The 464,145-nt window shown below is 40.0% G+C and overlaps 5 protein-coding genes across 31 annotated transcripts; 2 read left to right on the top strand and 3 right to left on the bottom strand.

The window, feature by feature from the left end:
- The first annotated feature begins 98,608 nt into the window (after positions 1-98,608).
- On the top strand, positions 98,609-142,659 carry DMTF1 (cyclin D binding myb like transcription factor 1). Of its 4 annotated transcripts, XM_019928967.2 has the most exons (20): positions 98,636-98,746; positions 100,566-100,705; positions 108,538-108,660; positions 108,997-109,065; positions 110,049-110,165; positions 111,096-111,218; positions 116,246-116,340; positions 120,042-120,156; positions 121,045-121,121; positions 126,110-126,267; positions 127,418-127,450; positions 128,345-128,454; positions 130,531-130,759; positions 131,982-132,133; positions 133,664-133,873; positions 136,634-136,719; positions 139,414-139,569; positions 140,116-140,493; positions 141,071-141,218; positions 141,371-142,659. In XM_019928967.2, the coding sequence occupies exons 5-20, from the start codon at positions 110,057-110,059 to the stop codon at positions 141,478-141,480; spliced, it is 2,289 nt and encodes a 762-aa protein (XP_019784526.1). In that variant the 5' UTR covers positions 98,636-98,746; positions 100,566-100,705; positions 108,538-108,660; positions 108,997-109,065; positions 110,049-110,056; the 3' UTR covers positions 141,481-142,659. The 4 variants fall into 4 exon arrangements, with proteins under 4 accessions (XP_019784536.1, XP_019784556.1, XP_019784526.1 ...); XM_019928977.3 differs by lacking the exon at positions 100,566-100,705 and having other exon boundaries at positions 98,609-98,746; XM_019928986.3 differs by lacking the exon at positions 108,997-109,065.
- On the bottom strand, positions 142,485-163,939 carry TMEM243 (transmembrane protein 243). Of its 4 annotated transcripts, none has more exons than XM_033862950.2 (6): positions 163,701-163,939; positions 162,868-163,153; positions 148,854-148,925; positions 145,516-145,566; positions 144,364-144,468; positions 142,485-142,600 (listed from the first exon to the last, which is right to left on the bottom strand). In XM_033862950.2, exons 2-6 carry the CDS (start codon positions 162,943-162,945, stop codon positions 142,580-142,582), a joined length of 327 nt encoding a protein of 108 aa, XP_033718841.1. In that variant the 5' UTR covers positions 162,946-163,153; positions 163,701-163,939; the 3' UTR covers positions 142,485-142,579. The 4 variants fall into 4 exon arrangements, with proteins under 4 accessions (XP_033718841.1, XP_073665711.1, XP_073665712.1 ...); XM_073809610.1 differs by having other exon boundaries at positions 142,485-143,093; XM_073809611.1 differs by lacking the exon at positions 148,854-148,925 and adding an exon at positions 160,367-160,490 and having other exon boundaries at positions 142,485-143,093.
- Positions 163,940-193,170: 29,231 nt separating this feature from the next.
- On the top strand, positions 193,171-286,744 carry CROT (carnitine O-octanoyltransferase). Of its 11 annotated transcripts, none has more exons than XM_033862957.2 (18): positions 193,173-193,604; positions 193,856-193,952; positions 196,499-196,634; positions 198,107-198,231; positions 199,676-199,857; positions 200,029-200,153; positions 207,767-207,875; positions 222,565-222,658; positions 223,522-223,647; positions 225,270-225,371; positions 231,082-231,165; positions 231,575-231,682; positions 231,909-232,039; positions 239,543-239,666; positions 241,167-241,245; positions 241,335-241,428; positions 241,551-241,670; positions 286,386-286,744. In XM_033862957.2, the coding sequence occupies exons 3-18, from the start codon at positions 196,520-196,522 to the stop codon at positions 286,423-286,425; spliced, it is 1,758 nt and encodes a 585-aa protein (XP_033718848.1). In that variant the 5' UTR covers positions 193,173-193,604; positions 193,856-193,952; positions 196,499-196,519; the 3' UTR covers positions 286,426-286,744. The 11 variants fall into 11 exon arrangements, 8 of the variants coding, with proteins under 8 accessions (XP_033718848.1, XP_033718847.1, XP_033718849.1 ...); XM_033862956.2 differs by lacking the exon at positions 286,386-286,744 and adding an exon at positions 242,479-243,783; XM_033862954.2 differs by lacking the exon at positions 286,386-286,744 and adding an exon at positions 254,561-255,533 and having other exon boundaries at positions 193,174-193,604.
- ABCB4 (ATP binding cassette subfamily B member 4) lies at positions 259,654-334,814 on the bottom strand. Of its 7 annotated transcripts, none has more exons than XM_073809612.1 (28): positions 334,664-334,810; positions 333,305-333,393; positions 329,266-329,320; positions 325,344-325,494; positions 319,598-319,655; positions 317,775-317,966; positions 316,069-316,240; positions 314,325-314,449; positions 311,032-311,203; positions 308,822-308,935; positions 307,666-307,776; positions 307,318-307,443; positions 304,676-304,879; positions 304,157-304,327; positions 295,138-295,299; positions 292,197-292,358; positions 289,669-289,815; positions 287,196-287,300; positions 284,900-284,977; positions 283,488-283,571; positions 282,233-282,436; positions 279,041-279,141; positions 277,189-277,329; positions 274,438-274,594; positions 272,469-272,666; positions 270,792-270,998; positions 267,848-267,994; positions 259,654-259,907 (listed from the first exon to the last, which is right to left on the bottom strand). In XM_073809612.1, the coding sequence occupies exons 1-28, from the start codon at positions 334,706-334,708 to the stop codon at positions 259,704-259,706; spliced, it is 3,882 nt and encodes a 1,293-aa protein (XP_073665713.1). In that variant the 5' UTR covers positions 334,709-334,810; the 3' UTR covers positions 259,654-259,703. The 7 variants fall into 7 exon arrangements, with proteins under 7 accessions (XP_073665713.1, XP_073665714.1, XP_019784460.2 ...); XM_073809613.1 differs by lacking the exon at positions 334,664-334,810 and adding an exon at positions 334,310-334,327; XM_019928901.3 differs by lacking the exon at positions 334,664-334,810 and adding an exon at positions 333,603-333,982.
- Positions 334,815-356,113: 21,299 nt separating this feature from the next.
- On the bottom strand, positions 356,114-458,144 carry ABCB1 (ATP binding cassette subfamily B member 1). Of its 5 annotated transcripts, XM_073809618.1 has the most exons (28): positions 457,775-458,128; positions 457,548-457,621; positions 452,167-452,227; positions 442,934-443,105; positions 429,268-429,319; positions 426,220-426,411; positions 425,628-425,799; positions 415,019-415,143; positions 400,639-400,810; positions 399,245-399,358; positions 399,004-399,114; positions 398,470-398,595; positions 398,162-398,365; positions 397,300-397,470; positions 394,625-394,786; positions 393,407-393,583; positions 392,746-392,892; positions 390,130-390,237; positions 386,416-386,493; positions 382,781-382,864; positions 379,806-380,009; positions 373,842-373,942; positions 372,442-372,582; positions 369,634-369,790; positions 368,945-369,142; positions 361,093-361,299; positions 357,521-357,667; positions 356,114-356,728 (listed from the first exon to the last, which is right to left on the bottom strand). In XM_073809618.1, exons 1-28 carry the CDS (start codon positions 457,787-457,789, stop codon positions 356,525-356,527), a joined length of 3,876 nt encoding a protein of 1,291 aa, XP_073665719.1. In that variant the 5' UTR covers positions 457,790-458,128; the 3' UTR covers positions 356,114-356,524. The 5 variants fall into 5 exon arrangements, with proteins under 5 accessions (XP_073665719.1, XP_073665720.1, XP_073665721.1 ...); XM_073809619.1 differs by lacking the exon at positions 357,521-357,667 and having other exon boundaries at positions 457,775-458,131; XM_073809620.1 differs by lacking the exon at positions 426,220-426,411 and having other exon boundaries at positions 457,775-458,127.
- Between the last annotated feature and the right edge of the window lie 6,001 nt (positions 458,145-464,145).

Consider the following 464,145-nt stretch of genomic DNA (forward strand, 5'->3'; position numbering starts at 1 on the left):
CAATCTTTTTTTATTGATTTGTAAGCAATCTTTGTAAGTTTTATATATTACACCTTTGCTTACCATATATGTCACAAATACTCTTCTCAGTTTGTAGTCTTCCTTTTAATTTTGTTTCTGGTGACCTTTTCTGCAGAAGATTGTCATTTTTATGTACTCAACTATTTCCTTTTGTGATTTCTTCATTTTATGCTTAGAGGTACAGTACTTCTGCAAGATCAAATAGATGCCTGTATTTTCTTATTTTGTTATTACTTTATATGTTTTTATTATTTAATCCATCCAGAATTTGAGTCAAATTACATTATTATTTTTGTCATCTAAGTGAGACCTAACAACATGGCTAATGGATTGAAAACAATTTCTTTGCTTGTAAAAACAAAGGTCATTCCAGTCAACCTAGGTCAAATGACAATTACAGATTTTCCTAAATGGGACAACTTGCCACTGTCAATAAATGATTTTCTCACAGGATTCTCATCTAGAGAAAACATGTTGACCTTAAGTAATTAAAACCAGCATACAGACTGATAGAGAAAGGAAAATTCCAAGAAAATTTTGTGGTTCCTTTGTAGCTGTTTATTTTAGAATTTAACAGCAGATTATTCAAATGGTTTCTGATTATCTGACCAATAGCTTTATTCTTAAAAGTCTAATTTTATTAAGTACTTTAATAGAAAATTCCCAATGGAATATTTTGGGGAGAGGTTCAACTATGAAGGTTTAAAAAGTTAAAAGTCACTAGATGGTCATCAGTTTTCCACTTTATTTTGTGCCATGTGTACCTGAAAATTGAACCAAACGTTGTTAACAATCGACAAAAGCCATAGCTATAGCCCAGTGATGCTAAACACAGATTTATTTTCTTTTTTTAACTTTAAGCAGATTTTGGTCAAAATAACCCCAACTTTTTTTTTTTTTTTTAGGAAACTGCTTTTTTAAAATTTATTTTTGTTGTGTTGGGTCTTCGTTTCTGTGCGAGGGCTTTCTCTAGTTGCGGCGAGCGGGGGCCACTCTTCATCTCGATGCGTGAGCCTTTCACTGTCGCAGCCTCTCCCGTTGCGGAGCACAGGCTCCGGACGCACAAGCTCAGTAGTTGTGGCTCACGGGCCTAGTTGCTCCGCGGCATGTGGGATCTTCCCAGACCAGGGCTCGAACCCGTGTCCCCTGCATTGGCAGGCATATTCTCAACCACTGCGCCACCAGGGAAGCCCCAACCCCAACTTTTTAAAGATTGCCTAAGCACACAAAAGTTATAAAAAATAAAATCTGAATGAATCTAAGTAGCAATTTTTTAAAAGTCAATTTTAATCAGTCAAAATGAAAAAAAAATAATGGAAAGTGTTTTCTGTATCTAATTAGCAGAAGATAATTTCAGCAAATGTATTTTGTGGGTTATACACTCAAGAGAACAGGTATTTCTGGAGAGCAATGACAATATGTATTAAGTGTCTTTAATATAGTTATTCTTAATTTAGTAATTTTTATTTCCAGGACTCTCATTTAAGAAACCGATTAAGTAAGGAGCACAAAGTTTCTCTATAAGAATACTCACTGCTGTCTAATACAGTTCAAAATGAAGTAATTTAAGTGCCCCAAAATAGGAGAATGGCTAAATGAATTATGCTACTTCACATGGTAGGATTATACAGACATTGAAAATCATGTTTCCCAGAGAATATGAAATGAATTGAGGAAATGGGATCATTTAATGTTAATGTAAATCTTAATAAACAGTATATTGCCAAGTACAGTGTGTGTCAGGGGAAAGGAGGGGATTGAAGTATGCTTTATGGAAGGAATATGTCTAGAAGAAGATAAACCAGTTAGCAGTGATAATCTTTTAATGGTGGCATACAGACATTTTTTTCTTTCATTTTTACAGATGTCAATTATTATTTTTATAATAATTATGAATTACTTTAAAAGTTTCTATCCTTTAATGCCAATCAATCCTGCCTGAAAAAAATCATCAAAGATGTATACCAGAATGTAAGAACAAAAAGTTTCACCAGTGTTATTGGTAAAAGAAAATAAATGAAACCTAAATATCTAATACTAGGGAAACTTTAAGTAAATACTGATATTTAATGGTATATTATCGCAACACAAAGAATTTTTAAGCAAAGTGTCTGACAGAGGGATAAGCTTTTATGAAAATGCTTTCAATTAAATGGGAAAAATCATGACATAAAATTTATATAGATACATTCAATATAGTAAAGGTATAAGACATGGACAGAAGAAAATGAACCAATTTCAGGACAGTGATTGCCTAGTGGAAAAGACAGGAAAGTGGGATTGGGGAGGAGTATAAAAGGGACTTCACTTTCACCTCTAATATTTATTTCTGAAAAGAAAGAAGGGTGAAACGGAGGTACTCTTATTATCCCCATTTTACAGATGAGAAAATAAAGGCACAAGTTGCTCAGCAAGATACTGTGTGAGGTTTCAGACGCAGGCAGTCTGATTCTAGGACTCACCCATTTAGGAGGTTGTTTTTTCACGCTCTGTATTTTTCTATATTTTTGAAATATTTAAAAATTTAAATTATTATATAGAATAGGAGCTTAACTAGGTTTTAAAATCCATATTAACAAGACAAAAAACAAACCAACTGAGGGACTTCCCTGGTGACACAGTGGTTAAGAATCCGCCTGCCAACGCAGGGGACACGGGTTTGATCCCTGGTCCAGGAAGATCCCACGTGCCGCGGAGCAACTAAGCCTGTGGGCCAGTGCTCCTCAACAAGAGAAGAAGCCACTGCAATGAGAAGCCTGCGCACCGCAATGAAGAGTAACCCCCGCTCTCCACACCTAGAGAAAGCCCACGTGCAGCACCGAAGACCCAACACAGCCAAAAATTAATTAATTAATTAATTTAGAAAAAATAAACCAAATGATTAATAATGGGTGTTTTCTGGGTAAGATGAATATGGGTGGTTTTTTTTCTATTTCTTTTTACTTTTCCATATTTCCAAGTGTTTTACAGAAAATACATATTAGTTCAATTTTTTAAACAAGAAAGCTGGGGTATATTAAAAAAGTATGATACTTAAGCTATTCTATCATATACTGTATATTACACATCAATTTTTTCATATTTTAAATAACTGTGGGAGAAGAAGAATGAGGAATTAGTGAGGATAAATGGAGAGGATTCTAAAAGCAACAAAAAAGATGAGTCAAAAAATGGAAAATAGGTCATATGTGGAAAGGTTAGGGTAACTTGATTTACTGTCTCTAAGTCCATGAGAGCCCTTCACCAGTGAGAAATCTCCTTTGCTCTTCATGTCCTTCAGGGATCAAGTAATAGTGTGGAGTCAGACAAACTTGCTTTTGAAATTGAAACTCCACTACTTACTGGCTGTATGATTTGGGGAACAATGCCTAATCTTCCTTGGCTTCAGTTTCCTCATCTGTAAATTAGAGTTAAAAATGCCTGACACTGTAGGCTTGGTGTGTAATGAGTTAATGTACCCAAAGCATCACCATGCTTATTGGTATATTTGTAGCTCTTTATAAATGTTCCTTTCTTAAACTATTTACACAGCATTTCTCCACTGGAGTCCAAAATCCACCAGGAAGAGGAGAGAGAGGGGTGCCTCCAATGTCTTCTCAGGAGATTAGAAGTTTTCTCTGAAAGTTTTTGTATTTGCACTTTGTTGATAATAAGGAAAAAAATTATATATATATATTCACATATACAGTTTGATTACTTGTATGTAATCTTCAGCATGAAATATTAGTACCTTTGTTTGCAATTGACTTTATGATCCTAAAGGCACCTGACTCCCTGCAAGCCAGCCACACTGGCCTCCTTGCTGTTCCTTCAACCTACCAGACATGCTTCTACCTCAAAACCTTTATGTTTGTTTGTTCCCTCTGCCCAGAATGCTCCTCCTTCTTTGGGTCTTCACTCAAATGTCATTTTACCAGTAAGCACTAGCCACCTTTTCTAAAATCCCTGTCATTCCCTATCTCCCTTCCTTGCTTCACTTTTCTCCCTAGCGCTATCATCATGCTGCCCATTTTACTTGTCTGTCTCTCCTTACTAAAATGGAAACTCCATGAAAACAGCATTTGTGTTTGCTTTTAATGGCTATATTTTCAGATCTAGTACATAGACACTAAATATGTGTTGCGTGCACTGATGTGTTATGTAATCACCATAAATGAGAGCAATTAATTTTTTATCATTAATATGAAATATTTCAGACACACAGCAATTAATTTAATAAGTTCTAAAAATTATCCAAAGATCAATTTGGGGGGAATCCCCAAATTCTCAATTTCAGAAACAAAGGATCAGTTGCAGATAACAGAATCCAGTTTATTCAGTATAAGGAGAAAGGAATTTATTACGCAGTATTGGGTACCTTGCAGATCTTCTTGGAGGGCCAGTAAACAAAGCTTGGATCTATGCAGCCAGGTAAAACACAGCTTGGAGTGATACCCTACCACTCACAAAACTACTGTAGTGGAAATTCCACGGCAGCCTTCACTTACCCCTCAGTGCCTGTGACGCCAAGGACTAAACATACAAACCTCTATGCCTACTAGAGCAGAAGAGCCAAATACTCCTGATGCTGTGTCAGCCAGAAAAATAAATCTTCGCTCAGGCAGCTGCCGTCTCATGTTTCTCAATTACTCCTTCTGAGTCTTGTGTGGGTACATTTCCTCGGCAAATCTAGTTTTAATGTAAAATCTAGCTATAAGGAAATCTTGAAAATGTTTTAGCTGTCTCACCTCTTTGGTTCAGAAAGGCACACTAAAAGTGGGACAGTTTGCAGAGAAGTGAGTCAAACTACAATTCTGCAGCTGTCCACCCTCTTGCTACTCAACATGCCTGAACACACTTATTCCTGCATTGAAGCATCCATCTCTGGGTGATATTCATTTCTCTTCTATGTCAAAGACAAGCCCATTGTGATATCCCAAAATCTATCAGATAAATTATAAAATTATCACCAACCCACCATATATTAAAAACTAGGGGATTACTCTTCAGCAATAAAAAGGAATGAACTATTGACACACCTTATAACTTGGATGAATATCATAGGCATTAGGCTAAGGGAAAGAAGCCAATCCCAAAAGCATACATACTGTATGATTCCACTTATATGACATTGTCAAAAAGACTAAACTATCATGACAGAAATCAAATCAGTGTTTGTTGGGGGTTAGGGGTGGTGGTAGGGAAGTGTGACTATGAAAGGATAACACAAGGGAAATTTTGGCAGGGGTGATGAAATTGTTTTGTATCTTGATTGTGATGGTGGTCACACAAACCAACATATGTATTAAAAGTCATAGAACTGTGCACCAAAAAAGTCAATTTTCCTGTATGCTAATTTAAAAATTAATTATTTTTAAAACAGTACAATTCAGAGAATACTAAAGTTATCAGCCACTAAAGCTGACATTAAGTTTTATAGACATTAAATATTTATTAATTTTGAAAAAATAGGGAAACAAATGAGGAAAAGATTAATATGTTAGAACAAGGAAGAAAATATGAGGAGGGACAATCACTTTCATTTCTGCAAATGCTTCTGAGATTATCTTTGGTTATTGACAACTTTCTTCCTCCAAGTTCCTTTTGTGCTCAGACAGCACCTCAGCTGGTCATGGTTCTTTGGCTGGTGAGCGAATCCGAAGCTTAATTCCTGAGTGGTCTGAACCTTGGTGATACCAGCTGTATGGGGTTGCTGTGGTCTGCCATTAACTTTTGGCACTGGATATTACAATACTAGGAGGCACTCCGGAGGAATCCCTGAGCTCCATTTTAGAAAATTACAGTAACCCACTACAGTAAACTTTTTTTCCTTCCTGGTCCCTTGGCAAGAGGAGCCCAAAAAAGCCAAATGGCAGTCTCAAATCCCAACTTTCAGTTCAATTTTCTCCCCTGGTGGAATATTTATCCACTGAATACTAAGACCTTCAAACTAGCAGGACTTGAACTTGAGAAGGAAAATTTTGTGCTTTGGTCATTCAGTGTAATCATGAGATACCACCCACACTTCACTCCTCAATTTCTGGACCAATGTGTCCTGCTTTGGGGAGAAACAGCGTCATACGTTAGTCACTAGTTCAGAGAATGTATTTTATCCTGAAGGATACCACCCTAATGTCAAAAGGTGTTATTTCCCAGCTGACACAGTAAATCAGTTCCTTGGACCATTCTGCTATGCCATAAGTCAGGTGTTTTTGGGTGAAGGTTTTATGGAAATACCAGTGAACCCCAAGAGCAGCGACCTTAATTATTTTGCTGTGAAATGAGTCTCTTGATTAAAAACAATATTCTGTGAGAAAACATGATGTAATAAGGCATGATGTAAGTAAGGCAGTAAGTCAACAGAATCAGCATAACGGCCCAGGAAAACAAACCATAACCAGATTGTGTTTATTCCAGTGAGGACAAAGCACCGTTCACTCCATAATGGAGGGGACCCAGTATAATGAACCAGCAGGTAGGCTGGCCCCCTCATTATGTTATGCAGTATCAAGAGCTCCCTATTGGTCTCCAAGGCTGGCTGATTGGCATTTAGCCATAGTGGGAGAGCCAGGTCAGCCTCAGAGAGAGGCAATCGGGTTTTTTATTGATGCATATGCAGTCAGCATCGCTGCTATGATGGACCATTGTTCATGGGCTCACTGACACAGTAAAGTCACTAGGGAAAGAAGGTGACTGACATCAACAGTGAGTCATCTAGTTTACCTGGTTATTGAACACGTGGTGAAAATTCACATGGGACATTAATATTCCCTCATGCTAGGCCCATTTCAAGAGACTCATTCCCATACTTCTTCCCCAATCTTCCTCATCAGCGAGCCTCAAATCCTGTTCTTTCCAGCTCCTTCACCATATGGCCAAACCTTTAGCTATCACCCGTGAGTTGGTGTAGAACTGGCATCATGTCATCTCCCTGGTTAAGTTCACCATAAGGTTTTGGAGGTAAAGGAAGAGGAGTTCCCTTTATTGTCCTTCAGAGCCACTCATGAGTTATTTGTTAATCAATATAAAAGCAGAGGACCAATCCTTGAGTTTTTCAACACATAATTCTAAGGCCAGGAAGCATAAACTAAAAATCAAAGAAAAACTAGAGCTTCCCTGGTGGCGCAGTGGTTGAGAGTCCACCTGTCGATGCAGGGGACACGGGTTCGTGCCCCAGTCTGGGAAGATCCCACATGCCGCGGAGCGGCTGGGCCCGTCAGCCATGGCCGCTGAGCCCGCGCGTCCGGCGCCTGTGCTCCGCAACGGGAGAGGCCACAACAGTGAGAGGCCCGCGTACCGCAAAAAAAAAAAACCAAAGGAAAATTAAACCACTTGGAAGCAGACTATTACGCTGAGTGAGATACTAAATGTCGATACAATTTTTTCCTGTGACATACATTGCTCCAAGAATCCTCTGCAATAACAAGCTTGCCTGTGAACCATATACTCAATATTTGCATGCCTATTAGCTAATACTGATATTAGTTGGGACAGGAGCATTGCTAGCAACTAACTAAAGCTGAGCCATCCGAAATCCTGTGACCTGACAGTTCTTTAATCATTTTATCCACTTCCCTACTTTAAAAGAAATGCAAGTATGATTGGCATGCACAGATTCTGCAAATCCATTTACCCGGATACCTCAGATAAGAGCAGGGAAGGAAATACATTTTAGCTCTTAAAGGTCAGGGATATGCAATTCTTATTTCATGTGAGAGGCTTCAGTCAAATAATTTGGGAGAAAAGACTAGGTGACTGGATGCAGATTTTTTTTTTAAGGTTTTAAATGTTAAGCACTGTAAAGAAGTCCACAGCTGAACCTCAGGAAAGGACTGGCCTTTAAAGATCACTGAGCCAAATCCCATCTCAAATCCCTGAATCCTCTCGGCAATTCTCCCTCAAATGACTTTTCAGACTTAAAAAAAAACTTCAGTAACTGAGAAATCACTACCTTCGCAGGCAGCCATGTAAGGAAGTCCTTCTTCAGGGGAACAAAATATCTGTCTCATTGTCACAGTTCTAACTCTGGGGCCCAAACAGAGCCAGCCCCATTCCTCTTTCAATGACAACCCTTCCGATAGCTTCTTCTATCATAATCTTCTCCTCTCCAGAATAAATGTCACCAGGTTCTTCCATCATTTTTCACGTTTTGACTTTACGTTCACCTTAATTTTCCAATATTCCTCTTGAAAATATACATTTAAACTGAAGTAGTAGCATAGATTTAGTCTATAAGAGAGAAGTATAATTTACCATATTCTAGAGAGGCTTTAGTTGGTTTTTTTTTGCAGTTTCATGTCCAGGGAGATTTTCTGAAAGTTGCACTAATGTTCACTGTAATTGCTAACATTCATTAGGAGCTCAGGATATGCCAAGCACCTTGAAGAGGGCCTCACATGCATCATCTTGTTTAATTCTCCTGACGTCCACCTGTGAGGTAGATACTATTTTATCCCTATTTTCAAATTAGGAAAATAAGGCTTAGAAAGAATAAGTACCCTACCCAGGGTCAAATACCCCATAAGTGGAAGAAGTTGGATTCTATCCCAGGATTTCTGGAAAAGTAGTAGCACCTATTGAACACTTAGTATGTGCCAGCACTGTGCTGAGCTCTCACCTCAAACTAAGTAGCTAGTATTATTATTCCCATTTTACACACAGGGAAACTGAGGCTTAGAGGGGTATAACAAAATGGTTAGAAATGATGAAATAGGTTATCTGAACAAGTTCACTTTATATACCCAGATTCAGGATTTTTATTTACCCCTTATAACATTAATCTTACTAGATTCAGTCTATTACTCTGTCAAAATTTTTTAGAGATACTGACTTGATCCGAAGTATTTTTATCCCTGCTCCATTTTTACAACTGCAAGTCTTATAGGAAAGTTTTCCATGTGTTCAAATTACCAACAAATTACACTGCATGGAAGGAGAACTAGGAAAGAGCCATGCACAAGCCACTGGAAACCTCTCTCCAGATGCCATCAACACACTCACCAGACCGTATCAGCCAGTCATTCAACCTTTAATACACTATTTATTTATTTATTTTAAAATTTTAATTTTCTTTATTTTTGGCTGCATTGGGTCTTCGTTGCTACGCGCGGGCTTTCTCTCGTTGTGGCGAGTGGGGGCTACTCTTCGTTGTGGTGCGCATGCTTCTCACTGCGGTGGTTTGTTGCAGAGCATGGGCTCTAGGCACATGGGCTTCAGTAGTTAGCATGCGGGCTCAGTAGTTGTGGTGCATGGGCTTAGTTGCTCCGTGGCATGTGGGATCTTCCCGGACCAGGAATCAAAGCCGTGTCCCCTGCATTGGCAGGCGGATTCTTAACCACTGCGCCATCAGGGAAGCCCCTAATACACTATTTAATCTAGGCCATATTTCTCCATTTTGTCCACAAGAACACAATTTGTTAAGTGTCCTACTGAGATACAGATTTGTCATCCCAGCTCAAACTTAACAACACTACCAAGAGAATATCATATTAATGTGAAGTAATTTAGAGATAGTAAATCTATCTTGGATCTTAGTGATCACCATTTGTTTCTAAGTATTTGTTATGTTTTCAGAAATGAAACACTAAATTAAATATATTTGAAGTTGCTTTCATGCTCATGATACTATATTTTTATTCGTGTAATTAGAGATAGCATTTTCTCCATGATCAAAATGATGTGTGACTTCCAGTGTCTCCCCACTCAGTCTTCTGAGTTGATTTTTGACTTGAGTTGATTTTTATAATCCATGCTTGTGATCTTGACCCCTTGGGCATCTTTAAGATTGGCAGTATAATTTTAGGGTTTTGTTTGCATTTTGGATTTCGTTAAGCTGACAGTTCTACTTTTTCCTTAATTGAATTACCCATTAACTGTAAGTAAATTACCTTGTCCTGCAAGTCATCCAGAAGTTTTTCATAAATAGATGCTTGGCACCTGAGTAATAATCCTTTAAGACTATGAATCTGTCATACAATCTTTCCGGGCTTTGAAATGCCATAATATATTCAGTAGATATGGCAGTTTTCTGCTACCTCTGATTTCATTGCTTGGCATTTAATAGTCCTTCTTTGTATAAAATCATGTTTCCTTTCAGTTCTGTACTACAATGTTACCTCTTTTTAAAACATTTAAAGCAACATTACAGATTCAAACTTAAGTTAATTTAGGCATCCGAATGCTACCACATATGACTGTAATGTTATTCACAAAGATAATGACCACTAAGAAGCATAGGAATTGGGGCATATTGCTTTTGACACTGTTTTTAGGAAACACCCAGATTCCAAGTATGTCAAAATGTGAAAAATATGTAACTCTGATAATTGAAGAAAAACAATAGTTATGCTGATTATTGAGTTTATGTGACAAACTGTGCCCATATTTCAAAGTAGTACAAAACTGAGAATTTTCAACAGTATTTTCCTGCCCTCCAGTCCCCATCTACAACCTATAACAGAAGGTAAAGACGTTTGATTAGGAAATAATAAACGTCAGACATCTAACATTATAAAATGCTTTGTTCAAGATACTTTGTATTTTTCAACTGATTACCAAATTTCCTCACATGCTTTTGTAAATCTGGTGTCCTGTCCCAATTAGTTTTATTTTAAATGTATCTGTAGAGCTATTACCCCTTTGAGAGATACAAAAGGTCACTTTCCTTTTCTAAAACACAGAATTATTCAACAGAGCTTAATAACTGCAAGCTAATGAAATTCTTACTATACCTCTGAGAGAAAATGCTCCTTCAGATAGATTCGGACCAAGTTTCATTTGTAATGTTAATGTATTTTGCCTGAGAAAGCCTCAGCTGTGTCACTTCCCCACATGCTGGCCAGACCCTAACGAGGTTTTGGTACTACACTGAAGAAAGACACACATTCTCATTTTTCATCTCAATTCAGAAATAAAAAGTACATTAGCCATTTGTAGTATGCCTATTAGTGTTCCTTCGATAATTTTCTGATCCTTAGCATTTATAAAGTAGACCTTGAGTTTTGATACTACAAATCCTGATTGACATTTAATGATTCTTTTTCTTATTAATAAAATGGGGTGGCCTAAGAAATTTATGGAGATGCTCTGTTAAACTAATATCATAACCTAAAAAATAAGATAAAGTAGCCAAAACTATCTGAGCAGGAACCAGCCCAGTTCTTCCTCTTTAAAATGAGGGGGGAAATTTGTTTCTAAATATTGTGTCCTCAGGGTTAGGACTCAGGCTTGAATCTTACTCATGGAAGGAAAAACCAAGATGTGGTTTCAAACCTATTCAGAACATAAAATTTTTTATAAGCAATGGAAGAAAGTAATTATGTAAACCACATCAAGCCATCGTCAGAAATGGAGATTATTCATATCAGACCCTGAATGAAACACCAACAGGTTTCACACTCCCATACTTCATCCCATTCTCATTTACCCCTGTTTATATAATTGCTAGAGTTTAGCTAGGTCTTGATTCTACTATTAGCCTCCCATAAAGGACACATTTTAAACTGCATAAAATTGAGAGGTTTATGCATCTATTAATAACTCTCAATCCCGCTACTAATTTAAGCTCAAATTACATGGCTTAGAATTCACAGCCCTTCTTGCTCTGCCCTCAGCCCAACTTTCCATTCTTGTCATTAACCATTTCCTTAAAACTGCTTATGATCCAGTCAAACATAGTTATCTTGAGCCATTCCATGATTTTTTATCTCTACACCTTTGTCCATGCTCTTTGGTCATTTACCGGAATGAACTTCCACGCATCTCCCTCTGTCTATCCTATAAATTAAGCTAAAATAACACTTTTTAAATAATTATTTGTTTTAGTTCCCCATTGGGTATGAGCATTTAGTTTATACTATCTTTATTGAATTTATTATTCATACCTATAAATGATATAAATGATCTTTGATATCCAGGGACCTTTCAATATACTTACTGGCATCTTCTGCAGTGTAACAGCACCTCATATTACACAGTGCCAGTTAACATGTATAAGAGAGTGAATAAATGAATAAATGTCTAGTCTATGATCTTACCTTTATGTTATCTGTTATTCAGAGAATCCCCTGCATTCTTTTCATGCCAATCTAAATTTATTATAGGAATATATTATTTTCAAAGGCTAAAAAAATCCATTTTCAGTAATATGACACACAACACCATGACCAACCCTTCCACTGAAAATAATTAAAATAATAAAAAAATATTTTAAAATACACCTTGTATTAGCAACAAAGTAAGGACCCTCAGAAACCAAAAACTAAGTAAATGTAGGAATCCAGAGAGGTAAGCTGAGCTCTGAGTCTGGCTTTCACTTTGAGGACATTTGCCCATGAAGGTGAACTTCAGTTTCTGTATTCACAGGTAACAATTCTGGGAGCTACCTGACCAAGATGAGGAGTCTGATAGGCGATGCCCTCATAAATCAGATACCCCAGAGGCCTAAACCCTCAAGGTATATGTGAACTAGAAATAAATCTAAAGGACAACAAGGAAAATGGCCTATTATAAAATGTGTCAGGGCTTCCCTGGTGGTGCAGTGGTTGAGAGTCCGCCTGCCGATGCAGGGGACACGGGTTCGTGCCCCGGTCTGGGAAGATCCCACATGCCGCGGAGTGGCTGGGCCCGTGAGCCACGGCCGCTGAGCCTGCGCGTCCAGAGCCTGTGCTCCGCAGCGGGAGAGGCCACAACAGTGAGAGGCCCATGTACCGCAAAAAAAATAAATAAAAAAAAATAAATAAAATGTGTCATTGGGTAGGAGGAAACACTAAATCGTCCCTTGGAATTCCTACCCACAAGCTGGCCCTCACTTGAGCTTGTAGCCCAGTCTCATACTAGCCCAATCTCATATTTTCTGGATATACTCATACATCCAGAAAAATCCTCCAACAAGAAAATTTACTTTAAACTGTTTCTATTTTGGTAGAGTTCCCCAATATTCGGCAGGAGCAAAGGCAAATAGTGGAGCTATAAATTACAAACACAGGGCTTAAAAAATTCGAACAGATAAAATTCCCAAACATATGAACTTATAGTTTAAAAGCTCACAAAATGCACCAGGAAACAAGCCACCTAGAGTCAGAAGTAATAGAAACAACAGACAGCAAAGTTAGATATGTAAAGATTCCAGATATTGGAATTAGAAGACAAAATATAAATATTAAACTTACCTATTTTAAAAATTAAGAGGACTCTGAAAATATAAGGGAAAATAAGAGAATATCTTTTAAAAAGACAAACCTGGTTTTAGAGAGAGAGAATGAAGGAAGGAGGAAGGAAGAGAAGGAGAGAGGAAGGGAAAGAGGAAGAAAGAAAGGAAAGAAGGAAAGGACAGAAGGAAAGAAAGAAGAGGGTGGGAACTACATAGAACACTTAGAAATTAAAACTATTAAAATTGGAATAAAAATTTCAATGGACTCTCCTTTCCCATTCTATTTCCCTTTCTCTTGGTCCAGCTCAATAATTCAACCTTGATTTTTTTTCAATTAGCAAACTCTCCTTATCTAATAAAGAGTATCTACAAAAACAACTATCACTAAATATCATACTTAATGATAAAAACATTCCTTCTGCAATCAGGACAATGACTAGAATGCCCAATTTTTCTCAACTTTGTACTGGAGTTTCAAGCCAATACCAAAAGGGAATAAAAGGAAATAAACAATAGAAAGAACGGAAGGGAAGAAATTAAAATATCATTACTTTCAAGAGATATGAGTGTCATGAAAATCCAACAGTACCATAGATAATTTCTAGAATAAAAAGGCTTTCATAAATTTGCAGGGTAAAAATCTGTTACATTTTATACACCAATAATACAGAGTTGAAAAATATTTTTTAAACTAAAATAAAAATTTATAGAATACTCAGAAATAGACTTAATAAAAATATGCAAAATCATTATGGACAAAAATAAAGCTGTACTGAAAAACATTAAAGAAGACCTAAATAAATCAAGAGGTACACCATGCTCATGAACTCAAAGACTAATATCATATAGATGACAGCTCTGTAATTGTTACGTAAATTCAGTACAGTGCCAATAAAAATCCCATCACGTGTGTGTGTGTACAAATTAACATGTTGAGTCTAAAATTTGTAGTGAGTTTCAAGGATCAAAAAATTGTCAAGACACTATTCAACTGAGGAAGAAAAAAAGTTTGGAGAAGCTGCCTTACTAGATATCAAGATTTTTAATAAAGTTATAGAAATTTAAATCAGGTGGTGTTTACACAGATTGACAATTAGAGAAATGAAACAGAATGAAATGCTGAGAAATAGACTCACCCATTTATCAGTTGATATATGACCAAGGTAGTTTTAAAAATTCATGGGAGACGAATGGAATTTTCAACACGGTACTGGGATAACTGAGTATCCATAAGGGGAAAAAAATGATAATGTATCCTTACCTGATACCATAAACACTCAATTTCATTTGGATTAAATATCTATGTAACTGTTAAAAATATAATTAAAACACAATGTAGGAAAATATTTTCATGACCCCACAGCACAGAAAACTTTCTTAAATAAAATGTGCAACATGAAGGAAATGATTGATGGAATTGACTACCTAGAAATTAAGAACTTCTGTTTCTCAAAAGATACCATAAAAAGATTAAAAACAAACAAAAAGACACAAACAGAAGAAGATATTCCTGGAAGGATTTGTAGCTAGAATATATAAAGAATTCCTATGAAACAATAAGAATGCATAATCCAACAAAGTTTATTAAAAGTATCCCTCCAACAGATTTAACCTAACTATATACAAAAACTTCCTAAATCGCTACCTCAGTGAGCTCTAGCCATATCAATTTTAGTAAATTTGACATTGAAATAATCTTGTTTTTCCTAAAACCTGAATCATCCAATCTCAAAACTTGTAGTCACACTTAACATTTACCTTACTTTACTTTCCATATTCAATTATTTACCAAATACAGTCAGTTCTTTTTCTGCAAGTTTTCTCACATTTTTGTCCTTTCCACTGTCATATCACCGTCATGATTCAGAACCTCATTTTCTTGAACTTGTGGTAAACTCCTAACTGGTCTCCCTGCCTCAGTGTTCTCTTTTACACCTTTCCTGCTTGCTGCTCAGCAGATCTAGATTAACCCACCTAAGCCACACTTTATTTTTCAATGAAAACACATTTAATCATAACCATATAATAAAATGTTGTTGAATCTAATCTAAGAAAAGGGCTTTTTGATTATACAAGTCATGAAACCTGATATATGACAGTGTTAGCACCCCAATTTGGTGGAGAATGTAGGGATTCTAATTGGTTAACCGTATAGAAAAGAATAAATTATATTCCTAAGGCACACCATATACATTAAGAAAATCGTGTATTGAAAACTAAAACATTTTTTATATAAACAGCTCATGCAGCTCAATATTAAAAAAAACAAACAACCCAATCCAAAAATGGGCAGAAGACCTAAATAGACATTTCTCCAAAGAAGACATACAGGTGACCAAGAAGCACATGAAAAGCTGCTCAACATCACTAATTATTAGAGAAATGCAAATCAAAACTACAATGAGGTATCACCTCACACCAGTCAGAATGGGCATCATCAGAAAATCTACAAACAACAAATGCTAGAGAGGGTGTGGACCAAAGGGAACCCTCTTGCACTGTTGGTGGGAATGTAAATTGATATAGCCACTATGGAGAACACTATGGAGGTTCCTTAAAAAACTAAAAATAGAAATACCATATGATCCAGCAATCCCACTACTGGGCATATACCCAGAGAAAACCATAATTCAAAAAGACACTTTCACCTCAAATGTTCATTGCAGCACTATTTACAATAGTCACGTCATGGAAGCAACCTAAATGCCCATCAACAGACGAATGGATAAAGAAGATGTGGTACATATATACAATGGAATATTACTCGGCCATAAAAAGGAATGAAACTGGGTCATTTGTTGAGACGTGGATGGATCTAGAGACTGTCATACAGAGTGAAGTCAGTCAGAAAGAGAAAAACAAATATCGTGTATTAATGCATGTATGTGAAACCTAGAAAAATGGTACAGATGAACCAGTTTGCAGGGCAGAAGTTGAGACACAGATGTAAAGAACAAACGTATGGACACCAAGGCGGGGAAGCCAGGGGGGTGGGGGTGGGGGTGGGACGAATTGGGAGATTGGGATTGACATGTATACACTGATGTGTATAAAACTGATGACTAATAACGACCTGCTGTATAAAAAAAATAAATAAAATAAAATTCAGGAGTTCCCTGGTGGCTCAGTGGTTAAGAATCCGCCTGCCAATGCAGGGCACACGGGGTTGAGCCCTGATCCGGGAAGATCCCACATGCTGCGGAGCAACTAAGCCTATGCGCCACAGCTACGGAGCCTGTGCTCTAGAGCCCACGAGCCACAACTGCTGAGCCCGCATGCCACAACTACTGAAGCTCGCACACCTTAGAGCCCGTGCTCTGCAACAAGAAAAGCCACCACAATGAGAAACCCGCACACCACAAGGAAGAATAGCTCCTACTCGCCACAACTAGAGAAAGCCCGTGTGCAGCAATGAAGACCCAACGCAGCCAAAAATAAATATAAATTTATTTAGCCAAAAATAAATAAAAAATAAATTAAAAAATTAAATTAAAGTAAAAAAAAATTTTAATGGTTAAAATGCTAAAATGAGGGCTTCCCTGGTGGCGCAGTGGTTGAGAGTCCGCCTGCCGACGCAGGGGACACGGGCTCGTGCCCCGGTCCGGGAAGATCTCACATGCCGCGGAGCGGCTAGGGCCGTGAGCCATGGTCGCTGAGCCTGCGCGTCCGGAGCCTGTGCTCCGCAACGGGAGAGGCCACAGCAGTGAGAGGCCCGCGTACCGCAAAAAAAAAAAAAAAAAAAAAAAAAAAGCTAAAATGAAAAATAAAACAGTTTTGAAGAAGATATGAGATTATCTCTACAACCTTAGGATAGAAAAGGTTTCTTAGGGGCTTCCCTGGTGGCGCAGTGGTTGAGAGTCCGCCTGCCGATGAAGGGGACACGGGTTCGTGCCCCGGTCCGGGAAGATTCCACATGCCGTGGAGTGGCTGGGCCCGTGAGCCATGGCCGTTGAGCCTGCGCGTCTGGAGCCTGTGCTCCGCAACGGGAGAGGCCACAGCAGTGAGAGGCCCGCGTACCGCAAAACAAAACAAAACAAAACAGGGGTAATCATGCCTGCCTCAGAGCATCCTCGTGAGAATTAAAACAGTAAACTTATCTAAAAAAAAAAAAGCACCTTACGGTTTTCAACATATAATAGTCATTCAAGAAATATCCGCTCCCTGCTACCATCACTGTGCTATCTAAACATCTGAATCATTTATAAATACAAATGGGGACGGTGAGGGGTGAGCAACATTGGACCTCAGAAGGCATGCAGGTGCTTAATTTGCTTTCATTCCATAATTACAAGGTCACCAGGTCGTTTGAAAATATATTTGTTGCCACAAAATGGAGGTCACGGTAATTCTAACTTATGTTTTCTTTGTCTATTAACGTCACTACATAATAATTATGCTAGTTCCTTTCCCCTCTTATTTTATATAGCAGCACTTGCCAATTGGATGATAATCACCGTGTCCTGTCATTTGTTTCCTGTTCTTTTATATAGTTTTCTCAGGACCCAAATCCCAAGTTCCAACTCCATCCTCCTTTGAGATGTCACTGACTGCTTCACATGCAGTATCATTTTTATGCTTATGAAAAAAAATCAACCTGTTATACACAAGTTCTTATGACTGGTTAGCTTTGCCCTCTTCAGCCACTGAACATGGAAGGCAGTCTGCAATCCCTACCAGTGATCTGGGCATCTGAAATTTGAACCTGGAATACATGTTATCTAATACATGCACCATAATTTATACACTATTTCTGGGAGTTAAACGTGCCCCTATTTCTAAACAACTAACTCACAATGGAGCTTTGGATTCACCCTACTACTAAATCATTTATTTAACAGAATGAGTCAAAAAGACTTCTTGCCTTAATCCATTTTTTATATCCATGCATAGCAAATTTTGACTCTCTTTTTACTTTCATAGTACCTAATACAATGATATGCACCAAGCTGATCATCAATAAATAATGTTGACTGATAGATTCTTATTAAAGGACATGACAGAGACAATATGAAGGTCACATTTCCCTACTCTTTGCATCTAGGTCAGGCCATGTAACTACTTTTGGCCAGTGAAATGTGGGTGGCCATATACCTCACTTTCTGGCCTGACCCCTATAATATCCCACCTGGTCTTCAACCCTCTTTGCTAGTTAGCTGGCCAAATGGAGGGCACTGAAGGACTCTGGAGGCCCTACTGGAAAGTAGAACCACCAGATGAAACAGGCCTGGATCCCTGACTCAACATTGTAGGAGAGAACCCCTGGGAGAGCCATCTGACCTGCTTTGGTCTGTGACATGAGTAAGAAACAAAACTTTTTGTATTATGTCACTGAAACTTGGGAGTTGTTTGTTAGCAACTAATGTTAATTACCCTAACAGCATGAACCACCTTACTCCCTGACAGTGTACATGTCAAACTAAAACACCAAACAGAGCTGTAAAATATTCCTAAAAGAAATTCTGAGAATTCAGGTAAATACAGTCTTTAGATTGCGATTGTCCTAGTCAAGACCGTATCTGTGTGCTACAAGCACCATGTAGTTGCGGTCTTCCTAAATTTTAAATAGGAAAGATATACAAATGTAAAGTCAATAGATAATTTGGGAAATATTTGGCAGATATCAAACCAAACTATTTTATTCATAATAATCCCTAGTTTCTGGTAGTGCCAAAGCTCTTATAACTTTAGTCAAGCCTTTAAGACTCTGAGCATAGTTTCTTCCATAATGTAGAATGAATACCCCTTCTACCTTTAAGGCTGAGCTGGGAAATTTAATTGTTATGGTTAAGGATGCGTGCGTTGGGAGACAATTCCCCGTTTATTTTTGTGTTTCTTCACATTATGTAAACAGAGGCTATCTTTTCTGGGATGCTTGTGTAGAGAGCAGTCTTGAAAGATAGAGATAGTATGTCCTTCTGGAGCCCAAGGTAGGTTTGTTTCGTGTCCAGATACCATTTTGGAAAGGTATAGAAGGAGGGGAAATAAGTTTTAAATCTAAGAATCTGAGTCAATCAGAAGAAAATATTTAAACCAGAAGATATTGTAAACTGGCAAATTTAAGGTTTATATCTCACCGCATTCTCCCCCACTTCTTCTATCAGAAGACATAGGAAACTTCAAGCCTTCGTTTTATTGGCACACTGTACAGCTGGCCCTTGAACACACAGGTCTGAGAGGCACAGGTCCACTTATACGTGGATTTTTTTCAACAGTGAATACTATAGTACTACATGATCCAAGGTTGGTTGAGTCTGCACATGCAGAACTCGTGGATATGGAAGGCAGACTGTAAGCAGATTTTTGAGCGGGTGAAGAGTCAGTGTCCCAACCCCTGTGCTGTTCAAGGGTCAACTGTATTAGTAAATTTGCAACCATTGGTAAAAATAGGTCTACAGCAATTCCATTTTTAAAAAATCCTAGTTTTCAAATACTAATGTTTGTCAAGGATAACATAGCTACAAAGGACTAGAACCTACATGGGTGGTTTGAAAGTCCTCTGATGCAAGAATATGAATTTTAAATTGACCAGACTATCAACTCCTTGAGAATGGCAACTGAGCTTTACTTATCTCTGAACCCTCGCAGTGACAGGCAAAGCACATAATGAACAAACATTTGAATATAACTTACTATCAGCCTATTACGGATCATTTTGCAACCTATAGCTCCACTCTGTGTCTTTAAGTCTTTGGATTTTCAAAACCTTTTTATAATGTGAAAATATCCTCAGGAGGGTCATTTCTTTAGCTCCTATTACAAAATATTTTATCAGGATTAACCTAAGATTGAGAGTAAGAGAAGAGAGCAGAGTTCTGGGAAAGGATAAATAAAACTGGAAGGAAAAAATTTGACAGGTCAGACAAATTACATCACCATTTTGCCTTGGGCCAGCCCTGAAAAAGGGCTTGCAAGAATAATAATTTGGGCTTCCCTGGTGGCGCAGTGGTTGAGAGTCCGCCTGCTGATGCAGGGGACAGGGGCTTGTGCCCCAGTCGGGGAAGATCCCACATGCCGCGGAGCGGCTGGGCCCGTGAGCCATGGCTGCTGAGCCTGCGCGTCCAGAGCCTGTGCTCCGCAACAGGAGAGGCCACAACAGTGAGAGGCCCGCGTACCGCAAAAAAAAAATAATAATAATAATTTTACTCCTGAAAGGTATTTCACACTACAACAGCGGAAGTAGTAGTAAACTAGTATGACTGAGAAATAGCAAAAGGAAAACAGTATCTCCCCAATGATTCTGTCCCATTTCAGACATTATCCACTCTTTTGAGTTAAAGTATTTGTGGTTGGTAGAATGATGTACCCACTGGAAAGATGTCCATGTCCTTATCCCTAGAACCTGTGAACATGTTCCCTTAGATGCCAAAAAAGACTTTGTGGCTGTGATTAGGTTAAGGATCTTGACCTGGGAGATTATCCTGGATTATCCAGGGTGGGCCCAATGTAATCATGAGGGACCTTAAATGTGGGAGACACAGGAGTGTCAGCATCAGAGTGATGCACTATGAGAAAGACCGGACAGGCCATTGCTGGCTTTGAAGATGGAAGGGGATGTAGGAGACGCCTAGACACTAGAAAATGCAAGACATCAGATGCTCCCCTAGGGCCTCTGGAAAAGAACACAGTCCTGTCAACACCTGGATTTTAGTCTAGTGAGAACTATTTCAGACTCCTGACCTCCAGAACTGTAAGATAATAGATTTGTGTCATTTTAAGCCACTAAATTTGAGGTAATTTGTTTCAGCAGCTATACTAGGAGACCAATCTAGTGTTCACTGAAGATTTTTTCTTTTTTAATAAACTTAGGTATTTATTTATTTATTTATGGCTGTGTTGGGTCTTTGTTGCTGTGCGTGGGCTTTCTCTAGTTGCGGCGAGCAGGGGCTACTCTTGGTTGCAGTGCGCGGTCTTCTTACTGCGGTGGCTTCTCTTGTTGTGGAGCACAGGCTCTAGGCGTGCGGGCTTCAGTAGTTGTGGCACACAGGCTTCAGTAGTTGTAGCACGCAGGCTCAGTAGCTGTGGCTCACGGGCTCTAGAGCACAGTCTCAGTAGTTGTGGCACACGGGCTTAGTTGCTCCGCGGTATCTTCCCGGGCCAAGGATCGAACCGGTGTCCCCTGCACTGGCAGGCAGATTCTTAACCACTGTGCCACCAGGGAAGCTCCTGAAGATTTCTTGTAAAATGTTAAGGTAGGGGCTTCCCTGGTGGCGCAGTGGTTGAGAGTCCGCCTGCCGATGCAGGGCACGCGGGCTCGTGCCCCGGTCCAGGAGCATCCCGCATGCCGCGGAGCGGCTGGGCCCGTGAGCCATGGCCGCTGAGCCTGCGCGTCCGGAGCCTGTGCTCCGCAGCGGGAGAGGCCACAACAGAGGTCCGCGTACTGAAAAAAAAAAAAAAAAAAATGTTAAGGTAATCCTGGGGAAGAAAAGCAAGGCTGACATAAGAATCAAACTATGACTCAGCCAGTATATCCGTTTAATCCCTTGAGAAGAGGTGTGTGAAACAGGTCTTCAGACAGGCATTATCAGGAAGCACTCCATCATGGCATCTCTCCAGAAGACACATCTGACTAAGCAGCCACAGTGCATTTTCCCATGGGAGACAAGAGGCTAGACAAGGGCACCTCGTGACAGAGGCACTGAAATGGAGAAGGATCCTAGGGGCTTTTTATGTTCCCCTTTTCCTGAGATTTTTTAAGTGTGAATGGTGAAAAAGGATCACAGCAGTAAATATTCAGGCTGGTGCGATAATGAAAAAAATCAGTCATCTCAAAACAACTTTATCTCCAGGGTGACTTCAGTAATTTAGGAAATAATGGCCTGTCTAGATATGAATATGTTTTTCTTGACTTTTGGAAAATACATGCAAACTTACATTTCACAAGGTAAAAAGAGGTAGGTGACAGCTAATTATTTATTGACTAAATATTCTATAAATACTATATTTGAAGCTAAGCTACAAACAGCCAGAAAATAATGAAGCATCAATTTTTCTATTCATTGAGCATTTTTCAATTAAAATTAATGCTAAGAAAGAAACCAAATTAACAATGGTTGTCTTTAGGTGGTTGGTCTAGAGAGTTATATGTTTTTTCTTTCTACTTTTTTATATTTTTCCAATTTTACATAATGAATATGTATTAAATCTGACAAATTATCAGGCCTTAAAAAATTAGTGAGGAAAGGTTTGTTTGTTTTTTAATGTAGTGAATGTCAGTAGTTGAAAAAATAAAGTCACCTCTTAATCATCAGGAGGCAACTGTGCATCAGTGAGCTGTAAAAGTTCCCTGTAGTAATTATAATCCTTAAAATATGCTGTGAAAAGGGAGACCAAGTAGCCTACCTTTCTTTAGGAGACAGTCATTCTGCTCTGTCTTCTGAGAACTTTGCCCCATCTTTCCTAATGACAGAGAAATCATAGATTATTTAAATCTACAAGTAATCTACCAACATGAAAACATAATATTATTGAATTTAGATTGACAAAAAGAAGGGTGATCATGAAGAACTTAAGCTTTATCTGCAATGTTTTCATTTTTGGAGCAGGGGTGGGCAAACTTTTTCCATAAAGGGCCAGAGAGTAAACATTTTAGGCTTTGCAGGTCATAAGGTTTCTGTTGCAACTGCTCAACTCTGCCTTTGGAGTTTGAAAGCAGCATAAACGTGCATGCAGCAGAGTTACTGTAATGGACTGCAATTTTTGTGTTTGCATGTTATGGGATTGTCTCTTGATTTTCTACCCATGGGTCAAATGTGAGAGAGAAAACAAGTATGCATGGATATAAATGTGTAAAATCAAAGTGGTCTTGTGCCTTGAAGTACACACCAAAACCATGCGATGAATTTTGGCCTAAATGAAGTTTAATAAAGAAGTCTCAGACCGGAAATCAATATACACGGGCTCTTGTTCTACATCTACTCCCAACAAACTTAAATTTGGGGGGGCCCTGAGTGTTTTCCTGTGTAAAGTGTGTCAAAGCATTCTGAATCCCTCATCCCTAGCCTCCAGAGAACAGCCATCACAGTCACACAGCTATTTTTATAGATGTTGGAGCTTCTCTCACTAATATATTTCTTAATGCCTTAGTGAAGGGAGTAATCGCTGGGCTTTCTCTAACATTACAGTGGAGGAAGCAGGGCAGTATAAGACTGCATATGATTAATCCACTCCAAAGTTCCCACCTCCCTAAAACTTTGAATTTCTTCCTTAACATTAGACTTGGAAATTCTGGCATCTCAACCTCAACGAATGTAGACAACCACTGAGTCCAAGTTTCATTCAATCAACCAAGCAAACTGTTACAGCCACTTCCAGTTGCTTGAACCAATGCATTAAATCCAGACTCCCTGTGAATTCATATCAATAAACTTAGCCTATCCCTGACTTCAGACTATACTACAAAGCTACAGTAATCAAGACAGTATGGTACTGGCACAAAAACAGAAAGATAGATCAATGGAACAGGATAGAAAGCCCAGAGATAAACCCACGCACATATGGTCACCTTATCTTTGATAAAGGAGGCAGGAATGTACAGTGGAGAAAGAACAGCCTCTTCAATAAGTGGTGCTGGGAAAACTGGACAGGTACATGTAAAAGTATGAAATTAGAACACTCCCTAACACCATACACAAAAAAAAACTCAAAATGGATTAGAGAGCTAAATGTAAGGCCAGAAACTATCAAACTCTTAGAGGAAAACATAGGCAGAACATTCTATGACATAAATCACAGCAAGATCCTTTTTGACCCACCTCCTAGAGAAATGGAAATAAAAACAAAAATAAACAAATGGGACCTAATGAAACTTCAAAGCTTTTGCACAGCAAAGGAAACCATAAACAAGACAAAAAGACAACCCTCAGAATGGGAGAAAATACTTGCAAATGAAGCAACTGACAAAGGATTAATCTCCAAAATTTATAAGCAGCTCATGCAGCTCAATAACAAAAAAACAAACAACCTAATCCAAAAATGGGCAGAAGACCTAAATAGACATTTCTCCAAAGAAGATATACAGATTGCCAACAAACACATGAAAGAATGCTCAACATCACTAATCATTAGAGAAATGCAAAGCAAAACTACAATGAGATATCATCTCACACCAGTCAGAATGGCCATCATCAAAAAATCTAGAAACAATAAATGCTGGAGAGGGTGGGGAGAAAAGGGAACACTCTTGCACTGCTCGTGGGAATGTAAATTGATACAGCCACTGTGGAGAACAGTACGGAGGTTCCTTAAAAAACTACAAATAGAACTACCATATGACCCAGCAATCCCACTACTGGGCATATACCCTGAGAAAACCATAATTCAAAAAGAGTCATGTACCAAAATGTTCATTGCACCTCTATTTACAATAGCCCGGAGATGGAAACAACCTAAGTGTCCATCGTCGGATGAATGGATAAAGAAGATGTGGCACATATATACAATGGAATATTACTCAGCCATAAAAGAAAACGAAATTGAGCTATTTGTAATGAGGTGGATAGACCTAGAGTTTGTCATGCAGAGTGCAGTAAGTCAGAAAGAGAAAGACAAATACCATATGCTAACACATATATATATGGAATTTAAGAAAAAAAATGTCATGAAGAACCTAGGGGTAAGACAGGAATAAAGACATAGACCTACTAGAGAATGGACGTGAGGATATGGGGAGCGGGAAGGGTAAGCTGTGACAAAGCGAGAGAGAGAGGCATGGACATATATACACTACCAAACGTAAGGTAGATAGCTAGTGGGCAGCAGCCGCATAGCACAGGGAGATCAGCTCGGTGCTTTGTGACCGCCTGGAGGGGTGGGATAGAGGGGGTGGGAGGGAGGGAGATGCAAGAGGGAAGAGATATGCGAACATATGTATAACTGATTCACTTTGTTACAAAGCAGAAACTAACACACCATTGTAAAGCAATTATACTCCAATAAAGATGTAAAAAAAAAAAAACCTACTTAAAGATAAAAAATAAAATAAAAAATAAATATACTTAGCCTAATCCAATGTTATAGTCCATCTATCTCAATCTAACAACCAGAAAATCCATTCCCACATAAATTCACCAAGTTTCTGCCAGTATATAATAGCAAATTTTGCAATTATTTTGAGCATAGCTATGTAAGCAGCTTTTGGCAGGAAAGTGCCCTTTACAGGAAAGAGCTCTCTGCAGGAGGCCCCTTGGTCTTGTCACTAACCTTAAACCAGGCGCCCCCATGCTCTACTCACCTCCGGCCCTAGCACACCTTTCAAATCTTTTTTTTTTTTTGTGGTACGCGGGCCTCTCACTGTTGTGGCCTCTCCCGTTGCGGAGCACAGGCTCCGGACGCGCAGGCTCAGCGGCCATGGCTCACGGGCCCAGCCGCTCTGCGGCACGTGGGATCTTCCCAGACCCGGGCACGAACCCGCGTCCCCTGCATCGGCAGATGGACTCTCAACCGCTGCGCCACCAGGGAAGCCCCCTTTCAAACCTTTTGATCACACAATACTTTGCCTAACTTGTTGGTCTTTCCATAGATCAAAGAAGTAGAAATGAAGAATAAGTAATTAACAGATGACCAGGTCTCTTCCCTAGCTTCCCCTTCGGTAATCTCGTGAATGAACTGTGTGAACAAGATAGCATCTAAAGATCACAAGTAGTCGGCAAGCCTGCACGCAAGCCTGCACGCGGTGGGAGATGGTGATGACTCTGACCCCCTACCTCAATGATTAACTGAGGTTACTTCCCTCTTTCTCTTTAATAGCTTTCATGGCTGAACAGAATCTTCGGAGATGGCTTTTGGGGGACACTGAGTCCACCATCTCCTCGGATTGTCAGCATTCTGATTAAAAGCAACTTTCCTTTCTACCAACATTTGCCTCTCTCTTGGGTATTGATTTTCAAGCAGCAAGCAGCCAGACCTGAGTTCAGTAACAGCTACACTCTCCTTGTACTCATACCCTGTACTTGTTCTGACTTGAGGTCATCAGAGATGGTGCTGGTGGGTCTTGACAAGGCTAGGCCTCCTTTGTTACTGCAACCAACTTAGGTGAGGTTATTACAGGACCTTGGAATAAGGGAAAGCCAGTTTCCTCAGTTACAGCAGGAGGCAAGGGAGGCTCAGAAAAACTCAGGGGTTCCAGACTCTCTGCTCCATCTGAATTCATACAGGTACCCCACTCCAGGTCCCACTCCTTCCCAATCAATGTCTTAGCTTTCAAGTAACAGATTGGCACTTTATAAATCCAGCTTTTATTGTAATTCTGCAACCAATTAAATTATGGTCTGATCGTCAGCAAAGTCAGCTTCGTGGCTACAGAAAGTAAAAGGCTCTTCTAGGGTGGCTATAGAAACTCTCTGAATCTCCCAGCAGTGTCTAGTTGAGAGTTAAAAGGTCTGAATTTATCATTTTCTCTCAGTAAGCTCATCAGTTCAATCAAGGAGTTACCCTACCTTCTAGATTTCATAGTTTTCACTACAGCCAAAAAGATATGTATGACAGCCACTTGGTATCCAAGATGTTTGCTTCAGCAAACACTTCTTCATAGTCAACCACAAGAGATCATTTAATTAATCATGATACTAGTGCATGTCATGGACTATTAACAACTCATTTTCTATTGCCAAGGCATTAAGAAGTAATTCAAGGCCAAGAACATAATTGAACCAGCTCCAGAATTCCACCTTTTAGGATATGTTTCCTGGGACCATTTCTATTACTACATGTTGGGATCTAGTTAGGAAAACAGACACCAAAGTAAAATTTCAAGAGGGAATTCAATATTATATAAGGAATTGGTTACACAGGTGTTGGTGGGCTGAAAGGGCAAAAACACTGAAACACTGAGGTAACCCAGAGATAATAAGTATAGCTACCACCCCTTAGGCTAGGGAAATACAAAGGAGAGTTTAGATTATCAGAGCCTAGAATCTCAGAGGAGGGAGACCTGGCTGCTCCAGGTATCTCTAAGCAGACAAAGGAGCAAAATACCCAAAGAAGCTGGAGCCTGGAATGAAATGCCCATGTAGGTGCCTTGTTAACGGGAATAGCAAGCCCACAGGATGATAATCCCTTCTCTCCTCCTCCTAACTTCCAATTTCTTTGAAAGGCCTGCTACTCAAGGAAGCTGGCAGGCAAAGGATTCTGGGAAATGTAGTTTGCAAAGCCCCAGCTACATCATCACAGGGCAGACTAGAAATAGGTTAAATGTGGAGTGAAATGACAATAGCTAAGTAACTGGTATACTGCCATCTCCCAAGGGTAGACTCATATTAATGAATTCAAAAGACTGAAGCATTAAAAACCAAATGCCCACTTAGTTATACAGTTTTTTAAATTGCCATATAACTAGAAATGCATGATGCCAATAGGATCAGCACATTCTCTCTCTTTAGAGGCAGACTTCCATGAGGGTAAACAAAAGAAGTTTTGACCCTCAGTTCCAATTCAACCTTTACATTCAGAGTTTTAGATATGTGTAAATACTAATACCCTCCATGAATGACTCTGCTGTCAAAATCCTGATTCATCTTCTCATTTTTAATTAGTCCATCCAGAATACCGCCTGAGCCTTTGCCCGTTAAAATCAGGGAAGTGAAATCCACTACTTCTTCAGTTCCTTAGGTTCCTTGTATTTAGCAGAAAAAAAAAATTAATTTCTCAAATTCTGTGGCATGACCAATCAGGATTCTTTGTGGCTAGATATGACAGAAACCTAACTCAAACTGGCTTACGCAAAAAGTAGAATTCATTAGTTCATGCAAATCTGTCTACATGTGTCTATCAGGTACACCGGTATTCAGTTATCCAGGTGAAGAATATAAAATGAAAAGCTCTTCCTCATTGTTCTGGCCTGTTGTTGACTTTAGGTGCCTGCTCTTGATGCTTGATAGTCTGCCAGTGACCATATAGAAAGGACCTACCACCTCCCATGCTCCAGTTACCTCCTCTTCCGCCTGTGCTCAAGCAAAATATAGTTGTCCCTTGAACAACACAGGGTTGAGGGGCACTGCATTATCAAAGTATGACTTATGTAACTCCATTATCCACAGTGCCTACATATCCCCAGTTCCACATCCGAGGATTCAACCAACCTCAGAAGGAATAGTACTGTAGCATTTACTATTGAAAAAAAATCCACCTATAAGAGGACCTGCAAAGTTCAAACCCATATTGTTCAAGGGTCAACTGCATACAACCACTAGACCCTAAGGATAGTTTCAGCAGTTCTTTATTCAATGGTTCAAGTGAAAAGTGCCAATTGTAGAGGACAAGGGAGTGAAGGATACGGGATTGCTCACTGAGCCTCCAATGCAACTACCTCATTCCTTTGCACTACAGTCAGACCTCCATATCTGAGGGTTCCACATGCACAGATTCAACCAGCCATGGATAGAAAATATTTGGGAAAACACATTCCAGAAAGTTCGAAAAAGCAAAACTTGAATTTGCTGCATACCAGAAACTTCTTGTATAGCATTTACATTGTATTAGATATTGTAAGTGACCTAGAGATTATTTAAATTACATAGGAGGTTATGCATAGGTTACATGCAAATACAATGCCATTTTATATAAGGGACTTGAGCATCAGTGGATTTTTGGCATCCGTAGGGGTCCTGGAACCAATCCCCAGGGGGTACCAAGGGATGGCTGTACTTAGAGGGGGTAGGCCTCTTTGCTAGCTGGGGCATCTGGAGAAAGGAGGCCAAGCACAGGGCTCTGACATTCCGTGCTCTCTCCCTTCTCTCCAACAATACCTACAGTCCTCTTTTCACCCTACTGGTGTCACAAATTCTCTCCATATTCTGAAAAGCTGCTTCTCCTGTCTTCTTACTTCCTACAAATCATGTTGAATACAGAAGTTTTCTCCACCAGTCTCTTGGCTCTGCTAGAGAAGGAGTGAACACAGGTCTCAGGTCTTTTGGCAGAAGGGGTAGAAAGAGGTGAAAACTCTAGCTCTGTCAGTAGAAGAGAAAGAACTGGGAGAGGATCTTCTAAAATCTAAAATCAAGGAATCGTAACAATAATTGCTAACATTTATATAATATTTACTATGGGCCAGGCACAGTTGGCTCACAGATACAAATATCAATTCATTTAATCCCCACAAAAATCTCATCGGAAATCCTGGGTCCTCTACTTATTAACCATGGGATAGGCAGGACACCCCTTACCTCACTGAACCTCTGCTGAAAATGTGGATAATAGAAGTAGCTACCCCATGGCTCATGGGGTACATAAAACTGTTGGCTGGCCCCTACCTAGAACAGAACATAAAACTGTTGGCTGGCCCCTACCTAGAACAGAGTAAGCACGGAACAAATCATTAACATAGTTAAAAAAAAAAACTTATGAAACACATCTTACATGTGTAAGATGTAAGGCTAATTAATTTCCTTTATAAATTCCCACCTACCTGGCATGAATGAATCTTATAACTCCCCACAGATTCCCCACATTTCTCTTGGAGTTCTGCTTCTCCCAACCAGGGGGTGGGGGGAGGGTAGGAGGGAGAAGGGTTCTTCTTAGGGACACTGATTTTCTTTGCAATCCAGTCCAATGGTATCATGACTTCTCTCCAATCTTTACATTTTTTCCTAAGTTCTTCCCTTTTCCCCCAAAGACCTAAACTTTTGAAACTCAGAACTCAGGAAAAGATTCCTTTGTCTCTGCTATACACTGTTTCCCTCTGAAGGCAGGAAATAGTGCCCCTGAGTCCTCAAAGTATGGTCCTCAGACCAGCAGCACTGGCATCTCCTGGGAGCTTGGTAGACACATCCAGATCTAAAAAAAAAAAAGAAACCAATCTATGAAATAAAGCAATATGCATTTGGGACTCTGAAAAAAAAATCTAACTATAGTCAAATCTAACTGTAACCAATTAAACTTAAATATTGAGATGAGGAGAGGTTGTTCTGCATTAATATCTGTGATGGTTAATTTTATGTATCACCTTGAAGAGTATTTTTGAATGTGATTCATATTTAAATTGGTGAACTTTGAGTAAAGCAGATTGTCCTCCATAATGTGGACAGGCCTTATCCAATCAGTTGAAGACGTGAACAGAACAAAAACACTCGCCTCCCAAGGAAAAGGGAATCCTCCAGCAGACTGAGTTTGGACTTCATCTGCATCATTGGCTCTCCTGGGTCTTGGGTGCACCAGCCTACACTGCAGATTTTTGAACTTGCCAGCCTCCATAACCGCGTGAGCCAAATTCTTTGCGCCTTTTTTTTTTTTTTTTTTTTTTTTTTTTTGCGGTACGCAGGCCTCTCCCTGTTGTGGCCTCCCGCTATTGTGGCCTCTCGCGTTGCGGAGCACAGGCTCCGGACGCGCAGGCTCAGCGGCCATGGCCCACGGGCCCACGGGCCCAGCCGCTCCGCGGCATGTGGGATCTTCCCAGACCGGGGCACGAACCCGTGTCCCCTGCATCGGCAGGGGGACTCTCAATCACTGCGCCACCAGGGAAGCCCCGAGCCAAATTCTTATAATAAATCTCTGTACACACATAATCAGAATATATATGCATCCTGTTGGTTCTGTTTCACTGGAGAACCCTGATTAATACAATGTCTAAGTTAGGAAATAGATTCCTCCTGGTAAAAACCACTCAGTAAAGACCACCATCTTAATGCCACTCCAATGTCTCCTCTTAAATGGCTGAGAGCACCCCAGTCTGCACTAAATGTCTACACAGATCTCATTTCTTCAGAGACTTTCTACTTTGAAAGCAAAGAGAACTGGAGACTGATTGGTTAATTGATTGATGCTTGCTGATTCTTACAGTTTAATTCTGTTTATATGTGTAAACTCCTGCCATTCTACCTTGTTTAATGTTGATTAAACATTAGACTTACAATGTCGGTTATTCAAAGTCAAAATATTCTTCAGATTCCTTCATTGTGATTCTCACTGCAACTTAGATTTTTCCAGCTGTGCTCTAACCCGTTTCTCAATTGTTACAGAATATGTTATAATGCTTTGCACATAATAGGCAAAAAACATTTACTGGTTCACTTACTTCAATCCCATATAAGAAAAGCTCTCCATCTGTCTTCAGTCATTTGATATGAATACATTTCTGGTATAAAAATCCTGAGATGACAAAAAACAAAACAAACTGATTCTTATTCTCCTTCAGTGACTTTCAAATTAGATTATTTTAAGTTTTAAGGTCCAAAGGCACTCTTTGTTGGAGGAAAATTGACTTTAGGAAATATACTAATACCTCTAGAGTTAACACATAGAAAAGTCTGTCTCATTCATTCATTCACCGAATATGTGTTAAACTCACAGGTTTGGGCAGCACACCAGGCTAAATGGTAAAAAGATACCACCAAAGACTGACCCACAATCCTTTATCTACAATTTGGAAGTTCTCAAAACTGCAATTTTCTTCTGAAATTTTGTGCCAAAATTCATTTGGCTGCAAAACTAGATCTCAGCTAACACAAGGCTATTTATGGCCTTTACAGTTTCCACTCAACTTGAATGTTTAGGTATGTCATTGTCAAAATATTTATGTATTTGACTGCAAGGGAAAGATCCAGACCCACAAAGCCTATTTCATATTAATGATTTATGCACCATTTTACCTTTTCAAAAGGTGGGGGTGGGGGAATCTGGTTCTGAAACATTTCTGTCTCCAGGCATGTCAAATAGAGATGGCAAATCTGTTCTCAAGGAATTTATAGACCTGTGCACATTAGAATCACCCGACCAGCTGTTAAAGCGTGTCAGTGCTCAGTTGTCACTCAAGATCTTTTAAAACAGAAGCGCTGGGGAGGCATCAGTATTTTTTTAAACTCTCCAGGTGATTCTAATATGTATCCAGGTTCGAGAGCTACTGTAATTGATATATAGAATGATAGGATGCTGACTGGGTGACTTTGGGGGTGCCTGCCAGAGTTCAGAATCCCATCCTTTAAGGGGTATGCAGAAAAACTGCAGTATGTTGAGAAGAGAGTGACCAGGAGAGTGGGGAGGGTGGACATTATGACCTAAGAAATCATGATATCAGAAAATAACTCAAGTACTTGGAAACATTAGATGGAGAAGAAAAGACTTACATAAAGTATATATAACATCAGCCTATAGGATCTGATTTTGTCTGCAGGGCTCTGGAAGATAAATCAAATTCTAATTCAATAAATATTTATCAAACACTCAGTGCTAAGATCTATGCCAGAGACTTTCATATATGTCCTCATTTAATTACTTTAATTCTCAGTTAATGCTATTCTTACCACAATATGAAGTAGGTATCAGCCGTCTTTTACAAGTGAGGAAACTGAAGCCCAACAGAAGTAGAGCATTCTGCCCAAGATCACAAAACAATTAGCGAGTGGAGTCAAAATTCAAAACTAGTTTTTCCAGACCCTACATTTACTGTTCTTTCCATAACTCCCTCCAAGAGCAAAAGACACAAGAAGGCAGATTTGAGGGCTTTTAATAAGAAAAGATTTTCCTAATCATTAAGATGTAACTGGGAATGGCATGCTCAGTCATGTGATATAGTGAGTTCCCCATTATTGGAGGTAATCAAATAGAAATTTATTGACTATTTAGCAAGAATATTGTAGAAGGGTTTTGATGTCAGATAACACATTGGATGACAGATTTTGAGACTCTCCCAACTCTGAAACCCTTAAATCTATGACTTTAAAACACACAAGTAAAATGTTAAATAACAAAGCAAGCCAGCATACAACTAGGACCCAAACATATAAGCGATATAGGAGTTTCACAAACAGGCAAGGGGTTCTGTGAACAGTGTGCCCAGAAACAACTTCCTAGAGGTGCCTTAAAGAACGGTTTGGGGGACTTCCCTGGTGGTGCAGTGGTTAAGAATCCGCCTTCCAATGCAGGGGATGTGGGTTCGATCCCTGGTTGGGGAACTAAGAGTTCGCATGCCACAGCTAAGGAGCCCGAGAGCCGCAACTAAGGAGCCAGCCTTCCGCAACTAAGACCCTGCACAACCAAAAATAAAAAAATAAAAATTCACTTATTAAAAAAAAAAGAATGGTTTGGGTGTGGGCAGGGCGTTTCATGAGGAGAGAACTGCATACAAGGCAAGGAGATGTATTTGGGAGACAAGGATTATTTCAGCCCATCTTGAGTAGAAAGCTCATGTAGAGAGGTAAGATTGAGTACCAAGATTAGAAAAATAGAATTGGCTGGAGGGCGCTGAGGGGTTGTTTTTTTTTTTTCTCCTAACAATGGACAGTCTCTGGAATGTTTTTTTCCAAAGGATCATAAGAATAATACATATTTTTTAAAAAGACAAGAAATAGGAGATGGCTACAATCATACAGGGCCCAAAAGAGGTCAGTAGCAGGAAGATTAGAAAGAAAGTGACGGGAAGAATCATCAGAACCTTTACATGGATTTTAAATGTATTAAAAATGTACTTGTAAAAATGAAACTATGTACTAAAAGAAAATTTAGGTAAACTCTTTTATAGTCCTGAGGTGGAGAAGGATTTTCTGAGTATGATTCCAAAGTAAGAAATAAAGGAAAATATTGACATTTTTGATTACATAAAACAACATTTCTGGTTGGGTAAAACACAGCATAAGTTAAAAGACAACTGGTGAACTTGGAAAAATATTAGCAATATGTATATAACATTACTAGGACTTAATATCCACACAATATCCTTAATAAAAGTGTTTAAAAAACCACTCTGAAAGAGATGAACAACCCAAAAGAGAGAATATATAAAGTACATGAATAGGAAATTCATAAAATAAGTGAAATATTCAAAACATCAAATGAGACCTAGGAGAAAGAGGCACTTCAATAAGCCAATGGTAAAAGCAAAATTTTGTTAATTTAGCAATAGGAATAAAATAATAAAATCTGTAAATTTTTGGCCCAATAACTTTACTTCTAATAACTTAGCCTAAAGAAATCATCAGTTAAGAGTACATGTATAGAGATATTCATCATGGTGTTGTATATAGTAATAAAAAGTAGATATAAGCTAATGTTCTATAACAGGATATTGGTTAAATACATGAAGGTACATCCACTTATTTGGATGCCATGAAACCATTAAAAATTATTTTCTACACATGGATTTATGAACCTGAAAAGACGTACACAATTCATAAGGCAATTCACAAGTTAAGAAGACTACCAAAAAACATATATAGTATAATCCCATTTTTGAAAACATATTTGCAAGCACAAATGTATAGTGTCTGGAAGAATGTACATTACAATATTGAGAAAAGGTATCTCTGGATGGTGAAATTACTGATAATCTTTTACTCTCTTCTCTATACCCATTAAAATATATGAAATCTTATATCTCAATGAATTCTTTAATATTTATTTTGCAAAAGCACAATAAGGCCCTTTTTACTTAGGAGATAGGGAAAGAATTAGCCTGACTTAACAACTGGATATGGGTGACAAGAAAGACAGCAGAATTAATAATGGTACTGAAGTTCTGCCCACAATTAATGTGAGAATAAAGTGGAACTGAAGAAAGGGTGACAGCAAGGGAATCACTCTGGAGTTGAGAAATTGAATTTCATGTTAATCTTTGTGTTCGAGATGACATGAAAGACAGGCGGAACTATCTGGCAAGCACTCTTCGTTTCTCTGGCCAAAAACAAAATGATGAATGTGGGAATCACACAGGTTTCAGCCTACTCTGTGTTGCAAGTACAGTCCTATCCTCAGTGGATGGTTTTGAGGCAGGGCAAGGACTAGGGTGAGGCAAGTGAGATGTAAAATTTAAGGGGTGCCAAAAACCTAAGAGATCAAGATACATAATATTTTATGCAATATTTCAGAACATCAAAAGTATCCAAAAAATCCACGATGAACAAAATATCGAAAGTTTAAATAAAGATATGATCTTATTATTAATTTTTCATTCCTTTTGCCCCAGGCTCTGATATGCTCAAGACGAAGCTACCACTGTTCCCCGTCCTTATTTAAAGTTTTGATGTTCTGTTTGGCATTGATTTTTTGCATTAAAGATGTTATGAAGATGTTATGCATATTCATTATTGAAGGGTATTTTTAGTGCCCCTTAAATGTGCCTGAGGCAGGTGCTTCATTTGCTTCACCCTAGTCCCAGCCCTGTTTCAGAGAAATGGAAATAATTTTACCTGTGTGTATTATTTTACTAGTGCTGTCAAAACAAAGTACCACAAACTGGCTGGCTGAAATGAAATTTATTGTATCACAGTTCTGGAGGCTGTAAGTCCAAGATCAAGGTGTGGGCAGGCTTGGTTCCTTCTGAGGGCTGTACTACTGACTCTGTTCCATGTCTCTCTCCTAGCTTCCTGTGGTTTGCTGGAATCTCTGGTGCTCTTTGGTTTATAGCTGCATGACCCCAATACCTGCTTTCAGGACTTCATGGTGTTCTCCCTGTGCCCATGTCTGCCTCCACATTTTCCTTTTTTTTTTTTTTTTTTTTTTTTTTTTTTTGCGGTATGCGGGCCTCTTACTGCTGTGGCCTCTCCCGTTGTGGAGCACAGGCTCCAGACGCGCAGGCTCAGCGGCCATGGCTCACGGGCCCAGCCGCTCCGCGGCACATGGGATCTTCCCGGACCGGGGCACGAACCCGTGTCCCCTGCATCGGCAGGTGGATTCTCAATCACTGCGCCACCAGGGAAGCCCCACATTTTCCCTTTTTTTAAGGACACTGGCCATATAGGATTAGGGGCCCACCCTACTTCAATATGACCTCATCTTATTTTAATCAGTTACATCTGCAATCACCCTATTTCCAAATAAAGTCACATTCTGAGGTACTGGGATTTAGGACTTCAACATATGAATCTGGGGGCGGGGGGACACAATCCAACCTATAACACCATGTTTACTAAATTGTCTATCTGCTTTAGTCTGGTATCCTTTAGAAGCCTCAACACAGTTAACCCCAGAATCTCTGCTCTGCACTCAGCAATGAGCAGGATCGATTTACAGCCTCTGGCTTCCTTTTGACTACAAAATGCTATGACTATTTGGACTATGAAATCTATGTCTGTTGAGAAGCAAATGTCTCGTAGGCTGGAGGATTTGTACGTGCCTCTGTATTGCCTACTCACCAGTCCATTATTCCTGACTCTTACAACTCAGGCTCTGGAACAGAAGGAAGCAAAGAAGAGTTGAAAAGCCAGTGAGCAGCATGAACCCCGGGAGCTATGGGAAATCCTAGGGGTACCCCAATGCTATCTCCAGTCACACACTCATCCTCCACTCCCTATAGCTCATATCCAGTCTTTAAGAAAAAATGGAAGCATCGTGATTTGCATTTTTACTTTTGCCTTACGTCACTAAAGTAACAGTGACCAGCCTTAATTGAGTGCTTTTACAGACATGATGTAATCCTTACGAAAAGTCTAAAAAGTAATACAAATATGGAAACTGACGCCTAGAGTTCACACCGCTAGTAAGCAGCGGACCCAGGATTTATATCCAGATCTCTCTGACATCAGAGCCCTGAAACAAGAAACTCTACTGCATGATGGATATAGATTTCCAACCCAATTCTAGAGCTCTATCAAAAGAGAGTTAAAAAAAAAAAAAAAAAAAGAGAGAGTAAAGCCAGTCCGACCAGGGTCAGACACAGAAGATAACCCTCCAAACAAACCTCACTTCCACCCTTTTCTGCCGCTCACAGAGACTGACCACGCGCTGACCGCCCAATTACACAGAGTATAAATTTGGAGCCCTTTTGTAGAGGCACTCCTGCTGAGTCAGTAACTTTCTAACAGATGCTTAACAAACACGATCTTAATAGGAAACTAGTATATGTTCCCTGGCCAGTGTGATCATAGTTTCCATGAAGGTCAAGGCAGTGAAGCTCTGGCCATAATCTCACTCAAACTCCATTTGAGTACCAAGGGGTTCACTCTGAGCCAACAATGGTGGAGTTGATCAACTGTGTTTCTACAAAATCTATAATCTATAAGACTTTCTCCTCTTCCCTCATCAAGATCTTTGCACAAATGGTTTTTCATAAAGAGAGTTAGCAAGGATGGTAGATAAATGAGCAGAACGGACAAATGTTTTTCACCTAATATAATTTAACATTTTGTTTGTTTTTAATTTATTTATCTTATTTATTTTTGGCTGCGTTGGGTCTTTGTTGCTGCACGCGGCCTGTCTCTAGTTGTGCCGATGGGCTTCTCATTGAGGTGGCTTCGCACCGCGGAGCACGGGCTGTAGGCGCGCAGGCTTCAGTAGCTGTGGTGCTGGGCTCAGTAGCTGTGGCTCACAGGCTCTAGAGCACAGGCTCAGTAGTTGTGGCGCATGGGCTTAGTTGCTCTGCAGCATGTGGGATCTTCCTGGAACAGGGCTCGAACCTGTGTTCCGTGCATTGGCAGGCGGATTCTTAACCACTGTGCCACCAGGGAAGCCCTAACTTAACGTTTCAATGAAGCCACTTAATGATATGCAACAGATAGGACAACTTGGTCTCTGTAACCCATGATAATTAACTCAAGGGGTAAACAACTAGAATATTAAATAATGTTGGCCCAAGAGAAAAAGAGGAATGAGAGAAAGAAATGCAAAGCTTGAGACATCTCAAGCCATGCTGTGGTATCATTCACTTTTTTAGGGGATTTGCAGGAAGGAACAGCAACAAAATTAAGAAAGAATAGTAAATGGGCCTATCTCCTTGTTATTTGTTTTTTTATTGTCATCCTTTCATGACAACATAAAATTAGACATGGTAACCCTCATGGAATTTTGTTTTGTGTATTAAAGGATATTCCATATTTACTCAACTACCTTTACCATGCTGATTTGTATTAAGCTTTGTCACCATTGACACCTTAATGTTATCATTCTTCATAAATTGTTTGCAAATTCTCTAGAAAGCATTATTCTGGAATGTTCAGGTTAGGAGAATGAAATATCCCCTCTTAAAGTAACCTTCCATCCCATTATCGATGCCTCCTTGACGAGTTTTACAATACCTGCTCTCCCCTCCCATTATGCCACCATCTCTCAATCTAGTTTTAGTCAAAGCATAAGAACGCTGTGATGTAGATCTGAAATTATTTTACCACTGTCTGCAGTGATTTCCCAGGGCCTGGCGTACTCTTTGACTCTAACCTTCAAGAGATGCACGATTTGTCTTTTAAATCTTTTAGTCAAAAATAATTTTAAAGTCATTTCAGAGCTTTGAAATAGAGCATAGAACCAAAAATTAAGCACGAAAATATGTCTTTGATGTAAAATTTTATTCCTGTAGAGAAGATATATATTCACTATGTACTGTGCTCATGTATGCTCATGACATTATTTCTGATGGGATATCTGAAACCAGACTCAAGAAATAGCCTCTTTCGTGGAAGAGTAGCTCCATCCTTGTACTATATGCTCTAGGTTCTCCTTGTTACAAGGAGGGTCATAAAACTCAATCTACTCTTGTTTCCTGTAATTTTCACCTCTTTACTCCCTTCCTTCTAGGATAAAAGAGCTGTGACTATCCCTTTCTAAGGTGAAATATACTCAATAATAGAGTAAAAATGTACCTAGCTTTAAAAAAAAAAACTTGATAAAATAAAATGGAAACACGCAAAATAGAATAATTCATCAGAGCCCTAATTATGATTCAACTACCTATAAAATTACATTTACAAACTTATAAAATTATGTTTATAGACAATTTTTCCGTTATTATTGGAAGGAATATATCTATAATTATGGGGGTAAAGTTTTGGACTTTCAGACCTCACCACTGCCCCATCAGCGGTAAGCAAAGTAATAAGCGACCTATAAATCATTAACATTAATAATGGGTTCTTTAGAAAAAATTATATTCAGTCTTCCCATTTTGAAGGGAAAACACTACATTATCATTTAATGAGTAAGTAGCTTTTTTTATTACAACATCTTGGTGAAATAATGGCAATTTTCCCAAACAGAAAATGAACAAATGCCTCTAGTCTCCACTAACTGAACCAGCCCTTTCTTCCTAAGTATCAGGTCCTTTCAGAGTCTTCTGAATACACTATGAAAATAGACAAGAGTCTGGCAGACAGAATCTTTGGAACTATTATGCAGTTCAGTCAACTGGCATCATGGGAATAAATAATGAGATGCTCAAGCCTGGCTCAAAGGCAAACATTCCTGCAAAGGTTCATACATAGGTTAAAAACCTGTCCACATTTCATTATATCCTCAAAGTTCAATACTACACTAATTACCATTAAAACCTCCCATAGTAAACACCATGATATAAGAAAATGGGTGAGAAAAAATCTTACACTGTGATTTTCATCTACAATTCTGAAATATTGGCCTGGGTGGGGAGCAAGGGAGTCTCAGCCAGTGACTTCATCTTCTTTCAGAGGTGTTCTGGCAGTTCATGGAACCTTAGCCATTAGCACTGGAAAAAGGCCCAAGATAGATCAGAATACTCCTGACATCATATAACCAAGCATGTTATATACTTAGATCTATATGTGGACTTCTCAAGATCTACTTAAAGAAAAAGAAAGAAAAAGGTATATATGAATATTAGATACATATGTATTTAATGTAATATATATACATTATATATGTGTTATATATATATATATATATTACATTAAAGCAATTCAGAAAGACAAAAGGGTGAGGTACACAGATTAAGGTGGGTTCAAAATATTCCCTATCTTCAAACTTCTGTTCCTTAAATGAGTTCTAGCATTTCCACTTGGAAAAAAAATCTCTTTTTAAACTTAATCCAGATATAGAAGAGGAGATATATCTGCCACTCCAACCACCTTATGCCAACCCCTATCTTCTCCCCAAGGAAGGAGGAATTGCTAAACCAGATTGGTAAGGCTCAAAGTACTCATTTGGCCACCCTTAAAAGTATAAGCATTCGTCAAGCATTTAAAAGCATAAGGCACACACTGATGCTCTTTGGCCTTCTTTCTTCTTGGGGTTGGGTGTGTAAATAAACCTGGAATTGCCAACAAGGAAAGGCAGGTCCTTCCAGGTCTTAGAGAACTGGTTATTGCTTCTCGCTACGGTAACTTGTGGCTTCCCAGAGGGTAGCGACATGTCAAGATATAGTTTGGGGTTGGGAACAACAGGTGGGAGGCCCTGCTTAGGCTTCCATGAATGCTTTTAAAATAAAGACTGATAAATTAGAATGTGTCCAGAGGTCCAAAGAGGTACAAACATAACCCTCTGGGAAACACCGATCTAGGCTATCGTGGATCAGATAAATGCCCGTGGGCCAGCTGTCCTCCACCTTGTCATCTCCTCTTGTGAAAGATGAATTGTAATTCAAGGAAGCATCCATGGGATGAGGCAGGAGTTGGTTCTGCGGGCTAACCGGACCCGAGTCTCACATACACTCGATCTACAGAAGCGCAGTGTTCCTTGTGACCTGATATCACTAGATTAACAAGACTGGTGGAGCAGAGAAGGAGACACACAGCATGATCCACCTAGGCCCTGAACCCTTCACCCCACCCCAAGGACTGCCCACTTTCTAGAACTAATAGAAAAAGTACAATCAATAATGCATTAGCCAGCCTTTTCAAATTCCTCATGGGTCAGCAAGCATGGGCACTGCTGAATTTTACACTTGAGAAATTAACCAATTCTTGATTTTATTTCAAAAGTCAGAGCAATAAGGAAAATATTTTTTTCTTTTCCAGGAAATTCATTTAAAAATTGGCATCTCACATATAATAATAACACAGTAAATCTGGAGCTAAAATAAATAAGAAGTTTTCTCCCTAATTATCCTATCAATCTTTGAAAATCCTTAGATATTAATTTTAATTAGTAATATCTCCCTCCCACCAGCAATAACAGTCACATAATATGGTGATTCTGATAAAATATTGCTTATGTATGCAACTGAAATATTAAAATTTTTAAATTGAGAGATAAAAGTACTCCAAGACACTAGTGTGATTATATTCATTTCTGTATTTCTGAAACGGCAAACTCCTGGAATCAACCTAAATATCCATCAATGGGGGTCTAAATAAACGAATCACAGTACATCCACAAAATAGTATTACATTATGCCCTTTGCTTTTTTATTTTTAACTAAATTTTATATCCTGGAGATCTTTAAACCGTAAAAAAAGAACTAGGTAGATCTGTGTGTGTTTTTCTGGGAAAATCTCCAAGACACAGAATTAATTTTTTTAATGATAACATGATCCCATTGTTGTAAATTTCTTAGAGAGAGAGTGTGTGTGTGTGTGTGTGTGTGTGTGTGTCTGTTCCTCTGTATGAAAGGCATATTCTTTCATTCAACAAATATGTATTATGCCCTGTTATATGCCAGGCACTGTTTTTTTTTTTTTTTCAAGATATTGTGGAAACATTGAGGAACAAGACAAAGTCCTTATTCTTATACAGCTTATTTGTGAATGGAGGAGAAAGACAGTAAGCAAGTACATAAATAAGATACTTTCAGATAGTGATCAACACTTATAAGAAAATAAAACAGACTAACGGACGAACTGCGTAGGATCATCTAAGGTAACACCTGAATGCCAGACAAGATCGGGGGAGAGTCTTTCAGGCAGAAGAGCCATCTGATGCAAGACCCTCAGACAGCACAAAGCCAGTGAGGTGAAATACGGTTAAAGGAAATGGCAGAAATAGTGGAAGAAGCAGGCAGCGCCAGATCAAGAAGAGTGTTTTAGCTCATGTAAAGGAGCTTACATTTTATTCTATATGCAGTGGAAAACTAATAAAACTGGGATTGGGTGATGAGGGAAATGACCCAAAATGACATACATTATAAAATGTAAGTCTTAAAAAGTGCATAAACACTCCCCATGCCAGTCCTTAGGATGCATTAGAAACATCTAATATTGAGGGAGAAACTTTTCTCCATTGTTTTAACTATGCGCAAATAATACTTGAAATGCTTAATGAAAAAAATGGGTTAATAATGTAAGGTGGCAAACAGATGCTGAGAATGTTTTCTTGTTTCTTTTGTTAATGTGCAATACTTTTTTCTAAGCATACCTGTCTATAATGTCATCAATCTTCTTCAGACTGTGAGCAAGAGTAATGCCATATTAATATCAACTAAGATCTTCAAGCTTCTAAACTCCCCACCAATTCAGGCAAAACTTACCTTTTAAGTTCTCCCTCTCTTCCAGCCAACTCAAACCAATTACTTAACTTCTCTGAATCCTAGCTTGGGTTTCTGTAAAGAGAGAAATGATAGCAACCTTAGATATAATGAGTTAATGCAGGAAGAATTCAAAGTTAGGTACATACTGGACCAACCCAGAAAGTTAGTACAAGATACAGAGGCTCACTGAAATAGGATAAGACCTGAACATCTGCATTTTATTGAAAGTTTCCAGGTGATTCTGATACATACCCAAGCTTGAGAACCAGCAAGTTAACATATCTGCCTCAACTAGTGCAATTCCAGGCATAGCAAGCTCTAATAAAGAAGTGTTGGGCTTCCCTGGTGGCGCAGTGGTTGAGAGCCTGCCTACCGGTGCAGGGAACACGGGTTCGTGCCCTGGTCCGGGAAGATCCCACATGCCGTGGAGCGGCTGGGCCCGTGAGCCATGGCCGCTGAGCCTGCGCGTCCGGAGCCTGTGCTCCGCAACGTGAGAGGCCACAACAGTGATAAGCCTGCGTAACACAAAAACAAACAAACAAACAAACAAACAAACAAAAAACAACTAGGTAGTTGACCTCACTCCTTCTCATGAAATATGATGGACAAGGAGGATCCCTTACTCCCATCTCAGGGAGAAACAGAGGCATGAATGGAAGGACAGAGGGATTTCCCAGAAAACAGAAACAAGGTCTGCTAGACTGGCAGCAACTTCCTTGACACCACAGAGCCCTTGCCACTCCTGCCCATCAGGGTTTGAATGTTTGCTGTGGACCAGTGACAGGTGGATGTTTTTACTCTGTCCCTTTTCAAATGGAAGCTTATTTTGCAATTTTTCCTAATGTTTAATTACTGCATATGTCTGTGTTGAAATTAATAAATTACAACATACATACAACTTAAATTGTATTTAAGTTTTTACATCATTTGACACTGGGGAAACACGAGGAGACCACATGGAAAGGAATGAACATCACCCAGAGACCTTGGACTTTAAAGAGAGTGAGAGGGTTATTTAAATGGGAAGAAAAATGTGACATTGGGGTACCAAAGAGGTGGACTATAAAAATTCACTTCTACTAGCGTGATGAGTGTACCCTTGGTTTTTTATCTCTGCTTGCAATAGCTGTTATCCCTGTTTAGATTTTTTTTTTTTTTTTAGTACTTGCTAGTCTGGGAGATGTAAGGCAATGTATCAATGTTAGTTTGCATTTTTATCACTGCTAGCACATTAGAGCATCTTCTAATATATTTATTGGCTGTTTGGATTTGCTCTTGTGAATTGCATATTCATATCCCTTGTTTATTTTTCTGTTTGTCTTCTTTGTCAAATTTTAAGACCTCTCTGTATGTTATAGTTATTAACCCTTGCTAAATCCATCATCTGTTTTGCAAATATTTGTTCCAAATTGCCTGCAGGCATTGCTTATAGTTAATTTTGCATTAAAAAAATTTAGTACTTATATGCTCAGATATATCAATTTTTAAAATAGAAGCTAGAAAAAATTTTTATTGTAAATTTTAAAAAAATAGATGCTAGGCTTATTTAGTAGTAGTAGCAGCAGCAGTAGTAGTAGTAGTAGTAGTAGTAGTAGTAGTAATAGTAGTAATAGTAGTAGTAGTAGGGTCTTTCTCTCCCCATAGCCTGTAAATGTTGTCTCTTAGATTTTTTTCTAAAGTTCTTAACAATTTAATTTTTATAGTTAAGTCTTTTAACTGGAATTTACTTTTGTATATGTGAAACATAGGAATCCAATTTCATTTCTTATAGATGGATGACCAGTTGTGCCAGCACCAATTATTAAATAAATCTTTTCTCCCTGAATTAAAATACTCCTGTCATATGCTAAATTTTAATGTTTCCTGCTCTATGTCTGAATGAACAATTTGTCTACTATGCCGGCTTCATATTACTTGGGTTGTAATGGCTTTATACTATGTTCTGATATCTGCAGTCTCCCTCACTATTCTTTTAGATACATTTCTCGACATTTTTAAGATTTTTTTTCTTCCAAATGAACTTCCCAGTTGCTGTGTCCAGTTCCACAAAACAAATCCAAGTTGGTATTCTAATTGGAATTGTATGAAATGTATAAATTGATTTGAGAATAGTTTTTTATAATTAAATCTTCTCATCCAAGAACATGCTATGCCTCTCAATTTGTTCAGACCTTGATTTTATATTGAAAATTTGTAATTTTCTTCATGTAGAGCCTTCATTTGTTTTGTTAATTTTGGGGGTAAATTGATTGCTTTAATGGCATCACAGAGACCGACTACCTTTCCCCACCCCATGTAACTTGCTTTGGCCAACAAAGGGGGCAGAAGTGATAGGATGCTAGTTCTAAGCCTAGGTCTCTGTATGCCTTGCATACTTCTGCTTGCTTTCTTTTTTTTTTTTAATAAGTGGTTTCTTTTTTATTATTTATTTATGTATTTGGCTGTGCCAGGTCTTAGTTGTGGCGTGCGGGATCTTCGTTGCCATGTGTGGGATCTTTAGTTGTGGCATGCAGGATGTTTTCAGTTGTGGCATGCAGGCTCTTAGTTGCGGCAGGCAGCATCTACTTCCCTGACTAGGGATTGAATACGGGCCCCCTGCGTTGGGAGCACAGTGTCTTAACCACTGGACCACCAGGGAAGTCCCTCTGCTTCTTCTCTTGTACCTTTCCCATAGCCATGAAAAGAGCTTCCTCTGTAGCCACTGCCCCTTCAACCTAGAGACAGACCTTACAGCAAAGCCACTCAGCCAAGCCCAGCCAAGAATTACAAGTGAAAATACCTGTCAAGATGGTCCATGCCAAGATCCTATTTGCCATTCCCATTGTGCTCTTGGGAGGAATGCAATTCCCTTGCTATCTCTGCTGTGACTTATACTGTGTACATCAAACACAACCAACCCTGCCATTTTGACCACAGCAGATTGGACCAGATATTCCTGTCTATGCTAAAAGCAGACATGGTAAGCTGAACATTAGAAAGAGCTAATCCTTTGAGAAACTTAGAATAAAACTCTGCCCAATAGGGAGTCCCTGTATCAAATGGGAACGTATCAACACACTTCGTTCCTCTTGTTAAGGATGAAGTAATATGTACCCAGAAGTGGGTCACTATAGCCATTGTAAGGTAAATGATTGCTCTACTAATCCATGTAGCTTGCTTACAGGCCAGTTTGGGGTATGTAAAACTGGCATGTAAGAAAGTTTACATTCTCTTGGGTTTGACCTATGCATGTCAACAAATCTCTATTTTCTAACCTTTTATTTTCCACAACAAAAATAATAGCTGGTATATTTTAGTTTTTACCATAAGCAACAAAAATAATACCAAAGATATCCAGTATTTAGTAACACATATGTCATTTTGTTAAATCCTAATAAATTAATCTTCCAGGTAGTTGTTAATATTGTTCTCTTTTTACAGGTGAGGGAACTGAGCTTTAGAGAGGAAAAATAACTAGTTCACTGTCATATAGCTTGGAAGTAGAGGAACTGGGATACAAATCCAGATCTGTCTGGCTCCCAGGATGGTCTTCTATGCTTCTATAGCAGTCGTTTTCAAAGTGTGGTCCCCAGATCAGCACATCAGGATCACCTGGGAACTTCTTAGAAATTCAAATTCCTGGGTCCTACCCAGACCTACAGAATCAGAAACTCTGAGGAACCGACAAAAGAAATCCAAGTTTTAACAAGCCCTCCTCACCAGGATTCTGATGCCTGCTTAAGTTCCAGAACCACTGCTCTATACCATACTACCTCCACAAAATGATTTTAAAGGCGGGAATGAATTCTGTGAGCAGAAATGATCTGAAAGTCTTCCTGAAGACTGTAAGCTGAGCTTTAGAGGATGAGGAGAATAAAGTGGGTATAAAAAGGAGATGAGGGGAAAAGGTCTGGAGCTGCCGAAGAGGTAAGAGACTTTTTCTTCCCTCTTTGTTTCCTGGTGCGCGAGGAGAGGGGATTAAGAGCGCTGCTTAAAGGAGCTCCAGAGACGGGCGCGAGCCGCGGCTAAAAGCACGGGCCCCAGAGACGGGCAGGAGACGCTAAGGCTGCTGCTGCCACCACCAAGGGGCCTGAGTGCGAGCACAGGTCACTATCCACACCCCTCTTCCGGGGAGCCTGTGCAGCCCGCCACTGCCAGGTTCCCGGGATCCAGGGACAGCTTCCCCGGGAGAACGCACGGCGCGCCTCAGGCTTGTGCAACGTCACGCCGGCCTCTGCCGCCGTAGGATCACCCCGCACTCCGCGCCCCTCCCTCCCCCTGGCCTGAGTGAGCCAGAGCCTCCAAATTAGCGGCTCCTTTAACCCCGTCCTCTCTGAGCAAAAAACAGACGCCCTCCAGCGACCTACACGCAGAGGCGGGGCCAAATCCAAAGCTGAGCCCCTGGGAGATGTGAGAACAAAGAAGAGAAAGGGGAATCTCTCCCAGCAGCCTCAGAAGCAGCGGATTAAAGCTCCACAATTAACTTGAGGTACCCTGCAGCTGTGGAATACATGAATAGACAACGAATCATCCCAAATTGAGGAGGTGGACTTTGAGAGCAAGATTTATGATTTTTTTCCCCTTTTCCTCTTTTTGTGAGTGTGTATGTATATGCTTCTGTGTGAGATTTTGTCTTTATAGCTTTGCTTCCACCATTTGTCCTAGTGTTCTATCCGTCCGTTTATTTAAAAATTTTTTTCTTAATAATTAATTTTAATAACTTTATTATACTTTACCTTCTTTCTTTCTTTTCCTTCTTCCTTCCTTCCTTCCTCTCTCTCTCTCTGTCTCTCTCTTTCTTTCCTTCCTTCCTTCCTTCCTTCCCGCCTTTAGACAACGAATCATCCCAAATTGAGGCGGTGGACTTTGAGAGCAAGATTTATGATTTTTTCCCTTTTACCTCGTTTTGTGAGGGTGTATGTGTATGCTTCTGTGTAAGATTTTGTCTGTATAGCTTTGCTTCCACCATTTGTCCTAAGGTTCTATCCGTCCCTTTTTTTCTCTAAATAATTATTTTTTAATTTAATAACTTTATTATACCTTATTTTATTTTACTGTATCTTCTTTCTTTCTTTTTTCCTTCCTTCCCTCCTTCCTTCCTTCCTCCCTCCCTCCTTTCTTTTCTCTCTTTCTTTCTTTCTTTCTTTCGTTCTTCCTACTTCTACTAATTCTTTCTCTCTACTTTTTCTCCCTTTTATTCTGAGCCATGTAGATAAAAGGCTGTTGGTGCTGGCAGCCAGCAGTCAGTGCTGTGCCTCTGAGGTGGGAGAGCCAACTTCAGGACACTGGTCCACAAGAGACCTCCCAGCTCCACATAATATCAAACGACGAAAATCTCCCAGAGATCTCCATCTCAACACCAGCACCCAGCTTCACTCAACGACCAGCAAGCTACAGTGCTGGACACCCTATGCCAAACAACTAGCAAGACAGGAACACAACCCCACCCATTAGCACACAGGCTGCCTAAAATCATAATAAGTCCACAGACACCCCAAAACACACCACCAGACGTGGACCTGCCCACTAGAGAGACAAGATCCAGCCTCACCCACCAGAACACAGGCACTAGTTCCCTCCACCAGGAAGCCTACACAACCCACTGGACAAACCTTAGCAACTGGGGACAGACATCAAAAACAACGGGAACCACGAACCTGCAGCCTGCAAAAAGGACACCCCAAACACAGTAAGATAAGCAAAATGAGAAGACAGAAAAGCACACAGCAGATGAAAGAGTAAGATAAAACCCACCAGACCTAACAAATGAAGAGGAAATAGGCAGTCTACCTGAAAAAGAATTCAGAATAATGATAGTAAATATGATCCAAAATCTTGGAAATAGAATGGACAAAATGCAAGAAACATTTCACGAAGACCTAGAAGAACTAAAGATGAAACAAACAATGATGAACAATACAATAAATGAAATGAAAAATACTCTAGATGGGATCAATAGCAGAATAACTGAGGCAGAAGAACGGATAAGTGACCTGGAAGATAAAATAGTGGAAATAACTACTGCAGAGCAGAATAAAGAAAAAAGAATGAAAAGAACTGAGGACAGTCTCAGAGACCTCTGGGACAACATTAAATGCACCAACATTCGAATTATAGGGGTTCCAGAAGAAGAAGAGAAAAAGAAAGGGACTTAGAAAATATTTGAAGAGATTATAGTTGAAAACTTCCCTAATATGGGAAAGGAAATAGTTAATCAAGTCCAGGAAGCACAGAGAGTCCCATACAGGATAAATCCAAGGAGAAATACGCCAAGACACATATTAATCAAACTGTCAAAAATTAAATACAAAGAAAACATATTAAAATCAGCAAGGGAAAAACAACAAATAACACACAAGGGAATCCCCATAAGGGTAACAGCTGATCTTTCAGCAGAAACTCTGCAAGCCAGAAGGCAGTGGCAGGACATACTGAAAGTGTTGAAGGAGAAAAACCTGCAACCAAGATTACTCTACCCAGCAAGGATCTCATTCAGATTTGATGGAGAAATTAAAACCTTTACAGACAAGCAAAAGCTGAGAGAGTTCAGCACCACCAAACCAGCTCTACAACAACTGCTAAAGGAACTTCTCTAGGCAAGAAACACAAAAGAAGGAAAAGACCTACAATAACGAACCCAAAACAATTAAGAAAATGGGAATGGGAACACACATATCGATAATTACCTTAAATGTAAATGGACTAAATGCTCCCACCAAAAGACACAGATTGGCTGAATGGATACAAAAACAAGACGCATATATTTGCTGTCTACAAGAGACCCACTTCAGACCTAGAGACACATACAGACTGAAAGTAAGGGGATGGAAAAAGGTATTTCATGCAAATGGAAACCAAAAGAAAGCTGGAGTAGCAATTCTCATATCAGACAAAATAGACTTTAAAACAAAGACTATTAGAAGAGACAAAGAAGGACACTATATAATGATCAAGGGATCGATCCAAGAAGATATAACAATTGTAAATATTTATGCACCCAACATAGGAGCACCTCAATACATAAGGCAAATCCTGACAGCCATAAAAGGGGAAATCGACAGTAACACATTCATAGTAGGGGACTTTAACACCCCACTTTCACCAATGGACAGATCATCCAAAATGAAAATAAATAAGGAAACACAAGCTTTAAATGATACATTAAACGAGATGGACTTAATTGATATTTATAGGACATTCCATCTTAAAACAACAGAATACACATTTTTCTCAAGTGCTCATGGAACATTCTCCAGGATAGATCATATCTTGGGTCACAAATCAAGCCGTGGTAAATTTAAGAAAATTGAAATTGTATCAAGTATCTTTTCCGAGCACAATGCTATGAGACTAGATATCAATTAGAGGAAAAGATCTGTGAAAAATACAAACACATGGAGGCTAAACAATACACTACTTAATAACGAAGTGATCACTGAAGAAATCAAAGAGGAAATCAAAAAATACCTAGAAACAAATGACAATGGAGACACGACGACTCAAAATCTATGGGATGCAGCAAAAGCAGTTCTAAGAGGGAAGTTTATAGCAATACAATCCTACCTTAAGAAACAGGAAACATCTCGAATAAACAACCTAACCTTGCACCTAAAGCAATTAGAGAAAGAAGAACAAAAAAACCCCAAAGTTAGCAGAAGGAAAGAAATCATAAAAATCAGATCAGAAATAAATGAAAAAGAAATGAAGGAAATGATAGCAAAGATCAATAAAACTAAAAGCTGGTTCTTTGAAAGGATAAACAAAATTGATAAACCATTAGCCAGACTCATCAAGAAAAAAAGGGAGAAGACTCAAATCAATAGAATTAGAAATGAAAAAGGAGAAGTAACAACTGACACTGCAGAAATACAAAAGATCATGAGAGATTACTACAAGCAACTCTATGCCAATAAAATGGACAACCTGGAAGAAATGGACAAATTCTTAGAAAGACACAACCTGCCAAGACTGAATCAGGAAGAAATAGAAAATATGAACAGACCAATCACAAGCACTGAAATTGAAACTGTGATTAAAAATCTTCCAACAAGCAAAAGCCCAGGACCAGATGGCTTCACAGGCGAATTCTACCAAACATTTAGAGAAGAGCTATCACCTATCCTTCTCAAACTCTTCCAAAATATAGCAGAGGGAGGAACACTCCCCAACTCATTCTACGAGGCCACCATCATCACCCTGATACCAAAACTAGACAAGGATGTCACAAAGAAAGAAAACTACAGGCCAATATCACTGATGAACATAGATGCAAAAATCCCCAACAAAATACTAGCAAACAGAATCCAACAGCACATTAAACGGATCATACACCATGATCAAGTGGGGTTTATTCCAGGAATGCAAGGATTCTTCAATACCACTGCAACAAAAAGAATAAAATATCTAGGAATAAACCTACCTAAGGAGCCAAAAGACCTGTATGCAGAAAATTATAAGACACTGATGAAAGAAATTAAACATGATACAAATAGATGGAGAGATATACCATGTTCTTGGATTGGAAGAATCAACATTGTGAAAATGACTCTACTACCCAAAGCAATCTACAGATTCAATGCAATCCCTATCAAACTACCACTGGCATTTTTCACAGAACTAGAACAAAAAATTTAACAATTTGTATGGAAACACAAAAGACCCCGAATAGCCAAAGCAATCTTGAGAACGAAAAACAGAGCTGGAGGAATCAGGCTTCCTGACTTCAGACTATACTACAAAGCTACAGTAATCAAGACAGTATGGTCCTGGCACAAAAACAGAAATACAGATCAATGGAACAGGATAGAAAGCCCAGAGATAAACCCACGCACATATGGTCACCTTATCTTTGACAAAGGAGGCAGGAATGTACAGTGGAGAAAGGACAGCCTATTTAATAAGTGGTGCTGGGAAAGCTGGACAGCTACATGTAAAAGTATGAGATTAGATCACTCCCTGACACCATACACAAAAATAAGCTCAAAATGGATTAAAGACCTAAAGGTAAGGCCAGAAACTATCAAACTCTTAGAGGAAAACGTAGGCAGGATACTCTATGACATAAATCACAGCAAGGTCCTTTTTGACCCACCTCCTAGAGAAATGGAAATAAAAACAAAAGTAAACAAATGGGACCTAATGAAACTTAAAAGCTTTTGCGCAGCAAAGGAAACCATAAAGAAGACCGAAAGACAACCCTCAGAATGGGAGAAAATATTTGCAAATGAAGCAACTGACGAAGGATTAATCTCCAAAATTTATAAGCAGCTCATGCAGCTTAATAACAAAAAAACAAACAACCCAATCCAAAAATGGGCAGAAGACCTAAATAGACATTTCTCCAAAGAAGATATAGAGTGCCAACAAACACATGAAAGAATGCTCAACATCACTAATCATTAGAGAAATGCAAATCAAAACTACAATGAGATATCATCTCACACCAGTCAGAATGGCCATCATCAAAAAGTCTAGCAACAATAAATGCTGGAGAGGGTGTGGAGAAAACGGAAACCTCTTGCACTGTTGGTGGGAATGTAAATTGATACAGCCACTATGGAGAACACTATGGAGGTTCCTTAAAAAACTAAAAGTAGAACTACCATACGACCCAGCAATCCCACTACTGGGTATATACCCTGAGAAAACCATAAGTCAAAAAGAGTCATGTACCAAAATGTTCATTGCAGCTCTATTTACAATAGCCAGGACATGGAAGCAACCTAAGTGTCCATCAACAGATGAATGGATAAAGAAGATGTGGCACATATATACAATGGAATATTACTCAGCCATAAAAATGAATGAAACTGAGTTATTTGTAGTGAGGTGGATGGACCTAGAGACTGTCATACAGAGTGAAGTAAGTCAGAAAAAGAAAAACAAATACTGTATGCTAACACATATATATGGAATCTAAAAAAAAGGAAAAAAATGGTCAGAAGAACCTAGGGGCAAGACAGGAATAAAGATGCAGACCTACTAGAGAATGGACTTGAGGATACGGAGAGAGGGAAGGGTAACCTGCGACAAAGTGAGAGAGTGGCATGGACACATATACACTACCAAACGTAAAACAGATAGCTAATGGGAAGCAGCCGCATACCACAGGGAGATCAGCTCGGTGCTTTGTGACCACCTAGAGGGGTGTGATAGGGAGGGTAGGAGGGAGGGAGATGCAAGAGGGAAGACATATGGGGACATATGTATAACTGATTCACTTTGTTATAAAGCAGAAACTGACACACCATTTTAAAGCAATTATACTCTAATAAAGATGTTAAAAAAAAATGCCTGTAACTTCAAGGATGACATTAATCAACATGTTAAAGAACTTACACTATGTTAATATTAAACACATACTACGCTAATATTTAAAAATTTATACTAATCAACATATAAAATAACTTGTAGACTTGGTTTGGATGCCATACTGAACATTTCCTCTTTCTTCCTCCTCTTAGAGTATCACAATTTTCATTCCAATATCCTCCCTCGCCCATTCATTCCATGTGTTTCATGGATATATACTGGTGCATTTAAGTTTGTTTTTTTCTTTTTTTCACCTTGATCTAGGATTTCTTTCTTTTTTTTTAAATTTTATTTAATTTTTTTTTTAAACAGCAGGTTCTTATTACTTATCCATTTTATACATATTACTGTATATATGTCAATCCCAGTCTCCCAATTCATCCCACCACGACCACCCACTTCCCCACCACTTTCCCCTCTTGGTGTCCATATGTTGGTTCTGTACATCTGTGTCTCAATTTCTGCCCTGCAAACCGGTTCATCCGTACCATTTTTCTAGATTCCACATATATGCGTTAATATATGATATTTGTTTTTCTCTTTTTGACTTCCTTCACTCCGTATGACAGTCTCTAGATCCATCCATGTCTCTACAAATGACTCAATTCTGTTCCTTTTCGTGGCTGAGTAATACTCCATTGTCTATATGTACCACATCTTCTTTATCCATTCATCTGTCAATGGGCATTTAGGTTGCTTCCATGTCCTGGGTATTGTAAAATAGTGCTGCAATGAACACCGGGGTGTATGTGTCTTTTTGAATCATGGTTTTCTCAGGGTATATGCCCAGTAGTGGGATTTCTAGATCATATGGTAGTTCTATTTTTAGTTTTTTAAGGAACCTCCATACTATTCTCCATAGTGGCTGTATCAATTTACATTCCCACCAACAGTGCAAGATGATTCCCTTTTCTCCTCACCCTCCCTAGCATTTGTTGTTTGTAGATTTTCTGATGATGCCCATTCTAACTGGTGTGAGGTGCTACCTCATTGTAGTTTTGATTTGCATTTCTCTAATAATTAGTGACATTGAGCAGTTTTCCACGTGCTTCTTGGTCATCTGTATGACTTCTTTGGAGAAATGTCTATTTAGGTCTTCTGCCCATTTTTGGATTGGGTTGTTTGTTTTTTGAATATTGAGCTATATGAGCTGTTTATATATTTTGGAGATTAATCCTTTGTCTGTTGATTTGTTTGCAAATATTTTCTCCCTTCTGAGGGTTGTGTTTTCGACTTCTTTCTAGTTTCCTTTGCTTTGCAAAAGTTTTAAGTTTCATTAGGTCCCATTTGTTTATTTTTGTTTGTACTTCCATTACTCTAGGAGGTGGATCAAAAAATATCTTGCTGTGATTTATGTCAAACAGTGTTCTTCTTATGTTTTCCTCTAAGAGTTTTATAGTGCCCGGTCTTACATTCAGGGCTTTAATCCATTTTGAGTTTATTTTTGTGTATGGTGTTAGGGAGTGTTCTAATTTCATTCTTTTACATGTAGCTGTACAGTTTTCCCAGCATCACTTATTGAAGAGACTGTCTTTTCTCCATTGTATATCCTTGCCTCCTTTGTCATAGATTAGTTGACCATAGATGCATGGGTTTATCTCTAGGCTTTCTATCCAGTTCCATTGACCTATATTTCTGTTTTTGTGCCAGTACCATATTGTCTTGATTACTGTAACTTTGTAGTCTAGTCTGAAGTGTGGGAGCCTGATTCCTCCAGCTCCGTTTTTCTTTCTAAAGATTGCTTTGGCTATTCGGGGTCTTTTGTGTTTCCATACAAGTTGTGAAATTTTTTGTCCTAGTTCTGTGAAAAATGCCATTGGTAGCTTCATAGGGATTGCATTGAATCTGTAGATTGTTTTGGGTAGTATAGTCATTTTCAAAATGTTGATTCTTCCAATCCAAGAACATGGTATGTCTATCTGTTGGTATCATCTTCAATTTCTTTCAGCAGTGTCTTATAGTTTTCTGCATACAGGTCTTTTGTCTCCCCAGGTAGGTTTATTCCTAGGTATTTTATTCTTTTTGTTGCAATGGTAAATGGGAGTGTTTCCTTAATTTCTCTTTTAAGATTTTTCAGCATTAGTGTATAGGAATGCAAGAGATTTCTGTGCATTAATTTTGTATCCTGCAAGTTTACCAAATTCATTGATTAGCTCTAGTAGTTTTCTGGTGACATCTTTAAAATTCTCTATGTATAGTATCATGTCATCTGCAAACAGTGACAGTTTTACTTCTTCTTTTCCAATTTCTAATCCTTTTATTTCTTTTTCTTCTCTGATTTCCGTGGTTAGAACTTCCAAAACTATGTTGAGTAATAGTGGTGAGAGTGGACATCCTTGTCTTGTTCCTGATCTTAGAGGAAATGCTTTCAGTTTTTCACCATTGAGAATGATGTTTGCTGTGGGTTTGTCGTATATGGCCTTTATTATGTTGAGATAGGTTTCCTCTATGCCCACTCTCTGGAGAATTTTTATTATAAATGGGTGTTGAATTTTGTTCAAAAGCTTTTTCTGCATCTATTGAGATGATCATATGTTTTTTTCCTTCAATTTGTTAATATGGTGTATCACATTGATTGCTTTGCGTATACTGAAGAATCCTTGCATCCCTGGGATAAATCCCACTTGATCATAGTGTATGATCCTTTTAATGTGTTGTTGGATTATGTTTGCTACTATTGTGTTGAGGATTTTTGCATCTATAGTCATTAGTGATATTGGTCTGTAATTCTCTTATTTTGTAGTATCTTTGTCTGGTTTTGGTATCAGGGTGATGGTGGCCTCATGAGTTTGGGAGTGTTCCTTCCTGTGCAATTTTTTGGAAGAGTTTGAGAAGGATGGGTGTTAGCTCTTCTCTAAATGTTTGATAGAATTCACCTGTGAAGCCACCTGGTCCTGGACTTTTGTTCGTTGGAAGATTTTTAATCACAGTTTCAACTTCATTACTTTTGATAGGTTTCTTTATATTTTCTATTTCTTCCCGATTCAGTCTTGGAAGGTTATACCTTTCTAAGAATCTGTCCATTTCTTCCAGGTTGCCCATTTTATTGGCACAGAGTTGCTTGTAGTAGTCTCTTAGGATGCTTTGTGTTTCTGCGGTGTCCATTGTAACTTCTCCTTTTTCGTTTCTAATTTTATTGATTTGAGTCCTCTCCCTCTTTTTCTTGATGAGTCTGGCTAATGGTTTATCAATTTTGTTTATCTTCTCAAAGAACCAGCTTTTTGTTTGATTGATTTTTGCTATTGTCTTCTTTGTTTCTATTCCATTTATTTCTGCTCTGATCTTTATGATTTCTTTCCTTCTGCTAACTTGGGGTTTTCTTTGTTCTTCTTTCTCTAGTTCCTTTGGGGGTAAGGTTAGATTGTTTATTTGAGATTTTTCTTGTTTCCTGAGGTAGGCTTGTATAGCTATAGACTTCCCTTAGAACTGCTTTTGCTGCATCCCATAGGCTTTGGATCATCGTGTTTTCACTGTCATTTGTCTCTAGGTATTTTTTGATTTCCTCTTTGATTTCTTCAGTGATCTCTTAGTTATTTAATAACGTATTGTTTAGCCTCCATGTGTTTGTTGTTTTTTATGTTCTTTTTCCCTGTAATTCATTACTAATTTCATGGTGTTGTGGCCAGAAAAGATGCTTGATATGATTTCATTTTCTTAAATTTACCAAGGCTTGATTTGTGACCCAAGATGTGATCTATCCTGGAGAATGTTCCGTGTGCACTTGAGAAGAAAGTGTAACCTGCTGTTTTTGGATGGAATGTCCTATAAATATCAATTAAATCTATCTGGTTTATTGTGTCATTTAAAGCTTGTGTTTCCTTATTAATTTTTTGTTTGGATGATCTGTCCATTGGTGTAAGTGAGGTGTTAAAGTCCCCCACTGTTATTGTGTTACTGTCAATTTCCTCTTGTATAGCTGTTAGCAGTTGCCTTATGTATTGAGGTGCTCCTATGTTGGGTGCATATATAATTGTTATATCTTCTTCTTGGATTGATCCCTTGATCATTATGTAGTATCCTTGTCTCTTGTAACATTCTTTATTTTAAAGTCTATTTTATCTGATATGAGTATTGCTACTCCAGCTTTCTTTTCATTTCCATTTGCATGGAATATCTTTTTCCATCCCCTCACTTTCAGTCTGTATGTGTCCCTAGGTCTGAAGTCGGTGTCTTGTAGACAGCATATAGATGGGTCTTGTTTTTGCATCCAATCAGCAAGCCTGTGTCTTTTGGTTGGAGCATTTAATCTATTCACGTTTAAGGTAATTATCGATAATGTATGTTCCTATGACCATTTTCTTAATTGTTTTGCGTTTGTTTTCGTAGGTCCTTTTCTTCTCTTGTGATTCCCACTTCGATAAGTTCCTTTAGCATTTGTTGTAGAGCTGGTTTGGTGGTGCTGAATTCTCTTAGCTTTTGCTTGTCTGTAAAGCTTTTAATTTCTCCATCGAATCTGAAAGAGATCCTTGCCAGGTAGAGTAATCTTGGTTGTACGTTCTTCCCTTTCATCACTTTAAATATATGGTGCCACTCCCTTCTGGCTTGTCGAGCTTCTGCTGAGAAATCAGCTGTTAACCTTATGGGAGTTCCCTTGTATGTTATTTGTCATTTTTCCCTTGCTGCTTTCAATAATTCTTCTTTGTCTTTAATTTTTGCCACTTGGTCATTTGTCTTACCCAGATAGAATCCTTCTAAAATACTAATTGTTCTAACATATTAAATGCCCTTACTTCAATGTAATTGTCTCAGTGTAACTGACCTATTAAATAGCTACAAATAAGTTTGTCTGTAGTTCCGGAAAGGTCCCATTTAATTTTTATTTTACTCTGAAAGGTAAGGCTACATACAGATAATGCTAAATTTACTGCTATGTGAAAAAATGCTGAAACAATGCTTTCTTTATTGTTTTTATTATCTATGTTATATACTTATTTTTCCAACTACTTTTTACATCTATTAGTTAAATACTTGAGTTAAAATTTAAAGTTCTGGAATAGACAGTTTTCAAAGTAACTAAGATAATACAGAATAGAATTTGAAAGAGATGCAATTCCCTTAAGAGTAATAATATAATTGCTATTCCTGTTCACATTTTTGGCTGGTCACCTAGAGCTACATATATATTTGGACTTTCAAAAAGTACATCATAAAAGAGTGGACATATGGGGCTTCCCTGGTGGCACAGTGGTTAAGAATCCACCTGCCAATGCAGGGGCCACAGGTTCGAGCCCTGGTCCAGGAAGATCCCACATGCTGCGGAGCAACTAAGCCCGCGTGCCGCAACTACTGAGCCTGTCTGCCTAGAGCCCGTGCTCTGCAACAAGAGAAGCCACCGCGATGAGAAGCCCGTGCGCCACAACTAGAAAAAGCCCACGTGCAGCAATGAAGACCCAACACAGCCAAAACAAAAACAAAAACAAAAAAAGAGTGGATATATGTATAACTGATTCACTGTGCAGTGCACCTGAAACTAACACACATTGTAAATCAACTATACTCCAATAAATTTTTTAAATACATCATTAAAATCAATCTTTAAAGCCTATATTTTTCCAAAGATTTATCTATGCTCCTTATCTCCACCTTCTCACCTCCCCCACACATCTCTCAATCTCCTGGAATTTGGCTTCTGCCCCATCATTATCATCACCAATAAGCTCCATGTCACTAATTTCAACTGATGTTTTTCAATCCTTGGATTACATTACTTGATCTCTCACAGCCTTCAACAGTTGGGCCAATTACACTCTCTTTTCTTGGATTTTTTGAGTCTGCCCTCTCCTGTGAGCCTCCTACCTTTCTAATCACCCCAACTTATGTCTTAATTGCAGGCTTATTCTCTTCTACTTGGCCATTAAATGTTGGCGTCCCCTCAATATTGGTCTCAGATGCTGTCTTCATCTCACTCCTCACTTTTTTTTCCTAGGAAATTTCTCATATACACAGTGGTTTGATGACACTCTATTGCACTAGCCCTTGCAATGCAGACCACAAAGTTGTATCCTTGTCCCAGACAAGTCATCTGAGCCCCAGACCCAGTGTTACAACTGCCTCATTGTGGCAGACACTGAAAACACTGCTCAGACACCACTTGCTTCAAAAAATCATTCGCCATGCAACTGTAAAGAATGGCAAGCTGACGGTCTTTGGCTGTTGGCTCCATCAGCATCCATCTCACGTTTCAAGATAAAGGCATACTCTTCTTGGGCTGGTCCCAAGGCAATGATGATGGAGAAAGGCAGTAGTACAAGAGCTTAACCATGTCTACAAAATGCATGACTCCTCTAACTGCTAATCTTTGTACCATAACAACCCATTGGGCTGGCAGAAACTTTGTCAACTCTGCTTCATGATTTGATGGCTCTCCCTGTGCAATCTTGCCTTTTTCCACTTTTCTTTCATAGATGTAACTCCTCAATAAACCCTTTTAAACTCCTAACTCCATCTCAGCATCTGCTTCCTGGAGAACCCAATATTTTGTACCCTGAGTCGTGCAAGAAAGCATATATGGATAGATAAACAAAAGTGAACACGAAGAGTGAAGATCTTTATAGTACATATTAACACCCACCACAAAGTATCCACTATAAAAGAGACACTAAACATTTTAGACAAAATGAACTGACTGGTTGATGTTGGCCAGGCTTGTTCAGCAGCCACCCCAGGGTTAGCCAAGACGTTTAACAATGAAGCAGTCAAGGCAGTAGAGATGAAGGTTACGCATGGGTATCTACAGCCTAGACTCCCACTGCTGCCTCTGAATGTCTTACCTGCCACAGACAGAGACCAAAGCTGTGCCCTTAGTATAGCACTAGTCTTTAAGGAGACCAACTGGTCACTTGGTAGCAAGTTGACTTTATTGGACTTCTTCCACGCTGGAAGGGCCAGCGATTCTTTCACATAGAAATAGACCCCTATTATCAGTATGTATTTTCTTTTTCTGCCCTCAAGAATTCAGCTAGCACCACTATGCCTGATCCATAGGCATGGAATCTTACACAACATAGCATCTGACCAGGGAACACACTTTACAGCAAAGGAAGCATGGGAGTCAGTCCACGAGCACTGGATACACTGGTCACATCACACACTTCACCACCTGGAGGTTGTTAGCCTGAATGAGGAATGGAATGGTCTTGTAAAGACACAGCTGAGGCTTAGAGGTAATATGCTCTGAGGCACTATTTTTCTAGGACACAATATATGTTTTGAATCAGAGCACTTTACATGGTTCTGTGTTCTCAATAAGAATACATGGGCTCAGGAACCAAGTGTGGAGGCAGGAATGGCCTCACTTTCCATCATCACTCCCAAAAATTTGGGAGGACTTAGAAGCATTTCATCTTCTCAACTCTGTGCTCTGCAGGGAGCACACTTACCAGGCAACACAGCAAGAATCCTATTGAACTAAAAGCCACAGATGTCACCTGAGCTCTTGGGGCTCCTTCTGTCTACAGACATGGAGAGGAGTCATCATCTCATCACAGGTAAAAGACCATGATAAGCAGGAGATATAGGGTACTATGACACAATCACAGCAAGGCGGAATAAGTGTGAAATTTAGGGGATCCACTTGGGTAACTCTTGGTTTCTCTCTTTCCCAGTTGTGACTATGATTGGAGAAGTGTAGCAACCCTAGCCTGAGGAGGGTATGATTATCGGGAACTCTGACTCTTTGGGAAAGAGGGTGGGGTGTCACACCACCAGGGAGCTCCCTAAGACCAGCAGCGATTATATCTGAGGTTGCAAAATGACTGCAATAGAGAAATGTAGCAGAAGAATTGAGTGATCAAATGATAGGCGTACTAAATTCAAAAGAACGTGTATTATATGGTTCAATACCATATTTATGTTGCAAATAACAATGTGCTTCTAGGAAAGGAATAGCATCTTTCTCATTAAGTCTTGTTAATTTGAAGTGAATTGGTTTTCATTACTTTTTGTATTTAATTTGTGAATTTACTTTGAAATTATGAATGTGCAAGATCTATACACATAAAGAGCTTAAATCTAGTTTTATGGTTGTATTTATATAATAATATTTGTCATCACTGAGGGTCCATGGAAGCTGGTTTCTCTGAAAGAGATTTTTACATTCCCGGGGTTTGAGAAACACTTTACACAGCATTAGTACCTGAGTGATGATCTGGTCTCCCTGAGTTTTCTCTAAATCAGAATACAGACAACTTGGAGTCTGAGTTAACACAGCTTTCCAGAGGAAATTACATGACTCTGGGGGGAGGCCAAAAAGGCTCAGCAAGCAGGCCCTGGTCCAGTTGCTGCCATAATGAGCTTTCTTGATCCTAGTATAACAAAAGTGATCTGTGACAATTTGGTACCACTAAATGATTGCTACTCTACGTGCAAAGTTGAACATTCTCAACGTTAACAAAATCAGAAGTAGATCTATTCTTGTAGCCATTCCACATGGACTTCTTTCTCTCACGTTAAAGTTTAAAAGTTTCATTTAACTCATTTCTGGCAGTAAACCCACGAGTATTCTCCCATATGAGATGGAATGTGATCCTTTCAAAAATCCAAATGATACTATAATCATCAATGAGTTAATCCATCAAATACTCTGTTTTTCACTTAGATTATGGGCAATTGAAATCTAAACAATTTAATTATGGTCATAAAATATCACTGAATAACACAGTAACACAGCCAAGATAATTATTTTGGCAATCTAAAAATAGGACAGATTATGATGCTGAAGAGACTGGGTGGTTATCTACATCACAGTAACTAAAACAGTTGTACATTGATTCAGACGTCTCCACAGAGAAAGGCTGGAATAAAAGGAAATTACCTAGGTGTCTCTTATCAACGTGGAATCAGGAATTTAGCAAAACTCAGAGGAAGTTGTGTAAATTAAATAAATAAACATCAATTTCCTATTTTCACACCTAATTTTGTGAGAGAAAACCCACCCCCAAACCTAAACAGCAACTGGCAGAGATCCTTGCTCAGAATCATACATATAATATCAATGGGAACAATAAACTTGAGGATCTGTGGACTAGACAAAGAGCTATTTCATGCAAACTGGTACCTAAACTCTTTTCCTAAAATAAATAAATAAAATTACATTGAAATAAAAATAAAGCAACAAAACTTTTCAAAGTACACGTTAGGAAATCCTTTCTTTTATCTAAATTTCCCACGTGTGATTGTAATATCCCTCTGTTTCCTGTTGATATGTTCACCCCAAAATGGAAAAAAGCCAGAGGTGGTGAAAGTACATGCGTACTGGTATGGCATTAATACTTACACACTTGAGTAATCAGAGTTACATAGACAAGAAATCTGAAGAAAATGTGCCCACAAGCATGGCAGCAGTTGGAGAAAAGATGACTAGGGTAGAGCAGCTAGCTACTCCTTCAGCTCCCCACAAGGTGGCGTTACCTTGGTAAATGCCTCACAAGGCTTAGCTGTCAGTCTTGAAAGCTCAAAACCCTCATTTGTCTCAAAACTACAATGATGCACCACTTCACACTGGTCAGAATGGCCATCATTAAAAAGTCTACAAATAATAAATACTGGAGAGGGTGTGGAGAAAAGGGAACCCTCCTTCACTGTTGGTTGGAATGTAAGTTGGTGCAGCCACTATGGAAAACAGTACGGAGATTCCTCAAAAAACTAAAAATAGAACTACCATATAAGCCAGCAATCCCACTCCTACGAATATATCCAGATAAAACTATAACTCAAAAAGATACATGCACCCCTATGTTCATAGCAGAACTAGTCACAATAGCCAACACATGGAAACAACCTAAATGTCCATTGACAGATGAATGGATAAAGAAGACATGGTAGGGACTTCCCTGGTGACACAGTGGTTAAGAATCCGCCTACCAATGCAGGGCACACAGTTCGATCCCTGGTCCGGGAAGATGCCACATGCCACGAAGCAACTAAGCCCACACGCCACACTACTGAGCCTGCGCTCTAGAGCCCGTGAGCCACAACTACTGAGCCAGCGTGCCACAACTATTGAAGCCCGCACACCTAGAGCCCATGCTCTGCAACAAGAGAAGCCACCGCAATGAGAAGCCCACGCACCGCAAGGAAGAGTAGCCCCCGCTCGCCGCAACTAGAGAAAGCCTGCATGCAGCAACAAAGACCCAACGCAGCCAATAAATAAATAAATTAATTAATTAATTAAAAAAAGAAGACGTGGTACGTATATACAATGGAATAACACTCATCCATAAAAAAGAATGAAATAATGCTATTTGCAGCAACATGGATGGACCTAGAGCTTATCATACGAAGTCAGAAAGAGAAAGACAAGTACCATATCACTTTTATGTGGGATCTAAAATACGACACAAATGAACCTATCTGTGAAACAGAAACAGACTCACAGACATAGAGAACAGACTTGTGGTTGCCAAGGGGGAGGGAGATTGGGGAGGGATGGAGTGGGAGGTTGGGGTTAGCAAATGCAGTAACTTCAAACTATTATATACAGAATGGATAAACAACAAGGTCCTACTAACACAGGGAACTATATTCAATATCCTGAGATAAACCATAATGGAAAAGAATATAAAAAAGAATGTATATATATGTATAACTGAATCACTTTGCTATACAGCAGAAATTAACAGAACATTGTATATCAACTATACTTCAATTAAAAAAAAAACCTTATTTGTCAGTACACCATGCAGCATCTCATTAATCCAGCTCGTAAAGACTGACACATAAACTCAATTTCAAGTATATTAATTTGCAAAGGAAAGGTTTACTGCTCCTGGGTGCTATGGCCTACACATACTTTACCTATAGGAACAATACATGGGAAGCTAAATTATAATCAAAACATTTCTTGGTGACCATAACCTTGGAATGAGTGGTGTCAGTTCCATGCTGTCTCTGGGCCAAAGCGTCCTGTCCCTACGCACAGTCAATCTTTGATTCTTTTCTGAAATTTCAGGGTTGGCCAAGCCCCCACACCATCTGACTGTCATGTTCTTTCTTTAGCTACTAAATATAGTCAATCAAGTTACAGTTCAATGTTACCTGCTGGGCAACCATTCTTCCTTTTTAGAGAAGATTTTTCTATTCTGTCCTATGATCTTTTTAAAATTTTAATTCTCAACAAACAATCTAAAGTCTTACTGAGAAGGAAAGGAGCTCACCTTCCCTGCTAAGTATTCACAACACATAGAAACAGTGAGTTTCAAAAATTCCTCCTTTAGCCTTCCCTCAGATGTCTCTGAACTGTCATCTGGGCAAAAGACTATTTTAAGCAGAAGAGAATTTGTGAGAAAAAGGGGGATGATCGAGAAGGGTTAGTACCTGGATATGGAATAAACATTAGCCATAGTTTGTTCCCAGATGAACATATCAGAAGCTCAAAAACATATACAAGATGAAAGTAAGGATAAGAAAACTAAAAAGAGTGAGAAACTAGAAAAGCGAACAGAAGTCACAATTCATGCATAGTGAAACCTAGAACATGGAGTCGGTGAGAAAACAGTGCAGGCAGGAACCAAGAGTCAGAGTAGGACTAGGGCTGCCCCACTATACATTCCAGGGGGTGCTTTCACATCACCAACTACGTGAATGGTACCTGCTACAGTTTTGCTGTGTGCATGCTCAATATTTACAGAAGCCCTGGACATCAGATCAGAAGCCCAGATCAGCAGGAATTAAGGAACTGAAAGGGAAGGGCAAAACAGGCAGGACAGATGTGAGGCCACTGCACTGAGAGGATTTAAAATTCTTCTCTGTCTTAATTAGGGAGCTTTTCTATAGTTCTGCCAAGGTAAGAAACATATTCTTTAAGTAAGATTGGTCTATGACAGCAAATTGAAGCCAGCTACATAACCTACTGAAGTGAGGAGGGGTAGGTGGGGAAGATGGCCAATCCCAAGAAATGCTGTTTACAGCTAGCATTTTATTCCACGTCTCACACTGGACGATGTTTCCAAACATATATTCTGATCCAGCCCAATGCACCATTGAAAAAATGCTTCAGTGACTAAGAAATACATCAGAAATGAGTAGAATGTACTCCCCTGGTGGGAATTTACAATTCTCAATAATTTATAATGACTCATACATAAAAGCCTAATATAGTTTATCTGGATATGAAATATCTTTCTTTTGTAACACTGACATTCTGTGGATCATGCTTTAGGGACAGGCAATTACTGTCATGTGTGAAAACTGCTTAATTCTCCCTCGGGACTTATAGTACATTTAGGTTTAGAAATACTGTACTCGTGACCAAACAAGATAAGAGAAAAAGAGATCAGGGGAAGTGTATCCATTGGGAAATGGTTTGGGCTGCTAGAACTGAGGCTCAATTATAATAGCTAAAACCCATCAGGATCTCAATCTCTTTCTCTCTCTTCTTTCTCTGTCTCTGTGTTTCACTGTCTCTGTCTCTCTCTCTCACACATACACACACACACACACAAATTCTGGAGGTACACAGTTGGGGAATGCTATGTGGTCCTACAAAGTTATAAGGAACTTACATTCCATCTTTTAATTCTGCCCTCCTTATGTCATGGCTTCCACACTCAAAGTTACATAATTGTTCCTAGGAAGAAAGAGCAAGACAAGGCATAAAAGGCTCTCTGCTGAGCTGAGTCAGCCCACCACTTATGTTTTGTTTTTTTTTTTTTTAGTTGGGTTAAATTTTACATACAGTGAAATATACAAATCTTACATGCACAATTCAATGGATGTACCATATAACCAACTTCCCATTAAGAGAAAGTATTTTCATAATGGTAGCAAATTACTTTGTGTATCTTCCACTCAACTCCAGTCCTCACAGGGAGCCACTATTCTGGTCTACTTTACCATAGTTTAGTTTTGTCTGCTCTTGAACTTCATATAAATGGATTCATCCAGGGTGTTCTTGTCTGTATCTGGATTCTTTCACTCAACAAAATGATTTTGAGATTTATCCATGTGATAGAATTTATCATTTGTTCATTTATTTTTTGAATTTTTGCTAAGCAATATTCCATTGTATGAATATACCACAATTTTCATGCACTCTCCTGCTGGTAGACATCTGTGCTGTTTCCAGCTTTGAGCTTTTAAGAGTAAAGCTCCGTAACTACTCTTACACAAGTCTCTTTGTGCTGACATTATAAATTTCTGTCCACTGAGAGGTCTGGGAACAGCAATGTTCCAAGAGTAATGACCACACTTGGTGCCCAGTTCTAGACTTCTAAATACTGCCCTCCACTAAACGAGAACCAGAGCTTTTTGGAGAAATGGCTAATTCATAAAGTGGGGCAAGGGAAGTACAAAATGAGCCTGGAAAAGAGGTTTGTTTGTTTGCTTGCTTACTAACTTTATAATTTTTATAAATAACAATTTAAAATTTATTTTATAATCCATAAAAACCCATGAGTCAAAGAAATAAAGGAAGAGAAGGAAGGGAGGGAGGAAGGAAGAAAGAAGAAAACGGAGAGAGAAAGAAAGAGGGAGGGAGGGCCTTCCCTGGTGGTCCAGTGGGTAAGACTCTGCACTCCCACTGCAGGGGGCCCAGTTTCAATCCCTGGTCAGGGAACTAGATCCCGCATTATGCCACAACTAAGAGTTCGCATACCGCAACTAAGAAGTCCGAATGCCGCAACAAATACCCCGCGTGCCTGCAACTAAGACCAGGAACAGCCTAAATAAATAAATGAATAGTTAAAAAATAGAAAGAAACAGGGAGGGAGGAAGAATGAAAGAAACAGTGGAGAAAACTGGCAGGCACCACCTTCATCAAGTGATAAAAGTGAACATTATCAAAAATAAGCGTGGTAGGTAGAATAATGTACCCCTACATAAAACTCCACATCCTAACTCCCAGACCTGTGAATATGTTACCTTAAATAGAAAACAGAACTTTGCAGATGTGGTTAAGGTTAAGGACCTTGAGGTGGGAAGAGTATGCTGGATTATCCAGGTGAATCCAATGTAATCAAAGGATCCTTAAAAGTGGAAAAGGGGGTCAGGAGAAGGAGTCAGAGAAGAAGATATGATGAAAGCAGAATTCAGCGATGTGATTATTGTTTTTAAAGATGAAAGAGAGGGACTTCTCTGGTGGCGCAGTGGTTAAGAATCCGCCTGCCAATACAGGAGACATGGGTTCGAGCCCTGGTCCAGGAAGATCCCACATGCCGTGGGGCAACTAAGTCCGTGCACCACAACTACTGAGCCTGCGCTCTAGAGCCCCTGAGTCACAACTACTGAGCCCGCGTGACACAACTACTGAAGCCCGCATGCCTAGAGCTGGTGCTCCACAACAAGAGAAGCCACGCAATGAAAAGCCCGCGCACCGCAACGAACAGTAACCCCTGCTCACCGCAACTAGAGAAAGCCTACACATAGCAACGAAGACCCAATGCAGCCAAAAATAAATAAATATTTTTTTAAAAGATGGAAAGAAGCCACTAGCTGAGGAATACAGGCAGCCTCTAGAAGCTAAAAAAGGAAGCAAACAGATTTTCCCCAAAGTCTCCGGAAGGAATTCAGCCATGCTGATACCTCCATTTTAGCCCAGTGAACCCATTTCAGCCTTCTGATCTCCGAAAATGTAAAATAAATTGTGGTTTTAACTCACTAAATTTGTGCTAATTTGTTACAGCAGGAATGAATACAATGAGATAAATCAAAGTTTTGTGCCACCTGATAGGATTCAATGACAGGAACCTGGCATTATTTCTGTGATATTTCTGAGAAAGGCACAGAACATAAATTTAGTGGTGAGGACATATTAGACAAACACAAATGGCGGGACATTTTATAAAACTGGTCTGTCTGATTGCTGTGACTAGGACTTCCAATACTATGTTGAATAAAGTGGTGAGAGTGGGCATCCTCGCCCTGGTCCAGATTTTAGCACGGAGGCTTTCAGCTTTTCACTGTTGAGTATCACGTTAGCTGTGGGCTTGTCATAGATAGCTTTTATTATGTTGAGATATGTTCCCTCTATACCAACTTTTGTAAGGGTTTTTATCATGAATGAATGTTGAATTTTATCAAATGCTTTTTCTGCATCTATTGAGACGATCATGCGGTTTTTGTCCTTTCTTTTGTTGATGTGGTGTATCACATTGATTGATTTGCATATGTTGAACCACCCCGTGACCCTGGAATGAATCCAACTTGGTTGTAGTGTATGACCTTTTTTATGTGTTGTTGAATTCAGTTTGCTAATATTTTGTTGAGAATTTGTACATCTATGTTCACCAAAGATACTGACCTGTAATTTTCTTTTTTGGTAGTGTCTTTGTCTGGTTTTGGTATCAGGGTGATGGTGGCTTCACAGAATGTCTTTGGAAGTGTTCCTTCCTCTTCAATCTTCTGGAAGAGTTTTAGAAGGATCAGTGCAAGTTCTTCTTTGTGTGTTTGGTAGAATTCCCCAGTGAAGCCATCTGGTCCTGAACTTTTGTTTGTAGGGAGTTTTATTTATTTATTTATTTTAGATGTTGGGGGTAAGAGTTTATTAATTAATTAATTTATTTTTGGCTGTGTTGGGTCTTCGTTTCTGTGCGAGGGCTTTCTCTAGTTGTGGCAAGCAGGGGCCACTCTTCATCGCGGCGCGCGGGCCTCTCACTATGGTGGCCTCTCTTGTTGCGGAGCACAGGCTCCAGACGCGCAGGCTCAGTAGTTGTGGCTCACGGACCTAGTTGTTCCGCGGCATGTGGGATCCTCCCAGACCAGGGCTCGAACCCGTGTCCCCTGCATTAGCAGGCAGATTCTCAACCACTGCGCCACCAGGGAAGCCCTATTTATTTATTTATTTTTTTACAGATTCTACTTCATTTCCAGTGATTGGTATGTTCAAGTTATGTATTTCTTCTTGATTCAGTTTTGTTGGGATGTATGTTTCTAGAAAGTTGTCCATTTCCTTTACTTGTCAAATTTGTTGGCATATAATTGTTCACAGTATTCTCTTATGGTTTTTTGTACTTCTGTGGTATCTGTTGTGGTTTCTCCTCTTTCATTTCTTATTTTGTTTACTTGGGTCTTCTGTCTTTTCTTCTTGGTGAGCCTGGTCAGAGGTTTGTCAATTTTGTTATACCAAGAGCTGATTCTTTGAACTAGAATTTGATTTATCTTCTGGAACCCTGCAGACAAAATCAATCCTATAGGCTGATATTATATACACTTTGCTTAAGTCTTTTCTGCTCCATCTAATATTTCCAATTACTTGAGTTATTTTCTGATATCATGATTTCTTAGGTCATAATGTCCACCCCCTACTCTCCTGGTCACTCTCTTCTCAACATATTGCACTTTTTCAGCATACCCCTTAAAGGATGGGATTCTGAACTCTGGCAGGCACTCCCAAAGTCACTCAATCAGTATTCCATCATTTATATGTCAATTACAGTAGCTCTCGAACCTGGATACATATTAGAATCACCTGGGGAGTTTAAAAAACATACTAATGCCACCCCAGCACTTCCGTTTTAAAAGATCTTAAGTGACAATTGAGTACTGACATGCTTTAACAGCTGGTCAGGTGATTCAAATGTGCACAGGTCTATAAATTCCTTGGGAACAGATTTGCAATCCCTATTTGACATGCTTGGAGTCAGAAATGTTTCAGAATCAGATTTTCCCCCCAACCTTTTGAAAAGGTAAAATGATGCATAAATCATTAAGATGAAATACCCTTAGTGGGTCCGGATCTTTACCTTTCAGTCAAATACATAAATATTTTGGCAATGACATACATAAACATTCAAGTTGAGTGGAAACAAAAAGACCATAAAAAGCCTCATGTTAGCTGAGACCCAGTTTTGCAACCAAATGAATTTTGGCACAAAATTTCAGAAGAAAACTGCAGTTTTGAAAACTTCCAAATTGTAGATAAGGGATTGTGAACCAGCCTTTAGTAGTATCTTTTCAGCATTTAGCCTGGTGAACTGCCCAAACCTGTGAGCTTAACACATATTTGGTGAATGAATGAGACAAATTTTCTATGTGTTAACCTTTAACTTTAGAGGTATTAGTATATTTCCTAAAGTCAATTCTCCTCCAACTAATAGTACCTTTGGACCTTAAAACTTGAAATAAGCTAATCTGAAAGTCGTTGAAGAAGACTAAGAATCAGTTTGTTCTGCAAGGCCGGAGGCATAACCCTCCCAAACTTCAGACAATATTACAAAGCTACAGTAATCAAAAGAGTGTGGTACTGGCACAAAAACAGACATATGGATCAATGGAGCAGAACAGAGAGCCCAGAAATAGACTCACACCTATAGTTTATTTTAATCTTTGACAAAGGAGGCAAGAACATACAATGGAGAAAAGACAGTCTCTTCAGTGAGTGGTGTTGGGAAAGTTGGACAGCTGCATGTAAATCAATGAAGTTACAACACTCCCTCACACTATACACACAAAAAAACCCTCAAAATGACATAAAGACTTCAATATAAGATATAACACTATAAAACTCCTAGAAAAGAACATAGGCAAAACATTCTCTGACATAAATTGTACCAATGTTTTCTTTGATCAGTCTCCCAAGGCAATAGAAATAAAAGGAAAAATAAACAAATGGGACATAATCAAATTTATAAGATTTTTCACAGCAAAGAAAACCACAAACAAAATGAAAGACAACCTATAGACTGGGAAAAAATATTTGCAAATGATGCAACTGACAAGGGCTTAATTTCCAAAATATACAATCAGCTCATACAACTCAACAACAAAAAAACCCAAACAACCCAATTGAAACATGGGCAGAAGACCCAAATAGACCTTTCTCCAAAGAAGAGACACAAATGGCCAACAGGCACATGAAAAGATGCTCAACTACAATAAGGTATATACCACCTCACACTGGTCAGATGGCCATCACTAAGATCTCCACAAATAAATGCTGGAGAGGGTGTAGAGAAAAGGGACTTACACTGTTGGTGGGAATGTAAAGTGGTACAGCCACTATGGAAAACAGTATGGAGCTTCCTCAAAAAACTAAAAATAGAGTTGCCATATGATCCAGAAATCCCACTCTGGGGCATATACCCAGACAAAACTATAATTCGAAAGGATACATGCACGCTTATGTTCATAGCAGCACTATTTACAATAGCCAAGACATGGAAACAACATAAATGTCCATCGACAGATGAATGGAGAAAGATGGGATATACATATACAAGGAAATATTACTCAGCCATTAAAAAAAGAACAAAATAATGCCATTTGCAGCAATATGGTGGACCTAGAGATTGTCATACTAAGTGAAGTAAGTCAGACAAATATCATATGATATCACATGTGGAATATAAAAAAAAGGGTACAAATGAACTTATCTACAAAACAGAAATAGAGTTACAGATGTAGAAAATAAATTTATGGTTACCAGGGGATAAAGGGGGGTAGGGACAAATTGGAAGCTTGGGATTGACATATACACACTACTATATGTATAATAGATAACTAATAAGGACCTACTGTATAGCACAGGGAACTCTACTCAATACTCTGTAATAACCTATCTGGGAAAACAATCTAAAAAAGAGTGGGTATATGTATACATATAGATTCACTTTGCTGTACACCTGAAACTAACACAACATTGTAAATCAACTATACTCCAATAAAATTTTTTTAAAATTAGAAAAAAACACTGGTCTGTAATCTTCATAAATATCAAGGTCTAAAAAGTGAAGGAAAAGACCAAAGAACTCTTCCATACTGATGAAGAGTAAAGAACAATGACAACTAAATGCAACACATGGTTTGGACTGGATTCTTTTTCTGTAAAGGACATATTAGGACAGTAGGTGAAGTGTGAGGATTAGATAGTAATATATTTATTATGATTATGTAGGAAAATGTCACTATAGGAAATACACACAGAAGTATTCATGGGTGATGGTGCATCATGTCAGCAACAAACTCTCAAATGGCTTAGGAAAAAAAAGTTAATTATACTGTACATGCAACTTTCCTGTTAGTTTGAGATTAGTTCTATTTCAAATAAAAACTAAAACAAAACTACGGAGAAAAACATTTATCCATAGATTAAGTCTTCAGAAGCCTATGAATAAAGAAACTTCCTAGTATGAATTAACTTGCCCAAGAACAGGTAACTAGTCAATGACAGAAGATAACATGAAATGATAGATACAAGCTTCTGGCCTAGATTTATAAAGATTTTTCCCTGCTGGAGACAATTCTGTTTTGTTATTTTGGGTCATTTTAAATTGTCCAGTTCTTCATCTCAAAAATTTCAGATATTTCTGCCTTCAAAGTTGAGTTTAAATCCAGTTTCTGATTCTGTTCTCATTGTGTTGCTCAAAGCAGGCACATGGAGATCATTGATCTCTTTGGGTTAAGGTTGCCCTAAGCCAGTTCTCCAGTGGTGGCAAGGCTGGGGGTGGGGTGGGGGAGGTAAGAGATAAGAAAGGGAGGGTATGCTTCTTCTTCAATTTAATTCTGTCTCTTCTTCTCAGAGCATTCTTCCCACCTCCCATCTCTCCCCAAATGAAAACCCCAAATGAGAGATATGTACCAAAATGTTTTGAGAATGTAGAGTATTGTGGGAGAAAAAGAGAACCATTATCTTTCCTTCTCACCAACCTAAGAAAGTATAATGACATAGTCCATATACCATTCTATAATTTTTTCACATATTATAAAAAGTCATTTGCATTATGACTTTTTCATGTGAATATTTAAAGCACCAGTGTTTCCAGTATTCTCTGAATACAGTCCATGAGATAGCGGGTCTAATTTAATTCCTTCCATTTTTGTCAACAGCTCAGCTAAATACTGACAACTCCAATAAGCAGCATATGCTCTTCATTCATCTTATCCCAAATAATTGTTTGAGCAAACAATTATTAGTCACTAATTTGCCATTTGTCAGAGATTTTTTTTTTTGTCAGAGATATTTTTATTCATGTATTTAACTACCAAATCCCTAGTCTGGGGCTCATACTGATATATTGTAACACCTTATCTTTTAAGTACCCTTTTGATTCATGATCCTAAATCTCCATCTTTTCCCCTCCCTCTTCCACAGTCTCTCACCTCTGCCGAGCACTTTACTAGCCCCTTCCACTGCATTCTATGGCATCTCTGGTTCAACTGTAAAAGCTCTCTGCGCCCTCAAACTCTTCCAGAAGTATTTTTCAGCTATAACACAGTCAACACCTGGCTTTTCCCTAATGATATCTTTAACCTTAAAATCTGTCATAGTGGGATAATTCTTATTTTGTCCAATTTATATGAAAAAAGAGTTAAGCATTTCCTTGGGCTTCCCTGGTGGCGCAGTGGTTAAGAATCCGCCTGCCAATGCAGGGGACACGGGTTCAATCCCTGGTCTGGGAAGGTCCCACATGCCGCTGAGCAACTGAGCCTGTGCGCCACAACTACTGAGCCTGCGCTCTAGAGCCCATGCTCCACAACAAGCGAAGCCACCACAATGAGAAGCCTGCACACCGCATCAAAGAGTAGCCCCCACTCTCTACAACTAGAGAAAGCCCACACACAGCAACGAAGACCCAACACAGCCAATAAGTAAATAAATTAAAATTTTAAAATAAAAAAAATTTTTTTAAAGAAGTTGAAAATAAAAAAGAGTTAAGCATTTCCTTAACTCCCTCCACCCTTTAGCTGTCCTCATGCAACTTCCATTTTTTGCCTTCCATACCTTATGCAACCTGCTCCCATACTGGTGCAGCCTGGCTTTCTAGGCTACACTGGCCTATGATTGATGAGGGTATGTCAAAGGGGCACAGAAGCCAATTCAAATCTGGAACAATTTGAGCAAATAAATAAAAATTAGTATCAGGTTATAACCCAAAGTATATAAGTGCCCATGAGTTCATACTGATATAAAGACATCACTGAGTAAATTAATAAATGGAAAAGAAGAAATAAATCTCCCATGCAGAGCAATTCCAAATAATTGATGTAGATATTCCATTCTCAAGAACAGGGAGAATAACATCCCACTACTTAAGTGTGGGCTGAGAATAGTGACTTCCTTCCAAAGGGTACACGGATGGGGGCAGGGGGTGTTGGCAGGAGGGTGACTTTACAGTGGAGGAACCTGACAAAAACTACCTCAGGCAGGTGATCAAGATTCACATTAACAGCGGGAAGTCATGAGGATAGTATGTACCTTTGATATGTTGAAACTGGCACTTTAACTCTGTGGTCTTCCTTCCAAAAACTCATAAGCCAAATCTAACTATGAGAAAAACATCAGACAAATTCCAATAGAGGTACATCCTACAGAATATCTGACCTGTACTCCTCAAAATTGTCAAGGTCATCAAAAACATGGAAAGTCTAGAAGCTTTCACAACCAAGAGGAGACATTACAACTAAATGTAATATGGTATCCTGGGATCCTGGAACAGAAAAAGGATATTAGTAAATGCTAAAGAAATCTAAATAAAACATGGATTTTAATTAATAATACTATATCAGTATTGGTTCATTACTTGTAACAAATATACCATATTAATGTAAGACCTTAATAACAAGGGATACTAAATGTATGGTATACGGGGATTCTGTACCATCTTCTCCATTTTTCTATAAATCTAAAACTCTTCTAAAAAGAGAGTTTTTTGGCTACATCTAAGGTTGGTCTCTAAATCTGTGCCCTTCCTTTCTCACTGTCTACCAATTAAAATTCCAAATTTCTTAGTTTAGTATTCAAGGATCTATCAGATTATAAAATACTGTCCTCTGATCATTTGCAATTCTTCCTACCAAGAGGTGAAGTATTATCTATACATGTGGGCTTGGCCACTGACTTGCTAATATGAAACAACTAGAGGCTTAGAAAGTGAGCATTGAGGCTTGTCTTCTTTGCTGCTTTTGGAACATGGCTGCCATTTGGACAATCTGAAGCCAGACGCCTGAAGTGACAACATGGAGGAGAACTAAGCCACACCAGCCATCAACCTATCAACTAGACATGTGAATGAAGCCACCCAACCCCAGTTAATCCTCTAACTGACTTCAGCTGCAGGAGTAAGCCCAGGCGAAACTGACCAACTGCTGCCAGCCCCAACTGCCAACCCATTAACAGTGAACTAGTAACAGTTTTTGTAAGACACTGAAGTTGGTGTTCTGTTACACAACAAATTAGCCAAGGCTCACCAATATATTCCTCCATTACCTTACCTCACTGAAGTCACATTTCCAACCTTGTTTTCCAGAATTCCCCTATGCTCCACTCAAATTGCGAGTTCTTATTCTCTAGAAATGCTTTACACTTTTCTGAATATTACCTCATGAAATATTACCTCCCTCCACCTAAAGTACCTTTACTCTCACATCTCTACTTAAGGAAATGTCACTCATCTTCCCTTTCTACACGAAGTTTAATATACAAATATTAAGAGGGGAGGAAATTTGGTTCATCAGAGTTCTTCTTAGAAACTGTCTAAGAAATGCCTTGGTGTGAAGGGTAAGAGCTTGAAGGCATTGTATGGAGTAGCATATAGACTCAGCTGCAGAAACAGAAATCAAAAATACAAATAGATTAAGAAGAAGATAGAAGTTTACCTCTCTCTCATGTAACAGGGCATAATCAGTAAAGGACGGGCATGGGAAGTCAGGTGTGCGGAACTCCATGATGTCAATCCATCTTGTCACTCCACTATTCCTATAGCCTTTATCTGTGTAGTTAAAAATGACTCATTACCACCTCACCCACATTCCAGCCAGAAGGAAGAGGTGAAAGCAAAAAGGAGGGCAGGCTCATTCCTTTAGGGAAAATACCCTGATGTTGTAAACTTCAGTGCTGCATACAACACTTTGACCAGAATGACAGTCATACAATTAAACCTGATTGCACAGGAGGCTAGGAAATTATTACCAGGAATTATTATCTCGGCACACAAATATTCTACTATTACTACTGAACAAGGGAAGAATAAACATGGGGATCAGTAGGAGACTTCACCACAAGTAAGATCAAGAATATTAGCCTGCTAAAACGCTATGTCTGAGGCAAGAAGAGGAACTGGCTTTTTCTGAGAAGTAAGACAGAGAGTAGGAGAAGAGAAAAAGAAGCCAGGCAAATGTTGGAAGGGTATGACTCCTCTCTTAACGCCGCTAAAATCTTGGAATGAGAAGCTCTGTGATAACTGGTGAAGAGACTCAATTCTTTAAGGTAAAATAGATGCAAGGATTAGAGGAAGAGAGAACCATGATAGCATAAAACTCTGAGAACCTGCAGAAGACTATGGAAAGCTTTCAATGTAACTAGACTTTGGAACTGGGCATTTGAGACAATCTTATACTGACTTCATGAGATAGGAGACAAGAAACCCTAGCTGACATGTGAGTACTGCCACAGCTCCTTTTATTTTGTTATTTATTTTTGAAATATAGAAACATTATTTATTTGGAGATTTGCCATGCATGTTAAAATGCACGTTAGCATTTTTTTCTTTTTCTCACTAAAGTATAATTGACTTACAGTATTTATTAGTTGCAGGTTATAACAGTGATTCAATATTTTTATACCTTATGAAATGCTCACCACTATATGTCTAGTTACCATCTGCCACCATGCAAAGTTATTACAATATCACTGACCACATTTCCTGTTACATTACGTCCCCATGACTTATTTATAACTGGAATTTTGTACCTCTTAATCCCCTTTACCTATGTCACCCATCCTCCCAGCCCCCCACACAACCACTAGTTTATTCTTTGTATCGATGAGTCTCTTTCTATCTTGTTATGCTTTTTTAGATTCCAAATATAAGAAAGGTCATAAGGTATTTGTCTTTGTCTGACTTATTTCATTTAGCATTAATACCATCTAGGTCCATTCATGTTGTCACAAACGTCAAGATTTCATTCTCTTTTATGGTTGAGTAATATTTTATATATATATATATATATATATATATAAAATATATAATATACAATATACATACATCTTCTTTATCCATTCATCCACCAGTGGACACTTAGGTTGCTTCCATATCTTGGCTATTGTAAATAATGCTGCAGTGAACACTGAGTGCATACATCTTTTCAAATTAGTGTTTTCATTTTCATGGATAAATACCCAGAAATGGAATTACTAGATCATACGGTAGTTCTATTTTTAATTTTTTGAGAAACCTCCATACTGTTTTTCCGTAGTAGCTGTATCAATTTACATTCACACCAACAGGGCACAAGGCTTCCCTTTTCTCCACATTCTCACCAACACTTGTTTTTTCTTGTCTTTTTGATAATAGCCATTCTGATAGGTGTGAGGTGATATCTAATTGTGGTTTTGATTTGCATTTCCCTGATGATTAGTGATGTTGAGCATCTTTTCACATGCCTGTTGGCCATCTGTATGTCTTCTTTGGAAAAGTGTCTATTCAGGTCCTCTGTTCATTTTTAAAACAGATTGATTGCTTTTTTGCTTATATTGAGCTGTATGCATTCTTTAAATATTTTGGATATTGACCCCTTATCAGACAGATCATTTGCAAATATCTTCTTCCATCTGGTAGGCTGCCATTTCATTTTGTTAGTGGTTACCTTCACTGTGCAAAAGTTTTGTAGTTTGACATAGTCCCATTTGTTTATTTTTGCTTTTGTTGCCCTTGCCTGAGGGGACAGATCCAAAAAAATATTGCTAAGACCAATGTCAAAGAGCAATCTGCCTATGTTTTCTTCTAGGAGTTTTATGGTTTCAGGTCTTACATCTAAGTCTTTAATCAATTTTGAGTTTATTTTTGTATATGGTGTAAGAAAATGGTCTAGTTTCATTCTTTTGCATGTAGCTATCAAGCTTTTCCAACACCAGTATTAAAGACACTCTTTCCCCCATTGTATATTCTTGCCTCCTTTGTCATAGATTAGTTGACCATGTAAGCATGGGTTTATTTCTAGGCTCTCTATTCTGTCATTGACCTATGTGTCTGTTTTTCTGCCAGTACCATACTGTTTTGATTATTATAGCTTTGCAGTATAGTTTGAAATCAGGGAAGAAGTAAAACTGTCACTATTTGCAGATTACATGATACTATATATAGAAAACCCTAAAGGCTCCACCAAAAAACTATTAGAACTAATAAATGAATTCAGTAAAGTTGCAGGATACAAAATACACAGAAATTGGTTGCATTTCTCTACACTAACAACAAACTATCACATATATACACTACTACATATAAATAGATAATCAGGGACTTCCCTGGTAGTCCAGTGGTAAAGAATCCACCTTACAATGCAGGGGACGCGGGTTTGATTCCTGGTGAGGGAACTAAGATCCCACATGCCACAGGGCAACTAAGCCCACGTGCCACAGCTACAGAGCCCACGTGCCCTGGAGCCTGCATGCCACAACTAGAGAAGAGAAAACCCGCATGCCACAACTAGAGAAGAGAAAAACCCGCACGCCACAACTAGAGAGAAGCCCACGCACCACAACGAAGAGCCTGCGCTCCACAATGAAAGATCTCATGTGCCGCAGCTAAGACCTGATGCAGCCAAAAATAAATAAATAATAAATAAATCTTTAAAAAATAAAATAAAACAAAATAGGTAACCACCAAGGACCTATTGTACAGCACAGGGAACTCTACTCAATATTCTGTAATAACCTATATGGGAAAAGAATCTGAAAAAGGATACATATATGTATAACTGAATCACTTTGCTGTACACCTGAAACTAATACAACATTGTAAATCAACTATACTCCAATATAAAATAACAATTACATTAAAAAAAAAACCGACCAAGCCTGGCCAGATTAACCCTAAACCCTACAGTAAAATCTATCAGTCAATAATCTCTCCCTCTGCTTCCTCCCCATAGCTTCTAAACATAGGTTTTCATTGTCTTGCTCTCATGAGACTGAGAGCCAAAGAAGGCCAGGTATTTTAAGAACACCTCCAGTACGAAAGAGAAAAAAGAAACAAGAAGAAAGAAGGAACTTAAAAAAAAAAAAAAAGACCTACCAAAAAGAGAAATTAAGAAAATCCATTTACAACTGCATCAAAAAGAATAAAATATCTAGGAATAAATTTATACTGTGAAAACTATAAGGCAACTGACAAAATTAAAGATGACACAAATACAGTATGTCCCTTACATATGAACGAGTTCTGTTCCAAGAGTGCATTTGTTCATAAGTCCAACAAAGTTAGCCTAATAATACAACCGACTATACAGTACTGTACTGTAATAGGTTTATAATACTTTTCACACAAATAATACATAAAAAACAAACACAAAAAATAAAACATTTTTAATCTTATAGTACAGTACCTTGAAAAGTACGGTAGTACAGTACAACAGCTGGTATACAGGGGCTGGCATCGAGTGAACAGGCAAGAAGAGTTACTGACTGGAGGAGGAAGAGGAGGTGGGAGATGGTAGAGCTGAAGGATTATCATTAATAGGAGATGGAAGGAAAGCTGCAACTTCATTCACACCTGACGTTGATGGCACAGGTTCCGGTTCCTTGCTGGAGTCAATTCTATCTACCCTCTTGAAAAAACAATCCAGTGATGTCTGGTAGTAGCTCTTTTTTCTCATCGTAGATGACACAGTAGCATTGGATTGCATTCTGAACGGCTGCTGCAACCTTTATGTACTATTCTATGTTCGAGTCCTGTGCCTCAAAAATTAACAATGCCTCCTCAAATAGAACTAACTTACAAGATTGGACACGCGAACGCATGTTCGAATCTTTGAAACTTCGCATCTTGAAGGCTTGTATATAAGGGGACTTATTGTAAATGGGGAAATATACTGTGCTCATGGATATGAACAATTAATATCGTTAAAACTTCCATACTATGAAAATCAATCTACAGATTTAATGCAATCCCTATCAAAATACTCATAGCATGTTTCACAGAATTAGGACAAATAATCCTAAAATTTGTATGGAACCACAAAAGACCCTGAATAGCCAATGCAATCTTGAGAAAGAAGAACAAAGCTGCAGGTACCACAGCTCCTTTTAAAGTCCACAACTTTTAAACAAACAAGGGTTCTAGGGGCAGGATTAAGCATGGTTGAAAAAACATGGTTTCTTTAAAAAAATCAGTGTAGATTTCCTAATTATGCTACTTACAGCAACTCTGAAGTTAGCAATTTGAGAGAGCTTTTAATTAGGCTTAACATAGTGTTAGTTTTGGCTACTGGAAATAGACATGAAGTATGAATCACTTTCTTAACAGAAATGTAGGCTAAATGTAACCATCACAGATTTTAAGACCTTCACCTAAATTTCTTCTCAGCCACATTTTCTGTACTGACACCGAGACATCAGTAAAGGAAACAGGATGAACTAGCCAATTTCTTTCTTTCCAAAACAGCCCAAATAGACTATAGTTTATAATGTCAGTGGAAATGACACAGCAGATGGACAACTGCACTTCTGACAGACTGCAACATGCCTGATTACAAAATAATTTGTTGCTGAATAGGCCTCATCACCAGTAGAAGCTCTCATGGAGAAAGTTTCTTTAGAATCAAATAAACATAAAGCAAGAGTCATCAGGAAGCCCTATGTGAGCCTCCATGTGTCATTTTTCCAGATGTTAACCAGGTACAAGAAGGTCCTCTTAGAAGAAATTCCTTGTGGAACAAGTTACATCTGCCCTTCTGATGTAAGCTGTGGAAGAAGAGACGTTAAAAATGTCTGGTCAACGAGGAAATGCAGAACATGACTCTGCCTCTTTGAGCTACTGGCGGAACTTCCATTTCCTGCCCAGATATTCAGGTAACCTCTATGTTACTAATTACTGACATGTAGAATTCAGGTAATTTCTATGACTATTTCGTATTATTAGTAATGTAATAAATATGGGAATATCTATTGCATCAACATTTCTTTTCTGCACCACCATGGCTTACAAGTGCTTGCATCAGTTATATTTTAAAATATGTTGAAAGTAATATGTAATAAGAATTTTCAGCTTCTAACCTATAAGATTTTCAAAATCCTAATCTTTTTAATCCTTCATCTCCTGTGAGAGGGCTCAACACCTCTGAACTGTGCCCTATTACCACTTCTGTGCCCTCTTGCCACTGTCTTATCTCTCCATCATTGGAAAGAACTCAGGTGGACACTCCACTTCCAGCCTTTTGAAACCCAGAAGCATCTCTGTAGTCTTTGGAATGCACTCTGCTGAGTTGCTTGTCTACTAAAAATACTGGTAATTTCCAGGTACATGTTTCCTTCAGTCTCCATTTCCTATGGTACAATTTTGTAAATTGGAATTCCAGTTCTGGGTATACATTCCATACCTCCCCAATTCCAAAATCTGTCACAAATAAATAAATAGATAAAAAGATAATGAACTATGACATGTACACATACTTTGTGCAAACTTTTATTATGTAAAATCAAATACCACTTAATATAAATGCTATATGTTAACTATTCCTTTAGTATAATCATATCTTTGAGCTATTAATGAGTTTCTGTTCCTTCCTGCACTTTCTTATACCTGTTATCCTTCCCCCACCATAAACGCAGCTTTGATAGTTTTCCATGCTCTGATTCAGAGGAAGAACATACATACAGGCTAGAACTAAGAAGTCAATTAAATTTCTGAATGGATTTTTATAAATTTATGTGAGACCATATTGAAATCCAGAACTTTTCATCTTTAAGAGCCAGGAACTATAAAGGAAAAAAAAGGATTTTTGAGGATTCTAAAACCTTTCATTTAAAAAGTAAGAGAAGGGTCTAGACCACCTAGATCAGAGTTTATGTCATGAACCAGAGCATGGGGAAAATGTTAATGATATAAGAGCAGTTTTTCCAACCAAAAGGAAATTAAAACATTTATAAGCTAACAAGTGCTAATAGGTACCTGAGAAGGACCCCCCCATATGCTACTTCCTTCTTGGAGTCAAAATCCTAGATTAGAGGAGGAAAAAGAAATAGAAACCCCAGATAAGTCTGTGGGGATGCCAAAGAAGGAGGGAATACTTTCTGGCTTTTCAAGGTTTAATCCAAAAGACTCCATGTTCTGGTTAGCTAATGCTGAAAAAAAATTACTTTAAAACATAGTGGCTTCAAACAACAGTAATCATTTTATTATTACTCATAGTTTCTATGGATCAGAATTTTAGGAAAGGCTGGGATAGGCAGTTCCACCTTGCAGGTGTCTCATGCCTTTGCAGTCAGATAATGGTGGGCACTGTAACAATGGATGGAGGGTGCCAACAAATTCCTTCAAAAGGTGGACCCCAATTCCTATCCCCTTGCGTGTGGGTTTACCATAGTGACTTACTTCTAATAAATGGATTAAAATGTAAGTGACAATGTGTAACCTCTGAAACTAGGCCATTAAAGGCACTGCAGCATCCTTACTCTTGGATCACTTGCTCTTGGGGAAGCCAGTTGCCCTGTGCTTGAGGACACTCAAGCAGCTCTATGGAAAGGCCCACATAGTGGGAACTGAAGCCCCCAGCCAACAGCCAAGGATGAAGCCTCTTGCCAACAGCCATATGAGTAAGCCATCTGGGAACTAGATCTTTTAGACTCAGTCAAGCCTTCAGATGACTGAAGCTCCAGCTGACATCTTGATAGCAAGTTCATGAGAGTCCCTAAGAAAATCACCTAGCTAAGCCCTCTTGAATTCCTGACCCACAGAAACTGTGAGATAATAAATGCTTACTGTTTTAAGGCACTACATTTTGGGGTAATTTGTTAGGCAGCAACAGATAACTAATCTGGAGGGGAGGCTGGAGCAGCTAGGGGATCTCCAATCATCCTTCTTTTTTATGTTCTTAGTGCCTCTCCACGTGGTTTTTCTGAATGGGCTAGTTTGGGCTTCCTCACAGTATGGCAGGTGGACTGCTTATATAATGGCTGCTTACTTGTTGGCTGCCAGGTCTTTTATAATCTATCTTCAGAAATCATATAGCACCACTTCCTACATACTTTATTGGTTAAAAATGGCCACAAAACCTGTCCAGTTTAAATGGGAGAAGTCATACACCTCCACCTCTTGATGGGAGGAGTATCAAATTGTTTTATACGAAGAGCACATTGGATGGGAAATACTGTTGCAGCCATGTTTAGAAAATGCAGTTTTCCACATTGTAAGCCTTCCACATTTAAGCCAAGTACCACATCCAACAAGGCATTTGGATAACAGATTAACAGAGTTATAAATTTAGGAGTCATCAGTGTATAGAGAGCAACTGTAGCCACTGGAGTGGATGACATCACTTAGAAAGAGGATAGTGTGAGGAAGAGATGTAGGCCTAGGAGGTCACCATGAAGAACTCTGAAATTTAAAAGCCAGGCCAGCTAAGAAGCATTTGGAGAGGTAGAAGGAATGCCAGAGTATTGTATCTCAAAGCCAAGAAAAAAAGAGTATTCAAAGAAGAATGACATAGTCATTTAAGGAGCAAATGCTGCTGAAAATTAAGGTAAATGATAATAGAATATTTTCATGGATTTAACAATGTGGAAGTCATTAATGATCTTCAGAGGCATCTTGGAGGCAGAAACCAGGCTATAATGGTTGAAAACACAGAAGAAGGAATGAGCATAGTCCTGCGAGGGAGATGAGATCAAAAAACACAAAAGAAGGGATTAACGAAAAGAGTCCTTCCCAGAACTTCTGCTGCCAGTGTCCTTGTCCTCACGGTGAGACACAGCCACCCTCCACCTCCGCAGGAGACCCTCCAACACTAGCAGTTATAAGGTGCTTTCCTGAGAGCAGATTTTGAAAACTGAATGGCATTAGAGATCCAAAGAAGAAGATGCAGTGTGGAGAAGAGAGCTACTAGAGGAGAAGAGAGCTACTAGAGGAGAAGAGAGCTACTAGAGGAGAAGAGAGCTACTAGAGGAGAAGAAAGCTACTAGAAGAAAAGATAAACTGAAGGCCCTTCAAGTCACCATATACTTGCTAATAGTTCTCCTCCATCATGTGTTGCAAAATACATCTACACGTGGAACAACTCCTACAGAACACCTACTGAACGCTGGCAGAAGACCTCAGACCTCCCAAAAGGCAAGAAACTCCCCACGTACCTGGGTAGGGCAAAAGAAAAAAGAATAAACAGAGACAAAAGAATACGGACGGGACCTGCACCAGTGGGAGGGAGCTGTGAAGGAGGAAAGGTTTCCACACACTAGGAAGCCCCTTCGTGGGCAGAGACTGCGGATGGTGGAGGGGGAAGCTTCAGAGCCGCAGAGGAGAGTGCAGCAACAGGGGTGCGGAGGGCAAAGCGGAGAGATTCCCGCACAGAGGACCGGTGCCGACCGGCACTCACCAGCCCGAGGCTAGTCTGCTCACCCGCCGGGGCGAGCAGGGCTAGGAGCTGAGGCTCGGGCTTCAGTCGGAGCACAGGGAGAGGACTGGGGTTGGCAGCGTGAACACAACCTGAAGGGGTTAGTGTGCCACGGCTAGCCGGGAGGGAGTCCGGGAAAAGTCTGGACCTGTTGAAGAGGCAAGAGACTCTTTCTTCCCTCTTTGTTTCCTGGTGCACAAGGAGAGGGGATTAAGAGCGCTGCTTAAAGGAGCTCCAGAGATGGGCGCGAGCCGCGGCTAAAACCGCGGACCCCAGAGACGGGCATGAGACGCTAAGGCTGCTGCTGCCGCCACCAAGAAGCCTGTGTGCGAGCACAGGTCACTACCCACACCCCTCTTCCAGGGAGCCTGTGCAGCCCGCCACTGCCAGGGTCCCGGGATCCAGGGACAACTTTCCCGGAGATAACACATGGCGCGCCTCAGGCTGGTGCAACGTTATACCAGCCTCTGCCGCCGCAGGCTCGCCCCACATCCGTACTGCTCCCTCCCCACGGCCTGAGTGAGCCAGAGTCCCCGAATCAGTGTCTCCTTTAACCCCGTCCTGTCTGAACGAAGAACAGATGCCCTCCGGCAACCTACACGCAGAGGTGGGGCCAAATCCAAAACTGAACCCCAGGAGCTGTGCAAACAAAGAAGAAAAAGGGAAATCTCTCCCAGCAGCCTCAGGAGCAGCGGATTAAATCTCCACAATCAACTTGATGTACCCTACATCTGTGGAATACCTGAATAGACAACAAATCATCCTAAATTGAGGAGGTGGACTTTGAGAGCAAGATTTATTATTTTTTCCCCTATTCCTCTTTTTGTGAGTGTGTATGTGTATGCTTCTGTGTGAGATTTTGTCTGTATAGCTTTGCTATCACCATTTGTCCCAGGGTTCTATCCATCCGTTTTTTATTTATTATATTTTCACTTAAAAAAATTTTTTTTTCTTAATTATTTTTTTATTTTAATTATTTTATTTTATTTTATTTTATCCTCTTTCTTTCTTTCTATTTTTTCTCCCTTTTATTCTGAGCCGTGTGGATGAAAGGCTCTTGGTGCTGCAGCCAGGAGTCAGTGCTGTGCCTCTGAGGTGGGAGAGCCAACTTCAGGACACTAGTCCACAAGACACCTCTCAGCTCCATGTAATATCAAACGGTGAAAATCTCCGAGAGATTGCCATCTCAATACCAAGACTCAGCTCCACTCCACGACCAGCAAGCTACAGTGCAGGACACCCTATGCCAAACAACCAGCAAGACAGGAACACAACCCCACCCATTAGCACACAGGCTGCTTAAAATCACAATAAGTCCACAGACACCCCAAAACACACCAAAACGTCCACCAGACGTGGACCTGCCCACCAGAAAGACAAGATCCAGCCTCATCCACCAGAACACAGGCACTAGTCCCCTCCACCAGGAAGCCTACACAACCCGCTGAACCAACTTTAGCCACTGGGGACAGACACCAAAAACAACGGGAACCACGAACCTGCAGCCTAAAAAAGGAGACCCCAAACACAGTAAGATAAGCAAAATGAGAAGACAGAAAAACACACAGCAGATGAAGGAGCAACATAAAAACCCACCAGACCTAACAAATGAAGAGGAAATAGGCAGTCTACCTGAAAAAGAATTCAGAATAATGATAGTAAAGATGATCCAAAATCTTGGAAATAGAATAGACAAAATGCAAGAAACACTTAACAGGACCTAGAAGAACTAAAGATGAAACAAGCAACGATGAACAACACAATAAATGAAACTAAAAATACTCTAGAAGGGATCAATAGCAGAATAACTGAGGCAGAAGAACGGATAAGTGACCTGGAAAATAAAATAGTGGAAATAACTACTGCAGGGCAGAATAAAGAAAACAGAATGAAAAGAACTGAGGACAGCCTCAGAGACCTCTGGGACAACATTAAATGCACCAACATTCGAATTATAGGGGTTCCAGAAGAAGAAGAGAAAAAGAAAGGGACTGAGAAAATATTTGAAGAGATTATAGTTGAAAATTTCCCTAATATGGGAAAGGAAATAGTTAATCAAGTCCAGGAAGCACAGAGAGTCCCATACAGGATAAATCCAAGGAGAAACACGCCAAGACACATATTAATCAAACTGTAAAAAATTAATTACAAAGAAAACATATTAAAATCAGCAAGGGAAAAATAACACACAAGGGAATCCCCATAAGGTTAACAGCTGATCTTTCAGCAGAAACTCTGCAAGCCAGAAGGGACTGGCAGGACATGTTTAAAGTGATGAAGGAGAAAAACCTACAAACAAGATTACTCTACCCAGCAAGGAACTCATTCAGATTTAATGGAGAAATTAAAACCTTTACAGACAAGCAAAAGCTGAGAGAGTTCAGCACCACCAAACCAGCTCTACAACAAATGCTAAACGATCTTCCCTAGGCAAGAAACACAAGAGAAGGAAAAGACCTATAAAAACAAACCCAAAACAATTAAGAGAACATACATATTGATAATTACCTTAAATGTAAATGGATTAAATGCTCCCACCAAAAGACACAGACTGGCTGAATGGATACAAAAACAAGACCCATTTTTTGCTGTCTACAAGAGACCCACTTCAGACCTAGAGACACATACAGACTGAAAGTAAGGGGATGGAAAAAGATATTCCATGCAAATGGAAACCAAAAGAAAGCTGGAGTAGCAATTCTCATATCAGACAAAAGAGACTTTAAAATAAAGACTATTAAAAGAGACAAAGAAGGACACTACATAATGATCAAGGGATTGACCCAAGAAGAAGATATAACAACTATATATGCACCAACATAGGAGCACCTCAATACATAAGGCAAATACTAACAGCCATAAAAGGAGAAATCGACAGTAACACAATCATAGTAGGGGAATTTAACATCCCACTTTCACCAATGGACATATCATCCAAAATTAAAATAAATAAGGAAACACACGCTTTAAATGATACATTAAACAAGATGGACTTAATTGATATTTATAGGACATTCCATCCAAAAACAACAGAATACACATTTTTCTCAAGTGCTCATGGAACATTCTCCAGGATAGATCATACCTTGGGTCACAAATCAAGCCTCGGTAAATTTAAGAAAATTGAAATTGTATCAAGTATCTTTTCCAACCACAATTCTATGAGACTAGATATCAATTACAGGAAAAGAACTGTAAAAAATACAAACACATGGAGGCTAAACAATACACTACTTAATAACGAAGTGATCACTGAAGAAATCAAAGAGGAAATCAAAAAATACCTAGAAACAAATGACAATGGAGACACGACAACCCAAAACCTATGGGATGCAGCAAATGCAGTTCTAAGGGGGAAGTTTATAGCAATACAATCCTACCTTAAGAAACAGGAAACATCTTGAATAAACAACCTAACCTTGCACTTAAAGCAATTAGAGAAAGAAGAACAAAAAAACCCAAAGTTAGCAGAAGGAAAGAAATCATAAAGATCAGATCAGAAATAAATGAAAAAGAAATGAAGGAAATGATAGCAAAGATCAACAAAACTAAAAGCTGGTTCGTTGAGAAGATAAACAAAATTGATAAACCATTAGCCAGACTCATCAAGAAAAAAAGGGAGAAGACTTAAATCAATAGAATTAGAAATGAAAAAGGAGGAGTAACAACTAACACTGCAGAAATACAAAAAAACATGAGAGATTACTACAAGCAACTCTATGCCAATAAAATGGACAACCTGGAAGAAATGGACAAATTCTTAGAAAGGCACAACCTGCCAAGACTGAATCAGGAAGAAACAGAAAATATAAACAGACCAATCACAAGCACTGAAATTGAAACTGTGATTAAAAACCTTCCAACAAACAAAAGCCCAGGACCAGATGGCTTCACAGGCGAATTCTATCAAACATTTAGAGAAGAGCTAACACCTATCCTTCTCAAACTCTTCCAAAATATAGCAGAGGGAGGAACACTCCCAAACTCATTCTACGAGGCCACCATCACCCTGATGTCAAAACCAGACAAAGACGTCACAAAGAAAGAAAACTACAGGGCAATATCACTGATGAACATAGATGCAAAAATCCCCAACAAAATACTAGCAAACAGAATCCAACAGCACATTAAACGGATCATACACCATGATCAAGTGGGGTTTATTCCAGGAATGCAAGGATTCTTCAATATACGCAAATCAATCAACGTGATACACCATATTAACAAACTGAAGGAGAAAAACCATATGGTCATCTCAATAGATGCAGAGAAAGCTTTCAACAAAATTCAACACCCATTTATGATAAAAACCCTGCAGGAAGTAGGTAGAGAGGGAAATTTCCTCAACATAATAAAGGCCATATACGACAAACCCACAGCCAACATCGTCCTCAATGGTGAAAATCTGAAACCATTTCCACTAAGATCAGGAACAAGACAAGGTTGCCCACACTCACCACTCTTATTCAACATAGTTTTGGAAGATTTAGCCACAGCAATCAGAGAAGAAAAGGAAATAAAAGGAATCCAAATCGGAAAAGAAGAGGTAAAGCTGTCACTGTTTGCAGATGACATGATACTATACATAGAGAATCCTAAAGATGCTACCAGAAAAGTACTAGAGCTAATCAATGAATTTGGTAAAGTAGCAGGATACAAAATTAAAGCACAGAAATCTCTTGCATTCCTATACACTAATGATGAAAAATCCGAAAGTGAAATCAAGAAAACACTCCCATTTACCATTGCAACAAAAAGAATATCTAGGAATAAACCTACCTAAGGAGACAAAAGACCTGTATGCAGAAAATTATAAGACACTGATGAAAGAAATTAAAGATGATACAAATAGATGGAGAGATATACCATGTTCTTGGATTGGAAGAATCAACATTGTGAAAATGACTCTACTACCCAAAGCAATATACAGATTCAATGCAATCCCTATCAAACTACCACTGGCATTTTTCACAGAACTAGAACAAAAAATTAACAATTTGTATGGAAACACAAAAGACCCCGAATAGCCAAAGCAATCTTGAGAACATAAAACGGAGCTGGAGGAATCAGGATCCCACACTTCAGACTATACTACAAAGCTACAGTAATCAAGACAGTATGGTACTCGCACAAAAACAGAAAAATAGCTCAATGGAACGGGATAGAGAGCCCAGAGATAAACCCACGCACATATGGTCACCTTATCTTTGATAAAGGAGGCAGGAATGTACAGTGGAGAAAGGACAACCTCTTCAATAAGTGGTGCTGGGAAAACTGGACAGGTACATATAAAAGTATGAGATTAGATCACTCCCTAACACCATACACAAAAATAAGCTCAAAATGGATTAAAGACCTAAATGTAAGGCCAGAAACTATCAAACTCTTAGAGGAAAACATAGGAGAACACTCTATGACATAAATCACAGCAAGATCCTTTTTCACCCACCTCCTAGAGAAATGGAAATAAAAACAAAAATAAACAAATGCGACCTAATGAAACTGCAAAGCTTTTGCACAGCAAAGGACACCATAAACAAGACCAAAAGACAACCCTCAGAATGGGAGAAAATATTTGCAAATGAAGCAACTGACAAAGGATTAATCTCCAAAATTTACAAGCAGCTCATGCAGCTCAATAACAAAAAAAAACAAACAACCCAATCCAAAAATGGGCAGAAGACCTAAATAGACATTTCTCCAAAGAAGATATACAGAGTGCCAACAAACACATGAAAGAATCCTCAACATCATTAATCATTAGAGAAATGCAAATCAAAACTACAATGAGATATCATCTCACACCAGTCAGAATGGCCATCATCAAAAAGTCTAGAAACAGTAAATGCTGGAGAGGGGGGGAGAAAAGGGAACACTCTTGCACTGCTGGTGGGAATGTGAATTGGTACAGCCACTATAGAGAACAGTATGGAGGTTCCTTAAAAAACTACAAATAGAACTACCATATGACCCAGCAATCCCACTACTGGGCATATACCCTGAGAAAACCGTAATTCAAAAAGACTCATGTACCAAAATGTTCATTGCAACTCTATTTACCATAGCCAGGAGATGGAAACAACCTAAGTGTCCATCATCGGATGAATGGATAAAGAAGATGTGGCACATATATACAATGGAATATTACTCAGCCATAAAAAGAAACGAAATTGAGCTATTTGTAATGAGGTGGATGGACCTAGAGTCTGTCATACAGAGTGAAGTAAGTCAGAAAGAGAAAGACAAATACCGTATGCTAACACATATATATGGAATTTAAGAAAAAAAAATGTCATGAAGAACCTAGGAGTAAGATAGGAATAAAGACACAGACCTATTAGAGAATGGACTTGAGGATATGGGGACAGGGAAGGGTAAACTGTGACAAAGTGAGAGAGTGGCATGGACATATATACACTACCAAACGTAAAATAGATAGGGGGAAGCAGCCGCATAGAACAGGGAGATCAGCTAGGTGCTTTGTGACCACCTAGAGGGGTGGGATAGGGAGGTTGGGAGGGATGGAGACGCAAAAGGGAAGAGATATGGGAACATATGTATACGTACAACTGATTCACTTTGTTATAAAGCAGAAACTAACACACCATTGTAAAGCAATTATACTCCAATAAAGATGTAAAAAAAAAAAAAGAAGTGATTAGCTTTGAATAAGAGAAGGAACATCTCTAGGATTGTAGGAAAGGAGTTTAGGATGAGCTCAGATGAGCACATAAGCAGGGGCGGGGGCGGGGGGCAGCAGGCTGCTGAGGAAGTTAATGCTTAAAAGTCTCTGTAAAGGTAATTTGTTGACAAAGTAGAAGGAATAGCTATTAAGAGTCTGAGGAGGTCCCTGAAGGCATGTTGCTTAGGAAATGACAGACTCATTCATTGCAAACCTATAGTGTATAATCTATGACTTTCAAAAAAGTTACTTGGGGTTGAATTTCACCTTTTGTTTGCTTAAGCAACAATAAAAAGAAGTGAATTCAACCATTTTGATTCCTATTTTAAATTTAATAAAAATAAAATATCTGATAATATCAGATTTTCCTACCAAATGAATACGGAAAGGGTAGGAGAACACTGGTCACATTGCATCCTACCATTAGGTATAAGCCACCTATCCTAGGACTATCTAATTTCTAAATCCTTCCCTCAATTTATTACTTTATAAAAGTGTAGTTGTGATGACGAGAGAGGTAGGAAAGCCCTAAAAGCAGAGGGTTTCAGGTTTATTTTCATTTTTACCCATTGCAAGAGACAGACTGCTTATACTATACCTACTAGGACCTTTTCAAATAACACAGTTATTTATAACATTATATATGAGGCACTGTTGTATCACATATTTCCCTGCAATTGGTCTACAATGGTAAAGCAGCATGGGTTCTTCTGAGACTCTTGTGAAAATTTATTACAGGCTCAAGATCAAGAGTGTGCTCAACAGAGAATGATTCCACAGCAGATGGCTCTTTGGAAAAGGAAAAGAGAGAAAAGACTGCAGTATCATGTGAAAATGGGCTCTTGTTCAACAAAAATGAGCTTATCCAATTATAATGGAAATAGAGAAAGGAGTAACAAAGGCTGTAATAGCCTTATGTCTTGCTACACCAGGTTGAACCATCACAGACTAAAATTCAGCATAAATGTAACCTGGTAAGAAACATAAAAGACACAGGAAGAAAACATTAGTGATACTCTCACTGCTGAAGTTACATATCTTTTTTTACCCTAGGTTTGCTAATATAATACTGCTGCAGTGGCTACAATTATTTGATTATATATAATAATAATATTCACAAGTCTGAAAGATGGCCCATAGAAACTCCACTTTCCTAATCCTGTTATTCCCAATTTCATTCAATTAACAATTATATGTTACATGTCTTCACCAGGTCTGTCCACTTAAGGTGCAGTTGTTATAACAAAGGTATTATGCTCTGGAATTTAATTTACTATGGTTATATTTAATATAAGATAGATATTCTTTATGAAACAGAAACAGACTCACAGACATAAGAGAACAGACTAGTGGTTGCCAAGTGGGGGTGAGGGTGGGGAAGGGAAGGATTGGGAGTTTGGGGTTAGCAGATGCAAACTATTATATATAGGAGGGATAAACAACAACGTCCTCCTGTATAGCACAGGGAACTATATTCAATACCCTGTGATAAACCATAACGGAAAAGGATATGAAAAAGAATGTATATATATGTATAACAATCACTTTGCTGTAGAGCAGAAATTAATACAACATTGTAAATCAACTATACTTCAATTAAATAAATTTTTTTAATATATATATATAAATATATATATAATGTAGATATTCTTAAATTAGGTAGGTATTATAAGACTAGGTTGATATATTTCAGGTAATTTTGGGGGAGGAATAGCTTGCTTGAAAAACAGTGTTTCCTACTGAGTTTAGATTTTACCTCCAACAATTTCAGGTCAAGAAAAACCTTTACCTTGCATGTGTCTGTATGTATCAGTTGCGTGTATATTAAGGCTAACCAATGCATCCTTAAGTAAGAGGCCATATCACTTTCTCTAGTGCTTAAAACACTTTTGCCCAGAAACATGAAAACAGGCCAATTTCCAAGAAACAGTTTCAGAGAAACAAAAAATGTAAAACAATGGAACTTATGATATCCCTTTCCATACCTTTCAGCAATAGACTGCCACTATGAAACACAATTTAAAATAAGTTTAAAAGATATCTAGAAAGACTACTTGCTAGCTATTATGATTTCAATATAAATCTTAATATATTAAAGAATTTTTTATATCCCAATCCTCTTCACTGAAATAAAATTGTTGCCCTAAGAAATCCTACTCAACAAATAAGGCAACAATTCTCTTTTCCTGCTTTTTATTATTTCTTGTTACGATGGATAAAGACAAATAATAATATCTGACATTTTTGAGCACCTACTATTTGCCAGATATGTTTCAAAATGCTTTGACTAAGCAAGACCGAGAAATTGGTCCATCTTTCCTAATATTTGCAGTTTAGATCAATCTGATGATACTAAGTGATTTGATTCATATTTTGTCTTAATGCCTCATTGATTTGTGAATTATGAGCAAGTTTCATGGGCAGTTGCAATAATTTAGTAAATTGCAAGAGTTAACTAAGAGTTTTATACAAAGACACGTTAGAAAAAAACTACTATAATGTAAGCTCCTCCATCCCTTGTCTCTCTTGACCACTACCATATTCCCTATGCCTAGGACAGTGCTCAATACAAAGGACATGCTCACGAAGGTCTGCTGAACGAAAGGAAGGAATGGATGTATCACAAATGTGCAAACTCCTGCAAGCTATAAAGGTTATGCAGGTTCCTTGTTTCTTTCTCTGTCACTGCATATTCTGGGCAAGGGAATTAGATATACATCAAATAAAAGAGAAGGGAATTAATCAATGACAAGTCATTAAATGTGAGAGGGCCTTTCACATTTGAATTTCAAAGCATAATCCCTTTGGTTTTACTATTGTTGAGGCTTGTCATTTGTCTACCACAGCTTATCACTAACAAATTAAAGGCACAGAATTCCCATCTACTGTTGTAGATACTGGTCTGGGAAAAAAAAAAAAATCTTGCTGAACAATAAGGACATCTGCTGGTTAAAATGCAACACTTCTATCCTTAAAATACTGCATCTAGATGGACAAGATTTGGGTAATAAAGTTTAGAATAAGTCCAAACTTGTGCCATCTTGTTAAAATAACCTCTTTCTACTAAAGTAATAATAAAGGTAACATTTGTTTGTTTCATTCCAGAGTTGCCCGAGTAGTGACACTATCTGAAAAAAGACTGAGCTCTCCTGCCAAAAAATAAAAATGGCTAGGTTTCTGATCTCCTGGCTTAAGACACAATTATCTTTGAACTCAACAAACATCTAAGTGTCTGCTAAGTTAAGGTAGCGTACCAGATGCTGGCAAACTGAAGCTATAAGACACGGCAGAGGCAGCAGATGGTCCAGCCTTAGGGGAATGGGGTTAAACTCAGTTAACATCAGCAAGAGACTGAGCCTAATACTTACCAGCACTGTGCTCTCACCATTTTATAAACATTATAGACCAGTTGCTTTCTACAAACACACTCTTTCCCACACTACCTGAACAAATGCCTTCCTACCTCCCGCCCCCTACTCTGGTAATTTGTCACCTTTCCAGTCCCTGCTCAAGTGTCTTCTCAGAAAACCCAGCTCTGAACTCCCTACACAAAGTTCACCTTCAGAGTTCAGAACTTACCACACTGGCAAATTACCGGTTGATTTACCAATATATGGTCCCTCTCCCTTCTAGGCCAGACTATAAAGGAAGAGATATTTGAATCTGGGTTCAAACATTCTCCCAATTTTAGTAAAGTAACTTAACTGTTTCTGTTTCATTTTGCCCACAAAATTTTCAAGGACAGAATGAAAACTTCCATCCTCACTTGCTGGGAAGATCTGAAGTCTTAGTTCTCCATTCTCCTAACTGGAAGAAGAACCAATTTTTGCTAATGTTCCATGAATAGGCCTCAGTAAAGCTCTACTGCAAAAGAAAATTAAGTGAAGAGGTAACCAGGCTGAAAGATTAAAAGAGGTGTAGGGATGAGACACTGACATGAAATGGAGAGCAGGAAAGGGGTTACGAGATGGAGTGCCGTAAGTCCCAGACAAAAGCCTGGAGGAGGAATCTCAGACAGAAGAGGACTTGGAAGAGCCTGATGTGTTGGCCTAACTAGGGACAGTTTGCTCATTCCTCTATTAGCACAGGAATCCCCATCAGCTTGCCGGAAATTCTGGCAGGGCTTCCAGTGCATACACATCAGTTGTATTAATAGGACTCAAAGACTGTGTAGAAAGAAAATGGGCTACTCAATAATTATATTTTTCATTTACTTTGAACAGAAGTCCTTGGAAACATCTCTTTATTCTGAATCATGACATCCAGGACATGAGACAATCATTAAACAATAAAACCAGCCTCTCAGTATTTGAAACACTTTTATATTAACATATCAACCTTTCAAAAAAGGAAGGTCATTTCATCAATATTCTATTGCTGATGAGGTTCATGAAAGTGTTATAAAAAATCTGGAGTCCAACAGAGCTAATCATAACCAGCAAATGCAGTAAATACCATAACTGTGCTATACTTTTATAATACCTTCTATTTATGAAAGAACTATTTTTCACTTTTTTCTACAAAATAATTACTAATTAGGTAAATCCTAGGATAATATTAAAAATCTCATGCATTCCCTAGGTACATACTAAGTAGTGAGGTAGGAAACACCGAGAATTATAATTGCAGAAAGTTGCTCTAGGTTTAAACTTTGGATAGTCTTACATTGATAATACATGTTAAAGATATAGAGGTGTTACTATTATAGGTTTACTTTTAAAATTATGTATTAAAACTAATACTAAAATATACTTGTTTTCCCCAAGTAAACACCAATTGACCTTGGGAAAAGGTAATTATGAAAGAAACTCACCCAGAAAGGAAGAATTAATTATGAGGATGCACTTGACTTTTTTTAGGGAATTAACAGCAAAGTGCAGACTAACCTAAGATTTTTCAGAAGAGAATGGGTAGCAACTGTAATTTAGATACCACTCTCTTATGCCTCAGTGAAAAAGAATCCTACAGGGTAATGCTTTGTGGAAAATGTAGCTAATTAAGAACCAATTCCTCATAAATGGTAATGTTAACAACTTTACCTATGTAACTATTATATCATTAGAACTCCACTTTGAGTAATTTAATTGCTTTTCTGGTTCACGGGTTTATTAGTTTCCGTATTTAAGTGCTTACTACATATGACAGGCTCTGTGCAAAGCATGTTGCCTACATTATTCTGGGAGATAGATTTTAGCATCCCCACTTTTCAAAAGCAAACGAAGCTTAAAGATGCGAAGTACCATACCCACCGCTAAGCAATAAAGTCAAGATTCACACTCGGGTCTGAGTTCAACATCTATACCACAACACTCTCCTGCCTCGTGGTGTTGGTTACCTATTATTTATATACTCATTTAAAAACTGAACGATATATGCCATAACCACAGTGGGATGCAGCGATTACCACAAACTGGTAATAAAGTTAGATGCAATAAAATGCTGCTCTTGACAGTTATTTTTGAAAATTGGTCAAATGTGTCCTTCTTCCAGTTCAGTAAAGACTCTGGAAACTGGTTGTAATAATTTTTCATTATAAAAAGACTGTTGCCGAAGTGTACTTTTTGAGCTGCAGAAGGGTAGTTCAGAGCATAGGCTCTGGAGCTGAGGCTTTCATTCTGACTCTACCATTTATTTGCTGTTTCCTTGGACACATTCCTTCATTTTTTTGGTTCTTGTCTAAAATGGGAATCATTTGTAATAACTATACTGAAGCTTTGGCACTTGTGAACATTAAATGTGTTTAATATACGTAAAGCATTTAAATGACACATAAGCACTCAAAAAATGTTAGCTAACCTTGTCCAAATCCAGGCCCTTTTATATTTTCTTCTTTTTAAATAGACCTTATTTGGGGGGACAGTTTAAGATTCACAGCAAAATTGAGGGGAAGACACAGAGACTTCCCACATCGTCGCTGCCCTACACATGAACATTATCAACATACCCCACCGCAGTGGTACATTTATTTGCAAATGATGAACCAACACTGATATATCATTAACAACCAAAGTCCGTGGGTTACATTAGGGTTCACTATCTGTGTTGTACATTGTATGGGTTTTGATAAATGTATAATGCCATGTATCTACCATTACAGCATTATACAAAATCATTTCGCTGCCTTAAAAAATCCTCTGTGCTCCACCTATTTCTCTTCCTCTGGCCTCAAACCCTGGCAACTACTGGTCTTTTTACTATCTCCATAGTTTTGCCCTTTCCATAAAGTCAGATAGTTGGAATCATTCAGTAGTTAGCCTTTTCAGATAGACTTCTTTCACTTAGTGGCGTGCATTTAAGATTCCTCCACATCTTTTCACGGCTCGACAGCTCAATTCTTTTTAGCACTGAATACTCGATTGCATGGATGTACCACAGTTTATCCATTTACCTATTGAAGCACATCTTGGTTGCTTCTAAGTTTTGGCAATTACAATGAAGTTGGTATAAATATCTCTGTGCAGCTTTTTATGTGGAGGTAAGGTTTCAACTATTTGGGGTAAATATCAAGGAGCAATTAATGGATCACATGGTAAGAATATGCTTAGCTCTGTAAGAAACCACCAAACTGTCTTCCAAAGTGGTTGTACCATTCTGCATTCCCTCTATCAATGAATGAGAGTTCCTATTGCTCCAAAGCGTCATCGGCCCTTGGTGTTGTCAGCGTTTGGGATTTTAGCACTTCTAATTGGTGTGTGATGGTATTTCGTTTTACACTCTCTTTTATGAAATGCAACATTTATGAGTGAGACAGTTACCCCAAAGAATAGATAATGTGGACTACTGGTGAAAACTGTGTACATTTGGCTTAAAATCGAAACAAATATTTATCTAACTAAACCCATTTCAGTGTGTACTTTTTCCCCTTTCTTCAATGAATTAGTGTCACTTCCACGAAGTCTTCCAACAACATTTTGTATTCAAAAGAAACCGGGGTTGCAAAAAACATTTTTTTTAAAGCCAAAAGAGAGGAAAAGAAATCACTAAGCATTATCAACTTCATTAGTTAAGATCAATTCAAGACGTAGTATACACACTCTTGACGGTCTTCATTTGACCTTTACAACCGATGCTCACTACACTCCCATTGTGACAATGTAGTGTTAAGTCTACCCATAGTTGCTGGATGCAAGAACATTTGTCTAATCTAATTTCTAAACTCCTCTCATCCCACTAGCAAAAGAAAAGCAGCGTACAATAAATCAATTTTATAAACAAGTGAAATGAATCCTAAGAAGAGTTGTAACAGGGTTCTGACCACTAAAATCTTCGGAACTCTTTGGGAGATTGGGATTGACATATACACACTACTTTAAATAAAAGAGCTACGTAACGAGAACCTACTGTATAGCTCAGGGAACTCTATTCCCAACTCTGTAATGACCTATATGGGAACAGACTCTAAAAAAGAGTGGATACATGTACATGTATAACTGACTCGCTGTACAGCAGAAACTAACACAACATTGTAAATCAACTATACTCCAGTAAAAAAAATTAATTAAAAAAATTTTCAGGACTCTTTCAAAACAAAAATCTCTGCAGGAGTCTCTGGAAGCTTAAAGACTCTCTGGGGGCGGGGCCGAGTATTGGTCTTCCCTGAAAGCTCCCCAGCCTAGCTGAAGAGCATCCACTTTAGAAAAGCCGTGTTTTATAAGGCGTACTGTGCACTACAGAACAGCATATTCACACAGGATACATTTCACCAAGAATTGCATCATACGCCCAACGGGTAACACCTCTACGCGCCTACGGCAAGGCAGACCAAGTCAGAAGAGCCAGACATACAATTCCCGGTTATCGTCTGCACCCAGACCCCGCTTTCTAACAGTTCCACACGCGAGGCTCCCTCCGCTCCGAGGCCCAGAATAATTACGAAAGTCGGCTGGCGAGGCCCAACTGTCGCCGAGCCAGGAAAACCACAGTTGCGCCAAAGAAAGAAGGTCCTCCTTCATGGCAGCAGTCAGTACCTATTTCCTTGTAGGAGGAGGAGAAAAGAGCAGACAACGAACAACTCCCACTCAGACGGGTCTCGAAGCTCAAATAACCAAGGACCTTTTTTCGCGCTCCGACTTGGCCGGAAGTGACGCCACGGCCAGCGCGCAGGGCCGCCCCCAGGGAGAGGAGGCCGGGCGGGGGAGCGCGCGGGGGCTGGGGGCGGGGCGCGGCCGTAGCTCCGTTTCCGGTGGCTTGTCGCGCTCGCTCACTCCAGCTGCAGCCACTCTTGCCCGTGGCTGCTTCCTCCATCCTGGTATTTTTTGGAGCCTCCATCCTGGTTCTTCCAAAGTGCCCGGACCCAAAACAGGAAGTAAGTGCGATGGAAGCTTCAGGTCCCAGGCGCCGCTAGGGCCGCTCCGCCCAGTGGAGCCTGTCCGGCCCCCTTGCTGCCCGCCTGCTCTCGCCGGCCGGCGCTAGCTGCCGGCGCTCGGGCACCGCGGGCGGGGTGGGAGTTGGGCCTTCGTGACGCTGAAGCTGCAGTCCCCGCACGCTCACGCCAGGGCCTCCCTCTCGGGGCCGGGCCTGTGGCGGTGGCGTGGGCTGCAGAGCAGGGTAGCGAGCAGCCGCCGAGGCACAGCTAGCGATCCGGCGGGGGCGGAAAATGGCGGCGGCTTCGTAGGAGCTAAATGGCGCCGGGACCCCTGGGGGTGGGGTGGGGTGGGCCGGGAGATTGGCGAGAGAATCGGGCCCGGGAACCCCGAGAGTAAGGAAGCCTTCCTTGCTTTTTCGTAGGGTTTCTTTTTTACGTTTTTGTTACCTTTTCGTTTTTATTTGGTACAGTGAAGGAGAGGTGAGCTTGGATGGGATCGAGAGAGTTGGGGCTTGTCTCGCGCCACCCCACCGCACCCCCTATTTTTTCCTCTTACCTTTTCGCCTCTTCGACTCTTCTCCCACCTTTTGGGGTTCACTCTCGCTCAGCTGTTCATGGCCTAAGCGGAAGGGATCGGGGTTGCTGACCGAACCATCACTGTCAGCCTGAGTCTCTTTTAAAAGGGAAACATAGGAGCTGAAGTGCGGGGAGACAGCCCTAACCCGGCAGAGAACAGGAAAATGAGCCTGCAACATAGGGATTGTCGTGTTTTGACGAGTTCCGAGGAAGTTTTAAAATTTTTTAATTTTCTTCGTCCTTTAAAACAGACTTTGAGAATCTTTAGGGAATCTGCGGCATAGGTTTGAGGATAGAAGTGGCCAATTCTATGCAGTTGAATGGTACAGCATGTGTTTTTAGAATAAAAATTCGGTGTAGATAAGGAGAGGTGATTAATCTGTGAAATGTAAAAGTCAGGGCTCCCTTTCCCTGATTGAATTTGGAAATTCACATTCAATGGTTATTTTCTCGTAACTTGATTGATCGTTGTGCACCTTCTTTCTGACCGTAGGTGAGGCTGCTTGTTGGGACATTTGACAAAAAGCGTATTCTGTAGGATTACTTCCTAATGTTCAGTATTTTAAACTTAGAGTAATACCGTTTGGAAGTATTTTATCTTTTATCGATTTTACCTTTATTTTGATTTCCCGAAGACAACCATTTATAGCTTTTAAGCTCCAGTTCAAGTAAGACATTCTTGCATTGTGTTGAAAGTTTTACAGAGAGAAAAACTATTTTTCAGGGAAGGATTTTCATATTTTTCCATTACTTCAGATTTTTTTTCTTTGAGCTGCTCTTAAACTTGTGTTTCAAATAACTTTGTGTGTCACTGCATTTTTTTCTATTTATTTATTTAGTAATTTGAATAATTTACCAGCATTTAAACGTTTAAAGGCCGTGCTGATAATACACCAAAAACTTACCTTTTTACTGTTATGCTGTAGTGGTGGTAAGATACATTTATTAGGTTAAGATTTAGAGACTTAGTTAAGGTTCAGGGAGAAATTAAGTGTATGTTCCTTACCGTTACAAAAATTGTCAATCTGACTAAAATTTGGTGTGAGAATAAAGTTTTTTTCCCTTCATTCACAAGGGACAAAAACTAGCCTGATCATTTCTGGGGAAAAAATTACGTGTTAGTTATGAAGAAAAAATATTTCATGTTTTATGATAATCTTATTTTAACTCCCATATACTAAATAAGTACTTTATGTGCCACCAAAAAAGCTAATTTTTTTTTTTTTTTTTTTTACTATTTTAGTTGATAGGCTCACCCCAAAATATGCTTTTTGGGACTGATCTAGAACCTGCATATTCTCCGTGAATCTCTTTAATTGATTGCAGTTGAGCTAGATGGTGGAGCCAAAATGCTATTGCCCTGTCTTCATCAACAGTTAATCAGTAAGTACTGGGCATTGCATACTTACATAGAACTTTAAGTCCACACTTTGAGCAGTTCCATGAATAAATATATGCTATATAAACATTTTTCTCTGGGTGTTCAGGTTTTAGAAGTATTTTGAGGGGAAGCAGTCACGGGAAATGGTTATTGGTAGAGAATTATACCCCGAAAGAAGGTAGTTGTCTTCTTTAGTTGTTTTTTTTCTTTCTTTTTCCCAAGTTCTCTTCTTTTTACAGGCTTTTTTTAAGATGTAGAAAAGTTACCTCATTTCACCCCAAGGCAGCGGGAGAGATAAGTGTATTTGTAAGGTTAGCTAGATGTTACTAGTTAATATTGAAATAAAAACAAAACTAGTCCTTACTTTTCCCACATAATATTTATCTTTCTGCTCACTTATTTATCTCTCCAACAACTACAGATCCTAATTTTTATTAATGTTGTAATAAGCTTGTATGTCCTGAAAATAACATCTCATTATTTTAAACAGTTGTTGTTTTCATGCTCCATTGAGAACACTGACTTAGGTTAACACTTGTGAGGATGAGTAAGATAATGTGAAACAAGTGTCCCTAGGAATATACAGCCTGGCACATAGCTGTTAAAATATTGAGGGGGGGTGGGAACTGTGTTTTGTTGTAAAGACATCAAAACTTTGAAAAGATTAGGAAGAGTTCCAGTTTTTTAATATCATATATAGAGGCTGTCTATATAACACTATTTAACCTGCCTCGTCAAAATGGAGTTTTCTTTTTTAATCGTTTTCTCTTACCACCATCATTTTTAGCACCTTTTTTTTTCCCCTCATATAAGAAGATTCCTTAGGAATTGGTATGCTTCTAAATGCTTTGCAAATTCAGCTCCAAAGCCTTTTCTGTCCTTAAATGCTACGCAGTGACCTGAGAAAGTGATAAACCTATTGCCAAGGGCATTAAATATAAAATACAGAGTTATCAAATGTATGTGGTATTTTCTTTCATATTATTTCTCCCCTTCACTTTTTTTCCTTTTGTGAAGAGGATGCTTGTAATAGAAATCACAAGTAGGCTTTGTTTTTGTTTTGATTCCGTAAAGGTAAATGATAAACTTAAATAAAAGAAGAAACCTATCATGTCTCCTTTTTCACGTTTATAGAAAGATCCCATTCCACCAATGAATACCAGAAAGAAGTTGTCATGAAAAAGCACACTGGAGAGCTCTTTATGAACAATTTAATTGTCTTTTTGTTTGGCGGGGGGGGGGGGGGGGGGGGGTGTGTGTGTGTGTGTGTGTGTGTGTGTGTGTGTGTGTGTGTTAACCTTATGCCATTTTTTTAGCTGTCATTTTAGTTGTGTGCACTGTGTTGTCAAGCCCTTCTTCCAAGTAACCGGTTGTCAAAACTAATCTTTTTGACCATCAGGTGTTAGGCAGCAAAAAAATGCTCTTTAGGTTTATTTACTGTCTATGTGTATTTTAGTATCTGTTGCAGAAGTGTGGTTTAAAAATTGGCTTCAGTGTATATCAGAACTATAGTGATAATGTATTACCTTTAAAGAGCTTCTGATGATGCCTTGCTTAAAGGGCTCAGTTTTCAATGGCTGAAATCTTAAAATGTAGCCAAATACACATTGTATAGCTCTTAAATCATGCACCGGGTAAAAGACAACATTTTTGTTTTTTAATAAGCAATATGGTTGTATTGCCAAACCAGGTATGAAATGCTGTACCTTGAAATGAATCATACTACCAAGTAATTTTTTTTACTCTAATAGTGTCATTGTTTTCAGTAGTTGGTAATTGAAATCAACATCTTAAAACAATTAAAGCTTATTATAATAAACCCTGTTAATATCTTTATTGACGTTTTATGGTATATAGTCATATTATCTTAAAACCAAGCCATAATGAACGTTAAGTACCTTAATTCAGTATGCTTGTATGTTCATTTATAGTTCTCTTTCTCAAACTTTTCCACAAAGTATACAGAAGAACAAATCCCCTGGGACCATAATCTAAAGCATTCAACCTCAACTGTGAAGTGACCTCATTCCTATATTTAATAAAATCAATATTTAAGCTGTCTGTGGCTTTGTCTGTTTCCTGATATCCCTCTATGTCCCCATGTTCAGGATATAGGAATTTTTTTTTCTTTTTATTAAGTTATTTTTACTTTAAAAAAATATACTTATTTATTTTTGGCTGTGTTGGGTCTTCGTTGCTGCACGCGGGCTTTCTCTAGTTGTGGCAAGCGCGGGCTTCTCACTGCGGTAGCTTCTGTTGTTGCAGAGCACGGGCTCTAGGCACGTGGGCTTAGTTGCTCCATGGCATGTGGGATCTTCCCAGACCAGGAATTGAACCCGTGTCCCCTACATTGGCAGGCGATTCTCAACCACTGCACCACCAGGGAAGTCCAGGAATTTGTTACCTATTCTCTTCTTAGTGAAAGTCTTCACTAAGACTTTCAATTTAGCAGAGTTTTCATTCTTTCAAAAAAAAATATTTCAAAACATATCTTTCAGATTTTTTATTGTATGTTACTAAGCAAATCCCCTTACAAGCATTTCCTAAGGCGTTAGTTATGTACCACCTAAGGTATGGTCGTGGCCAATATGGAGTCTATAATAGCAAGACCTTGAAAACAAAAATGTTCAGTAATAGGTTAATGGTTAGATAAGTTTAGGTACCATGTACCCATTTAAAGTGCTATGGAAGAATAACTACTAATATCGGAAAATGCTCCCCATAAAGTTAAGTGCAAAAAAAAAAGTTATAAAAGATGTGACAGTATGATCACAGTATCGTAAAAACAATTAAAAATAGGTATGTTAATATATGGCTGAATGATTTGGAAGATTATCACCAAAAAAAAAAGGAAAATGAGTAATTTTCTTATTATATTGGGGCAGGAAAAAAGACATCTGAAAACTAAATGTGTCCTTACTGCCTTATTAGTTGAATTATGCCAAAAACTTTGCATCAGCTAGTGTTTCTCAGTCTTTGCCTCATCCAATAAAATTCTGGTACTTTACGTTCTGTAGCTTGCTTGATTTCCCCTTATAAAACTATTTTATAGTACTGAATGTTTTTCACACCATGTAGTCTCATCCCATCTTGCAATGAAGAATCACATCTTCAAGCATCAAGGGTCAGCAAGTGTTAGCTCTGTGCTTCTCATGATCTCTAATAATAGAATCTACCCTTCCCCATTTGTACTAGTCCTGTGTTTGGGAACCAGTAAACATTTATCTACAGAAACTAGTCCCAAAACCAGGAAGAAATGCCACTTTTCTTGGTTTGATCTAGTTTTTAGAAGATTATGACACTTAGTTGCCTGATAAACCAGGACAATTATGTAGACTCAATTGATGGAAATACCAGTTTAAGATAATCTAATGAATAAAAACTTTACATCAATACTGGAATGGAGTAGATCATGTCTTTAAAGTCTATGTTAACTAACAGATCCAAGAGTAGTAGGTTTTTTGGTTCTACATTGAGTAGAGTCATCTTGTTCATTGAGAGCTATAAATGTAAACAAATACATTTCTCATTTAAATGTGAGTATAATACCTGTTCTGTACCACATTTCAGGTATTCTTGTCTTGATTTTACTAAGGCATTAATATATCCACCAAATGATGGAAACGTGCCAGAATGCCATTTCACCAATTAAAATGGCTGTTAAAATTTTTTCCTTTCATGTTCTCACTTCTGGTTGGTTAAAAAAAAGTAGTGCATATGGTATAACCCATTTGAGAGAAAGAAAGGAAGATCTAAATAGGCTGATGGTGGACTTGGCTGATGGACTTCCGTCGTGGTCCACCAGGGAAGTCGTTAGATTCTGCGCTTGCAGTGCAGGAGCCGCAGGTTGATCCCTGGTAGGGATCATGCCTCGAGGTGTGGCCTAAATAAATAAATATGTAGATTGTCTTTTAAAGAAAAGTTTATAAAAAAAATAGGCTGATGATGTGTATTTATTTGCCCCAAAGGGAACCAAAATTTTGATGTTAGAATTGGAGATCTTCCTGATATATTTCCCTATTAAACCAAATGGGGAACGGGTTTTGAAGTTAAGCATAGTTTCACGTATAATGAGTTACAGTACAAGGCCCTAAATTACTCAACTTTGTACCTTACTATCGTAAGTTGATTTATTTACCAACATTTTTCAGTTACTCTAATAGTCATATTAAAATACAGATGTACTCTTCCTATAAATAACAGCTGTCTTGACTCTACCGTAGATCTTCTCACTCTGCTTTCTTTGAGAGCTAAACCTTGTACAAGACCTGTTTTGTATTACCTTCCGTACTTCCAATTCTCTGTATTCCAGTAGGTCAGCAGTGTTCTACTTATTGCCAAATCAAGTAGTCACTTCTCCATCTTATCCTCTCGGCAGTATTTAACAGTCAACTACTTAATGCTCCTTGAAAAACACTCTCAAGCCTTTTAAGTAACATCTCTTAGTTTTCCTCCTGTATCCCTGGCTGGTCCTTCTCAGTCTCCTTTCCTTGTTTGTGCATTGCTTGACTTCTGCTTCAGAACTCTAGGCTGTCTTCTCTAACTTCTCTAGGTGATCTTATCTTTAAAAACAATTTGCATGCCACTAACTCAAATTTACAGGTCTAATCCCTGCCTGTTGAATTCCAGCTTCCAACTGGCAACTTGACATCTTCATTTGGGTGCCGTATATCTTAACTTGTTAATATTAACAGTAATAAAAATATTTAATAAATATCTTCTAGTGCCCCCAAACTCAATTATTCAAGCCAAAAGTGTAGGGAATCATCTTGAAATAGCTCCTCATCTCTTAATCTACTTTCAGCAAATCCTGTCAACACTACCTCCAAAATAAATCCTCTGTCCAGGCTCCTTTCTTTGATTTCCGCCACCTATTCCAAATGACTATCATCTCTTGGACAGCTGCTTGTTTCGTGACTTACTCCCTTATCCATTCTCCATATTGCAGTCTGAATGATCTTTTCAAAATGTAAATTATATTTCCCAATTTAAAACAGTCCAAGGATTTATAAGCCCTTGTGAGATGTGCCCCTGTCTTTTTCTCCAGCCTTAAATTCAGCTACTCTCCTTGCTCGGAAGCCTCTGCCATAGTGGCTTTCTTTTTTAATCCCCTCCTGCCAGGCCAAATCAGGTCCCACCTTGGGGACTTTGCTGTTAATCTGTTGGCTGGCTTACAGTACTTGCTGATGAAGAAATATAAAGTAGCCATTAGGGTAAGCTTCCCTATTTGTAGTATGATGCTATTTCTATAAAAAGTGTATGTAGCAGGGAGGAATATATTGACATATATGAGTAAAATAACTGGAAGGAGGCATGAGAAGCTGACAGCATTGTTTACCTCCAGGCAGGGGGTCTGGGGAACTAGAGTGGAAAGTAGACTTCACCTTTACCTTTTGAATTTTGAACCATGTAAATGTGTTACCTTAAAAAGTAAATTAAAAATAAAATTAGGTGAGTTTCTTAAATATTACTAAATCCAGACTGTGTAGCTGTAAGTACAAGAGGGGAAAAACCCCGGGAAGGTAAGTCAAGAGCTTATCTTTGGGGGTTAAAAAAAAGTAGCCACTATATCCCAGTGCCTAGAGAGTCCCTGGCACATTGCACATGTGATATATATTTGTTGATTGAACAGATAATGCTAGTTAATTTGCAAAGCAGTGTAGAAGCATTTACTCATCTCTAACATGAATTATCAGACTTTTTAAAATGAACCTAGATTCCTGATTTAAAGCTAGTACACTGCATGGGATCGACCTCTAACCCCAGTACAGGTTATCAAGAATGAAATACTCTCATCTAGCTATTTCAGACTCCTTTTTCCTTGTACTTACCTTGTATCTTACCTTAAGATACCTTTCCTTGTATCTTACCATATCTTCTCAAATCCACCTTTATTTTCTCTTTTTCCCGAAGTTTTAGATTAATTTGGGTCCTAAGATGACAGTCATTAAATTGCTAAACCAGTAACCATTTTGTACCTATCACATGAGGAGTTGTGCTGGGTTTGTTATTTTTTTGCTTTGTTGTTTCTTTTTAAATAAAAATACTAGTGGCAAGGTATTTTTATTTACTACTAGGAGTAGAGTTTACACCTCAGTGGTTGGAATATAAATTTGTACATCCTTTCTGGAAAATAGACTGCAGCATGATTTAAAAGTTTATTTTGTTGTATTCTTTGATCTAATAATTTTCAGTAATTAATATTGTTTAAAGAAATAGTGTATGAATGTTTCAGTGTTTTACGGAAATGAAAAATTGGGAAGAATGTAAATGTCCAGTTATAGGCTATTTGTTGGATAACGTCATGTTTTTTATGCAGTGGAAGTTTTAAACGATACAGAAAACTTCAGTTAAATACCTAGCTTGGTTTCCTTCACATTTTTCAATGTGAATGAACTCTAAAATGCAGTATATAAAATTGCTTCTACAGTATAGCCTCATACACAAACACACACACATCAACAAGAGTGAAGTATGATTTTGGCAAGTTTATGGGTGGTTTTAACTTCTTTTTTCTTTTTTTACCATTTAATTTCTCCATCTTCTACAGTAAGTATTACTTTACAACCCAGCTTTTAAACATTTTAATGGATTCTGAAGTGAGAACAACATGAAATCTGTTAACTGACTGGATGTTTCTCTAGCAGGATCTGTACCTTTTGCACTACAGACTTATTTATATATAGCAGTTCTCAAAGATACCCATCCTAGAGAGGAGTTCTAATTAGAATACTGCAAAAATGAGAATTTTAATCATTGGTTTTTGCTGAAACATCCCCTTGAACCTTAAATCTTGCTGTGCTTTTTAATTTTCGGTTGATCCTTTGGGATGAAGATGAGAAGTTTATTGAAAGAAACCTTTAAAAATCAAATCATGGGGACTTCCCTGGTGGCACAGTGGTTAAGAATCCACTTGCCAATGCAGGGGACACGGGTTCGAGCCCTGGTCCGGGAAGATCCCACATGCCGCGGAGCAACTAAGCCCGTGTGCCGCAACTGCTGAGCCTGTGCTCTAGAGCCCGTGAGCCACAACTACTGAACCTGAGTGCCACAACTACTGAAGCCCATGTGCCTAGAGCCTGTGCTCTGCAACAAGAGAAGCCACCACGATAAGAAGCCTGTGCACCGCAACCAAGAGTAGCCCCCGCTTGCCACAACTAGAGAAAGCCCAAGCACAGCAAAGAAGACCCAATGCAGCCAAAAATAAATAAATAAAATAAATAAATTTAAAAAAAAATCAAATCATTTCAGATTTTGTAAGTTTCACAATACATTCAAAAGCTTTCTTGTAATTTATGTTTTCTGGCCTGATTGTTTAGGATTCCTTTTTTCCCACAGATCCCTGGGCAGAGCTGTTAACAGATATTATGTAGTTTCTAATGCTTTAAGATGAAATATGGTACTACATTTAAAGAGAGATGTTAATTATTATAAAGAAAAATATAGTTACTGGTAATATTTGTGGTATTGTTGGTTGGTATACACCCTAGGTCATGTTACATGTACCCAGATCTACAGTTCATAGAACCACTGGTGTAATTCAACCTATTTTTTCCGAGAAAGTTTGACTGCTTGATGAGGGGCAACTTGGGCTAAGAAACTGCCTATAAACTGACTTAGTAGGCATAGGATCCCGTCATTTCTGCCCTTCATTGGAGAATTCTTTCAGAGGCTGATTTCCAAAAGGTCTACTTACGGAAGAATTCTGGTTTTGTCCTTCCTCTTCTAGTTGAGACATCACAGAGGCTTGAGGCTAGATTGTCATCAGCATACTGCTAGCACACAGTTGTTTGTTCTCAGTAAGCCTGATTGTATAATGCTGTTACTTTTTCAGAGTGTTGCAGAGGTAGGAACATGGAGGAGAAACAATCTGGATAACATGAAAGTGATGCTGGTGGCAAAGGGAAGGCAACTCGATTCTGTGGGAAGGGCTATAGCTGATCCATCTGTTTGCTAGGTAAGCATTCCTTTGTTCCAGGGACCTTACCTCATGATTTGCAAATTTTAGTCATAACTAAATCATGACCTCTACTTATCTTTAATTGGGGAATGGCATCTTTACCATTGTAAAATGAATGATGTCCTTTTAAAACAGTAATTTGTACAGTAGAACTTGAGTGAATCAGTAGATCTTCACCATGTAAATGTTAATAGTTCTTAAGTTTTTCTGCTAAGGGAAAATGCATTTGTGTAAATGGCAAATATATGTACAGACTAATATCTTGTATATAGCAACCAAATAAATATTGAATGATTAATACACATCAAGGCTTATGTCCTCTGTATTATTTAGTTGGTAAAAAAGTATGTGGACAAGACCAAAATTGAGTATTGAGGCAAGAACTTCATTGAACATTACAAGGTAAGCCCAAAGACTTCAATCAGGCCATTGATTACAATTCAGGGCATTTCCCCCTGTCAGCCATGAGATACTGTATTCAAAGTGCTACTTATTCTGTCTGTCTGAACAAAAGAGAAATAATATATGTGTAAAATAACAGGTAAAGGCACTTTAAGCAAAATCCAGTTCTCTATTTCAAAATAAGACCTAGATCCATATCTGTTAGGAAAACAGTTTGGTCAGTGACAGATATATGTACTTGTTCAATATGAAAAAAACAGCAGGAAGAATTATTTAGTGTTCCTGTTTTTCAGATAATAATAGAGCTTAAATACTTGCAAATAGTGTTTTAGAGAAGTAATTCTTAGATTAAGAGAAAAGTTGTGATGGGTCTTCTGGTAAAGAATCAGAAGTTAAACACCTATTTGAATATATCACAAAGCTGCCAATAAAAAATAACTAAAAAGTGGTGTGAGTTTTTGCTGATATGACAGACAACTTGGAACAGGTTGTCTTTCATTGGATGTGATAAAAACAACTCTTAAAAAAGTAAATGCTGTAGGTTTTTAATTAATCATCGCATTTAGATTCTTGCAGATTATTACAGCTAATTCTAAATAATTGGTATAAACTTTTTTTTTTTTTGCGGTACGTGGGCCTCTCACTGTTGTGGCCTCTCCTGTTGCGGAGCACAGGCTCCGGATGCGCAGGCTCAGCGGCCGTGGCTCCTGGGCCCAGCTGCTCCGTGGCATGCGGGATCTTCCCGGACCGGGGCACGAACCCGTGTCCCCTGCATAGGCAGGTGGACTCTCAACCACTGCGCCACCAGGGAAGCCCCTATACTTTTGAAAAAACATTTTGAAACCTGAAGCATCATTGCAATTTCACATAAAGAATACTACAGGCAGATACAAATTGGGGGGGGGCAGGGTTCTGTGGGCTACTTCATGTTCATACTTGGAAATAATTTTTTAAACCCTAATCTGAAACCTGTTCTTATACAGATTTGAGTATGAGCACAGTTGAAGAGGATTCTGACACAGTAACAGTAGAAACTGTGAACTCTGTGACTTTGACTCGGGACGCAGACGGGAACCTCATTCTTCACTGCCCTCAGAATGGTAGGAGAACCTGCTGACATAATTGTATTGGGTTGGCCAAAAAGTTCAAGTTTTTCTGTAAGATGTTATGGAAAAACCCAAATGAACAAACTTTTTGGAAGTTTTTTTTAATTCACTCACAGTATAGGAAGTTTTTTGGTTTTTTTTTTTAATAAGCTTCCCATGGTTTTTAAGAATATAGTTCAGGTTCTTTAACTTGGCACATAGGCCTTCCATCATCTCAGCTTTCCTTGCAGCCACATTTCCTGCCACATTTCATGTAGCGGTATTCCAGCAGTTCACAGCTATTTTTATATTCCTAACATACTTTAAGCTTCTCGGACCTCGGTATGACTGCATGTATTACTCCTACTGCCAGTTAATAATCATTTCCCCCGGCTTCTGTTTCTTTTTGAAGTTTAAGACACCTTTTCTAGAAACCTCCCTTCACCTCCAGTCTAAATTAAATGCCTGTGTGCTCATATAACAGCCTCTTCATTCCACCTTCATAGTTCTTATTACACCATTTTGAAATTGTTAGTTTAGTCATCTCCTACACTGTACTATGAGCTCCTTGACAGTCAGGGTATCTCTTATTGTTCTGTATCTCAAACTTAGGTAATGGTAGGCATTCAGTGAATGTTGTGAGTGAATTAAATAACCGACACTTGTCTTTACATGTGAAATATTTGGAAAGCTAGGTAGTCAACAGCACAAAAGTGTGATGTTTTAAAAAGTGACCCCTTTGTTCATAGTTCCTTGTCATAAGAATAAGAGCTGAGGTGCTGCAGTAGGCGTAGAGAGGACAGTGAGTCTCACTTGCACGACTGGCTTTAGTTGACATAGCAAATCAGTAAGAAGATTATTTTACAGTCATTGTTTGTTGAAGATTTTGTTTTCTCCTGTTGGTTTGAAGATTTTGAGATTTTTGGTTTTGTTTTGTTTCATTAGAAGCTGATGAAATAGACTCAGAAGATAGTATTGAACCTCCACATAAAAGGCTTTGTCTGTCTTCTGAGGATGATCAAAGTATTGATGATTCCACTCCTTGCATATCAGTTGTTGCACTTCCACGTAAGTCACTGAGTATTAACATAGTTTCCTTCTGAATCAAAATTTACATTCCAAGAGGTTAAATTGGCATTTCAAGGTAGACTTGGACCCATTATTTTTCTCCTCTTAGTGCAAAAAACCTCCTTTTAACCAGCAGTTAATGAGTGCTTATTTATGTGCCAGGCATGGCTCTGAATACTTTTACATATATTGCCTAGTTTAATCTCTCAGCCTTTTTTTTAATTGCCCCCCACTCCTGAGAGCATTTTTAGACATTTTTTTCATCATCATACTCTCCCCCATGAAATTGTAATACCACAAATATACTGTTGTTGTTTTTAATGTACTATATATATATATATATATATATATATATGTCCTTGCTTTCTTAATAAAGAGAATAAGATCTTTTCACCTTCTCCCAAGAAGCATATTCACCCTCATTGAGAAAGCACACTCTAGAGAGTGTTCCCTATGTTACAAATGACAAAACTAAGGTATAGAGAGGTGTAATAACTTGTCTAAGGTCATACCCAGGCATTCCGGTTCTTGTAGTTTATGTTCTTTTCATGTGGTATATGGCTAAATGGAAGTTAGACCGAAGCCGAATAAGTTTATTCTCATTAAGAAAGTTCTTAAGGGACTTCCCTGGCGACCCCGCTGTTAAGACTGTGTTTCCACTGCAGGGGGCACGGGTTCGATCCCTGGTCGGGGAAACTAAGATACCGCATGCCGCACAGTGCGGCCAGGAAAAAAAATGCAAAACAAAGAAAGTTCTTAAAATGTTTATTTATATTCCAAGATCATTTAGAGTAGACTGGATTTTAAGAAGATGTAGTATTTTGGGTGGGATACTGTTGGTGAAATACTACAACCCACCAACTGTAATGTTAAATTATATTTCTGGTTTGTTTAGCAAAGAATATGGAATCTTGTTGAACTGTGGTGGCCCTCCAAAGCTGGAGTAGATATCTTAGTCCTTGGCGATGGGGTTGGGGCACAGGGCTGTTGGGGGCACTCTCTGCACAAAGGAGGGTCTTGGTATATCCACGAACTTTTATTTTGCAGTCAGCATCAAGCAAGATCACATCGTCATCTAGTGAAAGAAAACTAAGACTAGGATTTCATTGTGGAAAATCATGTCTTCATAAGCAAATATGTACTCTGTATTTGGAGTTAATTGCTTATTGAATTGAGCAGAAAATAAACCATATTATATAAGTTTACTATGAGACTTTGTTGAGAAATGGTGTTAATGTTAATATTGCTAATATTGCTTCCACTTGTGGAATATACAAGCATAATGTATTTCTAATTAAATGATCTCTCCTTCTAATGATAATTCATATGATTTTTAAAACTCTCTCCTAATTTGACTATTATTATGTTATGACTCAATTTTAGAACATGATTAGCCTATCTGTACAAATACAATCCTATATAGACATTTTCTAAGCTAGAATTTTTTTTAATTCAGATATAACTGACATTATATTAGTTTCAAGTGTACATAATGATTGGTATATGTATACCAAATATTATGTATATGTATATATTGCAAAATGTTCAGCACAATAAGTCTAGTAACATCCTTCACCACACAGTTGTCAATACAGTTTTTTTTCCTGTGATAAGAACTTTTAAGATCTACTGTTGTAACAACTTTCAAATATACAGTACAGTATTATTAACTGTAGTCACCATGCTGAACAGTACATCCACAGGTTATAAAATAAAATAAAAATATTTAATTAAGCCAGAATTTTTGAGTGATTATTTTGATGTAAATTTTGACTGGTTAATTGATTTGGTTAGAGTGCCTTGAACATTATTGTAGGTTTGAACTACACGATATTTTGTTCTATTTTATGGTGTGTTGACATTAAAGCCCATGAGCTATTTGATGTTGGGTCATAGCATCACCAAAGAGGACATTCTGGAGCCTAATTTACAATAAGACTGAATTTATGAAGAGTGGCTTGAAGTTCCCTGGATTTGTAAAAAGTATGTTGATAAAATCAACTTAGGAAAGTTTCTACATTTTAAAAAAGTCACACAGGGCTTTCCTGATGGCGCAGTGGTTGAGAGTCCGCCTGCCGATGCAGGGGACGCGGGTTCGTGCCCCGGTCCGGGAAGATCCCACATGCCGCAGAGCGGCTGGCCCGTGAGCCATGGCCGCTGAGCCTGCGTGTCCAGAGCCTGTGCTCTGTAACGGGAGAGGCCACAGCAGTGAGAGGCCCGCGTACCGCCAAAAAAAAAAAAGTCACACTAAAGCATGAAGTCCTATATCCATCACCATCATCTGGGACTGATTAAATGCACGAGTAATTTATGCTGGACTTCATGGAGATGAATATTAGTTTTAATGATTTAACTTTAATATTCAGGTTTTCTTTACATGCTTTATAAAACTGATAAAAAGTTATCTGAGCCTTAAAAGTTCTCTTAACCCTCATGTTAATCAGTGTAGATAACTTACCACTTCTTTTTGCAATCATCTACACACATTTATTCCATTACCTATTCATTGTTAAAACTCTTAGTGATTATTCGTAGAGGATTGTTGGAGTTACTAAGCCTCTGATTCCTTTTGTTCTTCACAAGGCCTCATTTGTCATTCCCATACCACTTTTGCTATTGCATATTAACTGGAGTCTATTTGTAATTACTTCAGATTTTGTTTTCCTACCACTAATTCCTATCTTCCAGATTACTTCCTCTCATACTTTTGCGATCCTTTGCCCCACTGGGACCCATTGACCTTACCACTTTTAAATTATTCCTTCACTTGTATCCTTGTTTCCTCCTTACCTAGTTTTTCATGGTTAATCATTATAATCATTGTCTTGCATTTACCCTCAGATCCTTTTTTCCTCCCCTCACTTCATCATTCTTTGATGAAACCACAACCCTGGTTCAATTTGTCTGCCTATTTATGTCTATACTGGTACAGCTAACTGAAAGAGATTGGAGAAAAACAGCACAAATAAGCTGACCAGTCTCACTTTAAATTTATGATCATTAATTTGAAATGGGCTCTTAATGTTGCCTGCTAGTCATACCATACTTATCTAGTGTTCTTTCTCCCACTCTAAGATGACTGTTTAATACATTCTGAAATCTCCAGTACTACTTCTACCTTTTTCACTCTCAACTGATAGCCTTGCTTCCTACCTAGAAAATTTAAGTGGCCAGAAAATAATTTCTGTAAGTTTCCACTACCATAGATACACACTGACTTGTATCTATGTCCATATATTCTGTCTTTTCCCCCAGCTAAGGCCAACCCTTCAGTGTACTAGATCCCACCCCTTTTGTCTACTCAAGGACATAGTTGTAGCAATTCTTTCCTTTCTCCTCTGAATCATCAATTTTTCATTCTCTATTGGATTATTCCCATCAACATTTACAAACATACTATAATTTCTTCTTCAAAACGTCCTGTTAGCCCACTTTGGGCTCCCATCCAATTTCTCTGCTTCCCTTTAGATCAGAGTTCCTTGGAAGAATTGCCTCCGTTTCTTCTTCCCTTGTTCCGTAAGCCCACTCCAGTCAGTCTTTCACCTCTATCACTACACCAGAACTGTTCTCCCCATGTCTCCAGACACTTTCTTTTTCTTCTTTTCTTTTTAGTTTTTTCCAGAGACTTTCTTGTTGCTAAATCCAATGGTGATTTTTTTAGTCTTTGTCTTACTTGATCTGCCGACAGTTTTCAACAATTTTATCACTCCCTTCTCCCTGAAACATTTTATCACTTGGCTTCCAGGGAAGACATTTCTCTCTGTCCATTCCTTCTTAGTCTCTTACGCTGACTTGTCCACGTCTCCGCAACCTCTAAATGTGGAGTGCCCCAGGACTCAGTTCTTAGATTGCTTCTGTTTTCCATTTTTACTCACTCCCTAGAATTCATGGTTTTAAGTCCTGTCTCTGGTAATGACTCCCAGATTTATTCCAGTCCAGACTTCTCTTGACTCTAGAGGTTTAGTGGCTATCTCAAACGAATATGTTTAAATCTGAGCTCCTGAAACGTCCTACATTTTTAAACTTGCTTCTTCTGCAGTCTTCCCCATCTCATCAATGGCAGGTACATTCTTCCAGTAGCTCAGATAAAAAACTTTAGTTCCATCGTTGACTTTTCACTTTCATATTTGGTTTATCCGCACATCCTATTGGCTCTACCATCAACATGTATGCACAATTTGAACTACTTCTTATCACCCTCACTTGCCTTCACTCTAGTCCAAGCCACTGACCTCTCTTACCTAGATTATTGAATTAGCTTCTTCACTGATTTCCCTCCAGCCTGTGCTGCCCTTCAGGCTATTTTCCCCTTAGCAGCCAGAGTGATCCTATTAAAATAAAACTCAGTTTATACCACTCCTCTACTCTAAATCTTCCAATGGTCAACCCATTGGAAAAGAGTTAAAGCCAAAGTCTTTACAGTGGTCTGTGAGTCCCCACACAGTATCTTGATTGGTCTGCTCTGGCCAGCTACACTGTCCTCCTTGCTGTTCCTATGAACCATCTAGGCAGGCCCTCACCTCAGAGCCTTTTTGCACTTGGCTTTCCATCTGCCTGAAGTGTTTTTCCTCAATATACCTGCATGATATATAATATATGGACTTTATGGATAAAGTCCAAGTGTTGGTGACTTTTCCTGGCCTCCTATCTAAAATTCAAACACTCTACCCCACTCCCAACACATTTCCTTTCATGCTTTATTTTTTCTCCTTAATACTTCTCCAGCATAATATCGTGTTCATTTTGTATCTTTCCCCCTAGGCTATAAGTGCCGTGAAGGCAGAATTTTTGGTTTTTTGTTTGTTGTTGCCGAGAACAATGCCTAGCATGTATTAGGTGCACATCAGATATTTGTTAAGCAAATATGTGTATATGAATGTATACATACACACATATATATGTGTAGATATATTGGCAAGGAATATGTTAAGAAATTAGATGATCACATACTTGTTCCTTGGGTATATTTTTTAATAATTAGAAGCTGCCATTATTATTCTGGAGTTGAACTGTTCTTTTTCTTGAAGTTTCAGAAAATGATCAGAGCTTTGAGGTGACCATGACTGCAACCACAGAGGTGGCAGATGATGAGATTACTGAGGGAACTGTGACACAGATCCAGGTATAGTAAGTCTTTTTACTGGATACAAGAAGATTATCCTTTACACATACCTTAGGTGATAAAATGATGAGAATATATTCTGTCTGACAAAGGAGCAACCACAGAACAGAGGTTGAACTTATTCATTCAGATTTCCAGTCCCCACATATGTGAGTCTCAGAATTGTAAGCAACGATACAATTTATAACATTTGTAGTTAAGGTAGTTTCTTTTGGTGCCTGTAGGACTAGATACATTTTACCGCATGTTAAGAGGTTAAATAATAATTAGCCCTTTTTCCTACATGAACTTCTGTATTTGTCTCATAAAAAAAAAAGTAATCAGAATTCCTTGCTGTCTTCAGTAACCAACAGCTTAAATATATTTTACTTGTAAGTGTATTTCTGGCTGATTGTTCTTTCTTTTTACTAGCTTGTCCTTTTGCTTCATCTCTTCATTTAATAAAATACTTTTAAGTAGACAGTAGACACTGTACCATTATTTTTCATATGTGAAGCATCCCAATGACCCTTCAGTTAAGAAGTAAAGTAGTTACAAGTTGATATGTAACATCAGGGACTAAAGACATCTCAGGTCGGTGTACTGTGAATGGTTTGCAGTGGGGAGCTTCACAGTGGTTCCAGAATGACAGGATTTCCAGAGAAGCAAGTCTCCAGAATGCTTCAAACAGCTTTGAGCCAGGCTGGAGATCTCATAATCTACTCTTGGGTTTCAGTGGGAATTTGGACAGAATTTTTTTTCTAAACCCTCAGAAATAATAGGGCACATTCTTTCTTCAAAATGGGTCTTGTCAAATTTATTTCAGATTCATAGACTATGTAGTCTCACTTCCATTCCATTTTTAGCTCATTGAAAATAACTATATACATATGTGTGATTTGGTTTACAACCTAGTTATAAGATTGAGCAGTAGCAGTGCTAGTTAGACAAGTTATACGGTTTTGTTTGGATTATTTCCGAAGACTTAATGAATTACAATTTAATATTAACCTCTTGGTTTGTTATTACCATTTTAATAAACGAAATAATAATTTCTAAATTTTTTTAATAAGATTAATATTCGGTTGGGAGTGAAAGTCAACACAGTTAGAAGTTCAGAAATAGTGTGCTTTTTGCTGTGCCCTTTTGTGTGAATCTAGATGTAGTTATTTCACGTAGTTTAGTAGCTAATGCCCCTTCCCTCATTCCACTGGTGGGACGAGCTTGAAAAACAATTAGAAAGTTTAAAAATTCCCAATGTATGTAGTACTTTGTGGTTGCAAGAGGTGCTTAGTGAATGAAATACTTATTTTTAGATTTCTAAGCCTGTATATGTTACAGATAGGAAACCCTACAACCAACTCAAAAAGGCTTCATTTAGAAAGCAACAGCATTCTAATAAAGCCTGAGTAACTTTAAAAGATTTATGTATAAAATAGCGAAAAATGGGGGTAAAATACTATAAAACTTATTACTATTTACTATACTAAAATCCTTATTACTAAACTTATTACTAAGTATAGATAGATAGCCTTTCAGGTACCTAAGTCTCCTTCTATACTCACTTTTATTGACAGTGCTGAATATTACTACTAAAAGTTAATAATTATTTACTTCATTTCACGGCTTTTCCTGTTTAACATTATATGGTTTAAGTAATAATTGTAAGTCTTCTTCAGAAAAATTTGAGCCATAAGGCATTAAGTGTTTGCCCAAAGACAGCGATTAATGGGCATGACAGGTTTATTTGTGAGATTCATAGAGTGGGCTTTGCTGTATATTTAGACTCACTTTGGAAAATGGTGATTTTATTCTTTTAATGAACTAATTAATATAAGAGATCATCTCAGGATATTTTCTACATTACATTTCTTAAAAGTAGGTATTATATGTATCATGGTCTTTTGATAGGTCTCTGTATTGCCCTTGATGAATAACTCCTGTGTCAAATCTTACAGAACTGTGACCTTCATAATATAAGAGGCCTTGGATATCATCTGTCTAGTCTGTCTCAATTCTCAGCTTTATAAAGTCCTCTTAATCTTTAAAAGAAAAAGATCTAAAATGTATGATGCATAAATACAGGGTTATAAAGCTTTTCATGTTTGTTCCAGTGATTTCTAGCTTTTGCCTATGGTTTTAAAAAACAACATTTTTATAAATACAAAATATTCATTACCACCAAATATAAAAATAAAGTAGGTGACAGCATTGTGCTTTGATTGTTCATGGACAGTTTCTCTGTTTTCGAAGTGAGATGGGTTTCATATCTTCTTGGAAGTAGAGATCCAGTTTCTGCCTACTCAAAAAACAGTTCAAACTTTGTTAGGACTTACCTCTGGAAAGTGACATAGGTTAGTAGTTGATCCAATCCAGAGACAAAACTGGGTTGAGTGGTCACTAGGCATGTGACTCTCCCCTTATCCTGGTCTGCCTATAATAGGTTCATACCTGGTATGGTATCACTTTTGCTAAATTTTCTTCACTTACCCTATAGCTCTCTTTAGCTCAAGGCCAAGTCTCTTAAAAACAGCTTTGTTCCTGCAGAATTTGCTGGATTAGGTATGTCCTTAATTGAAAATGTACCTGGTGAGCTTCCCTGGTGGCGCAGTGGTTGAGAATCCACCTGCCAATGCAGGGGACAGGGGTTCGACCCCTGGTCCGGGAAGATCCCACATGCCGCGGAGCAACTAAGCCCGTGAGCCACAACTACTGAGCCTGGGCTCTAGAGCCCACGAGCCACAACTACTGAGCCTGCCTGCCACAACTACTGAAGCCTGTGCGCCTAGAGCCCGTGCTTTGCAGCAAGAGAAGCCACCGCAATGAGAAGTTCATGCACCACAACGAAGAGTAGCCCCCGCTTGCCACAACTAAAAAAAGCCCGTGCACAGCAACGAAGACCCAGCGCAGTGAAAAATAAATAAATAAAATACATAAATTAAAAAAAAACAACAAAAGAAAATGTACCTGGTGATAGCTTCATAAATATACTGAAAGCCACTGAATTGTATACTTTAAAGGGTGAATTTTATGATGTGTGAATTGTATCTCAATAAAGCTTATTTTTTAACTACACATTTCTCATACAGACTGTTTTACTGCAATAATAATAGAAAGTAATACCATATAGTTCTTTGAAAGAAGGTACATTAAGGAGGGTAGGAATCAGCTCTAGAGGTTGGCTAAAACAAAGTTGTCAGTAAACAATAAGCAGATCATGATTTTGCAGTAGCATCTTTTGAGTTAGCCTGTTAATCCTTTAGATTTAGCAACAGATTACATTACAGATGACTATATATTTAGGTAGCAAACTACCTGTGAGGACATGAATAATCATGACATCAACCCCAGCATTTCCATTTTATTTTATATGAGTTTGTTTTACATATATAAATATACAAATGGCTTTGAGTATCGTGTATTAATTTAAATGCTTAATGGAATCTTAGCCAATATTCTCTAAAATTCAAGCTGCTAGTACTGACTGACTTGTTTAAATGAAGGTCATATTTTGTTAATGCAGATAATTTTGTTTTCATACTGTCTTATTAAAAGAACAAGAAAATATTTGTCTTTATAAATTGAATATAATTTTATTATATCTAAAACAAATGGATTTCACATTATTAGAGTTTTATAGTGCTTCGCATTACAAACAAAGATGAATCAGGTTGGGTATTAAATCAGGCTGCTACTTTTTTTTTCTCTTTTACCTTTTCAAGATTCTACAGAATGAGCAACTAGATGACATATCTCCCTTGGGTAATGAGGAGGTTTCAGCGGTTAGCCAAGCATGGTTTACAACTAAAGAAGATAAGGATTCTCTAACTAACAAAGGTAAGAGATACTGTGAATTTTAGTGTCCAGTGGAAAAAATGGACATAAGGAAGAGCTTGTAGTCATAAGGATTCTGAGTTGGGCCTTCATAATTATGGTTGAGTAGTTACAGTAATTGAGCCTTTCTAATTGAATTAAATTTGGCTCTGAATGGGATCATGAAACCAATATTCATTTTTCAATCATTGATCATTAGTTCTGTGATATGAAGTAGGTTATAAACAGATGCACAGTGGTGTCATTTAAAAGACAATTCAGTTATTGCTTATGGGAGTAGGAAGTCAAGCCTTTTTTCAAAGTTCTGCTACTAACTTTGGTCTGATAAGTGGCTTAGAGGTTTAAAGTAACGGTGTTCATAGTGCTGCTGTGCTCATAGGATTGCTAGGAAGTTACTACAACAAAGTGGAGGTTGTGTATATGCCACTCTGAAGTAAGGAAAGGAAACAAAAAGTAAGTAGATTGATTGTTTTCAACCGCTGTACAGTAAGTACTCATTAAGAATAAATTATTCACTTGGTATCCAATATATTATGTTTACCTTGTCCTAGAATCTTTTATACATGTTTTTTTGCCCATAAAATTTATTTTTGACTGGAGAAATTTTTCAGAAAGTTTTGAGGGTGATTTGGCTTTTGTACTTATAAGTCCTATACTGCTGAAACGATAAGAGATGTAACTAAGAGGAAGTACTATTTTTAATGAATCTTTTACTTATCATTATCTCTGTTTAGTAGGGTCAAATGTATTCTTTCTTAAAAACCAGAGGTCACAAAAGCAACTTTACCTGGGGATTTTTCAGATTTCAGATGAGTGAGACATTAAATTAGCTACATTTTATTCCTCTCAAGGAATAATATTTTCTATAGCATTACTTGTTTTCTTTTAAAGGACATAAATGGAAGCAGGGGATGTGGTCCAAGGAAGAAATTGATATTTTGATGAACAATATTGAACGCTATTTGAAGGTATCTTATGGCATATTTTTTTGTTTCACTAATTTTTTCATCGCCAATTGCAAAAAATATCAAAGCAGCATTTTGTATATAGTACTTAGGAGCTTTTCAGTAATTATGTAATGGATGACTGGCTAATATGTTGTAGATTAATCATTCTCAGTTGTATGATTATACTTTTAAGCACATTTTGAAATTCTCAGTTTAAAATTGCTTTAGTTAATACCCTGAAGTTTAGGCAGAATTTTAATAGCCTCTCAGAATCTTAAAGCCCCATCTTTTCAAGCAGCCTATAAATTAAGGTTTAAATTTATGTTGTGTAAAGTCTAAGATATACATCTTCTTTGAATGAGTTTATGACATCATTCCCCTTTAAAAAAAAAATTTAGTTCATTTTCATATTCAGGCTTATATCCTGTTACCTTAGTCATCCTCTTCATTAAATGTCTGATGAAAACAGAATTTTTGAAGCACTAGAAATGTGAATTGCTTTAACAAATAGTGTTGGCTTTCAAATGCCTTCCAACAGTCCATGTGGAAATTCTGAAAACAGGTGAAGAATGATATAAGGCTCTGTGCCCTGTGAGTGATAACATGTTGTTAATTCTGCATGAGAACAAAGAAGGAAGAGTTTATTCTCAGGGTTAGGACAGTTATGAAAAATATTTGGAAGAGCAGGATTTGAGCTGAGTTTTAAAGAAGGGGGTGGGAGTTAGGGGTAGAGTAGGGCTGGAGGCAACAGCATAAGTAAATGATGAGCGTCGAGGATTCAGAGTTCAAACCCAGAGTATGTTAAATTAACCCCTTTAACCCAAACCAAGATAATTAGCTTCTAGAACTTGGGCTTTGAAGTCCAGACCGAAGAATTAGAATTCTATCCTATAAGAAATGAGAAGAACTGGTAACTCAGTTTAGGGAGAGTTTGGTCGGGTAGATCTGTGCCCTTCTCAAAGAAATCTTTCCAGAGACTTGCTGACCATCCCAGTAATGGAGTTGTGTTCAAATAGTGCATGTTTGAAATGGAGACCATTACCACTGTTTGGGAATGGGAAGTGTACAGAGTTTATTTAACTATTCTCCTATTGTTTGATACTTAGTTTATGTACAATTTTTTACTATTTTAAATACACTGCTGCCTAGAATGTCCATGTTCTTAAGCTTAATTTTAAGCTGCACTCCTCCCAAACTACCCTTTATAAATTATAAAGAGTAAAAAACTTTTAATTCTTTATTAGTGAAGAAAGATCCTTCCCACCAAGCTAATTGTTTTAAGAGAAACAGAAATATAGTGACCATTGAAATGTATCTAGAAGTGTATTAAAAGTTGTCCACTGATCACAGACACTTAAGTTAAAATTGGAAAAATGCTACAGGTTTAGATAAGGCAGCGACGAATTGGTAAAAACACTGAATTTGGGGAATTAAGAAGCTGGTTTCTTGTGTAGGAGATTGGAGTAGATGATTTCCAAGGACTCTTTCAGCTTTATGATTAAGACTTTTAGATACCCATTTCAGGTGACCAGGTGAGAGTAGTAAGGACTTTACAGTAATTGAAATAGAATTGGTAGGGAAAGGCAGATAAGCAAGTAGTCTCTAAGGAAGCCTGGTGACTGAATATTGGTGAAGAAGGAAAATGAGGAGTGGGAATAATTAAGGGTTTTTTAAAAATTGAGGATGTTTGGGAGAATGATGATAGAATTGTCAGAAATAGGAAATGTCCAAAAAGATGTACTGATCTTGGGAAAAGCTAATTTGTTTGATTTTGATTTTTGACTGTGATTTTCATTATGTGGTGCTTACAGGAACATTGTGGAGCTATTTTTAAACCAATTAATTAGGTGTCATATATTCCATATTTTGGGTAAAAGGATAAGGTATTGTCACAAGCAACAACAAAAAAAAGGGCAGAAAAATCTTTTCATCTCACTATAATATCATCCCACAACACAGTGCCTTGCATGTAGGTACTGGTAAATGTTTAGGTTTAATTGTTTGCAGAATTGAAACTGCGTAAAACAATTTTAGAAAAGATTCTGAAATTTTAACGTTTTTACTGTGAAGTTTAATACATTCAGAAGAGTGTTTAAAATGCATATCAGTGTAATTTTACCTGTTTTGAAATTTACGTAAGTTGATTCATTCTCTGGGTATTCTGTAACTGGCTTCTTTTGTTCAATATTGTGATTTTGAGACCCATCCCCTGTTGATTTTTTTTTTTTTTAGCTTTCATCATGCAAATATATATACCATAAGTTACACGTTCCACAGTTAATGGTCATTTGGGTTCTTTTTAGTTTTTTGCTATTAATTTGTACAGATCTTTTGGGTGTAAATAGTATTTTATTATGGATTTAATTTTTATTTCTCTGATTACATATTTTTATATGCTTGTTGGCCATTTGTGTTTCCTCTTTGAAATTCCTGTTTGTGTCTTTTATCAGTTTTTTTCTGTGGGGTGGTTTATCCTTTTATTTTTTGTGACGTTCTTAATGTATGCTCGATACTAATGGTTTTTTGGTTGTGTTACAGATATCTTGTCCCAATTTAGTGGCCTGTCTTTTCCTTCTCTCTAGGTATCATTTGATGAAAGAAGATTCTTAATTCCAATTTCAAAATTATCATCTTTTTACTTCTGTGTTTTTCCAAGCTTGTTTAAGAAATCTTCCCCTGCCTCAAGGGCATAAAGATATTCTCACATATATAGTTTTGCCTTTCACACTGATTTTTTTCCTGTGGGTATGAGTTAGGGTTTCAGTGTTATTGGGTTGTGGTTGTTTTTGTTTTGTTTTGTTTTATATGGATGATAATTGTCCCAGCATCATTAGGGAATGTCAGTCTTTTCCCAGTCTACAATATCCATTCTGTCCTACTCAAACTTCCACAGATATGTTTCTAGGTTCTCTAATTTGTTCTTAGGTTCAGTTTCATACCTGCACCAGTACAGCTCTGTCTTCAGAAGTCCCAATATCTGATGGGGCAGGTCTCTTCATGAGTGTCTTGGCTGTTCTTGGCCCTTTGCTCTTCCATTATAAATTTAGAATCAACCTGCAAAGAATGAAAAACTGTTGGAATTTTTATTGGGACTACATTGAATCTGAATCAATTTGAAGGGAATTAACATCTTTGTAATATTCTGACTTCCTCTTGAACATTTTATAGCTTTCCGTTTTAATTAGTTCCCCTTCAATGTCAGTTGATAGTTTTATGTTTGCTCCATAAAGGAATTGCATAACTTGCCTAAGATTTAGTCTTAATGCTTTTTTAATTTTGATGCTATTATTAGTGGGAATTTTTAAAGATTTTTTATGAGCTTTGTCTAGAAATACAAATGACTTCATTGATTTTGTAACCAGCATTCTTGCTAAGTACTCTTAAATAATTTTTGATTATAGATGTTTGCGTTTCTACATATATAACATCTGTAAATGATTCTTTTCTAATCTTTATGCTTTTTTAAAATTGGGGTATAGTTGATATACAATATTATATAAGTTTCAGGTGTACATAGTGATTTACAATATTTAAAGGTTATACTCTGTTTATAATTATTACAATCTTTATGCTTTTTGAATGTTGGATTTTATGATTGCTCTTTCCATACCTATTAAGATTTTACTTTTTTTCCCATAAATCTTATGTGATTAATTGCTAATTTTTCTGAAATTAATACAAACTCATATTCCTGGAGTAAGCTTACTTTTTGCATTGATTATTAACCTTTTTATACATTACTGAGTTCAGTGTGCTAAAATATTTTGAGGATTTGGGGGATCTATTTTAATGAATGAGCTTGGCCCAGAAGATCTTTTCTGAAACTCCCCTTGTCTGGTTTTGCTATTGAGATTATGCTAGCCTAACCAAATGAGTGGGGAATTGTCCCCGATTTTTATCCTTTTTTTAAAAAATAAATTTATTTATCTATTTTTATTTTTGGCTGCGTTAGTTCTTTGTTGCTGTGCGTGGGCTTTATCTAGTTGCGGCAAGTGGGGGCTACTCTTCGTTGCGGTGCTCAGGCTTCTCATTGCGGTGGCTTCTCTTGTTGCGGAGCACGGGCTCTAGGTGCGCAGGCTTCAGTAGTTGTGGCACGCGGGCTCAGTAGTTGTGGCTCACGGGCTCTAGAACGCAGGCTCAGTAGTTGTGGCACACAGGCTTAGTTGCTCTGCGGCATGTGAGATCTTCCCAGACCAGGGCTCAAACCCATGTCCTTGCTTTGGCAGATGGACTTCCAACCACTGTGTCACCAGGGAAATCCCACCCCCTTTTTATCTTTAGGATAGTTTAAAATCAGAATTATGTTTCTCTTAATTGTTTGGTAGGATTTACCTGTAAAGTCATCTTGGCCTGGTGTTTTCATTGTGGGAAAATTATTAATAACTGATTAAATTTTCTTCATGGTCTGTGTTTATTAGATTTTCTTTCTCTTCCTGAGTCAGTTGGTAAGTTGACTTTTTCTAGGAAATCATACACTTATATAAGTTTTCAAATTTATTGCCATAAAATTTTCATAATGTTCAACTAATCTCTGTAGCATCTCTCCTTAGGTGCCATTTTTCATCTCTAGTATTGTTTTGTCCTTTTTTTTTTTTTTTTAAGTTTTGCCATAAGTTTATCTTTTTGTTTTTATTTAGTCTCATGGATCTTTTCAAAGAACCAGTTTTTAGCATTGCTTATCCTTTCTACTCTTGATTTGATTATATTAATTTTGTTCTTATGATTTCTTCCTTTTCTACTTTCTTTAGATTTAATTTTTTGTAATTTTAAAAAGGGGTTGGCAGGACTTTATTGAATTATATACAACTTTTTTTTGGAATACTTAAGTATCATTGTATTATCTCTTGCAGTATTTTAAACTTTATATTTGACTTATTAATGAATTATCAATATGTTATTTTTCTAAATGCCATTGATGATTTTAACATAAAAATAACTTTTAAAAAGCATAGTATATCCATATGCATTTTATCAGAAATCCCTAAATCAAAGAAATGTAACCCATTTAGGCACGCGGAATAAAAGATGCTACAGAAATCATCTTTGAGATGTCAAAAGACGAAAGAAAAGATTTCTACAGGACTATAGCATGGGGTCTGAACCGGCCTTTGTTTGCAGTTTATAGAAGAGTGCTTCGCATGTATGATGACAGAAACCATGTGGGAAAGTATGAAAACTTGTAATGCTGCGTGTTTTCATGTAATTTAGGGGAAATATTTAAGGAACTTTCTTTAATAAAATTATGATCAAAGCCTTAATTGGAGATAGTTATGAATTACTGTTGAGTGATGTTCATATTTTTATTCTCCAGGTCCATTTTGTAAATACGGTGAAACCTCATTACAATACGGCCTCTTTTAGAAATTAGAATCTAAATTACTTTATATAGGTTTAAGACTTAGCTGACTTAATACATCAAAGTCTGCTTTGTAGTAAAGTAACATTATAAAAAGTATAGTAGTGGTTAAAGATTTAGGAAGTGTAAAAAGAACTCTAAATTCATTGGTAACATTTTTCCTATTCATTTCTATAGTATAACATTTCCTAGGTCAGTGACTTCTTTTGTTTTTTTTTTAAATAAAACCAGAGTAGAAAATAAATTTCTGGATATAATAAATTTCTGGATATATAAATTTCTGGATATAATTACCCATATTATATATCGGTAATATCTGTGGGAAGCCATCATATCTTCAATGAAATGATAATATGGTGGTGTTGACATATTTTAAATTTCTCTCTGGGAGTTTTAGGTAGTAATAGTGTGGCTTTCTAGATACTGCTTTTAAAAAGAACATTGCATTGGCTATATTCAGTACTTACCCACTAAAAAAAAAGCCTTTACATGGAGCAAGAATATGTCAGTTGTCCGTGCATGGGTAGAGAAAATAAAGAGAACTTAAAACTCCTCAGTGACTTGTGAGAATTGACCATAGATTTTCTTTTTAGCTCCAGTTTACCATGTCATCCATAAGTCTTTCAGAATAGCTATGATATTAGAGTACCTGAACCTAACTTGAAATAGCGCAAGAGTTAGGCAGCATAGGGGAAAATATGTTTTAAATGCTGAATTTTCCTAGAGAAAATTGTTACAGTGCTCACTTTTATTATAGCTTAAAGTATTTGTTGGGGGTTTTTTTAAATAGAGGCATTAATTTTGATTTTTATTAATCTACTTTGAAATTGATTACTTTAAAAATGTTATCAATATGCTAAGTGACTTAACATTTGGCTCCCTAAGTGAAATTCTGATTTTTATTAAGTTTTTTAGCATTCTTTGTTTAATTGATCTTTTAAAAATTTCTTTAAATTTCTAGATACACACCTGAAGAAATTGAAAAGCTCAAGGAGTAAGTTTAACTTTCTTTTTTTCATTAATTCTGATAGTTGTGTTTTAATTTTTTTTAATATTTTGTGTTTTCTAAAGTTTTACTTTGAAAATGTCAAGACATTTTTGGTAGACTAGTATAATTTAATCCTGCTGTTAAGCATAGTTGACCATGTAAAGAACTTATCAAATCTATATCTGCACAGAGTAGCCATGTCCATGAGTTGTCTTCTCTTGTTGTTAGTAACTAAATGTAATGCGTCCTTAGACCACTAATAGGGGTTACAAAAGAGATTAGATCGCCATTCTTGGTGACCTGAGGACTAAGTCTGGGGAACTTACACACCAGGATCAAAACCAGGGTTGTGCTAATGGCTTACTTTAGAATGGCGAGTTGGCAAATGCTTCACTGACTATCTGGGCTGACTCTACCTTATACAGTCTTATTTTGCAGGAAACGTAATTTTGGGACCATAAAGTATGGGTTAATGGATTATATGGATCATGAAAAAAAAACCCGAAGGCTGATCCTGTTTGTGATAATAAGGACTTGTGAAACTGTTTCAGGTGTCTGAGAAGAGCTTGTTAGGAGTGCTCAAAAGGGAAAATTCTGGGGATTGCCTGGGAAATTGTGTCAATAACCTGAGGGGAAATTTGGTCTTTTTTGAACACATATCCAAGTTACTTATTTCTTCTCTGACCCAGGAAAAAGGCAATTGCTGCCTGTTTTTTTTTCACCCACAGACAACTGTGGACCCCAAAAAAAGGCCACACTTTCAAACTTTGGCTCTCAAAGTATTGCTGCCCACAACTTCCAAACCAGTCAAATGGGAAGAAGAAGAATGAAGAATAAATGATGAAATTAGAAGGGAGAAAACAGTTGAACCAAATGCTGATTGGCAGACTCTTGTTTTAGGCTCCGGATAAAGCATGGCAATGACTGGGCAACAATAGGGGCGGCGCTAGGAAGGAGTGCCTCTTCTGTCAAAGATCGGTGCCGACTGATGAAGGACACTTGCAACACAGGTACTGTGAGTGCCACTGGTGTTTTTTGTCACCATTTGAGCTTCCTGCCCCTTCAGATACTGCTTTCTCTTCTGTTCTGAAAAGAGATTTGCCATTCATTGTAGTTGAGGTTTTATTTTCTAGTGTCCTTTTTCTTCAGATAGACCCAACTAATCCTTTATTTTTGTGCTCTGTGTAGTAAGGTGATATTTTTCACAGGAACACATCTCCTCAGTTTCAAAGGTTTTATTTAGGTCTAGCATGTTTCCATTTTGTAGCAATTCAGAACTGCTCCAGTTGGGGAAGTAACTATTTTTAAGTCTAATATGTACTTTTAAGGCATATATGTAGGAAGTAATTTTAATTTAAGCCCATCTAACTATTGATCTTATGTTGGTAACAGCTTATCAACTCATATTTAATGAAAAACTTTAGTTCTAGGCAGGTCCCAACTTAGGAAGAAGCTGTGTTCCAGAGGTTTGTATGTATTTTGCTTATTTCAAATTCAAAGTACATTTTTCCATAGAAAAAACTCGTGATTGGTGTTTCAGTCCCCAGGCCAGACCACAGATGCCCAGTCAATTCGTAATGTATACAGATGTACTAACTGATGATAGATACTGTTAAACCTAACCTTTATGACCAACAAGAGTATTTAGGCTCCGCCACCAACTCTCACTTACCTTTCTGAGCCTCAGTTTCCTCTATAAAATGAAGAAGTTAGAATAGATGATTTCACAGTTCCCTTTTCAGCTCTAATTTTTTCTGAAGGATCCATAATCTATGCTCAGTCTTTTAATTAGAAAAATAGTTCTCAAGCTAGGCTTGAGCTTCCAGGGAATATAATTTTCATCCTCACCCACTACCCTGCTGAAGTGGAGTCAGGAATGTTTCCTCCTTAACCACTCCGCCAGCACTATTACCTATAAGGCACTGAAAACATAAATTCCACCAACTCTAATTCTGTAGTGAATGACAGCTTAATGAATGAAGCAGGAATGGGAGCTTTAGACCTACGATGGGACCCCAGAAGTTCATGTAAGACACCGAGGATAGAACCCCTTTTGTGAGCATAATGGAAAAACACTGTGCCATTCCCTGATTGCCAGCCTGAGGGAATGCTCTGCCTGTTAACTGCCTTGTTGCTATGTATCGTTTTGGATCAGGAGTTTTCTCTTTGGACCACGCCATGAGATGGCAGTCTGAGTTTCCCCTTCCTTTTTTGCCATGCTAAAATAGGAGAGCAGGACTTTGTCTTGAATCCATGATACCCAGAACTGTGCCTAGCACATAGATATTCAGTATATATTTGTTGAATGAATGCCTGAAAGGCAAGCACATAGCCTTTTTGAAATTTTCCAGAAGTTTTCAGCTACTAGTAACAAAATGGAAACAGAGTGGAAGACATTTTTAAGAGGTTTTCTTTTTTTTTCCTGCTTTTCTGCTTAAGCTTTTCTAAGAAAAAGACTAATAGGAACATGTGATATTATTAGTGGGTTCATGGGTTCAAAAAAACTGAAATAGAAATATATGTGATTACCAGTCTCAGACTTATATTTTATCACAGTAGCTTGGAGTTGGGAAAGGAGATGGTATAAACCTAGTTTTTATTTTTACCGAAATGGGTGGGAAGCCATAGGTGTTACTCTACTTGTCCCTCCTCTTTCATTCCTGTAAATAATGGTCTCTATTGAGCTTATTACTTCACTTCTGCGGAGCAAGGAATCTTAGGTGGGACTAAGAAAAAAGTATGAATGTTTGTGTCCATCAAGCCATCAATGGAACACTTCCCAGTTAGGACTTAATATAACTTGAGAAAATATAATTTTTTCTAGCTATGTTTTGAGTAGTTTTTCTTTCCTTAAAGAGTCAGTCCGTGCTTTCTGTTAGGATTCTATATTTTCTTTTGTAGTACTAAGAACTTTACTGGGTTAGTAACTGTCTTAGCAGATATATGCAGGATTTCCATGTTTCATTCAGAAGTAATTCTAATACTACTGCATACTTCCCATCAGTCTCTTGAAATACAGGGCTGAATCTGATTTGCAAAATAAGGAGAAGGTAGCAGTGGTAGTCTGGATGATTTCCTTCTTTCAGGGAAGTGGACAGAAGAAGAAGAAAAGAGACTTGCAGAGGTGGTTCATGAATTGACGAGCACTGAGCCAGGTGACATAGTCACACAGGGTGTGTCTTGGGCAGCTGTGGCAGAGCGGGTGGGTACTCGCTCAGAAAAGCAGTGTCGTTCTAAATGGCTCAACTACCTGAACTGGAAACAGAGTGGAGGTACTGAGTGGACCAAGGAAGATGAAATCAATCTCATCCTCAGGTTTGTGTCCTAAATCTTTTAATAACAAAAGCTGCTTAATTGCTGTGGCTATCTAGATTGGCTTTCCTCTTTTGGTTTCCATAGATGCCTAATGTCTGAAAAGCATCCTTTCCATAGAGAGCCACTGTTTAAAATCCTAAATATTTCATATTGAGCTCTTTTTTGTTTTGTTTTGTGTTTGTTCCTTTTTTAGTGGATTTAGTGCTCGTGTAAAGTACCAGATTGAAGGCGTGGAGACTGAAGTCCTCTCTATATCCACAGAACAGGTATGGCACAGGCAGCGGCAGTGCAGCTTTTCCGCTGTCCCACCAATGTGCCTCAGTCCTAGCCAAGAGGGACCATGTTGAGGGTAAGAGGGCTATCAGTCTCCATGCCCTTCAATCTTTGGCTACTATGCTAAGATTGCCCAGTCTACAGTTACCCCACACCTTCAAACTGGACCAAATTAGACACTTCCATTTCATACATATCCCAAAATAGCTTTAAGATAATCCCAAGTTTATTTTTTACATTAGTTGGTTTAACCATTAAGACTCAGAAACTCAAATGAGCAAAAATACCAGCAAAAAAATAGCTGAGACACTTAAGTAGTAGAAGTTGCTTTTGTGGCTACACCCTACTGAAAATCAAGATCGTGACAGTTAAAAGTAGAAAACAAATAGACATTAAAACCCCAAATTTAGTTGTACTATTTTGTATTGATTGTGGTTTTTTGGGTTGCTGCCTGAGTATTGTTTTTATCTTTTTATCACTTTGTTTTGAGTTTTGTTTTTAATATAGTTTTTTCTAGCTAGTCATCTTTATAAATAGTTCCTTTCTAAGTAATTTTGTTTATTTTACAAATGGAAAAGCTCAGATCTAGGAAATAACATTATAACACACTATAAAACATTGTAGAACACTATACAACTAAACCTGTCCTTATCTTATTCTAACCTTTAGCTATGCCCTTTCCTTCATGGTGCTTCATCTGGTTCTGACCATTTATGGTATGGCCCATTGGTGGTACCATTAACAAGGCTGCTACTGTGATGTTTCATAGCTCTTAGCTGTGGAAGCAGGTCTGCACTCCTGCAGTCCATCCTTTCCTATGTACCTAAACAGTAGCATCTCAGTGACACAACCTGCCATTCCCTTTATTGCCAGTGCCATCATCTGTAGTTAGAGGAGGGTTCTTATGGAGAAACAAACATCTAACAGACGCTTATTTTGTAACTTGCAGGATAGCAGAGCTTGATGTAGCTGATGAAAATGACATAAACTGGGATCTGTTAGCAGAGGGATGGAGCAGTGTCCGTTCACCACAATGGCTTCGAAGTAAATGGTGGACCATCAAAAGGCAAATTGCAAACCATAAGGATGTTTCATTCCCTGGTAATGTATTATTTGCTTCTTAAGTCCTTCCTTTGTCTTACCGTATTTAGTCCTCAAGGAATTAGAGGTTAGAAGTTCTTTGCCTCAGCTGAAGAGATATGAATCATAGTAGGCTTTTACTTCAACCTCTGCCCTATTTCTTTGGGTAACTGTCTTCCCCTGAGAAGAGTTGATATGATTTTTAATTCTCAAAGCACCAAAGATAAACTATACACATCGGGCTTCCCTGGTGGCGCAGTGGTTGAGAGTCCGCCTGCCGATGCAGGGGACGCAGGTTTGTGCCCCGGTCTGGGAAGATCCCACATGCCGCGGAGCGGCTGGGCCCGTGAGCCATGGCCGCTGAGCCTGAGCGTCTGGAGCCCGTGCTCCGCAACGGGAGAGACCACAACAGTGAGAGGCCCGCGTACCGCAAAAAAAAAAAAACTATACACATCTACACACATTCTTATCCTTTCACATAAACTATGAAGAGGAAGTAAATTTTAAATGTGTATTTTCACTGTATACAAAGATGTAAGAACTTACATTTAAATCAACTTTTACAAATTGAATAATTTCAAATAACTGGGTTAGAGAAATTCTGTGGTGATTTATTTTGTAGAACAAAAGCTTGCAGATTTCTAATTTCATTTGTTATGTAAATCTAGAGATCTTAGGTTTGCTTAAGTGAGATATAGCATACTTTCCACTTCACTGTCTGCTTTGTTCTTAGACACGGAACTAAATTGTAGTCTGTATGATTTAGGTAATCAGATTCCCTCCCATTGGTCTAGTGCTCCAACTTTCATTTTTGCAAAGGAAAATTAAATGCTGAGGAATTTGGCTTGATGAAAATGTGATTTTTTTCTTTAAATACCCAGTTATAAATTTATTTTACACTTTAAAAATTATAAATTCTGGTATAACCAGGAGAGTGAATGAATACTAATGTAACATGAACCCAGCCAGATTGCAGCATTACCTGAGAGGATTGATGTAGTTTATCATGATTAGTAGAGGAGTTGGCTTTCCTGTACAAGAACTCAAGGCGGTTGCATACTGTTTGGAAAAGCTCAGCTGCTACTCTGGAGTTGTAAGTTAGACTCACAGCCAACTGATTATGTTCTTGCAGTGGCTAAAAAGTGCCCAGGGTTGGGGGAGGGAGAGTAGTAGACTATTCATTGCTGAATGAAAATAAGTTAATTAGCATTACCAATATTCTCCCTAAATAATAAGAATTTTATCAAGAAGTCCTAGGACATAGAAAATGTCTTATTTCCATGTTCCTTACAATGGCTTTTAATTCATCTTTGATGGCAAAAACAGTATCACGTTATGAATTTTTTAAATCTCTTTTGACGGATGTTTCCAAAAATTTCCAGACAGGTTGTAGTTTTAAAATATTTTTATTGTTATTTTGGTAAGATCACATATCCAGTATACAATTATTTATTCCAAATACTTTCCCTCCTTACCCCCCACCTCCCTTGCTGCTTAGATGGTGGTCTGTCGGAGAATCAATGTTCTTTTTGTCTACCCATCTCCCTTCAGTCTTGATAAAAGGTCTTAAACAGTTACATGAGAATCAAAAAAACAACCCAACGCTTTTGGAGAATAAATCAGGATCTGGAGTTCCAAACAGTAATTCCAGTTCCAGCGTACAGCATGTTCAGATCAGAGTTGCCCGCTTGGAAGACAATACAGCCATCTCTCCAAGCCCTATGACAGCCCTGCAGATTCCAGTCCAGATCACCCATGTCTGTAAGTAACCTCCAGACTCCATGCTATTTGAACTATATGATTTCGTTAATGGCTCTGACACCTTTCAGTCTTCTAGAATGTTGACAGAAATTTATCCAAGTTGAGAAATTAAAGGAGATCTAAGGCATTTTTTGTTTATTAGCTTGATTAATATTTGCACAAAGGATGAATGTGTGACAGGAAAGAATGATAACCCACTGCCCAGCCATTATAAACCATTTTAAATCATCTTACTTTCTAGGTGTTATAAAGAATTAATGGTTAATAGAAAACTACCTAAAATACAGTCAACTAAGCAAAGAAAGAGAGTCCCTAGGATGGCACATCATTTGTAGTAATTCACCAGAAGACACACAAATGAAGAATGGATTTGAAGTCAAATGTAGAAGACATGGGTTTTGGTGAGGTTGAAAAACATTTTCTTCAGAGAGTAAAGAACCAGTGTCCTACGGGAACTGTTTTGTTTACCCCTCTCTTTTCCTTAGCCTGTGACATTTTTTTTGTGCTTAATGAGATGAGAACCCAGTGATTGTTATAGGGAGAGGAAATTTATTTCCTAAGATCTAAGCCAAGTTGATCTTTCTACCTTTCCATTAGAGAGGGACAGAAAAGGAATGAGGATAAAATTCTCAGAACCATATTATTTTTCACTTTTACCTCACTTTTTTTCCCCTACATAATGTTATTTGCCTATGGAAAGGCCATTGCCAAGAGTTTATCAATCACTTGGTGTTATTCTCAATCAGGGGATTATTGGCATTTTAAGTGGGACAGTTCTTTCTTGGCAGGGATGTCCTCCTGCACACTGCGGGATGTTTAGGGTCCCCTGACCTCACCCACAAAATGCCAACCGTGCTTTCCAGTCAGTATGACAAATAAAAACACCCTACAGATTTTCATATATACTCTATGATCCCATTTGAGAATCACTGGGCCACTTATTGGCATTATTAACACTGTATTTCTGGGAATTCCATGGTGGTCCAGTGGTGAGGACTCCTTGCTCTCACTGCCCAGGGTGTGGGTTCAATCCCTGGTCAGGGAACTAAAATCCCACAAACTGCACCGCACAGCAAAAAACAAACAAACGGACCAAAAAAAACAAACAAAACCTATATTCTGATGTTTAAATTAATTATGCTTGTCTTATTCTTAAAGTTCTAATTTAAATTTGGTTATTTGCTTTAGCTTTCTACCAGTGCAGTAAAGCATGAAGAATTTATTTTCTTTAGCCCTGCTTGTTTTGTTTTGTAGTCTTGAGGATTGCAAAGCAACTGAAATTACTAGTCCACCATAAATGTGAGAGCTACTGTTGGCTAAAAATTTTTTGTGCATGGAGAATGTTACAGTTTTCCTTGGCTATTGGGTTGACAATACTTATTGGGAAAATAGCAAACGTTTTATAAATGGTACCTTAATATCGTTCACAGCATGGCTTTTTTTTTTTTTTTTAAGTACTAGAATAATTTTATTTCTTCCAGCAAGAAATGTGAGTATAGTAAGAGTTTTACAACACACCCATTATTCTTGTCATTTGGGCTAAAGTCTCACGATTGTTTCTTCCTTTAGGTTAGAGGTCAGGGATTTGCAAACTTTAGGGCCAGAACAGTAAATATGAATATATTAGGCTTTGCAGGCCACATAGATCTCTATGGAATTTTCTATTTTGTTTTTAAACAATCCTTTAAAAATGTAAAAAAAACATTCTTAGCCTTGAGCCACATTTGTCTCCAGCCATAATTTGCTTACCTTTCATTTAGGTTATTTATCTGAAATCACTTCAAATTATTCTAGGTATGATCTTAAGAATACATCACATAGTAAGAGAACTAACATGAATTCAGTGCATTTCTTTTAAACTGAGAAGCATTATAGTCAGAATATAATAAACTAACATTATACATTAAAAGTCAATTTCAAATCATTTTTCACATAGATTTACCTACAGGTGGGACTGAAAGCACCAAACGAGATTACATTTCTTCTCATTAGCCCTAGTTCTGTATAACCTTGAGCAGACAATGATCAAGTCTGAGCCTCACTGACATATCTGTAAAGAGATTATACTGTCTGATCTCTGAAGTGCTATTTAGTCTCCCTAGTACAGTCATCTGAAACTATATATATTTCATGTTTCTGATCCTCACAACAACTATATGAGGTAGACAGGGCAGATAAAGTCTCTGAACATTAGTTTGGGTTAAAGTAAGTTATTTGCCCGGGTTTACATTGCCAGAAGTGATGTCACTACAACTAAAGCCTAGTGTTACAGGACACCTGTATATTCCAGACATCTATACTTCTTACCAGAAGGTCCAGGAAAACTTATTTTATCAAGTTCCTGTCTCTTTGCAGGTTAGCCTTAGTGTATTCCTCTTACTTCCTAACATTAGAAATATTTTATTATCTATAGCAGAGGTTAGCAGATATTGTCTCTGTCACAGCTACTCAACTGCCCTTGTAATGGAAAAGCAACTGCAGAAAATACATTAACGAACAGGAATGAGTGTGTTCCTATAACACTTGATTTATAAACACTGATAGTGGGCTGGATTTGGCTGTGGGTCATGGCTGGCTGACGCGTATATCTGTGCCATCCCAGACAAGTCCATTAGATTTCTTATCTCTTATAAGAAATTTAAATGACTTTGGGTTTCCAGGCAAATTATTCAATATGAGATTGCCCTCATAATTAATTGAGTACACTAAGAAAATTTAAATTTACGAAGTGTTTGTTTATTGTCCTTGTTCTTACCACAGCTTCAGCAGACTCCCCGGCTGCTACTGTTGACTCGGAAACAATAACACTAAACAGTGGAACACTACAGACCTTTGAGATTCTTCCAGTGAGTAACTACTTTAAAAAGCAGATATTGGCCATTTTATGCATAAGAAAGATCAGTTGGTATCAGTTTTAGAAATGTTATATAAGCAAAAGAAATGTAGAAATTAACCTGATTGTCATTAAGTGTAACTATATCCATGGCTTTGAAAGCCAAGATGGTTAGAAAACAACATAAATCAGACTTCCACTTTTATAATTCGTCTTTTTTTATCTATATATAAACCAATAATATGTTCTTTTTATAGATGAAAATGACAGTGCTAACAAGTAGGGTACATGCTATGTATTTTTATTGAGTCATAAACAAATATATACTCAAAAAGTTCATATTGGTTATTTGAGAAAAAGTTTATGGAATGAATTATTTAACAACAGTCAGTAAACACTACTAGCCCATTGGGGGATACAGGATTTAAAAGTCCTAGTCATAAATGATATAGCCACTTAGGCAAAGAATCTTGCAATCCCTAAAAAGGTTAAACATATAGTAATCATATGACCTACCAATTCTAATCTCAGGTATACCTAAGAGAAGTGAAAATATATGTCCACATAAAAACTTGTACATGAATGTTCATAATAACTAAAAGCAGAAACAACTCATATGTCCATCCGCTGATAAATGGGTAAATAAAATGTGCTGCAGCCATACAAATGATTATTTGGCAGTAAAAAAATATGCTACCACGAGGATGAACCTTGAAAACGTTATGCTAAGTGAAAGAAATTAGACACAAAATATATAGTGTACGACTCCCATTTATCTGAAACGTCAAAAATAGACAAATCTGTAGACAGAAAACAGATTAGGGGTTAACTATGCTAAGAGGTTTTGGGGAGAGATGGGGCATGACTGCTACTTTAAATGTAATTCCTTGGAGGGGTGGTGATGAAAATTGAAAAGAAAAATGCCCCAGTTCTTTCCCTTCTTTCTAAAATAGGTAAACCCAGAATTATTAGCTCATTTTTCATGAAGAATATATAAAGTATATTTTATTTAAATTATGTCAAGATTTATTTGCTGTGAAGAACATAAGGGGTATTAGTGCAACAGTTTATTTATCCTATCCACAGCCAAATCTCATAGGAATGGCCCACCTAGCAAAAGGTTCTTTTGTTGTTGTTGTTGTACACGGGCCTCTCACTGTTGTGGCCTCTCCCGTTGCGGAGCACAGGCTCCAGACGCGCAGGCTCAGCGGCCATGGCTCACGGGCCCAGCCACTCCGCGGCACACGGGATCCTCCTGGACCGGGGCACAAACCCGTGTCCCCTGCATTGGCAGGCGGACTCGCAACCACTGCGCCACCAGGGAAGCCCCAAAAGGTTCTCTTTTGGATCTCCTACTAGGCCACTTGCTTAACTTAAGCCTCGGTTTCCTAATCCATTGGTCTCCAAAATAGGGATGTGTAAGAAGACCATTTGCCATAGGTAGAAAACAACTTCGTTTTTCTGCCACCTCACCCTCCCTTTCCCCCTGGCCTAATAAACAATATATACACATATATTTAGGGTATGTGTTCAGGTTTTAACTTACAGGGTCACAATCAAATATTTAGAGACTCTTATTTATAAATAAAACATGATAATAGTGCCTCAGCTTCAAAAAATTATGAGCATTAAATGTATTTAAGCATATTAAATAAAACACATGTATATGATATACATGTACATGTAAAGTATTTATTATACTGCCTGATCATATGTGATTAATAAATACAACCTTTAGGAAAACAGCTAGCTTTCACTTTTATAGAGAGGGAGGGGACAAAGTGAGTTGAGTCCCCATTGTGTGCCAGGCACCATCACAATCATTTCTAATCCTCAACAAACCTTTCTATGAGAAGTAGTTACTGTATCTGCTTTAGCATTACAGAAACCTAGATTCAGTGAGTCAGTAGCCAAGAGAGCTGCTGTGGCCTAAGTCCACAAGACCACATCAGACTAAAGAACCCAGGCTATACGACTTTAACTTCCAGCTCTATTCTAAGTGCAAAAACTTTTCCTTCAGAGTGTTAGGATAAACCAAACTCAGATTATCACGTAGAAGCTTATGGTTGTGAAACGTGTGTTGTTGTTCAATAGTTTTGTTACACTTTCATAAAAGATCTCAAAAGATAAGCGTACTGTCAGTGAAACAGCTTTTCAATTAGAAGTTTTTTCTTTCAATGAACACTAATTGCTATTTCTATACATTTTCTCTGAACATAAAAAAATTTCCTAAAATTATACTATGAAAAAAATCTATTCAAGTAAGTAAACACTGCCATAGTGCCTTTTGGAAAATGTGAAGCTTTTTTAACTGGGAGACTGCTAGTTTTTATGTGCTACAGAGAAGGGATAAAGAGGGGAGACGAGGCATGCTGGATTACTGTGCTAGAAACAGTGGCTTATGAGACCATGTCTTGGACTGAAACAGATAGCTGAGACCAGACCATAGACATACAGGGAGTGAAGAGTAGGATCAGGCCTTTCCTCTGTTAAAGCTGCAGGCCGAGAAATGACTTACAACAGATAAATGGTCCAGGATGTTATACCCTTCATTTTATTATTTGCCCCTTCCTGATTGGTAAGTACATTTGTGGCTAGTAAATTAAAGTCCCCGTTTTGGATGTAAAGCTAGACTTAATGGGTACTAAGTGTACTTACTCAGTGGTTTGATGCACCTGTGTTGATCTTATTTTTCTTCTTCCTTCAGTCTTTCCATTTACAGCCCACTGGCACTCCAGGCACCTACCTACTTCAAACAAGCTCAAGCCAAGGTCTTCCGCTAACTCTTACTGCTAGTCCCACAGTAACCCTGGCGGCTGCCGCTCCCGCTTCTCCTGAACAGATCATCGTCCATGCTTTATCTGTATGTCACCTTACATAAATTCCTTGATTTTTCTAGTTTCTGTAGAAAAGACTCGCTAACTGATAAGTACCACCAGAGATGGACTCATGTGCCTTCAATTACAATATCTTGGGGGAGGGGGAAATAAATTTTGAGCTCCTTTCAAACACTTTAGTATCGATACCTGTTAGGGACCAGGATTAGTTGATACAAAATATAAGAGCCAATACTAATGTAGTCCATTTATTTAAACAATTCTTCCTACCACTGTTGTCCCAGGAGCAATGTTTTACACCTTCACTGGGGTACATCCCTTGTTCCCTGGGTCTCCTTACATGACATGGACTTCCGTTAGGGGAAAAGGGATATTACGAGAGCAGAGGCCCCACTGTGTAAAGAATAGGGTTCTAGAAAAACAGTGATAAGAACACTGAAGTTCCAGAGGTGAGAGAGAGGCAGGAAGGGGACAATAGGGTACCACTTATAAATATCATTTGTTGTCTATAACTTTAGTCTGGTGGGTACTTTTTCATTTTGCCACTGATTGTTTTCTTTAACATTTTATAGCCAGAACATTTGTTGAACACAAGTGACAATGTCACAGTGCAGTGTCACACACCAAGAGTCATCATTCAGACAGTTGCCACAGAAGACATCACCTCTTCCATATCGCAAGCAGAACTGACAGTGGATAGTGATATTCACTCATCTGATTTTCCTGAGCCTCCAGATGCCCTAGAAGCAGACACTTTCCCAGATGAAATTCATCAGCCTAAGATTACTGTAGAGCCATCATTTAATGATGCTCATATATCCAGATTCAGTGACCAAAATAGCACAGAACTGATGAACAGTGTTATGGTCAGAACAGAAGAAGAAATCTCTGGCACCCACCTTAAACAAGAGGACGCACCCTCCCCTTTAACCCGGGCTTATGTTACTGAGGTAAGTTGCACTTAAGGAAATAGCCTTAAGCCTCAAACCTGCAGTTTGGGAAAAGCCTAGAAATCATTTATGGAAAGATGTCCTCAGTACCTCCTATTTTCTTTAGACACACAAAATAAAGCACAAACCCCTACCTGACCTGAAGTATCATTCAACCAGCAGTGTTGCTCTTACCACAGTTCCTCACTAAAACCTTTCCTTCTCCACCCCCTATAGACTGAGAAATGTTTGTTGGAACCCATGGAAGCATTTTCCTGAGGATGGTTTGTAACAGGTCTTTGTGGTTCAGTTTAGGAACCTCATCCCACAGTGTTACAGCTTTGTTTCTTCTATATTCAGGGTCTATAGCTGAATTGGTTCTTTAAAATTATTTTTTGCTAGTATGTAATACATTGGGGTATGAGGTTATTACTTTTGTCCATTTTAAGACCTTAACTTTGATTTCTTTTAATTTTAACTTTAAAGTGGGATAATATTTGAAAGTTAAGTCCCTTCAAGCCTAAATATGTTTGGAGAATTAAGGAAAACTAATAAGGAATATGAGACAGAATCTCATTTTTTAATTATTATTACTTAGGATTTAGGGTCTCCTACCATAGAAGAACAAGTTGATCAAACAACAATTGATGATGAAACGATACTTATCGTTCCTTCACCACATGGCTTTATCCAGACATCTGATGTTATAGATACTGAATCTGTCTTGCCTTTGACAACACTAACAGGTACTGTAACTCCTTCGAGTGCCTGATAAATCTTAAGGTGGAAATCTGCTTGTTAAATTTTCACTTTGGTAGAAGAACACTTACTCTAAATTCTTGACATGGATTAGAGGATGTATATATTTAAGATTAACTTGAAACTTATCTCATTACAGATCCCATATTCCAACATCATCGAGAAGAATCAAACATCATTGGATCATCTCTGGGCAGTCCTGTTTCAGAAGACTCAAAAGATGTTGAGGATTTGGTAAACTGTCATTAGGTAATTCTTAGAAACAGGTAGTTCAGGCAAAGAAGCCACACTGTTAATTACAACATCTCCAAAGAAATAGGAGCAACCCCCAAGAGGCTTAATTTACCATTCCTCTGGCTTTTAAATAGCTACAGTGCTCAAGCCACATACAGTGTTGCTGCTATGACTTTTTACCTCCTTTAAATATATCATCTGAGGTCTAGTCTTATGACAGTGTAGCTGAGTGGAGCACTGGGGTCTCTCTTAACTGTAGAGATCCTAGTGATCAGTGTTACTTGTCAGCGGGGAATTTCATTCACTTTAGCTGAGAGAAGTTTAAAATCACCAAAGCTTAACTACTGTTTTAAAAGCAGTAATATTCATCTCTAAAGATCAGACATGGCACTCTATCCAGTCTCAAATAGGCCTGTTTATATTTCAGAGAAGCTACATCACCATGGTCTAGAGCTTACCAGTGACCTTCTCCACAAAGCTTATCTTCTAAGTAGTTTGAGACTTGGGGTGTGATGGTTACTTTTGGTTTACCCATTGCTGGCAGTGGGAGCTGATTTAGGCTGGGCGAAGAGGAAAGCATTAAGAGATTAAGAAAATTCACTACAGGCTTCTTTGTTTTAATATGGATGAGAATAGGAAGACAAAATTCATGAGAAGCTGGTTTTCACCCCCTCAGAACCCACTGTCATCAGTTTACAGAGTTAGCACTTTGAAGTAAAACTAAATGGGAAAGGAAGTAAAGTTGCCTATCCTATGCCATGACCTTTTATTACATGTCTTGCTATGTAAGTTACCCAGGAAATAGTTGAGGAGAGGATCAGAGTTTGCCGTTCACTTAGTGCATTAACTGATGGGGGTTTGATATAACTTCTCCCTCTCAGGCAATTTAAAAAAACAAAATTTGCTTCTGTAATGAAAGGAAACAAATCAAGAGTCATTCCTATACCAGAGAGGGTTAAGCCAAAATTAGCCTCTAGGGCTTTAATGAATATGACCCCTATAGAAAAGTCAAAAAAAACTTGTATAAATTATTTTATTTATTATTGTAATTAGATTTACACAATCAAAGTTGTCTTTTCACCGTCTTGTGTTTTTTGTTAACGTGAAATTGTAGTTATAAGCAAAAGTTGGTTGCCTAGGGAACAATAATTGTATATTCAGTTTAACAGAAATAAAAGAGTATTTGTCTTAAAATGCAAGATTGTTTGTTGCATAGCCTTTCACCATGCAATTACATTATAAAAATTTTTAATTTCAAAAGTGAAAATGACTTGTGCTGTTTGAGCTTTAAGGGGGAATGTTTAAGTGCAACATCAGCTCCTTAAAGAAAAAGCAAAGGATCTAGGATATGTCTCCCCTGCAAGAGGGAATTTAGATTTACAATTAACATGAAAATCATGTATCAGACTTATGCAGGAGATTGTTCAGCATACCTTATCCAGTTCTTATTCAAGTCCAAATATATAGCTTTGAAGAGACCTGGTAAGTATTTCTCCTTGGCAGACTCACTTTCCCACATCATGGAAGTACAAATTCGCACATATACATAACATGATGATAGAAAATAAGATATAGTAAATTAGGTTTCTAAATTTCGGTTCTAAGTCTCCTTGTCGATACCAGTAGATCTAAAAGAAGAAGAATTAAATAAAAGTTTAAGTAATAGCACTGGGCTGAATATTAAAAATTTAAAATACAACTAATTCTTTTCCACTGTGACCAATTTTATCCATATATACTTTTTCCCCCTGAATTTTGAGACTAATGCAGCCAGAATTTTATTCTTATTCTTTATAATTCAAGTGGTACCAACTGAGTTTCCATATCCAAGACCATACTTTATTCTTGCATTCTCAGTTAACCTTGTTCAATGTTTAAACCAAGAGTCCACAGTCATTTGGCAGGTCATCCAAGAACAGATATTTTAAATATATTTGAGTAAAACGTACAGCTCTTTTAGGTACTGGAAGGGAGGACAACTTTTTAACTTATTCAAACTGCCAACAAAACTAGGGCTTTACACGTGCATATATTTGGTTTCAACTAGATCAATGTCAGTCACTTCTGGCTTTCGGCTGGGAGTGAGAGGAGAGCATTTTCCCAAGGCTCTCAAAGTGGGATGGGCCAATTCTTTCCTCAGGAATATAGCAGAATCAGTGAGTTTGAATCTGGGAAATGTCCTCTGGTTTAACTTTAACTCAGATAAGCCCATTATTATGATTTAAACCTTATGTGAGTCAGAACAATTATCTTTAAGAGTTTACTGCTTTAATTCTGCCTCTCCTCAAGGGAAATGAAAACAACAGCCAGCTAATGAAATGACCGAACACTTGGCAAATACCCAACTGGGAGTCCACCACCATCTTTATTTCTTTACCTAAAAGAACGGCTTCTTTGTAGTAAAATTGAACATTCTTGTGACAAAGGTACAACTGTAGCCTTAGGTTTCCAGAGATTTTGGTGTTAATTACTTTCATTTGGGGAGATAAAGCTCAAAGATTAAAACAAACTAGTTTTGTAATTATTAGAAACAGAGGAGTAATGGCATTTCCCAAAGCCTGTTGGGCTTTGTATGTAGTTCTTGAAGGAAGATGAATTAAATACATCACATCAAATCTTTGGCGACCTAAGTCTTTTTTTTGTTTGTTTGCTATCAAGGGAGCGGAGTTTCCTTTTAGGGTTACAAGGTTACAACTCTGGGATTTAGGAGATAAATAAACTCAGATTCAAAAAAAACCCTGCAATTTAACATTGAGAATTGTGACATGCTTTGGGGGAGAGGGGTGGCATATAATTAGAGACACCCTTTTGTACAGATTGTCTACCAGAGCTGGGAGTTCTGCCCTAGGCACCTTCAGCCCTCAAGGATACTGAATTTAAATTCTAAATAGTACTCACAAGTATGCAGGCAGTAATACTACTCAAAGAGATGCAGACAGCAAAAAATATATTCAGCGGTTTTGGAGGTAGTTGAGGGAAAACAAAAGCACTGATCAGCGTTACCTGTATGAAGAGAAATTATGTCAGGCCTCAGGAGTAATTCCCAGACTTGGTTAGACTGGCATTTAGGCAATGTAATAGTATAAAATGCTTCACATTGTAAAATGATATCTACCACCACGTTTGCCTTCTGGAATGTTAATATTTAATAAAATATTAAAATACCTTCAATTGTGTTATTTCTTTTAGTACTTCTACTTAACCTTCCTAACCTTTTCCTCCTTTATGAGAGGAGACAAACCACCACAGAACAGTAAAACTAGCCAACCTCAAAATAACCTCTTTATCAGAGATTAGATAGCATTTAAACCTCATCCCCAGGATTAACGACTATACTGAAAAGTTCTAAACTTTTTGTTATTTTGAATACTCCAGCAAAAAAATATAACCAAAACTGTTTTTGCTTAACATGAAGAATTCTAAAAAATAGGTCTCTAATATCCTATAGTTCTGTTTCTACCTTAGATATAACATTTTACCCATTCTTTTTATTAAGAAGTCATGGAGACAAACTTCACTAAAACTTATATTTAATGAAAATGTGCCAAAGAAATGTCATTCTCAGACCGGGAAATGTAGCTTTGTTTTATTTTATTGTGATAGCACCAAGCTGTAGTACACAGGATGAAAAATTAAAATCTTTTGAAACCAAAGGATAATGAGCATGCTTCAAGAACCAAATAAAAGTAAAGGCCTGAGCAGAAATGGGGAAGTTGGGTTATGTACAGAAGAGAGTTACTGGCAGCCACTGACATAGTACAGATTTACTAGGCAAACCCAGAAAACCAAGTTATTTGATTTGTGCTATTTCACCTTCAACCAGGGGGTGAGAGTGGAAATCAATTAGCTACTCCACTTACCAAGTGCAGTTTTGTTTAAGTGTCAACAAAATTGAAAGCATTACTTTAACTATGATTGGAATATTCCACTTGCTCATGTACTGGCCCCTTCTAATTTTTTTTTTTTTTTTTTTGGAGAGTTGATTGCACCACAATATTAAGGTTTTCAAAACTTTGGCTAAGAGCCTGGGTGAGACACAAAGATACTTACTAGAATCAACAAGGATGTTAAGCTGCCAACAACTAAATTGATGATTCGATCCTGAAAGAGAAAAGAGTTTTTGAGCCATATGATAAACCCATGGCACTTTAGAAAGATACAGTGCAAGGCATTATGGTGTTTTAGAATGGAGGAACCAGGATCCTGCCCCTCTGAGCTTCACACAAACAACGGCCAGAAGGGCAGAGTGTACTGAGCCACCGGAGTAGAGAACGTATTTGGGGAAGATGGACAACTAACTGGAGAAGTCTGGTTTTTATTTGGCTGCACCAGGTCTCTTAGTTGTGGCATACATGATCTTCGTTGCGGCACGTGGGCTCTCTTTGTTGCAGCATGTGGGACTAGTTCCCTGACCGGAGATCGAACCTGGGGCTCCCTACACTGGGAGCGCGGAGTCTTAACCATGGACCACTAGGGAAGTCCCTGGAGAAGGTTTCTTGAAAGGACAGGACATTTTTACATTAGGGCCTTTTGAAGACTGGGAAGGCCTGGATGGGGAAGGGAGGCTTACAGATAATCCACAAGCTGCTGGAACAGTACTAGCAGAAGCAAAGGGACAGGAGCACGGGATGGCCAGCCGAGAGCCTTGGTGAAAACAGTAAGAAACCAGGCTTAGATGACGTCAAGTGCCATCGTGAGCTTGGACCTATTTGTGATACAGCTTAAGTGTCCTTGCTTAATGTAATCTAAAAGTAAACGCAACGTAGAATCATCTGAATGAGGAGCCTGGGGTTCTACCCTTCGAGATTTCTTGTTACTCCCATCCCTACCCCAACCAACTCCAAAGAATGGTTTGAAAAACTGATCTGATCCAATCCTGATTTTACAGGTTAAGGTAAATTTAGGTCCAGTGAGTGTTGTTAAATTATTTGCCTAAAATCATACAGCAAGTTAGAAGCAACTCTGAAATAGGATATCTAAATCAGGGTCACTGGCTAGATGGTTTCAGTTACAGGAACTGAAAAGTTAAAGTATTAGTAATATAAAAATAGTAGTAGTATATACTAATAATGTATAATGTGTATTAGGTTGATAGAACTTATTTACAGAGCTTACAGAATAAGGTGGTAAGGGTTTAACACCTGATGAGGAAACACTACCTTATGGCCAATGAAAATATCAGGTAATCTTAGTTCTGAAAAGTCAAAGCTGAAGTCTTTCAAGAATCAGTCTTAAAGACTGTTTTGGCAACGTCTGAGCAAAGAACAGCAGGATACAGAATATGAGCAGCCAGAAAACAAAAGCTCAGAGACGGGAAGGGCACAGGAACCTGCATTCCCAAGTTCTCTGCTTCTAAAGGTAAAAATCCAAAGAAGAGCCAGGCAGGCAAAGCTGGGAGGGAAGAGTGAAGCAAAGCCACGTGTATCTGGTGTCCCTGACCTCACCAGGGATAAACCACACTCCAGACCAAGGCCACTGCAATTCAAATGTTACACAGCACAAAGGAAGCTGAACTACTCCAGCCACACCCTTACTAAACTTGAGGTCTTATCACCACGTCAGCTAGATAAGACAACACAGCAGACACAAGAGTCTGAAACTAGGACCATGTGTTAGGCAAGAGACCCAGGGACAAATCACTGATCACTGTTAACTTATTCCCACACAAGACATGTGTATTTAACATAAAATGTGTTAACGGACAACCCATTTATGAGAAACCCATTGTTTCTGCCTTGTGAAAAAGTTTCAACTCAACTCTTCTGGTCTATTCTAAGAAGTCAAGAGTATTTGCTCCCATCTCCTTATGAGCTCCAGGTATTGGCAACAGTCTGTAAAGGTGTGCGCATACCTCACAAGAGCTCTTACCAATAGAAAGAGGCCAGTGAAGAGGTTCAGGTGAGAGGGAGCCAACATGAATCACTATTCTCCAAATGGTACAGCAAGTTTGCCAACCAGGATCGAAATGGGGAGGGGAGAGGGGTATAATGGTGAACAGATGGTGCCTACGCCAAAAGCTTTTGTATACCTTCTAAAAAATCCTGGGGTGAAATGATACTATGACTATTTTACAGGTGGCCACACAGGCTCCAGGAAATAGCTTGCCCCAAATCTCAGTACCAATAAGTAATGGAAACAGGATTCAATGCAACAGCAGATTCCATGTATACTTCTCAGGGAAACAGCAGCCTAGCATGCTAACTGCTGGTCTAGACAAAGAGATCACGTTGCAAAGAGCACCCCATTAGCAAAGTACTACAGTAAAGTGTTTATCTTTCAGGAATGAAGACTTCCTCGTAAGTGGTTGTTTTAGACTGTTGAACTTATCCATGGAAGGCTAACTGGTTTCAATCATTTATGAAAATACATCTAATCTTTAATGAATACTTTGCTGCTTGCCTTCTAGACAGTCCACTGTCTAGAATCCCAAATCATCTTCATGAATATCAGGTATTCTACTGTTAAGATACAGTCTCTCTGGGACTCCCAAGATGGGACAAACTATTTAGAAGACGGCAGAACTGTTTCTCACAGGGTCTCCTTTCTCCAAGCCAAGGCCTTGGCTTTAGGCCTCCTGCTGTTGAAGTAACCAGGAATCCAGACCAAAGAAATAGCAGAGTTAACTCTGGAAGGCCTCCTACTTCCTTCTAAACGCTTGCTACGCAGAGTGGTCTGTGGCCCAGCAGCACCGGCACCACATGAGAGCCTGTAAAAAATGCAGAACCTTGGGCCTTGCCCCAGATCTACTGAATCAGAATCTACATTTTAACAAGAGCCTCACATGATCTGTGTGCACATTTAAATTTGTGAAGCACTGCTCTAAAGTGTAGAGTCGAAGCTAAACCATTTTGAATACTGCTAAGTTCAAATCACAAAGTGGAGACCCCTCTCCAGGCCCAGAGCTGTTTCTTCAGGGCTTTAGCAGCTCCCCCTGCTTCCAGTCTCCAAAGGTAGAATAATAGAGAATAATTAAATCGCCCGTTGATTAGCATTTCAAAGGGCAGTGTTAGAGCTAATATGCTCCAAGTCAGAATCAGAGTTATCTCCATATCAGAAGCTAGTTTCTATTAACTCAGTTACTCTATGTCTCACAAAAACTAGCTGTCTCCTCCCGTTTTATTATTGCCCTATTTCCATCTAACAAAACCATTCTCCCTACCAGAGCTTTACACTTTGTACTGCTTATTCTCACTCCCTAAGGAAGTCCAGCAGGACCAGAATCAGCCTTAATGTTTTTTTGTTTTTTGTTTTTGCGGTACGCGGGCCTCTCACTGTTGTGGCCTCTCCCGTTGCGGAGCACAGGCTCCGGACGTGCAGGCTCAGCGGCCATGGCTCACGGGCCCAGCCGCTCCGCAGCATGTGGGATCTTCCCGGACTGGGGCACGAACCTGTGTCCCCCGCGTCGGCAGGCGGACTCTCAACCACTGCGCCACCAAGGAAGCCCCAGCCTTAATCTTCATCTGCAGAGATGACAGGACAGGGAATTCGCTGTCTTCCCACAGACATCGACTCAGCAACAGGCTGAGAAACAGTCTTACCTCACATACATGGATTTATGTATGTGAGCACTTGAACATACATACACAAACATATATAGCTTCGAGAGAGACTCAGCATACATTACCTCTTAAGGCATTTATTTATTCAGTTAAACATTATCTCAATTATCTCAGTAAAGCTGAAAAAAAATTATCTACTATATCCCAGATGCAAATACAACAGCAAATAAAACCATCTCTACCCTCCAGAAGTTCACACAACACAGAGCGAAAGCGGGCACGAAGGATGTTACAAAAAAAGAAGCTGCGAGGGAAAGGGCTGGGATGCGATGCACAGGTGGAGAGAGCAGCCTGAGCCCAAGAGGCGCGTCTTTGTCTTCCTTTGAAATGGGGAAGGAGAAAACGATGGTTGTGCCTACAATGTGTCGTCTGTACCTGGGATGAGAGAAGGTTAACTCTGTGAAGCAGTAAGGAATACGTTATCTCCATTTACCAATGAGTAACTGGGTTCAGTCAGACCAATTTGCCCAAGGTCATACAGCCAGATAATGGCTAAAGTCTCCTATTCAATGCTCTTTGCAAAAGTGAGCAGTTCAAAAGGTCTAAGAATCCTTAGACTAATACATATGGGCCCGGAAATGAGAGTTAGGAGACCAAGGTTCTCATCTCACTGACTAGCTAGGTGACTTCAAAAGGATCCCTGAACCCATCTGGATCTATCACATGAGAGGACTGGGCTGATATCTGGTCCTGTCCAGTTTTAACAATTTATGGCTCTGGATCATCAGCTTCAGGCGGCACCTGGGCCAGAGCAGACCTATTCCCCAGCAATCAAAAGGCACAGGAGCCCCCCGAGATTGCTTGGTCAGCCATTAACCAGCACCCTGATACAAAACAAATCTCCAAATTCATTTCAAATGCTCCGGTGGTTAATGGTGGTTCTGGGAACATCCCAAATACCCCAAAGCTGGCATCTGTCCTCAGCAACCAGGAAAAACCCCGGCTCTGGACAGCCTGGAACACTAACAGGTAAAAGCACGCTTCCATTTCCACAGTCATTTGTTTCGCCTGCTTCCAAAACGGACCTAAAGCTTGGGCTATCACAGCAAAACCCTAACCCACTCAAGCAACAGTAAAAAGAGCATGGCAGGGCTTCCCTGGTGGCGCAGTGGTTGACAGTCCGCCTGCCGATGCAGGGGACGTGGGTTCGTGCCCCGGTCCGGGAAGATCCCACATGCCGTGGAGCGGCTGGGCCCATGAGCCATGGCCGCTGAGCCTGCGCGTCCGGAGCCTGTGCTCCACAACGGGAGAGGCCACAACAGTGAGAGAGGCTCTCGTACCGCAAAAAAAAAAAAAAAAAAAAAAAAAAAAAAAAAGAGCATGGCAAAATTCCTAAAGGGATCTGGGGACTAGAAAGAAGGAGTAAAAGGATTTACAAGGAAAAGTCTGAGTAAAGAAAACTTTTCTAAGTTCAAATGTTAGTACTAAGATTCCTGGCAGCCAAGAAGGAAGTACAATGGGTTTCAAAGCTCTCACTAATGACAGTAAGCGCACTGCATCATTAGAACAGGCAAACTTCTCCTGGATCTAAGAAGAGTTTGTTGCACGGGTCTAGGCAAATTCTGGGAGGCAGACAGTGCAGCTACTTCATACATAATTGCTTCTTATATTGACACGTAAAAATAGCTGAAGGCATAATGTCCCCAAAAGAGTGAGACGCGGGCTGAGAAGTGGGATGGCTGAAATGCCACACACCCAATTTAACTGCTCATCCTTCAGAGCACAGCCCAGACATCGCCTCCACTGTAAACCCTTTCTGGACAGCTTCCTTGGGCACTCCTCAGGACGGGAGATGCCCCTGCCTCAGGGCTCCCGGGTCACGTGGCCCAGACTTTACACTTACGGAGTCACTGGCTGTCTCCTCCATTAGGACTGGAAGTTAATTAACCGTGGGGGAAGGCAGCCGGGAGGCTGGCACGCTGCCGGCCGGTGCTCTGAGAATGATGCTTAAGTAACAGAACCATAAATGGAAGTGACCGACGGCATTTTCCTTAGAGCGCCTCTTACCAGGATAGGCTACTCACCACTCATCCGGGGCCTGACTTGTCAGAAATCTCAGCTTCTGGTCAGAAGACAGCTTGGCCTCACTGGTCCAGGACAGACACGCAACACCACCGCAGAAGCCACAGCCTGGCCCTGCAGCCCAAGAGGCCGAGCCCTCACGGTGCTTCCCGGGCCAATGGCCCCATGGTAATACCAGGAGTAAACCATGGGCACCTCCAGGTCGGGGTTTCCCGAACCTGAGGACAGAAGCCCAGCCACTCATTGCCACAGCAGCAAGCACTAGTTTCAGAGGCACGACAGCAACTGCCGCCCAGGAGCCGGTCCTTCCGCAGGGCTGCTCAGCACTCCCAGGGAGAAGCCATGCAAAACAGAAAGCTCCTTGCGGGAAAGGAAAACCCTGCATGGACAACACCACAAGAAAATTCCCTTACACGCCCTGGAGGGAGGAGGGGGGGTGGGGGAAGACTGAGAATTCCGGTTTTGTGTTACTTCCACCTTCCTCTGCGACTCCATCAAAGTCCTCAGACAACATCACAGGCAGCCCTACAGACCCCATCCCTCCCCAAGTGCACTCCGGGTCAATCTTCACCCTCCGCACCTTCGAGTTCTCCGTCAGCCACCCCACCACCCCCTGAAACCCGTTCCATCTGAGCAAAGTACTTCCTGGTCCACACACAAGAGTTCTCCCGTGCCCTGGACTTCCCCTGCTGCCTCTGCCTCTCAACTTTCTCCCCAACAGAGCCTGTGCCACCCACATACTCATCCCAGGGTCACTGGGCCAGGAAGGAGTCGGGGTGGGGGGGGGGGTGGGCAAGGCATTTCCTGCTCCCCAGGCCAGAATGAGATGGCAGTTTCAATAATATCCTCTGCTATGGTCTGAAAGTTTGTATCCCTCCAAAACTGCTAGTTGAAATCCTAATGGCTAATGTTGACAACAGTAGGAGGTGGGGCCTTTGGGAGGTATGTAGGTCATGAGGGTGGAGCCCTCACAAGTGGGATTAGTGCCCTTATAAAAGAGGATCCAGAGAGCTCCCTACCCCTTCCACCAGGTAAGGACACAAACAGAAGTCTACAACCCAGAAGAAGGCCCTCATCCAACCATGCTGGCATTCTGACTTGGGACTTCTAGAAGTGAAAGAAAGAAATGTTTGTTGTTTGTAAGTCACTCAGTCTGTGTGGTATTCTGTTACAGCAGTCCAGACAGACAAAAACATCCTCTATTTTTAAGATGTATGTCCCTGGCAGTCTCATACCAACTTCTTCCCTTCCTCTTCTCAGCAAGCTCAATTATTTCAGCACCCGTTTGGCCAAATCCCTCTCCTCCAACCGTCTCCTCCACTGCCCCTGAGCCTGGTCTTCCTCGGCATCCACTGACTACATCATTCCCAATCTGTCACACCAAAGACCTAACCTGACCATGGAGTCGGCAGTTTCAGCAACGCCCAGAGCCTCTCTCGTGGATGTGTTCATCTGCTCTTGATGCTTTGAAAACCCAGTCCTGAGTCACTCCCAAACCCTCAGCCACTTCCAGGCTCTGGTGCTAAGTCTTGCTGTGAAGCCTTTCAACTATCCTACCTGTTAACTGCCAGTTTACTTGTCTGTCTCCTCCTCCACACTGTAAGGCCTGGGAGGCTGAGGGCCATGTCCTCCTTGTTCACTGCTGGGTTCTGGGCCACTGCCCATGACTGCAACCCAGCCCAATGCTGCACTCTCCAAGCTGTGTACCCCACAAGGCCTGCGCCCACCCAGAGGCAGGAGCACCTCTGTCTCACTCAGACAAAGCCAAGCCATGTGGCTGTGGGAGCTGCCACTACCCAGAGTGGAGAGACTTCTGAATCTACAAAGGTGCCACTGTACCAGTGGGTGGGGAGACACCAGACATTTCCTTCTGCCAACCCTCTAGATATTCCCAGCATATATAAGATATTCAAATATTAGCTGAAAAAACAAACTAACTGTGTTACTACAAATTCATGTATTCAGCTGGGCTTTCACTGTATTTTCATGGCCTTTTATTTTGAGTTGACTTTCGCAGTTGCTCTCCAGGAAGTGGTTTGAAGCTCCACCTCCACTCAGGTTCCCAGTCTCACTCTTGAAGCCTGTCCGTCAGCAGACATCTTTACAAAAAAAAAAAAAAAAAAAAAAAAAAGATGCTGAGAAAAAGAAGAACTCCCCCCGCCCCCCATTTCCACTCCTTCCAGCCTGAAGAGGACCGGAGGGCAGCCTGTTCCTCTGCCAATCCTGCACCCATTCCCTGGCCTTATTAGTTATCTCTGTCCTCATATCTATGCTGAATCTCTCCATCATGGAGTCCATCTCTGGCCCCCAAATCTCAACCCCTCCAACATCAGAACAGCCTTCCCTCCATCCTGCTTCCCACCTTGATGTTTGGCATCTATTCTCCACCCTTTTTACATGCTTAGTGTAAGGAAGTTAGGAACGAAATAAAACAGGGTAAATGAAGAGTGACCAGAGTGGAGCTGGGGGCTATTTTTAAAAAGAAGGTCAAGGAATCCTCCTGTTTGAGCGGGGACCTTTTAAAGAAAAAGGAACGAGACATGCAAGGATCTAGGAGAAGTGTACTGCAAACAAGGCAGTGCAGCAAGTGCAAAGGCCCTGAGGCAGGAGTGAGCTCGGAAACTGGAAGACAAAGTAGGCTAGGATGACTGAAGCTAGTAAGGAAAAGAAAGGGAAGAGCAAGGATTTGTGTAGTGCCTTTCTATCCTCCTTGTAGTACATATATGCTCCATGAGAAAAGATGCCCTCTCCAGCATACGGCACATGTCCCAGGATGCAGTACACACACAATTAAGCATTGAATCAAAGCACACATACATGCACACTCAACAACCGACAGCCTCCAGAAGACAACTATACTTAGCACAGCACTCAAGGCTCCTCCCCCGGCCCAGGCTTTCCTCTGACCATCCCTCCCAAGTTCTAGAGTCTGCTTGCAATGGAACACTCACAGTTCCCTCCCCCTTCCCGGCACTTTCCTGCTCCCACCTCTTCAACACAGTTGGACCTCCTGCTTGGGATTCCCAGTCACCTCCTCCTGTCAAATCTTACTCCTGATTCTGGGTCTAAAAATCAAAAGCAGTCTGATCTGATGTCCCCAGTAGAATTATCCCCTTCCTCCACGCTCCCTGGCACTTTGCTCCTCCTTTCATTAAAGGGCTCGACCCCATGTTCATCTTCCTTGTGCACAAGATCTTCAGGTCCCTGAAGACAGTGATTATCTTCTCTTGTGAGGGAAAGAGAAGAAAGGCAATCCAATCAGCATGTAGTAAACATACAAGGAGGGGACTTCCCTGGTGGCGCAATGGTTAAGTATCCACCTGCCAATGCAGGGGACACGGGTTCGAGCCCTGCTCCGGGAAGATCCCACATGCCGCGAAGCAACTAGGCCCGTGAGCCACAACTACTGAGCCCGCAAGCCACAACTACTGAGCCCACAGGCCACAACTACTGAAGCCCGCGCGCCTAGAGCCCGTGCTCCGCAACAAGAGAAGCCACCACAGTGAGAAGCCCATGCACCGCAATGAAGAGTAGCCCCCGCCTGCTGCAACTAGAGAAAGCCCGCGCGCAGCAACGGAGACCCAATGCAGCCGAAAGAGAAAGAAATTTATTAAAAAAAAAAAAAAAAAAAAAGTGATTTTCCTTTTCTTCTTCCAAGTCCCAGGGGAAAACGTCTTGTCAGGAAAGCTCTGGAAATGGCCCAGTCAGCAGCCTAAGGGACAGCTGTCTTGGGACGGACACAGTGAGAGGACGTGACACATGGGAGGAGGTTTGGGCCCCTCGGAAGCAAGAAACCTCAGGCCTTGCCAGGGGGTCTCCTCAGTTCCCCCAGAGCTGCGTGGCCCTCAACAGGCAGGAGCTTCTCCCCAACACCGTGGCCGGAGGCAGCCCTGGAGACAGTGTCCCCAGGGTGAAGCAAGGAGACAGCTGACTCTGCGAATGGCGAGCCCGGGTCACGGGGCTGCTGTCCTGAGGCTTCGCAGAGAACCCTGGGAGTAGCGGCACATGAGAAAAGCTTATGAGACTCACACACACCCATACTCGCCCACTCTCATGCTCTGAGCTCTCAAATGCACCAGGGCCTCCACGGCTGCCTGTAGCTCTGAACACCGACCTCTCCCTCGGGTCCCTCCAGAGAAGGTACATGTATGGACACTTTGAAACATTCCCCTTATTTCACAGATTCACGTTCTGAAAAATCTTGCAGTTGTGAATATTTCTGTCCTACCCATCCTCCCAGATTCTCCTCCCCACAGGAGGAGAACACTTGAAATATATTATTCACAGTTAGGCATACTTGAAATAGATTATTTTCATTGAAGCATCACTTAGGGAAATGAGATCACAGTAAAAATACAAAATAAACCTACTCCACATGTTTAAGGACCAAAATGATCCGTAGAGTCGGTAGCACAGGAAGTGCCGGATCTTTATGTGCTCCGACCTTCAGAACTGGGAGGCCCAGAGCAAGGGCTAGGACGTCAGGAGCCTGGCAGACCTGATTTACATCTATTCTCCCACCACATGCCTGCTTGTGGCCTTGGGGAAGTCACTTAACTCTGAAGCCGAAGTTTCCATATTTGTACAAATAAATCCATATTTGTACAACGGTCGAACACGCAGGGTTGCTGTTAGGAATCGGAGATAATACACGTAAAGCCCTAGAACAGAGTGCCATTTAGCGGAGTCAGTAAACGGCTGCTCACGTTAGTATTATTTCTACCTCATCTATTGGGGCATCTTACCAACAAGATTAGGTCCTCAGAGATGAGTGGGACCCAGACCCTCTCCCAGACCCTGGCCCCCATTTCTAGGGGCCACATTCCATCATCCCCATAGGGACACTCAAGTTTGTCAACCCACGTTGTCCTTATGGCAGTGCAGAAAATATGGTCATTATACCTACACATGAACTATGGACTGACCCCAAGAAAAAGAAATGGCTCAATTTAGTAGACCCAGTCTATTACCACAGAGCTGCAGAAACCTTGTCTACGGAGGGAAAAACTCAGCAGACCACCAGCTTCTGCGAGGCCAGGGCTCAGTTTAAGTTTTTTATACAGTACTGTGTTATGTTTATGGCCTCTTTGCTGAAGCTCAGCCAGGAGAGGAGAGAGTGACGCCCTTAACTGCACGAGAGCGTGAAGCACCCCTTCCTGTTTTGGTACCCAGCGCTCCAGGTTTTTGAACACGAGCCCCTGCCTTCTACTGATGGTTTAGAATGTCCCAAAAAAGCAGGTTACTTTTTAGTGATGCTAGATGCTCACTTCACTTAAAATTTAATATAACTAAGAATATAACAAAAAAGAAGCAGACTCACAGAGAACAAACTAGTGGTTACCAGTGGGGAGAGGGAAGCGGGGAGGGGCAAGATAAGGGCAGGGGATGAAGAGGCACAAACTTTTAGGTATAAAATAAGCTACAAAGATATATTGTACAACATGCGGAATATAGCAAATATTTTGTAATAACTATAAATGGACTGTAACCTTTAAAAATTGTAAATCTCTTTACTGTACACCTGTAACCTACAAAATATTGCACATCAAGTATACTTCAATTTAAAAAAAACCTTAATATATATAAAATCCAGAACTAGGTAAGGCACTATGCCGAGTGCTAGAAACGCTGGAGAAATAAGGCAACTGGCTCCTACCCTCAAGGAGCTTAGACTCTGGCCGGGGAGGCAAGACCTATACAAATCCCTCACAGCACAAGGAGTAAATACCAGGAGACGTCTCTGACCACCAGGGTCGTAGGAGGGAAGCACGGATGCAGACTGGATCGTGAGGGAGGTTCGAAGGTGGGAAATTAGACTGGGCAGGATTCCGATATGTGGGGAAGAGAGGGTGCTACGGCAAGAAGAAGAGCATTTGCCAAGAGCAGGGAGGCAGCTCAAGGCAAGGGATCCATGGAGAGGTGCCAGTCTGGACTGGGCATCCACAGAGCAACGGTGAAGACCAGGGATGTCAGCCTCCCTAATTCGCCAGCATCCTCTGAAGAGCCTTCTCAAAATACGAACGCCTGAGTGCAACCCCCTGAGATCCCCAGTCCTCTGGTCTAGGGGTGGGGGAGGAAAAGACTTATTAGAGCAGGAAAGAAGAAAGTCCTGGCGTCTATCAGCCTGCACCGTTTCTCCAGCACGAGAAATGGCAACTAAAAGTGGTTTGGCCACCTGGATGAGAGGCAAGGGGACAACAGATCCGATCCCCTGGGCGACTAGCTCTGCTCTGAGGGAGACAGGTGTTGTGCTCAGAGAATCACCCAGAAGCTGTGTCAAGAGGCTGGAAGCCCGCACCCCTCGGAGGACAGCCTTTGGGGCCCTGGGCAGGCGGAGGGGCGGCAGGCAGACACAACAATCCTAACCACAGCTTTGTTCTTAATGAAGCAACAACCCTCCCCTCCAAACGGAAAAAGGCAAGAAGTAGCATTCTCATCTTACACTACTACTTGCAGAAGCCAAATGCTCCAATTCTGAATGGTCTGAATTCGACTACACGTCATCAAAAGACCTTGATTTTCACTGTTTTTGTTTATTTGCTTTTTTTTTGCAGGGAGAGGAGGAAAGGATCAGGAAAGTGCTTTAGAACATGGAACTTTCGCCTTTGGAACCAAACATCTGAGCCTCGGGACCCACTAACTTGCTCCCTACACGGAAGGTCCCCCTCTGTTATCTGACTCCAGTGTATGCGCCTTCCTCCAATGTCACTCACTTTTCTTACATCACATCCAAGTAGAAATAAAGGGGCAAGAACGGTCACCACCCTTCTCAGAGGATGAATCACTTATTATTAGTGAAAATCAATAGAAGAGGCTGGTCCAGGAACCGGCTTACACTACATTCCAAGGAATGAAGTACTCCCTCCTCGCCCATTCGCAGTAGCTGTTAGATACCAGTTTGCCCTCTTCCCCACAGAGAACCATCCTGCCTCTCCCCGCTAGGTTCACCAATCCACTGGCTGAAACTGATTTCGGATGATTCCGCAGCCAGCCAGCGAATCAAGAAATCAAGATCGACTCACAAGCCCTGAGGACAACTTAAAGCCTTTCCATTACCCAGACAGAAAGATGGCCCAAAGGAAATTTTAAAGGCAGGCTGGACAAGAGAGGGGGTAATACCTCCAGGTTAGAGTTCATACTAGGAAGGGAGGAGCAGGGGATAGGTTCCTAGAGTGACATTTCCCGAAGCGGGTTCTGTGGACACTCAGCTCAGGCCTGCTGAGGCTGAGGGGGGGGTGCAAGGTAAGAACGGAGTAAGGCACTGACTGTGCCAGTGACAAAAGGCCAGCCACCGAAACAGCACAGGAAGTGCTACTCGCCCTCCCTCTCCAGCCACGGTCTCAGTGAACATGAGCACATTTTAAAGGTTCTGAGAAGTCCCGCAACAAAGAAAAATGTTTCACGATCGTGACTATACAACCACCGTGACTGATAATTCACTCGCTTTAGAACTGCACTACCCAACACGGGAGTACCAGCTGTATGTGGTCACTGAGCACCTGAAGTAGCTAGTCCAAACTGAGATGGGCTGTAAGTGAAAATACACGCTGCATTTCAAAGGCTTAGTGCGAAAAAAAGGATGGAAAATTATCTCCACTTTTCATATTGAGTACATATTGAAATGATAGTATTTTAGAATGTATGGAATTAAGCATATTATTAAAATTAACTGCATCTCTTTATACTTTGTAAATATATGGCTACTAGGACATTGAAAATCACATACATGGCTCATCTTATATTTCTACTGGGTCGCGCTCCTTCAGAAAGTGCTAAGCAACAGCACATGCTCAGAAACCTCAGATACACTGTATTATCGTGGCATTTGTGCCACATTTGTTTTCCCCCTGAAAGAGATGTGTTACATCCCAGAACTGGGGATGGAATAAAAACAGACGAAGAAAGCATCTGGACATTCTGACCAGGCTTGATGTGACAGCCCACCTAGCAATATGTGATTCCAAAGGTATCAAGGAACGACTATCCTTCCTCTCCTGGTCTATTATCCCTTAGATGTTTACGTAACAACAGAAAACTGTTTTGCTTTACCTTTCGCTCCAAGGCTGTATCTGTAAAGTTATTCCTAAACATCACGCTAAAGACTGAATAAATCTGGAGTTTGGTATCCTTCAGGGACTGCCCACTAGGGTGCTGCTCCAGGCCCACTGGGTTGTGTATCTCTATAGCAGATGCTAGTATCGTTCACTCACTCCATGACTTTGGGCAAACCACTTCACCTCCTTCCTGTGGAAGGGCCAAGTATGTGAACGTCCACAGGGCCTTCTGGACAGTGTGACCCAGACAGTGTAAGTCACCTCACCATTTACTATCCTAGTCAACTCGTGAAACATCACCAGAGGAGAACCAGTTGTGTGACTCAACACGTAGCCTGCTTTGTAGTGCAGCTCCCCTGCTTGTGAAACAGCAGTAACAACACCCACCTCACAGAAGAACTGGGTGATCAAACAAGGGAACGCTGAATGCAGAGCACGCTGCCCGGCACTGAGGAAACACAACTTCCCTCCAGACTCTGCTCCGTGCACTTCAGTCATCTTGGCCATAGAGGGAGAGGCTGGCCCTAAACCTCTCGTCCTTTCTAGGCTTAAAATTAACAGGCTATCTCTGGTCAGTTGCTAAAAGGCAAATAAGATTACTAAAAGCTCAGAAGACCTGTCAGAATAGGACAGGAAGTGGGCTTTCCCTTTCTGGATTCTCTTCCTCAGAGGCGAAAGCACGTTGGGAGCACACACATGCAGGGGCCAGTGAAGGGTTTCCCAGGGTCCCGGGAAAGCCTCCCTGCTCTGGCAGTGACTGCCCTCCAGTGGAATGGCTCCACTGTAACGTGTCCTATCCTTTCACTATTGAGGTCCCATCCCTGTGCGCTGCCCACTCAGGTCCTCAAAATCATTTGCTGTCATTGAAGACAGATGCCTCGGGCTTCCCTGGTGGCACAGTGGTTAAGAATCCGCCTGGCAATGCAGGGGACACGGGTTCAAGCCCTGGTCCGGGAAGACACCACATGCCGTGGAGCAACTAAGCCCGTGCGCCACAACTACTGAGCCTGCGCTCTAGAGCCCATGAGCCACAACTACTGAAGCCCGCGTGCCTAGAGCCCGTGATCCCCAACAAGAGTAGCCACCGCAGTGAGAAGCCCGCGCACCGCAACAAAGAGTAGCCCCACTCGCCGCAACTAGAGAATGCCCGTGCACAACAATGAAGACCCAACACGGCCAAAAATAAATAAATTAAAATAAATTAAAACAAAAAATAAAGACAGACGCCTCTCCTTCCTCGGATACAGCATCTCAATTTATACAAACCATGATGCTTCTTCCTATCCTCAGACCAGAAGTCTCTCTGCTTTCTCCATTCTGTACAATTTCTGTATGTCCAATCATTCTGTCAGCCCCACAGAGGAAACTCAAGGAAGCAATTCTGAGAGATCTGGAAATATATATTATTCTTATTTTTTTTCCCTCTGAGTAGCTGATTCTACTGTTATGACGCCTAAAATTGCCTAAGTAATGCTAGAGGTGTATGCTCTTGGATTAAATAAATCTGCAATAAACAGAGATACATTTGGAATAGTCAATTTCTTGGATGGGTTTCAAATAGATCATAGGCAACAGGGAAACTTACAGTCATTGACTATTTAGGCCCAAGTGAGTCAGAAACATCAATATTTCTAAGTGTCTCTATAAATCAACAAGTCCCTTATGGAGTCATCTACCTCAGTATTCAGGGATCAAAGGAGGTCAGAGGCCTGCATCACCCAGAACCCCAACCTGTGCACCAAGGTATGTAGAGGAGACACTGAACTTCTTGGCTCTCAGGACAGTTGGGCAGCCAGATGCCCTGGGTCCGACCCCTTCAAGCAGCTAGCTGCCTCCATTCTCCAGGCCCCAAATCCTCTCCTAATCAAACCCCAATTTAGGGGCATCCATATCTGAAAGCCGAAGGCTACCAGACACTCTGAATGTAGAATCCATCCTCTAAGATCTTCCCCAAGCTTCCCAAAGTGACCACTTTCTCCCTGGTACCCCAACATGCCCCCTCTACCCCCTCTCATAGCACAGATCCAACTGCATCACGTTTGTTCACATATTTCCCCCATCTACCTGGGTTCCTCAGACGCCCCAGGGCCTATCACATAATGCTCAATAATGTTAGCTGATGGGAACTCCCTGGAGGTCCAGTGGTTAGGACTTGGCACTTTCACTGCTGAGGGACCGGGTTCAATCCCTGGTGGGGAACTAAGATCCCACAAGCCGTGCGGCCAAAAAAACTTAAATTAAATTTTTAAAAAATAATAAAATGTCAGGGACTTCTCTGGTGCTGCAGTGGTTAAGAATCTGCCTGCCAATGCAGGGGACATGGGTTCGATCCCTGGTCCAGGAAGATCCCACATGTCGCGGAGCAACGGAGCCCGTGAGCCACAACTACTGAGCCTGCACTCTAGAGCCCGCGAGCCACAACCACTGAGCCCGTGTGCTGCAACTACTGAAGTCTGCGTGCCTAGAGCCCAAGCTCTGCAACAAGAGAAGCCACCGCAAGGAGAAGCCCGGGCACCACAATGAAGCCCGGGCACCACAATGCCCCCGCTCGTCGCAACTAGAGAAAGCCCACGCGCAGCAACGAAGACCCAGCGCAGCCAAAAATAAATAAAATAAAATAAATTCTAAAAAGTAAGTAAATAAAAAATGTTAGCAGAAACAGGAATATCTACTGGACCAGAGCCGTGCTTCTCAAAAGCAGGTGTCTGTGGGCTGGGAATATGCAAAGTCACAGGATAAACAAGGAGCAACTTCTTAGACATAAAGCTTAAAACATTTTCTTATAAAGTCCCTTTGAGAAGAGAAAGCAAAATCCACATGGAGTTAAAAAAAAGAAATAAAGTAGTATTCTCCTGGCAGGCTGGCAGCTTCCAAATTCAGGGTCATGCCCCAGGCTGTCGGGTGTACAAGTTCCCTGTCCTTTCTGCTAAAGAGGTCCCTGACTAAGCTGAGAAACCCAAGAAGCTCTGGACTCCATATGTGCCCTACTTTCTGAAAGGCTGAAAGTACTTTGTCAGGGGTCAAAGATCACCAATGCCACTTTCTAGGTAAAAAAAAACCAAACAAAACAGGCTAATCTTGCCCAAACGACTCAGAAAGTTAATGCTGGGGACAGGAAAAGAGCTCTCTTCAATTACTGGCCCAGGACATCACATGAATAAGCTTGTAAGAAGACATTATACTTTTTAAAAGCCTAAAATAATGTACAACTAGCTTGTTTGGGCCTGAGACACTTTGATCACTTCCTGGAATGGAGTCCCATCAAAGAAACCCTCATTTCACGCCTCTCCTCTTTTTCTCTGCTCGGCTGCCTCAGCAGTAAACTCTCAAGGGCTCTAGATAAACACGAAACAGAAGCACCTCTCTTGGGCTCTTACGGAAGCCTCAGGTGCACACCTGAAGCCTCTTGAAGGTCAGCACTCCAGCTGGACCAGCGGATGTGCAAACACCATGACCACCTGGCCTTGGGGAAGAGGGCTTCCGCACTCCCGTTTCGGACCCCCCGCAGCCCAGAACTTTCTGAACTTTTCTCCACTACCAGCCTTCAAGGCTCTTGGCCAGCCCTGTCCCAAAGAGGAAGCCGAGGGGCAGCGCAAGTACCTTGAGAGGAATGAAGCGGGGTTGAAGGCACTTTCTTGCTACAAGGGCCTTCAGGGGCCGCAGAAGGACCCAGCAGGGCTCCGGGTCGGGAGGGAGCGGGGAAGGGGAGGGTGCGGACAGACACACAAACACAAACACCCAGGCCCCGAGTCCCGGGCCGCACTCACCTTGGCCGACGTCTCTCCGAACAGAGGTCTGTTGTCGAGCCCACTGGTGCCGTAGGTCCTGGTGGAAAAGTCCTCCATTTTAGGGTTTCTTCACTGTCCCGAAGCCACTCAAAGCCGAGCCAGCATTGCCTCCCGAAGTCCCGGGTCTACGACTCGCGGCGCCGCCGGTCACCGAGCGCTCATAGCCGAAGCCCAAGGGGGCCGGAGTCCCGGCGGCGGGGGTGGACGCTCAGACCCACGGGACGAGGCCGCTCCGCCCGAGCCCCGCTCCCCTCATCTTGAACAGCTGCCGCAGGAAGTGAATAGAATCAAACACAGCGTGGCCGCCCCGCCCGGCGGCTCCCGCTTCCCCAAATCTCAGCGCCCGGGTCGCAGGGCTCGCGCTGCAGCTCACGGAGCAAATCGGCTTCCCCGGAGCTCCCCGCTTCCCCGCCCTCGCCACTCCTCTCTGTGACACGGTCATTTCTCGTGCTTTCTAAATGTTCTGGTGATCCCTTCACTATCGGGGCGGGGGCGGGGGGCGAAGTTTTCCTGGAAGAAGGCAGTACCAGCCCTCTGCACCGCTCCACCCCTCTCGCCCCAGTGGCCAGCGGCAAGAAGTGAAGCCGCCGGAGCGGAGCCGAGCGCTCCGCGCGCCCCTCCCACAGCGCTCTGGGATCAGGTCGCGGCGGCGCCGAGCGACTCGGATCCCCGCTCAGGTGTTGCCTGTACGCGAGGGCCGGCGCGCCTCCCGCAACTCCCCTGGAGCTGTCGGGGCAGTAGGAGGGGATCCCGCCTCGGCCCGGCACGGGCCGACCACCCTCCCGGAAGCGCCCCGCGCCCGCAGGCCAAACCTCGGCGTCCCCAGCCGCCCGCTCGCTGGGGAGTCCTGGTCGCACTAGGGAGCACGGGTCCCGGTCCACGCCGACGCCCGGAGGCGGAGCAGAGACTCCGGGGGCGTCGCGGAGCGAAAGACTTTCCGGGCTGGCAGAGAGCGGGCGCGCCGGCCGGGCAGTGCGCGCCGGGTCCCCGGGCCGCTCCCCGGTCCGCTCCCCGGTCGGGACCCGCTGCCACCGTCGCAAACCGACTCGGCCCGCCCAGGCCACGTCACGGCCGAGGCCGCCAATCCCGCGTGCCGAGGCGCCGCATTGGCTGCGGGGCTTTATTCCTAGAGGTGCCAGTTTATTCCCCGCTGGGCGGCCGATCTTCTGCGCTCCTTGTTTCTCTGCCTCTTAGTAATTAGCGCCTGCGCGACCCACGTGGGCTGAGCACATTTCGGAAGATAGCCTTGCAGTGGGCTGAAACTTATTAAAAACAACCAACCTGCTTTAACCACCCCAGTCTTTGCACCACTAGCACGGAAAGGGGGTCGTTGATAAATATGGTTTAGGGTTGTTTGTATGTTTGTCCTGTGTTAGGGAACCTATGTCCTGGACAGTGACGGTCGGGAGGTAATACGTGCTTAGGTATGTCTTGGACTTGTCCGCTCATCCTGCTGCTGCTGCTGCTGATTAAGCATATATATGCAGCCACAGAGAACCAACCCGTCGTTATGTCAGCCTCTTCGGGTTTGAGAACGTGGAGAACCGGAGGTGGACAGGCCCCCTAGGCAACATAGCGTCACTCTACATTTGGGATCATTTATAAGTATTAGGAAACGAATGCAACCACGCTAGGTACTCTGGACACTACGGCTCCTACACTGAAGAAAGCTGTGACTACATTTGTTTGCAAGGAGAGCCCGTGTTGCAACATTGTAGCCCTGTGACACTTAGAATCCAAGCAAAGATTCCACGTGGTCCCTCTAGAGTTTGGGACAAAGGATTAGGACAAGGGACAGACTAAGAGCCACAGAGCTATAGATGTGAAATTTGCAACACTGAGTAGAACTGGGCATGGTGCCTATCTGATCTACCAGTATTTTATAAATCATCTTCTCTTTGTTCAGGACTTTTTGTTCTAAGAGGAATGCTACACAATCTTGCACCCAGTTCTATTAGAAGTTAGACCCAATAAAGAATTTTAAGTCACTCACATGCTACCACATTCATTCAACAAATACTTCTGAGAACCTGCTCTGTACCAGGCAACCACCAGACAGGGTAACATAGTAATCAAGAGACAGTCAAGATCATATTGTTGAGGCTGGAGTGCAGATAGAGACACGTGATTACAGTGTAGAGAAAGGAGGAGGTACAGTGGAGTGACTAATAGCACAAGCTTTGAGGTTGATCATATCTGCCCTCAAACCCTGATGCCACCATCTACAAGCAATGTGATCTTGGGAAAGTTACCTAACATCTAAACTCTCTTGAGCTCATTCCTATGTAAAAAGTGAAGATAATAAAAAATGGAACTAGAATATCTAACTTCAACCGTTTGTTTTTTTTTAATAATCTAATAGAGAATATTTCAGACACCTGGCAAGTAAGTATCCAAATGGTAGTTGTCATCAATGGTGACGAGTGCTGTGATCTGGACACTAGGGGTGCTATGGAGATATATGGGAGGGCACCCACCAAATTCAGGTGGCAGGGAAAGCTTCCTGGAGGAGCCTTCTAAATCAAGACCCCCAAAGAAAAGCATTTGTTAGCCAAGGTGAGGAGGAGAGTCGAGAAGACCGTCCAGAGAGGCTAGATATTCATGTAGGGTGTATTTGAGAAGGAAGGTTGAGTCAGGAATAGTGACCGTCTCGCTCAAGAGCTGCTTATTCTCTTGTCTCATTAATTTCCTGTGCCTCTGTTCCATTGCTTTTCCTAAAAACCAGTTTCCTTATGACTACTACTCACCCCACACTATAACATACCAGTGGCTTTAGTTTGTTTTTGGTGCTAAACTCGGGGAAAATGGACCTTATCACTCCAGTGCCCACCAGTGCTTAGTGGGCGTAGTCTCTATCTTTGAGTTCAGATTCTCACGAGAAATTTCAATTGACTGAGTCCAGATGATGGACTGATTTCAAGTTGCATGAGGTCTTCCACCCCGAACAGCCAACAGGTGGGACCAAGTAGAACATATTTTCTAGGGACCACCCCCTTGAGGAGGGTAGGATAGAAGATGGTTTAAATAAAGAGAGTATGTATGTATCAAGTCAATGATAGGATTATCCAGTGTCTTGCTGCTCATGGTATGGTTCCTGGACCACAAGCATGGCATCACCTGGTAACTTCTTAGAAATGCAGAGCCACCCCAGATCTACTAAATCACAATCTGCATTTTAATAAGATCTCCAGGGGATTCGTACACACATTGAAACGTGAAAAGTGCTGCTTTCATATGCCTCTATGTTTACAAACTGGGCCACAGGCCACATAGGTGACCCTCCCAATAACTATCCCTTCTTATTTCTTGATCTGCATTGTGCTTCAGCCACTCATTCCAATGCAAATTCTGGACTTCGGCAACACCCATGTTTGAAATAAGCCCAGATACACCATTTAGTGAGCCTTCTCCTCCAATCCTTTGAAATCTTTCACTCCTGGTCAATATACCAGTCCTTTGGTCACTTTAGTGTGTCTGATCCTTTGGTCTCTTGACTTTTTCTCAGTGGATCTAGTCTCCCACTTTCACTTTCTTCCAGCTTAGATTGCGTGTTCTATCGCTGCAATTGATCTTTTGATATCTTCAGTTCCCTTGTCCCATTTATTTTACCACACCTGGGCAGAAAGTCCCCTGAGATATTAATCCTTCTGCTTTCTGAACACCTATGGCCAGGTGTCTAGCACGGCTGCAGGGGAAAAAAATCATAAATGCCCCCTAATTAGAGTAATTTTAGATTTAAGGCAGTCAACCTCAACTGTGCCCTTAGAACCATCTAGAAATCCTGTGTTGCCTGGACAACTCTCTTTTGTGTTGTCTACTCTCCCTGACCCTCAGCAGATGACTAAGCTGCCTACTTCACAGGGAAGAAACCAAAGCCATCCCACGAGAATTTCCTCAACTTCCCAGCAAACCTACACGTTCACCTCTGTCTACCCTCTTCTACTCCTCCTTCTGTCCAATGAGAATGGAAGAGATGCCTGTCTTTCTCTCGTGTTTTACATCCCATTCCATTCCACAGTCACAGGGGTCTCACTGTTATGATTATATTTTTTCTGTGAAAAGCATTTAAACATGCTCAGTTTCAATCGTGTTAAAACAAACAAGCAAAAACCTTGCATGAAATCTGTGTCTCCCTCTGGCTACCACACTCCTTCTCCACACCCTCCTGGAATTCTTGGTTGCCTTGGTAGCCGTCTTACCCCTCCCCCTCTCACTTGACAGCAAAGCCTACCTCTCATTGTAAAGGGAAAGTACGCCAAATGTTCACTTGTAGCGGGGGAGGGGAATGTGAGTTTTAGGGCCAGTGAGTCATTAGAGCAAATCTGCTGGGGGCTTTTAGGAAGGTTTCCTCCCTGATAAAAGGAGAGAGGCACGTGAAGAGAGCTATCCCACTAGACAGTGTCATGTGATGATGTATTTAGAGTTGCTTCTACTGTGTTATGACCATGAAGGGCAGCCAAGAGTATCCCAGAGAAACCAACTAGAATCTTAACTGTGAACCGCCCACCTCTGGGCTTCTTATACGTGGGATGTGTGTGTGTGTGTGTGTGTGTGTGTGTGTGTGTGTGTGTGTTGAATGGGAGTGTCTCTATTGTCTAAGTCATTTTTGTTTGGGTATTCCCATGCTCACAGCTGAAAGCATACTGACACATTTTTAAAGCCAAACTTTCTGTGAAAAGGTCCATCGAGATTGTATCCACTTCCTTCCCTCCTGCCTTTGCCTCAATCACTGAAATCTGGTGTAGCAGCACTGCTTCCCCGGTGTTCTTTCATGAAGGTTCCCATGGGGACTTCATTGCTGAATCCACTGGACCCTTTTCAGGCCTCCTCCTATCTGGCCTCTCGGCAGCACTTTGCATTTTAAAATTCTGGAAATAGCCTTTACTATAGCTCTTCTGCTCTTCCTCTGCATGTCTCTTAAATATTATCTCCCAGGGCTCTGTCCTTCGCCTTTTTCTCTTCTTACTACGTGTTTCGCAAGGGCCAGTTCACATACATCCATGGCTTCAATTTATATCTCTATGCTAATGACACACAAGCCTATATGAATGGACTTTGGCAATTTGTCAGGAAATAGATAATTTATGAAGAAAGCCACTTTTGAAGTTAAATAACTCCTTCATTTCAGGTATGATTTAACCATGTTTCTCCTCTTTCATTGTCTCTACAGTAAAGCTCTCCTAAAGAAGAGTGCCTCTCAATTCCGGCTGGACCTTAAAATACTTAGGATTTTCAAATACCCTGATGCTTGGGGCCACACCCCCAGGCCAATTATATCAGAATCTCTGGAGATGAGACTCAGCACCAGTATTTTTAAAGCTCTCCAGATGATTCTGGTGTGCAGCTAAGTAGAGAATCACGGTTTAAGAACAGAGTATTGGGCTCAGAATCTGGGCCTGGGTTTCACTGTGGACCCTTATTATATTATCTGACAAGTCAATAGTATAGCCTGTAGAGTTGACAGACCTTGGTTTGAATCCTGGCATGATTTTTTTTTTTAATTATTAACCAATTCTATTTTTATTTCCTGGGAATTGTTAATAGACTTTGCCAGTGACATTTACGTAATTGGTGAATGGGTTTGAGATGGCGCTTCACTTGAGGGGTCATTGGCAGTCATAACATCAGGTCCAATGATTCTGAGTAAATAGAATAGATGCATGATTTTGAGCCAAGTTACTTAACCCCTCTGGGCCTCAGTTTGGACTTTTGTGAAATCAACAAAACAATACTTGCCCTGTAGGGTTCTGTGAGAATTAAATAAAATATTTTAAACACCTGACACATAGTTAGAGCTCTGTAAATTACGCATATTACACATTTACTACAATGAACATAATGGAGACTGTAGCAAAATGGAAAAAATGAATATGACAATGTTAAAGGGAAAAACTAAACATAAAATACAATCTTTATAGTATACAGTTGACCCTTGAACAACTGCACCGGTCAACTTATTTGTGCATATTTTTCAAGAAACACATATTATACGATCTGTGGTTGGTTGAATCCTCAGATGTGGAACCAGGGATGCAGAGGGAAGGCCAACTGTAAATGTATACGCAGATTTTCCACTGCACAGAGGCGTGGCACCCCCTAACCCTTGAATGGTTCAAGGGTCAACTCTAATTGTGTAAAATATCTTTGCATGTGAACCAAGACTGGCAAGGAACATGGAAAACATAAAAACAGTTTTTTAAAATTCAGCTTTCTCCGGTTTCCTGAATGGTCGTGAAGTTCCAGGCTTTTGGAGAAGGTAGGAACACTGGAAGTAATGCATTTGTGCTTCTTTCTTGTTTCCCTTTTTCCTTTCTTCCCTTAATATATGCTCAGTAGAAACAGGGGCATCATATGCTCCTTCGTAGCCAAGGGCAACGGTTTTCAGAAACTGAAACTAGATAGAGGTCAGGAAAGGATGAGGCAAGAAGCAACGTCCAAAGTCAGTCCAGGAAGTGAGAAGTAGGAAAAACTCAGAATCCAGTACCTGTCAGCAAGGTGGGTTACAGCAGGAATGAAGTAATTACCCCCAGGCCATCTTTATGGTATATAGAATGATTTCGAGAGCCGGACGGAGGAAGGGTCGCCCAGCAGCATTTTGAAGAGATGTGTTTCTCCCTGTTCCCAGGGCTCAGGGACCAGAGGAGGGCGAGGCAGGGAATCTGTGCCTGACTCTGGTGGGACTGGATGTCCCTTTAAGGGCAGGGCATGGGAGAAGCACACATCTTGGAAACTCTGCTCTGAGTATGACCGTCACGGCCTCATTCAGCCGACTCCAGAAAAAAGATAAGGGAAGGGGGTAAAACAAATCAAGATGGAATAAAGGCTGCAGTAGCAAAGAAGAGCAAAAAAAGAACAACAAGGAGGGAGAAGGTGTCTTCCTACAACAAGGCAGACCAGACGGAAATAACTTCTGGGGGCCTTTTCAGGTTAAACAGGAGACAACAGGCCCCTAGTGGAGTCACCTGTACTAAACTCCACGTAACAAACCAAGACTTGATACCTAACCTAATTGCAGTTTTGACCCCCAGGAGCGTAGCCTTTAGCAAGTCCACCTGGAATGCCCTGGTAAGCACTGGTGAGGTAATCCCCCCAGAGGCCCTTGGCTTCCCCTTAGGAAGACGACCTTGCCTGAAACAACACATTCCTTGCTAATAATTTCCTTTTTCCTCCACCTTGAAAAACCTTTCCTCTTCTACAACTTGGTGGTATTCCTTTCTGTTGCTACCTGGGAGGATGCCCGATTCATGAATCACTGAATAAAGCCAATTTGAGCCTTAAATTTACTCGGCTGGATTTTAACAAGGCACACATAGTTTGAACAGTCATGTGATAGGAAAATGGATTCACAAATATAACGAATTTAGGCATTGCAGCAGATTGCAGCTTTCAGTCTGAATGTGCTCCCAGGAGTGGATAGAATCTGTGGGTTTATTGCTAACATTTTTTTGAATAGAAGAATGAGATTTCCACACACCCCCTGCAAATCAGGCAGGTGTCATGAAAGAGCCAGCTCAGTGATCGGGAGTCACTTGCCTGGTCTGAGCTTAAAAAAGTCCCCTTGGGCCCTAGATTCCTGAACTGTAAAAGGAAAGATTATATACTAACAAACTGTGAGAATAACTGGAGGATCTATTTTGAAAATATTTTTCTATTTTGAAATGCTTATAGATTTACAGAAAACTTCTAGGGGTAGCACAGAGAGTTCTAGTACATACCATTCCCCCCAGCTTTCCCCAATGTTATCATCTTTCACAACTACAGCACATTTATCAAACCTGAGAAATTAACGTTTCTATAATACTCTTAACTAAATCACACACTTTACTTGGAGTTTCCTATTTTTAAATAAGACTGCTGTGTAGTACAGAACTGTGGCTTTGTCAGAGGCTCAGTTTTATATCCAATAAAAACCAAGGAAGGGACTTCCCCCGTGGTGCAGTGGTTAGAAATCCGCCTGCTATTGCAGAGGACACGGGTTCAAGCCCTGGTCCGGGAAGATCCCACATGCCGCGGAGCAACTAAGCCCGTGCGCCACAACTACTGAGCCTGCGCTCTAGAACCCGCGAGCCACAACTCCTGAAGCCTGAGCGCCTAGAGCCGGTGCTGCACAACAAGAGAAGCCACCGCAATGAGAAGCCTGTGCACCGCATCGAAGAATAGCCCCGCTGTCCGCAACTAGAGAAAGCCCGCGCACAGCAACAAAGACCCAATGCGGGCAACAATAAATAAATAAATTAATTAATTAAAAACAAAAAAAACTAAGGAAAATAAATTTCCCCAGAAGATGTGAAAATTAAATGAGATATGGTAGGTGAAATTGATTTTTATACTCTGAAGTGCTATTCACGGGAGTGAGTCACACATGATAAAAAGACATTTTTAGGTGTTTTAATAATTGATTTAGCACTGCTCCTGAAGTGGATAAAATCTGAAACAGGGTCTATTGCCCACAGCTGAAACACCGTTCTCAATATGAAAGCGCAAAATTTGCACAGAGAAATTAGAACAAAGAAACAAATATACTAATTTAAGCCAGTAGAATAGGAGCAAATAGATTTTTTAGCCGATAAACAGTTTACTGAAGTTCCTATAATATTGTAACTTCTGAGTTTTAAATTGTGTGTGTGTATTGTTTTTAACTAATCAATTTCATGATTTAGAAATTTGAAAGCACAGTTTCATGGACAAGGTAAAAATTTTTTTAGGTTTTGAACTAAAATACATTTCTTAAGAAAGCTCAGGAAAAAATGATGGGAATGACATTAGGCAGTTATTTTTTGTTACCATTTCATTCAAGATTTAGAATATTCCTGATAATGATTTTGAGTAAATTATTTAAAATTCAGGCATTTAGCTTGAGGAGAAGTGTGTACTATGCCCTGGCTTTGTCACTAATTGTGTCACGTTCAGTTATTTATTTAACCTGACAGGTGTCATTTCCTCATTATAAAGGAGCACGATGGGACAGATCGCTTTTTAAAGATCTGTGGCACTAACGTCGTGTGACTCTTTGACCATAAGAGAGAAAGGCCTGAAGTTAAAGAGGAGAAAGAAAGAAAAATATAAATGTAGTTCACAGATGCAGTGTAGTTGTATTAGCTTTTTATATAGTGATGTTGGATATTTTTGGTCTTTTGGGGGCGTCAGGGTTAAGATCCTTTTTCACAAAGGTATTTTCTCTGTGACAATTAGATATTTTTAGGGCTGTAAGCACAGCGTTGCACACGCTCAAGCCCTAACCTGCTAGCCTTTTTGAGGGTGCCCTTCCCATGTGGCTTAAACTGTTCTCTAAATAGACCTAACAACGGGGTAATCACACTTCTTTTCTTAGAATAATGTCATTTTAATTTTTTTAAGAGAGACTAGACAGGAATCCAGCTATCTCATTGCTTAGCTATCCAGGTTCATAGTGAAAAACATCTGAAGAAGTAAATAGTATCGCTTAAAAGAATATCTATGATGTCTCCTGTTAATAATGGGAAATTTAGGGCTTCCCTGGTGGCGCAGTGGTTGAGAGTCCGCCTGCCGATGCAGGGGACATGGGTTCATGCCCCGGTCCGGGAGGATCCCACGTGCCACGGAGCGGCTGGGTCCGTGGGCCATGGCCGCTGGGCCTGTGCGTCCGGAGCCTGCGCTCCGCGAGGGGAGAGGCTGCAGTAGTGAGAGGCCCGCGTACCGCAGAAAGAAAAAAATAATAGTAATGGGAAATTTATCAAATTAACTTTAATTGCATAAATACAGAAAAGTTTAAAAAAATGAAAAACTTAACCTTTTGTCTACTTCTGACTTGTTAAATAAAATAAATAGAACATTACAGAACAGGTTTATTTTACAGGGAAGAACTTTGGGGAAATTTTTTGTTTTGTTTTGTTTTTTTAAAGAAACACATTAAGATCCAAAAGAAAAAATTAAATAAATAACAACCAAGGTAAAGAAATTCTCATACAACATGTCCATCCAACAGCACACCCATTTTTCCTTCTTGGAGAGTCATTTATATTCTCCCCCGTGAAAATATTAGCACCACTTCCCCTTGGCTGGATTCCTTGACACTCCCTACAGTGAGAGCAGACATCTGTTACTGAGCCTCTATTTAGGGAAAAGGTATTAACACTCAGAATACACAAAGGAAGAAATCTCATCTATAACACCCAGAATGGTATTTTTCAACCCATCCCCTAAAAGAGCGATCTGAGCAGAACCTCTGAATATCTGATATAATTAGCTTCTCTTGTCAACAGTGTCTTCTGTTCCCTCCTGTAGTGGGTTGCATTGTGGATTCCCAAAAGATATGTTTACCAAACACCTGTGACGGTGACCTTATTTGGAAACAGGATCTTTGCAGGTAAAATCAAGCTAAGAATCTTGAGATGAGATTATCCTGGATTAACATGGCCCTACATCCGATGACAAGAGCCCTTGTAAGAGATGAAGGCTATGTGAAGAAAGCCCAAGGTTGGAGTGATGCCATTGGATGCCAAGGGATGTTGGCAGCTACCATCAGCTAGGAGAGAGGCATGGAACAGATTCTCCCTCAGAGCCTCCAGAAGGAAACAACCCTGCTGACACCCTGATTTTGGACTTCTCGACTCCAGAGCTGGGAGAGAATAAATGTGTGTTGTTGTCAGCCATCCAGTTTGTGGTTACTTGTTACAGCAGTCCTACGAAACTAATACTGGGCATTTCTACTGGGAACTGCTTCCTCTTTCACTAGAAATGTTGCAAGAATTTAATAAGGTTGGCAAAGCTTTCCCCTGTAGTAAGTCCCCTAGAAGGACCACTTGTTCCAAAGTGAAGAGGGTCATAGGAAAACCATTAAGTAGGAGTACAGAGAAGGAAACCTATTGCCTGTAGAGAATGACACTTTCCTATAAAATAAGGACACTGAATTTTTAATAGACACAGAGAACTTTAGTGTCTTCCTACAATGCTATCCTTACACGCTCCACCTAATTCAAGTTGCTACCTTCACTCACACTTTTGAAAGTCTTCTTTTGCAATTGACTTTAGAACCTGTTGGGAAGTTTAGTGTTCTCTAGAGAAACAGAACCAGTAATTTTTATATATATATATATATATATATAGGGGATCGGGGGGAGAGAGAGAGAGAGAGAGAGAGAGAGGGAGACATTGATTTATTATAAAGAATGGGCTCATGCAATTTTGGAGGTTGAGAAATCCCACAATCTGCCGTCTGCAAGCTGGTCGTGTGGTTAGGTCTGGTCTAAAGATCTGACAACGAGGAGAGCTGATGATGTAGATTCCAGTCCAGATCTGAAGGCTTGAGCACCAGGCATGCTGAAGGGAGACGAAGGTGGACGTCCCAGCTCAAGTAATCAGCAGGAAGGGCCGAGTTCTTCCTTCCCCCACCTTTTTGTTCTATTTGGACCCTCGACAGGTTGGATGATACCCACCCACACTGGAGAGGGCGATCTTCTTTACTGACTCCACTGATTCAAATACTAATTTCATCTGGAAGTACCCTCACAGACACACCCAGAAATAATGTTTAGCCAAATATCTGGGCACCCCACGACCCAGTCAGGTTGACAGTTAAAATTAAGCATCATACAGGTTATGCAAGCAAAACAATATCATTCATTTATAGTCACAATTCCAATGTTATTATCAAATCTTTCTTCTTAAGCAATTTAAATTACAATTAAAGTGACAAATACTGAACTTGAATCCACATGACTTCTAACTTAAAAAATTAGATAGATAGATGGATCCTCAAAAGATGAAGAAATTTCACTATTTGTAATTTTATACCAACCAGACTGGCAAAAATTAAAAGTGTGACAGTACCTTTTTTTTTTTGGCTGTGCCACACAGCATGCAGGATCTTAAGTTCCCCAACCAGGGGTCGAACCTGCACCCCCTGCAGTGGAAGCGTGGAACCTTAACCACTGGACCGCCGCGGAAGTCCGACAATATCATTTTTAAGCAAAGATATAAAACTTTAGGACATCTACATCTCTGCTGCTGGTACTTCTACCGGAAGAGCTGCTATACTTATTAGGTCATAAAGATGCAGGTGCCAATACTTCTCACCCCAATAATTCTAACCCTAGGTGTGTAGAAGTAGCTCTTACACAAATGCAGCAAGAGACTTGCAAGTTTCAAGGTAACATTATTTATGATAACAAAAGAGTGGAAACAGCCCAAATGTCCATTAACAAAAGAATGGATAAGTCAGCGGACCAGACCTATACAATGGAATATAGCACTCAAAGTGAGTGAACCGCAGTTATATACATGTATCAACATGCCAATATGGATGAAGCTCACGACCATAATGGTGAACAGTAACCAAAAAAAGTATGTTGCAGAATGCTCATGAGTATGTAACACACTGGAAGCGCCCTGCTCATAAACCCTTAGGCCTTATCATTTCAGCACAGGCCAGTCCAACCCCTAACTGTCAGTAATTTCAACCCTTTGCCAGAGGGGTTCCTTTGTTTGCAAAGCCCACTCTGCCTGCACACGAGGCAGGCCAGAAGTGCCAGGGAATTAACACCCTCCAGCAGCCAGCCCTCAACCAATGGTCCACAGGACCTGTGTATAAATACTTGGGAGGATTAATTCCAAAGTGTATACTCTACTCCGTCTCCTCAGTGTGATTAAGATATATTTTACTTTATGATTTAGAAATAGATACATGTTTTAATTTTGATTAGTTAGGAAAGGAATCATAACAGCTGAATGTGAGTTCTTTTCTGTTGGATAAAAACAAAAACTTCGGTAGCTAAGTTCTTAAAACCAAGAATATTCTGAGATTGTTACCAAACATTTCCAAATTACAGGGGAAATTCTGATTTTTAGGTCTCATTTTCTTGCAAAGTAAACAACTTCTTACACAGTTTTTTTTTTAAGCTGCTACTTGTATTATGAAAATAGGTTGTTTTGCTTGAAATGTAGGAGGAAAGAAATCAGTCTTTTGTAAACTTGAGAAATGAATTAAAAGTTTTTCTAGAATAAAATTCCTTCATGTCATGATGGAATTAATCGGTTATTTATTTATTTTATTTATTAAAAAAAAAAGAACAGGTGCAGCAAGTAGTTAAGGGTACAGAAACTAGAGCGGACTGCCTGGGTTTGAAACCAGAGTCTGCCACTTACTAGCTGTGTGACTTTGAGCAAGTCTCTTAACCTCTTTGTGCCTCAGTTTCCCCATCTGCTGAATGGGGATGAAACAATATTTACCTTTTATGGTTGTTGTGAGGACTAGAGTTAAAATATGTAACAAATTAAGAATAGTGTCTTACAAAGACCAAGGTCCCAAAGACTGTTAGCTCTTCCTATTGCATTCGCAATAAAACCGTAAGGGAAATTTTAAACACAATATTCAGAACAGTGGTTATCTTTGGAAGGGAGAGATGGGTATATGGGGGTCTCAAAGGTATTAGTTATGTTCTATTATTTTTAAGTTGGGTAATGGATATATTTTTGTTGTTTTATTATTATGCTTTATAACTTACATATAAATTACATCTTTTAAAATATCTATCAAATAGTGCATAATTTTTAAAAGTTGAAAAAATAAAATAATCTCCACCAAATGTATTCAAATTTATATGTCTTTTATGATTTCAGGGTACTCTTTGCTTCAGCTAAGGCCAGTCCTTCCCCCCCTCACCCGGGTGGCAGAGCTCGGAATCTTCCTCTTCCTCCATCACCACCTAGAGGAGGAGATCTAATGGCCTATGACAGAAGCGGGAGACCTGGAGACCGTTATGATGGCATGGTTGGTTTCAGTGTTGATGAAACCTGGGACTCTGCAGTAGATACATGGAGCCCATCAGAGTGGCAGATGGCTTATCAACCACAGGGTGGCTCTAGATATCATTATTCCTATGCTGGGGGTCATGGCTCATATGGTGATCTTGGTGGACCTATTATTACTACACAAGTAACTATTCCCAAAGATTTAGCTGGATCTATTGTTGGCAAAGGTGGTCAGTGGATTAAACAAATCCGTCATGAGTCAGGAGCTTCGATCAAAACTGATGAGCCTTTAGAAGGGTCCAAAGATCGGATCATTACGATTACAGGAACACAGGACCAGATACAGAATGCATAGTATTTGCTGCAGAACAGTGTGAAGGAGTATGCAGATGTTGAAGGATTCTAATGCAAGATACTTTTTTCTTTTTTATAGTGTGAAGCAGTATTCTGGAAAGTTTTTCTAAGACTAGTGAAGAACTGAAGGATTCCTGCATCACTTTTTTTTTAATCTGCTTCTGTTTAAAAAGGCAACATTCCTCTGCTTCACAGGTGTTCTTCATTTGAGGTGTAGTGAAATCTCTGCTGTTCACCACATGTAATGTTTCAGTTCCTTACAAACAGGGTTGGGGGGTGAGGGGGGTGTGCAAAAACTAACTTTGAAATTTTGAAACAGCAGCAGAGTGAGTGACTTTTCATTTTTGTTCACTGTTGGTGGTTTAAAAAAAAATCCCCCCATGTAATTATTGTGAAGTCTTTGCTTTGTGGTCACTGTAACATTTGGGGTGGGGGGGGGAGACAGGGAGGAAAAGTAACAATAGTCCATATGTCCCTGGCATCTATTCAGAGCAGTGTGCACAATGTAACGCTCTTTTGTAAGAAATGTTTTAGATTTTTAAAATAAATTTAGTGAATCTATTTTTGGTGGTCATTTGTTTTTTAAGACAGTCATTTTTCAAATGGCTGAATTCCCCTCAACCTGTCCCCACACTAAACACTAAGTTTAATTTTCAGTCCTCTGTTGGATATAAATAAATGCATCTCTTCTTGGACTTAAGCAAAATATCTCGACACATTCAGTTCTCGTGATATCTTAAGTGATTTCAAAGTCCATTGCTTGGGAGGAAATTCCACCACACATTCATGCTTATAATAATCTGGGGATTTTTGTTTGTTTTTGCAGATGCTTGCCCCTACCTTGCAACAATTTTCTGTTTGTAATTGTGAAGAACCAAGGTGGGGAGCAATACAACAGATGGAGTAGTTGTTATAAGTATATACCAGAAGCCTAATTAATAGCGGCAAGTTTTATTAATCAGAATAATACTTGGTTATGGAAGTGACTGATGTTAAATAAATTCTGATTATTTTTTATTAGATAATTTTTCTCCTATAGACTTAAACCGTCAGCTTGGTAGTGTTCATTAGTTAAACTTTGTAAAAAATATATATATATATATATTCTTGTTTTTCCATTGTATGCAAATTAAAAGAAAAAGATGTACCACTTCCCTGTTGTATGTTGGATCGTGTAGGAAATGTTTGTCAACAATTCAAAAAAAGATGAAAAAAGTTCCTGTGGATTTTTGTATAGCATCTTGGCATTTGTATTGATAGTTAAAAGTTCACTTCTAAATAAAACTCTCATAATTCTAGATTTGATGTGGGTTTGAACAAGGGTTGATTGACACCTGTAAAATTTGTTAAAACATTCCTCTTATAAGGAAATAAAATAATCCTAAATTATAAAAAAATTCTTTCCTTTTGAATGAGCATTGCACTTAAAACATTTAACAATTAGTATATGCTTATTTTAGAAAAAAAGCTTGTGCAATAAAAAGAAAAAAGTATGCTCACTATATCATCTATATTCATCTATAACCACTGCTAATATCTTGATGTCTATCCTTCTGGACTTTATATTCTATTATAGATTTTAAAACAAAATTACATTATAAAGAAGTGCTACTAAATGATATCCTTTTAAAACTTAATATACTGGGAACATTTTTCTTTTTTGTTATTTTTTTTAAATTAGATTCCTTTGCAGGAATAAACAGAAGAGATTCAACAGCTGCTAGATCAGCAGAAGGAAGAAGAGTTTACTGTAAGTATGCCTGGCTCTAAGGGATACAGGATCCATGAGACCCTAGAAGGGACACTTGGCAGCAGAAGCTTGAGAAGCTCCCTCTAGGGTTCCACCGCTAAAGTGACTACACATCAATGTGTATCGGGGCGGCGCTCTCTTCTTTATATTGACAGGCTTCCCTGCCATACGTATTTTTTTTTTGCGGTACGCGGGGCTCTCACTGTTGTGGCCTCTCCCGTTGCGGAGCACAGGCTCCGGACGCGCAGGCTCAGCGGCCATGGCTCACGGGCCCAGCCGCTCCGCAGCACGTGGGATCCTCCCGGACCAGTGCACGAACCCGTGTCTCCTGCATCGGCAGGCGGACTCCCAACCACTGCTCTACCAGGGAAGCCCCATACGTATCTTTTTCAGGTCCTTATAGCTTCTGCTTTTTCAGTTTCTTCTTTCCCGTGACTTCAACCTATCAAAACCTTTGGCTTTTTCGTGACCCACTATTACCCTTCTAGCCTCTCCTTATCTGGTGGAGTTTCACCTTTAGCCTCACTCTGTCAACCACTCAAATCTCTCTGCAGTTTCCATTTCAGGTTCACAAGACTGAGGTTCCGATAGATCCTGATAGACTCCTTAGGGGTGGGAATCTTGTGTCAGGACTTCAGATACGTTAATGGTCAAGAGACTGGCTGTCCTCGGGCCAGATGCCTGCCCACTCCAGGTCTGTTTGGTTGTGTCCTGCCCCTGCCCCACAGCCCGCGCTTTATCCTTTCCTATAAAATGTCTCTGGTTAGAGTTGTGGTGCCCTGTTGTGGAAACTTCAGGTATTACAGTCACCATAATTTTTCTTCTAGAATTGTTTTCAAATTACGGGTGCATTACTTTAGGATGATAAAATCAACTAGAGGCTGACAACCAGAATTTTAAGAATGGAATAGAGTGGAATGGAATGGAACAGAACAGAATGGAACTGAACAGAAAGGAACAAAACAGAATAGTACAGCATAGAATAGAACAGAATATATGAGTTCATAGCACTTCTTATAATTGAGTTTTGTTTCATGAAACTTATTTCAGATGTGTGTGTGTATAAAACAACGTATATGATATTCAAAAAAATTTACAAACTGGCGTGACACAGGAATAGACACCCACGGTAAATAACTAGTACAATTGAACTGGTGGGAGACAGCTGACCCTCAACCTGTTATGGACGGGCATGGTTGTGATAAACGTGTTTATTTCTTAATATCAGTCATGTCAAAAGAATTTGAAAGACACTGTTCTAGAACTCAATAAAGTTATACATCAAAATTTTAATGAGTGCGTCCTATTTGTACAAATGTGCTATAATTCATGCGACCTACTGGTCCTGCCTCTTTTTTATTTTTCCCTTCTCTTTACTCACAAGGAATATGAAACAGTCCCACCACTATGAGAGGCCCTAAGTGATTGGGATACACTCTTAAGACACAGCTCTCTTGCATGTGACACACACATTCATTCTCTCCAACCCTCCTTCCTTCCATGCTTCTCCTCCTCCTCCTTCATCCCCCCGCCCCCCCATCTCTCACACACACACACACACACACACACACACACACACACATTGAGCATTACTGTTTTTAACCATTTTCCTATTACTGTCTATTTAGATTGGCTCTTCCATTTACTGGGTGTGTGACCAGGTGACTTAACCTCTCTGTGTCTCAGTCCTTCATCTGTAAAATGGGCATGATAATAATAATAGTACCTTCTCCTCAGAGTTGTCTGGGAGGGCTGAATGAATCAACCTATGTAAAGTGCTCAGACGAGTGTCTACGACATAGTAAATACTCAATTCAATGTTAGCGCTTATCATTATTTAGATTGTGTCCAGTTTTTCACAATTACAAGTAAAAATATTGATTCAATGAATACTTCTGTAGCGAAATCTTTGGAAACAGACTTTATTAAGTCTACTTAGGGAAATAGCATTGCTAGGTGAAATATGTACATTTTTAAGGTTTTTTTAAGAATTTTGCTATATTATCTACCTGACAGGATCTTCTACCACCAATGTTTGAGAGCCCATTTCCCAGAAACTCTAGTCAACACTAGGTGTTATGATTTAAAACAAAAAGCCTTGGCAATTTGATTGGGAAATAACGATATCCATTATTGTATAAATTTGCTTCTCTTTGATCACAAGTGACATAGAATAAATTTTCAAGTGCTTATTCATCATTTATATTGACTCTCCAGCAGAGCACGTTGAGAGTGTGTCTTGATGTCGAGCTACTTTTACATGTGACTATGTCCCCATTAATCTGTGAAAGTCTCACTTTTGAATCTTCCACTGTAGCTGAGCACATGTCCTGCACACAACTGGTCCCAATACATCTTAGTTGAATAAAGTATCACAGTCACCACATCTGATTTCTGCAATGGATTTTTGAGCAGAATTCTCTAGCAGTCAGAAAAGGGAAAACATCAGATTGATCTACTCCGAACTATCTTAACATGGCCTTGGGCAAAGGGAGGCGGTGTCCTTCCTTTGTGCGTCTGAGAATTGGATGATTACATAAGAGCATTTAAATACATTTCTTTTTTTTTCTTTTTGATATACTATATAATGTTTATTTAATGCAAAAGAAGGCAGAGCAAGAATATATAATAAAATAAATACAAAACAGCTAGCAATTTAGTAAAGTTTTTATCCAACGACATCCATAATCACGTTACTTATGAATGGCTTAAATATAACTTTCTTAAGAATGCAATTGTCAGATTGAATCAGACAGCAAGATCCAATTCTACTGTGTCTATTAGAAATGCAGTTAATATATACTGATAAAGATAAGTTAAAAAGTAAAAAGTAAAAGTAAAAAGATGGAGAAAGATATGCCATGAAAATAGCCCCCAAAACCTTGAATAGCTATGTTAATATCAGAAAAAGCCAGCTTCGGAACAAGGAATACTATCCAGAATAAAATGGGACAGTATATCATCATTAAGGGTCAATTCTCCAATAAAAAAAAAAAATACATTTCTTTTTTATTACTGCTTCTCTCTGGGGGTTATTTGTCCAAATGTTCCCCTTCTCAAAGAAAAGAGAATTGTTTTCATCTGTGAGACTATACAAAGACTATAGTTCCAAATGGGATGGCCTTTTCATCATCGAAAAATGTGTATAAAGCAACTACTGTGTGCTAGGCATGGAAAAGGTGTGTGTGAGCATGCGTGTGTGTGTGTGTGTGTGTGTGTGTGTGTGTGTGTGTGTGAGCGAGGGCAGGAATGGGTATGTGTACAACGTACAAAAAACATGCTCTTCCTGCAGGAAATTAGCCTTTAGTTGGTGAAGGAAGTAACATAGCGTAGAGAGAATGACGCTGAAGGGCATCCAGAAATTGACATTCAATACACGGCTTTGTCATTTCTGCTATGAGTCCTGGGTTGACTTGAAGGTTTTTGAACAGAGTCAATGCAGAGCAGTGTTTTAGGGCAACTAACCTGGGGGAATTACAGAGTAGGCTGGAGAAATAAGAGATTGGAGGAGGTAAGTCAGTTAGGAGGCTATTATAGTATGCAAGGCCTCATGCCTAACTTTGGGTCCTGGCAGTGAACACGAAGAAGTTATGGCTACCAGAGCTGGTTGTGAGGAATGGCTGATAGAAAATTTCCCACAGGAAGCTGGTGACACAGACCCTGAAGGTGGAGGAGGTGAGGAAAGTGTCCAGTGAAGGGCAGAGAGTGGAATCACAAAACAGGGGAGGAGAAAGGAGGAGAAACACTTCCTCCTCTGAACTGAGGAAGATTTCCAAAAGGAGGAGAAGGTGGTCACGCCTTTGTCTTTTTCTTTCTTTTCAGGAAAGTCTGGTGCAGTGGGAGGTGATCTCCAGTAGTGGTTCAGGCAGGAGTTTTGCAGTCAGACAGACGTAGACTGCTTTTTAGTCACAGATTTTTAGTTAGTGGCTCCACCACTGACGGAAGGGATGATGATCACCAAGTTACTTTGAATCTAGTTATGCTTCTGTTTCCTCATCTGTAAATGCAGATGTTAATGAAAACTTCTGACTAGGTCCCTGGTGAGAATATTCACCCAGAGCAAAGATAATAAATAATAGCTATTGGTAAAACTATAATTATTATTTTCATGTATTTCTATTTTTATATGTACCGAGAGTGTAACCACAGAACTAGCCCAAACTAGCCCTATTCTGAGTTGTTCTTTAGAGACAACAGAACAAAACTGTAAGTCATGCAGCCAAAGTATACATAGAGGAGACAATTTTGACCTCAAACAAGACCTGGAACCAAAGTTTCTCCCCTCACGGAACCAAAGGACCAGACATGACCTGAACCTGAGCACTGGAACCCTTTCAGAAACGAACGGTCCGCTGTCCAGGAAGATCCGGTGCTGAAGCCCAGTTCCCGCACCTGACCATAAATGGCCTGCCATTCCAAAGCCTGCCAATCAAAACCTGCCCGCCAGCACTTCCTCATACCAACCCCCTCGCCTAACTCTGTAATGGGTGAGGGAATCCCAGATGGGGAGATATATCTGAGGTTTGCCTCCTGTCTGCTGACTCGGCCGCCCTGCAATAAAGCCTCTTCTCCCTGCAAAGAGCGTTCCCTTGGCATTGGTATCTGGGCATGAAGCCCACTCGCTCCTGTACAAGGATTGAAGGGGTTCAACGTTGTGGCTGGAGGCTAAAAAGTGGTGAGGATTAGATAACCGTGAGGGAAAAGGAAAAGGGAGGGAGACATTTTGTGATCAAACATCTGATTTCTCCTTTTTTCTCTATGTCTCATTAAAAATTTTTTATTAAAGAAATTTTCAAATACAAATGAATCTGTATACAAAACAGAAACAGACTCACAGACATAGAAAACAGACTTGTAGTTACCAAGGGGGAGAGGGAGGAGAGGGATAATTTTAGGAGTGTGGGATTAACAGATACAAACTGCTATACATAAAACGGAGAAGCAACAAGGATCTACTGTATAGCACAGAGAACTGTACCCAATATCTTGTAATGACCTATAATGGAACTTAACCTGCAACAAACAAACAAACCACAAATCACTATGCTCTATACCTGAAACTTAACACAATGTTTTAAGTCAACTATACTTCAAAAAAAACTAAGAAAAAAAGGTAAAGAAAATTTCAAACACAAAAGTAGAAAGAGTAGTATAATGAACCCCTTTGTACTGAACACCCAGTTTCAACATTTTGCCAACCTTGTATTATTATTTTTGGATGAAATTATTTTAAAACAAATCTCAGATATGATTTCTTGTAATCTTTTTAAAAGAACATGAAAATCAATTCCCAGCAGTATTATGGATGAGCTATCTTTTATATTCTTTTATTTTTCCAATAATTTATTTATTTTATTTTTGGCTGCGTTGTGTCTTTGTTGCTGCGCGCGGGCTTTCTCTAGTTGCGACGAGCGGGGGCTACTCTTTGTTGCGGTGCACAGGCTCCTCATTGCGGTGGCTTCTCTTGTTGCAGAGCTCGGGCTCTAGGCGCGTGGGCTTCGGTAGTTGTGGCACTTGGGCTCAGCAGTTGTGCCTCACGGGCTCCAGAGCACAGGCTCAGTAGTTGTGGCTCATGGGGCTTAGTTGCTCCGCAGCATGTGGGATCTCCCTGGACCAGGGCTCAAACCCGTGTCCCCTGCATTGGCAGGCGGATTCTTAACAACTGAGCCACCAGGGAAGTCCCAAGCTATCTTTAAGGAACACTCCACTAGATTTTTTTTTAATGCTGAATTAAATAAGGGAAAAAACTTAAAATGCATTGAAGAGTTAGCAAGCAAGAAAGGACTTCTCAGAGTCAAAAAGCTAAGTAAAACTAAAAATAAGAGAAGTATGCAAAGAACTAAAACTGGTTTTCACCTTGAGGATTTTAACTTAACCCAGCTGGGCATGAGTTTCCATTCTTAGTGGTTTCTAACGATTCAGGGGACAGTGCCCCAAGCCCAGGATCCACACAAGGCCGGGAGCATAATAAGAGATTTCTATTTTCCCACATTTATGCTGGGTTTGTTTTTGTAGGTCTTTTTCTTCTCTTGTGTTTCCCACTTAGAGAAGTTCCTTTAGCATCTGTTGTAGAGCTGGTTTGGTGGTGCTGAATTCTCTTAGCTTTTGCTTGTCTGTAAAGCTTTTGATTCCTCTGTCAAATCTGAATGAGATCCTTGCTGGATAGAGTAATCTTGGTTGTAGGTTCTTCCCTTTCATCACTTTAAATATGTCATGCCACTCCCTTCTGGCTTGTAGAGTTTCTGCTGAGAAATCAGGTGTTAACCTTATGGGAGTTCCCTTGTATGTTATTTGTCATTTTTCCCTTGTTGCTTTTAATAATTTTGCTTTGTCTTTAATTTTTCTGTTTGATTGCTATGTGTCTTGGCATGTTTCTCCTTAGATTTATTGTGCCTGGGACTCCCTGTGCTTCCTGGACTTGGGTGGCTATTTCCCTTCCCATGTTGGGGAAGTTTTCGATTATAACCTCTTCAAATATTTTCTCTGGTCCTTTCTCTCTTCTCCTTCTGGGACACCCATAGTGCAAATGTTGGTGCACTTAATGTTGTTGCAGAGGTCTCTTAGGCTGTCTTCATTACTTTTCATTGTTTTTTTAAAATTTTGTTCCAAGGTAGTGAATTCTACCTTCTGTCTTCCAGGTCACTTATCCGTTCTTCTGCCTCAATTATTCTGCTATTGATTCCTTCTAGTGTATTTTTCATTTCAGTCATTGTATTGTTCATCTCTGTTTGTTTGTTCTTTAATTCTTCTATGTGTTTGTTCTTTAATTCTTCTAGGTCTTTGTTAAACATTTGTTGCATCTTCTTGATCTTTGCCTCCATTCTTTTTCCGAGGTCCTGGATCATCTTCACTATTATTTTTCTGAATCCTTTTTCTGGAAGGTTGCCTATCTCGCAGCTTCATTTAGTTGTTTTTCTGGAGGTTTCTCTTGTTCCTTCATCTGGTATATGGTCCCCTGCCTTTTCATTTTATCTATCTTTCGGTGAATGTGGTTTTCGTTCCACAGGCTGCAGGATTGTAGTTCTTGCTTCTGCTGTCTGCCCTCTGGTGGATGAGGTTATCTAAGAGGCTTGTGCAAGCTTCCTGATGGGAGGGACTGGTGGTGGGTAGAGCTGGCTGTTGCTCTGGTGGGCAGAGCTCAGTAAAACTTTGATCCACTTGTCTGCTGATGGCTGGGGCTGAGTTCCCTCCCTGTTGGTTGTTTGCCCTGAGGTGACCCAACACTGGAGCCTACCCGGCTCTTTGGTGGGGTTAATGGTGGACTCCAGGAGGGCTCACGCCAAGGAATACTTCCCAGAACTTCTGCTCCCAGTGTCCTTGTCCCCGTGGTGAACCACAGCCACCCCCTGCCTCTGCAGGAGACCCTCCAACACTAGCAGGTAGGTCTGGTTCAGTCTCCCATGGGGTCACTGCTCCTTCCCCATGGGTCCCAATGCACACACTATTTTGTGTGTGCCCTCCAAGAGTGTATTCTCTGTTTCCCGCAGTCCTGTCTAAGTCCTGCAATCAAATTCTGCTAGCCTTCAAAGTCTGATTCTCTGGGAATTCCTCCTCCTATTGCCAGACCCACAGGTTGGGAAGCCTGATGTGGGGCTCAGAACCTTCACTCCAGTGGGTGGACTTCTGTGGTATAATTGCTCTCCAGTTTGTGAGTCATCCATCCAGTGCTTATGGGATTTGATTTTATTGTGATTGGCCCCTCCTACCGTCTCATTGCGGCTTCTCCTTTGTCTTTGGATGTGGGGTATGTTTTCTGGTTAATTCCAGTGTCTTCCTGTCGATCATTGTTCAGCAGTTTGTTGTGATTCTGGTGCTCTCACAAGAGGGAGTGAGCTCATGTCCTTCTACTTCACCATCTTCTGTTTAGGCTTAATTCTCTGTTTCCATGGAAACAGTATTTCTTTATTCTTTCAGAAGCACCTTTAGAAAAATGACCTGACTGCCTTTATTTTTAAGGTCCTCTCAAAATGAAAATTTGTTCCAACGCGGATCCTGAAAGTTCAGCAAAACTGTTCATGAATGACTGGTTTTATTTCATTTTTTTCCAGCTTTATGGAGGTATAATTGACCAATAAAAAGTGTATATATTTAGAGTATACAACTTGATGATGTAGTATATGTATACATTGGGAATGATTACCACAATCAAGTTAATTAATACATCCATCACCTCACACAGTTACTTTCTTTTCTTTTTGTTTCTTTTTTTTTTGGCAGTGAGAACACTTAAGATCTGCTTTCTTAGCAAATTTCAAGTATACGATACAATATTATTAACTATAGTCACCATGTTGTGAGAGCCCCAGAATAAGTTCATCTTGTAACTGAAAGCTTGACTAGCTTTGGAAACATCCCTTGAAGTTTTAGAAATTCCTATTAATTAAATAGATATCTCTGGTCTCAAGTGTTCCTTTCATATTTAAACTCTGTACAGTTATGTTATTTTTTTTCCTTAAGAGATATAGGCTGCTTCTCTCCTTTATTTGAACCTCCTTTTATTATCCTAAAAATGTTCTCTTCCCTATGAAAGGAATTGCTATCTAAATTATATTCTCCTGTGAATCAGAGTGTTTATAAATGTGAGTCTGATAATTAATCAGTTTAAAATTTCATTCTTTTTATCCTGTATTTCTAACACTCAAAAATAAGAATTTGTGAGGAGAAGAAACAAATTGTGCATATGATTATATTTAATAATCCATTTTTTAAACTTCAAAATATAAGCTATAATTCACATATCATAAAACTTACCCTCTTAGTTATACAATCCAGTGTTTAAAAATATATATTCACAAGGTTATGCAACCGTCATCACTATCTAATTCCAGAACATTTTTATCACTCCAAAAGGACACCCCACACCCACTAGCAGTCTTTCACCTTTCCACTCACCCCCCAGCCCCTGGTAACTACAAATTTACTTTCTGTCCCTATGGATTTGCTTATTCTACGAATGGAATATTTATGGAATCATATAAATGGAATCTCATGTATGTGACTTTTTTGTTTTCCCTCTTTCACTTAATGTAATGTTTTCAAGGTTAATCCATGTTTTATCAGTACTTTGTTCCTTTCTATTGCAATCTCTTTATCCATTTGTTGACAGACTTTTTGACTTGATTCCACCTTTTGGCTACTGTGAATAGTGCTGCAATGAACATTTGTATGTAAGTATTCTTGGAATACCTATTTTCAATTCTTTGGGGTCTGTATTTGGAAGTGAAATTGCTGGGTCATGTAGTAACTCGATGTTTAACATTTTGAGGAATTGCCAAACTGCTTTCCAAAGTAGTTGCACTATACTACTCGGCCATAAAAAAGAAAGAAATAATGCCAGTTGCAGCAACATGGATGCAACTAGAGATTATCATACTAAGTGAAATAAGTCAGAAAGAGGAAGACAAATATTGTATCACTTATATGTGGAATCTAAAATATGACACGATTGAACCTATCTACTAAACAGAAGCAGACTCAAGGACATAGACAACAGACTTGTGGTTGCCACAGGGGAGGGGATTGGGGGAGGGATGGAGTGGGAGATTGAGGTTAGCAGATGTAAGCTATTATATATGAAATGGATAAACAACAAGGTTCTACTGTATAGCACAGAAAACCATATTCAGTATCCTATGATCAACCATAATGGAAAAGAATATATAAAAAAATGAATGTATATATGGGTATAACCAAATCACTTTGCTGTACAGCGGAAATTAACACAACATTGTAAATCAATTATACTTCAATAAAAAAAAAACGTAGCTGCGGGCTTCCCTGGTGGCGCAGTCGTTGGGAGTCCGCCTGCCGATGCAGGGGACACGGGTTCGTGCCCCGGTCCGGGAGGGTCCCGCGTGCCGCGGAGCGGCTGGGCCCGTGAGCTATGGCCGCTGGGCCTGGGCGTCTGGAGCCTGTGCTCCGCGGTGGGAGAGGCTACAGCAGCGAGAGGCCTGCGTACCGCAAAACAAACAAACAAAAAAAAACCCAACAACAAAAAAAACGTAGCTGCACTATTCTATTCCATCTGCAATATGCAAAGATTCTAATTTCTCCACATTTTCCCCAACACTTGTTATTTTGCTTTTTTTTTTTTTAATAGTCATCCTAGTGGGTATAAAGTGGTTCCTCATTGTGGTTTTGGTATGCATTTCCCAAATGATTAATGAGTTGAGTATCCTTTCATGTTCTTTTTGGCCATTTGTATATCTTCTTTGAACAAATGTCTTTGTAAGTCCTCTGCCCATTTAAAAAAAATATATATATATTTATTTATTTGGTTGCACCAGGTCTTAGTTGCAGCAGGCAGGCTCCTTCATTGTGGCAAGTGGGCTCCTTAGTTGCAGCTCTAGGGCTCCTTAGTTGTGGCATGAGAACTCTTAGTTGCGGCATGCATGTGGCATCTAATTCCCTGACCAGGGATCGAATCCAGGCCCCCTAAATTGGGAGCATGAAGTCTTATGCACTGTGCCACCAGGGAAGTCACCCTCTGCCCATTTTTTTAATTGGACAGATTTTTAAAAAATTTTGTCTCACTGTTTTAAGAGTTCTTTATAGGGCTTCCCTGGTGGCGCAATGGTTGAGAGTCCGCCTGCCGATGCAGGGGACACGGGTTCGTGCCCCGGTCCGGGAAGATCCCACATGCCGCGGAGCGGCTGGGCCCGTGAGCCATGGCCGCTGAGCCTGCGCGTCCGGAGCCTGTGCTCCGCAATGGGAGAGGCCACAACAATGAGAGGCCCGCGTACCACCAAAAAAAAAAAAAAAAAAGAGTTCTTTATATATTTTGGATGCTAGACCCTTATCAGATATACAATTTGCAAATATTTTCTAACATTCTGTAGGTTATATTTTCACCCTCTTGATAGTGTCTTTTGATGCAAAAATGTTTTTAATTTTGATGAAATCCAATTTATCTGGTTTTTTCTTTCCTTTGTTGCTTGCGCTTTTGGTGTCATTTCAAAGAATGCTTTGCCAAACTTAAGGTCTTTTAAAAAGAAACCTTAATAGAATTCTTTCTTCTTCCTCACTAGTACAAGCAGTACCCATGTACTAGTCAAGTACTAGCAGTACTTTAGTGGACCTGTGGATCTTTTATTTTCATGTTGTTATGAACCAATTCTATCCCTTAAAATTCATATGTTGAAGCCCTAATCCCCATTACCTCAGAATGTGACTGTAGTTAGGGACAGAACTTTTAAAGAGACAATTAAGTTAATATAAGGCTGTTAGGGTGGGTCCTAATTCAATATGACTAGTGTCCTGGTAAGAAGAAATTAGGGGGCTTCCCTGGTGGCGAAGTGGTTAAGAATCCACCTGACACGGGTTCGAGCCCTGGTCCAGGAAGATCCCACGTGCCATGGAGCAACTAAGCCCATGCACCACAACTGCTGAGCCTGCACTCTAGAGGCCGGGAGCCACAACTACTGAGCCAGCGTGCCACAACTACTGAAGCCCGTGCACCTAGAGCCCGTGCTCTGCAACAAGAGAAGCCACCGCAATGAGAAGCCCGCGCACCACAACAAAGAGTAGCCCCTGCTCGTCACAACTAGAGAAAGCCTGCGAGCAGCAATGAAGACCCAACACAGCCAAAAATAAATAAATAAAATAAATAAATTTATTTAAAAAAATAATTCTAAAAAAAAGTTCTAAAATTACCTTATGGTGATTGCATAACCATGTGAATATGGTAAAATCCAGTGATTTATACACTTTAAACGGGGGAACTTTATGGTATGTAAATTATATCTTGACAAAGCTGTTAATTCATGTTCTGTTTAGTAATACAGATTTTTTCTGAGATATAAAGACATAATAGTTATCTTAACTCTTCCCTAGGATTTCGGTGGTAAATTTTTATATACAGTAAATATCACTAAAGGCAAGTCCAAACCACTGACTAGTACTAAGAAGAGGCCCTTTGTATGCTCATCTGCTGTTGGTGGTGGAGTTCTCGGCATCCAGTATATTTTAATTTGCTGTTAGCTGCTTTGTGAAGTGACTACCTGTCTACTGCCCCCATCCCCTCATTAAAAATAAGAAAATATCACAGAATTATTTCTTCAATATGTTCATTTTATACATTGGGATGAAAGTAGATTAAAGATCTGTCTCATAGATTAGAGCTATTTATACTACAACTCATTACTTCTTAGAGCCACAAGTATTAGCAGTAAACTAGCTATGCAGATCAAAATGTAAATTCCTGGTTTTTTTATACTTTTTATGGTGGAACTTATCCAAACTTGTCTATAAGATTTTGTCTAGGGCTTCCCTGGTGGCGCAGTGGTTGAGAGTCCCCCTGCCGATGCAGGGGACACGGGTTCGTGCCCTGGTCCGGGAAGATCCCACATGCAGCGGAGCAACTGGGCCCGTGAGCCATGGCTGCTGAGCCTGCGCGTCCGGAGCCTGTGCTCCGCAACGGGAGAGGCCACAGCAGTGAGAGGCCCGTGTACTGCAAAAAAAAAAAAAAAAAGATTTTGTCTATAGACTTGTCTACAAAGAGCTTTTTCTATTTGTGGTATACTGAGAAAGAGCTACATAGGATTAAAAATGAAAGATCTCATGGGAGTAAAAATGAAAGATCTTTGATGTCAACTTAAAAACCTTATTATCACCGCTTGTAATACTTACAAGTTTTTCTCTAGAAAAATATTTTGACTCAACAATCAATTTTTAATCTTGGGACAACTTCTTGTTATCAATATATGTGATATGCCTCACTAGCCACTATCACCCACTCCACTCTAAGAGCTGAAAACTAGTTCAAATTTAACCTGAACAGAACATAATTTGGAATCTTCCAATAAAACACATATTATGTATTTTGAAAAAAAACAAATCATTTTAAAATATATGCTTTGGGGGATTATTAGTATATCTGCTTATCAGTTTATTTTTATTATTTTTTACTTTTTAATAAACATTAAGACTAGGAGAGAGGCAGTGAAGTTAAGTGACCCTAAAGCACCCACAGTCATTAAACATGCATAAACTTTAAGCGGTGCCAAAATTCACTAGGAAGGAGAAAAAAATACAGTGAAGGTTTTTTGACTATTTTTAAAATTCTGTTTAAGAATAATATCTTGTAAGCCAATTTGAACATTATCCAGAACACAGAACTTAAATACTATGAGAGAAAAGTTCTTTACCACACCTTCAGAAATTACTACTACAACTTTACAATCCCTTATGTGAAAACTTTTTTGGCCTGATATGTTTCAGAATTCAGAACTTTTATCAGAGAAGTGTGTCTGCCACATATTAAGTAACATCTCCATCAAGTGCGGAAGTTGCACTGTAACCAAACTCATTAATATTTCTGTAGAGAACTTATGAATATTCACACCAAATGAATATTCAGTTATACATAGCCTCAGTTCCCTTCTGGTCAGATTTTACTCTTAAGGGACTTAGGAAAGACAGATAAAGGATCTATAATGGCACGTTAATTTGGAATCCAATTATTTATATTTGATATCCAGTTCAGAGCCACTGTAAACTATTTGTCTTTTCTTCCACAGAATTGAAAGTGTATTTAAAATGAAAAATGAAACAGTATATTTCAGGAGGTAAATGTAAAAATGATTTGCCTGTGAAAGTAAGTTAACTATATTATGATCTTCCTCTAGAACTTGCCTAGTTCCCTCTGGTTAAAAACTTCATGTCTTGGTGCGATAGTGAAAGACATCAGGTCAACCTCAAGCTTGCAGTGTGAGTCCTGGGGGCTTGGAGGACCTTGGGCAGCATGAAGACCTGTGGAAAGGTAGGGAAGCCCCGAAGGAGCAGAGTGCTGCAGTCTCTCTAAGCTGGGCAAATTTCACCCTCAGTGGATGAAGGAAAAGAGAGGTCAAGTAGGGATTTATGTGGTTACTGTTCTCTTCCTAGGACACGGAGTGAAAAATAGGATTCCTTTTTAAGGCGCTGGTATAAATTCTTACTTGGGGGTTACAAAAAGCGTCACACGGGGAACGGGGTAAGAGCGGCTGGTAAGCCATAGGTGGGGCTAGAAGAGGAACAGGTGAAAATGGGCCATCTGTTCCTACATCAGCTCCAGACGGTTAGGTAACTGCGTGAGCGGAGCACGGCCCTTAGAGCCCTCCGTGTCCCTGGCAATGCGCTGAGCTCCACCGGCAGCAAGTAGTTGACTGCTCCCGGGCTGTATTTGGACTGTTTCTCTTGTCCGCCCAGCCGAGCCTTGCCAGCGCCCGCAGCCTAGAACCCTGCCCGCAACAGACGACTAGAGGCGGAGCTAGGTCGCACCAGAGCGCAGGCCCGGCCCGCCCCCCCTCGCCTTCAAGTAGGCGGGGGCTGGGGGGCGGAACCGTCGCGGCTTCCCAGCCAATCCCCGTTACCCGGTGCCCGTGGGCGGGACCCTCGCGGCTCTCCGTCCAATTGCCGCTCCGGGGCGGCCTCAGGGAAGCGGGCCTGCGCAGCTGTGCGCTGCGGCGGAGTTTTTCAGCCGCTGGGGGTTGGGACTAGTCAGCCGGCCGAGTAGCGCTCCGTCCCTCCCTCTCTTTTTCCTACCTCCCTCCCTTCTTCCTCCCTCCTTCCCCCGCTAACCCTTCGCGGGTGGGGAAAAGTTAAGGCGTTAGAACAGCGTTAAATTGTGGAGAGCGTGAGTTGCCAGGACTGGCGGGGGTGGCATAAGGCATCTCGCTTGCCGGGGTCTGCGAGGTATCCTTGAGGCTGGGCCGCTAGGCTGGTCCGTCGTGGTGCTTGGTTGAATTTCTCTCACCTGCTGGCTTCTGAAGTATGCGGAGCTGCGTTTGCGTTGGTGGGAGGAGTCTCCGACGTCTCGTCGCCCTCTACTCCTCTCGTTTCTAGAACCAAGCTTTGAACTTGCAGTCCTGCGACAAAGCGCCGGCACCAGATACCCGGGCACCGGGAGGTACATCGTTTCTGGGGACTGTCTCATGGAAGGGAGTGTAGTTGTCCTAGTAGTTAACCTAGTTAGTAGTGTAGTAATTTTTATCCAGCTTTCTGGCAGCTGGACTGTTTGCGTGTGTTTGCTGTGATTGCCAAAAGTTTGAGGCTTGGGGCCTCCAACCCCTAAGTTGTCCGTCTTCCACCTTCTTTTACTAGTTTCTGTTAATTTTGTACCCCTGCAATTGTTAAACTTGTTTTTCTTCCTGCCCACAGTCACCAGCCCAGTTCAAATCTCTGTGATTCCAAAACAGATTTGTTGCAACGCGCTCTTGGCAGTCCTAAACAATTGATCTTGGTGTACCGGTATGTGGTAAGCTATTTATTTTACTTGTTTCTGTTTCTTGTTTACCTGATTCTGTTTTCTACTTTGAGTTTACATCTTATTGCTCCCAGGAGGCCCACTGTAATTAAATCCAGCGTCATCATTTTCTTAATGCACTTGTAGGTTATTTTAGAATTGTATTATTTAATCCTTGTGATTGAGAGTTCAAAACAATCCTCCATGAAAGAATCTGATAATTCCTATTTTTACTGTGTACCTTTTGGTGAGTTAAGACTGTTGTGAGTATGGTACTGGTAGTCGTGGTCTCAGATTCCTAAAGTCTAGTGAGTGGTAGGGATGTATACAGAGAATAGCTTATTTTTTCTGTATCTGTGTGTTAGTTTCCTATTGCTACCATAACAATTTATCACAAACCTAACAGTTAAAAAAACATAAACTTATTAACTAGCAGCTCTGTAGATGGGAGGTCTCTGTAGGTTTAGCTGGATATGCTGCTTAGGATCTCACAAAGCTGAAATAAAAGTTTGTCGGTCTGGGCTTTCTGAGGGAGAATCCATCTCCAGGCTCATTGAAGTTGTTGGCAGAATTAATTTCCATGCAGTTGTAGGACCGAGGTTCCAGTTTCCTTAATGGCTGTCAGCTGGGGCCTCTCTCAGTTCCACGAGACCACCTGCATTTTCAAAGCCAGATAGCACCTCCAGTCCTTTTCATGTTTTTAATCTCCCTGACTAGTCTTCTGCCACCTCCTGGGGAAAGCTTTCTGGTCCGGAGGGCTCAAGTGATTAGATTAGGCCCACCTGGATAACCTCCCTACTTCAAATAAGGTCAATTGTGCAATAACACCATTACAATCAAGGAAGTGATAATCTCATATTCACAGGTTCTGCGTATTAGAGGGGGCAGAATCATGGGGGCCGCTCATAGACATTCTACCTAGCCTGATATGGTTGTCTCAAAACTAGATTATTTTTACAGTGCAGTTTTGCAGGTATTAAAAAAAAAAAAGAAAACCCTAACAACAACTCTGATTATTTGAGTATCCTCTCTACAGATGAAGAAATTCAGGTAAAGTTATTTGTGCAGGGGCATATGGCTAGAAAATGGCGAGTTGGTATTTGGACCCAGATCTACATTTCTATTAGAACTAAAGGCATGTTTGCGGATGGTCAAAGTGAAGTGCTTCTTCCTATTTAGATAAGAAGAAGCAGAGGAATTGAGATCTTTGTTGTACCTCATTTTGGGGTTATATTAGTGGTGTAGGCTAAGCTCTTCTCCCCTAACAAAGAAAGCCAAACTACAATGGCATAAATAAAAGATCTTTTTTTTTTTTTTTTGATACATCTAGAAGAAGGAGTCCAGGACTAGTAGGAAGATTCTGACAGCCTCAATACCTGGCTCCCATAAATGGGTACAAAGTGCTGTTCCAGTTGGGACTTTCCTGATAGGCAGGGAGGAGGAGAGAAAGCACAGGAGAACACCTGTAATTCCTTACAGGGGAATGATCTGGAGGCAACATATACATCGCAAAGCCATACTGAGCTCCAAGGGAGAGTAGGAAAGATACAGCTATATGGCTGTCTACCCAGCTGAAACTCAGGATTCTGTTAAGAAAGAAGGGGGGAAGTTATATTGGCTGAAAACAGTCTCTGCCACACCATTGTTTTTTATAATGTTTTATTCTATAACTTTCTGAGTGGAATATTTTATTTGGCTTTGCAATTAGTTTTAACAGGTAGTATTTGAAAGGACAGGAAACTCTTATTCAATATTAATGTTTCTTCATTTCTCAACTGCTATTTTAATATATAATTTATAAAGGCTTCTTTGAGGAACCTCTTTTCACATTTTGTATTACTTTGATTTTTCTGAAAATTAATACATCTGTGGAAAAGGTACAAGATTGCTTTGGGATACATGAGATCATTCTGTTTAGGCCTCACACCACTGCAGGATTAGGTTACAGCAGCCTGTCATATGATTTATGTACTCTGTAACATTTTGTAACTCTGTATAGTTGGATGACTTCCACAACTTTTCATATTTTCCTCTTCAAAGTTCTTTCTCTCAGCCCATTATCCTTTTCTGCACATCTGAATTCTACCTACCCATTTAGACCTCACCCACTATCATGTAGCCTTTGTATGGGAGGAAGATTGTGGTTATACAGGTCTGGATTTGAGTTGTTGCTTTGACCTTAGGCAGTTTACTAAATCTCTCTTGAGTTTTGACTTCTTATGTAAAATGGCAGTGAACGACACCTTTCAGAGATAGTATGAATATGAGAGAGAGAACACATTTTCTATAACACTTATTGCAGTACTTGGCAAATAGTAGGTGCTCAATAAATGATAATTATACTGGTCTTACTGATCACTCCTTGACCTCTAGCACTTTTGAGTCTACACTTTTTTTTTTTAATTGGTTTTCTCTCTCTGACAAGTTCATGAATTCCTAAGGACTAGGACCAGGTCCTAGATATACTGTGGTCACTAAAAAGTGATGTAGTGAGTTGGGACTAGCATCTAAAAGAATATTTATGAAATTGAATTGTGAGGGCTTTTTTTTTTCTTTAGTGTTCCTGTTGTGATTGCATCATGGAAAATCAGTTGGCTAAATCAAGTGAAGAAAGAACATTTCAGTACCAGGATTCTCTTCCATCACTGCCTGTTCCTTCACTTGAAGAATCATTAAAGAAATACCTTGAATCAGGTATGTTTGTAGTCTTTTAGCATATATTAATATTGCTAGCAACTTAGAAAACTGCGAAATTGTTAGAAGTTGATGAGGGTCTAATTGCTTTTTCCTCTAGGCTTATGATAATTAAAATTATCCTTAAAATGTCCAAAACATTTCTGTCTTTCTCTCTCATGTTAATTTTTCCATAGTTTAAAAAGCCAGGTAGTACTTTTAGGCTTACAATAAGAAGTAGTAGTCCTCTGCCTCATTTCCCCCACTGCCAATCCCATGCCTTTAGGCAAGCATTTTGAAATATTTTTTCTGCTTCTTGTGTTTACCTCCAGATTTAAGCTAACATTCTTTTTTTATTTTTAATAATTATTTATTTTTCACTGTGTTGGGTCTTCGTTTCTGTGCATGGGCTTTCTCTAGTTGTGGCAAGCGGGGGCAACTCTTCATCGTGGTGCACGGGCCCCTCACTATCGCGGCCTCTGTTGTTGCGGAGCACAGGCTCCAGACGCGCAGGCTCAGTAATTGTGGCTCATGGGCCCAGTTGCTCCGCGGCATGTGGGATCTTCCCAGACCAGGGTTTGAACCCGTGTCCCCTGCATTGGCAGGCAGATTCTCAACCACTACGCCACCAGGGAAGCCCCGAATTTATGCCTTTTTAATTACTCTCATTTTAGTGAGTTTCTAGAAGTGACGATAAATTTATGACCTTAGTTCCCTTTGTTTAATTGGAAGCCCTCTGATTTTTTTTTTTAGTTCTTTTTTCGCATCTACTTTCATCTTGGAATTCTAGTTTCTTTTTGAAAAAATTCACTGATTATTCACTTGTGCTCTCTGAATGCAGCTATTTAAATTAACTTTAAGAGAAGACTTTGAAGTGACAAAAATAAAACAAAAGGAAGATATTAATGCCCCTTGATTTTTAGTTTACTTTCATCTATAGCTTAATTTTCAGAACACTTGGTTTTCATGGACTAGGACCCCTGTATTCTGTGTGTGTGTGTGTGTGTGTGTGTGTGTGTGAAATCGCTATTGGCCAGAAGGGACCCTACAGTGCTCTGGGAAGGCTTTACGCTTAAATTTACATACATATTGCACTTATGTTCATAATGTTTAAGGCTCTGCTTCGACATTAGTGGAAAGAAGCTTTAATTTCTCTCAGTCATGGCTAAACAGGATTTACTTTCTTATTGGACTAGTAGCTAGATGATAGTCCTGTATGTCATTTTAACTATCATCGTCTAGAATGATTTTTAAATAATTTTGGGGCAAGTAGTTATCGACTACGTAGTATCCACCGTTTTATTTTTTCCAGTATTTTGCATTATTGCTTTTCAGCCATTTTCATGTTGTAAACTCTATTATAATTTAGTGGACTGCTCTAATACATAAGTGTTTTATATAACTGAGTCAAGATTTGTGTAAGTAATAATAATTGAGGTGAGTTTGTGGTACTTGATATCTAGGTACTTTAATGCATATTTTTTTCTTTATAGTAAAGCCATTTGCAAATGAAGAAGAATATAAGAAAACTGAAGCAATTGTTCAAAAATTTCAAAATGGTATTGGAGAAAAATTGCAGCAGAAATTACTTGAAAGGGCAAAAGAAAAAAGAAATTGGGTATTTATGTTATTGTACTTAGAATATTGATACTTAATGAAAAATAAAAGTGTATGTGGCTTTCATTTTTAAATTATTACTGTACTGTAAAATCCTTGTAGTTATTGTTGTCTTTATCATCATCCAAAAGAATGAGTGAATTGTTTAACTCTGGGAAGTTTTAAGTAAGTGTTGTGTGTGGGCTCTTCTCCTTTTGGGGAACCTGTTAAAATGCAGAGTTCCTGGGACCAGTGATTCTGATTCAGTATCTCTGGAATTGGGGCCCAGAAATCCTGATTTTCACAACTACTCCATGTGGTTCTGATGCAGGTCATCTGTAGACCATGCTTGAGAAAAACATTTTGCCCAGATAATCAAAGTCCCACAACACTAAAATAAACATCACATTGGTGGCATACAAATATTTAAACAGTACGTAGGAGAAAAGGGCCATTACAAAACTGGAGTGGAGAATGGTTATGAGTATTCTATGTTTTAGTTAGATAGATTGAGGAGACAGTCGTTTCATAATTACTGAGGATTTCGGTAATTTGCCACAAGGAACCTTCTTTGACTTTTTCGTCTTAACTACTCTGCTTCTGTAGTACAAACCAGAGGATGAGCTTCCGTAATTTAAGATATTGCCTTGATCTAGAAATAATGATTGTAACTCTCATTTAGTTTTAGAAATAAAAAGCAAGCTGATCTTCTCATTCTCCTTTGATATCTATGATGGAATAATAAAATTTTATACCTCAAGATGCCTTTTTTCTCAATCTTGAGCCTTGAGTGACTTTAATTAAATTAGGGTAAAGGTAAAGAAGTTGTTGTTCTGCCTGTATCCTTTTCACTTATATCTTTTTCCAAATGACCGATTATAGTTTATAACATCAAATTCTTCAAAAAGAGCTCCAGGTAATTTGGTGACATCCACTTACTTATACATGAAATTCAATTGCACGTCATGAAAGAGGGACGCATAGAAAGTGGTGTCACTGAAAAATCCAAATTAGTTTTAAGCCTACTGAAAAGTTTTCATATTTCTATGAAAAAGGAAATAGGAAAATTATAATGCCTTAATAATTGTTATAATTGAGGATTTGTTGAATATCTATTGTACCCCAGGTACTCTAAGGAAACACACCTAGAGTACTTTGTTGGGTACTCCTGGTACTCTGAGTACTTGGTGATTTCAGCATGATCAGTCTGAAGGTGTTTGTTTCGGTGCTTTCTTGTTTCATGTTTTTGATAATGTAGTTGAACTTAATTCAGATCCCATAATTCTGAAAGAAAGAAATGATCACAGTACCGTTTTTTAATATCTGTGATGATTTAAAACGAAAGATGTTTTTAAGTGTTGAAGACTAATTAAAGAAAAAAGGACAAATAGAGCTTTTTTCCCCCCAGCAGTTACACACTGAAGTATTATCAGTAGCATTAGGCTGATGTTCTCAATTTCTTTTAGCTGGAAGACTGGTGGCTGAATGTTGCCTACCTGGATGTTCGTATACCATCACAACTACATGTCAACTTTGGGGGTCCTGCAAGCCATATTGAACACTATTGGCCTCCAAAGGAAGGCACGCAATTGGAAAGAGGAAGTATAAGTCTTTGGCATATCTTGAACTACTGGCAGCTGTTAAGAAAGTAAGGATAGTTATGTCAATTTGGTTACCTATTTACCCAAGGTCTCAGGTCGCACAATGTTGAGAAGCTTAATGTACTCATTTGGGGATAAATACTATAGGTGTGACTGTTTGGTTTATAAATTTTATAATGATTTCTTGGTCAATATACTTTTTTGGTTTGTTTTGATAGAGAAAAATTGCCTGTTCATAAAGTTGGAAATACTCCTCTAGATATGCATCAATTCCGAATGCTGTTCTCCACCTGCAAGGTTCCAGGAATTACTAGAGATTCAGTTATTAATTATTTTAGGACTGGTAAGTAGAAAACAAACACATGTACTTTTTCTGGTAAAAGCATTGGGATTTGGGTAGTTTTGCTGCAGTTTCTTCTGTGATGCTGTGGAACGTACTTTTTTTTTTTTTGGCTGCTCTGTGTGCCTTGCGAGATATTAGTTCCCTGATCAGGGATAGAACCTGGGCCCACAGCAGTGAAAGTGCCGAGTCCTAAGCACTGGACCACCAGGGAATTCCCATGGCACTGTGGAACATACTTTTTTTTTTTAATTTGGAACATACTGTTTTGAAAAATATTTCTCACTGGATTTTGACTAATCAGAAGCTTTCTATGAACCTTTTCTTTCAGTCATAGTGATTAGCTGGACGTAATTTGTGGGAATGGATTTTTTGCAGCTGTCTTACATGGTTCTGTACAAACCTGTTGCTTACGTTGCATCATTTGAGAGTTTAAATTTTAGTTAAAGAGTAGAATTACGAATCAGTTTTAGGAGATCTGGAGCATACAATCTGGATCCTTCTCTTTCTACCCTCCTTTCTTATGTGAATTCTCTTTTTGAGTGTTTGTATGTGCTCATCATGTCCCATGTGTCTTTGTGAGTATGCTTTCCTCCCCTCAGCCCACCCCTCTTCTTCGTATGAGGTAAGAGCCTGATACCCATCTTCTTGAAGGCACATGAGTTCAGATTGACGCATCAAAGTTCTTGTTTTTACAGTTAGTTTCATGGCACTTTCTGCTTGGTGTCCTAGCATATCTCCAAAGGGAAAATTCTGTAGTAGTAACTGCTGGTTTCCAGTTACTTCAGGAATTTTTCTTATAAATTTAATAACGTAGTTTATATTACTGCAGAATGTCATTATGAATGGGTATTTTTCTTCTATAAAATTTTATTTAAAAGTAAAATTTCATTACCCAATTTTGCTTATAGTGTGAGAAGTATAAGTTTACTTTCATGTAGAACTCAACTTTTTGTAAAACTCTGTAGGAGCTTGAGATACTTAATGTCCTTAAGACCAGACACATTTACCTTGATGTTGCAAGAGAAAGAATTAGGAACCTGGCTGTTTATGGCATAAAGTTGAATGTCCAAATGTGAATTGAAAAGATGAACAGGAGAAAATTGATAGGAGAATAGCAGTAGCAAATAGAAATAATATGCATATTAGTTAAGAACTATTATCAATAGACCTGGTTTTGAATTCAATCTTTTATCGCTTAGTAGGTATGTCTGTAGATAAGGTAAGTTCTTTAAGTAACAGTGCATAAGGTGGGGATTCATTAATTTAATAATGTACTTCTTGATACAGTGGTTTAAGCTGTCATGGTTAGTATGTTCTTGAAGTTACAGTTAGGTGACTAAGTGCAAATAGGGATAAAGCTGAGGGAATCAGTAAACATGGAAAAATATCATAGAGTTTGTGACAAATGCTATATAGAGAACTCAAATCACATGAGTAACTGGGGGGGCTGTTTTAGATTAGGTAGTCAGGGAAGACCTCACTGAGGATCTGAATAATAAGATGATCTGGCACAGTTTTTTTGCTTTTCATTTTTGTTTTTGTTTAGTTCAGTGTGTTGGTAGTGGTGGAGGCAGAGGTGGTGGTGTGTGTGTGTGTGTGTGTGTGTGTGTGTGTGTGTGTGTGTTGAGGGGGAATCTTCTGGGCATGAATAAACTTGGCATGTTCGAAGGGCAATGTGGATGGAGCAGAGTAGGCAAGAAGGAGGGGGCGGATTGTAAAGATGTAAAAGTGTCTGGGTCATATAGGACTTTGTAAGCCAACTAAGGTTTTTTGGCTTTTATTTAAAATGTGATTAGATACTATTAGTGGGTTTTGACCAAGAGAGTGATGTGAACAGTTTATGTTTTAAAAAAGATCATTCTGCCTGCTGTTTGCAGAATAAATTTTTAGGAGAGAGCTATGTAGCAGCAGGGAGATGAATTAGAAGCTTGTTTTAGTAGTCCCAGTGAGCCATAATAATGACTTGTCCTAGGGTGGTAGCATGGAGGTGGTGAATAGTTACTAGATTCTGGAGAGATTTTGGATATGGAGTAAGTAGAATTATTCATAGATTGGTTGTGAGATGTGAGAGAAAAAGAGGAATCAGAGATGCCCTCAAGTTACTGGGCTTGAGAAGCTAACGGGGTAGATAGGTGTGTTGGTTCATGAGGTGGGGAAAACTGGGAGGAAATATATAGGGAAGAGAATAGTTTCCTAGACTGCACTGAATTTAAGATGCCTTTTAGACATCTAAGTGGAAATGTAAATAGGCAGTTGGGTACAGAGTTTGGGGTACTGGGGAGAATTCAGGACTGCAGATAAAGATTTAGGAGTCATCATTAGCAGGCATAGAAATCATTTTCTATGATTTCTATGCCTGCTAATAATAGAATAGGATTCTGTAAGAATCCTATAAGAATAGGATTACTTTTGGAATACATGTAGCTGAAGATGATCAGGGGAACCAGTATTGATCCTGATCACAGTCAAATACAGTATTTGGTGGTCAGAGAAGGAGGAACCAGCAAAAGAGACCAAAGCAGGAAGAAAACAAGAACTGTGGTCTCCCAGGAGCCACGAGAAAGAACTGTTCTACCTAATGCTCCCATGAGGTCAAATGAGGTGGAAATTGGAAGTGACCATTGGATTTGTCAGACTGATGTGGACAGAGGCTGCCCCTGACAAGAGCAGTGTTAGTGGAAGTTGGGGAACGGAGCTCAGCTGGAGGAGATGAAAGCAAACTGAAGAAGTGGTGGCAGCATTTGGAAATAATTCTTGCAGAAAAGGTTTGGATGTGCAGTGGAAGATTTTGTGTGTGTGTGTGTGTGTGTGTGTGTGTGTGTGTGTTATTTATTTTAAAAAAGATGGGTGATACATCATAGGAATGACGTAGGAGAGAAGGAAAAATTATCTTGCAGGGGAAAGGATAAAGAACCAAAGACATTGAAAATATAAGAGCAGAAATGGTGGAAGAACTGGTCTTTGGCAGGAGCAAGGATGAGAGGCAGTGCAGAAAGTGTGCGTCTAGATGCACACAGATGGGCTGATCTTGCTGTAGGAAGAGGAGGCTGTTCCATGTACTGCTTGTGTTTTCCTTGGTGAGATAAGAACTGAGGTGGCGGTGGAATATTTGAGAAAAAAAGGAGATGGTTTGAAATGGTCATTTTGGAAAGTGGGAAAAGCAAACATTCTGTGGAAACATAGGGTAGCTAAACAGTGTTGAGATGTGTTTTTATGAATTTAAAGTTAGACTATATGGTGTGTTGTGTTTTTTCCTTCAGCAACAGGGGCAGGTGCAGGGGAAGAGGGAATGAGGATTTTTGCAAGGGAGAAATTGTAATGTTGGCTATAGAATCTATCCTGGATAAGGAGAAAATTGAAGAAATTATGTGTGCTGAGGGGGACGGCAGCATGCAGGCTGCTGCAGATAAGAGGCTAGTCTCAATAACGAGGCAAGTTAGACCTAGTTTTGTTTTTTGTTGTTTTTTGTTTTTTTTTTTTTTAACCTTACGAGACCATTAAGACTAATTCAGTTTTGCTTTTCATCCTGTGCACCTCGTTTTACCCAAGAAGTTCAGACTTCGAATGTCATCTCTTGTCATCTAGATTCATGGATTTGTGCATAGCCTAATTTGACTCAAGTTCCCCACTTCTGGGACCCACCCTCCACTCCTTCCCAAACCCTTCTGCTGTACTTGTTGGAGCTCATGGTCAGCAGAATCCATTATATTCTCCACCTTTTCTCAGAAAGTTCCCCTTTCCTCCTGAAAGGTGCTGTTCATGAAACTTGGTTATTTTTTACACTGCTTTTCCTGTAACCATCTCAAATGGGGATTTTGTTTTTCTCTTACACTTTGGTACTGGAGGGCAAGTAGGAGATGTTGGTGTCTTCTTTATTTCCTGTTGCCCTTTTCGTGTTTTCTTTTCCCTTGCAATTTGAGCTCTTGAAAAAAAATGCTATCAGGTTATGTCACCCCTGCTTGTCATTGTCATAGTGACTTCCCTTTTGGTCACTTTCCTTCATTCATTGATTGCTTTAGCACCAGTCTCACTGTCTGTCTCTCCGTTACTACCTCAGTCACATTCTTGCTGGCCTCAGCCTCCATTTGTGGATGACCTGTGGCTTCTCCTTCCTTCCTCTCCTTCTCAAGCAGCCACCCACTCCCATGGCCCAGCCATAGACCTTGTTGTAATCGAAAACCCTCTCACCTCCAGCAGTGTGGTTGTAGGCATCTCACTCTGACCTCCACCTTCTTTTCACAACTCACTTCCTTTCGGCCCACCTCAGCCATTTCTTTGACCACATCTTGACTTAAAATTCAGTTACTCTGCAGTTCTTCGCTGTTTCATTTCTCCCTCCCCGTGGCCACATCTTCACATCTCTCTGTGGTTCTTTCCTGTCACCACTCCTTACGTATACATTCAAACCTTTGCTCACCTGCTCCCTCCCTCCCCACTCCACCCCCGCCTCAGCACTTTAAATTTCAGTCTTCTGTCTTTCCTCCACATATTCAAGACACCTACCCTAGCAGTTCACTTGGCCAAAGGAAACCACAAAACATCACTTAACTTTTCTCAGTCAAACCTCAAGTGGACGGAAAGCACTGCCTTGCTGTATTCTTTTGTCAAGCTCTTCTCTCACTTCCAGAGAAGACTGTTTCATGCCTTTCTCCTTCTTTATTCCCAGCCAATGAACTCTTTTATTTCTCAACAAATGTAAAGCAATGTTTCTATCACCAAAATTGCCAGCCTATCTGATAGGCAGAAAAATGACCCCCAAATATGTCCACTTCCTAATCCTTGGAACCGACTGAATGTTACCTTAAATGGTAAAGGAGAATTGGGTTGCAGATGAAATTGAGTTTGCTAATCAATTGACCTTGAGATAGGGAGATTATCCTGGATTATTCAGGTGCGCCCAGAGTAATCATAAGAATTCTTACAAGTGAAGAAAGAGGCAGAGGAGAGAACCAAAGGGATGCAAGCATGAGAAAGTCATGATCCTCTCTTGATAGCTCTGAAGATGAAGGAATGGAGGGAATTCCCTGGCGGTCCAGTGGTTAGGACTCAGCACTTTCACTGCCAGGGTCCAGGTTCAATCACTGATCGGGGAACTAAAACCCTGCAAGCCGTGTGGGGCAGCCAAAAAAAAAGAAAATGGAGGAATGGGGCCCTGAGCCAAGGAATGTGGGCAGCCTCTAGAGGCTGAAAAAGCAAAGGAAGCAGATTCTCCCCTAGAGCCTCCAGAAGGAACACAGACTTGGTGACACCCTCATTTTAGCCCAGTGAGACACATTTCAGACTTCGGTCCCCAGACCTGTAAGACAATAAATTTGTTGCTAGTGGTGATTTACCACTAAGTTAGTGGTAATTTATTACAGCAGTCATAGAAACATTCATTCAAATATTGCCCATTCTGTAACCTCCTTGCAGTACACTACTGCATATTCATATACTTTGTCTTCTCTTTTTAAGAGTGTGGAACTGTTCTGACTCCTAAGGATAACCCTTCTGTAAGGTGCCCTGGGCTCCACCACCTCTTGTTTAATCAAGGACCTTGCTTCTGCATTATCCTTTCTCTCTGTGCTGCATTAACAGTTTTCCCTCTTTAGCGGGTTGTACCAATTTGTAATATCTCCCTTCTTAAAAAGAAAAAATTGACCTCTTGCTTCCTTCAAGTGTCACACCCCAGTCAAAGCCACCATCAGCTCTCACTTAGGTGGTTCTCACCTGGACCACTTCAGTTACCTCCTAACTGATCTTGCTGTATATTTTCTTCCCTCTTAAAATCTGTTCTCCATATGGCAGCTAGAGTGCCCTTTGTAAAGTATTAATTAGGTGACATTATTACTATCCTGCTTAAAACCTTCCATTGGCTTCTTTTCCATCATACTTCAAATTGCAAACCCTTTCTAAGGCCAATATGGTCTAGCCCCAATTTTTTCTACCATTCTACCCATTTCTCTCTGCTGTAGCTGCACTGACCTTGTTTCCCTTTAAGCAGACCAGCTCATTTTTGTCCTAATGCCCTTGTACTTGCTGTTTCCTCTACCTGGAACTCTCTTCCTGCAGGTATTTCTGTATTCGCACCTTTGCTTCATTTCTCTGCTCAGATATCCCCTCTTATGCTCATCCTGTGGCAGCACCCTTCTGTCATCCTCTTCCCAAATATTTATTGATTAACTTGGCATCAGGTTTATTTTATTTTTTCTTTTGCAGCCTGAAATTTTAGGTAATAGAGGACAGCAATAAAAGGTAGTGGTGGTAAATGTGAAAGGGTATGGAGGTTTTTGAAGGGGAAGAAAGAAGAAATGGTTTGGAAATAGCCATGAGGGACAAAGGAAATACATACCTCACCTACAAGGACTTGAGGAAATAGGATATAAGAGAAAAAATAATAGTACTATCAGGAAATGGCTCTTCCTCTTAGCTGATGAATAGATTTCATTAGATAATCTGTGTAAAACATTTAGCACAGTTCCTTGTACGTAATGTCAACCAATAAATTTACTTCCAGTGGCAGTATATGTCTTTCCTAACTTTCTTCCTCCTCTTTCTTTTTTGAGAGGGAAGGAGCAGAGATCTTATAGGAAGACCCTTCTCAAAGGGACTAGTACTTGAAAAATGGGACTAAATCAGGATAGTCTCAAAAAATTTTTCAAAAATAAATAGTTCTTGGGGAATTAAGATGTGCCAAATGAGTCATAGAATCAATTATCAGTGGCTTACCAGGTGTCATCAGAGCCTTAAGTAATGCTACAGATTGGGCAAAATGCTTTCTCCTTGCCACCCAGGCATACAGTGTCCTTATTCTGCTGAAAACTATTTTATTGAGAAATCACAGCTAGATACTATTGCAGTTAAATTATGTGATGATCAATAAACATTAAAATAATCCCCAAGCAGGACAGGAATAAAGACGCAGACGTAGAGAATGGACTTGAGGACACAGGGAGGGGCAAGGGTAAGCTGGGACGAAGTGAGAGAATGGCATGGACTTAACACATACTACCAAATGTAAAATAGATAGCTAGTGGGAAGCAGCCGCATAGCACAGGGAGATCAGCTCAGTGCTTTGTGACCATCTAGAGGGGTGGGATAGGGACGGAGGGTGGGAGGGAGACGCAAGAGGGAGGACATATGGGGATATATGTATATGTATAGCTGATTCACTTTGTTATAAAGCAGAAACTAGCACACCATTTTAAAGCAGATATACTCCAATAAAGATGTTAAAAAAAGAAAAAGAAAAACCCCAAAAGAAACTTAACTCAAATAGCTCTCCTCCAGGATTTCTCTGCGACCCTTTTCTCTTCCCATCCTATCCATAAATAAAACTAGAAAGTCCTGCAACAATACGGAATTTATATGATTCTTAAGGTATACAAATATTTGAAACTTTCGTGGATTTTTAGATGTTTTACATGGACGGGTTTCAGGAACATGTATTTATGACATAATAACTGAAATTTTATCACCTTATTAAAGTATTTTTATTCATGTGACATATTTGATGAATATATGAGAGATAAAATATTGGAGGAATTTTTTTTTCTGTTGGATATAAATATGCAGCTTTACTCTTGCTTAACTTTGAGAGATTTGAGTCTTCTATTTTCTTTTTCTTTTTCCAGAGAGTGAAGGGCATTGCCCAAGTCACATTGCAGTGATGTGTCGAGGCCGAGTTTTTGTGTTCGATGTAATGCATGAAGGATGTTTGATGACCCCACCAGAGATTCTCAGGTTTTCACACTACTTTCTTTTTTTTTAAAATCTCTGTATATTTTAAATTTATTTTATTTATTTATTTTTGGCTGCTTCGGGTCTTAGTTGCGGCAGACGGGATCTTCATTGCAGCATGCAGGATCTTTTGTTGTGGTGTGCGGGCTTCTCTCTAGTTGTGGCACGTGGGCTCCAGAGTACGTGGGCTCAGTAGTTGTGGTGCGCAGGCTTAGTTGCCCCGTGGCATGTGGGATCTTAGTTCTTGGACCAGGGATCGAATCCGCGTCCTCTGCGTTGGAAGAAGGATTCTCAACCACTGGACCACCAGGGCAGTCCCTCATCCCTCAGACTACATTCTTTTTTAATTTTATTTATTTATTTATTTTTAATTTTTGGCTGTGTCTGGTCTTAGTTGCGGCACGTGGGATCTTCGTTGCGGTGCATGAGCTTCTCTCTAGTTGTGGCATAGGGGCTTCTCTCTAGTTGTGGCGCCTGGGCTTCTCTCTAGTTGTGGTGTGTGGGTTTTCTCTCTCTAGTTGTGGCGCCTGGGCTCCAGAGCATGTGGGCTCTGTAGTTTGTGGCATGTGGGCTCTCTAGTTGTAGCGCGCGGGCTCAGTAGTTGCCCCGCGGCATGGGGGATCTTAGTTCCGCCCAGGCATCGAATCTGCCTCCCCTGCATTGGAAGGCGGATTCTTTACCACTGGACCACCAGGGAAGTCCCTCAAACTACTTTCTTGAGTCTCATTAGGTCTTAAGATTTTGCTTAGGTTAAAAAATAGATGTTCAAAATTACCTTTTTAAAAGGTGACGGTAAGGTGAGAAATAAGAATTGTATATATGCTAATTTTAAAAAATCTATTTTTATTTTATTTTTAATTTAAATTAACTTTAAATTTCCTGGATGTATATAAATATATTCTCCTTGGAGAAAAGGTAAACATTACAAATATTACTCATCCCATTCCCTGTCCCCAAATTAATCACTGTTGCTAGCTTGGTATATTCTACCCTTCCAGATCTGTTGCAGTGAATTTGTATGCACATACAGATTTTTAAAAAAGAACATACATGTATTTTTATATGTAGTATATATTACATATATACAAATAGTATGTACATATAATAGTGTATACAGAGAGTATTATTTTGTATGTTTTTTGTTTTTTCTTTAATAAATTTATTTATTTTTGTCTGCATTGGGTCTTCATTGCTGCGAGTGGGCTTTTCTCTAATTGTGGCGAGCGGGGGCTACTCTTGTTGTGGTGCGCGGGCTTTTCATTGCGGTGGCTTCTCTTGTTGCGGAGCACAGGCTCGAGGCGTGTGGGCTTCAGTAGTTGTGGCGCGTGGGCTCGGTAGTTGTGGCTCCCGGGCTCTAGAGTGCAGGCTCAGTAGTCGTGGCGCACGGGCTTAGTTGCTCCATGGCATCTGGGACTTCCCGGACCAGGGCTCGAACCTGTGTCCGCTGCATTGGTAGGCAGATTCTTAACCACTGCACCACCAGGGAGGTCCTGGGTATAGTTGTTTTACAATGTTGTGTTAGTTTCTACTGTACAGCAAAGTGAAGTTCCCTGTGCTATACAGCAGGTTCTCATTAGTTACCTATTTTATACATATTAGTGTATATATGTATATATGTCAATTCCAGTCTCCCAATTCATCCCATCCTCCCCTTCTCCCCTTGGTGTCTATACATTTGTTGTCTACATCTGTGTCTCTATTTCTGCCCTGCAAACCGGTTCATCTGTACCATTTTTCTAGATTCCACATATATGCGTTAATATACGATATTTGTTTTTCTCTTTCTGACTTACTTCACTCTTTATGACACTTTCTAGGTCCACCCACGTCTCTACAAATGACCCGTTTTTGTTCCTTTTTATGGCTGAGTAATAGTCCATTGTATATTTGTACCACATCTTCTTTATCCATTCATCTGCTGATGGACATTTAGGTTGCTTCCATGACCTGGCTATTGTAAATAGTGCTGCATGTGTTTATATTTTTAAAGTTAGTATTATGGAAAATTTCCAGAGGTAGCAGGAATTATATAATGAAGCTCCTCCATGTACTCACACCCAGCTTCAACAGTTATTAACTCCTAACTTCAACAATTATAAATTCATAGCCTCATTTCAACTATACCTGCTGTGCCCCTCCCGTCACTCCCCCATGGATTATGTTAAAGAAAATCTCAGACATAATATCCTTTCACTATAAATAGTATGACTCTCTAAGATATAAGAAGTCTTAAAAACATAAATATGCATTACCATTATCACACCTAATGACTTGCTTATTCTAAAAAGTTAATCAAGGATTCATTAGCATGTTAATATATCAGTACAATCAGTTGTTCAAATTTTCTAGATTGTCTTCTAAATGTTGAATTATATGAAGGTATATATATGTTAAATTATTTTTATTGAGTATTACAGACATGTACACAAGCACATACAGAAGTACATAGCTAATTACTCATGCAGCCACCACGCAGGTCAAGATACAGAACGTTTCCATTAATCCAGAAATCCCCCTTATACCACTTCCCAGTTACTGGGCTTTTGTTCCTTCTCAAGGATAATCACTTAGCTTGCTTGCAGTTTTTATTAGTACAAAAAATGCTGCTGTGAAAATTCCTATACAAGGCTTTGATGTATACATGCATACACTTCTGTCTGATTACACTCAGGAGAGGACTTGGGGAGTCATAGTGTATGTGTATGTTCAGCCTCAGTGGTTGTGCCAGCTTTCCAAAGTAGTTGTGCTAATAAGCGCTTGAACTCGTGTGTTCAACACTAGGCGTGTTGTAGGAGTTCCTTATACATTCTGGATATGAGCTTTTCATGGGTTTCAAAGTATCTTTTTGATCAGCAGAAGCTCTACATTTGAATGTAGTCTAATTTATCAACCTTTTACCATACGGATTGTACTTTTTGTGTACTGTTTAAAATTAATTATTTAATTTTTGGCTGCATTGGGTCTTCGTTGCTGCATGCAGGCTTTCTCTAGTTGCAGCGAGCGGGGGCTCCTCTTCATTGTGGTGCATGGGCTTCTCATTGTGGTAGCTTCTCTTGTTGCAGAGCATAGGCTCTAGGCGTTCAGGCTTCAGTAGTTGTGGTGTGTGGTCTCAGTAGTTGTGGCATGTGGGCTCAGTTGTTGTGGCTCGCAAGCTCAGTAGTTGTGGCGCATGGGCTTATTTGCTCCATGGCATGTGGGATCTTCCTGGACCAGGGATTGAATCTGTGTCTCCTGCATTGGCAGGTAGATTCTTAGCCAGTGTGCCACCAGGGAAGTCCCTTGCCTATTTTTCTTTTTTTTTTTTAAATACAGAAAAAAAGAAATAACACTTTATTTCCAGATAATTAAAGAATCTAAAATGATCTATAGAATTAGAATTAATAAGTGACTTTAGCAAGCTGGGTATGACGTCTTCATATAAAAATTAATATTTGTATATACTAGCAGTTAGTAAAAGAAAATTTAAGAGAGAATTTACGAAACCTCATTTTTTTCACACACGCACACACACACACACACACACTCACACACTGTATTTTATTTTTACAAGAGATAAATAAACTGACATCCAGCATTGTAAATGGATGACGACAACAAAAGCAACAATGATTGCAATTACCAAACACGAAACACACTCATACTACATCATAATATTGACATTCAGTCCAGTAATCCTCCACTGTAACAGCTCCTTTACTTTGCAGTGAAAATTGATTTGTATATTTTTTGCCTCTGAGTCCTTGTGGAATTTTTTTTTAATTCAAACAGAAAGTCACAAAAATTATAATCATCGTCATCAGTTCACTCAGTCCCATGTAATTATTTTTTTTGTCTTGATCTTTTGTTAGCACTTTTATAATTAATCAGTTTTCCATTAGAGTTCTGAAAATGCCTATTGATTCAGTTCAGCAGTGTAGTCAGTAACCAGAAACCTGTACTTGTCAGTCTTTTCCATGAATTCCTTGAAGATGAAACCCTTTTATAGGAACATTTTTGCGAAAGCATCAGAGTACACCCAGAACTGTCTGTAAATGACAAAAGACTTAAAAATGACCACAGTTAAAGATTTGATGAAAGTTCATAATAATGCAGTTGACAAGGAAATTTAGTTATTTCTGAGATATATATTTTCAAGTAATAACTAGAATTATGCCTTAAATATTATACCAGAACATATAAGATTTTTAGAAATTTCATGTAATGTCTGAAACATTTATATTAACATATTTCCATACAAATAACCCAAAGAAAGTTTAGCATTAGTTCTTTTGTTTGTTTGTCTGTTTATACTGCAGGTTCTTATTAGCCATCAGTTTTATACACATCAGTGTATACAAATGTCAATCCCAATTGCCCAATTCATCACACCACCACCACCATCCCCACCCCACCGCGGTTTCCCCCCCTTGGTGTCCATACGTTTGTTCTCTACATCTGTGTCTCAACTTCTGCCCTGCAAACCGGTTCATCTGTACCATTTTTCTAGGTTCCACATACATGTGTTAATATACGATATTTGTTTTTCCCTTTCTGATTTACTTTACTCTCTATGACAGTCTCTAGATCCATCCACATCTCAACAAATGACTCAATTTTGTTCCTTTTTATGGCTGAGTAATATTCCATTGTATAGATGAACCACAACTTCTTTTTCCATTCATCTGTAGATGGGCATTTAGGTTGCTTCCATGACCTGGCTATTGTAAATAGTGCTGCATTGGGGTACATGTGTCTTTTTGAATTATGGTTTTCTCTGGGTATATGCCCAGTAGTGGGATTGCTGGATCATATGGTAATTGTATTTTTAGCTTTTTAAGGAACCTCCATACTGTTCTCCATAGTGGCTATATCAATTTACATTCCCACCAACAGTGCAAGAGGGTTCCCTTTGGTCCACACCCTCTCCAGCATTTGTTGTTTGTAGATTTTCTGATGGTGCCCATTCTAACTGGTGTGAGGTGATACCTCATTGTAGTTTGATTTGCATTTCTCTAATAATTAGTGATGTTGAGCAGCTTTTCATGTGCTTCTTGGCCATCTGTATGTCTTCTTTGGAGAAATGTCTATTTAGGTCTTCTGCCCATTTTTGGATTGGGTTGTTTGTTTCTTTAATATTGAGCTGCATGAGCTGTTTATATATTTTGGAGATTAATCCTTTGTGGATTCGTTTGCAAATATTTTCTCCCATTCTGAGGGTTGTCTTTTTGTCTGTTTTATGGTTTCCTTTGCTGTGCAAAAGCTTTGAAGTTTCATTAGATCCCATTTGTTTATTTTTGTTTTTATTTCCATGACTCCAGGAGGTGGATCAAAAAAGATCTTGCTGTGATTTATATCAAAGAGTGTTTTTCCTATGTTTTCATCTAAGAGTTTTATAGTGTCCGGTCTTACATTTAGGTCTCGAATCCATTTTGAGTTTATTTTTGTGTATGGTGTTAGGGAGTGTTCTAATTTCATTCTTTTACATGTAGCTGTACAGTTTTCCCAGCACCACTTATTGAAGAGACTGTCTTTTCTCCACTGTATATCCTTGCCTCCTTTGTCATAGATTAGTTGACCATAGGTGCGTGGGTTTATCTCTGGGCTTTCTATCTTGTTCCATTGATCTATGTTTCTGTTTTTGTGCCAGTACCATATTGTCTTGATTACTGTAGCTGTGTAGTATAGTCTGAAGTCAGAGAGTCTGATTCCTCCAGCTTCTTTCTTCCCCTCAAGACCGCTTTGGCTATTCGGGGTTTTTCGTGTCTCCATACAAATTTTAAGATTTTTTGTTCTAGTTCTGTAAAATATGCCATTGGTTATTTGATAGGGATTGCATTGAATCTGTAGATTGCTTTCGGTAGTATAGTCATTTTCACAATATTGATTCTTCCAATCCAAGAACGTGGTATATCTCTCCAGCTCTTGGTATCATCTTTAATTTCTTTCATCAGTGTCTTATAGTTTTCTGCATACAGGTCTTTTGTCTCCCTAGGTATTTTATTCAGTTTGTTGTAATGGTAAATGGGAGTTTTTCCATAATTACTCTTTCAGATTTTTCATCATTAGTGTATAGGAATGCAAGAGATTTCTGTGCATTAATTTTGTATCCTGCAATGTTACCAAATTCATTGATTAGCTCTAGTAGTTTTCTGGTGGCAGTTTTAGGATTCTCTATGTATAGTATCATATCTGCAAACAGTGACACTTTTACTTCTTTTCCAATTTGTATTCCTTTTATTTCTTTTTCTTCTCGGATTGCAATGGCTAGGACTTCCAAAACTATGTTGAATAATAGTGGTGAGAGTGGACATCCTTGTCTCGTTCCTGATCTTAGAGGAAATGCTTTCAGTTTTTCACCATTGAGAATGATGTTTGCTGTGGCTTTGTCGTATATGGCCTTTATTATGTTGAGGTAGGTTCCCTCTATGCCCACTTTCTGGAGAGTTTTTATCATAAGTGGGTGTTGAATTTTGTAGAAGCTTTTTCTGCATCTATTGAGATGATCATATGGTTTTTATTGTTCAGTTTGCTAATATGGTGTATCACATTGATTGATTTGTGTATATTGAAGAATCCTTGCATCCCTGGGATAAATCTCACTTGATCATGGTGTATGATCCTTTTAATGTGTTGTTGGATTCTGTTTGCTAGTATTTTGTTGAGGATTTTGACATCTATATTCATCAGTGATATTGGCCTGTAATTTTCTTTTTTTTGTAGTATCTTTGTCTGGTTTTGGTATCAGGGTGATGGTGGCCTCATAGAATGAGTTTGGGAGTGTTCCTTCATCTGCAATTTTTTGGAAGAGTTTGAGAAGGATGGGTTTTAGCTCTTCTCTAAATGTTTGATAGAATTCACTTGTGAAGTCATCTGGTCCTGGAGTTTTGTTTGTTGGAAGTTTTTTTTTCGGTACGCGGGCCTCTCACTGCTGTGGGCTCTCCCGTTGCGGAGCACAGGCTCCAGACGCGCGGGCTCAGCGGCCATGGCTCACGGGCCCAGCCGCTCTGCGGCATGTGGAATCTTCCCGGACCGGGGCACGAACCTGTGTCCCCTGCATCGGCAGGCGGACTGTCAACCTCTGTGCCACCAGGGAAGCCCTGTTGGAAGATTTTTAATCACAGTTTCAATTTCATTACTTGTGATAGGTCTGTTCATATTTTCTGTTTCTTCCTGGTTCAGTCTTGGAAGGTTATACCTTTCTAAGAATTTGTCCATTTCTTCAAGGTTGTCCATTTTATTGGCATAAAGTTGCTTGTAGTAGTCTCTTAGGACGCTTTGTATTTCTTTGGTGTCTGTTGTAACTTCTCCTTTTTCATTTCTAATATTATTGATTTGAGTCCTCTCCCTCTCTTTCTTGATGAGTCTGGCTAAAGGTTTATCAATTTTGTTTATCTTCTGAAATACCAGCTTTTAGTTTTATTGATCTTTGCTATTGTTTTTTTTAATTTCATTTATTTCTGCTCTGATCTTTATGATTTCTTTCCTTCTGCTAACTTTGGGTTTTGTTTGTTCTCCTTTCTTTAGTTCCTTTAGGTGTAAGGTTAGATTGTTTATTTGAGATTTTTCTTGTTTCTTGAGGTAGGCTTGCCTGTTTTTCTATTGGCTATTTTTTTATTCTTATTGATTTGTAGTAATTATATTTCTGGGCACTGATCATTTATCAGTTATACAGATTGCAAACATTTTCTTCCATTTAACAAATTTATTTGGTAATTGAACAGACATTGTTAATTTTGATGTAGGCAGAATTATCCATCTTTTAGGTGTTTTGCTTTTGTGTCTTGGATGATCTTTCTGTGCGGTCCAGCTATATTTTAAAATTTCCAAATTTGACATACAATTAACAAGCCTGATCTAATAATTTTATTACTGAAAGCCACTCTCCCAGAAACATGTGATCCGTGGACTGAATTCAGCCTGTGGCCTGTTTTGCTTGGATAACAGAGAATTTACATTACTATTTTAAAATCAGGAGACTTCACAGAAACATATGGATTTCTGGTTGAATTCACACAAAAATTCGGATTTCTGATTTCTTTTAAAAAAATAAATCAGGGCTTCCCTGGTGGCGCAGTGGTTGAGAGTCCGCCTGCCGATGCAGGGGACGCGGGTTCGTGCCCCGTTCCGGGAAGATCCCACATGCCGCGGAGCGGCTAGGCCCGTGAGCCATGGCCGCTGGGCCTGCGCGTCCGGAGCCTGTGCTCCACAACGGGAGAGGCCACAACAGTGAGAGGCCTGCGTACCGCAAAAAAAAAAAAAAAATGTTGCTCAGATTTTTAACTCTCTGTTGATTCAACTTCTCAGGTGGTTTTCTTGCTTCCCTACATGCTCTACAGTCATCCATCCTGTGACTTTAAAATTCAAGTTTGATTTTATCTCACTTTGGCTTAATTCTTGAATGGTTTCTTTGGGTCTAGAATAGAGTCCCAGTTTTTTAGTGACGGTCTGGATTTGACCTTTGCCTGTCCCTTCAGCCTTGTCCTGCTCTTCCTCCCTGTGCGTCCTACACTCCTACCCCATTTTTGCTTGCAGTTCTAACATGTTATCTGTGATCTTTTCATGTGCTCATGCTTTCTGTTTGGATTGCCTTCTCCTGCCTTGTCCACTTTTAAGTAAGAATTCCTCCTCGTGCTTTGTTTCTGTTCATAGGTCACCACAAGGTCACTACTTCCTATTTTATGTCCTATTTCATGATTTCCCATTCTCTTTCTTCTCTTCATGGCCCAAGGACTTAGACTCCTTTAGACTCTCTGTATGCCTCATATTTATCTTTATTATATTGATTATTAAATTGTATTGAAGTCATTTATTTCTGTGTTTTCACATGCAGATGGAGCTCTAAGAGACTACTTACCAGGTCTATTTTTTTTAATTCCCTCTGCTTAGTACAAAGCAGAAGTGTGTGTGTGTGCATGTGTGAGTGAATTGAGTGATTAGGCCACTCCTATGCATTAGGAAATTTTATTTAGAAACATAAGATACATATTAGAAGTGTAACACAGATTGGTCAGATTCTGAATCTTAGTGAGTTGGAGCCTGAAAAGAGATGTATTAAAATTTGCAGTAATCCAGTAAAGAAGTAAGAGGTTGGGACTTTAAAATATGGGACACTCTACATAAAATAAACAATAAGGTCCTACTGTATAGCACAGGGAACTATATTCAGTATCTTATAGTAAACTCTAATGGAAAAGAATCTGAAAAAGAATATATATATATATATATATATATATATATATATATATATATATGTATAACTGAATCAGTTTGCTGTACATCAGAAAGTAACACAACATTGTAAATCAACTATACTTCAATTAAAAAAAATTTTTTTAAAAGATGGGATAAATGCAGAAAATGTTTTGGAGATAAAATTAATATGAATTGGTAACTGGATTTAGAAAGAAAGGAAGCTGTTAAATGTGACTGAGTAAGCAGATAGTATTGTTAACAGGAGGAGGCAACAGACGAGGAGGTACCTTTTCCATTTTTTTCTTGTTTTTAATAATAGCATTGATTCAATTCACACACCACACAGTCCACCCATTCAAAGTGTACAATTCAGTATTTTTTAGAATATTTAGAATTGTGCTGTCATCTCCGCAATCAATTTTAGAACATTTGTGTCACCCCCAAAAGTAACCCTGAACCCGTAAGCAGTAACTCATTTGCTCCCCAACTCTTACCCCGTCCATTAGCAGACATTTCTCATATTTCCCAAACACTTCCACCCCACCAGCCCTAGGCAACCTTTCTGTCTTTCACTTAATCTATCTCTATGGGTTTGCCTATTCTGGACATTTCATATAAATGGAGTCTTAAAATATATAGCCTTTTGTGTTTGCATTCTTTCATTTAGCATATATGATGTTTTCAACATCCATCCATATTGTAGCATGTATTAGTACTTTCTTCCTTTTTTGGCTGAAAAATATTTCATTCTGAGACTGTACCACATTTTATTTAATCATTCATCAGATGGACATTTGGGTTGTTTCCACTTTTTGGCTGCTGTGAGTAATGTTGTCTTGGACATCTGTGTATAGGTTTTTGTGTGGACATGTGTTTTTATTTCTCTTGGGTATATATACCTAGGAGTGGAATTGCTGCATCATAACTCTATGTTGAACCATTTGAGGAACTGCCAAACTGTTTTCCAATATGACTGTACCTTTTTACATTCACATCAGCAGTATTTGAGGATTCCGATTTATTTTCATTCTCACCAGCGCTTGTTATTGTCTGCCTTTTTGATGGTAGCCATCCTAGAGGGTATGAAGTGGGATGTCATTGTGGTTTACAGCTGCATGTCCATAATGACGATGTTGAACATATTTTCATGTGCCTGTGACCATTTGTATATCTTACTTGGAGAAATGTCTATTCATATCCTTTGCCAATTTTTAATTGGGTTATTTGTCTTTTTTATTATTGGGTTGTAAAACTTCTTTATATATTCTAGATATAAGTCCCTTATCAAATATATAAACTACAAATATTTTCTCTCATTCTAGAGTTGTTTCTTCACTTTCTTCATGGCCTCTTTTGAAGGACAAATATTTTAATTTTGGCCAAGTCTAATTTATCTATTCTTTTGTTACTTGTGCTTTTAGTGTCATATCTTAGAAACCATTGCCTGATCGATCCAAGGTCATGAAGATTTATACCTATGTTTTTCTCTAAGATCAATTTTTTAAAAATTTGTATTAATAAGGAGGGGTCAGGGAGATAATTTTTAAATTCCAAATTTAATTGGGGATGTTGACAGAAATTGAGGTAGATATATCCAATAAGCATTTGGAAATTTGGTACCAGAAATTTAGAGAGAAAATGGGGTTGAAGTTAGAGATTTGGTTGCCTCTTATATAAAGGTGATGGTTGAAGCTATTAAAGTAGTGGATGAAATTACCAAAGGAAAAACCTTGTAGAAGAGGTTGGGGGAGGCCACTGAGAGAAATTTGGTGAAACACACATTTGACAGTGGAACGAGAACAAATGGTTAGTGAAAAAGACCAAGTAGTCAGTGAGTTAGGGAGACCACAGTGGAACAGTGCTACAAAAGCCAAGGCAGAGAGAATTTTAATATTGACTCCTGGGTGTTTAAACACTGCAGTGAGGAAAATAAGACTGAGATAAAGCTGCTGGATTTTATGGGATGCCATTGGTAACATTCAGAAACGTACTTTCAGGATAATCACTGGAGGACAAAACCCGATTATGGTAAATTAAAGAATGAGTGGGAAGTAATGAAGGCAGAAACAAGATTGTGAGGACATATCAAGGGTAGAATATTTTAAAAGTGTGTGATTCTGAAATATAAACATTGTTAATACAAATCTTTTAAATATCAGAAATTGCATGTGTAGCTGAAAACAGGTGCATAGGTAGCCAAATTAAAGGAAAAGAGGGGTTGTTTTAGTTACCAAATCTGTACCTCTTTTTTTATATGAATAGAGAAATTATTTTTAAACCACTTTTGAGGTATGATTGACATACAGAAAGCTGTACATATTTATTGTGTACAACTGGATGAGTTTGGAGATAAGTATACACTGATGAAACTATCACCACAGTCTATATCCTAAACATATTCATTACCTCCAAAGGTGTCCCGCCCTCTTAATTTATTTTTAATAATTAATTTTTTTGTGGTAAGAACACTTACGTTAAGATCTCCCCTTTTAGCAGATTTTTTTTTTTTTTTTGTTTTTGTTTTTGAATGTATTTATTTATTTATGGCTGTGTTGGGTCTTCGTTTCTGTGCATGGGCTTTCTCTAGTTGTAGCAAGCGGGGGCCACTCTTCATCGCGGTGCGCAGGCCTCTCGATATCGCGGCCTCTGTTGCAGAGCACAGGCTTCAGACGCGCAGGCTCAGTAATTGTGGCTCACAGGCCCAGTTGCTCCGTGGCATGTGGGATCTTCCCAGACCAGGGCTCGAACACGTGTCCCCTGCATTGGCAGGCAGATTCTGAACCACTGCGCCACCAGGGAAGCCCCTTAGCAAATTTTTAAGTGTACAGTACAGTATCATTAACTACAGGAACTATGCTGTACAGTAGTTCTCTAGGACTTACTCATCTTGTATAACTGAAACTTTGTATCCTTTGACTAATGCCTCCTCATTTCCTCCTTAGATCAGCCCCTGGCACCCACCATTCTATTCTGCTTCTAAGAGTCTAACTATTTTAGATTCCACGTGTAAGTGATACCATGCAGTATTTGTCCTTCTGTGTTTGGCATATTTCACTTAGGGTAGTGTCCTCCAGGTTCATTCACATTGTTGCAAGTGGTGGGATTTCTTTCTTTTTTAAGGCAGAATAGAATTCCATTTGTATGTATATTATCACATCTCGTTTATCCATTCATCGTTGAATATTTAAGTTGCTTTTGCCTCTTGGCTATTGTGAGTAATGCTGCAAGGAATCTGGGAATGCACATGTCTCTTTAAGATCCTGATTTCAGTTCCTTTGGATATATACACAGAACTGGGATTGCTGGATCATATAGTATTTCTATTTTTAATTTCTTGAGGAACCTCCATAGTTTTTTATAGTGGCTGCACCAATTGAGAGTCCCGCCAACAGTGCAGAAGGGTTCCCTTTTCTCCACATCATCGTCAACACTTGATATCACTTATCTTTTTGTTAATAGCCATTCTGACAGGAATGAGGTAATATCTCATTGTGGTTTTTACTTACATTTCCCTGATGATTAGTGATGTTGAGCACCTTTTCATATACCTGTGGGCCATTTTTATATCTTCTTTGGAGAAAATGTCTGTTCAGTCCCTTTGCCCATTTTTTAACCAGATTTGTTTTTTTGCTATTAAATTGTAGGAGTTCCTTGAATATTAACCTCTTATCAGATGTATGGTTTGCAAGTATTTTCTCATATTCTGTAGGTTGCCTTTTCACTTAGTTGTTAACTGTGCTGAAGCTTTTAGTTTGATGTAATCCTACTTGTCTGTTTTTACTTTTGTTGCCTGTGCTTTTGGTATCATGTCTAAGAAATGCTTGCTGAGGCCAATGTCTAGAAGCATTTTTTCCCATGTTTTCTTCCAGGAGTTTTATTGTTTCAGGTCTTACATTTAAGCCTTTAGTCTGTTTTGAATTGATTTTTCTGTATGGTGTAAGATAGGGGTCCAGTTTCATTCTTTTGTATGTGGTAATTTTCCCAACACTGTTTATTTAAGGGGCTATTCTTTTCCCATTGTGTATTTTTGGCTTCCTTGGCACCTCAGTTGACTGTATGTAAGTGGATTTATTTCTAGGCTTTCTGTTGTGTTCCATTGACCTGTATGTCTGTTATTTGTGCCATACTGTTTTGATTACTGAAGCTCTGTAATATATTTTTGAAACCAGGAAGTGTGATGCCTCCAGCATTGTTCTTCTTGCTTAAAACTGCTTTGTCTATTTGGAGTTTTTTGTGGTACCATATGAATTTTAGGATTCTTTTTCCTGTTTCTGTGAAAAATGCCATCGGATTTTAATAGGGGTTGCCTTGAATCTGTAGATCACTTTAAGTAGGATGGACTTCTTAATGGTGAGGATTTGGCAGTTACTATCTGACCTTTTATTATCAAACTTAAAATGTCATTTCAGGTTTAATACATTTTTCCTGGTGATTTCTCTCTGATAATGACTGTTATTTTATGACGTGGTCCTTTCCCACTGAATATTAAAATGGCTATATCAGGGAGTGGGGAAAAGTTTCATAGTAAAAACTGGTGCTCTCAGGTGGTAAGGAAAGGGCAGCAGCTCATACCATATGGAGAAAAACAGTGAGGTAGATTTTATTCCTTAAGCATTCAGAATTTATCCTAGTTACTATGGCCGCCATATAACCACCAACTCTGTAAGCTTTATTTGTAATTGAAGCAAAATCAGAGTTAGCAAAGACAAGCAGGAAGAGATAAGGCAAGTTGCTTCCACCATAGATGCAGATTGTTTGTTATAGAAGGCTTCATCTACTCCACAGGACACCATTAGTTTCAAATAAAGGCGGAGGAATTTTGCAGCAAGGAATTCATTCCTTGAATGATAAAGTCACAAATAAGGGATGGCTACTAGTGGTGCGTTTTGAGCATTTATTAAGCTACAGTAGCTCACTTTCTGAGAAACCTGTGGAAGCGTTTAAATTGAGGTAATTTAGCATATGTTATGAGGAAGTAGGGATGAAAATAAGCTGTAGATTTTTGATGAAAATTTCTTTGTGGAAGAACCCTGTTATTTACCTGCTATATGTTTAAAGATACGTGAAACTCATCAGACTAGGATTATAGAATGCTATGGGGGGAAATAATTTATCTTTAGCTAATAGTCTTTGTAATGATTTTAAGTAAGAATGGCATATGTGAAAACATTTAAAACTAACTACATGGTGTTTCTATTTTGGGGGTTAAGCCCAAGTATTACTTGGGTACAGAATAAGTCCTCTGTTAATATATACACATAGTTTTTAGTTAGATAAAATGTACATAATATTTGTGAGATTTGTCAAGTATACTTACGGTATTAATAGGCCACATAATCACTTTTTAAAAAAATAAGATGTGCAGGAAATAACTCCATTGCTGTTGAGACCATAATCTCTTTCTTTGGATAATATATCAAAACATTTAAATACTTATAAACTTTATAACCTATTAAAGGCCAAAGTAGCTAGTGATCCTGCCTGTGCTCTTTTTAAATCCTCTTTATTTAATCTTCCAAAGGCAACTGACATACATCCAAAAGAAGTGCCATAGTGAACCTGATGGACCTGGGGTAGCAGCGTTAACTAGTGAGGAGCGAACTCGATGGGCTAAGGTTATAATTTACATTTTTCTTTTCTTTTGAGGTATAATTGACTTACAACATTATATTCAACTATACAACATAAGGATTCAATATTTGTATATATTGAGAAATAATCACCACAGTAAGTCTAGTTAGCGTCCATCACCATACAGAAAACTAAAAAATACTTTTTTTTTTTTTTTTTTTTTTGCGGTACGCGGGCCTCTCACTGTTGTGGCTTCTCCCGTTGCGGAGCACAGGCTCCGGATGCGCAGGCTCAGCGGCCATGGCTCACGGGCCCAGCTGCTCTGCGGCATGTGGGATCTTCCCGGACTGGGGCACGAACCCGTGTCCCCTGCATCGGCAGGCGGACTGTCAACCACTGCGCCACCAGGGAAGCCCTAAAAATTACATTTTTTGTAATGAGAACTTTTAAGATATACTCTCTAGAAGCTTTCAAATATGCAATACAATATTATTAACTCTAATTTACACTTTTGGGGTGAGGGTATGCTATTTTTATTTTATTTACATTTAAATTTCAAACACTGAGCTCAAGTATATGCTGGCCCTTTGTTCAGATTTTTGAAGTAAAGATAAATGGACAGACAGCTTTAAGTTTTAAGCAGCATTAAATACATTGTACAATATTAAACTATTAGAGAAAATCTAGGGGGTGGCATAACTTTATACCTTTATGCATTTAGTAGCACAAGTATAGGGACCAGCCATGCAGTTGGAGGAAAAACCTGTTCAGGAGTCAACAGAGAGGTTCTTGAATTCACACTTTTCTTGATGCACCTTTTTGGTAACTTTTTGAGAACCTATTAAGATTTTTCTGGATATTTTGTATTTAATTTGTAACATTTTATTATTATCTCCTTGCCCTTTAGGCACGAGAATATTTGATTAGTCTTAATCCAGAGAACTTGACTATGTTAGAAAAAATTCAGAGCAGTTTACTGGTATTTTGTTTAGATGACGGCAGTCCACATGTAACACCGGAAGATTATTCTCAGGTATTCAACTATCTTATTTTGTTATTTCTTCCCACAGATTTTTCTGGAGGACTCTTGTGTAAATTGAACATGAGAAGAATTTTGTTACATGCAGGACTTTTTTTTTTTAAACCACTTTATTAAGGTATAATTGACATACAAAAAGCTGTACATATTTAATGTATACAACTTACTGAGTTTGAAATATACACCCATAAAACCACTGTGAAACATAATTGTGAAGACAGTTGTTTCCTGTATCTTGGAAACACCTTTTATCTTAGAATGGGGCAGCTAAGAAAAGAAAGTGCAAATACTAAGTCATAAAATATTTAATGCAGGCTTTTAAAACATTTTCTTTGCTATACACACACACACACACACACACACACACACACACACGTATCAAATGAAGATTATACATAAATAATGCTCTGTAAATTCTTGCCACATTGTTTAGCTCCATTTAGACATCTTATATGTTGTTTAAAGATGTCTATTATTTGCTTATCAGATGTCAGTGGTTCCCAACCTTTTTATTGATCATACATACAGGAAATTTGCATAAGATGCTGGGCTAAATGAGATTTCATACCAAAGGTGACATGAGAACCTACCTATAACCCACACCAGTGGGCCTTGATATCTTAGTTGGTGAGGTCTGTCCTAAGAATTATATCATTCTTGTGATTTATTTTATCATTTGGTTTTATAGAACACACTGACTTTAGTGAATTTAAGGGTAATTGTGGCCTACTTTTTTTTTTCTGGGGTAATATGATTTCCTGGGAAAAAAATAAAAGGTAGTAGTCATATTTGTAGGAATCTCAGAGTCTTTTGAAAACACTGAAGGTACTTCATAATACATTCATCAATATTAGATGTTAGAAATAAAATAATATAGGATTGAAAAACCTTGTAGCTAGAAAACAATTTTTCCTCTTCCTTAGCTGCATTTGTTTTTAAGTAGAATCAACAAGCTTCTTGAGGAAGAATGTGTTTTCATGAAGTGTTGCTCAAACTTTTTTGCTGCAGTCTACAGTTAGGCATATTTAGATTGCAGCCCATTACACACACACGCGCGCACACAAGCGTGTGCACACTTACACATACATACATCATAGAAGTTTCACAAAACGTAATAATTACTTTGACTATCTGTGATGTACTCTGATATTTATGTTCTATTTTATTCTTTCTTGTAAAGAATGTTTACTGTGGTTTCATGACTCACTTATGGCCCAAACTTACCATTTGAGAAACTGGCTTAGTAGGATATGAATTCTTGAAATATTTTTCTTGTAACTAGACTTTAATGACTAAACTTATCAATGCCTCTTATCCTATTCAAGTTGCAAAAGCCTTGTCCTTTCAATTGTATATTCTCTAAACATTCATGAATGTTGTACCATCGTTCTCTTTTCTGGTAGAATTTCTTGGATTTTGAGTACTATTTAAAGTCAAGGCCAGAATTATTATCTCTTGAATATAATATTTTATTAAATTTTATTAAATTTGGTTTACCTGAAGAGGAAAAGTGAGATCATGTGTGTTTGTGTGTGTGTTTGTGTGTATTTAAGATATAAATACTTAAAAGCCAATATTAAAATCCTTTAAATTTGGAAATATTACATTTATTTTAGGTTGCTACAAAGGTTCTTACTGGAGACCCAACAGTACGCTGGGGTGACAAATCTTATAACTTGATTTCCTTTTCTAATGGAGTATTTGGCTGTAATTGTGATGTAAGTAAACTACTGAAATTATTTTTTCCTTTTACTCTTTTAGTTTAATTTAATGGCAGTAATCTACAATACTTATGCTGTCCTGTGGTAGAATAAGTAAACACTTATTTAGCTTTATGGCATTAGAGTAAAAGGTTTAGTTATGAATTCTCAGTGAAAATAGAGTATAGGACAAATTATTTTCATCTGTAGTAAGGATAACAGTGGTGTGTATCTACAAAGTGGAATTTGCATGCATTTTTATGTAGTATAAGCTCTTTTAAAATCCACTGTTACCTCTTGTTGAAAATTTTAAAACCTATTTTAAAAGATATAGCATTAGTATATGTTCTATGCACGGAGAAATGTATGTGGATATATTTCTACATTTACCTAGTAATTTTGTGACCTTGTTAAAAAAAATGACACATGATCTTTGGAACATTATATACTTCTGGATATTAAAATGTCTGGTACTGAATTCCATTTTTTACCTTCTTCATAAAACAAACACATGCACACACACACACAACTTGTTTCTTTTCTGTTCTCCCATTTTTGTCTTTATTAGCTCTACTTTGCTATTTTCTGATGGACATTCAGGAGGTCTATGAACCAAGAAAATTAAAAAATCAACCTAAGTCACAATTGCAATATATACTTATAACCTCATTATAATACTTTTCATAAAGTATATGATTTGGTATAAAGTAGTATGAGGTAGATTTTTTGTTTGTATTTGGGGGCTTTCCTCCGAAGTATTGATATTTAGTGACTGTAAGATACTAAAAAAAATCCTGTTACATTGATCTGGGTTCAATAGTTGTATTAATCAGTATTTATTCAGTTTTAGGTGATCGAAACCTAAGTCAAATTGGCATTAGCTTACGAAGGTATTTATGGCATAGGGGTACAGCTAAATTTGGGTAATGCTGACTTCCAGTGTCCAGATGCTTTCATTAGAAATTTCTCTCTCCATTTTTTGGCATTACTTTCCTATGTTTGGCTTTATTTTTATGTAGACTACACCATGTGATGGTTGTACCTACAGTCTCATGTTTTCACGGCTCTCCTCGTAGATTAGTGTTCTCCGTGGAAATAGCCAGCTTTTTTTTTAACCCGAGTGGTTCCAGCAGAAGACCTGGGAATAATGCTCATGTGTTGTATTGGCCTGTGCGAATCGTGCACATTCCAGGGAGTTAGCTGCTCTGATTCGCCTGGCCTGGGTCACATACCAAACCTTGGGACCTAGCTGGTAGAATCACTCATTCAAACAACCACAGAGATGTGTGCTGATTGCCTAAAGAAAAATAAAGTAGCTGTTATTGCCGAGGAAGGTGGTGTGGTTGATGTGCACGTAATAGAATGTCTTCTACAGTAAATCTTCAGGGTGAAAGGTTGCCATGAGTCATTTTGAAGATTTGCTGTCTGTCCTCTTCCTTACGAGTCCAGTGTTGACAAAAGATTTTGTGTTACTTGCCTCAGCTTTTTTCTCTTCAGCTCCTTGTTTGCTTCTTCTTGACCTCCTCAGTCTGGTTCATAGCCTCACTATTCCTTGGAATCTGTCCTTTGTAAAGTAGCTAACTACCTTCTGGCTTCTTCCCTTCATATCTCGTTGACTTGTCAGCTGCAGTTGATTACCCTCTTCTTCATATGCATCTGACACTGCCTTCAACCTCCTAACAGTCTTTTTGGGTCTCCGGATTCTAAAGCTGAGCTTAATATTATTCATAACCGTTTTCCCCTGTGTCTGCTCTCTTCTCTGGTTCAATAGTTTCATTGACCATTTCTACATAGGTAGCTTGCAGTTATATTTTTCCAGTTTTTACCTATTATTCTCATCTTGAGAGTTTTGTTTCACCATATGTTAAATTGTCCAAACTGGATGTTACATTGTTATGTAAGGGTTAGTTACTCTCATCATCAAGAACTCATCGTCTTGCTTTCCTCCCTCACTCCCAACCTCCTAAAAAAACCACCTTGCACTACTTGTATTTTTACTGATGGCATCAACATCCTGCTGTTTGCTCAAATTCAGGAGAAAATAACTTTAATGATGTTTCTATCTTTGAATAAAGATACTGGTCCCATAATGAGCATATATCTTTGCACAACTGAAATGCTTTCCTGTAGTAAAGTGTATGGACATATTTCATGTGTATGCATTGTCACCCATATACTTATCAAATTGATCTGATGATCTCCACTTGACCGTATGCTTTTATTATTTATTTATTTATTTATTTATTTTTTTGCGGTACGCGGGCCTCTCTCTGTTGTGGCCTCTCCCGTTGTGGAGCGCAGGCTCAGCGGCCATGGCTCACGGGCCCAGCCGCTCCGCAGCACGTGGTGTCTTCCCGGACCGGGGCACGAACCCGTGTCCCCTGCATCGGCAGGCAGACTGTCAACCACTGCGCCACCAGGGAAGCCCGACAGTATGCTTTTAAAATTCCATGTAGGTTCCCCTTGCAACCTACGATGATTACTGAAAATGCTATTTAACCAATATAAAACATTATTAGTAAAGTATATATACTGTAAAGTTAAGTTCTTAATCCAAATTCATATTGCTGCTCTTTTCCATTGGTGCTTGAATATATACTTTTGTGATTATACTACATAATAGCATTTCCCTGTTGGGATTTAAAATCCTGGGGTCAACTATTTTGTCTTCCTTATATAGGCTTTGTTGTAGGCTTTTGTAGAAGTACATAGGAAGCATGTAATGAACATTAGTTGTTAATAACAGTAGTTACTAATTATTGCTGTGGGCCAGGATCTGTAGTAAGTACTTTATAAGCATTATTAAAATCATTTTTCACAGCTGCTGTATGCAACTAGGTATTGTTTTCCCTTCTAACAGATGAGGCAGTCTACTTAAAGAATTAAGTAACTTTCTCAAGTAACTTACTTGAGAAACTTAACTTACTTATGTAGCTAGTAAGTAGTAATGTTTGGACTCAGAACCAAAGTCCACATTATTAAACAGTATATTACACGTATTGCCTCCATATAAATGAAAAAAAAGATAAAACTTATGTGAACAAATAAAGCATCAGGAAAGCGTTTGATTTTTTTCTATTCTATTTTCTATTTCTATTTTTTTTTTCTATTTCCTAACTTTCCCGTTGTGGAGCACAGGCCCCAGACGCGCAGGCTCAACGGCCATGGCTCACGGGCCCAGCCGCTCTGCGGCATGTGGGATCTTCCCGGACCGGGGCATGAACCCGTGTCCCCTGCATCGGCAGGTGGACTGTCAACCACTGCGCCACCAGGGAAGCCCTAACATTTTTTTTTTAAATTGATGATTAACTTTCTGCCAGGAGATGAATGGGTAAAATTATAAGTCAAAGAGATTTATATCTTTCAGTCATGCTCTTTCGTACTGGTTCCAGTATGATACTGTTGTCTTCAATGAAATAATGTATGCAATACCTGTGAAAGTTCTTTGTAAAGCTACAAAGTACTACACATTTGTGAGATGCTGTTAGAAAAGGGTCTTGTCCATGACCTTTGAGTCTTGTTATACGTGCTGTTGCTGGCAGGCGGGATGAACTGCTCTTGCATCTTGTACTGACCTCCCTAGTAAGCCTTTCCTGGTGCTTTGGTGGCTACTTACCTGCTAACGATATACCGTGTTTCTAGGCTCCATGGGGCCGTAATACAGGGCAGCAAAGCTGTGTAATGTTAAGGCGATATTTAAGACACCTAATTACACCCTCTGAAACTGGCCCCAAGCGTGCTGGATTCATATCTTAAACCTCCCTTCTTTCTCTCCAAGGCTAGCAGTGTCACTTTCAGTTCATGAGTGGTAATTGTGTGTAATGTAAACTGGTAGCCTTAACCCAGAGGGGAAAAAACCACATGTGATGTAATTGTCATCAAAGGAACATGGAGAAGATAAGGCAAAAAGTTTATCCTCCAGAATAAATGATGGGAAAATTCACTAGCCACAGTTCCTTTCTCTAAATACAGCTGTCAAAACTATGACACCCCTGTAACTCAGCGCATCTTTCCCACATTCCTTAAACATTGAGAATTATTTCTGCCACATTGAACACTCTTATAGATATATACACAAAATCATTATGCTTTTAAATACTTATCTAGTGGACTGTGTGTTTACCAAAAGAAGTTCATACCCATCCTCCATTTAGCCTTCAGATTTAGTCTGCCACCCCCATCTGCTTTTCCATAGTGCTTTTAAAATTCCAGAACATTTTAGCGTTGTATATGTACATACGTATACGTCCTTTGACTTCCAATACAAATAGCAATTATTTTCTCTAGATTATTCATGTTTACATCCCTTCCCATTACCTCAAGAGCCCTAATTAAGTGCTTCTGACTTTAAATATTTGTTCTTTCTCAGAAAATAAAATACATCAGTTACTTACTATACTGTGGAATATCCATCTCTTTATCATTACAAGGTGAGGCATTTGAGAATTCTGCATTTTATTATGTGTTAAGAGTGGAGAGAAGGTGAAAATAAAATATTGGGTCAAGTTTTGTTTTGTTTTTTTAATTAGTAGACTTTACTTTTTAGAGCAAGTTCCAGATTTACAGGAAAATTAAGCAGAAAGTACAAAGTGCTCACTTGCTCTCTTTCCTGCACCCCGTTTTATATCTTGCATTGGTATATGTTGTTACATTTGATGAACCAATATTGATACATTATTGTTAACTGAATTACATTGTTTCACTATTTATTGTACAACTTTATGGTTTTGCCAAATGCATAATGCCGTTCATTTCCCGTTACACTATCTTTTTAACTCAACACAACCAATCAGAGTGATCCTTTTAAATTGTAAGACAAATCATGTCAGTGCTCTGTTCATAACTCTTCAATGTCTTCCACTTTTATAAAGTAAAAATTGAAAGAGATACTTTATTTTTTTAAAGCATCTAATATTTATTTTTTATTTTCTCTAATTTTTATTTATTTTTCCATTTTTAAAAATTTTTAAACATTTTTATTGGAGTATAATTGCTTTACAATGGTGTGTTAGTTTCTGCTTTATAACAGACTGAATCAGGTATACATAAACATATATCCCCATATCTCCTCCCTCTTGCATCTCCCTCCAACCCTTCCTATCCCACCCCTCTAGGTGGTCACAAAGCACTGAGCTGATCTCCCTGTGCTATGCGGCTGCTTCCCACTAGCTATCTATTTTACATCTGGTAGCGTATATATGTCCATGCCACTCTCTCACTTTGTCCTTCGTCCCAGCTTACCCTTCCCCCTCTCGGTGTCCATTCTCTACATCTGTGTCTTTATTCCTGCCCTGCCCCTAGGTTCTTCAGAACCAATTTTTTTTTTTTTTAGATTCCATATATATGTGTCAGCATATGGTATTTGTTTATCTCTTTCTGACTTACTTCACTCTGTATGACAGACTCTAGGTCCATCCACCTCACTACAAATAACTCAATTTCGTTTCTTTTTATGGCTGAGTAATATTCCATTATATATATGTGCCACATCTTCTTTATCCATTCATCCGATGGTGGACACTTAGGTTGTTTCCATCTCCGGGCTATTGTAAATAGAGCTGCAATGAACACTTTGGTACATGACTCTTTTTGAATTATCGTTTTCTCAGGGTATATGCCCAGTAGTGGGATTTCTGGGTCATATGGTAGTTCTATTTTTAGTGTTTTAAGGATGGGTCAAGTTTTAACTTACAAAACGTATTCACAGTCTTGTGTATTTTCATTTTAGCATGCTCCTTATGATGCAATGGTTATCGTAAGCATCAGCTATTATGTTGATCAGAAAATTTTTGAGAGTGAAGGAAGATGGACGGTATGTTAGAACAAATATTTCATCCATTTCTCCTCATAATTTTTTTTATAAATTTATTTATTTTTGGCTGCGTTGGGTCTTCGTTCCTGTGCACGGGCTTTCTCTAGTTGCGGTGAGTGGGGGGCTACTCTTCGTTGCGGTGCGTGGGCTTCTCATTGCGGTGGCTTGTTGCAGAGCACGGGCTCTAGGCGCACAGGCTTCAGTAGTTGTGGCTCGCAGGTTCTAGAGCACAGGCTGAGTAGTTGTGGCACCTGGGCTTAGTTGCTTCATGGCATGTGGGATCTTCCCAGACCAGGGCTCGAACCCGTGTCCCCTGCATTGGAAGGTGGATTCTTAACCACTGCGCCACCAGGGAAGCCCTCCTCATATTTTTATAGATATAATATTTTTAAGTTTTCACTATTTTCAGGGTTCAGATAAAGTACGGGATATACCACTTCCAGAGGAGCTTGTTTTCACTGTGGATGAAAAAGTATTAAATGACATCAACCAAGCGAAAGCCCAATATTTCAAGCAGGTAGATTTTTCACTTTTCTCTTTGATAGTGATACTTTATCTTATAGCTACTATATATGAATATTTGGCTATCATCCAAGTATGATGGCATAAAACATTTAAAAATTACAACTTTGATACCTTTATGTATGTCTGATGATTATTTTAATGCAAATGATATTTTGGTTATCTTTGGGGTATTCTCTTTAGGTGTTTTTTCACTGTTTGTATTTAATTCTTTTTGTTAGGCATCTGATCTGCAGCTTTTGGTCTATGCCTTTACGTCTTTTGGCAAAAAGCTAACCAAGAAGAAGAAGCTTCACCCTGATACCTTTGTTCAGCTGGCACTTCAGCTGGCCTATTATAGACTTCATGGACGGTGAGGACCATTCATTTTCCACTTTCAGAGTCTTGAAGTCCAAGGCTATCTTTACTATAGCTATTCTGTCATAACTCCCCAGTGTTTTTTTTTTTTTTTTTTTTTTTTTTTTTTTGCTGTACACAGGCCTCTCACTGTTGTGGCCTCTCCCATTGTGGAGCACAGGCTCCGGATGCGCAGGCTCAGCGGCCATGGCTCACGGGCCTAGCTGCTCCGCGGTATGTGGGATCTTCCCAGACTGGGGCACGAACCCATGTCCCCTGCATTGGCAGGCGGACTCTCAACCACTGTGCCACCAGGGAAGCCCCTTCCCAGTGTTTTTTGTTAAGTTTTTCCCAGTTGGCACTGTGCCCTAGTTTGTACTTTCATCAACAGTGTTATTAGAGTTTCCATCTGTGACACTTTAACAGTCTTTCCTTGTTTTTCATTACCTTGATATTTTTGAAGTGCCTGCTCTCTTCTGAGAGAGATTTGTCATTCTTTGGAATTCAGATCGCTTGGTTTTCTTGCAGCCTGTTTTCAAGTGGGTTCATGAAAAAGTATGGTTTTATAGATTAGACAGTCTTTACTCATTTTTAGGATAGAAGAGATGGTATGTTATGACTTTCTACATCCTAAGCAGAAGTGGAAGCTCCTTGATCTTCCTTTTTAAAATTTTACCTGAGAATATGTATCTTTAAATGGGATGTTTAGATCATTTACATTTAATATAATTATCAATAAGGTTGGGTTTAAGTCTACAGTCCTGCTGTTTCTCTTTATCCCATCTGTTTTGTGTTTCTTTTTTTATCTTCTCTTGAATTCCTAGTTTTTTTTATTGTTCCTTTTATCTCCATTATCAGCTACACTGTTTTTTTTTTCTATTGGTAGGGTTTTACAAAATACATCTTTTTTTTGTGGTATGCAGGCCTCTCACTGTTGTGGCCTCTCCTGTTGTGGAGCACAGGCTCCAGACATGCAGGCTCAGTGGCCATGGCTCAGGGGCCCAGCCGCTCCGCGGCACGTGGGATCTTCCCGGACCGGGGCACAAACCCGCGTCCCCTGAATCGGCAGGCGGACTCTCAACCACTGCGCCACCAGGGAAGCCCAAAATACATCTTTAAACTTGCAATCTATCTTCAGATATTTTCCACTTAAAGTATAATGAAAGAACCTGAAAACAATGCTTCTATTATGCTTATCTCATTCTTTGTGCTACTGTTGTCATACATTATACTTGTACATATGTTAACAACCTAATGATGCATTACTATTTTTGCCTTCAACAGTCAGTTATCTTCTTTTATTGTGGTAAAATATAAATAAAATAAAACTTGCCATTTTAACTATTTTTAAGTATATGATCCAGTGGCATTAATTACATCGACTGTGTTATGCAACCATCACCACTATCTATTTCCAAACTTTTTTTTAACCACCCCAAACAGAACCTCTGTACTCATGAAGCAATAATTTCCTATTCTCCTATCCCAACCCCTGGAAGTCTCTAATCCACTTTCTGTCTATATGAATTCGCCTGTTCTGGATATTTCCTCTAAGTGGAATTATACATTATCTGTCCTTTTGTATCTGGCTTATTTCACTTAGGATAGTATTTTCAATGTTGGTTCTTTTATGGCTGAATAATATTCCATTGTATGAATATACCACATTTTGTTTATCCATTCATCTGTTGACAAATGCTTGGGTTGTTTCTGCCTTTTGGCTATTGTGAATAACACTGCTGTGAGCATTCACATACATGTATTGGTTTGAATCCCTGTTTTCAATTCTTTTGAGTCAATAACTAGGAGTGGAAGTGCTGGGCTGTGTGGTAATTCTATGGTTAACTTTTTGTGGAACTGCCCAACTGTTTTCCACAGTGGATACCATTTTTACATTCCCACCAGCAATATACAAAGTAATGTATAATTGTTCTACATCCTTGCCAACACTTACTTTTCTGTTTAAAAAAAAAAAGAAGCCATCCAGAGTACTTGTGAAGTGGTATCTCATTGTGGTTTTTATTTGCATTTCCTTAATGACTAATGAGGTTGAATATCTTCGTGTGTTTATTGGCCATTTGTATATCTTCTTTGGCAAAATGTCTATTTAAATCCTTTGTGCATTTGGTAATTCGGTTGTCATTTTGTTGTTGAATTTTAAGGGTTCTTTATGTATTATAGATATGAAACCCTTATCAGATAGGTGTTTTGCAAATATTTTCTCTCATTCTGCAGGTTGTCTTTTCATTCTCTTGATAGTATGCTTTGATACACAAAGTTTTAAATTTTGAGGTTCAATTTATCTGTTTATTTCATTTGTTGCCTGTGCTTTTGGTGTCATGTCCAAGAAATCATTGCCAAATCAAGTATTACAAAACTTTCCCCATATGTTTTCTTCTAAGAGTTTTATAGTTTTAGCTTTTACTTTAGGTCTTTGATCCATTTTGAGTTAAGTTTTGTGTAGGGGGTATGGTAAGGATCAAAATTCACTCTTTTGCATATGGATATCCAGTTTTCTTAGCATTATTTGTGAAGAGACTGTCCTTTCCCTATTGAGTGGTCTTGACACTCTTGTCCAAAATCAATTGACCATAGATGTGAGGGTTTGTTTCTGGGTCAGTGTGTTGTTCAGTGTGTCTCTTCTTGTGTTCATACGACACTGTTTTGATTATTGTAGCTTTGCAGTAAGTTTTGAAATCTGGAACTAATGAGTACTTCACCTTTGTTCTTTTTTTTTTAAGATTTATTTATTTTATTTATTATTTTTGGCTGTGTCGGATCTTAGTTGCGGCATGCGGGACCTTCGTTGACGCATGCAGGATCTTTGCTTTGAGGTGCGTGGGCTCTTCGTTGTGGCACGTGGGCTTCTCTCTAGTTGTGGCGTGTGGGTTTTCTCTTCTCTAGTTGTGGCGCGCAGGCTCCAGGGTGCTCAGGCTCTGTAGTTTGCAGCATGCAGGCTCTCTAGTTGAGGCGCACGAACTCAGTAGTTGTGGCACACGGGCTTAGTTGCCCCAAAGCATGTGGGATCTTAGTTCCCTGACCAGGGATTGAACCTGTGTCCCATGCATTGGAAGGTGGATTCTCTACCACTGGACCACCAGGGAAGTCCCCTTCACCTTCGTTTTTTGTTGTTGTTGTTGTTTTTGCGGTATGCGGGCCTCTCACTGCTGTGGCCTCTTCCGTTGCGGAGCACAGGCTCTGGACGCACAGGCTCAGCGGCCATGGCTCACGGGCCCAGCCGCTCCGCGGCATGTGGGATCTTCCCGGACCGGGGCACGAACCCGTGTCCTCTGCATGGGCAGGCGGACTCTCAACCACTGCGCCACCAGGGAAGCCCGACCTTTGTTCTTGAAAAGAAGATTGTTCTGGCAACTCTGGGTTCCTTGAAATTCCATATGAATTTTAGGATGGGTTTTCCCATTTTTGTAAAAATGTCGTTGGGATTTTGATAGAGATTGCGTTGCATCTGTAGATCTCTTTTAGTAGTATTGTCATCTTAACAATATTAAGTCTTCTAATCCATGAACATGGGGTCCCTTTGCATTTATTTATGTCTTTTTAAGTTTCTTTCAGTGTTTTGTAGTTTTTGGTGTACAGGTCTTTTTGCCTCCTTGCTTAAGCTTAATCCTAAGTATTTGATTCTTTTTGATGCTGTTGTAAATTGTTTTCTTGATTTTCTTTTCAGATTATTTATTGCTAGTGCATGGAAATGCAACTGATTTTTGCATGTTGACTTTATATCCTGAAACTGCTGAATTCATTTATTAGCTCTAACAGTTTTTTGTGGACTCTAGCGTTTTATGTATAAGTCCACACATCTGTGAATTAGAGATAGGTTGGATTTTGTCAAAGGCTTTTTCTGTATCAATTGCGATGATCATATAGGTCTTTTTCTTCATTCTATTAATGTAGTATATTATGTTGATTTTCATATGTTGAACCATTCTTGCATTCCTGGGATGAATCCCACTTGGTCATGGTGTATCATCCTTTTAATCTGCTGCTGAATTCAGTTTGCTAGTAATTTGTTGAGGATTTTTGCATCTATATTCATAATGGATATTGGTCTATAGTGTCTTTTCTTACCATGTCTTTTCTTGCAGTGTCTTTGCCTGGTTTTGGTATCAGGGTAATGCTGGCCTCATATTATGAGTAAGGAAATGGTCCCTCCTTGCCAGTGTTTTTGGAAGAGTTTGAGAAGGATTGGTGTTAATTCTTTAAGTATTATAATTCATCAGTGAAGCCATCTGGTCCAGGACTTACCTTTGTTGGGGTTTTTGATTGCTCATTCATCTTGTTACTTGTTATACATCTAGTCAGATTTCTATTTTTTCTTGAGTTAGATTTGGTAGTTTGTGTGTTTCTCAGAATATGTCCATTTCATCTAGGCTATCCAGTTTATTGTATACAGTTCATAATATTCTCTTACAATCCTTTTTATTTCTGTAAAGTCAGTAGTAATGCCCTTTTTCTCATAGTTGATTGTAGTAATTGGAGTCTTCTCCCTTTTTTTCCTTAGTGTAGGTAAAAGCTTGTCCATTTTGTTGATCTTTGCAAAGAACCAACTGTTGGTTTAGTTAACTTTATTTTTCATTTCTGTATTTTGTTTATCTCTACTGTAATCTTAATTAATTTCTTTTTTTGCTGGCTTTGGGGCTAGTTTGCTTTTCTTTTTTTTTTAATTCTTTAAAGTGTGCAGTTAGTTTACTGATTTGAGATCTTCTTTAGTGTAAGTATTTAGAGCCATAAATTTGCCTCTGAACAGTGCTTTTGCTTCATTCCATAAATTGTGGTATGTTCTACTTTTCATTCATCACAAGGTGTTTTCTAATTTACCTTCTGATTTCTCCCTGAACAATTGGTTAAGAATTTGTTGTTTTATTTCTACATATTTATGAATTTTTCAGTTTTTCTTTTTATTGCTTTTTAGCTTCATCCCATTGCCATTGAAGAAGATACTTTGTATGATTCCAATCTTTATAAATTTATTGAGACTTATTCTGTGGCCTAATATATGGTCTATCCTGGAGAATGTTCCATGTGCACTTGAGAAGAATTTGTATTCTGCTGTTCCTTAGTGGCATATTCTATATATGTCTTTTAGGTGTAGTTATTTATAGTGTTGTTCAAGTCTTCTCTTTCCTTATTAGATCTTTCTACGTGTTTTATCCATTATTGAAAGTTGGGGATTGAAGTCTCCAACTATTGTTGTAGAGCTGTCTAGTTCTCTCTTCAATTCTGTCAGTGTTTGTTTCATATATCTTATAGCTCTGTTGTTTGGTGCATATATTTTTATAGTTGTTATATATTGATGAATTAAACCTTTTATCAGTAAATAATGTCCTGTTTGTCTCATTCATCCTTTTTACTTAAAATATATTTTGTCTGATATATATATAGCCACTCCTAATGGAAAAAAAAAATGTATAGCCACTCAAACTCTCTTTTGGTTACTATCTTTTTTCATCATTTTACTTTTAACCTCTTACTGTCTTGGTTTCCAAACAGAATCTCTTGTGGACAGTATATAGATGATGTTTTTTGTTCATCTTGCCAGTCTCTGCCTTTGATTGGAGAGTTACTGATAAGGAGGGAGAATTCTGCCATTTAGCTGTGTATTGTTACATGTTTTTGTTCTTCAATTCCTCCATTACTTTCTTTTTTGGTAGTAGTGATTTTGATTTTTTTTTTTTGGAGTGTACCATTTTGATTTCCCTATTCTTTCTTTGTATTTTTTAAGCCATTTTCTTTATGGCTACCTTGGAAATTACATTTAACATCTTAAATTTATAACAACTTAGTTTGAATAATACCAGCTTACTTTTAATAGTATACAAGCACTGTGCTTTTATCCATCTCTGTACTGCCCTCTTTATTTTATCACAGATTACATCTTTTTACATTGTTTGTCCGTTAACATAAATTTATATTACTGTTTTATGTATTTACCCTTTAAGTAAAGAAACTGTTAAACATTGTTGTTCTATCTCCCATGTTTCCAATAAACTGGTAGTTAGATTTGGCAACTTGAGACTAGTAATCGATTATTTTTATTATTTTTTATAACAGTAAGTCAGATAGTATTATTTGTTTCCTATCGCATCCTGTTCAGATGGAGGGTGAGTTCAGTTGTTAGCCAACATCCATTATAAAGTTTCCTCCCTGATTTTTTTACCTAATGGTTTTAGTGGCCATTGATGATCATTACCAAGATCTATTATTTCATTACAGGTTGCAGAGTAGTGATATTTTGTCATTCATTCTTACTGCTTTTATCTTTGTTTTTTAAAGAATGCTATTTTAGTGGTGGTTTAAATTTTTATTTACACTTTCTCCTTCACATTTTGAAAGGATACTATTTCAGCTCAGGGAGACAGTCTTATAGAAACACTGAACAGAGGAGGCTCAATAGCTGCAGGAATTCCCTGGTGGTCCAGTGGTTAAGACACGGTGCTTTCACTGCCGTGGACCCTGGGTTCAATCCCTGGTCAGGGAACTAAGATCCCACAAGCTGCATGTCACGGCCAAAAAAAAAAAAACCAACTGTTTGAGCCCTCTTAATGCCCACGTTCAGACCTTTTACTCTTCCGTTTGATTGCTTTAACTCTAAATTCCTATCACCAGGAAAGTAAGAGAGCTTTGTACCAAAAATTGTTGTATCATTCTCCACCCCAGGGAAACAGTCATCATTCTAGGGAACTTCTTAAATAATGCTTTTACTTAATTCTAGAGTCATTCATGTTCTGTACGAGGAAACTAAAGGCCAAGGACTCTATTACCCCATATCTTAGTAGCTTAGAACAACAAACATTTATCATCTCACATTTTCTGTCTGTCAGGAGTCCAGGCACAGCTTAGCTGGGTGCCTCTGGCTTCAGGTCTCTTGTCAGGTTGTAGTCGGGGTGTCAGCCAGGACCGTGTCTTCATCTGAAGGCACCCCTTAAAGAGGATCTGCGTACAGTCTCACTCACATGGTTATTAGTAAGGTTCATTTCCTCCCAAGCTGTTGTCCAGAGGCCTCTCTGTTTCTTGCCACCTGGGCCTCTCTACAGGGCAACTCCCAGCATGGCAGCAGGCTTTCCTCAGAGTAAGGAGATGAGAGAGCTCTCTTTGTAACCTGATTTCGGAAGTGACATCTCATTACTTTTGTCATATTCCTTTCATTAGAAGGAAGACACTAAATCCATCCCACACGCAGCGTGAGGGGTTACACCAGGGCATCTGCAGGAGGCAGGGATCACTGGGGGCATCTCAGAGGCCACCTGCCACAGATGCCAATGTTCACAACCTGACAGCAGCCAAGCCTTTGAAACATTTCCTGTTATACCAGGCCGCAGTACATTTTGCTCTTTGATGTTGAAAACAGCCTCTTTGTTATTGAAAATCTCAGTCGTAGTCTGTATTGTAGAACTTAGTCTCTGGCCAAAGCCAGCTTTATTAGGTGAACTCTCTTTGTAATATAACATTAGAGCACTTTCTTTCTCATGATACATTCTCTTATTTTCATTTTTTCTTATAGCCCTGGTTGCTGCTATGAAACAGCTATGACAAGATACTTTTATCATGGCCGTACAGAGACTGTGCGATCATGTACAGTGGAAGCAGTCAGATGGTGCCAATCCATGCAGGATCCTTCTACCAGTGTGAGTATTTGAAAAGAAAAAATTAACAGGATTTGTCTGTTCTAAAGGAAACTTGGCTCTTAAATAACTAACTTCTTCAAATCCCTGGATCAGTAAAATATTTTCAGACCTTTTTCTCCGGAAACTTACAAACATTTCTTCATTTGCCAGTGAAGTGTATATACTTGGAAAGAATAAGAAACAGGGAAGACCTGATAAGAAGCCCATTTGTGTCATTTTCTAGGCAAAGTAACTTCAGCACCTTGAGTATTTCACTGCTGTTGATCTGCCTTTGGATAACACCCATAAAATGTAGACTCTCCCAAAATGCCTTTAATAGGAAGCTTTTCTTGATGTGGTTGAACATTTTTGAAATCAGATTTTTTGTGTGTGTATTAGAACCAGTACAGCTTTATATGTTTTGTTTTATACTTGAAGCATTTGCACAAAAGGGTAGTTGCTTCCCACTATTTTGGTATTGCATTTGTTTCTTTAGTTTTGATTGACATAGTTATGTATATGTTAACCTATTTTAATTTCATAGAGCTGCTTCATTATCATTTTTGTACAACTATGCTTTAGTTTTGAAATCGTAATCGCTTCTGTCTTTACACTTGTTGATGTCACTTCTGTGCTGCCCACAAGTTTCTGTTTTCTTGTTCTGGGAAAGAAATAATCAAGTTGCAGGGCATATAGGAAAGAAAAGGCAGAGGAAGGGGGTAAGGGTAGGGGGGACGGATAGATTGGAAGTTTGGGATTGACGTATACACACTGCTATATTTAAAATAGATGACCAACAAGGACCTACTGTATAGCACAGGGAACTCTGCTCAATATTCTATCATAACCTAAATGGGAAAAAAATCTGAAAAAGAATGGATAAATGTATATGTATAACTATATCACTTTGCTGTACACCTGAAACTAACACAACATCTTAATCAACTATACTCCAATATAAAATAAAAATTTAAAAAATAAAGGCAGTGGAAGAAGTGAGCAAAAAGACAGAAAAGTTATACATCTCAAGGTCTTTCTCAGAATCTTTTTTCTCTCCAAAATTACCCAAATTCTAATTACTTTTTAAAAAATTAATGAACGAATGCATTTTTTGGCTGCGTTGGATCTTCGTTGCTGTGTGCGGGCTTTCTCTAGTTGCAGCGAGCGGGGGCTACTCTTTGTTGCGGTGCGTTGGCTTCTCATTGCGGTGGCTTCTCTTGTTGCAGAGCACGGGCTCTAGGCGTGCGGGCTTCAGTAGTTGTGGCATGCAGGCTCAGTAGTTGTGGCTCGCGGGCTCTAGAGCGCAGGCTCAGTAGTTGTGGCGCATGGGCTTAGTTGCTCCACAGCATGTGGGATCTTCCCGGACCAGGTCTTGAACCCGTATCCCCTGCACTGACGGGCGGATTCTTAACCACTGTGCCCCAAGGGAAGTCCTGCCTAATTCTAATTACTTTGAGCTCAGGTTTTTTGTTTGGTTTCTGTACAGTTTGTTATTGAAGTATCTCTTGATTTTTAACACAGCTTTTTGAGCAGCAGCACAGGATGTTAGAAGCTTTTGCAAAACATAATAAAATGATGAAAGATTGTTCAACTGGAAAAGGTGCGTATACTGGTTTTTTTCTGACTTAAAAGAAAATTCTCTTGTGCTGAAGACATTTTTCTAACTTCAGGTTTGGGGTTTTATTGCAGGATTTGACCGTCATCTGTTAGGTCTCTCACTCATAGCAAAAGAGGAATGTCTCCCTGTTCCAGAACTCTTTACAGACCCACTTTTCTCCAGAAGGTAATATAATGTAGTGTTTTGTAGCCTCATCAGTTTCTTTCTTCCTGAATGTTAAAAGCTTTTCAAGAAACAATGTAAGCTTCTGTAAGCCTAGTAAAATATCCTTTCTTTGTGCCATACAGTGGAGGAGGTGGAAACTTTGTTCTCTCAACAAGTCTGATTGGTTATTTAAGAGTCCAGGGAGTGGTGGTTCCCATGGTACACAATGGCTATGGATTTTTCTATCATATCAGAGATGACAGGTGAGGCTGCTTTTTGTATTATTTTTTATTTTAGTATATTTTATTTGCATCTATAAATTTTTTTAGAATAGTATTTTATTTATTTTATTTTTTTTACATCTTTATTATTCTTAACTGTGCTCACTTTTGTTGTTTTTGTCTTTCCTACACTATGATTCTGATGGTGTTGTCATCTGTCATGGGCAATTATTTTTTACGACTTAGGCGTTTAATGCGTATTTGTTTCTCTTTCCTGCTTGAGACATTTGGCAAATTAGTCCTTTAGGTGTTTTATGCAGGGCACTGTTTCAGGTTGACTCAGTGATCACATCATCATCCTCCAAAATCAGTACACATATTACCAAATTTGTTCTACCCAAGGTATTTGATGACAAGTTCAGATAAAATTTGATGGTCTGTAAATATGTGGTGGTTAGTGTGGTCATAGACAATACTAATGAGACCAAGACAAGAGACAAGGTCAATTAATTTGTGTTCAGAAAAGGATGTTTTACCAATTCAGTTGCATTTCATTTTGGTTGTATGGGGTTTGACTTAAATTTGTGGAAAGAATGAGAAAGAAAATACTAAAACCTGGTAGGGTAAAGAGAGGTAGAGAACAAGGTAATAGCGAATTGACAGAAAGGCTTGGAAAGTCCCCTTTCACAGAGTGTGGCCGTCTCTTCACAGGGATCTGTCAGAGCTTGGGAATTTAGATAATGGGGGTACATATAGCACTGTATGAATAAGAAGAGAGCAGGCTTAGAGGCATTTCAGGTGGAATGTGAAAAATGGGAATAATATGTGTGACACCTTATCTTTGATAAAGGAGGCAAGAATATACAACGGAGAAAAGACAGCCTCTTCAATAAGTGGTGCTGGGAAAAACTGGACAGCTACATGTAAAAGAATGAAATTAGAACACTGCCTAACACCATACACAAAAATAAACTCAAAATGGATTAAAGACCTAAATGTAAGGCCAGACATCATCAAACTCTTCGAGGAAAACACAGGCAGAACACTCTATGACATAAATCTCAGCAAGATCCTTTTTGACCCACCTCCTAGAGAAATGGAAATAAAAACAAAAATAAACAAATGCGACCTAATGAAACTTAAAAGCTTTTACACAGCAAAGGAAACGATAAACAAGACGAAAAGACAACCCTCAGAATGGGAGAAAATATTTGCCAATGAAGCAGCTGACAAAGGATTAATCTCCAAAATTTACAAGCAGCTCATGCAGCTCAATATCAAAAAAACAAACAACCCAATCCAAAAATGGGCAGAAGACCTAAATAGACATTTCTCCAAAGAAGATATACAGATTTCCAACAAACACATGAAAGAATGCTCAACATCATTAATCATTAGAGAAATGCAAATCAAAACTACAGTGCGGTATCATCTCACACCGGTCAGAATAGCCATCATCCAAAAATGTAGAAACAGTAAATGCTGGAGAGGGTGTGGAGAAAAGGGAACACTCTTGCACTGCTGGTGGGAATGTGAATTGATACAGCCACTATGGAGAACAGTATGGAGGTTCCTTAAAAAACTAAAAACAGAACTACCATACGACCCAGCAATCCCACTACTGTGCGTATACCCTGAGAAAACCATAATTCAAAAAGAGTCATGTACCAAAGTGTTCATTGCAGCTCTATTTACAATAGTCAGGACATGGAAGCAACCTAAGTGTCCATTGACAGATGAATGGATAAAGAAGATGTGGTACATATATACAATGGAATGTTACTCAGCCATAAAAAAAAAAAACGAAATTGAGTTATTTGTAGTGAGGTGGATGGACCTAGAGTCTGTCATACAGAGGGAAGTAAGTCAGAAAGAGATAAACAAATACCATATGCTAACACATATATATGGAATCAAAAAAAAAATTGTCATGAAGAACCTAGGGGCAAGACGGGAATAAAGACACAGACCTGCTAGAGGATGGACTTGAGGATACAGGGAGGGGGAAGGGTAAGCTGTGACAAAGTGAGAGAGTGGCATGGACATATATATACTACCAAACGTAAAATAGATAGCTAGTGGGAAGCAGCCACATAGCACAGGGAGATCAGCTCAGTGCTTTGTGACCACCTAGAGGGGTGGGATAGGGAGGGTGGGAGGGAGGGAGACGCAAGAGGGAAGAAATACGGGGACATATGTATATGTATAACGGATTCACTTTGTTATAAAGCAGAAACTAACACACCATTGTAAAGCAATTATACTCCAATAAAGATGTTTAAAAAAAAAAAATCGGATGTGGCCAGATGTGGCAGGGCCCCCCACGGTAACCAGAGCTCTCACCCTTGGTCCACTCTGAGGCTGCATTCAGTGTTTAAATGCAATGCTAGGAGACCAGTTCCAGTCTGCTGTACATGATGGAGCGATAAAGTTTTACTGAAGATTTTTTGGAGGAGATGTGGAAGAAGAGTGACATTGCATACCACGTGGCAAACATCACAGCAGTTCCCTTTAAACATCTATGTTCCACCGGAATTTCCTCTCTAAATATCAGCCTTCTGGGACTTCCCTCGTGGTCCAGTGAGCAAGACTCCGTGCTGTGGTGCTCCAAGGACAAGGGTGTTTCAAGGACAAAGGACGACCCTGCCTGAAAACGTTTCAGTGTCACACCCCCTACTGGACTCTTAATCACCCTCCCCACCATGTTGCGATGGTTATGAAATTCCTGAGGCCACCTGGGCGATGGGACCTGTCCCAAATAAGGAAAGGCATCTGCCCTGTCCCACTCCCACTCTATAGAAGGAAGGTATATATGCCTCGACCAATCAGTAAATGAAATTTTCACCTTGGACCATTCCTTTGTTCTCTGGCTGTAAAAACTGACTAATAGCACATGTTCGGAATAGGAAGTCAGCCCACTCTTCTGGCAGCGACCGTTCCCTCTAATAACTTCTGTCTTCTTTAAAAAAAAATGTGTGACATAGTTCAGTTTCTAAGGTACTGTTTTTCTATTTTTCCTTTTTTAAAGAGTTTACATTCAGTGTTATTTTTTCAAAATTTTATCATCTGTCCCCATGTCAAGCGTGATTTGTGCATACCAGGGGTGCTTGTATTTGTTGGCATCCAAGTCTTAGATGATGTATTCCCAGAGTATTCAGTGTCTGTACATTAATCTACAAATTGAAGGTTGAATGATGGATCTTATTAGCCATGTTTATCCTTTACCAGGTCCAAAATCATCATCACATACAGAGAATAACTAAAGGATTCTAACATATTCTCTGACAAGTCGTGGATGTTACATTGCATGCAGTGATAAGAGTTTAAGCCAGATATGCCTCAGCTCTTTGACTTTTTGAAAAATGTATTTTTAATGATCCTGGGACAGTTTCCATTCACTTATTCAGGAAATATTTAATGAGAACTTAAAATGTGCCAAGGATTGTTTTAGGTGCTAAGGACACAAGACAGACAAAACCCCTCTCTTAAAGATAGTATTTTCTACTTGGGAAACAGGAACAAGAGCAAACAAATAAGCAGGATAACTGCAAATAGTGACGACGGTTGTAGAGCAAATAATCAAATTGTTGTGGTAATAGAGACAAACTGGTAGAGTCAGAGCACTGCTTTATATAGTAAGTGGTCAGGGAAGGTGTCTGAGGGAGGGATGATGAAACTGAGATGTTAAGGATGTGAAGGAATCCGTCATATGAATAACCAGGAAAACAGCTCTCCAGAATCTGGTCCCTGCTTGCTCTCTCCAACTCTGCCACCCTGGCTGGGCCACCGTCTTCTCCCACTTAGGTCGCTGCAACAGGTTCTCTGCGGTCTTCTTGCCGCCACCTGTCCTTCCCTACAGACCATTCTCTATACAGCAGCCCTGATGGCCAAATGGAACTCAACTCGTATTGTTCTCCTACTCAGAACCCGCCGAGGGCTTTTTCTTTCACTCACGCAAGATCCAAAGTCCGCCTGAGAGACCCTACATGATCTAGGTCTCATCTACCTCTCTGACCCTGTCTCCTACAAGGCTGCCACTGATTCCCTTGTACCTTGAACATGCCAGGCAAGCGCCCTCCTCAAGGCCTTCACGGTCATGATTTCCTCGGCTTAGTAGTCTCTTCCTTGAAATACGTGCAAGGATGACTCCCTTATTTCAGATAGGTATTTGCTGTCATCTGAGAGGCCTTCCCTGACCGTCTAAAATAGCATTTTTCCCCCTTCCCCACACACACCTGCTGCATTTTAACCACCGTGTGTGTGTGTGTGTGTGTGTGTGTATGTACTTATTTGCATGTTACCTATCTTTCCTTCCTAGAATACAGTCCCACAAACATGGTCTTTGTTTTTGTATCCCCAGCTCTGTAACCATACCTCATAAATATGTTGCACTCAGTAAATGTTTCACAATGACTTTGTTGTTTAACGTAAGCATACAGGTGTGAGGGTAGGGAAGAGCTTGGAATTTTAAGGGACAGAGGCACTATGGCTCTACATTAACAATTGAGTGGGAGGGTGGTAGAAGAAGAGATTGAAGAGCAGTAGACAAGAGCTAAATCTGGTAGGGAGGGCAGTGTTCTCAGCCCTGAGTGCACATGAGAATCACCTGGAGAACTTTAAAAACAGCACTCCTGGAGATACTGATTTGGTTGCGGTGGTCAGTTGATGTAGGGCCTTGTAACATGCTAAGGAGTCTGGATTTTCTCCTAAAAATAATAGAAAGCATTTTACCAATTTTAAGCATGAAAGGTACATTTTATTTACATGTGAAAAGGATCCTTGGCTGTTACGTGCAATATAAATTAGGTGGTCAGTACTATGAGCAAGAATGAGATGAAGGAAAAAAAAATGAGATGAAGGAAATCAGGAAGCATGGATGATACATTGAACGAGGCAGTTGATACTGAGGGTGGAGAGCAGTAGAGGTATTTGAGAGGTATTTTGGAGGTAGAACCAGTAAGATTTACTGATAGATTGCTGATTCCGATGGTGGCATTTACTGGGATGGAAAAAATTAGAGGGGAAATGGCCATGTTAGGGTAGAATCAACAATTTTGTTTTCTACATGGTGACTTCAAGATTTCTGCTAATACAGGAATTTATTATAATTTATATACAAGAGAATATGCCAGTAGGCAGTTGGATATATGTTTGGAGTTCAGAAAATAGGTCAGATCTCGAAGTGTACATTTATGAGTCATTACTATGTATACACCCAAAATAGTTTTTAAATGAAATAACAATACATGGAAATTCTCTGAAAGGAATTTTTTCATTCACTATTAAGCTTGAAAATGTGTGACCTAAAGAATATTGGTTTACTTTTGAAATAGCATTTTATTTTATTTTATTTTTAGAACTACAATGCCATGTTTATTGTGAAGTGAAATTATTTGTTAGAGGAATTAATGAACACCCAGCATGTGGATATTTGGGCAATAATTTTTTTTTGTAATTTTATTTTTTTATACAGTAGGTTTTTATTATTTTATGCATATTAGTGTATATGTGTCAATCCCTATCTCCCAATTCATCCCACCATCCCTCACCCCCCCACTTTCCCCCCTTGGTGTCCATATGTTTGTTCTCTACATCTGTGTGTCTGTTTCGGCCTTGCAAACTGGTTCATCTGTACCATTTTTCTAGATTCCAAATATATGCGTTAATATACGATATTTGTTTTTCCCTTTCTGACTTACTCTGTATGACAGTCTCTAGGTCCATCCACGTCTCAACAAATGATGCAATTTCATTCCTTTCTATGGCTGAGTAATAGTCCATTGTATATATGTACCACATCTTTATCCATTCGTCTGTTGATGGGCATTTAGGTTGCTTCCATGACCTGGCTACTGTAAATAGTGCTGCAGTGAACATTGGGGTGCATGTGTCTTTTCTGAATTACGGTTTTGTTCTGGGTATGTGCCCAGTAGTGGGAATGCTGGATCATATGGTAATTCTATTTTTAGTTTTTTAAGGAACCTCCATACTGTTCTCCATAGTGGCTGCTGTATCAGTTTACATTCCCACCAACAATGCATTTGGTGGGAATGCACTGTTGCATTTTCCACACCCTCGCCACCATTGGTTGTTCGTAGATTTTCTGATGATGCCCATTCTAACCGATGTGAGGTGATACCTCACTGTCGTTTTGATTTGCATTTCTCTGATAATTAGTGATGTTTAGCAGCTTTTCATGTGCCTCTTGCCCATCTGTATGTCTTCTTTGGAGAAATGTCTAGTAAGGTCTTCTGCCCATTTTTGGATTGGGTTTTTTTTTTTTTTTTTATATTGAGCTGCATGAGCTGTTTATATATTTTGGAGAAAATCCTTTATCTGTTGATGCATTTGCAAATATTTTCTCTCATTCTGAGGGTTGTCTTTTCGTCTTGTTTCTAGTTTCCTTTGCTGTGCAAAAGCTTTTAAGTTTCATTAGGTCCCATTTGTTTATTTTTGTTTTTATTTCCATTACCCTGGGAGGTGGGTCAAAAAAGACTCTTTATGTCAAAGAGTATTCTTCCTATGTTTTCCTCTAAGAGTTTTGTAGTATCCAGTCTTACATTTAGGTCTTTAATCCATTTTGAGTTTATTTTTCTGTATGGTGTTAGGTAGTGTTCTAATTTCATCCTTTTACATGAACTGTCCAGTTTTCCCAGCACCACTTATTGAAAAGACTGTCTTTTCTCCATTGTATATCCTTGCCTCCTTTCTCATAGATTAGTTGACCATAGGTGCGTGGGCTTATCTCTGGGCTTTCTATCCTGTTCCATTGATATGTATTTCTGTTTTTGTGCCAGAACCATATTGTCTTGATTACTGTAGCTTTGTAGTATAGTCTTCAGTCAGGAGGTCTGATTCCTCCAGCTCCATTTTCTTTCCCTTAAAATTGCTTTGGCTATTTGAGCTCTTTTGTGTCTTCATACAAATTTTAAGATTTTTTGTTCTAGTTCTGTACAAAATGACATTGATAATTTGATAGGGATTGCATTGAATCTGTAGATTGCTTTGGGTAGTAGAGTCATTTTCACAATATTGATTCTTCCAGTCCAAAAACATGGTATCTGTCTCTCCATCTGTTTGTGTCGTCTTTGACTTCTTTCATCACTGTCTTATAGTTTTCTGCATACAGGTCTTTTACCTCCTTAGGTAGGTTTATTCCTTGGTATTTTATGCTTTTGCTGCAATGGTGAATGGGATTCTTTCCTTAATTTCTCTTTCTGATCTTTCATTGTTAGTGTATAGGAATGCAAGAGATTTCTGTGCATTAATTGTGTATCCTGCAACTTTACCAAATGCATTGATTAGCTCTAGTAGTTTTCTGGTGGCATCTTTAGGATTATCTATGTACAGTATATATCATCTGCAAACAGTGATAGTTTTACTTCTTCTTTTCCAGTTTGGATTCCTTTTATTTCTTTTTCTTCTCTGATTGCCGTGGCTAGGACTTCCAAAACTCTATTGAATAATAGTGGCAAGAGTGGACATCCTTGTCTTGTTCCTGACCTTAGAGGAAATGCTTTCAGTTTTTCACCATTGAGAATGATGTTTGCTGTGGGTTTGTCATACATGGCCTTTATTATTTTTAGGTAGGTTCCCTCTCTGCCCACATTCTAGAGAGTTTTTATCATAAATAGGTGTTGATTTTGTCAAAAGCTTTTTCTGCATCTATTGAGATGATCATATGGGTTTTTTTCTTCAACTTGTTAATATGGCGTATCACATTGATTTGTGTATGTTGAAGAATCCTTGCATCCCTGGGATAAATCCCACTTGTTCATGGTGCATGATCCTTTTAATGTGTTGTTGGAGTGTGTTTGCTAGTATTTTGTTGAGAATTTTTGCTAGTATTTTGTGGAGAATTTTTGCATCTATATTCATCAGTCATATTGGTCAGTAATTTTCTTTTTTTGTAGTATCTTTGTCTAGTTTTGGTATCAGGGTGATGGTGGCCTCGTAGAATGAGTTTGGGAGTGTTCCTTCCTCTGCAGTTTTTTGGAAGAGTTTGAGAAGGATGGGTGTTAGCTCTTCTCTAAATGCTTGGTAGATTTCACATGTAAAGTCATCTGGTCCTGGACTTTTGTTCGTTGGAGGATTCTTAATCACAGTTTCAATTTCATTACTTGTGATAGGTCTGTTCATATTTTCTGTTTCTTCCTGGTCAGTCTTGTAAGGTTATACTTTTCTAAAAATTTGTCCATTTCTTCCAGGTTGTCCATTTTATTGGCATAGAGTTGCTTGTAGTAGTCTCTTAGGATGCTTTGTATTTCTGCGGTGTCCATTGTAACTTCTCCTTTTTTCATTTCTAATATTATTGATTTGAGTCATCTCCCTCTTTTCCTTGATGAGTCTGGCTAAAGGTTTGTCAATTTTGTTTACCTTCTCAAAGAACCAGCTTTTAGTTTTATTGATCTTTGCTATTGTTTTCTTTGTTTCTATTTCATTTATTTCTGCTCTGATCTTTATGATTTCTTTCCTTCTATCAACTTTGGGTTTTGTCTGTTCTTCTGTCTCTAGTTCCTTTAGGAGTAAGGTTAGATTGTTTATTTGAGACCTTTCTTGTTTCTTGAGGTAGGATTGTATTGCTATAAACTTCCCTCTTAGAACTGCTTTTGCTGCATCCCATAGGTTTTGGGACATCGTATTTTCGTTGTCATTTATCTCTAGGTATTATTTGATTTCCTCTTTGATGTCTTCAGTGATCTCTTGGTTATTTAGTAATGTATTGTTTAGCCTCCACGTGTTTGTGTTTTTTACGGTTTTTCCCTGTAATTGATTTCTAATCTCATTGCGTTATGGTCAGAAAAGATGCTTGATATGATTTCAGTTTTCTTAAATTTACCAAGGCTTGATTTGTGACCCAAGATGTGATCTATCCTGGAGAATGTTCTGTGTGCACTCGAGAAGAAAGTGTAATCTGCTGTTTTTGGATGGAATGTCCTATAAATATCAATGAAATCTAACTGGTCTATTGTGTCATTTAAAGCTTGTGTTTCCTTTTTAATTTTCTGTCTGGATGATGTATCCGTTGGTGTTAGTGAGGTGTTGAAGTCCTCCCCTATTGTGTTACTGTCGATTTCCTCTTTTATAGCTGTTAGCATTTGCCTTATATACTGAGGTGCTCCTATGTTAGGTGCATATATATTTATAATTGTTATATTTTCCTCTTGGATTGATCCCTTGATCATTATGTAGTGTCCTTCCTTGTGTCTTGCAGCATTCTTTATTTTAAAGTCTATTTTATCTGATATGAGTATTGCTACTTCAGCTTTCTTTTCATTTCCATTTGCATGGAGTATCTTTATCCATCCCCTCACTTGCAGTCTGTATGTGTCCCTAGGTCTGAAGTGGGTCTCTTGTAGACAGCATGTATATGGGTCTTGTTTTTGCATCCATTCAGTGAGCCTGTGTCTTTTGGTTGGAGCATTTAATCCATCCACATTTAAGATAATTATTGATATGTGCGTTCCTAATACTGTTTTCTTAATTGTTTTTGGTTTGTTTTTGTAGGTTCTTTTCTTCTCTTTTGTTTCCCACTTAGAGAAGTTCCTTTAGCATTTGTTGTAGAGCTGGTTTGGTGGTGCTGAATTCTCTTAGCTTTTGCTTGTCTGTAAAGCTTTTGATTTCTTCATCGATTCTGAATGAGATCCTTGCTGGACAGAGTAATCTTGGTTGTAGGTTCTTCCCTTTCATCACTTTAAATATATGGTGCCACTCCCTTCTGGCTTGTCGAGCTTCTGCTGAGAAATCAACTGTTAACCTTATGGAAGTTCCCTTGTATGTTGTTGTTTTTTCCTTGTTGCTTTTAATAATTTGTCTTTAATTTTTGCCAATTTGATTCCTATGTGTCTTGGCATGTTTCTCCTTGGATTTATCATGCCTGGGACTCTCTGTGTCCTGGACTTGGGTGGCTATTTCCTTTCCCATGTTGGGGAAGTTTTTGATTATAATCTCTTCAGATATTTTCTTGGCTCCTTTCTCTCTCTCTCTTCTCCTTCTGGGACCCCTGTAATGTGAATTGTTGTGTTTAATGTTGTCCCAGAGGTCTCTTAGGCTGTCTTCATTTCTTTTCATTCTTTTTTCTTTATTCTGTTCCGCAGCAGTGAATTCCACCATTCTGTATTCCAGGTCACTTATCCATTCTTCTGCCTCAGTTATTCTGCTGTTGATTCCTTCTAGTGTATTTTTCATTTCAGTTATTGTATTGTTCATCTCTGTTTGTTTGTTCTTTTATTCTTCTAGGTCTTCGTTAAACATTTCTTGCATCTTCTCGATCTTTGCCTCCATTGTTTTTCTGAGGGCCTGGATCAACTTCACTGTCATTATTCTGAATTCTTTTCTGGAAGGTTGCCTATCTCCACTTCATTTAGCTGTTTTTCTGGGGGTTTATCTTATTCCTTCATCTGGTACATAGTCCTCTGCCTTTTCATTTTGTCTGTCTTTCTGTGGATGTGGTTTTTGTTCCACAGGCTGCAGGATTGTAGTTCTTCTTGCTTCTGCTGTCTGCCCTCTGGTGGATGCAGCTATCTAAGAGGCTTGTGCAAGCTTCCTGATGGGAGGGACTGGTGGTGTGTAGAGCTGGGTGTTGCTCTGGTGGGGAGAGGTCAGTAAAACTTTAATCTGCTTGTCTGCTGTTGGGTGGGGCTCGGTTCTCTCCATGTTAGTTGTTTGGCCTGAGGCAACCCAGCCCTAGAGCCTACCCGGCTGTTTGGTGGGGCTAATGGCGGACTCTGGGAGGGCTCACACCAAGGAGTACTTCCCAGAACTTTGAGCCACAGCCACCCCTGCCTCTTCAGGAGACCCTCCAGCACTAGCAGGCAGGTCTGGTTCAGTCTCCTATGGGGTCACTGCTCCTTCCCCTGGGTCCCGACACGCACACTACTTTGTGTGTGCCTTCCAAGAGTGGAGCCTCTGTTTCCCCCAGTCCTGTCGAAGTCCTGCAATCAAATGCCACTAGCCTTTGAGTCTGATTCTCTGGGAATTCCTCCTCCCATTGCCGGACCCCCAGACTGGGAAGCCTGACATGGGACTCAGAACCTTCACTCCAGTGGGTGGACCTCTTTGGTATTATTGTTCTCCAGTTTGTGAGTCACCCACCTAGTGGTTCTGGGATTTGATTTTATTGTGATCGCGCCTCTACTACCTTCTCACTGTGGCTTCTCCTGTGTCTTTGGATGTGGGGTATATTTTTTGGTGAGTTTCAGTGTCTTCCTGTCGACGATTGTTCAGCAGTTAGTTGTGATTCCAGTGCTCTTGCAAGAGGGAGTACAACATTTTATTTTAAATGTACTGCATGCTCAATGTAAAAAAATTTGTAAAATATGGAAAAATATAGGAACAAAGTTAACATTTCCATTATAAGACATAAGACCATTATCTTTCTAATCTATAATATACATAGATTGTGTGTGTGTAATTATTACAAATTTAGATCATATTGTAAATATTTTAGTGTCCTTTTTGTGAATTGCACTCTCACTTAATATTACTTCAAGCATTTCCCAATGCCATTAAATATCCTTTGAGGTATTTTAATGGTTGAGGAATGTCTAGTCTTATGGATTTCATAATTTAACCACTTCCATACTATTTCCAGTTTTTCTCATTACAAATAATGATAGTATTTTATCTTTCCGTATTTCATCACATCATTGCCAGCTTTAGACATTATAAAGCAGTCTGTAGAAATTTTATAGGGAAAAATAACCTAACCTGAATTCTTATGAAGCAAAACATTTTCTCTTTGTTTATTGACATCTGTGTATATTCTTTTGTGAATTGTTCATGTAGGAATGATTGTTCTTTCTATAATTTAAAAATATAACTGAATTTTTAAAAAGTTTAACACATAAATAGAAATCGTTACTCTTTGCAAAGAAATACTTAGATCTTGCTAAATATTTGAGAAGTATATGCACAACATAGCGAGAAAATGCCTACTGATCATGAATCACTATGTGAAAACAAGGCAGGAATTTCTGTAGGTTGCTGTATATCTTTCAGCAAATGTAATCCATTCAAACATTGGTTTCATTATTATATACTGGACCAGAACATGTTTTTATTTTGTTCTGCTTAATCTAAAGTACCTGTCAAAGATACGTACTTTCCAGTCTTAATTTTTAGTGATGTGAAAATTGCATGCCGTCCACAAGCTTTACATTACACAACATTTTGATTTTAACTTGAGCATAATGCATGTTTTGCTGTAGAAAATTTGTGTGTCTGGAAAGGGGAAGGCTAGTTCCAAGAGTGTTAGTAGTGAGGTTTCGGCTCTGAGCCCACCAGAAGCCACGCTTCTTTCCTGTTTGTTTCAGCTTCTTGGGACCACTTTTATCACCTGCCAGATAGGGGATTTCTTCATCAGGAGGATCTAGAAGGATATGGTGGTGGAAGGCATATTTTGGTTTCAGGAGAGTTTCTCTCTGGTTTTTCTAGAAACAGCCTTTCTCTCCTCTTATCCTTCTTTCTCTATTTTATTATTTTTTTACTCTCTTCAAGCACTATATTCTTTTTCTTTAAAAATAGGTCAAGTTTTATTGCAGACAGTGGCATGAATTCATATTCTAACTCATTCCATTTGGGGCATGTTGGTAAGGTCTTTTACGTAAGGTCTTTTATGGGAAGAGGTGAGTTTGTTTAACACAATAAGACCTGACCCCAGAGCACTCTTGAGCTCTGGCTAGTTTTTTGTTTCCTTTTTGTCCTTGGGCTCTAGTCACACAGTAAATTAAGTGTTCCTAGCATTATATATAAATATGGCTATACTTTCTGTTGTGTCAGGTTACATTTACCTAATGTGAGCAATAAATCATATTACATATGTGACCAGCCAGATGGAATAAAGGTAATGGCTCTATTCACCATCTCAATTTGGAGCCTTTTTGTGTAGATTTTTGTGTTCTACTTCATCATTTATTATTTGTGCTTCACAGGTTTATTGTGGCCTGTACAGCCTGGAAATCATGTCCAGAGACTGATGCAGAAAAGCTAGTTCAGCAGACTTTCCGTGCTTTCAGTGATATGATGCAACTGATGGACATTGCTCATCTTTAGAGACTAATCATTTAGTAAGCACTTAACAAAACATATCATAAAACTGGATGCTGGGAGTGGGTTGGTGATGTGAGACAGGAAGAGATGTTGACTGAAGGAAACTTGTTGAATGTAGAAATTAGTAGAATTATGCTCTCTAAATTTATTCTGACATAGAAAGTAGAAATATTTTTAAGCTTCCTCTGATGCAGCAGCAATGCAAATTATGACTATAGAACTATGCAAACTTGAAGGTTAGCCTCAACGATGCAAATCTACAGATTTTCACAATGCAAATCTAACTTTTAAATATCTTTGTTGGTACCTATATAGGTAGTAAATCTTCTCTCTGAACATCCTCATAGACTCTTATCTTTCAAGCACTTTAACATTTTCTAGTTGCCAAAGGATATGAAATATATGATTGGATGCTAATTTCCCTGAAATCAATGATTCCACATTCACCACAGGGATATAAGTCTACTATGTTTGGGAGAGACCACTACAATTTAGTCTAAAAAAAGTTTATGTTGAACAGACAAAAGAATTCAGTTGTAGTAAGGAGGTTTACACCCTCTGACATGCATGAAAAACCCTAAAAAAATTTATTATAGTATATTGTTATAATTAGTTTTGTGAATATGAAATTAAAGCATTTATATTTAAAATCAGTGACTTTAAAAGGATTAAATACTAAATCAGATTGTCAGGATTTATTTTTCCTTTGTTCTGTTTTGTAGTTTCTATTCTCAGAAAATAAAATTCTCAAAATCATGTAGCTTCTTGTTTGGTGTTTTAGTAAGTGCTTCATTCCTGTTTGACCTTGTACTTTCTGATCAGTTATGTATTGTGTAATAAACCATGCAAAACCTACTGTCTTATGATCATTTCTCGTGACTGTGTTAGTTGACTGTGCCCATTTGGATGGCTCTGCTTCTGTCTTGCCTGAGTGAATTACACCGCTGCCATCACCAGGCTGCTGGGTGAGGCTGGGAAGTCTGAGACAACCTCACCACTGCCTGGGGACTTACTGGCTGGACCTCTCTCTGCATGGTCTTTGATCATTCAGGATTCTAGCCTGGACTTCATACTGGGCAGTGAGAATGTTGCAAGAGTGAAAGGTAGAAGTTCTAAGGCCTGTTTGATTGTTTTTAAATAATATCTAAAGAATTGGGTATTTTAGAAACTGATCGCCTCCTGCAGAGAAACCTCTTTTCACTCATGTTTTTAACATGTTCCTCTAACCTGCCTGAAGTTAAGAATCGTCTGGAATGCTTTTTACAAAAAGATTCCTGGGCCTTACCCACACCTACTGAGTCAGAATTTCTAGGAGCAAATGCCCCATGATCCTTATCAGGCAAGTCTGAGAATAATTACATAAGAGTAGGTTGAATTTTCACCTTGAGTCACTGTGGTAACGTACCCTTTGCCCCACTCCTCTCTTGGTTAACTGAAATTCAGTCTACTGCTACACATGGTTACATTTGAAAAATCCCTTGGTATATATGATTTATTACATATAGAAGACCTGATTTGGATAGATTACTGACCTAAACAACCTGTCACAGCAGTGAGAATGGGTATTGCTGCAGTAAATTAAGGAAAAAACATTTCAGAGTGGTTAGCTTCCAAGGGTTGCCTAGAATATTTCTTTTTGGTCTCCATCTAAACGTATTCCTTCTTGTTGAAGTGGATTAGTCTTCTGGGAAAATAAAACTATTTGTAAAAGTAATGCAGTTCTATAGAAACAGCATTTTATTGATGTTTCTTTCAAATGTTTCAAATTGCACTGAGATAATATGTACAGTTTTTATTAATGTGTTTTAAACATTTAAACAATATGCCTCTTTATATGGAACAAATGTGTGCCTACAGTTAGTTTGTCTAAGGACAATTCCATTTTCTCTTGGAATGTGATGATAAATCTGGGAATACATTCCTTTTTTTAAAACCTCAATTCTCTAGTAGAATAACTTGAAAATTTACCAATGAAGAGAGTATGCTATTGAACAATATATTTTAACTTTGTAACAAGGAAAATTGTTCCCAAACTACCCTGTCATCTACCCAATGAATCAGGACCATAAGAATCTTCCCTATGTCTGTGGCTTCTTTGAATTCTACAGTTTTATTTAATTAATTTTTAATTGATGTATGGTTGATTTACAATGTTAATTTCTGCTGTACAGCAAAGTGATTCACTTGTATATATTTTTTCCATTATGGTTTATCACATGACATTGAATATAGTTCTGTGTGCTGTATAGTAGGACCTTGTTTATCCATTGTGTATATAAAAGCTTGCATCTGCTACCCCCAACCTCCCACTCCGTCCCTCCCCCACCCCCCTCCGCCTTGGCAGCCACCAGTCTGTTCTCTATGTGCATGATTATGTTTCTTGTTCATGGATAGGTTCATTTGTGTCGTATTTTAGATTCCACATATAAATAACATAATGGTATTGTCTTTCTGACTTACTTCACTCAGTATGATAATCTAGTTGCATCCATGTTGCTGCAAATGGCATTATTTTGTTCTTTTTTATGGTTGAGTAGTATTCCATTGTATATCTGTTACACATTTTCTTTATCCATTCATTTGTCAATGGACATTTAGGTTGTTTGCATGTCTTGGTTATTGTGAATAGTGCTGCTATGAACATAAGGGTGCATGTATCTCTTTGGATTAGAGTTTTGTCTGGATATATGCCCAGGAGCAGGATTGCTGGATCATATGGGAACTCTATTTTTAGTTTTCTGAGGAACCTCCATACTGTTCTCCATAGTGGCTGTACCAGTTTACATTCTCACCAACAGTGTAAGAGGCTTCCCTTTTCTCCACACCGTCTCCAGCATTTGTTATTTGTGGACTTTTTAATGATGGCCATTCTGACCGGTGTGAGGTGATACCTCATTGTCCTTTTGAATTGCATTTCTCAGATAGTTAGTGAAGTTGAGCATCTTTTCATGTACCTGTTGGCCATCTGTATGTCTTCTTTGAGAAATGTCTGTTTAGGTCTTCTGCCCATTTTTCGATTAGGTTTTTTTGTTAAGTTGTATGAGCTGTTTGTGTATTTTGGAAATCAATCGGTTGTTGGTCACATTGTTTGCAAATATTTTCTCCCATTCTGCAGCTTGTCTTTTCATTTTGTATATAGTTTCCTTTGCTGTGCAAAACCCTGTAAGTTTGAATGGGTCCCATTCATTTATTTTTGTTTTTATTTCTGTTGCCTTGGGAGACTGACCTAAGAAAACATTGGTACAAGTTATGTCAGAGAATGTTTTGCCAGTTATCTCTTCTAGTAGTTTTATAGTGTCATGTCTTACGTTTAAGTCTTTAGGCCATTTTGAGTTTATTTTTGTGTATGGTGTGAAGGTGTGTTCTAGCTTCATTGATTTACATGTGGCTGTTCAGCTTTCCCAGCATCACTTGCTGAAGAGACTGTCTTTTTCCCATTGTATATTCTTGCCTCCTTTGTCAAAGATTAATTGACCATAGGCATGTGGGTTTATTTCTGGGCTCTCTATCCTGTTTCATTTATCCATATGTCTGTTTTTGTGCCAATACCATGCTGTTTTTTTTTAAACCTTTACATTTAAGTACTTCTTTAAAAATTATTTTTATTTTTGGCTGTGTTGGGTCTTCATTGCTGCAGGTGGGCTTTCTCTAGTTGTGGCAGGTGGGGGCTACTCTTAGTTGCGGTGTGTGGGCTTCTCATTGTGGTGGCTTCTCTTGTTGCGGAGTATGGGCTCCAGGCGCACGGGGTCAGTAGCTGTGGCTCGTGGGCTCTATAGCACAGGCTCAGTAGTTGTGGTGCACAGGCTTAGTTGCTCTATGGCATGTGGGATCTTCCTGGACCAGGGCTTGAACCTGTGTCCCCTGCATTGGCAGGTGGATTCTTAACCACTGCCCCACCAGGGAAGTTCCTCCATGCTGTTTTGATTACTGTAGCTTTGTAGTACTGTCTGAAGTCTGAGAGGGTTATGCCTCCTGGGTTCTTTTTTTTTTTTGCGGTACGCGGGCCTCTCACTGTGGCCTCTCCCGTTGTGCAACACAAGCTCTGGACGCGCAGGCCCAGCGGCCATGGCTCACGGGCCCAGCCGCTCCACGGCATGCGGGATCTTCCCGGACCAGGGCACGAACCCGCGTCCCCTGCATCGGCAGGCAGACTCTCAACCACTGTGCCACCAGGTAAGCCCATGGGTTGTTCTTTTTCTTCAGGATTGCTTTGGCAATTGTGTCTTTTATGGTTTCATATGAATTTTAGTTCTGTGAAAAATGTCCTGGGTAACTTGATAGGGATTGCATTGAATCTTCTACAGTTTTATATACCTAAACTCTGCTCTTCACTTTCTCCATATGATTTTTAAATTTTTTTATTCAAGTATGGTTGATTTATAGTGTTTCAGGTGTACAGCGAAGTGATTCCGTTTTATATATATACATATTTTTCCAGGTTCTTTTCCATTATAGGTTATTTAAAGATATTGAATATTGTTCCCTGTGCTATACAGTAGATCCTTGCTGTTTATTTTTATATATAGTAGTGCGTACCTGTTGATCTTAAATTCCAAATTTATCCCTCCCCCCTTTCCCTTTTGCTAACCATAAGTTTGTTTTCTGAGTCTTTTTCTGTTTTGTAAATAAGTTCATTTGTATCATATATTTTTTTTAGATTCCACATATAAGTGATATCATGTGGTATTTTTCTCTGATTTATTTCATTTAGTATGATGATCTGTAGGTCCATCCATGTTGCTGCAAATGGTGTTACTTCATTCTTTTTTATGGTTGAGTGATATTCTCTCCATATGTTTTTGGTAACTCAGAGCTAGGCTGTTTTCATACTTCATCAAGCCAGATGTTACTTTTAACTCCTACATTTCAAATGCTGTAATATCCAACCCCAAATTGGATGTTCTAAATTGATATGGAATAAGATATACCTATATTTTATGATGACTTAGAAAAGAAGTCTCTAAATCAGAAAAAGTTGTAGAATGATTTGAATTTATTTTTAAGATACACTATAACAAGAGTTCATCACTTCTGTGTCCCTGCCTGGACACTGACCATAGAGAAATAGATGCCTCTCTGTGCTAGCAGCTGCTGGTGTGTGCCGTGCTCCTTGACTTTGCCGTTCTCAATCACCACTATCAAGTCTGCATTCTGAATGGTGGACAGGCGGTGAGCGATCACAATGCAGGTGCGGCCTTCTCGGGCTTTGTCCAGAGCTTCTTGGACAATCTATTGATAAATCAGAATAGAAGCCTTATCTTAAAAATTGTAGAAATAAGTTTTAACTGTAAAGGAAATCTAAATATTTTACCATATGTACAAAAGAAAATTACCTTTCTTGTCTCATTTTGAATCTTTAGCTTTATGCATGTTTTTACATAATCCATCTTTTTTTCCCACACACACACACTGTATTTTATTTTTACAAGAGATAAATAGACTGACACCAAGCATTGTAAATGGATGAACACAACAAAAGCAATAATGATTGCAATTACCAAACACGAAACACACTCATACTATGCCATAATATTGACATTCAGTCCAGTAATCCTCCACTGTAACAGCTCCTTTACTTTGCAGTGAAAATTGATTTGTATATTTTCTTGCCTCTGAGTCCTTGTGGGATTTTTTTTTTATTCAAACAGTAAGTCACAAAAATTATAATCATCCTCATCAGTTCACTCAGTCCCATGTAATTAATTTTTTTTATCTTGATCTTTTGTTAACACTTTTATGAGTTCATCAGTTTTCTGAAAATGCTTATTCATTCATGTCAGCAGTATAGTCAGTTACCAGAAACCTGTATTTGTCAGAGTCTTTTCCATGAATTCCTTGAAGATGAAACCCTTTTATAGGAACATTTTTGCAAAAGCATCAGAGTACACCCAGAACTGTCTGTAAATGACAAAAGACTTAAAAATGACCATGGTTAAAGATTTGATGAAAGTTCACAATAATGCAATTGACAAGGAAATTTAGTTATTTCTGAGATATACATTTTCAAGTAATAACTAGAATTATGCCTTATTATACCAGAACATATAAGATTTTTAGAAATTTCATGTAATGTCTGAAACATTTATATTAACATATTTCCATAATAATAACCCAAAGAAAGTTTAGTATTAGTAGTTTGTATACTGCAGGTTCTTATTAGGCATCAGTTTTATACACATCAGTGTATACACGTCAATCCCATTAGCCCTATTCATCACACCTCACCCCAACCCTCCCCCCACGCTGCTTTCCCCCCTTGGTGTCCATACGTTTGTTCTCTACATCTGTGCCTCTACTTCTGCCCTGCAAACTGGCTCATCTGTACCATTAGTCTAGGTTCCACATACATGCGTTAATATACGATATTTGTTTTTCTCTTTCTGACTTACTTCACTCTGTATGACAGTCTCTAGATCCAACCACGTCTCAACAAATGACTCAATTTTGTTCCTTTTTATGGCTGAGTAATATTCCATTGTATAGATGTACCACATCTTCTTTACCCATTCATCTGTCAATGGGCATTTAGGTTGCTTCCATGACCTGGCTATTGTAAACAGTGCTGCAATGAACATTGGGGTGCATGTGTCTTTTTGAATTATGGTTTTCTCTGGGTATATGCCCAGTAGTGGGATTGCTGGATCATATGGTAATTCTATTTTTAGTTTTTTAAGGAACCTCCATACTGTTCTCCATTGTGGCTGTATCAATTTACATTCCCACGAACAGTGCAAGAGGGTTCCCTTTGGTCCACACCCTCTCCAGCATTTGTTGTTTGTAGATTTTCTGATAATGCCCATTCTAACTGGTGTGAGGTGATACCTCATTGTAGTTTTGATTTGCATTTCTCTCATAATTAGTGATGTCGAACAGCTTTTCATGTGCTTCTTGGCCATCTGTATGTCTTCTTTGGAGAAATGTCTATTTAGGTCTCCTGCCCATTTTTGGATTGGGTTGTTTGTTTCTTTAATATTGAGCTGCATGAGCTGTTTATATATTTTGGAGATGAATCCTTTGTCCAAGGATTCGTTTGCAAATATTTTCTCCCATTCTGAGGGTTGTCTTAATGTATATTTATTTTTGGCTGTGTTGGGTCTCCGTTACTGTGCAAGGGCTTTCTCTAGTTGTGGCAAGCAGGGGCCACTCTTCATCGCAGTGTGTGGGCCTCTCACTATTGCGGCCCCTCTTGTTGTGGAGCACAGGCTCCAGACGCGCAGGCTTAGTAGTTGTGGCTCACGGGCCCAGTTGCTCCGCGGCATGTGGGATCTTCCCGGATCAGGGCTCGAACCTGTGTCCCCTGCATTGGCAGGCAGATTCTCAACCACTGCGTTACCAGGGAAGCCCCTGAGGGTTGTCTTTTCGTCTTGTTTATGGTTTACTTTGCTGTGCAAAAGCTGTGAAGTTTCATTAGGTCCCATTTGTTTATGTTTCCATTATTCTAGGAGGTAGATCAAAAAATATCTTGCTGTGATTCAAAGAGTGTTTTTCCTTTGTTTTCCTCTAAGAGTTTTATAGTCTCTGGTCTTACATTTAGGTCTCGAATCCATTTTGAGTTTATTTTTGTGTATGGTGTTAGGGAGTGTTCTAATTTTATTCTTTTACATGTAGCTGTCCAGTTTTACCAGCACCACTTATCGAAGAGACTGTCTTGCTCCATTGTATATCTTTGCCTACTTTGTCATACATTAGTTGACCATAGGTGCGTGGGTTTATCTCTGGGCTTTCTATCTTGTTCCATTGATCTATGTTTCTGTTTTTGTGCCAGTACCATATTGTCTTGATTACTGTAGCTTTGTAGTATAGTCTGAAGTCAGGGAGTCTGATTCCTCCAGCTCCGTTTTTTTCTCTAAAGACTGCTTTGGCTATTCGGGGTCTTTTGTGTCTCCATACAAATTTTACGATGATTTGTTCTAGTTCCGTAAAAAATGCCATTGGTAATTTGATAGGGATTGCATTGAATCTGTAAATTGCTTTGGGTAGTATAGCCATTTTCACAATATTGATTCTTCTAATCCAAGAATTTGGTATATCTCTCCATCTGTTGGTAGCATCTTTAATTTCTTTCATCAGTGTCTTACAGTTTCCTGCATACAGGTCTTTTGTCTCCTTAGGTAGGTTTATTCCTAGGTATTTTATTCTTTTTGTTGCAACGGTAAATGGGAGTGTTTCCTTAATTTCTCTTTCAGATTTTTCATCATTAGTGTATAGGAATGCAAGAGATTTCTGTGCATTAATTTTGTATCCTGCAACTTTACCAAATTCATTGTTTAGCTCTAGTAGTTTTCTGGTGGCATTTTTAGGATTCTCTATGTGTAGTATCATGTCATCTTCAAACAGTGACAGTTTTACTTCTTCTTTTCAAATTTGTATTCCTTTTATTTTTCTTCTCTGATTGCCATGGCTAGGACTTCTAAAGCTATGTTGAATAATAGTGGTGAGAGTGGACATCCTTGTCTTGTTCCTGATCTTAGAGGAAATGCTTTCAGTTTTTCACCATTGAGAATGATGTTTGCTGTGGGTTTGTTGTATATGGCCTTTATTATGTTGAGGTAGGTTCCCTCTATGCCCACTTTCTGGAGAGTTTTTATCATAAATGTGTGTTGAGTTTTGTTCAAAAGCTGTTTCTGCATGTATTGAGATGATCATATGGTTTTTCTCCTTCGTTAATATGGTGTATCACATTGATTGATTTGTGTATATTGAAGAATCCTTGCATACCTGGGATAAATCCCACTTGATCATGGTGGATGGTCCTTTTAATGTGTTGTTGGATTCTGTTTGCTAGTATTTTGTTGAGGATTTTTGCATCTATATTCATCAGTGATATTGGTCTGTAATTTTATTTTTTTGTAGTATCTTTGTCTGGTTTTGGTGTCAGGGTGATGGTGGCCTCATACAATGAGTTTGGGAGTGTTCCTTCCTCTGCAATTTTTTGGAAGAGTTTGAGAAGGATGATTGTTAGCTCTTCACTAAATATTTGATAGAATTCACTTGTGAAGCCATCTGGTCCTGGACTTTTGTTTGTTGGAAGATTCTTAATCACAGTTTCAATTTCATTACTTGTGATTGTTCATATTTTCTGTTTCTTCCTGGTTCAGTCTTGGAAGTTCATACCTTTCTAAGAATTTGTCCATTTCTTCCAGGTTGTCCATTTTATTGGCATAGAGTTGCTTGTAGTAGTCTCTTAGGATGCTTTGTATTTCTGTGGTGTCTATTGTAACTTCTCCTTTTTCATTTCTAACTTTATTGATTTGAGTCCTCTCCCTCTTTTTCTTGGTGAGTCTGGCCAATGGTTTATCAATTTTGTTTATCTTCTCAAACAACCAGCTTTTAGTTTTATTGATCTTTGCTATTGTTTTCTTTGTTTCTATTTCATTTATTTCTGCTTTGATCTTTATGATTTCTTTCCTTCTGCTAACTTTGGGTTGTGTTTGTTCTTCTTTCTCTAGTTCCTTTAGGTGTAAGGTTAGATTGTTTACTTGAGATTTTTCTTGTTTCTTGAGGTAAGCTTGTGTAGCTATAAACTTCCCTCTTAGAACTGCTTGTGCTGCATCCCATAGGTTTTGGATCGTCGTGTTTTCATTGTCATTTGTCTCTAGGTATTTTTTGATTTCCTCTTTGATTTCTTCAGTCTTCGTTATTTAGTAACATATTGTTTAGCCTCCATGTGTTTGTGTTTTTTACGTTTTTTTCCCTGTAATTCAGTTCTAATCTCATAGCATTGTGGTCAGAAAAGATGCTTGATATGATTTCAGTTTTCTTAAATTTACTGAGGTTTGATTTGTGACCCAAGATGTGATCTATCCTGGAGAGTGTTCTGTGCACACTTCAAGAACGTGTAACCTGTTTTTGGATGGAATGTCCTATAAATATCAATTAAATCTGTCTGGTTTATTGTGTCATTTAAAGCTTTTGTTTCCTTATTCTCATTTTGGATGATCTGTCCATTGGGGTAAGTGAGGTGTTAAAGTCCTCTACTATTATTGTGTTACTGTCAATTTCCTCTTTTAAAGCAGTTGCCGTATGTATTGAGGTGCTCCTATGTTGGGTGCATATATAATTGTTATATCTTCTTGGATTGATCCCTTGATTATTATGTAGTGTCCTTCCTTGTCTCTTGTAACATTCTTTACTTTAAAGTCTATTTTATTTGATATGAGTATAGCTACTCCAGCTTTCTTTTCATTTCCATTTGTATGGAATATCTTTTTCCATCCCCTCACTTTCAGTCTGTATATGTCCCTAGGTCTGAAGTGGGTCTCTTGTAGACAGCATATGTATGGGTCTTGTTTTTGTATCCATTCAGCAAGCCTGTGTCTTTTGGTTGGAACATTTAATCCATTCATGTTTAAGGTAATTATCGATATGTATGTTCCTATGACCATTTTCTTAATTGTTCTCGGTTTGTTTTTGTAGGTCCTTTTCTTCTCTAGTGTTTCCCACTTCGAGAAGTCCCTTTAGCATTTGTTGTAGAGCTGGTTTGGTGGTGCTGAATTCTCTTAGCTTTTGCTTGTCTGTAAAGCTTTTGATTTCTCCATCAAATCTGAAAGAGATCCTTGCTGGGTAGAGTAATCTTGGTTGTAGGTTCCTCCCTTTCATCACTTTAAGTACATCATGCCACTCCCTTCTGGCTTGTAGAGTTTCTGCTGAGAAATCAGCTGTTAACCTTATGGGAGTTCCCTTTTAGGTTATTTGATGTTTTTCCCTTGCTGCTTTCAGTAATTTTTCTTTGTCTTTAATTTTTGCCCATTTGATTACTATGTGTCTTGGCATGTTTCTCCTTGGGTTTATCCTGTATGGGACTCTCTGCGCTTCCTGGACTTGGGTGGCTATTTCCATTCCCATGTTAGGGAAGGTTTTGACTATAATGTCTTCAAATATTTTCTCTGGTTCTTTCTCTCTCTTCTCCTTCTGGGACCCTTATAATGTGAATGTTGTTGTGTTTAATGTTGTCCCAGAGGTCTCTTAGGCTGTCTTCATTTCTTTTCATTCTTTTTTCTTTATTCTGTTCCGAAGCAGTGAATTCCACCATTCTGTCTTCCAGATCACTTATCCGTTCTTCTGCCTCAGTTATTCTGCTACTGATTCCTTCTAGTGTAGTTTTCATTTCAGTTATTGTATTGTTCATCTGTGTTTGTTTGTTCTTTAATTCTTCCAGGTCTTTGTTAAACATTTCTTGCACCTTCTCAATCTTTGCCTCCATTCTTTTTCCAAGGTCCTGGATCATCTTTACTGTCATTATTCTGAATTCTTTTTCTGGAAGGTTGCCTCTCTCCACTTCATTTAGTTGTTCTTCTGGGGTTTTATCTTGTTCCTTCATCTGGTATATAGCCCTCTGCCTTTTTATCTTTTCTGTCTTCCTGTGAATGTGGTTTTTGTTCCACAGGCTGCAGAATTATAGTTCTTCTTGCTTCTGCTGTCTGCCCTCTGGTGGATGAGGCTATCTAAGAGGATTGTGCAAATTTCCTGATGGGAGGGACTGGTGGTGGGTAGCTACATAATCCATTTTGCATATAGTTATGTTCTTTATAATAAAAATGGATTCTCACACTAGTCACAAAATGATTTAAACTTAACTACTTCACTTTTGAGTATTTTATTTCCCAGGTTTTCCATTATTAATGCGCTAAAGCCAGTGAAAAGTGCAAAAAATAACATTTTATACAAGTAATACGTGGTCATTTTTGAAAATTTGGAAAATGCTGGAAGGGATTCAATTAAAATATTCTACCTCAAAATAACCGCTATCTACATTTGTTTATTTCTGTGCTTGCCTATTTTTAAAAATTTTATTGAAATAGTGTTGATTTACAATGGTGTGTTAGTTTCAGGGGTACAGCAGAGTAATTCAGTTTTACATACACGGGTATGTATTTTTTCAAATTCTTTTCTCATATAGGTTGTTACAGAATATTGAGTATAGTTCCCTGTGCTATACAGTAGGTCCTTGTTGGTTATCTATTTTATATATAGTAGTATGTACATTTTAAAACCAGACTAATTTATCCCTCCCCTCCTTTCCCCTTTGGCAACCATGTTTGTTTTCTATGTCTGTGAGTCTATTTCTGTTTTATGAATAAGTTCCTTTGTATCAGTTTTAAATTAGATTCCACATTTGAGTGATATCATAATGGTATTTGTCTTTCTCTGACTTACCTCACTTAGTATAATAATCTCTAGGTCCATCCATGTTGCTGCAAATGGCACTATTTTGTTCTTTTTTATGGCTGAGTAGCATTCCATTGTATATATGTACCACATCTTCTTTATCCATTCGTCAATGGACATTTAGGTTGCTTCCATATCCTGGCTATTGTAAACAGTGCTGCAACGAACATTGGGGTGCATATATACTTTCAGACCATGTTTTTCTCCAGATACATGCCCAGGAGTGGGATTGCTGGGTCATATGGTAGTTCTATTTTTAGTTTTTTAAGGAACTTCCATACTGTTCTCCATAATGGTTGTACCAATTTACATTCCCACCAACAGTGTAGGAGAGTTCCCTTTTCTCCACACCCTCTCCAGCATTTGTTATTTGTAGACTTTTTTTTAAATAAATAAAATTTTATTTATTTTATTTATTTATGGATGGATGGATGGCTGTGTTGGGTCTTTGTTGCTGCATGCAGGCTTTCTCTAGTTGCGGCGAGCAGGGGCTACCCTTCCTTTTGGTGCACGGGCTTCTCCTTGTGGCGGCTTCTATTGTTGCGGAGCACGGGCTCTAGGTGCGCAGGCTTCAGTAGTTGTGGCACACGGGCTCAGTTGCTCTGTAGCATGTGGGATCTTTCAGGACTAGGGATCTAACCCATGTCCCCTGAATTGGCAGATGGATTCTTAACCACTGTGCCACCAGGGAAGTCCCTGTTGACTTTCTGATGATGGCCATTCTGACCAGTGTGAGGTGGTACTCACTGTAGTTTTGATTTGCATTTCTCCATTAATTAGTGATGGTGAGCATCTTTTCATGCGCTTGTTGGCCATCTGTATGTCTTCTTTGGAGAAATAACTGTTCAGGTCTTCTGCCCATTTCTTGACTGGGTTTTTTTTTTTCCCCCTGGATATTTAGCTGTATGAGCTGTTTGTGTGTTTATCTATTTTTTCATGGTTGACTGCACAAAGAAGTTCTATTTTATAAATTAAATGGGACATGAGGTAGGAGGCCATACCTTTTCACTTTCAGTATCCAGAGCTGATGTAGCTTCATCCAACAGTAGGATTCGGGGGTGTCGGATGAGGGCTCGGGCAATAGCAATCCTCTGTTTTTGACCTCCCGAAAGCTGGGTCCCCTTATCTCCCACTCTTGTTTCATATTTCTGCAAGTTAGCCATTAGTAAAGTTAATAAAGTTCTAGCTCAGAAAAATTCTAATGACATATTGAATAAACTTTTACTTCTTAACACTTGACAGTTCTAATTATAAGAAAAGATTACTTAGAATCACTAAAAAGTTTCTGTAACAACTACCAAGTTGTCCATTTAATTTTTTTTTAACAGGACATTCATTTTCAAAATCAAACTAGAAAATTAATGACCTTAGTTTTCAATGGTATGCTGCAACAAATTCTCCAGTTCCTACCATTATCAAAATGTCAGTTGATCTGCTATCACTGGAGTCCTAAAATGGTTACATGTTTGTTAGTGTTTAAGGTATAACATTTTTTATTTGAAATATTCACATGACTCACATGGAGCCTATTCTTTTTTAAACTCATTCATTCACTTAAATATTTACCAGCTACCTATTATACCAGAACTGTGGGAAGTATAAAAATGAATTAGTCTGTGTTCTTACCCTTAAGGAATATATAATCAAGAGAAAAAAATATATACACAGCACTCAATATAAGATCAAGTTACTAGTCACTGTGAAAATTGTTTCACTGAACTCTTAGTTTTCAAATATATATTGATTTCACTGCAATTTGGCTATAGTCATAACTGCTAATAATGAGGTGATAAATAGGGAGTGTTGGGGACCGTGGAAATTGGAGAGTACAGTCCTCTCCAAAGAAATGAAACACTAAAGAAAAACAACCTTATACCAAAATTAACTCAAAATGGAGTGTGAAATTAAAAGTAACATGTAAAACCATAAATTCAGAAAATAGTGGAGAAAAATCTTCAGGACCAAGGGCTAGGCAAAGAGTTCTCGGACTTGACATCAAAAGCACAGTCTGTAAAAGGAAAAAATGAATTGGACCTCATCAAAATTAAAAACCGAAGATCTGAAAAAGACCCCGTTAAAAGGATGAAAAAATAAGCTACAAACTGGGAGAAAATATTTGCAAACTACATTTCCAACACAGGACTAGTAACATGAATATATAAAAATCTGTCAAAACTCAACAGTAAAAAATAATCCAATTAGAAAATGGGCAAAAGACATGAAAAGACATTTCACCAAAGAGGAAATATAGACGGCAAATAACTATATAAAAAAATGTTCAACGTCCTCTGCCATTAGGAAATGCAAATTAAAACCACAGTAAGATATCACTGTACACCTATCAGGATGGTAGAAAAAACAGTGGCAACAGCAAATGGTGGCAAAGATTCAGAGCAAGTATCCCTCCCTCATACTTGCTGGTGGGAAAATGAAATGGCAGGGCCACCTTGGAAAACAGTTGAGCAGTTTCTTATAAAGTTAAACAAGCAATTAGCACATGGTTTAGCAATTGTGCTCCTGGGCATTTATCGCAGAGAAATAAAAATTTAGGGTCACACTAAAGCCTGTACACAAGTATTTATAGCAGCTTTACTCTTAATAGCCCAAACGGAAACAACCTAGATGTGCTTCAACAGGTGACTAGTTAAAAAAGCTGAGGACCATATGGTAGCTCTATTTTTACTTTTTGTAAGGAACCTCCATACTGTTCTCCATAGTGGCTGTACCAATCTACATTCCCACGAACAGTGCAAGAGGGTTCCCTTTTCTCTACAAAACAGAAATAAGAGTTACAGATGTAGAAAATAAATTTATGGTTACCAGCGGGTAAGGCGAGGGGGATAAATTGGGAGATTGGGATTGACATATACACACTACTATATATAAAATCGATAACTAATTAGGACCTACTGTATAGCACAGGGAACTCTACTCAGTACTCTGTAATGGCCTATATGGGAAAAGAATCTAAAAGAGTGGATAAGTGTATATGCATAAGTGATTCACTTGGCTGTACACCAGAAACTAACACAGCATTGTAAATCAACTATACCCCAATAAAAAGTTAAAAAGCTGCGGGCCATCCAGACCATGGAGCCATCCGACTCAGCGATAAAAAGGCATGAACTGTTGTGTATACAGGTATACACAACAGCTTCAGGGAACTATGCTGAGGGAAAAAGCTAATCTCACAAGGTTATCTACTGTACATATGTTTACGTAACATTCTTAAAGTATAAGATTACAGAAATGGAGAACAGTTAGTGGTTGCCAGGGGTCGTGGGGAGTAAGGGCAGGGAGGAGGGGTGTGTGGCTATAAAAGGGCAAAATGAGGAATCTGTGGTGATGAAAACGTTCCGTATCTTGACAGGGGTAGTGGATACATGAATCTACACACGCAGTAAAATTGCGTAGAACTACAAACGTATCCAAATGCAGACAAGTATGATAAAACTGGGGAAGCCTGAGCAAGATAAGTGGATTGTATCAAAATTAGTATCGTGGTTGCAATACCCTATTAGTTTTGCAAGATGTCATTGGAGGAAACTGGGTCAAGGGTACACAAGATCTCTGTATTCCTTACAACTGCACATGAATCTATAATTATCTCAAAATAAAATGTTTAAAAAAGAAAGTACCGTAAGGAATAAAGCAAACATGGCTACAGTACGAACGCAGCCCTCAAGCACCTGTTTGAGGTGACTTAACATCACCTCGTTTGCTTCTCACGACATTTGTACAAGGTAGACACCATGCCTAATTTTCCCATTTACCAGTAAGGAAACTTGGTATCATGGACTTCAGTGTCTTGTCCAAGGTCACAGTGCTAGTACAGAGGCAAGTTCTGTTGCAAGACTTTGAAGTATAACTTTGGGAACTTTGGGAGGAGGAAAACAGTTTGCAGTTGATTCTGGTATCAGCCTAGGAAGCTACCAGTTCACTTACTTTGGGTAAGGTCTCGATGAAAGGATGGATGTTGGCTGCTTTGGCGGCACTCACGATTTCAGGCATCTTTACAGACCGGCTGTTGTCTCCATAGGCAATGTTGTCGGCAATGCTGCAGTCAAACAGGACGGGCTCCTGGGACACAATGCCGAGTTGGGCTCTGAGCCACTGGATGTTGAGTTTCTTTGCTTCTTGACCATCTAGGAGCTGAAAACCAAAGTCCACAAACTATAAGAAGGGCTTAAAAAACAAACAACTAAACAGTAAGTTACTAGGAGGACTGTTGCACGTGGGCATCAGCAGTTTGTGAAATACCAACCCTCACAGCCTGTAAGCTCTTACACTGCTGGAGGCCAACACAGCCAACCAAACGATTTCTTGCTGTTGTTAACTAGCCCATCCCTTTCTTGTTCTACCTGGAAAAATGGCGGCACATTTGGCCCCGTCTTTCCACAGTACTTCCTCTGCTTCCTACCTTGCCCTCATCCAGGCAAATGTACCGTCCTCTGCCTTTAAGAAGTATGCAGTTAGGTGTCCTGCTCCTATCTGCTGTCGCCTGAACAACTGCAACCTTTCACCTTGACTGTATCCCCCTCCTCCAGGCACACCAGGACAAAAAGCAGATCAGCATGGCCCCAGATTTTGAAAGTTGGTTATTTCCTTTCCTACCTCTACCTCTCTTTCACTTGAGGACTACCAGCCTTCAACTCCCCCCATTTCTCTTTTTGATGGCACTAAAGGACAAGAGTTGAGTGGAAAGTGGACAAGCTCAAAGGGCAGTATCTTTATCTTTGGAAAACTGGCTTTGTTGATGGTGGTTTTGATGATTTTTTTGTGTGCCGTAAGCAGGAGGCACGATGCTTCTAGAGGAGCCTTGTGATGTGCTAACTGAGAATACAGCTTCCAGCAATGCAAAGGGCACGGTGAAGAAATACACACAAGTCCAACTAGTCTTGCCCTCTAAAGAAATTCCCACTGTGGTATTAGCACAGCACACCTACAGAGTATTGTTGAGCTGGTTTGCCCGTATTCATACCTTCAGAGTAATTGTAATAGTGGAAGCATAAGATTTCCCCCAAAGAAACAACTCAACAAGGTTTAACATTCTGGTGACTGTCTAAATGGGGGTGGGCTTCCTGGGCTAGGTCAGTGGGTACCATCCCAAGGTAATGGGAAGTGCAGGCATTTTCGCTAAGAGCCAAGTCTCCACTCATGGAAGAGGGCCAGGGGCTAGACACCACAACATCAATGCTGAAAGTCAAATATGAGAGGGCTGGAGTACGGGTTAGAGAGAGATGGCAAAGGCAGGAGGAGGGGAGGGAGTCCTGGGCGTCTACTCAGAACTCTGGCAGGACTGTGCGGCTTACCTTTACAACCCAGGAAGCGATTGAGTGTTCACGCAGGAGACTCCAGCTGGCTCAGAAGGCCCAGGGCAGGGCACAGATCAACTTCACACTCAGTACTTTCTGAACTACACTCAATTCCTGATGTTCTACCCTACCGTCCCCATATATCTGTCTGACTGTGGGTGCCACCTTGGGGTTTAGAGAATGGTGGTCCTTGTATCAGTTAGGATTATAGGTCTTGTCCAGTTTTTTCCAATATTATGGGAATATTGGTTTAGCCACTTGAAATACTGCCTTAAATCAAGTTACTAATTTAAGAAAGTGTGCTCACCACTGTGCCAGCCAAGGGGTCATAGAACCGCTCCAGGAGCTGGACCACCGTGCTTTTCCCACAGCCGCTGCTGCCCACCAGGGCCAGCGTCTGGCCCTTCTTCACCTCGAGGCTCAGCCCCTGAAGCACGGGCACGTTTGGCCGCGTGGGATAGTTGAACACGACTTCATTAAGTGTCACGTTTCCTTCAAACTTATCCTAAAAAATAGATATTTTTATGTTGCTATTGTAATTGGTCTGATAATGACTGAAATAAAAAGTATAATTTCAAGGCCTTCCCTGGTGGCGCAGTGCTTAAGAATCCGCCTGCCAATGCAGGGGACACGGGTTCGAGCCCTGGTCCAGGAAGATCCCACATGCCGCGGAGATACTACCGCCGTGCGCCACAACTACTGAGCCCGTGAGCCGCAACTAATGAAGCCCATGCGCCTAGAATCCGTGTTCTGCAACACAAGTAGCCACTGCAATGAGAAGCCTGCACACCGCAACGAAGAGTAGCTCCCGCTCGCCACAACTAGAGAAAGCCCGCGTGCAGCAATGAGGACCCAATGCAGCCAAAAATAAATTTAAAAAAAAAAGTAGAATTCCAAGGAAGCTTTACCAAACACTATAGCAGAGAAACATACAATTCATATTCAGTACAGGTACTGGCACCAGTTAGTACTGGTAGCAAGTTGTTACATAAAATGAAGATAGGAGCCGGGGGTACAGGTTAAACACAGTCATATTACAGAGTTGTTAACTAAACTCAAAATTTCTGGTTCACTGAAGACAAATATTTAGCTTTCCCAACTGATGATTTTGTGGCTGGAGCCAAGTCAATGGCCCAAGGCTCAGAGGCTTAGCGATTTAGAGCAGTTTCTACCTGCCGTCTCAGTGGACAGCCCTTGCCTGCAGCCCTGGTGGCCTCTTTATCTCCCTCACTTGGGCACAGCTATTTTCTCAGAACAGGAAATACCTGGTGAAGTTCCAAAACGGTTGTGCTAAGTCCCCATCGCTTTACCCATGCTGCTTCGCCTGCATTAAAACGTGCAGCGGCTTGTGTTAGGCAAGGAACACAAAGAACACTGAGATCTAAGTTTGGGGACAGTAAAGGATTATTCCTCCTACTCTGAATAAAGTGGCCTTCTCCCCAGTCGTAACGCTGTGATGACGATTATGTGATAAAAGCCAAATTGCTAACGCAGTTACACACGCAGCTACAGGCACATACCTTCCATGCAGAAGTGACTCACAATTTTCATGGAAATTATTCAGTTCTAGTACATCTGGATTTGGGGGTTCTTTACTTTTGATGTGCTCATCCTTGCAACCCCCTGTGAAATTTGAAAATGCCAGGAAAGTTGGCCAAATATTATTAGCCTTGTAACTATCGCAAAGCCAGTGAAGGGAATGTCAGTGTAATCACTACAAATTTATCCTGTGGTTGCAACTGCCAACTAAAAATTGCCACTTGCCATCTGCCTCTACAAGGACAGAGTTACAAACTGCGGCAGCCGCCAGCCTTCAACACCCCCTGAAAGGAGTCCAGGGTGGAGATCAGGAATGAGGCGCTCTGGGAAAAACCGGCAGAACAGGCCTTCAGATAGTTAGGTATTTTCAGGAGAAGATTTTATGGACCCAATTTCTTGCATCTTCTCGTACCTAGAAAAGCACTACAGTCGTTAATGGGGGCATCTGCTCCTTGTGAGCAGCAGCAAGGCTCTGCCAAAATGCGTGCTTCACTGCACGTGCCCCCTTCACTAACATCCTATGGAACTCTGACGTTCCCCCTCCCTCTTAGGAGCAGTTTCTCCGAGCTCTCTGAGATGCTGTCTCCCAGGCTGCAGTCCTCATTCTGCCCCGAATAAAACTTAACTCACAACTCTCACGTTGTGCCTTTTTTTTTCCTTCAGTCGACATGATCTAGCAGACAGCAAACGTTTAGGAAAAAATTAACCGAGTGCTGATCAGACAGCAGAGAACTCACAGGCTTCAGGCCTTCCTCACTGTGGCTGTCAATCAAAGGTTGTCTTTCAAACAGGCTGAATAAGTGCGCTGCAGACAGCTTGGCTTTAGCGTAGTCTGGAGCAAAGGAACTCGCGTGTCCGAGAGCCACGGCGCCCAACACGATCGCTGAAAACACCCTAGATGGGAGCAGAAGAATTTCAAACATTAATTTATATAATTCAGCCCCGAGATGTCTCAAAGCCCAAAGACTTACTGCTGGCCAGTACTGATGTTTTCGCTCCCTTACTAATCCCCCTCCTCCCTCCCCCCGCACATCGCTAGAAAATTCCAGGACCAAAGGAGACCCAGAGGGGAGGCGGCACCCGCTGCCTGAGGGTCTCCTTTTTTTCTACTGCTTTCTGGCTTCCTTTAGGAGCTTCTCATTTCCTAGATTTCATGTAACTTGGTAAAGCTCTCCTCTCTCAGGAAGCGTCTGCTAACAGAATCTTGAGTTGTGATCTCAGGTAATTCTAGTAACAAGACACATACCCCGTTTAGACTTGAGGGAACTGAAGCTCTGGGGGCTGAAGGGACTTGATCAGTACCAGACAAGGAGTGAGGTTTCCTCCTGACTCTACAGCCCTGATCTCCAGGGTGTGGTTTCTTCTGCAGCCCCGCACAAACAATAATCATCGTCACTGTGGTTAAAGAATTCTTACTGGGCAAAATAAGACTTTACTACAAATAGCTTTTCTCTTACAAGTAAAAGAACTATTGCTATGACCCTGAAAAAACAACTAAGCTAACGGTCTATTCTCCAATTAAAAGAATGCATATGGATTATAACTTCTAGGAGGAACTAAAGATTCTGAGATTTGCGCCTCCACAAAGCTATTCACTTTGGGCACCAGAGCTCCCTAGAGAGAGGGGAGGGGAGGAAAATCTCTAATAGAGAACTTAAAAAAACTTCCCCCAAACTTCTAAATCTAAGATTTTGGGGGGAAACTGTATTTTTATTATTATTTTTTGTCTCTTTGAGCTACACTCAAATAAGAGAGACCAAAGTTCCATAAGTTTGAAAAAATTAAATAAATTCCATGCACTGAATATTTTCTGCTTTGCTTCTGTATCCCTGATACACACCAGATAAATAATTCTAGATTGGGTGTGTCAGGGCATTTGGCTCCTTGTTTTGGTTTGTAATTTAATACATTATTTTTTTAATTCTTTTTTTTTAATTGTAGTTGATTTACAATGCTGTATTAATTACTGCTGTGCAGCAAAGTGTAAATCTAAGGTATTAAAATGTATTTTAAGTACATGGGGGGTGGGGGGAATAGTGGGTAGAGTAAGGCTCTCCCTTAAATATTTGATGAGGTTAATTATCAAAAATCAAATTTTAGAAGAGTGATGAACAACTCACATGTAGCTAGGTGCCTAGCTTTCCTGTACAGCCTGTAATGCAGCTTTAGTATGAAAGATTTTAAAAGCTATCTTCCAATTATCCAGAATTTAACATTTTAATGATAAAACAGTTTTTAAAAGCAGGGCCGATTTTTTCATTGGTATTTTTCTAGACAATGAATGTCTCCAAGTGGTAATTCCCAGCTGGCTATTTCCATCTGTCCCTTCAAAACCACTTTCTACTCTCCCATCTCTATCTTATACCATCCCCGATGCCTGACAGGCTGACCTTCAGGGTCTGCATCAAAAGGTTTGCTGGTCCTCTGGCTCCCGATGGGGTTTGGCAAGGAATAGCATAGCAGGAAAGGAGGCTGGAGGAGTGGGACCAGGCCGTTTGTTGTGTTGGTCTCTTTCCCGTTGGAGAGGTGTGGTGTTGGGGTCCTTCCACCAAAGAGCACAGAAGGCCCCTGCGCTGGCTTCTGAAAATCTTTCCCTCCTCTTGCCCTTTAGGCTTAAGTAAGGTCTTAGTGGTGCCTAGCTGGGCACTGCTGACCTCAATACTTCTCACACCTTTATAAACAGACCCTTTAGCAAACTGTCCTCCATTACCCCATCTGCAGGGCCATTTGTTCCCTGCTGGGATCCTGACTGATGCAAAGATATATATTCTTTTTTCATGGTTATTTTAATTTTGGATGAAAACAAAAGTACAGCTTTTAAACACTTTCACTCTGTCCGTCTTGACCCTGGGTTTTGTTTTTTTTTTTAAGTTGTTTGCTACTTTTTAAAAATCATCCCATCAGAGCAGAAATATGCCAAAGTGATCTTAAAAGCATGGCTTCCCTTTGGCAAGACTAGACTGCAATCTAATTGAATGTATTTAGCATATTTTGAAAGACCATTGGTTAGCCTTGGAAACCAAGAAAATAGAGAAGGCTAAGAGGCAAAAGTTGGCAGGGTCATCCCAGGGCTGGTTAGGGAACAGAGTGTTTACCAGACTTCAGTCAAGTGTTCCCATCCCACTGTCAAGGCCATCTTTGGTTGCCCGTAAATAGTAAGCTATTATAACCCGTTTTGGGTCCATGGTCGCCAGCAGTTTTCTAATTATGATTTATCTCTGCACTGAGAACATTTGCTGTCCTCCTGTCCTTCTATGTATTACTGAAATTCTGGTTTATGGTCATTTTCATGAGCTTGGTTGATTTTAGTCCACGCGGATAATGAAACTGTCCTTGGAGTACCGACAACGTTCGATTTCTGGGGTAGATTCAACTCTCTGGATGACTTCATCATAAAACAACTTAGTTTTTCGGTCTATTCCAAACCTTTGCATAGACCTATTGAAACTTTATTATGGAATAATCTCAGTAAATTAAAAGTTACTTACAGAATAACGTCTCTGAAGTGCATATGTCCATTCACAATGAGATAGGCACCAAACCGAAAACAACCGGCATGGGAAAAATACATAAATGCTTGTGAAATACTAAAAGTAATTCCATAGATGTGTGCTTTCCGCACAGAATTCCTGAAAAGCAAATCAGTATATCTGTAACCATTATCTTCAACCTCGCTTAGCACTGGCTTGTACAAAGAGCACAGCTGCTAAGTCTAGTCAACCTGTGTTTAAATTCTGCCCCCAGTTATAATTAATTTAAGTGACTTAACCTCTCTACGCATCAGTTTTCTGACTTGTAAGAGGGGGATAACGAGTATGATACAAAATTGTTTTGAGATCTAAATAGACAGTACAAACGTCTAGCACAGTACCTAGCTCATAGCGGTTGCTCAAATGATAGTTGCTGTTATTATTACACAGGAATATCTGGGAACTCAAACATGATTGTTATCAAAAATAAAGGATTTCACAGTTAGGACTAAAGTTTGAATTGTCTAAATTCAGTTGTCTAATATTATTGTCTTGTCTTCTGTGATGAGTTATAGTCTCTCATATCAAAGTTCACATTTCAGGTTCGGAAAAGTAGGGTCACTGAGGTTTATCTAGACCCACATCAGAAGTTCTTCCTGGAGCTAGATCCCACCATCCCCAACATAATTTGTTTTGAACCATTTCTAATTAGACCTCTTGCCATCCTCTATTAGTTTAGCCACTTTTTTTTTTTTCTTTTTTGCAGTACGCGGGCCTCTCACTGCCGTGGCCTCTCCCGTTGCGGAGCACAGGCTCCGGACGCGCAGGCCCAGCAGCCATGGCTCACGGGCCCAGCCGCTCCGCGGCACGTGGGATCCTCCTGGACCGGGGCACGAACCCGTGTCCCCTGCCTCGGCAGGCGGACTCTCAACCACTGCGCCACCAGGGAAGCCCTAGCTACTTTATTTGACTTTATTATTCTAAATCCTCCAGAAGAACATTAATTTATTTATTTTCAGATTAGAAGGTAGGCACTTGGCAAGAGGAAAAATTTTAAGTATTACTGATCTGGATAGTTTAACTCCTGTGCTGTGAGCATGGTGTTACAATACTTAATGTTACTGAACAATTTACACTGCTACTGACAGATATATGTCAGACATCAAATGACCAGAAAAATGTAATAGCTGCATGAAGTATACATAACTAGGAAGGTGAATACACTGAGAAATTCAGTTATCCCTGTTCAAATATGTAAGTGTTCAAAACCATTGGTCTAGTCTACAAAGTTGTGATTCAAATTGTGTTCAATTTTGTTAGTGTTAAAACATATTCATTTATAAGGACAGGCCCTGGTTGAACACAAGCGGTAAACAGGTGCTGGAGGTTTGTCGAATTGCTCAAGTATAAACCAATGCAATAGGCTCTGTGTCTTTGTTTTCAGATTAGGACAGATCTGGTCCTCACCCAGAGAACAAAGGAAACACTTTCACCCAACAACAAATCTCATCTTTGGTTCAGTCTACACAACGCAAAGAAAATAAAGGTTTGAGCAATTCCCTAGAAGAATGTTCATCCTGAATCACCAGATGGGTTGTTTATGTCGCCTGCAGTGGTGAACAAATACTTGTGCAGCCCTCTGTACCTTTTAGCTCTTAGAGACCCAATCTTACTGTTTTTTATAAGAGATGTAAAAACCCAACCCTGTGGTCCAGTTGCATCAAAAAGTTACTTATTTTCACTGAGATAATTATTGAAAAAAATGTCATCCTTACAATCATATCATTGTTTGCAGCAGGAACAAAAATTGGAATCAATAATTCAGCCTAGGAAAACACTAGGTTCTTAATAACAATCATATGCTCATTACCTGTAAGCTCCATACAATTTTTCAACATACATTGATTCAAATTTTCTTTCCTGGGTCAAGGACACAACTGTCCTAATATTTTCTATTGCCTCTGTTGCAATCTGTAATGTAGAACAGATCATGGTTAGAAGTGGGGCTTTTACTTCTGAGATAATAAAAATATATATATGAGCCTTAGGGTTCTGTCAAAAGAAGCCCGAAGGTTGTGTTGACAGGTTTTCAATTCCTTTAAAATTTGGAAAGCAAAGGCATAATGTGTTCTTCAAGACAAGCTCCATGAAAAAACTGGCAATCTTTTTTTTTTTTTTTTTTTAATTTATGGCTGCGTTCGGTCTTTGTTGCTGCACGCAGGCTTTTCTCTAGTTGCGGCGAGCGGGGGCTACTCTTCGTTGCGGTGCGCGGGCTTTTCATTGCAGTGGCTTCTCTTGTTGCGGAACACGGGCTCTAGGCGCGCGGGCTTCAGTAGTTGTGGCACACGGGCTCAGTAGTTGAGGCTCGCGGGCTCTAGAGCACAGGGTCAGTAGTTGTGGCACACGGGTTTAGTTGCTCTGCGGCATGTGGAATCTTCCTGGACCAGGGCTCGAACCCACGTCCCCTGCATTGGCAGGTGGATTCTTAACCACTGCGCCACCAGGAAAGCCTCCTATCTTTATTATAAAAGAAACATCTAACAGTAATTATAGCCAGACTAGAGAGTACTTATTGGCTTTTACTCTGTGCCAGGTATTACCTCATTTGACAACACTGTGAGGTTCATGTTCTTATTCCTGTTTGCACAGGTGAGGACCCGAGGCACAGAGAAGTGAAGTGACTTGCCTAAGACTCTAGAGTTAATAAGTAGGCAGGATAATAGGATCCCTATAAGGCTATCTATCTGATGCCAAGTCCATGTTCTTAACCCATTATGCTCTTCTGCTTCCCCTGCTTTGTAATTTACACATGGAGAAACTAGTTGTTAGGACTTTACACTCAACTCTTGATTTTTTGATCACGGTTTAAGTGCTTTGAGGGTTAATTCTGGCTCAGCAGGCCCCTAATCTCAGTCATCAGGCAGGACCTGAGTCAAGAGGGTGAATCTGCAGCCTCCCTCCCCTCCTCCCAGCCCAGCAATCACACCCTCATTACTAAGCCTTTTCCGGAAAATGAAAATGGGAAGTTACCCAAATCCCCATGCTCTTGAACCGTGATTAATCTGCACCCAGGTCAATGAGAACTTTTTTTTTTTTTTGAGAAAACAGTGATGTTGTGGGGGAGGGTGGTATCCAAGACCTTTCTAACCCTCATTTTGGGTTAATCAGGAGTTTACTGAGTAAACAAAATTGAACTGTGATTGAATTGCTGATAATTAACATTTAAAATTTCCAATCTCTCATTTAAAAAAACCCAAACCCTTATCAGGTTAAAGTAGTTACTAAAAATATTTCAGACTGATCAGTCTGAGTTATTAATTCTCTGATCCCTGGAACGACAATGTATTAGCTGAAAGGAACCCGGGACATCATCTGGTACAATTTCTCACGTTACAGAAGTGGAAAGTGAAGACCAGAGAAGTGGGGGGTCTTCTCCAGTATGATATACTGAGCGGCCGCAAGGCCAGGATGGAAGGTCTAAGGTGGTGTTTTGTCTGCCAAGCTGCTCCGTTCTAACTGCCCTACTCCTGCCAAAACTCTGGCAACGTTCAGCGTCATTAGCCATTTTTAATAGAAGTAAGATTCTATTATCTTAACTAGACTCAAGATGTTTTCTTTCATGTGACTAGTCTAAGAAAAATTGATCTTCATTCTACCTGCTGACAATCTCCCTTCTGAAATGTGAAAAGCGGTAGGGTTCTGGAGGAGAAAGGAAACGAACACTACAGGGTGTTTTTTCAGTAGTTAGTTGTGACAAGCAGAAATCAAGGAAATGATGCCCTAAAGCAGGGGTCCCCAACCCCCGGGCCGCAGACCAGTACCGCTCCATGGCCTGTTAGGAACCAGGCCGCACAGCAGGAGATGAGTGGAAGGAAAGCGGAGCGAAGCTCCATCTGCCTCTCCCCATCGCTCGCATTACTGCCTGAACTACCCAGCCCCCCAGTCCCTCTCCGTGGAAGAAGTGTCTTCCACGAAACCAGTCCCTGGTGCCAAAAAGGTTGGGGACCACTGCCCTGAAGTACCCACAGCCAGCAGCCAAGAGGATCTTCAGGGACTCTGGGTACCCGAGAGCTTAGGTGTGGGAATCATGCTAACTGCTTTCTAACCCATGAGCGAGACATACTATCTGTCCCACCTTGCGTAACCGTAATTGTATTAAGGCCTATGCAGTATTGTCTGTGAAAGGGCTTTGCAAGTGTTGTGCTATAGAAACTATCACAATTTATATACACCGTCTGCTTCACCTCCTAATGTTTCAATATAGTATAATATTTACATAAATAAGGGTAAAAAAATTCCCGGCTGTTATCTACATTTAAACATTTAAATACATGTACGTGTAAATAAAATGTTTATATGCATATCTAGACACAGTTAAACCCATATGAAGAGGTAATATAGTAAAGAACTTTGAAATTAGACCAGGACTTGAATCCCAGCCATGCCTTTAACTTGTTTCATTCTCAGGTTCCACATTTGTAAAACTGGTGTAACATTAGTATTTGCCTCATAGGATTATTGTGAGGATGAGTTGGTACATATAAATACTTAGAACAATAATTGGCACAACATTAAGTGTGTGCCCAATTGCCATTATAATTAGAACCAGAAATCAGAGCATTACTGTCCTCTGGTGGCTGCCTAGCTTAATTAACTATAGAAATCACAGCCAAGAACAGGACTGTCTTTTAAGTACTGGCAAATGTCCTACTTTGAACAATACACTTATAATTCTCTGCCTTAAGGACTCTTCATCTGTAAAACAGGGGTAACTTTTGTCCTAATAATGGCATCGGTATACAAAGTAAAAGGTAAAATGAACTTTGAAAATTCAGAAATTTTCTGAATATAACACCTTCTATAGGATAAAAGCTTTACATTAATTATCCCATTTTCAAGTTCTAGGCATTGACACAGTAAAATATTTCATACACAGCGTTGACCATGATTAGTTGTAGGAAGCACTAACATCATTAAAACATGCATGTTGTAATAAATCAATCAAATAAAACCCATGTCTAAAAACCATACTTAATACCAACTGAAGCCGTATTTGACCCACCTTTCCAACAGTTTCCAGTTCTTTTTTATCTCTTTTGGCATTTCCAGCCAGCAATTTCATTTCAACAATTCCTGATACAGCAATAATTGGAACAACCGATAACATCAAAAGGGTTAATTGCCAACCGTAGACAAATGCTATGATGATACCAGTTCCAAGGTTAGCTGTGTTCTGTGCAATTAAAGCCAACCTGGTCCCAGTGGCCTGGAAGAGCAAAAGAAGAGAGGCAGCTGTATTTTAAGTGCAAATCCATGAGCTGCAGCCTTCAGCTTCCCGGTCAGAACCACGAGAGAGGGATCTGTGCCTGTTCTAACACGAGAGAGGGATCTGTGCCTGTACTAACATTTGCTCCCTTTTGTTACAATAAACCCAAGACACCTGTGGGTAACCTGGGAGGCTCTGCAGGTTTTTCCTCGTGCTTTTCAGCTCTCCTTCCGCTCCTGCCCATAGGATTCAGCACTGCTGAAGCAAGTCATCAGCTGCTCTGCTCTGGGGAGAGGCTGTGGGGCGCACACTTTGTCATGAAGGCAACATTCAAAGAGGAAACACACCCCGGGCACTCTGGCCATTTTAAAGCCTGTTCGCTTCAAATGTGTAAGAGGGAGATTCACGAGCCCCAAGAGACCATCTGTTACCCAGGGTACAGACCCTAGGAGACCATCCCCCCGTAAAGCATGCATAAAGATGAAGTCCTGTTTGCACCAGTGAGAAAACGAGGGCCCTCACAGGGACACTGCAGGGGACTTGCTGCTCTCCTGCGCTATGGAGAAGCAGTGAGTTCCCAGGTAACAGACCTCAGCTCCAGAGCTGGGGAGGGAAGCCAGGAAGACGGCCGCACTCCCTGGAGCCAGTTATTGGTTAGGGTTGGGCATGTGACCCAAATTAGTCTCAATTAGATGTAAGAGAAGGGTGTTTGGCAGTCGAGGCCTAGGTGTGCGCTCTCTTTCGCTGGATGGGAAACAAGGAAGCTTGTAGCTATGGTTGCTCCTGGCAGCCACCCTGTGGCCACGAGGGAACAAGCCTCAGGGTGAAGCCAACCCTGAGGACTGAAAGCCACTCAGAGCCAACAGACAGAAGGCACCTGAGTCCTTCGGGCCACTTGTGAGCCCTGCAGTCCAACCCTCCTCTTTAATGTTTAGGCCAGTTTGACTTTTCTGTTATTTGCAGCTGAAGGCAGCTTAAAGGTCGCAGCTATGCCATATGTTTATTCCAAACCATGTTAAAGAAAAACAGTAGTAGAGTGCAGTCTACATACCCCTTGGACTTGGGAGGCATCTATCGCAAGTCTCGTAGAAAGTGCACCAGTACTGTTTTTATGATCATCAAACCAGCTCATGTCCTATGGCACAAAATACACCTTTAAATTCATTCCAAATTAAAACAAGCAGAGAAAATCAGATGAAACATCCCAAACATTCAATGCTGAGGAAATATCCACACTTAACTTGGGTGTTGGAGTTGAGGGGAGACCTCCCATGCAGTGGGGAGCTCTAGTCCCTGCCTCGAGCATACACCTCGGAGCCCCACCAGGATGCAATCTCCACCCCCACCTGCATCGGGCTCTGCTGTGCTGGGAAAGCACACTGACCGGGGCGGGGCTTATCCAGATTGCAGCTGTGCTCGCTGCCAGCTTCCCCGGAGCCCGAGCCCGTGGGTGGGTCCATCACCCAGTCCTCACAACTTGTACTACGGATACTTCCGTAGTATCCTGATGGGGTGGTGTCTCTCACAAAGGAGTTGTGCTGGACACGGTGGAGTTGTGCTGGACACGGCTCTTTCTTGCAAATTCTAGGCATGAGATCATCAGCCCTGGTTTCTCACCACGTTTTTGTTTTGTTTTGTTTGAAGCAAGGATTAAAAGAGTCTATCTTAGATATGATTTTAATTATAAGCCACTCATCCACAGCATCTTTAAGCTTCATATAAAGTAATTTTTCCTCCATAGCAACAGTTTAAAAGACACTGAAAGAGGTCTGCAAATTCAGACTTGCACAAAATATGATACCTGCTCTGTGCCCTTTTGTGAACAGGAATGTCATCGATTCCTATCAATTGGTTGGACAATATTCCGGCCCTCTCTTAAGCCTTCTCTATAAAAATAGAGAATTCATGTTTGCACATTTTCCCACATGTCCTACACTGGGCTGTGACCTTCCCAAGAGGGCAGATAAGGCATTTTATAGGCCCAGCTATTAGCACACTGTCTGGTACCTAGTGGGTAATGACTGAGTGAATTAACAAGTGAATTAACGTGAAAGCAGAGCTCTAACAAACTCAATTACCAACATTTGGTAAAACCTATAGTTAGTATGGTCAATCGTGGGACAGGAACACTGCCAACCACCCTCTCCTTTGTGGAAAGGCATCCTGGAGTCTCAAATGACTCACCAGGGCCTGCGTAGAATCCAGAAAACAGATACAGGTCCTTGAAATGATAGTATCCACATGGATAGAGATAGTTGCAAAATTAGCCCCCAAAGTGACCTAAATTCAGCCTACTCCCACGAAAACCCTGAGAGTTCTTTGGATACTGAAGGACCAGGACAATTAGCTGGGCCCTGACCAGTCCTTGCATGAACACCTGGGACACACAACACGCAGGGCAGCATGCCAGCCAGAACAGGAAGAGGCTTGAAAGGAAAGAACGGCTCCCGAGCACACACCTACCTGTCTCAGCATTGCTTTAAAAGCCATGGACCGCAGCCTTGTGGTGAGGATCTCGCCAGCCTTCCCAAATGTGAAGCCCTGGGCGAGAAGAAAGGCTTTTGTCCCTTTTGATGATCACAAGCGTTCTGACACAAATGGGTGTATTCGCATGGATTTCTATAATATTTATTTATGAATCAACTATTCAAATAACAAAGTCTATGACCAGATACTAATTCAAAGTCCTAACTTAAAGTTCATGTACTGCTAGATGTAAGCTATTATATATGGAATGGATAAACAGCAAGGACCTACTGTACAGCACAGAGAACTATATTCAGTATCCTATGATAAACCATAATGGAAAGGAATATTAAAAAAAGAATGTTTATATATGTATAACCAAATCACTTTGCTGTACAGCACAAATTAACACATTGTAAATCAACTATACTTCCATAAAAAAATTTTAATTCATATACTTCTAAATCATTGGTATACAATAGAATCCTAAAACCAAAACCCTTAGAAGTATCTAGTTCTGGCTTCTGAAGCATTCTAAATAGACTTCCTTTTCAAAACTCTCAAGGACAACATCTCAGTGAGAAGAATACTGTACTTAATTACAACGTTCAGTGTGTTCCTAATGCTTTAAGCAAATCACTCTCCAACAGAAGTAACAAAATTCTATGCAGGGATGCGTTTTGGCTCCTGTAGTGTAGCGGAGGGAGGATGTCTGGAGTATCAAGCTCCAGATGAGTTTGCTGCTTCCCCGTCACATCTCCACCTGCTCTCAGATTAGCGAACAATTAGGCTACTCCTCCCCCAGCATCCTTGCCAGACACTTTCCCTCTTTCTAATTATATCCTGTTCAAACTGGAGACCCGACCAGATGTCCAGAGCTGGGTTTGCTCCCCAGGCACTGGCATGGGTGTGAGCCTCCAGCCACGCTGAGTGTTGGGGTGGGCACGTGGGGTGCTCTCTGGGGAGGATGCATCCAAGGTCTTCACTAAACCAAGAGGATCGGTGGTCAGTGCTCAGGGTGAGTCCGCCCCAGGGCTCCAGGCCTAGACTGCCCTGGTCTCCTCCCGCCTTTGCTGGCAGATCGCTCAAGGCCCGTGAGGGCTCCATAGTTCCGTCCATCAGCCCACTGTTGGTGCAGCATATGTAGGCTCTACTCCCTAACACACCAGGGCTTGCGGCTGCATTGGACATGGAGTTGCTACGAGCAAGGCTCTAATTTCTAAATAAAAAGCTAGGTTTACTTTTACCACTGGCTCAACAATAATCAAAGAGAAGCACACTGGGCATGACTAGGAAATATTCTGTGGCCTTAATGGATTGTACTAGAAAGGCCTGTGTGTACTGGAAAGGCACTGAGTTAAAGAGACAAAAGAAATTTGGTAAAAGTCTAGGTAGACAAGCACAACCAGAGGGAAGTATACTAGTTCATTTTGTCCAGGTCTACAATATCTAAATGCAATATAATGTGCATTCTTTCAAACAGTTCATCAAGTAAGGAAGAAAATATCAGAGAAGTTACTTGATATTATATGAAGAGTAACAAAAAGAGAATGCTGGGCTTCCCTGGTGGTGCAGTGGTTAAGAAGCCGCCTGCCAGTGCAGGGGACATGGGTTTGATCCCTGGTCCGGGAAGATCTCACACGCCGCAGAACAGCTAAGCCCATGTGCCACAACTACTGAAGCCCGCGAGCCACAACTACTGAAGCCTGCGTGCCTAGATCCCGTGCTCCACAACAAGAGAAGCCACTGCAATGAGAAGTCCGTGCACCACACGAAGAGTAGCCCCTACTCGCCGCAACTAGAGAAAGCCTGTGTACAGCAACGGAGACCCAACACAGCCAAAAATAAAATAAATAAATTTATAAAAAAAAAAAAGAGAGAGAGAGAATGCTATTGTACTGATTTTTTTCCAGTTTATGACTAGTTGAGTTTAACTGGGACTTATGTTGTCCTGTGAATTCAAGTCTCTTTTGTCTTTGGTAATGAATGTTTGCTGAGGGCCAACCTGTAACATGACGTAATTTAGCACACAGGGAAGTCACAATTCCCCCTGCTTAGGACACTGCCCTCTCAAAGAACCTTGTGCCAACTGTGTCTGCAATTCATTTCAGTCTAAGATTTGGAAGTTCCAAATCAAAGCTAAGGTTCTGATCACCTGTTTCTTTTATTGGATTTTGATTAATCAATTATTTATATTAACAGATAATTAACAAAAATCTAGTTAATAGGTAATTAATCTATATTTTCTAACTGAATATAGACTCTATGAGAATATCAAATCATAGGTACCTACCTGAAGGAAGAAAGTAAAAAAAGAAATAATTCCCAGACCTAAAAAGAGCAATGAGAACATGTTGCATTTCTGCTGCTTCACTTCATCGTCCCCTGGTCCAAAAATCTACAAAAGAACATTTAAAACACCCACTTGGATTACATGATCTTTGTTTATTCCTCCCATCAACAATGGCTTGAGCACCACATTTTAAAAACTAGGTTTTGAATACGTGTTTTTTTTAACTGCGGTAAAATATACGTAACATAAAAATGGCTGAACGGTAGATTTTAAGTATACTAGTCAGTGGCATTAAGTGTACTGACAGTGTTGTGCCACCTTCACTGCCATCCATCTCCAGAATTCTTTCATCATCCACAACTGAAATTCTGTACTCATTAAACAGTAACTCCCATGACCCTCCCCCCAGCCATTTGGGAGCCACCATTCTACTTCCTGTCTCTGTGAATCGGAGGAATACAATACGAGTTCCGTTCTGAGAGTGCGTTTGTAAGTCCAATTTGTTCGTAAGTCCAACAGAGTTAGCCTAGGTACCCCACTAACACAATCGGGTATATATCAATAGTGCTGTACTGTATTAGGTTTATAATACTTTTCACACAAATAATACGTACATAAAAAACAAACACAAAAAATAAAGAAAACAGGTCTTCCCTGGTGGCGCAGTGGTTGAGAGTCCGCCTGCCGATGCAGGGGACACGGGTTCATGCCCCAGTCCGGGAAGATCCCACATGCCGCGGAGCGGCTGGGCCCGTGAGCCACGGCCGCTGAGCCTCTGCATCCGGAGCCTGTGCTCCGCAGCGGGAGAGGCCACAACAGTGAGAGCCCCGCGTACCACAAAAAAAAAAAGAAAAAAAGAAAAAGAAAACAGTACAATCTTACAGTACAGTACCTTGAAAAGTACAGTAGTACGGTACAACAGCTGGCACACGGGCTGGCACGCGCGTTCACAACTGGAAAGTTCGCATGTAGCAGACTTACTGTTTGCGGTTATTAACATGGGCTGAAACACTGCCTACGGACTGTGTGTGGCTGCACATTTTCGTGTTTGTGCCTCTTCCTCTGCATTTGCTGTTCCCTCTGCCTGAACTCCTCCCTGACCCCTACCTGCTCACCACCCTCCACTCCACGGGGCCTCTGCCCCGACAGGCCTCTCCTGACCCGCCCGCATGAAACAGCACCTCCAGCTCCAGCCCCTGTACTGCCAGACCCTGCTTTTAAAATGCTTGCTATGCTGTGACACATTACATATTTGCTTTTTGGTTGTGTTCTGTGTCTGTCCCAATAGAAGGTAAACTGTTTGAGGGCAGAACTTAGTTTATTTTGTTTCCTGCTTGATCTCCAAGACCAGCATTTGACACAAAGGAGATGCCCCCAAATATAAATACAATCCACACAGCTCTTGGATTGCAGGAGAGCCAGGGATTGCCTTATTTTGTAATGTAAGAACAGCTGGAGGGTTCTTCCTAAGCTATTTTTTAGCTTGTGGTCTTAAACCAACGTTCAAAGTCACAAGCATAATAAACTCTTAGCAACTATACTCCAATAAAAATTAATTAAGAAATAAAATAAAACAAAACTTTGAAGGATAATACATTATATGAAGCTCAAAACATAAAGATAGAAAAAAAGCTGAAGAACAGCAGAATAAAGTCGTAATGTGATGGAGAATAATTCATCTTTAGCAAAAAAGTCTCTCCAATAACATTAGAGACTAAGGTTATAAAATATAAATGTTGGACTTTATGGAGCCTTAGATATTTCTGATCCCTTCTGATAAATATCCCCCAATGAATTTAACTACTGGATAGTGTAGGTTTTCCTTCTTAGCCTCCCCAAGCCTTGTAAGAATTGCTAAACAATGATGTAGCCATTGCGAAACAATGCTCAACATTGCTACAATTGCTAAACAGTGATGTAGCAACTTTTTGAATCCTTACTTCGAGGCAGACACTCTTAAATAGTTACCTAAATCATCTCTTAATCCTCAGCCATCCTAGGAGGTAGGTTTATTTTGCAGATGAAGAAACTGAGGTACAGCAAGGGAAAGCATTTGCCCGATTTGCACAGCGATTAAGTGGTGAGGCCAGTCTGCCCCCAGAGCCTAGCCTCTTGAACACTTGAGACACGAACTCTTCCCCTGCCCCACCACCCAGCCATCCAGTGAGACATGCATCTCCTCTCCACAAACGGGATGGGGATCACTGCCTGACACCAGTTCATCCAAATGAAGAGAGTGAATCAGAATGCCTTCTGCAGGGAATTTACAGTTTCTAATTTCATCGATAGCATAACTTGCCTGTTTTTTCTTTTGCCTCACAGCTTTCCTCCAAAGGGAATTAAAACCTCGGGCTTAGTTTAATGTGAGGCTGCTTTACTGCAAAATGGACCAGGTTGGCATGAGAACTGATGTAACGGTGAAGTGATTTCATCACTTCATCCTCAAGCTGTCCCGTGGTGTTTTCAGCCTCACCTCTATAATCTCTGAGAAGATGACCGAGAAAGCCGGCTGAAGCGCCCCGTTGGCAACAGCACACAGAGTTCCCACCACAAAGTAGGGCCATTCTGTTTTATTCAGTTTCAGGATCTTCATAAAAGACACCGGCGGCACAGTTTCATCCTAGAACACATACATGTCAGGACAAAAAGGTGACAACACTACCGTCACTGGAGTTTATGGACATAGAGAAGGCCTGGCATCACCCTCCAGGAGCTTGCAAGCTAGGTGCAGAGAGTGACCAGGCTACAGCGAACTACTAGGGGGTTGGACAGGATGTTATCAAATGTTAACTCTGTCCATTGACTACACAGCATAAGCTGAGTATGAGTCCTTCACCCAAGAAACAATCTTCATGGTGTGACCAGCCCATCTCTATTCCAGCCTCGGCAGAGTGGGCAGAAGCAGGATCTGGGCACAAAATGCCCTAGAATTCAAGTCCAGTTCCACTCCGGCATGATGTTGGGGGTCACATGAGACAAGACCCATGAAGGGATGGGTAAGTGTCCTCACCAACACAAGGCGCCATGATTAACCTGAGGACGTGGGCCTGGTCTCCTCACCCCAGAATCCTGCCCAGCGATGCCTTTTCTGTGACGTGTTCCCAGCTCACAAAACTGAAGTAACTACTCCCCTTTTCTTTCACCACTGTTCCCTCTGCGGACTTCTTCTATTTCATAGCTTAGCTTGTTTTGTGATCCCCCCACCCTGTTTGTTTACATGACTCTGCTTCTTTGTTTGTTTTTAAGGTGAAGACTATGTCTTTATATCCCTAGAAACAGCCCAATGCCTGGCACACATCAGGTTCTCAGCAAATGCTGAACTCAGTGTCTGGTCAAGCATGAAGGATTTAGGTCACATAAAGGAGAGTATTCTGACTACAACTAGATACAAAAGGTGCCTATGGAATCCCATAGCCTTATAGTTGTTTAAATAGGTCATGTTTGTGTCTCTATGAAAAAGAGAACATGGGAGTAGTTTCTATTCAGCCCTCTTCTTTCAAGCCACCCATTTTCTCTGCATTTTAGGGTGTTTTTTTCCTCCCTAGTTAACATCGTGTAGCCCTGGTCTCCAGCCTGTTAAACGAGCTGAGGCTGCTCTTCACACGCCAACAGGTCTTCCAGGCCCTTCTGATCAGACTTAATTTCCCCCGCTCCTTGGGCACATTGTTTATCCCTCTATGATAGCACTTAGGACAGTCTTGTTGGTGTGGCATTTTCTGACTCCCACTCTTCTCTGTGCATTTCTCCAAGAGAAGGGCTCCTCTAAAATACCAGACTCTCAAGATTTAGCAGCATAACTGTCCAGATAAATGAGGAAATGAGAAGTAAATACTTCCATAGCCAAAAAGGGGGAAACTGTTTATCTTATGGATGATAATGCAGCTCCACAATAATTCAATTGTTATTCTCTTTCCATAAATACACCAAGATTGAGACCTCTGAGACAGCCCTCGTAATCTCTGCAGTCAATAACATTGTGGGCAGAGAAAAACAGATGCAGTGAATTCTTGGTAGGATTAGTGTCTTCAGGCCAACACAAAAGTAAAAATAAACTCAGCTTTTATCAGTAAATAACATCAAAAGGTATTCTCAAACCATTTCTTAAAACCATAAAATATCTTTTCTTGGAATGGATTCCCTTTTTATCAATATTATAAAGGCTTCTGTTAACTTGAATTAATAACACCCCAAGTCTTCAGGTGAGAAACGTTAAAGAATGTACACTTTGGCTATTTCTGGTTATTCTCCTTTGTCTTAGTAAGAGAATTCCAATCTTATTCAGAGTAGCAATGCATATAGCAAAAAGATTCAGTTATCTACCCTTCCTTGTAGCTAAGTAGCGCCATGTGATTAAGTTATGGCCAGTGACATATAAATAAAAGTACTGTATTGGACTTATGGAAAATCTTTGCTTCTTCTTGCTCCTTGGAACACAGATGTGATGGCTGGAGCTTCAGGAGCCATTTTCGATCATTGAGAATGGAAGCTACATGCCAGGATAGTGAGGATAAATATGAAAGGAACCTGAATCCATGGTAACCATGGCAGAGTCACCATTCTAGCCCTGGGTTTCTCACCTTTAAGATTTTTTTATGTGAAAGAGAAATAAAACCTCTTATTTTTCTTAAACTGATATTAATCTGAGTTTCCTAGCACAGAAATCAAAAGTAATCCTACCTACTAGAGCATGCAAATATCAGGGCCTCTTACTTTAGACCAGCCTTATTTATCTCTGGACCTCAAAAATAAGTGGAATATCTAGTTTTAATTTTAAGCATCTAAGCACAAAGACTATGTTTTTGGATCTTTTTTCATTGGAAATCCAATTTTAATTGGAATTGATTTCAATTTTTGACAAATACATTTAAAATTTGATATTTCCCTTTTTTAAGAAGAGTATGGCTCATGGCAGGAATCCTCTGTGCCTGCAATATACTTGCAAGACTAAGAATTTCAACAGCAAAACTAAGCAACTAAAGATTTAAGTGAAAAACAACTCACAAGTTCAATGGTTTCCACATCAAAGGCATTCTGATACTTTCGCGAATTCCTCAGGCTTTTATGAAAAGAACTCCTGACTATGGGACGAGCCAAACCCATGGCAGGGTTTTCATCAGTTCGTGCAACTTTAAATTCTTCTGGCTGGATCTGGCTTCCTAATGTCTAAAAGAAGAACAAAACATTGAATTGTGTGTGTGCCTGTGTCCAGACGGATGTAAGTTTAGAACCAAGTTTAGAACCATACAGCCATTTGAATATCACGTGTCAAGACTTTCAGATTCCGTCACAGCTTCTCAAAGTTAGCTGCAAAGTGTCAAGAAGTATATCAACACGTGGAAGTAAAAGAGGTTACAAAGGACAGAAAGGTTAAATTCAATGTGAAACCTGGAATATAAAAATATTCTCTAAAAATTAAAAGGCAAAGTTTTCATTATCCAGCAGGTAACGGGGAATTTCCTCAATACGCCAGGATCCAGAGAACAAGTTAGAGACCACCACAGGGCAGAAGAATAAACAGAAACATTACCCAGGGCTCCTTTTTTTTTTTTTTTTTTTTTTTTTTTGCGGTACGCAGGCCTCTCACTGTTGTGGCCTCTCCCGTTATGGAGCACAGGCTCTGGACGCGCAGGCTCAGCGGCCATGGCTCACGGGCCCAGCCGTTCTGCGGCATGTGGGATCTTCCCGGACCGGGGCACGAACCCGTGTCCCCTGCATCGGCAGGCGGACTCTCAACCACTGCGCCACCAGGGAAGCCCCCAGGGCTCATTTTTATAAACAAGGAAAAGCTGGTCACTGCCCGAGGGAGGCTGTTAATCTGGCTGAGTACCATCATGTTTCTTCCTCAGAGTCCTGCAGAGATGCATCCACACGTCACCCCAGGGGAACAGTCCTGCAGGTTCAGCCTCATTGCCCACTTTGGGATCAACTCTCTCCTTAAAGGGTCAGGGAGCGGGATAATTTAAGGGCCTTTAGCTCAACGCTAGATGAGGGAATATCAACCCAACCTTCCTGGAGTCTAACTTTGTTCTCTGTTTGCTTCCGCCATGTCTGAGTCCACATCTTAATGCTTTGTCCAGGACCTCAGCTCTTGTGCTATTGTCTTTTTCCCTTCAGGTCCTGTCCCCAAACCCAATTATCTGGCTAGTGCCTTACTGTACCCACAGAGGCTGTCTGCCTTGAGCTCTGGATCTAATCTGATCCTACTTTCCAGTTGTGTTTCAGCACCTGACAGATTATTGCCCTTGTGCCTTGAACCCCACTGAAGGTACGCTCTGCTTGGTGGACTTCCTTGTTTCCCACTGGAACGGTTTCATACCATCTCCCAGCAAAAGCCAACCTAGTGGGACTTCCCTGGTGGCGCAGTGGTTAAGAATCCACCTGCCAATGCAGGGGACACGCGTTCGGTCCCTGCTCCGGGAAGATCCCACATGCCGCGGAGTGGCTAAGCCTGTGCGCTACAACTACTGAGACTGCGCTCTAGAGCCTATGACCCACAACTACAGAAGCCCGCGTGCCTAGAGCTCACGCTCTGCAACAAGAGAAGCCACCGCAATGAGAAGCCCGTGCACCGCAACAAAGACCCAACGTAGCCAAAAATAAATAAGTAGATAGATTTATTAAAAAACAAAAAAAACAACCTAGCTTAGAGACTTAGTCTTGTAACTGGTCCCCACATCCTCACTTCCATCCACTACCACACTGCTATCAGAGTCACTTTCCTGAAGGGCAGTCCTGCTCAAATCACACCCCAGCTCAACAATCTTCCACCGTTCCCCACCACATGCTCGAGCCTGGCTCCCCCAAATTCTAGCACATGGCAAGTCAAACTGAACCGCTTCTCATCAATCCTTTTCTTATCTTTTTCTCCTTTTGTCATCTTGTCCATGCTATCTCAACAGACAGTTCTTCCAGTAAGCCCATTCTGATTTTAGACTTCTTCTATGACCAAATGCATAATCCCTCTCTCTATCTCATAATATACTTTTCTGTGCCTCACCTAAAGCCCTCATTTACTGGGAGGTGAGGTCATTGAGCTCCAAAGCCAAGATGGCCACTTTTCACCAGTTGATAAAAAGTATATATGAAACCAATAGCCCTTATTTCCTACGCCTGGATATACTTCAGCTGCCTCAAATATTCAACCATAAAAAATAAAACAATAAATGTTGAAAGGAAATATGGGTGAATATCCTAAGAACAACCCCAAATCCTGAAGACATGGAGAGGAAAAATGATAATCTAATCACATACAATTTTAAAGCTTTTTTTATGGCAGCCAACCAAACAACAAAGTGAAGTTGAGAGAACAAAGCAGGAAAAATACTTCCAATACACGCAAGAGAAATGTGTATTTCCTTTTTATGCAAGGTGTTCTTATAAATGAATAAGAATATCATGAACAACTCAACAGGAAACAGCCTAATACAGGAACAGACGCTTTCACAGAGGAAAATAGACAAACAGCTAAGGAACATGTGAAAAGATGCTGAGGACCCATTAAAATGATAGGATCTGGGTGATGTGCATCTGAAATGTGAAGAAAAAGAACAAAATTATGTACATACTAGTTACAGTTATATCAAAGCAAACGTATATACTTTTACAAATATAAGAATCATGTTTACAGAGTAACACATTTTTAGGTTATTTATTTTGCAAAGTTGCTCAAGAAGTCCATTCCCCAGGCGATTAAGAATCTCTGTCCTAAAGAGTAAGTTGAAAACATTTTGGGCATTTTCCTTTATTTTCCTCCCCCCTCACCTTTCTCTTTAGAGGTTCTTTCAACGACTCTGAATTAAAGCCTCAGATGTATATTTTAGGCATCTTCCTGAAAACTTCTTATTTCCCAACATGGCATTAGCTACGTGATATTTTAATAAACAAAATAAAGAATACTATATTGAGGAGAAGACAGCAGAAAAACTTCCCAGGAAGCAGATACCTGCATGTTAACAAGCCTGAAGTACACTCCTTCCTTCTTCATTAGTTCTTTGTGGCTTCCTTGCTCCACAATGACTCCATCCTCAAACCCAGCAATGACATCTGCATTTCGGATTGTAGACAATCGGTGTGCTATCACTATGGTGGTCCGGCCTTCCCTGGCCTAAAGGGGAGAAGGACAAACATGTAAGGCAGGAGGGTTACGATGTCCCGCACTGTCAATTTACACACAGTTAAGCACTTGGATGGAGGTGTTTGCGGATGATGCAAGAGCAGCTCACCATCCCCGGGTGATTAGGCCACAAAGGCATCACTCACCTGTGAATGGCTAAAAGGAGACTTAAGTTCTGGACCAGACAGGAGGCCAGTCCCTGCAGGATGAGGATGGATAACTCTGGAGGTCTACAGCCCTTCTCAAATGTTTTCATACCTGTGTGAGGAGCCCTCGTTCTGAGTTATAGGATAAGCGAGAGACTTTAGCAGAAGCATGTTCAGAAGCTGTTGCCACATACAGTCTTCTCCAGAGCACTTCTGTAGTGCCTGATTTTGACTGTAATTCTAATGGACCACATGCAGGCAGCTTAGGTGAAAACATACCCTGGGATATGGATGGTTCACATCATGGTTCAAAGACCATCTGAATTCCAAACTCTGGAGTGGGGCCATTAACTATGATTTTTAACAAGTGCTTCAGGTGATTTTTACAGATGCTGAAATCTACAAATCACCCCCCTAAGTAGCTCCCTGAACTCACATGTCATTGGCTTGGTGGGTGTATGAACAAAATGCCCATCAAACTCTTCATGTTATGTCATTAACAATGGCTATTGTTTTTTAATACTCATTAGCCCTATCAAGACTAACCACTTCTTAAGACCACTCCTACTCTGAGGCAATAAAGCCACATCCTTAGGATGGTTACTAGAGTACAGCCAAAGTCACCTAAGTAGTTAAAAAGATAGAAATGAGAGGCTAATCATCAAAAAATCTACGAACAGTAAATGCTGGAGAGGGTGTGGAGAAAAGGGAACCCTCTTGCACTGTTGGTGGAAATATAAATGGATACAGCCACTATGGAGAACAGTATGGAGGTTCCTTAAAAAACTAAAAATAGAGCCACCATAGGATCCAGCAATCCCAATACTGGGCATATACCCTGAGAAAACCATAATTCAAAAAGAGTCATGTACCACAATGTTCACTGCAGCTCTATTTACAATAGCCAGGACATGGAAGCAGCCTAAGTGCCCATCGACAGATGAATGGATAAAGAAGATGTGGCACATATATACAATGGAATACTACTCAGCCATAAAAAGAAACGAGATTGAGTTATCTGTAGTGAGGCGAATGGACCTAGAGTCTGTCATACAGAGTGAAGTAAGTCAGAAAGAGAAAAACAAACACCATATGCTAACACATATATATGGAACCTAAAAAAAGAAAAAAAAGGTTCTGATGAACCTAGGGGCAGGACAGGAATAAAGACACAGACGTAGAGAATGGACTTGAGGCCACGGGGAGGGGGAAGGGTAAGCTGGGATGAAGTAAGAGAGTAGCATTGACATATATACACTGCCAGATGTAAAATAGATAGCTAGTGGGAAGCAGCTGCATGGCACAGGGAGATCAGCTCCGTGCTTTGCGACCACCTAGAGGGATGGGATAGGGAGGGTGGGAGGGAGACGCAAGAGGGAGGGGATATGGGGATATACGTGTGCATATAGCTGATTCACTTTGTCACACAGCAGAAACTAACACAACACTGTAAAGCAATTATACTCTAATAAAGATGTTAAAAAAAAAAGGCTAGATTTATAATAGCCAAAAAGTGAGAACAAATCCAAATGTTCATCAGTTGATCAAAAGCTAAATGCAAGGTGGTATATCCATACAATGGAATAATGGGCCAGAAAAAGGAGTGAGATTCTGATGCGTGTTTCAATATGGATGAACCTTGAAAACATTATGCTAAGTGAAAGAAGCCAGTCACAGGAGACCATGCCTCGTGTGATTCTATTTATATAAAATGTCCAGAATGGGCAAATCCACAGAGAGAGAAAGCAGATTATTGGTTGCCAAGAGCAAGGGTGAGGGTGGAATGGAGAGGGACTGCTAATCGGTACAAAGTTTCCTTTCAGGATGATGAAAATATTCTGCAGTGAGACTGTGCTGATGGTTGCAAAATCTCGTGACTGTACTGAAAAAACCAATGAATTGTGCATTTTAAAAGGGTGAACTTTATGGTATCTGAATTATATCTCAACTTTTTTAAAAAGAGCATCCAAGAAAATTCTGAAAAAGTTAATGAGTATCTGGGTAATAGCTCCACCAGATACTAAAACATAAAAAGCTACAGCGATTAGGGCTTCCCTGGTGGCGCAGTGGTTAAGTATCCGCCTGCCAACGCAGGGCACACGGGTTCGAGCCCTGGTCCGGGAAGATCCCACATGCCGCGGAGCAACTAAGCCCGTGCACCACAACTACTGAGCCCGCGCTCTAGAGTCCATGAGCCATAACTACTCAGCCCGCGCGCCTAGAGCTCGTGCTCCACAACAAGAGAAGCCACCACAATGAGAAGCCCACGCACCGCAATGAAGAGTAGCCCCCCCCGCTCACCACAACTGGAAAAAGCCCGCAGGCAGCAACAAAAACCCAATGCAACCAAAAATAAATAAATTAAATAAATGAATTAAAACAAAAAAAAAGCTACAGCAATTAAAATAGTAAAGTCTGGGGGAAGCTATCACGTGAAAAGACAATTTGATCAACAGAACCATATAGACAGTCTAGAAATAGACATGAAACATTTAAGAATTAGTATGATAGTATGAATAAATATGCTTTGTCTCTCTGTAAACAGAAGGTGGACTATGGAGCCAATTTTGTAGCCACCTGGAAAAAAATAATGTGGTCTTTCTTCTTCACTCCTTACTCTAAAATAACCAGATGAATCAATTGTGTTTAAATAAATATAAAAGAGTTACATCATAAAGAGAGAGAGACTAGAGCATAACTACTGGACAACATTTAAGACGGTTCTTTGATTTTTAGCATATGGGCCCCAAAGAAACATTCATAAATATTTACTGATTTACTGATATGGAAGCTGCATGGCTTTGTCCGTGTATGATAAGGAAGAGAGGAAATACTTTGATCAACCTAATTATATTCATGATACTAACAGTGATGAGTAAACTGCTGACAGTGACTGGGTTATCATTATGATAATAATAGGTTGATGCTATATCAACTTAAAAAAAACAGAGGAATCGGAGTCAGACTTGTGAGTAAATGACTGGTGTGCAGGAGAAACAAAGTGTGCAAAGTTGCTAATTTCAAAATTAGCAACTGTCACCCTTGACCGAGATTCTTTGGCCAGAGTAGAGATCTGACACAAAGGGCTATTTTCAAACACCCCAGTGATGACAAAACATTGGCAAATAAATACCCTAGATTCAAGGACACCAACTATTAAGAAATTTGGAACTTCTACTAATTTTGGGTGTGTAGGAATGAAAGGCAGGCCCAAACAAAGGAAGTACTATTCCATGAGCCTTTCTGGAACTTCTGAAAAAAAAGCATAAAATGAAACTTTTGGCAATCATTTCATTAAATCACTACTCTGGTTCTTTTCTTGCCCCTCCAGTATGGAAACACTATGAGTAGGAGAGTGTGTGTAGGTATAAAACTTTGTGATTATTGACTTTCTTTAAAAAATCAAAATATCAAGTCTGCTTTTCTGTTCTTCTTTAAGACCTTATATTGGAAAAACCTATTATTTATTTTGATGAACAGCTGCTATCTATTGAGTCAAAAGCAGAAATGGTCATTAGTAATTTTTTTAATGTAGACATGTATTATCTCAATGAGCTTGGCCATGGTAATCAATTCAGTAAAAATTTATTTAGGCTTTACTATGGGCAAGGCACTGGAGTAGGTGCTATAGAGACACAAACATGAACCATTTATTAATTCTGCCTTTTGGGGGTCTATTCTTTCTAAGACAGAGGAGGCATATAAATAAGTAGCTAACTACAATAACTTGGTGCCACAAGAGGTATTGATAAATGTATGAAGGATCCACAAAAGGAAAATATTATTCTTCCAGGCTAGGTAATAAGGGAGGAAAAACAATAACTATAATAGTAGTATATCCTTATGCTCCTCGGAGGAAAAATAATTAATTATAAAATTCAACTTTTCATTGTTAAAAGAGAGCTGGTATATAAATAGATGGACCAGCCAACTGACTGACTAGTATCACTGGGGGGAGTACAGTAATGAAGGATTTCCCTTTTAAAGACACAGTTTATAGTCTGCAAAATACATCGGTTTAGTTATCTTGCAATGTATGGAGTCAATTGGGTAGATTATAAACTACCTGCAGCAACTACGGTAGATAAAACATGGTCACTAACGCTTTGCAGCTGCTCCCTTTCAGAGGTGGAGTCTATTCTTCCACCTCATCGAATCTGGGCAGTCCTTGTGACTTGCTTTGACCAAACAATATGAAGGAATTAATGCTTGTGCAATTTCTGAAGCATAGACTTCAAGAGGCCTTACAGCTTGTGTGTTTGCCATCTTTGAAAGCTACCTGGAAAGGAAACTTGTCTGGTCTACTTGAGGATGAGAAGCCTACGTGAGGAGAATAAAGCTGCCTCAGGCAACAGCCATCACCAATTTCTAGGCACATGAAGGAGGCCATCTTGAACATTCCAGCCCAGATGACCCTGAGCTGAGTGTAGCTGCCTGGGGAGACTAGGCAAAACCAATAGAGGAATCACAGCAGCCAACCCACTAAGTGCTGGATTAAAGCAACTGATATGGAAATTGATAGTTAGACTGGGATGCTACTGTAACAAAACCCTAAAACATGTGACATTGGCTTTGGGACTGGGATCTGAGTGGCAGGCAGTGGCTAGAAGGGAGGTGATGATACTGTTAGTGGAGACTGGAAGAAAAGTAAGGAAATTGCTACTGGAGGCTGGAAAGACAGTGACCTGTGTTATGTAACCTTAGAATAACTGGAAAAATTGTTCCCTGTAGTAACTTGGAAGAAAGATATTTTATCTAATGAACTTGTACATCTGGCTGAGGAGATTCCAGAGATCTCTAAACAGAATGTTGAAAGTGCCAGGCTGTATATGATAAGGTATGAGAAGAAAATGATGAGCTAAAGAAGAAGCCATTTGGTTTGCAAGGTGAATTTAGAAGCTACAAAGAAGAGGCAGTACTTGCTGGGTTGGAAAATGAATTGTTAATCATCCAATCAAATGAGACCAAAGATCAAATCAGGGTGTAGGTGTAAGATTTTTTTGTTAAAATCTCTGAAAAATTTATGGCAAATTCTAGTAGACACTCTCTGCTACATAAAAGGGCTTCTAAGGCTCTAAAGGGTTTTCTAATGGCAGCTTCATATACAGCCCAAAGTAGAGAGAGGCTTGACCCCCCAAAAATTAAAGATGTAACTTTTGGGGCTTAAGCAAACTACAGTCAAATTCTAAGCAAACTCACAAAGTCTTTAAGAGAGTCCATCAGCTTGGACTAAAAGAGACTGAGAAAATTAAAAATGTAAAGAGGCCTCTGGGTCTCAAATTTCTATGAGCAGAAAGTATGCTGAGAAAGTTACTCAGCTGCAGACATGGGCCCTTTCTTATGGGAAAAGAAAGAGCTCTCAGAGGGAGAATCTGAGAGCCCAGAGGTTGGAGCCCCAAACCAAGCAGAAAAAGTGCACTAGGGAACCCATTCTACTAAGGGTAGAATTGAGCCTTAATCAAGGAACGTTTCCTTTCCTTGGAGCAGTGGAGTAATTGGCAACATGCATCTGACTGCATTTCAAAATTGCTATGGAGCAGTAACTGCTATGTGCTTCCTGTTTTCCTTTTTGAATAGGAGTGTGTGTTATAATTAGCCTGTCCCTGCCTCACCATTACATGGTGGGTATATGTGTGGAAGATAACGTCTCTTTAGTTCATAGTCCTCTGGATAAGGATGAGCTTAACATGAAGAATCTCATCCATATCTGGACCACATACACATCTTCAGGTACTGACTTTGAGCCTGATCTCATGACTGTATGAAAATTTTGAGGGTCTTGGGAAGAGGTGGATTTATTTTGCACTTGGGAGAAATGTAAATAATTGTGGCAGAGAGTGTGCTGTGGAAGATTAAATACGGTCATAGATCCTTTACAGCTCACCCATCAAGAAACAGAATCTATTTCCTCACTCCTTCAATCTGGGCTAGCCTTGTGACTTTCTGTGACCAATAGAATGTGGTGAAAGTGACATTGTGTGAGTTCTGGAGTCTAAGCCTCTAGACGTCTTATAGCTTCTGCCTCTAGATACACTGGCCTGAGACTTCTGTGTAAAGAAGCTGGGTTAGCCTATTGTATGAGTGAGTACAAGCATGAGTATGAGATGCCCAACCAACAGCCAGCACGTGAGTGAGGCCATCTTGGACCGTTTTAGCTAAGTCAACCCTCCAGGTAAATACAGCCATATATGTGCTCAGGTAAAAATAGCAGAAGATCCACCCAGCCAATCTACAGAAGTATTGCTTTAAGCCTGAATTTGGGTTTGTTATGCAGCAATAGGTAACTGATTCAGCAATCAATAAAAGGAATAATAATCATGGTAATGGTAATGACCATAATAATTGCATTGTTTCTCATGGGCAAGGTATGTGCTGAGAACTTTACATGCAGTATCTCATTTAATCTATTCAATCATCCTATGACATTATTTCTCCCCCTTCCCCCCACCCCAATTACTTCTGCAATATCTCAGGCTTAGAGGACTCCCACCTCAGCCTGCCTGGCACCACAACCGGTGCCCTTAAGCACCACCCCAAGCTGCTAATGGCTTTTCTTGGAGATTTAAAAGAACTGTGAGTGATTTGTCAGCTATTTTTTTTTTTTTTTTTTTTTTTTGCGGTACGCGGGCCTCTCACTGTTGTGGCCTCCCCTGTTGCAGAGCACAGGCTCCGGACGCGCAGGCTCAGCCGGCCATGGCACACGGGCCCAGCCGCTCCGCGGCATGTGGGATCCTCCCGGACCAGGGCACGAACCCGTGTCCCCTGCATCGGCAGGCGGACTCTCAACCACTGCGCCACCAGGGAAGCCCTGTCAGCTATTTTTAAAGTCAATATGTAAAAGGTTATCAACTGAGGAGTGGGCCATAATCCTACAGAACACAAATTGCTAAAACTGAATGAAGTAACCTGTCCAAATATGAATTAAAACTTGCAAGGCTATAATTTTTGCTGACAGAATTCATATCATGAAAAGCAACATCTCCAGTAATTCTGTTCATTTAGCACAGCAAGGGCTAACATATTGAATGTCTGTATCCTACAAAGTATTGGGACATGGGTCCTAGGGCTGAATAGGACTTTTTTTTTCCACATAAATATCTCTCTTATCCCACCTAACTTTATGCTAAAAAGTCTATATTGACACATGAATGACCATTTATGTGTTTTGAGTTAAAATTAATTGTTTAATTTATGCATGTATTTATTTTTATGATTTCTTCATTTAAGTCACTTCTAATTAACTAAGCAAATACAATTCTCCTATGTATTATATTTTGTTTCCTTAATATTGAGACTTAATATACATGAAAGCAATGTAATTGAGATATAAATTTGTGAGGAATAATTATCATAATCTTTCATTAATTATTAAATTACATTATATAAAATAAGCCAAAATATTAACCTGATAAACCAGGAAGCATGAATTAACTACAGTTTACAGCACACAAGGCAACTGTGTTTACTTAGGATTCAGGTATAAATTTTCCTGAGAAAATAAGGTTCATACTGTTCATGTGTAAAATATCAAGACGATAGATACTATGTATAACTGAGTCACTTTGCTGTATACCTGAAACTAACACAACATTGTAAATCAACTATATTTCAATAAAAATCAAAAAGTAAAACAAAATAAAATAGGTCAATTCAAAAAAATAAAATTTCAAGAGGCAGTTTGGATAGACTAAGTAACTTGCACATTTAATTACTAAACTTTCTCAACTCAAATATATTTATGATGTTTATGTGTTTGAAACCCATTTACATGACGTCATCTGACTCTGGTTTTAATACTGTGTTGTTATTACAGATGACTTCAGCACTGACCTTGAAAGTGTCCCAAGATAAGGTTCTTCCTTTGAAGCTTTAGTTTAGTAAAGATAACAGTGAGAAATTTAGAAACTCTGAGCCATGCCCATGAGCTCAGCAGCCTTAAAAAGTGTTGCTTATTGTGGTTGAGAATCTGCCTGCCAGTGCAGGGGACACAGGTTCGAGCCCTGGGCTGGGAAGATTCCCACATGCCGCGGAGCAACTGGGCCCGTGAGCCACAACTACTGAGCCTGCGCATCTGGAGCCTGTGCTCCGCAACAAGAGAGGCCGCGATAGTGAGAGGCCCGCACACCGCGATGAAGAGTGGCCCCCGCTCACCGCAACTAGAGGAAGCCCTTGCACAGACAGGAAGACCCAACACAGCCAAAAATAAGTAAATAAAAAAAAAAAAAGTGTTGCTTATTTATATGCTTAGAAAAACATGCAAGTTGAACTTTATTTCCAGAAAAGCATCCATTCATTTTCATGAATAGATAAAGACGATGTACTGCCTACAAAATAAGGCAAATATTTGAACTGCTTTTCAGCTGGACCACTGCGTAAGTAACCAGATTTTTCTTTGTACATTTTACCACAACTACTTTTGATCAAAGCCCTAGCCTATGTGCAAGAAAAAAAACAAAGCTAAGCGGCTCACTGCACAGGTTTGGATTAGGGCTCACTGCACCTTGGTCAAAGCAAGCCAGTTAATGGGCTGCCCACCTCTCTCTGCAGTGCGCCTTGACAGAAAGGAGAAACCAAGAAAGCCCCACGGGAGAGCTTCATTTGCTCTTATGTTTATGTTTTTCAACCTAGACTCGCAAAGCATTGGCAAGAATTTTCAATAAAGTTTCAACTGGCTGGCCTTCAGGTGTTTAGGGTCCACTGACCTTATCCAAAGCTGCCTGTACCTCAGCTTCGCTCTCAGTGTCCAGCGCTGAGGTGGCCTCATCCAGCAGCAGGATCTTGGGGTTGCGAACCAGAGCCCGAGCGATGGCGATTCTCTGCTTCTGTCCACCACTCAGCTGGGCCCCTCTCTCTCCAACCAGGGTGTCAAATTTCTACAAGAGAAAGCATGGTGGAGCTCTTGAAGTATTTCAACTAGAAAAAGCTATGGAGCCTAGAAATTCATGAAGCCATCAGGGAGCTTCATTTTGACCATCGTAATGAGTCACAAATTATAATAAAATAAATAATATCGAATTCTGACAAACTACTAACATACTCTGTATAAAATTTTGTATGTTTCATGTACCAAGCTATACGCTCCAACTGGATAATTCAAGGGACTTACCTAGCAGAGTTGGACAACCTTGTACCTCAAACATTATTAGCTTAACCTCTGAAGAAAGAACTCACATGAGTTGAAATTCTCATTTCGAGGGCAACTACATTAACAGAGGCTTTACCTGTGGTAGTTTCATGATAAACTCATAGGCATTGGCTTCCTTGACAGCTTTCTTTATTTCATCCATTGTTACATTTCCACGGCCATAACGAATATTTTCAGCAATGGTGGTAGAAAACAGCACCGGCTCCTGACTCACCACTCCAATTATTTCCCTCAGATACCTTACGTTAAACATCCTAATATCCTGCCCATCGATGGTAATCTGAAAAAACAAAATACTTCCATTGAATATTTTAAACCTTCTGATGTATAAAGCATCAAGACTCTAATTTGTTACCCAAAAAGCCTTAGCTAATATTTAACTTATTTCAGTGGTTAGAAATGAGAATTGGAAATAAAGCAATGTGGAAGACTAAAAATAAAAAGTGTATTCTCTCTTTTGATATTTATTATCTTACACATACAGTTTTTTTATGGATGGATTATTCTCCATAAGTGATTATATATTCGGTTATACATTTTTGGCATAACTATTATTTTTGCTTACCATTACTAAATCTGAATAAAAATGTCCCTTTACCTACCTAGTCTACATATCATTTTGATGGCATTATGATGTTTTACTGTAAGTAATATACCATAATTTACTTCAGCATTTCCCACCTGCTGAATATCTGGCTTCCTTCAAGGAACACTGAAGGACAATCATTATAAAAGCACAGAAATACCAGGCCGAAGCATATGATTTATTTTTTCTTCTCCGATAACAATTGCTTAACTTATACAATGACTGGCATATGTTGGGCATTTATTATTTGCTGAATAAAGGTTGAATAAACAACCCTCTAAAAAGATTTTTAATAATTTACAATGTCAGCAGGAATATATAAATATATATCTGCTTCATTGTAATTTATTAGCTTTTATCATTTTAATGTCTTTTCTAATTAATAAGTGTGTGGTGGTAGCTTATATTTATTTTAATTCATATACAATTATAAGTGAGGTTGAACATTTCTTTAAACTTTTTACAAATCTACATTTATTCTCGAAAGATTTGCATGTTCATATCCTATGATAGATTCATATTAATTTCTAAAATAGTGATAATAATTTTCCCACATATATCATAAATTATTTGTTCCAATTTATTGCTTTCTTTTATTATAATTTTACTGATTTTTATGGGGAGAGATTTAAGTAAAAACTGAATCAGTCAACTGTACCACTGGGCATTTTTTCTATTATTTCAGCAGTAATAAAATTGCCAAATCACAATGTGAACAGTGAATATCTCTGAGTTATAGAATTTCTGAAGACTTTTTCCCCTGCTGACGTGTATTTTCTTTAAAAAATGTATTACTCCAATAATAATTTAAAAAATAAGATGTTTTCAAATGCTTATCCTCAATGGTTAGTATTTACTATGTTCTTTTTAAAAAATGAATAAAACTGTTTACACTTGAACCAACCTAGAGTTTGCTTTAGGAAATGAGGATGGACCTATGTTCCTCCTTGGTGTATCAGATTTTTCAAAGAAGGTTTGTTAATTTTATTAAAGTAAATAAATAAATAATTTGTGTATCCTAGAAAACTTTGTATTCATTCCTGCAATCTCTGTTGTATCTCAATGCCTTTTTAGGTTTTTTTTGTTTTTCTTTGTAACTTGTAAACTTCTGTTTTCATTATTGTTGAATTATAATACATTTCATTGTCAGGTAAACTCAACGTCCAAAAGTTGGTGCAGTTGAGGAAATTTGAATATATACTGTGGGCTCGTATTGTATTAACATTAAATTTACTGATTTTTTTTTTTTTTTTTTTTTTTTTTGCGGTATGCGGGCCTCTCACTGTTGTGGCCTTTCCCGTTGTGGAGGACAGGTTCCAGACGCACAGGCTCAGCGGCCATGGCTCACAGGGCTAGCCGCTCCACGGCATGTGGGATCTTCCCAGACCGGGGCACGAACCCACGTTCCCTCGTGTCCCCTGCATCGACAGGCGGACTCTCAACCACTGCGCCACCAGGGAAGCCCAAATTTACTGATTTTGATGATTGTTTTGTGATTATGTAAGAGAATGTCTTCTTCTCAGAAAATATATTCTGCTTTGCAGTACACCTGAAACTAACACAAACTGTAAATCAACTATACTCCAATAAATATAAATAAGTTAGAATTTATAACAAAATTTTTAAAGGCCAAAAAAATATCCCCTAGGCCATTACTGTTCTCCATGTCCCCAGAAGCTTCTTAGAGACTAACCCACTTTCCCCTTCAGATATTCCAACAATTAAGAAAACTCAACCGCCTTTGATGAATTTAATTACTGTCCTAAGATTTCTTGTGATCCTGAACACAAGGTTATTAATAATTGCTATATGGAATATTTTTGACCAAACTCAGTAAGTCCTCCCAGTGGTTTGGATGACTATTTTCCAGTGACCTAGTGGGTTATGAAAAGCTTAGTTGGAACAGAGGAGAGTGTTGTCTAGCTTCTTTGGCTTTTATCATCTTGAATACTTTTGTTAAAACAGCCCAAGGTTTTGAATGCATTATCCAGATGCATTGCAATTCTATAGTCTTTTTACCAAAATTGGATTCACATGCAAATTTGTTAACAACCAAAACAAAACAAAACAATTTCAAAGGCCTAATTGGTATCCAGCTTCCCACTTTGGAGAACATGGCTCTTCCCACTTACCATGCCCTCTGTGGGGTCATAGAGCCTCTGTATCAGCTGGACCACCGTGCTTTTCCCACAGCCGCTGTTCCCAACCAGGGCCACCATCTGACCGCTCTCTACCTTCAAGTTGAGGGCCTTTAAGATCTATGAGGGAAAAGAGAGAAAAAGAACACACTTCACAACAAAAGCCTAAAAGGGGAGTAATCTGATTCAATTTTAAATTTGGAAAAAAAGTACCAAATAAGGGAATATAATCTCAAAAGGAAAAAAGCACATACATATCAAAATAATAGAGACTATGGATTCTTTAAGATGATTAAACAATCAGTCTGAATTAGGAATTCCTATAAATATTACTTACAATACCTTGACATCAGGTCGAGCTGGATAACAGAAATGAACATCTTTGAACTCCAAATTCCCTTTGATGTTATCTGGTTTGTGTCCTCTCTCTGAAAAACTGTCAATTTTAGGATTCTAAATAAAACAAAATTCAATGACTGTTCCATCATAGGACAAACAATTGCATTTTTAAGGAATATGCTTCAGCAAATTCCAAAAATAGGACCCAGAATGGCAACTCAAGTTGAAGACGGTGTGTGTTTAAGGAAATATTCCTTCTCAGAAAATAGGCTTTTCTTGAAAAGTACATAAAGGATATATTCATTTCATTTTATATGATATTTCCCTTTAAGTTTCTGGCATATCCTCATAAATTTTCTAAATGGTCAAACATGCACATTCCTACAGCTGCAATAACAAAAACATACTACCATGGATATATCCAGGTATTTCAGCATTTAGTGACAATTAGCTTATTCCTAAACAACAAATGTAATGGACTGGGTTGAGAAGACTGAACAATTGGTTAGAGCCAAGTTATTTAGGAACGATGTAAATTTTGTATATGTGCAGAAGCTGAACAATTTTCTCATGACTTAGATTAATGAAGTAGGAATTGCTTGGATTAAACAAGCACATTTCAGTTACCTAGTTTGCATTTTCTCTGTGTAAATGCAGTGACGTACTTATGTCAAAATGATCTTCTTTATTTCACTGCAGTCAGTACAACTTATGCAATATAGTTGATTCAAAATTATATCATATGCGCAGTGATCTTTTTTTTTTTTTTTGACAGGGGGCAACCCACAGCAAAGCATACTATCAATTTTGGTCCCACCAGTAACTTTTCCATCCACTCATCCTGTATACAAATCATAATATTCTTAGTCTGGCTACAAAATGAAAAAGAAAAGGAGGAAAACTAGGAAGACAAACATCTTTGCTTTGAACTCTAATAATAACACACTAGTGCAGATGTACTTTCCCAAAATGAGATCAGTGCTATTTGATTATTTAAAGATAAACTTTCAGAAATATTAGTAAGAGGCATTTGATTTCATTCATTACTAAAGAGAGGTTGTTCACTTGGCAAAACTTTCATACGACATTTAACCGAAAGCCAGATTTAATTAGCCAGACCTCAAAGAATTTTTCGGCATTAAAATAATAAATGACTCACATTATCAATAATAGCAAAGATTGCATATGCTGCTCCTCTTGCATTGGCAAAAGCATCAATACAGGGAGCAGCCTGTCCAACGCTGAAGGCTCCGATCATGATTGAGAAAAAGACCTGAGCAAAAAGAACACAAGGAAAAGTTATAAGTCCTATTCTGGAGTCCACCATCATCTCAAATATGAGTTGTTTGGAATATACACTACCCAAAGGATCGCAATTAGGTTTATCCCTTTAAAATTTTTTTGGCAAAAGAGCCAAATTTAGAAGGTTACTATAGCATTTTATTGCATGAACAGGTTTCTTCAATCTCAAAAATATTTTTTTTGAAAAAAATATATATTTTTTGTCTAGCTAGCCAAACTATCTGTTGCTCTTCTCCTGGACTTAGACAAAGTCAGAAAGATTTTTCAAACCTACTTCCTTGATTCTGAAGCTATTGCCACCAGAGGAAAACATTTTCCATCAGTATTATTTTTCAGTCCTATATGATTTTCTCTAACTATTCATGGAATTACACAGAATGTTCAAGATAAAACAGATTTTGGCCGCATGAAATTTTCCTTAAAAAGTACTATGTTATGTATTAATACATATTTTGGTAAGACTTTTAATATAAAAAATAATAGTTCACACATTATAAAACACTAAATCACACCTGTGTGCAATGAGTAATATACAATTATTCTGTACTACAGCACACAAACTTAACACATCTGCCTTTATATTTTTTTCACTAGGAAAACAAATTGATATAGAAGAGTCAACACTATAGCTTCAGGAATCCAGATTATCAACAAACGTTAACTGAAGAAAACATAAATGAAGAGAAATTACTCCTTTATCTCTGGGCATGCTGAAACATCTACTTATAGTTTGTCTTTTCTCAGAAGACGGTAACAGTAACACTTCACATACCCAGAACTCAAATATCTCTCAAATATCTATGGACTACCTGCAATACAGAGAAAGACCAGTAAGAGAGCAAAGCCGTCTCTACCAAAAGCAATGCTATGAAGTCAATGCACTAGAGTTCTCAGTCTTTATGCAGAGGGCATCGCTGGGCTCCCTGCATCACGGGCGTCACTCTGTAGCCCTACTCGGGAGAAGTCACTGTCTACATACTAGAAATGGGGAGACCAGGCCAGAGAGGGCACACTCATCACAAAGGGTGAATGGCAGAGTCAGGATTCAATCTCCTTTCTTCATAAAATTTAGCAAATGAGGAAGTAAAGAGAGGTGGAGAACTTCCGAGCTGACAACCAGAGAGGAGACCAAAAGAAGAAAAATCAGACTCAGCAATGACGGAAGCTCATCTAGCCAATCAGCCCTCAAAACGTCAATGCAGTCTGAAGGTACTACCCTAGAGAACATTTTGAAATGATAAATTTTTATAATGTCCCTAAGCCATCATCAAGGGGTCCTCTGTTTAGAAAGATAGGGAAGTGCAGGTTTTAAAACATGGCTAGTTGAATGGTTACGTGTTGCCCTGACCGTCGCTGACATGGAAAGAAGGTCACAATACGTTGCTAGTTTATAAAACGTTTACAAAAAGGTATGCATAATACAATCCCAGTTTTGAAAGGAAACAAAATCCACATACAGAAAAGAATCCGGAAGATATACACCAAAGATATACACCAAGATATACACCAAGATATACACCATTAAGTATATATGGATTATTAGATCACAAGTAATTCTAAGTAATTTCTAATTTTTCAAATTCTTCTGATTCTTTGTATAACTAGTATATATTTTTATAATCAAAAAACGAAGATATTTTCATTTTGTAAAAGAAAAAGAAACTAAAATAACTTTTCATCTTGTATTTGGATAGCTGATGTTTTATATCACGTAAATTTAACATTCTCTCATAGTATGACCTACGTACAATAATGTTTACTTTCTTATATAATGAAACTCAAAGGCAGAATGAGGGTGGCGCCACTACATATTTGTTCATTCATAAATTCATTCCATTTTTCAAAATTTATATGCTCCATGTGTTTCTCGATTGGTCTATCTACATGTTATGCCCTGTGTATTCTACAAGGTCAGCTCTACCCACAGGACAGAGCACAGGTTTACAGAATGAAAAAAGCCTATAACCATGGCTCATCCTTCAAAAAGGAGGAGAATGAAAGAAAAGAAAAGGTAGGTGGATAAACGACATTTTCAGATTCTTCATAAATATTAGGAAAACAACTTACTGTCATTGCATTTCCAACAGTGTATTCTTTTGCTATAACTAGAGTGGATCCATACCAGAAGGCCAGCGCATATGATGCATATATTAACAGGAAGGCAATGCCCATGGAAATGTTCGCCGAAATAGCTTTTTTAATTCCAATCTTTTTGGCATTTTCTAGATGTTTCTGATACCTACAAGAAAATAAGGGGAAAACATAATAAGAAAACAATCCATAATCTGAGCCATATTCACCTCCTTGATAGTTGGAGGTTTAAGGCACAAAGCCATAAAAGAAAGCCCTGGTGAGACCCAGCTTCCTGGGAACTCAACCAATTCAGGATCGGCCAGGACTAGAACCCATCTGAGCCTTTTCTTTACTGGCCTGGACCCATCTCCCTTGGTCCCTACCAGTCCTACCAGTGTTCCCATAGCTGTTCCAGGATTGAACTCCCATCCCTGGGAGAACATCACCATCCCTTCATGGCCAGCATCACAAGTCAAGGCAAAGGTGGAAGAAGAGAAACCAAGCGAAGCCAACCAGGAATGACGCCAAAATGTAAATACTATTTGGGACTCTTCAAACAGATTCTTAACACAGGCAAATTTGTCTTCTCCAGAGAATAACCTCCTTCCACAGCCCCACTGGGTGAGGGACAGGAATTTTACACGTTTGCGTACTTATACTTGGGCTTTTGCTTTGGTTTGGTTTTTGTTTTGTTTTGGTTTTGATCAGGCTGACCTTCAACTGTCAAGCCTGGGTACAAGGTTATAAACTGGTCACCGCTTATGGGATACAGGCTCCTACTCAACTTTTCTAGATTTTAGTTTCATCACTTGTAAAATAGAGTTACTCTTTTTTTAATAGAAGTATAGTTGATTTACAATGTTGTGTCAGTTTCAGGTGTACAGCAAAGTGATTCAGTTATACATATGTATATATATTCTTTTTCAGATTCTTTACCTTATGGATTATTACAAGATATTGAGTATAGTTCCCTGTGTTATACAGTAGGTCCTTGTTGGTTATCTATTTTATATATAGTAGTATGTATATGTTATTCCTAAACTCCTAATTTATCCCTCCCTTCCCTTTCGCCTTTGTTAACCATAAGCTTGTTTTCTATATCTGTGAGTCTCTTTCTCTTTTGTAAATAAGTTCATGTGTATCATTTTTTTAAAATCCACATATTATCGCTATCATATGATGTTTGTCTTTCACTGTCTGGCTTACTTCACTTAGGATGATAAGCTCTAGGTCGTTCCATGTTGCTGCAAATGGTATTATAAAATGGAGTTACTAATGCCTACCTTGCAAGACAATTATGAGGTTGACAGATAATGATAGAACGTTGTTAGTACAGTGCTGGCGTATAGCTGGAAAAACCTGATAATTCCTATTCCTATTACTATTGTTTTAGAATTTAATGTCTTCCTAAATATCGCTCATTCTATTATTGTCATATTTTTGAATATTAATTAAAATTCATATTACTGCCTTCTAGGATTTGACATAAAGGTATAAATGTCTAGAATGGTTCTGTCAAATAACAATATTTTTTCCATCAATTTCAGTTAAGGCTTCCATGCTAGATGCAAAGAGTCTATACATTTTGATTTTGGCTCCTTAAAATCAGAAAAAAAAAATCCACTGATATACAGTGAGACTTTAGAGAAAATACCACATACATTAGAGCGTTTCTATTTCTAACAAAAGACAAACAACATCATATCTTTTTCAGTTTAACCAAATAAGATGTTGAGAATTTCTTCATTTTTTTAAAATGTACGTTGCCACCAAAAATTATGTCTTTCAATTACTTAAAGCACCCTACTCTGCAGTGCTGTTTCCTCAGTGTTGGATGATGCATACATTTAGCTGAGCTGCGTCCCTGGGGAGACAGCCAGCTCGCCATGCCCAGCACTGTGCTTAGTCCCAGGTGGCCCAGTTGCAAGGTGTGGGCACGTCAGCCCCAACGTGACACGGGCTCCAGGGACAGTGGTGGACATGCTGTAATTACCTTCGCTGAGGCGGCTCGCTTACTGCTGCTAATGGAGAGGCACTGATTACACTCATCCTGAGGTGTGTGGGCTACTGTGTACAGAAAGCAGCAGTGAGAGAGAAAAAGGAAGAGTTAGAGAACCAGGTATAGGCTGGCTTTGAAGAGGGCTTAAGGAACAGAAAAATAGAAAATGAAAAAGAGGGGAGTAGGGAACCTTTGCTTTTAAGGCTGGAGAATTGCCAGAGAATTTCTCTTTCAAAGAGTTGTGGGTGGGGCTTCCCTGGTGGCGCAGTGGTTGACAGTCTGCCTGCCGATGCAGGGGACACGGGTTCGTGCCCCGGTCCGGGACGATCCCACATGCCACGGAGCGGCTGGGCCCGTGAGCCATGGACGCTGAGCCTGCGCGTCCGGAGCCTGTGCTCCGCAACGGGAGAGGCCGCAACAGTGAGAGGCCCGCGTACCGCTAAAAAAAAAAGAGTTGTGGGTATCAGGAGTCCCATAGGATGGCAAAAGAAAATACTTCACATGGAGTCATACTTCAGCGATATTAGGGAATGTTATTATTTAAAGAAAACTGGTTGGGGCATTTAAGTAGAGCTGAGTAGCCTTTATAGGGGGCTTTGTTCTGGCCTATAGGTTTTCGCCTATCAAGTTCCTCTAGAGCAGGGGTACTCCACCTGGAATCCCCGGTTAAGGAACTTGAATGGGAAAAAATTTACATATTTAATTTCACTAACCTATAACCGGAATTTAGCATTTCCTTCAATTCTCAAGGCAGGCAACAAACTGCTGTATGGTTAGCAGTAACTGTGCCTGTGTTGCCAAAAGAAATCCTAGATCATTTTCATACCACTCTTCTAATTATTACAGATATCTTAAAGTATCTTTTACCTGCAACCCGCTTTGAATTACAGTAAATATTTGACCCGTATTTAGTTCTTAGTATTTAATAGGTTAAGAATAGAGATATGTAATTACCACATGACACTTTTAAAATGTTTTGATAACTGTACTTCACTATAATTGGTTTCCTTTGTAATCCTACATATTTTGTGTTATGCATTTAAAATCATTATTTTAAGAAGGGAATCCATAGGTTTCATCAGACTGCCAAAGAAGTCCATGGAACATAAAAAGGTCAGAACCCTGCTGTAAAGTCTGACGTTAAACTCTAGCCATCAGTAAAGGGTGCCTATATTTTGTGGGCGAGGGGTTAATATTAGGTAAAGGAAAGCAGTAGACACATATCACAAAAGAATAAGTGACAAAATGTAAAAGTGGGTTCTTTGAACTAGTGGACAAAAAACCTGACCTTTTCAGCTCTCTGTTCTGGCCCCCAAAAGCTATCACAGTCTTGATGGCCCCTAGAGCCTCTTCTGCCACAGCGCCTGCTTTTGCATATGCAGCTAGTTCTTTGTCACTAAATGCTGAGAGAATCTGGAAAAGAGAGAAACATTCATGCCTTTTGTATGGGGAAAAATGTTAAAAGACAGTCTGATCAACTCTTTCACTTACTTTTTCTTCCCAAACCCTGTCCTTTATCAAACATTGTAGATATGAAGCAAACCACACTCACTGTACCCGATCCAACGGCTGCTTCCACTCCCTACAAGGGGCGGATTTGATCCGCCCTGGTGACATGCTCCCCAAGAGGAGTCCTAAGCAGCTTTCGGCAGGAAAGCGCCCTTTGCAGGAAAGAGCTCTCTGCAGGAGGCCCCTTGGTCTTGTCGCTAACCTTAAACCAGGCGGCCGCGTGCTCTACTCACCTCTGGCCCTAGCACACCTTTCAGATCTTTTGATCACGCAATGCTTTGTGTAACTTGTTGGTTCTTTCCAGAGATCAAAGATGTAGAAATGCAGAATAAGTAATTAACAGATGACCAGATCTTTTCCCTAGCTTCCCCTTCAATAATCTTGTGAACAAAACTGTGTGAACAAGATAGCATCTAAAGAAAGGTCACAAGAGGTCAACAAGCCCGCACACAAGCCTGCACGCAATGGAGGAGGGTGATGATTCTGACCCCCTATCTCAACAATTAACTGAGGTTACTTCCCCTTTTCCATTGAAAAGCTTTCATGACTGAACAGAATCTTCAGAGATGGTTTTTTGGGGACACCAAGTCCACCATCTCCCCAGACTGCCAGCATTCCGATTAAAAGTAACTTTCCTTTCTACCAACTTTTGCAAGTATTGATTGTTTTTAAGCAGCGAGCAGCCGGACTTGATTCGGTAACAGAGTCAGCAAAAGGAAATCCACACATAGTTCTCTAGATAGTGTTTTTTGGGAGTAGTGTGGAGTTCTGTATCTACTACCGTTTGTTCTCTGTTAATTGCAAAATAAACTAAAATAAAACCTTACTACTTGGAAAGGATTCACCATCCTTTTTTTTTTATTGTGTCACGATTTTTAATCACTTTGAAAACCATACTTCCAGGCCTACTCACGGGTATTCTACTGAATAAGATGGCTAAACAAGATGTTGCAGGAGAACAGTAAAGGAAGAATCGAAACAAAAGAGATGCCAGAGTCTACTAAGTAAATCATCAACCCCAGAATGAGCAAAAATTGCCAGTAAAGTTTCTCAACTCTGGAGTGTTGGTTGAAATAGAACAGGTTTTGTGGATTTTACTGCAAGGCAAAATTGTCAGAGTGCCATTTAACTGTCACAGGTAACAATTCAAAGTAAATAGGACAAATCTAAACTTATTTAAATGTTTTATATTCATGCAATAGTTTGAAGGAACGTCATATTTTTAAATTATGTTTCCTGAAATAAGGACATGACCATTTATGTAATTTAAATTAGTACGCCAGAAGATTTACCTAAAGTAGTAACAGTTCCAGAAACAAAATGTAACTGAGGTAATAACTGTGACATTTTGCGTCACATTAAAAACAATCTTCCTTATTAGAGCACCAGATTAACAACGTGGTCCTGGATGTGGTTTCAAATGACATTTAACATGGATCTGCACAAGTACCAGAATCCTGCATATTGAAAATAACTCTGTCTGCGTGGGTTAACACACACGGAAATGCCCACGTTTCACATACCTTTGCCCAAACAGCTGTAGAGAGTCCCAGGATAGGGCTGATGGCCATTATCACAAGAGTGAGCTTCCATCCTCTGAGAAACCCCACTATGAATCCTGCAAAAAACGTGGCTATTGCTTGAAAGAACATTCCAACCTTGTCACCAATTCCTTCACTGATTTTGGAGATGTCACTAAAAAAGATCACACCTAAGTGGTTACAGGCAGGAGGTCTTCAGTCAGAAAGGTGAAGCAGACATCTAACAAACACAGAGACAGGCAACACTGGTTCAGACTCCTGCAAGCCTCTTTCACAGTCTTAGCCTCTTGAATGACATTTTTCCCCACCTAAATACTGTACAAAGGAAGAAATTCAGGATTAGTTCACGCTTCTAAGAAGTTAATAGCATTAAAAGTTGATGCTATTCAATTAGTTAATCCTGTTAGAGAAACATTAGCATTTTGAACCTATGAGTCAATTTGTTTAAAGGCAGGAGCTAGGGGGCTTCCCTGGTGGCGCAGTGGTTGGGGGTCCACCTGCCGATGCGGGGGACGTGGGTTCGTGCCCCGGTCCGGCGGGATCTCGCATGCTGCGGAGCGGTTGGGCCCGTGGGCCATGCCCGCTGGGCCTGCGTGTTCGTAGCCTGTGCTCCGCGGCGGGAGGGGCCACGGCAGTGGGAGACCCGCGTGCCGCAAAAAAAAAAAAAAAAAAGTAAAAGCAGGAGCTAGGAAGGGCACTGCAACAGGAATAGGGAAGGGCTCCTTGCTTCTACCCTTGATGATATTTTCAACGCACTCTATTCTCAATACAGCAGCCAGTGTGATCCTTTGAAAATGGAAATCTGAACATGCTACTCCTCAGATCAAAAATGCCCAGTGGCAAAGCTGAGGCCAGCCAGGCCCTACATGCTCTGATCCTCCCTTCTCTTGGACCTCATATGCTCACTACCCTCTTGCCAGGACCTCCAGTCAGGAAAAGCTTATCATCTATGTCCCCCTGCTGGAAAGTAAGCAACAAGAGGAAGGAGATCTTTGTCTCATTCATTGGTATATCACAAACATCTAGAACACTGTTTGGCACGTAATAGACCCTCAAGAGCTTCCCTGGTGGCGCAGTGGTTGAGAGTCCGCCTGCCGATGCAGGGGACACGGGTTCGTGCCCTGGTCCAGGAAGATCCCACATGCCGCGGAGCGGCTGGGCCCGAGGGCCATGGCCGCTGAGCCTGCGCATCCGGAGCCTGTGCTCCGCAATGGGAGAGGCCACAACAGTAAGAGGCCCGCGTACCGCAAAAAAAAGAAAAAAAAAAAATAGGCCCTCAAATATTTGTTGAATAAGTGAAGAGTCAATAAGTACTAAGATAAGTCTCTTTGTGAATTCATTCAATCATTGATTCACTCATTCATCCATCTTGAGGGTCATCTTAATATCTGTCAGGCCTGTGATAAATATGTTTGTCTCCATGAGAGATAAACAAGTAAAGGATGTAAGCTCATTCCTCAAATACGCCTACTACATAACTAAGGCAAAAAAATCTAACCGATAAGGAAAATACACTGCGGCATAGGCTGTAATTTCTAAAGACGGCTATCAGATGATCTATTCCCAATACACACCAAATGCTTAATCTAGGAAAAAAAATTTTTTCATTTAAAATCTTCCTTGGACATATTTTCACATACTTAGCAGTTAATTTCTTTATGAAAGTGTGGTGTTAACAGTATACTTACTCTGTTAGCCGAGTATTGAGTTCACTGGTGTCATTGATGTCAAACCAGCCTATTTCCTGTCGTAGAATAGCATGAAAAAACTCTTGCCTAATTTTCTTAATCTGTCGGCCAGCTGCCAAAGTCCAAAATGAAACTTGTATATAGGCAGCAACAAGAACTCCAGCACCTAATCCTGAATAATAATATGCATATCTGGAAAATAATTCAAAAGTTTCTTTTAAATATAGTCTTTATCTCTTTGGGGAGAAATATTCAGAAATGGGAATTAGTCAATTTACAGACAGATCACAAAGACCGTGTAGGACATTGTAACAAACACACATTAATTTTTTTCTCTTTTCTTAAATTATAAGAGGATAATGGCAAATCTATCCACTTGCATGATCAGCCAAAGGTAAAATAAAGTTTTGTGGTTAACTGCAAAAATATAATGGTGCTCATGAACCATTTTTAAACTGATATTGACAGTTTGTAAACACAATTTGCCTCTTTCATAATTCATATTCTAGACTTGCATATCTTACTGTACTTAAAAAGTGCACCACATTGCAAATACAGGACTAAACAGACCGAGCATGCAAAATGGTTCTTAGTATAAGTTTTCCCGTATTGTTTACACAAAGAACAAAAAACCCTCTTCCTAATTGGCAGAAGTTGAAAGGTGTTTTAAAAATAGAACGCTAGGGGCTTCCCCGGTGGTGCAGTGGTTGAGAATCTGCCTGCTAATGCAGGGGACACGGGTTCGAGCCCTGGTCTGGGAGGACCCCACATGCCGCGGAGCGACTGGGCCCGTGAGCCACAACTACTGAGCCTGTGCCCCGCAACAAGAGAGGCCGCAATAGTGAGAGGCCCGCGCACCGCGATGAAGAGTGGCCCCCACTTGCCACAACTAGAGAAAGCCCTCGCACAGAAACGAAGACCCAACACAGCCAAAATTAATTAATTAATTAATAAACTCCTACCCCCAACATCTTAAAAAATAAAAAAATAAAATAAAAATAGAACGCTAAAATGTCATGAATTCAAACCAATTCGGAGTGAAGTCTTCACTAAATTAGAGGAAAGTTAGTATCTTTATTTTTTTTTAATTTAATTAATTTATTTTTAGTTTTTTGGGCATGCCCCGCAGCATGTGGCATCTTAGTTCCTCTACCAGGGATGGAAATTGTGCCTCCTGCGTTGGAAGCGTGGAGTCTTAACCACAGGACCATGAGGGAAGTCCCAAAAGTTACTATCTTTAAAAGTAATAAATTCAATTTCAATACTCTCAAATATATTTTCTACATCATTTTACAAACTGTTTCCAGATAGAAGCCTTTCAGGCCTGCTATGGCAAACAGACAGTACTCATTTACGTCAGCAGCATTAGTTGATAAGTAAACATACAAACGATATGTGACAGGCTCTTGGGATTTCTACGAAGAAGGCTGAATGAGCGGAAAAATGCCATAAATGACATTACTGGATCAACGGACAAAACTGGAATACAGATGATAGACTGGATCAAAGCATTGTATCAATATTAAATGTACTGAGGTTGATAGCTGTACTGTGGTTGTAAAGAGAATGTCCTGTTCTTAGGAACCATGCTGAAGAATTTATGAGTAAAGGGTCATACTCTGTGCAGTTTATTTAAATGGCAGGGGAGGGGGAATAAATGAAAACAATAGGTTAAAGTGTCTAACAAAAGGTAAAGCGTATACAGGGACTCTTTGTACATTCTTAAAACTATTCGTAAGTTTGAAATTATTTTCAAATAAAATGTTTTTAAAAGTACACCATAAAGAAGTACATATGTATATATGCATATATTAGCCAATTACCTAGTCATTTCTTCTTCCAGAATTCTGGCTGGATTTAGCATTAACAAGGAAAAATTCACTAAATAAAAACAAAACAAAACAAAAATAAGACATTTTTGAAAGGCACTGCCAGGTTTTAAAAATCTTTTTTCTCTTTCCTTTTCACTCTCAAGTCACTCTTTTCATTTGACTCATGTAAAGGTCCCAAGGGTTTAGGTGCATTTAGGGTCCAGTTGGGGGAAGTTAAGCCCTCCCAGGTTCAGCCCCCTTCCTAGAGGTCTTGGGCCTTGAAGCAAAGCAGCTTCCTAAGGCAGCAGAGAGGAGCTGACGAAGGGCATACAGAAGGCAGGGGGGAAAAAAGAAATGGTCCACATAGAAAACACAAGATTTAAGGCGCACTTTTTTTCTTAGTGGCGCAAAGCACTTTCCACATACTTGCTTCTTTTGATTTTACTTTACTATATGTGTGTGTTTTCCCTTACATGCTTCCTCACGACGTAAATAATAGAAAGGCTGAATTACATGCATTGCAAAGGAAGAAAAGTTAAAGAAAAGAAAAGATAGCTGAGTTGCTCAAAGACAAGTCAGTAGATCACTGGTACTCGGTCACCATCCTGCATTCCCTGTCCTGGTATTTTTAAAGCAGTATTAACTGGAAGGAAATTGTCTTTTAATTTGAACTAATGTGATAAAAATGTCAATGTGCCTTTTCTGGTTTACATGTTTTAGTAATAGCTAGGATTTATTGAGCATTTATTACATGCCAGGCATTGTTCTCAACACTTTACATGCATTACTTCGTTTCAGTTTCACAGCAACTCTATGAGGTAGGACTATTTCATAAATTCCCATTTTACAGATGAAGAAATTGAAGCACAGGGAGATAAAGTAACTTACCCAAAGTCACACAGCTAGCAAGTAGGCTGAGAGTCCTAACACTATACCATACAGCTCCTGACACTATACTACAGTGATTGATTCATGTGGTAATGACTCATTTTCACTTTTTCAAAAACACAAAGTGAAAAAATAAAAAGGAAGCAGCCCATATCTACTGCATTCACATAATCATAGGATAAAATGTCACCACAGCATTGATGAGAAAGCACACCAGGGTAGGCATTTCCCATTTACCATGATGCTAGCAGAGAAACTAGTCTTTGTACTAGCCTCAGATCATGTTTTCTGGGTGCTGTGTTACCATTCTTACCTTCCTCCAAAGGAAAATAAGGTAGAAATTTATTTTAAACTACTGTCAGGATCAATTACCAGGCATGTGGCCCTGATGGTGGCATAATTTTCCCCTTAGGATTGTTCTTTCTACGGATGTTCATAGTGAAGTGTTTCTGCTTCTTAATCTAGCTCTTTATCAGTTACTAGATCCTTGAGGAATCAGACCGTATTTTACTTCTGTTCTTATCTGTTACATTTTGCAAGCTCATTTCCTTCCTGAGTTCATAAATCTGACACCTTTGATATGCTACATTGGAACCGTGTTTCGAATTAGAGGCAGACAAGCTATCCTAAAGCTGTGGTATTTGTAGAAACCATTGTTCAAAACCACAGGCAACCTGCAGATATATGGGTACCTGGCTATTTTTTCCCCCTGAATGTAGAAATCAGGTGAAATCCTAGAATGAGTTTTACTCTCCTCCAACACCAATATTACAACTCAGATCGACCCTCCCTCCTAGGAAATAAGAATCTACAAACAGTCCAAGTTTGACCTGCTCCTTTCTCAGAGTCCCAGGCCAAGAATGGCAATCTAATTCTGGGTTAGTAACCGTAGGAGCCCCAAAGCCCTCAGGAAACCAAGAGTTTCTGCTGCCTGACCACAAAGGTGAGGCAAATGTGTGTTGATGTCTCGTTCCTGGAAGAGCCATGGAACGAAATCTGGAATTCTAGACTTGGAAATCTCATGGAATTAGTTCTGGAAAAGGCCTCGACCTGGTCTTCTCAGATGCTACCTATTAAGCTTCAGTCTCCTAAACAGTCTTTAAGTAGTTCTGTGGTTGAATGCTTCACAACGCTGTCTGCCTGTTAGAATCCCGTGGGGAGCGTGAAAAAATATAGATGCCCAGGCTCCATCCAAGACCAGCTGAATCAGAACCTCTGGCTGAGTCTAGATCATAATTCTAAAAAGTGTCCCCAACTGATTCTAATGTTCCAGGATGGAGAACTCCTACTCTAGTCTGCCTGAATGCCTCCCATAATGAGGAAATGGGGAATTCTAGAAGCCGCCTATTCATTTTAGAGAGCTCCCATATAATTCATCCATTTCATAGATGGGGAAACAGAATCTTAGAGTGGTTGTTTCATATCCAAGTTCTTACAGCTAGTTTCCCCCCAATATTTATGTTCCAGACACTTGACATAAACTGTCTCATTTAATTCTATCAGTAAGTCTACCTTTCAAAGGTGAGAACAGTAGGGATTATAGAGGTTAAGTAATTTGCCCAAAGTCATAAGCTGGTAAGGGCCTAAATAATAAATGTATACCTTAAGGATTACATGGGGAGACATTGCATGAGGTCACTCTGAGTCTCAAAGTAAATCAATGTCTGCCTTACTTGATTCTGCCCGGGACTTCTTTTATTATATAGAAACACTCAGCACAGGACAGAGTTGGTGCATGTCCAGGCAGCTTTGGCAGTGTGGGTAATTAATTAAGGTAACTGGGACTCAAAACTGCCTTTTCCTCTCATCTATGTGGCAATGCAAGGGCACGCAGGGTATATTGATTTCTCCACAGAATCTCCTACATTACTACAGTCACATAGATTTGGCATAAGATATCAGGTTCCTAACATTCTGCAGAAAAACTGTTTCCTATGACTCCATTCTTAGGTTTGGATGAGGAATGTTTTATGCATAGTTTCTGCACAACTGAGTCATTGTGACGGAACAACCTTGTCACAGAGCCTTTATTCTGTTGACAAGGATGGGCTCTGTTCACAGTAAGTCACCATCAGGCCCTCCTGTAATTAAACCTTTTTTTCTTCTAACATTCCCTTCTCATTTGGCTCCCATCTAGTCTAGCTGTCCAAGAATCCAACGATTCTAAAGAATAGACTTTAAATAACATCATCTCTATGAGATGAGCTAGTGAGCTCAGCTAAGTACAGCTGAATACTCTATCTACGCTCAATCCCCAGGGTTTTTGCTAAACTACAAATGTAAACATACCAATGAGCTCTCTGAGTATGAAATATAACAATTTCGTCTTCTCCAAAGAGGCATGGGAGTATTATTTGTACACACTACTGAAGAGCGGACATTGGAATTAATAACATTTGAGGTACTTCCCATTCCAAACCCTCCAAGACAGCTAATATGCCTAATGACAAATGTGGCTGTAGAGGACCAAGTGTCATTTAATTTGGAGGCCACTGAAACTAAGTTGGCAACTCGGGTGAGTTTATCACTCCAGGTATTACAGGTCTGTAAGTGAGCTCATGCCATGTCCCAGAGAGACCTTGAATTTAGCCCTGGCCACAGTACATGGCACCTGTCTGCCATTCCAGCTTCAAAGCGATACGGTTGCATCATGAGAAACACAGAAAAGACAAGCAAACTGCTCCAAATAAGAAAGTTGTGGAATTACTGCGGTGTTAGCAAAAACAAAAATAGGACGGATAAAACCGAACCAAATGCCAACTCCCCTGTGATAAGAGCACTGCATCAGATTTCTCAAAAAATTTAACTGTGATAATATACACAAAACCATCTTAACCATTGTAAGTGTATAGTTAAGCAGTGTTAACTATACTCACGCTGTTGTACAACCAACCTCCAGAACTTTGTCACCTTCCCCCAGCTGAAACTATGCCCATTAAACAACAACTCCCCGTTTTCTCCTCCCCCAAGCCTGCTACCGCTATCTTACTTTCTGTTTCTATGAGTTTGGCTACTATAGACACCTCATCTAAGTGGAATAATACAATAATTGTCTTTTTGTGACAGGCTTTTTTCACTTAGCATAATGTCCTCAAGGGTCAACCATGTTGTAGCAGGTGTCTGAACTTCCTTATTAAAGCTGAATAATATTCCCTTGTATGTATATAACATATTTTGTTTATCCACTCATTCGTTAATCTGATTTTTTTAAATCCTGAGTTGAGACCCATTTTTTATTGATGCGTTTGAATATAGGCATCATCCTACTGTATGTGTGTGTGTGTGTCCTATAGATATAGACCTTATAAGAAGTACAAGGAAAACAAATAGAAAATTCCTCATTTCCTTGAAGGCTTTTTAAACTATCCTATCTTACTCCAATTTTACCTTTATGGTGTTGAAGTTCTGGCCACTGGTCAAGCACAAGTAATCCATTTAAAACTTTGCCAAACACATTTTTTTAAAGGAGAAAGTTATTTACATTGGCAGTATAATGTATATGGTCATGGCTGGGATGGCAGAAAGACCTGGGTTTGAATTCTGCCCTAATACTGTATAACTCTGGACAAGCCTCAGTGTCTTCATGTGTCACAGAAAATAATATTACCTACTGTGTGGGACGGTTCTTGGAGGCTTAAGTGAAATAAGACCTAGCACACGATATACACAATGAAAGGTTACTATTATTGGTGTTATTTTTATTATAAAGAGGTTCTTCTCAGAGACAAGAGTACTGGAGAGTAAATAAACTATTTTTGTAGGAGCTTGATTTAACTTTTGAAGGATGCTTTTAGTAGACTTCTAAAAGGCATTAATATTCATCAATATTTATGTAAAGTACAGCTTTTTTTCCCTGTTGTATAAATTAAGCAATCATATTCTCTTAGGTAATTACAATTAAGCCGTACAATGCTAGGCAAATATGTAGTTCTCAATCAGTGAACGCTGAAAACTCTTACTGAGTGTCATCTAAACTATAGAGTCCACTTTTTCTCAGTTATCTTTACTGTGAAAGCTGCCTTTCCTTTGTCAGTTGTCTTCCTTCTATTCCACCATCTGCGTGCCAGTAAAGCTTCACTCGGGCTTCTCCAGCCTAGTGCTCACAGGTCTCTTGGGAGGAACTGAGCTATCATGCTTCGCAGAAAGCATGAACATCTTCCTTTCTATGTTAAATCTGGCTAATATGAAAATAACTTTGTGCATTGAAACCGCACTTCAGTGCTGCTGACACAGCCTCTCACATAGATGACATTAACTTACAGGACTCCTTTGGCTCTTCAGTAATTACAGTCCTTTGAGTGAGTTTCAAAGCACATCATTTTCACATTGAGTCCATTGACTCTTTAGTATTCTGTCAAGTAAACAAGTCAACCTTGTTGATCCAAAAATTAGAGACAGAAAGTGGGTCTAATTTTAGCAAAAAGGATGGGGGAAGATAAAAAAAGAAAACCAGAAACACCTACAAGCTGAGCATAGCTAAGAAGTACTACCACGCAAACTGATATATTCTGAAGCTCATCAGTAATCACTGATGGGATGGACACTGCACAGACATACTCTGTTATAGTTCCACCATCCTCACGTAGACTGACTTCCTTACTTTATTTAAATGCAAAACTTTCTGGAGATGGGTGTTTCCTTATTCTATATTTAAAGTCAAATAGCATACACCTATTTGTTGAAATTTAAATGAGTATTTGAGGAAGTTTTCTGAGACTGTTATAACCCCTTCTGTGATATCTGGAGTCACCCAGATGTCCGAACCATGAAGCAAGTACAGGATGAATAGAAAAATCAATGTCTAATCTTCCACTCAGTTAAACATATATATAAAATACATATATATATATTTAAATAGAGAAATGCTTACCTGGAAAGGAGAAGTTTCCTCCAATATTAACAAATCTGTCAGTCATTTCTCCAAATACTATCATCATGAGGGGGAGACCTGACCCATGAGCTATGGCCATGATAGTGCCAAAGGACATAAATAATTTATCCTGCCAATCAGAATATCGAAACTAAAAAAAAAAAAAAAGAAAGAAAGAAAAGATAAGAATACTTAGCTTGTGTAACAGGATTTCTCTTTTTTCACAATGATACGTTCTTCGGATTTTTATTTAATGTCAGTACTTTTGTAACAGTTGCAAGTAAAGGTATTAGGGAAGAAAGAATGTCAATCCAATCACTGACAGATTAATTTCATGATTCTGTTTATTTTGTATTCTGTGAGGAAATCAATCTAACTCCATTTAATCACTATCTTATTTGGATAAGTGCAATATAATCAGAAGGGACGAAGGTTTGGTCCCATTAAGAAATATTGTTTGATTTTCTAGAGCTCCTGAGGTAGTGAATTAAGAGCAGCTAGGGGTAGACATCATTTACATACACACACATAGTATGTCCTTTAAAAAGACATTCAGGGCTTCCCCGGTGGCACAGTGGTTAAGAATCCACCTGCCAATGTAGGGGGCACGGGTTCAAGCCCCAGTCTGGGAAGATCCCACATGCCACGGAGCAACTAAGCCCGGGTGCCACAACTACTGAGCCCGCGTGCCACAACTACTGAAGCCCGTGCTCAGCAACAAGGGAAGCCACCGCACTGAGAAGCCTGCGCACAGCAACAAAGAGCAGCCCCCGCTCGCTGCAACTAGAGAAAGCCCACGCGCAGCAACGAAGACCCAACGCAGCCAAAAATAAATAAATAAAATTTAAAAAGAAAGACATTCAGAATAGTTCAAAGGGAGAATTACAAAGGGGTTGGGGGGAACAGCTCCTCTGGGTTTTGAGGATAAGATCCCTTTAAGAGGTTTAAGTTCGCTTTTAGAAGGCAGCTCCACAGTGAAGTGCAACAAACATTAAGGAGTGCCTGAGTGTGTGCTTTAGGGAAGACTTGCTCATGGAGATGACGCTCACTGTAGAATCTTGAAAGGTAAGGGGGAATTAGCTGAAGAAGAAATGGGAAGTGCAGAGGAAGTGGAGGATGTTGAGGCTTAGAACAGCAGGAGGACTAGAAACCACACGAGCGCTCGGGTGACTCCACGCAGTGGAATTCCTGAGTGCACAGTACAAAGCGTGGAAGACGATACTACAGAAAGGTCTAAAAGGCCTGGTGGGCCACACCAACAATCTTGGACTTAGTACCACCTACAGAGGAGAGGGGTGATACCAGTTGTTACAGTGAAGTGCACAACACCTAAAACTAACCAGCCAATCAGCGTCATAATTCTCCAAAACACTCTGTCCCTCGCCATCTTTTTAGTCCTCTCCAAATTCTCACTTTTTCTCACCATTTCTTTTTTTCTTTCTTTTTTTTTTTTTTACATCTCTACCGGAGTACAATTGCCCCACAATGGTTTTCTCACCATTTCTGATTGAGTGAACTATGGCTCTCTCTCTTTGTTCTTCTTTCCTCCTCTGCCTTCCGGACTACATCTTCCGTCTATAAGTTTTCTGTTTCTATACCTTCCTCTCTGTCCCTTGCATCCTTCCTGTCTTTTTAACCTTTCCTTCTGCCCATTTCCCTCACCTCACCCCCTTTGGGGGACAAGGATCGGTGACCCGAAGAATGGATGATGAGTCAGGCTTGGTGGAGTGGGACCCCTGAGGGTGCAGGCTGAGTCAGACGGGCTCCCTATGCAGGGGCACGCTGAGGTCAAAAGCACAAGGCGGGGAGTGAGGGGTGTGTGTGCAAGCTGTTCTCAAAGAGTTCCAGGGGTTCAGTCTGGGAGACCACATTCCATCATCAAGCACGTAGGGCAAGCAAGAGTGCTGAAAGGGACAAGGGGTCAGAAGCCAGGTGGGGCCTGGAATGGAACAAGGGGAGCAGGTAAAGTCAAGGACAAGCGGGGAAGGGCCCCTAAAACTGCTACAAAAGGGACCAGTGTCCCCAAGGTTCGTTTTATGGCTCCTGCGGAAGGGAGATAGAGCCCTCGGGTCTATGGGCCACAGTTCAAGCACAGGAGCAGGTTGTCATATAATGTTCCTTCAGTGAACATTTATGTGAAATGGAGGAATGTTTTAAGTGCTTTTCATGGTACCTCCGAAACTCATATAATGTAATATGTTAACTGTACCTCAATTTTAAAAGTTTTTCTTATTAATTAAATAAAACATTGTCTCCAAGCTTCAATTTAAAACTCCATGAATTTCACAGCAATACCCTAAGTAAACCTAGATCTGTTTTCAGATCAAAAAGAATGCATTCTAACTCCTATTAAAAAACACACTTTTGGGCTTCCCTGGTGGCGCTGTGGTTGAGAGTCTGCCTGCCGATGCAGGGGACACGGGTTCATGCCCTGGTCCGGGAGGATCCCACATGCCGCAGAGCAGCTGGGCCCGTGAGCCATGGCCGTCAAGCCTGTGCTTTCGGAGCCTGTGCTCCGCAACGGGAGAGGCCACAACAGTGAGAGGCCCACATACCGCAAAACAAAACAAAACAAAACAAACCCACAGTTTTGTCCTGAACCTCTAGCAGAACAACGGCAAAAATATCTATTCAGAGGGTGAAAAGATTACACTTACATTTAACAAGGTTAAACTTTTAGATTCAAATGATTGTTTCCACTTTAAAGTTAGTGACATTTTGTTTTCTCTACGAGGCAGATTTAAAACTTGTGCACTGGATTTCCCTGGTGGCGCAGTGGTTACGAATCCACCTGCCAATGCAGGGGACACAGGTTTGATCCCCGGTCTGGGAAGATCCCACATGCCACAGAGCAACTAAGCCTGTGCACCACAACTACTGAGCCTGCGCTCTAGAGCCCGCGAGTCACAAGTATTGAAGCCCGCGCGCCTAGAGCCTGTGCTCCGCAACAAGAGAAACCACCGCAGTGAGAAGCCCAGGCACCGCAACGCAGAGTAGCCCCCGCTCGCCGCAACTAGAGAAAGCCCACGCGCAGCAACGAAGATCCAACGCAGCCAAAAATAAATAAAAATAAATGAATAAATAAAAATAAAACCTATGCATTAAAACCAGATTTAGTTTCACAAACAATTTATTCTCTAAAGTACTAAATTGAAAAAATGTTACCCTTACTGAGACTTTTAAACAAAAACATCACGAGCATAAGGAAGAAGAGAATGAACAGGGGCTTTATGGTGACATGAGACGAATGCAGCAATGCTCCAGAGTGTGGACATTTTGGTGTCCTCTCATCCCTTACTTAATAAGCTGGAGGTTTCAGCTGACATGCCGCCTAATACCAACTTCTCTGCTATCAAAAAATGGCCGTCATAGTTTGAAACACATCATATTCACCAACAGTGGGCAAACACTTTCATGGGTCCCCTCTCTTAAACATATTACAAATGAAAAACAGATTTGCCTTCTTCCAAAAGTATGTTGGCTTGCCTTGGACCAGCAGAAAACCACTGAGAATTGTTGTAAACATATCTGAGTCCATAACAGTAACTCCATATTTAATCAATTTTCCTGGAAGCCAACGTGAACATAATAAATTTCTTAATCATTTACAATTTTCTGTAGTTAACAATCTCTTTATATGCAAGCTTATTTTAAACTAAATTCGGGTTTTTTTGTGAAACAAGTGCTGAGATGCATTTTCCTGAAATTGGTTCATTTGTATGCTGCTACGAACACAAGTCCTATTTTCAATTTCCCAGTACACCAGTTAGCTCTGGTTAGCCAATCCAGGACAGCACAGGTGCATCAGGGAAAACCTATTGCTGCCTGTAGACAGTCTTAAAGTACTGCTATAACTATGGATCCGAGACATCAAATTTAAATGAAGGCAGGAATTATTCATATTTAATATTTCACAGCTTACCAATGTTAATGGTCCAATCAAATTTACTTTCTTCGTTTTCTCCTTATCTTGTTTGCTGTAAAAAAATATAATTGACTGAATTTAAAAACTGTTACAAAATATTTCAATTGAATATAAATTTGAGTAGTTATCATATTCAATATTATATATATATTTAACATCTTTATTGGAGTATAATTGCTTTACAATGTTGTGTTAGTTTCTGCTGTATAACAAAGTGAATCAGCTGTATGTATACATATATCCCCATATCTCCTCCCTCTTGCATCTCCCTCCCACCCTCCCTATCCCACCCCTCTAGGTGGTCACAAGGCACCGAGCTGATCTCCCTGTGCTATGCGGCTGCTTCCCACTAGCTATCTATTTTACATTTTGTAGTGTATATACGTCAGTGCCACTCTCTCACTTTGTCCCAGCCTCCTCTCCCCGCCGCTCCCATGTCTTCAAGTCCATTCTCTACATCTGCGTCTTTATTCCTGTCCTGCCCCTAGGTTCATTAGAACCTTTTTTTTTTTTAGATTCCATATATATGCGTTAGCATATGGTATTTGTTTTTCTCTTTCTGACTTACTTCACTCTATAAGACAGACTCTAGGTCCATCCACCTCACTACAAATAACTCAATTTCGTTTCTTTTTATGGCTGAGTAATATTCCATTGTATATATGCGCCACACCTTCTTTATCCATTCATCTGTCAATGGACACTTAGGTTGCTTCCATGTCCTGGCTATTGTAAATAGTGCGGCAGCGAACATTGTGGTACATGTCTCTTTTTGAATTATGGTTTTCTCAGGGTATCAACATTATACTTTCAAATATAAAATAGTGATGTCCACAAATTGTCAAAATTATCCAGTTTCGACTGCAAGGCAATCACCAAGTGCAAAGGTAACCATCCAAGTTACTATAGGAATCTCTGGATAACCGGGAGACGGTCACCTGTCTTGCAGAGCTCACACACAGAGGGAAGATGACTACGTTAACAGTGTCCTCCAGATCAATTAATCCTTCACTTGCTAAAATCATACATATTGATCTAAAATTAGTAAAGGCTGGGACTTCCCTGGTGGCGCAGTGGTTAAGAATCCGCCTGCCAACGCAGGGGACACGGGTTTGAGCCCTGGTCACGAAAGATCCCACATGACGTGGAGCAACTAAGCCCGTGCACCTAAAGCCCGCGAGCCTCAACTACTGAGCCCGTGTGCCACAACTATTGAAGCCCATGCACCTAGAGTCCGTGCTCCACAACAAGAGAAGCCACCGCGATGAGAAGCCTGCACACTGCAACAAAGAGTAGCCTCCGCTTGCTGCAACTAGAGAAAGCCCGCGTGCAGCAACAAAGACCCAACGCAGCCAAAAATAAATAAAATTAAATTTTAAAATTTATATTAAATAAATAAATAATAAAATAAAATTAGTAAAGGCCACCCTTCTGAATGATTACAGGGAGTGGTGTCAGGAAATCCTGTCAACTCTGCATTCAAAATACATCTAGAATTCAACCACTGCTCACCAATTTTATGGCTATCCCAATAGACAGGAGAACTCCTGTCTTGTTTCTCCACTTCCACTTATGCCCACTTTAGTCTTTCCTCAACACAGTAGTCAGAGTAGTCATTTAAAAACTCAAGTCATGTGGTTGCCAAGGGTTGTGGGGAGAGGGATGGATTGGGAGTTTGCGGTTAGCAGACGCAAACTATTACATATAGGATGGATAAACAACAAGGTCCTACTGTATAGCACAGGGAACTATATTCAATATCCTGTGATAAACCATAATGGAAAAGAATAAAAAAAGAATGCATATATATGCATAACTGAATCACTTTGCTGTACAGCAGAAATTAACACAACATTGTAAATCAACTATACGTCAATAACGCAGATTTTTAAAAAACTCGCAATTCGTATCATGCTACTCCTCTGCTCAAAGACTTACAATGGCTTCCACTTTTCTCAGAGTAAAAGCCAAATCCTTACATTAGCCTCTAGGGCCCCACATGATGTTTCCTTGTCACCTCTCTGACCACAGTGCCCGTTCCCACTGCTGCTTGCTCTGCTCCAGCCACCCTGGTGTCTCTGCTGTCGCTGTTCTGTGAACCTTCCAGACATGCTCCCATCGCAGGGTCTTTACTGCCTGTGCCAGGAATGGTCTCCCTCCGATGCTACACACTTCTCTCATTTCTTTCAAGTTCTTGCTCCGATATTGCCTTCTCAATAAGACCTCCCTTAACCACCCTACTTAAAATTGCAAACGACTTCCTTTTTGCACTCCTGATTTCTTTAGCCTTGATTAATGCTTTTCCGTAGCATTCATTCCCTTCTAACATTTGCTGTAGTTTACATATTCAGCATAGGTATTATTTATATCTATCTTCCATACAATACATGCAAACTCTAGGAGAGCTGACTTTTTTTTTAAACCTAAAAGGAATTTATTTAGCTTAAATGTCCAGGTGGTGACAAAGTTTTACTCATAGGACTCGATCCCAAATTATCTAGAACATTCGCTAAAATCAAAGGACAGACATCTGCAATGAAATACGTTCAAAACAATGTGCCATAGGCAATAACGGCATGATTGCAACAAGCACGTAACTAACTCTCAATGTGCCCTAGATAACTGAAGTGAGCTGAACTTCCTTTAATGTACGAGCTTTAGTCTGCTTTTTATAAAAATTTGTCTCCTTACACTTCATTTCATAATCTTACAGTTTCAACTTATTCTTAGCTTTTTCTATTTCTCTTCTGAACTGTCTTCTTTCCAACACAAGGCTGTGAGCTCCACTTCTGAGGACTTCCTTGGGTTCTGTCACTGCATCTTTTGCAGGAAACCCCCTCTGTACCCTCATCAAATGTTCAGCCAGTGCAATACATAAATAGCCTTCTTCCAGAAAATGCCATCTATTTATAGATTCACAGTCAATCCCAGTCTAAATTGTCAGCTGACGAAACCCACATTTTTGTAGTAGAAAGAATATCAATTATTTTCTAGCAGAAATAATACCCATTTTATGTGGCACCCCAAATTTTCGGTGAATGAATACCATGGTACGTAGAAGGAATAAGGCAAGAGCACTGGATGAAGACGTTAACAGACAAAAATAATGCCTCAGTTGAACCACCAGATAGGCACGTTTTCCGTTGACTAATCAGGTCCCTTGCAGCTTGAGGACACACTACAGAACCTGATAAAATTTGTCCCTCGGGGTGATCACTGGATGACACAGTTCAATTAGTTCTGGGTGGCCTGGCATGAACTCAGAGACCACAGCAGCCTCGTAAACTGAAGCTGAAGGCGGAAGTGATTCACTATTCCCACGGTGAAAGGCGGACAATGACAACATGTCACTGACTGGTTTGCTTCTGCCCCTACTGAGGTCCGTGAAGTGTGGGCAACAAGGGCCTCTGGGAACCCGAGAGCCGTCACAGGAAGGAAGACGTTCAAGAAAGAGGTTTCCCCCTTGCATCTGAACAAAAATTTCTTTGGCAGCACAGGTTAGGATGAATGAGGCTGCTCCAGGTGCGCCTACCCCCTTCACCCCTCACCACCCACAGGGGACAAAGATGGAAGAGCCTGGCGCTGGGAGGAGCGGGGTGGGATGGGTAAAATGAGGAAGAGGAATAACGAGGGGGAGGAAGGAGGTTTCTGCTTCACTACGCTTGTTTAAAAAGCACAACCGTCAATGACACGTCTGATGCTCTGCCAGCATAAAAGATCAGATGATGTTTATGAAAGTTTTTCGGAAAAGTTTTGAGTTACATAACGCAAGGAATGTTATGCCACACATATTCAGCGAATCACCCTGCCCAAAGAGACGCGGGCACTTTTAAACACATCCTCTTCTTCCTGAGCCCGCTGCAAAAGAAGCCTCAGTGACATTCCTTGGGTAAGGTCAGAACCTCAGACAAGACTCTACGGAAGCTCCAAAACAAAGGCCAAAGGCATCATCAGATTTTCTCAGCTTCTTCCCTCAGCCAGATTTGGCCCGGCTGATTCACGTGTCGCGGAAAAGCGGCGGCTGCGGGTCATGTACCTGTTGCTGCTGCCACGTTCAAATTCGTCCTCCGTATTCTTGGGGATCCGGACTGTTGTGAGCCTTCCCGCCTCTAGATCCATCTCAGCCTAGGGAGAAACCACAGTCTCAGGTCCAAGAACACCCACCCACCGCGGGGAGGTCGAGCAGCCTCCTCGCAGACCCTGCTCGAGGGATCGGGACCAGTTGACAGGTCGCGGGGCGCGGGGACGCCGCGTAGAGGTCGCGCTGCCGCCGCCCGGAGCCCACTGTCGCCGGAGTCCCCCGGTCGGAGCTGGCGCGCCCAAGCTCCCCTCACCTGGGACCTCGCGCGTCTCTGGCCGAGCTGCTGGGCGCACCAGGGCTGCGGCCGCGGGGCCTGGACTTTGTTCCCGGCGGCCTCGCCCCCGCCCACCCCGCGCGCTTCGGGGCCAGCGAGGGCCCCCGGGCCACAGGAGCCCCTCCCGCCGCCCGCCCGCCGCCCGCCCGGCTCACACGGCGGGCCAAGCGCGGAGAAGGGCCCGGCACGCCGCCCTCGCCGCCGGAGGTGCCCCTCCGGCCGCCGCCCACCCGGGCGAGCAGCCAGCCCCAGGCCGCTGCACCAGCTGCTGCTGATAAGCCCCGGACCAGCCCGGTGCCGCCGGGTGTTCCGAAAGCCTCGCCCGGCTGGCCACCCGAGCCCTCCAAAGTGACTGTCACACTCCCTCGGCGCTCAGTGTTCTTTTTAAACCCATGCGGGGAACAGTTTCTAGACGCTCACTAATCATGGGACAGTCGAGGACCAAGAAAGACCCCTAGGCTCGCCTCCCGCTTCTGCGTCCCCAGGTCTGGTCCCCGGGGCACCAAACCCAACCATCTCCAGGGAGGACGAGAGCTGGGCAGGGCCACCTGGAATCATCACATTAAGCTTCTCTCTGTCGGTGCCCTCTTAATTCTTAGAGGCACAGAACTTAAGGGCTGGAAGGGACTTCAGAGATCGTCTAATTCAAAACCCGCTTTTTTTTTTTAAAACAATAAGAAACTGACGCCCAGAGAGGTTAAGTCCCGCCTGAGGCTGCATCCTCCAGACGAGGGTCCAGTCTCCAGTGTCTTCCTGTGGCATACTGCTCTGATCTCGGACAGGAAGAATCTAAAACAGGGAGCAATATGTTATCATGGCTTTGAAGCTTCACATCTTATTAGCTATGTGACCTTGGACACTTTCTCACTTGTCTAAACCTCAGTTTCCTCATATGTAACATGAAGATAAAACATCTCCTTTACCAGGTCACTGTGAGGAATAAATGAACTAAGAAGGTACAAGGAGCTAGTACTGAGCCTAAAACAGAACACACTCCATAAATATGGCTTTCCTTCCTCCCAACCAGGTAGCAGGATTACCTGCTGGTCCTTGCTGCTGCTCTGTCTTATTAACACACAAGTCATCGCATGGCTTTCTTGGGTTCCCAGAGAACCTTAAAGCAGAGCATCCTATAAGAGGTGGTGTTGTCGGCAGACCCTGGAATGAATCCCATCTCTACCACTTACTAGCTGTCTGGGCTTCGGCAGTTTATTTAATTCTTGATCCAGTCTCTGAAACCATAAAACAGGGGTGTTGTTAGGATTAGACATGATGTGTGCAAAGTGCCTGGCATATATAGGAGGTACCTTATAAATGATAACTAGCATTAATAGTTAAAAGATCAGAAGAGGCTTATGAGGAGAGACTGGGATAGGAGCCAGCAGCTCTAGCACTCACTCTTAAATATGCCACTCATCTCCATCCTGCTCTGCCTGTTACCTTGAGCTAGGCAGAAGTTGACTTGAAGAGATGCTGGGAGTTGATTAAAACTATGGCATTGGACTTCCCTGGTGGCGCAGTGGTTAAGAATCCGCCTGCCAGTGCAGGGGACACGGGTTCGAGCCCTGGTCTGGGAAGATCCCACATGCTGCGGAGCAACTAAGCCCGTGCGCCACAACTACTGAGCCTATGCTCTAGAGCCCGCGAGACACAACTACTGAGCCTGTGAGCCACAACTACTGAAGCCCGCATGCCTAGAGCCCGTGCTGTGCAACAAGAGAAGCCACCGCGATGAGAAGCCCGCGCACCGCAACGAACAGTAGCCCCCGCTCGCTGCAACTAGAGAAAGCCCGCGCTCAGCAACAAAGACCCAATGCAACCAAAAATAAATAATAAATTAATAAAAAAACAAACAACAAAAAAAGCTATGGCATGCTCTGGAATTATTAGAAATGAATTTATTTACAGATTTTCCTCAAAATATTTTTTCTTCTTATCCTGTCTACCACAATCATGAGGATTCTCTTCTTTGATCAATCAGAATTCCTCTTCCTCACAAGTCTAACAGGTGGTCAGATCACTAGGTTAAAATACTCTGAGATTAAGGCAATTGGAATTGTTTAGCTTGAAAGAAAGCTTGGTGGTGACTGAAGGACATTATAAAACTCCATAGCCTATAAGGAGATGGTAGCCTGTTCAGTTTCTATAAAAGACAACTTGAGAGAAAAGGTGGATACGTGAGAAAGTAGGAAGTTTCTGAACTAAAGACAAAAACAAAAAAACAAACAAAAGGACCCAGGAATAAGATGTGTGTGCCTGTCTGTCTGTCTCTCAGAGTCTATTCACAAAGTTGTCCCTATAAGAAGTGTTCATCATGTGTATTCTGCATCTGAGGCATGTTTGTGGGGAGAGAGGAGCCATGTCCACGTGACTCTGTTTACGTTTTTGCCTGTGTTACAGCCCATTCCAAGGGCCACTTTTATATTTATTTGGTAACAATAAAACAACATTACCCGGTGCATCCATCTGGTTGTTCATTCAAAAACAATATTTAAGCCACTATGATACACTGGAGATTCCTCAGTGATACTCAGGCTGTAAGAAGTCTTAACTTTCTTTTGTTGGTAGGATATTGAGATACTTCTGCTTTGCTCTCGTTGATGTCGGGTTAATGTCCTTCCTCCACTCTGTCTTACTTTTTCTACATGTTCCACTAGTCCTGACTTTTCTAATCTTAATTTTTGCTCTCTCTTGGAGCAATTAAATATTTTTATCCTGTTTCTTTTCTCTTGACTTATTAAGTATATATTCTTCTATTTTTCTATTTAACAGTTAGCTCCTTCCTAGAGATTATGACATATCTTTGACTAATCAGTGGTACTTTTTCCTCTTCCAGGACAATGCAAGAACTTTAGAATTCTCAAACCTCATTTATCAATCTCTGACTTACACACTACTATTGTCATGTACTTTAATTTTTTCTTTTATGACCTTTATGAGCATATTACTTTATAGTCAATATTATTTAGATTTATCTATATATTTATTATCATTTTCTTTCTCTTTATTTCTTCCTACATCTCAGAGCCAGTATCTTGGATCATTTTCCTTTTACCTAAAGAACATTTTTGTGTTTCCTTTAAGTTGGTGATAAATTTTCAGGGAAAAAAAAGCTGAGAAAATGTATCTCACCTTCAATTTGAAAAATTATTTAAAGATTTGCCTTACTGGATATCAAGACTTTTATTATGAAACTATAGTAATTAAGGCAATGTGTTTTAGACAGGGATAAACAAAATTAAAATGAAACAGAATAGAGATTTTATAATTGACAGAGCTAGAATTCTAATCCTGGCACTCTTCTTAGCCACCACATTAAACTAGGGCAGGGAAGTGGGGATAGAGGAGATGGATCAAATGTATCGGATGGTTAAACATCTTCTTCCTCCAATCCATTGATCTTACCACCTTTTAACTCTTCCTCACTCTTTTGGTGTACTGTGTTCCACCAATCTTGCAAACATCTGCCACTCCCTTGCCTTCTCTCTTTACCAGGCTTGCTTGGTAAAACTACAACCCTGCTTATTTAAATTATCTGACTACTATAAGCTTCCACCATGCAACAGAACATGGCTAAAGAAAAACACAAAACCATCTGAATGGTCCCACCACGAAACTAAATGGCCCTTTACTATATACTTAATGTATTTATTATGCATATTATTTATTGTTCACTCTGCGGGATGCAAGATTCCTACGAACAAAGGTTTTTTTTCTGTCTTATACACTAGTATACCCCAACCTTTGCTGCCCAACAGCAAATGCTTCCTTAGTGCATTTACTCTTCCACTTTCCTGGATCATTATTTCATAGTTCCTCTTTCCTCCAACGTCTATCATCCATTCCATATCTTCACCTTCTGCTTCACATTCCATATCGTCACATGCTTCTTATTTCATTGACGGAAATCGCGGTGCTCAGGAGGGAACTGCCATTGTCTCCCGCCAGGACATGTGCCCGCTTACCAGCGGCTGCACCCAACAGTCTGCCTTTCCCCCTGCTTCTCTAAATGAACTATCCATGTGTCTATATGCAGGCAGTCCTTGTGTTTGTACTTTTCAGCGATGGATCTCACCTCCTCAAAAATGACTTCATTAGGAGCCATTACTCCCCGTCTCTCCTGCATCATCAACTTTTCTGTCCCAGCCCTGCTGGTACACATGCTGTTATTTCTTCCACCTTAAAAACAAAAAATCTTCTTGACCTCACTTTTCTTACCAACTACTATCACATTTCCCTCCTTCTCTTTTTAATTTTTTTTTTTTTTTTTTTTTTTTTTTTTTGTGGTACGCGGGCCTCTCACTATTGTGGCCTCTCCCATTGTGGAGCACAGGCTCCGGCCATGCTGGCTCAGTGGTCACGGCTCACGGGCCCAGCCGCTCCGCAGCATGTGGGACCTTCCCGGACCGGGGCACGAACCCGTGTCCGCTGCCATCGGCAGGTGGACTCCCAACCACTGCGCCACCAGGGAAGCCCTACTTGGATGTTTCATGTTCCCAACCTTGACTCCTGACCTTTCCCCCAAGCTGGCCCCTCCAGCAGGTTTTTCTCCTTCTCAGTTGGCACCTCCAGCCGTCCAGTTGATCAGCAAAAATATTAGAGTCATGCTGCATTCTTCTCTTTCGTCTACAGCCCATAACTCTGTCAGGAAATCTTATTGGTTCTACCTTCAAAATAGATCCAGAATCAGGGACTTCCCCAGCGGACCAGTGGTTAGGACTTTGTCTTCCAACGCAGGGGGTGCAGGTTCGATCCCTGGTCGGGGGCACTAAGATCCCACATGCCTTGCGGCCAAAACACCAAAACATAAAACAGAAGCGATATCATGACAAATTCAATAAAGACTTTAAAAAAGATGGTCCACATTAAAAAAAAAGTTAAAAAAAAAAATATATACCCAGAATCTGACCACTTGTTTCTCTCCAGTTCTACCAGCATGGGGCAAGCCGTTCTCATCTCTCACCTGACTACAAGAGCTTTGTAACGGTCTCTCTGCTCCTGTCTTTACCTCCTCTCCTGCCTCTGTCCATTCTCAAAGCAGCAGCCAGAGTGATTCTTTTGAAAAGTGAGTCAGATCACGTGACGCCTCTGCTCAAAATTCCCCAGTGGCCCCCAGTTCATTTGGAGCCATGGCCTGCAGTGGCTCACCCTCTCCGTAACTTCTCTAACCTCGTTTTCTACTTCTCTCTCTGCCTCTCTCCCTGCCAGCCACACTAGTTTCTTGAGGCGGGGTTCCACCTCAGGGTGTTTGTGCTGGTTGTTTCCCAAATTCTCTTCCTCCAAATATTCACACGGCTGAAACCTTCACATCCTACAAGTCTCTTCTTGATTACCATCTTGTCAATGAGACCAATCCTGACCTCTTTAAAAACACTTATCCCCAGGACTCCCAATTCCCCTTACTCTACTCCAATTTTTCTTCCCATACCATTTTACACCTCCTAGTATACTCTACAATTTATGAAATGATCATGCGTGCTGTTTACTGTCACCTCAGTAGTAATGTAAGACCCACAAGAATAAAGATATTTTCCTCTGTTTTGTTCAATGAGATATCCAACATTTGTTGCCCACACTTACCATGTACCAGACCCTGTGCAAGGGTTTGAGGATATAAAGAAAAACGGGGCTTAGCTCCTGCCTCAAAATGAACTGAGAATAAGCCAGTACAAAAATCAGATCTGTATAGTGTTTTATAAAGTTATAGAGCCCATCACACATATATATCACCTCATTCAAATCTCAAAAGAAGAAGTATGTTTAAGGAAAACAAGTGAGGCGGTATCATTCTCGGTTTAAAGGTGTGGAAACTGGAATTCCTAAAAAGTACGTGAATGGAATTAGGACACCCTGGGGAGGACTGCTGCCAGGCTGAGGCCATGCCTATCTCTGGATCTAGTACCCACAGCACTAGAGGCTCATCAAATGTGTATTGAATAGATCAATAGTTTTAAGCTAGAGCATAAAAGATTTATATGTAAAAAAGAGTGTACTGTAAGTAAGGGCCAACTCTACCTACCAAAGTATTTTAAAATATCGAATATTTTCTATAGTGTAATAATATTACAATTGAATATGCTATATTATATATTTTATATTATATTTAAATATAAATTACTTTGCAACAGTTTTCTCTGAAGAGAGAATGATGGACTCAGTTCTCTGTCCAGTTGGTCTTTAGCTTGATGGTAATATGCTCTCTGGTCTTTCTCCCACTATATTTTATTTGTGGCTAACAATTCCCTGACCTTTCATCTCTGAAGAGAGACAGATGCTATCTTTGACTATTACATTTGCATGTTGCCACACTTTACTACATTCTGTTTCCAAATTTTCTGCCACCAATATCTCTGCTTAAATCTTCCATCTTCCTTTCAGAGTTGATAGATCTTGATTTCTCCTGTCTTCACTGCCTTCAAACCATGTTACATCTTGTAATTTTCTCCCCCAATTCTTTTCAAAACCCTCTTAACCTGCGTGAAAAACAAAACAAAAATCCCTCTTCACCTCTGACCTCTTATCTCCTAAAAAATCATTTCCTTTTGGTCTCACTTTTCTTTTCCTCATTATAAAACTCATCTAATTTGGCCCCAGCACATTGGAAGGCATTCATAAGATGTTGAAGATGAGGGTAATGCTGATTTCCAATGAAACTGGTTTTCACTGATAGTTCCAACGAACTTTTCCAACGAACTCTTCCTTATACCCTCTTAAACCAGGATAGGCTTGCAAAGGTACCACGGCAAAATTTAAAGCAGCTGGGAAGAGCTTGTTATCAATCACAGTGTCATATCATTTCTACCAGGATAAAGTAATGGCACATTGAGAGTTCCAAGGTCACATTGCCTAATGGAATTCTTGTGCTCTGTGAAAGTTATGGTAACTGTTGGGTGGACAGGAAGGGCTGCAGGGTGCCAAGGTCAGAGATTAAATGAATGAGCACCAGCTAGGGTCACTGTGCTTTAGGTCATTAATGTTGACTCTTAGGGTTATTCTAAAACCGTACCTTTTCAAACTATTGTACGTACTTTGCTACAGATTAAAATATTTGTTCATATCATACTAAAATATCTACAGATAATATAACAAAAAAGAACAGGAACGTTATGTTGGCATTTGATGTTAGTTCTCAGTTACTCACAGAACTATATCCTAGCCCTAAAACTGTGGCATCTTAAGGGCTCTTCAATCACTTTAAAGAGCGTTGTGAAATGTTCAGAAATCTACTGAAGCAAAATTAACTTGGGTTTGCAATCACCTGTGCATTATTTATGGAACCCTACTAATATTAGGTAGAATCTATAATTCTCTTTATCCTGCTCCCTTGCTGTCTTCTTTTTAATTAAATTTTTAATTTTGAGATGTTTACAGATTCACATACAGTTGTAAGAATAATACAGGGAGATCAGATGTACACTCTTCTTAGTTTCCCCAATGGTAATATATTGTATTTTTGTGTCCGAATTGATAAGGGATATTGGTCTGTTGAGTAATATTACCTTGAAACCTGGACATTTAAGGTATTATGTTGTGAGATTCTAGATCTTAGTTAAACCTTTTATTTTCCTTGATTTGGGAACACTGCTCCACCAGGGAAAGGGGTGTCATTACTGTAAGTGAGGGTAGAAGTCCAGATTCCTCACTTGGTCTCCACTGACCCCTGAGGTGGGAGGGGCTCCCTGATACTGCCGAGCAGAGGTGGGGGTTCTGACTCCCTAATAGACTCCATTGATACCTTCCTAGCTGGGCAGAGTGCGAGTGCTTGTTACAGCTCTCCACATGGTCTCACTGACACCACAGGGGTGCGGAGGTGGCCTTGTTACTGCTGAATAGGGAAAGTCCTGAGCCTCTACTATGCCCCCTCTAATACCATCCCAGAGGAGAGGGGAGGTGGTACCTCATTCCTGTAGTGGGGATGAATAGTCAGCTCCCTGCCTGGCTTTCTCTGACACCACCGTGGTGGGGCTCAGATGGTGAGGTTAGGGTGCCTCGTGACAGCCTCGCAAGGGTAGAAGTCAAGGCCTGCCACTCAGCCTTTTCAGGCGTGGGCCTGGATGGTGCTATAGTTATTTTCCTATGATGTTTGGCTAGAGTAGAGAGGCTAGGAAATGTCTAAACATTTTCTATCTTGCTGGGCTGCTCCTTTCCTGGTCCTTTGGTTAGAGACAGCAGGCTTTTGTTGGGGCTCCTTTTTGTCTGTGCACATTGGCATTTCTGCGTTTTCACCTTCTTCAGCTCCAAGTATGGGATATACAAGGCAAGAATAAAGCAAACCAAGACAAAACATCAGACAAGAAAAAGAAATAAAAGGTATCGAAATTGGAAGGAAGAGGTAAAACTGTCATTATATGCAGATGATACGATACTCTATACAGAAAACCCTAAAGACTCCACACAAAAACTATTTGAACTGATAAATGAACTCAGCAAGGTAGCAGAATACAAGATTAATATATAGAAATCGGTTGCATTTCTTTACACTAATAATGAAATATCAGAAATCAAAAAACAAAAAACAGGGCTTCCCTGGTGGCGCAGTGGTTGAGAGCCCGCCTGCCGATGCAGGGGACATGGGTTCATGCCCCGGTCCAGGAAGATCCCACATGCCACGGAGCTGCTGGGCCCGTGAGCCATGGCCGCTGAGCCTGTGTGTCCGGAGCCTGTGCTCCGCAACAGGAGAGGCCACAACAGTGAGAGGCCCGCGTAACGCAAAAAAAAAATAAAAACAAAAAACAATCCCGTTTAAAAATCACATTAAAAAATACCTAGGAATAAACCTAACCAAAGAGGTGAAAGACTTATACACTGAGAACTACAGAACACTGATAAAGGAAGTTGAGTATGATTCAAGGAAGTGGAAAGATATCCCATGTTCTTGGATTGGAAGAATTAACATAGTTAAAATGGTCATACTACCCAAAGCAGTCTACAGATTTAATGTGATCCCTATCAAATTACCCATAATATTTTTCACAAAACTAGAACAATTTAATAATTCTAAAATTTATATGGAATCACAGAAGACCCAGAATTGCCAAAGCAATCCTGAGGAAAAATAACAAAGCTGGAGGCATAACCCTCCCAGACTTCAGACAACACTACAAAGCTACAGTAATCAAAACAGCATGGTACTGGCACAAAAATAGACACATAGATCAATGGAACAGAATAGAGAGCCCAGAAGTAAACCCACACACCTTCAACAAAGGAGGCAAAAATATACAATGGAGAAAAGACAGTCTCTTCAGCAGGTGGTGATGGGAAAGCTGGACTGCCATAATTAATTCAATGAAGTTAGAACACACCCTCATACCATACACAAAAATAAACTCAAAATAGCTTAAAAACTTTATATTTAAGACATGACACCATAAAACTCCTAGAAGAGAACATAGGCAAAACATTCTCTGACATAAATCGTAGCAATGCTTTCTTAGGTCAGTCTCCCAAGGCAAGAGTAATAAAAGCAAAAATAAACAAATGAGACCTCATCAAGCTTATAAGCTTTTGTACAGCAAAGGAAACCATAAACAAAACAAAAAGACAACCTACAGACTGGGAGAAAATCTTTGCAAACCATGCAACCAACAAGGGCTCAATTTCCAAAACATACAAACAGCTCATACAAATCAATAACAAAAAAACAAACAATCCAATCAGAAAATGGGCAGAAGACCTAAATAGACATTTCTCCAAAGAGGACATACAGATGGCCAATAGGCACTTGAAAAGATGCTCAATATCACTAATTATTAGAGAAATGCAATCAAAACTACAATGAGGTATCACCTCACACTGGTCAGAATGGCCATCATCAAAAAGTCTGCAAATAACACAACACTGTAAATCAACTATACTCCAATAAAAAATTTTTTTAGAAAGTCCACAAACAATAAATGCTGGAGAGCGTAATGAGAAAAGAGAACCCTCCTACACTGTTGGTGGGAATGTAAATGGGTGCAGCCACTATGGAAAACAGTGTGGAGGTTCCTTAATAAAACTAAAAATAGAGTTACCATATGATCCAGAAATCCCACTCTTGGACATATATATGAAAAAAACCATGGTTCAAAAGTATACATGCAGGGACTTCCCCGGTGGCGCAGTGGTTAGGAATCTGCCTGCCAATGCAGGGGACACGGGTTCCAGCCCTGGTCCAGGAAGATCCCACATGCTGCAGAGCAACTAAGCCCGTGCACCACAACTACTGAGCCTGCACTCTAGAGCCCCACGAGCCACAACTACTGAGACTGCATGTCACAACTACTGAAGCCTGTGCGCCTAGAGCCCATGCTCCGCAACAAGAGAAGCCACTGCAACGAGAAGCGGCCCCCGCTTGCCACAGCTGGAGAAAGCCCACGTGCAGCAACGAAGACCCAATGCAGCCAAAAATAAATAAATAAATTAATTAATTAATTTTAAGAAAAGTATACATGCACCCCAATGTTCATTGCAGCACTATTTACAATAGCTAAGACAGGGAAGCAACCCAAATGTTCGCTGACAGATGAATGTATAAAGAATAAGTGGTATACATATACAATGCAATATTACTTAACCATAAAAAAGAAGGAAATAACATCATTTGCAGCAACATGGATGGATCTAGAAATTATCATACTAAGTGAAGTAAGTTAGACAGGGAAAGACAAATACTATATGATATCACTTATAGGTGGAATCTAAAAAACAGTACAAGTCAACTTATTTATAAAACAGAAACCAACTCACAGACATAGAAAACAAACCTATGGTTACCAAAGGGGAAAGGGTAGAGGGATAAATTTGGAATATGGGATTAACAGATGCACACTACTTTATATAAAATAGATAAAAAACAAGGATTCACTGTATAGCACAGGGAACTATACTCAATATCTTGTAATAAGCTATAATAGAAAAAAGAATATAGATATATACATATATATGTATGACCAAATCACTTTGCTACATACATCTGAAACTAACACAATATTATAAATCAACTATACTTCAATTAAAGGAAAAAAAACACAAAAAACCACAGGCCAAAAACAAAAATGAAGAACTCACCACCATGTCATTCTTTGGATTCCAAGGTCCTTAGCTACTTTGTCTTCTCTTCACTTTTCGGAGTACTCTTATGATTGTTTTATAAATAACATTCTGTATTTCTAGTTGTACTTAGCAGGAGGAATAGGGAAAAATATGTCTACTCCATCTTCTTGGAAGTTGCTACCAGATTTTAAAAATCCATTTTCTCTAATAGGGTGCCGAGGCAAAGGAAGAAGATTCTAAAATCAAATTAGCCAATCTTTGTATTTGTTCATCAATAGAAAAAGGGATATGAAGTATTAGATAAAAAGATTTCTCTAACTTATCTACTCATTCCCCTCCTCCACACTCTCTCACAACCTTAGTAACCTCCAGTAGATCATGTCTACTTATAAAAATTTGTGTTGGGCTTCCCTGGTGGCGCAGTGGTTGAGAATCTGTCTGCCAATGCAGGGGACACGGGTTCGAGCCCTGGTCTGGGAAGATCCCACATGCCGCGGAGCAACTAGGCCCGTGAGCCACAACTACTGAGCCTGCGCGTCTGGAGCCTGTGCTCCTCAACAAGAGAGGCCACGATAGTGAGAGGCCCGTGCACCGCGATGAAGAGTGGCCCCCGCTCGCCGCAACTAGAGAAAGCCCGTGTGCAGCAATGAAGACCCAACACAGCCAAAAATAAATAAATTAAATAAATAAAATTTAAAAAGAAAATGTACTTGAAATTTAATTTCATCTATTAATAGCCAATAAAAAATTTAGCTTCTCCAAAAAGTCGCTTTCAGAATTGAAATATATGCAAAAGACTTATTCATGAATGCAAACTTTTATGAAACATCCAGTATTTTGTATTTAGCCTCTGACACTCCTTTAAGTATTTGTTCTCACAGAGGGAATCCATAAAATTGTTTTTTTCACTTTAACCCAACCACTTCCCTTTAGCATATTGCTCTCCAGGTTTTATCTATATGTACATGTTCCAGACCTGGGCTCCCTGATCCCAAAGAATTTTATACCATTTTTTTTTTAGTCTAAGAAGGCAGATTACTATGGCCATAGTGTTTTCCAAATAATTCAGGTAGTCTCAGCCATAGCTTGGCTGGAACTGCCACTTTTCCAAGCAACATAGACAATCCATGGAAAAATGACTCATTGCCTGAGTCGTCTAGTTAAACTCTAAAGAGTGGGAGTAATGGGGTCATTGCCCACACTGACAGACATGTTTTGCATAAGAGGGAGTTGAACAGGGACAATGAACTCTTTGGGAAATGCAAAAACTGTCATACTCAAATTCTGATAGAACAGGAAAGCCTCAAATGCCCACTGCTTAATGACAGAAATAAATATTAGAAGTATGACCTGATAACATCGTTTAGCTTTCTCTATCTCTTCACTAAAAAAACAAAAAAAAAAAACAAAAAAACCCCTCTTTCCCTCACCTTGCCTTTTCCCCTCCTTCCCATAAAGAACAGTGTGATTTCTGGCCTGAGATGCTAGGATGTTGGGGCCCCTGATGCTTGTGGTTGAAATACTCCAATCGCAGAAACTCTCTTGCAGGTTTCCCACATGTGAAAGGGTTACACGGTAGGTTTCTAAAGTGGGTTCTTTTCTTCCTTTACTTAAGGAGTTTGTAAAAGGGTGGTATGTCCATCTGCATAACAGAAATCAAAGAAGTTAAATGTGATTTATTTTATAATATCTTACTGCACAGGTACCTTTGTAGGAACGTGGACACTCAGAAGTAGGGCAGGGCTTCCCTGGTGGCGCAGTGGTTGAGAGTCTGCCTGCCGATGCAGGGCACACGGGTTCGTGCCCCGGTCCGGGAGGATCCCACATGCCGCAGATCGGCTGGGCCCGTGAGCCATGGCCGCTGAGCCTGCGCGTCCGCAGCCTGTGCTCCGCAATGGGAGAGGCCACAACAGTGAGAGGCCCACGTACCGCAAAAAAAAACAACAAAAAAAGTAGGGCATATCTCAACTCTCTCACTATTTCAAATAAACCACAGTAAGAATAAAAATACACTTATTCTGGCACACCAGACCCTTCAGGCTTGGTTCCTACCTGACTTCCCAGACTCATCTCTGTGGTGGGCACCACCCACTCCTCCCAACACGCAACACCTGAAACTGAGCACTGTGAGTCACTTCTGATCCAGCCTTCCAGGCTGTTTACACTGCTCTCCACATGCACAGATTTTCTCTACTGTCCATCTGACAAGTAGATTCTCAGTTCTCTAGGACGTTTTTTTTAAACCCTCAAAGCACTCCCAGGAGAAGTGATGGCTCTCTTCTTAGTTTCCCAAGAAGTCTTGTGTTATGACACCTACACACATTACTAACCTTATTTCCTCTCTCCTTAAACCATGGCTCCTTGTCTTATCAGTGTGCTCCTAATATCTAGCCCATAGGCACTTAATTCTTAGGTGAATAAATATAAAACAGAACTTCCTTTTCATGAGGAACTTCCTTTTCATGAGAATTGGTGGCCTTGAAGAGCAAGAAACACACGGAGTGAAGGCAAATTTTCCTTTTGCTATATTCTATCTGTTGAGTATTGTCCTAAATACTTTATTATAATATTTAGTGCTCAAGTAATCCAATGAGGTAGCTATTGAAATTCCTTAAGTCCCAAAGAGGAAATAAAGGTTTAGAGAAAATAAGTAACTGGCCCAAAGAATCACATGCGTAACAAACAGGCAGCCAGAAGAGAAACCCAGGTTTTCTCGCTGGAGCACCTTGGTGCCTCTCCACATAACAAGCCACAATCAATAAGAAGGGAAAACATTTCAATTTTGCTGCCCAGTGCCGAAAGCAAAAACGTTCAGTTTCCAATTCAAAGGTCACTTTTCCTTATGACCAACACTGGCTCTTTTGAAAGAGTCCTGGTAAAAATATTTCATCATGTATCTTTGCCTCTTGCACGTATCTGTAAGCACTGCTGCTCTTCTCTTTGCTATTCTGATTTCTCCTGACGCCAAGGGCAGAGGTCTTTCATCTTAGTGTTAGAAGTTCCAAGTGGGACAAAGGACTACAGTTACAGACGGTGCTCCAGAAAATCTTCTGTCTAATCTTTTTTTAAGACTGACAAATCTTTTTTCGTTTTCATTTAACAAAGATTTTTATGGAGGACTTTCTACATCGATGGAGGCGTTGGATTACAATGATGAACCAGATGCCCACCAAGATATTACAGCCTACAGCATACTTTTGAGGACCAAGAGAGTTAAGGCAAGCGAAAATCCTTTATAGGCTCTGCAACTAGAAGGGTTATTACTCATTCTAGTTATCAATTGGTTTAAAATAATGTGTTTTTTTTTTTATCTCTTATGGTTCTTCAGATTGACTGGGATCAGCTGGGTGGTTCTCATCTCATGAGCGTACAGTCAGATACTGGCTGGGGCTGCAGTCATCTGAAGGCTTGACTGGGCTGGATGCCTGAGATACCCACTCACGTGCCTGGGACTTGATACTGGCTGTGGGCTGGGGGCTCTGCTGAGTCAGGTCATGTGGCCTTCCCATGTAACTCAGGCTGCTTCTTATGACACAGTGGCTGGGTTCTGAGAGGGAGGAGTAAAACACTCCCAAACTCCACTTTGTCAGGCAGGGCTCCCAGAGGTAGCAGGCCAGTGTCTCACGCCACTCTCCGCCTTGATCAGCCAGCTCCAACCACAACATCCTTCCTTCTGTAGTTCAAATCCTTTGGGAACAGGCTGTTTCCTCCACCTGAAATGCTGTCCCTTCATCCCTATGTCCTGTCTTCCACACTCACACCATTTCCTGGGTAACTCCTTCTCATTTTTCAGATTTTAGTCCGAATTACTATCACTTCAAGAGCAGCAAATTTTTTTTTTTCTTGGCCACGCCATGCGGCTTGCACGATCTTAGTTCCCTGATCAGGGATCGAACCCGTACCCCCTGCAGTGGAAGTGCAGAGTCCTAACCACTGGACTGCCAGATAATTCCAAGAGCAGCAAGTCTCTAAGTAAAGTTTCACCATATGATTCTCCTATTTCTCTTTTAACTTTTTCTTGTTAAATAATCATAGACTCATAGGAAGTTGCAAAAATTGTAGAGTCCTGTGTACCCTTCATCAAGCTTCCCTGAATGACAGCAGGTAGTAACTATAATACAAAATCAAACGCAGGACGTTGGCATTGGTATAATACTGTTATCAGACTACTCTAATTTCTTAAAAACATTTTTTTCTTTTAAAAAATTATGGACACAATTCCCACACAGTTTTTCCTTTTATTTGGTAGAGTAGGTAAAGGTGGGTCACAGGTCTTATGGTAAAGATGAACTCCCCTCCCTATTTTTTATGCAAAACTGTATGGCCTTAGATAAGAATACTGTTAATATATCTTATATTAACAAATGACTTTTCAGATGTTAATTTTTGATAAAGCAAAATTGACCCAGAGGAAAGTACATACTAGATAAAAAAAACAAAATTGGCAAAAGAGCAGACACTGAACCTCGAGTATATACTAAGGATGTTGCCAGACAAAAGAGCAAAGTGATGCAAAGACATAATCCTTTCCTCAAAAGGTTCACAAATTAGAAGCAGGCATCTGCAATGAAGATATGAGTAAGAAAAATGAATCAAAAAGACTTCTTATTATTGAGACCTGGTAACAAGTGGCTGCTTTTTATATCATGAAACAGAAACACACTTCGGCCTGAATTCAGAAGTTCGTTCTGGTGAACAAAATCACCATCATTGTTTAGGGTTGGACAGAGCTGGAGAACCGTAGGATGGAACTAAGAAAATAAAAGTTGAATTCAAGCAAACAGCACACAGGGGACCCATCTGTGTTTAGTTAGTACCCAAGGGCCACACTTCTCAAAATCTTCTACTATGATGTCACCTTCAAGCCATATGAACACATCATCTTCCTCCTAAGAGTTCCTCACCTCCATCAATGTCATAGCATTTTCCTAGCCAATTATTTTCCTCCCTCTACCTTTCACATCTGTGGATATTTCTCACAGCCACCCGTCCTTCTCTCTTTTCGTTAGCCCAACTCACAGCCTCATTAGACTCCTTTTTAAAAAAATAAAATAAAATAATAGCATTATATTTAGCTTCCCTGATTTGAAGCCTGTATCAGTTTCCCAAGGCTACTGTAACCAATTACCACAAATTTGACGGCTTAACATGGAAAACAGTACGGAAGTTACCCAAAAAATTAAAAACAGAACTACCACATGATCCAGCAATTCCACTTCTGGGTATACATCTGAAGGAAATGAAATCAGCACTCCACGCTCATTGCCACATTATTCACAGTAGCCAAAATTTGGAAACAATCTAAGTATCCATCAAAGTATGACTGTATAAAGAAAATGTGGTATATACATACAATAGAATACTGTTCAGCCATAAAAAGAAGGAAATCCTGCAGTTGTGGCAACACGAATGAACCTGGAGGGCATTATGCTACGTGAAATAAGCCAGGCAGAGAAAGACACATTTTTTGGTAGAAACTTTAGGACATTCTGTATGTGTATATGATCTTATCATCTGCAAAGACAATTTTACTTCTTCCTTTCTGATTTGAATGCCATTTTTTTTTTCTTGCCTGATTACTCTGGCTAGAATGCCCAATATTATGTTGACTAGGAGTCAGGAGTGGGGACTCTTATTTCATTCCTGATCTTAGAGGAAAAGCTTTCGACCTTTCACCAATGAGTATGCTGTTAGCTGTAGGCTTACAATATATGGCCTTTGTTGTGTTAAGGTATATTCCCTATATAATCAATTTGTTGAAAGTTTTTATCATGAAAGGATGTTGTATTTTGTCAAATTCTTTTCTGCATCTATTGAGATGATCTCATTTTTATTTTTCATTTTATTAATTTTATTTAATAAAATTAATTTATTAATAAATTATTGATTTGCATATGTTGAACCATCCTTGCATCCCAGGGATAAAGCCCGCTTGCTCATGCTGTATGATCCTTCTAATGTGCAGTTAAATCCAGTTTGCTAGCATTTTATCAAGAATTTTTGCATCAATATTCATCACAGATATTTGTCTGTTATTTCCATGTAATGTTCTTACTTGGCTTTTTAATCAGGACAATGCTGGCCTTGTAAAATGACTTTGGAAGTGGTCCCTCCTATTCAATTGTTTGGAAGAGTTTGAGAAAGATTGGTGTTATTCTTCTTTAAATGTTTGGTAGAATTCACCAGTGAAACCATCTGGCCCTGGGTTTTTCTTTGTTGCGAGGTTTGGTTTACTGACTTAATCTCCTTACTCATTATTGGTCTATTCAGATTTTTGACTTCTTCATGATTCAGTCTTGGTATGGTATATGTTTCTAAGAATTTATCAGTTTGTTTTTATCCAATTTTTTGGTGTATAAGTGTTTATAGTAGTCTCTTATGAACCTTTCTATTTCTGTGCCATCAGTTGTAATTTCTCCTCTTTCATTTCCAATTTTATTTGATTTCTCTGTTTTTCTTTCTAGCTAGTTTTGTCAATATTGCTTATCTTTTCAAAAAAAGTTATTATTTTCATTGTTCTTTTCTTTTGTTTTTCTAGTCTTTATTTACTTCTGTTCTGATCTTATTTCCTTTCTGCTGATAACTTTGGTCTTAGTTTATTTTTCTTTTCCTAGTTTCTTGAAGTGTAAAGGTAGATTTTCTGAGCTCTTTCTCGTTTCTTAATGTAGGCATTTATCTCCATAAACTCCCCTCTTAAAACATCTTTTGCTGCATCTCATAGGTTTTGGTATGTTGTGTTTCCATCTTCATTTGCTTCAAGGTATTTTTTAAAATTTCCCCTTTGTTTTCTTCCTTAACCCATTGGTTGTTCAGGAGTGTTTAATTTCCATATTATTGTTAGTTTTCCAACTTTCCTCCTGTCATTGATTTTAGGTTTCTATCACTGTGGTTGAAAAAGATACTTGGTATCATTTTAATCTTCTTAAATTTACTAACACTTGCTTTGTGACTTATCATATGACCTCTCCTGGAGAATTTTACATGTGTACTTGAGAAGCATGTGTATTCTGCTGCTGTTGGATGGAATGTCCCCTACATGTCTGCTAATCCATTTGGTCTAAAGTGTAGTCCAGATCCAACATTTCTTTGTTGATGATCCCTTTATTGTTGAAAGTAGGATACTGAAGTCCCCTACTATTATAGTATTGTTGTCTACTTCTCACTTCAGATCTCTTAGTATTTGCTGAACATATTTAGGTGCTCCAATGTTGGGCACATATATATTCACAACTGTGATATCTTCTTGATGAATTGACTCCTTTATCATTATATAATGACCTTCTTGGTCTCTTGTTACTGTTTTTGGCTTTAAGTCTATTTTCTCTGATATAAGTAGAGCTAGCTCTGTTCTCTTTTGGTTTCTACTTCCATGGAGTATCTTTTTCATGCCTTCACTTTGAGCCTATGTGTGTCCTTAAAGTCGAAGCAAGTCTCTTGTAGTCAGCATATAATTGGGTCTTATCCAGCCACTCTATGCCTTTTAATTGGAGAATTTAATCAACATACGTTTACAGTAATTATTGATAGGCAATGACTTCTTAGTGCTATCTTGTTAATTGCTTTCTGGCTATTTTGTAGTTCCCTTGTTCCTTTCTTCCTCTCTTGCTGCCTTCCTTTGTGAATTGATGACTTTCCATAGTGGTATGCTCTGATTCTCTTCTCTTTTGTGAATCTGCAACAGGGTTTTGCTTTGTGGTTACCATGAAGCTTACATAAAACATCTTACAGATATAATAGTTTATTTTACACTGCTAACAACTTTGCATACAAAAACTCTAAACTTTTACTCCCCCCTTTTATGTTTTTGATGTCACAATTTACCTCTTTTTTTAAAAAATTATTTTTGGCTGCGTTGGGTCTTTGTTGCTGCACGTGGGCTTTCTCTAGTTGCAGCAAGCGGGGGCTACTCTTCTTTGTGGTGCGCAGGCTTCTCATTGTGGTGTCTTCTCTTGTTGCGGAGCATGGGCTCTAGGCACGCAGGGCTTCAGTAGCTGTGGTACGCAGGCTTCAGTAGTTGTGGTGCACGGGCTCACTAGTTGTGGCACACGAGCTTTGTTGCTCCACAGCATGTGGGATCTTCCCAGACCCGGGCTTGAACCCATGTCCCCTCCATTGGCAGGCAGGCAGATTCTTAACCACTGTGCCACCAGGGAAGTCCACAATTTACCTCTTTATATTGGGTATTTATTAATAAATTGTAGCTATAGCTATTATTAATACCCTTGTCCTTTAACCTTTATACTGTCCTATAACTTTTAATACAGCACCATATGACAGTATCAGAGTATTCTGAAGTTGGCTACATGTTACTAATTAGCATCCTTTCATTACAGCTTGAAGAACTCCAGTCAGCATTTCTTGTAAGGCAGGTCTTGTGGTGGTGAATTCTGTCAGCTTCTGTTTGTCTGAGGAAGTCTCTCTCCTTCGTTTATGAAGGACAACTTTGCTGGACAGAGAATTCTTGACTGGCAGGGCTTTTTTTTTTTTCTTCCTTTCAGCACTTTGAATGTATCATCCCACTCTCTCCTGGCCTGTCAAGTTTCTGCTGAGAAATCCACTGATAGCCTTATGCAGGTTCTTTTGAAAGTTATAAGCTTTTTTCCTCTCTTGATGCTTTTAAGATTCCTTGTTTTAGATTTTTAACAGTTTTATTATAATGTGTATTGGAGAGGATCTCTCTAGGTTGATTTTGTTGGGTGGCCTACCAGCTTCGTGAATTTGGAGATCTAAATCTCTGCCCAGGTCTGGAAAAAATTCTTAGCCACTATTTCTTTAAATAAGCTTTCCGTCCTCTCTTCTCCTTCCAGAACACCAATAATTCACAAATTGGTTCTTTGGATAGTACTGTATATATCATGTAGGCTTTCTCATTCTCTTCCATTCTTTTTTCTTTATTCTCTCCTCTGACTGGGTAACTTCAAAGTTCTTCTCTTCTGTCTTCTGACTGACCTATTCTGCTACTTTTTACATGTGTACTTGAGAAGCACGTGTATTCTGCTGCTGTTGGATGGAGTGTTCCCTACATGTCTGCTAATCCATTTGGTCTAAAGTGTAGTCCAGATCCAACATTTCTTTGTTGATGATCCCTTTATTATTGAAAGTAGGATATTGAAGTCCCCTCCTATTACAGTATTGTTGTCTATTTCTCACTTAAGATCTCTTAGTATTTGCTGAATATATTTAGGTGCTACTGATGCTCTTTATTATATTTTTCATTTCATTCACTGTATTCTTCAGCTTCAGAATTTGTTTGGTTCCTTTTAATATTTTCTATCTCTTTGTCAAATTTCTCATTTTGTTTGTGTACTGTTTTTCTAATTTTGTTGACTTGTCTTTGTGTTTTCTTGGAACTCACAGAGTTTCCTTAGAACAGCATATTTGAATTCACTACGAGAAAAATCACAGATCTCCATGTCTTGGGTTGGTTACTGGAAGATTAGTGTGACCCTTTGGTGGTGTCATGTTTCCTTGATTTTTCATATTCATTGAAGTTCTGCATTGCTGTCTTCCCATTTGAAGTTAAAGTCACCTCCTCCTGTCTTTATTAACTGGCTTTAGGAGGGAAGTATCTTCCATCAGCCCTGCTAGTGATGGAGGCTTTCTCAGGCCTTCTCTGGTTACACCTGATCCACACTTCTTGCTCCCTCTTGTGGCAGAATCCTTAAGCTTATATGCCTCTCCTCGATCTGCAATGCACCACACCATGTATTGGCTGCCTCCCTTTTGTTTGTCAAAGGTGGCCCTAAAGCTCATTTGTGGCTTCTCCCTGGCCTGCAGATTCAAGCGTGCATTCTTTGTGTGCTTGAATATCACTCACCATCTGCCAGACCCTGCTCTCACCACTGCTGCTGGGAGCACACACAGGGAGCCAGCCACAGGGTCAGGGGGTTTGTGTGGGTGAGGCATACTGAGCACTGGGGACACCCGTGCGCCCGTTGGAGGATCTGCAGGTGAGGCATTCCCAGCGGCTCCAGGGCAGGCTTCGTGAATGTGGTGAGCAGGCTCTGTGCCCCTTGAACACCCTCTGAGGGAGCTACGTGCCATTCTCCGTCTCTTCCTGCCTCTCAGTCATGCAGTTCATGTTTCAGTTCTCTGGATGTGGGGAGAGAGAAAGGAGCTCCCTTGGCAGCCTCCCGTGAGCCACGTGTCACTCACAAGCTCTCACTTTCCCTGACAGAAATCACAGGCTGAGATCTCTCTTGGCCCTAAGCTGTGTCCCCTTGGGGGGAGGGATGGTGCAAGTCAGGTCAAGCTGTTCCTCTCATCCTCTCAATGCTTCCAAACTCCGAGTTTTTCTGCTCCAAAGGTGTGCTGGAACTTCTCATCTGGAAACCAGGACTTGTACAAAGGCTCTATGGTCTGTGGGTGATTGTCTTAGACAGTGTCTTCCAGGGGCTCCTGGACCAAGGCCAAGGGGGGCTGGAGCCAGTTCACAGGCTACTGCAGGGTCCACAGCCAGGACCCAGGTCTTTATCCCTATTAGTTGACTCACGGGGAAGCAAGACTCCTCTTAGGTCCCTTGGCATATGATGCTGGATCCCACAACTCCCAAAAAGGTACTTTTGTCTGTGCTTGGATGCCAAATTATGTCCTTGAGGGAGAAACAAAGGATGTCTTATTCCGCCATGGGGCTCATGTTACTCCTCAAGGGTTTGTTGATCTAATCTACATTTCTTTGAGAGTGTGCACTTTCTTTCTCCTCAATTTCTTCTTTGGGATTTACTGGACCATGTCCTCTGCCAATTCTTCCTTGGAGGTGATGGCATTTTCTTCCTTTTAAAATTCTTTAGATAGTAACAATACCAATTATTTAAAATAAATATGGCAAATACTGCTCCCAGCTTGTGACTCTCAATCATGTTTATAGTGCTTTTTGGCTTCTCTTTTTATAGTCAGAGTATCATTTTCTGGTGGTATTTTCCTTTTTCACCATGTTTTCATGATGATGTATTTAAACTTATGGCACATTTTAATCACCTGCCGCCAGAAGGATCAACTTTGGAAGAGACCAATTACTGGGAAAAGTGATGCATTATCAAAACAGAAAAAGAATTGTATTTTTAAAAATGCAGAAGTATTAAAATCCTGTAAGAGCCCTTTATAAGAGCAATGCAAGATATTCAACGTACATCAGAGTATACACTTCACAATTGTCCATCCTCTGCCCCATCTCAGCCCCTAAGATCCTGTATTGATCTATGTGGTTGGTTTGACAGCCAGCATAAAGTGGAAATGCAAGAATCAGCAGGATCAAGTCCAAGAAGAATGAAGCCAGATGGCTTTGTAGAACCCAACGTGAAAAGACACGTACAATAGGAATTATTACACTGTTTAACCATTCTTACAAAAATTAATGAGAGTTTTTAAAGAAGTCCTTTTTTTAAAGTGCAGAAATGATCTTCAGTAGTCCAACTGGGAGACGATAGATTTACAGGCACTTTAGACAAGATGACTCCAGTCATATAAAAGTTTAGTTTTATTATAGGCACTTTACACAAACATTCAGTACTTTTTGCTACTTCTATAATCTTTTAGCAAGGTAGTCAGTTACAGTCTGAATAAGAAAATATAAACAAAAATTGTACACTTTATTAACAAAATCTACTTTGAATGATTCTATAAACTTTATAATGCAATTAAAACCATTACGTTTCTCCAACTGATGCTGTTTCTTTCTGTTCCTTCAATTATAGTCTCTGAAAACTCTGAACTGGGTGGAATGATCTTCCACTGCAGCAGGAAATGTTAAATAAGTAACTCTACATCGTTTTCCCAGGAAATGCTCACTTTTTCAATTTTGATTAAATGCCATATTTTAACACAAATATTAGGCAATATTTAATAGCTCATATGGTCACAGTTCGCTAGCGCTTTGCTCCAGCCTGGACACTGACCATGGAGAAATAGATGCCTTTCTGTGCCAGCAGCTGCTGGTGTGTGCCGTGCTCCTTGACTTTGCCGTTCTGAAACACCACTATCAAGTCTGCATTCTGAATGGTGGACAGGCGGTGAGCGATGACGATGCAGGTGCGCCCTTCCTGGGCTTTGTCCAGGGCTTCTTGGACAACCTGTTCAATAATCACACAAATTAACTCTGATCATAATAATCCACTCCCTTGAATTTCTCCTCCATAACAAGCCTCACAATTAATTTCTCCAACGATACGTGCCTCTTTAACAGTGGTGTCAATGGAATATAACATAGATTTTACAAAGCAAGGGATCTGTCGTATCAGAAGAATACTGAATCCTAATTTGGTTTATCTCAAGAGTTATGACTGTAAATACAGCCTATGCAATCATTTAGAAGCACTTAGTAGTGTGCCCAGCCTTGTGACATCCTTCTGGTCTAGCACTACACTAAATACAGGAAGCCTGAGCACAGGCCAAACACAGCCTCCTTGAATTTTGGTATTTTTAAGATAAAAAAAAAACTCAGAATGAGTTTATCTTTCAGACACCTGAACACTCCACTTCTTCTCAAACTGAAAACAATTACTACTATTTACCTTCAAGTACAGTCAGCTTTTAACATTGTTCTGTGCTTCCACTTTTTTATATAGTTGTTGAGGAGATGCTGCCAGGAGAAATGGGACTATGGCCTGAATGCAGCTTCTTAGATCAATACAAAGTGATCCGGGGCTGACTTTTGGAGCACAAGCATTATAAGACTAATCTGCCTTGTTTCATCTTAGTTCTCTTGAATGACAGCTACCGAAAGTGTTTAGATTCCACTGAAAGTAACAAAACTCAGTATCTGGCTGAATTGTGTTCTCTACTGTAGAAGACAGAAGCATAAACTTAAAACCTTTTAAGGGACAACTGCTTCAAGTGTGAATGAGTCCACATTAAATTCTTACCTTTTCACTTTCTGTATCCAGAGCTGATGTAGCTTCATCCAGAAGCAATATACGAGGCTGTCTAACAAGGGCACGAGCTATCGCAATGCGCTGCTTCTGGCCACCAGAGAGCTGAGTTCCTTTGTCTCCTACTCTGGTGTTATATTTCTGTAAATAGGGTTTTGTTATGATGAAGAGTAGAACTGATAAAGTTCTGAAATAGAGTGTGCTTGCAGAAAATAGGATAACCACTTCCATATACACAAAAAAGTTTAGGTTCAGAAGCTAAGAATGGGTTGCAGGAGAGTTAAACAACAAAAACATAGCTCTGAATGGCAGGATTAACCTCTCTTCTTGAAGACAGACGTTTGGGTCTTAAAAGTTATGCTTTAGTGTAGACAAGTCAACATATTTACGAGGAAGATGACTGTTGCAATGTGAGGCTCTTCCAGCCTTCTGGTTTCATTGCATTTGGGACAAAGATTGGTAGGAGGAAGGAAATTTGATTTTAACAGGCTATGCATAATAAAATAATTGAAACTCATCTTATTTATAACCAGCAGGTGATGCTCTCTGCATTATTTTAAAGTGAGGAAGGACGCAAGAGGGAGGGGATATGGGATGTATGTATATGTATAGCTGATTCACTTTGTTATACAGCAGAAACTAACACACCTTTGTAAAGCAATTATATGCCAATAAAGATGTTAAAAAAATAAAATGTCGATTATGATAATATCCTTTTAAAAAAATAAAGTTAGGAAGGGAAGAAATTCTTGGGATGTTAGCCTTTTGTTGTCTGTTTTTATGAGACTATCTCCAAAGCTTCAACAATTTTAATGGATGCTAAGAAACTCTATTCGATATCTAACTTGAAAAGCTGAAATCTCCTGATTGACTTTTGTTTTCAGAGTTCTCCTGAAAATTTTCACATATTGTTTCCCAGAGCAGATAATGCTCACTAAGTATCCAATGTGACAATAGGACAGGAGTTAATAGGGTATGTAGGGGAGAGCAGAAATGTAATGTGTAACCTAAAAAAACCATATTATCTTTTTATTTTCAGGTCCTTGCCAGGCTGAAATGTTAGTCAAACTGTGGGCTCTGATTCTGACATCCAGAGTTTGACTTTAAAATTCATGTTCCACTTCCTACACTGTTGGTGGGAATGTTAAGCTGGCGCAGCCACTATGCAAAACAGTATGGCGGTTCTTCAGAAAACTAAAAATAGAATTATCGTATGATCCAGCAATCCCACTCCTGGGCATATATCCAGACAAAACTATAACTCAAAAAGATACATGCACCCCTATGTTCACAGCAGCACTATTCACAATAGCAAGACATGGAAGCAACCTAAACGTCCATCAACAGATGAATAGATAAAGAAGATGTGGTACATGTATACAATGGAATATTACTCAGCCATAAAAAAGAACAAAATAATGCCATTTGCAGCAACATGGATGCAACTAGAGATTATCATACTAAGTGAAGTCAGAAAGAGAAAGACAAATACCATTATGATATCACTTATACATTTCTGGAATCTAAAATATGACACAAATGAACCTGTCTACGAAACAGAAACAGATTCATAGACATAGAGAATAGACTTGTGGTTGCCAAGGGGGAAGGGGGGAGGGGAGGGATGGAGTGGGAGGCTGGGGTTAGCAGATGTAAGCTATTATATATGGAATGGATACACAACAAGGTCCTACTGTATGGCACAGAGAACTATATTCAGTATCCTATGATAAAACATAATGAAAAAGAATATTAAAAAAAGAATGTGTGTGTGTGTGTGTATATATATATATATATATATAGCTGAATCACTTTGCTGTACAGCACAAATTAACACAACATTATAAATAAACTATCCTTCAATTTAAAAAAAATTCATTCTATGTAGGGTTGCCCATTTTTACTTGCTATTTCTGGCAGCCTTAGTTCTATGGCACTCAACATAGAGCTCTCCACCTGCAGGTGGAGTAAGCGAGCCCAGGGGAGGTTCCGTCAGATGCTAGCGACTGGCCCAGCCCAGAGCTGCAGCCACCAGGGAGGCCAGAGCACTGGAGCAAGTCCCATGAGGGTGCAGAGGTTGCCAGGCTGCACTGCCACAGTATCGACCCTGTTGAGGCAGATAAAGGCAGGGCTGTACCCCTGAGAGGAGGAAACTAGACCAGCCCCCTGCAGGGTGAGGTAAATCCTACTGCGAACCACTCAGGTGAAGAAGTAGATCCTTGGACAGAAAATAGGACTTAAGTGGTTTTGCCTTCTCTTTCCAGGTCTAGACATTGAGGAAGAGATTTATGATGTCTACAAGTGTGCTCCGTAGACAGAGCCCAGAGCCCAGAAAGGTAGGTCCCGGTGGTAGACAAAAGTGAGAGGGGCAAGGTATATTTCATAAGCTAGATAATAATTACTCTCTGTATTTGCCTTTGTTAACCCCTAGCCCAGTGGTTCTCACACTTTACCTGCATCAGCATCACCTGGGATATTAAAACACAGATTGCTAGACCCTACCTCCAAGTTTCTGATTCAGTAGGTCTGGGGTCAGGCCTCGAAATCTGCATTTCTTACAAGATCCCAGGTGACGCTGATGTTCTGGCCCACGCCCAGACTTTGAGAACACTGACCTCGCCGTGAGTAAAGGGAATTAAAGTTACATGCTTTGAATGTTCTAGCCTTGGGAAGGGCCAATTATCCACAGATGGGCTAGAAGGTTAAAGGAGGGGAGTGGACAACGCCTCTTCCCTGGGGCCTATGATGTGTGGTGACAGCAGTTATCCAAAGAAGAGCTTCCAGAAAAGGAAATCTTAGGAGAGGGTTGGGGCCGTAAGGCATTGCCATCTTTCCCCATGAGGAGAGGACCTTCTCTGCCAGTTTCAGGCTACTGAGCTTTATATTTTAGTTCTTCCTTAAAATAAAGAACATAACTTATGATAATGGGGGCGGGTGGGTTAGAGAAGATAGGTCTAGATTGCAATGCAAAATACAGGAGCTAAGAGGCTTAAGAGAGGGCAAGAGGTTCCATTTACCTAACTTCCTAGGAGGAATTCAGAAGGCATCTGTGGGACAACAGCCCAGGGAAGTTTTCAATAATCAGCCCTACAAGCAGAGGTTGGGGCGCATGGAATGTGCAATGGTGAGAGATGACACTCCAATGGCTCAGCCTTCCTCAGAGCCTTCTTTCTGGCACGGGGCCAGTTCCCTGGCCTGGCCTGACTCCACAGAGGGAGGTTTGAGGCTTGGGGGAGAGCGGCAAGGAGGCGGAAGGAAGGAAGGTTGAGAGAGAAATGGTGGGGGAGGGTCATTCTTGCTTCTGTGGGCCCTACACCCAGACTTGGAGGGAAAGGCCTCCCAGGCATATGTATTTTTCGGTAAGGTTGCTCACAGGGAGTGAGTCGGGTAATCAGGTAAACATCGCATCCACTGGGGATGGGAAGTGCAGGCAGATGCTTGTATACAGGTGGACGTGTGTTTTAGTTGCTCATTTCACCTTTGGGATCCAGCCCTTTTGAAGTCACAAGCATAGGCCACGGGGGCTGCCACAGGCTCCCAGGTACCTTATTTGGAGAGAGACTTACATCAGGCAGCGTCTCGACGAAGGGGTGTATGTTGGCCTCCTTGGCTGCCTGCACGATCTCCTCCTGTGACACGACCCGGCTGTTGTCCCCGTAGGCGATGTTCTCGCCGATGCTGCAGTCAAACAGGACGGGCTCCTGGGACACGATGCCCATGTGTGCTCGGAGCCACTGGACATTCAGGTGCTTTATTTCCTTGCCGTCAATTAGCTGAAAACAAGAGATCACAGATCATCTTCAGAACCAGCACATTTTTTGAATTTAGCAAAATTAATATCGTTATTTCATACACTAAGACTGCCAAGTTATTATGAGACTTTTGTTGTTGTTTTCCGTTTGGATTGTCAAGGTTAACTGAATAAGGTCATAATTGTATGCTTTGAGGAACCATCATATTTCTTCTGTTTCAACCCTATGCATGTGGTAGGCAGAATAATGCACCTCTCCCCCATCCAAGACATCCATGTTCTCGTTCATGAAACCTGCGAATGTTATTCACAAGTGTAGATGGAATTACGATGTAAGGTTGCTCGTCAGCTGATCTCAAAATGTCGAGGTTACCTTAGATTATCCAGGTGGACCCAACATAATCATAAGGGTCCTCAACTGTGCAAGAGGGGGGCAGGAGAGTGTGTATCACAGTGGAGCAATATGAGAAAGACTCAACCGGTCACTGCCGGCTTTGAAGATGCAGGAAGAGGCCACGGGCTAGAAAAGGTAAGAAAGCAGACTCCCCTAGAGCCTTCAGAAGGCACAGAGCCCTGCTGACACCGTGACTTTAGCCCAGTGAGATCCACTTCAGACACATGACCTCCAGAATTTTTAAGATAAATTTGTGTCGTTTCATCCCACTAAATTTGCTGTCATTTGTTATAGCTGCCACAGGAAACTAATAAAATGCATTCTAATTCTGGGATGTATTCTGACATCCTTATTCTTATGCACTGATTTTTCACAGGAAAAGTAGCCACCATTAGATTGGAAATAACTAACTGCTATACCGTAGAATAGGTTTGTAGGTCACGTTTCTGATCTGACCTGTTAGTTAGGATCACGTTTTTGAGGACTTAAATGAAACAGAAGTGAACGTCGGAAGGTCGCTGTTATATCTCTAAATTGTTGTTGATCTTAGGAATGTGAATTAATGTCTCTTAGTTTCTTTGTAAACTGGGAATGATAATTCCTAAAGTCAAAGAATTGAGGATTAAATGAAGTCATGTATGACCCCTACTGAGCACAGTGCTGGGCACAGGGTATGTGAAGGACTGTCTGCGATTTGGATCTGACCCAAAGGAGCTGGAGGGAGAGGCTGCCCTTTCTCTAGTGACCTGTCTCCCCTTGGATTATCCTGCAGAAGCCTGGGGTGTACCCATACAGCCTGGTTGACAATAATCCTTGCTGTCTGATGCAGATGTGTCTGCCCCGAAGACCTACTTTGCAAGAGAACGCTGGCATTCAAGTGAGAGCTGTTCATCCTCCCTGAAGAAGACATCAGTGACTCAGCTTTGAGCGTTTATAATAGTGGTGATGAGTATGTCCTGAGCTATATATACACTTTGAATCCCGTGTACCTGGCTGGGTGCCTCTGGGAGACAGCTGGCCAGGGGTAGGGTACAGTCTTTGCTGCAGGAAGACAGCTTCTGTTTGTGAAGCTGGCAGGTGCAAGGATGGATGGAAAACACACGCATGACCTCATTAGTACCAAGCCCGGTTGCCATGGAGACTATTCCAAGCATCTATGCTCCAGGCTTCCTCACAGTGTTAAGTGAAGGTGGAAAGTAGAGAGTGAAGAGAGGCAGGAAAAACCATACAAGTATGTGGCGAAACAGCAGATCTTGTTAGATGGAACAGTGTGAAAAACGGAAATCTGAGGAAAGAAAGAGTAGTTTTTTTAAAAAACTTTTTTCCCAGGCTTATACCCCTGGAAGAAAAAATAGACACCATCAAACGAATACAGTCAGACAAATATGACTGATCCCAGCAAGTTTTAATGAGCTTCTCCCTCACACTGCATACAAGAAGACGTTTGGGCCTCCTCAGCCCCATGCTACACACAGCAACTACAAACTATTTAAAACCTGTGTTTGCTAGGAATCCTTTCCTTAGGGGAAACACGTTTAGAAGACCAAATATAAAAAGATCAACGCAGAGCTTCTTTGGCTGCGGCAGATGGCCCTCTGAGGGAAGACCAAGGAAGTCCAGGGCGTCAGTGAACACTGCTCAGAAGATACTGGTCCTGGGACTTCCCTGGCGGTCCAGTGGTTAAGACTCTGCACTTCCAATGCAGGGGCTGTAGGTTTGATCCCTGGTTGGGGAACTAAGATCCCACATGCTGTGTGGCATGGCGGGATTAAAAAAAAAAAAAAAAGATACTGGCCTAAATAAAAACTTAAAGTAACACACTGACAATAACACACTGACAATAACAATGGAAGGCCAAAAAACAAATAAATAAACAAAAACAATGAAAGGCTAAATTCAAATGACGAGCTATCTCTATTCCAAACTTAAATCTACTACCTGATTTCAGTAGCACAATCAAATGTGAAATCTGTATTATCCTGCTGTATGTATTGACTCTGAAATGGTAAATCATAGATAAAATATTGAGCATCGACTATATTATAGGTCCTGTTGTAAGCACACCTCATGCCTTCTCTCGTTTAATATTCACGACAACGCTCGCGAGGTAAATGCGAGTTTAATCCCCATTTTACCGATGAGGACATGAGCAGAGCTAAGTCACTTGTGCAAGGTCACACTCTTAGTGACTGAGGGAGCTCGGATCGGACCTACACACTACAGGTTGGATTTTAGCAACACAGTGTCTCAGAATTGAAAAATACTTTCTGTCTTCCCTCAAAAGAGCAATGTCTCCATCTTAGCCCCGGCACCCACTGGGTAATACCCAGACAACAGGCTGCTAACTGTGTCCTAAGGGGGAGAGAGGACTCTGGTGGCAGCGCATAGCATGGGCCGGCAAGGGAAGAAAGGATAGGTCGGGGGAAGACTCAAACCAGAGTGAGTCTCAGTGAAGCTAATGAACTTAAGATTCAAGGACGCCCGTTTGCAGGCAAATGCTGGGAGCTGAACGGTGTTCTGGATGGAAGGGAGCCCAGTTCTTCTGGGTAAGCATTTAGGATAACCTGCCTAAAAAGGAGAGGGACCAGAATCTTTAAGGTTTCAATATTTTGTTGTGAATTTTTCTCATTTGAAGGAAATACTCACTTTCATATCTAATTGTGTGTTCATAACTTCGTATTCTTTCAAGTAGAGTCCCTGAAATTGTATAACTTTCAGGCCCCACCAAACTTGGAAACTCCACTCTCTGAACAATTCCATAGCTTGGTTTTGCAAGACTCGCCACAATTTGATCTAAACCTTTTAAAGTTATCAGTTCAGAGGTTCTCCACCTCTGGTTGGCATCAGAATCACCTGGGAAAAATCATAAAAATGAAAAGGCTAGGTCCTGACCTTCATAAATGAGCCGGGGTGGCTGTGTTCTCTAGTAGCTCTCTAGGCCATTATGATCCACACCAACTTGAGAACCTCTGCTCAGGTCAATGTTTCTCAGAGTGTGATTCGAGGCTCGTTGATGGTCATGAGGATTTCCCGACCTCCTCAGGGTCAAGTCCTTGCTTCAAATGATCATTATGATCAAATGATGCTCAAATGCATAGACTCATTTTTTATGGCAACAAGAACAAATCATAGGACTTCCCTGGCGGTCCAGCAGTTAAGACTCCATGTGCTTTGGGACTTCCCTGGTGGCACGGTGGATAAGACCTCCAAGCTCCCAATGCAGGGGGCCTGGGTTCGATCCCTGGTCAGGGAACTAAATCCCACATGCATGCCACAACTAAGGAGCTGGCCTGCCACAACTCAGGACCCCACATGCCACAACTAAGAAGACTGCATGCTGCAACTAAGGAGCTGGCAAGCTGCAGTTAAGGAGCCCACCTGCCACAACTAAGACCCGGTGCAACCCACCAAATAAATAAATAAATAAATATTTTTAAAAAAAGACTCCAAGCTTCCACTGCAAGGGGTGTGGGTTCAATCCCTGGTGGGAGAACTAAGATCCTGCATGCCACAAGGTGTGGCAAAAAAAAAAAAAAAAAAGAAAAAAGAAAAAAAAAGAAAGAACTAATAACCTATTAACTGAGTTATTCAGGGTCACTAATTGACATTCATAAACAAAACCTGGCACATTTACTAATGTGTATCAAGGGCACTTCCACTAAGAGGTCTGCCTGCTGTGGAGCACTTGGCAGTATTTCGAAGCTCTAGTGTAAATGCACAGGAGCAGATCACCGTACTCCCTGCAATGGAGGAGGACACTTTGTTTTCAGGGCATGATCAGTGTTGTCTTGAGATGGTTACTGTCCTATACACTCAGCACTCATTTCCATATTCTTCTGCGTCTGTCCTTCCACATATCAAGGGAGTGGAGGACTAATAACTGTTTCCCAGGCTCGCTCCTGGTTCTAGAAGTAACTGAGGTTCTACCGGTGAGATGCAGTGTGCAAAATCTGGGAGACAGAGGCCGTGGTAAACTAACACCTGTGTTTTGGCAGACGGGAGTTTTTACAACACCCAGACACTGGTCTTGTGTCTTCAGGTTTGGAGCAGCTGTGACACTGGCATCATTTCCTACAACCTCCTGGCCACAGGACTCCAGCTGAGATGCTGTGATTTGAATGTTGGGAGTGCTGACTTTGACTTTTACTTCCACTCTTCCAGCCCTTCCGGTGATTCTGTAAGCACCGAATGCCCCTTACTGAATATGTATCTGCGTGAAATACCTAGAGCAGCTTCTGTTTCCTACACTGAACCATAACCGATACGGTCCATGTTTTAAATTTCGCTCCCCTTGTGCTTATGAACACGGAGAATAATCATTCATTTCTTGACTTTCTTCTTGTCTAATTACTGCACGTATGTTTACCATTGTTGTTTTCAACTCCAACACTATTAACGCCAAGTGTTTTTTCCCACTACAGTGACTGTGAGTGTAGTAAGGGTGGTGGGGGGGAATTCTTTTGGTCTTTCCTAGGTGGGTTATCATCAAAAAAGTTTGAGAACCATGACTCTAATTAAATCTGCTATTTCAGCCAAACTGGCCTATATGCTGCATTGGGAACAAATCAGTCATCAGCCACAGCTCAGGTCATCTCTTTCATCGAACGATGCCTTGATTGCTCACCCTTACAACTTTAAGCAACCAGCTCTAATTATCCCTTAACAACTAGCTCTAGGCCTATCTTCTTTAATGAACTCATGGAAGGATATGTCCCATCTCTTCAGTTGAAATCTTTGAGGACAGACACCATCCCCTGTAACTCATTAGAGCTCAACATTTAACACACTGCTTAAGAAATGTCTCTTAAGGACCACGATCAGTGTCTGAGAGCTAAAATTTCCTCCTCTGATTGCTTCCTGTGTCAGCAAGGTTTTCATTGAGAGTTCTCTGCCCAAACTTCAACCACGAAATTGAAGTCAGAATTCACAGAAGATATAAAACAAGGTAGTACAAATAAGGAACAAAGCTTGAGGAACAAAGTTTCCACAACTGTCAAAGAATGGACTGAGTAAAGGCATAACTGTCTGTGAATACAATAAGAAATATTTATGATAACTGTGACTACCGTGGGGAAGTGAAAAGGGCCCTGGCCTACAGGATGAAAATTCTCTTTTCACATCAATCATTAACGCAAGTAGGGCCCATATAGAGCTGGCAAGCATCGGTCTGACTATCCAAAGTAGGTGTCCATCCTGGATGGACAGTGCCCAGGCCCATTCCAGTTGTTGAATATTTTGAATATCACCTCTGAGTTTGACCAGTAACTCAGTGCCTACATAATGAAAATGTTTTCCTCTGAATTCCATTCCTACCTAGTTTGATTCTTTTCCTAGTCCCCATTATAGACATTTAAAAATCCACTACTCGGGCTTCCCTGGTGGCGCAGTGGTTGAGAGTCCGCCTGCCGATGCAGGGGACACGGGGTCCTGCCGCGGTCCGGGAAGATCCCACGTGCCGCGGAGCGGCTGGGCCCGTGAGCCATGGCCGCTGAGCCTGCGCGTCCGGAGCCCGTGCTCCGCAAGGGGAGAGGCCGCAACAGTAAGAGGCCCGCGTACCGCAAAAAAAAAAAAAAAAAAAAATCCACTACTCCCAGGAGTTCCCTGGCGGTCCAGTGGTTAGGACTTCGTGCTTTCACTGCCATGGCCCGGGTTCAATCCCTGGTTGGGGAACTAAGATCCCACAAGCTGTGCAGCACGGCCAAAAAATCGTAACAGTAATAAAATGTCACTACTCCCTTCAAGACTCCTATGTCATTCCCAGTACCTAAGACAGTCCCTGACACGAACTTACTGACAGTTTATTGAATGTTGCATGAATAAATCTGACCCTTCACTTACTCTTTTAGTTCAGGAAACAAAGGAGAATCCCTCTATGTTCTTTTTCTGTTTCCCAAATTTGTTGATCTCGCTTTTTTTCTTTTTCCTTAGAAGATGTTTGAATTCCCTCTCTCCATCAATGGTTTTATCTCATCCTCAGCCATAAAAATGTTCAAGATTCCCCATGCTAAACATCTTCCCTGGGCTCTGCCTCTCCACTCTTATTTTCCTTTCCTTCTCCTTTGATCTTCTAGCTAATCTACACTTCGCTCAGTCTCCATTTCCCCTCCTGACCACACCTCAGCCATGCTCAACTGTTTCCTACCACCATCACTTCACTGAGAAGACTGTGAAATGTCAGAGGCAGCCCATTCATTGCCAAATCCTCCCATGTGTTTTCAGTCTCCGTCTTACCCCATCTCTCCACGGCATTTGTCAGTGCCGACTACCTCCTCCTTGTTGAAACCCTTCCCATCCCTGGCTTCCATCTTACTAGTCTCTCTCAGCACCCCTCCTCTGTCTTTCTGGCTTTTTTTCCTGCATCTGCTCATGTAAACTGAGACCTAACCAAGGGAAGGGGGATGGCTGGTAAAAAGGCTGCTTGCAGAGGAAGGTAGAGTAGCAGGGTTGAGGGAAAGGCTGGAGAAGTTGGCTGGGGCAGTGGACACAGCTTGGAGACTATATCTAGGATGTCAGACTTTAAGTGGGACTACTGTTTAAAAGTTTGTAAAGCCACGGCTTATAGTTGAGAATTAAATACATCTAGGCAGGGGTTTCCCTGGCAGTCCAGTGGTTGACATCTTGCCTTCCAGTGCGGGTTCGATCCCTGGTCGGGGAGCTGGGATCCCACATGCCACACCGCCAAAAGGCCAAAGCATGGAACAGAGGTAATATTGCAACAAATTCAATAAAGACTTTGAAAAGAGTCCACATCAAAAAAAAAAAAATCTGAAAAAAAAATACATCTAGGCATTTAGAAGATGAAAAAACTGAAATGAGCTGAATAAGAAAGTGTGCTCAGACCTAGAGATTATGACACTAAGTGAAGTCAGACAGAGAAAGACAAATATCATATAATATCACTTATATGTGCAATCTCAAAAAATAATACAAATGAACTTATTTACAAAACAGAAATAGACTCACAGACATAGAAAGCAAACTTAGGGTTACCAAAGGGGAAACATGGCAGGGAGGAATAAATTATGAGCCCGGGATTAACATACACACACTACTACATATAAAATAGGTAACCAACAAGGACCTACTGTATATGCTCCCTATAGTATAGGGAACTCTACTCAGTATTCTGTAATAACCTATACAGGTAAAGAAAATGAATGAATATATGTGTATATATATAACTCAATCACTTTGCTGAGTGATTTACAATACTGTAAATCAACTCCACTCCAATAAATTTTTTTTAAAAAAGAAGAAAAAAAAGTGTGCTCACCACTGTTCCAGCCAAGGGGTCGTAGAACCGCTCCAGGAGCTGGACCACCGTGCTCTTCCCACAGCCGCTGCTGCCCACCAGGGCCAGCGTCTGGCCCTTCTTCACCTCGAGGCTCAGCCCCTGAAGCACTGGGATGTCTGGTCGAGTGGGATAGTTGAACACGACTTCATTAAATGTCACATTTCCTTCCACTGTATTCTAAAATCAGAACAATAACAGTAAATTTGATTGCTGCAATCCTGAAAATTCACAATAGCCAACCCTCTCTACCGCGAGGTATCAGAAGGTAGTGAACTTGTACTACAGTCAGGCTTCATTTGTAACTGCGAAAATGTAATACATAAGATCTAAAAGGGTCAGTGTTTTCATAGCATGTCTCATTAACACAATACAAATGTGAAAACTCAAATCTGTTCCCCAAGAATAGGGTCACCTACATATAATAAAACCTGATTAGCAGGATTTGTGTATAAAATGGGCAGTATTTCTACATCCGTGTGGCTTTGTTCTACAAAAGTACTAGACGTTAACTTGTATTATCAGCATTTACTAAAAGGAACTAAAAGGACAGAGAAACTTTCATTTTATTACCACCAAATAAAAAAAGCACAGATTTTATTAAACTTCCACTTGGAATACTAAAATTCATCAGTTAGGAGCAGATCACATAATCAAAACATCAAACTGACCGGCTTCAGGCCTTCCGTGCTGTAGCTGTCGATCACAGGGGCTTTTTCAATGATCATGATGACGTGGGCTGCTGACACTTTGGCCTTGGCATAGTCAGGAGCAAATGAACTGACCTGACCCACAGCCATCGCGCCAAAGACAATGGCTGAGAACACTCTGCCAACGACAAAGGCAAAATGTGCAAAGAGTTAGGACTGCAATGCTAGAAAGGTGACGCTCCTACACCCAGAGAGCACTGTCTCAAACAGTCACAACACGTTAGTCAAAAAGTTTCAAAAAAAAAACCAAACACTTTTCCTTATAAGTTCATATCGGTATAACTGACTGATTGTAAATTGACCCCATGTTTCATCTCTCTCTGTGTCCTCACCTTCTTGTAAGTGACTTTGCAGCTCCTCCACTGAAGAAGGAGAATTTGTTTTCCTACCCTTTGAACCTGGGTTGGCCTTGGAATTTGCTTTAGCCAACAGGATGTGGAGGAAGTGACTGTTGCCAGGTCCAAGCCTATGACTCAGGGGGCCGTGCATGTTTCTCTCTCTCCCTGCCACTACCACAAGCCCACCTAGCTGCTGGAGGACAAGGCACAGACAGAAGAGTGCCGTGGGCCCCAGCCAACCAGCCTGTTACCCATTGCACACAAGAGCGAGCCCAGCTGAGATCCACTATGCCCAGATCAGCAGAACTGCCCAGCTAACCCCCAAACTTAAGGGCAAAAATAAATGTTTATTATCGTGTGTCACTGGGGGGTAGTGGGTGGTTGTCATGCAGCGTTATTTGTGGCAATCAATAACGGATATAGGCGTTCTGCTGGATTACATCAGATTCTTAGAAAACCTGTGAACTGTACCGCAGAGAGTTCCTTAAAGAGTCAGCTATCATGCTGCTTGCAAGACGCATCGACATTCTTTTTTTTTGGCCACGCCCCACGCCTTGCAGGTTCTTAGTTTCCCCACCAGGGATCGAACCCAGGCCACCACACTGAAAGCGCCAGCTCCTAACCACTGGGCCGCCAGGGAATTCCCTGCATCGGCGTTCTTAATCTATGACATGGGAGTCATAGCAGCTTAAAGTTGGGAAGGACTTCACAGAATGTCAAGTCCAGCTCTCAATGCTTGTGCCAGGGCACATCCCCTAAGCTAGCTTCCATCCTTGGTTTTAGGACGGAGGAAGTTTGATTGAGGAAGTCTATTGTTAAAAAGTTCCTTTTCAAACCAAGAAAAACGTACATCCTTTTGCATAATACAGCCCTTCAAAGTACTGGAATATTATTTTCAAAACCCTTAGCATCTTCGATAAGTCCCTTCATTTTCAACATTTCAGCCGCCCTTCTCTGGACACGTTTATCAAAATGCCTTTTTAGGGCTTCCCTGGTGGCGCAGTGGATGAGAGTCCGCTTGCCGATGCAGGGGACATGGGTTCGTGCCCTGGTCCGGGAAGATCCCACATGCCGCAGATCGGCTGGGCCCGTGAGCCATGGCCGCTGAGCCTGCGCGTCCGGAGCCTGTGCTCCGCAATGGGAGAGGCCACAGCAGTGAGAGGCCCGCGTACCGCAAAAAAAAAAAAAAAGCCTTTTTAAACAGTGAGTATAATATTAGGAATCTCCCAGAATAATGCCATGAGTCCATCAGGTCCATTCCTTTGGCCTCTATTCCTGAGTTAATGTAGCACACAGCGTTTTTTTCTTTTTAATAGCTCTACATAAATCACACAGATGGTTCATCTTGGTCTTGTTATCATTTAGACCTGTGGAATCTGTTTAAAATGGACTGCTCTTCAGCCAGCTCTCCCCTATTCCTTACTTGGAAGATGGATTTTCCGAATCTGCAAGTCCAAGAGTCAGCAATTTCCATCAATTGAATACCTTAACCTCAGAGTAAAGCGATATATCAGATAATTATCTCATCAAAGCACCGATGCCAATGGTGCCTGGTTTTGATCTTTTGGTTATAGTTATAAATAGCACCTGCATATCAATTCTCAGAAAGATGTTGAGTGGAAATTTTAAATCTTCTGGTGGAGTCATCCTGAGAAAACTGTCATGCACGCACAAGTCAATGTCTAAACAGGATGGAAATATTACACTAACACATATTCCCAGGCTTCGATGATGCCGCTTTAAATGTAAAACTGTATCACCACTAATCACGGTATCAAAGGGCAGCTGAGCCATCACCAAGCCTAGACACTCGGAAAAATGACACGTGTTTTTCACTACCAAACTGCATATTTTAGTATTTTAGAAATATTAGTTAAGTCCAGGTCTCTCTCCTCCTGACTGAGGTACAATTGTCTGCATTCACAGTGATGGGGCAGATACTCCAATCGAGCTTCCTTTGTCATTTCTGCATTTCCCCAGCTCTTACCTTCTAACTGCTTTTCTCTTATGAAAGAAAGCACATTTATCCTGGAATCTTCCGGGGCTCTCAGAACTCAGTGCTCTACACTCATTCTTTGGCCGCCCTGTTTAGAATCCTTTTAAAGGAACCAGGTACTTGGCCCCGGGTTAGGCTTCTTCCCAAAACACCCAGGCCTTCTGGAAACTCCTCATTGAATCACCACCCCAGCTAGCCATGGATTCAAGAAGGTCAAATGTGTGAGTCAGCATCGGGGAGAAGGGCAGACACAGATTCCCCAAATGAAATGAGATGCTTCCAGGATAATACACGGAGATTCAGAGGCAAAATGCCATCTTCTGAATCACCAAAATCTCTTCATGAAGCTTCACAGTAAGCTTTTCTATCCAGGCATGAAATGTGCGCCTTGGTTTGATTCCTAGAGTTAACTATAAAGACGACCCCCATACTTACAAGAGAACATCCTGAAAGTCTATGATGCCATGTGCCACCAGGTAGGCGCCAAAACGGAAACAGCCAGCGTAAGAAAAATACATCATTGCCTGGGTGATGGAAAACGTGATTCCAAAGATGTGTGCTTTCCTCAAAGAGTTTCTGAAAAGAAGACATTCTGAAACTTACTTGACTTTCAATTCTCAGTCCTTACAACGTAACCTTTCATGGGTTAGCAGTGGGGTATGAAGGTGTAGCAGACAAAAATGGGTTTCGTCTCCAAAACACTAAGTTCGGTCCTCACATCACCACTTGTGAGAATTTAGGAAAATACCTTGTCTCTGAACCTCAGTGTCTTCATCTTTAATGGAGAAGTAACCACACCTCAAAGCATTAAGGTCAAGTTAAAATAAGCCAAAGACAACAAGAAGAGTTTGTTAGGGATTAATAAATTCCTTCCCTTTCCCCCACCCATGGACATATAATACGTACGTACTCTACAGTAAACATTCGTTCAACACACGTTGACCCAAAACCACAAGCTCGAGGGACCATGAAGGGCCAACACAAAAGAACCAGGCATGTTCTTGCCCTTGGGGACCCAGGAGTCAAGTTGGATTGTTATTTATGCAATGGAAGTACCTTATGAATCATGTGTTAAAGGAAGAAAGGAGAAGCACTAAGCCTCTAGGGGAGTTAGAGAAGGCTCTGCAAAGGAGTTAACACGTGGATTCTCTGATCCACATGGAACTGGGCGATGTGGAGGCGCGAGAGGCTGGTGAGTGGGTTGCCTACTCCTGCTTTAATCAGATCAACTTCTGCTTTTATCTGTTTCATATATTGGGATTTCAAGTGAATTTTTTTCATAAAAAAAGACTCTACTCTCATTTTGAAAACTTTGAAAACCCACTGATAAAAGAAGAAAGGAGACTCAGAGAGGATGGCTTGCTTATGCTCACATCACTTTTTAGAGCCCTCACTGTGAGTTCATTAAAGGAAGCACAGAAGGTCTGCACGAGAGAAGGGTAAAGAGAAGAAGGAAGGGTGTACCCAGGAAGACCACCCCCTCAGGCTCCACAGATACCTCAAATTTCATGTGCCACAAAAAACTCATTCCCAGTGGGAACATATAATAGCATCGTCATGCAAATGTAGCTAGCATCAGAGTCATTCTCAACATCCTCTCTCCCTCCCCTCCCCTCAGTTATCTGCTCTTACAGGCTCTGCCTCAGAGATGTCCCTGCCTTAGGTCAGGTCTTGTGATTCCTCTCTTGGATTAATTATAATTGCTTCCCAATTGGTTCCCTTCTAGAAGTCTCTCCACTTGTTCCCTACCTTCTGGCCAAAGCAATCTTCCTGAAAACAAATCTGGTGATTGAAAAACTTCCCATACTCCCCTCCCACTCTTCAGTGGTTATTACCTGTATGGTACCTGCAAACTCAGGGCGTACATATATTCAAACTTCTCCTCCCGAGTCAAAGAAACAACAGTTCGGAAGTTTTCTATTGCTTCCGTGGCAATCTGTAACAGAGAATGTCCCGTTACTAAAGGCACCAAGGCCAACAGTGGCAATTAGTTTGAATTCCATATAAGAGATTCATAAAATTAACTTTATTAGTAAGTATTATTTACATATTACATATTAAATAATATTTACTATGACTCCTGAGCGTCTTTGCTATAGAAAAGGATACCAAGTGACTTATCAAATCGAGATTTAGGTCTGGAAGGAAGATGGGCTAATTCAAACTCCCCTCTACAGAAAGAGAAACTGAAGCTTCAACAGATGAAGGCCCTTACCTAAAGCCACATGGCTTTACAGTAGCAAAATTAACCTAAGAACTCCGTATTTTATCTCCATTGCAGTGCCCTTTCTTCTATGATGGTCACATTTTAAGTTTATAATTATTATACATATAAAAGTTATTATAATGTCATTAAATTATAATATTATTAAAATACCTATAAAACATAATGTTTATATCTTTCTCTGTATAATTGTCATTTGAGACAACTAAAGAATATTTGGAAAATATTGAAAAGACAGGGAAGGTAATGAAAAGTTACATACTGGTGTATTTGACATAATAGCTTACATGTTGTTATTTTCTAAACTATACCTGTTTAACAAAATTGGGCTCAAGTTCTATGTTTGGCTCCATAGCCTTCTTTTTTACCTTAACAAATAAAGAGACGTTTCAAAGGTCATTAAACATACATTAACAACGGGATGTTTAAAGGGCCACTTACTATCCCAGCCAGCTAAGCAGTCCTTTACTGCTGAACAGAGCTTTCAATTCTTATGAAAAATAATGCTGTGATAAACATCTTCATACATAAACGTTTGTCCGTATTGAATTCTTTTCTTTTTTTTTTTTTTGAATTTTTTTTTGAATTATTTTCTTAGGAGAAGTTCTTAAAAGTTAAATTACTAGGTCAAAGGGAATAAACTACTTTTTAAGGAACACAGCACATATTATCAATTGGTTTTCCAGAAAGTTTCTACCTATATTTTAATTGAATTTAACTTCCAACAAGGCTATTTGACTAGGACAAATACATCCTTTACCACCTTTTGGAGTCTGGGTAAAAAGAGCTATGGAAAATACAAGAAACATCAGCGTACAAAAGGAGATTTCAGCCTGCATCAGCATGAGACCCTGAAATGCCCTTCTATCTTGTTCTCCTCATCTGTAAAATGAGTAGGATGGACAAGAGGGTCTCCGAAGTCCCTCTTAACTCTAATTCCAAGAGAAATAATTTTTAGAATTATAAGTCTAAATTATAAATCAGTAAGAGAAATTATCCTTATTGTTTAACACGTTCTTCCTTTCTCTGGCCTCTACACTGGTCGGAACTGATTCTAATACAGACACATTCAATTACATGAGAGTGATTTACAGCACACACACAAAAAATCACAAACCCAAAATCTTACTTATTCATTACTGAATCCTACACAAATACCTAACTTTAAAGATAATAGTGGATATTTGATATGACATTGTTGGTTTTAAAGACTAATGCAAAAAATATTAGAAGAAAAAAATTAATACCATAATCTTCAAAACAAAAAGATATTTAAAAAATAAAGTTAAAAATATTATACTCTGACCCAGCAGGCCAAGAAGATTGTACTATGTTTACCATAAGCTACTAACAATACAGGAAAAAGTCCAGATTCAATTTATTATTGAATTTATTCAAAATATTTTATAAAATTCTTTACATATTATAAAAATAGTATATACTCTTTTTAGAAAATGCTAAAAGTATAGAAAGCAAAAAGTTAGAGGAAAAAATTGACCTCCAGTCAAACCCCCAAAGACAATCCTTGTTCAGACCCATGGTAGAAATATTTTCAATTATGAGGCTTCAAACAAAGAGGTTTTTTGCATCAGTAAGAAAATTCAACAAACTATAACAATGTCTGCTGAAAAACAGACTTTACTGTAAATTTCAGTGTAATGATTTTAAGAAATATTTTCTGCGCACATTCTTCTAAGGCAGGTCTGTTTTGTTTGTGATTGGTTTGTAAATGTCATTGCTTTTTAGAGTGAACAGCCCAATAAAAGAGAGTTTATGAGTTACAGACCTTGAAAAGTCAGTAAAACAATATAATCACTAAACAACTGTCTTTATCTTGCCACACGATGAAGCAATTAGGAAAAGGATTAATTAGTACTCTGCATTCTTGCAGCTTCATTTGCTCCAAGACTTTTATTTTTTATTTATTTTTATATATTTTTTTTGGGGGGGTGGCTCCAAGACTTTTAAATAGAGATTCAGTAATCACTATCGAGAGAGAGAACTTGTAATTCAAGAACAGGAAATAGCACTGAGTTTTCCTCAGAAACCATCATGTACTAAACAATTTTTTAAGAAAGGAAAAAATACATATATATTTCTAGAAAAAACTCACACTTCTCTTCCTACCCTCAAATAAACTGATTACAGCTTTTATTTCTAAAAAGAAAAAGCATCTATTCTATAAAAATGTTCATTTGTCAATAATAATGTGACAAATCGATGGAACACAGATCACAGGCAAGGTAGAGGTTATCAGCTGGCTCTGACATCACACAATCCTGCTCTGGAATCCTGGGCCTGCTCTGTCCCTCTAAGGGCAAACCAACAGATAGTATGGTCCTGGTCCCCATTTTAGTAGGGAAGACAGACCATTAATCAATAAAGAAATAGGAAAGAAATAAAGTGCTGAGAAGTATCAGGAATTAATTCAAGTGCCAGGAAAGACATCTCTGAAGAGTAATAATTCTGAGATATGAAGATCAGAGGGAACCAGCTTGGAGTGTTCTAGGAACTGAAAGAAGGCCCATGAGGCCAGAGCTGGGTGGGTGAGGGAAACATTAGTGCAAGACAGGATCAGAGAAGTCATGGGGCTGAGTCATGCAGAGTTTTATAGCCCAGGATTAAAGGGCTGATTTTATTGCAAGTGTGATCAGAAGCCCCTGGAGGATAAAACTGATGACTAATAAGAACCTGCAGTATAAAAAAACAAACAAAACAAAAAAAACAACGCATACTAAACTTTCTTTGGGTTATTTGTGTGGAAATACGTTAATATAAATGTTCCAGACATTACATGAAATTTCTAAAAATCTTATATGTTCTGGTATAATGTTATAAGGCATAATTCTAGTTATTACTTGAAAATGTATATCTCAGAAATAACTAAATTTCCTTGTCAACTGCATTATTATGAACTTACATCAAATCTTTAACCGTGGTCATTTTTAAGTCTTTTGTCATTTACAGACAGTTCTGGGTGTACTCTGATGCTTTCGCAAAAATGTTCCTATAAAAGGGTTTCATCTTCAAGGAATTCAAGGAAAAGACTCTGACAAGTACAGGTTTCTGGTAACTGACTACACTGCTGAACTGAATGAATAAGCATTTTCAGAACTCTACTGGAAAACTGATGAATTCATAAAAGTGCTAACAAAAGATCAACATGAAAAAAATTAATTACACGGGACTGAGTGAACTGATGAGGATGATTATAGTTTTTGTGACTTTCTGTTTGAATAATAATAAAAAAAATCCCACAAGGACTCAGAGGCAAAAAATATACAAATCAATTTTCACTGCAAAGTAAAGGAGCTGTTACAGTGGAGGATTACTGGACTGAATGTCAATATTATGACACAGTATGAGAGTGTTTCGTGTTTGGTAATTGCAATCATTGTTGCTTTTGTTGTGGTCATCCATTTACCATGCTTGGTGTCAGTTTATTTATCTCTTGTAAAAATAAAATACAGTGTGTGTGTGTGAAAAAAAAAAGCCACTGCAGGAGTTAAAGGTTAGCGTGATTTTGTTTGTGTTTGTAAGAGAGGAGTGTGCCTTCTGTAAGAGGAGTATAGAAAGCCGACAGATCAGTTAGGCTGCTGTGTGTGACTTCTCTGAACCTTGGGTTTTATTACCTAACAGGGATAATTCAAAAGGGTTATGGACAGTGTCAAATGAGGTAATGCATGTAGAGCTCTTAGCAGGATGTCTGGTATACAATAAACAGGCAATAAACGGTAACCTGAGAACGGTGATCGGGTGGGAGTTGATTTTTACTATTTCATGGACCGGCTGGTACAGCAGCCACCACGTTCCCTACCTGCAGTTTCCTCTCTCATGAACCACCAATGGAGCAGGACATTCACCTCACCCCCAACCTTTACCCAGAAAACCTGCCATACTCACATGTATCTATTTCCGTCTGCACCCCTTCCCCTGTCCCCTCTGACAGAACTCCCAGATTCTTAAACCTGACGCACCACTTCGAAGGTGCCAACCTGTGGTTTGCAGTGAATTAACTTCCGATCGGTCATCTTCTTCCTACGAACAACCTAAGACCCTTCTGGGACATTCTGAACATCTCAGTAAACAATGACACTATAAAAGAGTAATGCACTTTCTTTATATACACATTTTTTCCATCTTCTCATCAGAGGAAGAGTCAACACCATAGGGGAGAAACCAACAAAGTACAGGATTAAATGAAGTGACTAGTCACAGGATGGACTCCAGACACCTGGGGGCCAGCACCCTCCTGCTGAACCTAAGAACCGGGACTCTGATGGCCTGAAGGGAAACCTCACGTGAGGTCTTTCCCTCACTGGCAATCACTGAGAAGCACTAAAGCTGGTCCAGAGGAGTTTCCTGAAGGAATCCCAAAGACACAGGGTAAAATGTCTGAGGAGATGGCAGGGAGGTGGAGGACAAAGTGTGAGTGGTAATAAAACCTCCAGGACCCCCTCCATCCTCCTATTCGTGAGCTGCCTGGTTCAGAGGCGAAGTACCTCAGACACCTGGGTCACTGGATCTGCCTGGGTCCCTGCCCTGACTCTTGGGAACCTTGAAGGGTCCACTGATAGATGTATCCCTATCCTAGATGGTAGCCCCAGTTTTGGGGGTGCTCTGACCACTCATTTCTACAATGATACAGATCACATGATATCAGATTATGTCCCGCCATCTGCAGACCTCTTCGTTTCTTAACAGAGGCACAACTTGGGAGCACGACTGTCTGGGTTTGAATCCTGGCTCTGAAACTTAAACTCACGAGCTCTAAGGCATTGGTGGCATTACCTGACTGTGACAGCCTCACCTGAAAAAGGAGCTATTATAGAACCTATCTCACAGGGTCACCCTGAGAAGTAAAGCCACTGCCATATAAGCATTTGTTCAAAACAACTCTGCTCAATACTCTGTAATAACCTAAATGGGAAAAGAACCTGAGAAAGAAAAGATACACGTATATGTATAACTGAATCGCTTTGCGGTACACCTGAAACTGACACAACGTTGTTAATCAACGATACGCCACTGTAAAGTAAAAATTCTTTAAAAAATAAAGGGAGATGCAAAATGCAAATCAACAACAACAGACAGACAAGTATACAACACCGCCTCTCAAAAAAAAAGTATTTGGGTAAGGGTAAACAGAAATAACATGAAGGGAGGAGGTGTATGAAAGGGAAAGAATGATAATACTTTAAGCCAGATAGAATAAATACCTTTAAGACTTTCCCATTTTTTTTAATCTCCCCCCCTCATATGTAATTAAATGGGTCTCCTTTCCTCAATAAAGCAATGGATTTCTGCTTGCTCCAGAGAACGAGGGAGGGAGGAGTGTGAAGATAATCGCCTGAAACTAGAAAAGCCTGACAAAATTAGTTGTCAGTCTGTGGGTCTAAGAATTTGTTTTGCTACTTTTCTTCAGTTTTCAACCGCTGAACAAGCGTCAAATAAGACCGCTCTGAGGAATGGTTATAAAAACATTCCTGGAGCTCAGGAAGTACTTGTAACAGAACGACACTGATTAGAATATCTTACTCTACTTAGGTCAGCAATTATACTCCGTCTGACTCACCTTCCCAGCATCTTCTAGTTCTTTCTTATCTTTCAGTGCTTGTCCAGACAGCATTTTCATTTCAATAACTCCTGCTACTGCAATGATGGGTACAATTGCTAACAGTAAAAGTGTTAACTGCCAGCCATAGATTAAGGATATAACAATGCCTGTCCCAAGATTTGCTATATTCTGGGTAATTACAGCAAGCCTGGAACCTATAGCCTGCAAAACAAACAAAAAAAACACTGTCAGAGAGACACTTTCATATTATCTTTAAAATCCATGCTTATATATTTTTTTAAGGATTATGATAATTCCGCTTCGTGAAAATCTCATCTCCTCGGTTATGAAATAAAAAGTAAAGGTTTACCTGTAAGTCTATTTGGTTTCTAAAATGCGGATCTCCACAACTCCAGAATAAATACTAAAAGTAGATCAATCATTCAGAGTTCAATTACATATTTCTCTCTCATCTGATTTTTTAATACCAAGAAAATTTTCATTAAACGATGACACCGTGATCCCTAATGCAAACTCTGCAAATTAGCAGGATAAAACAGTCTGACAGTTATATTCAACTGGGACTGTTGGAAATTTCCAGTGTTAGATAGATACATAACTACCCATAACTTAAGCCTAGTATTTGTCATTGAGGGTATACAAACACTGCGTTGGCTAAAAAGTCCGTTCAGCTTTAAGTAAAAATAAAAAACATTTTTCATTTTCACGAAGAACTTTATTGAACAATGTATTCACTAACTGAATGAACTTTTTGGCCAATCCAACGTCTCTTGGCCTATTTCAGATGCTTATACTGTTTAGAAAAAATACACAGAGCTGGGCTTCCCTGGTGGCGCAGTGGTTGAGAGTCCGCCTGCCCATGCAGGAGACGCGGGTTCGTGCCCCGGTCCAGGAAGATCCCACATGCCGCGGAGCGGCTGGGCCCGTGAGCCACGACCGCTGAGCCTGCGTGTCCGGAGCCTGTGCTCCACAACGGGAGAGGCCACAACGGTGAGAGGCCCGCGTACCGCAAAAAAAAAAAACAAAAAAAAACTTTCAGATCATGTCCCTCCTATATTCAAAAACCCTACAATGGTTTCTCATATAATTTCAGATATGATGCTGATCTCAACTCTTATATGACTTTCCCTTTCACTCATTTTATTCCAGCCACGCTATCCTCCTTGCTGTTTGGGGAACAGTTGTAGAAATAAATGCTCCAACCTCAGGGCCTTTGCACTTGTTGATCTTTCTGTTCAGAATGTGCCACCCTAGACATCTATAGGGCCGGCATCTTTCCCTCCTTAATGCTTCTTGAATATGTTGCCGTATCATCGAGATTGCGGCCCTCCTTCCCTGACAACCAGCAAGCCCCTACAACCATATCCTGCTGCCATTTTCTTCCACAGCTCTTATGACAATCTGACATCCCATAAGGGCTCAGGAAGGCCATGGCTGTTGTCTCTTTTAGGAAGTTCCCAGTTATTTCAGGCAGTGTACGTTCTGTTCTGTTAGATTCTGCACAGCTTGAGCTAAACCTCAATTTCTGTTGATTTGTTTGCTTTAAGTATTAAAGCAACAATGCTCAAGGTTTATATTGAGATTTTATAACTGTATCTGCTTCCACATTCATAACCTAATTTATTTTTACAGAAGCCCCATATATTAGTTATAAGAAATGTAATCATAGTACTCTTACAGAAAGATTAAAAGCTAAAGATTGCTAAGGTTCAAGGGAGGGAAAGACATGGCAGAGATCACATGCTTTTTTCCCCCCAAATTCCACATCATCCTGTAGATTTTTGTCATAAACAGTTGTAGTTAAAGGAGAAGTTGTCACTTTATCCACAAATCAAAATCTGCTGGTTCAATAGTTTCTAGTTATATCCCTTAAAGAGATTCACATAGTAGCAGACTTTAAGTTTTATAGTCTGAGCAAGTTGTTCCTTCTACCCTTGTTTCAATTTTTTCATGCTCTTTGCATTTCTTTCAATCTTTTTTTTTTTCACATCTTTACTGGAGTATAAATGCTTTACAATGTTGTGTTAGTTCCTGCTGTACAACAAAGTGAATCGGCTATACGTATACATATATCCCCATATCCCCTCCCTCTTGCGTCTTCCTCCCACCCTCCCTATCTCACCCCTCTAGGTGGTCACAAAGCACCGAGCTGATCTCCCTGTGCTATGCGGCTGCTTCCCACTAGCTATCTATTTTACATTTGGTAGTGTATATATGTCCATGCCACTCTCTCACTTCGTCCCGGCTTACCGTTCCCCCTCCCCAACCCCCAGGCCCTCAAGTCCGTTCTCTACGTCTGCGTCTTTATGCCTACCCTGCCACTAGGTTCATCAGTACCGCTTTTTAAAATTTCACATATATGCATTAGCATATGGTATTTGATTTTCTCTTTCTGACTTATTTCAAATCTGTATGGCAGACTCTAGGTCCATCCATCTCACTACAAATAACTCAATTTTGTTCCTTTTAATGGCTGAGTAATATTCCATTGTATATATGTGCCACATCTGCTTTATCCATTCATCTGTTCTTTCAGCGTTTTTAAGATTTTCTTTGCTCCCCTCTGAACTTTAGTGCCCCTTAACTTTCTTACAGCAACTACACACATTCTTTTTTTCAGTAGCTATTATAATTTTCTGGGGATTAGCAAAGCATTAACACAGACTGAACCTTCATGATATGATGATAAATACTTCCCTTTCTAAATAATTATCCTTCCACATGTATTTTGTTAATAGCACGAATAAGATGGCAAATAACAAAACAAAGCTTATAAGCTATCTATATACTATATAGTACATGATATTTAAATAGTTAACATTTTTTGCCATAAGGCACTTGATATATTGCATAGGTTAAAGTTTGAACATTTTCTTAATGATGAGAATTAACTGTAGGGAGAAAATTAGTTTCACGCTGAAATTCAAAATGGCCCATTAGGATAATCACAGCAGAAAGGAGGCAGTCAGTACCCCTTGAACTTGAGCAGCATCATTGGCCAGCCTGGTCGTCAAGGCTCCCGTGGTGTTTTTAGGGTCGTCAAACCAGCTCACATCCTGTGATACAGAAAATGATTTCATCATCTTAAAGCCCGATGTTTGAGACCCTCAGCTCAGAAGGCAGTGACAGGGTCAGGTTTATTTATCACTTATCCTCCTACATTAAGCAGTCAGGATTTGATACTGAATAGACAAGAAAGGGACTTAAGAGACAAAGTCATAAATAGACCATTTCATTTGTCAAAGCAACTTTTTGAGTGCCTACTTTGTTCCAAACATAATTTTTAAGTGTTGGATCTATTCAACAGTGAACAAAAAAGACAAAGTCGCTGATTTCATGAAGCCCAGATTCTAGTGATGGAAACCACAGATAAAAATATACCATGCCAGGTGATAATAAATGATAGGAAGAAAAATAGACTGGGGTAGGAAGGAAAAAAAAGTGAGGAAAGGCACTATTTTATAGATTGGGAAGGGGAGAGAGAAGTCCTCTCTCAGGTGACGTTTGAGCAGAGACTTGAATGAAGAGAAGGATGAGAATATCTGAGACAAGGAAGAAAGAGCATGTGCAAAGGCCCCGAGGAAAAGGCATATTTGATCTGTTCACATACAAGCAAGAAAGCTGTAAGGGCTGCCACCAGTCTTTTTTTCTTTTTTTTTTTTTTTGCGGTACGCGGGCCTCTCACTGCTGTGGCCTCTCCCGTTGCGGAGCACAGGCTCCGGATGCGCAGGCTCAGTGGCCATGGCTCACGGGCCCAGCCGCTCCACGGCATGTGGGATCTTCCCGGACCGGGGCACAAACCCATGTCCCCTGCATCGGCAGGCGGACTCTCAACCACTGCGCCACCAGGGAAGCCCTGCCACCAGTCTTAAAAGCACCTCTGTGGGAATGTGTAAAGCCAGCTCTTCCTCTGGACAGACTTCTGTCCTCACTGGGCTCTCCCACTCCTCTCATACCTGCATGCAATGAACCAATGGGTATAGAGTAGACTGTGTATGGGAGAGGGGGTGAAACTACAGGAGATGAGGTCTGAGAGGCAGTGGGGACCACACTGTGTGTGACCTTATAGGTAACTGTAAAGATTCCAGATTTGGGGACTTCCCTAGCAGTCCAGTGGTTAGGACTCCACACTTTCACTGCTAAGGGCCCGGATTCAATCCCTGGTCAGGGAACTAAGATCCCATAAGCTGCACGGCACGGACAGTAAAAAAGAAAATAAAGAGTCCAGGGACTTCCCTGTTGGTCCAGTGGTTAAGCATCGGTCTTGCAATGCAGGGGAGGCCAGTTCGATCCCTGGTCAGGGAACTGAGATCCCACATGCTGCAGGACAACTAAGCCCGTGCCTCAACTAATGGGCCTGGGTACTCTAGAGCCCGTGCACCGCAACTAATACCTGATACAGCAAATAAATAAATAAACATTAAAAAGAAAAAGAGTCCAGATTTTACCCTGACCAATATGGGTAGCTTTCAGCAGGTATGGGGCAGAGGGATGTGATTTGACTTTTTATCTTAGAAGAATGATTCTGGCTCTCGGGCGATGAACCCACTGGATTGGGATAAGGATGGAGGCAGCGGGACCAGTTAGGAGGCTGTTGTAATATTAAACAAACTAGAGTCGAGGATGACTCCAAAGTCATTAGCGTGCACAACGGGTAGAATGGAGGTGCCGTTTACTGATATGCGGGAGGACCAGGAAAGGAGCAAGCCTTGTGGGGAGGGGAGAGTCAGAAGTTCAATTCTGGAAATATTAGGTATGGAATGCTTAATAGACATTCACACAGAGAAGTCGAATCAACAGATAACTGTGGTTCAGGGCAGAATAAACCAATTGGGTTTAAAAAAAAATCGACAAAAGAAATCTAGATTAAAATTTAGCATTCAGGGCTTCCCTGGTGGCGCAGTGGTTGAGAGTCTGCCTGCCGATGCAGGGGACATGGGTTCGTGCCCCGGTCCGGGAAGATCCCACATGCCGTGGAGCGGCTGGGCCTGTGAGCCATGGCCGCTGGGCCTGCGCGTCAGAGCCTGTGCTCCGCACCAGGAGAGGCCACAACAGTGAGAGGCCCACGTACCGCAAAAAATAAATTAATTAATTAATTAATTTAAAAAATTTAGCATTCAACATAAAATAGGATTTTCTTTGGAAAACCACTTACACTTTTCAATACAAAAATACTAGAAAGACTGAGTTTGAAGTACCAGTTTATGTCTGTTACAAGAATAACTATGGTCCTAAGAAGTTACCTCGACGGGTGATTTGCAGTTAAAGCAGTACCTATCATTTTCCCCAAAAATACTGAAGGAAATAACCACGGATATAGTATGTATCCGTTTGCGTTTAAAAATTGTTCAGTGCTTAAGTGCCTCCCCCACTGAAATGTAACTTCCGTGTACTAGGGACCATTCTGATGTGAAGGCCTTACAATACCTAGTATTATGCCTTGTCAGCAGAAGGCCCTTAATGCATGATGGCTGGACTTAATAATGTATGGAGAGGGCATTACACAAATCATCAGCTCAGCTTCCAAAGAATAATGGACCTAGGAGTTGGCCTGGGGGCTGTAGGGGCAATGGGGCATTTAGCCCTGGACCAAAGCCTTGAGTCTAAATCGAGTGTCACTTATACATATGGTTTGACCGAAAATCCTAACACAGGGTCCTCGACCAAACAGTGCTCTTTCACTCACTGGATTCAGTCCTGGCTCTGTCAGTCACAAGCTAGCAATCCCCATAAGTATGTCTTCTTTTTAAGTGGCAGGGGTAGGAGTAGGAAAGGACTGAAGAACGAAAGACAGCTGGGAAAATGTGAATGTCATCTAGAAATCAACACAGCCAAGTGGTGTTCCTCAGCCACGGTTCAAGTACGCCCAGCATATCCGGGGCATCCAGATGGAGCATCATAGTATTAGTGAGTTTAAAATGGAAAGTTACAAAGTCACAGACAAAATCTGCATGATTGTTAAAGAAACTTTCCCCTTTGAACTGGGCTGCTCTGGGTTGCATGTCCAGAATCCCCTTCCCCCTTTCCCCAGAAAAACATTCACATCTGTCTGTCCTTAGGGTTCTGAAGGTGTTAAGTGTGAGAGACATTCCATTAAATCATTATCAGCTAGCAACACTGCAGCTGGAATTAATCTACCAGTCTAGCCCCAGCGAAGAAACTGAGCAGCAGGGAATGGGCCATGGGGATGACTTCTGATCTGTGGAAAGAAAGGGTACAGGAGGCATTTCCTGGTGGGAAGAAACACAAGTATCCTGGGTTTCCCAGGGGAAAGACGGAAACAAAGAGAGGAAAGGGATGAGAAGCATGGAAGATCGCTTCCACCTACTCTGCCTACAGCTGCCGAGACAGAGGCTGGAGGTGAATCTGCCCTGGGGACTCCCATTTGTCTCGCGGGCACCCCCGTCCTTGCGCCCACCCAGAGGAGACCTCCCAGGGCAGGGCTCTGAGCCTGACCCGGTGGGCGGTTCAGCAGCATCTCTGATATGCGATTGAGGGAAGATCAATACAGGAGCTCTGAGTAACCGGACGGCGCCCCACTGCTTCCCCGCAACACGGCACAGCAGGGCGTTTTGCATATCCCAGGCACAGCCCTCAACAGACATACCTGTCTCAGCATGGATCTGAAAACCATGTATCGGAGCCGCCTGGTGAGGATCTCTCCGGCCTTGCCAAACGTGTAGCCCTGTGAAGAGTAACATGCCCCGAGGGAAAAGACTTGTCAGAGACCCAGCCGCTGATGACACAGCAGGAGGGGGACTAGGTGTCACTGCTAAAGCAGGACACCAGACAAAGTCAGAAAGCCTGATTTCAAGGCGTGGCTCTCTTTCGGTGACAGTGTACTACGGCGGGTAGCCGCACTGCTGGCAGAGCCGGGATCGACACTGCCGCTCCCCAGGTGGGCCCGTCGGGGATTTATTAGGACGTGGTTTCTCTGTCCCCCGTTCCCCCTCCCGCTTATTTCTCCCCGTGAAACAGGGTCTGTCACTCAGGAAGCTGGGGAGTTGTTCCCAAGGCAGAAGGCACTCTAAACCGGGGGTTTATATTACGTATCATCCAAACCAGAACATTTTTGAGCGTGAGAAGGGGGGATGTATCATAAGTACACCAGGACCCGAGGTGCAACCTGGGAAAACAAGAATATACAGCCACCCCGGCCATAGAAGATACAGACAACAAAGATATCAAATTCTTAGTTTCCAAGTTAAAAAAAAAAAAGCCAAAGTCTAGCAGCAAAATAGTTGGAAAGACTTACGGAGAGAGAATTTTCTGCACTGCCCTTCCCCTTTCCCCAAGGATATAATCTGTGTCTGAGAGGAAAGAAGAGAGTTTGGGGAAAGAAGAAAGTAAGATGTGATTGTATGGCCATGCTGGGCCCTGTCTGGGGAGGAACGAGGACAGACCCTCATCCCAGTGAGTTTGGCGATACAGGACCAGAAGGAAGCATTGCTCCCCTTTCTACCTGGAGCGCTGGGGAGTGGCAGTTTACCGATGAGGCTTGCCACACAATGGCCTGCAGAAAGCTGAGCGGAAATGGCTGGATGATGTATCAGAAGAGGAGAAGCCCTAATAACAGCCTAGTGTGTTGGACGTTACGGAGAGCAAGGGAAGAAACACGTGCAAAGAACACTCTTCCACGTGCTCCTGACCAAGGAAGACAGGTTGGACCATGTAACGGAGGGCCACCAGCCCCTCGGGTCACCAACGTGAGGCAGGGGGGCAGGGGAGGTGCACAGATCACCACCCTCTGCCCAGTGCTGTAATGCTGCCTAACCCTTCTGCGAAAATAGACACCCATCCAGGGAGAAGGGGGAGAGGGAGAAACCCTGGATTAACTGCGTTGAGGCCTGAAGTTATCAAAATGATTAACTTTACTTGGAAATGACCAGATGAAGGTTTCTGCTATCAGACTGAATGAAATCTGAACTATCTTGCCCACTACAGGAATGTTACTGTTGCTATCTTGTTGAGAACTTTCATTAAGTACTTCACAAACATTGTAAGTCCTCAGGACAAACCTATAACCACCACTTTACAGAAGAAATGGAGGTTTAGAGAGGCTGGTAAATTGCCGGAGGCTACAGTTCTAAGGTGGCAGAGTTGGAATCTGAATCTTCGTCTAAAAGAATCTTAACCAGAATGAGAACCCAGAGCCTGGGATTTAACCCCACAGTCAGCTCCTTCCTTGTATTTCTAAATGAGGAGTTGGCATTCTAACATCACCATTAGGCACTGTGCCACCTCTGCACTTCTGAGGTCCTGGGATTCAGAGCCTTTGTTTTCACCTTGGTTTGCCAAGCAAACCAGGCTCCAGTTTCTCTGAGCATCATTATGTTACAAAGGTACCACTTTAACTGCCTTTGCTTCACCAATTCATATCTCCAGCTCAAAGCCTACCTCCCTCCAAATTTCTTAACCAACTGCACCCTCAGCAATCTCTACCTTCTCCCAACGCCTATGGCATTAATAGTTGGTAAGGCAATCTCACATACAATTAGAGTATCACATTTATTCTAGTATGATCAAATTCCCCAAAGAGACTTCAAGTACTCAGTAACAAGAGTCCAGAGCTTTGGACCTCCTATCATGTCCAGAAAAGTGTTCTGTCTGTTCAAAATATGAATACATGCTTACACCATGTAAAATAAAGAGACCTATTGAGAGTTCTATCTTAAAAAATTACATGTGACTAATCATTCGTTCATTTAATAAGGGATTGTGTTTACAACGGCCTCACACAGACCTAGGAACTTAGTCTTATCATCTCTTTTAATCATCAAGCATCAGCTACCATTATCCCCATTTTACAGATGAGGAAACTGAGGCTTACACATTTTAAGTTACTTCCTTGCCCAAGGACACAAAATTAGCAACTGGAGTAACTCATACTCGACCCTAGCCTAACACCAAAGCCCACACTGTCTTACCATGCTGAGCTTTTTAGAGCACTTAATTCCTTGCAATTTCATCTCAGTCAAATGATTTGCAACTTGTAAAATCTGAGTCTTTACAAATGTTTCCTACAGTTTTTGTTTGAAGACTGACATTTTTCCATCATTAAAAGTGTTCCTTCTCCTTTAGCAAAAGATAAATGATAAACTCTTCAAACATTTTTAAAATCAGTGTAACTGGCTTATGGGGTTCTGGGTTTTGTTGTTGCTTTTAGAACACTGGAAGACATTTCTCTAAGTATTTAAACTGACTGGCAGTACTTATATCCAAACATATGTCCAAGGCTCCCCTAAATCCCATTTTTTAGAGCCTAGTGTCAGCAACAAATTGGTACTTGCCATCTTCCTCTACAAGGATTAAATCATGTGCTGCTGCAGCTGCTGACTTTCAACACCCCCTGAAAGGAGTTCAGGGTGGAGAGCAGAAAGGAGGCACTCTGTGTTCTGGTAAAAACTGGCAGAACAGGTCTTCAGATAGATATTTTCAGGAGCCAATTTTATGAGCCCAATTCCTGTATCTCCTCATATCTAGAAAAGCACTAAAATCCTTCATGGTGACAACTGCTCCTCGTGACTAACAGAAACCTGCAAAAAATATGTGCTTGATTGCAATGTACTCCCCCTTCACCAAAATCATATATATACTGACCTTCCCCTCTCCCTCCTAGGAGCAGTTTCTCCAAGCTATCTGAGATGCTGTCTCCCTGGCTGCAGTCCTCATCTTGCCCCAAATAAAACTTAACACATGGGACTTCCGTGGTGGTGCAGTGGTTAAGAATCTGCCTGCCAATGCAGGGGACACGGGTTCGAGCCCTGGTCCGGGAAGATACCACGGAGCAATTAAGCCTGTGTGCCACAACTACTGAGCCTGCACTCTAGAGCCCGCGAGCCACAACTACTGAAGCCCGCACACCTAGAGCCCGTGCTCCACAACAAGAGAAGCCACCACAATGAGAAGCCCTTGCACCACAACGACGAGTAGCCCCTGCTCGACGCAACTAGAGAAAGCCCGCGCGCAGCAACAATGACCCAACGCAGCCAAAAAAACTTAACTCGCGACTCTCACACTGTGCATTTTTTTAAGTCAACATTAGCTTTCATTTCCAGTCACCAGCTTAGATCAAATACTCTCTGCTCCCTCTGACTTCATTAACATTTCCAGTTGGGGGAGGAGAAGGTGGGAAGGAAGTAAGCAAGGGAGCCAGAGGAAGCAAAACATCTTTGTTTTAAAAATGTCAAAGCAAGTGGCTGCTAACAGCCCAGCAACTAGAGGAGCAATCTGCTAAAAGGCAAGTTATTACACAGATGTTTAATAAATTCCCCCAGTTGAACAATGGTACATTTCTCAAAGTGAAAATGTAGACACTTACCTGAAGGAAAAACGTAATAAAAGAAATAATTCCAAGGATTAGAAACAAGAGTGAAAACAAGTTACTATTCTGTCGTTTGGTTTCAGGATCGTCATCTCTGGTAAAAACCTGTCAAGAAAATATTTAAAGGGTTTTCAGTACCACTGAAGAAATCATTCAAAGTCTGACCCATTTTGCATCTAGCAGAGTATTCGGGGTCAAGGGAGCCTTAGTATGTGGAGGTCAGGCTGGCTTCCCTAAAGGGGGACATATTCTGCCTTCCCTGGGGACCAAGAGTGGGCCTGTCATTCATCAGTCTATCCAGCTCTTTTTCTGCTCATACTACTTCTTGGAGTAAGAGTGCCACAAGGGGGCGCCACACCCACCACAGCAGAATTGGGAACAAATACTCTCTGCTTCCTTTGACGGGAAACTACACTGTGTGTCGATCTATTGTTTTACCAGTTGGACATTTCGAACTGTCCCAAGGTGTCTGGAGACACATCTGCTGATGTGGTTTCGGTGAACCCAGGAAAGGTGCTCATTCATTCAGCCCAGGCCTCTCCAAAGAAAGGCGGTTCCTTGAGCCAGCCTCTGTAGGATGGCCAGTTAGATAGCCAGTGGGCAACTGCAGCCAGCTGACCTAGAACCACATGTGGAGACCTGGGTTAGAAGAGCTTACAGGATGCCCTGGGCTTCAAGTACAGAAAATAACCATGCCACAGGGAAAGAAAATCACCTCCCTTCACAGTGGGCCAAAATCAGTCTTGTGAGAGCCATATTCCTAAGCCAACCCAGACAGCTTTATCCCTTATAAAGGAAAAAAAAAAAAGCTTTTTGGAAGAAGTTAAATTAATTTTTCTTGATTAGTCATTCCAACAAAAATAAAACCTGGGCTCCCCTGGTGGCGCAGTAGTTGAGAGTCCACCTGCCGATGCAGGGGACGCGAGTTCGTGCCCCGGTCCAGGAAGATCCCACAGGCCGCGGAGCAGCTGGGCCCGTGAGCCATGGACGCTGAGCCTGCGCGTCCGGAGCCTGTGCTCCGCAACGGGAGAGGCCACAACAGTGAGAGGCCCGCAGAGCACAAAAAAAAAAAAAAAAAAAAAAAGACCTAACAATCAGTGAGCTCTTACTCTGTGCCAGGCGTTATTCTAAACAAACTCATGTATACTATCCTTTACCCTCACAACCACCTCCTGAGGTTTGTTATCATCACCATTTTACATAGACGGAAACTGAAGCACAGAGAAGTTAATTAACTTGTTCAAGGTAACACAGCCACCAAGTGATGACCCAAGGCTATACCCCCAAGCAATCTAACTCAGAGCCCACAATCCTAAATTCTGTGTTACAAACCTTCAATGAGGCAGAGAGCTTGTTCCCTACCCAATATCTAGGAGTTAATATGTCTGCCTTGGACCACCTGTTTCCAGGTCTGTTGCTACACGAGGAATGAGGAAAACCTAAAATTTGTAAGTTTTTGTTATACACAGCCAAACCTATTCCTAACTAATCCAATTCCTTTTCTTTCCCTGATGATGCCACTGTCTACCTCTGTGCCTGCAAGACAAATGTTAGAACAGGGACTGGCCCCAGCCAATCTATGGTGGCTATGGAACACAACCATGTTTCTTTGCTTCTGAATGGTTACTTGTGCACTACAATGACAAGGTTGAGCATTTGCAACGCAGACCATCTGGCCTGCACAGCCTAAAATATCTACTCTCTTAGCGTTTACAGACAAAGTTTGCTAACCCCTGGCCTAGAACATATGCTCCATGGAATCAGACACTTCCTCCCTTTCCTGGTACTTTTTCAGCACGCAGAACAGTACGTGGCACAAAGCAGACAATGAAGATATTCCTTGAAGGACTACATCAAACATGTGAACGCCAACCGGAAATAAGTTAGCCAGGCATAGGTGGACCGGCATATTTATGTATCTTTTAATATAATCAAAAGTTAGCGTTTGGTCTATATTTTGTGTAGTGATCCATCTCTTTCTCTACAATGTTTCTAGCAGTTATGGCAAAGGTGTCCTCAGCTTGTCTGAACATCTGTCATTAACAGAGGGCACTCCTGCCTGGATTGTAACTTCTTTGTTGAAAATGCCGAGATGAAAAGCAGGTGCAACCGGCATCTGTCAGCCTGCATCTTTTGGAAGCCGTCCCATTTGTTTCCTCTTAACACGTGGCATGGACATCTCACAGAGGCCCAGCGCTCAGCCTGCTTACGTCCTGACAAGCACATGAGTCAGAGAGCAGCTCTGTCTTGAGCCAGTGTGATGAACATACGAGGAAGTCTCTTCGCACCCTGGCGATAGGACAGTTCCATTGGACTCAGAGTCCAATGACGGCAGGTAGGGGACAGTCACCTAGTCAGTTTCGTGGACTATTTTTCAGGGATCTCATTCCCAGGGCCCTAGGATAGAAAGCAAATGCCACGACCAAGGAAGCTTTGAAAAATTAGTTTTCCTATCACAAACAAGACTTCTATTCCTACATCTACAAGCTGGTTAGTGTCATATGAAGGTGAGCTGCATGTTTTTGTGGTTTCTGTATAAAGTTACAAACACAAACAGTTCATTCTTTAGTCAGGACTCACAAGTATATCTCCAAAATGGACATAAACACTTACCCCTATAATCCTTGAAAATATTACTGAAAATGCTGGTTGCAGACCTCCATTTACAATGGCACAAAATATACCAACCACAAAATAAGGCCATTCAGTTATATTCAGCTTCAGAATCCTCCAAAAAGAAACTGGAGGTACATTTTCATCCTGGAGAACACAAAATAATACAACAAACTCGTCAGGAAAAGAACTGATACTTAACTGATTTAATTGATGTACAGTTCTTCTGTATGCAGAAAAATTTTTAAATGAATATATCTTTTTCTTACTTCCTTATCAACTGATGGCTATTTACCTTAAAAAAAAAAGTGCTGACAGATTCTGTTATATCGTTCCTTTATTTCTTAAAAATAAATGATTCCATAAACATTTAAGTCTGACCTGACAGTTGGAACGTGACAAGTATATTTATAAGTAAGGATGAAAGAACAAAAATGTTTGTGTTTGAAGACCCACTGTAATCTATCTCTTTACATTATAAATTCTAATTCTAAAATTCTTGTCCTATAAATTCCAACTTGAGTCTAAAATGTTGAGATTTGGATTTGTGGAACAGGCTAGGGGATAGGACAGGAGGATTCTGGATAACCATTTCTTGTTCCCACTCGTATCCCAGCCTTAGCCCACTGGTGAAGACATAAGTCCACAGCCTCCTCCGTACCGAAGTCTCTTCTGTACTAAGCTTTCTGTTTTGGCTTTGTGGTCCATGGATACTCTTGCGAGTTGATTTTCTTCTTATTAGACTGGATCCTAAATCTTTGGGGGACATGTCCAAGGCATCAATTTCACTTTCGGATCCACCAGCTGCATTTTCTAATTCAATTTCATTTCCTTTTGTCTAAAATAAATAAGAAATATGCATAAGCTGGTTAGGCTCAGTTAACCAACAAAAACTAATCGCTTAACAGCAAATATCAAGGAAATGGCAATTTAAGTCTGTATAGGAAAAGGATAAAATTAAACTGCTATTTTCTGGTGTGATTATATCTGAAAATTAAAACCACTAAATGAGTATTCTCAGAAAATATGCTGAAACAACATGGCATCCGTTCCATGTATCTAGTCATATACTTTTTGTGGGTGTTTTTGGCTCAATCATATTTGCTTTGGACCCGTGTTATCAACAGAAATACGGTGCAAACCATATTGTGAGCCACAATTTTTTTCAGTAGCCATGGTAAAAAATGTAAGAGAGGTAAAATCAATTTTTTTTTTTTTGCAGTACGTGGGCCTCTGACTGCTGTGGCCTCTCCTGTTGCAGAGCATAGGCTCCGGATGCGCAGGCTCAGCAGCCATGGCTCACGGGCCCAGCCGCTCCGCGGCATGTGGGATCTTCCCGGACCGGGGCACGAACCCGTGTCCCCTGCATCGGCAGGCGGACTCTCAACCACTGTGCCACCAGGGAAACCCTAAAATCAATTTTAATTGTATATTTTATCTAACCTAATGTATCCAAGGTATTAGATCAACATGTAATCAGTGTAAAGACTTTTTGAGATATCCTGCTTTTTTTTTGGTAGACTAAGTCTAAGTCTTTGGACTCTGGTATGCATTTTCAGCCTACAAACACTTCAATTCAGATTAACCACCGCTGAAGTGCTCAATAACCACATGTGGCTAGTGGCTACTTGAGTGGATAGCTCACCTTTAAGCCTTTTTTAACTTTACTTTTCTCTAATTATCCTTCTTTATTTTCCCTCCTTTCCAGACAAAGAAAAAACCTCTAAAAAACATTGGTCGGATCCTGAATCCCACCCAAGTATTTTCTCCCTCTTCTCAAGATAATCAACGGTAACATTTATTTATAGCACTGAACACAGCAAAATCAGCTTATGCCTAACATATCGTGCTTTAGGAAAATGCTAGAGTTAGACTATACCTGCATTGTGACAAGTTTGAAGTAAATGCCTTTCTCCTTCATGAGTTCATCATGACTGCCTTTCTCCACAGTGACTCCATCATCAAGACCAGCAATGACATCAGCATTACGAACTGTGGACAAACGATGCGCGATCACAATGGTGGTCCGGCCTTCTCTGGCCTAAAGAGAGAAAAATTTGGTTTTGGAATACATGAACAACTATCTGGAAAAATTCATTAATTCAAGTTATATTTACTGACCGCCAATGCCTTGGATATTGCAAAACTGTGTAAGCTATATAAGATAGTCTCTGCCTTCAGTAAATGTACAGTTAATGGTTTAAAATGATATTCTAAAAAAAATTAAAAAATAATAAAAATAAAATAAAATGATGTTCTATTATAACTATAAACACAAATATGATAGTCTCATATTAATATTATGTAAGCCTCTAAGTATTTTAACTCAACCTCTCGTAGCCTGTTTATAGTAATCATCAGGGGCTTATATAAAGTAAAACACCCTACAGCCCAAGAATTGGTCAATCAGAGCAGGTACAGGCCAGTTGCTATACTGGTGCATACGAGCTAGCATCAGTCCTGGGAATCACCATGTCCTATCTCACAGGACATTTGGATGATCAAGACAAATAATAAATGTGAAGCAACAAAGTACAGACTTCAGCGTTGTACTGATCTGAACTCAAATCTTAGTTCTGCCATTTATGAATTCCAGGAGTTTATACAAATCTTTTAACCTGTGTGAGGCTCAACTTATTCATATATAAAATGGGGATAATAATATAGTGCTAATTTTTAGAGTAGTTGTGATAACTAAATACAACAATGCACAGGAAGCACTGTGATGTATACAGTAAATGCTTAATAAATGATTCTTATTCCTAGGGAGAAGCATTATGGAAAACTGAAGAGCTATGTAAATGTTTAAACGCCCAATCTCATTTTTATTTTCATATGGAACAGAGCCAGAGAACTAGAACTCGCCTGAGATTTCTTTAACCTTTGTAACTCCCAGTGCTTATAACGTTTGTTACTCTATATTTCTCTCCAGGAACTAGCAATAAAATTCTCAAAACAAGCTAACAAAAAAAAAGGTATCAGGATCAGTATGAAAAAGAGAAGTGAAAAACTCTGAGAAGAAAAAAAAAATACATGTCAGAAAAATACTCTCTAGGTGGTAGCAACTAGAAAGTAGAGAAGACGACGGATCAGCTCCACGGATGTTTTCAAAAGTCGGGGATGTGGTATTCCCCCCCAAAATGTGCATGCTAAAGAAAAGGTATTTTTAAATGCAACCTTTCTAAATTCATTTTATTTATAATTTAATACATAGTGCCATGGTAGAATTATAAAATACAGATGTGACATTATAGATAAGCAAAGTGAAGGGGGAAAACGCAGCCACAATCCCATCTCTTTCTATTTTGGTTCACAGAAGTTTTAGTGACCTGCTTTTTCTTCTCTCAACAATCTATTACGCACTCTGACAGGATGTTTAGAGAAACAGCGTTGTTCTGTTATTACACAGAAGAGGAACTGAAGCAAATATGAGTTTATCTTTTATTTTATTTTTTTTTGCGGTACGCGGGCCTCTCACTGCTGTGGCCTCTCCCGTTGCGGAGCGCAGGCTCAGCGGCCATGGCTCACAGGCCCAGCCGCTCCGCGGCATGTGGGATCTTCCCGGACCGGGGCACGAACCTGCGTCCCCTTCATCGGCAGGCGGATTCTCAACCACTGCGCCACCAGGGAAGCCTGTGAGTTCATCTTTGAATTCTACTGGGACACTTCAACTTGGAGCACTTATGGGTTAAAAGGTTTCCCCGTTTCTTGTCCTCACAGAGTTGGCCTGGTTACCATCATACACCAGAGACCAAGCACAGTGCCTGGCACAGCACGAGCACTCAAGTCCAAACTGGTGAATGAGTCACACAGACTCGAGAACTGCTGGAAGGTCAAACTCTGTTGATGGTCAAGGACATTTCATGGCTCAGGTATGTTTCCAACATCGGCAGCTCTCCGGCACTTTCCTGAAGATAAGAGGTTTCTCATTTCCCACAGAGTCTTCAAGAGGCATCTAACATCTCGGAAACTGTAAACCTTCCTCTTGTTGACAACAACGAAAACTCACAAAACCTAAATAACAGGGTCATCGCTAAGGCTAATAAGTTTTCAAGATCACAATAAGAATCCACCTGCCAACACAGGGGACAAGGGTTCGAGCCCTGGTCCGGGAAGATCCCACATGCCGCAGAGTAACTAAGCCTGTGTGCCACAACTACTGAGCCCGCATGCCACAACTACTGAAACCCACGCACCTAGAGCCCGTGCTCTGCATCAGAAGCCACCGCAATGAGAAGCCCACGCACCACAACAAAGAGTAGCCCCCACTCGCTGCGACTAGAGAAAGCCCATGCACAGCAATAAAGACCCAATGTAGCCAAAAATAAAGGAAAAAAAAAATTTGCAAGTATCTTTCAATGAAAGCTTATTCATCGCTACCTAAAAAATACCAGAGAAATAGAGAGAAGTTAAACAAACAGATGCAAAGAGGCTTGATGGTTTTAATAGCTTTAAGAATCACTTTAGAAGAGATTTTTTTTTAAACATTAAGAATTAACAATGGAATGTTCTTGTGCTTATAAATCAGCTAGGTTTGAAATGAGGTTCACCCACCTTATCCAGGGCCACCTGAACCACTGCTTCGCTCTCAGTGTCCAGCGCTGAGGTGGCCTCATCCAGCAGCAGGATCTTGGGGTTGCGAACCAGAGCCCGAGCGATGGCGATTCTCTGCTTCTGTCCACCACTCAGCTGGGCCCCTCTCTCTCCAACCAGGGTGTCAAATTTCTACAACACAGAAACCACAGGAGGATTAAGCAACAGAATAAGCTATCTCAGCTCAGATTATAAGATGGCAAGCAGGGACTTCCCTGATGGCGCAATGGTTAAGAATCCACCTGCCAATGCAGGAGACCCGGGGTCGAGCCCTGGTCCGGGAAGATCCCACATGCCACAGAGCAACTAGCTCTGTGCGCCACAACTACTGAGTCTGCGCTCTAGAGCCCGCAAGCCACAACTACTGAGGCCGCATGCCACAACTACTGCAGCCCACGTGCCAAGAGCCTGTGCTCCACAACAAAGAGAAACCACCATGATAAGAAGCCGCACACTGCAACAAAGAGTAGCCCCGGCTCGCCGCAGCTAGAGAAAGCCCGCGCACAGCAACGAAGACCCAACGCAGCCAAAAAATAAATAAATTTATTAAAAAAAAAAAAAAAAAGATGGCAAGCAATCCCATAAACAACCCAAGCCTCACAGGAAGTATGGTCCAGTTCCTTAAACTTAGTAATAACCAACCCTAATTAAAAAAAATATGTATGTCTACTACTAGTTGATGCTGCTAGAGTTTTAAAATCTGAAGTCATCTTGATTTCCCTTCTTAGGAGGTTCCTCCAGTTTACAGTCATTTCCTAACTTCCTATGCATCAGGCCAGCATTTTATAACCCTCTAGCATGACAAAGATCGAGAAGGACTTACATTAGGCAGTTTCATGATGAAGTCATAGGCGCTGGCTTCCTTCACAGCTTTCTCAATCTCATCCATGGTTACATTTTCACGGCCGTAGCGAATGTTCTCGGCTATGGTGGTAGCAAACAACACAGGTTCCTGACTCACCACACCGATAATTTCCCGCAGATACCTGACATTGATGGTCCTGATGTCCTGTCCATCAATACTGATCTGAAATAAAAAGTAGGTGTGATATTCACACACTGCAGACTTGTGACGTATAATCTGCAAAGGTAACTCAGTGCCGCAGCACCTAGTTCAGCAAGTCATCTCACCACGCCCTCCGTGGGGTCATAGAGCCTCTGTATCAGCTGGACCGTCGTGCTTTTCCCACAGCCGCTGTTTCCAACCAGTGCCACCGTCTGCCCGCTCTCTACCTTCAAGTTGAGGCCCTTCAAGATCTATCATGATGAATAAGAAATAAACTTAAAGGCAAAACACAGATTCTGAGACTATGAACTCAATTCAAAACTAGGTTTAAGGGCTTCCCTGGTGGCGCAGTGGTTGAGAGTCCGCCTGCTGATGCAGGGGACACGGGTTCGTGCCCCGGTCCGGGAAGATCCCACATGCCACGGAGCGGCTAGGCCCATGAGCCACGGCTGCTGGGCCTGCGCGTCTGGAGCCTGTGCTCCGCAACGGGAGAGGCCACAACAGTGAGAGGCCCACGTACCGCAAAAAAAAAAAAAAAAACGAAAAAAAAAAAACTAGGTTTAAACATACATTTTTTTTAAACAATCTCTAAAGGGAAGTATCAGACACGCTTCCTCCAATACATTGTTGAATCACTGATTAATCATTTATCACTGTACCTTAACTTCGCTTCGAGATGGGTAATTGAAGTGAACATTTCTGAATTCCAGATTTCCCTTAATATTATCGGGTTTGCGCCCGTTCTTCGAATAGCTGTCGATGCTTGGTTTCTAAACAGAATAAAATTTCAGAAGATGACTAGGTTACAATAACTACTTTTATTGACATCTGTGGAGAGTTGAATAAAGTGATAAAGAAAATCGACTTTTTTAGACAGATAAAGGGCCAGCCCAGACTTACGTTATCAATGATCTTAAAGATTTCATAAGCTGCTCCTCTTGCATTTGCAAATGCCTCAATGCTTGGAGATGCCTGTCCAACACTAAAAGCCCCAATTAATACGGAAAAGAAGACCTGAGGAATGTGAAGGAAAAACATCAAGTTACTTAGTGTTTAGTACATTTTTTCATACTTCTTCTAACATCGCTAATTAAATTTTTAAATGGCAAAGGCAACATATCAATACTGGCTGTTAAAAATATTTTTAAAGTTGAAGTACTATACAGTTTAGAATGCTGAATTAGTCTTACTGGCTCAGTGAAACAATAAATTCTATATGACTAGAATATTTTTATATGTCTTCAATGGCCAAGAATTTTGGTTCAGGTCATCAGTAGGGTACAGTGGAAACAAACCCTATTATGAGAGTCAGAAGCCCAAAGTCTGAATCCTGGATTGAGCACTGACTGGCTTTATGTCTTCAGGTGATTCTCCTAGATCTCTGGGCTTCAATTTCTTTATTTGCAAAAACAGGCAAGATTCTATCTATTTTCCCTACCGGGCAACCTTAGTGTTCTTGTATCAAGTGAAACGGTACATATGAAAGTATTTTGTGAAGTATAAAGCACACATTCTTTCTCAGATGGAGTCTCTCTGCCCTCCACCAGATTGTATACTCTTTGAGGTCTGATGAACCGTTTATTTTTGTTTGTTTTTCTTCATTTTGCCCAAATCCGTTTCTTATTGGTAGACTTGATACCGTTTTTCTTCAGGGGTTAAAGGGATCTAATGTCACTATTCACTTCTTTCTAAATCACACAGTAGTTATATTACCCAACAACTTACATAGAAGGAATTTTTTTTTTTTTTTTTTTTTTTTTTGCTGTACGCGGGCCTCTCACTGCTGTGGCCTCTCCCGTTGCGGAGCACAGGCTCCGGACGCGCAGGCTCAGTGGCCATGGCTCACGGGCCTAGCCGCTCCGCGGCATGTGGGATCTTCCCGGACCGGGGCACGAACCTGTGTCCCCTGCATCGGCAGGCGGGCTCTCAACCACTGCGCCACCAGGGAAGCCCACATAGAAGGAATTTTGCTACGTGATTCTCTACTCATGTTCTCGGTTAGTCCTTTACAACAACGCTAAAAATTATGGCATCTTATTCCTGCCATTTCCATTTTGCAGAAGAGGTAAGAGAGTCTTGAAAAGTCTAGGTGGCTGAAGCGAATCATACAGCTACTAAGTGGCAGAGCCGGAATTTGAACCAAGACGGCCTGATATCAAATCCCAGTCTCTTGCTCGCTATTCTTTGCATTATTTAATAATTCTTCGAAAATATATGCTCCAACACTCAAACCAACACTACGAAATTTCACTGCATGTTAATAGTGAGTCATCTCTTAATATAACATCACTTACAGTGAGTACTTGTCCAATAGAATAATCTTCTGACAGGACTAAGGAGGTCCCATACCAGAATGCCAGAGCGTATGATGCATAGATCAACAGGAAAGCAGCACCCATAGAAATGTTGGCTGTAATAGCTTTCTTTATTCCAATTCTTTTAGCTTCTTCCAAATTTTTGTTGTACCTGGGAGAAGTAACAAAAATTAGCACACATACCTATCAATCTTATGAAACGGGTCAATACAGCATGATGGTCATTGCGTACACAGGATGTGCCACGGCCTGGGGGAGGTGTTTCACATGTATTTTCTCCTTTTGTCCACACACTGATCCCATGATGCTAGTATTATGTTAATCCCTTCTTGTAGAAGACAAAACTGAGGCCTTATGGAAATTAAGTAATTTGTCGAGGGATGTTCTAAAAAGCACCTTCTCTGACTTCGGCAATAGTGAAATAAATGAAGTAATACTTAGCGAACTTCCAGAACTTGCATCGTTTCATACATAAGACAAAACAGAAGCTATGAAAACACCTGCGTTTTCCCTTGAAAATCCTCATGTGTTTAAAATGTACTAATAAAATGAAGATAAAATGCTAGAAAGTGCTCAATATAGGTGAGTCCTTTAAACCTCTGAATATCAAGTCTGCTCCCCGCCCTGCTTCCCCCTGGGCCTGCTGGAAGAACCAAATGAGAAAATACATGTGTGAGAGCATTTTAAGAGCTCTGAATTGCCATCCAAGACTTTTTACATGTAAATAAACTGTCTAGTTTATCTTACTTCCACAGATGTTTATTTTAAAAATCACTGACCTGAAAAAATTATTTGGCTTAAAGTATATAATAGTCCATCACTATGTATCAGTGTCCCCTTCCTCGGCCTTTCTATACATTGCCTACTACCCATCCCCTCTGTCAATGCCTCCGACGTTGGTCCTGTCATGGCTACTCACTGCTGGAGGAAGGGGCTCTCCCTGGTGGCATGGGCCACCCAAGGCCTTCTGGCTGCCTCAAGGACGGAGCAAATCAAGATCTCAGTACTATAACCCTGTAATCTGTTCACAGCACAAAAATCTGCACTACATTAGCCAAACTTGGAGAACACCTGTTAATAATTCTTACAGCATATACAGGGAAATACACAAAAGAGGGCAAAAGCAAGGAAGCAAACAAAAACCAAAGCAATGTTAGAGTCCACTGACAGATATTTCTCTCTCTTTCTAATCACTTAACACTTACTCCCAAAGGGCAATTCAAGTACTTTTTACACCCTGGGAAACTGGTTAATTTCTGATATTCAAGGTAAGTAAAGGAGATGGCCTCTGTAACTTTACCTTCATTTGAAAGGAACATGGCAGACTGCTTTCCTTAAGAAGAGAGATGTGGAGATAAGCAAATGGGGCCCTAATTTAAAGAAAAAGAAGGATCTTTGCAAATATAGAATCATGGTAAAATTATTAGAGAAATAGGACAGATTATAATTGAGCTTTAAATCTGTCCTTATCCTCTCAATCACAACTCCTTGCAGGAAGAGGAGCTCACAATTGTGACATGGAAGAATTTATTTCCATACAGAGTATATATTTTGAGGTCTTTGATCCATAAACACATGACTATGTAAATATTATGTGGTATTATATTTATTTTTTGGAGCATCTGTCCCATTCGTTAGAATGTAGAAGCAGAGGTCAAGCCTTGCTCAGATATGAGCATGCATTCTTTCTTGCCTTCATGCCTTTTAAAAACTCCTTCACCAATAACCAGTTAACCAAAGGCATGGCCAAATGAAAATTACATGACTACTGCCTAAAGAGCAAATTTAAACAGAACTTCATGGTGATAAAATGGTAATATATTATTAGAGTTTCTCCCTCCAAAAATGTAAATCCCAAACTTGCCAGTTACAATCTTTGACCAACAAATTATTTGTGAGAAATGTATTTCAATGGTTGATATACATCCCTCCCACTTTATGAGGTGATTTGATGTGAAAGTATTACTAGGCATAAATTATACATGATGACATTTAAGTAACTTTAATGCTATGAGTCAAACCCTGTTATTTCCTTTATTTCAGTTCTTGCTTACCAAGACTAATGTAGAAATCATTTCACTGATATGCTGTGTCCCAAGTAGCCAGAGGAAACTTTTGCACAGGCAGAGGAAACAAAGAAGAAAATCATTTAGATGCCAGAAAAGATAAAGGAAGAAAAGAAGAGGATAAGGAAGCAGGAAAAACAAACAATACTACTTTTACATAGGCTTTGATACACATATAACACCAGATATTAAAATCATTAATTCATTATAAGCTTTAGTATGAAAATGATAATGTAGGATTTCCTAAAAGGGGCAAAGTTACATAATAAAACAATGACATTTAGAAAAAAATATTCTTAAATAATATGAAAATATATATCAGTGACACAAATAGCCCCTTACGAGAGCAAGGAACAATTTTTGCTAAGCAAAGAGAAATCAATACTAACAGGTCAACATATGCAAGACACACACGAGAAAAATATAATTAAATGAAGGAGAATAAAACTATTGTATACTACTGAATTAAATTCACTCTAAATTCTGAGAGACTCTGAGAGATCCTACCATACCTGCTAATTTCAAGAGAAAATCAGACTAAAACCTTAATTACTTGTCTATGTGGAAGCAGAGAAGGGAAGAGCAAGAACTAGAAAGAAAACTGAAGAATTATATTTGGTCTAAGGATAATTTTAACAATTCTACTTCCGAATTAAATCCTCAATCTAGGAACTTATCACCCTTCTCCTGGACTACTTCAACAGTCTTCCAAGCAAATCTTTGACAGCTCTCATACATTCACCAGACCAATTACAGGCAGAGAAATGGTTTTAAAAAGTAATGTAGATTGTCACTCCCTTGTTTAAAACCCTCAACCGCTTCCCTGTGCCCTTAGAGTTAGATCCTAACTCCTCACCAGGGTCTGCAAGTCCCCTTGTTCCGGCCCCCACCCACCCTCAACAGCCTTTCTTCATCTCAATCTCCTCTCACTCAACTGAACTCCAGGCACACAAGTCTTAGGATATTTTCTAGAATATACCAAAGTCTTTGCCACCTCAGGAAATCTGGAAGACTCCTCTATCCCTACCCCTACTAGAGCAGGATTTTCCTCATCCCTCAAGTCCCAGCCTCCATGAAACCACCTCAAACATCCATCATACCTTCCTTATCATCGTTCAAGTAAATTTGCCCTCCTTACCCTCATGGGCACACTCTTTGATTGCTTCATAGCACATTTTAAAAATTCATGATTTAATTCATGTCTTTGATGATTTCTTTCTTATCTTCCTTACTACTTTCCTGCCTCCCTTCCTTCTCTTTTCTTCACCTTACTGTTTTGACTGGGGATAACACGAAGGCAAATATCCCCAGAGCCTAGCATAGTGCATGGGGTGTGTTAGATGCTGGATAAATTTGCTGAATGAATTGAACTTTCAAGAAATGGGCAAGATGGAAAGAACCTTAGGCCATCAGGTGGCAGTCCTGAGCCTACTCTTCATCTTCAGGCAAAACTAACTTCCAGGGCTTCCCTGGTGGCGCAGTGGTTGAGAGTCCGCCTGCCGATGCAGGGGACACGGGTTTGTGCCCCGGTCGGGGACGATCCCACATGCCACGGAGCAGCTGGGCCCATAAGCCATGGCTGCTGAGCCTGCACGTCCGGAGCCTGTGCTCCGCAACGGGAGAGGCCACAACAATGAGAGGCCCACGTACGGCAAAAAAAAACCAAAAAAAACTAACTAACTTCCAGTTCTCTAGAGGAGAATGATCTTTCAAAGATACATTCCAGTAACTAATATCTTCTGAAGAAATGATTCTACACCTGAAATGAATCTTTGAATATACCTGTGTAAGCCCATTTGCTTATTCTTATAATAAAAAGTTAATCAAAATCTTCTCTAAAACAACAAAAAAATTTGTACCTAATTTCTTAAAGCACTCCATTTAAAAAAACCTCAATTCTTTTAAAATTTCAGTGAACTAAAATGATCAGATTTATCTAAGTTCTGAATATTGGACTTGACTCCTGTTATGTCCTTTCCCTCCTTACCCAGGTTACATCACATACATCATTATTGTTTTTCATCGCTAATAATAATATCTTCTCAACTTATGTTCTTCAAATTTTGGATGCCATTAATTTAAAAAGTATTATAGGGACTTCCCTGCTGGCACAGTAGTTAAGAATCCACCTGCCAATGCAGGGGACGTGGGTTTGATCCCTGGTCTGGGAAGATCCCATATGCTGTGGAGCAACTAGGCCGAAGAGACACAACTACTGAATCCTGGGAGCCACAAATACTGAAGCCTGCGTGCCCTAGAGCCCATGCTCCCCAATGAGAAGCTATCATAATGAGAAGCCCGCGCACTGCAACAAAGAGTAACCCTCGCTCGCCACAACTAGAGAAAGCCAGTGCAAAGCCATGAAGACCCAATGCAGCCAAAAGAATAAAAATTAAAAAGTATTATAATTTTGTTATTTTATGTAGCATTAAAAAGGAGTATAGGAGGTGGAGTCAAGATAGCATACTAAAAGGACGCAGAATTCGCGTCTCCTCACAAAAAGGGCACCTAACAGGCACCCCTGGGGGACCATGGACACCTAAGGGGATGGGAGGAACCCCCTGCGCCCGGGTAGGATGTGGGGAGTGGGGGGAGGGGGGAGGAGAACTGGAGGCAGGACAGGACCAGCACCACTGAGGGGCAGCTGGGGGAGGGGAACGGATCCAACGCCCGAAGGGGGAAATTGGGGGACCACTGGGAGGGCAGAGGATCAAAAGGGAGCGTGGCCAGGTTTCCCCTGCCACTTGGACCCCCAGGAACCTGCTGAGATCCGAGGCCTGATCCTCTGCCCACCGAGGCCCCCTCCAGCTGCGCAGGTCCTGAGGGAGTGGGAAGAAGGAAAGGAGGAGCAAAAATAAAGGCCAGACCTCTGGGACCAGCACCCCTGAGGGGCGGCTAGGGGAAGGGAGGAATTCCTACACCCAGCAGGACCCACCCACCATTAGGGGTCCAGCAGCAATGGGGGAGATCCGGGGCGAGACAGTGGGGGAGGGCCACGAAGTAACGTAAACGGGGCCAGCTCTTTCCCTGACCACTTAGGAACGGGGAAGCCTGTTGAGCTCCTGGGCCTAATACTCTGCCCTCGGAGCCTCCCTCCTGCCACGCAGAGCCCAAGCCCCGCCCCTACACCGCCACCCAGGGCCCTACCTCTACACTCCGAGACGCCCTCCCACAAGTTCGGCCTAAACCCCACCCACACACCCTCTCCAGGGCCTTACCTCCAAACTCCAGAACGCCACACTCCAGAAGCCCTCCTTGGGCGATGCCTCTCCCATTCCACCAGGTCCTAGGCAGACGCCCCGCCCCAAGCTTAAACACAGCCCCACCTAGGCCCTATCAAATGCGCAAAGGTCATCCCCCAACCCATCTAGGTCCCGCCCCACCCTAAACCCCACCCCTGCCTAAGTTCTACCCCGCCTAAACTCCGCCCCCATAGCCAAGGCTTTTTTTTTTTTTTTTTTTCTTACTGTGCCGTGAGCTTGCAGAATCTTGGTTCTCCGGCAGGAGATCGGGCCCGAGCTCCTGCGATGGGAGCTCCGACTCTAAAGCGCTGGACAACAGGGAACCTCAGAACCCAAGGAATATCAATTAGAGTAAGGCCTCCCAGAGGTCCTCAACTCAGCACCAAGACCCAGCTCTATCCAACTACCTGCAAACTCCAGTGCTGGATGACGCAGGCCAAACACCCAGTAAGACAGAATTACAGCACCACCCATCAAAAAAAAATAATAATAATTAAACGACAAAAAAATGTTACAGACGAAGGAGCAAGGTAAAAACCTACAAGACCAAATAAATGAAGACAAAATAGGCACTCTATCTGAAAAAGAATTCAGAGTTATGATAGTAAAGATGATCCAAACTCTTGAAAACAGAATGGAGAAAATACAAGAAACATTTAACAAGGATCTAGAAGAACTAAAGAGCAAACAAACAGTGATAAACAACACAATTACTGAAATTAAAAATACTCTACAGGTAATCAATAACAGAATAACTGAGGCAGAAGAATATATAAGTGAGCTGGAAGATAAAACGGTGGAAATAACTGGCAGGGAGCAGAATAAAGAAAAAAAGAATTAAAAGATGAGGACAGTCTCAGAGACCTCTGGGACAACATTAAATGTACCAACATTCGAGTTATCAGGGTCCCAGAAAAAGAAGAGAAACAGAAAAGGTCTGAGAAACTATTTGAAGAAATTATAGTCAAAAACTTCCCTAACATGGGAAAGGAAATAGTCAGTCAAGTCCAGGAAGTGCAGGGTCCCATACAGGATAAACCCAAATTGAAACATGCCGAGACCCGTATTAATCAAACTATCAAAAATTAACTACAAAGAAAAAATATTAAAAGCAGCAAGAGAAAAGCAACAAATAACATACAAGGGAATCCCCATAAGGGTAACAGCTGATCTTTCAGCAGAAACTCTGCAAGCCAGAAGGGACTGGCAGGACATATTTAAAGTGATGAAAGGGAAAAACCTACAACGAAGATTACTACACCAGCAAGGATATCATTCAGATTTGACGAAGGAATTAAAACCTTTACAGACAAGCAAAAGCTCAGAGAATTCAGCACCACCAAACCAGCCTTACAGCAAATGCTATAGGAACTTCTCTAGGCAGGAAACACAAGACAAGGAAAAGACCTACAATAACAAACCCAAAACAATTAAGAAAATGGTAATAGAAACATACATATTGACAACTACCTTAAATGTAAATAGATTAATGCTCCAACCAAAAAACACATAGACTGGCTGAATGGATACAAAAACAAGACCCACATATAAGCTGTCTACAAGAGACCCACTTCAAACCTAGGGACACATACAGACTGAATGTGAGGGGATGGAAAAAGATATTCCATGCGAATGGAAATCAAAAGAAAACTGTAGTAGCAATTCTCATATCAGACAAAGTAGACTTTAAAATAAAGACTACCACAAGAGACAAAGAAGGACACTACATAATGATCAAGGGATCAATCCAAGAAGAAGTTATAACAATTGTAAATATTTATACACCCAACATAGGAGCACCTCAATACATAGGCAAATGCTAACAGCCATAAAAGGGGAAATCGACAGTAACACAATCATAGTAGGGGACTTTAACACCCCACTTTCACCAATGGACAGATCAACCAAAATGAAAATATATAAGGAAACACAAACTTTAACTGATACATTAAACAAGATGGACTTAATTGATATTTACAGGACATTCCATCCAAAAACAACAGAATACACTTTCTTTCAGTGCTCATGGAGCATTCTCCAGGATAGACCATATCTTGGATCACAAATCAAGCCTAGGTAAATTAAGAAAATTGAAATCGTATCAAGTATCTTTTCCGACCACAACGCTATGAGACTAGATACCAATTACAGGAAAAAAACTGTAAAACAAAAAAATACAAACACATGAGGCTAAACAATACACCACTAAATAACCAAGAGATCACTGAAGAAATGAAAGAGGAAATTAAAAAATACCTAGAAACAAATGACAATGAAAACACAACGACCCAAAATCTATGAGATGCAGCAAAAGCAGTTATAAGAGGGAAGTTTATAGCAACACAATCCTACCTCAAGGAACAAGAAAAATCTCAAATAAACAACCTAACCTTACACCTAAATCAATTAGAGAAAGAAGAACAAAAAAACCCAAAGTTAGCAGAAGGAAAGAAATCATAAAGATCAGAGCAGAAATAAATGTAATAGAAATGAATGAAACAATAGCAAAGATCAATAAAACTAAAAACTGGTTCTTTGAGAAGATAAACAAAATTGATAAACCATTAGCCAGACTTATCAAGAAAAAAGGAAGAAGACTCAAGTCTATAGAATTAGAAATGAAAAAGGAGAAGTAACAACTGACACTGCAGAAATCAAAGGATCCTGAGAGATTACTACAAGCAATTATATGCCAATAAAATGGGCAACCTGGAAGAAATGGACAAATTCTTAGCAAAGCACAACCTTCCAAGACTGAACCAGGAAGAAATAGAAAATATAAGCAGACCAATCACAAGCACTGAAATTAAAACAGTGATTAAAAATCTTCCAACAAACAAAAGCCCAAGACCAAATGGCTTCACAGGTGAACTCTATCAAACATTTAGAGAAGTGCTAACACCTATCTTTCTCAAACTCTTCCAAAATATAGCAGACGGAGAAACACTCCCAAACTCATTCTACGAGACCACCATCACCCTGATACCAAAACCAGACAAAGATGTCACAAAAAAAGAAAACTACAGGCCAATATCACTGCTGAACACAGATGCAAAAATCCTCAGCAAAATACTAGCAAACAGAATCCAACAGCACACTAAAAGGATCCTACACCATGATCAAGTGGGGTTTATCCCAGGAATGCAAGGATTCTTCAATATATGCAAATCAATCAATGTGATACACCATATTAACAAATTGAAGGATAAAAACCATATGATCATCTCAATAGATGCAGAGAAAGCTTTTGACAAAATTCAACACCCATTTATGATAAAAACCCTCCAGAGAGTAGGCATAGAGGGAACTTACCTCAACATAATAAAGGCCATATATGAAAAATGCACAGCCAACATCATTCTCAATGGTGAAAAACTGAAAGCATTTCCTCTAAGATCAGGAACAAGACAAGGTTGCCCACTCTCACCACTATTACTCAACATTGTTTTGGAAGTCCTAGCCACAGCAATCAGAGAAGAAAAAGAAATAAAAGGAATACAAATTGGAAAAGAAGAAGTAAAACTGTCACTGTTTGCAGAAGACATGATACTATACATAGAGAATCCTAAAGATGTTACCAGAAAACTACTAGAGCTAATCAATGAATTTGGTAAAGTAGCAGGATACAAAATTAATGCACAGAAATGTCTTGCATTCCTATACACTAATGATGAAAAATCTGAAAGAGAAATTAAGGAAACACTCCCATTTGCCATTGCAACAAAAAGAAAAAAATACCTAGGAATAAACCTACCTAAGGAGACAAAAGACCTGTATGCAGAAAACTGTAAGACACTGATGAAAGAAATTAAAGATGATACAGATAGATGGAGAGATATACTATGTTCTTGGATTGGAAGAATCAACATTGTGAAAATGACTATACTACCCAAAGCAATCTACAGATTCAATGCAATCCCTATCAAACTACCAATGGCATTTTTCACAGAACTAGAACAAAAAATTGCACAACGTGTATGGAAACACAAAAGACCAAATAGCCAAAACAATTTGAGAAAGAAAAACAGAGGTGGAGGAATCAGGCTCCCTGATTTCAGACTATACTACAAAGCTACAGTAATCAAGACAGTCTGGTACTGGCACAAAAACAGAAAAATAGCTCAATGGAACAGGATAGAAATCCCAGACATAAACCCATGCACATATGGTCAACTTATCTTTGATAAAGGAGGCAAGAATATAAAATGGAGAAAAGACAGCTTCTTCAATGAGTGGTGCTGGGAAAACTGGACAGCTACATGTAAAAGAATGAAATTAGAACACTCCCTAACACCATACACAAAAATAAACTCAAAATGGATTAAAGACCTAAATGTAAGGCCAGACACTATCAAACTCTTAGAGGAAAACATAGGCAGGACCCTCTATGACATAAATCACAGCAAGATCCTTTTTGACCCACCTCCTAGAGAAATGGAAATAAAAACAAAAATAAACAAATGGGACCTAATGAAACTTCAAAGCTGTTGTACAGCAAAGGAAACTATAAACAAGACGAAAAGACAACCCTCAGAATGGGAAAAAATATTTGCAAACGAAGCAACAGACAAAGGATTAATCTCCAAAATATACAAGCAGCTCATGCAGCTCAATATCAAAAAAACAAACCCAATCCAAAAATGGGCAGAAGAACTAAATAGATATCTCTCCACAGAAGATATACAGATAGCAAACAAACACATGAAAGGATGCTCAACATCATTAATCATTAGAGAAATGCAAATGAAAACTACAATGAGGTATCACCTCACACCGGTCAGAATGGCCATGGTCAAAAAAATCTACAAACAATAAATGCTGGAGAGGGTGTGGAGAAAAGGGAACCCTCTTGCACTGTTGGTGGGCATGTAAATTGATACAGTAACTATGGAGAACAGTATGGAGGTTCCTTAAAAAACTAAAAAGAGAACTACCATAGGACCCAGCAATCCTACTACTGGGCATATACCATGAGAAAACCATAATTCAAAAAGAGTCATGTACCACAATGTTCATTGCAGCACTATTTACAATAGCCAGGACATGGAAGCAACCTAAGTATCCATCAACAGATGAATGGATAAAGAAGATGTGGCATATATATACAATGGAATATTACTCAGCCATAAAAAGAATCGAAATTGAGTCATTTGTAGTGAGGTGGATGGACCTAGAGTGTGTCATACAGAGTGAAGTAAGTCAGAAAGAGAAAAACAAATACTGCAGGCTAACACATATATATGGAATCTAAAGAAAAAAAATTGGTTCTGATGAACCTAGGGGCAGGACCGGAATAAAGACGTAGACATAGAGAATGGACTTGAGGACATGGGGGAGGGGGAAGGGTAAGCTGGGACAACATAAAGAGTAGCACTGACAGATATGCACTACCAAATGTAAAATAGCTAGCTAGTGGGAAGCAGCTACAAAACACAGGGAGATCAGCTCAGTGCTTTGCGATCACCTGGAGGCGTGGGATAAGGAGGGTGGGAGGGAGACGCAAGAGAGAGGTGATACGGAGATATACATATGCATATAGCAGATTCACTTTGTTATACAGCAGAAACTAACACAACATTGTAAAGCAATTATACTCCTATAAAGATGTTTAAAAAGAAAAAAAGAAATCTCACACATTGAGAAGTAAATGAAAAAAAAAAGGAGTTTAATAGGGCACTCCATATACAGCTGGGACCCAAAAGTGGTTTCAGGTTAATAGTGCCCCCAGTGAACGGCAGAAGCAAACACAAATCCTTCCCGCAGAACTTGAGTTCTCAATCCAGTCCCATAGCAACTGTAAGATGGCTCTGACTGTAGGATTTATCTGAATTTCAGAGATGATGAATCGTGAGAGAAAAATGTGCATCTCAGAATTGATGAAATACTACATATTCTCTAATTGTTCACAGGAATGCCATTTTTTTTTCTGAATTGTCATCAGGTACCCGGAGACCTTAACATACACTGTTGGTCTGCAGACCTTACTATATACTGTTACCGGAATTCCTATGTAGACAATCATATCATCTGTACATAATGACAGTTTTGCTTTTTGTTTTCCAGCCCTTAGAGCTTTTCACTTTATTTTTATTTATTATTCTTACTCTTATTTTTTCCTTCATTTTATTATGTAATACCAGTACAACACTGAATAGAAATGATTCTAGCGGACATACTTGTTTCATTCATTATTTTAAAGAAATGCTTTTAACATTTTACCATTTAATACAAAGTTTCCTGTGGGTATCTGGTTTATCAGATTAAGAAAATTTTTGTCAAGAATCATATGCAATTAATGCTTTTTCTTCATCCATCAAAACAAAATGTTTCTTTCAATCTGCTAGTGTGGTTAATTAATAGATTTCCTAAGGTTAAATCATCTTTGCATTTATAGGATCAAGCCACCAGGTTCAGGATTTTTTTTAAATCTGATATTTTTCACATTGATTCATTTAGCTAATAATTTATCTAGATTTTCTGCATCTATGTTTTAGGTGAAACGATATTACAATTTTCCTTTCTCATATACCTGCTGTTTGGTATGGTGTCAAAGTTATACTAGCCTCCTAAAATGAACTAACAACTTTCTATATATATTTTTCATTCTCAGAAGCAATCTGTGTAAGATGGGGTTATCTCTTGCTTGAAGTTTTGTTAAAATCTTGCCTGTAAAATTATCTGGACCTGGTGGTTTCTACTTGGTGTGTACGTATACGTAAAGGCAAGGGATGGAGATTTTAAACTAGATTCAATTCCTTTAATGATTATAGTTCTACTCAAGTTTTCTTCTTAAGAGAATTTTAACCTATATTTTTCTGGGATATTGTCTATTTCATCAGGATTTTACAATTTATTGGTATAAAACTAATTTTTAAAATACATTTTTTAAAATCTGTAGCAATTCTTTCCTTATTCATTTTTACTTTGTTCCTCATTAAACTCGCAAAGGGCTTCCCTGGTGGCACAGTGGTTAAGAATCTGCCTGCCAATGCAGGGGACACGGTTGAAGCCCTGGTCCGGGAAGATCCCACATGCTGCAGAGCAACTAAGCCCGTGTGCCACAACTACTGAGCCTGCATTCTAAAGCCCACGAGCCACAACTGCTGAGCCTGCGTGCCACAACTACTGAAGCCCTTGTGCTTAGAGCCTGTGTTCCACAACAAGAGAAGCCACTGCAATGAGAAGCCCTTGCACCACAATGAAGAAGGGTAGCCTCCACTCACTGCAACTACAGAAAGCCTGCGTGCAGCAATGAAGACCCAACACAGCCAAAAATAAAATTAATTAATTTTTTAAAACTTGCAAAATACTACTTCCATTGTTTAACTGTGTTTTCAAAGAGTTAGTTTATGGATTCTTGTCAACTCTGCTTTTTTATCTTTTTTTCTATTAAATTATTTTTATGCTCTTATCTTTATTATTTCCTTCTTGTACTTCCTTTTCTCTGTTGTTCTTTTTCTAAGTCCTTAATCTGGCTGTTTGGTTCATTAATTTTCAGCAATTTAAAAATTTCTTCTACCAAACACCCTAGTGATAGCACTGGACTTGGATTCATTTTTAACACGAAATCCTCAGTTTTAGGAAGAGATAGCTCCCTAGTCCACAGAGTATTATGAATTCAGACTCCAGCAGCGCCTGAAGGTGAGGCCTGAGACTTTGATTTCTATGGAGAGATGCTTTCCTCCAGCTCAAGAACTAGGCAGAAGCAGATAGGCCTTGTTTGTCTCCCTGTGCTGGTGGATGCATTCTTTTTCTGGTCCACCTTTCCACTAAGGAAAACTGGAAACAAATCCCAAGTTTAAAACCTCATTTTGGGGCTTCCCTGGTGGTGCAGTGGTTAAGAATCCACCTGCAATGCAGGGCACATGGGTTTGAGACCTGGTCCAGGAAGATCCCACATGCCGCGGAACAACTAAGCCCGTGCGACACAACTACTGAGCCTGCGCTCTGGAGCTCGTGAGCCACAACTACTGAAGCCCATGAGCCTACAGCCCATGCTCCACAACAAGAGAAGCCACCGCAGTGAAAAGCCCGCGGACTGCAAGGAAGAGTAGCCCCTGCTCGTTGCAACTAGAGAAAGCCTGTGCGAAGCAACAAACACCCAAAGCAGTCAAAACTAAATAAAAATCAAATAAATAAATTTATTAAAAAAAACTTCATTCCGTGTCTATTCAAACATTAACTATTCAGAAAGGGCTTTGCTGAATAATCTCTCTAAATAGTAAACACCCCCCTATGACTCTCATAGAGTATTTTATTTCCCCAAATAGTTATCTACCCCAACTGGTATGTTCGATATTTTGTTCATTTGTGGTTGTTTGTACCTGTCGCCTCCACCATCAAGAAAAGAGGGGCTTCATTTGATTGGATGTTTGCCAGGTAATTAAGCAAGACTTCACATTTTATTAGTCAGACATATTTTAAGGCAAAAGCAAAAACCTTAGCAAAATTTGAGATAGAGCACAGATATTACTTTCCTTTGAACTATGGTAGGTACATAGCCATCACAAATTATTCTCAGAGGATATCTTTGTGGGTATGAAATATATCATATGAACAAAGTGTACTCCAAACACATATGTACAGTTTAAAGAATATACAGTGAACACCCACGTAAGCACAATTGAGGTCACTGTGCACAACTGAGCAAACCATCAGACCCACAGATGCCCCCGGCCCTGTGTCCCTCTCTTATCACCAACTCATCTCCCCCAGAGGTAACCATTATTCTGACTTAATGACCCCATAGATCTAACACAAAATACTCATTCATTCTTAGAGAATCAAGAACTACTATGTTTCAGCCTTAAGGAATTATTTTATGTCACTGATGACCTAGAAGACTCTAGAAAATGCTTTGAATAAGCAGATATAAGAAGAGTACAATTAGAATTACAATTTTTCCAGAATATTAACTATGCTGTAACATATCCATGAAGCTACTTAAGGAAACATATATATCAGAGAGTAACAGTCATCACCGTCTACCGGAAGGGCATATAAGATGACAGAATTTAACATCTCTACCAACTTAAAAAAAGAGACTCACACCTTTCAAGTTCTTTCTTTTGTCCTCCAAATGCAATCACAGTTCTAATCGCTGCTAACACCTCTTCAGCTACTGCTCCAGCTTTTGCATATGCCAAGAGTTCTTTATCAGTAAATGAAGATAGTATCTGTTTAAAAACACAATTGCAGATAATTTAAAATTTAACAAGTTAATTGTATCTTTCGTAAAGAAAAAATAAATATATACACAAATGTTCCTTGTATGTTACTGTATATAAATCTTTTATTCATCTTTGGTCATCATGTCCTACTTTTTAGTGTACATATTATAAGCCACTTCAAATTCTTTTTGGACTGAGATGGTATAAAACAAATTAAATTAAAATTTTTATTTTCTCACTATACCCCATGGATCCTCATATAAATAAATAAATCTGGGACTTTAAATCTCAGAAGGAGGTGTATACTATTAACATAAACCAATATAGCAAAAGGGGCATTATATCAAGGAAATAGGGTGTGTACTCAACACAGCAATTGCTAATTGTACTCTAGCTCAGAAGTATCAAGGTAGGAGGCCAGAAGAACGCAGGGGACCAAGTACTGAGAAGTGACAGGGCTTTAAGGAGGTTTCACATGCCGGGGAAGCAGAGCTCTCTTTGCTGATGTTTCTGAGCAATACATTAATCCACCAGGGAGGTCTCTGTTTTATGGATGCGCTTCGATCCTTCTGTTTGGTCCCTGAGCATCTGTTCTGTGGAAGGAACAGTACTGGGTCCTTTGTATACACAGGATCTCATTGATTCTTCTCATTTGCACAGTGAAGTAGGTATTATTTTCCCCACTCTATACATGAGGAAATGGAGGGATGAAGAGGTCAAGTAATTTCCTAATATGTGAAATAGCCAGGATTCAAGGCTTCAAAGCATGAATTAACAGCCACTGGAGTGAATCTCTCTAATACCAGCCACTGACATGTGGACCCCTCTGGGATCCCAGAGGGCCCTGTGATAAAAACTGGATCAACTGGCATGGGCAAAGGACTAAGGTTAATATTTTAACCTGGAATACATGACTAGTCAACCACCTAACTAAATATTACACACAAGCAATTCAAATAAAATTCTGAGTAAACAGTATTACACTCTTTCAATTAATAATTTACAGCATTTGTGGACTCGTATGTGTACGTAGTAACAGTCTATTTCTTCATGTCGTAAAAAGCTCAAAATTATTTTGATTTTAATAGTGGCTCTCTTCCTTTGCTGTGTGTGAAAGTAAAAGGAGCTATGATAGATGCAGGAATGGGTGGGTGAAGGCAAATGAACATTTATTAACTAGATTCCATGTGCAGATGTTGTGCTGTATGTACCTTCTTCTTTGGTACCCAAAACAACAACCCACTGATGCACTAGACCTCCCTGACCTCTCAAAGTGACCTGCCTAGGGCTGTCCCAGCACACTTGCCAGAATCACTCACAGCGCTGGGGCTGAGTCAGGGAGGTCATTGTCATTCCTGAACAAACAGGTCTGCATAATGCAAGAGGTGCATACAATATGCTTTGGCTATTTTTCTCTGCTCCTTTTGAAACCTCACCCCACAACTATCAACCACACCAGAAGCGGCTGACAACAGGAACATTACTAGAAATATTTTTGAATTAGGAGCTGCAAAACATGCTATTTTAATTTATTGTTAAAGTATCAAGTACCATTCCAATTGATTCAATATACCTGGCTTCTCTACAACCTTCCATAACTATAAGCATATGATTAGGCAAGACTATGGTAGAATCTTCATTAAGTGTTTTGTTTTGTTCTTTGTTTTTTAAGAGATCATGCCTGCTGAAAGAAAATAACCTCCAAAATATTCTGAGGGATATGGAAAGCCAACTTGCTGTTCCTCTAATATAAAATAATAGAATGGTGATACTTCACAATGACCCACATAAACTATATAAAATATCACTAACTCATCCCTTATTCCAAAGGCTGTTAATTTCTTAACAAGGCCTAATTGTATTAGTGCGAGACACATGAAACTGTTATTCCTGTAAGGTAAAATCTAATATCGGCCACTTTATATTGTTCAAACTAATATAGTCAGAAGCAATAGTTCTGACCACCACAGATGTGTGGACCTTCATCTTTGTCCCTTTTTTCCAATTCTCAGTGTAGGTTTTTGTTTTATTTTGTTTGAGATAATTTATACATGCTTTATTTTTTTTAAACTTGTTATTTTGAGATAATTGTAGACATAAAAGCAGTCATAAGAAACAATACAGTCAGAGCCCATATCCCCTTCATCTAGTGTTCCCGAAATAACACCTTCCAAACTTCAGAACAATATCACAGCCAGAAATTTAACATTTAACATCAATCCATCAACGTTATTCAGATTTACTAGTTTTACATGCACTCGTGTGTGTGTGTGTGTGTGTGTTTAGTTCCAAGCAATGTTATCACCTATGTAGATTCGTATGACTACAGTCATGATACAGAACAATTCCTTCACAAGGATCCCTCAGTGCTACTTTTCGTAGTCACAGCCACTTCCTTCCCTACTCCTCATTTCTCCCCTCCCCACCATCCCTAAGCCCTGAAAACTGCTAATTTGCTCTATCTACAATTTCATCATTTCAAGAATATTATATAAATGGAGTCATAAAGTATTTGACCTTTTGGGATTGGCTTTTTTCACCAAGTACAAATCTCTGGAGACTCATCCAGGTTGGTGTGTGTATATCAATACTTCTTTCCTTTTTATCACTGGACAGTACCCACAGTATGGACGCACCACAGTTGTTTAACCATTAACCTATTGAAGAATATCTGGGGTGGTTTCAGTTTGGGGCTATTACTAATAAAGCTGCTATGAACATTTGACTATAGATTTTTACATGAACATGATTTTCTTTTCTCTTAGATAAATGCCCAGTACAATTTGCTGGATTGTATGGTAATTGCATGTTTAGTTTTATAAGAAACTGCAAACTATTTTTCAGGGTGCTGTACCATTTTTCATTCCCACCAACAATCTATGAGTGATCCTGTTTCGCGGCATCTCAGCAGCATTTGGTGTTTCACTATTTTTTAGTTTAGCCATTTTGGTAGATGTATAATGATATCTCAGTGCAGTTTAGTTTGCTTTTCACTGATGGCTAATGATGCTAAACAATCTTTCATGTGCTTAACTGCCATGTGTATATCCTCTCTGATGAATGTCTGTTCATGTCCTTTGCCCATTCTCTAATTGGTTTATTTGTTTTTTTTTTTAACTATCGAATTTTGAGCATTCTTTATATTTACATTATAGTCGACACTAGTCCTTTGTCAGATATATGATTTTCATATTATTTTTTTTCCCAGTGTGTAGCTTGTCTTTTCATCCCCTTTACATGGCTTTCAGAGAGCAAAAGTTATGAATTTTGACAAAGTCTAATTTATAATTTCTTTTTCTTTTTTTTGGCAGTACGCAGGCCTCTCACTGTTGTGGCCTCTCCCGTTGCGGAGCACAGGCTCCGGATGCGCAGGCTCAGCGGCCATGGCTCACGGGAGCAGCCGCTCCGCGGCACGTGGGATCTTCCCCGACCAGGGCACAAACCCGTGTCCCCTGCATCGGCAGGCAGACTCTCAACCACTGCGCCACCAGGGAAGCCCTATAATTTCTTTTTAAGGATCAAGCTTTTAGTAATCAAATCTAAGAACTCTTTGCCTAGGCCTAGATCCCAAAGATTTTCTCCTATTTTCTTTCTAAAAGTTTTATAGCTTTACATTTTACATATAAATCCACAATCCATTTTTAGTTAATTTTTGTGTAGAGTGTGAAGTTTTGGTCTTTTTTCTTTAACCTCTGGATGTCCAATTGTTCCAGCACTATTTGCTGAAAAGACCATTCTTCTGCCATTGAATTGCTCTCACACCTTCATCAAACATCAGCTGGGCATATTTGTGTGAGTATATTTCTGGGTTCTCTATTGTTTCATTGATCTATGTGTCTATCCCTCCACCAATATACTATAGCTATATAGTAAGTTTTAGTATCAGGTAGACATATTCCTCTCACTTTATTCTTCTTTGTCAAAATTGTTTTAGCTATTCTAGAGCCTGTATCTTTCCATATAAATTTTAAAATAAACTTGCTTACCTATGTCCACAGAAAAACCTTTCTGAAATTTTTTATAGGAAATGCCTTAAACCTACAGATCAGTTTGAAAAAAGAAATCAACATTTTACTGTGTTCAGTCTTCTAATCCATGAACACACTATGTCTCTCCATTTATTTAGCCTTGATTTCTTTCATCACATTTAATGATTTTCAGCATACAGATCCTATATATGTTTTGTGAAATGTACACTTAAGCATTTCATTTTACTTGGAGTGACTAAATGGTATTAATTTTAATTTAACATTTAAATATTGGTTTATGCATGTTCATTGTTAGTATGCAGAAATGCAATTGATCTGGTATCCTTTGACCTTTCCAAACTCAGTTGTTAGTCCTAGGAAATTGTAGATTCCTTGAGATTTTCAACTTAGAAGATTACATTATCTATAGTTTTATTTCTTCCTTTCTCATCTATATGCCTTTTATTTCTTTTTCTTGTCTTGTTCTAGTACTTGTTCTAGTTCTTGTCTTGCTCTAGTACTTTGTTGAAACAGTGGTGAGCATGGTCTTCCTTATCTTCCTTATTTCCAGTCTTAAGGGGAAAACATTCAATCTTTCACCATTAAGCATGATATTAACTGTAGAGTTTTCACAGATGATCTTCATCAAGCTGAGGTAATATCTTTCTTTTCTTCACTTCCTGAGAGGTTTTCTTTTCATCATCAATGTGTGTTAGATACCGTCAAATGTTTTTTCTCTGTCAACTGATATGATCACACAGGTTTTCTTCTTTAGCTTATTGATATAGTAGATAACATGGATTGATTTTCAAATGTTGAAGCAGCCTTGCATAGCTGAAACAAATTCCACCTGCTCATAGTAAATTATTCTTTCTATACATTGCCAAATCTAGTTTGCTAATATGTTATTGAAGAATTTTTATTCTTAGTCCATGAAAGATACTGATCTGCCATTTTCTTTCTTTCTTTTTTTTTTTTTTTTTTTGTATTGACTTTGTCTGGTTTTGGTATCAGCTTAATACTGGTTTCATAAATGAGCTGGGAAGCATTCCTGCTTTGGGGGGAAAGAAGTAAAAGTCTTCTTTCTTCTGGGGGAGACTGTATAAAATTGGTGTTAGTTCTTCTTTAAATGTCTGGTAAATTTTTCCAGTAAAATCATCCGTGCCTGGAGAATTCTTTCTCAGGAGCTCTGAAGTTACAAAATAAATTTCTTTGATGATTACAGGGCTATGAAGATTGTCTATTTCATCTTAGTTGAATTTTGGTAGTTTGCAGTTATCAAGGAGTTGATCTCTAAGTTTTCAAATTTGTGAGGATAAAGTTTTTCGTAATATTTCCTTTATCTTTTTAATGTCTGTGGGATTTGTAGTAATATTCCATATTTCAATCTCGATATTGTGATTTGTGTCTTCTTTTTGTCAGTCTTGCTAATTTTATTGATTTTGTTTTGAAGAACGAACTGTTTCCTTGATTTTCTCTATTACTTTCCTATTTTCAAGTTCACTGATTTCTGCTCTTACCTTTATTGTTTCCTTATTCTGCTTGCTTTGGTTTTATTTTGCTCTTCTTTTTTCTAGTTTCTTGAGGTAGGAACTTACATTATTGATTTTAGATCCTTGCTCATTTCTAATGTAGATATTTAATGCTATAAATTTCTCTCAATACTTCTTTAGCTGCACCCAAATATTTTGGTATTTTATGGCTTCGTTTTCATTCGGTTATATTTTTTTTCTTTGAAACTTCTTTTACAACCCATGGATTATTTTAACATGTATTGTTTAATTACCAAATATTTAGAGACTTTCTCAGTGTTGTTATTTGTTTCTAGTGGGATACCACTGTAGTCATAGAAAACACTTTGATGGTTTCAATTCTTTTAAATTTGTTGAGGTTTGTTTTATGGCCCAGGATATGAACTATATTGGTGAATGTTTAATGTGTATCCTGTTGTCGGGTACAATGTTTTATGAACACCAATTAGATCCTATTGGTTGACTGTGTTGGTCAGATCTTCTACAGTCTGATTTTTTGTCTAGTAATTCTATCAATGCTGAGCAAGGATAATAAAATAATTGTGGTTTTTCTATTTCTCCCTTCAATGTTCTCACTTTTTACTTCATTTAATTTGAGGCTTTGTTATTTGGTGCATACATATTTCGGATCATTATGTCTTCCTGGTGGAATGATCCCTATTATCATTATGTAATGCTCCTCTTTTTTGTAGTAATTTTCTTTGTTCTGAAGTTTATATTATCAGATATTAATATAGCCATTCCCTAAAAAAAGTAATGTTTTCATGTATATCTTTTTCCATCCTGTTACTTCCCTCTACCTATGTAGTTGAATTTGAAGTTTCTTGTAAGCAGCAGATACTCGGTAGGTCATGTTTTTTAAATCAACTCTGCCAATTTCTTTTTTGATATGTATATTTTAACTATTTACAGTTAAGGTAATTAATATGTGAGCAGTTAAGTCTACCATTTTACTACCTGTTTTCTATATATTTCCTCTGTTTCTCATTCCTCTGCTTCTCTTGCCTACCTGAGAGTTACTTGATCAAGTTTTAGGATTCCATCTTGATTTATTTATAGTGGTTTTGAATATATCTTTTTGCTTAGATTTTGTAATAGCTGTTCTGGACGTTATAATGTTCATATGTGACTCATAAAAATCAACATTTTACCACTTATAATTTTTGGTTCAATCATCAAATAAGATTTAGAAATCTCCTGGAGAAAGAAAAGCCCAAATTTCTGCTCTTTCCATTGTTCCTTTTCCCTTCCTGATGCGCCAATATTTCTTATATCACTTCCCTTCTGTTTGAAGAACTTCACTTAGCCAGTCTTTAATAGTAGGTATGCTAATGGAAGGTTCTATATTTCCATGATCTGAGAATGTTTTTATTTCCCCACCATTCCTGAAAAATACTTTTACCAAGTATTCAGTTGACAGTTCTTTTCTTTAAGAACTTGAGAAATATAATGTCATTCAAATTGGTGTTCCCTAGTAGGTAATGTGTTGTTGCTCTTTAGCTGTTTTTAACTTTTTTCTTTGTCTTTAGTTTTCAGTAATTTAATTACAATTTGTTTAATCATGGATTTCTTTGAGTTCATCCTGTTTGAGGTTAGCTTAGCTTCTTGGATCTCAAGGGTTTTTTGGTTTTTTTTTTTTTTTTTTTGGCTGCATTGGGTCTTCATTGCTGCATGCAGGCTTTCTCTAGTTGTGTCGAGCAGGGGCTACTCTTCATTTCGGTGCGCAGGCTACTCATTGCAGTGGCTTCTCTTGCTGTGGAGCACAGGCTCTAGGTGCACGGGCTTCAGTAGTGGTGGCTCGCGGGCTCTAGAGCACAGGCTCAGTAGTTGTGGCACATGAGCTTAGTTGCTTCGCAGCACATGGGATCTTCCCTGACCAGGAATCGAACCCATGTCCCTTGCATTGGCAGGCAGATTCTTAATCACTGCGCTACCAGGGAAGTCCTGGACCTGAAGGTTTGTCTTTCACAAATCTTGGAAATTTTCAGCAATTATTCCTTCCAATACTCCATCAGCCTTACTTTTCTTTCTTTTGGGACTCTGACGGTAACAAATATTCTATCTTTTGTTATTATCCAACAGGTGCCTGAGGCTCTTTTCATTTTCCCTGTTTGGGGGTGGGGGTGTGTGTAAATTCTATTGTTCTACCTCCAGGTATACTGATTCTCTCCTGTCATCTCCACTTAACAAGATTAAGCCCATCCATCATGACTTTTATTTCTGCTGCTGTATCTTTCTGATCTCTAATTTCATTCTGTCCTTTTTTCATAACTTCTTTTTCACTGCTGCTATTTTCTATTTTCTTTTGTTTCAGGAGAATCTGTAATTGATTAGTGAAGCATTTTTATAATGACTGCTCCAAAATCCATGCCAAACAATTCTAACACATGAATTATCTCAAGAGTGGTCAGTCAACTGTTTTTTGCTCATTCAAGCTGTGATTTTCTTTCTTGGTATGACAAAAGTGATTTTTTATTATATCCTGGACATTCTGTCTATTATGTTAGGAGACTCTGAGTCCTATATAAATCTTTTATTTTAGCAAGCAGTTACCCTGTTTGGGTTTAGCATGCAATTCTTGACCTACTTTTGTGAGCTGTGGTTCCAATAGCAGTTTTACATTCAGAGTTTTTCTGGTATTATTTTTTGCCAGCATGGTTTATCTAGAGTTGCTGGGGCCCCTGCTTCTGCTACTTGAGGGAGTGGAAGTGATTTCTTAAGGTCAGACCACCAGGTATCTCTTGTAGGGGCAGGATATGGTAGCTTCCCCTCCCTGTGCCCTCTAGCTGACCCAGTGTCTCTGGGTGGGGTTAGAGAGTTGCATGCAGAGATCAAAAGAGGCTTCCTGGAGTAGGAAGCTTGCTGGGACGAAGTCCCTTCCTGTTCTACATTCTTGCACTGGTGCCTCTGGGTTAGAGAAGAGAGCCTCAGGCTCACAGGAGCTTCCTAAACTGGGCCACATTTCTTTTTTAATATGGTTGACAACCAGATAATTTAAGAAATTTGTTTGAAACCATAGCAAAAGCTTATGGCAGAGTGAACTTAGGTCTCCAGCAATAAGTCTAGGGCTCCATTTATGAAAGAAATAGTATCTGAAGCAATGCACAATTACTTATTAAGAGATTAACTTACTGCTTTCTCCCGTAACTTAACTAGAGCGTGAATATATTTTAAAACAGTTTTTCAACAAATACTGATACGAAGCATCTGCCATCTGACTTGCTTAATATCCTAGTAAACAAGAAAATCAATTAACACAAAAGCTTCTGCCAAATATTTCAACAGATTAATGCAGAGATACAATTTAGCCACCAAGAACACCACTTAAACACTGTGTTAGTCTCAGCAACAAATAACAGAGTTCTCAGAACTTCAATTTCTTCCTCCATAAAATGAGATAATATCTATACTTCAGAAAAATATGTATTTCATGCCTTTGAGGAAGAAGATAATATGATAGAGTGAGGGGAAAAATATTCTGTAATATTCTACAACCTCCTTCTTCATATATAGAAAATATTATAGTTAAATACTGCAAAAGGCATAACATCTGCTAATTCTGGGGGAAATTAAAATATGTTGTTATTTTATTCTCTGAAATTCCCTGGGATTTTTTAACCTAAAAAGTGGGATCTGGGCTTCCCTGGTGGCGCAGTGGTTGAGAGTCCGCCTGCCGATGCAGGGGACACGGGTTCGTGCCCCGGTCCAGGAAGATCCCACATGCTGTGGAGCAGCTGGGCCCGTGAGCCATGGCCGCTGAGCCTGTGTGTCCGGAGCCTGTGCTCCACAACGGGAGAGGCCACAGCAGTGAGAGGCCCGCGTACCGCAAAAAAAAAAAAAAAAGTGGGATCTGGATAACAAGGTCCTATTGTGTGACACAGGAAACTATATTCAATATCCTGTGATAAACCATAATGAAAAATATGAAAAAGAACGTATATAGATGTATAACTGAATCACTTTGCTGTACAGCAGAAATTAACACATTGTAAGTTAACTGTACTTCAATAAAATAAGTTTTTTAAAAAAGAAAAATATGTATTTGCCTGACACAGTAGATACTAAAAACACAGCAGTTATTGTTTACAATAGCAAAACAATATCCACCCTACAGGGTTAAGTTTTTTTAAATTTCTTAATACTTACAGCCTGATTTATTTTGTGTTAGGCTTGGCTGGTTGGGCCTCTGTTATTTTATGACCTTTTGCCACATAAATGTGTAATGCTTTCTCTAATTTTTCTTCTTCTCTAAGAAATTACGTACTGGGCCAATCTCTCCACTGCCACCCACTCTTACATGAAATCAGTTTAAAATGAACACCACACGCAGTCTTGAAAGAGAAAGGCCTGTGTATGGAGGTGGGGAGGGCCGTTTGTACTGCTCTGCCTTTGTGACTGGGAGAAAGAACTGTAGACTTTGGATTGACATGCATATGGGACTAGAAGATACCTCTTTTTAAAAACTTGTTTTCACACCAAGGGATTTAAGTATCTATAAACACAGTCATTTATAACACTGACAAAACTGTTCAATCAATTACCAAATGAAATAAAATCTACAAAAACATTCAAATCAATAATGGTTATTGAATGGGACCTATGTGTTGTTCACTGAACTTGAAGCTCTTCCTGAATCTCTACTTATGAATATGGAACTGCCTACCAGGGAACACAGCTCGCCAAAAGCTGAGCATGCCTTTCACATGAAGGCAGAGGATGAGATGGGACAGCTACTTCTTTCTTTGTCATCCCTTCCCCAAATAACTGCAGGGCAAGGACAGCACAGAGTCCTTGGTAGGTATAAGACTCACTGAGATTGCACCTGCTTATTCCCACTGATCGTGAAGAGAAGGTTCGAAACCAAGTATCAACTATAGAGTCAGGGTCATCAAGTGAGAAAAACAGCCTTCCGAGGCATGGAGTTATGGGGTGTTTCGGGAGTGGAGACAGTTAAGATAAGATAAGATCTGGATTCACAGGATTCACCTACCTTTGCCCAGATAGCAGCTGACAGACCAAGAACAGGACTGACGGCTAAAATCACAAGGGTTAACTTCCAACCTTGTGTAAATCCTACTGTAAAACCGGTGAAGAATGTTGCCATTGACTGAAAGAATATTCCAATTTTGTCACCAATTCCTTCATTAATTTTGGAGACGTCACTAAAAGAAGAGACAGTGTTAGAAATAAACGTCAGAATTGTGAACACAGAACTTTTCTCCTGAATCTAGCTGGCTTTTTTGTTTGTTTCAGTGTGGGGTAAATTAGTTTACATCTAGGATCTTGCACAGTCACGTCCCCAGCAAGCATCATGTTGCTGCTCTAACGCACACTCCCAGAGGATTTTCTCGAGTCTGGCAAGCCCAACACCTCATTCATTGCTACTCATGCAAGTCCCCTCATACCCTGCCAGGGTTCTGGGAAGGAAAAGATGCGTGAGACACGATTGCGGTCAGAAGGAATTTCGTGTCATAATTACTTCTGAGTGATGCACTAATGTCTCCTAACAGATCTGATGACTTCTCTTTCATTTTGTAAGAGTCAGAAGCACATCGGAGTTCGACATAAACCCAGGTACTTACTCTGAGAGCCGGGTGTTAAGCTCCCCAGTGTCATGCACGTCAAACCAGCCTACTTCCTGCCGCATGACAGCATGAAAAAACTGTTTTCTAATTTTGTATACTTGTCTTCCTGCTGCCAGGCACCAGAATGAAACCTGGATGTAAGCGGCGACAAGCACGCCAGCCCCGATTCCACTGTAATAATAGGCGTACCTGGAAAACGACAAGAAAACTGCACATGCTCTGCTTTCTCATCAATGCACCTTCCCACAACAGACCACTCATCCTGCCTTTTCTGGTTGTCTGTCTATCTTGACCTCCTTCACAAGCAGAATTGATGGTCGGCATCCAACTACGGCTGCCCTGTTACAGTGTCATGCTTAAGAGTGTGGTTTCTAGGGCTTCCCTGGTGGGACAGTGGTTGGGAGTCCGCCTGCCGATGCAGGGGACACGGGTTCGTGCCCCGGTCCGGAAGATCCCACATGCCGCGGAGCGGCTGGGCCCATGAGCCATGGCCGCTGAGCCTGCGTGTCCGGAGCCTGTGCTCCGCAACGGGAGAGGCCACAACAGTGAGAGGCCCGCGTACCACAAAAAAAAAAAAAAAGACTGTGGTTTCTGTTTTGGCTCAAAGCACCGCTCTTCACTTAACTGCTGTGTAGCCTTGCTTAACCTTTCTAAGCCTCAGTTTTCTGATTGGTAAAATGGAGAGAAGAACTATAACACAGTGGGACTTCCCTGGAGGTCCAGCAGTTAAGACGCCACGCTTCCACTGCAGGGGGCGCGGGTTCGATCCCTGTCTGGGGAACTAAGATCCCGCATGCCGCGAGGCACGGCCATTAAAAAAAAAAAAACTTTTACACAGTAACGTATGAATACACTTGGGCCCATGCCCAGCACAGAGTTAGCACCCAGAGAATGCCGGTTATTGTGAAAGACTTGTGTGGTGCCTTGAAGCGTCACAGCATCAGGTAATCTACCACTGTCCTCCTGCGTCGTTGGTTTACCTCCGTACCAGCTGATGAGCACTTGGGGTGGTTTCTGCACATTGGAGAGTGGAAACAAGTGACAGAATTTGCCAGAAAGTGGAACCAAGAGATGGAAATGGTCCCCTGATCTTTTGGGTTATTCATCTGGCAGAGCTTAGATGCCACGAGACAATTGAAAATGAAAAGTATTTTTATATCATCTGCCCAACTGGCCATCATAAGTTATCCTGAAATGCTTAATGAATCAAGTAGCAGTCCTTCCAGTTTAAATTCTAAAAATAAAGAACATGAGCATCTTCTAAATCCAGACCCTTGACCATCTAGAAATGCTAAATGTGTGTTTCCTCATCTGAGTCTTCACGCTGAAAAAAGCAAGCAACTCATGTGCTTCACTAAGCACTTACATTTTAGGTAAAGACAAACATGCTAAAATGACATACAGGATTTAAAAGTTTTTAAAAGTTCACTACTTGCCACTCTCAAAGAAAAATGCTTCTATAAACCATGCAGAAGCTATAAGAATGGCATTGTGAAAAAGAAACGAAACTGAGTTATTTGTAGTGAGGTGGATGGACCTAGTCTGTCATACAGAGGGAAGTAAGTCAGAAAGAGAAAAACAGATACCGTATGCTAACACATATATATGGAATCTAAGAAAAAGAAAAAGAAAAAAAGGTCATGAAGAACCTAGGGGCAAGACGGGAATAAAGACACAGACCTACTAGAGAACGGACTTGAGGACATGGGGAAGGGGAAGGGGAAGCTGGGACGAAGTGAGAGAGTGGCATGGGCATATATACACTACCAAACATAAAATAGATAGCTAGAGGGAAGCAGCCGCATAGCACAGGGAGATCGGCTCGTTGCTTTGTGACCACCTAGAGGCGTGGGATAGGAAGGGTGGGAGGGAGGGAGACGCAAGAGGGAAGAGATATGGGAACATATTTATACGTATAACTGATTCACTTTGTTATAAAGGAGAAACTAACACACCACTGTAAAGCAATTATACTCTAATAAAGATGTTAAAAAATAAATTAATAAAATTAAATTTTAAAAAATGGCAGTGTGATAACCATATAGTTGCTGATGTCAATGTTTGCAACCTGGTGTAAACATATCTTCCCCAAGCTATACCTGGTAATTTACAATGTATTTATCAGGGAAGATGTAATTAGAATACTAAATTTTAGTTAATAGATAACAATATTTAATTATTATCCAAGTGTTAATGATATAGCGAGACAGTTAAAAAGAAACCTCATTTAAGAAGTAGAATGCATGCTTTGACAATAAATTAATGTATTGTAGGCCGTCAGTCTATGTTTACTCAAAACACACCTGTGCTTAAGCATTTATAAAATGATTACAAGACATTCTGTTTTTCATCAATATTTTAAAAATGCCTCTCTATAGGAATATTTGGAAGTAATTCTCATCTTTCAAAATATGGTCAAATATCTCCATTTTCCTCAAATCTACAGAACCATTTATAGGATAATGTGGAATCATTATCTTCTGAATCACCAAGTAATACCTTTGGACATGTTTTATAAGCTGTTCTAAGAGCAAACTTCAAGATAAGTAAATCATTAATGAAAGGCTCCCCAAGGTGACTTAAGGTTAAAAGGACTATAGTTATTCTGGGACGCCTTGTTTCATATATTAGAATTAGATGCTGTGTTACAAAAAAAAAATCCTGTTGACTGATCTCATGATATCACGACTAAAAATATCCAGGAATCAAACTAATAATTACAAAGCCATTGCAAATAATGTGATTCCTAATTTAACTGCATTTTAAATAAGGCCACTTTGAACTCCTCTAATTTCCCTGTAGATGATATTCTATATTTACCAATGCATACATCAGTCCAATCCAGGCTTAACCTTAACTTTACACATCTTATGCCGCAAATTATTTTCTTTAAAAAAAATATCCTACATTGTATCCTCCTAGAAACAATGATGTTGCTCTCCTCAAAACTTTGAATCTTTATTATAACAACGCAAAATTTTAAACATTGCTACAACTGGACTGAGACTGAAATGCTTAGCAATAGTAAGGAAAACATCTACTTACATGGTCATTTCCTCCTCCAGCTTTTCGCCGAAATACGTACTGTCCAGAAAACCTAGATCACCACAAAGCATATACCGTTATATCTCTTTGTTTTCCATTAAAAATGAATCAGACTTGTGTCACTTAACAATTTACACAAAAATAGGTCAAACTGATTTAATTTCAATTATGTGTAAGCACCACGGCATCCATTCAAATCTTTTACTACCAGCTGTGTGCAACCACACACACACTAAATTCATTGAAGCTTATTTGCAAGAAGAAAGCCACACTGATTGAGGAGTCTGTCAGCAGAAATACTACTGTCCCTGGATTAAAATATTTTATGCAATAGCACTGCAAGATGACATAGAGAAAAATCTTTTCTAGGTGCCTTGCCCTGATAAATATCAGTGCAGACTTGACACTAAAGCACTTAATATTTCAAATAGAACACTGCATTTCTCCAGTTTTTATTTTTAGTTTAAAAATATAAAATACAGGGACTTCCCTGGTGGTGCAGCGGTTAAGACTCTGAGCTCCCAACGCAGGGGGCCCGGGTTCAATCCCTGGTCAGGGAACTAGATCCCACATGCATGCCACAACTAAGAGTTCACATGCCACAGCTAAGGAGCCTGTGAGCCACAACTAAGAAGTCAGCGAGCCTCAACTAAGGAGCCCACCTGCCGCAACTATGGAGCTTGGTGAGCCACAACTAAGGAGCCCACCTGCTGCAACTAAGGAGCCAGGGAGCCGCAACTAAATAAATAAATATAAATAAAAGAATTGCTAAAATATATATATATATATAGAAAATACAAAGAAAAATGTCATAAATACCAGTCAGCTCATCATGCATTATTAGCAAATGTTAACATTTTGGGACAAGGTACATTAAAACTTTAACACCCCCACCTAAATACACACACACACACACACACACACGCACGCACTAGCCACTGTTCATTATTCTGGGGTGAATTTTTTTCAGATTTTCTTTTCTGTATGCAAGTATACACATACACATATACACATACATGCTTATGTTAAAAGGCAGAATCACAGTCCACACTCTGGCTGATTTTCCATGTCATTATGTGTGTATATATGTATATCTTTATTTTTTCTAAGTTGCATCTATTTCAGTTGCTTCCAATATCTTACTTTTACAAGCAATGCTGCATTAAACCTGTACATATATATTAAATACGGTGAATATTTTTGCAGGGTAAGTTTTCATAATCAAGATGGCTGGATCAATAGGGAGGCACACTATAAATCTTGTAGTTATTTCAAAAGTTACAGTATAACGCGAGACAGCCTGGGTCAGATGAGTGTGATTTTGACAGGTGCGGGAAAGAGGAAGAAAAGTTTTTCTGGCAAAGGGAACAACATAGACAGAAGTTCAGCACATGTTTGAAGAATGAATAAGCCGCTTTGGCAGGGGTGTGGGTGTGTTGTGTGGATGGAAGGAGGTGGATATATGGTTGAAAGATAATCTAGGCCCCACAGGTATGGTGTATAAAAACTAGTAAGCATTCCCTGGTTTTGAGCAGAAAAGGACAAGAGTAGAGGTTTGGTCTAGGATGACTTAGCTACCAGAAATGTGTAAGTTTAACTGGAACGGGGAGACTGACAGATGGAGCTACTGCAATTAAGTAAGGAAAGAGGGTGGAAATGAGAATAGGAAAGAAGGAAAGTACCCATAAGATCTAGAGAGTGAGAAGTTACAGGCTCTAGCAACCGATGGAACAGAAGTAGCAAGAGTAACAATTAAAAAAAAAGACCAAGACCTTGAGTTTAAGCATCGGGACAAGGGTGATGTCGTGGTGGGACATAAGAAGTCAGCAAAAAGATGACATCTGGGCAGATGTGAGCAGATTATTAGTTCAGTTCTGAAGATCTTTATTCTGTGGTACCTGGGACATTCTACTGAAGATGTCCAGTAAGTATTCAAACTGTGGCCCTCCAGTTCTAGACAGAGTTAGGTCTTAAGATGTAGGAGTCTCACATCTTAGAGGTCATAGCTAAATTCAAGAAAGAAAAAAGCCATCTCTTCTCACCTGTGAGGACAGGATGGCAGGTAGGGAGGAAATGACAACCAAGCACAGCACCCCACGGAAGGCTACATTTAGGAGTAAGAGAGAAAGTAGGAAGTCATAGAGAGATGCAGAGATGTAGCAAAACATGCAGCAGAGAAACTCGACAGCTTCCACTTTATGTCAACTGGAATAAGTGTACAGATAAATTTCTAATCAGTTATGATATTGCTTCTGCTCCATATTTTCAAAGATAAAACAGGATATTAAATATTGATAGCTGGGTGAGGATTTTTCTCCACATCAGTCTCAGAAGATCTCTCATTGCAGATGATCTAGGCAGGAAATGTCAATAATGTGTATCACAACCAAATCAAGACAAATTTTCAAGTCTAACTAAATATCTGTTTTCTACTCATTGCTACTACCAGTTTTCTCAATTCTAGAGATAAGGGACCCGGAGAATTTGAACAAACATTCTTTGGCAATGGTGGCTTCTAGGTCTACCATCACATTTATTCAGCTCAGAAAGTAAAAATTATGTTCAAGGTCAAAACTGAGTCCTTTATGTTTATGTGTACAATATTCTCTCTCTCTCTCTCAGTGTGTGTGTGTATATATATATAAATAATTTCAGTCATCAGAAACCAACTCTTGCACCAAGTACCTTTTATTTGTGCTTCGGTGGTGTCAAAGTGCACCAGTAAATTAAAAAATGGAGCATTCAAGTCCTCTGACAGAGATGATCTCTACTCACCAAAGAATGAAATAAAGATATGTTCTTTAAACTCCCTGCAATCAACTTTTCTTTTCCTCCTATCAACTTTTATTAATTAAGAGGTCTCTGGCCCAGAGATTTTTCTTTCCTCTATGAGCTTCTCATAAAATTCTTATCCTGAGGCATTTTTTTCCAGAAAACCAAAACTTTGAGGCTAAAATGACTTTAGAGATCATATAGCCCAATAACTTTTTACCTGTATGGATCTCAAAGGGCTACTGCCCAGATCAACCATTATAAAGAAGAATACTGGAAAAGTATCCAAAGATTATTATTATTTTTCAGTGAGAAAATCCAGAAGCTCTCTGGGCTGTATAACAATATCAGCCAAATGATCAGTAGAGAAAAGCCGAAATTTTTTTATCCTAAAACCAAATCTTTTTTTTTTTAATTAAAGTATAGTTGATTTACAATGTTGTATTAGTTTCAGGTATACAGCACAGTGATTCATATATATATTTTTATATATATATATATATATATATATATGTACTTCTTTTAGATTCTTTTCCCATATAGGTTATTACAGAATATTGAGAAGAGTTCCCTGTGCTATACAGTAGGTCCTTGTTGGTTATCTATTTTACATACAGTAGTGCGTGTATGTTAATCCCAACCTCCTAATTTATCCCCACTCCCCCAACAAGAAAAGGCAAACATTTCAGTGTAGCTTTTATTTTAATAAAATACTTGGTTGGGGCTTCCCTGGTGGCGCAGTGGTTGAGAGTCCGCCTGCTGATGCAGGGGACGTGGGTTCGAGCCCCGGTCCGGGAGGATCCCACATGCCGCAGAGCGGCTGGGCCCGTGAGCCATGGCCGCTGAGACTGCGCGTCCGGAGCCTGTGCTCCGCAACGGGAGAGGCCACAACAGTGAGAGGCCCACATACCAGAACCTCATTCTCCTGGTTCTCCCGCCACTCTGATCCCTCTCTCGGTCTCATTCACCGGTTCCTCATGCTCTCCCTCCTCTCTCCATGCTGGTGTTTCCCAGAATTTTATGCTCACTCCCAGGATGACCTCGACCACTTCTGCAGCTTCAGTGACTCCTGCATCTGTCCTTAAGCCACTAAAATGCTCTGCGTCCTCATGGCTAGTGCTCTGGTTCAGGTCTCCGTCATCTCTTACCTCTGCTCTAACAAAAGCCTCCTAACTGGTCTTTCTACTCCAATCAGATCTTTATATTGCCACCAGATTTTATCTTTGGGAACAAGAATATAATTATGTTGCTTCTGTTAATAACCTTCAATGACAGTCCACTGCACGAAGGATAAAGTCCAGGATCCATCACATGTCCTATTGGTCCCTTTGTAATCTTGCCACAATAAGTCACACAACGACTTTCCAGATGACTTTTAACCCCACACCTTTCACCTCATCCCAGCAGCCAGGGAATTGCACAGTCACCATCTCGGGGTCGGGGTCGGGGGAGCTGCAGCATAAAAGAAAACAGTGCCCAAGTCTCTGCTTGACTGTTGTGTTCCTGAAGCCTTTGCCCTTGGGGACTAGAGAGGAAACTGGACACGACAAAATATTTTGCTTAAATTTCATGAGACTAAGCTCCGCCCTTTTAGACTAAAAACTACTTTTCACATACTAAGACGAGAGGCAGTAGAGAAGTGATGACAGCTTTCCTCCTCCAAGCCTTTATTCGTTCCCCTCTCTCTACCCTTTCACCACGATCTCGCTCCTGGAAAAGACCTCTCCTCCATGAATGAGCTCAATATGACCTCCTTCCAAGTGGCTTACCCCCAAAGAGGGTGACTGACAAGATTCCAGAGTAACTGACACACGAGTCAATTTACTAAATCAACACTAGAATAGACATACCATAGTTTATAGCCATCTCCTCCTTCCACTCCCATTGGTGTGACCTCCTAGAGAACAGGAGGGTACATTTATCTTTGTACTCTCGGTGCAGACCCTGCTCTATCTGCTGTACGCAAGCTTGTCCCAAAGATGTACAAAGGTTTCACAGAGCTACCACACATGCAGACCATTTATGAAAATATTCCAACCAACCATTCTCTTATTTTGTATATGCGTCTCATGTGTTGTAGAATTAAACAGAGATACAACAGACCACTACCCTACTACCTGGGGTAAGGAAAGCCTTTTCTAAAACCAAGTAAGGGACTTCCTTGGTGGCCCAGTGGGTAAGACTCCACGCTCCCAATGCAACGGGCCCAGGTTCGATCCCTGGTAGGGGAACTAGATCCCTCATGCATGCCGCAACTAAGAGTTCACATGCCGCAACTAAGAAGTCTGCATGCTGCAACTAAAAGATCCCGCATGCCGCAAACTTGCTGTTTTACCTGGCAAGCATCCATGACAGATGTAATTTACACCCAGGGACTCCCTGATTAAAGACATTAGTAAACCACTGCTTTCAATGGTCTTCAAGGTCCATTCTAGCTCAAGAATGCTAGGATTCCAGTTTTCCCAGTCTTGTGCAGGAAACTCCATTAAACACAAGCAAGAGGATTAGGACTGACATATATACACTATCATATGTAAAATAGATAGCTAGCAGGAACATGCTATAAAGCACAGGAAACTCAGCTCCGTGCTCTGTGACGACCTAGGTGGGTGGGACGGGAGGGAGATGCAAGAGGGAGGGGCCGTATGTATACATAGAGCTGATTCACGGCACTGTACAGCAGAAACGAACACAACATAGTAAAGCAATTATACCCCAATTAAAAAAAAAAAACACACAAGCAATCGGAATTTGGACCTTCTGCCTAGATCAATCCCTCTGACACTTGCCTGACAGTGTGGTTGAGCTGACTGCACGTGACAGAGGTGACTCTGGGAGCCACAGTCACCTCACGTGTGCTGCTTTCACACTGGCCTGAAGAGCTGTGCCTTGGGGCTGACCTGCCTGATATACCAATACGTAAGTCTACAGGATGGCACCTTAGGCAGAGAAAAGACCAAGTGGAAAGTACTAGCGTTTGCTTCAATTTTAGGCAGAGTTTGAAACCACAAGTAGAGTGGGAAAAATACCAGAATAAAAGGCAGGATTCCTGACCCAGGAACTCAGCTCTGTCCACGAACAAGCAATTCCATTCTGGTCACTTTGTCTCAACTTCCTGAGCATTGGTTTCTACATCTATCAAATTATGGGTTTGGGCCAGATAATTTTCTAGGCTCTTTTTCACCTACAGAATTCTGTGATTCCGTCTTTCATTTATTCATCGCACTTCTTAAGCACCTATAATGGGTCAGGTGTTGTCTATCTTCATTTTTTTTTTTGCTGACTTTTATAATATATTGTAGAGAGTACATCCTAACTAATCTACTTTTTGGCTCGAAGAAACATTTCCCCAATACTAACCAAAAAAAACAAAAAAAATCTGACCATACTACACTACTACTACTATTCCAGAAAAACTAGTCATATTTTAAGTTTTAACTCAGACTTAAAAATAAACTACCACACTGGGACTTCCCTGATGGTTAAGACTCCACACTCCCAATGCAGGGGGCCCAGGGTTCAATCCCTGGCCAGGGAACTAGATTCCACATGCATGCCGCAACTAAGAGCCTGCATGTCACAACTAAAAGATCCTGCACACCACAACTAAAGATCCCACGTGCGGCAACTAAAGATCCCGCACGCAGCAACAAAGATCCCACGTGCCACAACTAAGACCTGGGGCAGCCAAAGAAAGAAATCAATAATTTTAAAAATAATTAAATAAATAAGCTGCCACACAAAACACTATACTTCTAAATATTCTGTCATTATTTGGTACTCAATTTTCCAGAAATTTATCGCTCAGAATTTTTCCCATGAAATGGTTAGCAGCAGAGGAAAGCCTTGAGCAAATGAAAAGAAAACATCCATCACAGAAATTTTTATGAAGTACTTAGAACTGAAGTATTAACTAACATTCTAGTCTGGAGAATACTCATAATGCTAGCCTTGAGGACAGAGACGGCAATGTTTTCTGTTTACAACACCAAAGTCTTGAAACACATATTCAAGATCTGCATATGATTTATATGCTCATAGTTTAAGCAGCAAAATATAGATATTACTTTTTTTATATTTATATTACTTATATAAATATAAGTTATAAATATATTTCCACATTTCCCCTTTTTCTCTGAATTATTAACTTGTACTAGAATTTGAGTATCTCATTTGTTCCATTCCTCAGCCCACAATCTGGTAGGAGGTTAAACAGAACCAACCATGATATAGTTATGGAGAAAGAGAGAAGCCATTCATGTGGATGTACCATCGACTGAACCATTAGAGACAATAAATAATGAAGAGTTTATGTGAAGAGTACTTCTGGGTGTTACCCACAGTGAGACACGGCAGATCTCCCTCACGTACTTTCATTTCTCGATTAACACATAATCCTCACTGTCTTCCTTTCTGGGTGTCCCTCTGTCTTCTTCAGTGCATGGACTTGGGACTGGTCTGCATGCGTTCAAATACTGACTAATTACTAACTCTATGACCTCAGGCAACTTAAATATACTCAACCCTCTGGGCCCTGGTTTCCTCATCTGTAACGTATAGATAATAATAGTATCAACCTCACGTCCATGAAAGAAATAAAGGAGTTAATATATGTAAAGCACTAAGAACAGTGCCCAGCACGTATTAAGTGCTCAATAAAAATTGGCTTTAGTTACTGCTAAAAATTGAGTCTTCCTCAAGGCTTAGAACTCCCCATTCCTTTTACTTTTCCCCATATCCTATCCCAGGAGATTTATCATTCCTTCAACTCAAATGTTGTCAAATCTCTAGTCCAATTCTTTATGCCAAGATTCAGTCTCATTTCTTAAACTGCCTGGATATCATTTACACTTGTACGCAACTTGTCATCTTTAACACAACGTGTCTAAAATCACAAGCACCTTTATCCAGGCTCATGTGCAGGCAGTGAATAGTCTCATGAGGAAGATGAGAATTCACAGAACACTACAGAATTTCAGCAGTGGTTGAGTTCTGTTCACACAGATGACTTCGCAAGGCCCAAGTCATCAGAGATTTTAAGGCAAAGGCAAAACCTAACAAGATAGAGATAAAAGGGAGTAGGATGTCGGGAAATCAGATCCACAACAAAAAGAACAGAATGAAGGCCACTGTCTGATAAACAGAGAAAGGCATTGGGAGAAGAGAAAGCCTTTGAGGGGTCTATTACAGCAGCATAAAAGGATCTGCCTGGGGCTTCCCTGGTGGCGCAGTGGTTGAGAGTCTGCCTGCCGATGCCGGGGACATGGGTTTGTGCCCCGGTCCGGGAAGACCCCACATGCTGCGGAGCGGCTGGGCCCATGAGCCATGGCCGCTGAGCCTGCGCGTCCGGAGCCTGTTGCTCCGCAACGGGAGAGGCCACACAGTGAGAGGCCCGCGTACCGCCAAAAAAAAAAAAAAGGATCTGCTTGCTCAAAAAGTTTTTCAAACTGTCTAGTTAAGCCTATGTTTAGTGTAAAACTCTGAGGCTTTCGAGAGCCTTAGCAAATCTAAGTCTCCTGAAGCAAGGAATACTTCCTGTCCAACAAGGAGGCTCTGGTACCTAGCCTACCCCACAGAGAGGTCATGAGGTTCTACCCAGGGAAGGGCAAGAAGAAAGGTCTGAGAGTGTCTCAGGCCCCAGTAGGCTGGCCCTCCCACCAGAAGCATCAGAGAGCTCATTTGCCCTCGGCTCCAGGACCAGCATCAAAACCTTTGCTATCTACTCCCCTCACCCAGGCAGCTTTCAGGACATTTGGAAGTCTGAATCTACAAACACATTTATGACAAGATACTGAGTGTTCTAGGGTAAAAATTACAACAGAGATAGCATGGAGCCTTGAAAAGACACAGAAGGATATACAGGGGAGTGGCAATCAGGAATGGTGGTGAGAGAAGGGTATTAACTGTATTTTTTAATATTTGTTTTTAAATGGTTTCACTTGTCACATAGAACATGTCTATTTTGTGCATGAGAGAGGTACCATCTGACCAAACTTGGTTATCACCTCCTCTTGGAAGCCTGCCATGATTCCTAGATGGAGCCAGACACCCATCCTCTCCTTCCCAAGTAGTTTGTGTATCTCTGTATCATAGCACTAATCATATCCAACTGCATTTGTTGGCTCCCTTGTCCATTCCGCCCATTATGCTAAATTTCTTGGGGGATGGGAATGAATACTTAGGACACATACCATGGCTGGCTCACAGAATGCTTTAATACATATTCACTGGTGGACTGATCGAAGATAATAACTCCCTACTCAATACCCTGCCTCAGAGATTGGCAACCCTTTCCTGTAAAGGATCAGATGATATTTTAGGCTTTGTGGACCATATGGTCTCTGTCACAACAACTCTACTGCACCACTGTGTTGTGAAAGTAGCCACAGATCATACTCAAATGAATGGGCATGGCTGTGTTCCATTAAAACTTTATGTATAGATACTGAAATTTCAACTTCATATCATTTTTATGTGTCACAAAAATATTCTTCTTTTAATTTTTCCCAGTGATTTAAAAACGTAAAAATCATTCTAAGCTCACAAGTGGCATAAAAAGAGGCAAGAGGCCAGATATTGCCCACGGGCCATAGTTTGAGGACCGTTGCCTTCCGCGATAGGCCTGCCTAGCAGTCCATAGTTCCTAAGGAAATGCTGCTGAAAGGGATAATTCACATCTATAACAGGTACTGAGTGATTTGCAGTATGCCTTTCAACAAATATGAAAACTGAGGTAGTATCACAGAGCTCTATAAAGATGAAATGAGATAAGGAACCATATCATCACTGCAGGTTATGAAGGTTCATTTGTGAGGAACATGGAAGTATGAGTTTCCTGTTGATAATAATAACAATAATTAACATTGAGTACTTTTTTATGACTAAATTCTCTTCCATGAGCCTTCAATGAGGAATCCAGTGAATTTTCACAGCCATTCTATGAAGGAGGTTCTATTGTTATCCAACCTTTTTTTGAAGATGAGAAATTAAAGTATGAAAAAATTCCCCAAACCTAACTAAAAAGTGGGGCAAAGGTGGGGTTTCAGTCGCAGGCAGTCCAACTCCAGAGCCTGCACTTTAACCACTGAATACAGTGCCTCTCAAGAAGGTGACACAGACAGAGACAAAACTTCCAAATACTTCTCTAAATTTTCCCAAGATTGGAAGAGGGAGCTGAATGGGAAGGATTGGCAAGGAATGCAACGTCAACTACTCCCCCCGTTGGAAACCCTATGATCTGGACATCTATGAAGATGCAGTCCAAACCACCAGCTTACGAGCTAATGCAGAGGCCTAGGAGGAGCTAGTCTCCACAGCTGGACCGTTCTGAGAACTGACGTATGCTGTTGGGTAACTAAGACAGGTTACTGCCCATCTCACATGTCTAAAGGTGGACCAGGTAACAAACACCAAGACATAGTAATTGTCAGTACTTCTACTTAAAGAGATCAATTATTTTCTTATGAGAGTAAAGGCCAATTAACATCTGGGTGATGGAGATATAATGTATGTATATGTTAACACACTTGGTTTTTTTTTAAAAAAAAAAGACTAGTCAGACATGCACCCCAATGTTCACAGCAGCATTATTTGCAACTGCCAAGATATGGAAGCAACCTAAGTGCCCACTGACAGATAAATAAAGAAGATGTGGTACATATATACAATAGAATACTACTCAGCTACAGAAAAGAACAAACTTTTGGCACTGGCAGCAACATGCATGGACTTGGAGGGCATTACGATAAGTGAAATCTCAGACAAAGAAAGACAAATATTGTATGATATTATCACTTATATGTGGAACCTAAAAAACACAACAGGGCTTTCCTTGGTGGCGCAGTGGTTAAGAATCCGCCTGCCGATGCAGGAGACACGGGTTCGAGCCCTAGTCTGGGAAGATCCCACGTGCCACAGAGCGACTAAGCCTGTGCGCCATGACTACTGAGCCCGTGCTCTAGAGCCCGCGAGCCGCAACTACTGAGCCCGCATGCTGCAACTAGTGAAGCCCGAGCACCTAGAGCCCGTGCTCCACAACAAGAGAAGCCACCACAACGAGAAGCCCGCGCACTGCAATGAAGAGTAGCCCCCCCGCTAGCCACAACTAGAGAAAGCCCGCGCACAGCAACGAAGACCCAACACAGTCAAAAATAAATTAAATAAATAAATAAATAAAACCACAACAAACTAGTAAATATAATAAAAGAGAAGCAGACTCACAGATACAGAGAACTAACTAGTGGTTACCAGTGTGTGTGGGAGCAATATAGGGGTGGAGGAGTGGGAGATACAAACTACTGGGTGTAAGACAGGGTCAGGAATGTATTGTACAACACGGGGAATATAGCCAGTATTTTGTAATAACTGGAAATAGAAAGTAATCATGAAACACTGTATAAAAAAAATTTTAGGGGCTTCCCTGGTGGCGCAGTGGTTGAGAGTCCGCCTGCCAATGCAGGGGACACGGGTTCGTGCCCCGGTCCGGGAAGATCCCACATGCCGCGGTGCGGCTGGGCCCATGAGCCATGGCCGCTGAGCCTGTGCGTCCAGAGCCTGTGCTCCACAACAGGAGAGGCCACAACAGTGAGAGGCCCGCGTACCGCAAAAAAAAAAAAAAAAATTTAAATTAAAAAATAGAAAATAAATTTTGAAGAAGACCAATCCACACAGCACAAGTGAGTCTACTCTGGCCCATCCAAGTTCAGCTCTGCTAGCTTCAGGCAGCCATGTAATTGTCTACTCTTCCCAGACTGGGCCAATTTTCAACAGCTGTGTTAATAGCCCAATATTTCCTGATAAACACAGCTGAGTTCAGCAGCTGGCCCTCCATGGAATGCATGCAGGTGCACAGCATAATAAGTAGAACACCTCCCACAGTTAGATCAATGTGTGTGTCTGGATTTCATAAAAAGTGGGTAGGATAAGAATGGGCACAGATGTACATATAAAGTCAGCTGAGCTGCCACAGAGCCCTGAAAAGTAGTGAGAGAACCAACTCCAAAGAGTATTGCTAAATTATAGCATGCCTGGGAACCAATGAACTCAGAGAGCACCAAGTGCTTCCTTTTGGTGAACGGTATGAAAGAAAGGTGCCAGTCCAAACGTAGAACAACATCTTTTGCCAGATCCCTTTGAATGCCATGAAGGGGCATGATAAATGCGTAAGAATTTTACAGAGCTCAAACATACTATAAAATTTTCTGGCCCAATTCATTACCTGTCTTCACAGAACTGAAGCAGTCCCGCCTCAGGGTAAACAATGTGCTCTTCAGAATCACAAAAAAGAGCTCCCCGGATCCACAGACAGGTATCAGAAGATCCATAAACACCCCCAGTTGGCATGCCTATTAACTGGCATGCATATATTCTGGGGGAAAGGATTCAGAGTGTTCATCAGAGACTTATGCAAAAGCTACATCACTGTATTCTCCCGTGTGTTCTCAAACAGGCCTTATCAAGGTTTCTACCCTCGACTGCACAACAGGCTGTAAGTCTTCGGGTATGCTTGACCAAAGGTGACTTGGGAGCTCACAGCTATCAACCAGTCCCTCCTCAATCAAGTTCGAGAGTGTGAAAGTGTGTGTGCGGGACACCCTAGTCCATTCACTTTCTCACCCTCCTAAGAAACTTGTTTTAATTTTTTCTTTTGGCCATGCCACAAGGCTTATGGAATTTTAGTTCCCCAGCCAGGAATCAAACCCAGGCCCTCAGCAGTGAGAGCGCAGAGTCCTAACCACTGGACTGCCAGGGAATCCCCATAAACTTGTTTTCCATCTCCTTTCTTTTTCAGCCAAATGTCTTACTTTTTATTTGACTGAAAAAACTGAAGTTATCGGAAGAAAAGTTCCACAAATTCTCATGTCCTCGTCTACCCACCTTTGGGCATTGACACTCAAATACTCTCTCTTCCCACCCGTTATTGTGGGTGAACTATTTGTGCTCCTACCTCAAGCAAGTATTCCATCTTGAGCATAAGATTCCATCCTTTCTCAAGGATATCACTCAAATTTCTTTCCTTTCTCACAGAGCATCACTTTCTCCTCTCTTTTGGATCATTTCCATTAGCATACAAACAAGCTGTTATTTCTCTCATCCTAAAACACACACACACACACACACACACACACACACCCCTTCTCTTGTCCCCATTTCTCCATTTTCATGTTTCCAAGGAGTCTAACCTGGGACTTCCCCAGTGGCGCAGTGGGTAAGACTCCAAGCTCCCAAGGCAGGGGGCCTGGGTTCGATCCCTGGTCAGGGAACTAGATCCCACATGCATGCCACAACTAAGAGTTCACATGCCACAACTAAGGAGCTTGTAAGCCACAACTAAGGAGTCCACAAGCTACAACTAAGACCTGGTGCAACCAAATAAATAAATAAATGGCTTTTAAAAAAACAAAGAGCCTAACCTGTGGCAATGTCCAAAATTAAATTTCTGGTGTTTACTGCCAAAATACTCTCCCCTCCATCTTCCTCATTTCAACTGATGATAGCTGCATCCAGTTTATCCAGCTAAAAACTATTGAATCATCTTAAACTCCTGTCTCTTATACCCACGTCTAATATGTCAGAGAATCTCGCAACTGATTCCTAGTTATCATTCAAAGTCCAGATTAGGCTCCTATACCTCTTCCTGAAACTACCTGGGATATTTCTGACTTCACAGAGCTCTCTCTTTTTCTACATATCTCTACCAGCACTTCCACTGTATACTCTAATGCTTGTGAATATTATCTTCTGGGATTCATTACAAATATGAACTATAGCTCAGACCCCTCCACAGCACTGAACACACTAGTGCATATTTAGTAAGGGCTCCACAAACTTCATTCTGAGCGAATGATATTTCTGCAAAGATTCCAACAAAATCAGTACAGCAAACAATACTTACTTCCATTAGTTAGTTGTGAAATAGTCAGGTTTCCTAAATTTCCTGCATTTGCAAAGCTATCCGTCATGTCTCCAAAAACCAGCATCGTGAGGGGGAGTCCGGCTCCGTGGATGATGGCGGCCACAGTCCCCAACACCATATACAACTTATCAAGCCAATTCGAATAGCGAAACTAAAAAATGAGAAAACACAGAGAAGAGGAACAATTAGCACAATTTCATGGATGATTAGCTCTACTTTCCAAATATATCTGAAATCTAAACAGTTCTCAGACTACTACTGCGACCACGTTGGTCTGATAACCTAATTAGAAATAGGCATTTGGGACTTCCCTGGTGGCACAGTGGTTAAGAATCCGCCTGCCAATGCAGGGGACACGGGTTCAAGCCCTGGTCCGGGAAGATCCCACATGCCACGGAGCGACTAAGCCTGTGCGCCACAACTACTGAGCCTGCGTGCCACAACTACTGAAGCCCACACGCCTAGAGCCCATGCTCTGCAACAAGAGAAGCCACTGCAATGAGAAGCCTATGCACTGCAACAAAGAGTAGCCCCCGCTCGCCGCAACTAGAGAAAAGCCCACGCACAGCAATGAAGACCCAATGCAGCCAAAAATAAATAAATAAATAGATAAATAAATAAAAATAAATGTATTGAGGTAATTTAAAAAAAGAAAAGAAAAGAAATAGGCATTTGTTTCTTTTTTTGAGTTCTGACCTTCTTCTTTATATTGGACTCAGTCTGTCTTCTTTTTTAAATTGAAGTTTAGTTGATTTATAATATATTAGTTTCAGGTGTGCAACAGTGCTTCAACAATTTTATGGATTATACTCTATTTAAACTTATTATAAAATATTGGCTATATTCCCTGTGTTTGTACAATACATCCTTGTAGCTTACTTATTTTATACACAGTAGTTTGTACCTCTTTAATCCCCTACCCCTATCTCGTCCCTCCTACCTTCCCTCTCCCCACTGATAACACCAGTTTGATTTCTGTATCTGTGAGTCGGTTTTTGGTTTGGTATATTTATTTGTTGTATATTTTAGAGTCCACATGTAAGTGATAACATCCAGTATCTGTCTTTCTCAGGTCTGACTTATTTCACTAAGCATAGTACACTCTAGATCCATCCATGTTGTTGCAAATGGCAGAACTTCATTCTTTTTTATGACTGAGTAGTATTCCACTGTGTGTGTGTGTGTGTGTGTGTGTGTGTGTGTGTACCACATCTTTATCCATCCATCTGTTGACGGACACTTAGTTTGCTTCCATATCTTGGCAATTGTAAATAATGTTATTAAGAATACTGGGATGCATATATCTTTTCAAATTAGTGTTTTTCTTTTCTTTGGATCTATACCCAATAGTGGAATTACTGAATCATATGGTGGTTCTATTTGTAGTTTTTCGAGGAACCTCCATACTGTTTTCCATAGTGGCTGCACCAATTTACAGCCATACCACCTTGAACATGCCAGATTTCATCTGCCTTCTTCTCTTACATATGCGGGTTTCATGAGAAGCATAGGACATTCTGGGAAATTACAAAAATCTATAATGACACAATAACAGAAAGGCAGCATTTGTGACTCTGATTTCCAAGAATGGAAGCGACTTTTCAGCTCAAGATTTTTCAACCCAGAAAAATCACCATTGAGGAAACATGTGTTGTGGCTTTAAAAAAGTGGCTTGGGTCAAAGATCTGCTGCCTAACAGCATTAGCACAAATGTGAAATGATGTTAATGTAATTAGGTCTCCATAGTAAGAAGGAAGAGGAAAGGAATGAGTTAGATGCATGCTTCCCAGAGACCAGTACAGATGTGCATAATCTCTTTAACTGCAGGCAAATTGAAAGAAAGAAGAGAGGGAAGGAAGGGGGGGGCGGGAGGAAGGAAGGAAGGAAAGAAAGAAGGATTTGTAATCAAATGAGCTTAAATTAATGACGTATTTTCCATAATCTAAAAACATCCTATTTACAAATTAAAACCTTTAAGGGAGAACATGTTTTGCCTTTTTGTCGTATTTCATTGAAACACAGGCTAAATTTTGCCACTATTTACTTTGTCTTAACTAAGCATTCATCCGCCTAAGGAAAGAAAAAAAAGGAGTTAGAGATGAGCAGAAACCATTTAGTATCTAGTATCTTCTATCAGAGACTATAAAATGGACAAAGTATCAAATTCCTCAGTAGAGGAAGAGAAGATGGTTGATACACAAGGATTTCCCCTCATCACCAACCCCAAGGACATTTTACCTCGAAAACTAACACTGGCTATTATAATAAAAGCAAGCAGGCCATGAATATAAATATTTACTAAATGCCTACTCAATGACCGAAAAAAGCCAGAAATAAATACCAAAGTTACAACTCCTGCTTCCAGAGTGTTTAAAGGATGGAGGCAAAGCAAAAAAAGTATATTCAATATCTATTCTGCATGCCTTGACAGCATGGTATATACAGTGTAGGGCAGATACAAAACTGAGCGAATGGGTCGTTGCCTCCTTTGTGGAAAAGCTTCATAGAGGTGATGCTTCCTCCCAGCTTTAGCAGTTTAGCAAGGGCTTAAAAGCAAGGAGGAAGGCATTCCAACCAGAAAGGACGCTAAGTTGAGGCAAGAACGATCACAGTGTGCCCAGAGAAGACTGGGGTCTCCCAAGCTTGGGGTGCGAGGTATAGAAGCAGCACGAAGAAGCTAACTGACCAAGAAGGACCCTTCACTGAGACAAGGCAAACCAGAATCGGCAAAGATATGGGGGAAGGGGACAGAGAAGGGGCAGAGAAATCTCATTTGGTCCTGTTTCATGCCCATCCAGGCATACGAGGAGAAAATTCAGTTTGAGGAGTACTTTTGTGACACTAGCGTATGTAGCAGAAGTCATGGGCGTGGACAAGATCATCTAGCAAGAAATAATGAGTGGGATTAAGAACAATTTGGAGGGGCTTCCATGGTGGCGCAGTGGTTGAGAGTCCGCCTGCCGATGCAGGGGACATGCGTTCGTGCCCCGGTCCGGGAAGATCCCACATGCCGCGGAGCGGCTGGGCCCGTGAGCCATGGCCGCTGAGCCTGCGCGTCCGGAGCCTGTGCTCCGCAACGGGAGAGGCCACAATGGGGAGAGGCCCGCGTATCGCAAAAAAAAAAAAAAAAGATATTTATTAAGCACCAAATACGGATCAAGCTTGGTTCTAGGTACTGGCACAAGTACCTAGTAAGACAAGCTTTATGAGGACAGGTAGCTTGAGTAAGACAAGCTACCTGTCCTCATAAAACTTACATTACATTTTACTAGTATGCAAACAGTACAAGAGGGAATAGACACATTCAACATTCATTCAATATCTAAGTACCTATTAAAGTTCCAGGCACGGTTCTCGGCACTTGGAGCACAGCAAGGAAGGAATCACACAAAACCACCTGCCCTCATGGAGCTTAGATTCAGAAAGAAGACAAACGTAAACAAGAAATCAGACAGTGGTTAAGTACTCAGAAGACATATCACACAGGGTGGTGTGCCACAGTGACAGGAAGCACCAGTGGGCTCAGACTGGCTGGGCAGGGAAAGTCTCTATGAAAAGGCAACATCTGAGCTCAGTCCTCAGTGACAGGAAGGAAAAAGTCATGTGATAATCTACGGACAGAGGTTCCAGGCAGAAAGAACAAATGCAAAGGTCCTGGGATGAATACAAGCTCAGAGGGTTTCAAGGACCAAACACAATTACCACTGTGGCAAGAAGAGGGTGAAGGAGATCTGCCTGCCGTGAAATCAGAGGTGAGACAGAGGTCAGATTATGGAGGGTATTGTATAGCCAGAGGAGGAAGTTTGGTTTTACTGTCAACTTCCCATCTAAGCGTAAAGGAAAGGCATTCAAGGGTTTGAAGGATGGAACGGAGGTGATCTGATGTGGCTATTGTGGGTAGAATAAGTTTTAGAAGCGCAAACATGGAGGAGGGCAACTAGGAGGTAAGACAGTGGTTGAGAGAGTGAAGTCTTGACCAGGTATAGGAGGGCAGAAAAATGCTCCGGCTTCCAAGCACGTGCACGTCCTATCCCCAGGGACCTGTGAATGTGTCCTCACGTGGCAAAAATGACTCTGCAGACATGAAGGATACTGAGATGAGCAAACTATCCTGGATTACCCAAGTGGGCCCAATGTCATCATAAGGGTCCTTATCAGAGGGAGCCAGGGGGATCAGAGTCAGTAGTAGGAGAAATGCTAAGCAAGAGGGTGGAGTGAAGCAAGGAAGGGGCCACGAGTCCAAGAAGGCAGGAAGCCTGTGGAAGCTGAACAAGGAAGGAAATAGATTCTCTCTTAGAGCCTCCGGAAGAATCCAGCCCTGCTGGCACCTTGACTAGCCCAGTGAGACTTTGGGCCCCAGAACTATAAGACAATACATTTGTGTTGTTTTAAGCCACTAAGTTAGCGGTATTTTGTTCCGACAGCAATAGAAAATGAATACGCAATGTCGAAAAATGGATAATAAGGAACAATGGCCAAGCAAGAAGGATCACAAGCGGGGGTGGAAGACATCCATTTGAGTTTACAGCGTTAGAGGTGGGAGTCCACCCGGATGATAAACCAAAGGTCTTTGTCCACAGTGTCATTTACTAAAGGAAGGAAGGGATGAAGGTTGTTGGAACTGAAGAGGTCAAAGAATGTGGAGCTTAGGAGGCATTAATAAGGTTACCAAAATAGAAGAATGATGAGAGCATAGGCGAACGAAGTAGAAGCAATCAAACGACAAGGTCCTCAATGGAGAAGCAAAAGTAACTAGAAATCAGTAGAGGGTATCACTGAAAATGGATAGAAGATATTATAACTGTCCAGAACCAAACTCAAACAGGGATGGAGTTTTGCATGAAAACAATTTGGAAGCAGTCACGTGAAACTAGAGAGCTGCCAACACTATCACTGGCCCCTGGGATTAGGGGTTGAGAACTCTAAATTCACAGGCAAAGATGACACAAGAAAAGAACCGAAGAACTGGGAGGAAAATGAGCAGACTGTGGCATCACAGATGCAAACAGAGGAATGAATACGGTACACAGGGTCAGGTGCTACTTAAAGGTCGGGACAGACTGTCCACTGCATTTGGTGAGTGTTGGAGAAGCCAAATTATAATACGTTAAGAAGTGATTTGGAGAGAGAGCAAAGGCAGCTCCTATTTGTGAAGCTAGAGGAGATGGCTTTAAGGAGGGCATTAGTGACATTAAAGACAGGTGACCTGTAAATACCAATTGGAAAGATCCAGTTCAGAGGGAGAGACTGAGGATACAGAAGAGAAAGGATAGTAATAATAATAACGTAAGGTCCTTGAGAAGGCAGAGGATATAGAAGCCAAAATACAGTGTTCAAGTGGGTGATTAGATTTAAGAACCAAATGCTTCCTGTTACAATAGGAGGGAAGGAAGAAGCAACTGATCCAGGTACAGGTATGTTTGTTAGACTGGGAGAGAAGAGCTGAGGAACTTCTTTCAGGTGGCTTCCATTTGGTTTGTGAAATAAAAAAAGAGGTCATCCACCAAGAGTTGGGGTTAGGTGGGGAGAAGTGGGAAATCTGAATAGAGTTTTAACATACTCAGCGAGAAGAGAAGGAATAGGGTTGCTGTGTGGGATACAGCCTATCGTGAGATTTTTCTCCAGCACCAATCAGACGTCGGGGTTCAGGCACCAAGAAAGCAGATGGCTGATTTTGCCTGGGCTGGGCATGACAAGTGACAGGTGAAAGGAAGTTTATAGTTCGGGCAAGAGTATCACTAAAGTGATGACCATTGCTCTAAACTGATAAGAAAGGGAATGGGGGCTTCCCTGGTGGCGCAGTGGTTGAGAGTCCGCCTGCCGATGCAGGGACACAGGTTTGTGCCCCGGTCCGGGAAGATCCCACGTGCCGCGGAGCGGCTGGGCCCGTGAGCCATGGCCGCTGAGCCTGCACTCCGCAGCGGGAGAGGCCACAACAGTGAGGGGCCCGCGTACCAAAAAAAAAAAAAAAAGAAAGAAAGGGAATGGAAACAGGAAGGGGCTGATTGGGAAACTGATGGGTCAGGGGACTCAAGGTCCAAGGAAAACAGTAAGCAGATTGAAGAGAGAGGAGATGGCTGGCTAATTCAGTCTGGCTGCTTCAAAATGGTACTTTGGAGGTAGAACAGTTTCAAGCAACAGCAAAGTGCAGGATGTGAGAGGGTGGCTGGAATAAAGGGGAGGGAAAAATTACTGCCGCTGTGAAGGTCAAAGAGTGGTTATCCTTATAACACCATAGAAGTCACCCAAGATAGTAGGAGTATCACGGGTGGAGAGGGAGACACTGAACAAGGTGGTAAAGTCTCCAGTGAAGAATGACCAAGTGGCCGGAAAACAACAGCATCAACAAAGAACCCTTCAATTCCAGAGAAATAAAATGTTAACCAACCATATACTATCATAAAGGATTAACGTTGTTAAAAGCTCTGGACGTAGAGTAAGCAGATCTTGGCAAAATTCTGGGCCTTTCCCCTTACTAGCTATGTGACTGTGTGACTGAATACATTGCTTAAACCTCTCTTGAGTCTGTTTCATCATCTGGACCATCAGAATAACACAAGTTCCTACATCACAGGGTCACTGTGAGGATGAAGTTAAATAATACACATGGGTGCTTAACAGATGCCTGGCACAGAGGAAGCACTTAACATTGCCACCTATTCTCTATTTAGAAAAAAAATTAATGTTTCAATAAGATACATAAAGTGGAAAGATCAGAGCTGAATCTGTAACAAGGGTGTTTAACCTTTAAGGAGCGCTTTGTGTAAGACGTGTAGCCCAACTTGTATCGCTCCCGCCCCAATTTCCAGTTGTCCCGTTTCCTCACTTGTTTTAGATTTTATTTTGTATTTCTGTAAACGTTGAAACAAAGCCTGACAGAAATAAAATAAAGGCCAGTAGAAAAATCTGAATCTATTCCTTACCTCTTTTTCATCATTTTCTCAAGACTGCCAAAAAGTCTTCTACTAGAAAAAAGTTAACAGGGATGGCGTACAGAAAACAGTGAACGCTGCAAGCCTGAGACTGCATTCAAGGTTAGCCCTTGGCTGGCATCTAGAATTTGGATTTTGGGGAGAGTAACCATCACCCTAACTGACAAAAGTGGCCAAACTATTTGTACAAACAATGTGCTTTATGCTGAAGGTCTGCCTTCCTTCTGCGAGTCTGGAATTTTGGTACACGCTGCGCCTATGTGATCAGCCCCCAGTCAAAAACCCTTGGGCACTGAGTCTCTAATGAGCTCTCCTGACAGACAGCATTTCACACGTGTTGTCACAGCTCATTGCTGGGGGAATAAAGTTGACTCCATTGGGACAAGACATTGGGGGCTTCTCTTGGACCTCTCCCTCTTTCCTTTGCCCATTGCCGATTTTGCTGTAAATCTTAGCCACGAGTATGGCAATATGCCGAGTCCTGTGAGTCCTCCAAGTGAATCATCAAACCTGGGGTTCTTGGAAACCCCCAACACATATCAGTTTTTGTCTTAGCTGGAAATTTTTATGCATCAGCAATGCCAACAGCATCAGCATTTTACTGTTAAATGTTCTTAATATGACCCTGTCTATATGCGTTTTATACACAAGTTCACAGTTAACTATGTCAGCTCTTCAAGAAAAAGGCATGAGAAAGCGCCATTTAAATAGTACAGCTTTTCCTCAAAAGACTTAGAACATATTCCTTCTATGCCATCCTGAGCGCTGTGATTTACAACATGAATTTCCTAGGTCTGAATCTTGGCCCTGCTGAGGATTCCTGGGCAAGTTAGTAAGTCTCACCTCACTTTCTCTATCTGTAAAATTAGAATAATAGTAGTATCTATCTTCAAGGGAGTTGTAAAGATTAAATGCGTTCATATAGGAAGTACTTAGTGCAACACATGGCATAAAGAGCTGTATTTATGTTATAATTATTAGCCTTCAAACTCCAGATGTTTATTCTTTTGTGGGCACAATTGTATTGATAGTATTACTTCTATATATTAGGTCTGTTAAGTTTTCTAAAACATAAGACTGATTTTTTCAATTTAAGTTACTTGTAAAACAAAATTACAAAAGACAGAAATATTTTGGTCTCCAAAGGATAGAACGGAAATTTAGTCTTGGCAATAAACCCTATTTTAACATCAAAGCTTCTTTTAGTACAAGAATATAAGAATGAACTCTAAAACAAATAAAAACTGTCACTTGATTATTCAAGTAGTCCTTCTGAGAATGACCCAAGTGCATAGCCTCATTTCCCCAAAATTCCAAAGAGAGTGGAAACAGACTCAAAGGTGGAACTTCAGCAAGAGCAACTGCAGTGCAGGAAGATGAAGTTCTTATAAGATAACCAGAGTGCTCGGTGTAAAAGGCAACACTTTTTTCCTGCCTATAAGCATTTTCTTGTTCAATTTACTAATATTCATTTTACAAGATGGATTACCCCCCACACACACACACATTTTAAAATTGTCTGGTGTGTTACGCCTGAATTATAAAGTGTGCACTGCAAGACTTAATTGGTTCAGCAGTCTTCCAGGTTCTACTTACACAGTTCACCTACATCTGCATTCTCAGGGGGAAAAAAAAAAAGGATCCAGGTAGAGAGAGACCATCTGATTAAAGAAAAGCTTCTAAGCAGCTACTGTGAAACCAGAAAATAAGATAAAGAATTAATTATATTCCGTGAAACCAGAAAATAAGATAATTAATTATAGTAAGGTTTTCAAATTCCAGATTTTCAGTTATTCAGCACAGAAGAATAATGCCATGTACTAAGTCATAGTAATAAATAATCCATTGCTAACTTCTATTATATGAGTGTCTGGGACTTTGACCGCAAACCTGCCAGGATTACGGCCCTTGTAGACAGGGCACCCCGTTCTTTCTTCGATCCACACTTCACGTGGCTGGTTTCCTCTATCTAGATGGCTGAGACCATCACTGGGAGAAGTGCTTGCATAGGTAACATATCACTGGCGACATAACTAACTAGGAGAATACTGAAATCCAGGCTAGGAAGGGTGAGTCTGGAGGCTCATGGTACACAGCAAGTTATGACTGGCATTCCCCTGAAAACAAACTAAATTAAACGAATTCATTTTACCTCTCCATTAACAAATACAAACAAATGTCTGTCCAAGAAAGTATTATACCAGATGAAATACCTCATTTCTAGATCAGGAGAAGTCAAATTTCCAAAGCACTTTGAATAGTGAATACATTCAAACTCACCACTGCAAAAGTACTGACAGTTGGTTTCTTTTCTTTCTTCTCATCTTTTTTACTGAAAAACCTAGCAATAGAATTACATAAAACTTTAAAAACTATATAAATCTTTAATTACCCAATTAACATAGAGCTTATATTTAATAACAAATAGGACAAAGAAACATGTCTACAATGTTATTAAAAAAACAGGTTATAATACGATCCCATTTATGAAGTTTAAGTATGTTTACATATACCTTAGAAATCTATACATGCGGTTATCACTGGGTGTTGAGATTTCTACCAAAATATTTTCTTCCTTGTGCCTTTGGTATTTCCTAATTTTCTATGGTGAATACACAGAGACACAAGACTTTTGCAATGAGAAAAAATAATACTAAAAAAGGAGAGCTTCCTGTTTTTCTTCTAATTAGAAAATCATTCATGCTCTCCAGAGTTAATCCCCTTAATTATCACCTGAGTAATTCTAGCAGCAGAGAGCTAGTCTATCTACCTGGATATTATCCTTAATCATTCCCTTTACCTAGCGGAGAGGAGCGGCAAACAGATGCAGGGCGTAAATTACCCTGAGAAAGGTAATTAAATCACTTGCCTTGAGTAAATCTAATTCTGAAAAGATGTCTGGAGCCCTAAATGGACCATTAAGGCAATAAACGCAACCTAGAAAACCTGCCACCAAAAAAGATGGTTTGTAAACTGCACAAAAGCGGTCCTCAGGCAGAGACAGGAAGGTCAAGTATTTTGAGCGCAGATTCAAAACTCTGTAACTAGTTTTCTATTCTATGTAACTGCCACCCAGCATGTGAAAGCAAACCAACCAAAACTAGCCTCCGCATCTACATTTTCATATTTATAAAAGAAAGACTATTTCAGGGAAGAATTACATTATTTTTACACAGCTTTTCCAGTTCAAAAAGTAAATGCATCTTTGTTCTTTAGCTAAGCAAAGTCAAAGAGTTGAAGCAACTTCTAAAGAAAAAAGAATCCAGCGTCTACCCCATATTTGGCTTTGGAGTGAGGTTCGAGGAACATAAAAACACACAAAATACACAAACATAACTCTTCAGATTTGATTCCACCCTATTCCCAGTAAAGGTGTGGTTTCAGTATCCCTGGAATCAGGATGAGAGGAAAAAAAATAGTCATACATAATTGAGTTTTAGCTCTAAGCTTTTTATTTATTTTTTCATTCTCTAAAACTGCAGCTACTCTGAAGAATTTATAATGTTCCAGACACTGGCTAAGTAAACACTTCCCATACAGGAGCTCATTTAATCTTAATCTCTGTGAGGCAGGCACATTTTTGTCCTTCCTTTAAAGACAAGAGAACTGCAGGTGAGAAGAGTTAACTAATTTGTCCAAGGTCACACAGCTAGAACAAGGCCAAGATTGAAACTGCAAAGTCTAACTCCCAAACACCAGGCTATCTGGTGCAACCTCAGAATTCTGAGACGCTGCATTGCAAGCAAATGCACATATAAACTGACTCTCACCCCTCCTAGAAGACTCATTTATCCCCATCCGCTCAAACACAGTGCTGACAAATGGCAAAAGTCGCTTATCAAGCCTCATTTTAATAAAGAATCTTAACAAATACAAATATGCCAAATGGTACTACTACCCAAGCATTATACCTATTAGCAAAGCCACGTGCTTCTTTATAATTTCAAATATAGTTTTAAAAAAACTCACAGAAAAAGAAATAAGATTTATGGTTATTAGAGGGGGGAGAGGGGATGAGAGGCAGCTGGTCCAAAGGTACAAACTTCCAGTTATAAAATAAAGAAGTACTGGAGATGTAATGTACAAGAAGATGATTACAGTTAACACTGCTGTATGATATATATATACACATATATATAAAAGTTGAGTAGATCCTAAACGTTCTCATCACAATAAGAAAAAATTTTTCTTTTATCTATATGAGATGATGGACGTTAGCAAAACTTGTTGTGGTAATATTTCACAATATTTATAAGCCAAACCATACGCTATACACTTTAAACTTACATGGTGTTGTAGGTCAATTATATCTCAATAAAACTGCTCAAAACTCAATAGACTATATATATATCTAAATATATAGTTTTATTAAGAACAGATTAAAATCAGTAATGGTGAGCACAATTTACTAAGAGCTACTTAACCAAAAAAAACAATTTCTAGGGCTTCCCTGGTGGCGCAGTGGTTGAGAGTCTGCCTGCCGATGCAGGGGACACGGGTTCGTGCCCTGCTCCGGGAGGATCCCACATGCCGTGGAGCGGCTGGGCCCGTGAGCCATGGCCGCTGAGCCTGCGCGTCCGGAGCCTGTGCTCCACAGCGGGAGAGGCCACAACGGTGAGAGGCCCGCGTCCGGCAAAAAAAAAAAAAAAAAAAAAAAAAAAAAAAAAATTTCTAGTTTGAAAAAAAATGTCTATAGGCCATGATAAGAATCAGCAATAAAATGAAGGCATGTGCAGGCTCAAACGAATCTTTTTTCTGTTTTTCAAAATATGGACTCTATTTTATGTTTTGAAGAATATAAATAAATGTCCCACAAATATTTATTGAACATCTTTTTCAAAAGTGGAGGTATAACTGACATACAACATTGTATTGGTTTCAGGTGTACAAATTGTCTGGTGTGTTACGCCTGAATTATAAAGTGTGCACTGCAAGACTTAACTGGTTCAGCAGTCTTCCAGGTTCTACTTGCACAGTTCACCTACATCTGTATGATCTGTATCAAATCTGAATGACTTGATATTTGCATATATTGTGAAATGATCGCCACAGTTAAGTCTAGTTAACATCTGTCATCATACAGAGTCATAGAATATTTTTCCTTGTGATGAGAACTTTTAAGATTTTCTCTCTTAGCAACTTTCAAATATGCAATATAGTATTATTAACTATAGTTGCCACGCTGTACATTACGTCCCCATGACTTATATTATAACTGGAAACTTGTACCTTTTGACTCCCTTCACCCATTTTGCCCCCCTTTCCTCCACCTCTGGAAACCACCAACCTGTCAAATGTCTATCATTTCCTTCCACATACCCTTAATACTTCTTACTCCAATATCCCTAAGTGTTTGTGTCAAAAATACGTAGTTGTTTAAGATACCAAGTTTAAAAGTCAAGAACAAAACGGGAAATATCTACCTTCCACTCTTTGTAATCTATTTTCTTTTTGTTTATTTGGGAGTTTTTTATTATGCAAGTTTTCAAATAAACAAAAAAAATCTAAAGAACAGTAATAAGACTACCCATAAAAAATTCACCTAGATTCAACAACTGTGAACATTTTGACCATATTTTCTTTATCTGCATAACAAAATATATATTATAACTGTTAAAATTTTGCTGAACTATTTGAAAGTAAGCTGCAAACATCATGGCACGTCATACATTTTCCTACCATGATCACATATAATAAAATTAACAGCAATTTGATACCATCTCATATCCAATCCACATTGAAAATTTCCAAGAATGTTTTCTATAGGTTTTTCCTTTTTTGGAACTGATGTAATAAAGGCTCACACATCACATTTGGTGGTATTGTCTCTTTAGTCTCTCTTTTAAATCTAGAAGTCCTCCTCCCCACCTACCCCCACCAAACATTGACTTTTTATAGGAACAAAAACAGATGTCTTATAAAATGTCCCACATCTTGGATATGGCTGTTTCAGACTTAGTCCAAACTGAGACGTGCAGTAAGTATGAAATACCCAGATTTGAGGACTTAGTATGACAAAGAGAATGTAAACCCTCTTGTTAATAATTCTGTTTACATGTATAAATGATAATATTTTGTATATACTTGGATCCCTAAAATACATTTTCAAAGTTAATTTCACCTGTTTCTTTTTACTTTTTAAATGTTGCTATTAGAAACTTAATAATTACAAATGTGGTTCACATTATATTTCTATTGGACAGCATTAGTCTGGAAGCTTCATTGGATTCACTGAATGATTTGCAAACCTACTTCGTGGTGGTGCTGTGTCACTAAAGTCTATTCCACCATGAGCCAGGCCAGGTCTGATCATTTGGTTAAGGTTCCTAACTGCAAAATCTCTCCACTGGAAAACCACACTTTCCTTTTTCCAATTAAGAATTGTGGCTAATTCTTAGATTCAGCCTTTCTCTGAGTGCTTTAGGATCCATTAACAATCCTTGCCCGAATCAATTGTAACAATGCAGGTTTCAATATGATAGCTGGCATTTTTCTGTAAAGAAGTTTCTCTCTCTCTCTCTCTCTCTACTTGTCTCACCCTTAGTTTTCCTCCTCCTCTCATAATTTTATTAAGAATTCATTTATTCAGTATTTCACAGTCGAGTACAGTCATTATTCTTTTTGACGCTCAAACTGTCCCAGATTCGGCTAGTGGAAGCCCCTTCAAGCCAGCACCTGTGTCCTTTTTGACAACCGCCCTGAACTCCACTAACTGTTTTCAGGTACTACAAAGCTACTCCAGGCTCAGACTCAATTGGTATTAGCCCTTTCTCTATGGGGCGCAGATTCTTTTTGTAATGAACGATATTGAGAAACCAAGATCTGACACTACGTGTGCAATTTGCCACTATTCCTTTCAGTGGACAGAAACTGAACTATTTAAAAAAATGATGAAATCACACTGAAGTTTCTAATTCAAATTTAACATTGTTTTTAAAAAGCTTATTTAATGACCACATTTGTATTCCTTTTCTTTCACACTGAAAAGCTTGGTTTCTAGTAATATTAATATATTTACTAAATTGTTTTATTTTACAATTTATTACTAACAAAAAGCTTATTGAGCAAAATTTTAAATTTCATGTACAGACACTGCACTGTGATCAAAATTCACTTAAGATAGTTATCTTCCCTATGTGGTTACAGTACCAACTCTATATATAATCAGGATAATTTCACACCATTCTAGTAACTTCTTTGGTAGTACACTCCTCTCACAATTTCTTCTACAAGGGTCAGCTATTCATTGCCTTAAAATTAAAAAAATGCTTAAATGCAGTTGTGGCCTTCTGTCCCATCTGCCATGCCACACACATGCAATGTTTATGTGACTGTTTTACCAGAAGGAACGAAGGACCACAAAGCAGAACACAAGAAGCACATGGTTCAGGCTCGTCGGCGACCAACATCACTTGTAAAGCAGGTTATAAAACACCGAAAAGAAAATGAGCACTGGCCTGTATGGGACCAGAAAGCTGAGGTAGAAGCTCACCATGCAAACGCTGTGCTCAACTCAGCCAGCGAACTTCTGCAGCTGCTTGCATTTAAGATAAACAGCAGCAGCAGCAGCAGCAGCTGATCATTTATTTCAGTGCTGAAGGCTAGAAACAAATTTCCCAAATCTCTCAAGCCATGTAAAGTTTGAAAATTAAACAGACTACCTTTTCTTGTCCTTTTTCAAGAAGTTCTCCCCCCCTGCACTTCCACTGCGGCCTTCTTCAAGATCCATCGCGACCTGAGGAGAAACCACAACGGATTAGCCAAACGCAAGATCCGCGGAAGGCAGAGGTGAGGCTGAACTTGAGTCCCGCGCGAGGAACGGAAGGGCGGAGCGCTCGCCCTGATGCTCCAGCCGCTCGCAGGCGCGATGGTCCCCGCAGAAACTTGCCTCCGCGCCCAGCATCCAGCCTCCGCAGGCGAGCAGAGTTGCAGGGGTGCGGCGCAGCCCGGACTTCGCCCGCCTCCACTGCGGCTCTGCCTCCCGGTGGTTCGCCTCGCCGTCCACCAGCCCGCAGGCTCGGAGCCCGGCTTCCGACACCGCGCTGTCTCTGCGGGCTCTGGGCAGCAAACTCCAGGACGCGTGGCTAGCACCGAAAACTAGGGGCTGGGGTGCCCCAGGAGCTCCCCGACTGAGAATAACTCTCACCTCACTTGGTCCCCTTGGACTTGCCAAGTGGAATCTCCCCCTCCCTCTCCTCCGAAGCCCTCTTCCCACAGGGACCCAGCTCAAGAAATTGGACAGCGCACCCTTCCCGCAAACCGTCTCCCTCTAGTCCCCAGCCTCGCGCTTCCCTACCTCGGGCTTTCTCTTGGAACGTCCACTAAGACGTGAATCTTGGAAGAAGAGACTCAGACTCCAGCGGAAAGTCGCGACGGCGGATGCGAGCAACGGCCGCCGCCGCCGAGCCTAAAGGAGCCGCTACGCGAATGCGCACGGGCTTCCGGTGGCTAAGGGAGCGAGGAGGGAGCGCGCAGACCACACCCTAGTGCTCCGCTCCCCAGCCAATCAGCCGGACCCGCTCGGGACCGATCGATTGAACGCAGATTGCTCGGCAAGTTACGAAACTGGTTGGAATTGCTAGAGGAATGTCCTCGCTTCTGTTGCCCCTCAGCAAAAGGACGAGTAGAGGAACGCTTATCAGCTGACTCATCAAGGACTTGCACATTCATAGGGTCCTGTCTGTACAATTCCAAACAAGTCTTCATATCCACCGAAGTATGTGTAGATAGATAGATATAAATGTGAATATACAATTCGCTCCTGGTGGCTCGAGTAGATACTACTGCCCATTCTGTAGTTAAAACGAGTTAAAATTCCCTTCCAAGCAGCACCTTTAAAAAGGCCAGGTGAAATTTTTCTGCAGGTCTTTCTTCAGTATGTTAGACAGTTTCTAAGGTGTATCTGTTCATGTTTTATTTGAAGAGAAATAGAAAGAAGTAGGAAGACTTTTTTAAAAAATCATGTAAGTCGAAACGGACATTTCAGGGTGGAAATGTAATTAAAAGAATGTAATCTTTTCGGATTGTAGCCATCAGGGGAATGCCCATGTTTTTCTCAAGGCGTTTTAAAACTCTTATATTTTAATTCGGATTCTTAAAGTTTCGTGTATTTTAGCATATTACGTTAGTGGTAATTTAATTCCATATTTACTGTTACCATTTACAGTTTTTTTCTGGTCCTCTCTTTTCCTCAAGTTGTTGAAAAGTGTAATCTTCACAATTCAAATTCATAAAGCAGCGTTAACTCACATCGGAGCTTTACATACTTATCAACCCAGGGGAAATGGATGTTGTAACTTTTTGTCTGCGGTCTCCAAGTTACAGGAGTTACTCTCAGCTCGCTGCAAAAGTGTAAAAGAAGAAAATCCCTTTATTTTTTACTGCATAGTGTATTTTCCGCACTTTAAGTAACTCATACTTCAAAGCCATAATTTTCTTTCTATCCTTTATTCTAGATTTTCCTTGCCTTGATTTTTTTTTCTTAGCCATGCGATAAGGTTTCTTTCTTTACCAACTGTTAATTAGACCCTCTAACAAGCCACTCATTTTCTCTGTGTTCTAATTGTATATGTATGTGTACAGCATTGGCCCAACTATTTAAAGGTGTAACACTAACCCTGTGTTCCACCTGGGGCAAATGTATGAAGAGTTCCTCTTTCTCCCACGTGTTTTTAATCTGATTCATGCCTCTGCTCTTTGTTTCCAGTTCTGTTTTACCTTGTCCCACCTTTAGTTTATGTGATCTTGTTATATATTTTGTACCCTTGAAAATAAATGCCCCCTAAATCCTCCCTAAAACAATGCAGGATTTTTTTTTAAATTCAAGTATAGTTGATTTACAATGTTGTGTTAGTTTCAGGTGTACAGTAAAGTGATTCCGTTACAGTTACATATATATATTCTTTTTCAGATTCTTTTCCATTATAGGTTATTACAAGATGTAGAATATACCTCCCTGTGCTATACAGTAGGTCTTCATTGTTTAGTTTATATATAACAGTGTGTATATTAATCCCAAACTCCTAGTTTATCTCTCCCCCCTTCCCCCTTGGTAACTATAAGTTTGTTTTCTATGTCTGTGAGTCTATTTCTGTTTTGTAAATAAGTTCACTTGTATCATTTTTTTAGACTCTACATAAAAGTGATATGACATTTGTCTTTGTCTGACTTACTTCACTTAGTATGATAATCTCTAGGTCCATCCATGTTGCTGCAAATGGCATTATTTCATTGTTTTTTTTATGGCTAACAGGATTTTTTTTAAGTATTACGTATATTATGCTGATTGCACTATTTCTACAGGCTTGAGCTTCAAGTGAAAATCTCTATCAAGGACATACATAGTTTAAGGATCATAATAGCCCAGAGAATTTTTAGTAAAGCTCTGTCTTTCTACTATATATAGATGTTATGTATATATTCTAGTTGCTTTGCTCCACCGACATGAAGATATGGACATAAAATACAATGGACCTAAAACAGTGGACAGTTCTAGCTTCTCCCAAGCCATAGGCCTGGACTTTAAAGACTTTGACTCCTGTCTCACATTACTGCCAGCCACTCCTGGTAATATCAAACAGCTGGACTAGGCACGTCCTCTATGAGCCTCATTAATTTCAGGTGAAACCCCTTAGAAAGCAGCCCCTTTGCAAGTCTTGACTCACACACCTTCACACAAGCAGCTATTTTTCCTTTTTGAAGTGTGCTTCCCCATAATTCTGTACCTTCCTGCCCTCCACTGGCAAGTAATCCTTTCACCAACTTGTCTGTACTCTCCCAACACTCAAGATTTGCATCCCTGCTGCGGTCTATTCTGTACGTACCTGTGGGAATAATAATAACTAACCTTGAGTAAGCACTGGCCGTGTACTAGGAATTTTCCCAAGCACTTGAAAGAGATTAACTCATTTAATCCCCACAATTATCCTCTGACGTATATACTATTATTGTTACTAACATTTTACAGTGAAAGAAACTGAGGTTGACATTGTGTGCCCAAAGTCACACAGCTGGTAAGCAGCTGACCCAGGACTTGAAAGCAGTCCAGCTCCCAGCACTCATAAATACACTCTTAACCACTCCTACACCATGGTACATTACTATAGTACAGTCTCATACACTGCCTTTTCGAGCCTCCCACCCCACCCTGTGAAACATTTGTATCTTATGACTCCATCTTAGAAATCCTGCAATGGCTCCTTAATCTGAACTATATCATATCTGAGAGTTTCCCCTTGGCTTTTTTTTGTTTGTTTGTTTTTGCGGTACGCGGGGCTCTCACTGCTGTGGCCTCTCCCATCGCGGAGCACAGGATCCGTACGCGCAGGCTCAGCGGCCATGGCTCACGGCCCCAGCCGCTCCGCGGCATGTGGGATCTTCCCGGACCAAGGCACGAACCCGTGTCCCCTGCACTGGCAGCACACACTCTCTCTCTCTCTCTCTCTCTCTCTATCTTCATTCACCTCACTTCCATACACTCTCTCCCTTGCCCCCAACACATCCATGGGTGTTCACTCCATTTCAGCCCAACTCACCTCTGAGATGATTTGCTCTTTCTTTCACTCTGTGCTTTTCCACATGTAAATCTTTAAATTAATTTACAGTAATTTTCTTTTTTGGTACCTGACTCCACAAACAACCTGGACTTACATTCGAGTACTACTTCTGCTGTTTTTGCTGTGTCAGTTTGAACAGGTTACTTAACTTTCCAGTCCCTGAGTTGCCTCTTTGGTAAAAAGAAAATAGTAGTGGTACCTCATAGAGTTATTGCAAAATTAAGTGATTTGTGTATTTAAAAGGCTTGTACAGTGCCTCAAATATGTTAAACACCCAACAATTGCTATATATTAGGAATAAAATCCCCTTCTCAGTCTATTTTTGCCCTTCCTTGGCACTCATGTATGTACCTACATTTATTTATTCCCTGTTACTTTCAAAGGAGCAAAAGAGGGGAAAAACAGTACCTAAATAATAAAGAAAATGAGTGAATACAGTATCATTTCACACCTTTATTGCCACTTTCCCCAGCATCTGTCACCACAAATATTGCAATAACTTCAAAAATGGTCTCTATTTCTACCTTTACCCCTATTTTGTTTTCATCTCCCGTGTGCTGTTGATTCAGAAGAAACAGGAAAATGTGCTCCATAAAAACAAAGATGTAAATCGAGGAAAAGAAACTCAAGAAATCCCAAAAATGCACAATTCAATACCTTTACCCTCTTTTTTTTTTTTTTTTTTTGTGGTACACAGGCTTCTCACTGTTGTGGCCTCTCCCGTTGTGGAGCATAGGCTCTGGACACGCAGGCTCAGCGGCCATGGCTCACGGGCCCAGCCGCTCCGCGGCATGTGAGACCTTCCCGGACCAGGGCATGAACCCGCGTCCCCTGCATCGGCAGGCGGACTCTCAACCACTTTGCCACCAGGGAAGCCCCACCACATAGTTTTATATGAGAAGAATAAAGTGAATGAAGCCAGAAAAAAAAAAAATTAACCTCTTCTGAAACATACCTTTTCACCCTACGTCAAGCAAAACTAATAGGCAAAGATCTACCAAGCAACTCAATCTTTTTTTATTGAGATGTAATTGATACACATCATGTATTAATTTCAGGTGTACGACATAATGATTCAATATTTGTATATATTGTGAGATGATCACCACAATTCGTTAACATCTGTCACTATGTATAGTTACAGAATTTTTTTTCTTGTAATAAGAACTTTTAGGCTTTACTCTTAGTAACTTTCAAATATGCAATACAGTATTATTAACGATAGTCAGCATGCTGTACATTACATCTTCATGACTTATTTATTTTATAACTGAAAATTTGTATCTTTTGACTCCCTTCACCCATTTTTCCCACTCCCACCCCCAACCTCTGGTTACCACCAATCTACTCTCTATCTGTGAGCTTGTTTTTTTGTGTGTTTTTAAGATTCCACATATAAGTGAGATCAGCCAGTATTTGTCTTTCTCTGTCTGACTTAGTTCACTTAGCATACTGCCCTCAAGGTCATCCATGTTGTCAAAAATGGCAAGATTTCATTCTTTTTTATGGCTGAATAATATTGTGTTCTATATATATATACCACATTTTCTTTATCTATTCATCCATCAATGGGCACTTAGGTTGTTTCCATATCCTGGCTATTGTAAATAACGCTGCAAGGAACATGGGCGTGTATATATCTTTTTGAGCCAGTGTTTTTGGTTTCTTCAGGTAAATACCCAGAAATGGAATTGCTGGGACCATATGGTAGTTCTATTTTTAATTTTTTAAGGGACCTCTATACTGTTTTCCATAAATTTACATTCCAACCATTAGTACACAATGGTTCCCTTTTCTCCACATCCTCACCAACACTTCCAGACAATTCAATTTTAAATGTAAAGTGTATTTGCCATATAAGTCCCATAAATGGTGAGTTTCTCTCAGTGCATTGAAATATTAGATATTAGATGTGAAACCACCAGTATTTTAGCTACTTTCATTAGTTCTCTTTATCTTACAGCCTATTAAACTACTCACAAATGAATCTTAATTCCAATTCCTTGCTTTTTAATTTCTGTAAATGTGTTAATAAATATTTTTATTTCTTTAATGTAGAATTTTCAGAAGTTTTAAATTCTGCCATTAATAGAAAATCCGTTATATGTGTTTCTGTCAGTCAACAAGCATTGACTAAAAATGTATTCTGAAGAATGTAAAGGCTCTCTGGTTGTATATTTAGATGAACATTTATATCCTAGCTCCCTTAACCCTTCATTATCTTTTCAAGCCACTCTTACATTTTATCTATTATGCTTTCACTTACTTTTCCTTCTTCTCCTAAGAAGAGAATTTTTAATTCTTCAGGAGGTTCTTCTTCCCATGACTCTTTTGTTGTAAATCCTGTGTTTTTCTTTCCCTGCTCTCTCCAATAATTCATTTCCCCTATTTCTCCTATCTCTTCTATTTAGCCAATCTGAGCCCGAAATCAAGGTTCACTAGTCTATAAAAAGGAATGCAAATTCACGTTGATGTACTCCATTGACCTGAGCCAGAGAAAGAATACACCTGAAGTTTCAGTCCAAAGAGCAAGACAAATGACAGCTGTGGCAACAATAATCAAGGATCCACACACTCTCCACCCATTTGTGTGTAAGTCATTTCATGCACAAAGGATGTATGACTATCTTAATGACAGGGGACATTGAATGACTGTACCTGCACTCACGCTAGATTACATCAGATTGTTTCTATGCACGCATGC

The sequence above is a fragment of the Tursiops truncatus genome, chromosome 9 (genome assembly GCF_011762595.2).
Source record: "Tursiops truncatus isolate mTurTru1 chromosome 9, mTurTru1.mat.Y, whole genome shotgun sequence".
Taxonomy (NCBI): Eukaryota; Metazoa; Chordata; class Mammalia; order Artiodactyla; family Delphinidae; genus Tursiops; species Tursiops truncatus.

Bases quoted from the DNA above. Each gene is read 5' to 3' on its own strand.
- CROT (XM_033862954.2), top strand. From the start codon at position 196,520: ATGGAAAATCAGTTGGCTAAATCAAGTGAAGAAAGAACATTTCAGTAC. The intron at 200,154-207,766 runs GTAAGTAGAAAA...TTCTTTTTCCAG, and splicing joins TATTAATTATTTTAGGACTG to AGAGTGAAGGGCATTGCCCA. The intron at 239,667-241,166 runs GTGAGTATTTGA...TTTTTAACACAG, and splicing joins TGCAGGATCCTTCTACCAGT to CTTTTTGAGCAGCAGCACAG.
- ABCB1 (XM_073809618.1), bottom strand. The intron at 426,412-429,267 runs GTAAGTAGATGT...GTCGTTTTCCAG, and splicing joins CTGGAGGAGGAAATGACCAT to GTACGCCTATTATTACAGTG. The intron at 369,791-372,441 runs GTAAGTATGGGG...TGTCGTTGGCAG, and splicing joins GACTTTCAGGATGTTCTCTT to AGTGTTCTCAGCCATTGTCT.
- DMTF1 (XM_019928977.3), top strand. From the start codon at position 110,057: ATGAGCACAGTTGAAGAGGATTCTGACACAGTAACAGTAGAAACTGTG. The intron at 120,157-121,044 runs GTAAGAGATACT...TTTCTTTTAAAG, and splicing joins GGATTCTCTAACTAACAAAG to GACATAAATGGAAGCAGGGG. The intron at 140,494-141,070 runs GTAAGTTGCACT...ATTATTACTTAG, and splicing joins CCCGGGCTTATGTTACTGAG to GATTTAGGGTCTCCTACCAT.
- ABCB4 (XM_073809612.1), bottom strand. From the start codon at position 334,708: ATGACTTGTGTGTTAATAAGACAGAGCAGCAGCAAGGACCAGCAG. The intron at 295,300-304,156 runs GTCAGTGGACCC...TCTCCCCTTTAG, and splicing joins TACAGGCAGCTTTGGATAAG to GCCAGGGAAGGCCGGACCAC. The intron at 277,330-279,040 runs GTAATGAGCATA...TTTGCTTTTCAG, and splicing joins AAATTGTATGGAGCTTACAG to GAATTCTGTGCGGAAAGCAC.
- TMEM243 (XM_073809610.1), bottom strand. From the start codon at position 162,945: ATGGAGGACTTTTCCACCAGGACCTACGGCACCAGTGGGCTCGACAAC. The intron at 144,469-145,515 runs GTAAGTATCTTT...CTCTTCATACAG, and splicing joins TAACATCCTTGTTGATTCTA to GTAACGCTGATCAGTGCTTT. The intron at 143,094-144,363 runs GTGAGTACTATT...TTCTTCTTTTAG, and splicing joins GTATTACTGCCTGCATACTT to ATCTACTGGTATCGACAAGG.